At 46.2% G+C, this 547,711-nt stretch overlaps 1 protein-coding gene across 2 annotated transcripts; it reads right to left on the bottom strand.

Moving 5' to 3' along the window:
- Positions 1–148,105: 148,105 nt before the first annotated feature.
- On the bottom strand, positions 148,106–530,139 carry LOC144769233 (small COPII coat GTPase SAR1B-like). 2 transcript variants are annotated; one of them, XM_078653274.1, is made up of 9 exons: positions 529,925–530,139; positions 411,555–411,635; positions 368,565–368,723; positions 345,709–345,788; positions 333,395–333,514; positions 323,419–323,484; positions 252,189–252,292; positions 206,406–206,537; positions 148,106–148,770 (listed from the first exon to the last, which is right to left on the bottom strand). In XM_078653274.1, exons 4-9 carry the CDS (start codon positions 345,764–345,766, stop codon positions 148,654–148,656), a joined length of 597 nt encoding a protein of 198 aa, XP_078509400.1. In that variant the 5' UTR covers positions 345,767–345,788; positions 368,565–368,723; positions 411,555–411,635; positions 529,925–530,139; the 3' UTR covers positions 148,106–148,653. The 2 variants fall into 2 exon arrangements, with proteins under 2 accessions (XP_078509400.1, XP_078509401.1); XM_078653275.1 differs by lacking the exons at positions 368,565–368,723; positions 411,555–411,635; positions 529,925–530,139 and adding an exon at positions 356,595–356,613 and having other exon boundaries at positions 345,709–345,790.
- Between the last annotated feature and the right edge of the window lie 17,572 nt (positions 530,140–547,711).

Genomic DNA, 547,711 nt, shown 5'->3' with positions numbered 1-547,711 from the left:
GACTAAGGAGTAGTCACCCTGCAGCAGCAGGCACCAACCAAGCATCGCGGTCTGCTGTAAGTCTAATCACCGGATCAAGACTGCCCAGCTCGACGAGAACCGGCTTCCCTGGCACCTCTGACCTCTACCTGCATCATCAGCCCAGCTGTGATTCGTGGGTGTGACGAGACCTCGAGGGACCGGCCATCTTCCAAGACTGCACGACGCTTGACCAGCACGACTCCCGAGTGACCCTCGACCGAGTGCTTTGGGGTAAGAGAAGCCCCAACCCTGAGCAGCTCCAGCACCGAAGTTCAGCTCCCCTGCATCCACGAGATCTGCGTGGGGCCCTTCTGCTCTTTGCTGCTCACCGCGTTGTCCAGGTTGCTTGCCCGTTGGCTAGTGGCCCTCTGACGACGAACTTCGATGACAAACACCGCTGGTCTGGTTGCTCCAGACTGGCCCTTGCTCCCCTCCAACAGAGGAGCACCCTGGACCCTCCTGGTCCACTCCAGACGCCATTTTAAGTCCACCGCGTGGGCTTGCATTTGCCAAGACTTGTTGCACCAATCCTGGGTCCAGCGACGTCGACAGCAGATATCTTCGTGGGACAGCTCGCACCTCCATCCTGGTCGCCGACAACGCCTCCTGGTCCGAGAGACTGCAGAGCCCAGCAGCGCCCACTCACCTGGTTGAGGTGACTTCGTCCGGTGCCACTCTGGTGCCCACCTAAATCACTGGCTAGTGATTCAGAACTTGGTCCCCTCTGCTTACAGGTCTTCCTCTTCTCCGATCCAGGCTTGGATCCCCAAGAACTTCTTCACTGGTCGCCTGCCAGCAACTTCTTTCTTCAGGCTCCTGGTTCATCAACGAAGAAACCCGACGACATTTGAACCCTATGCAGCCGCAGCCCCTGGGCTAGGTAAACCGAGTACTCCAGTGCTCCAGCGTAGTCCAACTCTCTAAGTGTCTAGAACCACTTTCGTTTTTGACCTACCTAGTCGGGTTCGCCCGAAAACACTAACTTTGCTTTTACTAGCCTCCATAGACTTTTTCCCGCCTTACGCGTGAGAGTTCCCACTCTGCACACGACGTCCCTAGGCCTCCTGCTTGTAATCTAAAGGTTCAGTAGTCCAGTCCTAGCGATTCTAAAGCCTATGAGAATAGTTACTTACCTGCTAGTATTTCGCATTCCACTTGTATAGTATATGGTTTTTCGTGCCCCTCGGGCATTTGTGTAAATTGTGCGACTTTAAGTATTTCTTCAAGAGTTTTGTTGTGTGCTTAGCTCCCTGTCTCATAAAGAGCCAGGGTAGTCTTGTTATAAATAAATATACTTTATTTTTCATAACAACTTGTGTGGTGTCCTTTCACTTGGTGTTCAAGGGGTATATGTGATGGTAAAACAGCTGGCTTAACACGCCCTCTAGAGTTTAGCCTAAAGACTGCACGTGTCCATGCTACTAGGATAGCTGGTCTATCAGGTTGACTTACAACCAAACATCAATAAGGGTTGTTTGGACTGATACATAGTGTTCACTAGAATAGTGAGCACTGCATATCAGGCCAACTTCTCACAAAGGGGTCTTTCAAACACTGGAAAAGTTGACGTACATTAGTCATCCAACACTGTTATTTAGCTTTAACTACTATAGGTTGCAAAGAGCGGTAAAAGAGCACTATACAACGTTTCCGGAAGAGCCCCAGCCTCTGGCCCCACTGCAACTTGTATTAACAACACCCACTGCATCACATCTAGTATCAAAGTTATACACAAGCCTACAAGGGGAGATTGGAGGGAACACTGAGGAAATGAGGGGTAAATGGTGCGCAATATTGGATGATACACTGTCGGAAGAAGAGTGGGAAACAACATGCATGCTCACTAATTTATTAACGCCAAATGGATACCTGAGGATTATTCATTACAAATACATACACCAAATGTACTATACGCCTAAGAGGCTCCACAGATACGGGTTGGTGAAGACTCGAGATGTGCACGATGTAAGCAGGATGATGCAGACTTTTTACATTTAGCATGGCAATGTCCATCGGTGGCTAGGTTCTGGGGGCAGGTGATACAAGCGATCAGTGAAATGATAGAGGTGTCGCTCGATTGCACGATTAAAGTCTGTTTGCTGGGCCTAGTTCCGCAACTCAGAGCAAAGAAGCGGAAATTTTGTGTGATTGCACTGTTAATGGCAAAGAGGAGGGTTTCACTGCATTGGAATGGTAAAACGGGACCGAAGATGAGAAACTGGCTAGAGGACTTAACATATTGCCAAGATACGCTAGCAACTTACGAGGAAGAACTACCGGCCAGGTCACGCCCTAAAGACTATTGGTTATATTTATGAGATTATCTACAGGCGCAAACTTTAGACGAATAATAAGTATATGCATGATTACCATTTAGCTGAAACAGACGAACATCAATTAGCGTTACAAGGGAGGAGGAAGAATGCTGTGATACAGTGATCAAAGTTGATATGTTTTTTTCTTTTCTTTTTGTTTGTTTTTCCCTATTTTTTTTACTGGTTTAATGGTTTCATTTACTGTACAAAAAATTTAAGAAAATAGACACACAACGAGGAATGTGATGCACTGCAAAACTGTAATAGAGCTCTTCACTGCAACGCCGCCGGTCCTCTGGATGTCGGCTGATGGGCTGCGTACACCACACAACATCATATCATTGCTGTAAACAATGTAGCCGGCCTAAAATGGTTGTAGGTGAGCAGATGTAATTAACATTTGAAATGTGAAATAAACGTCTTACACAAAAAAAATATATATATTTAAACCAAAAGGCTAAAAGTGCAACTTACACTGACTCATAAAGACTTCAAATTTCTTTGGTTCCCCTCAAAACCGCTCTGGAGGAGCTAAGGCAATAGTAGGAGGTTCAAAAACCTAAATTGTGGAAAGGTCAGGCTGGGATGTTCCACCTGAGGCCGAAGAAGCCCCGGACAGAGGAGAATGATTAATGTAAATATCTGATTATAAGCCAGGTGGAGGCAGTGTCGCATGGGATAGGCATCCTTCCTTGTTTCTCCTTTTCCCTGTCTGGCTAACCCTGCCACTTACCGACTTACTGTCCCTAGTTCCATTCAGAGTTCCTGGTTTTGTCTTCTGGAAGCTTTAACCTCCCCCTGTAACGCTGTGATGGTGTCTACAATGTTCTCCAGAACCTTGCCCGTATTCCTCGTTTGGGCTGGATTAAAATATGTTGGCTTGACATTCTGTCTGACAACTCATTGCTGTGTAGGAAACCACAGCAGCACTGACCAGTATGTCGTGCCCAGCAGGGGTGATGTTCCGAAGTGCAGTCCTTCACTGCTGCACTGACCGAAAAATGCCCCAACTGGAGGAAGCACCGATGGGAAACGTGGGAAGAAAGCAAGGTAAGTCAGGAAAGAGAAACTGCTCAAGTGTCCTGGGTCTGACACCAGCCGCATTCTTGAATGCTGGCTCACGAACTGCTGTCTCATGTACCAATGGAAGGATCAATACTCATGGGACTCGTGTGGTCCTGGAAAAGAGAGAAGTGTAAGAACGTGAACCATGCTACTAATGGTGTTCTATATAATGACCTATAAGCATGTAAATTCTATACCTGGAACTGTGTAATTTGAGCAGGGTTCTGCAACTTAATGGCATGTGCTGATTTGTGACTCCATAGTATTCAAGACCAGGCCCAGCTAAACCAGGGTTGTAGAACGGTAGGTAGAACTCAGGGTTTAGTGGGAAGCTCTTGGAGTCAGAGCATAAAGAAGGGGTCTGGAACTCTTAAAGTCGGAGCCCAGCACAAGGTAGGTAGAACTCTGGGTATGCTGGGGTAACACTCACACTAATGCCCTTTCCCCACACAATGCTGCACGCATATCAAAAGAAATATAAATGCAAGGCATGCAGAGGAACTGCTTGGTATTGTATGGCTTTAAGGCAGTGGTCTTCATACTTTTAAATGCTGCGACCGCTTTATAAAAAAAAATAGTCGCCCCCTCCCCCACAATTATTCTGTTAAATTTGCAATCTTTAAATCTGTCTAAACATACATTGCACCTAAGTTTTGTTATCCCTTTTAAAAATGTCACCAAATACATGATTGCCGAAATTTACTGTCTGGTCAACTATGCCTCATTAAAGTGTAAAAGTATCCACAGTTTCATTATCAGAAATGTGGGGAGAGAGGTTTGCTGAATATTTGGAATCCCTTCCCCTGTGACACCTCCTACCAGCCAGGATATAAGTGACAAAAGATGTTATTGATGGCTCATTACAGAGTAGCTTACTGCCATTAATTTTTCTCACTTAAAACAAAGCACTGTGGGGGGGCGTGGCCAAGATGGCGTCGGAGTAGGACGCTTTTTCCTACCTCTCCGGCGCCGATCCAGCAAAGCTGCTGATAGCGCGGCACCTGGCGTCCAGCTCGGCCTCTAATCGGTGGCGGAGGTCGCCAGGACACTGCGGAGGAGCACGGTGCCGTCGGCGAGGAGAGGGGGCACCCGGAGTGGCTGCAGGACCGGCGGAGCTCTGCGGCCTGTGGATCCCCGGTCTGAATTAGCAGAGGCCGGCCCGGCGTGTCGCGGGGCCCATCGCGACGGAGGAGACTCTTTCTGCGCCCCGCCCCGCCTGAGTCATCTTGCGGCAGCCGCCGGGGCTGCGGGCTGTTGCCGGAGGCGGTGAGGGGCAGCCACGATCTCCGGTGAGCCCTGGGGGTACCGGCGAGTAGCGGCCCGGAAAGCGGAGGGGTCCCGGAGCCCTCGGTGAGGGGCGGCGCCACTGTGCCCAACCGGGGTTCGGAGGAGCACCTGTAGTGCGGCGAGGACCGGGCTCCGCGAGGCCCCCGGGAAGCCTAATCCTGGTGAGTGACCCCCCGCTCTGGACAGGAGAGGTGCGGAGGGAGCCCGGCCTGTTGACGGGGCCCGACGAGAGACGTGTTGGGGGCGCTGCCGGCCCCTGTTGCAGCGGCGACCTAGCGACTGCTGCTGTGGTGGTGCATGCCCCGGGCCCCTTCTGTGGACTGGCGCGGCGCCGCTAGTGCTGTGGGGGTGTAGCCACGCGGCGGAGGGACCTGACCTGAGAGGAGTGCGGAGGCCCCGGAGCACCGACCCGGAGGGGTGGTGGAGGCCCCGGGCGCTTCCCAGAGGCCGCATTCAACCGGACAAGAGCTGTTGGACTCGGCGCGTGGAGACGAGCGCCGGCCCGGAGGGGGTGCTAGCAGTGGACCGGCGATCCAAGCAGGGCGAGGGCGATCGAGGCGGGCGCGGCCTCCTACGCTGCTGAGGGGCCCTAAAGGCTGCGTATGGTGCCAGACTGGATGGTGTGTGGGCCGAGGGGACTGCTGCTGCCCATTGCCTGTGCCCGGATTTCCAGAGGGGCTCCGGTCCTACGCTGTGAGCTGGTGCGAACTAGAGGTGCTGTTGGGGGTGCGTGCCTGGAGGTCCGGTGGTGATCTGAATAAGGAGCGTGACGCCGCCCTTTTGCCTGGCTCGACCGACTGTTTGAGGGCGTAGCGCTCGCTCCTGGATTTCTGTTGTCTGGATTGCCTCCGCGCATCGCCTCTCCGGGGCTTGTCGTGGCTGACTGGGGGCCCCTTGCTCCCTGGGTTTTTTGTGCACCCCTTCCTCCTGGTGTCTGGGCGCCGGAGATTCGCTGGGAGCCTCTGGCCTGGAGCGGAGTGGTGGACGCAGAGTTGGGCTGCCCGCCGGGGCCAACTACTGCGCCTGCAGGCCCGGATCCGGGCACTGCTTGGTTCTGGTGGTGACTGGTGGAACGTTCGCCCTGTTGCAGGGCGCCCGGCGTTATGGCTAACCAGGCCCGCAAGGGACGCGTGGTGAAGGACGGCGCAGCTAAATCATCACAGCAGCCGGCATCCCCCGGTGCCAGTGGGTCGCCAAGAATGTCCGATGACGAGGCCCCGGCCACTAAGGCTTTTATGACCGAACTTTTTGCTTCCATCAAGGAGGACATCTCCGAGCTGCGGGCGCAGCTGGCCTCTGACCTCCGGGACGTACGGAGAGATGTTGATGGGATTGGTGAAAGAGTGGCGACTCTTGAGGACCATGATTTGAGCACGGCCAACGATGTCCACTTACTCCAACAAGACGTCATTCGCCTCACGGAGCAAAACTTGGACCTGCAGGCACACACAGAAGACCTTGAGAACCGCTCCCGGCGGAATAACATTCGCATTAAAGCGGTGCCATGGGATGGCGAGTCGGGAGACCTGCGAGGCTATGTGAAGGAATTGTTTCTGCAGATCTTGGATGAAGACGATGTGAAGGATATCCAGATGGATAGAGTCCATCGCGTTGGTTTGCCCAGGAGAGGGGGGGGCCGCCCCCAGACATCCTTGTCTGTGTTCATGACTTTCAATTGAAGGAGCGCATCCTCCGGAAGGCTAGGGCCATAAATTCGCTGCAATTTCGGGACCATCATCCTCAGCTTTTTCAGGACCTAGCAGCATCTACACTTCAAAAAAGGAGGGATTTTCGGCCGGTGACTTCCCTTCTGCGGGAACGTAACATCGCATATTCTTGGGGGCACCCCTTCAGGATCATCTTCAGGTGGCAGAATCGACTGATGTAGATACGCTCCCTGCAGGAAGCGAAGGAGCTCTTGGGTTTGGATGAGGTTGCTCCGTCCCAGGGGTCGAATGCATCCCCATCTCGGAGGCGACGTCGGACCTCTTCATGGCATAGAGTGGGGTCCTCTCCGGCGCGGGGGCGCCCGGACCGCGATGCCAGCCAGCAGGAGAGGGGGAGTGCAGTGGCTTCAGTAGTTTCAGCGACGGTGCCGGCGTCACAGGCCAGCTCCGGAGCGGCGTGACGGTGACTTGATACTGCGGATCGGCGCTGGAGGGGGCATGGACCCCCCCGGTCTGGGTGAATGGAAGTACTTTTGGAGAAGACTCCTCAGACCGTGACCTTGGGAGGAACCGAGATGGTCTCCCTGCCCTGTCCCCGGAGTGGTCGGTGCTTCGTGAACTGTGGACCACTGGGACTGATGAGTATTTTTTTCACTGTTTCTGTTCTGTTTACACTTTCTCTGTTCCCTTTTCCTTCAGGGGACAGTTGGTTTGAGGAGGGGAGGGGGTGGGAAATGTTGGTGGCGACTGGAGTGATTCATGGCATGTACGGTGGGTCTGGAGTGGTGTGGGAGTGGCGTGTGGGGTGTGGACTGTGGCGCTGGGGGATCTACGGGAGGCGGGGGGTCGGGATGGTGAGGCGCGGGAGAGATCTAGGGGTCGCATGTCACTGTTCCCCTTGAGCGGAAGATGGTTGACTGTAGGATGGGGGGGCCCGATGCTGTTTATAGAGAGTGTTGGGTTGTGGGACCATCATGCCGATTAGTATAGGGACATGGAATGTTAAAGGCCTGAACTCGCCGCAGAAGAGGCAGAAGGTGTGGAAATATGTAACTGATCATCAGTTGGATGTTGTGGGGCTCCAGGAGACCCACCTGGCGCGTAAGGACGAGCTGCGCCTTCGTCATAAGGCGTTTCCCATCATTTATAGGTCTTCGGCGTCCACGAAGCATAGAGGGGTGGCTCTCCTGTTTCGTTCTACGCTGCACTTCCAGCCCCACGATGTCTGTAGTGATAAGGATGGACGCTGGCTGATGGTGAAGGGGCTTGTCCAGGGGAGGCTTTGTACGTTTGTGGTGGTGTACATCCCTAACGCTGGCCAGAATCAGTTTTTGCAGGGACTGTTGCAGCGTGTGGGGGACTTTGCGGAAGGGCACTTGTTCCTTTTAGGGGACTTTAACCTGGTATGGGATGCGAATGTGGATAGCTCTGGGACCCGTAGGGTACATACAGGGGTGTTTTCCCCCTCCTCGCAGCAGGTGGTTGGGGATCTGGGTCTGGTCGACAGTTGGCGCTTCTTCCACCCTGCCTCCCGGGATTACACCTTTTTTTCGCATGTCCATCAATCATACTCCCGACTGGACCACATTTTTATTAGCCAGGCGCTTAGGGGGGATGTCCTTGACTCCGTCATTCTTCCACTCTCGGTATCTGACCATAGTCTCCTGGTGCTTAGCCTCCGGTGGTCCTCACCTGGTGATGGGCAAAGGAAATGGTACTTCCCGGCATCGGTTGTGCGGGATGATGTCTCTAGTAAGGCACTGCGTAAGGCCATCAAGGACTTTCTCGAGCTGAACCCAGTGTCGGACACATCGGTCTCCAACACTTGGGACGCTTTGAAGGCTTCCATCAGGGGCACTTGCTTGGGCCTCAATGCAAATCTTAATAAAGCACGGCGCAAGGATAGGGAAGCTCTGGAGGCTGAATTGGCGGTCCTTGAGCAGGCTCACAAGCTTAACCCCTCTAGAGTTACCCTCCGGCCTTTGACCGCAGTTCGTGGGAAACTGAGGGCCCACTACAATAACAGGGCCGAATTGACGCTGTTGCGGTTAGGCAGGCAGTCTTATTCTTGCGGTAACAAAGTGGGCAGACATTTGGCAAGGCAGCTGCGAGATAGGCGGGAGCGTGAGTATATCGGGGGGATTAGGGACGCTGCGGTTGAGCTGCATCACCGGGACGAGCAAAAGGCGGCCATTTTTGGCTGTTTTTATGGAGACCTTTATGCTGGAGACGAGCTGGATGCGGAGTCTCAGAAGCAGTATCTGCAGCGCTTACCCCTTCCCCAGGTGTCCAAAGAGTGGAATGAGGTCCTGGAGGCTCCAATTACCAGGGAAGAGGTACTCGGGGCTATTAAGAACCTGAAACTGCACAAGGCCCCTGGGCCGGACGGATACACTGCCGTCTTCTATAAGACGTTCGCCTCTGACCTTTGCGACTTCCTGGTGACCCTCTTTAATGACATGGCTGAGACCGGCTCTTCGAAGGGTTCCCTGGCCGAGGCGGTTATAACGGTCCTGCCGAAGCCGGGGAAAGATCCCACCCAGTGTGCCTCGTTTCGCCCCATAGCGCTCCTTAATTTGGATGCGAAGTTATATTCGACAATCTTGGCGCGTAGAATGCAGGATCTGTTACCAGCGATCATACACCCGGACCAGTCCGGGTTTATCAAGGGGCGCCAGACTCACGACAATACCCGCAGAGTTGTGCATCTCATTGAAAAGGCGGACAGGTTTCGCATTCCGGCGGTCCTGGTGGGGTTGGATGCCGAGAAGGCATTCGACCGTGTGGACTGGCGCTTCCTGTTTCATACGATGACGGCTTTTGGCTTTTCGGAAAAGTTTGTTACCATGGTGAGGGCCAATTTTTGCAGTCCTAGATCTCGGGTGGGAATCAATGGCCACTTGTCTGCATTCTTCCCGCATTCCAGAGGCACTAGGCAGGGTTGCCCCCTTTCCCCTCTCCTGTTCGCGCTGAGCATTGAGCCCCTGGCGGTGGCGGTTAGGGAACATGAGGGTATACGGGGCATTCCGTTCGCGGGAGAGCAGCACACGATCACGCTCTTCGCGGACGACGTACTTCTTTCCATTGCTGATCCTGAACGCTCGTTGCCTTGTGTTAGGGAGACCCTGCTGGAATATGAAGTGGTCGCAGGCTTCAAGGTTAATTACAGCAAGTCGCATGTCCTGAATCTCACTCTATCGCCTGCGGATGCGGAACGTTTGCGCACTTTGACGCCCTTAGCCTGGGCTGCTGACTCGCTTGTCTACTTGGGGGTCCACTTGACCCCCACTGTGGGCGGGCTATTCGCGGCTAATTTCCCCTCTTTGCTGGCAAAGACTAGAGCCGATTTGGACAAATGGAAACCTAAATTTCTATCATGGCTGGGTAGAATCCATGCTGTGAAGATGGTCCTCCTTCCCAAATATTTGTACTTATTTCAGGCCCTCCCCATCCCTCTAGACGGCGACTTTTTTCGGCGCCTTAGAACGCAGATCTTGCGATTTGTGTGGCAAGGGGGCCGAGCGCGTTTGTCCTTTGCGTTACTACGTAGGCCGAGATCCGAGGGCGGGGTGGGGCTTCCTGACCTCCAGCTTTATTACAAGGCGGCGCAACTGCGAATTTTAGTAGAATGGTCACAGCAGACGTCGGAGAAGCATTGGCTCCATATGGACCGGAGTGTGGCGGGGAGGTCGGTTTGGGACCTGGCTTGGAAGCCTAGGAGGGACCGCCCCTTAAATGCGTACATAAGTACGCCTACGGGTACTGTCCTGAAGGTGTGGGATACGCTGGTTGGGGACGACCGTTGGACTACGTTCCCCTCACCCTTCACGCCCTTGCACTTCAACCCGGCATTTCCGCCGGCTCAGCGAGAGGGGGCCTTCGATGCGTGGAGGGAGGGGGGATGTAGGGCTTTGACTCACCTGTTCCATGGTCAGGCCCCCCTCACTTTTGCAAACTGCGTGAGGGACTATGGGGTTCCCCAGAATGACCAATACCGTCATGCGCAACTGCTCCACTGGGCCACGTCGCCGGGGGTACTGGAGGCAGCCACGCGGCCACCCTCCACTTTTGAGGCCTTCCTGCTACGGACATCGGTGATGAAGGGGGTTATCTCCTTCATATATCAGCTCTTGCTTAGGTCGGCAGTCTCGCCTAGACCTAGGTATATGGACCAGTGGGAAGAGATGCTGGGGAGGACTGTCTTGGATGCTGAGTGGACAGCGTTATGGCGGGATATCTCGAAGTTTAATCATTCGCTTCACCTCAGGGAAGCCCACCTTAAGACTCTTATGCAATGGTATTTATGTCCGACCAGGCTACATCGCTTTTATCCGGCCGCCTCCGATAAATGTTGGAGGGGTTGCGGGTTTCTGGGGGACTTTCGCCACATCTGGTGGGACTGTCCGGTGATTCGGCCATATTGGGACGAGATTCTCTCGCACATTAAGGAACTGCTGCAGTATCCCATTGAGGACTCAATGGCCTCTGTTCTCCTGGGTCTCCGAGACCCCGGCCTAGAGCACCAGACCAAAGCGGACAAGAAGATTTTGTGGCTGTGCCTGGGTGCTGCCAAGCTTACACTGGCAGCTGCCTGGAAACAGAAGGAGGCACCGGCAATCTCGCTGTGGCACGCGCGCCTGTGGAAACTTCTGAGTTTGGAAAGAATGGCGGACGTCTTCCTTGGTAATTATAAGAACTTCCAATTCCAGTGGGGTCCGTTGGTGAATTTTCTGTTCAAGGGCTTACCATCCGCGGTCTGTCCCGCGTCCCTGAGGTCACTTCATTTATTTCAGGTCTAATTTTGTTGTCTGGAGGAGGTTTGGTTTGAGTGAGTCGCCACCGTGGGGGGAGGGAGTGGGTGGGGGGGGGAGTTCTGTTTATTGGTATGTAGTTCACCGAGGAGCATGGCGAGGATGTCTGGCCTAGTTCTTTGGCCCTGCCGGCCTATGGACATGTTGGCTCGGCTATATGTTGCACTTGCTGAGAGACTACCGCTATGGGCACATGCCGAGCACTGACTTTGCTTCTGTTATTACGAATTTGATGCTCTGTTGCTTTTGTTTTGCTCCCGGAAGGATCTATCTCGCGAGGTACTGATTTGCTCCCTGGTGAACTCCATGTGTGTACTGTTATTTTGAAAATGAAAATAAAAATTTTACAAAAAAAAAAAAAAACAAAGCACTGTTATCAGCATGATACTTTTCTTGGCCAGAGAGGATGTCCATCCCCTTGGGATCAATTAAGGAACCCCCTCCCCAGGAGGACCCGCTGCCCAGTTTGAAGACCTCTGCTTTAAGGACTATTGAGGTCTGGTAAACATAAAATAATAAGCTCTTGGTAATAAGGTGCTTTCTCTCACACACCCACAACCGCTGGTAGCAATCCCAAATGCCGAGCTGCGCAGTTTGCGAGTGATTTCCCATGTGCTAGCCTTGTAGCTGAAAATCTTGTTGATGTGCTTTACATGTAAGCCTACTTGCTTGCCGTTGGATAGATTCCCCGATGTGCATGCACGCTTGTTGATACATTCTACTTAGCTTTTCCTTCATTTTGCAGGATAAGGCTTAGCGCCTTGAAGCAGCCCCTGCCACGATGCAGGGACTTGAAGGAAGCTGGTGCTGCCGTAATGTGAGGACTGAGGAAGCATTAGAAAAAGGAGATGCTGCTGGTTCAAGAGCTGCAGCAGATTGTCAAGCGAGGCGCAGCTCCGTGCACTGCTCTAAGATGTCCGCTGAGACTTCCACAGCATGTTTGACCAGGGAACCACCAATTGGGTGGCTCCTCATCACAGCATGTTGGGGAGCATGGCTAGACTGTGTGTGGGTGTGGGTATGTCTGGGGGCATAGCCTCGCCTTGTGCTCACTGCATTAATACAAACGCCCCCTGACACACATATGTAATTCTTGGTAAGAGCACTATGAACTTTATGGTTGCGCACTATGTATCTGAAAGAAACATGTTAGTGATAGATTCCTTACCTTAGAATTACCCCAAGGCGTCTGGATCCGAAAAGTTTTCGTCAACAGTACCCCTGCGCGTTGGTAGGCGTTGTCGTGGCACGCCACGTATGTCGCTGGCGTCGTAGTCACCGAGATGATGTCGCTGGTGCTACTTAGACGCGCCCATGCATACTGACATCAGTTCTTTTTCCGCACCAGCAAGCGCAGATCCGGAGAGAGAGCAGTACCCCAGTCAATTTTTGACTGAGTTGTTTTTGGGACTTTGGTCTCTGTTATTTGAGTCTTTGACTCCTTGTGTATAGGGATGCCCAGTTTTAAGTCTTGCGCGGCTTGTCCCCGCACGATGTCGGTGACGGACCCGCACGGTGAGTGTCTCTACTGCCTGGGGCGTGACCATGACTCTGAGTCATGCCCCGAATGCCGGGCTATGGCTCTGAAAACTTTGCGGGAGCAGTCCCGAAAGTTGCTAGAGGCCCGGGATTCGGCTCCGTGCCGGTCAAGGTCCTGGTCCCATGGGACGTCGAGGGACCGGTCGCGGAGCCACCACCACCATCATCGTTCGACAAAGTATTTGCACTCGGAGTCAGGTAAGGCGAAGCACAAGAAGTCTTGTCGCTCTTCGCCTTCTTGTAGCCTGTCAGCGACATGGCTGAGGGTGAGGGTGATGCCACTCCCATTGCTCCGGTGGAGCCGTGGCAGTTGCCAATGGTCTACCGGCCCTCCCAGGTCCATCAGCGACTCCGGCCCAGCTGCAGGACTTTGTCAGCCATGGACCGTCTCTTTGGCCTGTCCGGCCCCGCCGGAATGCCTTCGTGGCTGCGGGTCCGGCTCGAGGTCCTCGTTCCTCTTCGTTGCCGGCTCCGGCCTGACGTCGAAGACTCTGGTCTCACGCTGCAAGACCCCCATGGGTCCATGCATGGATCCCAGCCGATCTCGGGTGGCCTCATACGACCTCCACCGACATCGATGTCTACGGCACCACCACCGGCGTCGGCCGGCTCCCTGGCAGACGCCGTCTCCGGCTTCAACTCCGACATGGAGAAGGCGCCGAACTGGTGTCGATCAACGCCAATGGGCAATTTCTATCCCTTTCTCCATCTGCCTCCCTCTTTTCCGCCTGTCCGGCAGGTTGTGGAGGACTGGGATTGGTCTGGAGACCCTCTCGCAGCCCAATGCGAGTTAGACCTGGACTGGGAAGAGGATTTGGAGGACGCAGGTGAGCTGGATTTTACTCCAGAACCTGGTGCACTGTCTCCTTCTACCATGGCTACGGAGGAGGGTGGTACATATACTGTGGTGTTGCGTAGGGCAGCCAAGGCTTCCCACCTCGAGCTCCCTACGGTGGCCGTCAGGCTAACCTCCTGACAGAAGTGCTTTGGTTGGTGTCTTCCTCTATGGAGCCGCTGCTGCTGTTCAATGATGCACTTTCGGATGTCCTGGGCTCCTGTGGATAGGAACGTGGCCCAACGTCGTCGCCCGGCCCCGGGCGACCCCATTATCCTCTCCCAACACCCTACCCCTGAGAGCTTGGTTGTCCAAGCTTCTGCGTCCCCAAGCGCATTCCCTTCCACACCACCGGACAGGGAAATCCAAGAAACTGGAACAGTTTGTAAAGACATTTTTCACTTCTGCCAGTTCAGGGCTGCGACCTGTGAACACTGCATGCCTCTTGGGCCGTTATTCCCACTCTGTGTGGGATTCGGTTGCGCAGTTGCTGCGTCAGTGTCCAGTGGAGGCCCGGACAGTACACTCCCAGGCTATTGCTGAGGGAAGAGAGGCAGCCAAGTTCACAATTCGTTGTGGCCTTGATACCGCCGACTCGCTGGGCAGAGTGATTTCCACGACAGTGGCGCTACGCTGCCATGCCTGGCTGAGAACAACTGTTTTTTTCTGGGATGTCCAGAACACTCTGATGGACATGCCCTTTGATGACACTCGCCACCGTGCTCCCCTTTGGCCTTACCAGCGCCCCTCAGGTGTTCATGAAAGTGATGGCGATGGTCGCATCTCATCTGTGCAGATTAGAGGTTTCAGTCTTCCCTATCTTGACGACTGGCTGTTGAAGGCGGGCTCGCCCCAGGCAGTCGTTTCCCACCTCCGGACTACTGCCGACCTCCTGCAGTTGCTGGGGTTCTCCATCAACGTGCCGAAGTCGCACCTGATTGCCTCTCAGACGCTCCTCTTCATCGGAGCAGTTCTGGACACGACGCAGTTTTGGTTTTATCCTCCCGAACAGCGAGTCCGGGACATTCGGGCTATGATTCCGATCGTTCGCCCCTTGTCCTGGGTTTCGGTCAGGATGACCTTGAGGCTGCTGGGCCTCATGGCCTCCTGCATCCTGCTGGCCAATCATGCCAGATAGCATATTCGGGCTAAGCAGTGGGACCTGAAGTTCCAGTGGGCGCAGCATCAAGGGGACCTGTCCGGGCCTGACCGAGTATCTCCAGATCTTGGAGGGCACTGCGCAACAGTTGCAGTGGAAGCTCACAAACCAGCATTGGGTCAGCAGCAGATCACTTTCCCTTCCCCAGCCGGAGCACACAGTGGTGACAGATGCGTCCCTCCTGGAATGGGGTGGCCACATAGGAGAGGCCGAAATCAGAGGTCTCTGATCTCCTGCTGAGTCCAGGCTCCATATGAACCTTCTAGAGCTCTGAACAATCCTACTTGCACTGAAAGCATTCCTTCCCTGTGTCAAGAGGAGAGTAGTGCAGGTGTTCACAGACAGCACCACCGCCATGTGGTATTGCAACAAGCAAGGCGGGTGGGTTTGTGGACCCTATGTCAGGAGGATCTGCGTCTCTGGACAAGGCTGGAATGTCAAGGCATTTCCTTGATGGTTCAACACTTGGCAGGTTATTTGAACGCCAGGGCGGACAAACTCAGCCGCAGGTGCATGATGGATCAGGAATGGCGTCTTCACTCGGAGGTGGTGCAAGGTCTCGTTCAACAGTGGGGAGATCCTTGGTTAGATCTATTCGCCGCAAAGAGAATGCGCAATGTCATCAGTTCTGCGCGTTGGAATTTCCAAGGCGGCACTCGCTCTGCAACGCTTTTCGTCACGTATAGAGTTGCGGTATATTGTACGCCTTTCCGCCTATACCACTTCTACCCAGAGTGCTGAAGAAGATCAGGCGCAACTGAGCCCAAGTCATTTTTGTGGCCCCGGACTGGGCTTGAAGAGTTTGGTATCCTGAGCTACTCAGTATGCGCGTGGATCCCCCGATCCGTCTGCCTCCTTGGGAGGATCTTTTGTCGCAGCAGCAGGGGACGGTCCTCCACTCGAACATGTCCAGCCTCCACCTACATGCGTGGAGATTGAGCGGCGACAGTTGATTCCATTTGACTTGCCTCCTGAAGTCTGTGATATCATCTGGCAGCCAGGCACCCCTCCATTAAATCGGTATACGCCTGGAGGTGGAACAAGTTTGTGGCATGGTGCACGGCAAAGCTATGGATCTCCTTTCTGCCCCTCTTTCAGAAGTCCTTTTGTTCCTTCTTTCTCTGGCCCAGCAGGGCTCTGCCCTGGGTACTATTAAGGGTTACCTTTCTGTGATTTCGGCCTTTATCAGGCTCTCTGATCATCCCTCTCTTTTCAAGTCCCCTGTTGTGAATAGATTTCTGAAAGGCATTACTCACCTTTTCCCTCCCTTTCAGTTTGTGATGCCATAGTGGGACTTGAATCTGGTTCTTACTTATCTGATGTGCGCTCCTTTTGCACCGCTTCACAACTGTCCTCTTCGTTTATTGACTTTGAAGACTGCTTTCCTGGTTGCCATCACCTCAGCTAGGTGCGTGAGTGAGCTCCAGGCTCTTTCCTGAAAGCCTCCTTTTCTGTCTGTTCATCCGGACAAGGTTGTGCTTCGCACCAATCCTTCCTTCTTGCCAAAGGTTGTTACTGCCTTCCACAGCGGGCAGACTATCACCGGGCCCACTTTCTTTCTGCCTCCGCACCCTTCCAGAGAAGAAGAGAGGCTCCACCGTCCCAAAACGTGCGCTCTCATTTTACCTGAATCACACACAACAGTTTTGGATGGATGACCAGCTCTTTGTTGGCCACGTAGGTGCCAAGAAAGGTCGGGCTGTACGCAAGAGGACTATCTCCCACTGGGTCATCTTGTGCATCAAAGCCGACGGCGGCTGCTACTGCATTGGGACGTAGTGTCCCCCTGCAAGACATCTGTCAGGCAGCCACGTGGGCCTCGCTGCACACTATTACTAAGCATTATTGCCTTGACAGTCAAGTCCGGAGAGACAGCGTCTTTGGCCGTTCTGTTCTCCGTGACTTTCTGGTGTGATCTTGGTTCGCAGACCCACCACCGAAGTTGGTATTGCTGGGGTTTCTATTCTAAGGTAAGGAATCTATCACTAAGGGTTCTAATTTCAATACACCAATGGTCAGTATCTTGCATGGCTCTGGGTTCCTGGCGTGGAAAGTTGTGTACAGAACTGATGTCAGCGTGCGTGGGCGAGTCTAAGTAGCTCCAGCGACGTCATCTTAGTGACTACGCCGCCAGTGACGTATGCGGAGCCGCACGATGACGCCTACCAACGCGCAGGGGCACTGCTGACGAAGACTTTCCGGATCTAGTCTGATGCCTTGGGGTAATTCTTAGGTAAGTAATCTTTCACTAACTAATGTTTCTTACAGATATATCGTTACCGAAGGTAAGTAACTTGTTCTTTATGGTTTTTATTACCTGAAATAAAAGTGCTTATGACTGAGGGTGAGAAACTAAGCACTTAGTAGCTTACAACCCTACAGAACAACAAGACTGAATTGGCTTGTCTAGTGTTACGGTTGTGTCCTCACTCCTCCATAATAGTCCAATACTTTTCTTAGATAACAGTAACTTGCTTTTTCCACTGCATAAGAGGCATCCCACTGCCCTTGTATAATTTTCTCCTAGACTATTTCAACTCATTATTAATAGGAAATTACATTTTTGAGTAAAAGGCAATGTGGTGAAGGGAGACGTTTCCTACTTTGATTGTTTTGGCTAATCAAGCTGATTGGCATAGATTTGGTAGATTTCAGTTTGTTCAGTCCTAACTCTGCTTCTCTCTTACTTGCAAGCTTTGCCAAAATAGATTTATATATGTCTTCACAAGGTAACTTTAATTTCGATCACCTGTGCTCAGTCCCTTCCCACAAAGGCTTCACACCACTTACGCTCACCTCTAGTGAGAAGCTTTTGCTTCTAACAGTAGTAGGCAAATATGCAATTTCCTGTACAGACCACTAGATATTCAGCTTGTTTGAATGCTGGCTGCAGCCAGCAAAATGTGTGGAGTGAAATTTCTGAACTCTGCAGCTCAACTCTGCCCTGGGAGGAAAGAGCCTTTGCCTGTCTTTTTCATCCAGGAACTTTGGTCTTGGATAAATAAAACAACTTCCCCAAACAACTTCAAGGCTGGTCACAATGTTGTGGTCTAGCTTGATTTCTAGACACATAATCCCATCCTCCCGCCCCTTATCATTGCAGCGATGTCACCTGCAACTTGTTTTCTTCATTTTTATGGTTGTCGGCCCTACAGAGCCCTGCCAACTAGTATATTTGCACACCAATATCTTTTACTAGAAATGTCTTTGTTGCCAATGTGTTAGTTTGTGCAGTCTGCTAGGCACTGCAGCTTGCATCGTCCCTGGGAGAGATGAGCCTTTGCCCTCCTTGTTCATCCAAGAACTCTGGCCTTGGGGCCTTAGAGGAACTTTTTAAAGGAACAATGAACCTACCCCCCTTATGTTCCAAGGCCAGTCCATAAATATGCTATATCTGAAAAAACATGTTAGTTATAGATTCCTTACCTTAGAATTACCCCGAGGCATCAGGCTGGAACTGGAAAGTTTTTTCATCAGCAGTACCTCTGCGCGTTGGAAGGTGGTGTCAGTCAGCTTCGCGTCTGTTGGCGTTGTGGTAGCTGAGATGACGTTGCAGCAGCTACTTAGACGCCGTCCTCGCCCGCTGACGTCAGTTCTTTCTTTTTCCGCGCCAGCCAGCGCAGATCCGGGACGAGCAGTACCTCAGTCATTTTTTTTACTACGTTTTTCGCGACTCTTGTCGACTTCTTGTTTTGAGTCTTTGACTCCGAGCAGGTGCACGAGTGATGCCCGGTTTCAAGGCCTGCGGTTCCTGTAACCGACTGATGTCAGTGACGGATGCGTACCGCGTGTGCCTCTTTTGCGTGGAGCGCGACCACGACCCCAAGTCGTGCTCCGACTGTCAGTTGTTTACGCCAAAGGCTTTGTAGGAGCGGTCCGAAAGCTGCTTGAACACCGACAAAATCATTACATCCAATGGAATTCCATCTCACCCCAATACGGTACACCCTGCCTCCCCCACCAGCACCTCGCATCTTCAATGCTTTCCCTCACTCACCCTGGTAGAGGTTGAATCTCTCCTTACCAAAGTTAAATCCGGATCCCCCCCTAGATGTAATCCCTGCTAAGATCTCTTCCAGACTATCTAAACAACTAGCTACACCCATCTGCACCATTCTCAATAGTTCCTTGAAGGCTGGCAGACTCCTCACCAGAATGGAAAGCAGCTCAAGTTGTACCCATTGGTAAAAACCTTAAGGTCCCCACCGTCGAGCTATCCAATTATCGTCCCATCTCTCTTCTCGCCCTTCAGAGCAAGGTTCTTGAAAAGCATATAAACAGACATCTGTCCGAATTTTTTAAAACCTCTCAATGCCTGGATGTCTCCTAGTCAGATTTCCGAGCCAAGCACAGTACCGAGTCCCCTTTGATAGAGGAAACTGATAACATCAGAATGGTCCTGGACAATGGTCAGGTGGCACTTTTGGTGCTGCTTGACCTATCAGCGGCGTTTGACACCATCTCGCACCATATCCTACTGGAGAGACTTCAGGGCATTGGCGTACAGGGGGTTGCACTAAAATGGTTGACAGACTTTCTAACAGACAGAACCCAGGCAGTCACATTGGGCAGCTTTAGATCTAAATCCACAAAAGTTACCAGGGGAGTACCGCAGGGCTCCTGTTTGGGCCCTACTCTCTTTAACATTTATGTTACTCCCTTGGCTAAACTAATGAGGAACCTAGGGTTCAGTCCCATCTTCAACGCGGGCGACACCTAGCTCCTCCTCCACCTTTGATAAATCCAGCCCTGATATACAACTCATCTTTGCAGAGGGTATGAAGATCATTGCCGCCTGGATGAGTACCAACTTCCTTCAACTGAACGCCGAGAAATCGGAGATCATGTTGTTTGGAGGAGCAGCCATAAGCTGGTCTCCCAGATGGTGTCCGGAGGAGCTGGGCGCGGCCCCCTCTCCAAAAGAAGTGGTCAGGAATTTAGGAATCCAGATTGACCAAAATCTTACGCTCAAAGCTCACGCTGCTGCTACTGCTGGTACCTGCTTTCACACACTCAGCCCACTCAGAAGAGTATTTCCTTTGTTACCTTCCTCTTCACGAAAAACACTGATGCAAAATTCTAGTGTTAAGCCATCTGGACTACTGTAAAGCACTGTTGGCCTCAGCCAACAAGGCTTCCTTAAACAAGTTACAAGTATTCCAGAATACGGCAATCCGTCTAGTAGCAAATGCCCCTCCCAGAACTGCTTCGATTCCACTTCTTAACAAACTCCACTGTCTGACTAAGAAAGCGGGTGAAATTAAGATCGGCTACATTATTTTCAAAGCCCTCAATGGTCTGGGGCCTTCCTACCTGTCTGACAAACTGACCAAGTACACTCCCTCTCAGCCCTTCCGATCTGTATCCAAGCTTCTCCTTTGCACTCCAAGAATTAAAAAGGCCCAAAAGGGTGGCAAAGTGTATTCTGCTCCTACACAGAACTGTGCATAGAGACTTGGAACCTCAGTGAATTAGGGTGTACCAAAACTCACCTTAGTACCTAATATCCCCTTACCAGACTAGCATCAGTATCTCATTGGCTCTTCCATATCACCAATGATTAGACAACCCAGAACATGGAACTTAGATTACCTCAGGCAATGTGGAACACATGAACACTCTTTTGTTATACTCTCATACCAGTCCAAAACAGGGAGTAAAAGAAGACACATGCAAGTTTGAAATATTTCTTTCTAAGGCCGTGTTCTCATGCACAGTATCTTAGCTAATACAAGCAGGCATATTATAAGCAACAAGATTATCCGCATAGTTACTATTCTATAAAATACAAAGGGAGAAAGCATGTTATAATGCTAAATGGAAACCGGTTTAAACTATACCTATATTTCACCCTCCCTTGCTAGTAGGTTATTTTATATCTACTGAAGGTCTCTTGGGATTACAAGGGCAGCCCCACACCTCTGGTACTTAGCAGAAATGGATCACATCAGATTCTGCACCAGCTCTCAGCATGCGAATGTTCTCCAAGTGTGTGTGATCATGCCTACGCAGTGCATTATTAAACGCGCCACAATCAGAGGTGGCCACAGCTGCATATATGTTATGTCTAGAACGTGAGCTGATCAGTCCGAACAACAACCACTGTGTTGAAATAACCTTGAAGGCCTCGGCACTCACTGTTCAGACAAAGCTTACCAAGCAAGGCTGCTAATATAGAAAAACATATTATTCTCGTGTGAAGCAAAACACTCTGCTAGACTCTAAATATTTATTACAGTGTGCAAAAGGCAGCAGAAAGGAAAAATGGCGTTTAAACTTCTAATAAGCTCATGTCAACTTAACACAGTGTAAATGCAAGGCTCAGCCCCACGACACCCTCCCTTGATCTGAGCACGGATAAGAAAGGGGCAAATTTGGAAAGTAGAGTTCAAGAACAACGGTCAGAACCAAGTTCAAATTGCCGCAGTGAAAAAACTGGAGCAAACTCCATGAATTGAAAGTACTCCAAATCAAGCGATTTTAGGCACGGGCATAGGGAAGTTAATAGGCCTGGGTGGAAAAAATGAAGAAAAAAAATAAAAAATCTGATGTTCAACACGTGACCACGGCCATGGAAGAGAGAAAAGCGATGACACATCTCACTCCAACAAAGTGTATGCAAAGTATGTCGCAACAGCCTCCAATAGGAAGTCATTGTTCTCATCTGAAAACATTTCAGCTATCCAATTCAGCAATGGGAAGGAACATACATGTTCCTCAATTACCGGAGCCTCTAGCACCATCAGAGGACAACTCGGTGTTTTTCAATGAAACTGCGTACCAAGAAATTTTGCGCCATTGTCCCAGGCCACCATGCATCGCTGCAAAGGCCATAATCCCTCCGCCAGAATAAAGCAATTCATGAGCATCTAAGGGGCTCATCAGTTGATCATAATCCGCATTGGGAGACACCGTATTGCAGAGACACAAATCCAGGTCCCAGTCGAAATCGCAACTCAGGCAATGAAAGACTTGCTGGATGCATGTAAAAAAGTAAAACCGTAACGATAATCCATAAGCTGCACTCAATGTAGCAAGAGGCAGCGCTCCATAATATTCAAGCATTCGGTTGTGGAGCAGCAACAGCCATGATAGATCTTCTCGCAACCCAGGACGTGCATCTATTTTGAAATAAACAAAACAACAGAAGTACGTCTGCAACCAGAGCGAGCATTAAAGGAAATCCACTAAACAGGCTGGAAAAAATCGAATGAAAAAATGAAGGGAACACACCAAATATAGGGGCTCATTATGATCGCGGACGGACTTGAGTCTGTCCGCGACCATCGAGGAGGAGGGAACCTCCGCATGGCCTGCGGAGTTCCCTCCTCTCCAATTAGGATGTGACCGCCACCGTGGCGGTCACATCCTATATTTTTAACATTGCGGCGGGTGCTGCTTCAAGCTGCACCCGCCGCAATATTAAAAATGCATACATTGCATTTGTATGCAGAAAGCGGCAGGCACCGCGCGGTGCCTGCCGATTACTGCATACAAATGCAGGGGGGTACCTTAGGTACCCCCCATGTGCACCCCCTACCCCCCCTTCACCCAGGGGGCCCGCAACGGGCCCCCGCAGTGAAGCTCCGTATGCTTTTCCACGGCGGATTTCTTTTTGGGCATCCTAATATGGCTGGCGGTGTCTGAGAGACACCGCCACCATATTAGGGCTTTTCCGCCGCGGTTGTAAGCCAACCGCGGCGGAAAAGCTGCGGACGTAAACCTGGACCCACCAGCCATCCTAATGTGGCGGTGGGTCTTTGGTGGGTCCGCTGCGGTTTTTCCGTATCCTCCGGGCCGGCGGAGGCTTCCGCCGGCCCGGAGGATACGGAAAAACCGGTATCCTAATCTGCCCCATAGTTTGAAAAGAAGTCACAAGGCCACTGCCTACAACTTTAAAAAAGTGAGCCAACCCTGTGGTGGAGGACGCATTAAAACTAGTGTGAATTAATTCACTGAAATGCAAGGGCAAATCCGTATTTAATAAAGCATGCACTTCTGTGCGGGTGTTTGCCACTTGAAGGACAAGTGTTTCACAAGCAGATGTGAGGGCGACTTCTTTCTGAGACAATAGAGCTCTTATGCGACTCATCTTGTTGAACTCTGCTTTCAAGGACGGAATCGACGGCCAAATGGAAACATCAAGCTTCCCATGCGGGGGAGGAAACATTACATTTTTACAGCAGACTACACGTTCGCTGACTGTAACCACGTAAGGAATGCCAGCTACCACCCCACAACAATCCTCGTTGTTTAAAAGTAAATAACTACCGTTTGCTAGCAATGTGAATGTGGGTATGATAGCAGGTGCCGGTGTACCTTTTAAAATACAGGCTAAATTAGGCTCATTCTGATTACAAGAGCCATGCAATTGGATATTCCTACATATTAATGAGTGATCTGGTGTTGTAGTGCAATCCTCTGCATTCAAATAAACCTCTTTTCCCTCCCGAAGGCACCTATAGGTAAATGGTAGTGACCAAGCTTCATGAAGATAAGCGGTGCCCAGAGGCTCATATCTGCCAATTGCGTAGTACTTCATGCAGGCCTCGAATTTGAAAAGGGGGAAAGGTAAAGTTATTAATCCGTGGATAAGCCACACAGCCGAATTTGTCTCGGCCACACAAAATGGTAACGGTTCTAACATTTAAATATGTAAAATAGAAAAAGTTGCATCCTTCATGGACATAAAACGTTGCTTTTCAGTCAAATTAAAAGCGGCAAACAATGATGAAGTATTCATGTAGTGCCAGGGCACTTTTTCTGATTTCAATGTCTGCAAAGTCCAGGCAAACTGCATAATAAAACGCAATTGATTTTGACCATGGTACAAAACAGACACATCCTCTTGCACAATATCAACAACAGATGAAACGATATTATCTAATGTGTAACTGCGGGAAGAAAGCGTGTTAATGCTGTTATCTACAACTGCTAGCACTTTTTCCAAATTTGCTTGATCTATTGCTCTTATGCGGGAAGCAGCCTCAATCTGGGACAGTTACCAAACCTCGTTGTAAATAGCATATATCCATCTTTTCGACCTGCCGGAAGCCGGGCCCTTGACAAAATCATTCAGATCAACATCGTCAGTCAATTTAGATAAATGGAGCTTAACTGACGCTAAAGTGGAATATTTGTGCGAACTATGACATAATTTGCCTACAGAATAGGTAGTCACAGAATGGCCACTTTCAAAAAGGAGATCCACTCTAACCTGTGTATAGCCTTGAGCTAAACCCAGAAAACGATGCTGGCAAGAATCTGCACTTTTGTGCCACAGCAACCAACCCTTAGGATCCAAACTGGATATGTTAAAGGTAGAATTCAGTAACAGCGTCTGTAACTCCCTAATTGAAAACATGGTATTATTATTCCAACCGGAGTATTCCTCTAATTCTGGAAAAGAAGGAGCATTTAATTTTTTAGTAGTAGCCAATCCAAAGCAAGTCGTTTGTGAAATTGTAGAATTCAAAAACAACATATGGTTCGGGATGAGACATGCACGATGCAAAGCCTCAGTGCCTTGCACTTGCCAACTTTTAGAACTCCAAACAGATTTAAGATCAATAGTATCCTTCCACAGTTCATAGCCCCCAACAGCCAGTTGGTCTAGAAAGGACTTCGAATACAATAATTTTGTGTGGGTAAGTCTAACCTTGGAAGTGGACTTCTGTAGTAGGGGATCTCTGTGTATAGTCATAATCTAGTGAATAGTCCCGCCCATGTGCGTGGACCCCGGAGCAATCAAAAATAATCTCTTACAGTGTCCAAAAAATGCAGAAATGCATAGACACTTAAGAGAGAATTTAAAGACAGATAATGCAGCCAAAAAAGGCTACACTGTCTAGTACGTCAACTAGAAATTCCACCACAAAATCCACAAAACAGCAAAGCCTGTACAGATTTCCCTTGCTTAACAGCAAAATCCCTCAGGAATGATAGAGAGAAGAACCTGGACAGACAAGCCCCATAGGCTGCCATTATGTGGCTTAAATAGGATACTGTGCCTTTAAGGAACCTTCCAGAACCTTCTCCCAGTATCCCAGAATGCATAGCAGGTCCAACTTAGTTTCAGTTCTTTTTTCCGGCTCCTGCAAGCAGGACCCTGGAGCATTGAGCTCTCCCTTTTCAAGGATTTTGTTGGTGTTTTTTGCACTAAATTCGATTTTTGTGCTCTCAGAGTACTTTGGTGACTTTCTTCTTGGGTTTCTGCACTCTTTTGTTGTCAATAATGCCTGCATTATTTGATAAATGCCCGGAGTGCTCCAGGAAGAAGGCCAAATCAGACCCCCATGAGGTCTGTATCCTCTGCCTTCCCTCTTCCCACAGCCCTGAGGAGTGTGTGATCTGTAGAGGCTTCTCTGGAAGGACCCTGAAGGACAGGTGAAAAATCAGACTTCAGGGACTTGAAGAAAGAAGATTGAAGGCTCGAGGTGGGTCAGGAGGGGCTCCTTATGCCCATGCTGAGGCCTCTGGGGGGCTCCCCAGGGGCAGGAAGTCCGGCTCTCGTCCAAAATCTCCGTCTGGGTCAGTTGCTATGACCACGACATCAAGAGGAAGGTCCACGGCCAGTTCCCGGTCTCCCCAGGGCTCTGGGTTGAGAAAACGTCGCCCGTCGACGTCGAGGGAAGTTTTCAGACTGCCGTCGAAGCCGGTGTCGATTTCCTCGTCGTCGACGTCGGCGTCGAGTGGACGACATCGGAGGACCCGGCGTCGGCGCTCGCCGTCTAGGCGACACCGCCGTTCGCCGTCGAAGTCATCGCCGTCGAGGGGATCCTCGTCGTCAAGGTCGCCGTCGAGACGGAAGAGGTCTCCGGCGCCGAAGAAGTCGACGTCGAGACGGTCTAAGAGATCGACGTCGAGACGGTCTAAGAGGTCGACGTCGAGACGGTCTAAGAGGTCGACGTCGAGGCGATCTAAGAGGTCGAGGTCGCCGTCGAGCCGCCATCGCTCGTCGTCGAGATTCCGCGGCTCTTCCATCTGGCCGGGGTCGACGTCGAGGCATAAACACCGGTCGACGTCGAGGAGTGTGGAACGGTCGACGCCGAAGGGCCGATCGCCGTTGAAGGGCCCGCATTCGATGTCTGGGCACCGGTCTTCGGCGTCAGGAGGTCGTATGGACAGGCCCAGGACTGTGGGGGGCTCCCCACAGTCTGGACATGGTGATGGCTCGCCGGGAACGGCGTATTCCGTGGTGTATACCCCGAAGAAGCCTACTCCGCCTCCTTTACCCAGGGGTCCGCCTCCGAGGGCTCCGACCCCTCCCCCGTTGCCTCCCCTGCCGGCTCCGAAGGTCCCGGTTCCGGTTACACCTCCTCCACCGGTTCCGCCGAGATCGGTGTCGATACCCAAGTACCCGACACCCCCGAAGAAGACTCCTAAGTCGAAGGTTCCTCCGAAGCCTAAGGCGTCTGACCCGGAGAGGCCTACGGACAGGCCCAGGCCCAAGAGATCTAGGTCTCGCTCGGGTAAACAAGACAGATCTAGGAGTGGTCGCGGGTCTTCATCGAGATCCAGGCATCGCCATAGGAGGCATAGGTCCCGGTCCCGTTCTACCTCGGGGACCCGTTCCTACTCGCCAACGTTATCTGATTCACCGGAGACTAGGGTGTCCCCAGTAGATGACATTGGTACGTTTCAGGAGGTTCTCCTGCGTGGGGCAGCGAAATTGGGGATCAAGGTTACAGCTCCTACGCCTTCAACTTCTGTGATCTTTGAGACGTTACATAAGAAACACCTGTCTCGCCCCCTACTGCCTTTGGTGCCAGGGCTCCTTGAACCTGCGGAACAGCTCTTCCTAACACCGGCGGTGGTGAAGTCTGCGCCCTCCAGGCTCATCAAGAAATACAGAGCTCCTGAGTCGGACCCAGCTTTCTTGAGAAAGGACCCGACACCGGACTCGGTGATCGTGACAGCGGCTCGGAAGCTCCATGCCACCTCCCCTGCATCCACTGTGCCTCCTGATAAGGAGAGCCGCTGGATGGACTCGGCTGGACGGAAGGAGTGTGGGACGTCCTCCACAACGATGAAGGCCGCCAGTGACTCGGCTCTGTTGGGACGATATGACCGTTCGCTGTGGGACTCGATGGAGCAGTTTGCGGACCTCGTTCCTCGCGACCGCAGAGAGGACTTCATGGAGATCGTCCAGGAGGGGATGCTGGTCTCTAACCAGGCCATTAGTGCCGCGGCAGATATCTCCCTGCTGTCCGCGCATGGATACTGCCACGGTATAAACCAGAGGCGCCATGCTTGGCTCAGGTTGACGTCCCTTAAGCCTGAAGCGCAACAACGTGTGGCGAATCTACCGTTTTTCGGAGATACCCTCTTCGGGAAACACGCGGATGATGAAATGGCCAGGTTGAAGGCCGAGGCTGAGACCCTGACGGCGGTGGGCCTGGAGAAGCCCAAGGGGAAGAAACCTTACCGCCAGTTCCAGCGACGGTTCGGGTCGCAGGGTCGAGGAAGGGGACAGTCTTCTGGGCAGCATCATCAGCAGCCGCAACAGCAGCAGTACAGAAGGCCCTTCCAAAAACGCCAGGGGGGTAGAGGTAGACAGCAGTCCTCTACCGCGACCAAGGGCCCGGCCGGGTCTCGACCCTGAGCGGTTACTTCCCCCTCGTCCGTTACCCGCTCCGGTGGGGGGAAGCGTTCAATTTTTTCTGGCAGAGTGGAGAAAAATTACTCAGGACAAGTGGGTGCTGAATATTGTTTGCAATGGATACAGTCTTCGGTTCATCAGCCCTCCTCCATCGATCCCTCCGGTCAGCTCGCAGTACCAGCTGCGCAAGCTCCAGGCGGAGGCAGACATCCTGCTGAGAAAAAGGGCGATAGAGGACGTACCTCTGTCTCAAAGAGGAAGAGGTCTTTACTCTCGGTTCTTTCTCGTCCGCAAGAAGGACAAGAACGAGTTCAGGCCCATTCTGGACTTGCGACAGGCAAACAAGTGGATTCGCAGAGAAAAGTTTCGCATGCTGTCGTTGCATCAGATCTACCCTCAGCTGCAACGAGGAGATTGGATGTGTGCCATAGATCTACAGGATGCATACTTCCATGTGCCTATTGCATGCAAACACAGAAAGTTTCTGCGCTTTCAAGTCGGCACCAATCACTATCAGTACACGGTGCTTCCCTTCGGGCTGAAGTCTGCACCCAGGACATTTTCGAAATGCATGGCAGTGGTAGCGGCACACCTGAGGAAGAACAAGGTGTTTGTCTACCCGTACCTGGACGATTGGTTGATCAAGGCCTCCTCCTTCTCGGAAGCTCAAGCACACTTCCAGAGGACGTGCGTTCTTTTGAACAAGCTGGGGTTGCACATCAACATGTCCAAGTCTGTCCCGACTCCGGTCCAGTGCATCCAGTACTTGGGAGCCTCCATCAACACGCTGTCAGCAAGCGTGTCTCCTTCGGAGGAGCGACGTTTATCACTCCTTCGGAAGGCTCAGGCTCTCATGTCTACTCCATCCACGACAGTGAGGACGGTGTCTTCTCTGCTGGGATCGATGGCCTCGTGCATCTTCCTGACGCCACGTGCGCGGCTGCACATGAGACCGCTGCAGGAGTGCTTGGAGGATCAATGGGACCAGAGGAGAGGATCTTGGGACGACAAGATACGACTGTCTCTACATGCTCTTCAGTCTCTGAAGTGGTGGTGCTCGAAGGAGAATCTTCTCAGGGGGGTTCCCTTCCACAAGGACATTCCCACACAGACTATCGTGACGGATGCTTCTCTCCAGGGCTGGGGAGCGCACTCCGGAGACCTGCAGATTCAAGGGACGTGGTCCCAGACGGAGGCCACGTACCACATCAATTTCCTGGAACTCAGGGCTGTGCACTTGGCGCTGAAGGCTTTTCACCTGTCCTTTCAGACCAATTCTCTGCTTGTTCAGACAGACAACACGACAACGATGTATTACCTCAACAAGCAGGGGGGCTCGAGATCGCGCACTCTGTCGCAGGAGGCGCAGGCGATCTGGCGCTGGCTTCTGGCTCGAGGACTGTCGATAACGGCCACCCACCTGCCAGGTGTGCAGAATGTTCAGGCAGACGAACTGAGCAGACTCATTCAGGAAAACCACGAATGGGTCATAAGCGACGAAGTTCTGGGAGAAGTCTTCGCAAGGTGGGGGACTCCAGACGTAGATCTGTTCGCCACCGCCGAAAACAGAAAATGCCGAGGCTTCGCCTCCAGGTACTACCAGCCGGGGACGCTGGGGAACGCGTTATGGATCAACTGGTCGAACAGCTTTCTGTATGCTTTTCCACCAATTCCCCTGATTCCGGCGGTTCTCATCAAGCTGTCCCAATCCAGGGCGAGAATGATTCTGATTGCCCCGGAATGGCCCAGACAGTGGTGGTTCACGGACCTGCTTCACCGGTCTCTCCTTCCTCACATGAAGCTGCCGTGCAGGCCGGACCTTCTCACGAAGTTCGGGGGGCGGATGGTGCACCCCAACCTCTCGTCTTTGAGTTTGGCGGCATGGCTCCTGAAATAGTGCAATATGGCCATCTGAATCTCCCAGAGGATTGTATGGACATACTGAAGGAGGCTAAACGCCCTTCCACTAGGACTTCTTATGCTTACAAGTGGAAGAGGTTTTGCATCTGGTGCAAGTCTAAGAACTTTAACCCTACGACATGCAAGGAAGATGTCATCCTTCCATATCTACTACATCTGGCGCAGTCGGGCCTTAATGTCCATTCCATTAAGGTTCATCTGGCTGCTTTGACTGCCTACAGGAAAGGCCCTTCACAGACTTCCTTCTTCCAGATCCCTGTGATCAAAGATTTTTTGGAAGGCTTGAAGAAAGTGTTCCCTCCTGTCAGGCTTCCTTCGCCTTCGTGGGACTTGAATGTGGTGCTGTCCAGATTGATGAAGGAGCCTTTTGAACCTATTCATAAGGCTTCGTTGCAGCACCTGTCCTGGAAGGCGGCGTTCCTCGTGGCCATTACATCGGCCCGCAGGGTGAGTGAAATTCAGGCGTTGTGTTGCCAAGAACCTTATACTGTATTTCATGCTGCTAAGGTTGTTATGCGTACTCACCCTAAGTTTCTTCCCAAGGTTGTTTCTGATTTTCATATCAATCAGACTATCACTTTGCCTACGTTCTTTCAGAATCCATCATCTCCAGCGGAAAGGTCTTTACATTCCCTGGATGTGAGGAGGGTGCTGAAGTTTTATCTTGATAAGACTAAAGATATTCGTAGGTCAGACCAATTGTTCATTAATTATGGCTCAGTCAGGACAGGTCTTGCTACCTCTAAACAGTCCATCTCGAGGTGGATTGTGTCCTGCATACAATTGTGTTACTGCAAAGCTAATAAGACCTTAGGGGGTAAGCCTAAGGCTCATTCCACCAGAGGCAAAGCTGCCACGACAGCTATGCTTCGTAATGTTCCCTTTGCAGAGATCTGCAAGGCGGCCACTTGGAAGTCGGTCCATACCTTTGCCAAGCATTACTGCCTGGACACTGATGCCAGGGCAGACGCTCAGGTTGGGCAGGCTTCGCTGCGGAATTTGTTCGCACAATAGTGGCGTAATTTCATACTCTCCACCGCCGCTTGTTGTGGGATGGGCTTGCCATTCTATTCACTAGATTATGACTATACACAGAGATCCCCTACTACAGAAGGAGTAGTTTCTGTCCTGTAACTCCAGTTCTGTAGTAGGGGTATCTCTGTTATAGTCATAAGCGCCCTCCCGCCTCCCCGGTGGAGATTTGTTCAGGTGCATAATGCTACAGGTCTGGCGTTTTTTACGCCTTCAAAAAGAACTGAAACTAAGTTGGACCTGCTATGCATTCTGGGATACTGGGAGAAGGTTCTGGAAGGTTCCTTAAAGCCACAGTATCCTATTTAAGCCACATAATGGCAGCCTATGGGGCTTGTCTGTCCAGGTTCTTCTCTCTATCATTCCTGAGGGATTTTGCTGTTAAGCAAGGGAAATCTGTACAGGCTTTGCTGTTTTGTGGATTTTGTGGTGGAATTTCTAGTTGACGTACTGGACAGTGTAGCCTTTTTTGGCTGCATTATCTGTCTTTAAATTCTCTCTTAAGTGTCTATGCATTTCTGCATTTTTTGGACACTGTAAGAGATTATTTTTGATTGCTCCGGGGTCCACGCACAGGGGCGGGACTATTCACTAGATTATGACTATAACAGAGATACCCCTACTACAGAACTGGAGTTACAGGACAGAAACTACTCCTTCGCGGTCATTTTAAAATAAAATGCATTGGAATTTGACTGATTAAAATCAGTAAAGTAAGTGAACCTCTTTAAAAGAGAAGGGGAGCTGCCTTCAACAGGAGCGGGACAATGTTCCCATTGTGTATAATTAACCATATTCCTCCTGGTGGTAGCCTTATGTAGGTAGTGATTGCCAAAGTGTTGATAACAATACAAATCACCATAATTTGCGGAATCTAAACATAAATCTTCAGCATCTAGAGCAGCATAATATTTCAAATCAGAAAACAAAGCTTCTATGGCCTGAACATCCCAATCATCAGAACGTATATTTTGTTTAATCACATCACCCATAGAAACCCTTAGGACATTAGGGACATTAATAACCTCTGTGGGTCCGTGGATTTGAAATCTAATAGCATCCCACACAATCCCATCTAAGACGGGCCAAGCAGTAATGTTAACAAAAGCCAGGTCCCTCTTCAATCTGTGTGATGAGGAATGGGGTGCCAATGTTCTATTAATATGTCGAATACATATTCTCTCTTCAACATAGTGTCCGTTGACAAGGCGGAAAAAGTACACCACAAATCCAATTGACATTAACAAGTAAATTGAGAAAAGCACCAACCAAATGTCGGTCCAAGGGGGAATCAAAATTTTTTCGTAAAACCATGTTGCAAAAACAGAAATTTTTGAAGGGGTCTTCGATGTGTGGCAGTCAGTGTCGAATGAATATCTGGACTCTGTAGCCAACAAGTTTGCAAATCAGGCATCGATAAGTCTGTGGGGTAAGTATATTCAGTCTCATCAAGATGAACATCAGGTGGAGAACTCAGTAAAGGACTGGAAACTGCAGGCCTCTCAAGGGCAACATCAGGCCTGTTAGCAGGAGCCGGGGCCAAAACTGAATGTCTTAAAAAAAGATGGACAGGAGACCGCTGGTGTCATACTAAGGATAATCGGCCACTCTGTGTAGTTTGACATTGTCAATGGAGATGTACCTTTTTTACGACCTGGAAGTGGTGGTAAAATGACTGTTCTTGTGCCCTGCACGCCAAGTACTGGAACTGGAGCTCGATATGAGGGACCAAATTCTTCCTTGTTTTCGATCTTCTCTCGAACCAGTTCTCCAACTAGGGGTAGCCAGCCATCTACCGAAATCTGCAACACAGCATCAGATGTGGAGGGCAAGTGTTCCTTTGCAAGACTGTCTCTCGTCCCTTGTAGATTCTGTAAAACATGACAATGTTCATCTACGTCAAAGGGGGCAGCAACCGCTGCCTGCTCTAGACCTTCAAGGTCCGGGACGAACATTTTGATACCAAAGAGCATTTCGTATGGGGTCCACTCACCCAGAGACCTTCCTGGGAGATTATTAAGTGCACGTTGCACGCTATTGAGATGGGTCAGCCAGTTCCTGCTAGTGCCTATAACCCTAGCTGTCAAAGACTGCTTTAAATCTTGGTTCATTCGCTCCACAACACTATTACCCTCAGGTCTGTATGGAGACAAAAACTTGACTTGGACCCCCAACGAACTCATGGCATCCTTGTACGCCTTCCCAGCAAGAACTGTAATTTTTTCAGTGTTGTAGGAGCGCGCAGCTGTGCGCATTTCTCCAAGAAGTGAGGAGCTAAACCACGACCTTCATTGCTGAACTCATAGCCCAGGAACAACACTGTGGACTCTGCAATGTGAGACTTTGCAAAGTTGAATTTGTAACTGAAGTCCGCAAAGTTACAAATAATGCGGTCAACGCGACACAGATGCGCCCAAATTTCGTCGTCTGTGAGATAAATGTCATCCACATACGAACATGCATCTGGGTCAACTCTCTCCGAAAGAGATACAATGCGGGCAGCAAACACACCCGGACTATTCTTATAGCCTATGGCCAGACGTTTAAATTGGCGTTGTTTGCCGCCACTCGTAAAACTGGTCCACTGGGAACTCAGTCCTGACAAATTGTGGGCAAAAAAAACGTTGGATATGTCAAGTGTGGTTTTATACCTTTTACGCACAAGACCATTCACTAAAGCAGAGCCGTGGGTATTATGTATTGCACAGGTACGGCAATGTGAGTTTAAATGCCGGTAATCCAATACCAAATGGTACGAACCGTCAGGCTTGGTCACAGTAAAAAGTGGGTTATTCATCGGTGACACACAAGTTTCAATTACTCCTTGATATTCTAATTGTTCAAGGATTTCTGCCACGGAAGCCTTTGCTTCACGCCGTATAGGATATTGAGGTTGAGGCTGTGGCATAGACCATCAGGGAATCTCGTGGTGTGGAGAAAATGTATCCCAACCACAGTGAGTATGGTACAGAGCCGGCGCAAGGGCTTTAGCCCACTCTTCTGCAAAATTCAGCGCATGCTCCTTTGAGACCGTGTGCGCAAAACTAGGGAGGATCATTTCCTCCCCTCTCGGAGCTGCGAGAACAAAAGGTGGGGGCCAGTCAGCCTCCGCTTACAAAATGTCATAGGTAGTTGTTAGATTGTCCCAAAATACCCCTTTTATGGTACGTTGTATGTCACCTTCAATTAAAAGGACAATTTCAAAAAGCCTATCAGGGGGAGCTACTCTAGTATCAGCTGTCTCTACAAAAACATATTGGTCTGTCGCTGTCACCTTCAGTAGTGGACGCAGGGCCTCTCGCACTATGGTAATCTCCGCCGCACTGTCCAATAACGTCAGCGCCCATGTCTGATTCCGAAGCTGCGTTCTCACTATCTGTGGCATATATCGCTGTTAAAGCGGCAACTTTCTTTTTCTGAAACTGGGGTCTTTTCTGTGAAGAATCGTCCTGCTTGCCTTTTGCGTTCTTCGGGCTGGGCTGGCGGAGACTCTGAGGGCCACCCCGACCTCTGCCGCTGCTTCCACCACCGGACGAAGAGGCCGATGTGTCCTGTAAAGAACGAGGAGAGCGTTGATCAGGAACCTGAAATCTATCAGGCGGCTTAATCGTAGTGAGGTCGCGCATATCATAAACACGCTCAGTGGTGATGGGGTCGGGTCTCCTGTTTCTGCTGCTGTTTCCCCTGTTTTTATTTCTGTTCCAATTTTTCTTTGGAGCTGTGGACTGAACGTCCGTTTCAGACTTCGCACCCTGAGTTTGTTTTTTATCTTTAGCAGAAAAGGGCTTGAAACCTAAACTATTGCGGCCAATGGTTTTATAAGCCGCCGTAATAATTCTCGGTAACTGTCGGGGTTTGTCTGCATCAGGGACCTCGCGTAAGGTATTAGCCACTTGAAAGTTCACTGCATCTCCCTTTACATTAGAAAGGACCAGATCGGAAACTACATCAAATCAGCCTACGAGTCTCAGTCCCAACTCATCCGCAGCCTCTGGTCCGTGTTCATCCTGAACACGCTTAATGACCGTCGGAAGGACAGCCATTGACGGAGTGCCGAAGCACCTTGTGTACACTGCCGCAAAAATCCTACCCCATGACTCACAGTCACCGGCTTCTGGTACCAAGTCCTTGGGTAAACTAATTGTAAGAATCCTGTGTTTTTCTACGGGAGTCGAATTAGGAAATACTGCTTCCAGCTGGTCCAACTTCTCAGCAAGCCAAAAAGGCATATCATCCTTATCTTGGGGACGCTTGCCCATTACTGCATTGACCATTACAGGACTAAGCTTCATTCCGCTTGGTCCAGCTGGAAGGGCCGCAACACCAGGGGCCCGCCCTTGAAATTGCGGGTTATATATTGAACTAGGGCCCGTATAACGCTAATAGAAGAGTTATATAGGGTCCGTAATTCAGCAACGGCAACTTGCCCCGCACGAGGATGCGGGGTGAATCCAGTCAAAACCGGCCAAGAAGCGCCCGGAATGGACAAAGGATCCAATCTAGCCGCCGTTACACTGTGGGGAAGGGCGCCATAAAACCAAACACTGTGCTGCCATGCAGAAATCGGAATCTCCTGTGTCCTATAAGGGACATATTCCCCAGGCACGGAAATGTGAGTGTAAGTGTTAAACACCTGAGTAGTCGCATCTGCTTCCGGAAACGTCACCCATGAGTAGAAAATCTCGAACGGGTAAGCAACCTCAGCACTCACCACCAATATAACTGCCATGCCCTCCAAACCAACGTTATAAGCTTGCAAATGATTGCGGACCGTAATGCGACTATGCTGCGGTATGTCAACGTTAGCCATAGTGACACAGAGAAGAAAAGGTACAATGTAAAACAAAGTAGCACAACTGGGTAGTAATTCAAAAGGAAACCGTTTTGAAAGATTCAAGCTTGAAAAGACCTATGTAACTATAGGTAGGTTTGTCCGACACCACTGTTATCCGTAAACAATAGTGAAGGGGCTATGGACTGATGGAAGTACTACTCAAGCGTCATGTAATAAGACCACCATCGTATGGGCGCCATGTAGCAGGGATTCTGCTCCTACACAGAACTGTGCATAGAGACTTGGAACCTCAGTGAATTAGGGTGTACCAAAACTCACCTTAGTACTCAATATCCCCTTACCAGACTAGCATCAGTCCTCATTGGCTCTTCCATAACACCAATGATTAGACAACCCAGAACATGGAACTTAGATTACCTCAGGCAATGTGAAACACATGAACACTCTTCCGTTATACTCTCATACCAGTCCAAAACAGGGAGTAAAAGAAGACATGTGCAAGTTTGATATATTAATTTCTAATGTTGTGTTTTCATGCGCAGTATCTTAGCCAATACAAGCAGACATATTATAAGCAACAAGATTATCAGCATAGTTACTATTCCATAAAATACAAAGGGAGAAAGCAGGTTATAATGCTAAATGGAAACAGGTTTAAAATATACCTATATTTCACCCTCCCTTGCTAGAAGGTTATTTTATATCTACTGAAGGTCTCTTCGGATTACAAGGGCGGCCCCATACCTCTGGTACTTAGCAGAAATGGATCACATCAGGTTCTGCACCAGCTCTCAGCATGTGAATGTTCCCCAGGTGTGTGTGATCATGCCTATGCAGTGCATTATTATATGCGCCAAAATCAGAGGTGGCCACAGCTGCATATATGTTATGTCTAGAACGTGCGCTGATCAGTCCGAGCAACAACCACTGTGTTGAAATAACCTTGAAGGCCTCGGGACTCACTGTTCAGACAAAGCTTACCAAGCAAGGCTGCTAATATAGAAAAACATATTCTCGTGTGAAGCAAAACACTCTGCTAGACTCTAAACATTTATTATAGTGTGCAAAAGGCAGAAGAAAGGAAAAATGGTCACTTAACACAGTGTAAATGCAAGGCTCAGCCCCACTACAAAAGCATTCACTCACTTTGCCCCGACCTTCTGGAACGAACTCTCACGCCAGCTTCGCGACTGCCAGAGCCTACCTCAATTCAGGAAGCTTTTTAAAAACCTGTCTTTTCTGAGGCCCTCTGGCTTGGCTGTAGCATACCGTCCTAAGCGTGGAGATACCCCTTACGGGGTGATTTGGGCGCTATAGAAATTAATAAATATCAAAATATCAAATATCTTGGACGTCAGGACGTCAATCGCTTCCTCCGGAAGAAGTTTAAAATGTTGACACTTGGTCAGGTCTTGTCTGCCTTCGATCCGCAAGCCTGGATGGTAGCGTTTGACTTGCAGGACGCTTATTTTCACATCCCCATCCTTCCGGACCACCAGCATTACCTGTGATTCACGGTAGGCCACAAGCACTTTCAGTTTACTGTCCTCCCCTTTGGCCTTACCAACGCCCCTCGGGTGTTCACAAAAGTGATGGCGGTGGTCGCAGCTCATCCGCGCTGATCAGGGGTTTCAGTCTTCCCCTATCTCGACGACTGACTGTTGAAGGTGGGCTCGCCCCAGGCAGTCCTCCCCCACCTCCAGACTACGGCCGACCTGCATACGCTAGGGTTCTCCATCAATGTGCCGAAGTCGCACCTGATTCCCTCTCAGAAGCTCCTCTTCATCAGAGTGGTTCTGGACACGACGCGGTTTCAGGTCTATCCTCCTGAACAGCGAGTCCGGGATATGTGGACTATGATTCCGATCTTTCAGCCTCTGTCCCGGGTTTGATCAGAATGACCCTGAGGCTGCTGGGCCTCATGGCCTCCTGCATCCTGTTGGCCGTAGCATATGCGGGCTCTGGAGTGGGACCTGAAGGTCCAGTGGGTGCAGCATCAGGGGAATCTGTCGGATTGCGTCAAGATCGGCACTGCTCGACAACTGCAGTGGTGGCTTACAAACCAGGATTGGGTCAATGGCAGATCCCTCTCCCTTCCCCACCCAGACCGCACTGTGGTGACGGATGCCTCGCTTCTGGGATTCGGCCGGCCACATGGGAGAGGCGGAGATTAGAAGCCTCTGGTCTCCGGCGGAGTCTGGGCTTCACATCAACCTTCTGGAGCTCCGGGAGATTCGTCTTGCACTGAAGGCATTCCTTCCCCCTGTCCGGGTAAGAGTAGTGCAAGTGTTCACAGACAACACCACTGCCATGTGGTATTGCAACAAACAGGGCGGGTGGGGTCGTGGCCCCTATGTCAGGAGGTCCTCGGCCTCTGGACATGGCTGGAACATCAAGGCATTTCCTTGGTAGTTCAACACCTGGCAGGTTCTCTGAACACCAGGGCAGATGAATTCAGCCGCAGGTGCATGATGGATCGTGAATGGCGTCTTCACTCGGAGGTGGTGCAAGGTATCTTTCAACAGTGGGGAAAGCCTTGGTTAGATCTATTCGCCACCAAAGAGAATGCGCAATTACAGCAATTCTGCGGGTTGGAATTTCGAGTGGGGTTGCGGTCTGTTGTACGCCTTTCAGCCTACACTACTTCTGCCCAGAGTGCTGAAGAAGATCAGGTGCGACCGGGCCACAAGTTATTCTTGTGGCTCTTGATTGGGCACGAAGAATCTGGTATCCCGAGCTGCTCAACATGGCCATCGATCCTCCGATCAGACTGCCTCTCCGGGAGGATCTCCTGTAGCAGCAGCAGGGGACGGTCCTCCACACGAACCTGTCCCGTCTCCACCTCCTTGCATTTAAGTTAAGCGGCGGCAGTTGACGTCTTTCGACCTGCCTCGTGAAGTCTGTTACGTAATCTTGGCAGCTAGGTATCCCTCCACAAAGACGATATACGCCTGCAGGTAGAACTAATTTGTGGCATGGTGCACAGCAAAGGCTGTGGATTCCCTTTCTGCCCCTCTTTCTGAAGTACTTTTGTTCCTTCTTTCTTTAGCCCAGCAAGGCTCTGCTCTGGGCACTATCGAGGGCTAAATTTCAGCCATATCTGCCTTCCTTCGGCTGCCAGATCAACCTTCTCTTTTCAAGTCCCCGGTAGTTAACCGCTTCTTAAAAGGCTTAACTTCTCCTTTTCCTCCAATCCCTTTCATATGCCTCAGTGGGACTTGAATCTTGTGCTAACTTATTTAATGTGCGCTCCCTTTGGGCCGCTTCACAACTGTCCTTTACATCTCTTGACTCTTAAAACTGCTTTACTGGTAGCCATCACTTCTGCTAGAAGGGTGAGTGAGCACCAGGCTCTTTTCTTCAAAACCTTCTTTCTTTTATGTTCATCCGGACAAGGTGGTTCTCGGGACCCATTCATCCTTTTTTCCTAAGGTGGTCACTACCTTCCACATCGGGCAGACCATTACTTTGCCCACCTTCTTTTCGCCTCCGCATCCTTCAAAGGAAAAAGAGAGACTTCACCGTCTGGACCCAAAACGTGCCCTCTTCTTCTATCAGGATTACACAAAGCCGTTCTGGGTGGATGATCAACTTTTTGTTGGTTACGTGGGTGCAAAGAAGGGTCAGGGCGTACACAAAAGCACCATTTCTCAATGATTTGTGTTGTGTATTAACGCTTGTAACTCTATAGCTAAAAAAGAGCCTCCAGTCGGGCTACGCGCTCATTCAACCAGGGCGACGCCTGACACTAATGCTTTGGAAAGGGGAGTGCCTCTGAATGACATCTGTCAAGCAGCCACGTGGGCATCGCTGCACACGTTCACCAAACACTACTGCCTGGACAGCCAAGTCCAGAGAGACAGCTTCTTTGGCTGTTCTGTTCTCCAGGATTTCTGGTGGGATCTTGGTTCACAAACCCACCACTGGGGTTGGTATTGCTGGGGTATTTAATCTAAGGTAAGGAATCTATAATTAACATGTTTGTTTTAGATGCACAAGTTACTTCCCTTCGGGAACGATATATATCTGTAAGAAGCATTAGTTAGTTATAGATTCCTTACTGCCCCACCCATCCTTCCCGTTCTGCAAACTGATTTCTAGGGTTAAGGACATCCTTTCAGGGCCCTAGTTTTGTGCACCAATTGTCAGTGTCTTGCATGGCTCTGTGTTTCTGGCGCAGAAAGTTGTGTACAGAACTGATGTCAGCGAGCGAGGGTGGTGTCTAAGTAGCTGCCGCGATGCCATCTCGGCGATCACGACGCCGACGTTGGACGCAGAGCCAACCGACGCCACCTTCCGAAGCGCAGAGGTACTGCTGACAAAAAACTTTCCGGATCCAGTCTGACGCCTGGGGGTAATTCTTAGGTAAGGAATCTATAACTAACTAATGGTTCTTACAGATATTATGTTACCAAAGATATGTAACTTGTGCGTTAAAATGAGTTTAAGCTTAATCTCACTGTGTAGGTCCATAATGAGAGGTCTTCAAGATAAAGAGGTTTAGAAATACAATATTTTTTTAAAAACATACCTTTTGCCGCCAGCCGCTTCCCGCACCGTGTCTTGTCGCACTGCACCGCCTCTCCTCTTCCTGCCTGGTCCCAGTAGCCCCTGGGACAGACTCCCTGCCCAATCCTCAGATTGGTCTGAGCAGGCAGGAAAGACACCCTGCTCAGACCAGGGAGTCTGTGCCGTTTCTCCAGCCCGGATCCTCAATGCAGCTGGGCTGGAGAAAACCTAAGTGCACATGAGGGTTTTGGTAGGCCTGAGATGGCAGGCCAATTACACATGAGCACTTAGGGAGTTTTGTGCACGTAACACTCCTCCTCCCCCTCCCATGCCTCAGCCCCGCCCCTCCCAACAGCGCTAGCTAAGAGCCGGCAAATGCAAATAAAACGCAGCAAGAACATTGTTTTATTTTACATTTGCTAGCTCTGAGCCAGGCAGTGGGGCGACGCTCCTCCACTATTGTGGAGGAGCTGCCCCTACACACTGCCTAGACGAGGGAGACTAGAAAGGGCTGAGAAGGAGTGTGACTGAAAAGATCTGAGGTAAGATAAGGCCACTTTGGCTCAGGTGAAGGCCTCACATTCCTACATCGTAGGGTGAGGCCTTGAAACCAGGGTATGCTGGCAGTGTGCTCAGAAGATAAGTTGCCTTTGATTGCTCAGTTACTCACAGAAACTGCAAGTGTACCAACCACATTGTCCTGCCAAAGAAGACACAGCGCTTGTGATTGCTTAATACTGAGAAAGTGTGACTACACTCAGAAGTATTACCTGAACAACTGAATTGTCAGGAGAGGTGTTGCACCAATATGATATCACCGCACAATCGGAAGAGGTGGTAATCTACACCACCACGTGGACGTTTTGCTTTGTTTGAGAGGTGGGTTTGTGTTTCGGTCAGAGGAAAACTAATTAATAAAGATCCACTGGACTGCGAGCAATGAGGCCTAAACGCAGTCTCTTCACGATGCTCGCACTGCCCATGTTCATCTAACAAGAGTGTGGGCATGTGCTCCAGATGTAGAATTCTGTAGTATTATATGACCAGGGTCAGAGATCGTGAAATCTCACTCGGGCTGTTGGACGTACAACATACAGTGCATGTCGCTCACTACGCTTTTTGGATTTCCCTGCTGACTTTCCTGGTGCCTGATTAAAGAGGACATCGTGGGACCATTTGAAGACTTTTTACGCCTGCCGCCTCACGAGCGCTCTGCAAGGGGGAGAAACTTAAGAACTACAAACACCGAGGGACTGCGAGGTGCAGCAGGCTCTTTCACACACAGCTGCTGCCTCTTCCCTCGGTGTTCCCGCCCCCGCCCGGACCCTTGAAATACCTATCGCGGCCCCCGCTCCCGCGGGTGCCGCTCACTGCGCTTTTTGGATTTCCCTGCTGACTTTCCTGGTGCCTGATTAAAGAGGACATCGTGGGACCATTTGGAGACTTTTTACGCCTGCCGCCTCACGAGCGCTCTGCAAGGGGGAGAAACTTAAGAACTACAAACACCGAGGGACTGCGAGGTGCAGCAGGCTCTTTCACACACAGCTGCTGCCTCTTCCCTCGGTGTTCCCGCCCCCGCCCGGACCCTTGAAATACCTATCGCGGCCCCCGCTCCCGCGGGTGCCGCTCACTGCGCTTTTTGGATTTCCCTGCTGACTTTCCTGGTGCCTGATTAAAGAGGACATCGTGGGACCATTTGGAGACTTTTTACGCCTGCCGCCTCACGAGCGCTCTGCAAGGGGGAGAAACTTAAGAACTACAAACACCGAGGGACTGCGAGGTGCAGCAGGCTCTTTCACACACAGCTGCTGCCTCTTCCCTCGGTGTTCCCGCCCCCGCCCGGACCCTTGAAATACCTATCGCGGCCCCCGCTCCCGCGGGTGCCGCTCACTGCGCTTTTTGGATTTCCCTGCTGACTTTCCTGGTGCCTGATTAAAGAGGACATCGTGGGACCATTTGGAGACTTTTTACGCCTGCCGCCTCACGAGCGCTCTGCAAGGGGGAGAAACTTAAGAACTACAAACACCGAGGGACTGCGAGGTGCAGCAGGCTCTTTCACACACAGCTGCTGCCTCTTCCCTCGGTGTTCCCGCCCCCGCCCGGACCCTTGAAAAACCTATTGCGGCCCCCGCTCCCGCGGGTGCCGCTCACTGCGCTTTTTGGATTTCCCTGCTGACTTTCCTGGTGCCTGATTAAAGAGGACATCGTGGGACCATTTGGAGACTTTTTACGCCTGCCGCCTCACGAGCGCTCTGCAAGGGGGAGAAACTTAAGAACTACAAACACCGAGGGACTGCGAGGTGCAGCAGGCTCTTTCACACACAGCTGCTGCCTCTTCCCTTGGTGTTCCCGCCCCCGCCCGGACCCTTGAAATACCTATCGCGGCCCCCGCTCCCGCGGGTGCCGCTCACTGCGCTTTTTGGATTTCCCTGCTGACTTTCCTGGTGCCTGATTAAAGAGGACATCGTGGGACCATTAGGAGACTTTTTACGTCTGCCGCCTCACGAGCGCTGTACAAGGGGGAGAAACTTAAGAACTACAAACACCGAGGGACTGCGAGGTCCAGCAGGCTCTTTCACACATAGCTGCTGCCTCTTCCCTCGGTGTTCCCGCCCCCTGCCCGTAGTGATATAATCTCCTTTTTATTACCGCGACGCGGGACGCGCGCGGGCAGCACCGGGCGAAGCCCGGGCCAAGGGCGGGCCCGTTGTAGCCCATTAGAGACGTGTAAGACCGGACCGGGCCCGCCCTCTAACCCCACCAGATTGCGAACTGTATGTATGCTCCAGCTTCTTTAAATTGTTTATGTTGAAAATAGTTTTTAAGCTTATTTATATTCATCCTTTTGAGAAAAGGTTCTCGCTGTATGTTTTTTTTTTAAATTCTGTTAACGTTAAATCAATATGTCTACACGAGGAAGTAGGAGGAAAACAGCTGCAGGAGGGACTCAGTTAATAGGCCCCTAGACAATTTTATTACCAGGGCCAACTCCTTTATAGATCAAAGCATCTCACTCATGGAACGCAGAGTGTCACAAGATTTGGCTCTAGCGAAAAGATCTTCCCTGGGCCAGCTGGCGACCGCTAGAACACCTGAGCAGGTCAGGGGCCCCGGTTTGATAGAGGTTAGTGCCGACATACACACCTTACCAAACGTGGTGGATTTATCTGCTTCACATATTCTATCTGACACGCAGCTAAGCCTGGAGCTGGAAAAGACTCCGGATATAGCCCGGATTACTACCCCAGAGGATACGAGACAGCAGAGGGGAAGGAAGGAGGGCGCGGTGCAGAAAAAAAGGGATAAACGGGAAAAAACAAAGGATACCCGTAAGACATCTAAAAATCTGGGGGATAAGTCAGTTCAATCCACAGTGAGAGGGAGGAAAAAAGGGCACACTGAGCATTCAAACATCGCGCCAAATGAGACCCTGGGACATGGAAGCCCAGAGACACTGATTAATCTGGCGGGGGGAACAATCGCAAACGAAACTGATAGCCAACCACTAATAGACATGGGCGAGGTACTTAAACGCTATCTTTCTCCGCTAGAAACCAGACTGCTACACATTGAAAAACAGCTAGCGGAAATAATAATCCTCGTAAAAAAAACACTAGTCGGTGGGGCACTAACGAAAGGGGGAAACAAACTAACTAATAGCAACTCAGCAAGCCCACAAGTAAATAAAACAGTGGCTGTAGAGGTAAATGCTAAATCGAAAACCCCTAATATAACTAAAAAGAACGCCGCAGAAAAGCCAAAGTCCCAACTGTGCAAATTAGCCAACAGGGTAACATCCCCAAGGCCCGCGTCCCAAAATTGAATAGAGATTGGAACAGGGAAGCTTCCAATGGCAGCTTTGCTGTTAACTTGCCCCCCGAGGCTAGCCCTTTTACGGTGATAATGACAGGTGTCCCTGAGCTGGCTAACCCCAGAGAGGAACCCACTTGGTCACTAATGAACAAGGTTCACTATTGGCTTAACGCGAACCGACCATTACCACCGTATGGGTCAAGTAAAATCTTAATGGCCCGTAGGGCTACCTGGGTCGGTCATGGAAGAAAAACAATTCAGGGTGATTGTATCCTGATTAGTTTTGAGGATCCTCACACGGTGGATCATATTTGTTCTTGGGGGACTCTAGACAAAAATGGAGGTATAGAAACTAAACGTCTCTCCTTTTTTTACCCGCCCAGAAAGCGTTTTGGCACAGACTATGTAGGGAATTGGAATGGAACGAACAAGATAGGGGATGTGACTGGGAGGAGTGGGGAGTTAATCTCAACAGAAAACCAACCAGGGAACCAGCTTATGAAGGGAACTGGAATGGAAGGGGCTATCGAGTTAGGGGAGGAGACTGGGAGGAGCGGGGAGGTAATTGTAACAGATACCCTATTAGGGAGGCAGCGTATGGGGATAGCTGGAGAGGAATCCCGACCACAAACAGGTGTAGCTGTCTGGAGATGGTCGATTGACCATCACCAACAAAGGACTCCTCGACTGGCCACTGTGATCAAATTGTCCCCACCTCCCCAGCGGCAAGTCCTGCAGTAACTGACCCACAACTCCTAAAAATCATCCATTGGAACATAGCGGGCCTTCGCCCCAAGGTTGAAGACGGAACTGCCCTGAACTTTCTGCAGCAGTATAATGTTAGCTGTCTGCAGGAGACATGGTCTACAACCGAGCTACACCTAATAGGATTCAAGACATACTTCACCCCAGCACTGGCAGGACTCATGGGTAGGCCTAAAGGAGGACTGACCATTTTTATAGCCAACACGATACAATGCCTTAAAATAACGGTAGTACAGCTGGGTGTAAACTATCAGCTACTCCGTCTCTCTTTTAATAACAAAGAGACTATCCTTCTTCTTAATTTTTATAACAACATTTCGGAGGGACAGGTCCTGAAGGTCCTGCTTAACCTGCAGGATAAACTCTTGCAGCTGACGCAGGACCATGGAGACGGAGTAAGCGTAAGTATAGTTTGGGGAGGGACTTTAACCTTCACCCCTGCCCACGAAGTAGCAGTAATATCTGTGGGCTGGTGGATGAATATGATAGCCCCATTTCCCATTTTAACCACTCTAGCTTGGGATCGTTCTTGAACGAAGCAATTACAACATTAGGTCTTATGATAGCTAATAAAGTTAACTCAGTTTCACATCAACTTGAACCAACGTTCCTGGGGAGGGGTCATGAAACAACAGTTGGCTACATTTTATTGTCAAATGTCCTGGCTAATAGAGTCAGGAGCTTTGAGGTATTAGTCAACACATCAAGTGATCACTCTGCCCTCAGTCTCGATTTGTACTTAGTACATTCCCAGCCCTCCTCACAATGTATATTAAGTGCGCTAACCCAGAACACTCTGCATCTGGATAAGATAAATGGATACTACCTAAAATGGGAAAAGGTGGACCCCGGGGATTTTACAGAAAAGGTGATAAGATCAGCCTACCCATCTATTCTTGGATGCCTAGATCTAGCAGCCTCAGAGGAGGAAGTCTTAAGTAATTTTGCGGTAATCCTAGCTAAAACCAAGGAATTAATGATTGTAAAGACCCAAAGAGATGAACCCAGGAAAACAGGCTGGTTCAACCACAGCTGTACGGCTGCGCACACAAAATTAAAAGTAGCCTTGAATAAAGCAAATAGAGATCCACAAACTATAGCTGACCTTAGAAAAGAATATAACAGTGCACGTAAAAAGAGGAAGAGTGAACTAAAGCAAGCTTTATGGGATCAACTCCATAAGAGCTCCATAGAGAAAAACTGAGGCTTTTTGTAAAGTGGTAAAGTCCTCCTTTTTAACAGATGAAACCAAGTTCCCAAGAATTGAAGTAGCGATCAAAGAATCAGCCTGGGTGGACCACTTCTCGAAAATATTTCAAAAGGGCCCAACACAGATAGGAACTGATGTAGCTGCAACGAGTAGCCTTCCTGCTATTTCATACCCCATTATGTTAGATTTTGACATTTCTGAGGTATTATTGGCATTAAATGCCAGTAAAAACGGGAAAGCCCCAGGACTCGACGGGGTCCCTGTAGACCTATTTAAATATAACACTGATCTTTGGGCCCCATTGCTGACCAGGGTGTTTAAGGCAGTCATGGAGAAAGGGCTGCTGGACTCCTGGACCAAATCCATCATGGTCCCTGTTAGAACTGGCTATTTCTGGTAGGCTAAGGCTGACGCCAAAGCCAGGCAAAAACCACCATTCTAGTCAGGGCGAGGGAGTCACACGCCAAGATAACCCCTGCTCACCCCCTTGGTAGCTTGGCACGAGCAGTGAGGCTAAACTCGGAGGCAATGTGTAAAGCATTTGTGCCAGCACACAACAGCAACAACATCCTAGGCACACCACAAAAGGAACTCCACACAAGGTTATGTAAAAATAACTTCTGTATTGTCAAGACACATTAGATAGAAATCACACATGTACATTGTGCCAACTGGCACGGGCAATATTCATCAGGGATTATTTACAGGACAGGGCCACATGGGCCACTGTCAGAATCAACACTTTCAGAAATAGAAATACTGTCAGAATTTAGAATAAAAGATATAAAATCACTGTAGCACAAAATAACAGTTATAAATCACATCCAGTAACTACTGGGAACAAGTAAGTACCACCTACGCAACCCTAAACACCTTAGGAGAATGTCACGCAGGGGACCAGGACCTCACTAGGACCACCTGTACTAAAAAGAACAACCACCTAAGTTTCACACAGCATTTAGGGGTATAAGCACAACACATTACACATGATGCATGAAAACACATTCAGAGGAGTAGTAAAGGAAAACACATGATGCCTAAAAACATTCAGAGGTGTACGGACAGCCACCTACGTATCACACAGCATTTAGGGGTCTAGGAAGGAACACATTACCCATGATACATAAATATACATTCAGAGGAGTAGTAAAGGGAAACACATGATGCATAAACCTACACATTCAGCGGTGTTAAGAACAAAGCACATGATGCAATAAAAATACATTCAGAGGTACCAGAACAATACAATAGCGCAAAAATCACATGATGTCTAAAAACATTCAGAGGTGCAGGAATAACACATGATGCAAGAAAACACATTCAGAGGTGCAATAACCATACAATTGCGCAAAACTTACATAAGCCACCACCTGTGGCAGTCCCTAGGCCAACTGGCCTTGTTGGGGCTAAGACGCCCTGTGTCTCAATGTCAGGGGCCTAAACGGTGCAGGTGCCCACTACTTGCTGGGCACCTGTGAACATCCCAAGACCTAAACGGTGCAGCTGCCCACTAATTGCTGGGCAGCTGGGAACTTCAAACTGAGGCAAGGGCTCTCACTGGCCCTAGACAAACTGCGCCGCAGGGGTTGGAGTCACACAGGCTCTCAGTCAGCTGAGGGGCGTTGGAGCCATCTGGCTCTGTGAATTCTCTGCCCCCAAGAGCCTCACTGGGCTCGCCAGCACATGGGGACCGCCTGGAGCCTCTCTGGCCCTAAAACAAATGCCCCCTTCAGAGCCTCTTTGGGCTCTACTCAACGTTGGGGCGACCCGCTGCCAACCGGGGCCACCCTGCTGCCCCAACTATGCCCCCCTAGAGCCTCTATGGCTCTAATGAAACATCTGTGGCGCCTTCTGAGCCTCTCTGGGCTCTGGAAACCAAACCTCTCGCTGGCAGGAGGGGGGGCGGGCACCGGCAATGTGCCCCGACGCCCCCCCCCCTAGCTAAAATGGCCCCCGGAGCCTATCTAGGCTCTTCAAACAAATATCAGGAACGTTGGAGTCCCGCTCGGGGGACTCTACATCAACAAATGCCCAAGAGCCTCTCCCGGGCTCTGCCTCCTAAGTGACACCACCGGCAACACGACATCCGCCCGGAGCTTCCCGCCTACCCCCCCAGCCCTTCAACACTCACCGGGCTGGTCGGGGGCGGCTCCGCTTCACTAGCGGCTCCCTCTCCTGATGCGGGCTTTCCGGTCAGCGTCTCCTCCTCGTGCGGCAGGGCTCCCTCAGCTCACGGGAGCCCTGTCGCCTGCTGCCATGCTTCTTCTTTCCCCCGGGCTGCGGGGCGAGACTTCCGGCCTGTCGCGCCAGGATTGGCCGGCCAGCCAACCACTTCCGGGTCGCTGCGGGCAGCGCAGCGGCCCCGCTTAGGCAGGCAGGCGGGGAATCACTTCACCGAGGGGTGGGCTCCCTCGAGGTGAATCAAAAAAAAGTCAAGACCAGCGGCATGGCCGCGGGCCAAATGCCGGGTGGGCACCGGCTTCGCGGATCAAAGGAATAAGAGCCGCACAACGCAGGGTGGGCACCTGCCATTCCCCACGCAAAATGCGGGGCGGGGATGCGCAGAAACAAAGCAAAAAGCGCTCCCCCGCATTATAAATCAAATAAAAAGCGCTTCTAGGCGCTATAAGTGAAAGGCAAAGCGCTCTCAAGCACTAGGGGGCTAAAAGCACAGCGCTCTCAGCGCTAGAAAGCAAATACAGCGCTCCCAGGTGCTATAAGCCCAATTAAGTCTCAGCAAAGTCCTTTAGCAAAGTACAGCAAAGGGGACCCAGTAAAAAGGTCTCCAGAGTCCAGGACATCAGTCCATCAGGTATCCAGGGCAAAGCAAAGTCCTTCAGGAGTCCAGGGACTGGGAAGCAGCAGCACGCCCCTGGCAGATTCAAGTCCAAAAACAAGAACATTTTGCAAGGGGATACAGCCCCTTCTTATTCAGAGAAAAGTCTTTGAAGTCTTTGTGCAGGCAGTGTGAGAACCAGCTAGAACTGGTTATAGGGACTTCCTTTCAGTATCAGGGACAGAGGTGACAGTCGCCCAGCGGGGAGGTGGAGCCAGCATTGTGGCAGGCAGGCACAGTCTCATTCACACCCAGGTGCTATCTCCTCCCACTTCCCTGGCAGCAGATGCTGCCTTTCATCCACGGGCTGACTCAGACAACCTCCTGGGGGCTCTGCAGCCCCTGTCACCCTCAAACCAGACAGTCAATCCACAAGCAGGCCCAGGCACTCTGGGCCAGGCTCACCAGCCAATCACACGCCAGGCACAAATTACACAAATATGCCAACTTCTCAAAGTGGCACTTCTAGAATAGACACAATCATGCCGCATACACCATTACACAGCATTCAATCTCACGAGTTCGCACATATCAAACTCGACCCTGCACTCCCCACACATCAGGAACTACCATGGGCATACATATTCCCCATTCATTCCTATGGGAGGGCAGGTCACTCACCACACATACACAGAGAGCTCACGCACTTTACACTGTACCACAGTGAAAAAGTGCGCAAAGGCCTAAAACCATCAACACTAGGTTCCAGAAACAGTCTAGGAAAAAGCAAAACGTTTCGGGGTGAACCTGCCAAAAGGGCCAGGTCCAACACAACCCCCTTCTAGCCAAAACACAGGGTAGACCAATCCCTCCACTGATGGGCTTCCTTGCTTTGGGCGACAAAACACGGACACGGGCCCGCATGGCAGGGACACCCTCCTGTTTTTCGCCACTCTGAACCCACATAGATTTCTCTCAACAAAAGCTCTCTGGCACAACTAAGGTACCCCACTGGTACACACTAGTCCTCCACAGCCAGGACCAGGCCCTAGGCCATCCAAATATCACAGGTCCTGTCCAAACCACAGATTGGGGGGCAGTAACCCCTGGCACACAATAGCCACTCTCCACTCTCCCTCTCAGGGTAGCTACAACTACCACTGAACCTTCAACCTAGGGACCACACCCTCAGGCTGACCAGAGGTCACGGGCAAGAATGCCCCACCCTACCTCTACTTCTGGGTTTCCGCACCCTCACAGGGAAGCACTCACCAGAACACAACTCTGACACCGAATCAGGACCTCACTCCATCACTGGTCTACCACCTGGGATCTATTCCACTTCTGAGGTACAAAGCACACAGCACAGTTCCTCTTCAAGCAGGTGGGGGGACACAGCACACAGCAAAGCCCCCTTTCCTCTACCTTAGTAGAAACAACAGACTGCAGGTGGGCCACAGATCACAGAGCAAGGGCAGCCCCCTCAGTCTCTTCAGCTAATCCACTTTGGTAGAGATTCCTCTTGACCTGGAAGCTTCCTAATCTCCCAACCTAGGATCTAAACCTTCAGGTTGCACCGGGGTCAGAAGTACACCGTCCCTCTGCACCCCCTTCCAGAGTTCTGCACCCTCCACTTAGGAGCGGTACCCCTCAACACCAGGACCACCGGAGTTCTGGTTACAGACACTCCCCGTCCTCTAGACACAGGAAGATCCTCCTCAAATGACCTGTAAGTACAGCCTAGGCCCCTGATCTGGCGCTCCCGGGGGGAACCCTCCAGGCCCAGAGACAGGGTTTCGGGCCATCGTGGGACACACCGTCCCACACTCACTCCGCCTCCACTGAGACAGGACGTGAGCCCCTACACCCCTACCATCCTAATGGGACCTAGCTGGGCTACACATGAACCTCTTCACCTACACAGGATCATAAGATACACAAGCCACTACTTTTAGAATCACTCCCCAATGCCTCTGCAAGACATCTAGCACACCGCCAGACATCTACCTTCTTGTCCAGTGCCTCTGCAGGACCTCCTGCATACCACCAGAGGTACACCTCACGTGCAAGCTCCTTAAAAAAACTCACACCAACTCCTCCAGTTCAACACAGCACTCATCCACACACTCCCCCTCCAGACTGGCGAGACAGTTCCTCACTGCCCCTGACTCTCAACCTGTACCCCTCTTACTGAGCACCAGGCACCATACTCTGGGAACTGGGAATGGGACTTCACGCACTGGACATATTTTAGCTGCCACCACTGGATCCTACCATACTGGGGAATCCAGACACACACACTACACTCAGGGGATAACCACCCTCCCAAGCAAGTCATTTCTCCTCCACACTCCCACACTCCCACTCTTCCATCTACCCACACAGGAACAGGAACAGGGATTGGACACTGGACCCAGCAAGGGATTCCTAATCTATGGGAACCTCCCCCTCTACTGGCATCCCGCCCTGTCATTTTCTCTCATCTGCCACTAAACATAAAGCGCAGGAACACCATCTGAAAATGACACTCTTGAGGAAAAACAAAATCAACAACAATATTCCCAAACATGTGACTATCTGAAAAATGCAGAGTTTTGTAATGTAGCCAGTTGTCGCTGTGGCACTGCGCAAACACAAGTCCAAATCCGCACCGCTGACCAACAATGTTAGAACTGGCTATTTCTGGTAGGCTAAGGCTGACGCCAAAGCCAGGCAGAAACCACCATTCTAGTCAGGGCGAGGGAGTCACACGCCAAGATAACCCCTGCTCACCGCCTTGGTAGCTTGGCACGAGCAGTGAGGCTAAACTCGGAGGCAATGTGTAAAGCATTTGTGCCAGCACACAACAGCAACAACATCCTAGGCACACCACAAAAGGAACTCCACACAAGGTTATGTAAAAATAACTTCTGTATTGTCAAGACACATTAGATAGAAATCACACATGTACATTGTGCCAACTGGCACGGGCAATATTCATCAGGGATTATTTACAGGACAGGGCCACATGGGCCACTGTCAGAATCAACACTTTCAGAAATAGAAATACTGTCAGAATTTAGAATAAAAGATATAAAATCACTGTAGCACAAAATAACAGTTATAAATCACATCCAGTAACTACTGGGAACAAGTAAGTACCACCTACGCAACCCTAAACACCTTAGGAGAATGTCACGCAGGGGACCAGGACCTCACTAGGACCACCTGTACTAAAAAGAACAACCACCTAAGTTTCACACAGCATTTAGGGGTATAAGCACAACACATTACACATGATGCATGAAAACACATTCAGAGGAGTAGTAAAGGAAAACACATGATGCCTAAAAACATTCAGAGGTGTACGGACAGCCACCTACGTATCACACAGCATTTAGGGGTCTAGGAAGGAACACATTACCCATGATACATAAATATACATTCAGAGGAGTAGTAAAGGGAAACACATGATGCATAAACCTACACATTCAGCGGTGTTAAGAACAAAGCACATGATGCAATAAAAATACATTCAGAGGTACCAGAACAATACAATAGCGCAAAAATCACATGATGTCTAAAAACATTCAGAGGTGCAGGAATAACACATGATGCAAGAAAACACATTCAGAGGTGCAATAACCATACAATTGCGCAAAACTTACATAAGCCACCACCTGTGGCAGTCCCTAGGCCAACTGGCCTTGTTGGGGCTAAGACGCCCTGTGTCTCAATGTCAGGGGCCTAAACGGTGCAGGTGCCCACTACTTGCTGGGCACCTGTGAACATCCCAAGACCTAAACGGTGCAGCTGCCCACTAATTGCTGGGCAGCTGGGAACTTCAAACTGAGGCAAGGGCTCTCACTGGCCCTAGACAAACTGCGCCGCAGGGGTTGGAGTCACACAGGCTCTCAGTCAGCTGAGGGGCGTTGGAGCCATCTGGCTCTGTGAATTCTCTGCCCCCAAGAGCCTCACTGGGCTCGCCAGCACATGGGGACCGCCTGGAGCCTCTCTGGCCCTAAAACAAATGCCCCCTTCAGAGCCTCTTTGGGCTCTACTCAACGTTGGGGCGACCCGCTGCCAACCGGGGCCACCCTGCTGCCCCAACTATGCCCCCCTAGAGCCTCTATGGCTCTAATGAAACATCTGTGGCGCCTTCTGAGCCTCTCTGGGCTCTGGAAACCAAACCTCTCGCTGGCAGGAGGGGGGGCGGGCACCGGCAATGTGCCCCGACGCCCCCCCCCCTAGCTAAAATGGCCCCCGGAGCCTATCTAGGCTCTTCAAACAAATATCAGGAACGTTGGAGTCCCGCTCGGGGGACTCTACATCAACAAATGCCCAAGAGCCTCTCCCGGGCTCTGCCTCCTAAGTGACACCACCGGCAACACGACATCCGCCCGGAGCTTCCCGCCTACCCCCCCAGCCCTTCAACACTCACCGGGCTGGTCGGGGGCGGCTCCGCTTCACTAGCGGCTCCCTCTCCTGATGCGGGCTTTCCGGTCAGCGTCTCCTCCTCGTGCGGCAGGGCTCCCTCAGCTCACGGGAGCCCTGTCGCCTGCTGCCATGCTTCTTCTTTCCCCCGGGCTGCGGGGCGAGACTTCCGGCCTGTCGCGCCAGGATTGGCCGGCCAGCCAACCACTTCCGGGTCGCTGCGGGCAGCGCAGCGGCCCCGCTTAGGCAGGCAGGCGGGGAATCACTTCACCGAGGGGTGGGCTCCCTCGAGGTGAATCAAAAAAAAGTCAAGACCAGCGGCATGGCCGCGGGCCAAATGCCGGGTGGGCACCGGCTTCGCGGATCAAAGGAATAAGAGCCGCACAACGCAGGGTGGGCACCTGCCATTCCCCACGCAAAATGCGGGGCGGGGATGCGCAGAAACAAAGCAAAAAGCGCTCCCCCGCATTATAAATCAAATAAAAAGCGCTTCTAGGCGCTATAAGTGAAAGGCAAAGCGCTCTCAAGCACTAGGGGGCTAAAAGCACAGCGCTCTCAGCGCTAGAAAGCAAATACAGCGCTCCCAGGTGCTATAAGCCCAATTAAGTCTCAGCAAAGTCCTTTAGCAAAGTACAGCAAAGGGGACCCAGTAAAAAGGTCTCCAGAGTCCAGGACATCAGTCCATCAGGTATCCAGGGCAAAGCAAAGTCCTTCAGGAGTCCAGGGACTGGGAAGCAGCAGCACGCCCCTGGCAGATTCAAGTCCAAAAACAAGAACATTTTGCAAGGGGATACAGCCCCTTCTTATTCAGAGAAAAGTCTTTGAAGTCTTTGTGCAGGCAGTGTGAGAACCAGCTAGAACTGGTTATAGGGACTTCCTTTCAGTATCAGGGACAGAGGTGACAGTCGCCCAGCGGGGAGGTGGAGCCAGCATTGTGGCAGGCAGGCACAGTCTCATTCACACCCAGGTGCTATCTCCTCCCACTTCCCTGGCAGCAGATGCTGCCTTTCATCCACGGGCTGACTCAGACAACCTCCTGGGGGCTCTGCAGCCCCTGTCACCCTCAAACCAGACAGTCAATCCACAAGCAGGCCCAGGCACTCTGGGCCAGGCTCACCAGCCAATCACACGCCAGGCACAAATTACACAAATATGCCAACTTCTCAAAGTGGCACTTCTAGAATAGACACAATCATGCCGCATACACCATTACACAGCATTCAATCTCACGAGTTCGCACATATCAAACTCGACCCTGCACTCCCCACACATCAGGAACTACCATGGGCATACATATTCCCCATTCATTCCTATGGGAGGGCAGGTCACTCACCACACATACACAGAGAGCTCACGCACTTTACACTGTACCACAGTGAAAAAGTGCGCAAAGGCCTAAAACCATCAACACTAGGTTCCAGAAACAGTCTAGGAAAAAGCAAAACGTTTCGGGGTGAACCTGCCAAAAGGGCCAGGTCCAACACAACCCCCTTCTAGCCAAAACACAGGGTAGACCAATCCCTCCACTGATGGGCTTCCTTGCTTTGGGCGACAAAACACGGACACGGGCCCGCATGGCAGGGACACCCTCCTGTTTTTCGCCACTCTGAACCCACATAGATTTCTCTCAACAAAAGCTCTCTGGCACAACTAAGGTACCCCACTGGTACACACTAGTCCTCCACAGCCAGGACCAGGCCCTAGGCCATCCAAATATCACAGGTCCTGTCCAAACCACAGATTGGGGGGCAGTAACCCCTGGCACACAATAGCCACTCTCCACTCTCCCTCTCAGGGTAGCTACAACTACCACTGAACCTTCAACCTAGGGACCACACCCTCAGGCTGACCAGAGGTCACGGGCAAGAATGCCCCACCCTACCTCTACTTCTGGGTTTCCGCACCCTCACAGGGAAGCACTCACCAGAACACAACTCTGACACCGAATCAGGACCTCACTCCATCACTGGTCTACCACCTGGGATCTATTCCACTTCTGAGGTACAAAGCACACAGCACAGTTCCTCTTCAAGCAGGTGGGGGGACACAGCACACAGCAAAGCCCCCTTTCCTCTACCTTAGTAGAAACAACAGACTGCAGGTGGGCCACAGATCACAGAGCAAGGGCAGCCCCCTCAGTCTCTTCAGCTAATCCACTTTGGTAGAGATTCCTCTTGACCTGGAAGCTTCCTAATCTCCCAACCTAGGATCTAAACCTTCAGGTTGCACCGGGGTCAGAAGTACACCGTCCCTCTGCACCCCCTTCCAGAGTTCTGCACCCTCCACTTAGGAGCGGTACCCCTCAACACCAGGACCACCGGAGTTCTGGTTACAGACACTCCCCGTCCTCTAGACACAGGAAGATCCTCCTCAAATGACCTGTAAGTACAGCCTAGGCCCCTGATCTGGCGCTCCCGGGGGGAACCCTCCAGGCCCAGAGACAGGGTTTCGGGCCATCGTGGGACACACCGTCCCACACTCACTCCGCCTCCACTGAGACAGGACGTGAGCCCCTACACCCCTACCATCCTAATGGGACCTAGCTGGGCTACACATGAACCTCTTCACCTACACAGGATCATAAGATACACAAGCCACTACTTTTAGAATCACTCCCCAATGCCTCTGCAAGACATCTAGCACACCGCCAGACATCTACCTTCTTGTCCAGTGCCTCTGCAGGACCTCCTGCATACCACCAGAGGTACACCTCACGTGCAAGCTCCTTAAAAAAACTCACACCAACTCCTCCAGTTCAACACAGCACTCATCCACACACTCCCCCTCCAGACTGGCGAGACAGTTCCTCACTGCCCCTGACTCTCAACCTGTACCCCTCTTACTGAGCACCAGGCACCATACTCTGGGAACTGGGAATGGGACTTCACGCACTGGACATATTTTAGCTGCCACCACTGGATCCTACCATACTGGGGAATCCAGACACACACACTACACTCAGGGGATAACCACCCTCCCAAGCAAGTCATTTCTCCTCCACACTCCCACACTCCCACTCTTCCATCTACCCACACAGGAACAGGAACAGGGATTGGACACTGGACCCAGCAAGGGATTCCTAATCTATGGGAACCTCCCCCTCTACTGGCATCCCGCCCTGTCATTTTCTCTCATCTGCCACTAAACATAAAGCGCAGGAACACCATCTGAAAATGACACTCTTGAGGAAAAACAAAATCAACAACAATATTCCCAAACATGTGACTATCTGAAAAATGCAGAGTTTTGTAATGTAGCCAGTTGTCGCTGTGGCACTGCGCAAACACAAGTCCAAATCCGCACCGCTGACCAACAATGTTAGAACTGGCTATTTCTGGTAGGCTAAGGCTGACGCCAAAGCCAGGCAGAAACCACCATTCTAGTCAGGGCGAGGGAGTCACACGCCAAGATAACCCCTGCTCACCCCCTTGGTAGCTTGGCACGAGCAGTGAGGCTAAACTCGGAGGCAATGTGTAAAGCATTTGTGCCAGCACACAACAGCAACAACATCCTAGGCACACCACAAAAGGAACTCCACACAAGGTTATGTAAAAATAACTTCTGTATTGTCAAGACACATTAGATACAAATCACACATGTACATTGTGCCAACTGGCACGGGCAATATTCATAAGGGATTATTTACAGGACAGGGCCACATGGGCCACTGTCAGAATCAACACTTTTAGAAATAGAAATACTGTCAGAATTTAGATTAAAAGATATAAAATCACTGTAGCACAAAATAACAGTTATAAATCACATCCAGTAACTACTGGGAACAGGTAAGTACCACCTACGCAACCCTAAACACCTTAGGAGAATGTCACGCAGGGGACCAGGACCTCACTAGGACCACCTGTACTAAAAAGAACAACCACCTAAGTTTCACACAGCATTTAGGGGTATAAGCACAACACATTACACATGATGCATGAAAACACATTCAGAGGAGTAGTAAAGGAAAACACATGATGCATAAACCTACACATTCAGCGGTGTTAAGAACAAAGCACATGATGCAATAAAAATACATTCAGAGGTACCAGACAATACAATAGCGCAAATATCACATGATGTCTAAAAACATTCAGAGGTGCAGGAATAACACATGATGCAAGAAAACACATTTAGAGGTGCAATAACCATACAATTGCGCAAAACGTACATAAGCCACCACCTGTGGCAGTCCCTAGGCCAACTGGCCTTGTTGGGGCTAAGACGGCCTGTGTCTCAATGTCAGGGGCCTAAACGGTGCAGGTGCCCACTACTTGCTGGGCACCTGTGAACATCCCAAGACCTAAACGGTGCAGCTGCCCACTAATTGCTGGGCAGCTGGGAACTTCAAACTGCGGCAAGGGCTCTCACTGGCCCTAGACAAACTGTGCCGCAGGGGTTGGAGTCACACAGGCTCTCAGTCAGCTGAGGGGCGTTGGAGCCATCTGGCTCTGTGAATTCTCTGCCCCCAAGAGCCTCACTGGGCTCGCCAGCACATGGGGACCGCCTGGAGCCTCTCTGGGCCCTAAAACAAATGCCCCCTTCAGAGCCTCTTTGGGCTCTACTCAACGTTGGGGCGACCCGCTGCCAACCGGGGCCGCCCTGCTGCCCCAACTATGCCCCCCTAGAGCCTCCGTGGCTCTAATGAAACATCTGTGGCGCCTTCTGAGCCTCTCTGGGCTCTGGAAACCAAACCTCTCGCTGGCAGGAGGGGGGGCGGGCACCGGCAATGTGCCCCGACGCCCCCCCCTAGCTAAAATGGCCCCCGGAGCCTATCTAGGCTCTTCAAACAAATATCAGGAACGTTGGAGTCCCGCTCGGGGGACTCTACATCAACAAATGCCCAAGAGCCTCTCCCGGGCTCTGCCTCACAAGTGCCACCACCGGCAACACGACATCCGCCCGGAGCTTCCCGCCTACCCCCCCAGCCCTTCAACACTCACCGGCTGGTCGGGGGCGGCTCCGCTTCACTCGCGGCTCCCTCTCCTGATGCGGGCTTTCCGGTCAGCGTCTCCTCCTCGTGCGGCAGGGCTCCCTCAGCTCATGGGAGCCCTGTCGCCTGCTGCCATGCTTCTTCTTTCCCCCGGGCTGCGGGGCGAGACTTCCGGCCGGTCGCGCCAGGATTGGCCGGCCGGCCAACCACTTCCGGGTCCGCGCAGCGGCCCCGTTTAGGCAGGCAGGCGGGGAATCACTTCACCGAGGGGTGGGCTCCCTCGAGGTGAATCAAAAAAAAAAGTCAAGACCAGCGGCATGGCCACGGGGCAAATGCCGGGTGGGCACCGGCTTCGCGGATCAAAGGAATAAGAGCCGCACAACGCAGGGTGGGCACCTGCCATTCCCCACGCAAAATGCGGGGCGGGGAAGCGCAGAAACAAAGCAAAAAGCGCTCCCCCGCGTTATAAATCAAATAAAAAGCGCTTCTAGGCGCTATAAGTGAAAGGCAAATCGCTCTCAAGCGCTAGGGGGCTAAAAGCACAACGCTCTCAGCGCTAGAAAGCAAATACAGCGCTCCCAGGCGCTATAAACCCAATTAAGTCTCAGCAAAGTCCTTTAGCACAGTACAGCAAAGGGGACCCAGTAAAAAGGTCTCCAGAGTCCAGGACATCAGTCCATCAGGTATCCAGGGCAAAGCAAAGTCCTTCAGGAGTCCAGGGACTGGGCAGAGCCCAGGGATTCCCCTGGGCCCAAGCAGCAGCACACCCCTGGCAGATTCAAGTCCAAAAACATGAACATTTTGGAAGGGGATACAGCCCCTTCTTATACAGAGAAAAGTCTTTAAAGTCTTTGTGCAGGCAGTGTGAGAACCAGCTAGAACTAGTTATAGGGACTACCTTTCAGTATCAGGGACAGAGGTGACAGTCGCCCAGCGGGGAGGTGGAGCCAGCATTGTGGCAGGCAGGCACAGCCTCATTCACACCCAGGTGCTATCTCCTCCCACTTCCCTGGCAGCAGATGCTGCCTTTCATCCACGGGCTGACTCAGACAACCTCCTGGGGGCTCTGCAGCCCCTGTCACCCTCAAACCAGACAGTCAATCCACAAGCAGGCCCAGGCACTCTGGGCCAGGCTCACCAGCCAATCACACGCCAGGCACAAATTACACAAATATGCCAACTTCTCAAAGCGGCACTTCTAGACTAGACACAATCATGCCGCATACACCATTACACAGCATTCAATCTCACGAGTTCGCACATATCAAACTCGACCCTGCACTCCCCACACGTCAGGAACTACCATGGGCATACATATTCCCCATTCATTCCTATGGGAGGGTAGGTCACTCACCACACATACACAGAGAGCTCACGCACTTTACACTGTACCACAGTGAAAAAGTGCGCAACGGCCTAAAACCATCAACACTAGGTTCCAGTAACAGGCTAGGAAAAAGCAAAAAGTTTCGGGGTGAACCCGCCAAAAGGGCCAGGTCCAACAGTCCCTATATTTAAAAAGGGGGATCGGCAGGAGGTATCCTGCTATTGCCCTATCTCACTGCTGGATTCGTTGGGCAAAGTCGTGGGTAGAGTGGTGCTCGAGCGACTCCAGCAGTGGGCGGACGATGGCGGGATCCTCTCCGACCTCCAATTTGGGTTCAGGGAGGGCTTTGGTACCACAGAGCAAGCCCTGAACCTTTCAATGTTGCTGGGTAAATACGTGCACGCAAAGCAGGGCAGGTTTTATCTGGTTTACGTTGATTTGTCTGCCGCTTTTGATTGCGTCTCTCATGCGAAACTTTGGTCCGTTCTGTTACACATGGGAGTTGATGTACCTATATTCGAAAGCCTCTGCGAGAGTACGATTTGGCGTAAAAGGTAAATTGTCCGCGTCCTTTGGTGTAGAGCGTGGAGTTCGCCAGGGTTGTGTCCTGGCCCCCTTTCTGTTTTCACTATATACCAATGACTTGGAGGTGGCAATGTTGAGAGGGGGTCAGGACCTACCGTAAGTAAACAAGCGTCCAATTCCAGCTCTGCTTTACGCGGACGACGCCGTGATATTGGCGCGTACTCCTTGCGAATTGCAGAAGGCCTTGGACAGGTACGCAGATTTTATGGGGAATTTAGAACTACACATTAACATAAAAAAGACCTATGTAATGATAGCAGGCACGGGGAAAAAAGGGGTTAAAGATATATTTCTTGGGAAAGAAAAATTAGAAACTACAGCCCAGTACCCCTATTTAGGTATTTTAATTGATGCCAAACTTAACTGGAAAGCCGCAGTTGAAGCAAGAAAACACCTCCTCATGAGAGCTATTGTAGCACTCATAAATTTTTCCCAAAGGCTAGGTAAAAGGCCCCCAGTTGAATTGATAAAAATCTGCAAAGCAAAATGTCAGGCAATAGCCTTGTATGGGGCGGGTGTGTGGGGGCATGCGAACATCGGCACCTTGCAAGTGGCAGAGAACATATTTTTAAGATTTTTATTAGCGGCCCCTAAAAGTGTCTCCACGTTTGCATGCCATACCGAGTTGGGGATTCCTTACCTGGTGGATCTGGCAAAAATTCAACCGCTTTTATTATGGCGACGAATTTGGCTATCAGAAAAAAATCAGTTAATGAAGCAAATCATGACAGACTGTATGTCACTAGACCATTCACTCAAAAATAAATGGCTTTTGTACGTGAGAAATGTTTTATTTGATCTAGGGCTAGGATCCTATTATAAAAGACCTGAGTCAATTGGAGAAATCTCGAAGAAAGACCTGAAAAACAGGGCATTGGGCCACTAAGAAGAACTTCGGATTACAAGCGAAGCAACGAAGGCTTCTGTTCAACATGCAATAGTGGTCCAGACTACCCTGTTAATCCAGCCATACTTAACACATGATTTTAAAGTATTTGAGCGGCTTCTTTTAACGAGATTTAGGCTAAATATTTTCCATCGACTTGTCGCTTTTCCAGGTGAAAATACCTGGGATCCTATTCTCACACTTTGCCCTTGTGATGGAATTTCAGAACAGTAAACTATACATACTGTCCTGTTTTGTAAGTTCTATCATGGCCATCGTAAGATCTGGTTGATTCCGTTGTTAAAACTGTGGGGCATAAGTCGCTGTCGCCCAGTTATGTTGAGACTGCAATTTTTAGAGTCTGAATGTGTTTCTAACCACATTGTAATTTTTTTTAAATGTATTTTTAAACACAGAAGAAACTTGTGATGACCTCTTCCAATGTAGACGAAATTTGATAGAAGCCTTCTTAATCTTGATATTGATGATTTCCCTTTTATGTAGTAAATAAGACGATTATGGATCCCCAATGATTTTATGGATAACGGTGTGCAAAACGAAATGATTTGAAATTGTATCTGCATTTTAATGTTACTTTTATGGTTTTTCTATTTTGTAAAACCGAATAAAGAAGAATTCAATTCACTCGGGCTGTGCGAGGAGATGCACCACCTAGAGCAGCGTTGCCAAGCCTGTCAACATAATGACAAGGACAGAAAAGAACTGTGAAGAGGCTGAGACACCTGTAAGGAAAATCATCACTTTTGGTACTCACCTAAGCGTAAACTCTTGAGAGAAGTACCTAAGAGAACTACACATGAAAATTAAGCACTAACTCCACCAAGATGACAAATGTCCAGACTTGCATTCAGCAACCATTTGATGCCAATACTAATGGAGCAGTCTAAGCTGGCTACCAGCCCTCGGCGATTGTTACCCTGATAATTGTGCATCATGGAAGTGTCCTCTGTTTATTATGCTTTCTGCTCTGATAGATATATTTAGTCAGTCTCTAACTAACTGTCATGTTCCGGAGGAATGGAAACATGCCATTATTTGCCCTCTACTTAAAAAGCCTACCCTGGGCACGTAGGTAGTTAATAAAAATACAGACTTAACTTGCTACTCCCCGGGATCAGCAACATTCTGGAAAAAATATTAAACGGGTATCTGGCAGAATACCTGAAAGTCAACAACATTCTCCTTCCCACTCAAGCTGGTTTTCGTTCCGGCTCCAGCAAAGAAACAGCGCTAAGGGCCACAGGAGATCTTAGTAATCATGGATGGGGGGGCGGGGGACTGGTTTCAGCAGCTCTGATCCTCCTTAATCTAAGTGCGCCCCCATTCGACACTGTCTCGCATTCAATTCTTCTCCTCCGACTGGAAGACATAGGCGTTACAGGACATGCTTTTTTTTTTTAGTTCAAAAAGCTTTATTGAGCAGATAAAACCAAGTAAAACATCAGTACAAAATCACAATCCATAAGAGAAATTGGCATTACATATGAGAAAGTGAAATATAAAAGGAGCAAAAACCCCCAAGGGGGAATATAAGCAATATACTAAGGAAAAAGCATTTTTTTTTTTTTAAAGATTTTTCGGAGAAGAGAGGAAAGAAGAAGAAAGGAAAAGAAAGGAAAGGGGAATGAAATACAGACAAGAAAGAAAGGGGGAAAGAGAGTAGGAGGATAGAAAGAGGGGGTGAAAAATAGAAAAAGGAGAAAAGGCATATTAGGATGGGCGTCTGGAAAGAAAATCAGTTAGGGGTAGCCATAACAAATCTCTTTTGATTAAAAGGGAAGTAGTTGTAGCATATGCACGATCCAGTCTGTGATGATGACATAATAAATTCCACCATGCAGTAGAAGAGATCTTTGAAGTATCTTTCCAGTTAGATGTAATAATTTGCAAAGAAATAGCTAAACAAATCTATAAAATTACGAACATTGTGTGAAACACTCCATATAGGAGAAGAACCACCTAGAAAAATATGAACAATAATAAAGGTATGATTTGAATTAATATTCTCATTCAACTTGCACCAAATATGTTGCCAAAGAGAGGCTACCAAGGGACATTGAAAAAACATATGAAACAGGGTGCCGTCAGGGTGAGAGCAAGACCAGCAGTGACTAGAATCTAGGACTTTGAACTTAAAAAGGTCATGTGGGGTAAAAAAAAGTCTATTATAAAAGAAAAAAAGGGTCTGAGTGGTGCTAGCTGAAAGGGAAACTGTATGAATTTTAGACCAGATAGAATCCCAAATGGGAAAAGAAAAATCTTGTGCTAGATCCCTTTCCCATGCAAGTTCGGGCTTGGATTTAGGGCGATCAGAAATAGGTCGGGAGAGGATCTTATAAATGGCAGCCGCTTTAAGTGGGGAAGTGAAAACTAAAGGAATGGAGTCAGTTGGGACAACATCAGATAAGGTGTTATGAAAGGAGGGGAGTGTAGTTAAAGCTATGGTAAGGTCAGAGAGTTGAGAAGAGTGAGTGTTAGAGATATGAGATGAGGTGCAAAGAGCGGGTAAATCCAGTACAGTATCATTAATACAGAGATCATCTAGATAGAGAATACCTTTGTCAATCCATTCTTTCCAGAAGAGGGCCTTATTGTTAATCTTGAGGGAGGAATTATACCATAACGGGATAAGGGAGTGTAAATGCGCCTGAGAAAAAGTAGAACGAAATAGTGAGAGAGTACCCTAGAGAGTTTGAAGATGGGGGAAAGAAAACGTTTAGGGGGTTGAGACAGATGAATAGCAGTAGAGAAGGAAAAGGGCGATACTTGAGCTTGCTCTAGAGCACTCCAAGCAGTAGAAGAAAGGGGAGAGAGTTCGGAGAGAAAAGGCCAGATTTGTTTTAAAGTGAAAGAAGAATGAAAGCGAACAATATTTGGGAAGTTTACACCACCCAAATGCTTTGGCAGTTGAAGACGTGAAAGGGATAACCTAGCCTTACGATTATTCCACAGGAAACGAGTGAGAACACGATTAATCTGTGTGACAGGACATGCTTTAAAATGGCTGAGGTCTTATCTGGGTAACTACAGTTTTCAAGTCCGCGAGGGTCCCTTTTCTTCAGTGGGACATCAGCCGAATTGTGGGGTACCGCAAGCAAGGCTCCTCCCTGAGCTCCATGGATTTGTGTATGTCCGCCCGTTGTCAGATATCAGTTCATCTGCATTCGTGATTGTATTCTATGCAGGCAACACTCACTGATTCTCCTTAACACCTAATATAGGCCTTATTTCTAATTTCTAATTTCTTTTCAATAGTTGCATAGAGAAGGTGTGTACATGGATGGCCTCTAGCTGTCTAAAACGTAATGGAGAGAAAACAGAGTTCCTGATGGTCGGCAATAAGCTGGCCTCCCGCTCTAGAAGAAGAGCGTCCATCACCTAGGCTGGAAGTTGAAAGCCTAGGGATTACATTATATAGTCATCTCTCCATGAAAACAAGCCAATAAAGGTAGCGGGCAGGTGTTTTTGTCTCCTAAGAGCTTTAATACATGAAATGGTTCCCAATGGAGCATAGAAGAATTGTTATTCAAGGACTGTTACTCTCTCGCCTTGATTACGGTAACTCACTTTACTTGGGCAGTCCAATATTAGTCATAAAAAAACTCCAAGTCATTCAGAATGCAGCTGCTCGAATACTGTAAGGTATTCCTAACGTGCAGTCAGCCAGAGCAGCTCTCAAGTCGCTTAATTGGCTGCCCATTAACTGTAGAGTACAATTCAAGGCACTCTGCATCACACATCGGGCAAAATATAAAGGGAGCTCACAGGTCCTGCAGCAGCTGATCAGCCCCCACTTGGCCAATAGAGCTCTGAGGTCCACTAATTGGAGCCTTCCTACTGTCACCAGAGTTAAAAGAGCTAGAAGTGGAGGCCACTCCATCTCATTTCTGTTTCCAAACTCTGGAATTCTTTGCCCATCAACTTGAGGTTGGACGCAAATTTCCGGAGCTTTAGAAAGAAATTAAACACCCATCTTTTCCCCTAGTCCCCTTAGGTACTCGTACTCTAGCTAGTCCAGACAGTGCAGGGAAGCCCTGGTTGGGTATCCATGTGCTTTATATATCTGGAGAATGGAATGGAATGATCTACACTACTGTGTTGTGTGTCAGAAGTAGGGTACTTTTTATTTTCTTCATAAAAAACACTGCCTCGACTCTGATTTATAGACGAATATTGGATGTTTCATTGAGATCTGAGTTTATATCCCACACCAATTCTGGTAGGAAGCCTTATAGTTCTTAACCTCGCTACGTTTAAGGTCCAGTGTTAAAGGGTGTAATTAGTGCTCAGTCTTTTGCTAATAGTAGGATAAAAGAATTACCATCAGTGGTAAAATGCTCTGATTATTCTAATACGGGCCCTGTAACCAGTTTCCCCTGGGACCCCCGACAAAGGTTCCCACCGTGTGTGTGAGTTCCTGGCAAAGGAAAAAAATAACATTGAAAATGACTACGTGCCGCCCACTTCCCACTTTCCTTCACTGGGTCTTCTGTCTATCTTGGCCTAGTTATGTGGTGACTGCTATTGGCAGGTTCCTCTGTGAGCTACTCCTGGTCCTTATTGTTCCGCAACTGAGTCAAGTAAAAAGGGGCAGAGCTTTTGGGGCCAGTATCCAAACACTTGGGGCAGTTGGGCTTTGGTGTTTGTGGTCTGCAGAGCCAGAGGGCCGGGGGAAAGGTTGCAATGCTCAGCAAGCACAAACGCATGGCGGCTTCCTTCAATCCAAGGCCGTTTTTAAGGCCAATCTACCACAATAGAGAGCAGGATATGTCTTTTACTATGTTGTTGTGTAATTAATATCCCAAGACCATGTCATCGTGGGATGTGTGCCATGATGGATGGTCATCATGTAAACTATAAATGTATAGCTGTAAAAGTGAAATAAATTCTTGTATGAATGAAAGCAGTGCTGGTGCCTTTTACAGGGAAAAATTCCTTGAAACTAATTTCCTGTATTGAGCCTACTGTACATTTCTAATATAGTGACAGACAAGGGGGGAAAGGCACAAGTAGATCATACCTTGCCCAAGATCAAACTATTTGGCCATCTAGAAGTTCTGGGACTGCAACGCAGGACTGCTTGCCGTAGAGACATGAGGAAATGCCACAAAATATTTTCGTAAAGTGGTAAAGCAGGGATTAAGTCTCCAAGTCTACTGACACACATATATTGGTAAAGGTAATGCAGTCTGTTCACCCAGTAAAGTGAGCAAATTTTGAGAGTGTTATCAATGTTTTTACTACTTGAATTGAGCCTTTGTCTAAAGACTCCCACTGTTTACTAGTAAGGGACTATGTATAGACAGCCATTGTGAGTCTGTTTTTTCTAGGACGTGTTGCGGTAGGTAGAGAGTACTTATGATTGTTATCATTGCTTACAAACGGTGTCCCAGGGCGGAAGATACTATTTCATTCCAATAGGATTACGGGGTCGTCTATCCCCTTTGTACACTTGACTATCCAAGGGTAGCAAGAGCAAGCTATCAATCAAGGTGAGGTTTACTTTTAAATTTACCAAGTCAAGAGTTGCATTCTCTTTTCTGCGATATGCGATAGATCAGAACCTGCTCCTCTGTTGCTCTTCAATTTCCTACCTGGGTCAGGCCTCGTTTCAGTTTATTTTTGCTGACTTTTCTGCGTCTCTTTTTCGTGCTTTAGTTTGGGTACCATATACCACCGTGGTCTGACTTTAAGGCCTTCACAATTTGTCCTTGATTGTTATGCATGCAGTGCCAGGGAGATTAGGATCCCTTGAGAACCAAACCCTCTGAGGCTATGCTAACTGCATTAACTGCCAGTCATGTCTCACTCCCTGTCTAGACATGTGGTCCCAAATCATTGTAGCACCTTGGGGTTGAGCCAGTCTTCCTCCTGCTGGAAACGGTGCTGCTGACTTGTTGGACAGAAAGGTTGTCCTGTGTAAGCATTAGATATGAAATCTAGTCTGTGTGTGCTTCAGTGACTCCAGAGGGTTGTATTAGAGAGTGTAGTGCAGGTACAGGAGCATCTGCCGTGCATTGCAGTCCCAGTCTGAAAAGTCTGTTAATTACTAAGCCCCTCCAATGCCACCAGGTTTAAGCTTCACTTGTTGTTGACAGTTTAAAAGGCAAAGGTCGTTAGGTTATCAATATAAGAGTCCTGCCTCACCCAGGGTTTAGTCCCAGTCTTCCCCTAAACATAAGAGGCACCAAAAGAAGGAAAGGTACAAAGATGTGCTGGCCCCTTTGAAGTTTGTCCCTCAGGTCAGCCACATGCATCAGTCTTGTTGGGGGTAGATCTAGCACCGGGGGTGCAACGGACTGGAAAGTATGCAAGTCTGCCAACTTCCCTGCTACTCCATGTCTTCCAAGGGGCAGGACCTTCCACTGAAGTCCCCCGTACAACCTCATGCTCAGGGATTCCCTTGGAAGATCATCTCAGCACCAGAGCTATTCTGTGATCCCATTTGCGGGAAAGTAGGTTCCTTAGTTGGCTAATCTAACTAGTCTGATCAGTTGGAGCAGGAGCACCTGGGGTTGTCTCCCCCATAGTGCTCTCCTCATATTCAGTTGCAAGCTTTGTCTCTTAATCTTGGACGTATTCCTAAGATTTCTAAGTGAAAAGCGGAAAGCTAGCAAGATTTCACAAGGCCTTTCTCTTCATCTTTTCATAGTTCCCCAGTGCACCTCCCAGTACCACAGGACCAACCACAGGCAACTTTAATACCACCAGCATTGCAACATTTGATGGCTTACTATCAACTTTGTGAAGTGGGTAGCCCCAGAAAGACTTATGACAATGGACAAAACATCAGTTCATGTACCTTCAACCAACACCACGTGCTTGCCATCAAAGCATTACATTGAGATACTACCACCTCAGATAAGGGCAGGATGTCTTGAATCCTACCGGGGGTGAGGGTTTGCTGAAGATATTCCAAACCGGCTTTGTCTCACTAAAATAGGCCTACATCAGTGCCATTGTGAGTGTGGTCTGCAGAAGATGAGTTCCACTTGGAAAAACAAATGCCTAGTTCACCTTTTTGCTCCCAAATTATACCTAGGGGAAACATATATGTTTACTTAATCCTGGGCAAGAAGACGGGTAAGCACAGACTGCAGATGTGCTGTAACCTAAATGACACAGCCGTTTGGCCCAGGAAGACCATGCTATATGTGCCTTGTCAGGCATGGATAAAATCAACTGACCTTGTGTTAGAGGCCCAGAAATAAGGCCTCTGATTTACCATTTAATCCGAACAACCTGTTTAATCCATTCACTGAGGAGGTCTTCCAGCAGTACAAGACTGAAAGGATGCACCTCAGCTGTCATGGAAAGATTTTACAGTTTCTCGAAGTCAAAGCCTGCTTTCCCTTCAAGTCTACATCAAATTAACACACTCGGGCTCACCCGAGTGAAGGATCCCACCCACATTGCCGGACACATCCTGGAACCCATCTTCACCAAGTTCGGCGACATTATGCTGGACAAGCACCCCCCTCACATGGACTGACCATTCTCTTTCCATTTAGACCTCATCCCGATCACCAGGAAACATCACACTCCAAAACTGCCCTACAAAACTTGAATAGGATCCCATAAAATATATGGACTTTATAGCTCCAAGCCCACCAACCAGAACACCACGACAACCTTACATGATGCATCACAACTTAGATACCTGGATCGTCTCCTGCAGCAACACCGGGCCTGCTCAGGACCACCACCAACAAGACCATGCCTCAAGCCAGTTGGTACACAGATGAACAAAGGGCGTGACTTAGAGATTAGCGAATGGGTTACTCCGTCACAAATGTGACAGATATCTTGTTCGTCACAAGTGTATTATATTCTATGATTCTTGTGATATGGTGGATGGGGTATCTTTGTCGTTCGTGACTGAGTATCCCATCTGCCAAACTCTAAATCAGGCCCTACCGAATGCCACTGCAAGAACTCAAATGCAGATGGTGACAGACTCACGACAAAACCAAACAAAGCATCAACAAATTAGCCCTCTAGTTCTACCGACAGCAAATCCGATCCAGCAAGTGATCAGCATTGACCAACGCTTCAGAAACAGCACAAAAGACACCAAATAAATCTTCGCCAGCTGCTGCCAGCTCCATGGTTGTCACCCCTTCTAAGGACCTCTGCACCCAGCTCTACCACTATTTCATCAACAAGATCAGCAATATCTGCAACAACCTAGACCCGAGCTGGATCCACTCAACCTCACAGCTCTCCTGCCCAACGAGACCCCAGAAGCCCATGATGACCTTCTGGCCCGCCATCACAATGTCAGGAACTGCAGTGACCATGTAGTCCATCCACTCTGGAGTACCATTCGACACCTGTCCACACTATATCCTCACCAGAGGACCCCATCAGCACATCTCTAACACTGATACTCAACAACTGGATCAGCACATCACTTTCCCGGATGCCTAGGAGAATGCCACCATACGCCCCCTTCTGATGAAAGAGCAGACCCAAAGGCGCTGTCAAGCTAGAGACAATATATACACAATTGGAAAGAGAGATGGGAAAAGACCTCGACTCGTCCTCCAAGCCACATTATACTCAGGTGCCTGGTGACCAGAAAAATACCTGTTATTCGCAATTACCCTACAGGAAAGCGTAAAAGATTTTGAAAAATGGTCTCACCCATGATGTTTCGTGACATGCTTCATCATTGGCAATTTTTCACATGACGGTAGGTGGCAACCACCATGGCTGATTCGACCATTACTGGGAGTTCTTAGATAAATAAGTATTGGATAATGACAGGGATTCAATTGTTAAAAATATCTTGACCTATACCCTCGATTCTTTAAAAGTGGGTGCCCCAGACATGATTAAAATCTGAGAAATGTGGGTGTAGAATAAAATTTGAAGTTTAAGCCACCCATGTCATTGTGCCAACATGTTTGGGCAGGTTGGAAAGAGCATAAGATTCTCTGGCCTTCATCAGACCTAGTCTGATCCCTGCCTAGCTGCCCATTCATTCTATGCATATATAATGAGGCCTAACGTTCTCACGTTCTGAAAGTCTCCTATACAAAACGAACCTGTAGGGTTAAAACCGACACAGGCCGGAAGCAGTACACTCGCGTGAGGGTGCGGCTGCAGGTCAGTGCGTTCTTGGTTACAAGAATCCTTAATTGGCCAAAACGTTCTTTTACTTTTTAACTGTGCCAAAAAAATGTAATTGAAATTGAATTTACTTACTCTGTGTTGTGCTTTCGGGAAATAGAGCCGTGTTCAGAGCTCTAGGGGACCGGGGCTTTGTCACTCACTTCCGATTCTGCCATCACCGGGTCAATGCTCTAGTGGCTGAACTCGGGTAGTGGCAAGTATTAAAACGTGCAGTTTAACGCGATCGCCCAGAACCGACACAGGCCGGAAGCAGTACACTCGCATGCGGGTGCGGCTGCAGGTCAGTGCAGTCTTGGTTACAAGAATCCTGAATTGCCCAAAACTTTCTTTTACTTTTTAACTGTGCCAAAAGTTTTTAATTGAAATTGATTTTACTTACTCCGTGTTATGCTTTCAGGAAATAGAGCCGTGTTGAGAGCTCTAGGGGATCAGGGCTTTGTCACTCACTTCTGATTCTGCCATCACCGGGTCAGCGCTCTAGTGGCTGAACTCGGGTAGCACCAATCAGCTAAATGTGCACGCTAACGCGACCGCGCAGCGGACGCGCGCAGCGGACGTGCCGCTGGCGCACCAAAGGCAAGCCTGTCTGCGCCCGGCCGGGCCCAGGGGCCACAACCCTTGCATCATTTGTCCCAGATCGTTATGCATATAACAGCTCCTATCTTAGGAAACTAAACCATCTCCCTAAAACTCATTTTGGACAAATCTTCCCCCCCAGATAAGTTTCCCAATAATTGCCCTACATGCAAACACAACTTTGCATCACATAAGCCATCCCTTATTCCTGTAAAGATGGAATTTAGGATTCTCCTTCTCAATTGCAGATCTCTGCCTAAACACTCGGCCGAGATCTGGATGTTAATTAGAGACCACGCCCGACGTGCTTTTCCTCACAGAAACTTGGCTCTCCCCTAGCTCTGAGCCAGACATTGCCCAAGCCCTCTCTCCGGACTATGTGCTACAAAGAATGGACGATCCAAGGGTCGAGGAGGTGGGATCGCCATTGCCTATAAGGATCAGTTCACTTGCCGCTTTCTGGGCTCCCCGCTCGAAGACTGTGAAAATGCCCACTTCTGCATAGAATTTCCCCACTGCTCACCATCACAGGTATTTTGATCTATCGTCCGCCCGGGCCAATAGGGTCGTTCAACAACTCCTTGTTGGAGGCCATGATTAATCTAGCCAGCGCATCAGGCAATTTTACCATCCTGGGAGACTTCAATCTCCATTTTAATGAGCTGTCTATTCTACCTATATCCAGAATACCTGTAAAGCGCTCTGATACCCGTAAGGGTCAAGTTCGCGCTATATAAAACTTTATAAATAAAATAAATGAGCCACACGCTCTCAATGCAATTGAGCTGACCAGAGATCTCTCCTCTCTTAATTTCTCCCAAAAAGTTAACAAACCCACGCACACCAAAGGTCATCTTCTGGATCAAGTGTTCTCTAGTTTAACCGACCTTAAGGGAACTGACCCTATATCTCTACTCTTTGTAAGCCTGGTCTTGTCACCCCAAACATTCAGGCCCACGAGGCAATCATCCTGGACACTAGGCCGGCCCTGGAACAAACTCCTAATAGAGGAATGGTCTCAGGAGCTGGAAAATACTTTACCCTGCTTAAATCAATGTCCTATACAAGCTAATGAGGACTTTCGCAACTGGATCGAAGAGTCACTTGACACGGTCCTCCCTAAAACTAAGCTAAAGAAGGCAGCGGGCCACCATAACGCTCCTTGGTTTACATCAGATCTACGCACCCTAAAGCAGCGATGCAAAGTGAAGGAAAGACACTGGAGGAGAGACTTTCTTCCCTCAAAAAAACAAGATTATAGACTCGCTATTCTGGCCTATAAAACAGAATTAAGGAAAGCGCAAGCATCGTATTATAAGAATAGAATCTTAGCCGCCTTCAACTCATCCAAAGAAACTTTCAATATTATTTAAAAACTACGAAAAGCCCCCCCTCCGATATCAGTCCCAGACCCCTCTGGCAATAGGTGTAACAAACTTGCACAGTACTTTAATAAAAGAATTCAGCTGATCCTTGAATCCCTCCCAACTAAGATCGAGGAAGACCCTCCTCCTCGCCTCCAGATGAATCCCCAAGTGGGTTCCCCTGAACACCACCTAGAGAACTTTCCTCCTATGACTCTAGAATCCATCACTTCCTTGATGACCATAGTAAAGAGTGGCTCTCCCACCAACCCTGCTCCCCTGAACACCTTGAAGCAGGTCATGCCAACTATAGCCCCTATCCTGACTAATCTGATCAATGCCTCGCTCACCACCGGACTAGTCCCCCCAAGTGGAAAGAGGCGAGGTTCAAAGCTCTATTAAAAAAGCCCAACTTGGACCCTACAGATTTGGGTAATTATGGCCCCATTTCCCTCCTCCCGGCCATAAATAAGATAACAGAGAGACACGTCAATTCTTCCCTCTCGGGATTTCTCCAAAGTCACAACTTGCTCCATCCCTCACAAACCGATTTTTGACCATGCCACGGTACTGAAACGGCTCTACTGGCAGTGGTAGAGGAGAGCAGGAAAATCCTGTACTCAGGCGGTTCGGCGGCTATCCTACTCCTTGACCGGAGTATCGCTTTTGATACGGTTAATCATTCAATTTTGATCCAGCGACTCAGAAACATAGGAGTGGACGGCACGGCGCTCCAATGGCTATCTTCTTTCTTAGAGGGAAGAACCTATCAACTTTTTGAGAGAAATACCGTCTCCAAACCTACTTACCTCCGGTGCGGGGTGCCTCAGGGCTCCTCGCTTAGCCCAACCCTTTTTAATGTTTACATGTTTACCTCATGCCCAAAGCCTGCAACAACCTCCTCCCTGTTCATCAGCGCTTCCTCAGTCCAGGAGTTTAACAAGAAGCTGAAGATATGGCGCTTCACCTAGACCACTGACTTCACCAGCACAGTTCCCTCATTCTGTCTAGCGCCTGGATACCCTCCCATGTAAGGTGTGAGCTCTACTAATAAAACATAATATAACGTCTGCCTCCCTTAAGGCTCGACAGTGCAGTCCAACAGGGTGTGCAAGAGGAAAAAGCAGCCCATGCCTCGCACCTCTACAGATGCCAGGTTCTCCAAATTAGTCCTATGGAGTTCAAGCCAATTCTATGCCCCAATGGTTGTATGGCATTCTCTCCTTTACCGTCACTGGACCAAGATTACCACAGATGCATCGATCCTCTCTGTGATATGAAGGACTTGGGGCCATATGTATCAAGCCTTTTTCCCGTTTGCAAACGGGCAGATTCTCAGAATCGGCCCGTATGCGAATTGGAAAATGCCTTTTGGGATGTATCACTCCAAAAGGCGATCGCAAAAAAGAGAATTGCAAAATTTACGATTCTCTATTTTGGGAATGCAATTAAGGAATTACAAATTACCATTCCTTAAATGCCTTTCACCAGAAATTTGCTATTTGGCCTTAAGGAATTGCAAATTACCACCAACTTGGTGGTAATTTGTGATTTTCTTTAAAAAAGCACTTTTTTGATTTTTTAAAGTGCCATATGTCGCACATACATGCCTTAGGGCATATATGTGCGCAAAATGTGTGTGTGCCTGGGAGTAGGGTACAGTACAGGGGTAGAGCAGTACTGTGCTGTATATGTGTGGTTAGTGCATGTACTCGGTGTATGTATGCCTGTTAGGAAAACATTACATGAGAGATGTAGTGCTGTGCAGTGGGTGTGCAATGAAATAATGTGCTGGATGTATGTGTACTTGTGGGAGGTACAATACATGAAGGATTAAGTGATATGCAGCGCACACATGGTGAGTGTTTGCAAATAACACACCCTCGTACAATACAGAAAAGCTACAGTACTGAACAGTGCATGCAGACTGAATGTGTGTGCTGAATGTGTGTGTTGAATTTGTGTGCCTGTAATGCATAGAGGTAACAGTACTAGACAATATGTGTGCTGGGAAAGTACACTGAGTGCAGGTGTGCCTGCAATGGAGGACTCGGAGTTTCATTTCAGGAAGGCCATGCCTGAAGGCATGAGGAGTAGAGGAATCCCCCAGAAAGATTTGTGTATTGCTGCATTCCTGTGAGCTGGGTGTGACAGACTGAAGCAAGGGATGAAAGGACTCTCCCTATACACTTCAATAGGTTGCTATTTGATTGAGTGATAGATCACAAGGAAAGGATCTGGATTCATCTCAGGTAGGGAGATGGGGCTATTAAGGTAATCATGGGGTTGGGAGCCCGGGGTTACCTTTTTTGATGTGCATATAACTGTGGCTGGCATCCAGGTCTGAACTCTGGCACTTCCATGGACTGTGTTGTGGGACAAACGTCTTCAGATTCTTGCCTGCTGTACAGACACCCTTTCAGGAGGAAAGAGGAAAAGGAGAAACTTAAACTTCAAAAGAAGCAGAACCCCAACATAAAATGTCAAAAACCCAGACCCTACATCACATTTGGTGTCGGGTAAATTACTATAAGTAGGGGAGGTTGAGACCTCAAGCGTTATCTGCCAAGTAGTCAGAGGGGCTGTGTAAAAAGGGGAAGCTCTGCAAGACTTCTGTTTGTGTCCAGGACTGGGGGCCAAGACCTGCTAGCCTCCCTGCTGGGAGAGGGGACTTCACCTGCCCTGGAGCACCACCGCCTATTTTCCAAGACCAGTGTGCCCTGTACGGAAGAAGAGAGGGTTGGAGGTAGCAAGGTCCTACGAAAAGGACTCCCTGAGCGAGGTGTACGAGAACCACTGAGCACCAATCAGTTCTTTGTACATGTGTAGGAATGGACCGGCTACTCCCGTATGCATGGAGAAGGTTGCTGTGATCTGAGCCGTGCAAAGAGCCTTGTTCAGATAACTGCCATTTACATTGTATAAAAGTTTTGAAAGTGCCCCCCATGAAGAGGTCCCGAATTGTCCTGCAACCCCACTCCGTCCAGTCTGCGAAGTAGGGCGGGTGGAAAGCGGGCAGGAAGTGAGAGTTGTGAGCAATGGGAGGATGTGGGGACGGAAAGAATGTGAGGCCTCTATGTATTGCTAATTTGTCTGAAATCTTGAGTACCGTTTTCGTGAGAACCACGATGAAGGTGCTGCGCGAGCGGGCTTCCCGTGAGAGCCATGCAAGGTCCCAGATAGGGCAACAAGTCACTGCCTTGTCCATATGAAACCAGACTTTTTCACTCTCCACTCCAAGATGAAGCGGAGATCTGATGCCCAATAATATTCCAACAAGTTGGGGTAGGCCAGCCCTCCCCTATCGCGCAGAAGCATGAGTATTTTATTAGAGAAACGCGGCCTATTCCCTCCCCATATAAACGTGATAAGCCTGGCTGAAGGCTCTGAATCTGATGCTCAGTGATGGGCATGAGTAGGGTCTGGAAAAGGTAAAGTATCTTTGGGAGGATCAACATTTTGACTGTATTCAAGCGTCCCAACCAGGATAGTGGAAGGCATCTCCACATTCTCAGGTCAGCTACAACGGTGCTTTTACACTCCTGCCAGATTGCTTGAGACCATGTGGCTAGTTTGGGGGTCAAATTGAGCTCCAGATACTGAATAGAGTGTGACGCCCATTGATAAGGAACAAGAGATTGGAGAGTGGCGATCTCCTCCGCAGGGATCGTGAGATTGAGAGCCCATGATTTCTCATGATTGATTTTAAGCCCAGGGACCTGTTTGAACGATTGAAGCAACTTACGCAGGGCAGGTAGAGAAGTTTCTCGGCATGATAAAGTGAGAAGAAGGTCATCGGCAACTAAGGCTATTTTGTGATCTAATCCCCCAAGTGTAATACCATGTATGTCGGGAGACTGGTGGACAATGATGGCCAGCCGCTCCACTACAAGAGCAGATAAGAGGGGGGACAGGAGACACCCCTGTCAGGTGCCTCTGTGGATGGAGATGGGTTGCGTGAGCTGGCCGTTTATCCGCACCCGAGACATAGGGCAGAGATAGGGAGCTATAATTCTAGCGATCATCTGTGGGCCCTACCCTATTTTCTGTAGGACAGCTCGAAGGAATACCCAATCTACTCGATCGAAACCTTTTTCAGCATCGAGCGATAGCAAGCAGGAGGGTATTTTCCAATGGTGTGCCTTTCCGATTAAATGGTCAACAAGCTGTACATTGTCTGCCTCTTGCCGTTGGTGGATAAAACCCACCTGTTCTGGCTCTATGAGCCCAGGGAGGTGTAAGGCGAGACGTTTAGCTAGTATTTTCATATAGAGTTTGAGATCCATGTTTAGGAGCCCGATGGGGCGGAAGGAGGATCAGAGTGTTAGATCTTTGCCCGATTTGGGGATTAAAGCGATTTCAGCCATGGCCATATCCGGTGAGGGCTCTACTGCGTCCGAGAAAGAATTGAAGAGGCGGAGCATATAGGATTTAAGTTGTGGGAAGAATGTCTGCTAGAACAAGACTGGCAGTCCCGCCGTCCCCGGGGTTTTGCCAAGAGGAAGGTCCTTTAGAGCACCGGCGAGCTACTCCGAAGTGATAGGTTCCTCCAGTAGTTGAGAGTGGTATCTGCTAATCGGCGACCACTCGCAAGCCTCCAAGGCTGCGAGCACCCGATCCGAATCAGACGACTCCCTGGCATAGAGGGACGAGTAGTAGTTCTGGAATACTTGCATTTTGGTGGCTTTAGTGGTGGCCCAGGTACTATCTCCCAATTTAAGTTTAGCGATATGTGCTTTGGCGGCCGGCGTTCAAAGGTGGCTTGCCAGGACCGTTCCCACCTTGTCCCCCCCATCGTAGTATCGTTGTTGCAGGGCCAAGAGAGCGTGTTCCATTCTTGTTGGTCCTGTGTGCCCAGATCTGACACCGAAGCATAGCAAGGCGCCTCTTGTGTAGAGCCAAGGGGCACTCCTGGTCCAGCCGCTCGAGTGCCTTTATGTCGCGGGAGAGTTTGTCTTCAAACAAACAGGCTTCCCTGGCCCGAGCTATAGCAATGTATGTGATGCTGCAGAGAATCGTGGCCTCAAAAGCATCCCAGACTACGGGGAGTGGAGTCTCTGGGAGGTCGTTGGTCTCGAAGTAGGACGTGATAGCTCCCCGGATCTCCGCCGCATCCACGGGATCCCTGAGGTTATGAGGGTGAAAACGCCACAGAGCGGGACAGTTGGGACAAGAGAAGTGATCCTGAATGAGAAGTTCCACATGAGCATGGTCAGAAACAGAGATGTCAGACATGGACGCCGAGAGGATGTCTTAGACAAGGGAGTGTGAAACGAAGAGGTAGTCTATGCACAAGTAGGAGCAATGAACATTTGAGTTGTCACAGGTGTCTGGGGTGAGGTAATGTCAAATATCTATGAGGCCCAGAGTAGTTAGTTGCTTCTTTAAGGCAGAGGACATATCCCCGGTCCCATGAAATGAGCCTTTGCTATGGTCAAGTACCACCTCCCATACCAGATGGAAGTCTCGCCCCAGGATGAGACCAGGATCATCGTGTGTTATGTGTTCCCGCAACAAACACCACAGAAAGGAGTCCTGAGCTTGGTTTGGTGTGTAAGTGTTGCATAAGGTGAGGGTTTGTTGCCCAATCTAGACCATCACTTTGAGGAATCTGCCATCCTTACTACGGACTACCCTGGAGTCCCCCTGGTGAATGCCTGCTTGACAGAGGATTGCCAACCCCGCTGATTTAGTGGGTGCAGATGCCCAGAGTTGAAGAGGGTATCGAGGATGAGCCATGCGAGAGACATCTTCTCTTAGAAGGTGAGTTTCTTGCAAAAATATGATGTCCAGGTTTTGCAATAAGAGGTATCGCCATATCAGGCGGAGCTTGTTGGTGAAATTAAGTCCCTTCACATTAAGGGAGAGGAGCTTCAGACAGGGTACAGAAGTCATGATATCAGTGTACCATGTGCGAGCGCCATCTCGGGCAGAAGAGTAGGGGTAGGACTCAGAGTATCTCTTCCCCCCCAATGCGTCTCTGAATAAGACACAAAAGACAAAAGCCATGGAGTTCGCTGTAGGGCCTAGTGCAGTGCTTGGAGAGAAAAGGGGAATCCACATAAAGGGAACGCCCATCACGATCAGGACCGCCACCCGCCAGAGATAGGGGTAGGAAGAGGGAAAAGAGAGAAGTGAGAAAGAAGAGACATAGTATCCAAAAAATAACAACTGCCAACTTGGCCAACAGAGTCTATTCCAGTCCGGGGATAAGCCAGGCGTGAAGACACAGGCCATCCCAGAGATGTCACTCTCCAAGGAATAGAAGTGGAGGCTGGTCATAGGAGGTCAGCATCACCCTCTAGGAGTGCGGTCCGGAAACGCCGTCGGGTTGCAGTTCAGGCACAGGGCAGTCATGTCAGCAAGATGGTGCCTAGGAGGCGGGGCGACAGTCCCACCCCCGTAAGAGGTTGGCACAGGGGGCGAAGAGAAGGTGGGCATCTGGCAGGTGCGCTTAATGACTATTTTTTCAGACGGTAGGGAGCCTGAGGGCGAATGTCCACCTTCCACGGAGCGGATGTGCTGTATAATGTCCTGTTGCCCCTGTGATGAAGTGCAGATTCCCCGGGGGGAAGGGCATCTGGAACGGTATACCGTAGTCCATTGAGATTTTGCAGGCTCGCGGGTCCGAGGAGGCAGGCGTGAGGGGCTAGCGGGTGGCATGTTGGGGATCTAGAGCAGTTGGGCCGCTTCCCAGAAGGAACTCAGCACCCGGTGCTTTGACTCCCACTGGAAGATAAGTACAAATGGGTGCCCCCACTGATAGCGGACCCCCAGCTCCCGTAGCTTATCTGTTATGGGTTGAAAGTCTCTGCTGCGGCGGAGCATTGTGGGTGCAAGGTCCTGGAACTGTTGTATAGGGGTACCCTTGTATGTGAGCTCTGTTTCATGCTGCCTTGAGGATGGCCTCTTTCTTGGTGAAAAAATGGCCCCGGGCCAAGATGTCAGGGAAGAGGCCAGGGCAGCCAGGTGGACCAGACACTCGGTGGGCGCGGTCCAGGGCCGGCGGGGATGCGTCGTCATCTCCCCTGATTTCCATAAACAGTTCCGCTACAAAAGTCATGATGTCTGAACCCTCTGCCCAACTGGGATCCCCCTTAGGTGCAGATTATTGCGGCATCCCCTGTTTTCCAAATCCTCCTGCTTGATCTGCAACTCAATGTGTTGTTCCTCCAGGGTAGCCAAGCACTGCCATAGGTGTTCCTGATCCTCCGAGCGGGCATCGACTGTCCTTTCAAGTATGTCCACTCTCCCTCGAGCTCCACCCCGTCTCTCCGGAATTCCTTGACACAGGCCTGAACCTCTGTTCGAAGAGGGCCAATTTCAGATTTGAGCTTGTGCATGAAGTTGGTCATGAAGGACTGTGTGACAGGGTCAGATGGCCCCCCCAGCTGATAGCCATGTCCGCCGCATGGGGTTGGTCCTGATTTATTCCACAGGGCCGTGACTTGGTTGTCTTTAAGGTGTGCAGAGGGTTCTCTCCCGGTCCGTGATCGAGTCATGACCCCTCAGAGTGTTAAGCAGCAAGCAGGAGGCCCAGTAGAAGGGGCGCAGCACAAGATCAGACTGCTGCCCGGTCCAGTTAAAAAGGGTAGGCCAGCCAACAGAATCAGGAGGTTGTCGAGGTGAGGGCCGGCGAGGGCGGCGTGACGTGAGAGCAGCCAAATAGCGATTCCACAGGACTCCCCGGGTGTTACACTGGCCAAATGGTGAGTGTAGGCATGGGGTGAGGCTGGGTCTGAATATAGGCAGTCTCAATGGTCCCGGAAGAAGAGTAGTTGAATAGTCAGGTCTTCAGCTTCTTGTGGAAGTCAAGAAGTGAGGAGGAGGCACTGAAGTGTTCGGAGAGGTCACTCCAGAATCTGGCGGCTTGGTAGGAGAATGATCAACCTCCCGTTCTGTAGATGAGGGCGGGAGGTGGGGTGCAAGTGAGAGTGAAGCTGAGCCAAGTTGTGTGGTAGGTTGGTGGAAGTAAAGCCGGTAATTGAGATATGTAGGTCCCATGTTGTGTAGTGACTTGGATCCGCGTGTGAGAAGTTTGAACTGGCAGTGCTTCGTGATGAGGAGCCAGTGCAGTTCTATGGGAGGTTGAGGAGGAGTATGGTAGCTGTGTTTTGGATGGTTTGAAGTCTGTGAAGGAGATGGGTTGGGATGCCGGCATAGAGGCATTGCAGTAGTACAGTCTGCTTGTGATTAGGGCCTGCAGGATGGTACGTCTGATGCCCAGTGGGAGCCAATTGAAGATTTTACAAAACATGCAAAGGATATGGAAGCATGAGGAGGTGACAGAGTTGGCTTGGGACTTCATGGTGAGGTTGGTGTCCAGGAGGAGGCCGAGGTTCCTAGCGTGGACAGTTGGAGTGGGTGCAGGTCTAAGATCCGTGGGCCACCAGGTGGAGTCCCAAGGTGAGCTTTTATTTCAGAGATAAGCACTTCAGTTTTGTTGGCAGTTTTCTTTCATCCAATTGGCCATGCTTGTCATGCATTGGTTGAAATTTGTCTTGGTGGTGACCGTGTCATCTGAGGGGGGAAAAATGAACTGGGTGTCACTGACATAGGAGAGTAATGTCTAAGCTGAAAAGTGTGGGGCTGACTGATACCCATGAGTCGACTACAGTGAGGTCTTAGTGTTGATCTATTAATTTTACATTTATTTTGATATTTTCAACCATTTTATTGATTTTGAATCCTGCCTGGCCATTGATTTCACTGATTGGGTGACATCATTTCCTGTGATTTCATCAAATATGCTAATTAGTTCTTACTCCTAAAAAATTTCAGAACTCAAAAGAGAGCTCTCCAGTTGTGGGAATTACCTGGGCAGCCACAGGTCTTCACGGAGGTGGGAGGAAGACCTATCAGCCTTGTCTCTGAATGGATTTGTCCCTGCTCACTCTCAGCTCCTAAACTTTGTATTCTAATCTCCTCTCCCTAGGTCACCAGCGCACAACCACCAGTGCCATGTTTGTTTTTGTTAAAAATGCAACTGCACCACAGGATCAAAAAGAAGCAGCATCAACTTTGGGAAGGAACCAAATTGACTTGGGAACTGGAAGTAATGCATGGTCCAACTTGTTTTCATCTTGTACTTTCACTGTGCATGTTTTACAATTGCATTATTCTTTGGATCCAGGGTTGACACTCTATTTTTTTCATTCTGAGGTGTGATTATGACTTCAACTTAGTAAAACTTAGTTTAACTAGGCAATCAGGGGTTACTGGACAACAATTTTAACAATCTTTTACAAAAACTAAAATAGGTCTACAATAAACCACCTAATCAATGCAGTATCCTCATCCCGCTTTCACACTCTCCGCGTGCTATGAAAGACATTCAGATGGATCCCCACAGAATCCAGAAAAAAGGTCGCCCCGCACTCATAACCAGCTAACTTGACTATGGCAATGCACCCTACGCCAGTGTCACAAACAGCTAAGGAAACTACAGAACATTCAAAATGCCGCAGCCAGACTGGTCCTCGACACCCCCTGCCGCAGCCACATAACACAACACCTCCGAAAACTCCACTTACTCCCAATCAACAAGTGAATAAGCTTCAGGCTCCTCAGACATGCCTACAAAGCTCTCCATGACGCAGGACCAAAATATCTGAACCACTGCCTTGCATTCCACACACCCGCCAGCCAACTCTGCTCTGCCCAAGTCGCCTCTGGCCTTCATCCCACAAGACCAGAACCGGAAGAAGATCCTTCTCCTACCTCACCCCCAAGACCTGGAACACCCTGCCCCTCCACCTCAGGGACTCAGCGCCGCTGACCCAATTCTGGAAGGACCTCAAGACCTAGCTATTCAACTGAACCCTCCACTACCAGACGGACCAACCCCCTGTGCCTTGAAACCCATACTGGTGAACAGCTGTGCTATATAAACTCCTGATTGATTGAGGTCTGGCCTTAATAAGCTGGTGCAATGCATATATCTTTTATTTTATTTGCAAGAGTATGCCCCATGTACAAAGAAGAAAGAAAACGAAACCATGTTGCTTCCTAAACGTGCAGCAATATTCATGCAATAAAAAATGTTACATTGAAAAAATAACCATTAAATATCATTTTAATAGAAAAGCACAGGTGCTTCCTAGCATCGAGTTATACTAATAATGACTAAAGCACAAAAGCATGAGGAATGAGATGCAAATAACACATTGATAAAGTTAAGCATTTGTACTGTAGTGCGCTATTTTGCAAGCAGTTTTGCACATAGCAACAGATTAACAGCCTGATTCATGAAGCAAAATTGCACTCGCAAAGGGCAAGATTCTCAGAATCTTGCCTTTTGCGAGTGCAATTTTGGCATTTGGGATTCACAATCCCAAATGCAAAAATCGCTAATGAGGAATTAGCAAATATGCGAGGATTAGCATTTAAGGAATCTCTATTAGAGATTCCTTAAATGCTATTCATGACACTTGCAAAAATTGCGATTTAGCAAAATTGGGCCGCTATTTACCGAGAGGTCAGACCTCTCGGTAAATAGCAAAAACATAGAAAAATGCTTTTAAAAGCATTTTTCTAAGTTGCATGTTGCACACACACATGTCCTTTGGACATGTGTGCGCGCAACACCTGTTCAAATGTGCATTTTAGGGGTGCTACAGGGTGTCCTTTGGACACCCCTGGCACCCTTAAAATCGCTATCTGATTTGCGAGTAGCAAATTGCTACTCGCAAATAAGGGATACTCCCCATTCATTCCTATGGGCCTTTTGGCCCATAGGAATGAATGGGGAGTTATTCCTTTTTTTGCGAGTAGCAAATTGCTACTCGCAAATAGAGAACATGTAGGAATCGCTATTGATTTAGCAATTCCTACATGAATGCCGTTTTGCGTGTCCTCAATAGCGAGTCGCTATGATTCGCTATTAGGGCCACGCAAAACGGCCCGTACATGAATCAGGCTGTAAATGTGGTCACTCACAGTGAAAGCTACCTAGTGGCGGAAGTGAGCTGACCATTGTGCCTTGCTCTATGATGTATTTACAACAAGGGGTGGTGATGGACAGAGTCTCTGAATTAAGCAGAGTACTCTCACCCAGTCAAGAGATCAGGGCTAGATCCAACACCGTTTTTTAGCTCATTGCACCATCCCAGTTTCAGAACCTGGCTGTATGCAAATTAGTCTGTCCCTGGCCCAGTGCATCATGGGAACAGGGCAGACCAGACTACAAAAGCCAATTCTTACACTGGGAAGGAAACAAGCTTCCGGGGACCGGTTTCTGGCATTTTAGCCGTCTTCGGCCCGGCTTGCTTGAATCCTGATGGTGCAATGAGCAAGGGACTCACATCTGAGTATACCCTTCCACGCTTAGGGTGGACAAAATTATTTACAACAAGGGGTGGTGATGGACAGAGTCTCTGAATTAAGCAGAGTACTCGCACCCAGTCAAGAGATCAGGGCTAGATCCAACACCGTTTTTTAGCTCATTGCACCATCCCAGTTTCAGAACCTGGCTGTATGCAAATTAGTCTGTCCCTGGCCCAGTGCATCATGGGAACAGGGCAGACCAGACTACAAAAGCCAATTCTTACACTGGGAAGGAAACAAGCTTCCGGGGACCGGTTTCTGGCATTTCAGCCGTTTTCGGCCCGGCTTGCTTGAATCCTGATGGTGCAATGAGCAAGGGACTCACATCTGAGTATACCCTTCCACGCTTAGGGTGGACAAAATTATTTACAACAAGGGGTGGTGATGGACAGAGTCTCTGAATTAAGCAGAGTACTCTCACCCAGTCAAGAGATCAGGGCTAGATCCAACACCGTTTTCCAGTGAAGAATTGGCTTGGTAGTTTGGTCTGCCCTGTTCCCATGATGCACTGGGCCAGGGACAGACTAATTTGCATATAGCCAGGTTCTGAACTGGGATGGTGCAGTGAGCTAAAAAACGGTGATGGATCAAGCCCTGATCTGTTGACTGGGTAGGAGTGTTCTGATTAACTCAGATACTCTGTCCATCACCACCCCCTTTTTGTAATTGCTCTATGATGTGGCGGGCAATGCAGCTCCCCAAGGTGCTCAGGTGGCTGAGCTAATATACCTCTTTCAGACAGACTCTCCTCTGTGGAGTGCGGTCCAGCAACCACTACTTCCAGCATGCATGGCACTTCTCCTTGCTCTAGGTAGTCCAGCTGAGCCACAAGCTGAAATCTTGACCCAGGACGAATTGACCAATATAAAGCCCCAACTGGAAGACCAAGGGAAATGCATGCTTGACCTTGTCAAAAGGATTGGAAGACTGAGTGAAATTTGAAATTGAAATTATTTATTTATTGTTCATTTAGTTAAAACCATAACAATATTACAAACACTAATTTAAAAAAAACCAAATCGCATAAAAGTTACATGTCTCTAAAAACATCTTATCTTAAAATGTATGTAATTATAAAGTATACTTCATGTTTTATCATTGCTCAGATTTAGCTTTCAGTTCTTGTTCATGAGTACCTAAAAATGTAATCAATTTACAGTTAATTTGGGGGTCAGTGGAGGCCAATCCTCTTATGATAGCTGTTCTGCGCGACGTTATGCCTCTATCCAGAAATGCTCGCCGTAATATTGTGGTTCGTGCTGGTTGTAATATCTTGCAGTGGCATACAAGATGAATCGCATCTTCCTTTTGAATAGCCACAAAGCCAGCAATTTTCATTTTCCTTATATTTCTAATGAGGGGCATCCGCAAGAGTGGGGAACTGTCCAAACCTTAATGTTATTAATTTCCTCTTTACGTAAAGGGAATAAGTGGAATCCAAATAGGCTGCTTGTTTCAGTGTTTTATAAGTGTTGATCACTGTCCATGAATGACTTCTTGTAGAAAAAAGGTCTTTATCAACCAGTAGCGAGTAGAACCTTGCAGCCATGTTTATTGTTAATTTGAATGTTTGGTAGGACATTTGTTTATTCCACAGCTTACTTGTGCAGGTAATCTTTAATGTGTGTTCCAAAAAAAGAAACCGCCAGGTCATCAGTGGAAACTAAGATTTAAGAACCGCGCAGAGCATTCAACCTACTTCATCATGAACAACAGGAGCTGGCCTCCGGAGTGACAGAGACAGAATGCAAATTTACCAATATAAAGCCCCAACTGGAAGACCAAGGGAAATGCATGCTTGACCTTGTCAAAAGGATTAGATGCCTTGAGGACTGGGTGGAAGACGTGGAGGGAAGTGCAGATCAGAACAACATAACAGTGGTGGGGCTCCTTGAGGGGTCTGAGGGACCAGAGGGCTTCCACACAATGATAACCTTTTTGGAAGACTGAGTGACATCCTTCACTCCAGCACAACAAACATCCCTGTATTTCTCATTCAAGTGAGCACACAAGGTGTCTGCCAGCTGGCCACCGCCGGGCTCTTTGCCTTGCCCATTCGTTGCAAGGATCCTACACTACAAAGACATACGCCATCCTGCAAGCATCTGATGAGTAGTCCCATTAGAAGGTGAGAATTGTAGGGTCTCAGTGTTCTCAGATTATACAGTAGCTGTGCAACAGCAGTGATCTACCTTCCTAGGCGTGAAATGTAGGCTCGGAGACTTCCACCTTCTATACTCATTATTATATCAGGCGAAATTGAAGGTCATCAAAGACTAGTATTTCTATTTCTTCACAAAGTCCTCATGGGCCTGGCACTGAATCGAACACCACACTGACTACAGCACCCATCTTCAGAGGGACAAAAGCAATAGACAACGCCATAAGCCGAGGTGCGTCCATGGTGGTTGCCCCACTAACGGACCTCCCAGAGACCCTCGGATGCCACCTCAAAAGGAACTGTGAAGGGAGCAACAGTCGGCCATAGCCATGGCACTGGTGTTTCGCCAGTCCTCACCCCTATCAGACTCCAACCGTCAGTGAAAATAACAGTGCCTCTAGCCCCTTCCCATCACTCAGGATCTCCTTTCTACCCACGAATCACTCCAGACAGCTGACAAGCTACCCTGACACCGTCCCTGCCCACTATGACCGGTCATAGACTCTGCCCCCCGATTTCAACCAACCTCTAAGAAACTCACCTTGCCAGTGAGGAGCTCCAGCGGCTACGAAAGCTCTGGAGAGGCTCCATATACTGCACAACATATTCTGCATATGCACTGATTTGACTCCGTCCTGTCACACCCTCGCAGACACTCAACAGGACAATCAACAACAAAGGTAGATATGTCTTCATAGCGGGCCCTTCTGGATAGCACACAAGTACTCCTGAGATGTATTTACAGTAATTTAAGTATAATTCATTTCAAGTGCCTGCATCAGGTCTATCACACACCGCACAAACTGTTAGAGATAACGATGCATGCAAACGTTGCAGACGACAGGGTGCTGATTTCTAGCATTTGGCCTGGGAGTCTGAAAAAGTGGCAACTTTTTGATCCGTAGTCACACGTCGGTTGCAGGGGATGACGCACACTGAGGTGCAATGTTCCCCGCACGTGTGCTTACTGGGCCTGCTGCCATCTTTAAAGGGTCTTACGGGTAGGCTGGTACGTGTCGCATTTTTGCTTGCCAAACGGCAAGTAGCAATGACTTGGGAGAGCAATTCTAGCCCCACTGCAACTGCATGGCTCAAAGACTTGGTATATTGTCAGGAAAACTTGAGACTATATGCGGAAGAGTAACCTGCTACTTCCCGTCCTAAAGTCATATTTGACCGCTTATTGCAATATCTTCAATCTACCACACATGCATCTACATCTGAACCAGCAGCAGATTAATATGGTATAGCCTTGTTTTTCGTATACACGACACGATCTTGAATTATTTTGCTGTGAGGCCTGCTAATGTCCTTTCATTGCTTTCGCTATCGCTGTACGTTTTAGCCATGGGGTGTTGATGTTCGTTTTGTGGGTTTCCACATTTCGCACATATTGGTTATGATGTCACCTGCTATTGTAATTATGATGTGCTGAATGTCTAATAAAAATGTTAATAAAAAAAAATAAAAAAAATATCCTGTAGCCGGTGTAATGTAGAACACAAATGTATATATTTAACATAAACAGTTTTCAAGCAATGCTAAGTTTACAATGTGTTGTATACTAGAACCCCTATAAATAAAAGTCTCAAAAGTACAGAAGGGTATCCGTTATTTTGCTTTTTTTTTTTAAATCACCGCACTTGCAGATATCTTAATTATAGTGTGTGCTGTGAAGTTATGGTTAGCCATTCAGAATTAGTACAGCTTTAAAAGCAACATCAATTATGCTTTTCAAAAACATTTGAGACGTATTTTTTAAGTGTTGTAGTTTGTAGTGCCCACTTTTGTACCATGCTTAAAACTTGTGGCTTAGTTAACCTCTTCCATGCTCATGACGAGCTCAGCTCGTCATGCAGTACACTGCTTGTGTGCTCATGACGAGCTGAGCTCGTCATGAACAATGGGATTCAAAGAGGGGCAGCACCAAGCGGGAATTGCCTTAGCATTCATGTGGTTAATTTAGAAATGTATGGTAGCTCCTGGTACAGCATGTATCCACATGGCAAGCCCCACAACCTTTTTCCCAGGTACATTTCAACAGGTTTCCCCTGCGAAAATGTACCTGGTAAAAACTTTGCTGGGTACAAGTGCCTTCTAAATAACAAAACATGCAGGTTTTGGTGCAGAGAACACTTAAATCAATATCATATGTCCCATTTCTAGACAAAACTCACAATTGATGCTATTTATCACACCGGATAAATTGAGACCCCCTCTTAGTATCTAAATTAACATGTGCAATAGATATCACACTCTCGTCCATGACATGTGTAATCAGGGCCTAAGTAGAATTACATACTTCACCGTACAAAGTTGTGCAGCCCTAATGACCATAATTTTCAATGTGTTTTGGGGAAAAAGATATATGTGTGCAATATTGTTAGATACACTTAAGCTTGTAATGGAGCCAAGAGGAGTGAGAGATGCAAATACCTACCACCAGTACATAGGTGACTGACTCAACTTTGTGGGGTTGTTAGGATTTGGGACTGCTTTCCAGTAGGGGTGTCACCTTTTATGGAATAGCCAGCTCTTTACTGCATCCCTGAATCTGAGGGGATTTGGATGGTTCTTATCTTTTCAGGGAGTGAGTTTTAAAATGTTGCTTTGTGGACAGAGAAGGGAAGTTCCATCTGTGTATAGCTTCCTGAAGGAAATTAATGAGTGCTGGGATGCCAGTTTTGAGGCCAGAGTTCTGGTCTGTATGTATCAGTGAAGCGTTGTTTGGATTCCCCTGTTGGTAATGAAAAGTGATTTGAAAGAGGAACATCTGACCAAATATTTTGAGAGCAGGAAATACTAGGGCTGGCCAAGAAGAACCACATGGAAGCAAGAGCTACCCACCTTCTACATAGGGCCTCAAGGCAGACCTCTCATGATCCTCACTATAGTAGTTACATTTAGCTGAGGAGACAGCAGGAGGGAATGTGGAAGGGAGAGATTACTTCTTTGAGGACAGGGGCCAGCATGGTTGTCTTGAGTTCTGAAATAGTTTATAGGGCAGAAGGCTATGTTAGCAGGAGGGGCACTGCTTAAAATGGATAATACTTTGTGAAGGTATTCCCTGTCTCTGCTGTAATTGCTTCCTGCTCAGATGAGCCAATATATTAACTCAAATGTGGTTAGGATTAGGTTTGCAGGGCCTAGCAATTGTGCCTAATTTCTTGCCTGCCACAACAAAGCAGAGACTAGTTTGTCTGCAGTCCAGTCTTTATCTCACACTATGATTACTCCAAAATGCTATGCAGTTGTTCTAATTTAGCCCCATCATTCTTATTATATAGACTCATGCATCCAAAGTTCTTTCTGGGATTACTTCGTCATACTGCTGCTAAGCTTCCACCTCAAGAAGTCTTATATCATTTGCTTCACACAAGAATTCAATAGAAATCTGCAAACATTGTTATCAGTTAATACATTCTCATTCTTCGAGTACTGTTGCAAATTATTTTCACTAATATTATTGCTATTTAATAATCTGCTCCCATTTGTGTTCAGGGGTATGTTGCAGGTTTGATTGTCAGCCCTGAGCTGACATGGCATTTATTCACTAAAATTGCAGCAATAGCTGTAGTGGCATAAAAGGTTGATCCCTTTAGCCATGCTTAGCTCCACAACAGCTACTTATTTACTGCCCAGTGGCTAGGTAGAGGGACTGGATTGTAAAAACTACATAAGACTTTTAAAGCTCTGTTTATTTTCTGATCCTTTCACGTAGAAAGGAAGTACTGAGTGTAGTGCAATGAGTGCCAAATGGAAAACTAGGTCAACTTCTCTTACCCTTGGTAATATCAGATTGACACCCATTTGTGATGTGAGGGCATCATCTATAATCAAGCTTGTGTGCTCCGTTTCTATCCTTAATGTATGTTATTAGTGCAAATCTGATCAAACATGGGTGTTTCTTGCTAAATGACTACCCAAGCATTTCAAATTAAAAAATATTTGGAGGGAGTTATCACAAAGTACCAAAATTATATGTATACAACATTCTTTGTGCTATAGAGCTCGGATATGTGGCAGCTTCCCCAAAACAGCTACAAAGCTGTTTACTATACTAACATCATATTCAGAAAACAACATAAGAGTATTGTGTGCAGGTAAATGAAGCATGTACTGAGCAGTAGCTAAATAAATGTACTTAAACGGCATTATTTTTTTCCAATTTTCAAAACCTTCCTTTGGTGGAAGAATGGTGAAATATCTTGTGAAAGATTTTTTTAAGACTAGTTAGGTTGACACAACTGGCTCAGAGTGTTTGGAGTGTACGATTGGCCCGAGATTGTGATGTAAAATAGAATCTGATGTTTCATATTGCACCAGGTTTACTGGCCTATTTTGCATTAAAATTGAACATTTGTCATTCACTATGCTAAGATTCCTTGAGAGACCCAAAATCAAGTTATACAGAGAATCATTTTACTGACCATGTGTGCTTTAAAATGCACTATTTGCACATGTAGTCTCAAAGACTGACTCGAGAAAAGGCGGGGCCAGCATCGGACACGCTGTAAGTATGACCGTCGTGACGGTCCCTGACGACCACAGAGGCAGGCCTGTCGCGCGCAGTAGTGACGCGACAGGCGCGCCTCGATCGCGATTGGTCCGGGTCCCGAGTGTGACCCGGAAGTGATTATGATCACTTCCGGGTCACACGTGTGGACAATGCCAGGCCGGTTAGAACCGGTCTGGCTGTAAAAGTGGCATAAATAGCTGGGGAGCAGAGGAGTCCTCCTCTTTGCTCCTCACTCCCCCAGCCTGCCAGATCAGCCTCGCTAGAAGGCTGTAATTTTATTTCTTTATTTTGTTTTGCAGGTCTATAGCGGATCCGGAATTTGCGGTATCGGATTTCGGGACGGCCTCGCGGCGAGGTTTCTTTAGTTTTTTTCCCTTTTGTTTTCAGGCGGGCTGGCGCAGCGAAAAGGATCGGCAGGCAAGCAGCGGACCGCTTGATCCTCCTGGGAGCGCTCACCGGACAGATTGTGCAGGCGCCGTGCTTCCTTGAAAGGATCGGCTGTATGCCCGGGCTATTGGAAGCCCAAGCAGCGCTTCTGTGAGGTACTCAGCGTAGTTGCGGTAGCATGTTAATTAGGGAGCGCTCACCGCTTTCAGAGTTTTTGGGATTGATCAGCTGTCTTTTCCCCGCATTAGAAAGCGCGAGCGGGTTTGAGTGAATCAGAAGTTGTGCCCGATAGCGGGGATCGTTTAAAGTCATAGACTCTTACGCACAAGGTTATGTGCTCCATGCATGGCGTTTCAATATATCTGTTCCCTCAATTGAAGGCTTGCGTGGTATAGACAAGTGTTATTACAGCGCATACACACTTTCGTAATCGCCAGACGGACTCAGTCAGCTGATTTTCTTCTGCTCTGTGCAAGCGCGAGCTGGGGGTCGGGTTATTGCAGCAATCAGTACCTGTTAAGTTTTATGTGGCACAGTAGGGGTAGCGCAATTGCCAGATAAGCTGCATCTGTGCTTTGTGTTTGCTTCCTTTTTCCCACGGTCTCATTGAGTGTATTGAGGGGTGCCAGCAGCATCTTATGAGCAACTGTTTTTAAGCTGCTTTGCTCGCCAGGGAGCTACTTAGCCTCATCGGAGGCCTCAGCGCCCGGCAGGGGCATCATTTGATCTGTATCTTTTCCTGTTTATTAGAGTCCAAGCACCAAAAAAGAAAGTGTCAACAACGTGGACAGGACAGCCGAGAGGCCCTTCTCGTTCGGCATATCGGTGCAGCACGCAGGAGATACCTAAGGGGACACGGATAGGCCTGAATTCCAGCGCTTCTGGGAGCCACATGGGCTAGAGAATACTCGCTTGACCCACTGGATTAGCTGTAGGTGGCTCTAGTTGCGTAGGTGCTTATGGCCGGTTGTGTACCTCCAGCTTTACAAGGTAAGGGCGTGGGCGGTCGACCAGGCCTGGAAGTGCAGTGGGGTGTGTTCATTTAGGCAACTGCCCAATTGACCGTGCTTACGTGGGTGGCATTGTGTACATTGTTTTAGTAGCGAGCACGTTTCAGAATAACCCCTGCAGTTTGGTAAAAGCAATGGCCAGTAAGGTAAAGCATGGCAAAAAGCGTTCTCGCATGGAGTACATGATGGAGACAATGATGCTCAAGATGGTTAATATGGATAGGAGATGGAAGAAGGTTGATAAATTAGGGCCAAGCCTTGAGGATCTCAGAGAGAGGGTGGAAGGACAGGGTGATGTTGTGGATAGGTCTCGGCAAACCATAGTGCCACCCAGGCCTAGGGGAGAATTAGCGCCCCTTCCCAAGCGGACTAGACCCAAGAAAGGTGTCACAAAAGAAAAGAATATACCAAAAGCACCTGTGCCAGTTCCCCAGCCAATGGGTGAGGGGGAGGTGCCCGGTCCATCTGGAGTGGTTCTTCTGGGAGGTGTTCCTTTGTGTGCCCTGATCCCGGTTGTTCCTTCGGGGGTGGTTCCTAGGGGAGTTGTTCCGTCAGGTGCCCCGGCCCCAGTTGTCCCTGCAGGGGTGGTCCCGGCAGGAAGAGGCGCACAGGATCCAGTGATTCGGGTGAGGGCCCAAAGGATGCCCCTGCTGGCACCAGCCCGGATCCACAAGATTTAGTGGCACAGTTAGCCGCAGTCCTTCCATGGTTGGGGGAGGCTGGGATGTTGTCAGCATCCGTGGGGGCGAAGGACACAGGGGGGACCCACTGGCTGAAGCAAGACAGATAGTAGCTCAATTTGATGCAGCACCTGGGGGTAAGGCAGGTGAAGGACTGGGTGCACCTTCCCCTCTCATTCCATCCCCACTCGCAATTAGCAAGGAAGTGCCAGTGAACAGCCTTGCGAAGGAGAAGCCGACGGAGCCAGCTGGGGCAGTTGCAGTAGATAAGCTTCGAACATTGCCTCTGTTGGGGGTCGGTGAGGGAACACCTGGCGAGACATGTCACACAAGAGGTGAAAGAAAAGATATGGTCAGGTAGTTATATTAGTATGTTCTCATTGCTTCTTGATTAAACTGAAAGGGAGGAAGCAAAGAAAAAGAAGGACTGGATGCTCCCTAGAGAATGGGCAAGTGAGCTGTTAAAATTCAGGGTTGAGGAGAACTTGAATAACTGGATTAGGGGTTTCTCAGTATTCATGGCAATGATGGCTGAACGTTTTCCTAAAATACAGGCAGAGATGGCATGTTACCAGAGCCGGATTACTTTGGCTCATGGCCAATATGGGGGCATTGCTTGGAAGGAGTTTGATAAGGATTTTAGGAAAGCCAAGGCATCTGACCCATCCCTCTCTTGGGACCACATTGACACAATAGCGTGGTTAGATCAGTTTCGGGTGGGAGCCAAGTCCTATAATAGGGGCCAGTCATTCAAATCCTTTCAGCCCTTTCGGCCACCTCAAACCACAGACCCGGCCACTAGTTCAGGTAGCGGGGGAGGACAGAAAGGGACATGTTGGGACTTTAATAGGCGGACATGTACTAGGCCTCCAGGCACGTGCAAGTTCAAACACGCCTGCTCTATCTGTGCCAACCCATCGCACCCAGAGTCCAAATGTCTCAAAAAATCAAGAGATAAGGGAGGGAGGAAACATGAGTGAGCGGAGGGCACAACACATGGCACATTCACCCATTAACGTAATGGCTATGACTCTTTGGCTGAACAAATACCCTTATCATTCCACTGCTAGGACATTGCTGCAAGGTTTCATTTAGGGGTTTAGGATTCCTGCACCTGACAACGTTGGGGCGCCTGAATGCAAAAATCAACTTTCTGTTAGGACCAATCCAGGCGTGGCGGCAACAGAGAATGAAAAAGAACTGCGCTTGGGCAGATAAACAATTTTGTCTGCTCCCCTCTGGTGCTGGGCCCCAAAAAAGAGGGTGGAGAGTTCAGGTTGATACATAATCTATCAGCACCTAAGGGCAACTCATTAAATGACGCTATCAGTGATGAGATTTGTAGTGTAAAATATGCTTCCTTTGACCAGGCGGTGGAGATGCTCAGGGGCCTGGGCCCAGGTGCATTGCTGGCAAAATCTGATATTGAGTTTGCCTTTCGCTTGTTGCCAGTTCACCCATCGGATTTTCACCCCCTGGGTTTTAAGTTTCAGGATAAATTCTACATCGATTTGTGTAGGCCCATGGGTTGTTCAGTTTCCTGCACTTACTTTGCGAAATTCAGTTCATTGTTAGAATGGGTTTTTAAGACAGGCGACAGGGCACCAGTTTGTCATGCACTACCTGGACGATTTTCTTATCTTGGGATCAGCGGGCTCCCGGGAGTGTGTGTGGGCACTGCAAACAATTTGCACGCTCATGGAGGTGTTTGGGGTTCCCCTGGCACCAGGAAAGACAGTAGGAGCAGCGACAACAATAGAATTCTTAGGCATTGAGTTAGATTCAGTCCAAGGGTGTTTCCGTTTACCAGCAGACAAGATTATCAAATTCAGGACAGCATTACAGCAATGCCTGGCAAAAGATAAAGTCACCTTGCATCAATTACAGCAGACGGTAGGGCAGTTGAATTTTGCTCTGAGAGTTATACCGATGGCACGACCATTTTCCCGCTCTATTTCCCAGGCTATGACCGGTCTCAAAGAAAGACACCACCAAACCAGGCTGTCGGCTGAGGTTAGGCAGGACATGCGGATTTGGATGGCATTCCTGCAGGACTTCAACGGCAGGGTAGTTTGGCCTGGTCCACCCACTACTTCTGCGGAGTTAGGTTTATTGATTGACGTTGCGGGTAGTGTGGGATTTGGTGCCATACTCGGTAATGAGTGGGTGGCTCAGCGGTGGTCAGCATGATGGGTGCAGAATGGGGTGACGGGTAACATCGGTTTCTTGGAACTGTTCCCCATCTGGGTGGCATTAACAGTTTGGCCTGAAAGATTGCGTAATCAATCGGTGGTGTTCTGGTCAGATAACATGACTGTAGACGAATGCATAAACCAACCAGTGGCACGGTGTAAAATGATTCTCCACCTGTTAAAGGAGGCAGTGTTATTATGTATGAGATTGAACATGCAGTTTAAAGCTAAATATGTGCCAGGGGTGTTGAATTATGCTGCTGACTCACTCTCTTTCTTCAAGATGCAGGTTTTTAGAGCACACCTCCCCTCTGCAGCAGTGACTCCCACATCCTTCTCAGTAGTACTTTGGCAGATTGGTGCCCCCAACTACCGAACCTCGTGGCAGTTAGCCTAGCTCCCAGGACCAGGAAAACCTGTACTTATCAATGTAATCAATGTAATTCTATATTTTCTGTGTATTTTGAAAATATTGTAAATATTAATTTTGTTTGAATTTTTATGTTAATAAATACGGCCGGGGGTTATCTACGACCCCCTCATCCAAAAAACTCTTGTTATAATATTATCTGGGACTTGACAAGGGAGGAGGGGGTATAGGTAGCACCAAGCCATATGTGTTTTATGCACTACATCGGAAAAGTGAAGGGAGCTCCCCATAAGTAATTTTGATTCTGCTCTTATAATGTCTCTGCCTCTACTAATCCATGTGTTAGCGCCCCCCTCCCCTCACCCAAGTTTGAGTCTAGTAGCGCCGTTGGGAGTACTACAGACACTAGACAGGGACCTTGCGGATGCCGAGGTGACCTTGGCAGATCATGAGCGACAAGCCCCCCTTGACGCTTTTCAGGACTTCGCTCTAGGGACAGCCAAACGTACCCACGCAACCCTAATGGAGCGCCTGTGCTATTTTAACCTCACAGCCTACACAGCTAGGATACAATAGACTGGGGACATACCAGGCCGTCTCCTTTCATGGTTGGCACGTCAGGAAACCAGAGCACCTCCCATCACTGTAATAGTCACCACTAATGCCCCATCAAGCTATACTGCAAGCATTATCGAACTACTCCTACTCCGCCCTTTATCGGCGCCCCCTGCTACAATGCGAGACACAGTCAGGGAATTCATGGCGAACCTAACTCTACCCAACATCTCACCTACTGAATGCGAATATCTCGATGGCACTATTATTAGTAACAGAGGTGAAAAAAGCTATCCATAACTTGGCTAGAAATAAAACACCAGGGGGCAGATTAAGAAGCCCCTTGCACCACTTTTGCGTCACTTTTAACATGGGAAAAGTGACGCAAAAGTGGCGCAAGGGGCTTGTAAATCTGCCCCCAGGTATGGAGGGACTTGCTCTGGAATGCTGTGACTGTTTTACCACCCACCTAGCCTGTAAGTTGACTGATGTTTACAACAAGGCTCTCAATACTGGAACACTCCCCGCATCCCATCAAGAGTCCCGCCTCATCTCTCCAATCAAAGCCGATAGGGATCCTACCCATCTCTCTCTTGTTGGCCCACAGCAAATCTGGGCGCTGACCACAAAATACCGGAGAAAATTCTTGCAAACTACTACCGCCAGATCCGACCTAACATGGTACACCCCGATCAAAACGGATTTGTCCCTGGATGTAGCATGACAAACACTCTTAGAAGACTATTCCTTGTGATGGATCAGATGTCGCTGCAGTTCCCTCACAAAACAGACTGCTCATAAATCCCAGTCTAAACAGGATTTTGGATCTTCCTGAGAAACCCCAGCCTTGCCTCCTCGCTGATACCTAGAATGTTAGATAACTCTCCTATTAAATCAATAGCATTGCCCTTGTAGGAAGACCAGGAATGGATATTTTAGGGTCTATTTCTGGAGTGGAAGTACATTTGTGCTCAAGGGAAGGTTGTAGGCATTCTGAGTGCAACTATTGTGTACCTTGAGAAATAAGCACAGTTTGCACTGATATCTTTACACCCATTGTGTAAGGGAACCCGTTCTGGAAAATTGTATTGATTAATCCATGGTGGGTCGAACAAAGGCCCACAAACAACTCTCTGCCCCTCTCTTTCCTAGACTGTGGTTTAGACTGCTCATGATCGAATCTCAAGGTACCTGATCCCTCTTTCTTCTATAGGAAGCCAAGCTAATGTATGTTATAAGATTCAGAGACCTCACTGTCTCATTGTCGTCATCCGGCTCAGTTACTTAACAATGTCAGACATTATTTCTGAAGGTTCTGCCTTTTGTCCTGACCGTTGGTCGGCTCCAATTGCCCGTTTGCTAGACATGTTATTGAGGTAGTCACCAGTCCTTTTCAGATCAACATTAGTCAACCCACTGGAAGAATTGTCCAACATAGCAAAAGTATTTTTAACTGTATCACTTATAGAATCATTTCTGGATTTCTCATGTATGTTAGACCATTATAAACCCTGCAAGAACTTGAGAGACCGGTGGCTCAAGCTCTATTGTGAACTTTTTCATAGATGAGGGCATGGCACGCATAGCTAAATATGCAGCGCAGCATTGTGTGAAGAAATTTAAACTGCATAACTTTCCTCCAGCACTTAAGCCTCTTAATATAGTTAGAAGAGGAAATGAAGTAATTTAAAAGCAATGTAATGGGTCTGTGGTAATCGACAACAATGACCGTAATACCTGAAAACGCCACTAGAGGGACTGCAGCACCACAAACCCAGTATTAAATAAATGAACTCTTAATAGAGAAGAGCAAGCGTCTGCCTGAAGACTGAAAATGAGTCACTATTGAGTAATAGATGCAAAGGCCTCGCTCGTGACCGATAAGGCTGCCACAATGTTGTCGCCCACTTCTTACGACACATGGAAGCTGAAGGAGAGGCGCCCGATTGGGAAATTAGTGACGACTCGAGGCACGAAATCGAAGCTGCGCCATCAATAAAGCATTGCAACAGAGCAAATAAATGAATGCACCGAAACGAATCTCAGGCATGCAAAATTAACGAAAATGCAAACCTAATTTACCACACACTATCGGCCGGCTTTAGAGTTGCCGGCGCGCGGTGCAACAATCTTTGTTGGTGCAGCCCCAAACTCATGACCTCCTTCTTCATGAATTCCCTCACTACTACCCTCCAATGTCGCCTCATCTCATAGCTCCTTTTTCACATCTACTTATTTTATAGCGCTACTCAACCCAATGTAGACTGTCAGAGCACTTTACATCACAAACATATAATGTGACATTGAGTCATACAAGTGTTTAATTCAATGTATAGGAAATGTTACCTGAGATAATAAGGACTACAAGGTGTAGGAGTCACATTTCAACCATACTGATAGGCATTATATGTTAAGAGTCCTTAGTCAGAAGAAACGAAGGCACAGATTAACTATGTTTTATGATGTGCAGTAACCAAAGTTGCTTCAAAGCGCTGCATGAAAAAAGAGAGCACACCAGCACCATATCTCCTAAGACAAGGTGCTGCTGCGCTCTCCTCTAGTGCTGGTGGACCTTAGTCTGCCTTGTGCCAATGCAGGCACCCTTGCACCATTGCACAAGAGTGTTTGCATAATGTGAAGCTTGGGTTTATACTGGAAGAGTAACCTTCCAACAAAACATTCTGGGGCATATTCTCAAGGACTTTATCGCAGCCAAAGTGGCGATAAATTTATCACCCCATTTACAAGCTGGTGCTAACAGCCCATATCACCAGTTTACCTGTGATTGCAGCCACAAAAAACATCGCCACAGATGAGCCCGGCAACTATCGCTAATGAGATGCAGAGTAGGCGTTCCAGTGCCAAAAGCCGTGACAACACCACTCCGCAACATTCTCAACGACCAGCCAGATTGGCGATACGATCCCAAAACAGGCAATAAGGCGCTTTAGCAGCAGGAAATTAACACCTGCTCTGACCTGAGGTAAAGTCAGTCGACAGCCTGCACCACAAAAGGGAGCCCAGCCCAGAGCCACACATGAAGGGCAACAGATGCCATGGAGCTACTGATCATGCAACTTGGAGCCCCAACAGGGCAACAACACCCACCGCCACCACCCCCAGGACCACCCCCCGGGCACCATCCCCCATTCGGGCAAAGACATGTCACATCAACTCCACGACATCATGTTCAAAAAATCCGATTGATGTCGCACAATCATATGTAACATGCATGTGTCGTCACAAAAAGGAGCATCACACATTCACCTTCGAAGTACCAGAAAAAATGTATTCAAAATAACACAAAAGAACATCAATGAAGACTCATGGCGGCACTCCTTGGGACAATCTGTAGGACACAGCCTGCAAGACAAAAATCAAGATGAGAAGGTGTGTCATGCGGCCATCAAAGGACAGGGAGAGAGTGAAGGAGAGAGTGAGATACAGGGAGAGAGACAGAGAGAGATAGAGAGCGGAAGATGAAAAGAGAGGGAGAGAGAGAGGAAGACGGAAAGAGAGGGAGAGAGAGAGGAAGACAGGAAAGAGAGTGAGGGAGAGGAAGACGGAAAGAGAGGGAGAGAGGAAGACGGAAAGAGAGGGAGGGAGAGACAGAGAAAAGAAGAGAGGGACAGGGAGAGAGAGTGCTGACACTGCGCACCCAGGCCTCACTGCTCACCTGCTGCCACTAGTGTGTCTCCAACCATGTGCCTGTATGTAGTGCCGTTCAGCAGGTCCCTCATCTGAAACAGATCCCTCATCTGAAACAGAGTCCAGATACAAGAATGGCAAAGTACATTGCACACAACATCTTCACCTGTCTGCCCCAGTGCACCCGGGCAGCTGCACCGAAGCCCCTCCCGCCACCCAGCGGTGCATGCCTGCCCCTGCGCACCAAGGCAGCTGCACCCCAGCCCCTCCCGCCGTCCAGCGGTGCATGCACACCCCTGCGCACCCAGGGCTCACTGCTCACCTTCTGCCACCGGCGTGTTGCAATGAGGGCCCACCACGTGCCGGTGCAAGTCCCAAGCCGGAGGCCCGCGGACATGGCACCCTCCACATCATGCAGCCAGCTCCACGGTCCACCAGGTCTCACATTTGATTCTGGGTCTTGATTTCACCATGGCAGAGGACATACCAGTGCCCCCGGCATCATCGCAGGCTTCACACCTGCTCAGTCCTTGAGGTGCCACTAACTCTGTGATCTGGGAGGCAATGCCACGTGGTGGTAGGCCCGCGCTGCCCACTGGCTCTGCCCTACACTGCGGTCCAGCAGGGCACACAAATCCTGAGCAGTCCAGACCGCCAGGAAGGGGCATCATCGCAGGCTGCACAACCGCTCAGCACTTAAGGTGCCTCTACCTCAGTGCACCGAAAGTCACCGTCCAGTGGCGGTGTGCCTGTGCCGGCTGCAGTGTATCCGGTGACACCAAGTCATGGACCCTGTATGAGTGAGTATCATGGTGCGGACGACAGCATGTCACTTCTGGGCAGGGGGAATGTAATGTAGCAGGGCCCTAGGCCCTCATGCCTACATGAACACCACACGGATACACCGAGATAGAGAGTGGAAATGTCGAGCACATGCGCCTGGCCCTTTTTATTGGCAGGGTCACACGTCCTGTGACGCGTGTGCTGGATGAGTGTGGTGTGGGTGTACACCAGCCATGAGGGATTGGCTGTGGCATGCTGACAACTAGAGTTGTGACCAGCAGATCACTACAGGGAAGACCTGGGATGTGTAGCGTTGTTGTCCTCCCTGTGAGCGTAAACGGAGTGGGCTGGCCTGGCATATGCCAGTCCAGCATAAGGGTCTGAACAATGACCCCGGGGCTCTGGGTTACATACTGGGCTGGACAAGGAAGTAACTAATTCATATGTCTCTTGTAGTGTCGGCGCCACCCGGACAGCAATCGGCAATGTGTCACCCTGTGACGCAAGTCCCACAACATGAGCAACATGGACGTAAGGGGGAATCACTGAACCTACATTCATCCATACTTCCACACCTGAAAGACCATTGAAACAACACATCTGTGTGATTAGAAATGTTTAATGTACATTCAGAGGAGTGTTACATACAGCACAGGGCCATGCAAACCCCACATACAATGTTGGCCCATGGAGGGCCTGCCAGAGTCCTTCAGGGAAGGATAAGTCCAAAGGAAGAGGAAGTGTTCAGTCCGCAGGCTGTGTCATTGGTGATCAAACAGAATATGGCAGTCCATGTTGAGGTCCAAGGTGAGTGTCGCAGAGTGTTTCGGGGGACAGTGGAAGGTGATGATGCAGTGGGCAGAACCAAGCAGAAACAGGCCATATGGCGGAGATGAATGCTACTGCGTCCTTACCACTAAGGCAGAATCATCCGCATCTTCGTCCACTGCTGTTTCATGTGCCTCACGTGTGGGTGATGCTGGCCTTTCTCCAGAACTGTGTGGCACTGACACGTCAGGGGGTGGAGGTGTGGATGTAGTGGTAGCAGCAGCATACATCAGCACCAGGCCTTGTGGCAGCAATGCCATGAGGATGGTCTTGAGGTCATTGAGGAACCCAGCTACCTCTCATTGCTGTGCAGCCGTGGCAGCCGCTCTTTCCGCCTGCGTCCGCTCCATGGTCTCCATTAACCTCCGCATGTTTCCCAACTCCCGTGTAACATCGCTAGAGCCACTCTGACTGGACAGTTGTTCTATTCTCTGAGTTAGGGCTCCAATGATGTCAGCCATGGTCTGTTGGAGGGCATGGAGTGGACCGTGGGTGTAAGGGAACGTGAGTGGTCCGTGATGGAACTTGGACACCCACGTGTGGCATCTATTTGGACTGCCATGCGGTCGAGGCGAACCTGCACCTGTTCAGCCAGATTCTCCTGGCACCCAACACACGGCATTGGAAGGCCATGTGTTCTGTGTGGGGGTCCTGGGAGGCAGCTGTGGTGGTGGGTGCTGCCTGCTGTGTGGTCTGTGCAGGGGGTGGGGTCTCCTGGTAGCAGCTGGTCTGCCCTGCTCCTGGAGGTGTGGTGTGGAGGCTCTTCCACAAGCTGTTGGAGGGCGTCAGAGTCGAGCTGTGGTGGTCCTCTTCATCATCAGAGAAGAGACGTTCGGCTGCTCTGAAGGAGGTGTTGATTCGCCCTCTGCAATGTGAAGGGGAGATGCAGTTTAACATTGTGTTCACATGTATATTGTCGCATTGTACATGTTTTCATACAGACTGCATGACTGTGTACATTGTGGCTGTTTGGGAGGAGCTGCCTATTTGATGGGGTTCAGTGGACATTTCGACAACATAACGGATGTATGTTTGTACTTGTACATTGTCAAGTCACATTTACCTGCAATGCCAAATGTGATTGACCAGTGTCTACAGCCAGTCGGCACCAGTTGTGTCCTGTGTTCTGTTGTGGACATGTTGTGGTTTGTACCACATTATTGTCAGTGTTGATGTGCTCTGCATGTTATGTGTGTGTGCTGCATTTCGGGGGAGTCGCCCCTGCAGCTCTGATTTTGCTGCCCCTTCTCTATTTCATGAGATGTGTTTTTGACTTCTGTGCTTATGCAGTGCTGAGATGTTGCATACTTGGGTACATTGGTCTCTTGGTGGGAGTTTTCGGGCTGGGGCATGGTTTGTCCGCAGATGTGCTCAGCTCAATTGTACATGTGTTCCATTGTGCCCATCTCCCCCGTCCCCCCAGGTCCTGGTTGTTACTCACCCTGGTGCTGTTGTGTCATGTCATGTTGAGCAGTGTCCGGTTCCCCAACTCCTGTCTCCCCACTGATGACTGTGGACACCATTTCCTCCATATCGTCCAGCTCCTCCTGTGGCGCAGGGCTCCCACCTCCAGTCTGCATTGCTGCCTTCCGGTTGTTGGCGAGTTTCAGCCTGGTTTTGCGCTTTACATCATTCCAGTGCCTCTTGACCTCTTCCTTTGTCCTCTTCAGCACACCCACTGCATTCATCTTGTCTACGATGGACTGCCATAGTCCATTTTTGGTTGCTAATGACACAGTGGAGGTGATGAACAGTTGTTGATGGTGTTCTACCACCTCCGTTATCAGTATCCTGTTTTCCAGCGGACTGCACCGCTTCTTCCTACTCTTCTTCTCCTTGGCCTTCCCTGACCCCGAGGTCCCAGGCCGGTCCTCCGGGGGGCTTGTTGGGTTCTGGTTGTCCTCTGTACTTACTCCGGCAACATCCATTGTGCTTCACTGTTGTTTAGCATTTGTTTTTTAAATTTTTTTCTACTTTTATGGTGATTTTTCCCTCCTGACGTGTGTGAATTGCAGGCCTGTCGCTGGTGTTCGCTGATTTTTGTATCGCGATTGGCCTCATTGCAACTTTTTTTGCGTTCGTGTTTCGCATTTTTGCGGCGTCGCCTTGATTTTAACACGGTCATTTGGAGACTATTGCATGGTATCTGGAGACTATCGCATGGTACCACTGTGTTGTGAATACTTAGTTAGCATGGCGTAAAGAATTAGCCCCCATAATGAAGGCAAAAGGCATAACCCTGTAATGGTAATGTTAGTTTCCTACCTTTAATCTGAAGTATTTTTGTATTCCTACATAAAGGGTATGTGAGCGAAGCATCTTCTAGGTGTCTGAACATGGTCATTGTTCTGGATGGCTGTCAGACCACAAGCAATATTTAGTATCATGAACTGCTGGGCGTGGAACTAGTTTAGAAAGTAAACATCTTGAAAAGCTTGGCATCCTCCCCCATTTTTCCATACGCGGAAATAGTGCATACAAGATTCTTATTGGAGGATGGGACAGACTCTTTTGCCTCATAAAAGGAAGAGCCTCTTCGCCTCCTACAGAAGTCTTTTGGACTTTTGTAGGGTTGGACAGGATGTCGACAGCTGAACAGTTGGGCTATTCAAGACCTCGAGAAAACCCGTGCACCAGTGGAAAACTAGGTACAGTGATGGCAGGGAAGAGATAGCTCTCTCCCCACTGGAATGGAGTGGGCCTCCAGAGTTGGTGTTGAGAAGGTTAGTGGATCTCCAGGGAAGTCATTAGGAGTTCCAATTCTCTGGGGGAGTGGTCTTCTGCTTTTCAGTGAAGCATCGCCTCAATGATGCTCGTTTCAACTAAGGCGGCTTAGATTGAAAGAATCCCCTAGCCTTGAAAGCTTTGAAGGCATTAACTGGCTGGAAGGGAGAATCTAGTCCGCCTGGCTATTCCTCCTCGATGGGAATATTTTGTACTGCTGGAGTACCTCGTCATTTGAGGGATCTTCTTCAAGCGAACTGTCGGGTCAGTGTTTTTTTCTTGGCCTTCTGGGTGAATGTGTGAACGTTAAGAAATGCTTTGCTGCTTTATAGATAGGATGAAGTTCATGTTTGTGGTTGCTGAATCATGAGGTTCTGTTCAACAGTCTATTTACCACATTAGCCACAAACATATAATTCTCCGGGCCCTGGACAATTTAGCATACCCCATAGTAATCTCATGAGCCTGTATCTATCCTCAGGAGCGTGTTCAGTGGCTGTAACTTCTCCATGATTAGACAATCTCTATCCATGTACGTTTCTGAGGGGAAATGGTTTAGGAATTGTGAGAGTGACTTGTTTTTATTCTTTGGGATTTAATAGCATATTAACAAAAAATAAGAAAACATTAAATAATTCGGTACCAACATCTTCAATAATTATTGATAAATATTGAAATAATTAATCAAATATTTTTTCAATACATGATATCTCTTTTTGGACCAAGTATTCAACATTTGATAGCTTATTGTCTTGTACCTGCAACCCCTTCACTATTCTCATCCATTCCTTCTTCCATACAAAAATTAGCATTTACGAATCTTGCCCACGCTACTCAACCATTCCAAAATTGAAGGTGGTCACCCTGTTTCCAATGATACATGATTAATGAATGTGCAAAAAATACGGTGACAAAAATACATGTGTACAGTTCCATAACCAAGCTTAGGACATGCAACAGGAAGTGAAAGAGATTGATCACATATCAGGGCTCTGTTTATTTCGATACATGAGCTGATATACGAAACTATATCATGCTAGTATGACTCTATGTGGGAAGGCCCAAGTCACATGAATATCTTCACCCCTTTTGTCATTTTAGCACCTCGGGAAATTAATTGACGTGATCATTGAATGTATGGAGTAATGCAGGCTTATGGTAAAGCATCTATCTAGTTGCTTCCTTTACAAATGTACTTCTCTGATGCCTGAAACACTAGACTTCCATACTTCAAGCCACATTTTGGACATAATATTAATGGGTTTTTTGTTGCTATTTTTAAAATATTGAATTACATAATATAGATAATTGTTTAATTAAATACTTAAGTCATTAATCAATCCCTCGGACATGAGTGAGTCAGTTGCGTTACCCTGCCGCTTTTCTGACTCTATTTTTAAGATGTTTTAACCCTTTTAGCCGCCAAATTATTTTAGCCTTGTGTTTTGTTTTTGCTATTTTGCACAGTTCTTTGCATAGTCCTGTGGATTACCTTTGGGGAAAGACTTGAGGGATCACAATTAACGAGTGCTTGATTTACATTTGCTTGCCTCTTTGAGCACTTTGTTGCGCTCTCTGTAGTTTTCATATGCTTCCGCCCCGTTCCCCCGCAGCTGTGTGCCGATCGCGTGAAGGGCGTCTCCAAACCAGTCAGGCCAGTCATTTATGGCACTTCCGGTGGGGTACACCTGTGCACCTACCAGCACCACACTATTTAAATTCATGCAGTGGCAGCCGTACTGCTGGCGCGGCAAAGACGCGCCTCAGGCAAGCCCGTTGGCACCTGTCCGCATCCAACCAGGGTCAAGGGCCAAAACTCCTGCCCTTGTTTCTTTACAACCTCGTCTCAATTACTCTTCTCAGGCCCTTTTTAGACTTAACCCCACCTCTAACACTTGCTGTCTGGTCCTTGGCCAGATACATGCATTAGGCACTGTATTAATTGCCAATTAGATAACATTTTACCCTCTTACCCTCGGACTGGGTCCCACCCTCCGTCTGGCATGGAGGCCTCCCACACTTCAAAACATGATAAGACGTTTTTTCTCTCCTCCCAAGGAATTTCGATGTTTTAGTCTAAAGTGTCGCTCTCTTCCTAAACACTAGTTGCACCTATTTTATTTCCCCATTGACAAGGGTCCGGATGTCTTCTTTTTAACAGAAACCTGGCTTCATGCTGGGTCCATGCCAGACAGGATTGCGGCGCTCCCTAAGAACTTTACGCTGCTAAGTATCAACAGACCGCAGAAAACTGGTGGGGCTGATAGCCATTGTTTTAAAAAAACTCTATAATTGCAAAATTGAGGCACTCATGATTACAAATTGAGAAGCCTTGCTTTTTTTCTATTCCTTTCTCCCCCAATTTCACCTTCTCTGGTGCTCTTATCTATCACCCCCCTGGGCCATTTAACAACTGGGGTTCCATGCTTGCCGAATCACTAACCCCCTTGTTCTCCGGGTGGCAAATTTCTCAGTGCTCGTTGATTTAAATTTCCATCTTGATGATCCTAATAACAAATCAGCCTTAACCCTCATGGATGATCTGAAGATCCTGAACCTTTCGCTTATCAATTCCCTACCCACTCATTCAGCGGGGCATCTCCTGGACCCTATTTTTTCGAATCTCCTAACCTTGTCCTCCTCACCTCCTATTTAACTTGGTTGGTTGGACCACTTTACTGTTCCTTTCTCAATTTTTTCTTCCATGGCCCCTTTATTTTGACCTTCCGTCATGCCAAAAATGAGGAACTGGTCTAAACTCGATATGAAGGCACTTAATAAGCAGCTCTCAAATACAATTCCTACTATTACATCTCAACTGGAACCAGATCAACTCTTGGTACATCACTGTTTTTCGGAGGCTATTGATTCTACTCTTCCTCTCCCAGCCAAATCCTAACCTAGAGTGCTTCCTCCTGCGCTGTGGTTTACTGACTCTCTCAAACTTGATAAAAAACACTGTAAAGTCCTGGAGAGACAGTGGAGAAAGCACTACGCACCAGAGGCTAAGGTGGCTTATTTGGAGACACTGGAAAAAATACCATGTTCTTTGCAGATCAACACGTGCTTCCTTTTACACGGATAAGATTATGACTGCCCAAAACTGCCAGAAAACTCTATCTAAATTTGTGACAGAACTTTCAGTGTCAAGCACGTTTTTGCAATCCCCTTAACTTTCACTACATCAATGTAACGAACTTGCGCTGTTCTTCAATAAAGTTGTGTCTACCCACAGTCAGCTTGACTCTGATTCTTCCCTTCAAGACAACTTCATCTTCCCTAGCACTCAACTTTCTGATCGGGTCAATACTGTCTCCCAAGCCCTCTCATCTGTGGAGTCCTGTCAAGTTACGGCCTGGCTCCCACTTGATTTGGCTGCTCTTCAATGTTTGTTGTGAACCATCAAGTCCAGCTCCCCACTTGATCCTCTCCCTCCATCTAAGCTCAGACTTTTGGGTGAATCTGCCCTTGGCATGATTCTTACTCTCCTCAATTCCTCTTTAAATCTTGGGCAGGTGCCCCGGAATTGGAAACACGCTCTTGTGCTCCCTTTGTTGAAAAAGACCGGCCTGGACCCTCTTTGTTGGTCAAATTACCGGCCCATATCTCTTCTTTCAACCTCTTCCAAAGTATTGGAAAGACACATCAATTCCCAACTTTCCACACATGTGACATTGCACAAGTTATTCCATCCATCACAGTCGGGTTTTCGTCCTGGTCATAGTACTGAATCGGCTCTGCTTGCGGTTACGGAGGATCTCAGGCAGCAGCTTTACTGTGATGGTACGGCAGCGCTCACCCTATCGGATTTGAGCGCTGCCTTCGACAGACTCACACTCCATCCTGGTGGATCGCCTTGAAGCCTCAGGCATTGTAGGTATGGCCGTGCAATGGCTGATCTCTTTTTTAGAGGATAGCTCTTTCCAAGTCTTCTCACATACAACTAAATCAAACTCAGTAGCTTTGACATCAGGAGTACCGCAGGGCTCGACCTTGAGTCCTCTGCTTTTTAATCTCTATGTTCACCCTTTGGCGGACATTGCAGAAAAATCTGGGTTGACCATCTTCTCTTATGCAGATGATACTCTGATTATTTTCTCTCTTTCATCTCAGCATCAGGACCCTTTACTGCTCCAGCTTGGACTGCGTAATATTTCCTTGTGAATGCCCAGCAATGCTTTAAAGCCGAACGGCTCTAAGACTGAGGTCCTCATCCTGGGGGACAATCCCGAACTCTGGTGAGCTAGCCATTGTCCTGCCTCCTTGGGACCTTTACCTGCTCCGGTCCCAAATGTTAAGACCTAGGGTTTTACCATTGATAGTAATCTTTCTCTCAGGGCCCAAGTAATGGAGTCACGGCAGCTTGCTTTGCGGTCCTCAAGTGGCCTCTGTTTACCCTCTGCTACATCAACTTCACTGGCTCAAGGTAAACAAACGTACTGAGTTCAAGGCCCTATGTTATATGTTCAGAGCCAAGCATGGCTTGGCACCCTCGTACATGCAAAGCCTTGTCAATCCTTACCTACCCACCCGCCAATTGAGATGAGCCAGCCTTTCTATTTTCTCAGTTCCCAGAGTGCGGCGGACCCATATGAGAGGCCACTTGTTCTCCTGCCTTGGACCTAAACTGTGGAATTCTCTTCCTTTGGAACTTAGGATCTGTCAGTCGCTTTTAGACTTTCTTAAAAAGCTGAAGACCTTTCTTTATAGTCAGGTTTGATTCCTCTCCTTCTAGTAGCCGCAACCTCGCTTGTACTGCTCAGCGCAGGGAAACCCTATTGGGTAGCTGTGCAATTTATAAATCTTTTAAATAAAATAAATTTAAACTGCTTATTTTGAGGAGACAGTTTACCTGTAATATCTGCTAATTAAATTTTGCCCAAAGATAAAAACTTGAAAGTGCTCGCTGTATTGAGAGTGTACCTTAAGTTTGCTTTGTCAATTCCCTGCCAATAACATCCCATGGGATCAACTGACCTTCAGAAACTACCTCTTTGAAATCGATTATACTACACTTAGCCTTTGCTTTCACCCAAGATTGGGACAAGCATGGGAAAACAGTTGCACACTCAGTTAGTCTCAAGTCGACATGAACTAGTGAAATTATTAGAGTAGCAATAGAAATGTTTTATTTTCTATTGTCTCTCTCGTGATCCTATATCTATCCAATTGGTGATTCCTAGGACTGGAGATGAATGCATGGTAGTCATTTTGAAAGTTTATATCTACAATTATTTCTAACAAATTAGTATCAAAATAATGGTCCGATTTAGGCAATGTAAACCAAGTTTGATGCAAGGCAAGTGCAGCACAGTAATATATCTGTAGACTGGTGAAAGCGACACGTTTTATCTTTCTAGAATGTTCCTCAGTAGCTTTGATAGTTAAATGGTTTTTATGTGGTGCTGTCAAAATTAAGTGTAATGTATGTTAAACACTGTAACAAGTACTACAGATGGCTGTGTTGCTAGTTACAATATTTATTATTATTTGAGTTTGCCGCTGGCAAAAATTGCGGATAAGTTTGGGATTAATACCCTGTCCTATGCTGATGACACCCAGCTGGTGGTCTCCTTGACTCAGGCTCGGTCCGATGCTGCCTTTAATTTCATGTCCTGCCTGCAAGAACGGACAAAGTGGATGGCAAGTACTTGTCTGAAGCTGAACGGTACCAAGACCGAGGTACTGGTAATAGGAAAGGCTCCGTCAGTTTGGTCATCGGCTTGGTGGCCTCAGTCTTTGGGCCCTACCCCTACACCGTGTGAACAAGGGAAGAATCTCGGTATGTGGGTGGACAATAAGCTGGCTTTTGATTACCACACTAGGCGGGTGACAGGCGCTTGCTTCGGTATCGTACGAGGTCTATGGAAGACCCTGGATACCCTTCCCATTGCATCCAGGAAGTTCATGGTGCATGCCTTGGTGACTTTGCGCCTGGATTACTGCAATCTCCTGTATTTGGGTGCAACCGACAAGTGCATACGGAGATTGCAGTGTATTCAGAATGCAGCTGCGAGACTTGTTCTTATGTTACCAAGGAGAGCGTCTGCAAAGAAAGTGCTTGCCTCCTTGCACTGGCTTCCCATCAGGGAGAGAGTGAAGTTCAAGCCCATGTGCGTGAGCCACCGGATTTTACAGAAGAAGGGCACTGTGTATCTGCACGACCTTCTTACTCCCTATGTACCTACCAGACTGCTTATATCAAGTGGGAGAGGAATGGTGCATATCCCCAAGATTAGGAGATCAAGTATGGGCGGCCGCTCCTTTCGGTATTTGGCGGCCCAGTTGTGGAATACTCTCCCTCAGAGTCTCCGGTTGGAGGAATCTGAATTCACTTTTCGGAAAGGTCTGAAGACCCATCTGTTTCCTGTGGTCTAATCTGTTATGTCATCAGGCTGTTTAAGATGCCGCTTTTGTTTATTTTTTGCTGTTTCTTTAGCGCGGAGACACACTGGGTCAGTGTAACCAGGCGCTCTACAAATACAAATAACATAACATAACATATAGCGCTAGCTAGACCGAAGGTCTCAGAGCGCTTTACATGTTTATTCATTTGAGAGTTTTATATAACGCTAGCTAGACCCGAAGGGATCAGAGCGCTTTACAACAGTAAATGTTCTCATCAAAGATAACAAGTCGATACAGAGCGACAAAGTCGGAGCGCTTTACAACAGTAAATGTTCACAACATAGATAACAAGTATAGTAGACATTTATTATAGCGCTAGCTAGACCCAAAGGCATCAGAGCGCTTCACATGTGACAACGTTTACAAGATTTAGACATGAGGCATAGTTCCCACCACCACAACAACACATGGTTACAATTGACCTGCTTTCAAAGAAGCCTCTCTCTCGAACCCCATGATCAATAAACGTTAATAAGATTTTTTTGTATAGTATAAAACATGCTGTTTTATATTTTAAATAATCTAGTTTGTGTATTATGGATTTACATGTAATGTTTACAAGGACTCCGGGGTCTAATAGGCTAGTTTAATAATAACATTATCATTCATTTAGGAACAGTTTAGGAGCAAGGTGTACCAGTCAAACTTGTGGCATGGATAAAGCCCATAAGTGGCCTGGACAGCATTGGCATTGGACTGTCTGGAGCAGAGGAGTCCATTGTACTCATATATTTTATTTCCATGTTTTGAGACATTTGGTTGGCCTTTCCTTGATCATCACTGTGAGAAAGTGGCTCTATATATACTGGACTAGAATGAAGTACAGCGTGTATAGAGTCCACCAACCCCAGAGGTATAACAGAGGTTAATGTCAGAACTGACCTTACTCTCCAAAGTGGTAGCTTGGTCGAGCAGTAAGGCAGTACCAGAGGACAGTGTAAAGCATTTGTTGTACACACTCAGTCAGCAAAAGATTTCACACACTCAAGGACTGAACTCCAGGCCAATTGTTTTTATATCCACAGATATAGGTGTTTTATTTTTAGAACCAACAGTTATAAAAATATACTTTTCTTGTTTATGAGTTCTCTCATGTAATTACTTTGCAAAGGAGCAATAAAGTGTGTGCGCACAATTAATACAGTATTGACAGTAAGCAACACAATCCTAAAACACACTATAGCATTGAGCTCAATGGGTTTTCCACATGTAAGTACAGTTGATTACTATATAGATTACTTTAGTAGTCCCAGGACTAGATCTTAGATTCAGTCCTGGGGTCTAAGCTGAAACCAGGTTAGCAAAAACGTTTTAGTTACTGTAGTGAATTTGTATGAATATAAAGCGGTTTTAAAAGTTCACACTTAGAAACTTTTCAAAGGAAATCTGACAATGTTATTCAATGGGAGAAAATTCAGGTTGCAGGTAAAGTACGGTCGCGTTACTTTTGTAACCCAGCACTGGTCTCCTAGGGCTAGCACTGGGGCCTTAACTCAAAACAGGTAGGTAATTGCGTTTCAGTATTTTGTGTGATTTTTAAAGAATATTTCAAGTTTTTCAAAGTAGACAGAAGAAATTTCATAGAAAAGCAGACAATGGGTTCCTATGGAGAAAATACAGATTACTAGTAACCCCGCTAGGGATTACTTTTGTGGTTCAGTACTGGGCTGAAAGGTACAGCATTGGCTTCTCCCCTGATCACAGGTGAGTACTTCGGAATTCGGACTTTGGCTGATTTTATGTGAATATTTTCAGATTTCAAAACTTCAAACTTGGAAAATTTTCGAGTCACAATGAGTTAGTGTTATCCAATGGCAGGTAAGTAAATTACCGGTTTCCAGGTGAGTACTTGGTTGGTGAAGTTAAGGTTCTAGGCATAGACTCAGGGGTCCCCCAGGGTCAGGTAAGTACAGTTAGTTCACTCCCAGCTGCACAGTGATGGCCGGGTGCAGAGGTAGGTAGGCCCAATGATATCCAATGAGGGAAGGGGGGCCTTTGGTTGGTGGCTGCTGGCTAGCAGGCCACGCGGCTGTGGGAGCTGGGCTCCTGGTCACTTGCTCAGGGCAAGGGGGGAAGTAAGATAGGACACAGGGGTCACAGCCAGCAGCACTCGGGCGGCTGGGTGCAGGGTGCTTTTGAGCCGTAGGGCGCTCAATGGTATCCAATGGGAAAGGTCAAAAAGGAACAAAGGCTGCAGGCTCGGGGACGGAGACTCTCCAGGGGCGACCAGCACTTCGAGAGGTAAGTTGGGATCTTGGAGCACAGGTAGGTACCCCAAGGGGAGGCACAGGGGGCTGTAGGGCGCCGGGGTGTCTTTGGGTGTCAGAAAAGCTTACCCTCGGCTGATCGCGGTTGGGGTGGCCGCTGGTTCTGAGTCTACAGGCTGGTTCGTCAAGGAGGGTCTTTGGGCACTGGACTTTGGGTCCCAGTCGCCAGGGGGACGCCCTTGTGGTCTTGGTTCGGTTGGGCCCAGCCCGGGCTCGGCAGGTGCAGAGTGGGCTGGTCCGGAGCTTCCTGGTTGGTACCAGGTGGGTTGTTGCAGCAGAGCCTCTGCTGATGGGAGTCCCAGTCTTCAAGAGGGTCAAGGCAGGCAGGTCCTCTGGGTGTCCCAAGGTTGCTGTCCGCAGGAGTCGCCGGGATTAAGCAGGAGCAGGTTCCAGGATCGACAGGCCGGAAGGGCTGGGGACAAGTCCGTTGTTGTCGTCCTGTTGTTAGCAGCTGCACGGCGGGTCTTCTTCTTCTTGATCATCTTTCTTCTTTTCGTATCGGGATCTGAGGAAGGAAGGTTCAGGGAGCCCCTAAATACTGAATTTAGGGGCGTTACAGGTAGGGCAAGGACAGAGACCAATGGGTCCCTGCCCTGGGGTGGGTACAGCCCCTAGCCTCCTCCTCTCCTGTGGGGGGGGGGGCAGAAGCCTAGCTGTGATAGGGCAGTGCTCCCCATCTTCAAGATAACCGGAGCCCAGGGTCGTGCTTCACCTAGTCTCCCCCATCTGAGGGATGGGGTTGGCACAGGCTGGCACCCCCCCTTCCTGACGTAGTTTTTCCCGCCAGTCTTCCTGCCAGAGTGGGGGGCAGGACTGGTGGGGGCTGGTTGCTGGGTACAGCAAATGGTCTGGAGAAGCTCACAGAGGTGGCATGCCTTTGAAGCTCCCCTCTGCCCATCCTGGGGGAGGAGACCTAGCACCTCACCCAGGATGTGCATTGTTGCAGGCCCAGGAGAGCGGGGGCTCTCCTACCCAGGGGTCCAGCACCATGTCTGTTGTGTGGCAGCCTCTGCAGCCACTCAGCCAGACGTGGATTGTAGGTTAGGGTTCCAGAGGGCATCTCTAAGATGCCCTCTGGTGCATTTTATATTCAATCCCACACTGGCATCAGTGCGGGTTTAGTGTACTGAGAAGTTTGATACCAAACTTGTCAGTCTTCAGTGTAGCCATTATGGTGCTGTGGAGTTCGTAATGCCAACCTCCCAGCACCACACACTTTTAATGGCATCACTGCACTTACAGTGCCCAGGAATGGCTCTGGGTACTGTAGGGGCACAGGGCTCATGCACCTGTGCCCACACCTCTGGCATAGGGCACCCAGCTAGAGGGGTGACTGAAGTATGCCAGGGCAGTGGGTTCTGTGGGCATGACACACAAGGATGTGTGCCATGTCGACTCTGGTTTTAGTTCTGTACTTAGGCACTCAGCCTGCAAAACCAGTGTGTGGGTGCCAAGGTACAGGGTCCCTGAGGGTGGCACAATAAGTGCTGTAGCCCTCAGGGGTCTTCTCTGGTCACCATGCCCTGGGTACCTACGGTACCAACTACTAGGGGCTGACAGGTGGCCATAGATGCCAATTGGGTTTTGTTTCAGTACAATTTTAGGGAAGGAACACAGGCCCTGGGTACCTGGTTGGCAGGGGCCCAGGGCTCACTCAGTCAAAGCACATGAGCAATTAAGAGAAAAGTGGGGGCATACTAAGGCAAGAAAGATGGCACTTTCTCACAATCACTGAAGCAGCCATCACCACCATAGTTTGAGCTGGTGGATTCTTGGTGTCAAGAGTGGGGTGTATTATCAAACAAAGAATTATATCTTACAGACTTTTAAACTATTGGCTTGCAAAAATGGCTTCTCCACAATTTATGAGCCAATCTGAGGTTCTGTGGTTTTCTGTAGGGAACCCATGGCTGCCGGCAGAGCGTAAATACTTATATTTTGTCATGGAAGCAGAAACTTCATTGAAGCTACTCCATAGTCTTAGCCTTGACCAAATGGTAGCACATGGGTGAGTGCGAGCTCTTGTGGTCTCTAGCACTAGTGGCCATCTTGATGTCCAGATCTTCAACCACGGTCTCTGGTAGAAAGATAAACAGCAGTATCACTCATCCCAAGGGTCCTAATGGAGTGGCCAGGAGTAACGCCTAAACTGGCACCTGGGTTAACACCAGCAGAAGCAAAGGAGACGAGGGCTGGCATCTGTCCCTGGACGCTTGGCTAAAACCAGGACAGGTGGAAGCGGAAGAAACTTACGAAACACAAGAGAAGGAGCAGAGAGTAAGTGCTAAACGGATGGGTTGCTGAAGCTATGGTTGTACTATGAAGACCAATTCAAAGTTCGAATTAGCCAACATCTGGATCAGCGTGGGTGGGGTAGTGGGTTTGGCAGGGCTACCTACTTTGAGGTCAGTGAGTTGCTGGTGTAGGATGACCTCAGTATGCCTACTGCGGTTGTCTGCCTTGAGATGTTGGCATGAAGGTGGGCAGTGCTTTTTGTTGTCTTCACTTTTTCTTGTGCTTCCTGTGTTTCGGGAGACAGGTGAGGTGCTGAGCAATAGGGCAGGTGGGCTTTCATGTTGTTTTCTTGTGGCAAGGTTTTCATTCACAAAATGAGTTGTCTCCTTCGTCTCAACTACCACCTGCACTGGATAGAGTCTGGGGTCTCCCACAGGGGCGGAGGAGGAGTCAAGAGATGAACGTGTCTAATAAAGCTAGGACTGCAACAGACACCACTCTCAGGAGGAGTTGAACATTACACCCCAGTACAAGTCTTTAGGCAGTGGACTGAGTTGACGTTTGGTCCCCTGACCTGTGCCTAGGGAAGATGCTAGCTCGCACACCTAGTTTACCAGACTTGCGACACCACAAATGTAAGGCATAATTGGATCAGTCTTAAAATGAGCATCAGCTGGGATTTTCACGCACATATCAGGAACTCGGCTCAACCTGGCAGTGCAAGTGAATCCTTTAAGCAGAAGAAAGCATAATTTTCCAGGACCCTTAGTTTTGCATCTCGCTGAAACAAGTTGTCTGGGACCAGGGAAAGATGGCAGTGTGGATAAACGTACACTTTTCCAGGGCACATTTACACCACTTGCATTAGGTCTGTAAGAATGCCGCCCGCACCGGACAGGGAGTGTCCTTGGTTACCTGCCTCAATACGTCACCGGCAGGAAGAGTGCTTAAACCACACCCCGTGGATGAGAACTTAAATTCACCTCCTAAGTCATGCTCTCAATCGTAAAACCCAATGTTTCCTTCAGGATCAGTGTACACTCAGGGTCTCATTTATGAGAAGTGACGCATCGCTGCGTGAAAGCAGCGATGCGTCACTTCTCAGTGGGCCCTACTTGCAACATGATTGATGCGTCATATTTACTGTATGATACAAATACGTCAGTATTGTTGACGTATCTGTATGGCACAAAAGTGACGCATTGCTGGAGTGTGTCACAAACGTGACGCAACTCCAGCAATGTGACCCTTCACATGGGGCAAGCCCCATGTGTAAGGGCTTGAGTCAGTCTTAGGCCTGCTGTGAGGCAGGCGTAAGATATTGACACATTTGCACCCTAGAAGTGGCACAGTTAAATCTGGTAGATTTCACTGCGCCACTTCTATGATGCTTTCTTACGTGGAAACGCCCACCCTGCATACATTATACCTGACGCAGGTATAATGTAGTGCAGATGTTTACAAAGTGACGCATCTGCTTAGATGCGTCACTTAGTAAATAGGGTGCAGTAGGAGGCATGTTTTACTCTGCCGATGCGTCACAAAAAGTGACGCAACGGAAGCGCAAAACTGTTGCAAGGCCTCATAAATAAGGCCCTCAGTCAGCAGGCAGGCCAGGCTGGTCTATACGGAGCCTATATCAATAGTGCCACAGAAAGCGTAGACGTACACTGGATGACTATTATCCAGAAAAGAGAGTTAGAGGCTATGCAGACCAGCTGCTGCTAACCCACCTTGATGCCCATGACTTAAAGTCGAAGCATTGCAGCAGAAAATGGAGAGGAGGGATTTGAAAAATAAGAGCACAAAATCAGAGACAAAAGGGTACTGGGGAGAGAAACACTGCCCATGAAATCAATGCAGGGAAGGGGCAGGTCACGTGTGACGCATGCAAGCACAGTCAGTACGGGCTCTGATTTTACAGCTTCCAGTAGGAAAAAATCTGATGTTTCCCAAGAAATGCATAATAAGCTGAAGAGGAAACTTCGTTGGCTTCCATGATGGTCATCTATTAAAAAATCTAAAGATTCGGTTTGGAATATTATTATAGGAAGACCACCAGAAATACGTCTATATTGATATTTGTCTGTCACTCTGCAGCGCTCATAGATGTATGAGTTAACAAAGATACGAAATGGCGAATGATGGTGATGAATCAGTTGCCAGTCCCCCTCTCTAGCTACCCCACAATGTTGAGAATGGGAGTAGGGTGGATTCATTTGGCTGTAATTGAGAACACTATGGAGTTGCAGGGGTGCAGTGGGTTGAAATAGTGTCCCTAGGATGTCATGCTGGGTTAGTGTCTGTAGGATGCAATTGCAGTGTGGCTAGGTAGTTTCCATGGTATGCAGTGCACTGGTGCCCTTGAAAGTCAATGCAGTGTAGTGGGACAGTGTTCCTATAAGTGTCCCCGGAAAACAGAGTAGTATGCTGCATGGGTATCCCTACGATACAGTGCATTGTGGTTATGTTAATGCTCCTCGGTTACAGTGTGATGGGTTTGTGACCTCCATCGAGATGAAGTCCGGTGGGTTGGTTTAGAATTCTCCAGATTCAGAACAATGTGGTGGGTCAGTAGCCAAAAGGTGCAGTGTAGTGCGCTATGCTGGGGTCCCTAGTAATGAAATAGTCCAGTTTAGTCTTCTTAGGATGCATTGTAGAGTGACAGGTGAAGGTCCCTGGAACGCACAGCAGTGTGCGGGGTTAGTGTCACTGCAAGGCTGCGTAGTGTGCTTGGATGCAGCATGACAACTTAGTGTCTCTAGGTCGTAGCACATTTTGGCTGATAGTGTTCCCAGGGTAGAGTGCAAGGCATTATTTTCCCTAGTGTGCCCATGCGTACAACTTTGATAGAGAGCGGATGATTCTAGTGTACATCAGAAAGGCTGAAAGCCATTGAGGCATGAATGGGACAAAACAACATCAAGCAAAATGCCTCCTAAGGATGGAGTCTTTCCTCCTACACTTTATAGTGAACAGGTACCCATAAAAACTTATAATAAAAACATAGATCAGTGCTACGCCATCTTCATCTTCAATGCCCACAACGGAGAAGTGCTTGGATCATCTCAAACCCCTGAAGCACATCCTGACATTCCTCCTCACCAAGAACTACCAAGGAAATGCTATTCACACCAATGACCCCAACTACCAAAAACATAAAGTTCAAAACGTAAAAAGTGTTGCAGCTCATCTGATCTTTAGCCTCAGAAACCGACGCTGGCTGTAACTCAACCAGAAACCGATGCTGGCTCTAACTCAAGTCAGAAACCCACGCTGGCTGTAACTCAAGCCAGCACCCACGCTGGTTCTACCTGAAACCAGAAATCCACACCAGCTCTAAATCAAGACAGAAACCCACGCTGGCTCTAACTCAAGCCAGAACCCCATGCTGGCTCTAACTCAAGCCAGAACCCCATGCTGGATCTAACTCAAGCCAGAAACCCAGGCTGGCTCTAACTCAAGCCAGAAACCCATGCCGGCTCTAACTCAAACCAGAAACCCACGCTTGTTCTACTTCAAGCCAGAAACCCATGCTGGCTCAAACTAGGACCAGAAACCTACGCTGGTTCTAACTCGAAACAGAAACCCATGCTGGCTCTAACTCGAACCAGAAATCCATGGTGGCTCTATATCAAGCAAACAATGCAATTAAAAGCGTTCTACCTGACCTTCAAATGCATTAAAGGCGCTGTGAGAGAAAAGGATTAGCCTGCACTCAGCTCTCCCCCTCATACATATACCCAAAATCAGATACAAAGGAAGAGGTGATAGATGCTTGTCCTCCATCACACCTGGATGTCGCATGAGCCCTAGCCGCAACATCCAAATACCACTATAATTTCAAGCACTCTCAAAACGCACTGATTCTCAACCCAGCCTAAAAGCCTTAGGGCCCCATGCATCAAACCAAATACCGGTCGAAAACGGTCAAATTCTCAAAATCCGCCCCTTTGCCACCGGTATTTTTGCATTTGGGATGCATCATCCCAAATGCAAAAATCGCAATTTAAGGAATCTCTAAATTGCGATTCCTTAAATTGCGATTGCATTTAAGGAATCCCAAATTGAGATTCCTTAAATGCAAAGCATGAAAGTTAAAAAATTAGCGATTTCATTAATAGGAGTAGCAAATTACCATGAAGTTGAACTTCATGGTAATTTGCTAAAACTTTGAAAAATGCACTTTTGTGCATTTTTCAAAGTTTCATGTTGCGCACACGTGTGTGCAACATATGTGCAGAGATCAATTTCAGGGTTGCAACAGGGTGTCATGTTGACACCCTTGCACCCTTGAAATTGCATGAGCAATTTGTGAGTACCTACTGGTACTCGCAAATTGCTCATGCAATCTCCACTTCATTCCTATGGGCCTGTAGGCCCATAGGAATGAATAGGGTAGCATTTCTTAATTGCGACTAGCAATTTGCGAGTAGCAATTAAGGAATGTTTAGGAATCGCTATTTTTATAGCGATTCCTACATGCATAGGCTTTTGCGATTCCTAAATAGCAATTCCTTAAAAATCGCTATTTAGGAATCGCAAAAGCCTACGTTGATGCATGTGCCAGTTAATCCTTTATTTGACCACTGCTCTGTCACTGACCACAGAAGCTTCTAGGTGCTTTACAACTGTAACCTCACATGTTCGCTGACTCGGAACATGTCACTTGACCAGGGTTGTTGCCTCATTACAGCCACTGTAGGCAAATTCCTACCAATGACCCCACAAGTGGATCTAAAAATGAGTGTGTTGCTAGGGGGGGCCAAATGAAAAACTGCAATTTTGCCTTGTTTCTGAAAATCCGTGCACCAAAGACGCACTTTGCATTCCTGCTACTTGTTTCCCGTATTTTTAATATAACATTTTCTCCTGCTCCTAGGCTGTTATTTAATTAAAGTGACAAGGATAGGTTTATGAACCTTTATGTGCATTTAGAGCCTTTCTTAAGTTCGGAAAAGGACACCTGGAGTTTACCTGCATGTTGCAATGGAATAAAGAGCACTCATACAGGTGGCCGGCTTCAGGTAACTTATAACAATCTAATAAAAACTAACCCTGGGCGGTGAACTCTGCTCCGCTCGTGGAGTTTTCCACACTCCGCGTTACGCAGAGCCCGCTGAGTTTTTTTCCTTGCTTGCGTTCGTCAACGTCAAGTTGGCGAGCATGGAAAATCAACCTCCCGTCAAGACTTTTCCTCGTTCGCGATCGTCAACATCAAGTTGGCGAATGCGAGCGTGGAAAATCAACCTCCCGTCTAGATTTCTCAACGTGGGGGGGTCAGGTTTCTCATTGCGAGTGGTTGCGTTGAGAAAGCTGCTGCTCAAGTAAAAATCTACTCGAGCGGCAGAAAAGGAAAGCAGGGACCGCTTGCGCTGTGCAAGGTTCCGTTCGCAATGATTGCACAGTGCAGACAAGCATCCGGCACTGTGCAATCACCGCAAACTGCATTTTTCTATTGTACTCCACCGCTTGTGGAGTTCTGCGTAGTGCGGCAGAGGTTTTTTTTGCAGTTCGAGAAGTTCCGCGTAGTGCAATTCCGCAAACTCCGTCCCGGGTTAATAAAAACTTTGGTTTTGCCACAAATTATGGTAAGCATATTAGTTCCTCCCATTTATTTCCTAAGTGTGAACTACAAAAGGGTTGAGATACCTACATCTGGAAAATCCCTTGCACCAGAAGACGCAGGGTACCAAACATTGAAAAGGCCAGGGCAGTGGTTCGGCAACACTTTTCAGAGTGGGGGGTGCTGCTCATCAATAGCACCTAACCGAAGTGCCTTGGTTATACTTTCCATGCTGGTGATATATATTTTGAAATAGTTGTGTTTTTCTTTTCACAGCTCTCAATGATAAAGGAATTTACTTCACTTTATCACACGAAGATGCCTATCATGGCAGCGTTTGGTCTTGAATGCAGAGTAAATGCTTCAAGACTAATATTAAAAGTCCTCAAATGTCAATCTCCATCAAGGATAGAAGGGGGTGCGGCAGCACCCCCCACATCTACTTTCAGCACCAGAAGGGGTAGCTAATGCTGAGATCGGAAGAGGACGGAAGAGGAGGAGCAAGGTCAAACTGCAGTGGGTGTAACAGTGAAGACGCAGAGAGCAGCAGAGCGGAGATGCCGAAATTCGGGAAGCTGAAAGCTGTACTGCAGCCGCACCCGCATCCGCACCTGCAGCAAAGCAGGAAAGCGAAGGAAAGCGGCGGCGGCTGTCGGCAGCATCATTGTCATCGGCAACAATCCTGCCAAATATCAGCAAATAACGGCACCAGGGGCACTTCTTGCACTTCAGGGCGAGTGGTCGCTGCCTCAACTCATCGCAGCAGCCTATGTTCGTTTATGCCTCCAGCCGGTGTTTGTGCTGGTGTTTGTGCCTGCGCCTGAGCCCTGAGCCCTGAGCCCTGAGCTCCCGCCTTAACCATCCACCCACAGGACCGGGAGCAGCTGGCAGAGCGCGGTAAGTGGTGCACGGTGTGTGACGAGTTCTCGGGCTCCAGAAACAAAACTTCCCTGCAAGGCGCTTTCTGGGTCATTCTTTCTTTATTTGAATTACGCGAGTCGGAGACAGCGCATAAAGGCGCTCTCCTCGCGTTTGAAAATTTTGACCATCTTTTGCCTGCAAGCCCCCTCCTGGGCCATTCTACAATTACAGGTGAGCTCAGTCAGCGAGGCTTCAGTGTGACTGGAGCGCTGGGGGCCCCGTAGCGCTGGACTGCAAGTGTGCAGCTATTGTGTTAGGGAAAATACCGAGGCCATCTGAGTGACGTCTAGCTGAGAGACCTGTGGGCTATAACGGAATCGGGGGGATGCCCCGGAGTGCCCCATAGTGCCCATAGTGCCTGGCACAGGCACTATGGTCATAGGAGACCCCTGCCTACACAAGGATTGTACCAGGAACAGTTTGGGAAAGTATTGGAGGAAAGCGGAGGCTGGCCAAGAGGCGCAGTGAGTGTTCTGATAGTAATATTTTCAGAACAACGCCAAATTAGCTACAGCTGGGTAAAGGTGTAGAGCTGCGGGGGGTAAGAAGCCTAGGAGGCAAGAATGAGCTGAGGGCTTCTACATAGTAATCACCCAGATAATATAATTACTACATTGTTCTCTCTACCCACCCTTGTTCCTGCTCGTTCCTTCCCTGACGGCAGCTGCTCATTAGTTACAGGGCAGACAGGCTTGGGAGGGTGAGCAAATCAAGGGTAAACAGGAACAAGAGTCGTGTAGTAAAGTTAAACGGTTACCATTCGGAGGCTATACCTCCCCTACATTTTCCCTACATTTTCCCTACGATTAACCCCACGATAAACTTTGACATTGGTCTTTGATATTTGATATTTGAGAGGCCAACCCAGGATAGCTATTGAAAGAAGACAAAGAAGAAGTTTCAGGGGGCTTGAGGGTCATCATTGGTGGAATGCAGGTTGTATGCAGGTGGAAGCAGGCGTGAGAGCGGTGATACGCGCTGGGAAAACAACGCCGCTGTAAATCGAAGTACACCATATCAGACGGGTGGTGGTAGATCGTAAGGGGTTGAGTGCGGGCGTGAGCGCTGTGGAATAAAGCGCTGTGATAACAACGCCGCTGCAATAAATATAAAGGAATTATGCGCTCTGGCAAAGTGAGAACGTCGGGATTAACTATTAGACCGACAAAGAAAATAGCAAGCAAAAGCTATAAAAGGGGTTAAAGCAAACTTTGAAGGAGTAAACCAAACTTTAATCTCCCCAATAGCCAGAATGTTCGCGAAATCAGGAAAAATCCCCGATAAGTTTGAGTTCCTGATAGATCCAGCTGGTGCTCTTATTACTATGCAAAGGGGTCTGGCAAATGATAAACTACAAACTCCAATAAAACCAACGAGTTCTGAGAAATACAATGGGCAAGTTATGCAAAGTACCCCTCAAAACGGAGATTTTAACACACAAAAGAAGGATCACGAATACCAAATTACAGACCAGGATATGCTAAACGTAACCTTTCCTCCAAATACAAAACAAAATGATAAATCAACAGAACTGGGGATTTGGAAGTATTGGATAAACAAGATATACAAGAAATACTAAATAAGAGTAGTATGATTGAATCAAAACTATCAGTAATTCCTATAGAAATAAATGTGGAAATTATGAATAAACCTCAATCATCTCTTGATGAAAATAGGACCATACCAAATAGTATTCAATGTTACAACACTGGGAATGCTAAAAAAGAAAACGAAATGCTTAGAATATGGCAAGGTAACAAAACAATTGAAGATTTACTCCCAATAGCAAACACCTTGCTTACAACAGATTGTGCACCTCCAACTGAACAACTTACTGGAAGGGCAACCCAATGCAAACTAGAAGGAGTACAAAACCCAGATATTGGAATAAGTTGGGATATTTTCTATAAAACATCGTCACTAACATTAGAAGCACTAAAATATCAATCCAACAAGATGGACATTCAGATTGATCTCCTTACAAGGATGGCAAATTCAGTTGCGGGGATAGATAATAAACTTGCAATGCTCAATAGTCTGATAGTTAGAGTCCAAAATGACAAACAAAAAACGGACATAGAATGTATCTGCACCCCACTTATGGATAAGTTAGTAGCTATACCAGAGGTTTTGCATACTATAATAGAAGACACTAAAAAAGCTATTAAAAAAGAAAACGGCCAGGAAGAAAATACAAGAAAATATAAATGCGAAAAGACTGAGACAGTAAAAAAGGATAAAAAAAACTCTATGGCAACTGCTGAGAACAAAGAAATAACATCAGTGAAGAAATCCCAAAAAAAGTACACGTACAGGATGATAGAGATGTGTCAATAGAAATACAAGAAATGGATCAAACACATGATGAATCAACGAGTACTGTAACAAGGGTAGAGTATGAATGCAAAGAACAGGCCGCAAATGGTTATATTATGTCAAAACGACAAAGAAAAAAACTACGTAAAGCAAGAAAAAATAAAAAAGCTAACAACTATGCGTATGAAGACTCTACAAAAATGGATGATACAACGAAAAAACATGGATTACAACGAGAAAAATCAAAAGAGGAAGAAAAAACCCCTCCAAAAACTAAGAATGAGACTAAAAAATGATTCCCTATATTCGTACAAACAACAATAATGGAACAAACACCTAATGAAGATACTAAAATAATACTAAAAAGGGTGGAAAAAAAACTGATGACAATAGCTAGGTCACCACTGGCCACAGAAAAAATAAGGGAAAATGATGAAGTCCTGGAGGACAATCCGAAAATTTATAATATAAATGGAACAAATGACAGTATGCCATTAAAAGTAACGATAAAAGCATCTGAGCAAAAAGATCAAAACCACAATGGGAATACAGAAACATGTTTTAAAAACAACGTGAATGATACAATAAGAAGGACTATATATAGAACAGTAGAGCCTAAAACCAAATTACCGTACTGGGATCATCTTGTGATTGAAAATCAGGAAGGAGAAAAACTAAGTACATATAGAACAAACTACACTGTGGAGGTACCTTGCAAAGAAAACCCATTAACAACGGAGAAAGTACAGCTAATATTTAAACCTGAATATGAATCCAGAGGTACAGCTGATATACCGAATAGAGGGAACATCCTTAGATTATTTAAATTGATTCCAGCATTGGACAACATTAAAAATGATGATATCAACTCCATTGAATTCATTACAGATAAGGATAGTACTCAAGAATTGACATTAATTACATTAAAATCTATGTTAATAATAGAGCAAATACTAAAAGAGTTTACAACATTTAAAGCCTGGGGAATACACATTACTAAGCAGGCACCGAAAGTCTATCCTACTCCGTTTATAAATGAGATAAACCATGTCCTAATTGAAAAAAATATCAAACAAAAAGGAACAGTGCTACGGAAGGCCCGGGGTAGATCTAGTAACACACCAGGAGTGGCATTATCACCTAGCATAATAGAAACCACTGCAGGAATAAATGAAAAATGGATTGCACATGCTTTTCATAGCAATGTAGATCAATGAAGGAATAACATTACAATCCCCCGAGAGAAAATAACTGAGATAACAATGTTTTCATGGAACATAAATGGAGTAGGGACAAAGCTCTCTAATGCACATATAAGCTCTATACCCCTCCCATGTCACATCCTATTCCTCCAGGAAACCTGGGAAACACACCCTTTTATAATGGAGGGTTATGTAGGATATTATGAAAATGCAAATAAATATGGTCATCCATGTGGGGGGCTGGCAACCTTTATTTCGAGTAGCATACAGGCCGATCATGAGCAACTGGTATCTAATAGTAAAAACATCCTCATAGTCAAACTGAATTATAAAACAACTGAGCAAAAGAAGAGGTCGTTAATTATGATCAATGTATATATCCACCCAACAAAAATAAGTAGAGCAACCATATGTGCAACTCTTAACAGTATTTTGTTGGAACAAATGTTGGAGAATCCATTAGTGGACTATGTGATGACTGGGGATTTTTTTTTTTTTTTCATAACAGTATTTATTAGAAGTTCAAGCAGATCAAGTGTACAGTCCTCCAAGAACAGGAGAACACATCAGCAGGCAAAATACAGTAGAATATACCTATAGCTCAAACTTCTGTCTAGCCCCTACCCGCCCCATTATCCCCCCCCACAACTGTAACATTTCCCACTACCCACCCCTTATCCCGCCCTAACCCGATGCACGTGATCACAATCAGCTGCAGTATATATAAGAAAACACGACTAAGTGTCTTGGAGCTATCCAGGCCCTGAGATCTCAATCAGTGGATAGATCATCTTCTGTTTCAGCGGGAGGTTCCAATGTCAGGTCTCTATAGTCCGCCCACCGCTTCCAGATCTTGTAATGTTTCCGAGGGCAGCCCCTGGCCTCAAACACCGGCAATTCCAGCCCCATGAGGAAGTCCAAGCCCGCCTTCCATGCGCAAAGTGGGGGGGCGCGGTCACTCTTCCAGGCCCTCGCCAGATCCCTCTTGGCTACAACAAGGCCTAATAGAAGGAGATGGCGCTTATAAATGTTACCACCCACTTGATCTAGGACATGAAGAAGACCCAACCTAGGTGTACGAGGTAGATCCCATTCCAGCACCTCCGATAGGCAGTCCCACACCCCACCCCAGAACCGGACCAGGCTCACACACGACCACACAGTATGCACCAACGTGCCTCTCTCGGCCCCGCAGCGCAGGCAGTCTGGGGAAGCAATAAGGCCCGCCCTCCACAGTCTCTCTCTGGTGTAATAAGCCCGATGCAAGTATTTATATTGTATGAATCGCACCCTCACTGCTATAGCCGTGCCTCGGGGGGATTCCAGCGCCTCCCGCCAGTCATCCTCATCCAACGGACCAACATCCACCTCCCAAGAGGCCTTCAACGACACCAGGGAAGAGGAGCAGTGAGTGATCAGTGTTTGGTAGATTTTTGAGACTTTTTTATCCCCTAGGTCTCCCATGAAAAGCTTAGCTTCCACGGGGCTAAAGTCCGGAAGCTGGTCCAGCTCCACCAGACTCGGCGCCAGAGCATGACGAAGCTGTAGATATTTAAAGAACTGGGTCTTGGGCATGTCAAACTCAGCGCCGAGCGCTTCAAAGGATTTAAGGGTAGTCCCGGTAAGTACATGACCAAGCGACGAGATCCCTATGGAGTCCCAGCCTCCAAACCCCTGCAATGAGGCCAGCGCAGGGAGCCGTCCGTTGTTCCACAGCGGAGTTTCGGCCGTCAGTCGTCCCCACCAGCCCATGCGACGCAGTGCCTGCCTCCAAATCAGGAAGACCACTTGAGTCACATGTGGCAGTGTCTTCCGCCGCCCTGCCGAATACAAGAGTGTATGGAGCGTGGCATCACCCATCAGAAAATGTTCTAGGGCATACGCTGGATCGTCACGGCCACCGTACCACCACTCATTTAAGACCAACAAGTGAGAGGCTAGGTAGTACGACAAGATATCGGACGTCGCGAGACCACCACAGTACGTGGACAAAAAGCAGGTCCGCAGTGCTACCCTAGAAGCACCCCCAGCCCATAAAAACCGGCCTAGCAAGGAATTTACACGCCGGAACCACTGCGGGTCCACTCTGTACGGATGATTTTGCAGCTGGTAGAGCAGTCTAGGGAGGGCAACCATCTTAAAAATAGCAGATCTGCCATAGATATTAAGAGGCATGCGTGACCACGTTTTGACGTCGGATTGAACCCTGTCCCATACCGGTTGTATGTTACGCTCCCACGCAATAGCGGCAGATTCCGACAGGAAGACTCCTAGATATTTCAGGCCACCAATCGCCACCTGCAGATCCGCTGCCCAAGGAGACACCTCGCGCCGGCCCCCCAGCACCCAGAGAGTCGATTTGCGCGGGTTGAGGTAGAGTCCCGAGACGTCACCGAAAATGCGCAATATCTCCAAAATACGCGGGCCCGAACGATCAAGGTCCGTCAGAAAGAAAAGGACGTCATCTGCATACAGTGCGATCCTATCTGTGAGGCTCGCACTCCATACAAAGCCCCGAAGCTGCGCGTCTATGCGCACCCAGGCAGCCAGCGGCTCCATGACTAGCGCAAAGAGATACGGGGACAGGGGGCACCCTTGCCGGGTCCCCCTAGCAACCGGGAATCTCTCCGAGATGGCTCCCGAGACACGTACCGAGGCCGTGATGTCAGTGTACAACAGTTTGACATATGAGACAAAAACTGGACCCAAGTTGAGGCGCGGTAAGAGAGCAAAGAGGTAAGTCCAGCTGACAGAATCAAACGCTCTGTCGATGTCCGCCAGTAGGAGCGCCGCCCGCTCCTCAGTCGCCCCCATCGCACCCACCGCTACCTGCGCCCGTCTGATGTTGTGCCTTGTCGCTCTGCCCGGCATAAAGCCCGCCTGATCCGGATGGACCAGATCTGCCACGTATGGGAGAAGACGATTCGCCAACGCCTTAGCCAACAATTTGGCTTCGAAATTAATGAGAGATATCGGGCGATACGACTCGTGTCTGTCAGGGGGCCTGCCCGGTTTCTGGAACACCACAATCTCAGCCTGACGCCAGTCCACCGGCAAGCAACCACACTCCCGAGCTGCCTCCAAAGCCTGCCGATAGTGCGGCCCCAGCTGCAAATGAAATTTTTTGTAAAATTCACTGGGAAAGCCACTTGGTCCGGGCGCCTTACCCGTGTTAAGTTGTCCCAGCGCGTCGCCCAGTTCCTCCGCCGACAGGGGAAGGTCTAGAGCTGCCCTGGCCTCATCTGATACCACCCGGGGGGGGAAGGTCAGCTATGAATTTGTCAATTGCCTCCGGTGGGAGACAATCCCGTGAAGCGTATTGTACCTTATAGTAGTCGGCAAAACTCGCCGCAAGCGCAGCAGGATCCGTTATGGCAATCCCCTCCCCGTCCGTCAGGCCCGGCAGAGAGATCGGCTGCAGAGTTTGCTGACACAACCGGTGGAGCATAGTGCATGATTTGTCGCCCCATTGGTACACCCTACTCCGCGTGGCCAGCCAGGCTTGGCGAGCCTCGTCCAGTAGGATCGAAGCATATGATTGCTGTGCCTGTAGGAGTAGCCTGAGCGCCACATCGCCTGTACCTCCTTTACACTGCCCCTCTCACCTTAGCCGCGGCTGCTACAGTGGCCTCCTGACGCTTCCGACGGGCGGCAGCACACCAGGCGATGTCTACCCCCCGCAGCGTGGGCTTCATGGCTTCCCAGACCGTCACACTATCCATGCCCTCTGTCGAATTCTCCCTCCAATACTGGGCAATCGCTCCGCGCATGTGTGTCGTATAATCTGCCCGTTGGAGATGCCACGAAGACATCCGCCAACGGAACGGCTGATGCGGTTTACGCAGTGCAATCCGTACTGCAACCGGGGAGTGGTCCGACAGACCTCGAGGTTGAATCACGGCCTGGTTCACCCTATCGAGGAAGGCCCCGGGTACAAACACACAGTCCAATCGGGAGAAGGAGCCATGTACTGCTGACACATACGTGTATTCACGCGACCTGGCATGCAAATGTCGCCATGCATCTACCCAGCCCATCCCATCAATCATCGCTTTCAGACGCGTAGGGGTAGGTGCCACTGCGGCCACCCGCATTCTCTGCCTGTCCAGACCCACATCCACCACGTCGTTCCAGTCACCCCCTATCACAGCCAGGCATTCCGGGACGTCGGCCCACAATTCAAACAGGCGCTCCGCCAGAGACCATTGCAGGGGAGGGGGAGCATACACACAGCCGAACACCACAGGTTCCACACCAATCATGCCCTTGACAAACACAAACCGACCCTGGGGATCAAGCCAATGGCGTTCATGAGTATAAGACAGTCGTCGGTGAATAAGGACAGCTACCCCTCTCGACCCCCTGGTAAAGCCTGCATGGAACACCTGGGTATAGCCAAATCGTTGTAAACTCAGAACTTTCGTTCCTAACATATGCGTTTCCTGCAACAACATGACATCCGCCGAGTCTCTCTTACCCCAGCGCAGTACCGCTCCTCGTTTAATTTTGTCCAGCATCCCCCTGACATTCCAACTAAGTATTTTCATGGAGCCACTAACAGGCGCCTTCACCGGGGAATCACCCATAGTCTCGGTGGGAGAGCAACTGGAAACCCTCGGACCCAGCCCAAGCACCTTGCATTACAGAAATCACAACAGCAAAGATCACGTGCATCTCTACCCAACTACCCTGCACCCCCCCCTCCCCGTTCACCAATACAACATCCCCAACTACCAAACCCCCGCCTATCCCCCCTCCCCCACCCCTATACCTCATGGAACAGTGAAGTACCTGTCGCGACATGAAGAGCCTCAGGCCCAAAACAGAGCGCCCAAAGCCCCCCGCGCCAATGGATCCCCCTACACTCCCCAACTAACAGTACCTCCCCTTAGGGCCCCCCTCGAACATGAGAGGAGTAGGCCGCCCATGGGTCAGCACCCCGAACCCCATTAAGCACAAGTGACCCACCGCTTAAGCGCAGCGGGACAGAACTACAACAGACATTACGCCCTTCCTGTGTCCAGCTATGGCCTAGACCACACCACACCATGCACCCGCCCATCAATCAGTAGTGTTACCCCAATGGCCATCAGCCAAGGCCAGAAACGAAATGTCGCTTAGGAGACAAGAGGGGGGCTCCACGGCTCTCAGGTCCCAGTCCCAGACTGAGCAGTGTCTGACTGTGCACCATCCAGCAGGCCACCCCCGGATTGGGAGCGTCGCCGTGACCTAGACTTCCTGTGTCTCCTGCTCCTGTTGGATGATTCGCCCCTCTCTTGCGACGACCCACGCGATGCTCCGGAGTTCAGGCCCGGCTGGGCATTCGGTCGGATCCTGACTGTCTCATCTGTCCAGGTAAACACCGCCTCCGGGGTGTCGAAAAAGTGGGTCTTGGAATGAAACACAACCCGCAGACGAGCAGGGTACAACAGTGAATATTGAATTTTCAATCCACGTAACTTGGCTTTCGCATCTTGGAAGGATCGGCGCTGCTGCTGCACCAGCCTGGTATAATCCGGGAAAATCATAATCCTGTGACCCTCGAACGACAAGTCCTCCTTTGCTCTTGCTTCTCGGAGAATAACGTCCCTGTCATGAAAGTTGAGGATCTTGGCGATGACTGGACGTGGTCGCTCTCCGGCCGGCGGTTTCTGCGCCAAGGCCCTATGGGCGCGCTCCACCACAAAGCAGCGTGACAAGACGTCCGGGGGAAGCCAGCTGTCCAACCAGCGTGTCAAGAATACATCCATGGACCCCTTTTCACAATCCTCTGGAAAGCCCACAAAGCGCAGATTATTCCTTCGCGCCCTCCCTTCCGCATCCTCGACACGGAGCGCTAGCCCCTTTTGGATCCTGGCCATGTCCTCCACTTTCTTTTTCAGAGCCACCACATCGTCCTCCACCCCTGTAATCCGAGTTTCGGTTTCGGTGATGCGGGCCACAGCATTGCGGAGATCTTGACGCAGCAGCATGACATCGGCGCCAACCGCCCCAATTTTGGCATCAAGCATGTCCCTGGACTGCGTAATGGCGGCCATCAGGGCCGCATTATCAGGGCCTGTGTTCTGGCCACCACCGGAGGCCCCGGATCCTCCACTGGGCCCTGTGAATTTATCAATCGTCCCTTGCTTGGTGGACCCAGTGCCGCCCCCACCTCTCGTCATGTTTAGTGGCAAGGAAGAGGGCCTCACTGCCCCAGCGGTGGGCCCCTCGTCTACAGCAATTCAACAGTATCGTCCACTCGGGGGGGCCAAGGAGACTCCGTCGGGGCTCAAATGCCGTCTCCAGTGGGCACCCCCAGATCACAGACACCGCAGCTCAGCTCCGGGCAGCAAGCCCCAGCGGGAACGTTCAACAGGATAGTCTCTTCACCAGGTTAGGGCTTCCAGGATCTCAGTCCGGACCTCACCCAGGATCTGCGAGCCAGGACGCGCAGAGGAAGGTCTCAAGAACCGGGGACGTCCGGCCCCGTCGTCCTCCTGGCCACCCCACACCCCACTCGTGTCCCAAAGCAGCGGATGATGCAGGGCAGACACTCGGGTCTTCAGACTGACTAGCCCAGAACACCTCCCGGGTCACAAGTCCCGTCACAGCGCCCCAGCGCCGGTCCACCAGAGGGGAGGAGGAGGGGGGGGGCCACTCACAGTTTGTCTCGGGCTATCCGTGGGAGACCTCCACGCACCAACCGGGCAGTAGGCTCGTCCCTCCAGGCACCACCAGCTCCAGCCATCCAAGTCCGACGTGGCGTGCAATCTCTAGCTCTCCAGCTGCTCCGAGCCCACCTCCCGATCTAGGAGCCAGGGAAAATACCATCCGGCCGAGGCCCACCAAACTCGAGGCCCCGGCGTCCCCAGGGCCAGGCAGGCTTCAAGGACACTCCAGAGCCCCAGTATCCGAGGCAGGATCCAGCGGGGACTCCCTCCGTCGTCTCACCGGCCCCAAGCAGTCCCGGGAACAGGCCCGGGGAGGCGCGCCTCAGAGCGCACGTTATGGGCAAAATGCAAGGCCACCGGGCAGTCGGGTGTGATCCGCGTCCCAGCCCCTCAGGGTCCTCCTGGACGTGGTCAGCGGTCGCTGCGCACAGTAGGTGCCACACCGACCCTAGGAGCCAACCTCTGCGACCCCCGGTCTCTCAGACTCGGACCGGCCCGGGGTCGCAAAACTCGAGGCCCCGGTCTCCCGGGGTCCGCACAGGCCGCGGTGCCCCCACGCTGTCCCAGGAACACCCCAGGTGTAGCCTCCGACGTTCCAGGCACCCCCAGTGGTCCTCGTGAGCTCCGGCGCCGATGCTGCTGGGTGGGGAATCCCCCGACCGGCCCAACCACTGGCTGTCGGCCCCGGGTCCCGAAAATCGAGGCCCCGGCTCCACTCGTGGACAGTAGGCCGCACCGCGTCACCAACAATCGCGGGTCACTGGAGCAGCTGATGAAGCGGGGCGGCACACCGGATAGGTCTCGGTGCCACCCGGAACACCCCCAGCACAGGTAGGGCAGTTTGCGGGGCTCGGGGGCCAGGATAATGATCGGATAACGTGTGGGCCGGCGGGAGCTCCTCTAAGCTGCGACCGCCATCTTCGCCCTCCAAACGATGACTGGGGATTTTAACCTTAACTTACTAGTACCATTAATAAGGGATGATGTTACACAAACACAAGACCACCAGTGGTTAATTCCTCAACAGCAGGACTTAGGAGTCATGACTAACCAGGCACGTAACAAAATTGTGGTAACATTCATTAAGGATATAGAAGCGCTGGGACTGCGAATCCTTAATGGCAGATTTAAAGAGGATATTCCCCCAGCATATACCTACATCTCACATAATGCAAGCACTAGGATTGATTATACAATGGTCTCACTTAACTTATTCCAAAATATAAACTCATATAGGTTAGTTAAAGTTGGAGATAGTGACCATTGTCAGCAGATAATAACTACCAATGTTAGAAGCAACATCAATCAACCATACCATACTGTGTCGGGGTATACTGGAACGAAAATTATAAAAAACTTACCTGTACCAATCTGAATAAAGATAAGATGAACGAACAAATCCAGAACATTATAGAGAGATGCTTCAAAGTAAATCCAACGAAAACAGCAGTTGAACAGTGGGTGGAATTTACTAAGAAAATAGTGAAACTTCAAACACAAGATATATCAAACAAAAGGAATACAAAAGAAAAACGAAAAGAAAAGGACTCATACATAAATCTCCCATACACAATAACGAAGTTAAAAAGAACTCGCAATAGGATAAGAAGACAAATAAAAAATACAACAGCTAATGAGGAAATTCTAGTCAAACTAAAAATATTAAATCAACACCTTAGGAAACTAATATGGAATTAAAAATATCAAGCGAAACAGGAAATGTGGTCAAAACTATATCATGCAAGCAAACAAACAAATGTAAGAGAATTTTGGAAAATCATAAACACATTAGTAAGGCCGAACAAACTGGTAGTTTCATCTACTTTAACTGAGAAAGAATGGGTTACATATCTAGGAAAACATTTAAATCGTAATGAAGCAACATCAAACATCACGAACATACAACTACCTATTATTCCTAGTGATGAGATCCAAGAACAATTTGAAATACAAAAAGATCAACTATTAAAAATAATTAAGAAGCAGAAAAATGGGGCACCAGGTCCCAACGGGATACCATTTGCCCTTTATAAAGAAAACCCAGACCTATGGGCGAGCTACTTGGTAAAGGTATTTAAAGAAGTCATAGAGTCTGGTAATATCCCTGAGTCTTGGCGAGGATCCTTAATCTCCCCAATATATAAAAAAGGAAACTGGGCGCTAGCAGAAAATTATAGACTTATCACCCTCCAAGATACAGATGCCAAGTTGTTTGCTGGAGCACTATTAATTAAACTAAATGAATGGGTAATAGAAAACAAGATCTTGCCAGTGAATCAAACTGGCTTTATTAAGGGGCTCGGAACAATGACGAATATTATGGCACTAACATTGATAATTGAAAGGTCGCTCAGAGTTAAACAACCCTTATATCTATGCTTTGTACATTTTAAATCTGCTTTTGACTGTGTTCAAAGAAATTTATGTGGAAAAACTCTTGAAAAAAGATATTCCAATTGAACTATTAAGATTGATTAAATTGTTATACAGTCAAACTTGGGTAAAAGTAAGGATGGGGGACGGCCAATCATTAACAAAAGAGATTCCAGCACTAGAAGGGCTAAAACAGGGATGTGTGTTGGCCCCACTCCTTTTTAATCTATTCCTGGGAGATCTATCAGGAAATTTGGATGAGCTGAATGCACACCCTCCGAAACTAGGGGGCAAACTGATATCCAATCTAATGTATGCAGATGACGCCATCCTTTTAAGTTATACAAAAATTGGCCTTCAACGTTTAATTAACCGAACAATCTTGTATGCTAATGAAAATGGAATGGAAATAAATGAAACCAAAACTAAAATCATGGTGGTCACTAGGAAAATAAAGCTGAGACAAAAAAATAAATGGTATATTGAAAACACCCATCTGGAACAAGTAGAAGTGTACAGGTATTTGGGTGTACTATTTGACCAGAAGGGAAATTACCATTTACAAAAAGTGGACGTACAAAGAAAAGCCAACTCGTTAACTGCAGCATTCAAGATAGCACAGAAATCGCTTGGAAATCTAACCTATCGGCCGCTTTTGAAAATTATAGGGGCTAAATTGCTCCCAACCATAACATACGGTACTGAGGCATTAATGGGGATCGATGCGGAAATAATAAACAAGGTACTTTCCAAAACATATAAATCTCTCTTGTATCTTCCAAATAATGCTTCACCAGCACAAATTAGGTTGGAATTCGGTCTAAATAATCAATGTTTTGCAAGAAAAGGTCAAGTTATCAAAACATGGTATAGGATAAAAAACGACCATGATAATCATATATCTCAGCTTCTTTGGCAAGAAATAAATAAGAATACAAATTAATTTGCATGGAAGTATTTAAATGAGGCAATAGAAGAGTTTGGACTTATGCCAACTTGGAATAATATGATAAGCAATGGATCGTTTAACAAAATAGTAAATCGAATAACAAATCACCTATCACTGGTAAGTGATAAAGATACGCGGGCAAAAAAAGCATTCGTGGTCAGTAATAAATGGATATCAAAAAAAGAAGATACAAGAATACTTGGAGATACCCTTGTCTGAAAAATACAAACAATGTCTCATAAGAGAAAGATTTGGAATTCTACCGGGCCTTAGTCATGTCCCCCCGTGGAAAAAAACTAATAGTAGCGAATAGTGTAGACTTTGTAAAAGTGGTGAAGAGAATATTGTTCACCTCCTATGTATCTGTCCTGAACTCCGTAATGAAAGATGCACACTACTTAAATTGCAATTTAATATACGTGGAATAAGGACATGCAGGCAGGCACTGAAAAACTGTCTTCATTCAAATGATATAATCATGAACGCTGCCTTTGTAAGGTTCTTAAAGATAGTAAATGCAAAACTGGGTGAATAAATTAGAAAAAATGATTTTAATGAAATTTTAATGAACTTTTAAGGAGATAATCGTTTTTATTGTATTGTTATTAGGCATATGTTTTTGTATTGGAAATATTGTAAGATTTTAAATAATCAAACAATAAAGAATTTACTACTTACTACTTTCAGCACCATTGTTGAAGGGGGTAAACTATGGTGTCAGCTCGCATGAAAAAAATACCCAATTTCCAATCATATGTTGCAAACACTAACATTGCCTGTGATACCGACCCAGACCAATTTCGGCAATGTTGTTTTCGTTTTTTTGTGGGGTTTTGCCACAGTTTATGGCAAAAACATAGCAAGATGGCTGCTCTGGATGTGCATGGCAGACATCTTGACATGTTTATTTTATAAGCAAAAAAAATATTCAAAAAGGGCCATCGTGCATGTGCATGCATGCGCAAGCACGGTGATCATATTGGAGGGCTTTGTGGGGGAAAGTTTTTCATGAGGCAAGGAAACACAGTGTGAAGACGCTTGCAGATGTTGTTGCGACAACTATTTAAATAAAGAGGAGCATGGGAATAGGAAAGCCAGGTGGGACAGGAAAGAGAGAGGAGATGAAAAGGGAGAGAAAAGAATGAACTGAGGGGGCGCAAACAGGCACTAGTGAGAGTGAAATAACTAAATAAAGACACTGAGAAATTATAGTCAGAGCAGGAATAGAAAGGAGAGAGGAAAAGCAAATATTCCCTTATGCACTGCATGGTCGTTGGAGCAACAGTGGAAGGTTACAACGAATCCATTCAAAACACAGAGGCTGAAACGCTCTCACTTTTTGTGGCTTGTAACAATTGCCCCTCTGAGCCAATTTGCAACAAGGTATCCCAAAACTTTTTTGGGGCCAACCTACAGGATGTTTTGTCACTATGTACCTGAATAATGGTTAGCCAATTCAAATGGATTATCCTTTGTTTCAATCTGCTCCTTTTTAAGGTCTGGCCTAGAGCACCTTTGCTGTCTTGCCTACCTTATATAATAAAAAAAAAAAATATATATATATATATATATATATATATATATATATATATATATATATTTGGCGATAGCCAGTAGGTATATATAGTTAGGATTGTTTTCCATAGGGAAATCGCAACATTCTATTGGGAATAACTTTGGCGCCGGTTGAGGAATCTTTCTGAAATTTTCCTTAACTTTGCCTCGCGGCGCTCCGGTCCTTCCCTGAAAGTTTGGGGGGGATTCGTCAAGCGGGGGCCGAGATAAAAGGGGGGTCCCAAAACGTGTTTTCCCCATGTTAATTTCCATAGGGCGGTTGGACTCACTTTTAGCCCGAACGGCTGAATGGTTTTCCACCAAACTTGGCAAAATTGTAGGGACTGGTAGCCCAATGTGCCTTTGCCATGTCTCAAGATATGTGCTCCAGTGGTTTTTACGAAAATTAACTTTGAAAAAATATATATTGGGCTACATTGGGCTATATATATGTTAGAGCCCAAATGTAGCCCAATGTAGCCCAAAGATGGGCACCAGAGACCAAAAAAAAAACAAATATAGCCCAAATATCAGCCAGATGTAGCCCAACTATAGCCCAATGACAGAATGTCCCAGAGTGTTCTAAAGAACAACTAGAGCGCTAACAGTCTTACTTATGACAAAAGTATGGCACACCTGAAGTCATCTTGATTGGAATAAAGTGTTAACACTTAAAACATTTAATTTGCAAAGGAACAAAATGAGGGGGTTCATTTTGCCATAGAAATTATGATTAGTGCTGAAGAAAGAAAAATTAGGACACATTTTGAGTGACTTCTCAAATCCTCTTATATTTCATTAAAAAAATTCTGATATGCAGTCTCCCAAGATGGCCACCAGAGACAAAATATCCTTGCTTAAAAACTCTGTTAGCAAAGCAGGCATTTGAGATTTAAAAAATGTTTTAATATATAAAAACGTTATCCGCTAATAGAATTAGCATTTAAAAAACCTTGCGAATTCAATGAAAAAACCATAGGTTTCAGGCCTTATATAGTTAGGAATTAGCATTTAAAAAACCTTGCGAATTCACTGAAAAAACCATAGGTTTCAGGCCTTATATAGTTAGGAATTAGCATTTAAAAAACCTTTGAAATTCACTGAAAAAACCATAGGATTCAGGCCTTATATAGTTAGGAATTAGCATTTAAAAAAACCTTGCAAATTCACTGAAAAAACCATAGGTTTCAGGCCTTATATAGTTAGGAATTAGCATTTAAAAAACCTTGCAAATTCACTGAAAAAACCATAAGTTTCAGGCCTTATATAGTTAGGAATTAGCATTTAAAAAACCTTTGAAATTCACTGAAAAAACCATAGGTTTCAGGAGTTATATAGTTAGGAATTAGCTTTTAAAAAACTTTGAAATTCACTCAAAAAACTATAAGTTTTAGTGGTGTTATAGTTAGCTGGACATTTTACTCATACAAAACCATTGAAATTGCTCCTATATAGTTAGTTGTACTAACTATATTTCGCGCACCCGCAATCCACTGCTGATGATGTCACATATTAGATCATTCATGACATGGTCAGTGACATCACTGATGACATCTCAAATGACATCACTGATGACATCATCCACGTGACAATCACATACACCTTTTCATACACTATTACAATTTTTCATCACTCTTTGTAAAATACAGATTATCATATTTAAATCAATTGTCACAGCAATACAAGTATCTAAAAATCCACTCAGTGATTCATGGATGTATACACACATCTAATCACTTACCTATGGATTCATTCATACATGCTGTCAATGAACAATAGAACACTATCAAAAATACTTATACATCTATATCGACATTAAACAACAGCACGCATCCTATTCACATATGAAGTCATCCTACTCACTTATGCAAACAATGGATCATACTTACATATTTACTTAGCAAAACACTTATACAAACACCACTTCTTCTATTCATTTAGATAGTAAGTCCTACTTAGTGAATTATAAAATCATTATTACAAGTATACAGTTATCCATACAGTCACTCACACAATCATTGTGTCTTATGTATACTTATTTATATACAACAACTGACACATACACTGCCTTTTATTTTTCTAGTTTGTTGGACCTGTACCATTGAGAAATATATTTGCTCATCACCACACCCATAAAGATATTCACTCACCCAAACAACTGTTAGAACATGTAGTTTTAACTTCATATATCTACTGAATCAACTATTCACACATCTTTGGACAGTCACACCCCCCCCCACCGAACCACACACACTTTCACACTCCCATACAAATACTCAGTTAACTAATCAATAACTAATATAGACTTTCACATAGCTAGTAACCAACTGTAGAATCAGTTTACACAACAACTGACAAAGTGATACAGATATTCACACAGTTTAGTCACTATCCACTATATTTAGTGAGACATTATAAATTGGTCAAGTAAACAGTCAATTACACTGCTACTAAATCCTCCATCCAAATATTTATTTATATATATCCACTTATTCTTCAATGCAAATTGCTATATATATAATGCATATTTAAATAACGAAGCAAATCACATTCACTGGATGATGTCATCAGTGATGTCATTTGAGATGTCATCAGTGATGTCACTGACCATGTCATGAATGATCTAATATGTGACATCATCAGCAGTGGATTGCGGGTGCGCGAAATATAGTTAGTACAACTAACTATATAGGAGCAATTTCAATGGTTTTGTATGAGTAAAATGTCCAGCTAACTATAACACCACTAAAACTTATAGTTTTTTGAGTAAATTTCAAAGGTTTTTTTAAAAGCTAATTCCTAACTATATAACGCCTGAAACCTATGGCTTTTTCACTGAATATATATATATATATATATATATATATATATACTACCTACTGGCGGTCGCCAGTAGGTATATATAGTTAGGATTTTTTCTCTATGGGATTTTTGAAAATTCTATGTCTAATAACTTTGGCGTTTGTGGACGGAATTGGCTGAAATTTTCAGGAAAATGGCTCATTTTGTTTCTGAGTAGCCCTTGAAAATTTGGGGGGGTTCGTCAAGGGGGGGCCGAGAAAAAAGGGGGGTCCCAAAACGTGTTTTTAACATTGAGTTTTCCATAGGGCGGTTGGCCTCACTTTTAGCCCGAACGGCTGAATGGATTTGCACGAAACTTGGCAAAATTGTAGGGACTGGTAGCCCGATGTGCCTTTGCTAGGTCTCAATATATGTGCTTCAGTGGATTTTGAGAAATTAACGTTAAAAAAAAATATATATCTGTAACAGCGGACCGGGCAGCGCTCCGGTTCGCGGACTTTTCGCGGTACGGAGCTTTGTGAAGCGAAGCTGATTGGTTCTCCGGCGTCTGTGAACATTCCAAACAGTCCGTAGCGGCCGCCATCTTGTCTCTCGGTAGGATCGAGAGACAAGAGGAGGCCAAAGCGAAGGGGCAAATGACCATAAGGGGGCATAGTAGATCCTCGCTGACCCCCTAGGTTTGATGTGGAGGTTTTAAAAGGGCCCCGCGGGGCAAAAAAAAAAAATAATAATAATAATCGAACGGCTGAATGGATCTGCACGAAACTTGGTAAAATATTAGGGACTGGTAGCCCGATGTGCCTTTGCTAGGTCTCAATATATGTGCTCCAGTGGATTTTGAGAAATTAACGTTCAAAAAAAGATATATATCTGTAACAGCGCTCCGCTTCGCGTAACGGAGGTTTGCGAAGCTGATTGGTTCTCCGGCGTCTGTAAACATTGCAAACAGTCCGTAGCGGCCGCCATCTTGTCTCTCGGTAGGATCGAGAGACAAGAGGAGGCCAAAGCGAAGGGGCAAATGACCATAAGGGGGCATAGTAGATCCTCCTTGACCTCTTAGGTTTGATGTGGAGGTTTTAAAAGGGCCCCGCGGGGCAAAAAAAAAAATAATAATAATCGAACGGCTGAATGGATTTGCACGAAACTTGGCAAAATTGTAGGGACTGGTAGCTCGATGTGCCTTTGCTAGGTCTCAATATATGTGCTTCAGTGGATTTTGAGAAATTAACGTTCAAAAAGAAGATATATATCTGTAACAGCGCTCCGCTTCGCGGAGATAAAATTATATCTGTATTACCTAGCTGTTGGTAACACCAGTTAGCGACGGCTAGTAGGAGATAGCGACCATCTTGGGCCCCACTTTGCATGTGAGTGATATTTATCACTAATGACATGCAAAGTGGGCATGCCAAGATGTTAGCGACTGGAAACAGTCGCTAACATCGCTATCTCCTATTATCAACTTTTGGAAATATTCGCGATAAGCGCGAATATCTCCAAAAGCTAGCACCTGCCCTGAGCAGTTCTTAGCCATGTTATCCAATGGGAGGTGGATAACATGGCTAAGAGCATTAGCTCGGTAATGCATGAATATCGCTGAGTTTTCAGCGATATTAATGCATTGCGGTCGTTTTTTATCGTATTTGCGATAAACCTTGATAATAGCAAGGTTTATCTGCGATAATTTCTGACGATGCTTAGCGGTAAAAAAATCGTTGCTAAGCATCGTTAGGGATAAATATCGCTTAACTTTGGTAATATGCCCCAACGTCTGTTAACGTTCGATTCGAAGGAAATCAGGAAGTGTTGAAAAACATTGTCTGCGCCATCTTGCCTTTTTTCAAATGCCACACTTTTGTCGTGCACGGCAGTCATTTTAGATGCCTTGACCAGACCCACTCTGTGCACGCTGTCGATCCTTAGCATGGCTCCCCACCCTCGCAAGCATCTCCCCCAGGCAGTGGTCACCCCGGCTCTCTGTCTTATGCATGGGTAATAAACCACCCCCCATCTGCGCTGCTCTTCCCTGAGAATCACACCCTGTGCCCGCCCGACACCTCCCTTTCGCCCTATTCACTTCCGCACCCTCTGACACTCCTTTTCCTCTGTGTCCGATTGTCCAGGCCGGTCCTAGGGTATCAGCTAGCCCTGCAGATGTAGTTTATGGCCCCAGCTGTAAAGAATCACCCCTCTTCAAAGGAGTTATAGTAGATCAAGGCCCACACTCGATGAGATCCGTCACAGCAGACGCGTTCCTATTATCTGAAAACCATCCTGTATTGTGATTGGGGAGGGGACCGAGCCTGAACCGGAAGATTCCAGGGATGACTCTTTGTACATCAAAGTTTTTACAATTATGTGTCACATTAAAAATATATAGCACTCCAACAAAGTAGTAAGATTATAAAACTTTAATAACTTATAAATATATACAAGAAAACAAAAACAGTAATAACATATAAACATTTTTAGGGAAAAACAACGAAGTAGCGGTCGGCTGTGCGAATAGTCCCAACGCAGCACAACGTCCAGATTTCTGGCGTGGGGCGTCGCGGGGGGTGGGTCATCAGTAGCAAACTGTTGTGCGAATAGTTCCAAGGCAGCAGAACGATGGCACCAAGGTGATGTCCAGTAAGTTGCCGCACTGGTTTTGGTATCCTACAATGCTGCTCCGAATAACGGCGTGGGGCGCCCCGGGGGAGGCGGCGTGAACGGGCCTCTCCAGGTGGAGTCTCGTCTGTTGTAGTGGGGCGCCCCTTTACCGTTTCAGTTGCCATTCCGTCCGCTTTTGGTCCACTGTGTCAAAAGCCGCAATTCAACTGAGTTGCGCCCACTCTTGCGGTGCAGCGATAGGCGGCTGTCACAGGACTCTCAAAATGGCGGCAGGCTGTTTCCTTTTTGGGCCTGGTCCACTGAAATGGCCCTGGGACACCTTGGAAATCGGACGCTTGTCTGCTAGGTCTTGGACCCCATTCTAGAAAGCGTCCCCTCCGCCTTGAAGATTCTACAAAAGTCTTGGGGGCCCCCGACTCCTGCAGGTTTCCGGTGGGGAGCAGCTGCCATGATTGCTCGCGGAATGACCACGACGGAGCTACGAGATGGTGGTGCTCTCATGCTGACGCCAGCTTCAGTCTGAAACATCCAGAAACAAGGTGGGGCTTTCATCGTTTGGGAAAAAAAAAAAGTTTTCATCCAATGAAAAGTGTTGTTTTTAGGTCATATGATCAAGCCTTCCATCATTAGGAAACCAAAAGTAAAATGAACCAATGAAAAGTTTTATAAACAAGTCACATGACCTGTTATGCGGCATAGGGTATAAAATGCGGAGAAAATACGTTGGCACGTGAGGCGGCGTCAGTAGCGCACGGATGTGCGAATAGGCCGAAGGCAACACAACGCGCCAAGATCCGGATGGCACCGAGGTGGTGTCCAGCAAGTTGCAGCACTGGTGTGGCCATCCTACAATGCTGAAAGTCGGCGTGGGGCGCCCCGTTGGCCTGTGAGTTTGCGTCAGTAGCGGACCGATGTGCGAATAGGCCGAAGGCAGCACAACGCGCCAAGATCCGGATGGCACCGAGGTGGTGTCTAGTAAGTTGCCGCACTGGTGTGGCCATCCTACAATGTTGAAAGTCGGCGTGGGGCGCCCCGTTGGCCTGTGAGATGGCGTCAGTAGCGGACCGATGTGCGAATGGGGCCAAAGGCAGCGCAACAATATTTTCTGACTAGAAGACACCACAAGGCGCTGAGATGCCAAGATCCGGATGGCACCGAGGTGGTGTCTAGCAAGTTGTGGCACTGGTGTGGCCATCCTACAATGGTAAAAGTCGGCGTGGGGCGCCCTGTTGGCCTGTGAGATGGTGTCAGTAGCGGACCGATGTGCGAATGGGGCCAAAGGCAGCGCAACAATATTTTCTGTATGGAAGATACCACAAGGCGCTGAGATGCCAAGATCCGGATGGCACCGAGGTGATGTCTAGCAAGTTGCTGTACTGGTGTGGCCATCCTACAATGCTGAAACTCGGCGTGGGGCGCCCCGTTGGCCTGTGAGGTGGCGTCAGTAGCGGACCGATGTGTGAATAGGCCGGAACCAGCACAAGGCGCCAAGATCCGGATGTCACCGTGGTGGTTTCATAGTTGAGAGGCACTTCATCTGCAGTGGGGCGCCGAGATCCGGATGGCACCGAGGTGATGTCTAGCAAGTTGCTGTACTGGTGTGGTCATCCTACAATGCTGAAACTCGGCGTGGGGCGCCCCATTAGCCTGTGAGATGGCGTCAGTAGTGGACCGATGTGCGAATGGGGCCAAAGGCAGCGCAACAATATTTTTGGAATAGAAGACACCACAAGGCGCTGAGATTCGGTTAGCACCGAGGTGGTGTCTAGCAAGCTATGCAGCTGAGTTGCGTGCGCACTTGCGGCGAATAGGTCGAAGGCAGCACAACAATGTTTTCTGAATAGAAGACACCACAAGGCGCTGAGATTCGGTTACCACCGAGGTGATGTCTAGCAAGTTGCCGCACTGGTGTGGCCATCCTACAATACTGCTCCGAATAACGGCGTGGGGTGCCCGAAGGGGGGGGGGAGGCGGCGTGAACGGGCCTTCCTAGGTGGAGGCTCGTCTGCTGTAGTGGGGCGCCCCTTTACCGTTTCAGTTGCCATTCAGCTGAGTTTCGGCTGCTCTTGATGCTACAGCGACAGGCGGCTGCAACAGGACTCTCAAAATGGCGGCCTGTTCTTTGGATTTGGGCCTGGTCCACTAAAATGGCCCTGGGACACCTTAGAACTCGGACGCTCGATTTTTTTTTCCTTTCCTGTACATGCAAAAAAAGGTAAATGCCCGGTACGTTACACGCTTCATCTGCCACGATGAACTCTCCAGAGGAACCGAAAAAAAATATAGTTATGGTAACTATACCATGCATCGTCATATGGAGAGGTGGCACCAATTAATTATAGTGCTGCATAAAAGAGAGATTTGGAGGAGAACCCCTGACCTGCTAGTACATTCATCAAAGAAGTGGCACTGACAGCATCAGAGGCAAGGGAAACGGTCCCAAATATTTAGAAGAACTTTGGAAAGATTAAAATGACATGTTTAGATTGTGGCAAATTAATTTCATGTGGACAGATGAGTGTTACTCTAATAAATACAGCATATGAACATCATCATAGTCGATGGTTGGTAGAGACATTTTGACTATATCCTGGACCTGCCCGTCCTCGCCCAAAATGGCGCCGGAATAAATGGGACTCGTAACTCCTTGTTGTGTACTGGTTGCAGAACCTTGAAATCACGAGATACGTATGCAGTTTTGAAGCACATGGCGGGCGGGGACGAGAATTGATTGAATATTTCGACATCCCTATTGATATTAAGTTCTGATGTGTTATTGATTACTGTACTATTGAAAGTTCGAATTAACGTCACCCATGGTACTTGCCCGCAAATGTATATCTAGATAATTTTATTGTAACTGGCCCTGTCGTATTTTAATTATAAAATGTACGTCCACCGATTCCGTAACTGTTAGACACCTTAGTTCTTGCAACCTAATGGCCCGCCCGTTACGTTCCTCTACAGTGTAAATGTCTACTCATCATATACGATTACAGTTTGCTCCGTGGCCGGCCCACGTGGTTATAGGCTCGTATTTGTATAATGAAATTTTCACAATAAAGGTTTTTAAAAGAAAACATGGTAGTAGTATATACATTGGTAAAGTTTTTAATAATAGTCACTGTTTTAGAATCATTAAAAGGCAAGTGAAATAAAGCAGACCAATTACATGAAGGGTAAAAGGTATAATACGAAGGAACGCAGTAAAGATAAATGGTCAAGGGCTGTTGTGTTTTCTACTCCTGCAACATAAAGTGATCGATAAGAATCTCATATTCAGGCGTATCGGCGACTAAGACAGCAGGTCGACCCTCTTTTGCTCAACGGCTCCGTCATGGGACGAAGAAACGCTCTTTTTCTCGAAAAAATAATATATTTTACTTGCAGGACAGTTGTAAATTTTCCGGGAAAGTACATTAGCCTGGAACATTATAACATATATTTAAGAAAAAATAATGTTCGGAAGTAATAAAAAGCGTAATTTTTAGGTCATATGACCAAGCCTTTCATCATTAGAATAAGAAAAGTAAAATGAACCAATGAAAAGTTTTAACAAGTCACATGACTTGTTATGCTTACGTTACGCGCTGCGCGCCCCGGATGACTTCCGGATACGCTAACGCGGCGCGTCATATGACGCATTACGCGACAACGCAGGTCCAGAATATAGTCAAAATGTCTCCACCAACCAGCGGTCGGAACACAACCCCTTTCAGCAGGCTAAATAGTTCTGTTAAATGACAACAGAAGGGACAGGCAACAAGAACCATCAGTCAAAGAGGGGAGGGCTAGTTCTTCTCTACCGGGTTACATTGGGGCGCTACCGGAACTGATCGAATTGGTAGTCTACAGTGTTTCTGGATGTTTCAGACTGAAGCTGGGTTTAGCATGAGAGCAGCACCATTTCGTAGCTCCGTCGTGGCCATTCCGCAACCCATCATGGCAGCCGCTCTTTATCGTTATTTTGGGCGGGGTGGGTGGCGCAGCCGAGCTGTTTTGCAGCCATCATTGTGTGGAGTTTAGTTCATCTCACTAGTTTTGTATTTGTCATGAGGGATTGTTCCTAATGTTTCTATTTTAGCGAGGTCAAAAAGAGATCCCATTAGTGGCCTACTGATTTTGCTCGATTCCTTTTCTTTTTTTTTTTACACGATTTTTCGTTATCTGCAAAGACTAAACAGAGTATTGCGACTCTGTGTTTGTTTGTAAATAGAGAATGAACCAAAGAGAACCAATTCTAAAACAGTAAATACTTGGATAACAATCAATCAAATGGAGAGAGAAGCAGGCACGACGTATTACAACGGGGGTAAAGGCCTGCGTTAACTACCTTTCACTATCTGCAAAGAGAGAGTACTCCTAATAGAAATGAGGGGGGGGGGCACCATTCAAAGCAGATCAGTGTGCATAAACACGAAAATGTTTTCACTTACCACGTACTTGACATTCGACAGCTTATGATATTTGCTATTAAAAAACCATTGAAATTCACTGAAAAAACCATAGGTTATAGACCATATATAGTTAGGAATTAGCATTTACAAAACCTTGAAAATTCACTGAAAAAACCATAGGTTATAGACCATATATAGTTAGGAATTAGCATTTAAAAAACCTTATTTTACTCACACAAAACCATTGAAATTCCATATATAGTTAGTTGCACTAACTATATATCGCGCACCCGCAATCCACTGCTGATGATGTCACATATTACATCATTCATGACATGGTCAGTGACATCACTGATGACATCACTGATGACATCTCAAATGACATCACTGATGACATTCAACTGTCATTCACATGTTGCTTCCAACGACCACAGTATTCTGCATGAGACAATGGGTCATCCTACTGGACACTGGCTCTCTTGCAGTGTGAGTGACAGCATTTTTCTCTTTCACATGTGCACATCCGCCTATGTGGATGTTTTTTAATTATGTGTTCTGGTTACAGTAATTCACAACAAATAGTATTTTTGCTCCAAAAAAAAATCAAATTTCCTGTAATTTACATAGTAACTGAAAAGAGTTTTGTAAGTACACCTGCCTGTTAGGAAGCACCCTGACATATTAAAATTATATTTGATAGTCCATTTTTTATTTGATCGTTTTTGTAGATCTACGCGCCGCCTTCGATTTGGTACCCAGAGAGAGGCTGTGGAAAGTGATGGCGGAGCTAAACGTTCCAGGTGATATATTGGCAATCCTAATGAGGCTCCACCACAATAATTATGCCCGTGTAAGATGTGGCAAAGGTGGCAAGTTAACCGAAAGATTCCCCGTTCGCAGAGGGGTAAGACAGGGTTGTGTGCTAGCTCCGACCCTGTTCTGCCTCTTTGTGAACGGGGTGATTGCCCACCTAAACAGGATTGCCAACACTGACGCACCAAAGCTGACAGGCAGCAGGGTGCCTGCAATCATGTTTGCAGATGACACCCTGCTGCTGTCTAAATCCCCTATGGGGATTCAACGTATCCTGGACGGCTTTTTAGAATTTTGCTCTGAACACGGTTTAGAAATAAACCCACAAAAAACTAAATTTATGATCTTAAACCCTAACCCCCAAAATCGAGTCCCACCAAGGATAGGCCCTGTCCAACTAGAACGCGTGCGCAACATTGAATACTTGGGGATCACCTTAAACGAACACCTAACGTGGACGAGTCACCAGACTAAAGTGTCCATCAAACTGGCACAGTTGGTGGGTGGCATAATGCGTCTGGCGAACAAATCTTTCTATCGCCCACTAACCCCAATTATGCACATCTACAAAATCCAAGCACGGGCGGGTGTCACATATGGGGCAGAACTGTGGGGTCACTCCCAATCACACAACTTACAGTCTACAGAAAATAAATTCTTGAGGCAGGTTGTCGCCCTTCCCCAGAGCACCCCCCTACTCCCCCTCAGACTAGATCTGGGAATCCGACCAATGACTGAGGAGTTGGGACTTAAACCCCTAACCTTCTGGAGGCGGTTGTGGTGTAGCCCTGATCTCACAAACTATAGAGAGGAACTACAGGAATTCTTGGAGCTACGGAACGCCAATAGGATCCCTTGGATGACCTATGTCAAGGGAATGCTAGAGGAGATAGGATACCCGGAACTATGGACGGATCCTGCAAACTCTTGTAAAAAGACTCCAAAAAAGGTATTAGCGAGAGCATATTACGAACTGATGCTCACAAGGGCTATTAATGCTACGCGTGAAGGATCCTTGACACATTTGTTCCTGAAAGTGAAAGACTCCTATTGCCTTGAAGGCACCCTAGACGCAATCTCACCTGTAATAACGAGAAAACTATTTTTACAATGGAGATATGGATGCCTCCCACTAGCTTCATTCACAGCGTCATGGCAATCTCGCTCCACTGTAGCAACCTGTCCATTATGTGCTCACCAGAAGGAGGACGACGTGCATGCTGTCTTTTTCTGCAAAGGCTACGAGAGAAGTAGGAAACACTGGTTAGTCCCGCTACTCAGGAACATGGGCTTCAGATCTTTCCAACCAGCCTACAGAGTTTTAAAATCTGACCTCTCTCCCACTCTAGTTTTCGCCTTATCGAAATTCCTGACTTCCATGTGGTACACCCGAACCCGAGCGATGAAAAGATTGGTATAAAAAAAAAAAAAACTAGTTGAATGAAATATACTGATTTATTTTACCACTCGTTTTAACCATCTTAAATATTGGATCACTTCATGTTTAATAAGCTTTTAAGTTGTATATATGCTATGTGTCTTTTATGATCTGTGATCGAAATAAAGATTTTTGAAATGAAATGAAATTTGATCGTTTTACTGTAAACTTGTAGCTGCTACATTTAGGGAAAGGCATGTATTTGTTTGTCCTTTTTAATTCTTGATTAATTTTTGTGGCATATACTTGCAATAAAAAAATAAAAGGAAAAAACCAACCATTACACCAGCTTCCCAAGGCCAGATCCATGAGCTTTGTCAATGCTCGTGAAATGCTTTCAGCAGTTTAAATGATATTGAGGATAAATTATGACCCCAACAGATACCTTTATCAGTAATTATCCACCAACTGTAAAATTGTAATCACATGCTGGTGACAACACTATATGCAGGAAAAACAAAGATATAATGTTAGAAAACCTTTTAACACCAGAATAAGAATTACAGAAAGACATTTCAGTTCTAAAGCTTAACAATTCCTGAACTTCCATTGTTGAGGTACTAAAGCACATTTAACACTCTTCCAGGTTCAATAAACTCACCCACACACTCATCCTCCACAAGTCATGGCCCTCTGAAGAGCTCCCCTGTTGAGGGATGATGGAAGTTACCCTTGGTCATGAGCTTCATCTGCATTTGCATTTAGCTCCCAAAAAATTGCCATCATGCCTACGTGTACATATGTCCACCTCAAACCACAAAAAGTGATGTTTTGATAGAAGACTAGTAAAATACCTTTGTGAACCAGATAATTTGTTCACATTGTAGGAGGACGTTTTGGCTTAAAGATTCGCGGATACATTTAGATTTCTGAAATTAAAGCAGCTTAAGAGTATTAGAAATAAACAAATTGGTACAAAATAGTCGCAAAGAAAGAACAGCTGTTTATGCTGTTATAAAGTTAAACATTATTATTCACTTAAAATATGTCAAAACAATTACTTATCTTAGATTGGCGTAGTTAAAAGTAAAACATATTGAATTGAATCTGTTCTCATTTATGAGTAAAATATGGTTGATTTATTGCACTATATTGCATGAAAAATCTTCAAAACAGAAAACTAAGAATTTGTTATCAATTAACCCATCATTTGTTGTACATGTGATATGTGTGCTTGTTTGTGCTCGCACGTGTATGCTTGCACACATCAAATAGTACACAAAAATATACATTTCAAAACTTTAACACAATCTCGAAACAGCATTTGCAAGTATGTGGTAGTTTTCTTTATCTTAAAAGTGCATTTATTCGTCTTGTAATGGAAAGGTACTCACACATTATCAGTGGCAGATTTGACAGGCAAGTTATATATCGCAAAAAATATATAAATTATGTGACTAGATAAATGAGAAAACAGACATACTATAAACATATAAACTCAAAATCAGTTTTCAACAGTCACACTTAAAATTGTATAGTTCATTATTACTGGTCTGAAACAAACATATGCATAACCATTAATAGCTTCCTGAATTCAAGTTAAGTATTCTGAACGACCAGACATCATGTCCAAAGATATGATAAGTTATGCCAAAGTTTTGGCATCAGTCGATGTATTGTGACAGCCAGCGGAAACCTTCGCCATAGCCCTGTCTCTTCAGTACACTGCACATGAAAACTTCCAAGGGTCTGGAGCTGAGGTCTTTGGATGCAACCTTCCCCTGGAGGTGGAGACAAAATTAGAACATCCGTAAAAAGGAGGCTTCCCCAAAATCATATAAAATCACACACAAAACTAGGACAACATTTTCTTTATCTGTATTCTCCAACTCTAGTATTGGAGCATCGGCGATTTTGTTAAAAGAGCATACCTTAGAGGTATCTTTATTTAGCAATTAGATATTGCATGCGAATGGACACCTTGTGGCCCCTGTGGTATCCTTGACATAGGGAGGCTGGAGGGAGGCTGCAGCCTTCATCCGCCATGGTGCAGCAACCTAGCTGCCAATTAAAAGGCTGTTGCAAGGATGCTGCCAATTAGAAGGTACCCCTGTCTTTAAAACCATCAGCAGCCCAACAAATCCTGACCACATGAGAAACCGTTAGATGCATTTGCAGCAAGATTTTCCGCTGCTTGGCAGGAGGAAGACTTGGAAAGGGTGGCAATGTGACACAGCAGTTCAAAGCACATGATATACAAGCATTCCCCTTTAGATGTTGGGAGTGTGTTCATTCAAAGAAGGTCATCCTGCAGTCACAAGGGTGCTTTGGGTTGGGGACACGTAGTGCCTGATGAATCCCCAGGATTCCCTTTGGAAGCCCCAGGCTTGTCTTGCCAGTAACGAGGTGGGGGATTCTGGGAAGCTGAGTTCTGCCAAGCTGCCCTGCAGGGACATCAGCATGGTGGCGCTTGTCACTGTTCCACCATTCTCCCACCAAAGTACACTGCCTTAAGATCAAAGCAAATACTGCCCTCAGTCGTAGTGGGAAACAAATGGGTGAAGGCGTTCCCTCCACCCCGGGTTACAAAGGGTCAGATAGGCCCAAGTCACAAATGTCTTTTCCACAAGTGCGATCATTTTACTTCTGGAAATTTATGAATACGTATGCCTATGTCAGAAATCAGAAACAACTTCTCCAAAAGATGGTGAACCGAGCTTTAAGAAATACAGAGGATGTGGAGTACTGTAGAGCATTTGAGTTGCATTCAAAGCTAAATATAAATTACATAGCTGTGGAATGGCCAGTAACCCATGCATATTTGTCAAATATCACACAGTTTAACTAGGTGGTTACAATAAATAACCTCACACAAGTTTTCTTTTCTTTTCTTCAAGGAAGTCTAGATTGGCTTCCTCAGCCGAAACAGTTTAGCTTCTTGTTGCAGCTGAAGTTTGTCTTCTGACTTTCTCATGTTCTCAGACTTAGGTACCTGTGTACTCACTTTGTTTCACAAACTCATGTCCTAATCGGAAGCCTGTTTGTAAAATGCTTTAAATGTGTGCTTTGCCTTTGCTTGCCCCATTTGCTCTGATACAGTCTGCTGCAGGACCATTGGTCGAGCGAATCTGTCATTCACAAATAATTCATTTTCTTTTATTAATAAACCCTTTCAGACTTCGACTGATTTTCTTTGACACTTTGTTCTGCTTATTCTACAGAGTGCTATTAAGGACTGTGTCCTTCCGTCACACAGGCTCATGATGCCACTGGCCATGTTGTAGCAAGTATGCATGTTTCTCCCCTTTACCCTTTAAAACTTGAGCTTTCAACAACCACTGATTACCACGGCAACCAGTGGATTTACTATAGAGTGTGTGCTCTATGTTTAATGTTCGTGTGTCTTGTATTTGTCCCCCTTTTTTTCAGGGCACTGCATCGGAATGATTAGGATGACATATATGTCTAGAGTGTACATTCACTTTTATAGGTCACTACTCCGACATGATGGATGTCGCTATTTAATATCCCATGTACCCTTTTTTTCCCTGTGTTCTTTTCCAGGTCCTCACTGCAGGAACTAACGCTTTGGAAACCAGTTACCAATAATAGGCACATTCAGTCTATTTTCCGCATTATACCATTTTGATGTGAGTAAGGTGGGGATCTGTGCACCCCATCCTGAAGAAGAAGCTATACGCTTCGAAACATGTTGATGCACACAGGAGGTTGTGTACATTGAATACAAAAGACCTCCACTACACCCCTTTTAGCAATTCCAGCACAGAGGTATATTAAAACTATTTCTAGCCGGGGGGGGCGCTAGAGGGCGCACTGCGGAATGGTTGTCTGAGCAGACAGCTCTGCCGGACGGACTAAACAACGCGCTATTCCAGTCACATAATGCTCCCGAAAAGGTGATTGCTACACTTCCCGAGGCAGCTAAACAGATGGAGAACATTCGTTCCAAATCTGGAGCCCCAAGCTGCAGGACATCTCATCGGAATTTGTGACAGATTGAAGCTCCGGAGGTCGGCAGGAGCGGCGCAAGATGGCGGTTGCTGTGCCCCGGACCTGACAGACTCTGCTACGGTCGCGTGAGTGTCCCTGGAGGCGGTATGCGATACCGGAGCGTTATTGCTGCAGACACACGCTAGCGGTAAGGCGCATGGACACTATAAGCATTCACAAAACGGGAGGGCTCTAATTCCGCACTAAGCGTGGGTGAGCTGCCCACGATACGCAAGGCTGGGACACCCGCTGCATTTTGGCGCACACCAGAGACTGGGCTTCCTATACCACACGAACGGCTTCCATACACCCGCGTAGGTGCCGCTCAAGACACACAACCCCTTCACGGCGCTAAAAGGTCTTAATGTCGGTAAAGTGAAAAGTCAGATTTTGGCGCGAGGAAGGTCCGCAAGATGGCGGCGCCCATTGAAGGAAGCAGCGTCATGGTTGATCACCGCACCACACCGGAGGGCACCGGGCTATCTCTGTTTTTTTTTTTGTTGTTTTTTTTTGTTTTTTTTAAAATCCTCATATTGCGATTTTTATGTTTTTTTGGTAGTATCAAGGTTCAGCCTCTGCAATTACCATGCCAGCCCCGCCCTAATGTAAGGGAGTGAGGGGAATTTCTCAGCCAACAGGTTTTGCATAAGGGTCTCCTCTTAAACCAACACATAAATAACTTTCTGTGTTTTTATTGTTCGTGGAGGGGAGATAGCCACCTTGACTACTCGATGAAAATTGTTTTCATCCACAGAAGTTTCTATCGCGTAATCATCGGATCACTGTTACGTCCCAGCCATTACTTAACAGATTTAAAGTGATTTTCCCATATTTCCCAAAAGTTATTTCTATTGGAATGCTTTCCCCTTCTGTCTAGTTTGTTTATTCTTATGACTGAATTCATCCATTCGCCAACCGTAGGGGATGATGGACCTACCCATTTTATGCATATCTCTCTTCTCGCAAGAAGCATCATTACAAAAACCAGGTTTTCTTGTTTCTTTGTTAGGCTCCCCGCTCCTATACTGTTATTATCAATCCCAAACAAAACAAGGAAGGTACTTACAGTTAGTTGCTGATGTAATATCGCATTCAATGTCTTACCCACTTCGGACCAAAACTCAATGAGGGAAGGGCAGTCTTTGAAGATGTGTATATCATCTGCCTTTTCCTCTCCACATTTCGGACATTTCCTTGTTTGAGCACCTTTAAATTTGGACAGTCTTTTGGGGGTCCAATAAGCCCTGTGGATTGTGAAAAGGTGATTTCTTTTTAACGCTGCAGATTTTAATGTATCCCAGCACTTTTCGATTGACTTTAGCCAAACATCTTCTAGATTTGGGATTTGTAGATCTCTTCCCCAGATTGAATCTGCTATCTTGGCATCTTCATCGTCGGAGGTTACTAGTACCCAGTACCATCTGGCTATCTCTTTTTTTATGGGTAACACTTTCTTCATTTCTCTTTCTAGTTCTTCGGTATCCTTTTCATGTTTTGTCAGGGTTTTTGCCCAGCTTGCTAGCTGGTAATATTTAAATTTGGAGATGGTGAAGTTTGTAATTACTTGGAGATCTTCCCAGGAAATCAGTATTGACCTCTTCAGTATTTGTCCCCAATGAACTATGTTTGCATTTTTTAAAGGATTTGCCAAACTGTCTTTTAAGCATTCTGGGGTACCTGGGGAGTCCCATATAGGAGCTAGCGAGCTATAATATGAAATGTTTAGGGTTCCTCTGATCTGAGCCCATAGCCTGGCCGCGTCCTTTAAAATCTTTAGTTTTATTTTTTTAAAGTACTTTGGGTGCCCAAATTTATACAGAAAATGGTCGGCTTTTCTGGTTAATGCTTGGAGATAAACAGGGTAGTAGTGATGAACGCCCAACAATGATCTCATATTTTTGAAGAAGAAAGCTCTATAGTATTCCCATAAATCAGGGCTCGCTATCCCTCCTTGTAATTTCCTTCTCCTGATTTTTTTCCACGATATTCTGGTTCCTTTGGAGGCCCAAATAAAGCTTGAAATTTCTCCCTGCAGTTTCTTTAATTATTTTTTTTTAAATTCAAGCGGTATTGTATTAAACAGATATGTATATTTCGGGAGAATAGACATTTTAATGATGTTTGATCTGCCTATTAGGCTTAAGGGGAGGGTACTCCAGGTTTTTAAGAGCTTTCTTACTTCGCCTGCCACTCTGTTTAAGTTCAACTGAGGAATTCTTTCCAGTTCATGGACTACTGTGATCCCTAAATATTTGATTTCTTTCTTGATGTTTTGATTGGTGAAGTTAGTGTTCCAAGACATAATCTCTGTTTTTGAGTGGTTTATCAAGTATCCTGAGATTTTACCAAAATTCTCGAGAGTGATTTAGATTTCGGGTATGGAGGATTCGTAATCGGTAGTGAAAATCATTAAGTCGTCCGCATATAGGGCCACTTTTTTGGACCACTCCTGATGTCTAAATGGGAGTATATTTTCATTTTCCCTGATTAAACTTGCTAAGGGTTCAATGTATAGATTGAATAATAATGGCGAAAGTGGGCACCCTTGCCTTGTGCCTCTTTCGATTCTTATGTTATTAGTTAAATCTCCGTTCACCAAAATTTTAGATCTTGGAGTCTTATAGATCTCTTTCACCATATGTCGGAAGGAATCCCCCAGATTGTTTCTTATCATTACCTCGTTTAGAAAGGCCCAGTTCACTCGGTCGAATGCCTTTGCGGCGTCAAAGGTAAGAATTGTGAGTGGAATTTTTTCGGAGGAAGCGACATCTATTGCCCCAAATAGTTCATGAGTTAAGTCATGAATCTGTCTTCCTTTGATGAATCCTTTCTGGTCAGAGTGAACTAGCTGGGTCATCACATCCCCCAGCCTTTTTGCCATGATTTTTGTGCAGATCTTGTAGTCACAATTGAGAAGTGATATCGGGCGATAAGATTCACACAGTGTCGGCTTTTTTCCGGGTTTTAAAATTATGGTGATAATGGCATCGTTCCAAGAGTCTGGAATCTTTTCATGCTGTTTGTACATCCCGTTAAGTAAGTCTGTTATTTGTGGAGATAAAGATTCTCTGAGTGCCATATATAGCTCATTTGGAATAGCATCCAGTCCCGCCGCTTTTCCTCTTTTCAGCCCTTTTATTGCGTCTTCTACCTCCTCTCTAGTGATTGCTTCGTTTAGAGATCATTTCTGTTCCTCTGTTAGAGATAGAATGGGTAGACTATTCATGTAATGAACTATTTGTTCTTCTGATGGGTTTATGTCTTCAGAGTATAATTCACTGAAAAATTTAGTAAATTCCTGCCTTATAACCGAATCTTCAGAAGATGGTGGTGATTGGTTATCTTTTTGGATACTTGCTACCTTATTCCTCGTTAAATCTGATTTTAGTTTCCAGGCCAAAAATTTTCCACATCCTTCCCCATACTCATGGTTCGCTAGTTTGCTAGCTTCCCATTTCGCCCTCACTTTTTCTTCGAGAATGTCCGCAAGGCAATCTTTTTGTCTTTGCCTTTCTGTCTCCATCTTCTCCCTTCGGATTGTGTTTTGCTCGGCCACTATTTGCCCATCTATAAGAGTTATAGAGTCTTCCAGCTCCTTTATTTTAAGTTTTATTGTTTTAGATCGATATGCACCTAGGCTTACTAATTTCCCTCTGATTACTGCCTTATAGGTGTCCCATAGGATTTGTCTTGATGTGCCTATCCTATTATTTTCAAAGAAGGATTCTGTTTCCAGTTTAAGCTCATGTAGGCAGTGTTGGTCTAACAATATAGCCCTTTCGATTGTCACTCTTCTTTGCGTTTGGGTTTCTGATCTCTGTATCGTAAGCTGGACAGCAGAGTGGTCTGACATATGAGCAGGAAGATGTTTTAATGTAGTTATGTCTTTTGTCAGGGCTCTGTCAGTAAGGAAATAATCAATTCTGGACCTATGTCCAAGTTTCTTATTATGTAGTGTAAAAGGTTGTGTTTTGTTCCCTTTTATTTTCCAGATATCTACAAGATCTAAATCTCTCTTGTAGTTTCCGAGCCACTCTCTCATATTTGGAAGATTTTTGTGTCTTCCTGGGGGCGATCTGTCAACTTTAGGATCTATAATTATGTTGAAGTCGCCGCCTAATATTATTGGAGAGGTAGCTGACAGGAGGTGGGTGTATAAGTGTTGTAGTGGCCCTGAGTCATCTATATTCGGGCCGTAATATCCTGCTATTGTGAAACAATTATTCCCAATTTTTGCTCTGACTATAGCCCATCTACCTTTATTGTCTACTTCATAGTGCTCGAGTTTAACTTTAAGAGATTTCTTGAACATAATAGCTATTCCTTTTATGTTACAATTCTGATTTGTACATACATTGTAGTCCAACCACTCTAAATTATTTGAAATCTGGGTCCACTCTTCTTTTAATAGGTGGGTTTCTTGTAAGATAATCACCTCACATATTGAAGCTTTTAAGTATTCTAAAATTCTATTTCTCCTATTTTTTACCCTTAACCCATTCACATTCCACGAAAGAATACTAAATTTTTTATCAATTGATCCCATCATTTACTCGAATTGTATATTGCATGCAGGGTATCATTGTGATTAAGTAGGCTGACCCCTTGATTTCCCTAGTCTTAAATTTTGAGGATTTTTTTGTGGTTTTTTTTTCCCTATCTTGCTCCCCACCCGTGTTCTTTTCAATGTGTTTTATTTTTATTTTTACATCATTTTTACCCACCCTGGGGAAGCCTCCCTTTTCTTTTAGTAGGGCTATTCTTTTGCCCCTTTCAGGCTCCTGACTCCTATGTTTCTGATTACGCCTAAAATTTATTTTTTAACCACCTTCTCCCTTATATGTTTCTTTGGCACTTCTAGTGGCTTGTAGGATTTTCAGATCTTATGTTGGTTCGGGCCATCTCTGTTGCCGTGGTATTTACCACACACTGCCTGGGGACACAGCATAGCACAACAGTGAAGATCCCAGCATCGGCGAAGCCTTGTGTACTGCCAACCTGTACACGTCCCGACTACTTTGCGATCCTCGCCGGTTGCGCATACCCCCCTAACACAAGCAACCACCCGGAACACGGCGGCTAACTGCGGGGACACAATCTGCGAAGTGCGGGGTATGTGTCACTAGAAGAGGGGACTACAGGCGATGAAGCGCGAACCACACCATCAACACGACGGAGGTCATGGGACACAGGCTCTCCTTAATCTGGTATCAGTAATGCTGCGGGGCTAATGATGACACACGCCTAAGGCGCCCGCGGTCGCAGCAAAGGGCTTCGCATTAGAACGGAAGCTGCGGCACAGATATTCTGAAGTGTGAGGCGAGGGTGCAGTGCTGGGGTGCGACGGCCACCACAATCTCCACTGGGCGCTACCAATTACCGAACTGTGGCATATGTTGTACAATCGGAGTACGTGGTAGATACACAACGATTGGAAGGCCAATGCAAGGGGTCGGGCTGTTGACAAACTGACGCAGCGCACCTTCCTGGGAGTGCGAAGCCACGCAAGAAACGTATTACAGCGCGAGCTGTGAAATAGAGTCCACGCAGGGATATGCAACCGTCGACTCGGGGCATGTGAGGCTTGCGGCGAGGGCTGTACGTGGCACGCCAGGCAAGGTCTGCAAATTGCGTGCACAAGAGGAAGTCCCCTGCCACACATTCGATTGCTTGGAGGCCACTGCTGGGCCGGGAGAAGTGTCTGGGTGCCAGCCCTGAAGCAACCGCGTGTTTTTCTACGGCGCTACGTGCGAAGGCCCAGGTACGACCGGTGACCCACAGAGCACCGCGCTCACCTGCCACGATACCTCCAGTTCGCAGCGATTGACGAACTCGATAAAATACAGTCAGCCCACTGCACCGAACCGCACTCTGCTACGACTTTGCAAAGCTAGACACAAGATGGGCAAACCGGACAAGCAGCAACCTAAAATTAGCTTCGAAACCCGCAGGACCACCAGGACGCCCTCATCACACTCAGATACTGAAGCGGAAACGACGGGCGCGACAGCGAGCAGCATGGAAGCTATTCTGAAATCTATTCAGTCCACACTACAAGACATGAATGGCAAATTGGATCATCTTACGTCCAGAGTAGACAACATGGCAGCGACAATGGACAAGCACGGCGAGCGGCAGGACGAGGCAGAAACACGAATCTCTGCTGTGGAGGACGAAGCACGAACAAGCACGTCCAAATGCACGGGATTCGAGAAAATATTGGACGTCATCAAATCTAAGTCAGAAGATTTGGAAGCTAGATCGAGACGCAACAATATTCGCATAGCGGGAGTGCCGGAATCCACAAACACCGGGAAGATGGAACTGTATGTGGAGGAACTATGTACGACGCTTTTTGGAAAAGACGCACTGTCCCAGGTGTTCATCGTGGAACGGGCTCACCGCACATTGGCACCACGTCCACCACCAGGCACGGCTCCCAGGCCGATTGTCGCACGAGTCCTGAACTACCGAGACAGGGATGTAATTCTGCGACTGGCCCGTGACCACAAGGACCTTACGTTTCAAAACAACAAGTTAGAATTCTACCCAGACTTTACAATCGCGGTCCAACATGCCTGTAAAGAATTTAACACGGCAAAGGCTAAGCTGCGAGATCTGAAAGTAGAATATGCTATGCTGTACCCTGCACGGCTGAAAGTGTCTTGGAAAGGACAATCAACGTTGCTTAACTCACCTAAAGCAGCCAATGACTTTATCAAGAAGATCATTTCCTCACGCAGAAATGAAAGAAGTGATGACCAGGAGGAAGATATTGAGTGAAATGTCACACCTAGCGTCTGCCACAGAAGTCCTCATATTGAAACAGAGAACCAGCTATGTCTAGTAAGTTGCACTGACTCCACCCCACAGGAACTCACGAGGCGAATGTAACTCACTGCCAACGACGACCCCGACACTGTGAACAATTGCTTATGCTGATCTACTGATGTATACAGTGGGGTGAGTCGCACTCAGGGAGTTGATGTCACGAGACTTTAATCTACAGACAGGTACGGCAAAAAACTGGCCAAAACGCACTGAAGGCGGTGTCTTACACGTGGCACGATCCACTAGTCAGATGTAGAATATGCACGCAGGTTAATGCGGGGGGTTGCACTACACGCCCAGGTTCAGCTTCCACCTGCCCACAGAACTAGACATCGTCGAACTTCATGATACATGGTGGAATCGACTAGATCTGATTGGAACTAGACTACAATGTGGGTGCAATGTTATAACAATCTAGACTAGCGAACTTAGACATTGTGCATACACTTGTGATCAATGCCGAATGTGCCACATGTTGTACATTACCTTGTTGCTCCAGCACGGAGAGGGTGGTGGGTAAGAGCGCACTTCTTTGTGTTCATGCTGCTTTGCAGATACGGGCCTACTCCTCATCACACGTGCTACAGGTATATGCGGGAGGTCGGCCCTCGTTCACTTGGTATTAACTGCCCTTCTTTGTGACACAGTTGCTTGTACTGGATCTACCCCCCCAACGTGCTTCCTGACACGTAGCTTGTAAAGGACACTTGCAGCTAGAGATGGTGACATAATGCGGATTGTATTGTACCTAACTATTAGGCAATCACCCTCTGTTCATTCACAGACGCAAGTAGAGAGTTATTACTGTAGTCCGTCCACGTCCGACAGTTCGGATGGAGACGTGTTGCTCAGGCGGACCCCCACAAGGGAGTTCCCCAACTCAGTTCTATGCAATGGGTTTGTTTATGCGGGGTATGGCCTCAGCAGGATTGGGTGGGGGTGGTTGGGGGGGTCTGGAGTTAATAGTTACGGATCAAACTGCTTGAGATGCACTGCCTACTTCCGTTTATGTTGTATATATTGCTGTTATTGTGATGCTAACGCCCAGTTGATACATTGCACTATGCAGGCATATGGCCAGGTCACACACGACTGCAACCTTGGAACACACCACGGACTCACATGGCGGTGACAGACACAGGTGCCAAACCACTTAATCTTTTAATATGGAACATTAGAGGATACACAAATCCCAAGAAAATTCGCCAAATCTTTGCTTCACTTGACAGATGGCATATAGACATAGTTATGTTTCAAGAGACACATGATGCCCCACATACGCACACCCAGGTCGGGAGGAGATGGGCTGAATCGATACACTCCTCCAAATACTCTTCCTATGCTAGAGGGGTTTCCATTCTGGTGCGAAAAGGCACACATTTCACTGTTGACGCGGTCAAGGTGGACTCGAATGGTCGCTACGTCATATTAAAAGGCAGGGTGAGGGGCAGACAGGTGACATCAGTCAACACATATGGTCCCAACACGGATGACCCGGAGTTCTTTAGTGAGATCTGGCAACAACTTTGTCCCGATGACACACATACTCTGTTGTGGGGAGGGGATTTTAACATTGCACTTAAGGACAACATGGACAGGTCGGGTACCACGATCGAACATCATACTAGGGCCCGCGACAAACTACACGACATAATAGCTGACTTAAACATCAAAGACTTATGGAGAGCGCGACACCCACTAGCGAAAGAGGCCACACACACATCGATAGCACATGGCAGTTGGTCGCGTATAGACTACTGGTTGGGGTCTGAAGATACGCTATTGTGGACCAGCGCGATAACACACTTGCCTAAAACGCTATCAGATCATAATCCGGTTAGGCTGTCCCTGAGCATCCCCAATTACACACCCCCTCCATACAGCTGGAAATTCAATGCCGCAGCGCTCACAGATTTAATCTATGCAGACACGATTGAGAAAGCAATCCGTGAATATTTTCTTCTCAATGAAGAATCAGCAGACGACGCAGGCCTCTTGTGGGAAGCGTTCAAGGCCACTATCCGTGGTGTATGTATTGGTATTGCGTGATATTAGAACACAAATATCCAGATGTGAAACCAAACTACTAGCACTGGAGAAACACTATGAGACCTCACACCAACAAACAACTCTTAGTGAAATAAGAGACACTCTAACAGAACACGGCCACTTTGCGGCGGATGAAATCAATATCTCAGTAAAAAGCGCATTGCAAGATCATACGGGGAGGGAGGACGCCCGGGGAAGGTGTTGGCGGCTAAAATCTGTGCAGGGCGTAAGTCAACCATCATCACGCAGGTGAAAGGGAAGGATGGTGTATCTTATACAGATCAGCAGGGCATTCTGCAATGCTTTGTTCAAAATTACGGTGAACTGTACAAGTCGTGCCCGGTGGCCACAAAACAGGAAACTCTGGACTACCTGGATGATATCGCTATCGCATGGCTATCGGACGCACAAAGACAGTATCTGGCCCTTCCTGTCACAGTGGAGGACGTTACTGAGGCGATCCGGTCTCTGCCGAACGGCAAGGCGCCGGGACCGGACGGATTCACTTGTGAATTCTACAAGAAATACGCAGATCTCCTGGCCCCCCGCCTGGTTGCCATGTTCGGTGATGCACATGAGGCTCAGATACTGCCGGCTTCCTTGCGGGAAGCTATGCTCATTGCATTACTCAAACCGGGAAAAGATGACACAGACTGCGCTTCATATAGGCCTTTGTCGTTACTAAATGTGGATTCAAAAATCCTTGCCAAAATTCTTGCCACCAGATTACAACCGCTTATGCCTAATCTAGTCCTCCCGGATCAATCTGGCTTTATCCCCTCGAGGAATACGGCGCATAATACTAGATCGCTGTTTGCAGTTTCTCACTACCTCACACCATCGACTAAAGCGGTGGCAGTGATGTTGGACACTGCAAAGGCCTTTGACACCATTGAGTGGTCGTATTTGTTAACAATTCTTCAGAGAATGGGATTTCCCCCCGTGTTTACACAATGGATTCAATTACTGTACACTCGGCCTATGGCTAGAGTCAAAATCAATGGTTACGTTTCAAATGCCTTTAATATCGAACGCGGGACGAGACAGGGGTGTCCACTCTCCCCCCTCCTTTTTGCCATCGCGCTAGAACCCCTAGCATGCCTGGTCCGGCAGAAGAACCATCACCTGGCGCTCCAGTTTCCCAGCAGACCACTGCATATCTCGCTATACGCCGATGATATGCTTCTATATGTACGGGACCCGGCCAGGAATCTGGATCCGCTACTTAGGTTGTATATCAAATTCGGAGGCTTCTCTGGATTGCAAATAAACTGGGACAAGTCCCTGTTATTTCCACTAACGGACACGACAACGCCACACACGAGCGAATATCCGCTTGAATGGCACACAGACCCAGTGCGCTACCTAGGAATTTGGTTCCATCGGGACCCGGAACTAGTGATTAGAACGAATTACGGCAGGGCCATAGATAACTTGGAAGACAGGGTCAAGAGGTGGATCCAGCTCCCACTGTCATTGGCCGACCGCATTGCAATTGTTAAGATGGTGGTTCTCCCTAAGCTCCTGTACTTATTCAACAATATACCGATACCGCCACCAAAAGAAGTATTTAATCGGATGTCTAAGCTGGTGCTACAACTGATCTGGGCGGGTAAACAAGCGCGCGTTAAACTGTCGGTACTGACACTACCGCATGCAAGTGGAGGATGGGGAGTCCCGGATTTACTGTTATATTACCTCTGTGCACAAGCCCATTACACCAATTATTGGTATCATCCAACGCCTTATCTAACTCATGTAGCGGTGGAGGAGGGGGATGCCAGTCCGATCCCACTCGATGCCATCATCACTCACATCAGACCCCCACTGCATAGCACAGACATTAACACTATCGATGCTACAAATGCGGCCTGGAGACAACTGGGCAGATTAGCGGACAAACTTCCTCTATACGCGCCAGCATTACCGTTGCACCATCACCCTAATCTCTCAGTTACAGCAGAATCAGTTGGCATGAATTTACTAAAAAGTGTAGGTATAGTGAACATGGGGGATCTATACAAGGACGGTGTATTCCTGTCTGAACAAGATTTAGAATTCGTACAAAATCCCACTTTACTTTTCAAATTCACAATACACAGACTAAAAGGCGCGATCAGGCAACACTATACCACGTTCCCGGCAGAACCGCCCACATTGGAGGCACTACAGCTTGTTCTGACGTCACCCAACACTAAACATCTCGTATCACGACTGTATGCACACATGCAGTCAGAAACAGGTCACAAGGCTACACGTGCGCGGGAAAGATGGGACCTGGTACTAGAAACACCACTTACTGATAAAGATTGGGAGGTCACATGCACACTGACGAGATTACTCACGCCAAATGGCAACCTACGAATTATTCACTTCAAATATATCCATCAGGTGTACTATACCCCGACCAGGCTACATAAATTCGGCCTGCGTGAAGATGCACAATGTAAAAGGTGTGGATACGATTCGGCCGACTTTATACACTTAGCTTGGCATTGTCCAAGGATACAACAATACTGGGCTGAGGTGGTATCTATGTTGTCTGAAATGGTGGGAGTCACTGTAGAATGTACAGCACGCTGCTGCTTACTGGGACTACTGGGTCCAGTGACAGCGACAAAACGCCGATTCTGTGCGGTGGCACTGTTACTGGCTAAAAGACAGGTATCTATGCACTGGGAGAGCAAAAATTCACCATCGACTAAACTATGGCTGAGGGATTTGGTTTATTGTCAAGACACTTTATGCACATACGAAGAAATGTTGCCACCTAGGTCTCGGCCTCGGGCTATTGGTCATACCTAACAACGTACTTGAATGCGCACAGTGCGGACTAAGTGTGTTCCAGGTGATTTCAGACTGCTGCTATTGTTTCTTATCACAGCATTCAAGTTAATTTAGCATCACATTTGTAATACCACGACAATACACAATGGTTGAGGAGAGCAGAAGTGGACTGATCCAGTTAAGTTGACTTACTGTTTAATGTTTGTACTGCATAACGTAAAATACAGAGACGATATAGCATAATCTACGCGGCCGGCCCATAGTGGTTGTAGGCGACTTGCTGTGTAATAAAGTAACGCTATAGTACCGGGGCGCGACAGCCCAATGCACGCATGAAACAGTACGCTGCCGGCCTTATACATTAAAGATGTGGGGTTTAAGCTGTGTTATTTTATCACGTATCTGTTTAATAAAGGTCTTGAAACAAAAAAACAAAAACAAACAAAAAAAAATTATTTCTAGCCCTCCATGCCAGGTATTTTTTAACATTCACGTACCAATTCACTTCTGAGCCTACCACTCACTTTACCATTCAAAACCCTCACGCACCACACATAGTGATTACATCAGTGCTCCCGCGTAGCCATTGGTTAGTAGCACACCGCATTCCGTAGAGGGATGCGAAGACCCCTATGTTGAAGCATGACACCAAGGGCCCTTTTGGTGTGTGAGGGGTATTTAAAGAACACAGTGTGTTCCCCGCCGCTGTAGGGAACATACTAAAAGCTCAACCTTGTATCCCACTCAGGTGGATTCCTTTTGTTTGTTAACTATAGTCGGGGAGATCGAATCCACTTGTGTGTCCCTGAGGACACGTTCTCTCTCCACTCCCCTTTTGTTATATATAGGAGAAGGCACCAACAGATAGCTTTTAATCCCACAACACATAGTTGCAGATGAATGCTGGAGTGTGTAACCTGTAGCAGCGGCCTACCAGAGGTATGATAGTGATCGAGCCCATCAATGATAAAGCAAGTGAGGTCTTAATGTCATGAGGGTAGGGAGGTGCTCTGCGCTGTGGAAGCCGGAAACCACGACTAGCAGACTGCAGCTACATTTTACACCCATATCATAACTTACTGAGGGCCTCATTTCGAGGCAGGAGGGAACTGAAAGTCTTCCAATTTCAGGAGGAAATTCGCAACATATAGACTACATTCATTAGCTGGATGTCCCCTTCCTTATGTATATGATTGTGGAGGAAACTCACTAAATGAATGTTACTCCAAATACAGTGTTCTCCAGAAGTTGGAGGGTTTTAAGTTCCCTACAAACGATAAATTAGGGCATAAGTTACCCACACAGTGCATTACTTTACAAAGTGTTATGTACTAAATGGACCAATGCACCTAGTTTGACCTTTTCTTTTTGTTCTGTTTACACAGGTCAAAAATATTGTTCTACCAAGACTAACGCTCCCTACTTAGCTACAACAATGAAACACCCAAGGTGACCATCCACCTTTCTAAGCAAAGAAAATGACACAAGGTAAGTCTGGTGGTAACTCATAAGCACAGGGGACTATTCACTGGGGATGGTGGAAGGGAACTGCAAAGCGGGAAACTCCACCTCCATCATAGCGTGTCATGCTTGGTTTATTATGGTTGAAATGCAAAGTGTCGTAGATGGAGCGGACAAGGGCAGAAAAGAATAAAGGAAAGGTACTTCACCACACAATCATTTGGTTCAGTGCTTTATTTTGGTGCTCCCAGGCGCAGAGTACCGATTATGTTATATTTATAGGACTTTTAAAGTACAAGCTGTGACAAAGAGGGCATCCTGGCGCTAGCTCGAACTGAGGTTAACAACCACACATATTAGCAAAATGAATTAAAAAATAAAAGGTTTTTAACCATTTCTTAAGAGATAAATGAGGGGCCATAGATCACGGGGAAGGCCATTCCAACATTTGACTGCAAAGAAACTGAAAGCAAATCCCCCATAAACGGGATTTTTTTTATTTTTTATAAATCAGTATCAGGTTATTATCCTTAGCTGAACAAGGAGCCGTTTAGGAAAATATTTCTGAAATTTCTCCTGCAAATACAGAGGGCCTACCTTATGAACTGAAATTTCTTCTGTAAATACAGAGGGCCTACCTTATGAACTGCATGATGCTCCAACCTATAAGATTTAAAAAGATTCCTCTTTGGAAAGCCAATGCAGAGCTGTATGACGTCCAGACGATCAAACTAATGGCCACGTTTTGTAAATTATGAAACTTAGCAAATAAAAACTTGGGAGTGCCCAAAAATAGATGCTATTACAAGTAATCAATCCTGGATTAATTAAATCTTGAGAAACAAGCTTACAACCTTTCTAGAGTAAGAAGGGAAATACTTTTTTTAACATTGTAAGCCACTGAAAAGGAGTCACTGGGCCTGATTTAGAATTTAGCTGACGGTACTCTGTCCATCGGTGTGACGGGGGCCATTACCTCGAACATTACTTCTGCCCCCCAATTTTTTTTACACTTATTTATTGATTACAAAAGAGAAAGTAAAAAGCAAAAAGAAAATCAATGCCTCAGACATTGTCCAGGACAATTCGTTGCACTAAAATGTAGAATCCAGTCAAGACAGGATATAGGCAGGCAAACGGCTAACTAAGTAGTGGCATCTTCTATCTGAGTGGGCTACATCTGGGAGAACCTCTCTCCCCAATGAAACAGCAAGTATGTACCCACTCACAACATCCGCAGTGCGACAATTTCAGCCAGAGATCCCGCTCCTTCCCAGTCGGTGGTGCAGCAGTGATGACAATATAGCGCCCTTCATCTACTGTTGATCAAGGCATCCGACCGGTTCAAGGACGCCCTGTGTACGCGGATATTCACACAGGGGGTACCATATGTCTCTAGGTCTGCTCTTAGGTGGCAGTAAAACATATTATGTGTCCAAATGTTCCTGATAGAATGATAAGTCGTGAAACCAGCAGGCAAGTGTACCCTCCGCCAATGGCAGGCCACCCGCCTCTTTGCCATCAGCAGTGTGATAGATGCATATCCCTCCTGGGGTATATTGAGTATGCATCCTATTAAGGCCAGTTAGGGCGAGGGCAACACTGTCAGGTCAATCATTGCAGAGAGAGCCCAGAATATCTGAATCCAATAGTTGGCTATGGGCAGGCACAGCCAGGCACAATGGATAAAGTTGGCCTCATTGTACCACAGCTGGCACATCTGGAATCCAACCTAGCCCCCAGGCATATAATTTAAGTGGAGTGCGGTTAAACCTGGTGCGAGAATTTAAAGTGAGCCGAAGCCGGCCATTGGGGGCCAAAGCCCCAGTCTGTGTGCAGCAGTAAGCCCACTGTTTCTCCTGCATCCTCCCCCAAGGCGTCCCTCGCGCCCGGTATTACCAGTGGGGCCGTAGCCTTCATTGTCATATATAATCTAGTGGCCATATTCTTCCTAGACTCCTCTGTCAGCAGGCTGGTCAATGCCTGGCATTCAGGGGGTGCCTGCGGGAGGGTGTGGTAGTGTTCTTTGCATAGTGAGTGAATCCATAAATACATAAATATGTCTAGGGCTGAGGACCCTTCCCATTCTACCACAGCAGAGGTGGGCAGAAATTCGCCATCTGGGAATAGGTCTCCCATGGACTTCACCCCCCCCCCCCCCCGCAAGTGGACAGTCTGGCCAGTATGTTCAAGCCATGGGTGCTTAACAATAGGGGAAAGTGTGTAAGGGGCTGATGTGGTGAATATAACATAGCGCCCCATAACGCCTAGGCAGGCCCATCCATGCCATCTGCGTGTAAGCCACTGTGTGGATTTCAGCTGGTTTACATTTTGGCATCATCCCTATGAGTGGGGAGAGCAAGACAACAAAGGCTACGTTGTGCTTAAAGGTGAGATATACCATATAGTGTGCAGGGTGCAACTGATAATAAGCATGCGCGTAGTGATAATATAGCTCAAAGTCTGACGTTGCTAGCCATCACTGCTCGTATGGTAAAGTGAGAGTCTCCAAATTGACACGAGGCTGTTTAGAGGCCCAAATAAGTTTAATGATGAGGGACTTTAGGGTGTTAAAAATTACTTATTCAAGGGGATCATTATGTTATCGAATAACTACATAAGCTTTGGCAGGATAATCATCTTCATCAGTGCAATTCTACCATACAAGGACAGGGGGAATCTGATCCACTTCTCCACCTGCTCCTCTATTTTTGCTATGGTAGTGCAGTGGTTTTCAGTGATTATGGTCTTCCTGTTGTGGCTCGCCCAAATGCCAGGGTATCTGAGAAATGTACAACACCAGAGAATAGGATAGTCGAGCTGCTGTTCCTTTGTTGCTGGTGTCAGGGGAAATATGGCGAACTTATTCTAGTGTATCACAATTCCTTAAAGTATTCGAAACAGGGTAAACTGGGGTGATGTTACGCAGGTGTTGCAGAGGTATATTATAATGTCATTATTCATATAAAGGATACGATATACATTACACAGTGAAAAAGCGATCCCTCTATGCCCATGTAACTGCTGAATGGGACAGGCCAGAGGCTCTGTTGCTGCCACCCAAATTTGGTACTACTTCCTGCCAATTTTAGAGATGACTCCCGGCACAGCGGTTATCTGTGTACCTTGAAAGGAACCACCATAACCGTGGTTCTCGTTAAGATACAAAATATTTGGTGGACGACCACTGTCAGCTTTGACAGGCTTTCACCTAAGTTTTGCATTTTTTTCTTGTTTTTGTCAAGAACAAATTCCCAAAACAGGAGCTTGTTTCTGAAAAAAATACAAAAAACTAATGACCCCCACACTCTGAAGCAGTGGGGGGATTTATGAGTCTTTTTCTGTCCCTCACCGCCAGGTATTATCCGTCGGTAACAGGCACAAAAAAAGGACATTACACCATCAACCCTAAATGTGTCTGACAGTGTAATGCCCTTTCTCCGATGGCCCCAACTCTGTTGGGTCATTGGAGAAAGCTATCCACTGACAGAACCAATGGGAGATCCATTGACGGAAAGCCTACAGTCCGTCTGTCTCTGAATGTGGTGGGTGGACCAAGAGTTTGGCCTGAGTGTACTGTGTAGCATTTGCAACGGAGTACACTGTCCACCAAATTCTAAATCTGGCCTAATATCTTAATGATCTGATAAGACAAAGATAGCTTGTCATCCACACAGAATCCAAGACTATTTGACACCTTTGAAGGTTATGGTGGAGGACACATACTCATGGAACATTCAGTATAAAAAAACTATACTATTTTGGCCAACATTCAAGGACCTCGGTCTTAATCTGAAATTAATTTCAAAACATTATTATTTACCCAAGTGGCTGTCAACCATCGTACAAATGAGGTACAATTCTGATCATGTGAGCTGTTCAACTGAATGGTGATCTCCGTATTATCAGCATACATCATTAAAAAAATATCTGAAAGAACAGATAAGTTAGGCAATTGGCGCTGACATAGATGTACTTCTTAATTTGAAAGAAAGAGTACTATAACTGGTGAGCAAGGGAGGAATACCGTTAGTGGAAGAATACCGGCTCTTCTCAGCAACAAACAAGCAATCTGAGCTAGTGAGTACCTGAGCTTCTGTAATTCCAATTAAAACACTGAACTCATTACATCGAATATTGAAGGTATGTACATGCAAAGCTGAAGCCAAAAAAACAGCAACAATCTGACAATAAATCTGAGTCTGTTCTGACATACTCTGTGACTGCTCTGCTCCCTCGGAGGACCCTGGAACCTTGCTCACACTCCTTCTAACACTTTAACCAAAGTGGAGACCAGAAGAAAAGAAATATCTCCTTTGTCCATCAAGACCTCACCTCTCCTGAGCCTCGTTTTACCCACCTGCAAACGCATCCCTGTGTTGAATTATTCATTCCAGAATCAGGACGCAGCTAGTCAGCTTCAATGTGTGCAACCAGTCAAAGAGAATGCCTGGCATAGAGTCAGAACCCATTAAGCTGATCTATCTGACAAAGACAAAATTGCTGCAATACAATAAACAATTTTAGACATGTTTTGCTCTGTTGCAAGGATTTGTTTACCTAAAACGTCTTCATATGCTACAGATCTAAGGTGAAATTCCTAGCTCCAAGGTTGGAGGTGGAGGTTTAGTCCTTTATAGATTAAAAGGGAATGTGTATTCATGGGGATTTGCTGAGGGTGAACCTAGCTAGACCGCAATAGAAAATTCAACAGGAGCAGTAACCCTGAGTCACGATTCGATGAAGCAGACTGTTTGTAGGTGTTGAAACCTATTGTGTCTACATATAGTGATCTCGACCGGAGTGGTTCTTCATCCTTTCTAAATTGCAAATGGGGTGCAGCAGTGCTGATGTTGATGAGGTTGTTGTTTCAGATGCTGAACACATGGATGGAGAAGGCTTGTTATCTACTTTTCATTTTTATGCATTGTTTGTTTATTCTGTATGCATCAGTTCCAGCCATTTATTATATGAAAGATTGCAAAAGAAAACAAGAAGCCAGTGACAAGATCTCAATTTTTCCCAAGGCAACCAAACTTTATTATGCACTGTGCCCTGACTGACAATGCTTTTTTGTAAAAATGATTCAAGGAAGCACTTGGTCCTATGTATGGTATGATGAACAAAGGTTTTTGCACGTGTAAGTGGAACATAGCACACAAAAAGCGTTTTATAGGTTGTGTCCCAACTGGAATATGAGATAAAACTACTTCTCCTAAACCAGGAGTCCCTTTCTATGATATGAAAGAGAACACAACATCCTTACATTTCCTGGAGTTTTGAGGAAAGTGGTTTCCCAAATTCCCCAATGTACTTTGAACGTGATCCTTGCATCCACAAGGAACCAAAGTAACCCCTTTAGGGGTGTTGTATACTGTTAATGTTTGCAAAGGTTCAGACCCATTCTGGATACCCCAGAGAGACAAATCCCTGGGAATTCAGTCTTAAGTTTAAGGACGCTTTGAACCCAAGCCTAAAAGCATAATCAAACTACAAGCACTTCTGAGGACTATTGATAACTGAGCCCTTTTAACTTGCCTCTTACTCAGTTTCTCAGATAAAGCACTTCTATTGAGGAACCTCTCCTCTGTGAATTTCTCACAAAAAAGGATTGCTATTGAGATCCTGTGTGATCAAACTAACACCATTCAACAGCTGGGTGTGAGCTCTAAATGCAAGACACTCAGTGCTTCAAATCAACATATCAAAGACATGCAGCAAGTTAGAAATCTTCCAAATCATTAAGTACATAAATAAGATGCCATGGTGGCAATGCACACCCCTGTCTAACATGAAGTATGTGGAATATTGCCTGTGGCAGATCCCTCAAGCAGTCTATTCTCCCAAGCGAAGCTGTTGCCAAACATTTCGCAAGTGATGAGTATCAAAGTAAGAGGTTCACCTCAATTCAACTATTTTGTTTATTAAACTCTACTGAGTGAAGTCACTCCACTTAGTGAAGTCAATGAAAGCACAATGGTTAATTATGAATATATTTTCGCAAATCCAAATGAGGCAGACAATGTTAGCAAATGAAACTTACGGACAGGACTTTACACGCACTTTAGCACGGTCAGACTAGATAGGGAGTCGAAGAAACTAACTGTAGTTGTTTTTTTGTCAATTGAGAATGCCTCTTACCAGCTGGTCAGTTATCTTACAAAACCCATTGGGCAGTGGGAGAGGAGATTCCTTTTCCGCTTACCAGCGGGCACCATGAAATATTTACTCTGATTCCCCCTCGGCTTCCATGTCAATCTCAATCTCTTGCCATGCCCGTGGGATGGCCTGAGTGGGCAGCCTATATTAAATGTTTTATTTTTCTGTAAGTTTTATCATAAATATGCTAAATGGCTTTTAATACCTTATTTTTAAAATAGCTGGCCTACTCACTTTGAAACCGCATTCAGATCCATCCTTCTTTTGGAAGAGATGAATTGGTTCTTCGAGTAGGTGCCTTTTTGAAAATTGCTGTGCGAGCCCGCAAAACTATGTGCACTTTATGAAGAGTTTCTTAACTTACTTGATTTCACATATTTTATCATGATATAATTGCTTATTTAATGGGCTGAAATGTGATTTGTGCTTTTATGGATATGTATTTATCGGAATAAAGAATGTAATTATTATTATTAAAGCCCAATGCAGCGGAAGAGCACCTCTTCTGTAGGCCTGCTTTGCCATGATGGTTCATGCAACTCCAATGTATATTGCTGAACTACCTTTTTCTGTTGTCATTTTGTGCAACCACATTATGAATTACCCAGTTTAGCAGCTTTTTGAGTGCTAATGTGGTAAGATTTCGGCCCGTAGGCTTAACAAGGTCAAAAAATGATTGTTGATCAAGACTTACCTTGAGCACTCTTCATGGCTTGGAATTAAGGTGGCATCTTTCTCTCATTGGAAGGGGTTGTGCCAGTATTTAAACTACAACCTGGCATAATTAATATGAGTGATGGCCATTATAGCAGAAGTGTAGCATGTTCATCTTACAAGACATTGATATCTATGTATTGGCACCATTAAAACGAAGCTGAACATTTACAATCTCAATTCAACTTAGAGCCTCATGACTAGTGTAATCTGCTGTAGATCTCCAAACAAAAAAGCAGCATATCTGCAATTTTATTTTATTTTATTATTGTCTGCTGCAATCTATTCCAATTAGTCAACACCAGTTGTGACTTTATAAAACGTTTGGACTTGTTGCAATGTTTTTTCGATTGATAATTGACATGTAGGTGACATGACTTTTTTCTGTATATTCTGATGGCCCTTAGAGTCACCTTCCGCATGCCTCTTGCTTCTGTATCATAACAAGGCAGCCAAAAAGCGCGTTTTCTGTGATCAGTTCTTTGCTTGGCAGTCAACATAGACATTAATCTGCCTTTCAATTCCATTAAATACTTATCTATTTCTATTAAGCTAATAGTTCCTTCCAGATGAATAAGTCACATACCTTTGGTAATGCTCTTTCTGGTAGATACTCTGTCTCCCCACATATACTTGTGAGTCCTCCCAAATGGGACAGACCAGATGCAGAAATCTTCAATAGGTCCTATGGACTGGTAAGTGTCACAATCTGCCTTTATTCCAACTTGTTTCCATCTCTGCCACGACAACACTGAGCCACATAAGGGTGTCATAGGGGTGCAAGCTTTGTTGAAGTACATTTTCTTCCTTTTTTTACAAGTTCTGAGATGCATAAACATGATTGACAAAACTGATGTGACAGACATTTGTGAGCGAATCTAAATTATTTTTCTTAATGATACTCCTATTCACAGATTCCTTACCTTTTAATCAATAACAAAGGCATCACCTGCAAAGGAGGTGGGTCTGAGGACTGGACTTACACATGGAATCCTATATGACCAAACAGGCAGTATGGTCCTCCCTGCGTATCAGCGCACCCCAACCAAGGGTTCTAATTTTAGCCAACATTGTGGTGGAAGGAGCCCTGAGGCCTGTTGGAGGATCTTTATGGCCAGGGCAACCACACAACGTAATGCAAAGGAAAATTCAGTGTGCTAATGATCTCTCCTTACCTGCTTTTCTCTTCGCACTGGTGAAGCCAGCAAAAAGCTCATCATCAATGTGATTCTCTCAGCTGGTACCACTCAATCTTGCACACATGTTTAAACTGTAGAGGTTCAGATGAAACACCCTGCCTTGTTGCTGAGACATAAGGTCCACCCCAGAAAGGAAGACAAAGTGGAGTGCAGATGCTCAGGGAAAGCACATGGAAGTACCAGACCTTCAAAGACAAATCCATGGCCATCAGCATAACCTGTTCTTGGTCACACATCACCTATTTTAGAATGTTCAGGATGGAAGAAGGTACAGAAGACATAAGTCCCACCAAAAGCAAAATATGTCTCCTAGAATCCCCGGGGAGTAAACTGAAGGCACAAAAGGTAGGAGAATAAGTGTTTTCGAACGAAGGTATAAAGGTCTGCCAACAATGGGCCCAATTGGGATAAGATCTCTTGCCTAACCTCCGGGTGAACAAAGCGATACCAAAGGGGATGATGGACAGAGTGTTTGAGCAAATCAAACACTCACCCCCAGTCAACTGATCTGGGTTTAATCCATCATCATTCTTTAGCTCACTCCACCACCCCAGTTCAGACACGGCCATATGCAAATCAGTCTGACCCTGTGCCTCATGGAAACAGTCCAGCCCGAACTGCCAAGCCAGGTCTTCCCTGGACCGGAAACAAGCATCCTGGGACCGGTTTCGGGTTCATAACCCTCATCAGCCAGGCTATCTTGAATCCAGTGGGGGGTGTAGACATCATTTGTGGTTGTCAAGATGACACCTAACTTGATGTTGAGGGGGCCTGCTGAATGGCTTACTGAACCAAAATGTTGCTTAATGCTAGCTAATTCAACAGCCTCAGGGCCTCCAGAGAGAGAGCAGGTGATCCCATGCCACCCTGCCAGTTGCAGTGTCACAGTACCTGAATCAACTTGTCTATGATCAATGCCAGAAATGCCTTCAAGACAAAGCGTATGACACACAGCTCCAACAAATGTATGTGAAAGCCTTGCTCTGATGGAGACCCCAAAAATCACAGATTTCCACTTCATTGAAGTGACCTCCCAAGCCGAGAAAGGACACATCTGTTGCTACAGTGGCCACTGGTAAGGGAAAGGCTCAATAGTCTGCCAAACATCAGATTGGTGCCTGTCATTTACCAGTGCAGGTCCAGAGAGGCCCCATAAGAAGTACAGACCGTCTGAAAAACACTCTTATGCTGGGCCTACTGCAGTTCCAAGTTCCACTGAAGTACGCACATGTGCCACTAAGTAAAACGTACTAGCAGAATGCCTAGCAGCCTCAAAACTGCTATGAGAACAGCTTTTGTCTGAAACATTGGGATGATAACCTGAACAACCCAGACTTGTTTCGGGGATGGAGGAGCTTTCAAAATGAATGTGTCCAAGATAGCTCCAATGAAGGACAATCTATGCATGGATCGGAGCTAAAACTCAGGCTTATTGATGGAGAACCCCCACTGGAGCAGTAGTGACATCTTGTTCTGTAGGTGTTCCGAGACAACCTGAGGTAAGCTTGTCTTCCAAAGCCAGTCATTGAGATGCGGGAATATGTGTATGCCTGTCCTGTAAAGACCTGATGGACTAAATTAAGGCCAAAAGGAGAAACAGCAAAATTGAAAGTGAGTGAAACTCACCACAAACTGCATGCATTTCCAGTAGAACTGTAGGACTACAAGAAAAGTGCATAGTACAATTCCAAAGATACAATACAGTCCTGGGGGTCGAAGGCTGAAAAGAATTGGACAAGGCTCAAAATTTTGAATTTCTCATTCGGAAGAAACAAGTTCAAAAGCCTGAGGACCAGTATCGGCCACAGGTTTCCGTCCTTTTAGGGGATGAGGAAGTAACAGGATTAATACCCAAGTTTCCATTCCACTTTGAGCACGAACTTGAACATGCACTTGATGATCTACAATAACACCATCATAAAGAGGAGTTGTGCATAATAATAATAATAATAATAGGGGCATTTATTAAGCGCCTGGTTATGCACACCGGCGTGTCCCCGCGCCACAGTGAATGGGAGCGACAAAATCACAGCAACCTACCCTGGCATCAGTCTACGGTCCAAAAAGGTGGGTTTTGAGTTTGCCTCTAAATCTAGACTCTGACGCCTCGAGGCACAGTTCCAACGGGAGTTTATTCCAACTTTTGGCTGCCAGGAACCTGAAGGACCTACCCCCCATGCGTACCTTTTTTACTTTGGGGCGCTTCAAAAGCCCAGAACCAGAGGATCTCAGGTCTCGAGGTGGCTCATTTCGGGTAATAAGGTCTTGTAACGGTAGTGGTGCCTTGCCGCCAATAATGCGATGGCACGTACACAGAGCCTTAAACTCGATTCTACTCCTAACTGGGAGCCAGTGAAGCGCCTGAAGCGCTGCCTTCGAGGCCGATCTCCTGGGTAGCCTCAAGACCTGGCGTGCCGCGGCGTTTTGTAACACCTGGAGGCGGTCAAGGCTCTTTCCTGTGGCGCCAAGGTAGAGGAGGTTGTCATAGTCCAGTCGGGCTGTTACGAGGGCATGCACCAGTGTCTTTCGGGCCTCCGTAGCTCAAGAACCTTCCGTAGGCTTTTCAGGACACCAAAGCAAACCCCCACCACCCGGCTAATCTGGGGCCCAAATGTTAGGTCAGCATCGAGCCATACACCCAAGTTTTTGGCTTCCTGACATGGTATGGGAGCAGACCCCAAACAGGGTGGCCACCATGCCGATGACCACACCGACGGCCCCGCCCACCACGAGCACCTCAGTCTTGCTGCCATTCAGCCTCAGGCAGTTGGTCGACATCCAGGATGCAAGCTCCTGCATGCATGCTCTGAATCTGTCCGCAGCAAGACCGGGAGCGCGCGATAGGGAAATGACCAGCTGCGTGTCATCGGCATAGGACACTATACGCAGCCCATAGCCCTCCACTATGGTAGCCAGTGGGGAGACATACAGGTTAAATAAGGTTGGGCTCAGGGACGAACTGTGACCGGACGATCTGTGGTGTACAGACAAGTTGAATGTGGGCAGGAGCATCCTGAAAGGGTAGGGCATAACCAACTTGGGTGAAATGAAGGACCAATTGGTCTGAACTTATTGAACACAAGTGAGACAAGTGTCTGATTTGGCCTCGCACTGAAGTTCATCCAAACATGTACTAAAGAGGTTTCTGTGTGAAACTGGGCAAGGAGGAAAAAGACGATTGCTGCTGCTTTCCTATTTCCTTCACCTTGCCTCTGCCCCTGAAGACCTGAAAGCTTGGGCTGTTAGATTGGCTGTGGGGGTTGACGTTGATAGAAGGGATCACTGACAGAATATCGAGGAGAATAATAACGAGCTGCCAGAATATCGATGAGAAAATACAGTGACAGAATATCGGTAAGTACAAAAAATATTGAATCCTAAATTTCGTTGTAAATAACATAGTTTGCTAAAATATCGACTTTTTTAAATGTCTTAAAAGTAATATAAAATTAATTAAATAATAAATATAATTAAGTAAAACACCTAAAAATAATTTAAAAACGTTAAAATAAATGTAATGTAAAAAAATTAAACATGCACTTTTTTTTTTATTATATATTAACTTAATATTAAAAATAATTAATATTATAACATGTAAAAAACTATTTAAAATATAATTATATATATATATATATATATATCAAACAAAACTCCTGGCCGCTTTTCGAAGCGGCAACTCAGCAGGCGCAGACCTCCTCTCAAAATGAATAACTCTGGCTCAAAAGTAAACCACCATCACACCATCAGATAAAGGCAGTGGAATTTTAATTGCAAAAGTGTAGAGCGAGTGCTCTCCTAGACGCATTTCGCTCCATGGGAGGAGCTTGGTCACATATATATATATACACCTATAATAATAATATTAAAAAATTAAATACAAGGTTAAAAGATTAACAAATATTTTTAATAAAAATTATATTTTGCACTTCATTAAAGATAATAATACTAAATACGCTGCATAGCGTAAAGGATAACACTACTAATTCCACTCCAACAAGTGGTACAGTAGGGAAAGTGTTGGATAGCGGGTAGATAAAAGTTACTATTCCCACTCCAGCGAGTGGAACAGTAGGGAAAGTGTTGGATAGCGGGTGGGTAAAAATTACTATTCCCACTCCAGCGAGTGCAACAGTAGGGAAAGTGTTGGATAGCGGGTGGGTAAAAATTACTATTCCCACTCCACCGAGTGCAACAGTAGGGAAAGTGTTGGATAGCGGGAGGGTAAAAATTACTATTCCCACTCCAGCGAGTGCAACAGTGGGGAAAGTGTTGGATAACGGGTGGATACAAATTACTATTCCCACTCCAGCGAGTGCAACAGTAGGGAAAGTGTTGGATAGCCGGAGGGTAAAAATTACTATTCCCATTCCAGCGAGTGCAACAGTAGGGAAAGTGTTGGATAGCGGGAGGGTAAAAATTACTATTCCCACTCCAGCGAGTGCAACAGTGGGGAAAGTGTTGGATAACGGGTGGATACAAATTACTATTCCCACCCCAGCGAGTGCAACAGTAGGGAAAGTGTTGGGTAGCCGGAGGGTAAAAATTACTATTCCCACTCCAGCGAGTGCAACAGTAGGGAAACTGTTGGATAGCGGGTGGGTAAAAATTACTATTCCCAATCCAGCGAATGCAACAGTAGGGAAAGTGTTGGTTAGCGTAGGGGAATAATTTAGTATACCCACTCCTGCAATATCATTAACATTAATTAACAAGTAAAAAATGTTTCAAAATGAATTTACCTCCCACCATTTTTCCCTATAAACATCACCTACAATATTGTAAAATATTAATAAATTAAAATAATTAACAATTAATTAATTAACTAAAAACAATTAACGATAACATGAATAACCATCAAATCTAAATTAATTCACACAATTAACACACTAAAATAATTTTTAATAAATATAATATAAAAAATAATAAAAATGACATTAAAACTAAATTACGTTCTACCCTACTCCCCTATCAACCAACAACCCACTCCTAAAAAAAATACACAAGTAACATATTTACACATTAATAATGAATAATTAATATCTAATTAATACAAAATAACACAATTAACATACTAACCAATTAATTATTAATTGCTATTAATCAATTTATAATTAATTAATAATACATTAATTAACTTAAAAATATAAATGAATACCAAATCATTAATTAATAAAATAATTAATTAATTAAAATTAAATTACTTCCCACCCTATTCCCCAATAAACCCACAACCCGCTACAGAATTAAATTACCAAAAAGTAATTAACATATAATTAATTAATTCTAAATAATTCTTAAAAAATATATTATATAAATTTTATTAAAAAATATACATATATATTATAAGTAAATTACTTCCCACCCTATTCCTCTATAAATCCCTATAAAATTACATAAAAAATAATTAACATAAAATGAATTACTTTAAATAAAATTCAAACATACATTACAAAAATATTACATACTTTTAACACATATACTAACACTTAAAACACTAAAATAAAATTCGATATTTTTAACAACTATATTATGACTGTCGATATTACTTACTTCAATATTATGACAAACGATATTTCTTACCAGCATTTCGATATTATGCACCGCTATATTTTTGACAGTCAATATTCTGTCTACTCGATATTTTAAACTCGATATTTTGGCATATCGATATTTAAAATTCGATAGTTTGACTGTTCACCTGACGGAAGGCAAGGCCCGAGTAAATTTGAAACTTTCAGTACTGCTGATGAGACTGCCATGTTGTGACTGCTTAACTCAAAAAGGACACCCTTACCCCACTTGTCTCAAAAGTTTCCAAAGCAGAATAAGTCTGTTCACCAAAACGCCAATCACTATCAAAAGGCATGTCCATCAAGGAGGCCTAAACATCTCTGGAAAATCGAGTAAAGCATAGCCAGGCATTTCTGCTGAAGATAACACTGGTCCCCATAGCATAGTCGACCAAGTCCACAGAGTCCAGTCCAGAACACAAGATTTATTTGGCTTTGTCATAGAGGATGAATGGAGATTATTTTGCAATGCAGGCGAGATCTAGCAAGGTATATCCCAAAAGGTTAGACAGTAGTGAGCTATCAGAGAACCAATGTTAATCTGCTTGATGAAAAAATCTTTATGCCAATGGCATCAACTTCTTTCAAACCAGTTTCAGGGTGGATAGAAGGGGATGAGTTAGGATTAACCTTGCAAGTCGACTCACAGGTAATTGGTGTTGCATCAGAAATTCCACAGAGAGTTCAAAGGATGCCCGTCTATGACATCTTGTAGAGGGACAGCTAACAACTAGGACCAATAATTGCTTCGACTAAGCTGTCATAATAGAATCTATTAGTGCCTCGTTAAAAGATAAAAGAGATTCGGAAGTCAAGAGTTCATGCTTTAGGAACACTGTAAGCAAAATGGCATTAGTTTCTTCTGATAGCAAATAATGTTCCAACATGTCTGCAAAATACCACTGCAAAGGAAACGCTCTCTTCAGTGGGAAGACCACCTGGAGAGGCCATAGGTGACTCACGCAAAATATGAAGGCCACAGGCGGTTTGAAAGTTTGAATAAAGGCCAGCATCAGTGTAATGTGGGGGGAGAAATGTATCCACCTCAATATCATCATCCTCATCTGAACTGTATCAGAGTCTGATGTGACTATAGATTACATTCTGGCAAATCTCAGACGATGTGGTTGTGGTGGTGCCAGGGGTTCATTTTCACAACAGGGCCGCACCTTTGTTGTTTTATAGTGTACCATAGGCAGACTCTCTCTGAAGACAAGTCTGACTCCAGTGGTGTCGTCAGTGGATTTAACAGCCATATTGCAAGATCCACTGGCATCTCTGGTGAGCTGACAGCAGGAGAGGCCTTCAGCAACGGAGAAGAGGCCTAGTGCTGATGGTGGATCTGGCAGATTCTGAGCGGGGTCAGTCAGTACTGGGGAAGAGTGACTGGAGCCCCTAAAGGCCCCATCAGGCTGGAAGGTGTACCAGAGGGGCACATATTAATACTGCACATTTGCAACAGGGCCTCTTTAAAGGCTACAACCTGCTGTGTAGTTTTTTTTTTTATAAACAATTGTATTGATTTTTGCATGAAATAAATAGCAGCATGACACAATTGATCAGCAGTACACAACATTACAAGGTATATTGGAATTTAAGGAGTATAGGTAATCATCTAGTTCAAGCAAGTGAAAATAGCTCCCTCTTGACCTATAAATACATTTCTCATTGGAGTTTTCTCTCAAACACCGGGCATATACCAACAATGTCTACACAAAGTGTAAATTATTTTTCATTTATTTTATTTCATTTTCAGTAAAAAATTGATTTTTTCATTTTTGTCATAATTTTCAATTGTAACACTTATAAAAATATAGACATATTACAAAAAAGCTTCCAGAGGAGATTACTTTTCAATTTATCAAACTATACATATATGTCTTTTTAAGTTCATAAGAACACAGTTAAATATCTACAAATCACAGGTAAAGGGCCACACACGCACAACACATACATTCTACCTAAACATCCATCCCATCACAAAAACACCAACAATTGTGCCCTATAGCATTGAATCTGGTGTCCGCTACATGACCAAAGTCATGAGATTTTTCTAAAAGAAAAAGAAGGTCGACGCGTTTCGGTGGAAATAGCAAGATTGCGGACCACCTTCTTCAGGACCACGACAGATACAGTGCGGTATAGGGCCTCTGAACCTGAAATATAAGTCTCTATCAAAAAATGAACAATGATGTAAATATTGTTTTTTGAGGGTAGCTACACTTCAACACGTAATCTGACGGTTAGAAGCAGTCAGATATACATAATTTTTAGTCCGACTAATACAGGTAGCCAGCAGCTGTTTAATCTGCCAAGTGTCAGAAAGAGGCGGGGGGCGGCTTTAATATTTTTCCTTTGCTCAATAGTGTGGAAGGGACGCCACCTTTTTATGTATTGTGCACCTGCAAATTGAGTTTTCTGATCGTCCTAGAAATATTACAGCGCTTTAAAAGAATCCAAAATTTCCAATCATCTAGTTCATCATCTACGACGTGTAAATTGACAATTTCATACCTCAGTAAGGTTCTCTGTAAGTCAATTTAGTTGACTGGTCCATTTGCCCATACCTTACGGTATTTAGCGGGACATCCCTGTGCCTCAAATAAGGGTTTTTCCTGCATGGCACACCATTCCACACCCTGGCGCCATTTGGATACACTCAGGGGTTTAGGCTGAGCCCATGTAGCGGCAATGTCATGTTTGGCCACTGCGATGGCTGTCTCCAGGAACAGTTTGTCAGAGCGGGACCCGTCTAGGCCGTTCAGCACTCCTAAAATGAGTCATATGGGGTCATGAGGAACCTGAACGGGTTGCACAGCCTTATTCACATAGGTATTCATTTAATTCACTTCAACCACTGTAGTCCAATGTTATCATTTTTATTCCACAAAATCTTTTCCAAGTTCATCTGTCACGCCAAAGAGATGAAACTCCTTTACATTTTTGCATTTATAATTCTAGAATTGCCCATCCAGGCCAATTCGCGAACATTAGAATTTTCAGATCCATCTGAATTACGAACATATAGCACCCAATGCATTTCGGTTCTTATTAAACCTTCCTCAGGGTATCTGCAATTTTGTAAAAAATACATGTATCAATCCTATGTTTTTTGTAATTCATCCACCCAAACTGCAACACAAATACTAAGTGCTGACACCATGCTCCCTCCCCTCCTCTAAACATAGACGTTGTGGTCCCCAGGTGGGAGCAGTCCTACAACATATGAGAAGAGAACAACATGCCCTACTTTCTGATGCTCCGTCCATCACCACCCCCTTTTGTACCGCTTTGTTCGCCATAAGTTGGCAGGGTATGCTCAGACGTGAGTCCCTTGCTCACTTTGCCACTGGATTCAAGCAAGCCTGGCTGAAGACGGCTGTAAAGCCAGGAACCGGTCCTAGGAAGCTTGAGCCCGGTCCAGGGAAGGCATGGCTTGGCAGTTCGAGCTTGACTGTTCCCATGAGGCACAGGGTCAGACTGATTTGCATATGGCCATGTCTGAACTGGGGTGGCAGAGTGGGCTAAAGAACGGTGATGGATTAAACCCAGATCTGTTGACTGGGTGTGAGTGTTTGATTGGTTCAGATGCTCCGTCCATCACCACCCCCTTTTGTACTACTTTCTGTATATGACATGCATCATATGACAGTGCTGGGTTTTATGTTAATTTGGTTTTATGTTAATTTTGTTTGTCATGCACGTATCTGGGTTTAATCTGTTTAACATGCAAACAATAAAAGGTGTTTTAAAAAACAGAATGAAAAAAATGGATCCGGATCGATTGCAGGGATTATAAAGCTTCTGTTTATTTTAGAGGAATAAACAATCTTCAATTTTTCCAGTCAGCACATTTCGACTGGCAAAATGTGCCAAGAGCTTTTCAAGGCAGCTCAAAGTCACTATACAGTCGTTATGCTGCAAAGAAGCAGCTTCCAGTACACTTGTTATTTATGAATGAATCACATACGCTTTTCTTTCTCTAGTATGCCTTTACTTCTGTCTGTGGAAGAAGTTGTTTTAAAAGGGTTAGAAGGTGAACTCGACAATGACTGCGCAGCTTCCTAATTTTATTTTTATTATTAAACTGCCTAAAAAAATAGAATTAAAAAAGAATGGATCCTTGTGTAATATTACTGGTGCTCATGTAAAGCGCTCCAATACCTTCCGGTCGAGTTTGCGCTATATCAAACTGCTAGAAATTAATTATACATACCCTGTGTTAAAAATGCCCGCCATTTTATTTTTGTTACGTTAACAGCTTTTATTTTTCAAGCTTTTATCTGGTGATAATAGAAGTAATGATGATAAGGTAATGGAGTGACAATGTTGTAACTACCAATTTTTTTCTCCTAAAATGCCCGTCTGTCTTTAGTAAGCGTCAAATGCAAGGAAGGTGTGGAGAACACAATTAGAAACCTGTTTTTTAAAACCTTTTACGGAGTTGGCAAGTGGGTCCATTTTCTTATGTGCCACCATCTTCGGCAACTAACTTTCTGGGGCTTTTTTAAACATTGTAAATAAGAGTTAAACATTCCGACATGCAAATTACTGTTGGTTGGAAGGAGGCATGCATAATATCAGAACATTTCTACACTGTGCACCTATTTTGAAGAAGTGCACTACTTCATCCACGTAATGTACTACAACAAGCTTTGGCAAAGGTATCTGTTTTGACTTTTGAATACTGTAGAAATTTTTTTTTTTTCAAGATTCACTAACCGGCAAAACAGTATCGTGGATTGCAAAAAAGGGAAGATGAGTGTTTGTGACTGTGCGAGAGAGCGTGCGAGACACTGAGTGAAAATGTATGTATGTGTGTGCCTGTCAGAGAGTGTGTGTCTCAGAGTATGTGAAAGTGCTTGTGTGGGAGTTTGTGCCTATGTTACGCTACGCTACTGAGTGTGCCTCTGGCATACTTAAAAATAAAAATATTTATGCAGTTTTGAAACAGAAAAAAACAGGCAGCGAGACAACAATTCATATACAATATAGGCATACACATCAATGGCCCTGGCATACATAAGATTACACTTGGTTTATGTCAATTTCACCCATGGTATATAGGTGGGCGTATTACTCACGTCAAACCACAGGCTCTAGGCATATGGGCGCACCCGTGACAAAATGCTGGTAGTAATTGGTCTGCGGTCACACATGATAAAATTTGGATCTTTGCACACTAAATGTAAGGTTTGCGATTTGTGGGTGCCCACAGACCATTAGGTTAATTTGTGGTCAAATTCTGGCACTGAGGTATTGTATGTATTTCTTGGCAAACTGTTGGTACCCATGTCAAATTGTTGACCCTGGCATAATTGGAGGTACTTTTTGACCAATTAGGACACCTAGGGCAAAATTCAAGCCCTAGAATACTAAAGATAATTTCTGACATATGGGGTTAAACCATGCAATTTCCAAGGAGGGTCAGGCTTCCTTGGAACATCATGAAAGTTCTGGAATATTTCATGACCGCCCTTTCAGGTCCTATGGCTTTTTAGACAATTTATGTGAAAATTGTGCTTTAAAATGGGTTATGTGCCCCATGTGCCCCATTTCTTTTCAAACTTTTCTCAGGGGAGAATCCCTTAAATGCTCATAGAAGTCACCTGGCTCACTCACTTCGCTCATTTGCAGTAATTCGGGGAATGTATTAGGTCCGTAACTCTCAAGAGAGCAAGCAGCGTCAGATTGCTAATGCGGGCAGTCGGGCATGAGCTGGTGCTAAAGTGCCAGCAGGGGGTTGCTTTTTTTGAGCCTCTGTCAATTGTCCACAGTGCACGAAGAGGCCAGATGTTGTTGTGGCCTTTGGGCCATTCTCACCTAGTTGTCAGTTCTCACCTCTGCCCCCTGGGGCCAACCTGTCCCAGAAGTGAGGCATTGTCATTCACAGTCACCTGCCCCTCCTCAGTGGGACTTCACATTTAGGTCATATTTGGAGGGGGTGGGAGAGTGCACAAAGGAGGAAAGTCCTCCTTGGAAGTTATGTGAAAAAAACCTAGGACCCCCTGTATGGCTCTAGAACTCCTAGGACAAGTCCTCCTTGGAAGGCCAGGCCAGGTCAGGTCAGGTGTTGGGGCCATTTTAACTTCGACCTGGTCAGTTCGAATTTCGTTAAGTAATCTAACCAGCACAGGCTCAGTACATTTTCTGTAATCGTAGCATGTACTTGCTGGCGAGATCCGTGTTTTGTCTAGTCAGGTTTAACTCATCAATATTTTAGCAGAGAGAGTTTATATATCTGCTGCAAACACAATCTGTAGTTTGCAGATGAAAGATTTGTATTTAATGTACAAACGTCAGTGGGTTACTGATCAGGCGTCCTTTTCTTACTGATTCAAAAAACAATTGAGGAAGTAAGAGGCAGCAGTGATAGAATCACCCTCCTGAGCTTAATATGTAAACAACGGGATTCTATCAAAAGGGATGGTAGTGATTATTTCGTGCCCCTGTCAGCTAGAATATGTGGGGATGACCAGCAGGGCAGTTAAAATAAGGATAGGGGAACACAAGAGTACTATCAAATGCCAGCGAGCCAGCACAAAGCTAACCGCTCACTTCCTAGAAAAAAAGCACAAACCAGAGGAGATCTCATGGACAATAATTGAACAAGTGGATAGAGAACAACTACTCCTAGAAAAGGAACAGAGGTGGGTGTTCCGTCTGGACACTAATAACACTGGCCTTAACGACGACATTCCGTGGGGCCAATTGTGAGAAAAACTAATATGACACCTGTTTTCATATCATGCAAAAAAAACCTCCAAGGAACATGTTTGGTGTTTCATGTCATGAACATGTATAAAAGCTTGAGAATATATCCCCTTTCCAGCGCTTCATCCAATAAGATAATGGATACGAACAGATCCACTGAGGTCGTTTTGTAAGAATCTTGATTTTGCAGGTCTGATTATGTATGTGTCAATGGATGAATGCAGTTTGCCATTTTCGAATTAGGGACGCCGATTTTTGTAAAACAATAACTGAGAATATCGGCTTGTTCCAATTTAGTTGTTAACCTATATCACCTTATACACATTTCTTTTGTATAAACTTAACATCAACACTAAAATTGTAGCTGCGTGACACTTTCACGATCAGCAACAGAAATAGAAGAGAGAAAAAGACATTCCGTTTTTCCTCAACCAAGTCCATTAAACAACGCCATCTTGGTTAGCACTCTAGCTTTCTCTAGCTTTCCCCAGCCACGCCCGCACAGCATGCCGGGAGTTCTCCGGCACTAATAGCAAGTCTCTGCCAGACTACCGGTAACCCACGGAGCTGCTGCAGGGAATGGATTAACATAAAACAGTTCTAGCGGTTACGTAAGTTAGACTCAGACCGTGGGTCTTTAAAAACAAGGTCGGACGCGACCCGGGGGCTTAAAAAGAACACTCGTTCAGATATACTTCGAGTGATTCGGTTCCTCTTTCCTTTTCAGTACTCCGCAGACCATAAACCCTAAGACGCAAGCTCATGGGGCACGCAACTAAAAAATAAAGCGTATGTATTAACGAGGACATTTATGCGATGAATACATGTGTTTTATCTCTATTCCTTTTTATGTAAAATTTTCTTCTAAACAGAGATTAAGTTCCTACTAGAATTGTCTGAGGAGATTTAACATCATTCCATTTGACTACAACGACCTAGTAACTGGTCGATCGCAAGGTGTGTGTGTGACGTGTGTTGAGGTGTTTTTTTGTCAGCGTGAAAGTTTTGAAGGGTGATTTCACCCATTGACCGGAACCGTAGACTAGACATCACCGGTCCTCTTTGATAAAATATGCAAATCTATTGTAAAGTACCAAATGATACAAGAACACAATGTGTTTCTTGCTATGAATGGGTTTTTGAGCACTCGGGTTAACTTTTTCCTCTGTTCCCTTTTTCCCATTTGTCTCCACAGGGACCACAAAAGGTCACATTGTTGCTTTTTCATACCCCACTGGGCCCACTCAAGCCCCGGGGAAAAAAACAGGCAACTGATTTTTGCTGCCAGGTTTTAGGACAATAGGCATACAATTGTTAGTAAAGAATTAAGTATTTTTTCAGTAGGGACTAACAGAGGTCCTGAGGAGTAGGCAGAAGGGGTCTGCCTACGAAACATGTCATGTCGACCAAGTAGACAATACGTTTTGTTCTGCTCTTCCACCCCTTTTTAATTTTTCCAGCCAGCGAAACCATTATATCAATTTTTTCGACTAGCCAGGGATTTTTAAACTATTTTTATATCTCTCACATATTCACGTATATAGGTCCCTACACCCCTATCACTTATCACTGTCCTTACACCACACATAGCCTATCGTAAATCACCTAAAGTGCTCCCGCATAGCTCGTAGGTTGCAGCACGCCCCGCCCCGTAGAGGGACGGGAAGACCCCAATGATGACACATGACACTATGGGATTCATAGTGTGTGAGGGGTATTTTAAAAGCACATAGTGCTCTTCTTCTGCCAACTGCAGAGAGGGCCCTCCCCCCTCTTATTCACTCCATAGACAGTTGGTCTTCACAAAATTCAAAATACCAAAAAATAATCACTACCATCACTTTTGATAGAATCCCGTTGTTTACATATGTCCTTTTCTTACTTGCAGCTGATAAATTATAACCACTGTCACTGGAATTATGCGGCAGGGAGGACCACATTAGGCAGCAGTTGACTCAATTTTGGGGCAAGAAAAGTCAAATTATGTAACTTTTCTTATGGTGTTGTTTCATTATTTTGTCACTTTACAACATTATCATCCCAGTCTGGGAAAAGTTTCACCCCATTAGTACCCATTTAATAATCAAATACAGCAATAACAACTGAAAGATGACCAGTCTACATTTGAGAAGGGCCTTCCAATGCGCAGGAACACATGTCGCCATTTTTTTTGTAACTTTTAAACTGACTGAGCTAAAAAATATTTTTTTCCTTAAAATCTGCATATTATTCTGTAGATGTAGACGAAGAATTAAGTGGCAAATGTGGCAAATCCATAACTACACAGAAAATGCCATGGCTGCTGAATCATATAATTCTAGTGCCCCTAGTTATAATCCTTCGCCTGCAGCACAGTGTGCTATGAACCAGCATCAAGGAGCTGCATGCAAAGTGCAAAGCATAGAAAGTTATTTCATTTTTTATCAATCTTTCTTTTTTTTTGATATTGTTAAGTTTTTGGGATAGTAATAAATCTCATTAGTGCAGACAACCCCAACTACTGTGTTATGCTTTAACTCTTGTCTGTGTTTCAACAGACGAAGAATTCTTAAAATATCATACCAACCAGTATCGAAGATATGCTACTTTTACACCTTATGTTACATTTCCTACGAATTGATTTACACACTTGCATGATTCATTTTCTGTGTACAAGTGAGTATGATGTAAATCGTTATGTCACCCTACACTGTGACACATAGTGCTATAATAGGAACCAAATAGGAAAATAAATTATGTTTGTCCCTTACATACAGGGGTTGAACAAAGTCAAAAAGCTGCTTTAAAAGTGGAGTGGTGTAAACCTTGCTCTGCATTACTGTCAGCAGGCAAAGCGAGCATGCCCAACTTCAAGGAAGGTTCATGGGTGTCTCCCCCTAAAAAACGTTTTTAAGAGGTTAAAAAGTGTATTTTAAAGCATAATTTTCACATAAACTTGCTAAAAAACCACTGCCTCTCAAAGGGCACTTACTAAATACTGAAGTACTTTAAAGATGTACCAAGTCAATGAAAACGTTTGACCCTAAAAATGTGCTGTGGGCACCCCTATATGTTAATAATTATCTTTATGTGTCAGGCCTAGAATTATTTTATTAAGGATGGGTCCCATATGCCATGGGCACTCTGTTAATGCCAAGAATTACATACAGTATGCCAGTGGCACAATGTTGCCATTGACTGTATCCATATATATGTGATAGATGACCCAAGGTCAAAAATACCATTCCACTATGTCAGGCCAGAATTTTGTTGTGGTTGCATGTGTCCCCTGCCCAATATGTCATTGGTATCCGCCATAATGCCTAGAATTACCTTGAGTATGGTATCACCAGCATTTTGCTATAGGTGTCCTAAATGCCAAGAATGACCTCCAATATGTCAGTGCCAGCATTTTACCACTGGCGTCCCATAGACAACAAACGACCTCTAGCATGCCAGCACCAGCATTTTGCCATGGGTGGGGCACCACATATGCCAAGAATTTCCTCCAATTGCCAGTGCATGCATTTTGCCACAGGTTTCCCTTGTACCAAGAATTATGCCGAGTATGTCAGCACCAGCATTTTGACACAGCTGTTCCATATGCCAGGAATTACAACTTGTGTGCCTGCATTTTACCTAGGCACATCATATAGCCAGAATCACCGCCTTCACTCTTCTTCATTTTCACTCATTCAGTCACTTTAACTCACTCTAACTAAGGGGCATATGTATCAAGCCTTTTTCCTGTTCGCAAACAGGCCGATTCTCAGAATCAGCTCGTTTGCGAACAGGAAAAGGCCTTTTGGGATGTATCATCCCAAAAGGACATCGCAAATTAGAGAATGGCAAAATTTGGAATTCTCTATTTTGCGATTGCATTTAAGGAATATCAAATTGCGATTCCTTAAATGCAATGTAGGAAGCATAGAAAAATTGAGATCTGGCCTTAAGTTGGTCGTAATTTGTGATTTCTTTGAAAAATGCACTTTTGTGCCATGTGGCGCACATACATGCTCTTAGGGCATCCAAGTGCGCCACATGTGCACACATACATATTTCAGGGGTGCAACAGGGTGTCCTTTTGGCACCCTTGCAACCTTGAAATTGCATTCTCAATTTGCGATTCTCTAATTGGTAATCGCAAATTGAGAATGTCTTCCCATTCATTCCTATGGGCCTCCTAACCCATAGGAATGAATGGGAAGGTATTCCTTATTTGCGAATCACAATTTGCGATTCACAAATAAGGAATATGTAGGATTCACAAAATATTTAGCGAATCCTACATACATTGCATTTTGCGATTCTCTAATTGCGATTCTCTAAAAATCGCAATTTGAGAATCGCAAAAGTCTTTTTTGATATATATGCCCCTAAGTTTCACTTATTTCCATTCCCTCTGACTCACTCGATCTCACTTACTTACACTATCACTCATATACACAGCACACATACACTCTCCCATAACATTTAACAGGTTTATTTTACTTACTTACCTTCAGCTACCTGACGTGTTGGGCTTTAGATAATAGTATTGGATAGTCTCTCAGGGCAGGTACACTGCTTCTTCCAGCCTCGAGAACTGAAGCACAAAGTTGGAGTCTGCACAGTGATTCATGGGCTCCAGCTGTCAGTTTCTTGCTTTTTTTTACCTCATCTTTTATAAAGGTAGGGTGCAGTGAATGAGGTTCTTGCCAACCCCTCTCTCCCGTGATGAGATGGGAGAGGACGAGCTGACAGCATGGCTGATGGGTAGGGGGGCAAAACAAGGGGGAGAGCTACTGAAAATACCAGGTTTTATTCTATGAAACCCGTATGCAGTGATTCAAGAGGAGGAATTTCAGAGCTGCTTTTTCTCTTCCACGTCATTGTAGGTTCTTTTCCCAGGGATCCTCACCTAACCCTTTTTGCCCCTTGAATTTCTACTAGATTTCAGATTGATGTTATAATCAGAGTCGAGGAGTTAGTTGATTGAGAGCAGGATTCTTGCAACTTTGTACAAGGTGTTGAGACTGAAATAAGTATTCCAGTTTTTACAGCTGCAGCGTTTCCAGTCTTCACCCATGCTACTGACCCTTCAAGCTTAAAAATGCTCAATATACCACATTTATCTCCAACAAGCATTTGCAATGCAATTGGTCTCGCATTAGGAAAGTTTGAGCTATTGGTATTGTAAATGACAAATATTTTATTTATGTGTTGGTTTTCAAAATAGCGAAATTAATAGCTTTGTCATTTACAATCCCAATAGTTATAACTTTCGCAAACGTGACACCTATAGCATTTGTAATGCAATATGTGTTGTATTTACATGACTTAATGTATTAATATTACAAATAACAATGGCTTAAAAAAAAAAATAATACTTAAATAAAAGTTATTTTAATTTATAATCCAGTAAGTCCTGCAGACCCTTAACTTATGGCATTATAACCTCGGGTCAATAGTGCACTCTGAATTCTGAATATGCTCACCTATTGTCACTTGTCCTATCGGGGCACAGCGCGTGCAGTGCAGTCCCTGGGTGGTAGGGAGCGGAGCAGCGCGAGGCGCGTACTGTGCATGTACAACAGCCACAGAAACACCATAAATAGATCTCAAAATTCAAACATCTGCCAGGGGTGATGTCATGAGAGCAGGGGGCGAGGATCGATTGCATCCCAGCAGACGGGGCTCGGTTACCTCCCAGGGTAGTGCGCGAGGGTCACATCCGTTTCTTGCCCTGTCCCCCACTCGGCCATCCTGGAATCCCCGCCCCGCCCCCCTTTTGCCACAGTTTGTTTGGAAAGAGAGTGTTTGCTTAGCGAGGTGATGTTGTGTGTGTGTATGTGTGTAACACGAGGGTGGTGCGCGGTATGTGATGCAGAAGAGGGGCGTGGACAGATGGGAGAGGGTGGAGGCGGAGAACAACAAAGATATGAACGAAGGAGGCAGTGGGGGCAGAGACGACGCAAGAAGGAACGAAAAAGCGAAGGGGGTCACAGAGAAGGGACACAGAGGGAAGAGGGCCGGAGGAAGGAATTCATAGACTCGTTGTGAAAAACGAGGGAAGGGGAAGACAGAACAAAGACAACAGAGAGAAGGAGTGAAAGGAAACACTGGCAAATTAAGATGAGGGGACGGAAAGAACAATGAGCGACAAAAGAGAACTAAAGAAAGAGAGGGCATACTGGTAATGGAAAGTGAGGGTAAGAAAGAAACAGGGAGAGGGAATGAAGAAGATGGGGACAAAAGGTAGTATAACCTGATCGATGGAGGAAGAAGATGCGATAGAGGTTGGAGAAGAAAATGAGGAGGGAGGAGATGGGCTCGGGGGGTATAACTGGAGAAGAGAAAATATATGAAAAAGGAAATAAACAAAAACAGTGCGAGAAAAATAAAGGTATAATTAAGGGGACATGGAAGGGCTGTCTGCCGCTGAGACACAACACCAGGGCGTGGTGTTCTCCCGCATTCAAAGCAGCAAAGGATCCGCCATTGACCTGCCGCACAGACACCCAAACAACTGATGTGTCAAATAACCACAGACACCTGTACCCCCGTGTTCACGCAACCTTAAGATGTCACACTTATGTCACTGATCAACAGGGCCAGCTTTAATGCTGGTGGCCAGTGCTTAATTTGAGCTGAGCTATCCACATGACATATGGCGGTGCCAGCTAGTGTGTGGCGACACCTGCAACAGCCTCATTTGCATTGTTGGCAACAAGTGCCTCAAAAAAATGATGTCACCTGCTGGCAGAGAGGGACATTGCCAGAATAGCGCCCTGGGTGCAAAGACGCTTGGCGCCCTCTGCCGCTTGTGAATAAAATGGGGCGGAGGCGAGCCCCTTTTGTGTTCAGAAGCCAGTCCCTGGCTGATTACATCAAATTGTGACCAGCCTCCTCCGCACACTTATCTCTGCACCTCCCCCAACTCACCTGAATCACACACCGATTAATTAGCTCCTCACCCTGGCACGAAGCTGTTTGTAGGAGGCGAGTGGGGTTAATAGTGTGTAGCAGCAGGGGGAGAGAGGACGAGAAAGCAAGCTGATGGGGTGTTAAAAAATATAAACAAGGAAGACAAGCTGAGGATCGCCGTGAGCGTGCACATAGGCTGTCCCGGCGCAAGCTCCGAGTCTGAATTGGAGCCTGCTGCCGAGACTGACCCGCTGCGGAGGGAGAGGGACATGCGGAAAGAGCCCGGTGAGTAATAAGGTGGGGGAGAGGGAGGGGATGTGTGTGTGTGTGTGTGTGTGTGCGTGCGCACGCGCACATGTGTCTGTGTGTGTGTGCCTGATTCGGCCATGCTGTCCACGGTAGAAACTCACACGCGCGACCAAATCCCGTTCTACAATGCGGCGCGTGCCCATCTCTTGTCTCCACTTCATTGGAAGCTGAGCCGACGACTATAGTTCTCGCAGCGAGAACGCGCTTTGCGCGCTTTCGCAGGGCGAGACCTAAAAATGAGCCTCCTGATGCTAACCAAGCAATGTTTTGTGAACGGTCGCGCTCCACAAATGTGGGTCACTTTTCTTGGGGCTGCCCGAGCCTATTTTTGGTCCCAATCCGACCTTGATTAGAAGTCAAGAACTACTGGTGATTATGAGAAGATGGGGCAGTGTGTATGCAGAGGGAGTAAGGGCAGATAATTGTCAATGAACCTACTAGCATTGCTTACTCCTAAAACATATAAAATTGCTTACATTTCTGAAGTGGATAAGCCTATCACACCACCATCCTACCTGCCATTCTTGCCAATTTACATTCAAAATTAAGTCATGTAACTTGAGCTTACTAATAATTTCATGATTCTGGCTTCATGCAAGACATAACTAACTAAAGGACATTCCTGCGTGAGAGACACATACATCAGATAATAGGACTTGAGGTAACGATGCACAAAAACAATTGGTAGCAGAGCAAGAAACAAGACTGTCCACCCACCATTACAGGGTTAGGCCCAGGAAGGATCGGGAAAAACAGAGTTGGATACCTGGCTTTGTTACTTAGTACTTTCAGTGTCCTACAAGTTGGTAGCAGGCCAGAGCCATTCAGCTCAATGAAGAATTTAATTCAGCAATGCTTCCTGGAAAAGTCATAACTGTCTAAATTAAAACTTTGAATCACTCTTTTTAGGTATGGCTATACACAGCTTTAATTGTCTGGAAAACTTCATGTCAACATTTCTTCACAAATCCTTCATACAAGGGTATGTCCCAGTCAGACGCTGGCTTTTCCCAGATGGTTACATTGTCCCATGTGTTTTCACATTAGGTTTTGGTGATGGAGCATAAAGTAGTCCTGTTTTTCAGACTGCTGATTCGATATAAAGTGTAGCTAGTAATTGATAGCCAATGTGTGTTCGTTCATGGATTTACTTGACTGACACAGCAACATTTTATTTGCTAATTTATGGGTTTTCGTTTGGGAAGTGAATTGTTCTATATGCCTTTACCTCTCATAAGACATAGTGCTATTTACTAATCACACAAGTTAATTTGTTTTACTTTGCTGTTATGATAACGTGTTGTTGGATTGACAGCTTTTTGTTCACATATTAAAAATGTCCATGTACACATAGTTCATTAAAGATACAATGCAAATGCTGTCCCTTTGTCAAAAGTGTCTGCTATGTAATATTTGGTGTGTATGCCTTTTAAGTTCATCACATACAATGGAAATTCCATCCTCTGACTTATTTCCGTAACATACTTCTGTGAAAGTATGGCTTATCTATGCTAATGCAGTCTGTTCAATAGATGGGACCTACACTCAGCCTTCACATTGGTGTAGCCCAGGATGTTGCTTCACTATAAGACTGGCTTGCAAGAGAGCCGGGCACAACACAGACAAAGTCATCCAGCTATTACTAAGCACTTCCCTTGACACAAAGCTAGATCTATTGAGTTTGGGTTCTGCCAAAGTTATTTTTATAAAGAGTCCAATTGTTTTTAATTATCTCCTTCTAAGATCACTTGTATTGATATTATTTGGAAAGTGTACTTTGGGTGCTTCAGGCAAATATACATACACTTCATTCACCATCCCCGCCTCTTCCTCCTTGAATGATCTTGTATCGTAAAACAATATCTCAATCTATCGGGAAGAGGTGTGGCATAGCGGCCAGGTCGACTGACGCCGGAACACAGGGGCTCGCGGTTTGATCGCCGGTGGCAGGTCAGCCAAGCACCATGTGACTCTGGGCAATAGCTCGCTTAATCTGCCCGACGGCCCCCAGCCTCTTGACGCCTTCAGGTAATTGTTCATGCTTTACAAATACTGGATTTACATTTTTACATCGTAAGAATAGTGGGTGTAGATATATTGAAGGCATTTTTGGAAAGTCCAGTACAAAAGGGGGTGGTGATGGACGGAGCATCCAAACCAATCAAACACTCACACCCAGTCAAAAGATCTGGGTTTAATCCATCACCGTTCTTTAGCCCACTCTGCCTCCCCAGTTCAGACATGGCTATATGCAAATCAGTCTGACCCTGTGCCTGATGGGAACAGTCCAGCCCGAACTGCCAAGCCATGCCTTCCCTGGACCGGAAACAAGCTTCCGAGGACCGGTTTCTGGCATTACAGCCGTCTTCAGCCCGGCTTGCGTGAATCCAGTGGCAAAGTGAGCAAGGGACTCACGTCTGAGCATACCCTGCCACACTTATGGCGGCCAAAAGCGGTACAAAAGGGGGTGGTGATGGACGGAGCATCCGAACCAATCAAACACTCACACCCAGTCAAAAGATCTGGGTTTAATCCATCACCGTTCTTTAGCCCACTCTGCCACCCCAGTTCAGACATGGCTATATGCAAATCAGTCTGACCCTGTGCCTCATGGGAACAGTCCAGCCCGAACTGCCAAGCCATGCCTTCTCTGGACGGAAACAAGCTTCCGAGGACCGGTTTCTGGCATTACAGCCGTCTTCAGCCCGGCTTGCTTGAATCCAGTGGCAAAGTGAGCAAGGGACTCAAGTCTGAGCTTACCCTGCCACACTTATGGCGGCCAAAAGCGGTACAAAAGGGGGTGGTGATGGACGGAGCCTCCGAACCAATCAAACACTCACACCCAGTCAAAAGATCTGGGTTTAATCCATCACCGTTCTTTAGCTCACTCTACCACCCCAGTTCAGACATGGCTGTATGCAAATCAGTCTGACCCTGTGCCTCATGGGAACAGTCCAGCCCGAACTACCAAGCCATGCCTTCCCTGGACCGTAAACAAGCTTCCGAGCACCGGTTTCTGGCGTTACAGCCGTCTTCAGCCCGGCTTGCTTGAATCCAGTGGCAAAGTGAGCAAGGGACTCACGTCTGAGCATACCCTGAGTGCTTGATTGGTTCAGATGCTCCGTCCATCACCACCCCCTTTTGTACCGCTTAGGCCGCCATAAGTGTGGCAGGGTATGCTCAGACGTGAGTCCCTTGCTCACTTTGCCACTGGATTCAAGCAAGCCGGGCTGAAGACGGCTGGAATGCCAGAAACCGGTCCTCGGAAGCTTGTTTCTGGTCCAGGGAAGGCATGGCTTGGCAGTTCGGGCTGGACTGTTCCCATGAGGCACAGGGTCAGACTGATTTGCATATAGCCATGTCTGAACTGGGGTGGCAGAGTGGGCTAAAGAACGGTGATGGATCAAACCCAGATCTTTTGACTGGGTGTGAGTGTTTGATTGGTTCAGATGCTCCGTCCATCACCACCCCCTTTTTTACTGCTTTGGCCGCCATAAGTGTGGCAGGGTATGCTCAGACGTGAGTAGGGCAAGATAAAAAAGGACTGAATTCAAAGGACGTCCTCACTTTTTTGTGCAAGAACACAGTTTTGAGGCTCTTTCTCCACCTAGAGCTTACTCTAGAGCTGTCATGTTTTGCCTTATGAACTACTAGGACTTCATGCTGCAGCAAACAGCCACAGAGGGTCACTTAGCTTTGAGAACATAAGCTAAGTTTTCCATGAATTCACCCAACTGTTGCAAATAAAAAGACATGGTTTGATGATCTGAAAAAAAGGAGATTAAAAACTGAAAATATGTAGCTATTTCCAGCTCAATGAAGATTATACGAGGTTCTTTCAAACACATTAACTAGCATGGAACTAGAAGGACAGGCACCATAAAGGTGGCATCGTGTACGCAGATCGAATTCTGGAAGAGTATGTGGCCTAATGGGGAGGTCGACTTCAAAGCTGAGCAACCGGGTTTGAGTCTCGGCTGGGAGGCTCAACATCCTGTGATTCTGGGCAAATCACTTAATCTCCCTGCGAATAACAAAAAATAAAATGAATTTGTTGGTCTGTCACGCAACTGGTACTTATGTAAGGTGCTCTGATACCTCGGGTCTAATTCGCGCTATATAACATTCCAAGTAAAATTCTATTGCAGCTTCTCATCAAATAGAGTAGTGGACTAAAATGGGCCACTGCCGTCAACATCACAGGCAGGGTTGCTGGGGCCCTCAGACAGCATCAGGAAAAGGGGTGTTCTACAAAAATATTGAAGGTTAAATATAGACCTGCACTTATAGTGACTCCACAATATTTACTAGCAACATGTGGAGTTTAGAGTAGTAAATCTATACTTTCCTGTGTATGCTTTTCTTGATGCTAAGTTTTTTGTCAAAACTATGGAGTCGATATATGTGCTGGTCGATATCCCTGATCTTGATACTGCTGCCATACAAACATGCTAGAAGACGGCAGTCTAACAAAAGTTCCTGCATTGGTTTCCCACAACCTTGGCTAGAGGCAGAAAGCAGTTCCCTAGGGCCCTATTTGGTCACTGAAAATCCAGCAGGGAGCAGATTGCTGACTGCTGTCCAAAGAGGTGCCTGCATCAGGATCATGAGCTTGGAGTGAGATATGAAAAGGCAAGGATATACCATACCATTTAATTGGTTCAGCTGTCATGGGGCAGTGCATAGGTGCTTTATTTATACTAAGCTTGCATCTTTGTACAGATGTACTGTGTGAGTGCAAACCAACTACTGAATTCCTCCCAATCAGTCTAGGCACAACAGGGGCACTATTTAGCCTCTCTATAAGCAGAACCAGACGGGTGGATAGTACTGTACTCACTTTGACAATGAACATGAAAATTGTAGTGTTTAGTTTTAGAATATGCCTAACCTGCCTATCTGGTTGGCGTGCAGCTTATGGGGAGCTACGATCCAGATCTGCGGTACCATGCCCCACAAGATCAGATGGGCATAAAGTTTGACACCGGATTCACGTAGTATCAGGTGCATGTTGTGGGGCAGATGGAAAGGCCTGACTCACAGTGCATGGGGTTTGATTTACTGAATTCTCAGATTGATGATAATAATGGGTTACAGAATATATATACCAGGAACATCAGGGGGCTGAACACTTACATAAGAATTAGCTCAGTTGGGTCATACCTGAGGCAACATTCTGTTCAAAATGGGTGTCTACAGGAAACTTTTAATATAGGGAAAACTAGGAAAATCCCTAAAACATGGAAGCGCCATTTAGACTCACTGAGTGAGCACCCAAATCCAGTGGAGTGAGAATTCAGGTGCCACAGGAAACCCCACTAGCGGTGCTGCATGTTGAAATAAACCAGGAGAGCGTTGTTGCATTGTTGATTCATTCCCTGAATGGAGTAGCACTTGCCTGTTAACACACATAGCACAGATGATATGTCCTGATTTCAAGTCTCAAATCTGAGTGAATTGGGTACATCACATGCACACATATTTATGCTGCTGCCTGGAGACTGCACTTCTGTACTGGGCATGGTATTATGCAAGTACCCCATCCCAACATCGCAAACAGCACATGGCCAACACCATGCAGCAGATCACGTTCAATATGCCAATGAATGTGGCAGAAGATTCACAAGAGTGTCAACATTTAAACTATATCTAGAGATACTGAATTAATTGGTATAGGAGGAGGGTCAATTTGGACAAGCTGAAACTTACACAGGATGAAAGCGCTACGCAATTAACAGCCTTCTAATGCTATATTCTGGCAGCACGGCTGCAGTTTACAGATGAATAGAGCATAAACAGGGAATTGTAAGGAGATGTGGCACAAGAATGCAACCAAACTGAATGCTTATTCACCTTAATTTCGTTTCCAACTCCCTCCCCTTTCTTAGTCATGAAGGCTGAGCCCTAGCGGAGGCTACAACACATCAGGGACATATATGCCCCCAAAAGCTCCTGCTTTGGGGTTACTAAACTTCATGAAGGACACTAGAAGGGGCGTGGCTTGGGCGCCGATGGGGACGGCGGCATGAGCCTGTAGCTCCGCGCCCGATCCCGTTTTTATTCCTGATAAATATCCTGAAACTCACCTACAGTGCAGCATACTGGATCGGAATACAAGGAGCAGCTTCTGCGCCCACTTTTGTCCTGCTCGGGGGCCCAGAGGCGACGTGAGAGCAGAGTGAGCTGCTGAGGGAGCCGAGCGCCGATTGTAAGATGGCGGCGACCTCGGACCGGGAAGACTGATCGGGGCGAGCAGTGCACTGAAAGGCTGTCTGGGGGTCTGGCCGACTGTCGGAAGGGTGCGGGATGCAGACCAGCCTGCCGATCTGAAGAAAGAAGAATCGCATTGGGGCTGGCAATCGCTCCGGAATATCACGGTACGGCAGGAGCCGCAGGGGAAGCGACTCCTCAAGATGGCGGATGCTCGGGGGATAGCCCTGATACAGCGACACAGCGGAACTGGCGATAGCGCTTGTGCCGGCATTTAAGAGCGCCCGTGGTGCGGGTGACAAGCGGGGCAGTGCCTTGACATACGCCGGATTGTGGGGACTTTTGATCGCCTGCGGAAGCACAATCGGCATTGGGACCAGACGAGGAGGCAAACTGATGGCTGAGCCCTTTGCCGGGCCCCGAGATCCTTGCAGAGGGCGGAGTGGCACGGACACCTAGATGCTCAAGGAGTGCTGCTAGAGGATGTGTGTGCCCCCCCCCACCGATCCGGGTGAGTGCTGCGCTGCGGGCTTGCGCCCGATGCTAAGGTGAGAGCAGGGGCGGGTCTGCGGCGAGGAGCACACTGCAAGAGCGCAGCAGTTGGGGACCTAGAGCCAACACGGGACGGAAGCGCCACAGTGGCTGTGCTGTGGAGGATGAGTGCGGCCGCCCCATTGCTGCAGATACTGAAGATCTGGGATCTGCAGTCTACTGGCACAGGCGGTGTCCCTTGAAGTGTGACCATTGGGCGATCTTGTGGACTCTTGCATTGGGCCTGGGAACACCTGCACATTCCCCCTGGCAGGAGCTGGTGATGGTGATAGGTGTAGGCTTGGCTGGGAGAAGATAACTGGGCAGACGCCCCCGGTGTGGGCATAACAGTCGACTGCCAAAGAAATCTGTTTGCCGGCCGGGGCACTAGCCGTGGGAAGGTGGAGTGCCCACCCAGACGGACGCACCGGTGGACGGGTTGGCCCTGTCGAGGGGGGGATACGCCGCGGTGTCCAACTGAGGAGCAGGACGGCAGGAGTGCACGGCTGAGGAGCGAGGGCCTGTGTCGCTCTAGGGGGGAGTGTGAAACCGGTGAAGTGAGGTGCAGCCTGCGTTCTGCATTGAAGTACTGGTTGGGGGGGCGCGGCCCTGGTGGGGATAGAGCGACAGCCAGAATTGCGTTTCAGGTAGGAACCGAAGACCTGGAGTGGTGCAGAGTGACAGGGACGAGGTTCCGGGCGCTGAGTTGAGCTGGTTGTGGAGGTGGTGGACAAACACTGGGGCGCCGGGAGGCGTACTGGGAATACCGGTGACAGAAGTAGTGGATCTGGTGGACCATCTGGCTACGAAAGGCCGTGAGATGAAGCCGAAGTCGGGACAGGCGGAGGAGGTGGAGCAGGAGGAGCGTAATGACAGCACTGTGGACCCTGAGGGAACGCCGCTGGAGCAAAGGCTGAATAAACGCCTGGACAGTATCCTTGAAGCCATAACGGCAACTAAGGAATCCTTACATCAGGATATAGCACAGGTCGCTACGGGGCTGGGGTTGCTACGGGCAGACCACTCCAAATTGGCGGACAGAGTGAAAGAAAATGAACTCCTGCTTCAAGACTTGAAACCGGCTGTGGTGACCGCGGAACACAAGCTGAATGATGTGCTGGCCCGCCTGGAGACCTTAGAAAAGAGGGCGGAGGATTCAGAAAGCCGGAATCGGCGCAACAATGTCCGGGTGGTAGGTCTGCCGGAAAAAACGGAGGGGGCCGACATGATCGCCTACATGGAGAACTGGTTCAAAGCGGTTGTTGCCCCGGAGGGCCTCTCCTACTTCTTCTCCATTGAAAGGGCGCACAGGGTTCCAGCCAGGCCGCCCCAGCTGGGCCGCCCTCCTCGACCGGTTATGGTCAAGGTCCTGCACTTTAAAGACAGGGATCTGCTAATACAGTGGGCTCGCTCGACTGGGCCCTTCCAGGTGGAGAATAGTGCGGTCACGCTTTTCCCGGACTACACCTAGGAAGTTCAGAAACGCAGGGCCTTTTATTTAACTGTGAAGAAGGAACTGAGGGACGAGGGGATACAGTATTCTCTGCTCTTTCCAGCTAAGCTTCGAATTATCCTTGATGGGACCACGCACTTTTGCCAGACTCCTGAGGAGGCATGGACTTGGCTTGAATCCTATCGAGCTGGTACGGATCGGAGGGGTAGGGGCGAGCGGGGAAAGTCGAAACCTGTCCAGGTGCGCAAATCACAACGCCTCCACAAACGCAACAAGACCCAGAAAGCGCAGCAGGGCGTGCAAATGGCCGCGGATAGGCGGGGTGCGCTGGCGGCGACAGCCGTGATTATGGGCTCGCAAAGAGAGGGATCAACGATGGGGTCGGACTCTGAAGACGACAGAGGGAAATCAGGGGCTGAACTCTCGGATGCAGACAGTACCAAGGGCCCTATGGTAACACCCCAAACGGCGGATGGAATCTTCGGCGACTGACGCCTCCAGCAGGCTGTTGCAGAGGTATGGGCCAGGTAGAGCTGCTGGGCCTGGTAAAAACTTTGGTGCTGCAAGTAATGAGGTGATCTAGTACGTGGGATCCTGGGCTAAGTGCGGGGGTGAACCCTGCCACCCGTTGGACCTGAAACACCCTCCTAAAGCCCTTAAGGCTAATTGTAGTGGTTACTGCAGTGTAGAAGTTTGTGTGTTGTTGTGGAAGTTTGGATGGGGGCTGATAATGTATTATTGGGTCCTGTTCTGGAGGGGAGGGGTAGGGGGATTGTATTCTGGGGTCATTATTTCTGGGGTGTTGAGTTTTTGGGGTCGAGCATTGGTGTGGGCGTTGCTACCGTGAGGAAGGCGGAGAGGCGAGACTGCTGGGATGGGATCGTTACGTGATCTGAAATATATCACTTGGAATGTGAGAGGTTTGCACACTATGGTTCGGCGCCATAAAGTACATGCTTATTTATTGAGAAGAGGAGTGCACATAGCAATGCTGCAGGAGACACATCTTACTAAGGCGGAGGGTCAGGAGCTGCAGCGTAGATGGAGGGGTCAGGTCTTTGGTACAGCATATTCGGCATTTGCAAGGGGAGTGCTCATCTGGGTGCGGGCGGGGATCCCATTTCAGGTCGCCAGGCAGATCGTGGACCATGAGGGCAAATATGTAGCAGTGGAGGGTAGACTCTATGGCAGGGACATAGTACTATGCAGTCTTTATGCACCAAACACTGACCAAGCCCGTTTTCTGGATAGCTTGTCAGGCACTCTAGCACCCTTTCTGGTGGGTCCGATACTAGTGGGGGGGGATTTGAATGCTATTACAGATATTGACATGGATAGATCGCACCCACCGTTAGCGGCCACCCAGGTTAGGAAATTGGCTAAAGCTCGATCGGAATGGCAGGAGAGTTGGGGACTGCTGGATGTGTGGCGTGCCCAACACCCTCAGGTTAGAGATTACTCGTATTTTTCAGCTGTGCATGAACTGGATGTTCGCATCGACGCTTTCCTGTGTTCCCCTCTGATAGCTCGAATGGCTGCCTACACTGAATACCTTGCTAGAACGGTCTCTGACCACAACCCGCTGTTGCTCTCCCTTAATTGGCAGAGGGCGACTACGGCGATCCCGACTTGGCGTCTGCGCCCCGAAACCCTGGACGACCAGGTATTTCGGACCATGGTGGGCGACGGGATAGATCATTATTTCCGGGGAAATCGAGGTACGGCATCGTCGCGGGTGCTCGAATGGGATGCTTTTAAGGTGGTCATTCGAGGGGTCTGCATCACTAAGTATTCGGGGGCTAGGAGGGCAGTCTTGGAAGATTTAGCTAAAGCGGAGGGAGCCTTGAGGGACTTAGAGCGACAAAGGCCTGAGCAACCGTCCCTGCAGGAGAGGGTGCTGGGAGCAAAAGAGAAGGTGGCGGCTGAGACTGAAAGGCTGCGGTGTTTTGATCAGCGGGGCTACCTAGCAAAGGTGCATGCGGAGGGAGATAAAGTTGGTACTCTGCTGGCCAAACTGGCCGACCCGACGCCGGGGAGTGGCCACATTATGCAGATAATGTTGGAGAATGGCGACCTGACGTATTCACAGGAACTGATTGTGTCACGCTTCGCCTCTTATTATGAGGCCTTGTATAGTAGCCGCAGGAGGAAAACGGAGGCAGACATAGAGGAGTACTTGCGGGGGATTCAGTTGCCACAACTGTCTGAGGAACAGACACAACTCTTGGGTCAGGATATTACGTTGATGGAAGTGTGAAGTGCCATTAAACGTATGGCCCGCAATAAGACACGGGGACCGGATGGGCTACCGGTCGAATTCTACGCTAAATATATTGAGGTGCTGGCGCCTGCCTTGGTGGAGATCTACCGGGAAGCGTGTGAGGAGGGCTCTCTGCCGTGCTCGATGCGGGAGGCTCTGATCATTCCACTACTGAAACCGGGACGCCCGGAATCGGATGTGGCGTCGTACCGACCTCTCTCCATGCTGTCGGTAGATTATAAGATTCTGAGTAGTATTCTGGCGACCCGTTTATTGCCGCACATGACGACGTTGGTTCATGATGACCAGGCGGGATTTATTCCCACACGATATACGGCTCTGAGTATCCGGCGATTCCTCCGGGTAATGGCGGAGAACCAGGAAGACCAGAGCTCCGCGGCGGTCCTTTCAGTAGACATAGAGAAGGCATTTGACAGTCTGGAGTGGACTTTCCTGCACAGGGTGTTGAGTGGTTTTGGTCTGGGCGACCACTTTGTGCGGTGGACGACGGTATTGTATTCCATGGCCAGCGCCAGGGTAAGGATAGGTGAAGTGATATCTGCTCAATGTCCAATTATGAGGGGGACGCGACAGGGGTGTTCGCTGTTGCCGTTGTTGTTCGCGCTGGCGATTGAACCCCTCGCAACACAGGCTAGATCGGGACAGCTATATAGAGGGCTGCTGTGCCGGGGTGAGCAGCACTTCATCTCCCTATACGCGGATGATTTACTCCTATTTCTTTGGGAGGCCGATGCTGACTTGCCGGGGGCTACGACCATGTTGTTGCGTTTCGGGATGGTCTCCGGACTTCGGGTTAACTGGACTAAGACGTGTCTCTTCCCGACCCGCCGGGGACTACCTCCTCCTGAATCATTGGGGGAACTGACGTGGGAACCGGCGTGCCTTACGTATTTTGGGGTGCGGATCTACCATACTGAGAAGGACTTATAAGAGGGTAATATAGATTGATGTGTTAAGGCCTTGAACAGTTGCATGGATTTTTGGGCGACGCTTCCCTTATCGGTGCTGGGCAGGGTGGCTCTGCTTAAGATGGTGGCCCTGCCCAGATTGCTGTATTATTTTCGCACTTTACCGATCTTGGTCCCGCCGGGAATTTTTAAGGCGCTGAGGTCGTTGGTGGTGGGCTTCTTGTGGGGTACGGGAAGGAGGCGTGTGGCGCTGTCGACGTTGTTGAGACCAAGATTGGAGGGCGGCCTAGCAGTGCCGGATTTTGAGCTCTATTATTTGGCGGCTCAATTGCAGGTGCTGACACAACATATAGCGTGGGAATATCGGGGTCCAGAAAGTGGCTGGGGTCGGGGAATACCGCGTCATGTGTTGGCGTATATAGTGATGCAGCAGAGGCTTGATGTGCGGGGCCTGACTGGTGAGGAGCGGACCCTGCGGATGTGTTGGAATAGGACGCAGCGCAAGGCGGGGACGCATCGCCTGTACGCTCCGGAGACCTGATACTGCGTGGGGTCACATCCTGAAGAGGGCGTGGAAGGGCACAAGAAATGCGCGTCTCCAGCAGATCCAATATTTTATAGTGCATAGGGCCTATTTGACACCAGGAAAAATCCGGAAGTACTTTCAGGTCCAGGACGCGGCATGCCCGAGATGCAGGGAAGAAGGGGCTGAGATTGAACACATGTTATGGCACTGCCCGAAGTTGGAAGGTTACTGGGAGGAGGTGGGGGAGCTGCTTGGCGCGGTGACGGACAGACGGATAGATTATGACATGGCCACTTGTTTGCTGCACTGGTTCCCTCACACTGCTAAGACCAAGGTTACAAGTAAATCTATAGATTTGTGTCTTCTGTTAGCTAAGCACGAGATTACATGGCATTGGAAGGCGAGGGAAGGCCCTTCGAGTGGACGCTGGAAGAGGGAACTCTGCAAGTGGGCAAGCTGTGAAAGCGTGGTGAGGCTCAGGCAGGCTACCCGTTCGGGTAATGAAAAGGCACTGGAGGTGGCCAGGGCTTGGGAAGCCATGGTTCAGTCCCTGAAAGATCAGATGGAACAGGAGGAGGAAGAGTGAGCACTCCACGTCCAGGTGATGGCTGGTTCCACATGTTAGCTTCGCTTGCCGATACATGTTTTAGTAGAAATGGTAGCTAGGACTTGTAATCGCCCGCACCACAGTTTTAGGAGGGAGGGAGGGTTATTAAGGGGGTAGGGGCTCTGAGCACTGTTAGGAAGAGCGTGTTGCCGTAAATACTAGGGTTGAAACTGCCACTACTTTCAAGGAGATACTTGCACTATACTTGGCGCTCTAATTCCTATGGTTTAGATGAGGGTGGAGGCAGAGCAGGAACAGTGTAATTAGAGGAGATTAGTGTGGTTAACTAAATGTTGGCTTAAGTGTTTGGGCAAGTTGGTGGGTGGGGAGTTGGAGAGAAAAAGAAAAGCAGGAGTATTCTGAAAGTAGTTGGTTGAATTTGCTGCAAAGGTATGCGTTGAAAGAGTATGCCACATTCAAATTGATGCCGCCCGTCCTCCGGGTTGTGGGCTGAATGGCTGTGTAACTATATTTACGGAAGCGAATTTATGGCAGCAATGTTGACTACTTTGAGGGTGTATTATTCCAACCTGCAATAAAAAGATATTTAAAAAAAATAAAAAATGAAGGACACTAGAAATAAGGAAATGACACATTCAGGATTGAGTGGTTGCAAGAATGGTAGCCGTGTTAAGAAAAATGACTCAGGTTACACTGGCTTGTGTTCAACATTGCATAGTGCCATTCACCACCCTAGAACGCCATAGAATGAAAATCGTCCTGGCGCTATAAGAACTGAATCCCAAGTTGTGTAAACTGTTTTGCCTGTCGCCAACAGGAAACGGCTATGTTAAGTGTCGGAACCCAATGATGAAGCCAGTCACCGACTGTGTTGGTGCTTGAGGGTTCATTTTCACAGTGTCGCTGACTAATTTCACCTGTTTTTCATTTGGTTTGTGGACTTTTTAGGCAACAAAAAAAAACGTTTCTATCTAGGCTAATAGTCCACTTAGTTACTCTTCTGTTGTTTGATATAAATTACCTAAGGGGTGTAAGAATGACTTTCTGACCCTTTTCTCTCCTGTTGTTTCAATATGTTAAGTGTCAACCATATTTGGCTACATGTGTTTTACTTTCGGTGCGATAATTAATCAAGACAACTCTAAAAACTACCGCAGAGGATTGTGATTAACCCTTTTTACACAGTAAAACGTTTGAGCTTATCATAAAGCATCGCCAATCTACTGTTATCAACTCTGAACAATCAATATCTTTAGGGAAAAGCAAGGGCAAAAATGGCTGTTGTAGATCGTCATATAACAACCATAATAATGTACAGTTCGATTTCAAGTCATATTTCAAGTATCGGGTGCAGAAATTGCAAATGGTCCAGAATGCAGCAGCTAGGCTGGTACTCCATCCTCCCAGACGTGCGTTGATGAGGACACATCTTATCAAGTTACACTGGTTACCTGTTAGGAAAAGGATCCTGTTTAAAACCTTGACACTGATGCTCTCCATTAGTCTGTGCCAGAATACTTCTCCAATAGGGTTCAATTTTATTCTCCCCTTAGAACACCATGGTCATTTTCAGGTCATCTTGCTAGGTAGGTCCCCAGGGTTAGGCAAGCAAAACCAGTAGGCAGATCCTAGCCCTCTTGGGCACGAAAGATTGGAATAGCTTGCCGGGCCAAGGTACGGTTAGTAGTGAGTGAATAGTCTTTTAAAAAACAGCTGAAGACTTGGCTTTTTACTCTTTGATTGTTCCCTTTTTCCTCTGCTTTTGTCTTTTCCCTAGCGCCGGGACACGCCTGGGAGTAACTGTGCGCTATACAAGTGGATGTATGACGTTACAACGCAGGCTATTACAACGCCTGCCTTTACAACGCGGTTTTTACATCGCATACCATTACAACGCATAGCGCTTTTGGGTGCTGGATACTGAATAGTTTAATTTACTATTCCAACTCCAGTCCCCGTGGACACTAGGGAAGGTGTTGGATAGTAATTTAAACTTATTCCCTATCCTAGAGCGCCCCCCAGCGCAATACGTTGTAATAGTTTGCGTTGTAATGACCGCGTTGTAATGGTAGTGCGTTGTAAAAGTTTCGTTGTAAGTGATGTTTACCATACAAGTACCACAATACAATTCAGTTTAATGATAAATGAATGCAGGATAAAATACCAATGTTGTAAAAAAAATAAACATGTAATTCATTCAATGGTTATGCAGGAACTGTACAAGAAAAGAGAACACCAAACATGAAATACCTTTCCAGTTGTGTGACCATAGAGGCCAAATAGCTCTCGTAGCCGCTCTTCACTGATGGCTTCTGGTTTGTCTATCTTGTTGCCAAGTATTAGAATGGGTACATTGGAAATTGTTTCATCAGTCAGCAGTGCCTGCACAAAGGAAATAGCTTAGTTCCAATCTTACAACAATTCATAGGAATAGACTCACTTTAAATATGTAGGGCGATTTACCATTTAACATTCTGCTATCTTAGGCTGTAATCATTTCACCTGGATTTCTGTTTTCAACATTTAATAACATGATATTTCGCAGTAAACATCACCTGTTCTGAGAATCTTCAAGTCCTTACAGGACCATCAAAGCGCTCATCGCTGAAAAACACTGTCACACTCAACATCCAATTGTTTTTTATCCTACACTGGAGCCACTATCAAGACTATGCTCACAAGCAAGTAACGCAATTGAAAAGGACCACAGAGATTGTATTGTATTGTATATGCTCTTATATAGCGCATGGCTGCCCGGGGGCATCCCAGCGCTGCGGACGTGCGGAGGAACAAGTGAAGTTTTATGGGAAGAACCAAGTTTTCAGTTGTCTTTGGAATGTGAGCTGGTTGACTTCCTGGCGGATGGAAATAGGCAGGAAGTTCCAAAGTTTGGAGGCGTTGTAGGAGAAAAGATGTCCTCTGGTACGGGACCTCCTGTTTCTGGGGACCTCAACCAGATGTAGATCATTGGCGCGGAGGCTCCTGGATGCTTTATGAGGTTTGATGAGGTTATTGAGGGCAGGGGGACCTTTTCCCTGAAGGTTTTTGTGGGCGATGCATAGAGCTTTAAAATTAATTCGCTCTTGCATCGGGAGCCAGTGGAGAGTTCTCAGGGCTGGTTTGGCTAAGGAGAGGTTGTTAGTACCTGTGAGTAGTCTCGCTGCAGCGTTTTGTACCACCTGAAGTTTACGGATCGCTGAGGTGGGGGCTCCTAAATTGAGGGCAGTTCCATAGTCCAATCTCGATAAAATGGGAGCTTGGTTTAGGATTTTCTTGGAGCTCTAGGGTAAGAGGGGCAGTATCTTGCGTGTTGACCTCAGCAGGCCGAAGCAGCTGGCAGCTATTTTTCTGGCTTGGACTCTAAAGGTAAGCTCCTTATCAATGTTTACAAAGAAGGGAGACAGTGAGGGGGCGAGTTTGCCACTCTCAGAGGGAGTGGAGGTCCAGCTAGGTGTTCGCCCAAATAGATACAAGACACAAAAGGTACCAGGCTGTTCCTATTCCAAGTGGGAGTTTGGTGTTGGTGACACCCGTGCGTAGTGATAGAACGCTTGGGTATCCAATTTGTTGGATGTAATGGCCTCACACACCGTTGCAGGTGTCATGCTTCATCATCGGCAATGCTCCTCGTTGGGTCGGCGGTGCAATACCCAACGGGCAACACCTCAAAGAGGGGCTCTTGGGCGGAGATCCTTTTCCAACTGCCGTATGGGTGAAGTGTGGGTGAGGGGCCAGTGCTATGTAGACATTGTGTGGGGGTTAAAATTGGGGTAGAGGGTCCAGGATTAGGTTTATTCTAGCGGTCCCTTACTCCAAGTTAAAAGAGAATGTAGAATAGACTCGGAGGGAAATAATGCTCCCTGATGCGGGTCTAGACTAGTGGCTACATAAATAGGTCGACATGTTTCTCGCTATGTGTCTACTGACACGCGATTCTTCAGGACCATGTATAGAACCAATAGTATGTGCTATTAAAACTGTCTACAGAGAGCCTTCACATTGCTACAGAAAATTATTCTAATGTGTGTAAAGGTTCAAAAATACCTGTGTTGTGCTGTAATTGCCTGTGGTGGGAGACAAAAAAAGCAAATCACAACAGGTAGCGTTTATCACTAACATGAAAAATGTGACACCAAACAAAAGTGTATCATGCCTCAGTAAGTGTATACTAAACATGCACTCAGATGTAGATGGTCTCATCCAAGGTGAGTAAAGTGGTTAGCATGCTCAATGAACAGAGTCCATCAATTAAAATCAAACATTCTTATAAAAACGGTGTACAGCAGTAAATTCTCTAGTATAAGTTCAAGGATCAGGCACTCACCTATCAGAGTAGATGTAAGCTACAACATCAGTACCCGGCAGGTCAAGTTCCGGGAGCAACCGCTTAATTTTCAGGCTAGTGGTGGTAAACATAGGTTATTTGTTTTTAGGACACTGGACACACTGAAAGTGACATATGTAATCACAGAGTACTGGCAGTTAATTGGTTGCCCCTCCCGCTGTATGGAAGAATGTTATCACGGGAGGTGGCAGGGTCAGTCAACAGAGATCGCCTCTTAATAGAAGAGGGTCTAAAACTCATAAGTGCACTGATGCTTACGAATCTATATTTCAGCGCAGCCATACGGGCATGTTATCTCTGAGACCAACTGGTCTCCACTAAAATGTCCCCAGAAGTGAGTAGGATAATCAGACAGATACACGTTGCTCAGAAGGCGAGTGTGTAAAGGGAGTGTCCTCGGCTTGTGTGGAGAGGACACCTTGTGCAAGCAGACGTACCCGGGGTGCCTGCGTGCAAGCGCTCGTAACAGCCAGTTCGGCACACCAACAACCACTCATTCCAGACTAAAGTCGGTATACGAGAGACTACTTGAAAGCGGCGGGTCCGCAAACAACCCGTCGTTCGTATTACAATTAGTGCACTTACTTGGCGAGTCCCGTGTCTCCACTGGTAGACCTACCCCACTCTGCCGGGTCCGGGAGGTAACCGGGCGGGAGCAGTAGCGGGGTAATATCCGCGCGCGAGGTCACGTGGGCTTCGTGTCGACTCGGGAGGGCGGAAGTAGAATGCCTCGCAAAAGCGGCGGCCATTTCCCAGTGTCTACTAGTGTGTATTCTAGCGGTATAAACTATAACAAAATCTGCCTCTATGACTAGGTGCTGTTCATGGAGGGGGGTTGTGGGGGTTGGAGTATCTGTTGAAAAGACCATATCGAAGATTAAGGATATCACTACAACAGTACAAAAACAAACTCAAAGTAGGTAGTGGTAGAGTGTACCAGTTAGAGATAAATCATTGTAAATGAGGAGGCCATATTGGAAAAGGGTGGAAGAAAGTGATGGATACAGACGTCAGTGGGTAGGACCCTTAATCACACCTAATAAATGGACAGTGATCTTATGGTTATGTGTGCTCAGGAGCGGTGATCTACAATGCGCTCCAGGGAATGTCCTCATTGAGGCCCTCACTATCAGAGCATAAGCAATGTATCCACCGCTGCTCTTTATAAAAAAGGCTCTGTTTGGTTGAGCTCGGATTCGCTTCCAGTATAAGCCATTTCATTGAGTCTGCACTGTGATTAGATTCCGCAAAGTGTTTGGTCATTTTGGTATGTGTCTTTTTGCAACAGAAGTTGCTGCGGTGCTCTGCCATGCGGACCTTAACTGGGCGAGTGGTCATGCCAACGTAGTAGAGTCCGCAAGGACACAAGATCAGGTAGATACATTTAGCTGTGTTGCAGTTAGTGTGGCTGCGTAGTTCCCATGAGAAAGAGGGGGTTAGTTGAATGCTTTTGTACGTGCTGGTCAACAGACATACACTACAGGACCCACAGGGATAGTGTCCCTGGACTGGTGGAAGTTGCCACAGGGTGGATTGTGTCCTAGTCTTTTGTGTTTTGGGTCTCGTGTGGATCAAAATATCCCTCATGTTCTGTGACCTTTTGAAGGCGAATCTGGGTGGTTTAAACACGATGTTGCCGGTATTGAAAATAGGCCAGTGGCGCTTCAGTGCCTTTTTCACCGTGTTGGACACAGGTGTATACGTGGTGACACAGGTAAGGGGTTCTTGTTTCTCGGGATCTGGTATTCTCCTTTCCAAAAGGGCATCCCTGTTGTTATTCTGGGCTCGCTTTCTGGCTTTAGCAACATTTCTAGTAGGATAACCTCTGTCCAACAAATTCCTAGAGAGAATGTTAGACTCAGTCTTGTAATCAGCTAGTTCGCTGCAATTACGCCTGATCCTCAGAAACTGACCAACAGGAAAGTTTTCCCAAAGTGCTTTCGGGTGGTGGCTTCCGAAGTGCAGGAGACTGTTTCGGTCTGTGGCTTTCCTGTACATGGTGGTTGTGAGATGCCCCTCTTCCATTTTAATGGTCAGGTCCAAGAATGCGATATGAGTGGTGGATGCTGACATCGTGAAGCGTAGATATGGATTGAGGGTGTTGATCCAGTTGAAAAATTCATTGTGGGACTCCTGGTCGCCTTCCCAGAAGACCAGGATGTCGTCTAAAAACCTTTTCCATAATTGAATGTTCTTATGGTATGGGTTAGTCTGTGTGTCAATGTGCTGTCTCTCAAAGTTGGCCATGTAGAGGCACGCTACACTCGGGGCAAATGTGCTCCCCATGGAAGTGCCCTGGGTCTGGTGGTAATATTGCCCCTTAAACTCAAAAAAGTTTTCAGTTAACGCCACAGTGGCGCATTCCATGATGAAGGCCGGTGGGGTGGGTGATGTCCACTAACATCCCACAGAGGGCTACACTACAGGTGATTGAGGAAGTACTTAATGCTGAACTATGGACATCACCCCCCCCCCCGGCCTTCATCATGGAATGCGCCACTGTGGCGTTAACTGAAAACTTTTTTGAGTTTAAGGGGCAATATTACCACCAGACCCAGGGCACTTCCATGGGGAGCACATTTGCCCCGAGTGTAGCCTGCCTCTACATGGCCAACTTTGAGAGACAGCACATTGACACACAGACTAACCCATACCATAAGAACATTAAATTATGGAAAAGATTTATAGACGACATCCTGGTCTTCTGGGAAGGCGACCAGGAGTCGCACAATGAATTTTTCAACTGGATCAACACCCTCAATCCATATCTACGCTTCACGATGTCAGCATCCACCACTCATATCGCATTCTTGGACCTGACCATTAAAATGGAAGAGGGGCACCTCACAACCACCATGTACAGGAAAGCCACAGACCGAAACAGTCTCCTGCACTACGGAAGCCACCACCCGAAAGCACTTCGGGAAAACTTGCCTGTTGGTCAGTTTCTGAGAATCTGGCGTAATTGCAGCGAACTAGCTGATTACAAGACTGAGTCTAACATTCTCTCTAGGAATTTGTTGGACAGAGGTTATCCTACTAGAAATGTTGCTAAAGCCAGAAAGCGAGCCCAGAATAACAACAGGGAAGCCCTTGTGGAAAGGAGAATACCAGATCCCGAGAAACAAGAACCCCTTACCTGTGTCACCACGTATACACCTGTGTCCAACACGGTGAAAAAGGCACTGAAGCGCCACTGGCCTATTCTCAATACCGGCAACATCGTGTTTGAACCACCCAGATTCGCCTTCAAAAGGTCGCAGAACATGAGGGATATTTTGATCCACACGAGACATAAAACACAAAAGACTAGGACACAATCCACCCTGTGGCAACTTCCACCAGTCCAGGGACACTATCCCTGTGGGTCCTGTAGTGTATGTCTGTTGACCAGCACGTACAAAAGCATTCAACTAATCCCCTCTTTCTCATGGGAACTACGCAGCCACACTAACTGCAACACAGCTAAATGTATCTACCTGATCTTGCGTCCTTGCGGACTCTACTACGTTGGCATGACCACTCGCCCAGTTAAGGTCCGCATGGCAGAGCACCGCAGCAACTTCTGTTGCAAAAAGACACATACCAAAATTACCAAACACTTTGCGGAGTCTAATCACAGTGCAGACTCAATGAAATGGCTTATACTGGAAGCGAATCCGAGCTCAACCAAACAGAGCCTTTTTTATAAAGAGCAGCGGTGGATACATCGCTTATGCACTGATAGTGAGGGCCTCAATGAGGACATTACCTGGAGCGCATTGTAGATCACCGCTCCTGAGCACACATAACCATAAGATCACTGTCCATTTATTAGGTGTGATTAAGGGTCCTACCCACTGACGTCTGTATCCATCACTTTCTCCTACCCTTTTCCAATATGGCCTCCTCATTTACAATGATTTATCTCTAACTGGTACACTCTACCACTACCTACTTTGAATTTGTTTTTGTACTGTTGTAGTGATATCCTTAATCTTCAATATGGTCTTTTCAACAGATACTCCAAACACCACAACCCCCCTCCATGAACAGCACCTAGTCATAGAGGCAGATTTTGTTATAGTTTATACCGCTAGAATACACACTAGTAGACACGGGGAAATGGCCGCCGCTTTTGCGAGGCATTCTACTTCCGCCCTCCCGAGTCAACACGAAGCCCACGTGACATCGCGCGCGGATATTACTCCGCTACTGCTCCCGCCCGGTTACCTCCCGGACCCGGCAGAGAGGGGTAGGTCTACCAGTGGAGACACGGGACTCGCCAAGTAAGTGCACTAATTGTAATACGAACGACGGGTTGTTTGCGGACCCGCCGCTTTCAAGTAGTCTATCGTATACCGACTTTAGTCTGGAATGAGTGGTTGTTGGTGTGCCGAACTGGCTGTTACGAGCGCTTGCACGCAGGCACACCGGGTACGTCTGCTTGCACAAGGTGTCCTCTCCACACAAGCCGAGGACACTCCCTTTACACACTCGTCTCCTGAGCAACGTGTATCTGTCTGATTATCCTACTCACTTCTGGGGACATTTTAGTGGAGACCAGTTGGTCTCAGAGATAACATGCCCGTCTGGCTGCGCTGAAATATAGACTCGTAAGCATCAGTGCACTTATGAGTTTTAGACCCTCTTCTATTAAGAGGCAATCTCTGTTGACTGACCCTGCCACCTCCCGTGATAACATTCTTCCATACAGCGGGAGGGGCAACCAATTAACTGCCAGTACTCTGTGATTACATATGTCACTTTCAGTGTGTCCAGTGTCCTAAAAACAAATAACCTATGTTTACCACCACTAGCCTGAAAATTAAGCGGTTGCTCCCGGAACTTGACCTGCCGGGTACTGATGTTGTAGCTTACATCTACTCTGATAGTTGAGTGCCTGATCCTTGAACTTATACTAGAGAATTTACTGCTGTACACCGTTTTTATAAGAATGTTTGATTTTAATTGATGGACTCTGTCCATTGAGCATGCTAACCACTTTGCTCACCTTGGATGAGACCATCTACATCTGAGTGCATGTTTAGTATACACTTACTGAGGCATGATACACTTTTGTTTGGTGTCACATTTTTCATGTTAGTGATAAACGCTACCTGTTGTGATTTGCTTTTTTTGTCTCCCACCACAGGCAATTACAGCACAACACAGGTATTTTTGAACCTTTACACACATTAGAATAATTTTCTGTAGCAATGTGAAGGCTCTCTGTAGACAGTTTTAATAGCACATACTATTGGTTCTATACATGGTCCTGAAGAATCGCGTGTCAGTAGACACATAGCGAGAAACATGTCGACCTATTTATGTATCCACTAGTCTAGACCCGCATCAGGGAGCATTATTTCCCTCCGAGTCTATTCTACATTCTCTTTTAACTTGGAGTAAGGGACCGCTAGAATAAACCTGATCCTGGTACCCTCTACCCCAATTTTAACTCCCACACAACGTCTACATAGCACTGGCCCCTCACCCACACTTCACCCATACGGCAGTTGGAAAAAGATCTCCGCCAAAGAGCCCCTCTTTGAGGTGTTGCCCGTTGGGTATTGCACCGCCGACCCAACAAGGAGCATTGCCGATGATGAAGCATGACACCTGCAAGGGTGTGTGAGGCCATTACATCCAACAAATTGGATACCCAAGCGTTCTATCACTACGCACGGGTGTCATCAACACCAAACTCCCACTTGGAATAGGAACAGCCTGGTACCTTTTGTGTCTTCTAAGCTCCTTATCAAGCCAGATGCCCAAGCTCTTTATTTCGTTTTTTGGGGTTGAGGCGGGCCCCATGCATGGCGGCCACAACGTGTGTGGGTTGAAGGTTTTTTGGTTACCCAGCAGCATGAGCTCCGTCTTATCACCATTGAGTTTTAGATGTGACACACTCATCCAACTGGCGACTTCTTTAAGACAGGGGCTCAGGTTTGTGGGGTCCTGCTCTACCTGGTTCAGTGCCACCACTAGCTGCCTGTTGTCAGCATAGCTAATAAGCTGGATGCCAAAGGGTGAGACTATTTCAGCTAGTGGGGACATGTACACGTTGAAAGGGGTAGGGCTCAGGGAAGAGCCTTGGGGAACCCCACATTGCAGAGGTAGTGGGCAAGAGTGGGTGTTTCCTTCAAACACTTGTAAGTATCTTCCTTCAAGGAATAACTCCAACCAGGAGAGGGCCCTTCCTGTTACTCCCAGTCTTTCGAGTCGGTGTATCTGGGAACGGTGGTTCACCGTGTGGAAGGCTGCACTGAGGTCTAGGAGGAGGATGGCTGCAGACCCTCCGGTGTCCAAGATCTTTCTGGACTCCTCCACCACCGCCATCAGTGCAGTCTCCGTGCCCTGGCCTGGACGAAAGCCTGTCTGGGAGTAATGAAGGAGTTTATGGGTTTCAAGGTGAGTGGAGAGTTGGCAGTTCACATGTCTTTCCGCAACCTTGCTGATGCCAGGGAGATGGGAGATGGGCCGGTAGTTGTTAACCTCCAACGGGTCAAGGTGGGGTTTCTTCAGTAGGGCTCTAACTATTGCGATTTTCCAAACCTGAGGGACTAAGACCGACTCAAGAGAGGTGTTAATTAGGTTCACAATGGGAAGGGTTAGAATAGGCCTGGCGGTCTTTAGAATGTGAAACGGGTCCGGGTCTAGCAAGGAACCGCTCTTAATTAAGTTAAATATGGGGGGGAGGAGTTCCTCCTTACGTGGACTGAAGGATTCAATCTTGGGGGCATTGTTCTGGGGTTCTGATTCAATCTGCACGGTGGGGTGTTGGTTATCGGCTGGTGGGAGGGCGTTCAGTATAAGCTGAATTTTTGTGGAGAAAAAATCTGCTAGCTTCTCAACGTGATGGCCTGAGGGGTCGGGAGCCAGGGGAGGCTCTGGGACTTTCATGAGTTTTTTTACAATCCTAAAGATTTCTTTGGGTGCATTGGAGGCGGATGATATTTTTTCTCTGTTGTAGGATGCCTGTGCCGTTTTAAGTGCAGCTTTGTAGGTGATGATGGATGCTCTATAGTTGGATTTCTTATCCGTTAAGAAGCCCTTCCTCCATATTCTGTCTAATCTTTTGCATTGTTGTTTTAGTTTATGAAGTTCAGGTGTGAACCAGGGGGAGTTATTTAAACTTTCTTTTTGTGTCATAGGTCTTCTAGGAAATACTTTGTCTAATGAGTTCTTGATCCATGTGTTGAACTCTCGATTGGCTGTTGTGGGGTCAGGGTGATGTAGAGGTATGGTGTTTTGCAGCTCTTGTGTCCAATCCTCCGTACTTAATTTGGGCCATTGGCGGGCTTGGGTGCGGGAAATTAGCACAGTCGGGCAGGGAGATACTTATTGCCATTCGAAGGGGATTAAGAAGTGGTCCGACCAGGGAAGGGGGGCGGGTTTCTTTCCTTTCAGTCCTGTAATATTTGAGAAAATTGGATCCAGGAGGTGCCCTTTAGTGTGAGTAGCTGGGTGAACTTTTAGCTGCAACTCATATGCTGCGAGGTCGCGGACAAGGCCGTTAGCTATTGTGTCCTGGGGGCTGTCGAAATGGAGATTGAAGTCTCCTAGAAGGTTGCAATTAGAGTAGGTGCTAGCTAAATTTACCACTGATTCCAGTAACGAGCTGCAGAATTGTCCCAGGGCTCCCGGTGGGCGATAGAGGAGAATGCCGACAAATGTAACTGAGGGAGTGAGCGTGATGGAAAAATTGTCATTTTCGCAGTCTGAGAGGGGGCTACCCAGAATGAGACATGCTAGGTGGTCTTTATATATAATGGCGATCCCTCAACCTTTGCTACCTATTCTATTGATGCGCTGGATAAAATAGCCCAGGTGAAGTGCTTCAACTACATCTGGGTCTGAGCTGGATTCTAACCAAGTTTCCGTAAGGAATAGCACATCAGGGGCGTTATCTTGTAGTAGCATGGTGATTTCTGTTGCGTGCTTTGGCAAGGATCTGCAGTTAAGCAGTGCCATGTTCAGTGGATTCTCACCCTTCAATTAATTTCCTGTCTCGTCTTTATAGAGAGTTCATAAGGGCAGTGGGAGCATTTCTGCTGCCTGTTCTCTAAAGTGATGGAATGTTTTCATAATGTGTTTGGGATTTTTCTGATTTGAATGAGACTGTCACGAGAGTATTGGTGGGGAGCGGGGAAAAAAGAGGCAGGGTTTCTTGGCCCGGGCCCCAGTCTGGTGCGGACGGGCGCAGACAGGCTTGCCTTTGGTGCGTCCGCTGAGCGCTCCACTCTGCATGCCTTTTTATGTGTGCCTTCAATGATCAGCTAGACTGCCAACCGGCGCTTGCTTCCATCCACACAATCAGGATTAGGACCCGCGGTGGACCGGGGAAGTGAGCTCTCACCGGAAGTAAGGATCAGAATGGAAGACCTCGTCATTCAGGTATTCTTTGCAATTTTAAAAATAGTGGCGCAGTGAGTGCACAAAGAGTTTAAGTGGTGACAATAATAAAAAAAATGGTGTCAGCAGCAGCGTCAAACAACTAGCGCTGGGCAGGGTAAATCACAACACATAGCTACCTCAGACACGTCCGCTGCTCGCTCGGCTCTGCATGCCAGAGATGAGAACATTTCACCCTTCATTAGCACATGTCAAACTGAACAGAACAAACAAGAAACATCACATTCTAGTGCATTCAACGTAGTGCAATGGACCAAACACATGGCAATGTCTCAACTAGCATAAACACTGGCGAGCACCTGCTTCTTGTGCACAGAAGCCTTCATACCAGAATGTCAGACACCACAAGTCACTAAAAATACAAAAGCAGTATCGGTTGCCTCTGCACAAACTGAAACACATGTAATACATGCTTTCACTCCTCCCACGTGTCTCCATGCTTCTTCATACCAGGGGCAACACTAAGGGCAAACCCCCTTGCAATGTCCCCTTTGAAAAGAACACTCAGTAGCCTTTCCCCGTCTCCAAACATGTTTGCCCTTGACTGTTCCCAGCCTTTTCATCAAACACTCAAAACACACACCACAGAGTCACAGGCAACTCATTGGTAACAGGCTGCTCTCAATGTCAAACTTGAACTTTCCCATATCGCCCCAAGACTCACAACTCAACCTCTACTTATGAGAGCATGGCCTACATATCTTTCTGCTGCCAAGCATGAGTGACAGTATGTCCTGCAAGGCCACGTACACAAACTGAGCTACACCAGCTCTGTGGGACAGGCTCGTACCTCAGAGCTGTGCAACTAAAACAACTGATACTCCCCACAGACCCCAGAACAAGCACAGAAAGCCAAACCTGCCAAGCCCATTGCAGGCGTAGACTATTAGAGGCCATGGACTTCATTTAAGGGTCGCCAGCAATGCCCAGGTTACCAAGGGGCAAGCCAGGGATTTCAGCTGTGACTCCTGCCTTCCTCCATGCTACACTTTGGCTTCTGGAGCCACAAACCAAGCACAAGTAAAACATAAGCCTTTTCCTACTTTCCACCTAATTCTTTAGTAACAACAGCAGGAGTCTGGGCTCACTGGAGACCAGAAAGACTTTCACTTTCAAACTGTTACACTTTGTCCTGTCACCTAGCAACCATTACCCGTCTTCTGGCCTCAGGAAACTTCCGTTCAGTTGCAGGCAGATTGGTATTCGGTGCAACATCCTATATAGAGTGTCAAGTTCAATATCATTAATTTGACAATACAGAGCACTATAGCCCTGGCGATGTTTAAAGATGTATTTTGTAACATTGGGCGATAGTCTTATATGGGGAAGACACTAAAAATGTGTCATTCCTGGCTGCCTTGTGCTTTTTTTTATAATTAACTGTATAAATCCTGACAATTGCAGTCATGCATGTTCACAATTCCATTCTGTGAACTCAAACTAATCTCAGGGTCATTGGGGTCAAATTAAATTTCACAGGTTGTGTGAAACACACCAAGGCCTCTCAGTTTAAGGGTACCTGAGATCACAGCAGCTAAAAGATACATTCCTAGAAATAAGGGATCAGCCATGATTACTTAAAATTTTTCTGAGAACAGTTGCATATGATTCCCCAATAGGGGCTAATATGTGTCATACAAAAAGAATGAGACTCCAGGCTGCCTACCTGCAAAGAGCTCATAGAAGTCATAGGCACGCGAAGGAGGTGAGCTTTGGTGACTGTGATCAATGACTGCACTGGTCACGTATGTTTGAGGTGAGTCCAGCAAGGCAATATGAAGCTTTCAGATCTAGGGCAACCCAGGGATGGCTGCAGATTGCACACAGCTTTTTCTGAACATGCTATGGACCCCGTAAATTAGGGGTTGATATGGGTGTCAGCTGCTACCCCTGGTTGCTCTTTGCGAAACCTGGCACTGTCATTGCAACCTAAGTCAGAGATCATAGGTGCAGTGGTAGGGACGGTAAGAAAGAAATAGTTTCTTACCTGTAACTCCTGCTCTCTGGTAAGGGAATTTCCATTATAATCATAAGCACTGAATAGTCCCGCCCATGTGTGGGGACCCCGGAGCACTTTTTCACAATGAACCTTCTTAAGTGTAGATGTTTGCCTTTCTTCAGGAAGACCTGCAGAGTTAGTTAAGAAAGAAACACATTATGCAGCCTATAGGAATAGGCTACAATGGCCCAATTCTTCATCTTGTACTTAAAAAAGGGGCAAGGAGAAGTGTATACGAGTATAATTTCATGATGTTTTTTATAAAACAGCATAAATCTCTTTCACACCTCCCTTTTTTTGTTGATAGAGTATAGAGATGGAGAGCAAAACCATGTACTTTACTGATCCCAGCAGCCAAATTTGCCCGCAATCTCCGACCACCCAGCAGCCCCCACGCACGGAGAGGAACGAGGAGGAAGGAGAACCCCTCAGCGAAAACGATGAACTAACTGAATGAACTAAGCTGGCATTTTGATTCATACGTTTTTCTGATTGGGGTGGTGGGTAATCCCATTTGTTCTCTCCTCATGATGGTTTCACCCTCTCAGGAAGCTCCTGTATAGCTTTGTTCTGTCTGTATGTCTGCAGCTGGGATTACCCCCTATGCTCATTACGTCCAGCCACCCAGCTTTCACCAGCTGGGACATGCTGGCCTCTAGTGTTTTCCCCCTGGGATAAGTCCTTGTCTGTTCTTGCTAGTTGGCCACTTAGGGTCGCATTGGGGTAGGGGTATTGCATTTCAGCCAAGTTGGGTGGCTGTAGTGGGAAGGGGGTGGTGTTACTGGGAGTTAAGCAGTCCACGATTGCTGTGTTGTCTTTCTTTTCCCCCTTTTTCCCCTTTCTCTTTCCCTTCTATGGCCTCCTTCTGCCACATTTCAGCAGTTGTTGAACTATAGGCATGCACTGTATTTTGCAACCGACTGTAGGTGCGCACATGCTAAACATTTGACTACTTTGAAAGCAGTGAAGTGGAATGTCCATGGCTTGAGTGACTGCAGGAAAGTAAGACTGGTCGCAGCATATTTTAATCGGCATGATGTGGATATTTGCTTTTTAAAAGAATTGCACTTGACGGGAGCCAACTGCGTGCGCATGCGAGGGGATGGATGGGAGAGAAATTAGTTGCCAGCTACTCCAATTATGCGAGGGGGACCACGATTATTCTCATGAAAGGGCTACCTTAGCGCACGCACACTGCGACCCACAAGGCAGATGCATAGTTGTAGCAGACGTGCTGGGGGGCCACCCGATCAGGTTGGTCTCGGCATATGGGCCCAACGTGAATGACCTGGATTTCTTTAGTGAGGTGTGGAGACTGGGTGATACGCTTGGACCCGGTCCTGTTATGTGGGGAGGGGACTTAATGTAGTATTGGATCCGGACAAGAACAGGTCGGGGATTCGCACCAACCCCACCCGTGGCGCATCGGCATAGCTGCAGACTATTATGGTGGACTATGGATTGGCAGATATTTGGCGCCGCCGTGACCAGCACAAAGCGAAAGGGACGTGTGTGTCCTCGGCTGGCCCCGCCTGGTCCAGAATAGACTTCTGGCTGACCTCGAAGGATGTAGTAACATGGGGTTCCCGGGTCACCAAAATTGCTCGAACCCTTTCTGATCATGCTCCAGCATTGCTCGAGTTTTCATTACCGGGTGCCTCTACCAGCTTTCAGCTGGAGACTACCATCGGGAGCCACACTTGACCAAGTCTTTAGAGACGCGATTCGCTTCGCCATAGTGGAATATTTTGCATTAAATGCAAGCATGGTGGAATCCCCCTACACATTGTGGGAGACATTTAAATCTGTGATCAGGAGTGAATGTATCACTAAACAAACAGGTGTGCTGCGTTCACTGCGAGGGGACCTCAAGCGCCTTGAGAAAGAAATATGGGAGCTCGAAACGGAATACTTCACTACCAGTCAGACGGTGATCCTCGAGAACATCAGGGGGAAAATCGTCGAATTTGATGAGGCAGCCTAAAAGGAAACACATCATTTAGGGAAAAAGGCACGCGCTTGAAGATATGGCAAGGGGGACCGCGCTGGGAAAACATTGGCCGGGCTTCTTAAAAAGCCATCGGCCAGTGACTACATTAGCGAGTTACATATTCCCGAAACCGAGATAGAGGTCGGGCAGGATGCTGTCCAAGCAGAAATGCTATGCTTCTACTCTTCACTATATGTCGCAAGACAATCTGGTACCCACCCTGATTTGACCCCCTTTCTCGACTCTATCAAGCTACTGTGACTAGGAAATGGCCAGCCTAGATACCTGGATGAGCCGTTCTCAGAGGACGAGGTGACTGGAGTAATCCGGGCTTTCCCAGGAGATAAGGCCCCGGGACTAGACGGACTGACGAATGCTTCTTATGTATGAGGAGTTGCTGGAGTGGGGTACACTTCCTCCTTCACTTTGAGAGGCACTCATCATCACAATTCTCAAACCAGAAAAGGACCCACAGGTGTGTGATTCCTATAGACCGCTATCGATGATCAACCTGGACAATAAAATCTTCACGACGAGGCTGCTCCCTCTACTGCCCACGGTGCTGCGCCCTGACTAGTGTAGTTTCGTCCACGGTAGGGGCACATCTCACAACCTTCGTACCTTCTTCGCGACCATGCAAGAAATAGATCCCTCCCTCCCAGCCGCCGCAATCTTCTTGGATGTTACCAAGACCTCTGACACCTTGGAGTGGCAATATCTTTTTGCACGTCTCTCTCATTTGGGAGTTAGGCCTACCTTTTTAAAACAAAGTCGCTCTGCTTTACTCTGCACTAACGGCGAGGCTTCAGATAAATTACATAATCTCCTGCCCTATTTCGGTGACCCGTGGCACGAGACATGGGTGTCTGCTGTCCCCCCTTCTCTTTACCCTGGCCATGGAGCATTTAGCTGCCCGATCAAGACAGCACCACTCACACCATGGCCTAGAATTTGTCCCAAGAGTGATCCTGGTATCCAAGTATGCAGATGATGTGACTCTGTATGTCAAGCACCCGGTTGTGAATCTTGATCCCCTGATCAGGGAAATCATAAGGTTTGGCGGCCTATCGGGCGTTAGCATCAACTGCGGAAAGTCGGCCATCTTCTCGCTGGCCAAGATCACCGACCGGGTCCAGTCGGAATTTCCACTCAGCTGGGCAGAGACCCCGGGGATATATCTGGGACTATGGCTCAGCCGTGACATGGAGAAGGTCTGGGGATATAACTATGGGAAACTCATGGACTGGTTTGAGAGTTGCTTAGGCCGCTGGACGTCATTACCGCTATCCCTTGTGAGGAGACTAGCCATAGCAAAGATGGTGGTGCTCCCTAAGTTCTTGTATGTATTTGTTAACCTCCTGCTACTTCTCAACGCTGACTTTAGGCGCAGACTGTGCTTGAACTTGGTCACTCTCGCCTGGGCAGGCAAACAACCCAGGGCTTCCTGGGAGAACCTGGTGCTGCTATTTGAACAGGGGGCCCTGGGTGCCCAGACATGGAACTGTATTACAGTCACGCCAGTTTGGGTTCTACTGGCTCTACCCGACTCAGTTTATGGCGCACACTTCGCCTGAACATGACCAAGCAGCCCAACACTGTTTCATATGGCCCTCTACAGACGACAGTCCAGGCCGCACTCGGAGGTGCACAGTTTGGGCATGGTAAGAGCTGAGAGGCAGGGCACAACTTGAGGCAATGTATGCCCCCTCGATGCCACTGCTTACGCATCCGGCGTTACATTTTCCAGCAGAAATGGGAGTATACCAGAGTTTAAGAAAGCTCTGGCTACATACTCTGGGACATGCATTTCCAGATGAGACATTCATACAGCTGGACATAGCGCTTGAGGGGGAGAATATGGGCCTACTTGACAGAATGACATATTACCATCTTCGAGCGGCATTGCGCAGTCTCTTTGCCTCTTTCCCGATAGCGCACCACATGTTCCAGGTATTAGAAGAATTTCTAGGTAGCCCGTCACCGCGTAAATTCATTACTTGGCTATACTCAGGCATGCAGCGCACGGCACCAGTTAGTGTCTCCCCGGCGCAACACGAGTGGGAGGAGATAATGGGGATCCCCATTAAGGATGATGAATGGACATGCTGCTGCATGCAGGCCAGGGAGCTGTCCCCTAACTACAGATTGAGCCTAATCCACTTTAAGTTCATTCACAGACTATATAGGACCCCTGAATGGCTGCACAGAACTGGCCTGAGTGATGATGCGCGCTGTGTGTGGTGTCGGGCTCCAGATGCGACATTCTTGCACCCAGCCTAGTCCTGTCCGGAAATTGCATGATATTGGGGAACCATATTTGAGGTGCTGGAGGCGATGTTAGAGCATAACTTTGAGCGTTACCCCCTGCTAGCGTTGCTTGAATATGTACGCACTGTGCCAACATCAATCAGGGAACTAGCAGCTATGCTTTTATTGTTGGCCAAGAGGCGCCTAGCAATGTGTTGGGGCTGTTGCAGGAGCCCGCGCGTCACTGACTGGCTCAAGGATGCAGTGTTTTGCCATGACCAGCTGTCCGAATACTGGGAGCTGATGCCTGAACTGGCTCGCCCTCTGGAGATCTGTGAACCATTGCAGAGTTATCTTCGATCTCACCCCCTGGATCAAAAAGGTACTCTCAAGGTAGACAAGTAGAGAGGCGTGGGGTGAATGGGACCCACTAGCGCACGGATAGTGCATATCTATGTAGCCTGCATACATGCCACCTCTGGAGGCCAGAGAGTATCGTCCCCTCCTTCCACCGCTCTCTCTCCCCCCTTTCTTCTCTGTTTTTCTGTTCCTCTCCCCCGGAATTCTGAGTAGGGAGCACAAATGCACATTGGAGAAGGGACGCTAGCATAAGAACTGTAGACAATGATTGAGAACCTGAATTAAGAACCACTGTACATCTTAATTGGCTGAATGTACTTTAATAATTGTCCCAATGTCCCAATGTAAACGTAATAGCTATGACTGTACTTTGTCGATGTTGGTATTCAATAAAAAGGGGGAAAAATGGCATGGTGTATTTTTTTGCCACTAATTCAATCACTGAGCCTGGAGTTGGGTCAGTACGGAGAAAAGCATGATCTTGTTCGGAGGGCGATATTTCTTTTGAAGAATAGATGGAGTTGGTTTAACCGTGGGTGGAGTTAGGAAAAGCTCCATAGCAGGTCCTAGAAGGCCTTACACTAGTGGCAGCAATGGTCTTGATGCAGACTGTGTTGAAGCGTTTTAAATATTACTGAGGTTGTAGGAGTTGGAGCCGACATAGCAATGGTGGGGAGGTGGGGAATCTGAAAGTGTTGGGAGAGTATCGTCTATAGAAGTGGAAGATGTATCCATGGTATGATGTTTAGACCGAGACTGTCGAATAGTGATGATGGTGGGAGCGCATGGAAGATGGTGTGGGAGTGATTGGTGTCAGTGTAGGAGACCCTGGAGGTATTGGAGGAGGTGGAGGAGGAGGAGGAAATGGAACTGGTGGAGGAAAACATGGTTCGACACTTGAAGAAGGGGAGTATGATCTGGAATACTCAGAATCTGGAGATTAATAAATGCATCTCCTCTTTTCTATTGCCTCCTGCAGCCCGGTCGACGTTGAAAGGGTTCTCAACAACTCTGGACACCTCAATGTTGACCTGCTTGTCTACAATGATCTTCGACAGTGCCACGACTTCGGTGTGGACCTTGAAGGAGACCTTTGACAGCCTGTCGAACTGGATCTCGACTGCGAGCGTCATGGGGGCCTCTTAATCGATGGACTCTTCGATGTCGAACGAGGCATGTGTGTCGACAGTGTTGTCATCAACATCGATACACCTTGCTACGATGATGATCTAAGTAGATTCTTTGAAAATCGAACCTTGTATTGCTGGCAAACTGGTAGGTGTAGTACCTCTTTTCGACGTAGATCCTCTCAACGTCAACCGGGAACGATGGTGTTTTTCTGCAGTCTTCTTCTTTGCACCCTCTTCAGAGACAGATGACAGAGCCCTGGTAGAGGACTGACCCTCGCCTCGCTAAGGGTCTCACCTCAGAATGCATCTGTTGTCTTCTTCGTTCCTCGGTACCACAGAGGCAAATTTTCTCCCTGTACTTCAGGGTGTGTCTTGTCTTGGGACGTTCCTGCAGTGGTGACAAGACCCATGAACATGACTCTCTGGGAGACAGATAATACAAACCTCATGAAGATCTATTTTAGCATTTTTTTTCACCCACAGGATGGGTATTTGTCCAACAAAGAAGGCCTTTTTCTGCCAAAATACCTCAATTTTCTGTCAGGAAAAACTGAAAAAGCCAGGAAGAGACCAAATAAATTGAGTGAAATAGTTGTCAACAAAAATGACTTGAAAGGTTTGTAGAGAAAAAGCCAAATTTGGCCAAGCTCAATGCTCCAGGGTCCTGTCAGCAAGAGAGGGAAAAAAAACTGAAGCAACTTCCACCAGCTGAACATGATAGGATACTGGTGGTCCATGGGTTCTTAAAGGCACAGCCTACATTTTTAACTAATATAATGACAGACTATGGGCCTACACTGCCCTGCTCTCCTTCATCTCTATACTCGATTAAAAAAAGGGATTGTGAAAGAAATGTATTCTGTTTCATAAAAACATCATGGCATTATATTCATAGACAATTCTCCTGACCCCTTTTTTAAGTACAAGATGAAGAAATGGGCCAGGGTAGCCTATTCCTATAGGGTGAATATTGTTTTCTTTTTTAAGTGACTCTGCAGGCCTTTCTGAAGAAAGGCAAACATCTACATTTAAGAAGACATACTGTGAAAAAGTGCTCAGGGGTCCCCGTACGTGAGAAGGACTATTCAGTGCTTATGACTATCAATGGAAATCCCCTACGAGAGAAATGGACATTTTGTTTTCCCCAAGTGATACTTTATTGTTTTCAACTTTCATATTGATACAATACAATAGACAATTTTGGCACAGTTCTCATTCTTATGGTAATTACAATTTCACATATATTCCCTCTAAGTTAATAGAGTCCTTGGTGTAAGGTGTCCGGCAATCACTTGTCTGTTTATGTGCAGAGTCTGTGCTATCCTAGTCTTGTCAGCTGCACCAACAGTCTTGGTTTGAGAGTTTCAAACATGATAACCTTTAAAACTTTGTGAAGTCTAACTGGTGTTGTGGTGGGTCAAATGTATTCACCGCGGTCTAGTGTGTTATGCTAATGCTAGTTCCTCTCCCCCAGTCTACACCGAGTTTGGACCAAGTGTCTTCCGCAAAATTATGTGTCTGTCATAAAGGGTGAGGGGTCCAGACGGACTCCCGGGCATGGGAGGGGGTGAAGTGATAGGGGAGAGGGCATGGCGCTTCTCAGCTGGCTCTACTTTTACCTTATGCAAAAAGAACAATTGATGGACAGAATGCAGAACAATTTCATACATTCACCCCAGTACAGAGATCTGGGCCTAAAACCATCATTTTTTGCTCACCATGCCATTCCAGTTTGGACCCAGACATATGAAAATCAGTCATGACCCTGCGCCCAATGGGAACAGTCCAGCCCGAACTGCCAGGACAGGTCATCCCTGGACTGGAAACAAGCATCCTAGGACCGGGTTTCGGGCTTTCAGCCCTCTTCAGCCCGGATAGCTTGACTCCAGTGGCATGGAGAGCACGGGACCTACATCTGGGCATACCCGTCCCACTCGTCCACGATGGATTTAGGACCAGATCTCTGTACTGGGGTGAATGTATGACATTGTTACGCATTCTGTCCACCAATTGTTCTTTTTGCATTTGTCAGGCCGAGTGGAACGGATATGCCCAAACGTGGGTCTTGTGCTCTCCGTATAGTTTGTCTAGTTTGGATTCTAGCACAATAGCAGTGGTTTATTAGTTCAACATACATTACAAATGATTAAAACCTGCTGCCGAAGCCATTCTTATGGATTTGGGGGCCTGGAATAGTCAGAATTGTCACACTAGTAGGAGAGTGATGGTTAGTAGATGTTTTGAAACTGTAATGTTATTGGCGGGACTGACAGGGGCAATGGGTGGTGCAAGTGGAAGTGGAATCCTGACAAGGGCCATGGCATTTTTTTTTACAGATTAAGAACTGACAGGGGTTGCTGTGACATTGTGCGGCATGCTGAGACCCCCCCTGCACCCTACCATTGTGTTTTGCGCCGCAGAGGAGTGTGGAAGGGCACAACCATAGCTAAGGTCCGCACTGGGTCTCGGGAGCTCAGCTGCCTTGTGGCTGGGCTCCAACTCAGGGCGCGACCAGTGAGGCTGCCTGGGTGTTGCTGTGCCGGGAAGCTTTCTCCACAGCTGGCTGGATTGTCCTTGGGAATCGGAGGCTTATGAACTCTGTCACTGGCATCGGCTGACATGTTGGAGGCAACGTGATAGGCTGGTGCGCCGTACCTATGGGGAAGTATAAGCATGGAGGCCGCGAACGGCGGGGACGACGGGTGCTGGCGCGTCCTGTGAAGTGTGGAGCTGTGCTGGGGTGATTATGGCCCCGTTAAAGGAGTGGAGGTGTGTGTGCGTGGCGTCGGGCCTCCTGGTCAGCCCCCTACATTGTAGTGAGGAATGCTCCTAGTTAATCTCCCCGGGCAGCATCAGAAGTCCCTAGTTGCTTTTGCACACAAGCCCTTGGACCTCGGGGATTGCACGAGGGAGGGTTCTGAACATCTCCTCCTCCCCTTTCTCTGGCGCAGGTTAGTGGACATCACTGGCGCTCACTGTATGGCAATAGCTGGCACCCCTCGCCAGGCAAGTGATACTCTGAGCATTCCTGCACTGATGATGGCCCCTGCACAAGTTTGGGGAATCTTGGGCAGACTGAATTGGTTATAGTGGGCCCAAAAACTTGAATCCTTCAGGGGTGTATCATCGAAACTGGAGGGTGTCACTTAACTTGAGAGAGGGACTATATCGTGTTTTTGACCCCTTGCGAACCTATGCTGCACTGGTAACTGTGGGATGGGTCAGTGTGCACTTCACCCATTTTAGACTCCAGTGATGGGCAGAAACAAGACAGCTGGGCAGAATACCATGGAACAATATACAACCCAGGCGACCCCCTCACACCGCTCTACATAAAAAACATGTGGCAGGGGTGATCAGGAGACTGGATTTGCCTACTGAATAATCTACTCATGCAGAATTGGTTGTGGCCATTCAAGGTTCAAGGGAAGCTTTGGAGGGCAAAATTGAAACAGTGGCCATTGAGGTAACCCTCCTTAGCATGGATTTACGTAAATTTTCTGACAAGGTGCATGTAGCTGATGAATCCATTGTGGAGCTTCATGCAAAGGTGGGCACTTTAAAGAAACAGGTGGCTACGATCACATCCAAAACTGGGGTCCTGGAAGCCTGAGTGAAGGATGTGGAGGGGAGATCCTCCCGCAACAATGTGAGAATCTTGGGGTTCACGGAGCATGCTGAGGGGACTTCAACTGAGCACTTTGCTGAGCGCTGGATCCGCAAGACCCTGAAACTGCAGATTTACTTCACTGTTTGCCATTGAGAGGGTGCATTGGGCTCTGGTGGCGCCCCCAAAGCAGGGCGCACTGCCGCAGGCTATAATAGCACGCATATTGAACTATAAATGCAGTGTCTGCATTTTTCGTGCAGCCAGAGAAATAGATCATGCCTGATTTGAGTACCACAGAATCCCTATCTATCCTGACCTAACAAGGTTCAAGGATCTCAAAAATCCTTCCCGGAGGTCAAGGCCAAGCTACGATCAATGGGTCTCCCTATATGCTTCTGTACCCAGCGGGCTGCAGGTGCTGGCTGGGGGCAGGTCTCACTTCTTTAACTCTCTGGATGATATATGGAGGTGGTTATAGATAAGGAACAACATGCCCAAGGATAAGACTTCTCCTTTGAAGTCCGGAGCCCAGGACTCAGGTAGGGCTTGTACTCCCAACTGGAGGCTGCTCGAGGAAATTGCGGGGTGAGTCAATTCCACCCTGATGATGGCCCGATAAAAGTTCTGCCTTTTATTTCATTATTTTTTTTTAATTAATATCTTTGATAACAAAAAGAACACATAGTCAACTAAACGAAATACCACATTAGTACTTCCACAGTGAAAATGAACAACATGAAAATGTGTTTTGACATACAATTACAACTAAACTCATAATAATCAAACATCAATACAAACGAATGAAATGTCACAAAGAACCATCAATATATACACAATACGAAATACAAAGTTGTCATACAAAATGATAAATTAGACAACTAACACCCTTATATTTAGGATAAATCAATTCCTCTGAAATATCAGGGACATAAGGGGGTGTATTTGCAATATTTAACCAAGGAGTTGAGTTCCTTTGTCTGCCAACGCGTTTCGAGTGCCGGTTAAATCAATTGCCGCACTCTCATCAGGGCTGGGTTAGTCTTTCTCATGAACAGACTGTTTGTGACAAAAAAGGGGGAGAAGGGTTTGAATTTTTATTAAAAAAGGCGCTTCCCAAAACCCTAATTCTTTCTCTATCTGAACAAGTTAGTGGTCACATACCTGCATTATGCCGGTTTGATGTGACCATCAGCAATATGTGACAAGCAGTGGTTGCCAATCTGCAATAAAGTACATTATAAATGATTTAGCTCATGGGGCGTAATTCTTTTGTCTGATAGCTATGTAAAGGGGGAAGGAGGGAAAAAGGTTACCTGGTTTTCAATATTGTGTGGCCAAGACGATTTTTAAGCAATAGACAGCAATTGCAGGTCTTTACTTCTGCAAGAGAAATAATACATGCGATTTCGCGGTGTCTGTTTATATAAATTTGAAACGTGACAACTGAGTGCAAGTTATTTACTTACTCGGGGAGGGGGGGCCCAAAGGCGTGGACCCGCAGAGGAACTGTTGTGACAATTGACAGTCCTTCACTCTCTTTAAATATAATTCGTGGCTGCAGGGGCAAAAATTTAAAGGATTTGTAAAAATCGTTTTTAGCTGGAAGCACTTAGATGCAAGTGCACAATCTGTGTTGCTCACCCAATACAGCTTCAGGCTCAAGTTTTCAAGTGGGGATCTGCCTCCATTGTTGCTAGCAGCTCGCCGAGCAGATTCACACGTCATGTGATGGTGCATCAGTGTCACGTGATGCGTTTCTGACCAATCACGGGAGGGGATGGTTAAATTGCATTCACAATGACTTCTGGGAGATGTAGTTCATTGAAGTCATGTATTTCAATTCGTTTGCCTAAAGTAACCATTTCAATTTCACAAGTCGGTTGTGTTTTCCAACATATCGATATTGATCCCATTCATACTTTGTTAGAGAGACACAAGACCTGAAGCTGACAGCAGCGCCATATATTTGATTACAGCTCATGAGACTTCTAAACTCTATTGAGCTCGCTCATGCAGTTGAGGCCCTGGTTGATGCTCTTTCCGCAGTAGAGCAGTCTCAATACATGGGTCAATCCATGCAAGAACTGTCCAACGCAGTTCATTTTCGCTGTGCTCAACAGCTAAAAAGTGTTCTACCATAGGCGCTGTCAGGACTTTTCTCCTAATTCGAGATTTATGCTGTGTGATTCTCACATTAATCTGTTGGCTTGTCTTTCCGATATATATTTTATTGAAAGGGCATACCACTGCATAAATGACGTTCTTAGTCTTACAATTTGTGAAACTTTCATGTCTCCATTTCACTCCATTATGTTCAAATGAACTTCCTTCTATAGTAGCGGGGCCTCAAATGCTGCGACACATACGAGTTTATCCATTTCTGTCTTTTCCTTTTTCTGTAACAAATTTTCCCTAGGGGTAAACCTTGCTCTTTTTTTGGAATGTTTAAGGAGTTTCTTGGGGTAACCTCTCTTTTCCATTTCCTTACAGAATGACATTGCGTGGTCCTCAAAACTTAAATTGCACAAATAACTAAAAATGGTTTAGATGAAGGATTCGTGGGTGCAAAAGAATTCCAATTTTTGAATAAAAAACAACCAAGAACCCCGGTACTGTATTTTCTACCGAAAATACATAAAAATAGCCAAACGCCTCCAGGTAGACCGATAGTTTCGGGCTGTGACTCTGTTCTGGAGCCAGTCTCGAAATATATAGATTTGTTTCTTAAACCATTCTTGCCCAGTGTCAAATCTTACCTCAGAGACACAACAGACTTTATCACAAAAGTGGAGGGAACAACATTTGATGATGGCATACAGATGATGGTGACATTAGATGTCACATCCCTGTATACCCAAATCCCCCAAGATGAGGCACTCCAAGTGATGGAACTTTACTTGGATTTGAGGGAGAGACCACACAGGGTACCAACATCATTTTTCATGACATTGGCTGAAATATCCCTTCGAAACAATTATTTTAAGTTTGAGGGTGACTTTTTTATACAGATTAAGGGCACAGCAATGGGTTGTCCTTATGCGCCGGAGATGGTGGTTCTGTATATGGCCCAGTACGAAGAGAGATTTATACATAACAATAATCCATTTAAAAACAACATGCACCAATGGCTGAGGTATATTGACGACGTCTGGCTTCGGTGGCAGGGGAGCCAGACGGAGTTGAATCATTTTCATGACTGGTTGAATTCAAGGCACAACGATATCAAATTTTCCATCGAGTCTAGCAAAACAAGGATGACTTTCCTTGATGTTGCAGTATGTCCCTATAACCAAAAATTGACAACTAGTCTTTATAAAAAAGAGACATACAGGAACACTACACTTCACTACACAAGTTCGCATCCACAGCGTCTAAAGGAGAACCTCCCTTATGGGCAGCTGTTGCGGATTAGGAGAAATTGTACAGATCTGGCAGAGTTTGAGGACCACGCAATGTCATTCTGTAAGGACATGGAAAAGAGAGGTTACCCCAAGAAACTCCTTAAACATTCCAAAAAAGAGAGCAAGGTTTACCCCTAGGGAAAATTTGTTACAGAAAAAGGAAAATACAGAAATGGATAAACTCGTATGTGTCACAACATATGGGGCCCATACCAACAAATTTAGACAAATTATCTTAAGGAATTGGCATCTGCTTGAAAATTTGGAACATCCCTTAGCTAAACCCATTTTCGCCATGCGCAAGAATCCCAGCATTGACCAGCAAATAATAAGAGCAGACAGCTACATCCCTAAACCAAAGAGCGACTTGATCACCAAGTGGAATTTAAAAACCATTTGTGTACACCACAAGTGTGGGAACTGCGTGGCCTGCCCCGCTACTATAGAAGGAAGTTCATTTGAACATAATGGAGTGAAATGGAGACATGAAAGTTTCACAAATTGTAAGACTAAGAACGTCATTTATGCAGTGGTATGCCCTTGCAATAAAATATATATCGGAAAGACAAGCCAACAGATTAATGTGAAAATCACACAGCATAAATCTCAAATTAGGAGAAAAGTCCTGACAGCGCCTATGGTAGAACACTTTTTAGCTGTTGAGCACAGCGAAAATGAACAGCGTTGGACAGTTCTTGCATGGATTGACCCAAAATCTACATGTATTGAGACCGCTCTACTGCGGAAAGAGGCATATTTAATTATGAAATTCGATAGCATCAACCAGGGCCTCAACTGCATGAGCGAGCTCAATAGAGTTTAGAAGTCTCATGAACTGTAATCAAATATATGGCGCTGCTGTCAGCTTCAGGTCTTGTGTCTCTCTAACAAAGTATGAATGGGATCAATATTGATATGTTGGAAAACACAACCGACTTGTAAAATTTAAATGGTTACTTTGGGCAAACGAATTGAAATACATGACTTCAATGAACTACATCTCCCAGAAGTCATTGTGAATGCAATTTAACCATCCCCTCCCATGATTGGTCAGAAACGCATCATGTGACACTGATGCACCATCACATGACGTGTGAATCTGCTCGGCGAGCTGCTAGCAACAATGGAGGCAGATCCCCACTTGAAAACTTGAGCCTGAAGCTGTATTAGGTGAGCAACACACATTGTGCACTTGCATTTAAGTGCTTCCAGCTAAAAACGATTTTTACAAATCCTTTACATTTTTGCCCCTGCAGCCACAAATTATATTTAAAGAGAGTGAAGGACTGTCAATTGTCACAACACTTCCTCTGCGGGTCCACGCCTTTAGGCCCCCCTCCCCGAGTAAGTAAATAACTTGCGCTCAGTTGTCCCGTTTCAAATTTATATAAACAGACACCGCAAAATCGCATGTATTATTTCTCTTGCAGAAGTAAAGACCTGCAATTGCTGTCTATTGCTTAAAAATTGTCTTGGCCACACAATATTGAAAACCAGGTAACCTTTTTCCTTCCTTCCCCCTATACATAGCTATCAGACAAAAGAATTACGCTCCATGAGCTAAATCATTTATAATGTACTTTATTGCAGATTGGCAACTACTGCTTGTCACATATTGCTGATGGTCACATCAAACCGGCATAATGCAGGTATGTGACCACTAACTTGTTCAGATAGAGAAAGAATTAGGGTTTTGGGAAGCGCCTTTTTTAATAAAAATTCAAACCCTTCTCATTCTTTTTTGTCACAAACAGTCTGTTCGTGAGAAAGACTAACCCAGCCCTGATGAGAGTGCGGCAATTGATTTAACCGGCACTCAAAACGCGTCGGCAGACAAAGGAACTCAACTCCTTGGTTAAATATTGCAATACACCCCCTTATGTCCCTGATATTTCAGAGGAATTGATTTATCCTAAATATAAGGGTGTTAGTTGTCTAATTTATCATTTTGTATGACAACTTTGTATTTCGTATTGTGTATATATTGATTGTTCTTTGTGACATTTCATTCGTTTGTATTGATGTTTGATTATTATGAGTTTAGTTGTAATTGTATGTCAAAACACATTTTCATGTTGTTCATTTTCACTGTGGAAGTACTAATGTGGTATTTCGTTTAGTTGATTATGTGTTCTTTTTGTGATCAAAGATATTAATTTTAAAAAAAACAATGAAATAAAAGGCAGAAATTCCTGCTACGGTAAACGTATTAGTTTGCGTTCATCTTACTTCATATGAATAGGTGTTGTGAAGTCACTAGAGGCATAGGTAATTTTTTTATTATGTAGTATAACTGCCTCTATCTACCCTCTAATCCTTTGGGCCAAACACCTCCTTTTTTGACAATATTAAGAGCGGGTCTTTACCCGTGTGGGTGTGGATTGACATAATCTTGTGTCCATTTCTATACCTAATAACGATTAAGTCGTATGTAGTGGACTCATCCACTACTAAATCATTTCCGAAAAGGATACACTGTCCTTCACGGAAAGCCATATCCAAAATCTAATAGCTTCTTCCCCGTTCTCTGCCCTTTCATTAAGTACCTCAGCAAAACAGCAAAATGAGGTTGACAAACTGACTCGTCTACAAAAAAAACACATTAGAACCGAACTCCACGGTTACTTCCTTCTTCAGCATCTGCGGGCGGGCACCATCCCCTGGGGGCTCCAAGTAAAAAACATTCCGGTGATTTTCACCAAAGACCCCGAATACAAAAACGGTTTTAGTTGTATAAACACTAAGTGCAGTCGAGATCTCATGGTGCATACCATTGAGACTGCGCAGAGACTGTGTAGCCAAGAAGAGAAAGAGATTGAGGAACTGGTTAAGTCTATCTCAGATAAACAAACAGTGGATGAAGCTAAGATCTTACTTGAAAAGATAGAGAAGGAAATTCAAACCTTCAAAGACAACACAATTAATGTGAAGACTGCCCAATATGAGAGGGACTCAAAAGCATTCACACTAGAACAGGTTTACCCCTTTCTAAAAGAAGATTTCTATACTTTGGAAGATTCAAGAAGAGCTCTAACCACATTCCAAGGTAGATCAAAAATCCGATTCATAGGTTTCTCAGACACCTCATCATCTGACTCTTCACCTGATTCAAGGCCTGGTAATCCAACTAAACAAGGGCCTCCGAACAAGCCTTTTTTAGCCAGAGGCGGAGGATCAAGGGTCCGATTCAAACAACCCTGGGAGATGCGAACACGCAGCACGTACTACAAAAATTAGACAACTCAACTATTGTAAACCTGTCAAACAAACAACTCACAAAAGACGAAGAAATGATTCTGTCTCTAGGGTTAAAGTTTGTCCCCAAGAGACAGACCGACTTCACAAAGTTAAAACTAAAGGCTTTGATTTTTGCCGCAAGATCCGGTTAAAATCCTACTTTGCCGGGACTTAACCGACATTGAGCCAAGAGACGACTGGCCCAAGAGTGAAATCTAACTTCACTCCCACTCAGAATATACCAAAACAAATCTTTGCCTTTGAGCAAGTAGTGTTATCCTCTATCTCTAAATTGGAAAAAACTAAGGGCTTTGTACAGAACAATATTAGCAAAGGCCAATTAACAGCTATTCGTGACCTAAAAGCAGACCCCTCGATTGTGATCAAGCAGGCGGATAAGGGCGGGGCAGTGGTGATCTGGCCCCGCACCATGTATCTAAATGAGGGCAAACTTCATGTTGAGAATCACGAGTGGTACAGACGGGTGAGAGAAGACCCCACGTGTGAAATACAGGGCAAAATTGCACAAATAACTAAAAATGGTTTAGATGAAGGATTCCTGGGTCCAAAAGAATTCCAATTTTTGAATAAAAAACAACCAAGAACCCCGGTACTGTATTTTCTACCGAAAATACATAAATATAGCCAACGCCTCCAGGTAGACTGATAGTTTCGGGCTGTGACTCTGTTCTGGAGCCAGTCTCGAAATATATCGAGTTGTTTCTTAAACCATTCTTGCCCAGTGTCAAATCTTACCTCAGAGACACAACAGACTTTATCACAAAAAGTGGAGGGAACAACATTTGATGATGGCATACAGATGATGGTGACATTAGATGTCACATCCCTGTATACCCAAATCCCCCAAGATGAGGCACTCCAAGTGATGGAACTTTACTTGGATTTGAGGGAGAGACCACACAGGGTACCAACATCATTTATCATGACATTGGCTGAAATATCCCTTCGAAACAATTATTTTAAGTTTGAGGGCGACTTTTTTATACAGATTAAGGGCACAGCAATGGGTTGTCCTTATGCGCCGGAGATGGTGGTTCTGTATATGGCCCAGTACGAAGAGAGATTTATACATAACAACAATCCATTTAAAAACAACATGCACCAATGGCTGAGGTATATTGATGACGTCTGGCTTCTGTGGCAGGGGAGCCAGACGGAGTTGAATCATTTTCATGACTGGTTGAATTCAAGGCACAACAATATCAAATTTTCCATCGAGTCTAGCAAAACAAGGATGGCTTTCCTTGATGTTGCAGTATGTCCCTATAACCCAAAATTGACAACTAGTCTTTATAAAAAAGAGACAGACAGGAACACTACACTTCACTACACAAGTTCGCATCCACAGTGTCTAAAGGAGAACCTCCCTTATGGGCAGCTGTTGCGGATTAGGAGAAATTGTACAGATCTGGCAGAGTTTGAGGACCACGCAATGTCATTCTGTAAGGAAATGGAAAAGAGAGGTTACCCCAAGAAACTCCTTAAACATTCCAAAAAAGAGAGCAAGGTTTACCCCTAGGGAAAATTTGTTACAGAAAAAGGAAAAGACAGAAATAGATAAACTCGTATGTGTCACAACATATGGGGCCCATACCAATAAATTTAGACAAATTATCTTAAGGAATTGGCATCTGCTTGAAAATTTGGAACATCCCTTAGCTAAACCCATTTTCGCCATGCGCAAGAATCCCAGCATTGACCAGCAAATAATAAGAGCAGACAGCTACATCCCTAAACTAAAGAGCGACTTGATCACCAAGTGGAATTTAAAAACCATTTGTGGACACCACAAGTGTGGGAATAGCGTGGCCTGCCCCGCTACTATAGAAGGAAGTTCATTTGAACATAATGGAGTGAAATGGAGACATGAAAGTTTCACAAATTGTAAGACTAAGAACGTCATTTATGCAGTGGTATGCCCTTGCAATAAAATATATATCGGAAAGACAAGCCAACAGATTAATGTGAGAATCACACAGCATAAATCTCGAATTAGGAGAAAAGTCCTGACAGCGCCTATGGTAGAACACTTTTTAGCTGTTGAGCACAGCGAAAATGAACTGCGTTGGACAGTTCTTGAATGGATTGACCCAAAATCTACATGTATTGAGACCGCTCTACTGCGGAAAGAGGCATATTTAATTATGAAATTCGATAGCATCAACCAGGGCCTCAACTGCATGAGCGAGCTCAATAGAGTTTAGAAGTCTCATGAGCTGTAATCAAATATATGGCGCTGCTGTCAGCTTCAGGTCTTGTGTCTCTCTAACAAAGTATGAATGGGATCAATATCGATATGTTGGAAAACACAACCGACTTGTGAAATTGAAATGGTTACTTTGGGCAAACGAATTGAAATACATGACTTCAATGAACTACATCTCCCAGAAGTCGTTGTGAATGCAATTTAACCATCCCCTCCCGTGATTGGTCAGAAACGCATCACGTGACAGTGATGCACCATCACATGACATGTGAATCTGTTCGTCGAGCTGCTAGCAACAATGGAGGCAGATCCCCACTTGAAAACTTGAGCCTGAAGCTGTATTAGGTGAGCAACACACATTGTGCACTTGCATCTAAGTGCTTCCAGCTAAAAAACGATTTTTACAAATCCTTTACATTTTTGTCCCTGCAGCCACTAATTATATTTAAAGAGAGTGAAGGACTGTCAATTGTCACAACACTTCCTCTGCGGGTACACGCCTTTGGGCCCCCCTCCCCGAGTAAGTCAATAACTTGCGCTCAGTTGTCACGTTTCAGATTTATATAAACAGACACCGCGAAATCGCATGTATTATTTCTCTTGCAGAAGTAAAGACCTGCAATTGCTGTCTTTTGCTTAAAAATCGTCTTGGCCACACAATATTGAAAACCAGGTAACCTTTTTCCCTCCTTCCCCCTATACATAGCTATCAGACAAAAGAATTACGCCCCATGAGCTAAATCATTTATAATGTACTTTATTGCAGATTGGCAACCACTGCTTGTCACATATTGCTGATGGTCACATCCAACCGGCATAATGCAGGTATGTGACCACTAACTTGTTCAGATAGAGAAAGAATTAGGGTATTGGGGGAGCGTCTTTTTTAATAAAAATTCAAACCCTTCTCCCCCTTTTTTGTCACAAACAGTCTGCTCATGAGAAAGACTAACCCAGCCCTGATGAGAGTGCGGCAATTGATTTAACCGGCACTCGAAACGCGTCGGCAGACAAAGGAACTCAACTCCTTGGTTAAATATTGCAAATACACCCCCTTATGTCCCTGATATTTCAGAGGAATTGATTTATCCTAAATATAAGGGTGTTAGTTGTCTAATTTATCATTTTGTATGATAACTTTGTATTTCGTATTGTGTATATATTGATTGTTCTTTATGACATTTCATTTGTTTGTATTGATGTTTGATTATTATGAGTTTAGTTGTAATTGTATGTCAAAACACATTTTCATGTTGTTCATTTTCACTGTGGAAGTACTAATGTGGTATTTCGTTTAGTTGACTATGTGTTCTTTTTGTGATCAAAGATATTAATTAAAAAAAAAAATGAAATAAAAGGCAGAAATTACTGCTAAGGTAAACGTATTAGTTTGCGTTCATCTTACTTCATATGAATAAGTGTTGTGAAGTCACTAGAGGCATAGGTAATTTTTTTATTATGTAGTATAACTGGCCCTACCTACCCTCTAATCCTTTGGGCCAAACCCCTCCTTTTTTGACAAAGCCAATAAAAGTTGGCATCCAGGGGGATGGCACCATAGCACTGGCTCCAGGAACTGGAACTGGAAGGTGAAGTGCATACAAACAAGAGTGCCTTGGTGATGAGTGATATGGCTGCATGACAAAATAATGTGTTTTCTGTATCTCTGAATGAGGCTTTGTGAGGTTCCGCATGCGGGAAGGATGATTATTATGCAAGACATGGCTGTCAATTTGGTTTCAAGGAACTATGATACTATTAATACTATTAAATGGTGTTATCTGGTTGCAGTTCCGAAGGGTATACGGTTCAGACCCAAATTCTGTGAGTGAGTGAGTGCGGCTCTTGTATACGGACATTTCTATTCGCGATTGGGTGGGCGGTGAGCTTTCTGAGCCCTGGGTGGTTGGTAGGGGGACTAGACAGGGGTGCCTGCTATTAGTTGCAGAGCTCCCACCAAACTCTCTCATTACCCCTCCCCCTCAACATGTATGGTAGGTCCAGGCCACAGAGGACTGCCTCTCTACCACCCAGGGGTCTGGGAGGGAGAAGGCACAGACCATCTTCAGATGAAACGCTCCCTAAATGAGGAAACAGATTATCTGAACCCTGGAGGAGCGCAAAGTAAAAGAGAGCAAGTATGTGTACCAAGCTACTGTGCTTATGAGTGGAAAATCCATCAAGCGAGGATCCTTCCTAACTGTAGACATGCTGTCTCTCAGACTGAGACTAGTGAGGAAAAAGCAGAGAAAGCTGGACACAAGTGCATCAAACCAAACTGTGCCTTTTAGTAAAATTGCACTAGCATCATCACAAAAGGCACCCGGTACCGGAGGAACGCAATTTCACTGTGAGAGACGCTGCCCAGGATGTTACTGCTTAACATGGTGGGACCGTGGTATATTTTTGCACAGCAGCAGTAATAATTTGTTGTTTCGCATCGGTAACTGCATTGGAATAGGAGTAGCCAGCGATTTATACTGGTATACTCTACAGATTAGATTTGAAGGAGAGGATTGATTAATATCCCCTGTAGAATGGTCGGCGACTGTGCATCACAATAGGTGTGCTCAGCCACTTATATTGGCAAATTTTCATCTATTGGATTTGAAGGAAAGGAGCGGTAATACCGTTTTTGGATATTCAACACTGCCAACTTTATTGTAACTCATTCGACACCCATGGCAGTGGTATTCTTTTGACTCTAAACTGGATACCAATATTGGGCCACCACTACTTATTGGGAGATCTGTGAACTTACATTCTGACTGTGGTGCGATCATATACGGTCCTCACTTGGTTCCGGATTTCGGTAGTACGCCATTTGGTCCTGTTTTTTGTGATACACGCTAGTCTTATGCCTTGAAAAAGTCTTTTGTGAGACGAAATACGTGTCGGCAAGTCGTGTGCTGGACGTTTTATTATGGCGAACTGATTTTGGAATAAAGGCTAATGAACAGCAAGATCATTACTTATTCTGGATTTTGTACTCTGGAATAGTGTTGGGGAGAATGTCCCTACAGTTGAATCAATGAGATTGTACTAACACATAGATGTAAATAAAATATATATGACTTTATAATTGATACTAGGTGTGCTGGTAAAGCCCCCCCCCAATTTTCTTAGATGCATGGCTGTGTTAGAGTCCCAAGCACCATAAGCAAATACCATAGGCCAACACTTTGGGGTCAGATCCAGCCCTGCCAGAAAAGCAGGATGTAGAGAGAGACTAAAGTGTCTGAATGGATAAAAAGAAGAGGGTGGATTCCCTGGTGGAAGCAAGAGAGGGAAAAACACACAAATCACAAAGAAGGGAGAGAAAGATCAAAGAGAGATAAAGGAGCAAGGAGTCTCTGGTAGTGGGTTAAAGAGACCTGAGGTGGATTTATTAGTACCAGCCTTGGTATTTGCCATGCCAATGTTTAATTGCACCAGCCGTGGGATTTTGATCTTAACGTCGGTCACCATCACTCTTTCTTTTACAAACTAAGCAATGGGTAGCAGAACTTTGGGAGCACACATCTAACCTGACTTATCTTGTCAGTGGCCATCTTTCATCACATCAGCCTGAATCTGAAAGATCTTTATCACTAACTGCAGAATTTCTTTTAAACAAGTGCCTCTTTTTTCCAATTAAGAGAACTGGCTTCCTTATTGTCTGGCTGCATGTAGTCACACCAGGTTTTGCTGGAAATTCACTTGAAGAGGTATTTTGGGAATGTTGAATATAAAAACAATGAAAGCAACACTAATGTTCTTCCTTCCACATTCTTTTCCCTCCTGGGGACAATAAGTCCAGAGATGTAGTCTATCCAATGTGGAATTTGAATCTCTACACCCTACAACTTAACAGTAACAACACAACATAAAACTTGCAGATAAAGATGCCACGTGAATAATTTGTGATACATTTAGTATCAATCAGAAGGTCCTTGATGTGCTAGAACATTACCAGAAAATCAGTCAGGATCCTATACCTGGGAACTCTTTGACTTTAAGGAAACGAAAAAGCTCAGCATTTTTTTCACTGTCAATGTATATTTGTCTGGCAAGATTAAATCTATTTGATCATATTTCCTTAATATATATATTTATAACCTATTACCACCCTTGGATGTTTTTCATATGTTCAAGGCCTAGGAAACTCTAAGGCTAATTGGAATCTTTGCATGTGTAGATTTAAACTGTACTGCAACATATATATCAAACTGTTAATTGGAAGCTCATATTTCATTACACTTTTTATGTTTTTTCCTTGTGCAACCTATTTTAGTCAGGCCATAAGTACTTTTAGCAGGTAGACCACGTGGGATTAAAATTGAAATCCTATATAATTCTGTATTCAGCTATCTGTTCTTAAATTTCAATGGTTTTTGAGATATTCACTACAAAGTGAGCCACTAAAGCTTGGGTGCCCCCATAGAAACCAAAAACCTTCACATGGTTCAATAGGGGATTTCTGCATCTCATGTGAGATTTACTTTTACCACATCTTTAAGGTTAAATGAACAACTAATGAATGTTTCTCTAGTTATGATAAAAAAGACTGCTGGTGCTCTTAGGTGATCAACAGGGTCAGACTGGCCATTAGAGAATCAGGTAGCTAACAAGGTTGCCCACATTTACAAATCAGGGCAGTTTTAAACTTGTAAAGACAAACCATATAGGTGTTTTGAAATTATGGTAGAGTGCATGCATAAGTACTTGCTGCAAGCAATGTTTGTGGTAGTATCAGGGAAATCAACAGTAACAAGCAATGGCAATGCCAATTGGTCGGCCTTTAAATTAATGTCTGGCATGTGAAGCATTACAGGTAGATAGCATAAGAATGGATATGTATTTGTGTGGAAATAAAGAACTGTAGAAGAATATTGGTGTAGGTTAAAAGGCCAAGTGACAGTTGCACTGTCAAGCCAAACCTAAAAATCAATGTCGGTTAATGGCTGTCCTCCTCATATCTGTGCAGCTGCCAGAGTAAAACACAATAAACGATCTAGTTATCCAAGACATGTTTACAGCATTGCAGTGTCGTGTGTGTGCTCCTGAAAGTTCAAGCTTAGCTGCATCCATAAACAAAATGATCACAGCTGTTTGGAGGGCAAACTTTTCGTGGAAGCACACAGCTTCTGCCCAATCAAAGCATGGACTCCTGTCTCCCAACATGTGTGCAGAGACAAAGCCTGTCTCTAGTGATTCTCACATAACTGTCTGGCAACTTCTGTGCTGTAATTAAGCAGGGCCATAAAAACCGGCTCTCAAAACAGCCAAAAGAACAGCTATACACTGATCTGTCACACCAGCCCTTAGGGCACTGACTGATTGCCCTAAAGGCAGTCTGACCCCAGTGAACGAATGTCAGAGAGATATCATATCAAGGAGGTGGTACGACGGGGGCGTGGTTTCGCTGGGATGCGAAATGGCCACACATTAGTGTGGCTCCGCCGGCCGAGCCCGATTATCCGTTCAGGAATCCGTCTACCACGCTGCTGTCCAGCTGAAACTGACGGCAAAATAACTTATACTACTCCGCGTCCTCAGAGTGGACGGCCGGGGACACGCTGCCTGCAGAGACCGGGTGCGGGAGGGATCTCGCCGTGAGGCTGCAGAGGCCTGCTCCAGAACCGGAAGCCGGGGCCTCGAGTAGGGGTGGCTTGTGGACGGAGGGCACAGTGAGCCGGAGGCGGGACCTACTGTGGCGCTCTATCTCCGAAAATGGGAGCTCCGACGGAGGACACTGGCGCAGAAATTGGGATTGGCGCTGCTGCGGCGGACGCTAGCATTGCGGTGCGCCCGCACTTGTGGATTCCCTGCCCGTGGTTGCTACCCACGGGGCATTAGTCTGCGGGCTGGCCGGGCGCGGGCTGTGACCTGCGGCGGCCGCCAAAGGGGAGCATATGCCATTTTGTTGATTGCGGCGAGAGCGGCGCCTGAAGCTGGAGAGCTCGCGCCGGGGAACTGACTTTGGACGCAGCGAGGAGCCAGGACGAGCCACTGGTACTGCGGCCCTCCACAATATTGAGGTCTGTGGTGGATGGGTGCAGGCGGTGTGGCAGAGGTGGAGCTGTATCGCCGGTGGCACCGTGTGGGGTGCCGCCCGTGGGTGTCAGGCACAGGAGAGCAGTGCATGCGGAGTTCTAGCACGCTCCCTTCTGCTTGGGCTGCCGGTGGCTGTCTGCTGCCGCGTACTGACACGGCTGCCCAATTGGGACACACAGAGGAGGCTGGTCTGGTGGAATTGTGTGGCAACGGGGAGAGCCTAGATGTGAAGCCTTGCCTTATTTTACTCTCTCAGTGCGAATACCTAGTGGTGCCCCCTGCGTAGACGACATGAGGGGGGATACGGGACATTGCCTGGTCAGTCTGTGCAAAGTGGTAGGGGGACTGACGGACTGAGAGGCACCTGGAGTTGCGTGCCCAGATCGATATCCCACCGAAGCTGGCGAAGAAGGTGCATCTACTTACCTGGACTTAGTGGGTTGCTGGATTGTAGTGTTGAAGGTCGCTCCTGTGCTTCCGGCGTAATTGCAATCGCTGGTGGTGGCTGAGACTGCAGGGTGGTTCTTGCCGCGCTGCTGTTTGGTCAGAACTGTGACCATGGGCAAACCGGACACAAGGCAGCCTCGGATCAATTTTGACAAAAAGTCATCTAAACAGGCGGACACTGATGCTGAACATCGAGATCATACGGAAGAAGATGTGAGATCCATGTTTAAAGAGTTGAAAGCGAGCTTACAAGGTATAGATTCCAAGATGGATACTCTAGCGGAACGCATGGATATAACTACACAACGGATGGATAAGCAAGAGGGGCGAGTCAGTGTCCTCGAAACGAGAGTGACCGAAACTGAAGAGGGCCAGACTGAAGTTGAAAAAAAACTGCGTGGTATGGATAAGGTGCTAGAGGTGATTCAGCAGAAGAACGAGGATTTGGAAGCGAGGTCGTGAAGGAACAACGTGCGAATCACGGGAGTTGTGAAGACAAAGGATATCCAGAATATGGAGAAGTACATTGAGGTCATGATGAAAGACCTATTTGGACCAGACCTATCCACGATGTTCCTAATTGAAAGAGCGCATAGATTGCTGGGACCGAGGCCGAGACCGGGAGCACCAGCACGACCCATCATAGCGAGAGTGCTAAATTACAGAGACCGGGACACAATACTTCAACTGGCCAGGGAAAAGGGCGCGATTCAATATCAGGGAAATAATATCGCCCTCTATCCTGATTTCACATTGCAGGTGCAAGCAGCCCGCAGGGAATTCATTCCCGCCCAAAAAATCTTCCAACAAATAGGATCGAAATATGCACTGATATATCCGGCCAAATTGCGGGTGCAGGGCCATGGAAAGCCCACGTTTTTCACGGAAGCTAAGGCACCACTAGCATATGCAAAACAACTGGTGAAGGAACAGCGTAAAGGAAATCTGTCGGGTGAGGAACAGGTGGAGGCCAGAATGAGCGACAATGACTAAGGCGCACTGCTGGTTCCGCTGGTCGCGGGGCTACATGAAGCGCTTGAGGTTGTGCTGCTTGAATAACTGCTGAAGGCTGGTAAGATAAGCACGTATGATTGACTGAAAGAGGACACTCATAGTCTCAAGTATTGTTGTTTCCTCTTGATGCTATAGTAAGTTGAACTTTGACTATGTGAACTTTCTGGACACTGGGTGGGTGATTGTATGCTCGGCCACCCTGCCATGAGTGCAGGGCAGTATGCCGGAAACCCAGCGCACCCCTTGGGATGATTCCCTCACTCCGGCTGTACGTTGTGGTTGGATTACTGTTGTGGGTAGTGGAAGGGGGGTTTGCACAACCTGATTGGGGGGTTGGTGTGGGTGGGGGTGGGAGGGATGTTTGGTTTGTTAAGTTTACACTGCCATACACTGCGCTATGTATTGGACATAATGAAGGATTGACGTACAATAAGACATGCGTCACTATGCAGAGATATGGGGCATGCCTACCGCACATATATGTCACCAGGGTGGGGCAGCGAGCTGTGGGTGACAGCAGACTTTCTGGGCTAAAAATGTACATATTTACTGATGCTGCCACACACTAGCCTGACCTTCTTAACGTGACTCACGTGGAATGTGCGGGCCTGAATGATCACAGGAAAGCACGGCTAATTCACTCTTATCTCACACAACACGGGGCGATACTGCTGCGTAGGGGACTACATTGGCAGACACACCACAAAATAGCAGACACAGAGGGTAGATACATCATTCTGCAGGGGACACTGTGCCACACCCCTGTGGCATTAGTAAATACTTATGGACCAAATACTGACAACCCTGACTTCTTTTAGAGCATCTGGCAGAAAATAAGAACGCTGGGCCACACTGCTGTCATGTGGGGAGGGGACTTTAACGTAGTGCTCTCGCCATCTGCCGATAGGAAAGGGTCGTCCCGCATTCATCACCAGAGAGCGGCGGCAATGATACATACTATAATGGAAGATCTCCATTTAGTTGACCCCTGGAGAACATTGCACCCGTTAGCAAGGGAGGGGACGTGCATTACACACCATCGGAACACGTGGTCTCGCATAGACTTCTGGCTGTCATCTAAAGACATACACGCCTGGCTTCTAAAAGCTACGCACCTACCCCGCACCTTCTCGGATCACTCACCTGTTCAGCTGCAAATAGACTGCCCACCTGCGTATGCCCAGCCCTTTGCATGGAGATTCCCATCTACGGCATTATTAGACCTGGCCTTTCGAGAGGGATTAAGGGAGAAAATCACTGAATATTTTGAGCTAAATGAGGGCACAGTGGACTCGCCGGGTACACTATGGGAGGCATTTAAGGCGGTCGTCAGAGGCGACTGTATAGCGCTGAAGTCAGGAGTGCTGCGGGACATACGTAACACTCTGCACAGACTGGAACGGGAGAAAGGCGATCTAGAGAGTGTGCATTTGGTGAACCCGGACCCGGGGCTATTGGCACAGATACGGAATAAACTGAAGGACTATCAAGAAGAAGCGGACAGGGAAACTAAATTTATAAATAAATATACGCAAGCGAGGCGATACGGGGAGAGTGATAGACCTGGGAGAACATTAGCAGGACTGCTGCGTGGACCACGGGGATCAGCCTATATTACAGAGCTACGCTCTACTAACGGGTAGATAGTTAGAACACCGCCGGATATATTGCGTGAGCTGTCTACCTTTTATAAGCAACTATACACATCACGTACAGACCCACCCCAATCGGAGATAAGTGATTATTTAGACGATGTAGCATTGGCGTGGTTCAATAACGGTGCTAGGGAGAATATGGAGTAGCCAATCACAACTGAAGACGTACGACAGGTGATCAGCAGTTTGCCAGCTGACAAGGCCCCAGGGGCTGATGGTTTAACTGCGGCATTCTACAAAGAATATGCTGATGTACTGGCCACCCGACTATTACAGGTATATCAGGAGGCAATGGACACTGGAATATTGCCTCCAACACTTCGCAAAGCCACTATCATAACCATATTAAAGCCAGAGAAGGACCCAACAAACCGGGACTCATATCGCCCACTGTCCCTTATAAATTTAGACGCCAAAATATACGCGAAATTATTGGCAAATCGATTACAGCCTATGCTACCTCAGATAGCGTTACCAGATCAATCGGGGTATATACCTGGGCGCTCCACGACACACAACTTGAGAACACTGTTTGGCACGCTGCATTATTTAGCTCCTCATGTTCAGGCAATCGCGGCGCTGTTGGTCGCCACAAAAGCGTTTGACTCGCTTGAATGGAAGTTCCTATTCTTGTTGTTGACTCCAATGGGTCTTAGTCTCATCTTCATCAAACAGATACAAATTCTTTACACGAGCCCAGCGGCGCGGGTCAGGGTTAATGGGCAAACATCAGAACCGTTTGATATTACAAGAGGTACAAGGCGGGGCTGCCCACTGTCTCCATTATTATTTGCCATAGCCACTGAGCCACTGGCTGCCAGATTGCGACAACATCACGCACAGAGGAGCATTGGGTTCACGACACGGGGTCTGTTAATATCAATGTATGCAGACGATATGACGATCTATCTGACTAATCCCAAAGAGAATTTCGACACAGTGATGAGAGAGCTGATTAGATATGGTGGGCTCACCGGGATTCAGATAAACTGGTCAAAGTCAGTCATGATGCCACTGACAGATGGCACGCTCCCGGTTGACTCGGAATTCCCGATACGGTGGGCGGTAGAGGAAACATGATACCTGGGAATCTGTATAACTAGATCAATGCAAGAAATATGGCTAGCCAATTATGGTAAAGTAGTGGACTGGTTGGAAAGCAAAGTCCAAACGTGGAAAAACTGCCATTGTCCTTAGCGGGGAGAATGGCCATTTCAAAAATGATAATATTGCCGAAATTACTCTACCTTTTTGTGAATAGTCCTATGCCGCTAAACGTACATTTTTTCAAAAGATTGCGAACAAGCTTTCTGGAGCTACTCTGGGCAGGCAGACAACCTCGTATTTCCTAGAAGGTACTGATGCTACCATTTGCGCAGGGAGGACTGGGTTCTCCAGATTTCGAACTCTATGCATATAGTGCACAGGCACAGTTCTTGCACTTCTGGCACCACCCCACACCGTTCCAACCACATGTTGCAATAGAAACAGAGTGGCGCCCTTACCATTGAATACGGCTATATATGCGCCCTACAAATGTCCGCGCCAGTAAATAGATACGTTGGAGATGATGAGATGGGCGTGGAACGGTATTGCGAAAAGAGCACACTATGAAGTATTATATGCTCCCTCTATGCCTCTAGGAGACAATCCCCTACTAGGCCCCTTCCTAGACAAGGCTATCAAACAAAGAGCGAAGGTGCACAAGTTGGAGATTGGCAACGATCTCTTCCCTAATGGAGAATTCTTGACCATGGCGCAAATGTGCGATCCGGGGTCACCCACCGCATCTGACATGCTATTGTATTATCAGATACAGGCAGCGGGCAGATACGGGCAGCGTAGGTATGTTGAATTCCCCAGGGAACCACCCACCCTTCTAGCTCTGGAGAATGTACTCAATGATCCGTCCCCCCGCAAACTGATCACACGCATATATACTATAACACAGAGATACTATCCGATTGTCTGTACCACATCTAGGGAAGCTTGGGAGGGTGAAGCTGGTATATCAATCACGGACGATCAATGGCAGTTCTGCTGCTCTCAGTTGGAGCAATTATCGCCTAATTATAGACTGAGACTGATTCACTTCAATTTCTTACATAGGCTATATTGCACGCCGATGCAGCTACACCGCATGGGGCTACACCCAGACACTAAATGCTGGAGATGTGGGGCACAGAAGGCCACATTTGCTCACCTAACATGGTATTGTGGGCCAATAGCAACATATTGGACAGACATATTTAAACACATAGGGCATATAATAAATGTTGTGCTGCCAGAGTCACCGCTGCTGGCACTTCTGGGATATGTAAAGGATGTCCTGAAGGAACATCGTAAGCTCGCAGCTATGGTATTGCTGCAGGCGAAACGACAGATAGCTATACACTGGAAGAGACAAGACCCCCCTGTGATCGCAGCATGGATACGAGCTGTTACATATTGTAGAGACCAGCTGACCATCTATTGGAAACTTATGCCCACCAGATCGAGATCAGCCGATATCTGGGAGCCATTCGTAGATTGGTTGAGATCAGGAGGAGAGGATCTACAGAAAGAAGTTTCCATTTAGGAGACACTGCGGGGGAACTTTAGGGAAAGACCTGGAGTCGGAGAAGATAGGACATTGGGCTAGCAAGCTACATGTCCAGCAAGGTACCATGTAATTTTATGAATGTAAGGGTAGCTTAGGCGTAGAGGTTGAGCTGCCCTGGCTGCGAATGTCAAGCAAAATACAGTTAGGAGTGGGCAGGATGGCGGTGGATAGGGGGGAGGGGGGGTGTTCCTTTCTTTTCTGTTAAGGGTATGTTGGTGTTTATCATTGCATAATGTCACTAGGGTGGAGCTATATAGAGTGCAGAAGGACTAATATATACAGATGGATAATCGCTGCCTGCCCCATGGGTTGTTGGCAAATACAGCTGTGTAAGATGTCGTTACGTTTATGCTGCTGGCCTCAGGGTTGTAGGCGAAGAAAAGCTGTGTAATTTGATGATAATTGCAATAAACACTGTTTAAAAAAAAAACTGAGGTGGTACAACTTATTACCAGGAGGGTGTGGAGACTTCTCCGGTACAGACAACACCGGGGCACAACATTGGATATGACTGTTTTGCTTATACTTTCCTCACTGTGTCTCACCTAATTGGATACAGGTTTAAAAAAGACTATCACCAAAGCCAGACCTGCTGAAAATAGGTTGCATTTGGAAGCAGAATAAATAAAAAGTAAAAGAGCGAGAAAGATATCTTGGTAAGATTATGGGCAGGATGTTCTTGGAAATATATTTCAGGTGTTGCCACTTCTTTCATGCCACACTTATGTCATTTGAAGTACGCTCTGGGGCACCAAGTTCAAATGATTTAAGGCTAGTTCATTGAAAATATCCCAAAGAGCTCAGCCCCTACCCCATCACCCTCTGCTCCAGTCCCGATTCTGTTTTCTACATTTTTCCACAATATTTTGTATTTCATTGCAAAACTCAGGCCTCTGGCAGCCCTCACATTCCTACTCCACCTCTTAGATTTTCACTGTTTGCACTGCTCCTGCTTATTAGACCACATGGGATTTGGCTCTCTCGCCTTGGACATGTAGAGTTTAGCCACATATGGCAAAAACCCATGTGAAAATGGTATGGCGTATTTTCTCAAAACAAAATTGATTCGATTTGGGTTTTATAAAGCGTGACCAATTACTCTGAGGCGTCTCAGCACTAAGGAGCAAGGAACGAAATTAACACAGAGTTTAGTAAAGGGCATGTTTTTAAAAGTTTGCGGAGACTAAAAAGAGAGAGAGAAGATTTTATCTCCAAGGGAAGGCAATTCCAGTTTTGAGTCGTGCAGAGCATAAAGCTACTGTCTCCCCAGGAGGAGAGCTTGTAGGGTGGCATGACCAGATTTCTAGCTGGTAAATTAGCATATAGTCCATTGCAAAAGTCCAACTTGGACATTACAAGGCTAAGGACTGCTGTTTTCAACGGGTTTGATGAAATAAACAGTGCTATTTTCTTGATTGTCCGAGGCATAACGAAGGCTGTAGAAGTTACCTTATTGAATTGTTCTTTAGAAGTCAATTTATCATCTATCAGGATACCCAGGTTTTTCACCTTTTTCCCTGGAACGGGGAGCGAACCCAATTCATCCGGCCACAAAGAGGGATTCCAAAAGGAGGTGTTTTTTCCCTAATAAGATGACTTCTGCTTTTGCAGAGTTCATTCTAAGACAATTTGCATGCATCCACGCACTGACCTCCCGAATGCAGTTCTAGAATGTCTCATTAACGGCGGGACCATTCTTACAAAAGGGAGACAACAATTTGAGTGCCATCCGCATATGAGACAATAGATATACCGAACAATTTAACCAGGGCAGGCAGCAGGGTAACATACATTTTGAAAAGAGTTGGACTCACTGAGGAGCCCTGGGGAACTCCGCATGGTAAGGAAAATGATTTAGATACCCAGATCCTCCAGCCGGTTCAACAAACGGTCATGATTGACTGTGTCAAAGGGCGTGGTAAGGTCGAGAAGAATGAGGGCAGCATTGCCCCCACCATCCACAGTGGCCCTAACCATCTCTATAGCTGCAATAAGAGAAAATTCTGTGGAATGCCCCTTGCGAAACCCATACTGGGAGTCGCCCATTAGCTGATTGCTATCCATGAAGACTGATAGTTGAAAGTTAATTTCTTTCTCTAGTATTTTAGCTGCAAAAGGCAGCCTGGAGATCAGTCTGTAGCTATTGGAGTTGAATGCAGTCATATTGGTTTTCTTAAGCAACAGGAGAATTGAGGCACCTTTCCAGTCTTTTAGAAAGACACTGGTCCTGAGTGCGGCATTAAAAATGGACGTCAATTGGGCACTCTACAGGTCAGGAATGAGAGGTACAATTTCAGGAGGTCAGGGATTGTGAATTTGGTAGAGAAAACCAACTAACGTGATCTACTGAGATAAGATTAAAGCCAACAAATGTCCTTCCTAATAGGAGATATTGCTGTAATCAAAGTGAATTTAATATTGATAACCTCAAAAAATGAAGCTAGAGAATCACAGAATTCCGGATTAGTATTATCCATATTCTTAATCGCCAGAGACGAAAGTTTGGAAAAGGTTTGAAAAAGGGCTTTGGAGGTAGAACAGGATTTGTCAATTAAACTAATAAAGTACTGCAATTTTTCCTTCATTATAAGCTTTTTATAAACTGCTAGCAAAGATTTATATATTTCTTTGTCATTATTATCGTAGTTCTCTTTTCACCTACGTTCTTGTTTGCAACAGGCTTTCTTAGCAGCCCGAAACATTTCCCAGAAACACAGAGATGTAGGTTTATTTCTCCTTGATACAATCTGTTTGTCTGGAGCCAGCCTGTTGACAGCTCCAGTCAGTCATGAAGAATAATTAGATACCGTCTTGTCTGCCTCTTCCGCCACAGCTGGTTGAGAAGTAAGCAGGAATGAATTAAGTTCCTGCCCATTAATCTGGTCCCATGCCCAGAAATGAATTAGCTTCTTGGGAGCCTTCTTCTAGACTGTACTATGATACAGAAGGATTTCCCAAGTGACAGCGCTGTGATCAGAGCAAGTTACTGGCAATATTGCTAAATTCAGAAGATGGCTATAGTTGGAAAAGATCCCATCTATTTCATTCCCAAGAGGACTGACCATGTGGATGTAAACTGCAAGTGTTCTTTTAAGCACAGTGCCTGTTAAATGAGAAGAGTGTGGTCCTCTCTTTGAATGCTGCTTGGCTACATTATCCTTTGAGAGTGTTTTTCATTTTACCTGACTCTAGGTATAAGTACAGTTGTTCTTGGTTTAATTTACATAGATGGGTTTCTGGTCTTTATGAATAAACTTTTATATACAACGTGTGATGGAATATAATTCATATATATAAAATTAAATAAAATCTTTTCACTCAAATAAATGTACTCACATCCATTTCTTGTTTGGATTCCATGAGCCTCTCGTGATCGATACAGTCCACCAGATATACAATACCATTGATGGCGGGAAGGTAGTTTTTCCACACTCTGCGGGCTTAAAAAACACAATATTGTTTCAAACAGGGCAACTATAATTTAGCATTTAGCTTCAGTGAGTCTAGCCTATAAAAGCATTAAAGTCATCACACAAATTTAGGATCACAGTCTGCCATGAGGAATAACCAGCAAGATGACTCAGAAGTGGGAAACTGTACTCCACTCACCTCCTACAACACATATTGACATCACAGCTCTCCACACAATCTCAACACCAAATAACATCACACAATAGGTTGTATGTTAAAATAATGAGGTCAGTTATATTGATTTTGAGACTACATTACGCGATGTGTAGTGGTTCCTGATTTATATAAATTTGAAGTAAGTAATAATAGAGGTTACTATTTACTGTTGTCTGTATAGGCTGATTGCTCATCTTTGAACCAGTCTTACAATTTGGAATTTTTTTCCATCCCTTATAGATTACTTTATTATCAAACTGAACTGGATAAAATCCTATATCATTTGAGTGGTTTGGATACTTGTTAGTGTCTAACAAGTAAGTATTCTTGGTCATACCGAGCACTGAAGTACTCTATCTCTATAGACTGAAAATGTATAAAAGTCTTGCTTGTCCACGAAATAGGAGAAAATAAATGATCCGAAATGTTATACTAATAGTCTTGTTGTTGTCATGTGATTAGAATCTCATTTCAGGTTATATTTGCTTTGTGTAATAATGTGAATTATGCCTATAAGTATGTCAGATAGAATGCATATTAGTAATAAATGGATTTCTTTTACATCTTTTAATTCAGGTCAGTAGTGGCTACTCCTGAAGAAGGCGCTGGTCGCCGAAACACGCGACGAATTTACCTTTTCTGCCACTGTTTTATTTTGTTTTACTGTTATTGTGTCCACGATACTATGTTTTGATCTGTTTGATATTGTATGTTGATACAATTTTTTAAAAGTATGTTTGTATAAAAATATGTATTTTGTGATGAGCTATACATTGTGACAATAAATATTTTGGTCTAAACTTTTTGGATTTTTTAATTCTCCTAGCTAGTATTATCTAGACAAGCCTTGAAATAATTGCCTAGGTTGTTATTTTTCAGTTATAGTTATATTGACCTACACATATGTCTACGCCACTGTATTGACTACATTCATATCATTAACCCAAGTGTATATCGGGGAGTACAGATTTACTTTTCTTAACTCCTTGTTCTTCGTTCCTTGACAATATGTTGGTAGAGGGTTTTGTGGGGACGATATATGTGCAGGTCAATATAAAAACTCAACAAAGATTTTACTGCTGAGTGACATGAGATGCTGATGCTGTGAGCTAGCACTGAGCGGTCGGAGGAGGTCGGAATGGGTTGAAGGAGACCAGTGGAGGCTTTCAGAGGCCCCTGGCAGTGGGTCAGCCTAGTTCGCCACAGCCGCATGCAGTCTGAAACATTGTGTTGCCCCCCATCCACTCCAACACTAATGCTGCACACCTGCAGTGAACGAGAGGAGGTCAGAGGAGGTCAGAGCAGGCTGGAGCGGGCTGGAGGAGGCTGCCAGAAAGCCCCAAGCACAGGTTCACCTGGTTCACTACAGCCCATAGTCAGCAATATTGTGCGGCCACCACTCCGACCTGGGTCTGACTTGTGGCTCAGAATAATGAGCTGTGGACTGGCAGTTATTGGCTGTTCTATGCTGCATGGGACTGACAGCAGCAGATTTCCAGAATGTCTCCCACTGAACTGGTGGTCTTTATACTGGTGGAGAAGCTGGGTGAAGGAGAGGACTTCCTGTACCATCACAGTTTTGGACAAACCTGACATTCCGTCACCCAAGAGGATGTGCTGAAGAGAGCTTTAGCAGGAAGGCGGAGCATTTACTGCCAAACAGAGTAGGATTGGTACTGGGGTTCAGCACTCCCTCCGAATCAGCTTTGCGTCTTCCACTGTTTGCAGTGGCAACGGTGTTGAGGCCACTTTTATGACGGGAGATTGCAGGACACGGGTCCACTGGTGCGCTGGTACACTACAGAGTTTGACTCACACGGCACTGGGCAGTTGACGTACTTGTGCCAGTTCACGTTCTTTCCACACTTGACTGTTGACTTGGCGCTGCAGTGATTCCAGGCACTGCAACAAACCTGGCTTCAGTTTGCTTCCTGATCAGCTGGCAGAGGAGTTGAGGTGTAGACTGGGTGACTGTTGTTGGGGACGGGGGAGACTTGCAGGTCTTTGGTGGCACTCACGGTCTAAAGTCATTGCAGGCTAGTGTGGTTCCAGGCGGTGGCCCCTGGCCTTAAAACTCTCTTAGGACATATGGATAACTGGATGGTGCACTTTCGTGGATGCACAGTTTGAATCCGGTTTTGACTCTTGATTTATAACATCAAGTTATGAATCACTGGAATCGGTGTCATTACGTGATGGGGGTAACTGATAAGGTTTTCAGGTCTTTTTGTATTTCATTTTCACATTCAAATATTATTTCTATCGCCCCTTGTATATCTCCAACTTTAATTTCAACCTCATCTTTGTGAGAAGAAGAGAAGGGGACTTAAAAGATTAGGTCTAGTCATTTGAAAAGGATTGAGGTGGAAACCCATCTTGCCCACCAGTAGAGTTCAGCAAGGTTGGTAAGGCCCTTGAGGATGGCCCTTCATACTAAAGAGCTTCAAAATCATACAATCACTTATCAATGCCTTTCTCTGGAGGCGCTAGAACTTAATGTAGCTCCTCATGTGGTACCTGCTCCTAGAAAAATTTCTACCCCCAAAAGGAGAACTATTCCAGATTTATTTTCCTCACTTGAAAGCAGGAAATTTTAAGAAAACAGGGGTTGCATCTACTGATTCTGATTCAGCAGGAAAAACTGTAACAGTTCACGACTTAAAATCCTCATGCCCATCTAGGAAAGGTTTGGGGGGAAGATTAATTGATTGTTGGTTCCTTAATAAATTGTTTTTCCCCAAAAAATCAGGTTTGTGACCCATTTCATACTTGATACTTCATTGGAACTGAATATATTTAATCAAGTAGTCAGTGAATCAAATACTTCTTTAATTGATGAGGCTTGGTGATTTCGGAGTTTAATCCGATATTTTTCCAAGTTTTTAGAGCTCTTTCCCAAATCTAATATGAACTGATTTTTTAATCATCAGGCCATCCTGAATATATTTTACATTGTATATGATGTTAGACTTATTTCTCCCCAAGATGTTGTTTAAAGAGGGGCAGGATTTTCAGGTGACCCGTGTGCATTTGTATTTGGAGTCAATTTCTTCTCTAGTCCTGAAAGACAGTATGTTTTTTAAAATAAAATGTGTATAGATGTTCTCCCCATTTTTGGAAATGAAGTATTTAGATTGACTTCAACTATCCACATACCTTCCAGACCCTCCAGAATTTGATCTCAGTACACAATGCCTAGGAATTTAAAGTATTTAGCTAAAAACCTCACAAACCTCAATTATTAAGTTATTAATGAGAATGGTCAATAATAATAATAATAATAAAGCCATTTTTAAAGCGCCTGGCTGCACTAAAAAGGTAAACAACCTTTACCACGAAGTTTTTACCACGCGGTACCTTTACCACGCGGCCGTTACAACGCAAGTCGTTACCACGACTTGCGCTGGAGGGCGCTGTGGGATAATGAATTTTATAAATTTATATTCCAACACCTTCCCTACTGTTACGGGGACTGGTGTTGGAATATAAAATTATAAAAATCCTAAATCCGCGCCCTCCAACGCAAGTCGTGGTAACGACTTGCGTTGTAGCGGCCGCATGGTAAAGGTATGCGTTGTTACAACCTGCGTTGTAACAACGTACATCCCACTAAAAATAGTGTGTCCCCGCGCTAGAATGCTACTACATCTCAAGAACAGAAAACAAGGGAGAGGGAAGCGAGGTTACAAGGAAGGGGGGTGCCAGGGTATAGATAAGTCTTGAGTTTGGCCCGGAATCTCGTTTCTGAAGGTTTCATACGAAGATTCAGGGGTAATTCATTCCAGTACTTGGGGGCCAGAAGTCTGAAAGAGCGGCCACCCATCTTGACTCTGCGAGTGCGCGGGAGTTTGAACAGCATAGCTCCGGCCGATCTCAGGTTTTTGGTGGGACGGTGAATTGTAAGGAGCTTTTGCAATTAACCTGGGCCTTTGCCCTGGGCAATGCGGTGCGTAAAGCATAAGGCTTTGCGATCTTTGACCGGGAGCCAGTGAAGCTTTGCTAGGGCGTTTTTCCCAGATGCTCTGCGAGGCAAGTTGAGTACCAGGCGGGCAGCAGCGTTTTGCACGCCCTGCAGTTGGTGTAAGCATTTTTTACTTAGACCTAGGAGCAGGACATTGCCGTAGTCGAGATGGGGTGTGACTAGGGCATGGACTAGTGTTTTTCTGGCATTAATGGGGAGGAGGTCGAGGACTTTGCGAAGGATTTTGAATGTACTGAAGCACCTTCCCGTGACTTTATTGACCTGAGATCTGAAAGAGAGATCGGAGTCAAGCATTACTCCAAGATCTCTGACAGAGTCCACAGGGGAGGGAAGATTACCCAGTTCCGCCGCCCACCACAAGTGTGACCAGGCGGAGGGGGATTTGCCGACGATTAATAGTTCAGTTTTTTTCACTGTTAATGCGTAGACAGTTGTTGTTCATCCACAATGCTACTGATGACAGACAAGTGAGTGAGAAAATGAAGAATGTAGATGATAGAGATAATCAAGGCTAGACGGCCAGACTTCGTCCTGACTCCCCAATGCACTTGTTAGCATTCGTTCCTCCGAGGATTATCTGGAAGTTATGCAGCTGAAATGTGGCTGGGCTGCAAGGTCTCCTCTCATCTGACAATTTTAGCTTTTATTTTGATGATGCATTCATTATCTGTTTACAAGACTTGGCTAGTTAAGGATTTTGATAATTATTTTGTTTTCTGTTGCCCTGTCACACCATCAGGCAGAGGGCGGCCAATGGGTGGGTAGAGGTTCCATTCTGTTAAGATCCTCCTTTAATTGGAAAGCCACAGAACGGTAGCCACTTTGCTTTAGTTGAGTACTGCTAATTTATGGGATCGGATGACTGCTTGCATGAGTTATTACTATGTAATGTTTATTTTGGACCCACTATTAATTTTGGGCGTCTTTTGCAGAACTTTTCAATGGCTTCTACTCAAATTGTTAGATCAATTTCCTACCTCTGTTTGGAGGCTAAAAACTTTAATATGAGAATTACAACACCAGCTTATAGGAAAGCTTGTTTTCTGAATATAGATGCCATTTTGGATCTTGCGTTACCCTTTTTTCAAAATACTAAGCGTAATGTTTAATCAATGCACTTATTAAAATGGACCATGGAGTTAAATATAGTCATAATGAATGGATAATTTGGCAATCTGGAAACAGGTAATTTCATTTGGTAAAGAGGCTTGCAGCAATACAGGATTATGTCTTCACTCAATAGTTTGGACCAAATTAATCACAAATTTTGAAATCAGTTTGATTTCTACCTTCAACTCGTAGGAATTACCTGAAATTGACATAAAGTTAACACAACTCAAAAGTCGTTCTCAGATTTCAGAAATCATTCTTAAATCAGCAGGCTGGACCAGAACGTGACAGCAAGATTCATCCTCAACTTATCGCGCAGGACTCACATCCCATCTTACCTCAAGGAGCTACGCTTGCTCACAATAAACCAGCGCACTCAGGTCAAATTCCTCATACAAATGCTCAAAGCACTATACAACAAAGACCCAGACTAGTAGACCAAACGCATCTCCTTTCATTAAGCAGCCACAGACCACTGTTAAGCTTGACCAGACCAGAGCCAGAGGACAAGCCTTCTCATACATCGCTAATGAAGCTTGGGATGACCTCCCACTAACATCAGAGTTTTCTCCCCTCTACTTTAGTTCCACAAGAAGTTTAACGCTTGGCTCGAGTAAAACACCCCCCACCGACCCCATCTCCGCCCGCCATTGAGACAAGGCCCAAACACCTGATCAATGCAAGGATATCCTTGCGGGTGATAGCACGCTCTACATATATACGTAATGGTGGCTGAACCAAATATTGAGGTGTAAATATCGGGAGACATAAATTTGTAAAAAAAATAATGTGATACAAAAATATTGTGATGCAGAAATATCGTTGTCAGAATATAATTTTTTTCGGTAAGTAATATCATTATGAATTTTGTTGTACATATCGTTTTCAATAATATAGTTGTAAAGAATATCTTTTTAAAATTAATTTAATGTATTTTAATTTATATTATAATTTTGTGTTAGTACTGTTTATAGAATTATATTCTTTTTAAATATCGTTTGTAATATTAAGTGGTTTCAAATTCTTTATTTAATTGTTAATAATAATTTATAGTGTTGTAGCTGGTTTTTGGGTTTTGAAGGGGGATAGAGTTGGAAGCTAATTACGTAATTAATAATTAACTATTAATTAATAAATAATTTTTAAGTAACCATGTAATTGATAGTTATTATGTATATTATGTGATATTGATTCATTATACTTATATTTTAGGTGCGGGTTGCTACTTTTGTAGGTGTATAGAGTAAGAAGTTAATTAGGTAACAATTCATTAACAATTATTTTGTATTTATTATAAATTTTTTAATTGATTATTATTTATGTAAATTGTGTAATAATCATATATTTTAGTTATATTTTAGGTGCAGGCTGCTGAGTTTGTAGGGTTGGAAGTTAGATATTTAATAATGAACTATTGTTAATTATGTAATTGATTATAAATTAGGTAAATTGTGTTATACTTATTTATTTTCATTATATTTTAGGTGTGGGTTGCTAGGTTTATAGGGGTATAGGGCGGAAAGTAATCAAGTAATGATTAAATAACCATTCTAAATAACTGGATAATTTTTTATTTTAATATTTTTATATACATTATATGTTAAGTAATAATGTTTATATTTAGAGTTTCATATTTTTTGTAAATTAATAGGGTTATTCCAATATGTAACATGTTTAAAGTAAAGTAATTTACCTACTGTTGCTTAGACTGGAGTGGTAATAGTAAATTTAACCTATCCAAAGTCCAATGTTTCCCTACTGTTGCACAGACTGGAGTGAGAATCGTAAATGTTACCCCTCTGAAGTCGAATGCTTTCCCCTACTGTTGCACAGACTGGAGTGGGCTTAGTAAATTTAACCCCTCGAAAATCCATAGTTTCCCCTACTGTTGCAATAACTGGAGTGGGAATAGTAAAAATGTAACCCCTGCAAGTCCACCGCTTTCCCTACTATTGCACGGACTGGAGTGGAAATAGTAAATTTTACCCCTCTGAAGTCCAAAGCTTTCCCTACTGTTACACAGACTGGAGTGGGAGTATTAAATCTTACCCCTCCAAAGTCCAACTTTTTCCCTACTGTTGCACACACTGACCTGAGAATAGTAAATTTAACCAGTCTGAAGCCCAGTTCTTTCCCTACTGTTGCGCAGACTGGAGTGGGAACAGTAAACCTTACCCCTCCGAAGTCCAACGCTTTCCCTACTGTTGTACAGACTGGAGTGGGAATAGTAAATTTAACCCGTCTGAAGTGCAAGGCTTCCCCTACTTTTGCACAGGCTGGAGTAGGAATAGTAAATGTAATCCCTGTGAAGTCCAAAGCTTTCCCTACTGTTGTGCTGTTTGGAGTTATAATGATATATTTCATCCCACCAAAGTCCTCCGATTTCTCTACTGTTGCATATACTGGAGGGAGAATAGTATATCTGTTATTCCCAGACTCCAATACATTTCCTAATATTGGTTAAATATATTTTTATTAATATAAGTTTATCATTGTAATTTTATAGTATTTATTTATATTTTAATTTGTTTTAAAAATGGAATAATATTTTTGTAATTTTTTTCTTGTTTGGTAATTTATTTAAAGTTTTGGAATTGATTTTGCAATATTTTTTCTTTTTTATGTAAAAAAAATATATATATGTATATTGCTTTTTGTTGTATTACATTTATAGAATTAAACAAAAAAATATTATATAAAATATATATTTTTCATAATTGTGTTACATTATATATGTGTGTGTATATTTATATAAACATACACACACACATATATATATATGTATGTGTGTTTATATAAGTATATATTTATATATAGTAAAAGTATCTCTGTTTCCCCTGAAACGATTACTGAATGTACCAACGTTGAATGGACTGTGTACAATGATTCTCTTACTAACGTAATATCTGACATATTCTTTTTCTTGTTTGTTGAAAATGAAAATAATAATACAAATATATTTTTTAAATATATATATTAGTAAGATTTATTTCATTAACATGATATTATTGGTATATATTAAAATATTTTAGATTTACTACTTTAAACTATATTATATATATCTATCTAGCTATCTATCTATATATATAAATATATATAAAGATAAATATATCTATATTAAGAAACAATAATGTATGTTTTTAACAATATTAGTTGTATGTTTAAATTTCTTTATTAGTTTTATCAACATCAGGAGCCATGTATTATCACATAAGCATCTTGAGGCTAGTAGATAGTCCTTTGTCTGCCCCTAAGAGAAGTTGTCTCTCATTTGGTCTCTAAATGCTGGTTCTATGAGTCTCAGTTAATCAGAGGAGTTGTAAGTATTTAGGGCAGGTGAGTACACAAAATTCAGTTGTGAGCAGTGTCAAGAATGGGCTCCATAACTTAGGAAACGATGTGCCTTGGTTAGAGAGAGTAAGGGATATACGTTCCATCCCCATTATGTTCCACAAAAGGTGTAGCCACCGCCAATGTGTGAGAACCAGTTCAGTGCCCCAATGCGATATAATATTTTGTAGGGCCACCCCTAATGGTATACCTATCTGTCTGCCCCTCCCCAAGTAAGAGGGTTGGGAAGACCTAAAACAATAATTCGGTAATCTGGGCAGATCTGTATCAAAATGGGTGTTGGTTTCCTCAAGCACTTGTGACCAATAGGCTGTGAGTTAGGGCAATCCCACAGAAAGTACAAGAGGGTGCCTGGGGAGCCACATTGACGCCAGCATTTTGGGGGCCAAGACGGGTTATATTTGTGTATTTAAGAGGATGTATCGTACCGATAGGTGACAATTTATGTGGCAGTCTAGGTGCACGCCATGCTATGTGTGGTGTGACGTGCCCGGTAGTAGATGACCCCCATTCCTTCTGAGGGAGGGCACTGCCTATCTCCAGCTCCCATCTCAGCTGACTCCTTGATTTAGGGGTCTCCTGGGGTGGGCCTATTAAACAATATAGTTCAGAGACCAATCCCTTATCAGACGTCTTGGAGAGTACCCAGCGTTCAAAGGGCGTGAGTTGTCTCTCCGCTCCAGTGTGGACACTGGGGTGCATAACCTCTTGACCAACCCGGGCATAGTGCCATCATACAGTTTCTGGAAGCGTAAATGGAGTACACAGTGAGTCAAAGGGAACCAGGCCCTCTAGGTCAAACAGGTGACTAACAAACCAACAGCCCCTCTGATTCCAGACAAGGAAAATGGGGTCAAGCATGCACGGGCTAAAGCTGGATTCTGGACTATGGGTGTCAACGGAAAAGGGAAAGACGTTAGGCCTCTTTTTGTCGCTACTCTATTGCAAACGGCCAATGATGCATTGGTAACAGGAGAGCGGTGCATGGTTTTAGGGTGAGTTCGCTGAGGGAGAAAGGGTATGCTCCACAGGGCTCGCCCTGCTAATGGCCTGCCCATAACCCGTCAGCATTTTTCTGATTTCACGCGGGACCATTCCACGAAGAGTCTGAGCTGGGAGGCCTGGTAATACCGGAGGAGAGCGGGAATGCCCAGACCCCCGTCTAGGGGCGGTCTGTAGCTAAGGTCTCTGCAGAGGTGTGGCCATTTGTCTACCCACACATATCTGTTGAGTTCTTGCTGTAGGGCTCTTAACGTTTCCGGGGAGGTGCGGCAGGAAGGGTCTGGAAGAGGAACAGGCTCTTCAGTATAATTGTAATTTTGATGGCTGCAATTCGCCCTAGCCAAGACAACAGGTGTGCTCGCCACTGGCTTAGGTCAGATTTGATCTGTTGTGGCGATGTCAGATAATTGAGAGTTACCGTAATCGCTATTGTGGGCGCGATTTGAAGGCACAAGTAGGGAATAGATGACCGGGTCCATTGGAGTGGTAAGGTATGCTAAAGGGCGTCTAGAGTATGCCGCCTGAGGGTCAAGTTAAGAGCCTGTGATTTGTGAATGTTTATTTTAAATCCGGCTGCTAGGCTGAAGGTCTTCAGCTCCCTCAATGGGGCAGGGAGAGAGGTGGAAGGTTTTTCCTGGACCAACATGACGTCATCAGCATATAAACCTACGGTATGTTGTTCGCCTCCAAATGGCATCCCTGTTATTTGGGGATTAGTGAGAACTATATGCGCCATCGGTTCCATGTAATGGGCGAACAGCAGGGGCGAGAGTGGGCACCCCTGTCTGGTTCCCCTGCTGATGGGAAATGGGGTGGATGAGGTCCCGTTGACTCGGACTACAACTGTAGGTTAATTGTAGCTGCTGAGTATCCATTTAATGAATCTGTCTAGTATTTTGAAGTGAGCTAGGGTAACCGCCAGGTAGGGCCAATATACTCTCTTGAATGATTTTTCTGCATCAGCTGCTAGGAGTAGTCTCTCCTGTTCAAATCTACTGTTCAAATCTCACTTACTTATTTATAAGGTGAAGGATCCTTCTGCATTGTCGCAGGGGCATGAAGCCTTCCTGATCTGGGTCAATGAGGCACTGTAGTAGTGAATTGAGGCAAGCAGCTAAGATGCTCGTGAAAAGCTCAAGGTCCGTATTCAGGAGAGAAATTGGCCTGTATGAAGAGCATTGTGTTTTGTCCTTTACTTGTTTAGGAATGACTACAATTGCTGCCCTAAGCATAGTGGGAGGGAGCGTCATGGAATCTCCAATAGCGTTGAACAGCCTGGTGAGAAGGGACACCAGGGTTTGACAGAATACTTTGTAAAAGGCAGCTGGGAAGCCGTAGGGGCCCAGAGGTAGAGGCGGCTTTTGGCGGGATATGCTAGAGATCACTTCTTCAAGTTGTATTGGTCAATCTAGTCCGGATGCCAGTTTCTTCGTCAGGGTGGTTGTGGTCACACCTTTGAGGTACACTGTCACCACCTCAGGGCATAAATCATGCGTTGTGTAAAGCGTCTGGTAGTAATCGTCAAAGGTTTTTACTATATGTGCATCGTCAACAATATTCATTTTAAACAATATTTTTGGGAGATATTTTTCAACTTACCATTAGATAAGATAAGAAATCGATATTTTTGTAAACAATATTTTTAACACAATATTTCTGTTACATGATATTGTTGATTCCGATATAATGTCAGTGATCCACTCATAACATAACAAAAATGTACGGAACCCAGTTACAGCACTGTTGCTTGAGGCTACAAAAACTCTGTTCTCCGAACTGGTAAACCCCTAACTGTTAATCTTTGACACACATGAGCATAAACTGACTGGCCAATAACTTGTTCCCTATAGTAGCCAAAGTTGTTTATCACCTGCTGGGTTTTCCAAGACATTAGTAAAACATGTAATATCTGCAGCAACCATTTAGCAGCGATTTCCAACTAAATATCCTTTTCGTCAGTGACTACAAAATTCATGAGAAAATTAAGAAAATCAGATGGCTTGGTGACAAAACTGCCTGCAAATCTCACTAAAGGGACATTAAGAGCAAAAGCAATGCTTAATACTACCCACATATTCGAAACAGCAGGCAACATACTACTCTCTTTTGCTGAATGTAAACATATTGGGCATCTATCAAAGATTTAAGCCTGCATCGGCGGGCTGTTGGGGGCAACCTATGGATAGCGCGAACACATCACTGGGACTACACTTGCTAGCCTGGCTCAATATATTCTTTTTATTTGATTACTGACATTCTGGCTCTTATATGGCCTACACTTTTGTATTATTGTGCCAATGTAACAATGGCAGGGAGCACTCATGTTTGTAAAATAGAAATGTAATAAAACGGTAGATAAAGTTTAAAAAAAAAAAGATTTAAGCTTGCATAGCTACAGAATGGATTTGTGGATTTCACATGACTGGACGCCAAGCGACAGATTGCCACATCTTAGAAATTGGCGCTGGCCCGATCTCCTGAGGCTTGAAGACAGTTGAAATGGGCAGTGGTGGAGGGCGATACCCTCGATACCTTAAAAAGACAATTGAGGGAAAGAATGGGGATTATAGTATAGGATGCAATGATTGTTACTCTGAATGCCACAAAAGATGAGACCTCCGTAAGGTTTTCAGTATTAAGATTATAAGAAGTTGTTGTATGCCATTTGATATTGTATGCAATGTTTTCCTCCTCCTCACTTATATCGATTAAAAGTGGGATGTTCTAGGCCTTGTTCGTATGTTGGGCTCAGACATGATACTAGCTACTCTAGGCCATGGTTGTTATCAATATGTACCACTAAAATATGGCAGTCTACTATAAGACGTTATGTAAAATTACTTTTTCTTGTATTTACTGCTGATTCACCCCTCAGAGATGTTGCTTTGATTCCTTGTTCAATGTAAGTTTTGTTGTATGTTCTTTAATTTTTTTGTTTTTCTTTGTATTTTACGTGACTCTTTTGCTTTCTTCATTGACATTGGCACTATCTTACAGAAATGGGCAACTGAATAATGTTTTAATTTACAAGATCCATGCTTGCTAGGAGCACAACTGCTGTGCTGTATTACGAATACAAAACAACAAAGAATAATATTTAGAAAGAAAAAAAACAGGCTGCGGCAACATCTGATTAATATAGAAAATATTCAGGATGTAAGCACCTCTCAAAATGCCTAGGTTCGCGTTCGAGTCCTTTTGCAATGCCCATAGATTAGTGCGACTTCCCTCCTTCCATTGTCAAGTGTCAGAATGGTGTGCAATGTGTGGTTCTTCTCAGATTCTATCAGTATCATTTGGTGGTTACTGCACCTATGACGTTATCATATTTTAAAAATAGACCTGGCGGTACATTAATCTTGCAATTCTTGGGAAGGGGTGATCTAAAGATGGGGAAAAAGGAAAGTGGATGCTTTGAAAATACAAACACAAGCAAGGATAAAACACTAAGCACAGTGCAATAACCACGTCAGAAGACACCTGTACCAACAATATTAAGTTCAGTCACATTATCAACCTTACAAAACCAAATTGGACTACTCCTAAGCACCATGTCCACACCCCTGAGGTTTCACTTCAACGCCTTATCAGGCTTACATAGAGTGAACATACTAACGTGCCCAAACGTATCTTTTTCGACTATTGACCCATGCCCTGTAAAACTATTCAAAACAACTATAGGTATGCTGGTCTCCCCACCAACTGAAAAGCATAACTGCATTCTTCTTGCATGCATCATTTCGTTCCTCCTACTAATACGTAATTATTACTTTTTTCCTGAAACGTCTAGCATCTCCCTTCTGTTCTAGGCATCTGCAGACCCCTCTTCAATAGATGCTCTGCAACCACACTCCTCAAATAAATGGCTTAGTTAGCATTCAAAGGCATGCATGATCTAAGATCATAATCTACTGAGTGAGTGCCTCTCTGGCTTTTGTGCTCACCCTGGAAGTGACCCAGTCTTGCTCAACAATAACGACAAACTCATCATTGCCCTGGGCAATGCGGTGCGTAAAGCATAAGGCTTTGCGATCTTTGACCGGGAGCCAGTGAAGCTTTGCTAGGGCGTTTTTCCCAGATGCTCTGCGAGGCAAGTTGAGTACCAGGCGGGCAGCAGCGTTTTGCACGCCCTGCAGTTGGTGTAAGCATTTTTTACTTAGACCTAGGAGCAGGACATTGCCGTAGTCGAGATGGGGTGTGACTAGGGCATGGACTAGTGTTTTTCTGGCATTAATGGGGAGGAGGTCGAGGACTTTGCGAAGGATTTTGAATGTACTGAAGCACCTTCCCGTGACTTTATTGACCTGAGATCTGAAAGAGAGATCGGAGTCAAGCATTACTCCAAGATCTCTGACAGAGTCCACAGGGGAGGGAAGATTACCCAGTTCCGCCGCCCACCACAAGTGTGACCAGGCGGAGGGGGATTTGCCGACGATTAATAGTTCAGTTTTTTTCACTGTTAATGCGTAGACAGTTGTTGTTCATCCACAATGCTACTGATGACAGACAAGTGAGTGAGAAAATGAAGAATGTAGATGATAGAGATAATCAAGGCTAGACGGCCAGACTTCGTCCTGACTCCCCAATGCACTTGTTAGCATTCGTTCCTCCGAGGATTATCTGGAAGTTATGCAGCTGAAATGTGGCTGGGCTGCAAGGTCTCCTCTCATCTGACAATTTTAGCTTTTATTTTGATGATGCATTCATTATCTGTTTACAAGACTTGGCTAGTTAAGGATTTTGATAATTATTTTGTTTTCTGTTGCCCTGTCACACCATCAGGCAGAGGGCGGCCAATGGGTGGGTAGAGGTTCCATTCTGTTAAGATCCTCCTTTAATTGGAAAGCCACAGAACGGTAGCCACTTTGCTTTAGTTGAGTACTGCTAATTTATGGGATCGGATGACTGCTTGCATGAGTTATTACTATGTAATGTTTATTTTGGACCCACTATTAATTTTGGGCGTCTTTTGCAGAACTTTTCAATGGCTTCTACTCAAATTGTTAGATCAATTTCCTACCTCTGTTTGGAGGCTAAAAACTTTAATATGAGAATTACAACACCAGCTTATAGGAAAGCTTGTTTTCTGAATATAGATGCCATTTTGGATCTTGCGTTACCCTTTTTTCAAAATACTAAGCGTAATGTTTAATCAATGCACTTATTAAAATGGACCATGGAGTTAAATATAGTCATAATGAATGGATAATTTGGCAATCTGGAAACAGGTAATTTCATTTGGTAAAGAGGCTTGCAGCAATACAGGATTATGTCTTCACTCAATAGTTTGGACCAAATTAATCACAAATTTTGAAATCAGTTTGATTTCTACCTTCAACTCGTAGGAATTACCTGAAATTGACATAAAGTTAACACAACTCAAAAGTCGTTCTCAGATTTCAGAAATCATTCTTAAATCAGCAGGCTGGACCAGAACGTGACAGCAAGATTCATCCTCAACTTATCGCGCAGGACTCACATCCCATCTTACCTCAAGGAGCTACGCTTGCTCACAATAAACCAGCGCACTCAGGTCAAATTCCTCATACAAATGCTCAAAGCACTATACAACAAAGACCCAGACTAGTAGACCAAACGCATCTCCTTTCATTAAGCAGCCACAGACCACTGTTAAGCTTGACCAGACCAGAGCCAGAGGACAAGCCTTCTCATACATCGCTAATGAAGCTTGGGATGACCTCCCACTAACATCAGAGTTTTCTCCCCTCTACTTTAGTTCCACAAGAAGTTTAACGCTTGGCTCGAGTAAAACACCCCCCACCGACCCCATCTCCGCCCGCCATTGAGACAAGGCCCAAACACCTGATCAATGCAAGGATATCCTTGCGGGTGATAGCACGCTCTACATATATACGTAATGGTGGCTGAACCAAATATTGAGGTGTAAATATCGGGAGACATAAATTTGTAAAAAAAATAATGTGATACAAAAATATTGTGATGCAGAAATATCGTTGTCAGAATATAATTTTTTTCGGTAAGTAATATCATTATGAATTTTGTTGTACATATCGTTTTCAATAATATAGTTGTAAAGAATATCTTTTTAAAATTAATTTAATGTATTTTAATTTATATTATAATTTTGTGTTAGTACTGTTTATAGAATTATATTCTTTTTAAATATCGTTTGTAATATTAAGTGGTTTCAAATTCTTTATTTAATTGTTAATAATAATTTATAGTGTTGTAGCTGGTTTTTGGGTTTTGAAGGGGGATAGAGTTGGAAGCTAATTACGTAATTAATAATTAACTATTAATTAATAAATAATTTTTAAGTAACCATGTAATTGATAGTTATTATGTATATTATGTGATATTGATTCATTATACTTATATTTTAGGTGCGGGTTGCTACTTTTGTAGGTGTATAGAGTAAGAAGTTAATTAGGTAACAATTCATTAACAATTATTTTGTATTTATTATAAATTTTTTAATTGATTATTATTTATGTAAATTGTGTAATAATCATATATTTTAGTTATATTTTAGGTGCAGGCTGCTGAGTTTGTAGGGTTGGAAGTTAGATATTTAATAATGAACTATTGTTAATTATGTAATTGATTATAAATTAGGTAAATTGTGTTATACTTATTTATTTTCATTATATTTTAGGTGTGGGTTGCTAGGTTTATAGGGGTATAGGGCGGAAAGTAATCAAGTAATGATTAAATAACCATTCTAAATAACTGGATAATTTTTTATTTTAATATTTTTATATACATTATATGTTAAGTAATAATGTTTATATTTAGAGTTTCATATTTTTTGTAAATTAATAGGGTTATTCCAATATGTAACATGTTTAAAGTAAAGTAATTTACCTACTGTTGCTTAGACTGGAGTGGTAATAGTAAATTTAACCTATCCAAAGTCCAATGTTTCCCTACTGTTGCACAGACTGGAGTGAGAATCGTAAATGTTACCCCTCTGAAGTCGAATGCTTTCCCCTACTGTTGCACAGACTGGAGTGGGCTTAGTAAATTTAACCCCTCGAAAATCCATAGTTTCCCCTACTGTTGCAATAACTGGAGTGGGAATAGTAAAAATGTAACCCCTGCAAGTCCACCGCTTTCCCTACTATTGCACGGACTGGAGTGGAAATAGTAAATTTTACCCCTCTGAAGTCCAAAGCTTTCCCTACTGTTACACAGACTGGAGTGGGAGTATTAAATCTTACCCCTCCAAAGTCCAACTTTTTCCCTACTGTTGCACACACTGACCTGAGAATAGTAAATTTAACCAGTCTGAAGCCCAGTTCTTTCCCTACTGTTGCGCAGACTGGAGTGGGAACAGTAAACCTTACCCCTCCGAAGTCCAACGCTTTCCCTACTGTTGTACAGACTGGAGTGGGAATAGTAAATTTAACCCGTCTGAAGTGCAAGGCTTCCCCTACTTTTGCACAGGCTGGAGTAGGAATAGTAAATGTAATCCCTGTGAAGTCCAAAGCTTTCCCTACTGTTGTGCTGTTTGGAGTTATAATGATATATTTCATCCCACCAAAGTCCTCCGATTTCTCTACTGTTGCATATACTGGAGGGAGAATAGTATATCTGTTATTCCCAGACTCCAATACATTTCCTAATATTGGTTAAATATATTTTTATTAATATAAGTTTATCATTGTAATTTTATAGTATTTATTTATATTTTAATTTGTTTTAAAAATGGAATAATATTTTTGTAATTTTTTTCTTGTTTGGTAATTTATTTAAAGTTTTGGAATTGATTTTGCAATATTTTTTCTTTTTTATGTAAAAAAAATATATATATGTATATTGCTTTTTGTTGTATTACATTTATAGAATTAAACAAAAAAATATTATATAAAATATATATTTTTCATAATTGTGTTACATTATATATGTGTGTGTATATTTATATAAACATACACACACACATATATATATATGTATGTGTGTTTATATAAGTATATATTTATATATAGTAAAAGTATCTCTGTTTCCCCTGAAACAATTACTGAATGTACCAACGTTGAATGGACTGTGTACAATGATTCTCTTACTAACGTAATATCTGACATATTCTTTTTCTTGTTTGTTGAAAATGAAAATAATAATACAAATATATTTTTTAAATATATATATTAGTAAGATTTATTTCATTAACATGATATTATTGGTATATATTAAAATATTTTAGATTTACTACTTTAAACTATATTATATATATCTATCTAGCTATCTATCTATATATATATAAATATATATAAAGATAAATATATCTATATTAAGAAACAATAATGTATGTTTTTAACAATATTAGTTGTATGTTTAAATTTCTTTATTAGTTTTATCAACATCAGGAGCCATGTATTATCACATAAGCATCTTGAGGCTAGTAGATAGTCCTTTGTCTGCCCCTAAGAGAAGTTGTCTCTCATTTGGTCTCTAAATGCTGGTTCTATGAGTCTCAGTTAATCAGAGGAGTTGTAAGTATTTAGGGCAGGTGAGTACACAAAATTCAGTTGTGAGCAGTGTCAAGAATGGGCTCCATAACTTAGGAAACGATGTGCCTTGGTTAGAGAGAGTAAGGGATATACGTTCCATCCCCATTATGTTCCACAAAAGGTGTAGCCACCGCCAATGTGTGAGAACCAGTTCAGTGCCCCAATGCGATATAATATTTTGTAGGGCCACCCCTAATGGTATACCTATCTGTCTGCCCCTCCCCAAGTAAGAGGGTTGGGAAGACCTAAAACAATAATTCGGTAATCTGGGCAGATCTGTATCAAAATGGGTGTTGGTTTCCTCAAGCACTTGTGACCAATAGGCTGTGAGTTAGGGCAATCCCACAGAAAGTACAAGAGGGTGCCTGGGGAGCCACATTGACGCCAGCATTTTGGGGGCCAAGACGGGTTATATTTGTGTATTTAAGAGGATGTATCGTACCGATAGGTGACAATTTATGTGGCAGTCTAGGTGCACGCCATGCTATGTGTGGTGTGACGTGCCCGGTAGTAGATGACCCCCATTCCTTCTGAGGGAGGGCACTGCCTATCTCCAGCTCCCATCTCAGCTGACTCCTTGATTTAGGGGTCTCCTGGGGTGGGCCTATTAAACAATATAGTTCAGAGACCAATCCCTTATCAGACGTCTTGGAGAGTACCCAGCGTTCAAAGGGCGTGAGTTGTCTCTCCGCTCCAGTGTGGACACTGGGGTGCATAACCTCTTGACCAACCCGGGCATAGTGCCATCATACAGTTTCTGGAAGCGTAAATGGAGTACACAGTGAGTCAAAGGGAACCAGGCCCTCTAGGTCAAACAGGTGACTAACAAACCAACAGCCCCTCTGATTCCAGACAAGGAAAATGGGGTCAAGCATGCACGGGCTAAAGCTGGATTCTGGACTATGGGTGTCAACGGAAAAGGGAAAGACGTTAGGCCTCTTTTTGTCGCTACTCTATTGCAAACGGCCAATGATGCATTGGTAACAGGAGAGCGGTGCATGGTTTTAGGGTGAGTTCGCTGAGGGAGAAAGGGTATGCTCCACAGGGCTCGCCCTGCTAATGGCCTGCCCATAACCCGTCAGCATTTTTCTGATTTCACGCGGGACCATTCCACGAAGAGTCTGAGCTGGGAGGCCTGGTAATACCGGAGGAGAGCGGGAATGCCCAGACCCCCGTCTAGGGGCGGTCTGTAGCTAAGGTCTCTGCAGAGGTGTGGCCATTTGTCTACCCACACATATCTGTTGAGTTCTTGCTGTAGGGCTCTTAACGTTTCCGGGGAGGTGCGGCAGGAAGGGTCTGGAAGAGGAACAGGCTCTTCAGTATAATTGTAATTTTGATGGCTGCAATTCGCCCTAGCCAAGACAACAGGTGTGCTCGCCACTGGCTTAGGTCAGATTTGATCTGTTGTGGCGATGTCAGATAATTGAGAGTTACCGTAATCGCTATTGTGGGCGCGATTTGAAGGCACAAGTAGGGAATAGATGACCGGGTCCATTGGAGTGGTAAGGTATGCTAAAGGGCGTCTAGAGTATGCCGCCTGAGGGTCAAGTTAAGAGCCTGTGATTTGTGAATGTTTATTTTAAATCCGGCTGCTAGGCTGAAGGTCTTCAGCTCCCTCAATGGGGCAGGGAGAGAGGTGGAAGGTTTTTCCTGGACCAACATGACGTCATCAGCATATAAACCTACGGTATGTTGTTCGCCTCCAAATGGCATCCCTGTTATTTGGGGATTAGTGAGAACTATATGCGCCATCGGTTCCATGTAATGGGCGAACAGCAGGGGCGAGAGTGGGCACCCCTGTCTGGTTCCCCTGCTGATGGGAAATGGGGTGGATGAGGTCCCGTTGACTCGGACTACAACTGTAGGTTAATTGTAGCTGCTGAGTATCCATTTAATGAATCTGTCTAGTATTTTGAAGTGAGCTAGGGTAACCGCCAGGTAGGGCCAATATACTCTCTTGAATGATTTTTCTGCATCAGCTGCTAGGAGTAGTCTCTCCTGTTCAAATCTACTGTTCAAATCTCACTTACTTATTTATAAGGTGAAGGATCCTTCTGCATTGTCGCAGGGGCATGAAGCCTTCCTGATCTGGGTCAATGAGGCACTGTAGTAGTGAATTGAGGCAAGCAGCTAAGATGCTCGTGAAAAGCTCAAGGTCCGTATTCAGGAGAGAAATTGGCCTGTATGAAGAGCATTGTGTTTTGTCCTTTACTTGTTTAGGAATGACTACAATTGCTGCCCTAAGCATAGTGGGAGGGAGCGTCATGGAATCTCCAATAGCGTTGAACAGCCTGGTGAGAAGGGACACCAGGGTTTGACAGAATACTTTGTAAAAGGCAGCTGGGAAGCCGTAGGGGCCCAGAGGTAGAGGCGGCTTTTGGCGGGATATGCTAGAGATCACTTCTTCAAGTTGTATTGGTCAATCTAGTCCGGATGCCAGTTTCTTCGTCAGGGTGGTTGTGGTCACACCTTTGAGGTACACTGTCACCACCTCAGGGCATAAATCATGCGTTGTGTAAAGCGTCTGGTAGTAATCGTCAAAGGTTTTTACTATATGTGCATCGTCAACAATATTCATTTTAAACAATATTTTTGGGAGATATTTTTCAACTTACCATTAGATAAGATAAGAAATCGATATTTTTGTAAACAATATTTTTAACACAATATTTCTGTTACATGATATTGTTGATTCCGATATAATGTCAGTGATCCACTCATAACATAACAAAAATGTACGGAACCCAGTTACAGCACTGTTGCTTGAGGCTACAAAAACTCTGTTCTCCGAACTGGTAAACCCCTAACTGTTAATCTTTGACACACATGAGCATAAACTGACTGGCCAATAACTTGTTCCCTATAGTAGCCAAAGTTGTTTATCACCTGCTGGGTTTTCCAAGACATTAGTAAAACATGTAATATCTGCAGCAACCATTTAGCAGCGATTTCCAACTAAATATCCTTTTCGTCAGTGACTACAAAATTCATGAGAAAATTAAGAAAATCAGATGGCTTGGTGACAAAACTGCCTGCAAATCTCACTAAAGGGACATTAAGAGCAAAAGCAATGCTTAATACTACCCACATATTCGAAACAGCAGGCAACATACTACTCTCTTTTGCTGAATGTAAACATATTGGGCATCTATCAAAGATTTAAGCCTGCATCGGCGGGCTGTTGGGGGCAACCTATGGATAGCGCGAACACATCACTGGGACTACACTTGCTAGCCTGGCTCAATATATTCTTTTTATTTGATTACTGACATTCTGGCTCTTATATGGCCTACACTTTTGTATTATTGTGCCAATGTAACAATGGCAGGGAGCACTCATGTTTGTAAAATAGAAATGTAATAAAACGGTAGATAAAGTTTAAAAAAAAAAAGATTTAAGCTTGCATAGCTACAGAATGGATTTGTGGATTTCACATGACTGGACGCCAAGCGACAGATTGCCACATCTTAGAAATTGGCGCTGGCCCGATCTCCTGAGGCTTGAAGACAGTTGAAATGGGCAGTGGTGGAGGGCGATACCCTCGATACCTTAAAAAGACAATTGAGGGAAAGAATGGGGATTATAGTATAGGATGCAATGATTGTTACTCTGAATGCCACAAAAGATGAGACCTCCGTAAGGTTTTCAGTATTAAGATTATAAGAAGTTGTTGTATGCCATTTGATATTGTATGCAATGTTTTCCTCCTCCTCACTTATATCGATTAAAAGTGGGATGTTCTAGGCCTTGTTCGTATGTTGGGCTCAGACATGATACTAGCTACTCTAGGCCATGGTTGTTATCAATATGTACCACTAAAATATGGCAGTCTACTATAAGACGTTATGTAAAATTACTTTTTCTTGTATTTACTGCTGATTCACCCCTCAGAGATGTTGCTTTGATTCCTTGTTCAATGTAAGTTTTGTTGTATGTTCTTTAATTTTTTTGTTTTTCTTTGTATTTTACGTGACTCTTTTGCTTTCTTCATTGACATTGGCACTATCTTACAGAAATGGGCAACTGAATAATGTTTTAATTTACAAGATCCATGCTTGCTAGGAGCACAACTGTTGTGCTGTATTACGAATACAAAACAACAAAGAATAATATTTAGAAAGAAAAAAAACAGGCTGCGGCAACATCTGATTAATATAGAAAATATTCAGGATGTAAGCACCTCTCAAAATGCCTAGGTTCGCGTTCGAGTCCTTTTGCAATGCCCATAGATTAGTGCGACTTCCCTCCTTCCATTGTCAAGTGTCAGAATGGTGTGCAATGTGTGGTTCTTCTCAGATTCTATCAGTATCATTTGGTGGTTACTGCACCTATGACGTTATCATATTTTAAAAATAGACCTGGCGGTACATTAATCTTGCAATTCTTGGGAAGGGGTGATCTAAAGATGGGGAAAAAGGAAAGTGGATGCTTTGAAAATACAAACACAAGCAAGGATAAAACACTAAGCACAGTGCAATAACCACGTCAGAAGACACCTGTACCAACAATATTAAGTTCAGTCACATTATCAACCTTACAAAACCAAATTGGACTACTCCTAAGCACCATGTCCACACCCCTGAGGTTTCACTTCAACGCCTTATCAGGCTTACATAGAGTGAACATACTAACGTGCCCAAACGTATCTTTTTCGACTATTGACCCATGCCCTGTAAAACTATTCAAAACAACTATAGGTATGCTGGTCTCCCCACCAACTGAAAAGCATAACTGCATTCTTCTTGCATGCATCATTTCGTTCCTCCTACTAATACGTAATTATTACTTTTTTCCTGAAACGTCTAGCATCTCCCTTCTGTTCTAGGCATCTGCAGACCCCTCTTCAATAGATGCTCTGCAACCACACTCCTCAAATAAATGGCTTAGTTAGCATTCAAAGGCATGCATGATCTAAGATCATAATCTACTGAGTGAGTGCCTCTCTGGCTTTTGTGCTCACCCTGGAAGTGACCCAGTCTTGCTCAACAATAACGACAAACTCATCATAGACTGGAATAGAGAACAAAGAGAGCATGGAGTTCAAATCCTAGTCTGGTGAGCGACATTCATTGCCATACACCATACTACCTTCATCAAAATCTGGAACCTTTCACTTCCTGAAATACAAATGATCGATGACATGCTACATTAAGTTAAAATTTCTGAGGCTTCCAGTACATGGACCAGTAACCTCGTGCTTACTGAAACACTCTCTATCTTCTCTATAGTCAGACTCAAATTTAGCAAGCTTTTAAGGGTATCTGTTTCCTAAATGTCATGACTGGATATCCTCCAGTCATTAACAGGTCTGCTTAAAACTTGATTTACTATATGTCTTGGGAGTGCAGAATTATTTGGTGGGACCCTAAACAGATGAAAAACGTCAGGCACAAATAAGCACAGATGCTTCCAAAATACAAAGTTCACTTTCTTTAACCCCTTCCATGCTCATGACGGAACGGTTCCGTCATGAGCTACGGTTGAGCTGTGCTCATGACGGAACCGTTCCGTCATGACCACGCCCGTTTCTATTACGGCCCAGCACCGGAGGGGGAAACGCGGTCGCACGGAAAAGGTTAAGGTCCTCTAACTCTCAAACAAACACTCTGTTTGAGGAATAGTAGGAAAAAAGGATACCTCACATTTTCTCTCCACATTTTGAGTTGCCCTGAGAAACAATATTCTTATGAAATATATATGCGCTATTTGCCCCAGATTAGAGTGGCCACCACAACACCTAGTTGTTGGTCCTAAGCTTTCCTCTTAAAACTCTAAGGTATCTGTACAAGCTGACCACCTTTTTTACATCTCACAACGTCACTCAGCTGGGTTGATAATAAAAACGCCCATCCTAAAGAACTCTCCCCTTCTCTCTCTAAAAACCAGCTCAGGGCCAAACTTATACAAAACATATCAGATTGGACAACCCAATGCAGCAACCACCTAGGCAGACTATATCATATGAAATATCAAAAAAGGCCCTGCAGAGGTGTTCAAAACTACAAGCATACTGAAAAGCATAAAACTGTGCATCTGTCTCTCACACTTTACAATCCAACGCACTAATATGGGCTGCGTCCCATAATACTATAACAGCTCCTCAGTGGTCATCACGTATGACATGGAAACACTTCCCACATAGGATCAACATAACATCCTTCCAACCACACAACCTACACAGTGTAGCATGCTACTCATGTTGGCAAGTGTTTCAGCGCCCCACGTAGAGGGAGTAGACGCTATGTAAATGCTGCAATACAACACAACAGGAAAGGGAGAGGTTACACTTAAATCAGCCATCCACAAATCCACCTGCTATTTTTTGGGTCAAGTTTAATTTTGTTTTAAAGAATAGTAAGTGAGTCATAACCCAGCTCCTAGCTCACGCTCACTTAGAAGCTCTAGACATTACTTGTTGACTCCTGATCCGAATGCCCCACAACAAACATAGGTTTTAGTAGTGAACCTCTAACATCCATCTTACTCAGTGGCTTTCAGTAAATGGTATGGCAGCGGTCTGCTGTAGATTCACTCCAGTTCTTTGTATAGCACCTAAAACATATGCAGTCAAGCTGAGCCCATAAGTTGCTTGGCAGGAGTAGAATTGGACTGTATACTTATTTTGTTTTATGTTGAGTATGCTTCCAGAGCAGATTCTTGATTGTTTTGTTATGTGTATTTGTAAAGTGCACTATCACCTGTGAGGGTATCCTGGTGCTTGGTGTGTGCCTTGCTCTGCCTGTGGTAGGTTGGTTAATTGAAAAGCCAGGTCTTCAGTTTGTTGCGGAATTCAGGAAATTTCAGTTGATAACATTTTGACTGGGGTATGTCTGTTTAAACACTGTGTGTATTTTCACTCGGGCCCAACTTGCTGCCCAAGAGCGTGAAAAAAAGGCAGCAATAAAAGATGAACTAGGTCATATTGTCTCCCCGCGGTTGGCCCTGGACTCTCCCTCATTTTGTCAATAGATACCTTCTTTCCTATTCCCCCAGCAAATGCACTTTATCTGAGACTATGGGTGACAATTATATCCAATTAGGTATAAGCCCCTAAGTATATTGTATCGCCTGTCACAACACTCATTTGATGGTCCCCATGTCTTAATGAAACAGTTATCTTCTTACAAAGTGTCAAACTTGGTTTTTTTTCTTTTTATTATATTGGTGCAAAGTCGCTAACGACATGTCATTTTATCATTCATTTTATCATGTCATTTTATGCTGTTTTTACGCTGATTCAAAGATGTTGATGTTTATCACATGGTGGTAAGATCCACCCTTTTATGATTTTAACAAATCAAATAAAGTATCATTTCATTCATTCATTTACTCGGGGGACATTCATTCATGGGCCAACAACGAGCTGCAGTCTTTCTGTGTTGCCATCAGAGTGGGTTGGGGCTGGACCTGAGTAAATGCTGTGTTTGACATACAGAGAGAGACTGCACTTGACTCTCAGGAGAAGAGCACTGGGTCTGCTAAGAAGCCTTCATACAAAATAATCTTAGGGTAAAACTTTTGTTTTTAAAAACGTATTCAAGAATTTTCTCATTTTAGACCATGAGAGGTGTAGCAGCTTTCCAAATTGTGAACGGAAATCAGATGAACCGAACCTGTACATTAAAATAGTGCTGTAGATGTGAAAAATACATCCAGTGATCAATGGGATCAACAGTGAATCCCCAGCATCCCACTTTGATCTCTTCAAATAGAAGGTATGATCCCAGGTGGGACTTAATAAATGTGGGCACGAAAGAGAGTAATCACTACGTTGATTGCAGAAGCCCGAAGTACTGAGTACCCAGATGGTGAGCTCCAGAGAATTTTTTAGGACATATTTCTATATTGGTTTTTCAAGTCAGAGCATACAAGGACGGATGAACGGACGGACGGACGGACGGACGCACGCCTGCACGCATGCGCTCACACACACACACGCACACACACACACATGCAACAGATAAAGGCCGAATCGTGGCCTACAAGGCTCAGAAAGGAAAAAGAGGACAGAAAACAAGGCGTAGTAAGCATAGCAAGGGCGTATCAATTGTCACAGTTCTAATAAATATCCCTGGTGGATCATAGCGTATCGAGGTCGTATCCCACCCTACAGACAATAGTGGGACAACAAATTACCTCAAGACACACTATCCCTAATCTATACGCACATCAAAAGGCTGCTTTTTATTATAAAAGATGAGCATCCCGATAGATTAGCAGAGGAGGCACTCCAGCTGACACCAGAGGTCCTTGCATGCAGAGAATTCACCAAGCAGTGGTCTGACATCTTGTGAGGGGTTTCCAGTTTATGACCAAGACAGAGGTCCTTCATTCTCTCCCATGATCCGTCCCTTGGAGGGATTCTTGGCTCTACACCTATACATAATCAAGGTACACTTAGAGTAGGGTTTGCAGAGTAGGAGTATGCTCGATTACTGCCTTCATTTTATATGCCTGCATATATACCTTGTTTAAGCACCATGGTAGAACTATAACTGCTATTCACGCTTTTGGAGCTTGTAATCACTTTTATCTGCTTCTGTCCATTAATCATTGCAGCACATGTATTCTATACGAGAATAACGTTGGTTCAATAAAATCTATTGAAACCGTCCCACTGAGTATTCTCTGTATACTTCTATGAGAATAAGAGAGCACGAGTGACTGAGCGAAAGGTTTTGTACTGTTTCCACGATCCCTGAGGGGTCAGAGTTGTCATGTTCGGTGGTTGCCAGAAATCATTCACTCCCTGGTAAGGATAAGGGGACTTATGGTGGCACTGTGAGCTAGCTGGTCTATAGGCCAACATATTCTGCGGGGGTGTCCGAAATATGTCTTGCTACCGAGCCCCTAGTTCATGTTGTCCACACAATGCACAGATCCTACGGATTAGTAGGAACTACACAACAGTGTCTTTAGTTCCACAAAGACATATGGCCTCATTTACAAGGCCCCTGTGCTGCCACTGTGTCAGGTTTTTGTACACGGCAGTGGGCAATCAGTGTGCCACACTGCACCATAACTATAAACGGATGCATTGGATCAAACACATCAGCTTGTAGAGCACTGCGTCACATTATACCTGCATCAGGTATAATCTATACAGGGTAGGCCTTCCTAATGCAAAAAAGCTAGGCAGACCCGGCGCAGTGAAATGCACAACATTCACTGCGTCAAAATCCTTACACCTGCTCAGACCAGGGATAAGAAATGATGCAGGGCTTTTACAATGGTAGTTGCCTATGTGTTTTGACACATTGCTGGAGTTGCATCAGTTTTACGACCAACTTCAACAATGTGTCTCTTTTGCGCCAACAGATGTGTCAGAATTTCTGATGCATCTGTTAATCCTTGCATCATGGAGACCTGGATTGCAAATAAAGCGCATCTATGGTGTAGCAAAGACATTTGGCGCAAGGAAACTGACGCATGTATGTATGTATGTATGTATTGCGACTTATATAGCGCACGTATCACCTGAAGGTATCAAGGCGCTTGCTTAGGGAACCCATCCTGGTATTCCCCTGTGAGATACCCCGGCAGGGTATCCACAAGGTGAAAGCCAGGCATCCCGCCGCGAGGGGCTGTAGTGGAGATTAAGCAAGCTATTGCCCAGAGTTGCAGAGTGTGACCCCGTGAGTCGAGTAGGCACCGGAGCGAGAATTGTTGAGTCTGTGGAATTTTGAGCCCGAGACCCGCCGAGGCGGGGAATTGAACCCTGGTCCACAGCCGATCTCAGCTTCCAGGTCTGCCGCCTCTAACCACTGAGCCACGCTTCTCCACTGTTGATGCATCAGTTTCTTGTAAATGAGGCCCATAGAGACCAAGCGGGTCCTTGCAGATTTCTTGTATTGTGCATGGGAATGATTTGTGAATAAGAATGGCTACTTGGCACTTCTTTGAGGATGAAGAAGACCCAGGCAAGTCATGGGCAAGTGTCTTTGGTGATGCTTCTGGTAACAACCCTATCCACCCAACCTCTCTTGAGCATGTCTGGCTCTAAAGCTGATTAATGGGTTTCCTGCAGTAGGGATAGGCAATTGACATTGAACAATAGAATACATAGGAATTTGGGTTGGGGAGAGTCATGTAATGTAGCCTAACTACAAAAGGAATTTGCAGGAAACAAGAGGTCTCTTACTGCGATAGGAGGGGTGCACCACATGAAAGACAAGGAGGGGGGGGTGTCAAGGGTGCAATCTACGGATCACAGATAATGCAGTGAGGTTGTCTGGGTGGCAACTGCAGGTGTGATAGGGTGGTCCACGACTATGTATGATAGAAAGATGGGTCGTGTCAGAGTGACAGCAGTCTAGAGCCCTGCATAAGTAACCCAACCAAAAACCATATACTATAGTAACGCTGTAATAACTCAGTACATAAGGCGAGTGCCTAACTTCTCATTGTTCAACAAACAATATCAAACACAAAACAACTACTTTGCATGACTGAGTATACGTGCCAACCCTCACCCTGCCCAGCACCTCCAAGAGTCGACAAGCAGTTCAAGCTTACCCCGGGAAAGGGAAACCCTATACTGAATGGCACGGCACAACAATCTTTATAAGAACAGGAAGGTGATTGGTGATCATAGAGGAAAGTGTTCTCTGAGTCAAATCCCAAGAATACAGCCTGTTCAAATAAGACTATACACAGTATTTGATCACCAACAGTATCAAAGGGCAAATAACATCAGACGGATTTCACCACAGAGAGTGGCAAGCAAGACTTTGCTATCCCTTGCGAACAACTCCGGGAGGCCTTAGCCTTCAGGCTTTAATGGAGGAGTGAGACTTATCACAACCTCTGGTGGAAGAGGCAGAGGTAAACTGTCCTCCCACTTTTTCAGCGCAGTATCCAACTTTTAACATTCAGATGGAGTATTGCTACAGGTGTTTGCCCGATCATGAGAGGAGGTCAGTGCTCGACTCTCTGTGTTGATCTCTCCAGCCACCGAGTCAAGGAGTCTATGTTTGCCACATACAGCAAGGCCAAGAATTGTTTGAGATGTTCAGGGTCCTCAAATTCCCTATTTTTGCCATCAATTGTAAGCAGCATAGTTGCAGGTTCTAGAAGGCCATAACGAATGGTGAGTTTCCAGAGTATCGGCCTCAGCACAAGTAACTTCTTTCTTTTCAGATGGAATCATGAGTGAAATCAGCCAGTATATCGTATCCTGATGTCTTTGTACAAAAAGGGTCATTATGATATTAGGGCATTTTGCTGTAGGAACACGTTGTTGGGCCTGTTGGTGATGCAGAAATCATGCAATATTCGGGCTGGGTGCCTTTTTGTTGCGTTTCTCCCATGGTACGTATTCTATGTGCCCTCTGGAATTCTAGCTGAAGTGTAAATGTCAGCTCCGTAGAATTTTGTTTTAATTTCCTACAATTCTGATGTTAAATAGATGCTAAAGTAAGTGGTATGAAAGATTCCTGATTTACAGCTACTTCCATTCTACTTGGTTGCTGGGGAGTTTGACATGGAAAAAGTCATATTTTTAGCCAAAGAACAGTTGAGGACAATAGGGTCCTTGGACCTGTTGAATAATGAGGCTTGCTGGGTTTCATTTGATGATAACACTGACAGTATTAGCATATCTGCACTGAAAGTATACACTAGCACAGCCACGTGTTAGGAACTGCAGGTGTTAGATCTATCTTCCTTAGGGTAGACTTCCCCCAAACTTTTTGCCTGCTTACCTCCTCTTTTTGTTGTATCTTTCTGCTTGCCATAAGACTCTGAGCACTTTACCACTGCTGACCAGTACTAAAGTGCATGTGCTTCACCCCTAAACATAGTGGCATTGATATACACATGATTGGCATAGTTAGTTTACTTGCAAGTCCCTTGTACAGTGGTATATAATATACCCAAGGGCCTGTACATTAAATGCTACCTGAGGGCTTGTACCACTGATTGTGCCTCCCACACTACTAGACTTTCAAACCTGTCTCAGGTCTGCCATTGCAGTGCCTGTGTGTGCAGTTTACTGCCACTTCGACTTGGCATTTAAAACTACTCGCCCAGCCTTAAACTTCCCTTTTATTACAAACTAGTCACCCCTAAGGTAGGCCCTAGGTAGCTTTAAGGGCAGGATGCTCTCTAAGTAAAAAGTAGGACACATAATTATAAGTCTTACATGGCCTCGTGGTTTCAAACACCTAAACTCGTTATCACTACTGTGAGGCCTACTCCTTTCATAGGCTATCAGGGAGAACTCCTTAATAAACTTTTACACTGTATTTCACAATTAGAAAGGAGTAGCTGCATCATGTTTCATATCTTTGGAATGATATGATAAATCCTCTTTAATGCTAATGCTGGATTTACCATTACTATTTTAGAAATGCCTCTTTTAGTGGGCATTTCTCTGCTCTTACTGCTCTGTGTGCCTTGCATCCTGTTTCCATTACACGTCTGGGGTGGGTGGCAGTTACACTTTGCGCACTCCCCCTAGACAGTCACAAACACAGGTGGGTGGGTGTGACTAGGAACTCATCTGCATTCTAACAGCTCTTCTTAGGCAGGAAGAGAGGGGGAAGCTGACACTTACATCTGAATAGGCAGTGTCCTGTTTCCCACACTAAGGGCTGACTACCCACTAATGATAGTCTGGAGCAAGGGCTGGGCAAGGGCTTGCTTTGGAATCACCCCCACTTCAAAGGCACAACTGGGTATACGTACTGGGCCTCTGACTCTTCCGGGACAGTACACTACTGGAACCGGGAAGAACTCTGCCAGGAGTAAAGGCTGCTGTGCTACAAGGATTGCCACTCTGCTTGACTGCTGCTCTGGAAGAACTGTGTTTCTGCTTTGCTGTGCTGCCCTGCTGCTTGCTGATCTCTGCCCAGCTGAGGACAAGGACTAGACCCATCTCACTTGACCTCAGGTGACTCCAAGGGCTTGCTGGCTTGCCTCTTGTTATGAAGTCTCAGGGCCATCAAAGACTTCCTTCAACTCTGCAACAGCACCTGGACTCTGCCATCTGTGAGTCCTGCCCTGCCAAGTGGTGCCCATCCAGTCCTGGACCTTGAAAGGTAACTTCTGCTTTACAGAACCATAAAGATCGATGCAGTGGCAACTTTGCGCTAACTGGAAGCAACACATCGCCCTGTGACACCGACACAGGATCTGATTGACAAAGTCACTTTGACGGACTGAGTAGCTCGACGATGACGGACAGTACGGCTCGACGATGACGCAAAGCCTACTTTGTAAAGGTGTTTGTCGATAGTCTTTATCGCCTGCACAGATCAAAACTAACACATTGAGTCTTCAACACTGACGCTTGCTCTATCCAAGGTACTTTTTCAGCAGGACCATGGTGAGTCTTGTAGCAAGCCTGCCCTTCATTGCGGTCGTCCTGAACTTTGGATTTACCCCAGTCCAGCACAACCCCAAGTAACCTCTAAGCGCTATTTGCTTTTTTTTTTTTTTTTAATTAAAGTTTTTATTGATAACAATACAGGACAGTCAGCAATCAAGCGATATAGATCATAGATGTGGAAATTGATTACTATACCAAATTGACATTAGAACTCAGTGCAAAACCAGCAGTCGGATGTATAATACAGACAATACATTATTCAGAGCCCTGCCTCCCATCCCTTGATCCTCTAAATCACTACCCGCTTCTATTGTAGGTGGCTCACACAAATTACCCCTAAATTTGTTCCAGGCCCCCCATACTTTCTCCCATTTCCAGGGGCACCCCCTGTGCAAATATACCATCCTCTCCGCCATCATTGCTGCGTCTAGGTCTGAACACCAATCCCTCAACATCGGCACCCCCTCCGCCCCCAGCATCTTGCTATATTACGTTTGGCGTACATCATACCCAGCGTCGCCCAGTCCTGGGCGGGGTGTGAGAGGTTATTTGGTTCCCATAGGTTCAGAAGACAACATCTGGGCTTTGGGGGGAGTGTCTCCTCAACTACCTGTGAGATAGTTCTCATGATTCTAATCCAGTACCCTGCAATCTTGGGGCATTGCCATATGTTGTGATAAAATGTTCCCACCTCACCGCATCCCCGTAGACAAAAGTGGTGTACCGCCCGCCCTATTAGATGCAGCAACCTCAGTTGTTCTAGTCTTAGTCTAGAGGGTATGGCGGCTTCTCGTGGGGAGGACAGTGCAGTCTGGCAGTCCGCCTCGTCAAAGTCTCCTACATCAGCCGTCCATTTGAGTTTCAATTTTAATGTGGGGTCTGGAGTATTGTTAACCAATTTACGGTAGGTAAACGACATTCGCTTCTTGAGCATGCGCTCTGTGAGCAGTCTGTCCTCCAGGGGGGTGGCTTCAGGTATCTCCGTGCCCTGGGGGAGTACCGATTCCAGGGCATGCTTGATCTGCATGTACCGGAATGGTGCCATGTCGTATTGGGTCTATAACTGCGCAAAGGATATGACCTCACCTTTCTTCCAGAGGTCCCCTACTAAGGATATACCAATTAGATCCCATGCCCTAAATCCTCTGTTGTTGCGGAGTTTGCCCAGGTGACGCGCCGCTAATAAGGGGGTCATTTGGGTAATAAGATCAGAACATTTCAGCCGGGTCTGCGCCGCATACCATATACTGGCTGTATGTGCCGTTGGTCCTATAAGCGAATGGGAGCGCTTTTTATCGTAGTGCAGCCAGGACCCCCGACTCACCTAGCTCGTACCTATCCGCCTGAAAGGCCGGTTCGGTGTGGGGAGTATGTAGCCACTGATTGATGATTTTCAAATGAGCTGCCCAGTAGTAAAGCTGCACATCCGGGAGGGCTATCCCGCAGTCGTACATCTGAAAAGTGAATCATTACTGAATGACCACCAGACATTAATTCATAGAGATTGTGCTTTATACCTCAGCAAGTGCCCCCATTGTCAAATAACTAGGCACTCAACAACCAACCAACAGGGTTATCTCCTGAACCCTTTATGTGATTAAGAACTAAGAGTCATCGCAATAAACACAGTTCACATCATTGATCTTGAGTGTAAACCATTCTGTTTACTATCAAACTATGTACCCATAGATAACATCTGCATAGACATTCTGCTGATTAGTCAATGGCAGCAAATCCCTCATAATATATCATATCCTTGCACAGTGTCTACATGTGGATTCATGTTCATCTACTCCTATTTGAAATTACTTTGATTTCAGAAGTTTTAACTGCAATTTGGTCTGTCTGTATCGCTAGTAGTATAAAGGCTACATCCGATGATTTAACAGCCTAAAAAGTCATTGATACGATTATTTCTGATTATTCAAGGGTTCATCTATTGAAAAGGAAAAAAGTGCCCTTTTAATCTATTTTATTTGGTTGAGTAGTCGCTAGATGGCCCTTTTGAAGCTTTAAAATAATCTTACAAAAAAAGGCAAAGTTCACATGCAAAAAGCGATGATCATCAATTTTTACAAAAATAATAGCTGCTACATCTTTCCCTATAGAAGAGTGCTAAAGAGGCTTTAAAAGATGTTTACGCTGGCCCGCATGAACAGTAGGTTGTGTGTCACCATAACCATCGGTTCCTGGTGTCCATTTCACAAAATAGTTTTCCAGCCTTAACACTAGGTGAGCTGAGCACCAGATGTCCCTTTTGGTGTATTACTTAAATCCCTCTTTGTTGATCCAGGGAATCATTCAGAATGATGTAACTACTTGGCACAAACAGCCTCCTCTCAGGGCCGGATTGGTAAATCAGGTTATTCGGGAAGCGGGTGATGTGCAGGTGTCAAAGACCCAGCTGTGGCCTGATTTTTTGGGGTTCAGTGGTGACAGTTATTACCAGTTTCAATGCCGATCTGTGTTGTTGGGCGTCTCCAGTGGCTCTCTGGGGTCAGTAAGCACCCTCTCTGGTAGCTTACTTACAGTAGGGGCAAACTGACTCTCGACTACTCGACACCCTCAAAAGGAGGCTACAGAGTCCTTACCTTACCTGCCCCTTGCTAGGCCGGGCCATTAGTGAATGGGGCTTGTTTGGACCGGCTACAGACACACAAAAATGTGTGCAGATTGAGCCAGGGGAGGGGAGTGAAGTAGGTCCAGCGTTGCCAGAGCCCAGATGTGAAGAGCTATCTTACCCCTCACTGTATGAGCCCGGCAGTGTCCTCATCTGACCCCCAGTGGCGTAGCAAGCTCAGGTGATACCCGGTGTGGAAAATTTCTTGTCAGCCCCGGCTTGAAAAAATGGCAAAAATATGTGTTTAAAACACATATGTTTGCCATTTTGTCACCCTCATCGGTGATGACACCCAGGGAGTCCCGTACCACCGCACCCCTTCCTACGCCACTGCTGACCCCTCCACTACCCGATCTGCACAAGTTGGGCTTGAGGAGCAATCCTGAGTAGCCTCGCTGGAGCCCAGGTGAGGTGGATTGGCCATTTCACACCCTCACCTCCTACGAGACTGAAAGTGTATGCCTTGGTCCCTGCCCTGCCAGGCTCTCTGCACTTGCATGGGGCCCTGCGATCCCAAGGACCATGGGACTTTCTGCAGAGGTGACATGGAGGAAGAATGAGGAGAGAGAAGTTAACGAGTAAGGAGGTGGAGAAAGAGTAGAGAGGCGGACGGGGAAGAAACAGAGGGGGCGAGCTGTGGGCTAGATAGGGATAGGAAGGGGGAAGAAACACTGATAGGGCTATATGGATAGAATTAAGAGAGGTACAGAAAGACACGAACAGAGATGAAAAAATGCTAGATTGAGAGAATACAATTAAGTAGAAAGATAAAGAGAGTATGAGAAGTACAGAATTGTGTGTGCACGTGCGTAATAGAACGAAAGTGAGAGATAAAAGAAAGAGAAGAGAGGCCATGTGCTTCACTAGCTGTGCGTCCTGGTGGTATGCAAGCTGCGTTCATTTATTTTCTGTGAAGCAAGCTTTGCAGCCGGATGTAGACGTGTTATGTTTACCTGTTAAGTGTGTATTTGTAGAAGATGTCTGAGTGCTTCTTTCCTATAGCGTTTCACTTTGCATTTTCCTAAGTACTGTCTATACAAGTGACACATTTACCCAATTTAAAAGTACTCATTCATGCGTCAGAGGATGATTTTGTTTTGCTGTTCACAAGCTCTCTACCCTCACTCCTGCCTGGAGCCCAGCAGTGAATCAAGCTAAGCAAACCCTTTGCCCAGCATTTGGAACGCACTCAATACATGCAATGAGTACTGCCACTTTTAAGCAGGTGCCACTGGATGCCACCTTAAAGGGGCTTTCAATAGGACAGTAATGACACTTCTAGACACATTGGTGATACTTTAATGAAATAATAGCTGCATTTCGAATAAGGTTCTTAATAATTATGGGTGATGTTTGTGGTTCTCATCCCCTCCCCACAATAAGGGATATTCAAGTTTCCTGTCTCATCTTCCCATGGCTGGGCCACCTTCCTCGCTCCCAAGCCTGCCAGACCAGGAAAACAGCCAGAGACGTTTTAAGTAATGGGTAATGTGGACAGTTACAAAGACCCCCACCTTCCTAAGCCCATTCTTGATAAAATGACCTCTATTCCTTTTTTGTTCCTCTGACTCGTTACAACAAACTCTCTCTCCCTCTCTTTGTTATGTCTTATGAATCTCTCTTCCTATCCATATCTCACCGATTTCTACCTTTCTGTTTTCTCTCTTTCTCTCCTCACCCATCACTTGCTCTAGCATCTATTACGATCTGGCATCACCTTTCTTTTCCGATGTCTCCACGTTTTTGGTCTACCTCCCTCTAACTTACAGTTCAAGTCATCTTCCTCTGTTTATATCTTGCCTCCCTCGCCCTCCTCTTTGTACTTCACCACTTACTACTTACGCTCTTTTCTACCTTTTAGAACCTCATTTCTCGATAACTCACCAGTCACAAAATTCCTGTCCATATCAATCTACCCCTCTCTCTGACTACCTTTAGGTCACCTTTTTTTATTCTCTAACGCAATTTCTCTGCCCTACCTATTTATCTGTCTCAGACATGTTTATTTGACCCAAGCTCTTCTACCTCACCCCTTTCATTTCCTTCTCTTTACACTAATCTCTACACCTCTGTATACCTAACCCATAATCTCTATTTTAGCCTTTTGTACCACATTTCTGGCCACCTCGCCTCCTTCTTTCAAATACATCTCACTCCTGTCTCAACCTCCCTTTCTCCTACTCCCTGTGTATACCTCCACGACTCTTCCGCCCTACCTCACCCATTTCGTAGCACCTCAGTCCTTTCATCTCAACGCCCTGTCTATCTCCTCCAACTTCTTTAACTATCTCTCAACGTCTATTTCTTTGCCTCAGGACTCTATCTCTATGCCACACCTCTCTCTAACACAGAAATCTCATCCTCATCTCTCTCTATATTTCACACCTTATACACTCCCTCATCAATCTTCCCCTACATTTCACTCTCTCTCACTGTGATCAGTCTCACCTCTCCTCTCCTCTTCATTCTACCTCTATTCCCTCTACCTCACTTCTCTCACAAACCTACTCCTCTATCACCAACTCTTTCTCTACCTCTTACCGTCTTTTCAGACTATAATTCCCATCTCTCTTTGTCTTTTATCTCTCCCTGGGCCACCTTTCAGCACAAATGTGCTGGCTCTTTCTTTTTACATGGTTTTTCCTCACACTGCACTCTTCCTCGTTATCAATCTCCCCTCTCCTTCTCCACCTCACCTCGGTCTCTCTACGTCACTTCTTTTCTAATCAAATAATCTATTTTTCTAACGTTTAGCCATCTTAATCGACCTTTCTTTCTCTATCTTACTTCTCATTCTGCCCCACTTCCTACCTCACCGCTGTCTCTAGCATTCACTTCTCTGTACGTGTACCTCTACAGCTCTCCATCTCTAGTTCTCTATAACCAAATCCTCTTCCTATGTTACCTTTCTGTCCACCTCACCTCTCTCTGTACCCCACCATTGCCTTTACGCGTCATTACTCCTGTTTCTAGCACTATCTACATATCTACCTTTCTACCTCATTCCAAAATCTTATCTATCAAGCTTCCTCCCTTTTTCTGTGAACCTTTTCCTCTTCCTTCCTCTGAATATCTTTCTGGCCACCTCACCATTCGCTTTCTACCTTATGTGTCTCCTTATCTCACATAGCTCTCTACATCATCTTTTTCTCTACTTTCCTTCACCCTCTCCTTTACATTTAGCTGGAAGCAGTCTCATTGCCTCGTCGTCCTTCTATTTTGCTTAATCAGCAGAGCTTAATATTATTATCTAACCAGTGAAAGAAAGGAGTAACAAGGCATGGAATGTGAATTAAGCACACATTATTTTATTTAACCCAGTATTACAGTTAAAATCCACAGAGAAGTGCTTTCATTTTCACTACTACAGCAAGAGAACCAGTGGTGAAGACGGCGAGGGATGTATCTGTGATTACAAATTGTCATGTCGTGACATTCAAATAAAGACAGACGCTTAGTCTATGTTTTATATTGCTGAGCTTTATTCATACATCTGCTCCAGTCCCTGTCCCTACTCTATCTGCTCCTTTCCTGTCCTCGCTCCTCCTCTTCCCCTCACCCCCTAGCTCCACCCATGCCCAACCACTAGAATGCTTCACGATCTCACATCTCCCCCTTTGTTAACAAAAACAAACAAAATGAGCGTCCCACATTTGTATAGTTCCTCCGTCAGCAACATGGGTCTGTAGGTTGCTCGTTGAAGCTATGGAGATGCCAGTCCATTTCCTTGGTGTGGCCTTCTAGTGCTTTGATAAGAGTCTCATTGATTACCGGAGTACATCTTTGAACTTGCAAAATGTCTCTTGTGATCTTCTTGTTCCCAGGCTCATGACGGTTTCTGATAGGATCATGTACCGACCACTCATCTTCAGTTTCCGAGTCAATCATGATCGCCTCTTGTGAGAGGGCTGTGAAGGGTTCATCGTGAGGGTGACAGTTTTGCTTCCTTGATGGCTCTTGTTTGATTGATACACGATTTCCTTCATGAGTGGAGGTTGCTCCGGTCCTCTTCCGACTATCCATATGTCGTTGTACTTCCCTCGATCTTATCTGGTCGAAGGCAGCATTGTCTTGCGGTTCGACGTCAGGCATCCCAGACAGTGATGCACTGTTTGGAGAGAGAAGTTTGGTTTGGTTCGGAGACTCGGTCGCTGCTTCTGATTGGTTCGCCCACTCCCACTCGCAACTGGGATTGTAGAATCCTTTAACTATCTGAGCAGGTGCATGGTCTCCTCCCATCTGAGGATGATCTGTCTCCGTTACCGCTTCAAGTTTCTTCTGTGGGGTGACTGGGCAGACTTGTCTTGCCCCGTGCGTAGTTCTCCTTTCTATCCATTTTTATTCGAGAGATCCTTTGAGTCAGCCTCGCTGACCCCATTCGTGGTGATGGTGTATTCTTTATGTCAGGAGCTGTCTGCGACTGACATGACAGGTTGTCTTGTGCGGTGTTAGAGGATTCAAAAACATTAGTTTGAGATAGGTTGACCTTGATGGGGAGAAGGTCCTTTGGTTCTATGGCGTGTTCGAGTGATTGACGCCATGGCCGTTGTCGGGCCCATGACTCGGTCGACTCGAAAGATCGGACAGACATGCTTTCTGACTCAGAGGATCCTTGTGTCAAATCCCAGGAGCGGACAGACATACTTTCTAACTCAGAGACTTCCTTTGTCGATTTTCTCCGAGGACGTTCCAGTGGGCGGGTCTGGACCGATAGATCTTTGACATGAATAGGCCAGGACGAACTGCTCTTCACATCGGAGTTATCTTTAGGATGTTTCTCCGAGTACTTCTCTTTAAGTGTCTGTGGTGTCCTTTCACTGGAAAGGTTGCCCGCCACCCACGTGTTTGTTTCTCGTGTTTGATCCCAGGGTGTTTCACGTCTGCATCGCTCGCCCGCTGGTAATAACCTCCTCTCAGTTTCCCCATTGTCTCGGCTGCCATGGAGGCGTTTATCATCCCTATTTCGGTGTCTGAGTGAATCAGTCCATCTTATGCTATTGGCTTCTTCTTCCCACTTGTTTTGTGTAGTGGCGTCTGTGCTGCAGGTGTGATGTGTTCTGCTGCTTGATGCTTCCTCATACTCATATCCCGAGTTTGTTAGGCAGTGCGGTACTTGGGAGTGATTGTGTATCAACTTCCACTGTTGACTTGACTGGTCCATTCTTTCATAGTTTCTCTTTCTTGCCCGTTTGTTGGGCAGACGATCTGTCCCACTTGACACGTTATCGTCTTCAGAATAGTTTGTGCCATGCTTTGAATGACTCCTTGATGTTGAATAACCCCTTGAGGTTGTTGACTCGGAGTATTCTATGTCCCTTTGTCTCTCCCATTGTCGTATCTCTGATCTACCTTCATCCTCCCTCTGTTTGGTTCTATTTGCTTCCTGGAGTTTATTCCCATGCATGAGTGATGTCTCTTTCCTGGTGTACTTGGTTCTTGCATTAAGGTGCAATTTGTTTGATCTGTCTCTTGCTTGGATCCGTACTCCAACATCAGCCTTCCTGATAATTTCTTTTAGTGACCAATGCCCTCGAAGGATCTTGTGCTTCGTGCTAGAACTTGAACATCCTTCAATTATCCGGAGACGAACTGCTTCCTCATTTGTAAGTGAGTTGAAATGGCAATACTGTACCAGACTTTGCAGCCGGATGATGAAGCTTGGCAATGTTTCTCCTGGTTCCTGTCGTGCTTTGTTGAAGGCGATGCGATCATAATCCACATCTGCTTGTGCATGGAAATGTGAGCGTAACTTCTCTTGGAGTCTTTCATAGGTCTCTGTGTCCTTTTCAGAAAATGTGTTGATCAAGCGTCGGCCTTCATGACCCACCAGCTGGAGAAGTAACATTAGACATTTTCCGTCTCTTCGTTCACCGATTGCGTCAAGAAACTCCTCCAGTGATTCTAACCACCGGTTCCATTTGGGACTCAAACTCTGGGTATCAGTCTGTGTCACTGGGGGTGGTATTCCAATGCAGGGATTGGACCTCTGTGTTGCTTTTCCCACCGCCATGAGAGCTGAAGATTCTGTTCTGTTACGGTCACAGGACTGTTCACTTTGCTCCCCGTCTTCTTTGCAGACTCTCTGCAGCCGAGATCCTCAGTCTGGTCGTCTGCTTGGAGGTCAGTAAACTTTGCAGCTAGCTCAGTATGCTCCAGTGGGTGAACATGGATTTCTGGAGTTCAGGCGGGTCACCACTCAGCTACCTGTGCGTGACTCGTGGCTCCCTTTCTTCTTTAGAGTCGTATGCTAGCTGCAGGTGGTTGATGGCTCTTTCACGATGATGCCTGACACATTTGACACCTCATTCATTCATGTGTCTCTTCTGGACTAGCACAGGTCCTCCACTCCCTTTGCTGATAAGAGAAGGCTTCCTCACTGCTTGCGTTTGTCGCATTCACGGTTTGTGCAGACTTGAGCTTGTTTTCAGCGCGTCCCTTGTACTTGCCAGTGTCCGCTATGTTTATTGACCCTTGACTCCTTTCGCGTCACGTTGCTCATTTGCATTCATTGGTTACATTCGATGCGGTCTTCGCTTATTTGGAACTGTCTTCTGCAGTTCGGTCCCCTTCTGGTCGTGATCGGTGTTATCTTTGTTTATCTCGGGCACTCGCTTAGGCTTATGCATCTGCTTCTTACGTCTACTTGCATTTGCATGTGCTTGTCTGTGTTGACCCTTGTGTTCGCTTGTGCTTGTTTACTTGTTCTATTCACTTCTAATTGGCTAAGGCTTGTTTGTTAGTTCACGTTTGCGTTGACTCGTGCTGGTTTATTATTTCTGACTTGCATTTACTTGTGCTTGTTGATGGCTTCACATTTGCTTTGCTCGTGCTTGTTTATTGTAGCAGATTTACATTTGCTTATACTTGTTTCCTTTGTCCACTTGCATTGATCAATGCTTGTTGTATTTTCTTATTGTCTTTGCCAGTGCTTGTTTTCTTATTTTTTTCTTTTGCATTTACTTGGGCTTGTTATTTTACTTATTGTCTTTGCCAGTGCTTGTTTTCTTATTTTTTTCTTTTGCATTTACTTGGGCTTGTTTGTCGACTCTCGCACTCGCCAGTGCTTGCTTTCTTCTAGGTGCCTGACTTCAAAATGGCCGTTCATGAATCACACAGGGGTGTCCCTCTGGGTTGCCTGACTTCAAGATGGCCGCCCGGAAATCTCACTCTTCACGAGATTTGGGATACATTCAGTCTCCAGCTCACCAGACACTCACCGGGAGCTTCTTCCACGGCCAGCAGGTCTTTTACGGCACAGCCCACGATCTTTGGCTACTTTCCACCCTTCAGGTAGGCCAGGGATAAACTCCCGACTTCTTCCTTTTGCCCACGTGCCGTCTCTCACGCATCGGGGGTGAGCCCTGATGTCGGCAAAACGGGGTTTCTCTTCCGGCGCCTCCACAGGGGTCCCTCGCTTCTCTGGACACCCTTTACTCCTCAGGGCGCTTCAGGAGGGCTGGGGTGGGCTCCCAGTTTCCTCTTTGACATCAAACCCTCCAGGGGTACTCACGGTGCACTCGCGCTGTTTTGGCGCGAACCAGCGCTCTCGGGGCTGCAACTGCAGCGCTCTGCCACGCTGGTCAAGCGGGGGCTCTACACGATCACCTGATCGTGGGGCTGCTCATTTAGCGCTGGCCTCAGTCTATGGGCGGGGGCTTCGTGGGGCACATGGGTCGCGACGGCGACCACGTCCTTGCTGGTGCCCGGGACAGGGCTTCTTTCTTGTTCTGCAGGGGATGGCAGGTCACCTCATCCCACCCTCGTCGCCAGTTGTCATGTCGTGACATTCAAATAAAGACAGACGCTTAGTCTATGTTTTATATTGCTGAGCTTTATTCATACATCTGCTCCAGTCCCTGTCCCTACTCTATCTGCTCCTTTCCTGTCCTCGCTCCTCCTCTTCCCCTCACCCCCTAGCTCCACCCATGCCCAACCACTAGAATGCTTCACGATCTCACACAAATGTTTAGCTATTAAAGCTAAAATCACAAGCACTATGTGCATATATTTTAATATTATGCACTGGTCCACTGAGCAGCATTCATCGTGTCACCTTTACTGTGTCTTTCCTACAATGATAGGAATCTGCTTATTAGACATTGTTTTGTACATAACATATTGTTTTTGCATTACAAAATATTTATCTCCTAACACAAAAAGAAATGGCTTTATCAATGCTTGTTCCTAATTTATTTTGGTCCCATTTGGCTGAGAAGATGCTGAACAACTTCAGCTTTCGGCTGTTTTTGTGTGCTCCCATTTCTTGAAGGTTAACCAGTGGTGGCTGCTACAGGAAAGCAGCAGTAAGGCGGGAAGGAGGGGAGTTAAAAAAATGTTTTTACCTACCTGCCGGCCGACGCCGCTCCTCTAGCCTCTTTCTGGCTCCTTCTGTGCAAACAGGAAGCACCAGGGCTCCCAGGCTTCCATAGCCAAATACAATGCTGCAATGCAGCTTTGTGATTGGTCTGAGCGACGTAGTTAGGTACTCAGCTAGGGAATCGGAGCATGGGCATGTTCTCCACCTAGGCTGAAAGGCAGCCTAGGTGGAGAACATGCAAAGTATGCATGACTGTCAATCAGTCATTGTGCACTCAGAGGGCCCACCACTCCTCCCCCTGCTCTGAGAGCAGAGCAGATCCGACCTGCCCCTACACTTCCCCCGACCTTGCTCACTTTGCCACTGGTTTCAAGTTAGTCTGGCTGATGACTGCTGCATAGCCAGAAACCGGTCCCAGGATGCTTGTTTCCGGTCCAGGGAAGACATGGTTTGGCAGTTCGGGCTGGACTGTTCCCATGAGGAACAGGGTCAGACTGATTTGCATATAGGCCATGTCTGAACTGGGGTGGTGGAGTGAGCTAAAGAATGATGATGGATTAAACCCAGATCTGTTGCCTGGGGGTGAGTGCTTGATTTGCTCAAGCGCTCCGTCCATCATCCCCTTTGGTATCGCTTTGTTCGCCCTAAGTTGGCAGAGTATGCCCAGACATGGGTCTCTTGCTCATTTTGCCACTGGATTCAAGCTAGCCTGCCTGATGACGGCTGAATAGCCAGAAACTGGTCCCAGGATGCTTGTTTCCGGTCCAGGTAAGACATGGCTTGGCAGTTCGGGCTGGACTGTTCCCATGAGGCACAGGGTCAAACTAATTTGCATATGGCCATGTCTGAAATGGGGTGGTGGAGTGAGCTAAAGAATGATGATGGATTAAACCCAGATCGGTTGACTGGGGGTGAGTGTTTGATTTGCTCAAGCGCTCAGTCCATCTTCCCCTTTGGTATCGCTTTGTTCGCCCTAAGTTGGCAAGGTATGCCCAGACATGGGTCTGTTGCTCATTTTGCCACTGGATTCAAGTAAGCCTGGCTGATGACGGCTGAATAGCCAGAAACCAGTCCCAGAATTCTTGTTTCTGGTCCAGGGAAGCCATGGCTTGGCAGTTTGGGCTGGACTGTTCCCATGAGGCACAGGGTCAGACTGATTTGCATATGGCCATGTCTGAACTGGGGTGGTGGAGTGAGCTAAAGAATGATGATGGATTAAACACAGATCAGTTGACTGGGGGTGAGTGTTTGATTTGCTCAAGCGCTCCTTCCATCATCCCCCTTGGTATCCCTACAAGACATTGCAGTAGGAACTAATAAAATGAAAATAACGTCATGTTATTATAATTTTGTTTTTCCTTTTTTACACAGTGAAAAGGAGTGGGACAACGCTCCTCCGTCTTAGCGGAGAAGCAGCCACTGAGGTTAACATATAAGCATCAGGTCCATGTAAGAGATTAATGTCCATTCTTGTACTCAAGGTCACCCAGTCCTTTATTTTCTGTAGCTCTGCCAAGCCAGGAGGATCATAGGGCAGAGAACCAACTTCACAGGACCATCTTATAAACCTATCAAATGCACTCCCCTCCCCCGAGGACTGACCAACGCAGGCTGACCTAAACCCTTCCATCTTGTCTTTGGCCTACTTTTCTGTGATCAATAACAGTTGAGGATATAGCTAATTGGGATAGGGTATCTCACTTTGTTGTGCAAGGCATTGACAGAGCACGTAAGTATTTAGTTTTCAAAGCTGCAGTGTTCCTAGTCTTGGCCACAATTACTGGCTCTTATAAACTTTACAATGCATATACTAGCCCCTATTTTCATCAAATGGCTAATAAAGAAGACATTAATCATATCCCATCTAAATCTTCTCCCTCTGTCACCACTGAGGCTTTGCATGGCAATACCATCACAGGTGGTGCCTTACTGCACCCAATAGCAACGAGCCCAAAATCATAAAGGAAATGCAATGTATGTCTGACATAGACTAAACAGGATGACACAGCAAACAAAGGTGGTCTTCTACATTTCCTACATGACGCCATTAAGGTGCGGGGTATCTGACCTTAGCACTCATCAGTAATAGGGACATTATGGTGCCCATTGTATGAATGGGCCGTATGGAAGTATTTACAATGATAAATACCACTGTACAGGGCATTCTGGCTAAAGGACAGTCTTGGAAGGTCACCTGCCTTGGGGTGATCACATAGATGGAGTAAGAGGGACAAATATAGAGTCCGTGTTGTGAGTGGTTCACAAAGCTATGGCACAACACAATGTTGAATGTGAGTGACAGAGATGGCACTTGGAAGCGTACTCTAGAAATGCTGATGGTGGTAGGGCGTGACCAAGCGCGGATCGAAGATGGCCGCGTAGTGCATTAGCTCCGGAGTTCGTCCTTGCCCCACGACTATCCTGCAATACCATCCGACTCGCCCAACGACAACTTCAGGGGTCGGAACAGGGGTGGTTTCCAACCCGCCGTCCCGGAATCGCCGAGCACCACGGATGGGGGAGATACCTTCCCTTAACATCGAGGCCTACTAATACCGCGGAAGCCGGGGCCCACAGTGCTTGGAACGCCGGAGGAGGGGCTCAACCGGTCCGGACCCTTTGTGTGGTGGTGCTGCGGTCTAGAGGGGCCGCCGCAGATCTATAGCGGAGCTGTGGGGAAGTGTTTTAAGCCCGTAGCAGCGGCAGTGACTGGAAGCCTGACGGCGGACACCTCGACATTGCACTGCATGAGAGTGCCGGAGGGGAGACCCGGCCGATCGGATTGCATTGCGTGGCGGCGCCGCAGGATGAAAGGTGCCGCCGCAACTCCCCATCACAATCCCGCGACTATGTGCATAATACCCGCGGCAGTGAGTTCTGGGACGCGCATTAACCCTGACAAGGCAGTGGAACGTATTCCTCACGACCAACACATTGCGCATCTACCGCAATTTGGCTAATGGCGGCGGTGCGAGTTTAACTACTGTGGCCTCCCCCTGCCTCCTCCATTGGAGCCACACCCACCGCGCAATCTGCCTCACCAGTGACCCTGCGCATTGAACAGCTGGTCCCTTGAGGTGCTGGAGAGACCCCCCTCTGACAGCTTAGGGGGGACTTAGAGGGAGCAGTGCCCCCCCTGTACTTCCATTGACATCCAGTCACCTCCAGGCAGGAGGAGCCGAGGTGAGTGTCCTGGGGGTCAGCACAAGACTACTGCTGGACGTGCAAACGGCAGCTGTACCTGAAACCTATGGCTCCTTTGGCGGTTTTGACCCCCTGGGCGACTGCAGCTGCCAGAGGCTGATTTCTGGGGCCCATCCCTCCCCCTGGGGGGAACAGACAGTGTGATTGAGGTCTTACCCGGCTGGCGTTGCTATCAAGAACTGTGGGTAGTGGCACATCGGCCCACTCTGAGTGACCTAAACTGGTTGGCAGCTTACCTTGGACATTACTATGGACACGTCAAGGGCGCTGGATCCTGCGAAACGAAACCGGTCCAGACTAACAAACTGGACAGCTACACAGACTCTAAAGACGCCCGGGTGGGAAGACTGTTCGAAGATGCCGTCAAGGGGAGCCCCGGAAAAGATGAACAGAAACCGTCACTTAAGGATGTCAAGGAGGCCATTACTGCAGTCAAAACTTCCCTGGATACTGTGGTGATTGACGTTAATCTTATTAGGGCCGATCTTGGAAAACTTAACGAAAAAGTCAAGCAGGTAGAAATTACAACCTCTAGTTTCGTCGAAGACGTCTCGCAGCTGCAAGGGGAGGTCCGCGAGCTCCAGGAATCTCGCACCCTTGCGGACCTTAAGTTGGATGACTATGAAGGTCGACTTTGGCGCAATAATCTTTGCATCCTGGGAATTCCGGAGAAAGCTGAGGGGCAATCTCCAGACCTGTTTATCGAGGACCTTATCCTTGAACACCTCCAACCCAAGGGCCTTAGTAAGTTCTTCGTGAATTTCCTTCTTTCCGGACTTCACGCAAAGAGTGCAGAAACAGAGGCGTTCGTTCATTCCTCTCTGTGAAACGCGACCTTAGGGAAAGGGGACTAAAGTACTTGATGTTGTTCCCAGCACACCTCCGAGTTGAGGCGGAGGGAAGAGCGTGGTTCTTCGACCAACCGGAAGCAGTGGCAGAGTGGATTGAATATCGAGGTGCAAAGGGTCCTACAGATCGCAACGCTGGGGAACATGCTGATGCTCGACCTCCATGAGATAAAGACTTGGAGCAAGGCAGACTGACAATGCGTAACTGGGGACATGGGGGCGGGGTGGGCCGAGGGGGTGGGGCGCGATTATTTGATTGCAGGTGTTGAGGATTGCATATGGTCTTCTGCTGTCCGTCTATTAGGTGCGTTACGAGTACTATGGTTAGGGGCAGGGACACGGAGCACACTATTTTTCCCCTCTTTCTTTCTTTGAATTTTTCTGGGGCGACAAGCACTCTGCAAGTTTTCTATAGGCAGCTTAAAGCCCAGAGTGCAGGGCAGCGGGGTGGGGGCTGTTGGATTGGGGTGTTTTGTTTGTTGGTTTGGTGTTTTTTTCGTCACATCGGCACAGTATATGACTATGTACTCAGGAAAATAACAGGTGGGATAAATGCGGAGGGTATTTGGCTTAATGACTTGCAGGACAGACGTGATGGGTGATAAAAACGTTAATCTTGAGCTGGAATATTAATGGGTTAGAGGACAAAATCAAACAACGTGTTGTTCTCCAGTACATCAAGAGGCATGCTCCAGATGTAGTTCTGCTCCAGGAAACACACCTGTTTGGGAACATATGTAAGGTGATGCACAGGGGGAGATAGAAAATGGTTGCACATTCTGGGTTCACCTTGGGTTCCAGGGGGGGGAAGTATTATGACAAGAAATGCATTTTCACTAGCAGTAAATTCCACATGGGCGGATATTCGAGGCAGATGCTTTGGTGTCTCCGGGATGTGGGAGAGCTGGGTTCTTACCCTCATGTCCATCTATGTCCCCCCAGGCTTGCAGGGCACAATATTCGCTAACTTCGGTGCGGTCTTGCTCACCATTCCGGAGGGGCTCTTAATAATAGGGGGCGACTTCAATGCAGTGGTCTCAAGTACATTGGATAGGTACCCCCCCCGGAGGTGAGGCCATCGGCTCGGTGGTTGCCTGACTTTCTTGAGGCAATGGGGCTGGTTGATGGATGGAAAGTATACCATCCAGACCAGATACAAAACACCTTTCACTCTGGGGCACACCTTAGTCTCTCCCGTTTAGACTATTGTCTAGTTCCTGCTGCGCAAGCCACCTATATAAACGAAATCAAACATTTAGCTAGGGGTATTTCCGATCACTCGCCCCTCTGGGTTCATCTGCTCACAAGTCCGGGCATGGTGGGAAGGTCAGCTCCCATTAACCCTTGGTACCTGTGCAACCCTAGGATCCGTAAAGACCTTATTAAGACTATTGACGACTATTTCTCTGAAAATGTGGGGTCTGCGTCTTCTTCCCAGATCTTGTGGGAAGCGTTTAAGACGGTGATTCTGGGACAAGCCTTGTCTCTAATATCTGGCTCCAAAAGAGATAAGCAGAAGGATGTTCTTGAGCTTGAGACTGATAGTTACAGGCTAGAAAGCGACCTGGAATCTGGGGTGACGCCGGAGAAGCTCCATCTGCTGAACCTAAAGCAGCATGACTACAAAACTTTAGTCTCCGATAGGGCCAATGCCCTCAGCAGGGAATAGCAGGGCAGACTTTACGATCTGGGAGATAAAGCCGGGAAGCTCATGGGCGAGCCGGCTGGTCCCGGAGCTTGTAGTAGAGGGTGGCATCTAGATTACGGAACCTCAGGAAATAGTCGATAGGTTTGCTGGCCATTTTCAAACGGTTTACACGTCAGTGAACCCCCACACAGAAGCAGACTCTCATGACTTATTACGGGATATTAAGCTCCCCTGTCTCTCCCCGAAAGATCAAAACTTTATCGACAGCCCTCTTACGACCGACGAGATTGCACAACCGATCCGCTCTTTAAACTCCGGGAAAGCTCTGGGCCCTAACGGACTCCCCATTGAACTTTACAAACTTAAGCCGGACAAACTTGCCTCCTATCTGAAAGCCATTTTGAAGAATCTAGGGAAGCGGGAATGCTTTCCCGGGAGCATAGAATAGCTACCATTGTCACTATCCATAAGGAAGGGAAGGCTAAAACAGACTGTGCCTCATATAGGCCCATCTCTCTTCTAAATGCAGAACCTATGATATTAGCCAAACTATTAACTAACCGCCTGGTGAAAGTGATCATCAGTGGCCTAGTGCATCCGGATCAACCTGGTTTTATGCCCCATAGAAATACCGCCCTCAACCTGCACAGAGTCCACGGGGTGGTGGATAGAGCCCACACTCTTCGAGAACCAGCTGTGATCGTGTCACTAGAGGCGACCATGGCCTTTGATACGATTGAGTGGCCCTCGTTATGGGCAGTCTTAGCGAAGTTAGGATTCGGTCTGAAATATATTCACTGGGTGCGTCTTTTATATCCCGAACCACTGGCTCAAGTGGTGGTAAACAACAAAGTCTCAGCCACTTTTTCGCTTAGACGGGGAACTCGACAGGGTTGCCCACTATCCCCCCTCCTTTTCTCCTTGGCCTTGGAACGCTTTGCTGCTTGGATCCATTGGGATCCGATGATAAGGGGGCTGCGGTGGTCCCCCGGATGGGAGGACCGCATATCTTTATACGCAGATGACATACTACTTTATTTGGCATCTCCCAAGAAATCTCTTACTGTAGTACTAGACATCCTCACAATCTTCTGCAGATTCTCTGGACTCTCCATCAACTGGGGAACATCCCTACTATTTGTACTGAGCAGGGATCCCCCTGTTCCACCCTGGGACTGTCAAATACAAATCAACACGGCCGGATTTAAATATCTGGGAATTTTTATCTCACTTGACCCCTCAGTCTGTTATGCCCAAAATCTTTTTCCCCCTCTCCGAAGACTCAAAAGCGACATTGCTAGTTAAGACACTCCCTATTTCACTCCTGGGCAGGGCCATCCTATTAAAAAAGATGGCCCTACCATGATTCCTCTATGCCCTACAAAACACATTAGATCTAGTTCCAGCTCATTACTTTAGGGAGATTGAAGGCCTGCAGAGGGACTTATTGTGGGATGGTAGACCCCAGATTGCCCTCAACAAACTAACGTTAAACTGGTACGATGGAGGCATCAGCCTCCCAGATATCAAGAAATACTATTGGGCATCTCAACTAGCGGCCATCAATCATTGTGCATATGGTCGTGCGGACGACCCGGCCTACGCTATGGACAGGTGGCTTCTTCCGGGAGGCACCTACAGCAGAGCCTTGTATTCCCACCCTAAAAGATTTGTGTTAAGGGGACCCACGAAACATTCAGTTCAAATTTGGCATAACACCACCAACTCATTTGGTTGGGGACATAAATTTACTTTGGCCACCCCTCTTTGGTTCTCGGAGCAGTTAGGCGATTTATGGAAAACAAAGGGTTTCGATAGGTGGGGTCTGATCGGTATCTCAGCTATCAAGGATATCTGGGGAAAAGAAGGGGTCAAGTCCTTCAGTACGCTCCAGAGCGAATATGAGTTTCCAGACACCAAGTACTTTCGTTATGCTCAGGTCTCACACTCACTCAAATCATTGCTGCATAAGGGTTCCGATCCACCGGAGGCCTCTCCCCTGGAAGAAAGAATTCTAGATGGTCACCTACTCGATAAAACAATCTCTTAATACACAAAAAGTTAATCAATCACATGGCAGACCCTCTACGGACACTGCGAGATAAGTGGACCCAGGATGGGATAGAACTAGATGATGAGGATTGTCAAGTTGCAATATCCTCCCCCAAAGAGGTGGCTATTCCGGCACCTTGCGACTGGGTCAGCTTAAAATCCTTCATCGGATATATATCACTGGGCCCCGGTTAGTGCATATGGAGTGGTCAGACACAGGCGAATGCAAAAGGGGTTGCGGCCACACCGTAACATTCATGCACACCATCTGGGAATGCACACAGATTAGCTCCTACTGGCTCCAAATCCATGACACAATCAATGAGGTGTTACGTATCTCTCTCCGCCCGGAGGCAAGACAATGTAATCTAAATATTTGGGAGCCTACAGACCTGAACACTTCTCAGACGCAATGGGTCACACTGGGGTTCATGTTGGCCAAACGAAACATCGCTCAACTGTGGGGGGCAGCACAACTGCCTACTCTGGAAGCCTGGGAGAAAACCCTTGATTGGTGTATGTTTAGAGAAAAAACTGTATATCTGGCAAGGGGGTGTCCTAGGAAGTGGTCCCGTATCTGGAATCAGTGAAATGTATATAGAGGGGAGATCTGTATACTGCCTCGAAGTATTGAACACGATTACCCTATATCCCCATGATATTCCTCTCTATGATGAAGTCAATGTATCCATTCACCCATACGTACTGTAATTGTGTAATCTGTATGAACCATCTGCACTGTACTGTTTTGCCGATGTGTGTCTCAATAAAAAGATTTATAAAAAAAAAAAAAAGATATGCTGATGGTTGAATTTAAACTTCCTCCATGAAGGAGGATACGGAACTGATGCTTCTGAGAATGATGATCACACTGCATCTCAAGTTAAAGTGGTTCATTGTAAAGTTTACAGCATCATGATGAAGTATGAAGTAGAGTCCTCTGGCTCTCTATTTTCCAATATCTACAATGCACACGGAATGCCACAAATAAAATTTGAAATATGTATATAAGTTAACAGCAGTTAATAACCATACTATTTCTGATCCTAATGAGCGCAGTTCTCATTACCTCCTCGTCCGTCTTCCCTTATCCACATGCAAGATGTTAACCTAGTTCTGCAGAACCTCTTCCCTAGTTCCTCCAAGATGGTTGCCACTACTTAGTCATCTCTGTAGCATGGAGGAACTGCTACGTCATATCCTGTTTTTCTATTTCTGCACCCTGAAACCCTAGCTGACACATGTAAGTGGGAAAGGTGATTGCAATATAATACTGCGTTCCTTTTTACAGTGGAAGATTTGCTATAGAAATCTTTTTTTGCTGGAATTGGTGGGATATTCAGTTCTGTATGTGGTGTTTCCTCATTTAACCTGCATTTTCATTGGGTGGCATACATTTGGCGCACAGCACAAAACTTTTGAAAATGGTTTATCAAGAATTGGTGCCTGATCTAAGATTGTGCGTCGCGGAAGGCGTGGCCTAACACGTCAAGATGGCGGTCGCACTCTGAGAGTGCTCTGGACCCCTCAGTCATCTGCGCTACAATCCACTGCCATCAGCATATTACTCACCCTCCAGTCTGCTGTTGCGGGCCCTGCTGAGTCCGGCGCTGCCCGGGGAGCCACTGCTGACATCTTGCTGGCTCCAGGGACCGTTCTTCTCTCCGAGGCAGCGGGCACTCCTCCTTCAGAAAATGGTGGCATCCCAGGGCCTTCTCTGCGCCCTCGGGGCTTGAGTGGCCGCCTACCACCCTCGGCCTCTGAGCCCTGTGGAACGACGTGGTAAGACGAGTGCCGAATCCTGCGAGGCTTCTGCGGTATCGCTTGCTCACCCGGTGGGCCTCTGGTGTGGAGGCCCACCTCTTCAACCCGGCAAGGCCTGCTGCTTACCGTGCTCCGGCCCTGCGCGTGGGGCGCAACGGCCATCGGTTCGGGTGGCCGTCACCCCAGGCACCCGGGGCTTCTTTGCTGAAGGCCGCTGTGGGAGATCCGCGGTCCCAGACCCCCGTGGGGTGGAGGGGTCTCTGCTGACGCCGGTGCTGCCCAGGAGACCGCTGCTGCTGCCTAATCGGCTCCGCAGGCAGCCTCTTCTTCTCCTCGGGACTGCGGACACCCCTTTCGCCCGGATGGAGTCTGCCGGGGCCTCTATCTCCTCCGCTGCCTCTCTGGACGTTCTGGGCATTGCGGCCCCTCCTCTCCAGCTTGGCCGGGCCTGGTGCTGTTGGCACTCGGCTCGACACCTGGGGGGGGCTTTTGACCGCCCGGTCGGGTGGCGGTTCCTGGCTGTCTCCGCCCCCTCTGCCTGTGGTCCCCACCTGTGGGGGCTTTCTACGGTCAAGGACATTCCTGCTGGCCCGGTAGGGCTGGGACAGCTTCCAGTGCCCCGGGGGGACCGGGCCCTCACTGGCACTCCCTCGTACATGGCTCTGGCCGCGGGCACAGTAAACTGTGGAGGTGCCCACCCCGTGGACGGCGCCCCCCCCCCATTTCCGGCTGCTGTGCTCCTCAGTGGGGCTGGTCTAGACGGGGCTGAGAGCGCCTTTTGCGCTTCTGGGGCCCAACCCACAGCAAGACTCTGTGTCGTGCTGGACAGGTGGGTGCATAGCTGGGGGCGCAAGGGGGGACTGATCCCTTGAGGGCAGTGTCCCGGGGGGGAGCTGCTTCAATCCTTCGGTGCCGGTGTGCAGAGAGTGGGACTTGGGATCGGCCACGTACCGGGTGGCGGGAGGCGTGGCGGCAACATCGGGCCTGCCCCTCCCCTCTACTGCCCTTATGGCTCTTCCCCTTTGGAAACACTAGGGTGGCTTCATTGCGCGGCGGGCCCGGGCCCGGTGCTGTCTGATGCCTCAGGAGGTGTTTCTCCTTGGCGCAATTGTTTGGGCTGCGCCGGATCGGACTACCCTAGTGACTCCACCCCCCCCTCTCCTTTCATCCTTCGGCCGGGAGCGGGGCTGACGGACTGCTGTGGCCTTGGGCGTCTGGGGTGGCCTGACTGTCCCCCGGGGGTCCACTCTGCCAGGCAACGGGGCGGGCCCGGTTGCCCTCCCCCACCTGTCTCAGTCCGGGTTTGGAGGGGTGGTCCTGATTGTCCAGGTCTGAGCATTGACGGTCTGGGTGACTGGGAGACCCCTCTCCCCTTCCCTCCACTCCTTCGGGGGGTCGATGCCCAGGCCTGCTGGATCGGGTCGGCCCTCTGGCCCGGGAGAATGGGTAGAACCCGCACCATACAAACTCCTGTTCCTCCAACCCAAACTAGAATGGACCAATTCAGCACATCAGATTGGGACCCGAGCGGAGGGGCGCCGCTCGCACCTGGAGCCGCCGGGGGAGATCTCTCCACCATCCTTCAGGCGATAAGCGCATCACAGGCTTCTGTAGGGAGCAAATTTGGCGAAGTGCGGGTGGATGTGGCCCTTATTCGCCAGGACCTACGCAACGCCACGGCGCGCATCACTGAGGCGGAATCCCACATCTCCTCGGCAGAAGATGATATAGGTCAACTCAAAACCCAGGTGGCTCGCTTTCAGACACGGAGCTCCATTGTAGGGCTGAAGATGCCGAAAATAGGGCGCGGAGGAACAACCTGCGCCTCCTGGGATTTCCTGAAGGAGTGGAGCAGGGTCATACTGACACTTTTATAGAAACCTGTGTTCGCTCCTGGATGCCCAACGAGAAACTTTTACCCTGGTTTGCCGTGGAGCGAGCCCACCGCTCTCTGGCTCCCAAGCCTCCGCCTGGAGCTCCTGCTCGCCCCATTATCCTCAGAATCTTCAACTTCCAGGACAGAGACGCTATCTGGGGGGCGGCCAGCACGCATGGGCCGCTGCAGATCCAGAACTCCAGAATTATGGTCTTCCCGGACTTTTCCAGGGAGGTGCAGACTCAGCGCCGATCCTACAATGATATTAAACAAAAACTCAGGGCTATGGGCCTTCGTTATGGTCTCCCCTTCCCGGCTCGGCTCAAGGTTATCTTCCAGGAAAAGACATTCTTCTTCGACAACCCCCAGGCGGCTTGGACCTGCCGGACCGGGTCCCGGAAGAGGGGCAACCGTCGGGGAGGGGCGTCCCGCTCACCGGCTGCGCAGGCCCGGCGCTCTCTGCTCCGGACCCCAACTCGGGGATACGCCTCCCCCAACCTGGCTACTTCTCTGATTGATATGGGCAGTGTCCCGGGGCCCACGGAAACTCTGCGGAGGGCCGTGCGGACTCGGACCTGTCTGGGAGCCCTGTGATCAGTGGATCTGGTGGGGAAGAGGGCATCTGACCAGCGCCACACAATGCGTAATTCACATTTCACCTTTTGGGAGTCTCTGCAACGTGATTTCTCCTGATTTCCCGGGCTGGGGCAGATCCGGCTCTAATGATCAGTCCGGTTTGAAGCCTGGATCTTCATCGCAGTCCCGAGACTGATACACTCTACCGGTTGCAAGATTATCATCTCATGTTTTCAGCTGTTGGCAATTTATCCGATTTAGATTACCTGTTCACCTCATTAGGGGGTTGTTGGTTGATGGGGTTTGTTTCAGAGTGACAGATGCTTCCGCGTCAGAAGTGTAGGGTGGGGGGAAGACCGTTGTCTCCCAACAGTTTGTTGTTTTTAGCCGCCTATTGCCTGCTGTGTCCTGTTCTCATTGGTAGCTGCGCGCACATAGATGTCCTCGCCGACGACAAGCAGAACAATGCTCCCCGCACCTTCATTTCAAGGCCCGGGCCCCGGGTGGGTGTATCCCTTGGGTTCCGGACATCAAACGCTTACATCCGTTCCTCCACGTACCACTCATCTAGATGTCCCACACCTTCAATAGGACTCTCCATATCCTCTCCTGGAATGTTAATGGCCTCCTCGACCGAATTAAACACACAGCCGTCCCCATCAGTGCTTTCCGTCACATGCCTGACATCCTGTTTCTACAAGAAACGCACCTCTTGGGTTCACAATGCAACTTCCTAGCCCGCTATGGATGTGACAGGGTCTGGCACTCTGGTTTTACGTGTGGTTCCCGGGGGCTGGCCATTTTACATAGGAAAGGGCTTCCCTTTACCCTGGCCAGAGCCGAGACTGATACGCAGGGCCTCTATGTGGCCATGACAGGAACGATTGAGGGGCACCCTCTAAACCTCCTGTGTACATATATTCCCCCCGCAATCATGGCCTCCACCCTTCGTCACCTCACACTGGTGATTTCCTCCTTTCCGCAGGGCCTGACCATGGTTGGGGGCGTCTTTAACTCCATCCTGCAGCCTTCGCGTGATGCGACGGGCACTCCATCGTTACACCATCTTGCCTCTGCGTGGGGCCTGTCTGGTTGGTCACCGGCCTTGGGCCTCTCTGACGTCTGGAGGGTGTGGAACCCCCGTAAAGAACAATACACCCACACCTCAGCGGCTCATCACAACCACTCCTGTATAGACCTGCTCCTGATGCCCGCGACGGACTGTCAATTGATGTCTGGGGCTGCTATACTGCCCAGGGGGATCTCGGATCACTCCCCAGTCTCCGTCTGTATCGGGACCTCCCCTGTTGGCCCATGGGCGACTTGGCGACTGAACGCCTGGTTCTTGCAGGACTCTGCACTGGTAGAGTCCCTCGGGCAGGAGCTGCAACACTACTTCTCGACTAATATGGGCTCGGTTCCCTCACCGGAGACGTTGTGGGAGGCCGGTAAGGCCGTGGTTCGGGGTGTGGCCAGAGGGCTGGTCCACATGAAACGTGTGGAGCAGGCCGCCCAGCTCGTGCAGCTGGAGGTCCAGGCAGCGCTGTTGGAAAGAATCCAATTGACCGCTGGCAGCTATGACTCCTCTCGGCAGCTTGCACTGGTCCGCGAAGAGATTCGCCGGATCTCGCTGGAGTCTGATAAAATGCTCTGGCGCTCTTCGGTGGCACGCATCTACGGCTGGGGTGATAAAAATGGTAAGCTACCTCACAACCTAGTGTCCTATTCCAAAGTTAACCGCATCATCCCCGAGATCCGGACGGACACCGGGATCCACCATGTGGCGTCCACTGCGCAAACTTTTGCAGGCTACTACGTGACCCTCTATGCTGCTCACCCTCCTTGTACTCCCCTGGCGGACTTACTGGCGGTACTCAGCTGCCATGTCTCTCTCAGGCGGTCTCCAAAACTCTGGACCACCCCTTTTGCCCTAGAGGAGATACACGGGGCAATCTCACTGTTACACCCAGGCAAGACGCCCGGGCCTGATGGCTACCGCCAGGAGTACTATGCGACCTTCCGCGATGAATTGGTTCCCCATTTGGTGGAGCTATTTAAACATGTAGTGGAAGAAGGGTCCTTCCTGCCTGAAACCGATGTGGCAACTATCGTGGTCCTCCCAAAGACGCAGCCGCCCTCCCTGGATTGTGTGGAATACCGCCAGATCTCTCTGATTAATACAGAGGTTAAGATTTTTGCCCCCGCGATAGCCCAGCAGCTTCGTCCACTCCTGCAAGACTTGGTCCATCCCGATCAGTGCGGGTTCATGCCTGCCAGGGGTACTTCCAGCTGGCTCTGGCCCATTGTCATCACCTGACCCCATACCTAGCGCTGCTTTTCATTGATTTCGAAAAAGCCTTCAATACTGTGGATTGGAGCTACCTCAAGGACGTGCTGGAATGGATGGGTTTTGGCCTTCCTTTCCGTCGCCTGATCGGGGTCCTTTATAGTAACCCTAGGGCCTGTGTCCTCATTAACGGCGAGCTATCCGAGACGTTCCCAATCCGGAGGGGCACCCGCCAGGGGTGCCCGCTCTCGCCGCTCCTATTCACATTGATGATGGAGCCCCTCTCATCCGTGGTTGGGCCTGGGACCAGAATCAGACTGACAAGATAGCCTTATATGCGGACGATGTCCTGCTTTTTCTGGCGGACCCAGAACACTCCGGCCCCAGATGCCTGGAGGCTCTTTCTGCTTTTGAACGGGTCTCTGGCCTTCGACTTAACCCGCCAAAATCCACCCTAGTCCCTTTGCATTCCTCTCGGGCGTGCTTTGATTGGCAAGCGAACATCCCCCTCCGTAGACAATCATTCAAGCACATAGGTGTGTGGGGCACCCTCCTGCCGGAGCTCGAATGGGCCCTGAATGTTGCACCCTTGGTCAGTAGGATGAAGGCGGACCTTAAGAAATGGAAAACCCTCCCCCTCAAACCCCAGGGCAGGAGTTCCCTCTTTAAAATGATGGTCCTCCCCCGCTTCCTCTACATTTTACAAAATATCACCATTCACCTCCCAGGTAGCTGGTTCCGGGGATTGGACGGCATTCTCACCCGGTTTCTATGGGGAGAAGGGAGGCCGCGAATGTCCCTGGCACACTGTCGTATTCCCCCCTTCGACGGGGGCATAGGGGTGACTAATCTCCACCTTTACTACCTGGCCAGGAAGGTCATTGTGATTCACGATTGGTTCGCGGGCGGCTGGTCCGACCCAGCGTACCGGGTGGAACTCAGGGTGATGGACTTTACGCAGATCCAGGCATTCCTGTATGGCAGCCCGGTGCCACAGGCTTTACCCCCTGTCACCAGGACGGTGCTCGTGGCCTGGCGTACGGCCCTTCGTCTTGTGCAATGGGACCGGAGGCTCACCAGGCAGATGCCGCTGTGGAGTGGAGCATGGCTGCGAGAGGTCTAGTCCCTACAAAGGTTCCGTCGCTGGGATCTCATCGGGATCTCGCTACTCGGAGACGTGTGGGTGGGAGACCACATTAGATCTTTTGCAGACTTACAACAACGCCACGCCCTCCTCCCCTCCCAATTCTATAAGTATCTACAACTCAGACATGCCCTCCACACCCACATTCCCCACCTCTCTCCCAGAATTCAGTCCCTTAGAGGCCCAGGTGATGATGGGGAACCTGGGGAGGGGGAGGGGGGGGGGGGGTGTCTCGAATATATCAATCACTGGTGAACAAGGCCCGCGTCCCTAGACCAGATCCGGGCCTGCTCGGAGTGGTGGCTGGGTCCCCTGGAGGAGGCGGATTGGAGGGACGCCCTTATGGCCTTGACAACATCCTCCAAGCTACGCCTGGTCCAACTTTATTAACTCCATGCAGTATATCTCACTCCGGCTGGCCTTTTCCGTGCCCGCATGCGATTCTCCCCGGCCTGCGCGCCATGTGAATATGCTCCAGCAGATTTCTATCATATGGTATGGCTGTGCCCGGCTCTGGCGCCGTTCTGGAGAGGGGTGGAGCCCGAACTTACGCAGGCCCTTGTGTGGGAGGTTCCCCATGACCCGAGGCGATTGCTGTTGGGGGTGTTTGATGGCCTTGATGGATCCAGGGCGGATAAGCGTTTCCTAGGGACGGCAGTGGCAGTGGTGAAGAGAGATATAGCTGCGCTCTGGTCTCAGGCCAAGGTGCCGACTGTGCGGAAATGAAAAAGAGGGGTGGATTGGTGCGGAGCACAGAAGGAGCCCCTATTCGAGGCCCGGGGATGTCCCGAACTCTTCGGTAAAGCGTGGGGTAAATGGTTCAATTTGTTACCTGCGTGAGGGTCCGACTAAAGCTTGTACATGCTTAGTAATATGTGAATGTCTCACTCACTCCATTTGGGCCTCCAATGTTTTGTGTCGGCTATCCGTGATTGTATTTCATCTTCTTAAGGTGCTTGATCTGCTACCAATGAATTTATCTGTTACCAATAAAACCAATAAAGTTGATTATAAAAAAAAAAAGATTGTGCGTCGCAAGCCATCTTCACGCACAAGCAACCGCGAGACTTGGGTTGCTTAGAAGCTGGCTGATGCAGGAAACATTGGCCAGTTTTTGTTTGTGATACATGGTTCTATGAATGTTTTCTAGTTAAGCTGCTGTATTCCACACGTTTTGCTGAGATGGAAGATGCAGCTGGGAATTTGTCTGCTCACTCCAATGAGCCTCCTTCACTTAATGCAATTAAGCTTTTGATTCAGCTGTCAGCGAAAGTTGCTTTCCCAGCCAACGAATGACCATTTCTAGCCAAAGTTAATGGGATGGAAGGTTTACAGATCCTGATACAGATATGGAGGAGGGTAGAAAGGAGTATATTGTACAGGGTCCTGAACTTTTAGAGGTGCTTCAGCACTGGTGGGAAAACCGAAATTTGCTTCCTCTAGATTCCACTCCTGAATATTACTTTTTGTCACAATATCAGCAAATAGCGCCAGATTCACTTTCTTTACATGGGGCTTTCAGACCGTTTCTGTAGCCTGAATGGAAGGAAGTTGATAAGACTGCTTTTCCAAGAATCCATGCAAAGAACTATCCAGTGGACAAGTTATTGGAGCAATTTCCAGTGGTTGTCAAAGTAGATAACCTGATGGCAAGTTTTACTTCACAGGGGAATGTAATTCCAAAAGATGCATCACCTCAGGATCCCATTAACAAGAAAGTGGATGGTGCAGTTAAGCATCATTAGCAGCGTCTAATTTTTAATTTAGAGCAAATACGTATACACCAATACATGGTGCTATTGCTCTTATCCGATTTTCAGGCATTTGTGGATTGCATGTCTGAGGGTCATGACTGTTCTTCTCTCCTAATTATCATGGAATGGCAAGTACATTTTCTTTCTGATTTGTCCGGCAACTTGTGTGCCTCTACAGTGGCTTCAGGAGTGGCGATTTAGACATGCCATCACCTCTGAGTGAGGTATCAGAAAACTGACGCAGGGCAAAAGTCTATGTTACTGAATTTACCCTTCGATAGATACAAGCTGTTTGCTCACCAGTTGGAGGACATGAGAAAGAAAACAGAAGGAAACAAAAACCTCTTGACCCTAGTGTATGGCTTCTCCCTCCCAAATAATAGAAAATACTGCCCTCCCACACGGAGGCACAAACACAACGAAGTAATAAAAACACCACCAGGAAAGGGATTTCACTCTCATAAAATGAAGCACATCAAAAGACTGTTCTCGGAATAAGGCATGGGGTTTTATTCGTGTAACACTCTCTAACAAAAAGGCATTCCCAGATGTCAAAGGAACAACATTCAAATGTATATAGAAATCAGAAAGATATATACACTAAATACATCAGATGATCATAACCACTGAAGACTTGAATGTGCACACAGCCACACTCACATATCACAATGAAAACACCTCAGATGGTTATAACCACTGGAGACGTGAATGTCCACACAGATACACTCATACATCACAATGTCAATAATCAAAAATAAAACATCTTAGGCTGCAAACACTGCATCTTGGCACACTCCAGACTGGGGGATTCACAGCCAGGGTCAAGAGACTCAGCAAACCAGGATCTGCTGCTGCACTGAAGTAGACAGGTCTCTCCCCTTTCAGATTCCAAACAAAATCCTGGTTTCCATGTCAACAACCCCCAGCTTATTAATCTCCAAGCACACTAGAAGTTTCTGAGAGGCCCTCCTCTGCGCCAAGGAAAATTACTGGAGTTGGCCACTCCCCATGCAAGCATTCCAAAGGCAACAGAGTTCTCACGGTCCTTCTGTGCTTTCACATGTTTCAGTCCCTTATCTAAACGAAGCTTACAAAAGTATCCAACCTTGAACGTGAATAGCCTAAACAACTTGAGTAATCTGGGGGCCTGCCTGTACACAAAGCTCAAGCTAGACCGAGTCAGAATTCAAGATGGCATGAGGGCATGTCAAAGCCAATAGTAAGAACTTCATAATACTTCCCAATGTACAACACAATGCACATTTATGCACCACTGCTTTAGCATCACACACTTCATCTCCCAATGTACAACATAATGCACATTTGAGCCCCACTGCATATAACACTGCACTCTAAGACCAAGAAGTACATTCCACTCGTCACTCTCTCTCATGCTTTTAAATGCACATCAAATACGTTCTGTTCCTGGAAAGGCTGTTCTACTCTGGGAAAGCGCTTCCACTCTAAAACTAAAAAGAGGCACGAACAAATCTTCATTGAAAAAGGCACATGCAGGAAACATGTCGTACATTTTGGCTAGGATAAAGTAAACCACCAAGTGTCAATTAAAATAGTGGTAGTTAAAGGTCATCTCATGGTCCAGTACATGGGAGTGCCTCTAGCACTACACCCCAGTTAAAACTTTTTCCAGAGGTAGAGGTTTTGGTTAAGGAAGAGCTTTTCTGATGGGGAAACAAAGGCGTCCTCACAACCATTTCAATGAAGATGTTGTGGCCAAAGGACCCCGGTTTAAAAAGAAAATCCACTCCCAATCTGCCTCCACCAACCCTACCACTCCAAGCATAAATACTGACAGGAGATGCTGTTTGTGGGTCGCCTGTTTTGCTTTCAGAAGATCTGGAAGAGATTGGTCCCAGATTAATGAGCAGTCAGAGTGGTGACGGAAGCTTACCGCCGAGTATTTTCACAAATCCAGCTGTTTGCTTCCAACTCCTCTACCAGGCAATTCCCAATGGTGTCAAGCACTTTTGGACTGTATTTAAAAGCTCCTCCTCAAAGCAGCAATTGCTTCAGTTCCTTCTCAGGAGCAGGGTCATGGATATTATTAAACAATATTTCTGTCTATAAATTTCAGGAGACTTTCAACCATTACTAGATCTCAAAAGTCTCAACCATTATTTAGTACATCAGACTTTCAAGATGCTGACTCTGCAGAGCATATTCCCAATGCTGCAGCAAGGAGACTATCTGGAATCACTGCATATGCAGGATGCATATCTTCATTTTCCAAATACTTCCACCACATCAGCAGTTTCTACAATTCTCAGTGGGAGGCCAGCACTTCCAGTTTTGAGTCCTTCCTTTTGGTCTGACTTCAGCCTCACAAGTTTCCTCTAAGATCTTGACTCCTCTAGTGGGTATTTTACATAGTCCAGGTATTCAGTTGTATCCTTATCTAAGTGACTGGTTAATTGCCTCCTCTTCTTTTCTTAAGGCAAAGGAAGATGTCAAAGAGGTGTGAGGGCTCCTTCATTTAAGACATACGCTAGAGCTCATTGGAGCTATCTTCTGCATGAGTGTAAGAGAAGTTTCCCACTTCCCCAAGAGACAGGACAGATTAGTACTTCATCTGTCACAGCTTTTGGAGAAGAGTCAGTGAAGATGTGGCTCAGGAGCCAAGGGGAGGTGATTTCAGCTCTGGCTACTTAGAGCAAACTGCACTTGTACCCTTTGGTTTATCATCTTTTGATTTACTGGGATCCTATCTCGGGAAATTACGAATCATTGGTTCCGGTAACCTAGCAAATAAAGATGGATCTACAATGGTGGTGCTCTCCGTCTAGCCTGAGGAGGGGGTACCAAATGAATCAGCCCCCGCAAGTCATCATTTGTACAGATGCGGGCAAGAGAGGATGGGGAGCAGTCCTGGGATTAGTCAAAGCTCAGGACAGGTGGAGCTCACAGGAATCCTATTTTTAAAGGAAATTAGCGGCAGTGAGGGCAAACCTGTTATTCTTGCTCCACCTGACCAGGAATCAGACGGTTATCATTTATAAAGACAACCAGGTGGTGAGAGTCTACTTAAATCAGCAGAGTGGGATGGTTCCCTCTCTCTTTCTCCTTGCCCAAGAAATCTGCTCATGGTCAGAAAACTTGGACTCAGGGTCTTCTTTTTTGCCATGCCCATTTTTCATCTACTTCCCTGAATACTGCAGAAGACTCGGAAAGATCACACCAGGGTTCTGTTTGTGATGCTGGGGTGATCAAGCAAGCCATGGTTTCCTCACCTCATTCAGTTGGCAATATCCCCACCCACGATATTTCTTTTTCATTCCTCTTCTTTAATTAAGCCAAGTCTATCGCAGGACTCTCTCAGCCACCTGAATATGGGGTGTGGCTGCTGAACGGGTAATTCCCATGGTGCAGGACAATTCTAAAGAGGAGGCCGATTCTATTCAACTCTCTAGACATCCATCTGAAAGGTGTGTAGTCGCCATAAGTGCCACTTTGTGCATTGGTGTATTTCTAAAACTCAGCAGCCTAGACTTTGGTAGCCAGTGAATATTTAGGATTTTCTGTGAGATGGCTTTGTCCTGGGTTTAGCTGTCTCTACCAGTCAAGCCCAATGGGCAGCAGTTCAGGTTTTTCTGGAAGAGAGAGTTTTTATCATTACTCCTTTGGCTCAGGTTTATTGTGTAGCATATTTTTATAGAGCCTAGTGATTCGTTGGCTTGCTGGGCATTTGCTTTTGGTGCTCAAGGCATTGACTGATTCTCCTTTTGAACCTACTGGTTCTGTAGAGTTGAAGTTCCTCACAGAGAAAATGTCTTTGGGTGGCAATTTGTTCAGAGAGAAGGGTCAGTGAATTTGGGGCTCTACTTTCTGTGGCACCTTCTATATGCTTTGTTCCTGATAAAAACTGTCTTTTGTCCAAGTCCTCCTTTTTTGTCCAAGGTTCTGACTGCCTTTAACTGTACAGAGAACATTGTTCTCCCGACCTTTTTTCCCACTCCTTCCTCGGCTGAGGAGGAACAGTTGCACATTATGGATCTACATAGGGCTCTGTCAATTTATGTAGAAATTACTTTTCCTTTGTGGCAGGTGGACTCTCTATTTGTTACATTTGGGATCCCCAGTACACGGTCTAGTCCTTCTATGGTAACTATCTCTAGATGGATTAAATCTGCCATTATCAAGGGCTATGATTTATATAATGCTTTTATTCCTCTACAGGTGCAAGGTAGATCCACAAGAGGCATTTCGGCTTTATGGGCATTCTTCAAAGGGGCTTCCCTTAAAGATATTTGCTGTGCTTCTCTACTTCGAGTCCAGGCCTTCCTTGATACAGTCCCCACCTTCCCTCACAGATTGATTATATATATTTTTTCTTATTCTGATGGTTGTCTAGCGCTTGGAAAATTAACCGGATATGACGTAGTAGTTCCACCTTCTTATAGAGATGGCTGGGTAACAGCAGCAATCTTGGACAAACTAATTTGTGTTGGCAAGAGAGGTTCTTCAGGGTGAAAGTTACATCTTGCAAGTGAAGATTGTGTCGGAGAAGACATGGACCTAGAGAAATCTAGATTACTGGTAAGTAACTGAACATTTACTGTAATATGTGTATTGTTATGAAGAGGTCGCGCCCTTAGCATCTTACAACTGCTGACATGGTCAAACACTCGCGTGCAATCCCATATTATAGATTATGAACTCTGCCATTAGGAGCTTTTTCCTGTTAAGTGGGCAGCAGAAAGTTTCAAATGTATGTCTGCATGATTACCTTTACAAAGGCCATATGTAAATACTGGAAATTTTGTGAGCAATCAATATTAAACCTAGGTGTGTGCTAGTGCGATCTGTTTAATACAACAGTACATTTCACTAAATCAATTGTATTCTATGAATTGAGCTACATTTTTATATTATGAAATGTGTTGTAAAAGAGTACGTCAAACACAACAATGATGGACAGAATGTGGATCAATGTCACACATTCACCCCAGTCCAAAGATCTGGGCCCAAATCCATCGTTTTTCCACTCCACACCACCCTGGGTTAGACAATGGCGATATGCAAATCAGCGCTGACCCTGTGCCCCATGGGAACAGTCCAGTCCGAACTACAAAAGCCATGTCCTTCCCAAAACGGAAACAAGCATCCGAGGACCGGCCCGGTTTCGAGGTAACACCTCTCTTCAGCCCGGCTAGCTTGATTCCAGTGGTGTGGAGTGCCTGGGACTCACGTCTGAGCATCCCCAGTACACTTAGAGCGGTAACTGCAAACACAACAATGATGGACAGAATGTGGATCAATGTCACACATTCACCCCAGTCCAAAGATCTGGGCCCAAATCCATCGTTTTTCCACTCCACACCACCCTGGGTTAGACAATGGCGATATGCAAATCAGCGCTGACCCTGTGCCCCATGGGAACAGTCCAGTCCGAACTACAAAAGCCATGTCCTTCCCAGTCAGCGCTGATTTGCATATCGCCATTGTCTGACCCAGGGTGGTGTGGAGTGGAAAAACGATGGATTTGGGCCCAGATCTTTGGACTGGGGTGAATGTGTGACATTGATCCACATTCTGTCCATCATTGTTGTGTTTGCAGTTACCGCTCTAAGTGTACTGGGGATGCTCAGACGTGAGTCCCAGGCACTCCACACCACTGGATTCAAGCTAGCCGGGCTGAAGAGAGGTGTTACCTCGAAACCGGGCCGGTCCTCGGATGCTTGTTTCCGTTCTGGGAAAGACATGGCTTTTGTAGTTTGGACTGGACTGTTCCCATGGGGCACAGGGTCAGCGCTGATTTGCATATCGCCATTGTCTGACCCAGGGTGGTGTGGAGTGGAAAAACGATGGATTTGGGCCCAGATCTTTGGACTGGGGTGAATGTGTGACATTGATCCACATTCTGTCCATCATTGTTGTGTTTGCAGTTACCGCTCTAAGTGTACTGGGGATGCTCAGACGTGAGTCCCAGGCACTCCACACCACTGGATTCAAGCTAGCCGGGCTGAAGAGAGGTGTTACCTCGAAACCGGGCCGGTCCTCGGATGCTTGTTTCCGTTCTGGGAAAGACATGGCTTTTGTAGTTTGGACTGGACTGTTCCCATGGGGCACAGGGTCAGCGCTGATTTGCATATCGCCATTGTCTGACCCAGGGTGGTGTGGAGTGGAAAAACGATGGATTTGGGCCCAGATCTTTGGACTGGGGTGAATGTGTGACATTGGTCCACATTCTGTCCATCATTGTTGTGTTTGCAGTTACCGCTCTAAGTGTACTGGGGATGCTCAGACGTGAGTCCCAGGCACTCCACACCACTGGATTCAAGCTAGCCGGGCTGAAGAGAGGTGTTACCTCGAAACCGGGCCGGTCCTCGGATGCTTGTTTCCGTTCTGGGAAAGACATGGCTTTTGTAGTTTGGACTGGACTGTTCCCATGGGGCACAGGGTCAGCGCTGATTTGCATATCGCCATTGTCTGACCCAGGGTGGTGTGGAGTGGAAAAACGATGGATTTGGGCCCAGATCTTTGGACTGGGGTGAATGTGTGACATTGATCCACATTCTGTCCATCATTGTTGTGTTTGCAGTTACCGCTCTAAGTGTACTGGGGATGCTCAGACGTGAGTCCCAGGCACTCCACACCACTGGATTCAAGCTAGCCGGGCTGAAGAGAGGTGTTACCTCGAAACCGGGCCGGTCCTCGGATGCTTGTTTCCGTTCTGGGAAAGACATGGCTTTTGTAGTTTGGACTGGACTGTTCCCATGGGGCACAGGGTCAGCGCTGATTTGCATATCGCCATTGTCTGACCCAGGGTGGTGTGGAGTGGAAAAACGATGGATTTGGGCCCAGATCTTTGGACTGGGGTGAATGTGTGACATTGATCCACATTCTGTCCATCATTGTTGTGTTTGCAGTTACCGCTCTAAGTGTACAGGTGATGCTCAGACGTGAGTCCCAGGCACTCCACACCACTGGATTCAAGCTAGCCAGGCTGAAGAGAGGTGTTACCTCGAAACCGGGCCGGTCCTCGGATGCTTGTTTCCGTTCTGGGAAAGACATGGCTTTTGTAGTTTGGACTGGACTGTTCCCATGGGGCACAGGGTCAGCGCTGATTTGCATATCGCCATTGTCTGACCCAGGGTGGTGTGGAGTGGAAAAACGATGGATTTGGGCCCAGATCTTTGGACTGGGGTGAATGTGTGACATTGATCCACATTCTGTCCATCATTGTTGTGTTTGCAGTTACCGCTCTAAGTGTACTGGGGATGCTCAGACGTGAGTCCCAGGCACTCCACACCACTGGATTCAAGCTAGCCGGGCTGAAGAGAGGTGTTACCTCGAAACCGGGCCGGTCCTCGGATGCTTGTTTCCGTTCTGGGAAAGACATGGCTTTTGTAGTTTGGACTGGACTGTTCCCATGGGGCACAGGGTCAGCGCTGATTTGCATATCGCCATTGTCTGACCCAGGGTGGTGTGGAGTGGAAAAACGATGGATTTGGGCCCAGATCTTTGGACTGGGGTGAATGTGTGACATTGATCCACATTCTGTCCATCATTGTTGTGTTTGCAGTTACCGCTCTAAGTGTACTGGGGATGCTCAGACGTGAGTCCCAGGCACTCCACACCACTGGATTCAAGCTAGCCGGGCTGAAGAGAGGTGTTACCTCGAAACCGGGCCGGTCCTCGGATGCTTGTTTCCGTTCTGGGAAAGACATGGCTTTTGTAGTTTGGACTGGACTGTTCCCATGGGGCACAGGGTCAGCGCTGATTTGCATATCGCCATTGTCTGACCCAGGGTGGTGTGGAGTGGAAAAACGATGGATTTGGGCCCAGATCTTTGGACTGGGGTGAATGTGTGACATTGATCCACATTCTGTCCATCATTGTTGTGTTTGCAGTTACCGCTCTAAGTGTACTGGGGATGCTCAGACGTGAGTCCCAGGCACTCCACACCACTGGATTCAAGCTAGCCGGGCTGAAGAGAGGTGTTACCTCGAAACCGGGCCGGTCCTCGGATGCTTGTTTCCGTTCTGGGAAAGACATGGCTTTTGTAGTTTGGACTGGACTGTTCCCATGGGGCACAGGGTCAGCGCTGATTTGCATATCGCCATTGTCTGACCCAGGGTGGTGTGGAGTGGAAAAACGATGGATTTGGGCCCAGATCTTTGGACTGGGGTGAATGTGTGACATTGATCCACATTCTGTCCATCATTGTTGTGTTTGCAGTTACCGCTCTAAGTGTACTGGGGATGCTCAGACGTGAGTCCCAGGCACTCCACACCACTGGATTCAAGCTAGCCGGGCTGAAGAGAGGTGTTACCTCGAAACCGGGCCGGTCCTCGGATGCTTGTTTCCGTTCTGGGAAAGACATGGCTTTTGTAGTTTGGACTGGACTGTTCCCATGGGGCACAGGGTCAGCGCTGATTTGCATATCGCCATTGTCTGACCCAGGGTGGTGTGGAGTGGAAAAACGATGGATTTGGGCCCAGATCTTTGGACTGGGGTGAATGTGTGACATTGATCCACATTCTGTCCATCATTGTTGTGTTTGCAGTTACCGCTCTAAGTGTACTGGGGATGCTCAGACGTGAGTCCCAGGCACTCCACACCACTGGATTCAAGCTAGCCGGGCTGAAGAGAGGTGTTACCTCGAAACCGGGCCGGTCCTCGGATGCTTGTTTCCGTTCTGGGAAAGACATGGCTTTTGTAGTTTGGACTGGACTGTTCCCATGGGGCACAGGGTCAGCGCTGATTTGCATATCGCCATTGTCTGACCCAGGGTGGTGTGGAGTGGAAAAACGATGGATTTGGGCCCAGATCTTTGGACTGGGGTGAATGTGTGACATTGATCCACATTCTGTCCATCATTGTTGTGTTTGCAGTTACCGCTCTAAGTGTACTGGGGATGCTCAGACGTGAGTCCCAGGCACTCCACACCACTGGATTCAAGCTAGCCGGGCTGAAGAGAGGTGTTACCTCGAAACCGGGCCGGTCCTCGGATGCTTGTTTCCGTTCTGGGAAAGACATGGCTTTTGTAGTTTGGACTGGACTGTTCCCATGGGGCACAGGGTGGTGTGGAGTGGAAAAACGATGGATTTGGGCCCAGATCTTTGGACTGGGGTGAATGTGTGACATTGATCCACATTCTGTCCATCATTGTTGTGTTTGCAGTTACCGCTCTAAGTGTACTGGGGATGCTCAGACGTGAGTCCCAGGCACTCCACACCACTGGATTCAAGCTAGCCGGGCTGAAGAGAGGTGTTACCTCGAAACCGGGCCGGTCCTCGGATGCTTGTTTCCGTTCTGGGAAAGACATGGCTTTTGTAGTTTGGACTGGACTGTTCCCATGGGGCACAGGGTCAGCGCTGATTTGCATATCGCCATTGTCTGACCCAGGGTGGTGTGGAGTGGAAAAACGATGGATTTGGGCCCAGATCTTTGGACTGGGGTGAATGTGTGACATTGATCCACATTCTGTCCATCATTGTTGTGTTTGCAGTTACCGCTCTAAGTGTACTGGGGATGCTCAGACGTGAGTCCCAGGCACTCCACACCACTGGATTCAAGCTAGCCGGGCTGAAGAGAGGTGTTACCTCGAAACCGGGCCGGTCCTCGGATGCTTGTTTCCGTTCTGGGAAAGACATGGCTTTTGTAGTTTGGACTGGACTGTTCCCATGGGGCACAGGGTCAGCGCTGATTTGCATATCGCCATTGTCTGACCCAGGGTGGTGTGGAGTGGAAAAACGATGGATTTGGGCCCAGATCTTTGGACTGGGGTGAATGTGTGACATTGATCCACATTCTGTCCATCATTGTTGTGTTTGCAGTTACCGCTCTAAGTGTACTGGGGATGCTCAGACGTGAGTCCCAGGCACTCCACACCACTGGATTCAAGCTAGCCGGGCTGAAGAGAGGTGTTACCTCGAAACCGGGCCGGTCCTCGGATGCTTGTTTCCGTTCTGGGAAAGACATGGCTTTTGTAGTTTGGACTGGACTGTTCCCATGGGGCACAGGGTCAGCGCTGATTTGCATATCGCCATTGTCTGACCCAGGGTGGTGTGGAGTGGAAAAACGATGGATTTGGGCCCAGATCTTTGGACTGGGGTGAATGTGTGACATTGATCCACATTCTGTCCATCATTGTTGTGTTTGCAGTTACCGCTCTAAGTGTACTGGGGATGCTCAGACGTGAGTCCCAGGCACTCCACACCACTGGATTCAAGCTAGCCGGGCTGAAGAGAGGTGTTACCTCGAAACCGGGCCGGTCCTCGGATGCTTGTTTCCGTTCTGGGAAAGACATGGCTTTTGTAGTTTGGACTGGACTGTTCCCATGGGGCACAGGGTCAGCGCTGATTTGCATATTGCCATTGTCTGACCCAGGGTGGTGTGGAGTGGAAAAACGATGGATTTGGGCCCAGATCTTTGGACTGGGGTGAATGTGTGACATTGATCCACATTCTGTCCATCATTGTTGTGTTTGCAGTTACCGCTCTAAGTGTACTGGGGATGCTCAGACGTGAGTCCCAGGCACTCCACACCACTGGATTCAAGCTAGCCGGGCTGAAGAGAGGTGTTACCTCGAAACCGGGCCGGTCCTCGGATGCTTGTTTCCGTTCTGGGAAAGACATGGCTTTTGTAGTTTGGACTGGACTGTTCCCATGGGGCACAGGGTCAGCGCTGATTTGCATATCGCCATTGTCTGACCCAGGGTGGTGTGGAGTGGAAAAACGATGGATTTGGGCCCAGATCTTTGGACTGGGGTGAATGTGTGACATTGATCCACATTCTGTCCATCATTGTTGTGTTTGCAGTTACCGCTCTAAGTGTACTGGGGATGCTCAGACGTGAGTCCCAGGCACTCCACACCACTGGATTCAAGCTAGCCGGGCTGAAGAGAGGTGTTACCTCGAAACCGGGCCGGTCCTCGGATGCTTGTTTCCGTTCTGGGAAAGACATGGCTTTTGTAGTTTGGACTGGACTGTTCCCATGGGGCACAGGGTCAGCGCTGATTTGCATATCGCCATTGTCTGACCCAGGGTGGTGTGGAGTGGAAAAACGATGGATTTGGGCCCAGATCTTTGGACTGGGGTGAATGTGTGACATTGATCCACATTCTGTCCATCATTGTTGTGTTTGCAGTAAAAGAGTACGTCGGCACTACTCCTGTATAAAGAATTTTGTACATAGTATGATTTATGTACTTTTTAACGGCTTCATAATCTCAACCATGTTGTTGAATGGAATTGATTTTTTAAATAAACATTATCAGAACCGAACTCATCAAAGCCAAGGCGTACCAAGATTAAAAGGTAAAAATCTGCTTTTACAATATAAGTGCCATAGGACCCGTGAGCATAGTTCCCCAGATAGCAGGGCTAAACACAGATGCAGTTGGAAAAGTGCCACCATGGGAAGTCAGGATGGGTACGGGGTCCGTACACTCCACCAGACCATTCTCCATCAAAAGGTTTTGGCACACTGGTTTCATGAAACGTTTCGGTCCCCACAAATATGGATGATTAAGTCTTAATAACATAAAAAGGGGACATCAAAGCGTTTATTGTAAAATAGGCACATCTTACTTATATAGTACATATGATCTTTCTTACCTTGAGCGTGCCCACCCAGATCAAAAGTGGTAAACGTCATGCCGGCAATTGTTAGCTCTTCAGAGGCTAAAACACAAAGACACACAATGGTTTATGCAAAAGCTAAACATCAGACATACTTTATTTAACATGTATGTATACAGGTCCTAGTGCATTGGTAATTCAGACATTGTGCTTGGGTTGGAAATAATAAGAAAGCAATATACCATGTGATATAATTGTATTAAAAGAATTAAATAGTGATTATCTTGCAGCAGTTTGTAAAACATCCACCACATTTTATACTGCTTGATTCCTTAGATATTTTTGCCGAAATAGCCTCAAAGCATTAATTGGAAAAAATATTCATGCAATGCAGTGTTTTATACAAGATAGGACATGCCATAAAATGGGTCATATATATTTATAGGGAACAGAAGCAAAGGAGAAAAAAAGTCAAAGAGGTACCCAAAAAAGTGAGAACATAAAAAGAAAAAGTTCAGGTCACTCACTGGAGTGACTCTTGCACTACCAATCCTTGGGAATGTATGACGTTACAACGCATACATTTTCAATGCGTGCCTTTACAACGCAGTTTTTAAATCGCAACATCTTTTACAACACATTGTTTTACATAGCATGCCAGTACATCGCCTTTTCAGAAACTACCTTTACAACGCATTCCATTACATCTCATTATACCTTTATAACGCATACCATTACAATGCATACCATAACATTGCATTTAAGGTAAGTGTTGAATAGTATAGGGGTAATAATTACTATTGTAACTCCATTGAGTGCAACAGTAGGGTAAGTGTTGGAAAGTGTAGGGGTAAACATTACTTTTCTAACTCCAGTGAGGGCAACAGTAGGGTAAGTGTTGGATAGTGTAGGGGTAAAAATTACTATTCTAACTCCAGTGAGTGCAACAGTAGGGTAAGTGTCAGATAGTGTAAGGGTACTATGCGTTGTAATGGTATGCATTGTAATGACTTGCGATATAATGCCTGCGTTGTAGTGACATGCATTGTAATGACGCGCTGTAGTGACATGCAATGTAATGGTTGCGTTGTAATGACATGCGAGGTAAAGGATGTTGCGATGTAATGACAGCTATGTAAAAGTAGTGCAATGTAATGACTGCGTTGTAAAGGTCGTTTCCCGCCCTGGGTACTCCTGGGTACTCCTGTCTCAAGAATAGTAGAAAGTGCCCGAAGTACCAATACAAAATGCAATTTGACAACTAAATTTCTGAAGCAAAAAGGTCCCTAGGAATTTCTATAAACACTAATCTCTGGAGGGACAAAAAGCATCCATCAGTATACCACATAAAAAACACAATACAATAACAGAGGTATCCTGGCAAAGGATATTAGATCAGCCAGGCTGGAGTACTGCTGTTCCCAGTGGGTGCATCCATAAATTCATGAGCAGACCTCAGAGGATTCATAATGCAGCGGCTAGGGCCGTTTCATTCTGAGGTTAAATAATGAGAGCACATTAGCCTGACACTCACAGGCTGCACTGTGACTGAGAGCAAATATAACAGTTGGATGGAGAGTGAATGATGAATCAGTGCGCCACAATGGGAACGTTAGAGGAGGGGGTGCATGCACACGGGGGGACGCATGTTGTGCCCCCCTGTGTGCATCCACATGGAGTGAGGCACATAGGGCCCCCTTTCTGTCCTCACCACCACTGTTTTCATGGAGGACAGACCGCCTTGAAATTAGTGGAGGTGAGGAAAGTTGTGATATGCTTGGCGGGACCGCTGTGGACCTGCCAAGCATGTTACTGCTGCAACACCGCTGCACAACCACCAGGCACTTATTATCTAACTCTGGAGACAAAAATAGTCTCTTCTCAATGTGTCAGGAATTGTGATGGACAATTTCGCTTCTTTTGCTCATTGGATGTTGTGAACATGCAGAAACCCACTAGAGGAATTTACTCTATAACCAGTAATTCTGTACATGTATTATCTCACTCACTTTAATTTTTTATATTTCCTCCTAAGGCTGCTGACCGAACTATCCTACTAAGGCCACCACTACAAGTGGCCGCTTAATTCCAATGGAGCTGTTAGCAGCACTTATCGGTCCCATCTGAATTATGCAATCCACTGTGTTTCTGCAGATGTTTTTACTTTCAAATGCATATCGTTGTCTGAAAACCTTGGGAAAATAAGGAATTATTGATTGAAATGGTCCAGGAATTAGTAATTCTCCTTATAATTCCTCATTTCTATGGGGACCCGTAGGGTCCCACTTGTAATGGCCCATATTTTCCTCAACATGGGGTCACCAATACCCATAGTGTCAATAGCTATGAGGGTAGGAAAAATCTGGGTAACTCGTAATGAGGACTTTAGTACAACAAATGATGAACCTATAAAACCTTTATGAGATCTTTGCCCTATCTACCCGGCGAAGAGTAACCGCCCCTTGGGATGCTTATGGGTGGCTTGGGATCCATCACAGACTGTATCATTCGGAGGGATACTAAGGCTTAACACTAAGATTTGGCAACAAACAGGGAGCGTCCTGTGAGTTCTTTTATAGACTGAGCTTTACACCTTCCTTGCCAACCTTACGGATGGAGCAGGTGGCTACTGCTCACAGATTTAAGCCTCTCATTCTACTGATTTTTCAAGGCAGGATCCTGCCCATGTGCTTGGTACTGACAACACTGCAAGCAGCCTTTCAGTGGTCAGAGCAAATGGATGGCAGTGAAGACGGGGCAGGCTCCAGAGCCCTTCCACCGGGGGTGTAGGCTCCACTGTCCCCTTACTCCTGGACACAGAGGGGAAGAAATAGGAGCACACAGGGACGAGGGTAGGGGATGGAGGAGGGAGAGAGCAACAAGAACCGCACAGAGATAAAGAGGCAAGAGAACAAAGCACATGCGAGGGCAAGCCTGGAAACAGGACATGGAGGCAGGGCAAAAGCTGGAAAGACCAAACTGTGGACTGACTGCTGGAGGAAATGAAAAGAAAGGCGAACAGCACATCTAATAAAGGGAGGGAAAGTCGGCAGCTTCAAAATGTCCAAATATTAAAGATTATACCTTCTGCCAGTCCTGATTATAGTCTTAAATGTGTTGTATTCTAGACGTAATCTAAACATGCAAAGTGTCTACAAACACTGAACTAGATCAATATGTCACATGCATAGATTTCCCAACAGACCATGATTCTGAAACGCCAGTAGCAGCGCCTGAAGTAAGACCAACAAATGCTATGAAGGCGCCTACGCTAAAACTTGTTCTGCAGGAAATTTCACTCAGGCCGGATATACATCACAAATGTTCAGGTACAGAGACTCCTCTTCCTATTTTCCTGTACGACAATAAAACATAAGTACTACGAAAAGCAAAATCCTATTTGGCGTCATCATTTTTCTAATTAGTATTTTTCAAACCTTAAAAATTCTATCTCTCTTTGGTCACAGACCGCTGGCAAGTAGTCTGTTATACTTCAGGATGTTTTACTGACTTATAATGAAGCAGCTGTGGGGCAAGACTAACAGTATATCATTATTGGGGATTATGAGTAAATATGCCTTTACCTTACTTACAACCACATATTGGGTTACCGCACCTTGAGCAAATGAACCTTGTATCAGATTTATCAGAGGAGCCCGAGGGTATGACTGACAATAAACTCACTGCTCTTGCCAAACTAAACTGCTGAAAACGGCTCTTTGTTCATGCCGGAGAACAGAATTGATATTCAGTGTTATATTTCCGATTTAGGCCCATGCAGCAAAGCAACTTGTTTCTTACATTGTCCTATTTTTTAAGAGTGACCTTTTGCGAGTATTTGCGTGCGCGACAATGATGGATTTGTTTCCCTGAAACTAAACGTGTTTACATATCTAGCTTCGCACAACATTATCACAATGCCCTGAACATCATGTACAAGCAGTGGCGCCGGCATGGCTTGCTGGTGGTAAGGCAGGGGGTGGGGGTGTCAGGCAGGGGGGGGGGGGGTGATTAGGGATCCGCATATCATTAAAAAAAATCACTTACCTTGAGGCCAGGTCCCACGTCTTCTCTGCTCTTGCTCTCCTGCCTCTGTCTCGGACAGGAACAGGAAGCAGATAGCCAGGCTCCCTCCCCTAAGACAATCACAACGCTGCAATGCAGTGTTGTGATTGGTCTGACCACCGTGACACGGCGCTCAGCCAGGGGCTGTACGGGTGGGCATGTTCTCCATGCAGGCTCTAATGCAGGTAGCATGGAGAACGGGGAAAGTGCACATGACTGCTTTGGGAAGCCCAAGAGGGCCGAGCAAACAGTCATTGCAAACTTAGGGGTGGACAAAACCACTCTTCCCCTGCAGAGCAGCCCCGTCCAGTCACTCAGCCGCAAAGCAGCAGAAAGCAGACTAAAATAAAAATAATGCAAAGTTATTATCATTTTATGTTTCTGCTTCCCACTGCTTAAAAGCAGTGGGGTGACGCTCCTCCGCCATAGTGGGGGATCTGCCCCTGTGTGCAAAGTCTCTTCACGCACTATGTACAAATGTCGTCACTATGTTCATCCGTGGGGGTAACATGGTTAGCTACATATCCATAATCTCACTAATCTATACACACATCGCAAGGCAGCTTTCTATAATAAAAGATGAGCATCCCGATAGATTAGTAGAGGAAGAACTTCAGTTGACATGGAAGGTCCTTGCATGCTGAGACTTCATCACGCAGCGGCCTGACATCTTATGAGGGGTGTCCATTTTGTGACCAAGACGGGGTCCTTCTTTTTCTCCCACCAGATAATGGGGTTGGATCATTCCTTGGGGGGATTCTTGGCTCTACACCTGCACACACTCTAGGTACACTTAGAGTAGGGTTTGCATAGTAGGAGTACGTTCGATTTCTGCCTTGTTTTATATGCTTGCATGTATACATTGTCTTAGCCCAGTGGTAGAAATATATCTACTATTCACACTTTTGGTGCTTGTGATCACTTTTATCTGTTTCTGTTTATTAATCATTTCAGCACATGTATTTTATACAAGAATAATGTTGGTGCAATAAATATATTGAAAACGTCCAACTGTGTATTCTCTGAATACTTCTCTGAGAATAAGTGAGCATGGGCGACGGAGCGAAACGTTCTGTACCGTTTCCACGATCCCTAAGGGGTCAGGGATGTCATGTTCAGTGGTTGCCAGAAACCTTTTGCTCCGTGGTAAGGTTAGGGGGCATACATTGGCACTGCGAGCTAGCTGGTTTATAGCTGCGTGGGTGTCTGGGATCAGCCTAGGCACCAGGCCCCTAGTTTATGTTGTCCAACAAACATGCAGATCATATGGATTAGTAGGAACTACATGACAACAGATCAGTGCCAAATTCTGAAATGGATGCCCTTACTTGAGCATGCACCCAAGTGGTAAGCATCTCGTGGTCCTTTGCATACTGTCATCAGTTAGGAATAGTAATCATTTACATTCAGAACTCACATAGGTCTTGTATTCGTACCGCACTCATGTGGCTAGTTTGTGAACTTTCAGTAAATTAAATGTACTATTTTTTCTTCAAATTATTTCAGTTTAATTCTTCATCATAATCAGCTTTTTAAGATGGATTTAACTTTATCACCAATGCACTTCGGAACAGAGCACATTCAGCAGAATTGCTTTCCTTAACCAACAGTTTATGTTACAGTCAGTGTATAAAAGAAAGCAGATAAGCTATTATCGTACTCACTGCAAAAAATATTAAACCAATGAAAAACATGTCCATTATTAGTATCTTTGGATAAAAAAATATCAAGTTTGTTTAGTCTCCAAGAACTTCTAAGTTATCTGTCAGAACAACCATCATAAATTAAGCTTTTTGTTTCAGGAAATTAAAAGCAAAGGAAACAGGTAAGTTATTCAGAAAATAACAGGCAGATTACATAAGCGGAGTCCGCAATGAACAAGTCTTACGTTGAGCCCCAACACTGAGAAGTGCTACCAACTTTCTTCCAAGCCAAGAAGAAAAACAAATGAAAACATCTGCACTAACCATCAGTAATCCACTTTCCACACCATTGCGCTTCCCAGGCAGTCATGCTTTCTATCCACCTTTGAACCTATGTCTCTGTCGCAAATCTTTGGGATTAACGAGAAAAACAAATCTTCTAGCTTAAATAATGCCATGCTGTCATCCTTGCAGAACTTTTGCCCCAAACATCATGGAAGTGGTAAAACATCTCTCAAACAGGGTTAGGTCCTGCAGCCTTAAAAATGATAGATTCACCCATTTTCCAAATAAGGAACACTAGACAATAAAGATAAAGGCTACTATTGACCTATCTCTGTCCATCCTCTCTCTAGCAAGATTATGTAAGTAGATATCTCATAGCAATTCCAAAAGTTTGTGGAAACTTACTCTACACTTTGCAACTGTCAATCACAATGCGTTTTAGGCAAAGAAACAGAAACCACCACGATGGAGAAGAAGGAAGATCATTTTATAACCTTGACATGGATCATTCTGTAGTCTGGATTAAACTTGACCTTTCAGCTGCAGACCATGAAATACTTCTAGATTTCCTAGAGAAATGGGCTTGGGTGATTGGGGAAGCCTTCCATAGGAATGTTGTTTCATCTCCAAATGGGTTGACCACCTTCAAAGTGAAAATGGGGCACGTGCCTTATTTGATATCCACATAAAAGTCATGGACCAGGTCCCATGCAGCATGAAACTACTGTTGTAAATGTAGGCTGATGATCCACAGGTCCACAACAGACTAGAGAAGGACCCTAAGCACCAGAACAAGATCTCAGAGCATCTGCAAGAGGCAGTTCTAACTGAAACACTATATATCCAAGATAATATTACGATAACTAGAAACCTGCCAACTAGTCAAAGGATGTGAGATGACTCAAAATCTGTGAGGAAAGTGAGGCATCCAGGCACATTGGTTGATACAGATTTTAACCTCTCCTGTCATCTCTCAGCAGTCAATGCAAAGCTTAAACTGTTACCTCCAGAACTGTTTCCACCATAATCTGCCCTAAGTAGCTACTTACAGAGGCAGAGTCTAGTTCTTTACCCTCTGTATTTGGATTTTCTGTTCTGGTCGCCAACTGCACTTTGATTTCTGCTGGCATGTCTTGGGGTGGTACTGTCGCAGAGATTACTACTCACTGGTAGTTCCTTCATGAGGTGTCTTAAGTAATGTGTATATATTATTTTGGTAACTGGTTGAATACTGTTGATTCGGAGATATTGATATTAATCACATGAATTATTGTCAGTTTCACTTGGAATGATAGAGCTTACATTTTGTGTACTAACTTTCGAGGGACAATAGCCGATCCATGGCTAGATAACCTGGTCTTTTCCATTTTGTATTATTTTATACCCACTGCATCTTAATGAACCGATCCATGGTCTAACAATTGTGCTTTTATGTGCCTTTACAACACACTCTAAGATGGCGTCCTATTTGACAGAGAGGGATTAGTCCCTTGTTTGTTGCCACGAAATTGTAAATATCTGTATTAGTAGCGCATGAGCTAAGTGTCATTGACACTCACGAAGGCTAAACGCCGAAACGCGTTTGTTGTTATTCGAATAAAGACCCATCGAAATCTGCCATCCTCCAGAGTGCTGTTTTTCCTGTGGGAGTTATAGGAAATCTGAGTGTTATATATTATATATTTATATATATATATATATATATATATATATATATATATATATATATATATATATATATATATATACACACACACACATATTTCAAATATTCCATATCTGATTTTACATTACATTTACAGAAAATTATTTTCAGTTAGCTGGAACTTCTCCCTGTTTCCTGTTTACTTCTACTTACAAGTCACGTGAGAAATCAGCTTAAAGAGGGGTCAGCTGAAATGTTGGGTGCTTTGTAACATCGTTCCTTTGGCGTGATTCTCATTTCTACAGTTATCCTTTATCATAGTTCTGTATTTTAGCCAGTTGTCTGCTCTGCTTGAATTCCTGAAGGCTTTTTTCTCCATTTCAGTTTTTAACTTTTGGGTACTTAAATATTCATCAGTATACGCCTACACCTTTGAATCGCTGTTCGATATGGACTCCATAGAGGCATTTGGAAAGAGGTAGGCCTTTTCTTTGAGGCAAGAAATTATCACCTGCGTCGCCAATGAATTCCAGTCCTTGACACTGGTCTCCAACTAGTGTTTATTAGGAAGTTCCTACTGTTGAGGAACATGAAGTATTAAGACTTGGACACTGTTCTGAATAAAGTACTGCAATATGGTATGTGTCAGAGACAAAAAATGATAACTACAGAGCACTCTGAATGAGTCTGTGAAACAATGCTGCAACATGATGAAGCCAAATGACACTATTCAGCTCTGAAAGAATGCTCATAGCTCACTGTGTAGTAAATTATTATTTTCAAAGTTCCGTGCACGAGCTACAAGACAATCACAGAGAATGGCACAGAGTATCTGCAAAAGCTGTCCATTCATTTTCCCAAGCAAAGCCTCAGGTGGGGTGTCTCCAGATAGATCCTGCTGAATGCAAGGAGAAACATGAAGGAAAAACAATCGGAGTGCAGGGTGCTCTCCTCGGAATGGAATGGACCCTGGTCTCTGGGCCCTGTCTAGTCTCCCATATTTGCAAAAAATCATTGAGATGATTTTATCAAAGAAACCTTTCCAAAACAACCAGCAAGTTCTGGGACCACTAGCATCCAATGAAAAACCAAGACCCTTTGATGGCATACTGAAAACTTCACCCTCTCCAGACCTCATGCCACCTGCCACCACAGACATAAACCTGACAGCAGCGAAACTCTACATCTCCTCAGACCTTATGCTGAACCTAGTGCCATTAAGTGGAATGTCAGAAAACATAATCCAATAAATAAATTAACTTGGTTCACATCACATAAAATTTGTTAGGATTTTCCCAATGGGACTCAATTTACCAACCATGGACAGGAAGGAAGGTGAATTTGGCCTTGATGAGAATTTAGCACATGATCCGCAGATGACAGCAGTAAGTGTTAATTCACGGAGCCATATGGCAAATAGAGACTTGGTCACACGCAGAGAGTGGTGCGGGTGTACCTGATCACTAGCATTTTAGTAAAGAAATAGGTGTTGGTGATGTCTACTGTAAGTGCTGACTATAAGTGCCTGCTGGCAGTGCTGATGAAAGGGGTGTGGGAAGATATTGAAAAATAGGATTGAAGAGAGTAGTATAGAATTCTAACAGGTATAATGTTTAAATGCGATGGAAAGGGAACCCCTCAAGGATTCTAGTAGTTGTGGGATATGGTTTTCCTCAATTAATGAAGACCACCATGAATGTTGCAGCGATTATATGATCTAAGGTTAAGGTGGGCCTCTGAGGTGGAGAAGATGCACATTAGTCAAAAGTCCTTATGGAAACAGTAGTGGGAACTCTTGTCTACCAGAGAAAAATAAAGCAGGATCCAGAAAGTTTTAATGCAGGTAAATGTGGTTACACACTTTGCAAAGATGTCCTATTCCCAAAATCAGAATAAAGAAAGGCATAAGGAGTGAGGTGTTAACTTAAACCTATACTGTGAAAAGATGCTTTTGTCTTCCTCTTAGTTTAGAAGAAGGTGGGCTGAATGTAAGAGTATGTGACCTGTAAGAAACAAACTGAAAGGTTCAGTAACTGGTAATAGGGTTATCCTTTAAATAGAAAATCACATTAGCAGAGGACGATCGTATTGAAAATTCAATTGTAAAATGGCTTTGCCTGTCATGTGTTCACCATGCTAGGAAAGCTAAAGGTCCATGGAGGTTTTAAATGTCTATCTTTCTACAGTGTGACTCTCAGACTACTAAACTAGGAGAAATTCTACAATAGTCCTAGGTAACATAGCAACAAAATTAAAAAACACTTCACAATTATGAGGGACTTCATGAACTCTATCAAACATACATAATAAGTCAGACATAAGATTAAATACACAGACATAAGATTAAAGACAAACACCTTATAAATGCACTTACTAGGATGTGTTGTAGGAACATGTTGCCCCATTCTGTCATCTCTCAACATCTGCAATAATGTTGTTTTTCCTGCATTATCCAATCCAAGAAATACTAGCTTACCCGATTTCTTATACAGTCCTAGAGAAGAGAAAAATGTTTTGTTCAGGTACTCATAAAATCATTACTGCAAAGAGGAAATAGTTACATTCACTCTGGTTGTAGGTAGTTTGGCTGCTCTGAGGCTGATATCTGCACTTTGGGGTGGGAGAATCACTGCGACCAGCAGCACATCACAAACATCACCCCAACACGAGTTCCATGCCATGAAGTATTCACAAATCTTACTTTGTTCCCTTCCCTACACTTCTCACATTTTCTATTTCTCCCCTTCTAGCCTAGTGTCTATTTCCTTATTTCTCGTCAAAAAAAATTGTATCAGTCTGTTCTGCCTCAGTGTACTTTTCCTCTTACCGAAGCTAGACCGCTTCTACACATGCACATCCTCGGCTTCAGTCAACATCCTAACTTCCTGCCAATTTCACATCCTGCTCATGTCTCATCTTATCCCGAGGCTTGTGTCAGTGTCATTTGCATCCTAAACCCTCCCACTCACTAGTAAATATTTCTTTCCTTTCTTTTTTGTGTTATATGTTACATTTAGTTGGGATGCTGCCCATGCCATGCCCGGCTGATCACAATGAAATTGCATCGCTATGTGGTTATTTCCTACTTAGATAATTGGACCGGTATCTATGGGGTAGCAGCACCTGTGTAAATGCAACAATATAGCAAATATATTGTTGTATCCAAGCCTTCTTTCATGATCCTGTTAGGTATTCCAGTCTAGTTTAGTGTGACTTTCACAACAGGAAGGATATGTACGTTACCCAAAGCCAGGCAGAAACTGACAGCCACCCTTGGGGTTTAAAAAGGGCTGTAGCTTGGTCTCTGATTAATACAGCACTTCTCCTTTGGTCTCTAGATCCCTAAAGAGCTGCCCTCATTTAATTAGTGCTTCTGTTCTGGTATGTGCAGGGCCGAGAGGAAGAAACGTGTGCTACCAGGTAGAGGGAATCATTTAGACTCTAATCTCTGGGGCTCGTTTCCCTATGAAAGCACAATATCAAAAGGAAGAGCAAAAATAAAGTCCATCCCATAAACTAAACATTCTATGGTAACAGGTACATGCATGAAGAGGCATCTCCCTGCTTCTCGAGGAACCTGTCCATTCTCATTGGTCTGTTATATCCACCGCAGTCCCTTGCCTCTCAAGTACATCAAAGGGCCCCAGGGATCTAAGTCTTGGTTGAAATCAGTCAGTACTTAATAGAGTGTGACCATAAGAAACAAAGGCCACCAATACATATGGAGGGCATATACAGGAAGACAGAATGGTGTGGAGGAGTGGATGTGTTGCCAGCACTGAGGAAGTCACTTGTCTGGATCTCCTGGGAGTGAGAGTAAAATCTTAACATGTGGTAACCAATCTCTCACCACACCAAGATATCGTTTGTTTGACATAAATGAACCGAGATTCCCTAAGACTGCCCTCGCCGAGCATGTAATACCTTTAATACCTCCCTCAGCACAATGCTTTGAACCTGCAAGAAGTGATGGGGAATACACACCATGGACTAACGCATTTCATATCAGCTCAAGAGGGTAAGAATGTCAGGGCAAACAGAAGTTTAAAAATAATGAGAATTTAATACCAGATACTATGAATGAAAAACAAATCAATAATATGACAACCGGTATCATATAAGTATGAACAGCAATGTAATGAAGGCATAGAGTGATCCCTTCAAATAATATTATTGGCAATTATTGTAGTAGTGGAAAATGACAGAAAAATAACAAAGAGTTTACTGAAATCTTTAGTTGGTCAAGGCTCTAGGACCAATCTCACTCCGGAATAGGTTACCACTGTCCGCAATAGACAGACTTGCGCTGTCTAAGATGGCGGGGTTGCTGCATTTTTTATTTGCAAACACATCAGCAGTTGTCCCTGGACAGATATGCACAGCCTTCAATGCATTATTAATCAAAATCAGTTAGGGGAGAGGAGGAGCTACAGCGGCCCTTCGAAAGCTCAAAATACCAACCCTATACAGAGTTTTAGGAGCTCTGGGTTATACTTGCCTCTTTTTAACCCAATTACAATGGCTTACCTACCCCAACCTAGACTTGTGAGCGCTGCAGCGGATGAGACGTCACCATTGGACTTGATATTTGCAGAAAGAAATAGCTTTGAACATCAATTTAGATTGAAAAACCCTGCTAGGAAATTCTGGAAGCAGTGCCTGGCACGAATGAAAACTAATAAAGCTCACTCACCAAATCTACCATTGAGTTCCTAACTCACATTTGAGGAACTGGACAGGTCCATCAATGTTACAAAATAGTGCAAAGCAGAAATCACAAGACTGGGTGCCACACCTTTGTCAGCCTTAGACAAACATGCCTGACACCTCTGGGTTAGTTTGTAACTTAGTTCATTTACCAAGACATTCCAACAAGCATAGAGCTATGAGATGGCAGAAACCATAAGATATGTAATGCTGAAAGTAAACGCTGGCTGGAAGGAAACAAAGGCTGGTCTCCAAGTCCCATCCGACATCACACAAAATTACAATGGTCACACTTGGGCCATGCATGGTAAACACGCTCTCACTTTACAGTGCCACAGCTCTCCTCCCTCGTCCACATACTAGTCTGGATTCCTATAGAACAGGGAAACGCGTGGAGGGTAGGCGCCCTGACCAACCACGCTACTTGCTTATGATTCACATGATAGATATGGGCCTAGGGCAACCAACGTACTGGTTGCCATTGATCTCACACATCACCCTGAACCCACCAGCCTGACCCCTCACCCAACTGTGGGATGTGATGTGATGAGTATGCTTTCCGTTACCACTGGTGGCTACTCTTGTTCACTGTTACTGTTATTTCCATCTCAGACGCGTGATTCCCTAGGATATACCCCCTTAGTTTGTTCCACACCACAGCTTCCAAAGGCATTGCTGGATATTACATACAGTACAAGGGAATTTATCTACCCTCCGAGGCAGGGGGTGATGCACCGGTTTCCTTCTACCCAATGGGCCTGCTTAAAATTTCTACTGTGCAAAATATTTAAGCCGTTGGTCGGGAAAATATGCGCTCATGATTATGTTTGTGTGGAACGCCTGATTGTATCAGAGGGATGCTATAACACCATGTGTAGAGTTGGTAAAGGCGTTGAGAAATAGTGTTTATATTAGAGTATCATCAGTTGGTAACCAATTTTGTATGTAAGCAATGTGGATAAGTAGGTTTGTTTACAATTTTTTGTTTTCACGTCCTGATGCATTTCAAGGCCTTTGGCTTTTGAGATGAAGAGCTCTGCTAAAGAGTCACAAAGGACTTGAGAGGAATTCACTTCTGTATCAGAGCATTCAGGCTTCTGCAACTCAAGGGACCAAGCAGGCAGAGATCAGAAATGTTTAAAGGTCATGTCGGAAACAAAATCAGGAATTCAGGTTGTATGGGAGAGGGTGGTACATCAGAAACAATGTGTATTTGATGGCTGGAGATAGAGAGCATTGGGCTTGAAAAGATTCATATTTTGACAGAAGCAGAATTTTGTAGAAATTGGCTTAGCTGCCTACAATACTCTTTGTAGGATAGGGGCCAAACTGTCACTTAGCCAGGTTTATGTGATTAATAGGTCCATGTTAGAATAATATAGTATGTTGTAGATATTACAGCCATTTTTGTTCATTGATCTTCCATCCAAGAATATGCTATTTTGGAGATGGTTAGATGTAAGAAGTCTGTGTGAATATCAGGATAATAAAGTATGGTTCAAGGTGAGGAAAGATCAGGTTATTGTCTAATTCAAACGCACTCAGTAGAGGTTTTAGAAGGTTCCGAAGATGTGGGTAAAGAGAGACTCAAGGAAGTAATTGGAGGAGTTTGTAACACGTTTACGTTTGGTGGAATAAAACAAGTAGGCGACGAGAAGAGAAATGAGAAACAGAGGATAGGGAAGGAGAACACTGGCTTAATTGGTAGTTTAGGGATTGATTGGTGGAGTGTGGCAGGAAGAGGAGGTTTTGGCATTCGTTTCCAAAGATATACGAGTAAGAGAATGGGTGTGAGGATTAGGGAGGTTGTTTTTAGATAAGGGAAACACGAATTAGAAGGAAGGATAGAGTCAGTGTATGAGGCTCATATAGAAAGTGGTGGAGTGAAGAAAAGAAGGGAAGACATAGTGGGGGTATGTAGCTGAAGGGAAAGGGATAACTTTGGAGGGTGGCCAGTTTCCCATTAGGGGGACGTCTGACAGGTGAAATAGATACCCTTATGCAGGTTTTGCACATTGAATGTAGAAACCTTTTTCTATATTTTATGCATTTGTTGGGGCCTTACACACTTTAAGCAAATCCAGTGTTTCTACACCTAAATATCAGGAGATGTAGAGTAGCAGAGTTACCCTGCATAAGTGGGTGTAATGCAGAATTAACAAACCGTTTGTGTAAGGTTTATGACATCATATTAAACAAGATAAACTCTCTTAGTCTTTAAACGGCAAATCTGAATGACTTGCTTTATTTTCCGGGATTTTAAAACTTTACTCTCAATGGTTTATTTACCAAAATGCTATTGCAATTATTTTAAATAATTGTGCAAAAAACACAAATAAAAAAGATAAAGGTGTAGTACGTTGGTGACAGAGTGTGAGAGAAGAAGTGGAGTGCTAAGTCAATGTGGAAGTATCGAAGGGTGTGGAAGGAGAAAGGATAATAGCAGGAGAGATGTGGCAGGTATGACTGAATAGTAGAAGTGAGGAACTCAGGGGGGACAAGAAGTGATGGAAATGGGAATATTGCAGGTGTTATAAGAGATTTAAAGTAGGTATGAGATAGTTTTCCATTACAGTGTCTTAGTTGGCATGACCGCTGGGATTCCTGTGATATTCTTGTGTACGCAATTATAAAGCTAGGGGCATATGAGACCTATGAAAATGTTGTGAATGACTTTCTAGATACCATGAGAGCTGTAAGATGTATTCACTTGAGTAATGTAAATCCATCATTATGACAGTACACTCAAACGAGTGTGTACCTATGGTGTAAGGCAGGAAATCAAAATGAATCAATTCCTCTGCTGCAAATGGGTTTCGCCTATTTAAAACGGCAAAATTTGTTTGCTTTTTGATCACCCGATTTTGGAGTTTTTACTGGGGTGAGTCTCATTAAATGGACTGCACGTGTTTACAGCCAGTGTCCGCCCCTTTTAAGATAAGGCTGCTGTGACTCAGCTAGGGTAGCAGCACTTAGCTGGTTACATGTGAACAGGTGTGCACACATGTGAGGGCTTCGTACGAGAGACTACTGTAGTGAGCCAGTGTCTGCCTTATAAGATAAGGCTGCTGCAACTTTGCTCTTGGTTGGTTACATGTGAGCATATATGTACACACGGGTGCACAAGCGTGCAGGCTGCATGTGCAAGACAACGATTGTCCACAGCCCGTTAGCCTGGTGCAGAGAGGACTTTGCAAGGTTAGATGTTGGCCAGCGAAAGCCCTTATAGTATTAGTGGGCACTCAAAGGTAAGGTTGGTAGGGTTTACCGGTTTATCTGAAGTATCACTGTATTATACAGATAGTGGGAAATGTGCCTTAACCCCTTCCGTGCTGCGCGAGTTTCTGTGCTGTGCAGGCGTTTTAATGAGTGGGCGGGGTTCGGACAGCCCCCGCCCGTCCTCCGCACACGCCCACCGTGACGTCAGATGACCTGCGACTGTCCTAAGCACGCAAGGGGTTAAAGTGCAGTTTCAACTTTCTTAGGCTTACAAAATCCAGTAAAGTATCAAGCTAGAGTGAAATATGTGCACCACGTTTGAATACGGAGGTATCAAGAACCTACACATACATTTTAAGGGTCATCCAGAATTGTCCTATTTTTCTCTCTCTGCTCAGGATCAGATTCCAGGCATTTTTTTTCTCCATGCTGGGCCACGTTAATTACTCTTCTCCCCAGCAGAGGGAAACAAATTCCTCACCACACAAAAGAAGTAATTAACAGTGCTTCACTCAGCTCCTGAGGAGGAAGGGGTGGGGAAGAAAATCTGCATCTGGTAAATGGTGGTCACACGGTACCAGGGTTGGGATAGTCAAGGCCACTGAATAAAGGAGGGAACCCAGACATCTGGAGCCAACACAGGAAGGGTCACCTGTGAGGATTGGGGTGTATTATATGGTATTGTTGTGCAACCTCACCGTGTAATTCATTCGCAAAGCTGTCTTGGGTCCAATTAGGCTTATTTGTAAAACCCTTAAGCTCAACCCTGGGTAGTTGTGGCTTCGAGCAGCAAGGCTTAAACAAAGGAACTAGTGTAAAGCATTTAACAGCACCAAACAAAGGAACTAGTGTAAAGCATTTAACAGCACCATACAACGAAATAAGAAAGTCATCTAACCCAAAACAAATCCAACACTAATTCATAAAACTAGATTATATTTTGATGAATTTTTAGACACCAAGATGAGCAAAATCCACTAGAGGGTTCCAGAGGTATAGACTTTCAGGTAAAACATAAATCTCAGCTTTTTAGTCCAAAGCGCAAACAAGCATTGGTAATAGTAAACTGTAGAAACGTTTGTCAAGTTTGAAAGAGTTGTGTTTGGCTACTCCTGTCCGAGTGGCGCAACCAAATCTGACAGGGAGAAGGCCGAAGGGCTACTAAGGAGTATTTGGACAGTTACCTGGTCACCAGAGCAGTCTTAAGTCCACTTCCATGCTTTATCTCAAGACCACCACAAACTACAATGGAGTGGCCCTGATGCTTGGGATGCAGGATGCTGAGGATGCCGAAAGATGCTCTGAGTGCTGCGCAATCAACGGGGCTGTTCTTGTAGTTATTCCTCAGTCCACTTCCACTGGTAAGGTGGGGCAACTTTGTCGCAGTTGTCGGTGTCCCTCAAAGTCCTCTTTGAGCCACCAGAAGGCCAGCTTTTGCTATGCTACCGAGCTATGTACACAGCGGGCCCAGCGGTATCCTTTGGTGAAGGTTGGTGTTTCTATGTGGCAACCAATCCTGACTCAGGTGACACTACTGGATTAAGCAGACTTAGGTGCAACTTGTGGCTGTCAAGGATCGGAATGGGCTACTTCAGCCCTGGTGCCGGCTTCTGGAGGTCAGTTGATTGACTCTAGGAACCACTGCTTTGGTTTGGGGCTTGGGAGTGACCTTTCTACAAGACAGGAGCCACAGGCACATTCTTCTCTTTGCTAGCCCAAGGTGGGGCAGGTGCAGTCCAGCATTCGGTGCAGCTTCTCTTGCCATAAACCATGAATCGCCTCCACCAGCTTCCACTGCCTACGCATCCTTCGCAAGATTTTCAAATGGATCCCCCCGACTGCATAAGAACCATCACCCACGCACTCATAACCAGCAGACTAGACTACGGCAACGCCCTATACGCCGGTATCAACAGAATCCTTCTACACAAACTCCAAACCATCCAGAACGCCGCTGCCAGACTCATCCTCGGGACTGCACGTCACAAACACATGACCCAACACCTACGAGACCTCCACTGGCTCCCCGTCGAAAAGAGGGTCACCTTCAAACTTGTGTCCGACGCATACAAATCACACAACAACATCGGACCCAAATACCTCAACGAGATATTATCCTTCCAAGTACCCAAGAGGAACCTCCGTTCCGCAGACCTTGCCCTGGCAGAGGTCCCCCGCATCTGCAGAAACAGAACAGGCGGTGGAGCCTTCTCCCACATTGCAGCCAAGACCTGGAACAAGCTCCCTGTGAACATCAGACGCTCCCCGACCCTGCACACGTTCAGTAAGGACCTCAAGACCTGGCTCTTTGACTGATCCAGAGCTGACACCCCCCCCCTTTGAGACCCTCACAGGGGAGTAGTGCGCTCTATAAACCCCTGATTGATTGATTGATTGATCCTTCCCACCCTGAGACAGCTTCTGGCTATGGGCGGCATCTAGCAATCCAAGAGTGCACTATTCTGCCAACTCCCGAGATGTCTGAACCCTTCCTTTGATGTTAGGAACTTGATAGCCCACACTAGAGGTGTGGCTATCTGTGGCCTACATGCATACTAAAAAACTGGTTTGGACACTGGTCTCCCCTCTCTGTTTCCGTCACCAGCTTGTCTATCTGAACAAAGGGGCAACTCTTCAAGAATGTGGTCGCCATTTGCCCACCAAAGATCGGTTCACCTTTGAAGCTTGCCTTCTAGGCTGACATCCCGAGTGGCTTCCTGCAAGGGGTGGTAACACCTTTCCTTAGAGCTGGCTTCTATTGTTCATGAACCTGAAAGACATTCACACTACTCCCCAAGAGGGCAGAAGGCTGCCTGGTGGTCAACAGCTGTGTGATGCCACTGGAAAAACTGGGCAACAGAGTGCCAACTTTCCAAAAGTTGCCTTTCCTTAAAAGCGACATTACTTAGGACACTGACTTGGGCATCAAATACCCATTTTAGTAGCCCCATTCAGAAGTTAGCCGGAGTGAGGGGTCAGCCAGTAACACTGTGTTAGTCAATGGGGCTACTAACTTTTCCACAGCAACAACAACAGTTTGTAAGTTTCACTGTCAGGACATGTTAAAAATATATGTCCTACTCAATAATATACAGCACCCTGCCTCAGGGCTTGATAGGCCTTCTTTAGGGCAGACTTACATATATTGTTGAGGGAAGTGGGGGCTTTACCATTGGTTTAAATGACTAAGTCGAAATAGCCACTGCAGGATGCAGTGGCAGTACTTTGTCATCCACAGGATAGCACAACCTGTGCTGAAACCCTTGTGGGACACTTCATCTTACATGCCCTGGGTACCATTGGTACCATATACTAGAGACATATAAGTAAGCCAGCCTGTGCCAATTGGGGGTAGCCAATTCAACATACATTTTTGTACGGGGTTAGAACACTGGCACTGAGGTCTGATTAGAATGCCTCAGTGCACTCTGCATCGAAAACCAGAAGCATCAGCCCAAAACATAGGGGTGATCACACAAAAAGAGGCATTTCTTTACAGCTCCCCTTTGAAGTTTGGCGGGGAAGTCCCTGGCAGTGATGTCAGCTAGGGGTGGAGGTGAGGCTCTCCTGTGGAGATGTGCACAGAGACCTTTTGACAGCACCATCTTGGTTTAACCCAGCATGCTGTGCAGGAAGGTTGGGACAAGGTGAAGGGTTAATGTGGCAGCCTAGCATTGGTCGGGGGCACCTGCTATCAAGAACTTTCCCCCCCATTCAAAAGCTATTGTACAAGGGAGAACAAGATTTTGAACCTGGAATGCGACACTGGCAACACCATCAAAAGCTGGGAAGGCAAGCCCCCTGATGCCCTAATGGACGGAGTCTGTACAAAAGGGGGTGGTAATGGACGGAGCATCTGAACCAATCAAACACTCACACCCAGTCAAAAGATCTGGGTTTAATCCATCACCATTCTTTAGCCCACTCTGCCACCCCAGTTCAGACATGGCTATATGCAAATCAGTCTGACCCTATGCCTCATGGGAACAGTCCAGCCCGAACTGCCAAGCCATGCCTTCCCTGGACCGGAAACAAGCTTCCGAGGACCGGTTTCTGGCATTACAGCCGTCTTCAGCCCGGCTTGCTTGAATCCAGTGGCAAAGTGAGCTAGGGACTCACGTCTGAGCATACCCTGCCACACTTATGGTGGCCAAAAGCGGTACAAAAGGGGGTGGTAATGGACGGAGCATCTGAACCAATCAAACACTCACACCCAGTCAAAAGATCTGGGTTTAATCCATCACCGTTCTTTAGCCCACTCTGCCACCCCAGTTCAGACATGGCTATATGCAGATCTACAAAACTAATAACCCAATTTCTTTAACCCTCCCATCCTAGACACGTCTTGAAGTGAAACATTATGCAGTATATTGCCACCATTCCCTCTCTGGTGAAGCAGAGCACTTCCAGCTAATGAATTTCAGCCCAAGAGACAAAACCAAGACTGATTGATTTAATTGTTCAAGATGTATAAGGTACAAAAATAACCCAAGCATTCAGGCTCCGGGAGAATGAGCTGATAGATCAGAGTTGGTCAGTTGGTTTTTCCAAGAACCAGATTTTCATGTTCAAACTAAAAGACATTAGGTAAAATATGTTTTTAATATTCTGGGGCGGCTATTTCTCAATGGCAGATTCACAAATTTAGAAACTTTGGGTAAATAGGGGTAAATTTGTGGAAGGCAAATGTTCAAATACAGAGATGTTTGGTAATTTGAAAATGTGGACTGAAATGATAATAAAAGACTTTAGACCGAGGTATTTACGTATCAGGGACAGCACTTTAAATTGACATTGCTTCTTGACCGCTAGCCGGTGCAGCTCCTCAAGCTCTGTTTTTCATAAGGTCCTGATCTCCAAAGGTGAGTCCAGCCTTGAAGGAGAATGATGACGTTTTTTCAGTAGTTTTGCATAGAGCGTTTTTGCAGTAACCAAGTTTTAAGTTACTATGGCTTGCTTATGGAGATCAATTAACGGTTTTAGCCTCCAGTTAGAAGTGATCTTGCATTCAACCACTAGTCCTGGAAACAAAACTATAGTTGGTCCGGGTGAAACAAGACCTTATGAACATTAAATGGTGAGGAAGTGGAGGTGGTAGCAGGGTTCATGGTATACAGTGGTGTCCTTCACGCAGCCCACACATGATGATTAACATACTGTGCTCAAGAAGATGCTCCAAGAATTACTCCAGTGTGAAGCACCCATGCTTGCAATGATTTGCTAGTGCTGGATGGCACTGATCCCAGGAACTGAGCACTCTGTGCGTCCTGCATTATTTTCAACACAAATCGGACATAGATGATGGAGTGTAAACCGGTACATAGGTCAAATAAACCTATACATATTTGTCAGGATCCCAAAAGAGCACCCTTCCAAAGCACAAATCCAGGATTCACAGCTTTTAAAGCAGGCGAACAGTTGCTGCAATTATTCCACAGAACAGTACTGAGGCACATGTAAGATCAAAAGTGGAGTAACCCCTGCAGCTGTACCATACCTGAAAAATCCCAGAGGCATGTATGCGGAGAGAACACCAACATACTGAGAAACAAGAATGAGATACAGATTCTTCCATTTTGCATTAAGAATTTGGCGCCGAATGTACAAATTCTTTTTTTGAAAAAAGGCAATTTTCAATGTACAAAGGCCTAATTTTGCGATTCTTTAACCTATTACCTAATCGTAAAGTGAGTTCGCAATTCAGTATTTGGAAGGGGCGTGTTTAGGGTGTACCTTCCTAATATCGACTCGCAGTGGCATGTGTGAATTGTTTTGCGACCGAAATGCGGTCACAAAACATTTGCATTTTACCACCTACTTTAAGTAGGTGGTAACCTATTCTCAAAAGGCCCCCTTCCCCTTTGGGAATGTTTGTAAAAACGTTTTTAAGAGCAGGCAGTGGTCCCAAGGACCATTGTCTACTCTTAAAAAATGAATAGAAAAAACTTTTCATTTTGAAACGCATCCTGTTTTCCTTTAAGGAAAATAGCCTCTGTTTCAAAAAACAAATTGTTTTATTGAAAAGCAATCACAGAAAGCGTGGTCTGCTGACCCCAGCAGTCCATCATCCCTTTGATTTTCGCAATTCCCAATAGGTCGCTATTACTGAGGTAGGTATATCTGTGACCACTGGCAATCGCAAACTGAGTTAAACACACATGTGTGCATTGCTGTTTGCAATGACCAAATAGTGAATCGCAAACATTTGCTATTTGGTAATTGCAAACACTTACCTTCGTACATCTGTCCCTTGGTCTGTAGGACATTCCTGTGGTGCAATGCAGGAGAAGGTGGGCGCCACTGCTTTTTGGTTTTACCTTTTCTAATGAATTCTGGGGCACCCACGAGAGAGCAGAACATACAATATTGTGTATCCATCGAGCAAACATAGTGGGAAAGAAAAGCTCTTACTAAACTGCTTCGTGTGCTGTCCACATCAATATCAGATTTCCCAGGTGGTTGGTTTTAAGAGGAGGACATGAAAATGGAGGGGGTGAGGGTTGGTTTCAATAGACAGTAAGGGGCAAGCGTTTTCCCCACGGTGTTGAAAAAGTACACATTATCGGTGTAATCAACCCCTCCTTTCCCGTGCAACCACATGAAAGGGCCAAACAGAACCCGCCCATTAGATCATACTAGTTCTGCATACAGGTGCAAATTCGTAGACTGTTTATGATGGCAATTTCACAGCAACAAACCAAGTGATACATTTAAAAACAGTCACTTCAGAGAAAAATAAAGGCAACACTGATTCAAACTTACCTAAAAACTGTAGCATACTACTAAAACCACTGTAAATCCAATTAAATATGAAGGACATTTTTCCAGATATGGCTAGGGATCTGAAAGAAATTAAGATTTTTCAGAATTAGATTTTTACAGATAAAAAGATGTCCTAAGCAACTGTGTTTAAAGAGATGTGCTATTCGGATCGATAGTTTTGAAATCGAGATCCCAGTAGAATATGTTTAAATAAAATGCAACAAAGTATTTTCCTGGAGGCGCTGATTACCAAAACAGAAGAAACCTTATGAAAACTAAGCACCTCAATTTTTGTTTTGAAATGGTACCCTTAAAGCAGTGGTTCCCAAACTTTTTTGACCTGTGGCTCCCTTGACGTAATTGGCAGTTGGCCGTGGCTCCCCACCATTTTTTTACCGCGCACACTTTGGGAACCACCGCAGTAGACCTTTGTACTCTCTACCATTCCTTTGTGACTCTTGGAGTTTTTCCATTTGTATCTCTTCCTTGAGTGACTTTACAACCTGTACATTTGCAATTTTTTCTATTTGTCTCTACCCTGTGTGACTTTACTACTTGTACATTTGCAATTTATTTCTGTTTATATCTCTCCCCTGTGTGACTTTATAACTTGTTCATTTGCAATTTTTTTCTGCTTGTATCTTTTATGTAACGCATGTAATCCTAAATCCTTATGTATCGCAACTGGTTCTTATGTAAAGCGCTCTGACACCTTCGGGTAATGTTCGCGCTATATAAAATCGCATTAAATAAAAATAAAAATAAAACCAAAGGGTGTACGTTCTGATATGTATCTTATTGTAGTGATTTTCCTGCTTGGTTTTAATTGCAATTACGTTTCACTGTCTCTCATGAAGCACCCTTAAACCCTAGGAACCACGTGATATATGCAAAGCGATACTCTTTTGCATCTAGTCCCGTTTTGTAAAATTGCACACACAAAAACACAATGGTCATGTCTTACGAATTCATGTAACTTTTCATTTCAGAGACAAACATGTGTGCCCAAGGAAAACCTATCTGTTCGCGCCGAGTCAGATGTGCAATCTTGTGAACGCACACGTTCAATTAATCGTGCTTCTGAAGTCGAGGAGACAAAGTCTGCACATTTTATGGGATACAGCATTTTATCTATCTCTTCCTTTAGGCAGCTGCAGTTTTAGCCATTTCGCCCGCTGCTACAGTATTACTCGGGTGCACTGTCAAGATGTCCACAGCACTCTCCGTAACCTCACCGAGCTCTTAATTGAGCCATTTAAATGCAGAGGGCGAGGGCTGGGATCATGTTCAGCACAAAGGAGGGGGAGGAATTGCGCCTGCAATTTCCATGACCTACATCCTGGGCGGCGCCCCTGGCGTCTCATCACGGCGCTCCGGGGTGCCGCGACGCACACTTTGCGAACCACCGCCTTAAAGGGAACATACACAAATCAGTGCAACATGTTGATCGTCTTCCAAATGCCATATCGCTGGTCCACTCGAATTAAAATTAAGAAATATTGATTGATAAATACAATGAAACAAACTTGCAAAAACACATATTGATCAAATAATTTTAAATGTAAAATTAAATTGGATCAAAAGGGAGAACCACGGGTACAAATAACCTTATCAGGAATATGACCTTGAGAAATCAGAACATTACGACTCAGCGAAATACATACCAGCACATTGAGCTGATCATTCAATCTCACTAAAGACATAGGGCCCGATTCACAAAAGTAATCTGAGACAAAATCCTAACTTTACGACTTTCGGTATTCAGAAAAGGGATTTAGAAGTAGTAAAGTTAGGATTCCTAACTTTACTACTCCTAAACTATGACTTTCGGTATTCACAAAAGGCATTTAGTGTAGTAAAGTTAGGAATCTTAATTTTTACTAAAGTTTGGAAATAATCTTTACCTAAAGAAACAAATTGTGTAAAGGGAAGTCACAGTTTTACAACTAAGGAGCTATTGTCTCCTACGTAAAAAACAGCTTTACATGCTTCTAATTGGGTTTCAATAGTCTTTTTTTGGGTCTTAAAATAACTCACAAATTGATTGCATCTGTCTAAAGAACTGGCAGACTGCATGAAAACCGGGAGATCTGTTAACTTCTTGATGGCCGTAAAGACTCCAGTTGTAATTTTGGTGCAGAGAAAATTTGTGGGAGCAAAATAGTAGATTTCAAGGTTTGAATGACTTGCTTACAGTTAAAATTCTGTTTTTGCCAACTTCACTTAGCCGTGGGAAATAGTCAAAACACTACTGGCGAAGTGTGAGCGAGTCAAGCATAGTTTTGCAACACTGACAAAGTCATCAAATTTCTGTCAAGAAATATTTTGCTATACATTGCTGATTGGTATACACTTGGTAAAGAGCAGCTACTTTAAACAGAATACCTCAAAAGAATGTGAACAATGTGAAAAACCAGGGCTGGTGGAGACAGGTGAATCCAGTTTGTGACGTAAATGTATTCTGAAGGTTACTGGGCTATCCACAATAAACATAATATAGTATTTTAACTGTAATGGAAAAGTTAAGATGTGTGAAAAAAGGAGAGAGTACCTACTATAGGTAACAACTACTTAGACGTTTTGGTAGAGCAGCAATACTAAACAAGAAGTTGTACAGCATTTAAATACAGCTTACAAAATCAACGAATAGTATAGGGAAAACATCAGAATACAAATGTATAATTGGTTTTACTGTCAGATATCTTTTTCAAACAAGTGGTGCATTCCTGCATGCAGGAACTGAAGTAAAGAGCAGCTGCGAAAGGTTCCTTCATAGACTCTTCGACATAGGTAATTCAATGTTAATTTGTTGATCTATTAATGGTGCATAGGCACTGAACAAGATACTGGACAAAAAGAAAGCACTTTTTGGCATGTACACAGAATACAGTAAACTATGGATTTAATGAAGGCATATAATGTAATTTGTTCACCTCAGTGTCATCTTAAGGATTTTGGTGCCCCGGGAAGACATATTTTGGGGTCCCCTGCTCGTAACAACTTTTAATTGTATTACCTATTATCTCCGGACTGAAGTTTAAATGATGTCAAATAAACTTTCAGAAACTGGGTTTACACAAAAATATCTGAAATATGTCTTTCTGGGGGCTACAAAAATCATTAACTTTTCACTGACTGAGTTAAACACAGAGGTAGCCAAAGTGAGGGGGAGAGGCTGAGTTACAGAAATAGACAGAGGTGAGCAAGGGCGAAAATAAGTTTACTTCCACAGGGGGGGGGGGCTTAAAAAACGGGGCCCTGGGCAATTGACCACTTTGCCCATGCCTCAAAAGGTGTCTTGTTCACCTGAAATAAATTCCACTCCAAACATACATTTTAAGCAAAACTAAGAGAACTGGCGGCCTGATTGAGTGTATACAAATAAGAGAAAACTTGTCCTAACAAGGAGCCATGTAAGAGACAATAATGTAGAAACATACCAAGGTTCAGTAGTACCAGCAACAAGAGACGAGATGGTGAGAGACACGACTTTGCTTCTCAGCACTTGTTGCAGGCGACTAATTTAGTGCCTGGTCTGTCCCTAGAATACAGCACCGGACGGGAATGTCGAGTGCACCCCAGCTGAGGTTGGGGAGCGCTCAAAGCTCATCTTTGCTATGTTGGTGAGCAGAGTTGCATCTTCTGAGAAATGGACCTCTGGACTGGAGCACAAGATGGCATTATTCAGAGTGTGGGAAACCAAGAGCTGGGAGCCTGCCTTATAGATGCAATCAAGAGAGTATCTTTGGAGCTGGCTTTACACTAAGTGGTATGAGTGAAGCCAGTGTGAGCTGTTGCAATGGAAGACCCACAGCAGCACCTGCTTACATTTCAAATTAATGGAGCTGCTCTGGACCGCGTCAATTGATTACATTATTTAAGAATACAATTTGACATAAAATTGTCATGGACAACACAAGCTGCAACAAGTGTCAGCAATGAGCCAGAATTCACTTGCCGTCTTATGATTTTCAAATAAATGCAGCAGAATATAGAGGCAACCTGCTCTTTAAGCCTACAGGATGAAACCGCAGGCTGCCTGCACATATGGGCCGCCCTATGCAGTTTCAAAAAAGTACAGAGACCACAAAAGATCCTGAATGACTTCCTCCGGCCTTTATTATCGCTTTGTCTGGGTACACCGATGGAAGCAGTAATGGCTGAGTTGGGCCTGCACAGTATAGACTCTGTGATCTACTTAAAAGCCGTACTGTTCCAGGCTTGGTTATGGAAAAATTCTGGCTCACAAAGTCTACCTAAAACATTTCTCAAGGTTTGGAGTAGCAAAGACCACATGTCTCAAACCGTAAAAAAGAAACAGGGAGTGACTACTTCTGGGAAAATCCAAAATCAATGACTAGATCAAGTTCTGCAATAATTAAAAGATTTTACTGGGAGCAGATCCTGATAAAAGGCAACAAACGTGCAGGTACCAGGTAGTCAGCTAACGCAGTACTTAAGCACCAAGGCCCGAGCTTTTGGGAAACATACCTGGACTGTATACACCCGGAGACAAAGCGGAGACTCTGCATACAATTCAGACTAGGAGTGCTTCCAGTCTTGGCCTACAAAAAAATGCTCCAGCATCAAGAACTGCCCAGGTCTTTGTAACTGTATGATAGCGGGCCACGATACTTAGTTGCATTTGGTGCTCTAAAGCACCAAAACCCTGCTGGCAAGGAGACAGCACATCGCTCCACTTTATAAAAAGCATCAAATAAGACTCTGCAGCGAGGCCATGGTTCTATGGGCTCATGTACTCATTTTCCAAATAAGAAATCATAAATTGCTAATAATAATGATTTGCAATATGTGATTTATATTTGAAATGTACTAAAATGTATTTAGTAGAAGTTGTCGCAATTTGCACACCTACTTCTACCAAATGTGTTTGCACATTGTGAACCAGCATATGTATTAATAGGTTGGGTCACAAAACACTGAATCATAGTGGGTTGCAATTCAACCTACCTCATTAAGATGAATGAGGGAGGTCGCAAATTATAACTCACTATTGTCGGCTTGAGTCACAGGCATGATTGCCAGCAGATCGCCATGTCTGTGGCTACTTTTAAATGAAGCAATCTTTTTCTTAAATGCAGTCCTTTTTCCTAAAGAAAAACCAGACGCAATATGAAGAAAAAAAGATACAATAATTTTTTAGGAGTAAGCAATGGTCCAGTGAACTATTGTCTGCTCCCAACAAATGTTTTTGTCCACCCAAACGGGAATGAGTCCCTTGAGGAACCTTTCTCATTTGTAAATATTATCACTTTGTTTGGCTTGGTGGTAAAATATTAATGTTTTGTGACCGGATTTTGGTTGCAAACATTAATATAATTTGAGGAATTGGCATTTGGAAAGTAAACCCTTTACAAATCTTTTCCAAATAATGATTCAGTATTTACTTTCAAACCCAAATTGTGATTTACAGCCAGATTAATTAACCAAAATTGCAATCGCAATAGCTGCGAATTAGCTATTGCGATCGCAATTCAATGAACCGCAATTCATAAAAAGAAAACCGACCAATTTGCGAAATCACAAAAATATTTTGCGTATTCGCAATTAAAATCGCAGAATCTAGGTGGAACCCCCTTAGCGAATCGGAATTAGCGAGACTCCAATGATTCTGCGATTACTATTGCGAAATCGCAAAATAATCGCAAATCAAATTCATGAAAAATCGTATTTAGCGAAAAACGTCAAAATCGCTATTTGAGAGGCGCAATTTAAGGAGAACCTAAACCAGGTGGTAACCATGAAGTAAAGAAAAAAGAAAAAAAAGGGCCAAACTAGCCACAGGTGTGAGCCTGACCAAACACACTTAAGGAGACACAGTAGGATCATGAGGACATTCACAATGCCAGGACTCTACATGGTGGTCAGGCGGTGAAGGCTCCAGGCTGCAGCAAGGAACAGACGCAGGATCCAGGAGCGAATTTTCCGCCAGCGGATCACACTGCTGGGCCAAACTGAGGAGGAAATCTACTCCAAGTACCGGCTGAATGGGGCAATGATTACAAATCTAATCCGGGACCTTCACCCACTGATGCAGCACCCAACAAGGAGGACCAATGCCGTGCCCACCCATGTCCAGGTCTTGGGCAGCCTGCATCTCCTGGCTTCCAGAAGCTTCCAGGGGATAGTTTCCGTTGCAGGGGGGATCTCCCAGAGCACCATGTCCCGCTGCCTGAGGAGTTTCCTGGATGCCATGTTGAGCCGCCTATACCATTACATTAAATTCCCAAGCACCCAACAGGACTTGAATCAAACCAAGCTAGAATTTTACAACGTAGCATAATTCCCACATGTAATTGGATGCATAGACTGTACCCACATCCACATGTGCCCACCCGCAGAGACAGAATACATGTACCGGAACCGCAAGTCCTACCACTCCCTGAACATCCAGATGGTGTGCAACGCAAAGACAATCATCACTGACATAGTGGCACATAGAGCACGCATGAATCCTTCATATTCCGGCACTGCGGCTTGCACACACGACTGGCCAGGGGAGACTATGGCGAAGGACACCTTCTAGGTAAGTACATGTGCCAACAAACAGTACATCGAGACCATGTAGCTGCGCATGACAGGCACTCACACTCTGCTCCTTTCATTCAGGTGACAGCGCCTATGGCCTCCGTGAGTACCTCCTCACCCCATACCTCAACCCTGCCACACCACAGCAACGGCGTTACAATGCTGCTCACATTCACACTCGGAATTGCATTGAGGGGACATTTGGACTTTTTCCGCATCGTACACAAGACTGGTGGGGCCCTCAAATACCAGCCTGAGGTCCGCTGCCGCATCGTGGCCGTGTGTGCAATACTCCACAACATCTCTGGTAGTGAGTCGGAAGGGGACAACCGCCAACCTGCAAACGTACATCATGCACGTGGGGAGAATCCTGCTGAAGGACACAGGCGCCGCAACCAAATCACAATGAACTGTTTCTAGTGCACCCATTCCCCTCACACAACACTGCACTCATGCATGACAAATGTAATAATGACATGAGTCGGATTTACGTGAGACCATAAATTCTTATTGGTTATTCACAATAATGTGGCCTTTGTTGTCCATGATTTCACATGAGAACTGTATTGTGTCATACGTCCCCATGAAGGGGTAGAGGGCTTGTTTCTTGAATCAGCATGGCCCTGCAGGCAGAGTGAAATGTGTCACTGGCGCCTCCGTCCGGACGCACCCAGTCGCCTCGTCGTGTCCTCCACAACACTGTTGGCCCGTGATGCTGCAGTGGGCCTGCTGCTGCGGCGGCGTTCAGTTACCAGCGGCAAGGACATGCTGCTGTGGCTTGAAATGCCCTCGCTGGCATCATCACCCCCCCCTGCTTCACCATGGGCAGTCGGCTGCAGACTATGCACTGCTGCTGTCACCTGTTCAAGTGCCCTGGCGACGTCCTGGCAACACTGGATCATCTGCACCTGCATTGCAAGGGACCGGCAGGAAAGTTGTGAGGTGGCATTGCCAATGATGTGATTGGACCTGGTGTAGGCTGACAGGCGGGTCAGCAGCTGGCGGTGGCGGCAGCGGGTGATATCCTGCTGGGATACCAGGATCTGGCTGTTCTCACAAACAGCTGCGGTCATGCCCTGCATGCATTCCGTGAGCTGTCCAACATTTTGCGCGGTCTTATGCAGCTGCAGGTGAATGGCTGCCAAGTGACGCGCCTGCTTCTGAAGTACCGCCAGCATGCGGCGTTCAATGGCCAGGCCAGGATCCTGTACATATACAGCCCTGCCCGCGCGTGTTGAGGCGTCACGCTGCTGGCGCGTCAGTCCGCTGGACTGCGATCTTACTGCGGCTGTGCGCCTTGTCCGCCTCCTGGCTGCTGGTGGTGTGGCCTGTACCACTGCCGTGGGTGTCAGTTGGGGTGGTTGCTGGGCACCTGTGGCTGCAGGGGTGGCCCTGTCCACATGGGGAGGTGGTGGTACTGCTGCAGGTGGCTCAGATGGTCCTGGTCGTGGTGCAGGTTGGCCCTCACCCTCGGTGTCCTCCGGGTTCTCATCTATATGTAGGGCCTCACTGTCGGTGCTGGGTTGTTCAGATGCACCTGTGATGTAAATGGGTGCATGATTAATGATATGTATCTTGCACATGAGATGTTGCTACATGCATGCAGGCTTGCTTTCCCTGACTGGCTTTTGGAATTACTTTGAATTGACAGGTCTGGTTGTGTTGGGCTATCTGGGAATTTTGGTTACACTACAACTACCACAATGCAATAAGGCATTTCAGGTGTGCATGGCCTGCATTACTGGGGTTGTCAAATAGCTAGCTCAGGAGTCATGGCATTGTTAGGGGACGGGGTCGCAGTCGCATGGCACTTACCTTGGGATTTTTGGGTGGGTCGGGACGAGTCCAGCTGGGTAACCCCCACGCAGGCTTCAGGATTCAGGGTGTCCTCCACAAGGTCTTCCAGTGGAGTGTTGGGTGTGACAGTGGGCTCTCCTCCACCGGTGGCAAGTCGCTCCCCCAGCCTCTCAACGATTCGCTCTTTTGCACACCCTCTGAGGTCGTACCACCTCTTTTTTAATTCGTCTATTGACCGCTGGGTCACCCCGACAGAATTGACCTTTGCGCGGATGCGCAGCCAGATGCGGCGCTTGTCAGCCTCAGGCACCCTCCGGGAGTCCTTGCCAAAAAGGCGAGCATGGTCCTTACAGACTCTCTCAATGAGGAACTCAAGTTCTTGCTCAGAAAATGTTATCTTCCTCTTCCTTCCTGGGGCACTGCTCCCTGCTGCTTCCTGGGAAATTTTGAAGGTTGTTAATGTCCTGCTGTGGTGCTGCAAGTTGTCTGTAGTGGAGCTCTGGCCAGTACTGCTTCCACTTTCAGGCTCAGTGATCTGAATGAGGGAGGGAACAGCCTACTTCCTGGTTGTGATGTCATCAATGGGCTCGAAATGCGACTTCCCATTTTTGCGATCTCGCAGTTAGCGAGATCGCAAAATGCGATTTCGGTAATTGAGAGATCGCAATTTCAACATGGAAAACGGTCGATTCTGCGAATTTTATGCGATTGTGGCAAAATCGCAATCGGCAATTGTGGCCCATTGCGATTCCCTTTTTTTAATCGCATTTCTTCATGAATGCCATTCTGCGAATTCTAAATTGCGATTCGGTAATTATCGCAATTTGGAATTCGCAGAATGTAGCCTTGATGAATCTGGGGGTTAGTAACAAGTTACCGGATCGCAATTTGAGTTTTGTACATTTAAAAATGGCATTTTGCGGACACAAAGGCTCCGATGTGACCACTGAAAAGTTAAGATTGCCTGGAACATGAGTCCATATGTTACCAAGTAGATTTGGGAGCTATTTCCAATGCAGTTACCTCTCGGCTTGGAATGCAACCATACTTGGCTCTTCTTAATGTAACTTTTTAAAGTAACTTAACACTTCTTAACCTTTATTACATGTGAGCGATGATTTGCATTGTAGCCCATTTAATCAATTGTTCTATGTGGACTGTTTTATTTGTATGGCTTTCTAGCTGTAAGGATGCACTTTAAACAGAGTTACACAAGATCGTGACACTTCAGGATTGAGAGGTGGAGAGCAAGTCCCTGTCGGCGGTGATTGCAGAGCGAGTATGCGGCATCTCATCACAAAAGGGGAGTTCAATGCCATTGAGGTCTGCCTAGTAGTCTGTCCAGTGGATATGCACAATGCAGGTGGGGATTGGGTGGGTGGCGTTGGTAAACTGATAAAGATGCCAGAACTTTGGGATAACCAGGCCCTCTGAAAGATCAGTTGTAAACGTGAAGGCACTGATGAAAAGACAGAGACAGTTGTCTGATGAACCCCCAGTTGTGATTGCTCTATGTGGGTCTTAAAAGGGGCAACAAAAGATACCCAAGAAGGGAAATATGTCCTTAATTTCTTTGGAGTGCAGGCTTGGCCCTAGCTTACAACGGCACAACCATTGCAGACTACTTCATCACATCATGGTGGGCAACTGTCTGGGGCCACAGGGAGTCCTGAGAGAATTAACCTGAAAACATACAAAAAGAGCACTCCCTCAAAGAAGCATAGAGATAGAAAAATTAACCAGGAAGTTGATGCTGCGCTACACCTTTTTCTTTTGTGCGACTGATGGACTGGGAGCGGTGTTAATCCCTTAGCGGATTTTGTTACTCCTTACTGGACCTGTTTTTCTTAAAAGTACTCTAAATGGCAATTTCAGTATGGACTTGTAGAACCCACTTGGCCCTACAATGACGTCAGACATGAAAGGCTTAAACCTTGAAGGTTTCTTTTCAACAATAAGACATAGGGAAATTGAGTAGTGTAGTCAAAATTAATCAATAAATCAGAGTGCATGGCTCAATTAAAGAACAGAAACAATCAACCTTGACCTTGGCTCTAAAGTTCATTCCATCCAAGAAACAAAGGATTAATGTACTATGGATCAAGAGGATTCAGAGTACATTTCCAAGAAAAACAGGAGAATTTGGAACAAAGGGCACATTGGAACAGTATCTGGATAAGTTGGGTCCCCAAATGTTCAGAAGGTGGAAATATCAAGACTTCTGCACAAGAAATGTTTTATGCCATCTTGAAGACCGGAAATGGTACCCCATTTCAAACAAATAGGGCACATTGAGTGGCAGATTTTTTCATCAAGAACACACTACCCCCGGAGGATTTAGCTCATATAAAAACACTTTGAGGAAAAATAATGAGTTACTGCCTAGTGGAGAGGCAATATCTTATAATGGAACCTTACTACAAAATTTCCCGGACTTGTCAATGATCACCTTACAGAAAAGAAACGTCTTTCAACCCCTAACATATTTTTTATAACTGAAAGTGTGATGTACAGGTGTGGCCACGCATTTAGACTCCCCTTCCTATGGAACTAGAGCCAATGGTCAACAGAATCCCCCAGGATGGGTCTAGGAAAATACCAAACAACTAAAGAAAGAGAGGATATAACTTTTTCAGAATGAAGCCGTGAATGGACGAGAGTGGAATAAAAAGGAAGTGGACAGACACCAAACAAATAAAGAAATTCTGGTGGAGGGAAGAGAACAAACCAAGCAATTTCAATTAAATCTGACTGTTCCATGGCCCAGCACCGACAACATTAAAAAGACAGAGAGATTTCCAACACGTACACAGATTTTTCCCAAAAATAAGACATGCAGCATCAGTGGGGTGATCCATTTTGCCTATTCTGTTTTTTGGGAAAACTCGAAGCACAATGTCAATACCCCTAAGGAAGTAAGGCATATCCTAGCTATCACAACTGAGTAGCCAAGGTAGGGGTATCCGCTGCTTTAATCCACCATGGAGCATCATCAGAAGGCAGTGAGAAAGCCAAGTCCAAGGCACTAAAGAGGTGGAGATGCTTTGGGGGCTGAACCAGGCAGGGTGACGAAGTGTACTCCAGGGAGGGCAACTGGACTGGACGAAGATACTTGCACCAAGGAAGGTAACATAAGAACAAATGCAAAGGGTTTTTCAGGAGGTACATAGGATTCGAGGGAGAGACTCAACTAACTACTCTGGTAACCTAAAGATGAGCCCACGATGATTGTGATAACGTTTCTCAACTTTGCTTGTTGGTTCTGGACATGGGAATAGAAAGGTTACCAAGGTGGGTGGGCTAAGGGACACGCATAAAACGGAGGTATGCAACACTCAAGAATCTCAATAGTTTGGGAGAATTCTGAGGTGGAGAATGCTCAAGTACCCTAAACACAAGACAGCCTATTGAATCTCTCAAAGTTGTCAAGAGGAGACTGTCACAGGGGAGGGCGGAGCACAACGGGGAGAGATAAACAGAGAGGGGAGTCAGGCACGGAGGTCACCACATAATTCAGGGCCCCAGCACAACCACAGTGAAGCTAATTAGCTGGAACATAAAAAGTCAAAATCTCTCAGCAAAGAGGCGAGCCACCATTAATTTACAAAAGGAGAACCGGAGAGAGAGGTGTCTTCTAGAGGAGACGCACCTCCCAAGGGAGGAGTGGTACTGAATGAAGTCCAGGTTCTTTCAGACACAAAACTTCTCCAAACACACAATAAAGTTAGTGGAGGTAGTCGTCTTCTGAAGTAGACGTTTTAAGAGTCAGATAATAAAATCAGCATCTGATAAAGCTGGGTGATGGCTGGCGATAGCAACACAACTGGACAACAACATGTACACCATAGCCATGATCTATGTTGCTAACTTAAGGCAGGAATCCTTCCTCAAAATGGCTTTATCGTAGATACCTGAACTTGCCATAGGTGAGCTAGTGTTAGTAGGGAGAGAAATTAACCTGGTCATTGGCAGCCACACAGATAGATCTCATCAAAGATATAACAGCGGGGGAGAGGCCAGGGTCAACCTCTGAGACTGACTAGGGGATACGGGTCTATCAGATGTGTGGAGGCATATATGTAATGGGGAACACACGTACTATTCTCGCTCCCATTTAACATATGCCATTTCCCCCTTTTTAGTGGATACAAATCGAATCCCCCATACCACACATGTGTTCGTAGGGTACATATCCCTTTCCAACCATGCACCTCTCTCCCTCTCACACCGAACCCCATATACAACCAGTAGGGTTTGCACCTGGAGACTCAATTACCTCTTGTCACATGATCCAGCTGTACAAGATGAGGTGCAGACAGCCATGGATGACTATCTATACTACAGCGATAACCCAGACACATCAAGAGCTACTGTTCAGGACACACTTAAGGCAGTTATGTGGGGCATATTCATCTTGGAAGCCTCAAAAGTAGAAAGGAAGTGGGGTATCATTCGAATCTCAGTTAGCAAACTCAGCATGGGAGCACACACGCACATCCTCAAGCAAAGTGTAGCCTGGTATCCTGGTGATGCGTGCCCAATTTAAAACCCTGGAACTAGACAAGGCAGAATATAATCTTCTGAAAATTAAACAAAAGTATTACTCATCCAGCAATAAGGCTGCCAAGTGTCCAGCTTTTCAATTACAGGCCAAAGTCTACCAGGAGAGAGTTAAAGTGATAACCACCATTGAGGGCCTTATTTATGAGGCCTAGTGACACTTTTACGCTGTTGTTGCGACAATTTTTGTGACGCACTGGAGGATAAAAAATGTGCCACATTGCACCCTATTTACAAAGTGACGCATCTAAGCAGATGCGTCACTCTGTAAAGTTCTGCCCTACATTATACCTGCGTCAGGTATAATGTATGTAGGGTGGGCGTTCCCCTGCAAAAAGCCCCGTAGAAGTGGCGCAGTGAAATCTATCAGATTTCATTGCGTCACTTCTAGGACGCTACTGCATTAATATCTTACACCTGCCTCACAGCAGGCATAAGACTAATGCAGGCCCTTTCACGTGGGGCTTACCCCATGTGAAATGTCACATTGCTGGAGTTGCCTCTGTTTTCAGACACACCCCAGAAATACGTCACTTTTGCACTGACAGATACGTCAGTAATACTGATGTACCTTTCTTTCCTTGCGACACCATGTATCATACAGTAAATATAACGCATCTATCATGTCGCAAGGAGGGCGCAGTGAAAACAGTTGCATCGGTTTTCAGTTAGCGATGCAACAGTTTTCTTAAATGAAGCCCTGAGTGTCAAAAGGCCAGAAAAGATAGAGGGTTGGTAATACATGACTTTCAGCACTTTATCGATCACTATATTCTAAGGACAAGTTGTCTTCCTTGTATGTGGGCTCATACGATTGCTCACACTTTAGACAGCTATTAAACAGGGAACAAGAGGATAGCCTCCATAACATTAGAATAGGTGATCATACTGATTAAAAACTTACGATGAGGAGGGCACTAGGCCCGGATGGGTACCCGGCCATCTTATACAAAATGTATTGTCCTAAACTGGCTCCATGTTAACAAGGGTCTTTGATGACTTTGGCTTGAGAGGGAGGTGACACCCTCAATGTGAGAAGCTATATTATCGTATTGCCCAAGCCCGGAAGGGACCCATTCTTATGCTTTTCAGATAGGCCAATTTCTTTATTGAACTTAGACTTCGACTATTAATATGCATTCAAGTTATGCTATTGGATCCTTTCTACCAGATATCACACCCACTGACCAATCAGGCTTTATCCCAGACCGTCAATGCGGTGAAAACACTAAAAAAAAAATCCACTTATAGGTGTGGGTCCAGGGAAGCTCAACTCACACAATGTACAGGGTAACAGGATGAAAGGATGTGGGATAAAGTGAGGGACTACTTGTTTGCACAAGAATCCTCACTCACCGTAGGGTGACATGCTTCATCATAGGGTCCCCTCCACACACTGGGACCGCAAGGTACCCAGTGTGGGCTACGACTTTCCTGTAGGAAAGGAGCAGGGTTGTTCTATAGCACAAAAGAAATAATACTTTCGGGGCAGAGTGCTAAAAAAATAGCGTTCTAAAATGATCTCATTAGGAGCAAGCAACTTTATTTCTATGCCCTGAGGAATAGAGCATAAAAACACAGTGAAACAGGGATATGGATGTTTACCCTGTATTAGGCCAACATGTTTCTGCCGTATATGACTGAAATGTTCAGGGCATTCTTCGGGACCAAGGTATTAAGTCGCTCTGCTATTTATAAAAAATGTGCAAAGAAATATATAATATCTCTACAATATCGTTATCCAGAGAAGCTGACATAATGCCTTTCTTCGATCATTTAACACCAAAAAGGCAATTGACAAAGTAGATTTGTCATTCACGTCCCAAGCAGCGGGGTTTGTTCAATGCTTTTGTACTTGGGCTATGGCAAGCTATGTCTCACACTGAGCTAGCATAAGGGTGAATAGCATCAAATCCTCATCAATAACAATTTAGAGAGGGACAAGGCAGAGATGCCCACTCTCTCCACTCCTATTGGCAACCCACAGGACTGGCTAAAGCCATCTAGATCAGAGCAGAAATCAGGGGGATCGAGTAGAGGAAGTAGAATTTTAAACTCACTATTTTCGCTGACCCGGTGTCGTCCCTGCCATCTTTGCTGGAGGAGCTGGACATATATCAGAAAGTGTTGGGCTTTAAAATAAACAAAACAAATCCATAGGCTTTCCTCCTTAATAAAAAGCCACAACATAAAGACAAACTGAGCAGGCTAATCCCTTTAAAATGGGACACTATGCCGGTGATGTACCCTGGTATACAGTTATGCCACACCACTGCACAAATAATGAATGCAACTACTCCCGGATCTTAGGGGATACTAAGCAATAACTGTAGGGGTGTGGATCAACATATTTCCTCTCACTCGATAGGGTGGCCTTACCATAAATTAACATAATGCCTAAGATTCCTTATCTATTTCAAATTATACCTCTGGCAGTGCCGAGCAGGATATAAAAACAGCTCAAAGCTACTATTAACAATTTCATGTGGCAAGCTGAGAAACAGAAAGTGGCCAATAAATTACTGTAAAGGCTGACAGTTCAAGGAGGGGTAGTTAGCCCACATGTCTAGACATACTATTGCACCACCCAACTCCAATTCCTGGCGAAGTGGAGGAGGGTGGAAACCTCTAAGCAGTGGTACTACACTGGCCACTCCCCTTTTGCATATCCCAAAGATAAGCGGTAATCAGCTAAACTGGCCGGGGGTGCAATTGGCACCAGTGACAATGTCCATGTTAGCAATTTGGGACATCATGCTGGGATTGACCACTTTTAATTGGCCATTCACCTCAAGCTGCTGTCATACAGATTTTTTCACCAGCAATGGAAAAACACAGCTGTCAGAGCTGGAGGGACAAAATATACATCATGGTGATAATCTATTTGCTATTGGGCAAATCAAATACTTAGAGGACTTCACAAGGCAGTATAATCTACCCAAGGCGGAAAGGTTCACATACTTACAAGCTCATCACTGGGTGTTTCATCCTGCAGTCAAATCAGGAGCTATAAGATCACTTACTCCGTTAAAAAATGGGTAAGGATAGTTCACATGGCTGCCGTATAATCTCAATTCTAAAACTTCTTGAGGTAAAAGGGCGGGCAAGTTTCTACGGTTGGGATGTTTTTAAGGTTTACATTAACCCATGTGACTGGCCTTCACTGCTCCTTGCATGCCGGAAGGATAAAGGCAATTACATACGTATTCCATAATCAATAAAAAAATATATAAACCATAAAATATTTCTGCTCATTCAAAGGTGCAAGAGATGGCTAAAACTTATTATTTGTTATCCCATTTAAATGCAAGGTGTCATTGCATAGGCTCTAAAGCAGGCAGGTTACTGAATAGGCTTGAATAGAGACTGGAGATTCTAATAACTGGCCATAGTTGTGTAGGCCATAAAGAGCCCTAAATTGTAAAGGCCAGGGGCCGGGAGGCGTTCTCTGCAGGAGTTTATGGAATTTTTGGCCTATTATTTTTAGGAACCCTCGCAGAACTAATGAATACATTTCTCTCTCGGAGGCTCCTGCACTGCCCATGGATGAAGCTTATATAACTCTCATATACAAGTAAGGAAAAGAACCCACACTTTGTCAAACATGTCAATCTATATCCTTGCTCACCTAAGATGATATGTTCATCTCTGAAAACAGTAGCCTGAGGTTGGAAGATTTGAGGACATTTCACCACGGGGTAAATGCCAACACACTCTTGACGCTGTTTTTTGTCCCGCAGTGATCAACATTTTTATTTTATTTTTTGCGGGGATGCCCCCACTCCAGTTCCCATCCTGTTCATGGGCATTATGCCACCTCCAATTGCAATGCTGTTTAATTGGGTGCTACAATGCAGGTGGCGAAATGTCCAATGCAAAAAAAAAGTGGCAGAGAGTCCGCATACCAGGTTATATGATCTTTTTCTGGATTTGATACACCTAAATCAGTTGGGGTTTACCTAAGGTAGAGAAACAAGGTATAGTACTAAAACTATTTTACAGGCTGTTGACATAAGCCAGAGAAGCACTAAGGTAACCATTTCTTTAGATGCCAACATTTGACAGGGTGGAATGGGTACTTCTCGTGAACTCAGTAGGAAAGGCAGGATTTGTAAATATATTATTACGGGGGTGTTTGTAAATTATCAGATATCAGAGACAAAAGTGTCTGTCATTGGCAGACTTACAGAGACGATCTGCATTGAAAGGGGTAGCCCGCTGCCCCTCATATTGTTTGCTTATGTCCAAAATCCACTTTACAAAGATTAAGAAATATCTCAAACGTACAAGGGGTGAAATCGTTGGGCTGAAAGTGACTTAGGTTATTTGGGAACGGTAGTGACCAAAAAATATACTGGTAACCTCAATCAGACATGTGAGAAGAGTAATGCATCAAGTTAAAATTGACCTCCTCAATATGCATAGCTATAATATTCCCTGGGTTGGAAAAATATCAGAGGTGAGAATGACAGTAATACCTAGAATTCTCTACCTGTTCCCTATATTACCGCTTGCCATCCCAAGGGTCGATATCCAGAAGTTGCAAGACCTGTGCTCGAACTATAAGTGGCAGTTAAAGAGAACACATATTGGTTAGAAACAAAGGACATGTAAACCCCAGGAGGAAGGCCTAGGCCTACCCCATCTACTCAGATATTACCGACCATCACAATTTCGGTTCTTGTTGGAATTGTTCCCTACAGAAAAAAGGCAAAAAGAACAGTACCAAATAGATCAAACATACTCTCAGTTAGAGCCCTGTGCAAGGATGCTTAGCAGTCCAGGTTTCAGACGGAAATGTGTTGTAGCTCTACTGAGCCGAGGACCGCTCTAGAAGTGTGGAATGGAATACCACACCCTTCAAGTCATTTTTAGGAAACACTGACTTTTTCCAGGGATTGAATTACCAAGTCTTCCAAGCTTGGAGACGGATGGATGTGTGGTAGTGGGGAATCTCTTTAGAAAAGGTGCTATTAAATTGTTCACACAAATCAAGGAAGAATTCAGTCTCTGGAACGACAAGAGATATCGTTACCTAAAATTGTGCCCCTGTGGATGCATCCTGGAGTCAGAAGGGGAGAGCTCAGTCTCTGACACCCTTTGGAAAATTGATAAAAACTCACAAAAGCGCAGCCACAGCCAGTATCTGTAGAATTTTAACGTAGCCAGGCAGCGAGGAGTGATTACCTTTCCAAAATCAATGGATAGAAGAAATGGAAGTCATCATGAAAAGAAACAATGCGAACAATGACAGCAGAAACCAACAAGTATGTCTTAGCTTGACTGTGTGCTGAAGAAATTGTGAGGAGAGGCATGGACAGGGAGAAAAGACACAGGTGAATCCATTTTGGATAAAATGGCTGACAGGCACTGCTTGAAGTCTAGTTAACAAAGGTTAGGAAAACAAAACCTTTGATTTTTATAGAAAACTAATTTCAAAGTAATATGCACGATATTAACGTATACATGTATAGATGAGTGTAAAAATAGGATGTAGCCTTGCGTCTAGAGCGGTCGACCTAGAAGCTGGGGAACCGGGTACAAGCCTCGGCAAGGACGCTCAACATCCTGTGATTCTGGGCAAATCACTTAATCGCCTCGTGCCTCGCAAAAAAATGAATGAGTCCTCCTACGAAACTGGTGCTCATGTAAAGCGCTGTGATACCCAATTTCTCGGGTCTAGTTCGCATTATATAAAAACTCCACAAAAAAACATGTGATATAAAGGTAAAATATTTTTTCTCAGCATGCACAAGGGAAAGAAATAATGTATTAAAATACATTATAAGTGGCATTATAAACTTGTTTGCCTGCACAGGTTTGAATAATACAAGGTTGAAAGTGCTGGGGAGGTTTTGGAAAACAAGAAGCATTGACCCCGATACTGATGGCATGCCCGAACTAAGGGGCTCATTACGATGGCGTGACAATCGCTACCACCGAGCCGACGGTGGCGACCATTACGCGATCGTAACAGGAAATACCCCCGCCATGATACGCAAAGTCCGTCTGCCGCTTTTCCGCCGGTCGGCAATCGTTCCGATTGCCGGCCGGGCAGTGTTGGGTCAGTAACATGGTGGCGGTGCCTAGCAGGCACCACCAGCCATATTATGATGTGAGGACAGGACAATCCCCACCGCCATGGAAAGGCTGACGGGGATTGGCTTTGGGGGCCTGTTGCGGGCCCCCGGGAGTGTGGGGGGGGTGCATTTGGGGGGTACACTTGGGGGGTACCCATGGTACCACCCTGCAGTTCCCTGCACCAAGTGGAAGGCACCGTGCAGTACCTGCCACGTGGTGCACGGAAATGCTGTGCATACACTTTTACCATTGCGGATGGTGCTGCAGCCAGCAGCACCGTCCAGAATGGTAAAAGGACAGGATGCACCTGCCAGTATGGCGGGCGCATCCTAATCGGGCCTGTGGGACCGCCGCACGTCATAATGAGCCCCCTAGCTCTAAATTGGCAGGAGATATTAATGGTAATATGTTCTATTGCAGAAATGGACTTTACTAGGTGTCCCTCAGTGATTTTTGTAGGGGCACCCTCCGGGATTATATATCATTTTCCATTACCCACTTTCACGCAAGTCTTATCACGTTATGGAGCAAAACAGAAGCACCTCCGTATAAAATGTGGTTAGTAAACTTTGGACATTTTTAAGCATGGATAAACTAGCATATTTAATGGTGAAGAATGATAAACAATTTTGGAGAATACAGTGACTGGTTTTCTGCCTCCTGGCCCGTGCCTATAACAGTATGACTTGCTAAAGAAGAGTCAGGGTGCCCAACTACTAGACGAGGAGACAACGGATGAAGACACTCACTAGTTACCTGTACCCATTTAAAGGCAGGTGGATGAAGCATGTCGTAAACCGATATGTAGTAAACTGATAAAAGGATAATATGGGGGAGATTTGACAGGGTTAAGGGGGGGCTGAAATTGTCAATCCACTAGAAACGAAAGCTATTGGATTTCCTATAAATTAACATTTTTCTCAAGAAACATTACTGAAACTTATAATAAGGAACTCCTTTATATGACAAACGTAGGGGAATTCCTTCCAAGACGATACATGCTCTACTATGGCTCCGTTTAAACAAGCTCAAGCTGTGTGAGGTCCACAGCAGAGGACATACTGGGGTGCTCATGCTAAAGCTTACATGTTTAGCCGGCTTCTCAAGGAAATAAGTTGCATAATTAATACGATTAACATTGGAATGATACCGTGAGAACTATTGTTTCTCATATGCTAACGGAGAAAGGGTGCAATAGAGTAGTACAGCACACTATGCAAAACTACAAAAGGCAAGTGTGGGATGGAAATGAAAAGGATGAAGTAGCAAGCTTTTTGGCTACCTAGATACCATCTCGCAATAGCACAGCTTATTTCAGAAGGTTTGAAAAAGATGCCACACAAAAACAGTAAACATTCATGTTTTGTCATGCCTTGGCAAGCCATAAAACAAGCACATTTCTGGATGGAAGAGGACAGAAAGATACTACACAACAGAGACGAACTGTAAAAGTGAAAGGGAAATGCAATAAATGCTACATCTCATTGAAGCCTCTCGGAAAGTTATAAAACACATGCCAAGCACAGTGTTCTTGCCTCTGACATTGGCGTTTCTTAAGCAAGTGCTGGCTGGTGTGACTCTTTCTTCGGGCCTTTCTTAGGTGTTCTCACTATGATGTATCGGTCATCAGAGCTAGAAGTTACTGAATGGTTGGAACATTTTCCCTACTCTCCAAGATGTCAGTTCACTTGTGGTCAGTCTGTGATTTAACCAGTAGCTGGCAGTGTGTTTATACAGTGTCAGGACACGGGAGGGAGCGCGGACGGACAAGACAAATAAAAAAAACACTTACCTGCATCGCAGCATCGTGCCCCTCTCCTCTGCAGGCACAGGCTCCCAGAGTGCACTGCGGCCCATCCTGACACTGCTTTCATGCTGCTGAAAGCAGCATCAGGATTGGCCTTAGCACCGGGGATTTGTGCTCCCACTAAGACTGGAACCCTGAGCCTGCTCTCTCCAACCCTGCAACACAGCTCGGATTTGGGGGTGCTTCAGTGCGCATGACAGTTTGGCCAGCCTCAGACAGCCGGCCAGACCATCATGTGCACTGAATAGCAGTGCCCACCACTCATCCATCAACCAGTCTGTTATCACCCTGGCCCTGCCCCCAAGATTCAGCTCTGAGAAGAAAAAAAAAACAATAATAGACAAGAGTTTATAATCGTTTTATTTTTCATTTTTTGACCTGTTGTGATAGGTATATTTATTTATAGAGCACAACTCATTCAGGAGGGTACCCTGGCGCTGAAGCAGGTGCTGTATGGGCAGAGCCAGGGTCAGGCCTATGTGAAGAGCCAGGTTTTCAGTATCTTGCGGAAGTCAAGAACTGAGGAGGAGGCCTTGACAGGGTCGGATTGGTAAGGTGGGCACTCAGGCAATGGCCGAGGGGGCCGGTATCTGAGTTCCAGCTGTGGGCTGCTTTTTTGGGCAGCCTGGGGGGGGGGGGGGGAGATGTTGGCGGTGTCTGTGTTGTTGGTGTTCGGATGCTGCCAGCAGCCCAGTGGGTGCCCGTGTTGCCTTTCTGCAGGCAGATGAGCGTCCATTATCTCCCTTTTACCAGCGGGGCAGAGGTGTCAGTCACTCCCTTTCTCTCACTGGGCAGGTTCATTTATGTATGCAGAATGAGCGGGGGCAGTGGGCCTCAGTAGAAGTGACCTCACTTGTTTTCAGGTGTGTTTCACCAGTGTGAACTAATGCTTGCATTTTTTTTTATCTAAGTAAAGCTAAGCAAACATGTCTGTCAGAGACCCCCCCACTGTCTTTTTTTTTTATAATATTTTGCGGAAGCAGTGTTTTGCGGAAAGGCAATAGGCAAATGTTGGCCACTTTTTTTTAGCGTGCCCGGGAAGATTTTTAAACCCAATCCAACCCTGGGTGATGTTCAGGTGCAGGGCTGTGTGGGTGGGACCAGGCTGTCTATAGGAACTCCACTGACTACATCACTCAAAAGTTAATAATAGTTAGCCACAAGGGTGCAGTGTGTTTGCGTGCTGGGGGAGCTTAGAAATAGTCCAACAAAACATTACAATTCTATACCAATTATCCAGAGTGCGCTAAGGCAAGAGGCAGAGGCAAGACTAGCTACGGTCGGACAAAAGGATCTGCCATTATTTGAGACTTTCGTTTCATGCAATTTCTACCTTAACAGCTAAACCAGCTGAGTGACGGGCAATCATAAAACAAGGAATAGTGCTAGTTTCTAATTGCAGTCCAGTGCATTAGCATTAGCCAACAGTAAAGCGGGGACCAAATGTCATTCACATCAGAACGAAAAAGAAGAAAGCTGGCACGGTGACGTGTAACTGCACGTGGCTGATCGGAAGTCAACTCACAGTATCGGACTTCTCCGATCCACACATTTTGTACGATTGATCCTCGCTTTCCTCCGAGATCAATGCCTCTCTGACTAAATAATGTTAAACATGATGCGTCATTTCCGGGGCACAGCTATCACCAGAATAGCATATGCAACAGCACCGAGCCGCGTGTGTGTGTGTGTGTGTGTGTAAGGGGCCCACCACAACACAATCATGGCTGCCTTTTACCACTAAACCCGGGACAAGGTCCGTACCCTTGCCTCCATTAGGGCCCACAGCGCTCCTATCATGCCACTGTCTTATTTGTTGGAAAATGACAAGCTTGCAGGGACTCCTGGTATAAACCTAGTTAGTCTGTGTTCTTATAACTCCCCCTCCCTACACGAACCGCTGAAAAATAAAGGTAAACTAAAAGGCATCGATTGCAACGCACCCCAGCAGTTCACGGTCAGTTCTGTACAAACGTCAGCCAAGAGTTCTAAAAGCAAAGTTCAAAGAAGCCAGAAAAGCCCGCGTCAGCAGTTTTATTTATTGCGCAAACAAAATACCAACCTCTAGTAGACGAGGAAGGAAAAGTGATCCACGGAAGGAACGCACAATCGGTACGAATACTGTGATGCAATGCAGCCGCTCCGGTTACACAGGCGAAAATAACTCCCCGGCGGATAATCCTACAGAGGAGAGTCTCTGCTTACAGACGCAGGGGGCAATCTGCAAAATAAATACAAAAAAGAGAAACAAATGAAAATATTAACTTTATGATTCCGTTTACACAAAATGCATATCGTCTCAGCCAGCCACTTCAGCCATCCTTGCCAGGGAGAGGACAGAGCAGAGTATCCAACGCTCAGTTAGTGAGGAGGCAAAAACATGGGGTCTTCTGAGCAGGCATATATATACCCAGCGCCCTTCCCACCCCCTGGAGATCCTCCCGGCGTGTTTCCTAATGAGGTGAGGTGTAAACAACACATCAAGCCAACCATGTCTGGCACAAGCACTCGATGACTCCCACAAAAGCTGATTGATTCCACCTGAAAGCAGTGTCAGACTGCATGGAAGGAGTCTGGGCCTGATATTCAAGAGGGCAGCAATAGCAATTCGGAAAAAGACAGCAGATTTGGCCTTCTGGCCTCCTTGGGGTCATATGGCCATGTGTGACCTGGGGTGGTGTGGAGTGCAAAAAAACGATGGGTTTAGGCCCAGATCTCTGTACTGGGGTGAATGTATGACATTGTTCTGCATTCTGTCCATCAATTGTTGTTTTTGCATTTGTCACCCCGAGTGGGATGGGTATGCTCAGACGTGAGTCCCATGCTCTCCACACCACTGGAGTCAGGCTATCCAGGCTGATGAAGGCTGATAGCCAGAAACCGGTCCTAGGATGCTTGATTCCGGTCCAGGAAAGACATGACTTGGCAGTTCGGGCTGGACTGTTCCCATGAGGCACAGGGTCAAGGCTGATTTGCATATAGCCATGTCTGAACTGGGGTGGTGTGGGTGCAAAAAAACGATGGATTTAGGCCCAGATCTCTGTACTGGGGTGAATGTATGACATTGCTCTGCATTCTGACAATCAACTGTTGTTTTTGCACTGCTTGGGTGCAGAGCATGCCTACCCTTAATTTGTGTTTTCTATTAGGGCTCTACAGTCTGCCCTCGACGGCTCGGTACACATACACAAACACAACCACTGTTTTCCTGCTCTCTGAAGCCTGCATCAATACCTTGCCAGTTTCTTTCCCAGCAGTGCAGTTAAAACAACAGGTAGAGTGCAGGGGCGTAGAAGACACTAAAATTCTGGGGGGGACAGGGACATCCTTGTGGACTTCCCAGTGACCCTATACAAATCACCACCTGTTAAACAAATACAATTGCATACTTTCGAAGTGAAATATTGAGAAAAGCAGGCATGTTGTCACAGTTTACATGTATGCTTTAATGTTATTTACAGTCATAGAGTAATCAGACCAAATGTTAAAAAAACATGTATATGAATCTTGCATCTTCATTCACCAAGCAAACAAAGGTCGCTGACTTAGGGTGGGGGCGTCGTGTTTGCAAATGCATTATGGTTTGAAAAATACCTGCTTCTGCATTCCTGGTATCCAGCACTTTTCAGGCAACAATAAATATGTGAAGATAACTCCGGGGATTAATGTTCTTTATTGAGAGAGGTCAGAGGTTTGTCTAGTGGAAGATTTGACTCTTGGTAAGGTAGCCACAGTGGGGTAATGTGCCTGCTGCAAAGAACGTGTACCACGCAGCTCACAAAATGCATATCATGTACATAGGTCAGTGAATTATTGCTTTTGTCTGAGCAATTATTTTGCTATTTGCAGTTTATAAGTTACATTTCTAACATTGAACAGTGAGCTATTAACCGTCATCAAAGAACTGCATGAAAACTTCAAGGTATAGATTAGAACGTTATGATTTTTCCCCAGTCTTTCCTTATCCTAATGTTGGAAAATGGGTTCATTAGGATAGAAATCAATTCTGGTTATTAAAGAGAACCCCCCAACCATGATGTTATGTTTTAAATTCTGAGTTTGTGCTTCTTTAGGTTTGCAAAGCCATCCTGTTACCTGGGCACTCCCCAACGTTTTGCTGACTGGTACTGGTGGTACCTGACTCTGACTGACCCTGGACTCTGCCTGAACAGGCACAGGGCCAGTCCTATTCTGAAAGAGACACTTAAAGATACTGTGAAAACACCTACATACACTCGGGTGCACTATGGGTTAGGGTACCCCTATGATTGGCATGACCTCTCCTATAAGGCCCTAGTACATAATAGGGCAGGCGGAATAGAACTACCTTTAAGTCCCTCGAATATAATAGGGCATGGCAGTTTAGAGGCCAGCAGCCCTTTCTGCGTTTGAATGTATACACTGCTGAAGCCTGAGGTCAGTTTAAAAGTAGCCTTGTGTTGTAGGACTGCTTATAAAATGCAAGTTGTGCCCAAACTCGACTTTTGGGTTTGGGGAACTTACAAATTGATCAACTGCAATGCTGGGGCAAAATTAAGTGGAAAAAAAAATCCACTTAACTATGGCTGTATCATATTTGCCACATAATACATCATCTGCTGCATAATCTAACTTTTTGCCCCAAAATTATTTTGTAGCTCAGACGGATCAAAAATTACTAAACGAAATGTGACTTATGTTGCTGTGAAGTGTAGGGCCCTTGGCAAAGGTTGACTGGTCACCTTTCTCACTACTGCATTTGTATTTTACACAGGTACTAATGAGGCAAAAACTTTGCAGAGGCTGTTAGTATGTATAAATATGTCAAAATAATAAAGTATCAAAAATGCACCGCATTACGCTGCAGCCTTTTATTGTTGCATAATTTAGTCAACACTGCGACATAATTTTGGCCTCCAATGCTGCATAACTCCAGTGGCCTGAAAGCAGGCTGCACATGTTAAAAGTGTGTGTGCATGAAGCAGAGACCTTGAAGTTTACAAACTTAGGGGCTGATTACGATGGCAGGTGGACTTTAGTCCATCCACCATCAAATTGGGGAATGGGACCGCTGGCCTTCAAGGTGGCGGCCCCACGAAAGGCATTACAATGCGATCGCCACTATGGCGTTCGCAGTGCCTATCTTTTACATTGCAGCAGATACTGCTGACTGCATCATCCACTGCAATGTAAAAACTGACATGTTACATATATCACAGCACTACGTGGCAGGCACAATGCGGTGCCTGCCACATGGTGCAGTGATATGCAGGGGGGCATCTTAGATGCCCCCGGGTCCCATGTCTGGGGGCTGAGGGGAAGGGGCCTGCTACGGGCCCCCAATGTGCCTTTCCGCCAACTTTTCCATGAGGGGGTGAACCGCCATGTATAGGCTGGAAGGTAAAGGGTATTGTAATCCCAAGTGCGGTGCCTGGTAGGCACCACCAGCATTGCAGGAACCACGAGCCCCTCTGCCACAATGGTGGCTCAAGGAGCCAGTCGGGTGCGTTGCGGTTGGTCTTTCCAACCGCTAGGGAACTACCCGCCATTGTAATATGGCTGGCGGTGATGCAGTCACCGATGGTGGTGGGACCGCCACTGACGGGGTGACGTGGCGGTCCCACCTCCATTATAATCACCCCCTAAGTTTGGTGTGCATGCAAATCCTACATTGCCGATCCCTGGTAAGTTGCACCACTACTGCTGAAAAAGGCCAATGGAGGTACCAATGGGTGCAGTGGACTGGCCTCAAGGATCATGTGACCTCAGTGTCACTGTCAATCTAGGGTGTGCTTCTTCGTATGCCTGCTTGCAAGACTGGAGGTGAACTGCAGAATGGATTGTGGTGGACAGACCTTCAAGGATAAACCATACTTGCCACCGCAAGGGTCCACCTGCGGGTGCTAAGAAGCCAGGGTTTCTAAGGTTTATTGGGGCCTTCTAAGGTGTAGCATCGGAATGAGCTCTGTCAGGAGTGTGGTCTCAGTGGACTGGACATGTAGGCTGAAAATGGTACTCCAGTTCCAAATTCAGCAGCTCTGGCCAGAGTGCCACATCCTCTCCCACACTGAACACCATACTGCCCCACTGAGAGAAACTTGCACTGCCTTCAGCTCCAACTCAATTGTGCTGCAACTCAATTCAAATTATGCACTAGACAACAGTAAAATGCTGCTTGAAAAAAACGAATAACACCCTGGAAAAAACAAACACTCGTGAGGAATGCAAAAATAAGCAAAGCATGTGAAATGTATTCAGGAACAACATGGTTACCTTAACAGTTTTAAACTCATTATTCAGAAATAAGTAAGTGATTTTGCCTGAAAAATTCAGGACATGGCTAGAGGACCAGGATGGAACCCGTTTCAATGTCCATTGCTTACATCCTTTCAAAATGTAAGCAGTTTGGTTTAAAAAAGACCACATCCCCGAACATAGAGCCGCAGTACACATTTTATAAGCTAAAATAATTAAAACAGTTGAAAACTATCATATTAAACGTTTCCACTCCACCCATCAACCAGGTATTGCAGTCCCTTTAGGAATGGTGCACTTCCCCACCCTGGTAAAACAATGTTGTTCAAAGAAAGAAGATAAAAAGAAAGTAGCGCTTTCACTGGCAAACTCTGTAAAGTGGCGCTAATGTGTGTGGGTGTAAATAACAATCTGGCCTGTTAGGTATTTAATTATTTGTTTCTCTCCGTCCTGAAGTTTTGTTTTGGAATTATAAAAGTTCAGTAAATGAGGACATTTCCAGCCAAAGTGTTCCGCCTTTTTTGGATCCATTTCACAGGGAAACAAATAAAGAAAAGGAGAGGGAAGAGAGAGTACAAGAGCTGTCTCTTAAAATCAGAACTTAAGGAGGAGTGAGACAGAGACAGAAAGAGATGGAGGAATAACAAGAGAGGGGAGGAGGGCAGCTGCCAGAGGCAGATCAGGAGAAGTGGGCACTGTGCTTGCCTTCTCTGAGTATGAAGGAAAAGAGACAGCATTTTTTTCCTTCTCTGCCCTTCCCAGACCGCTGCAGAGCCTTACTGAAGCATAACAAAGGGCAGAGGGCGGGTGGCCTCTATGACTCCAGGCATGTCAAGTGCAGGGCCATTAGGTAGCGCTATCGGCGCTAATGGCCGTGTGAATAACAGAAGGGAGAGAGGAAATTCTTTTGTCCCCTTGTCCCCACACCCTTGTCCCCCCCATGTCCCCCCACTCTAAAATCTGGGGGGATATATCACCCGTGTCCCCCACACTTCCTACGCCCATGGTAGAGTGAAATGCGACAGCAGCCCCGGCCAGTCTAGGTGAAACCAAATCTCTTGTCAAAACGCAGCCAGTCCTGGTATACTGCTTCCCTGGAGGGTGAAAATATATGCGTAAGGAAGTCCGGGCATATGTTTTTCCTACAGTATTAGAGAATTTGGGGATTTCAAGGCCCTGCACAGTCACTCGCCTAAGGGAGTGAAAGTTTGATCAAGATCAGGCATCACCGTTGACCAGATTTCCAATGCATGATGAAGATGACGCCTAGCTGCTCCTAGGTGTTAGACCTGACATCCTTGGTGTGGTTCTTCCCTATTTTGCGTTCAGTCCTCCTGTTTTTTGCTGACTTCATTTTTGCTGGCCTTAGGGCTCTGCACACTTTACCACAGCTAACCAATGCTAATGTGTTTGTGCTCTTTCTTTAAAACCTGGTAATATCGGCTTGTACCGAACTGGCATATTTAATTTACTTGGAAGTCCCTAGTAAAGTGGCACATGTACCCAAGGCCCATACATTGAATGAGGCTAGAGGGCCTGTAGCACTGGTTGTGCAATCCACATAAGTGGCACTTTAAACATGTCTCAGGCCGGCCATTGCAAATCCTGTGTATGCAGTTTTAAACTACCATTCCGACCTCCCAAAGTAAAGTAAACCTTTTGCCAGGCCCAAAACTTCCTTTTTAATACACATAAGTCACCCCTAGGGTAGACTCCAGACAGCCCAGAGTGCAGGGCGCAATGAATTTAAAAGGTTGGACATGTACTTAAGAGTTTTACATGTCCTGGTAGTGAAAAACTCCTAAATTCGTTTTTCATTACTGCACGGTCTACCTCTCCCAATGGATAATATTGAAGTTACCTTATCACATTTTATAAGAGTAATTTCCAAAATGCGAATAGGTACCCAGATCATGTTCGGTGTCTCAAGAATTGAAATCCTATCTTATGGCGAAGTAGGATTTTAAATAGCAATTCTGAAAATGCTACATTTAGAAAGTTAGTGTTTTCTTGCCTTAGCCATAGGGTGCAATTAGGCTGTCTCTGGATCACATGACTAGTTGTATCTGACAGCTGGGCTTTGTGTATTCCTTCTAGAGAGCCACACGCAATGCTTAGATGTGACTGGATGGGCCACCACTGGCATGATGGGTGGGAGGAGCTGGCCCCAGCCCCACTTACACCTGAATATGCTATGTCCTGTCTCCACACAAAGGGATGCATACCCCCTGTAGTTAGTCTGGAGCCAGGGCCAGGAAGGCAGGGTACCTGTGCACTTCGAAGGCATGCCTCTAGAACAGGTGTCTCCAACGAGTAGCTCGTGAGCTACCAGTAGCTCTCCACCTACTTGTGAGTAGCTTTCCTGTGTGCAGCCCAATCCAATAATATAGAAGTTTTTGCTTGGTTAAATTATTTAATGGGATCACTGACATAATATTGAGGAACATAATATCGACTACCAAAAATTTCGGCGACAAAATATCGACAGACATAATATCGACTTTGTATCTACAAACAGGTAAGTACAAAAATATCGAGTAAAAAATATTGTTTACAAAAATGTAGTTTATAAAAATATCGACTTTATTAAAAACAATGTTAAATTAAATTAATATTAAAAATTAATTACTAAAATATACTTAAAAATACTTACATTACCTTATATTAATTAAATAATTATTTAAAGTTAAAAAAAATTTTTTACAATCATATTTGTTACAAAAATATATATAGTAACATAATATAATTAAAAAATATCCAATATTATTACCAGTGGATAGCGTAGGGGTAAAAATTACTATTCCCACTCCAGAGAGTGCAACAGTAGGGAAAGGGTTAGATAGCGTAGGGGTAAAAATTACTATTCCCACTCCAAAGAGTGCAACAGTAGAGAAAGCGTTGGATAGCGTAGGGGTAAAAATTACTATTCCCACTCCAGAGAGTGCAACAGTAGGGAAAGCGTTGGATAGCGTAGGGGTACAAATTACTATTCCCACTCCAGTGAGTGCAACAGTAGAGAAACCATTGGATAGCGGGAGGGTAAAAATTACTATTCCCACTCCAGAGAGTGCAACAGTAGGGAAAGCGTTGGATAGCGTAGGGGTAAAAATTACTATTCCCACTCCAGAGAGTGCAACAGTAGGGAAAGCGTTGGATAGCGTAGGGGTAAAAAATACTATTCACACTCCAGAGAGTGCAACAGTAGGGAAAGCGTTGGATAGCGTAGGGGTAAAAATTACTATTCCCACTCCAAAGATTGCAACAGTAGGGAAAGCATTGGATAGCGTAGGGGTACAAATTACTATTCCCACTCCAGAGAGTGCAACAGTAGGGAAAGTGTTGGATAGCGTAGGGGTACTATTTACTATTCCCACTCCAGTGAGTGCAACAGTAGGGAAACCATTGGATAGCGGGAGGGTAAAAATTACTATTCCCACTCCAGAGAGTGCAACAGTAGGGAAAGCGTTGGATAGCATAGGGGTAAAAATTACTATTACCACTACAGAGAGTGCAACAGTAGGGAAAGCGTTGGATAGCGCTGGGGTACTATTTACTATTCCCACTCCAGTGAGTGCAACAGTAGGGAAACAATTGGATAGCGGGAGGGTAAAAATTACTATTCCCACTCCAGAGAGTGCAACAGTAGGGAAAGCGTTGGATAGCATAGGGGTAAAAATTACTATTCCCACTCCAGAGAGTGCAACAGTAGGGAAAGCTTTGGATAGCATAGGGGTAAAAATTACTATTCCCACTCCAAAGAGTGCAACAGTAGGGAAAGCGTTGGATAGCGTAGGGGTACAAATTACTATTCCCACTCCAGTGAGTGCAACAGTAGGGAAACCATTGGATAGCGGGAGGGTAAAAATTACTATTCCCACTCCAGAGAGTGCAACAGTAGGGAAAGCGTTGGATAGCATAGGGGTAAAAATTACTATTCCCACTCCAGAGAGTGCAACAGTAGGGGAAGCGTTGGATAGCATAGGGGTAAACATTACTATTCCCACTCCAGAGAGTGCAACAGTAGGGAAAGCGTTGGATAGCGTAGGGGTACTATTTACTATTCCCACTCCAGTGAGTGCAACAGTAGGGAAACCATTGGATAGCGGGAGGGTAAAAATTACTATTCCCACTCCAGAGAGTGCAACAGTAGGGAAAGCGTTGGATAGCATAGGGGTAAAAATTACTATTCCCACTCCAGAGAGTGCAACAGTAGGGGAAGCGTTGGATAGCATAGGGGTAAACATTACTATTCCCACTCCAGAGAGTGCAACAGTAGGGAAAGCGTTGGATAGCGTAGGGGTACTATTTACTATTCCCAATCCAGAGAGTGCAACAGTAGGGAAAGCGTTGGATAGCATAGGGGTCAAAATTACTATTCCCACTCCAAAGAGTGCAACAGTAGGGAAAGCGTTGGATAGAGTAGGGGTACAAATTACTATTCTCACTCCAGAAAGTGCAACAGTAGGGAAAGCGTTGGATAGCGAAGGGGTAATAATTACTATTCCCACTCCAAAGAGTGCAACAGTAGGGAAAGCGTTGGATAGCGTAGGGGTACAAATTACTATTCCCACTCCAAAGAGTGCAACAGTAGGGAAAGGGTTGGATAGCGTAGGGGTAAAAATAACTATTCCCACTCTAGAGAGTGCAACAGTAGAGAAAGTAGATACTTCATATATTATTTTTAAAAATATATTTATTAATATCTATAAAAAAATAAATAAAAGTAATTACCAATTTAATATAATATAATAATTAATTAATTACAAATACTAATTTAAATTAATCATTACAATTAGTTATCTATTAATACTAATTCATTACAAATTAACTATTAATTAATTAATAATTAAAAAGTTACTTAACAATTAAAATCTAATCAATCCAAAAAAATGAACATATGTAATTAGTTATAATTAAATTACTTCCCACCCTATTCCCCTATAAACCCACAACCCGCTACAAAAATTAAATTATTTAAATTAACATAATTATCAATTAATCAATTAAATAAAATTAATTGGCAATTAAAATTTATTTACCAAATAACAATTAATTATAAATAAATAACAGTACATAAATTAACATATTTAATTAATTATAATTAAATTACTTCCCCCCCATTCCCCTATAAACCCACAACCCGCTACAGAAATTAAATTAGTTAAATTAACATAATTATCAATTATTCAATTAAATAAAATTAATTGGCAATTAAAATCGAATTATTACAAAATAAAAATTAACAATTAATTATAAACAAATACCAATAAATAAATTTACATTTTTAATTAATTATAATTAAATTACTTCCCACCCTATTCCCCTATAAACCCACAACCCGCTACAGAATTAAATTACGCAAAATATAAATAACATTAAATTCATTACTTAAATTACATTATAACATAAATAAACACTTTTAACACATTAAATACACTATAAAAAATTAGATATTACTAAATGTTCAATATTTTTGTTAACCTATATTATATACTTCAATATTTTGACTATCTATATTTTAAAATTCGATATTACATTACTTACCTTCAAAACGATATTTTTGATGTCTATATTCTGTCCATTCGATATTTTGTCCAACCTATATTTTGTACTCGATATTATGTCCATTCGATATTTTGTAGTCGATATTTTGTCTGTTTATCATTTAATATAATCTAAAATTTCAAAATGTTTTTAAAGTTATTAGTGAGTTGGGGAGATTTGTTACTCATATTATTACATTATTGCAAGGGGGATTGCGATAAGGCATTTATTTATTACCTATGTACAGTCATTTCAAATTGTCAAAGGATTTTTAGGTTGAGCCTAGGCAGCGCATGCACTGCTCTGCGAGGCATGCTGTATTCAGGTATGGACTTGATGCTCAGTTCATTTTCCACCCATTTTTTCAATTGGCTCCTGTTATTGTCCTTTCTAAATGGTTCTTTTGGTTCATAGATAGGCTTAGTGGTCCCTCCTTAAAACAGCCTTGTCTACATTTGTAAACTCCCATGAGGACTGGCCTTTTTAGGTCTCGCCTAGCGTTGCAGCACGAATGCGCTGTCGCTCTGCAAGAACTATTGTGATTGAGGAGATTTCAGAAGGGGACTTGAAGCCCCGCCCATCATTTTCTTTGGTTGGCGTCATGGTTTATATTAAACTGTGGCCTGCCATTGGAAACAAGGCTTCTTTGTTTCCGCCCTGTCTCCTTTTGGGACGGCCCATCCGGACAGGATCGGTTGCTTCACGGCTGTCGTGAAGCTATTTCTTATCTTTAGGAGGCGTGTAATTACGGATCATGTTTCCGAAGTTAGGCACGCTTTCACTTACCTAGTTTTACTTCCATTTGGGGCACTTTTAATTTTCAGCGTGGTCCGCTTCGGTCGCGCATGTTTCTTTACTTAATTACTGTTCCTTTTCGGGGCGGTACGCTTCAGCCATGCTTGTTAAACCATGCGCTTACTTGCAGGAAGAGGGTATGCCAACCGAGCGCTCCCTTAAGGTAGCTGAAAGAATACGCCTAACTTTCACTCATTGCGGTAAACACTGATTTGGCAGCGCGATCCGAGACCACAGAACTGCCTGGTAAAACTGATCATACATCGCTATAAATCCTGGTTCCACACAGTCGACATGGCAGAAACAAGATCGCCTCTCACCCCGACCATGGATTTCTCCATTTCAAAAACTATCTCCTTTCGCCCACAGATGTTTATTTGGTATGTTATTCTCCCCAAGATATTCCTATTTTCATGCTAAAACTCTGAGAGGCGGTGATGCAGGAGTATGAGGGGTGAGAGGGGGCTGAATAGGTAGGTCGTGTGTTTCCCATGTCCAGGGTGGGAGATCTTGCTGGTTTGTGTGGTGGGATGTTTTAGTAAAGTTGGGGGCGGAGAAGTCTGGGTGAGTGGGAGGTATGAGTCGCTAGTGCTACCCAGGCAGGGTTGAGGGGTGGAGAGAATACGTCACTTCCATGACAATGTTCGGGGGTTGTGTGATCTTCGTCTTTTTTTATTATTTAAAATCGCCTGTTAAATTTATTTATGGTGAAATTAAGTGATCTGCACACAATCACAGGATGTTGAGCCTCCTGTGGAGACTCGCACTGTCCCCAGCTTCAAAGTCGGCCGCTGTCTCTGTTATGGCACATCCTCTTTCCTTGCATGCATCAATTGCACCAGCCCCTCCAGCCTCGGAGAAGCACTACAGGCTGCCTTTGGGCTAGTTTTGGTAGCGTCCGGGCTACCATGCAGCAGCGGTCCCTGGTTGTAACAGAAGAGTTCTACTGAGTGAGGCCGAGTGAAGAGATTAACGTGCTGCTGCACCGGAGTGTGTGCACACGGATAGGGCTGAGGGGAAAAAAGAAAAATGCTCCGGGTCTTTTGTATTTTTTTCATGAGGCTGAGGGTGCTGGTGAGACGTGGAAGTGAGGTGGGTATGATTTCCTTTCTCTCCTCCATTTTGGAGTACTCTGCAGCGTTTTTGTTCAAAAGGCGGGAACCGGCCTTTCTTTAAGATGCTGCACTGTCATGTAGTGCTTTATTTGAGAGAGCTGGCGGTAGGATTCTGCCTCTCAGGGAACTTTATTGAGTGTGGGCACTTTTCGGAGAGATGGAGATAGGATCCCATCATTATGGGCTTTTGAGATGGTGCAGGCATTGAATGTACGACTTACAATTGAGGCAGCATCTGAGCTCGCCTCGCAACACTGGCGCTTCAGGCTCAGATCAATTACATGCTCAATTAATAAAAAGCAAGTGTGGCAGTGATTGAAGGTGGTATTTTTTTATCACCATACCTAGTCATTGCTATGCCTTGCGGTCACACCTGCAGACTTTGAAACTGGGGGTCCAGTTTTGAGTCCTACCATTGGATCCCCATCCTGTGATTCTGGGCAAATCACTTAATAGCTGGATATCTGTACTTAAGCAGGAAAGTTGCGATGATAGGATGAGCTGTTTTAGCCACCAAGTAAAAACCTAGCTATTCATGGCTACATCTTTTTCATTTCACTACATTTTTTCATTTGCTCCCTGACCCATGCATGCAGAGTCATCGAGTAGGTCACTAAGGAAGTGCGCTTTCATGACACGAAGCAGATGGCTTCAGAGGACTCTTTTCAAAGGGGGCCGTCCAGGCTTTTAGCAGACAATGGCTCCCAACATAGAAACTTTGCAATACATGTCAAGAGCATTAATCTACCAGTAACTTCCCCATTCTACAGCCATTCAACTGTTATTTGATGTATTTTACCTTATTAGTTAATTGGTTCAGGAGGAAAAATATGAAAACGTCACCAGAAAAAGAAAAATAGGCAGAGAGAATTATATTAATAAATATAATTCTCTCTGCCTATTTTTCCTTCCTGGGTGACGTTTTCATATGTTTTCCCTGAGCCAATTAATTGATAAAGTAAAACATATTCATGGCCGAAAACCCTGTCACATTGAATGAATCACATCTCCCTCATCTCCCCTCTCTATGGTCCTCATGTCTCCCTCGACCCCTCCCTTTCTACCGTTCTTGCTCTTCTCCTGTTTCTCTATCAACATTTCTTTAATCTCTTAACCTTCCTGCCCCTCATCTTACCTCCCTCCCAAATGTGTATCCCCTTCCCATATCTCTAACTGTTGCACCCACGTCTCACTCAGCCCTTCTCTTTGTCCTCCTCATCCTTCCAGTCTCGCACACCCTGCATTTTGTTATCCCACTCTCTCCTTTATCCCACCTATCATTGCCCATTTCCACCTGGTGCACCTCTCCCCCTTTCTGTCTCCCTCTCCTTCTATTCCTCCATTATATCTCCCTCACTGTCACTCCATGTTACTTTCCTTTGCACTGTTTCTCTGCCATTACTACCCTTTGTGACATACTCATCAGCAGTAGGGTACAGCACGTTCTCTCTCTCCCTGACACAGGCGTAAGAGGGCCTATGCAACTAGCTGTGCAGGGTTAACATAAGGGCCAAAAGTAAAGAGTACCAAGTCACGGCATCAGTTTACAAATATAGCAAAACAAATGAGAAAATTCCAAAACAAGCATTTGCAATGCAAAAGGCCTCGCATTTGCGAGAGTTTGAGCTATTGTCATTGTAAATAACAATGCCTTTTAGTTATGTGTTTTGTTTTGTTACGCCCTTTGGACTTTTCAGGTTTTCTGAACACATAAAGGCATTGTCATTTACAATGTCAATAGCTCAAATTGTCGTAAATGCGAGAACTATTGCATTGTAAATACCTTGTTACTTATGTTGTTACTCGGTATGTTTTATTTAGTCTGTGAGCACTATTTTCTTGAATGATTTCTCCTGTTCCACCCACGAAATGCTTTCCTCTAACGCAGCACGGTGCCTGTTTTTATATTCTTTTTTAGTAATGGCGGACACGTCATATTTACAAATCCAGCCTGTTTAGTAATTGTGGCCGCATCATATTTACAAAACCAGCTTGCACCTTTTAATCGATATTTAAATTTTTGGGCAGTGCGGTCCGCTTTAATTAGAGTGGAAGCCAATTTTTTTTTAAATCAGAGTTCTATCCCATGGCGGCCGCACACCTGGAGTGGGGAGGCGTGCATTTTGCACATAAAGGCATGCAGCTGGCAATTGGCTATTAGTCTGTACTCCTGGAACTCCCGTGCCCAACACCCCTCACACCCCTCCAAGGTTGAAAGTTTAAGCTATTGGCATTGTAAATGACAATGCCTTTTATTTATGTGTTCGTTTTTTAAACAGATGAATGAAAGGCATTGTCCTTTACAATGACACTAGCTTAAACTCTTGCATATGCGAGACCTATTGCATTGAAAATGCTTGTTTTACATTAGTGCTGGAAACCCTGCCTCATGCACTGATGTGAGCACTGCTAACAATCTTTGATGAGGTGGGCACTGTTACATCACTAATATTAGTAGCTCTGGATGATTTCCCTTCAGCATAAATAGCTCTTATTGCAGAAAAGGTTAGCGACCCCTGCTCTAGAAGGTTTTCCCCCACTTCAAAGGCAAAATTGAGTATAAATACAGGCCCTCAGAAACTGCCACTTCAGTGCACTTCTGGACCTGTGGATACTCTGCCAGGAAGAATGACTGTTGTGCTGCTACAAGGACTGCCACTCTGCTGGACTGTTACTCTAAAGGAACTGCTGCCCTGCTGTGCTAACCTGCTGCCCTCTTGCCTGTGGAAGAAGAACTGGACCTCGGAACTTCATCATGAACCCAGGACCCCAGAGTGACTCAAAGTGCCTGCCTGCTGGCCTCCTGAGCTGAGCCTCAAAGATATAAGAAGCTCCCAGCCAGCTCCTGGACCCAGCTGCAGTGAGTTCTAACCCCCAAGTGGTGCCCCTCAGGGCCTGGACCATTGGTGTGGCTCAGCAAGCTTAAATCAAGCTTTTGACCTCTTCGCAACTGCGAAAGGGCATGCCTTGCCACTCACACCAAGGATAAGCGTGAGTCGCCATCAGTCTATTTCTTCACACTGGTGCATTGACCACTTGTAGAAGACATCCCAAGCGTAGGTCCAGCCCATCTGTCCGCAACACCAGGCCTGTTTTTATCACCACGCCGACAGCCTCCCACAACACACCCAATGCTCCTCCGACCCTCTCTAACGCGAATAGGGCTCTTGGCACAAAACTTGAGAAGGTAACTCTTCAACATTACTAATCTTGGACTGTATCCAACCTGCACTCCATCATGGTCAGGCCGAACTTTTGACTTTGACCTGGTCCAGCACGACCAAAAAGTAGCAGTGCTTGTTTTGTGCTTTTAGGAGCCATTTTACACTTTATTCTGTATTATTCTTTAAAATTTCATAACTTAGGTTCTGCTAATTAGATAGTTGTAATTTTGGTCTTGTTTTATTTATTAAATTCAGCTCTATGTTTCTAACCTGGTGTGGGATCCCTTTTGTGTGGTGTTTTCACGGTCTTACTATTTGAATTGTTGCACAAATACTTTACACATTGTCTCTAATTTAAGCCTGACTGCTCTGTGCAAAGTTACCAAGGGGCTCAGAACAGGTTAATTTGGGGTTTGCTTGTGCTTTACCCTGACAAGGATTGTGGTTGCTGCTTGACCAAGACTCACACCCCAGTCAACCAACAACCCAATTTCTCACACTAGGGAGCATATTTACAAGCCCCTATTGCCACAAGAACGTCACTTTCAGTGACATTGTGATGGCGATAGGGGCCTTGCCTTATTTACAAGGCAGCGTTAAGCCACTTAATGTGGCTTACCGCTGCTTTGTAAATAAGGCACCCTTTCACGCTGTGTTTAGTGTGAAAGGGGAGGGCAGTGGGTGTTGCGGTGGGCGTTCCACCACAACACTCATTGATTTTGACAATGCCCCCTATTTACAAGGGCAGCGTGAATAAGAGGCAGCACCAAAAGTGTGCTGCCATGCGCAGCACACATAGAAACAGTAAATAGTCTATGATTATTTGTTGACCTTGCTGCATATAAACAATCATTAAATCTATGTGTGCTGTGTTAACCAGCACACATGGAAGTTACAGAACAGAATGTAAAGATTGTTTATGTGCAGGAAGGGGGACCTGCCTGCACGTAAACAATCTTCCCCTCAACACAAGCATCCTTCCACTATGGTGCAAGGGTGCCTGCGTTGGCACTAGGCAGCTAAAGTTAGCGTCAGCGCAGGTGGAAACACAGGGCTGCATCATCTTTTAGTAAAGATGGTGTAGCCCTTCGTTTCTAAAGTGACGAAGTTTGTCATTAGCCTTCTTGGCTTAACAACACACTTTGCCACTTTATTGTAAATATGCCCCTAGGTTTCTGTGGAAAGTGTAGCTATAGGTGGCATTTGAATCTCGTTTGCCAGCTGTACTAAACAGACCAGAAGATAGAACTCCAGAAATGCTGTCACTAGGCAGGTGCTAGCCACCTTGAAGCCCCCACATCCTGTAATGCATGTCTCTTCGAAGGTTACAGCATATGCAGCTTATTGCTACAAGATTTTCAGGTTCTATTTGTAGGCATAAAAGATAGGTCTCTTGCTGGATCCTTCACAAATACAAGTCCAGCAGTCGTCAGACAATACGTTTAGTAATCTGGGAGTAACAGCTACAACTAGGGCATTTGGAGTACTGGCCACAATAAAGTCCTGACGGTGAATCTGGAAGGTGGAATCTTTCCAGAAGGCAATGGTGCCGATTCTGTTGGTTCTTAGCCAGACCGTTTGTGCATACCTGAGCAATAATGGTCAAAAGGCGTTTGAGAACAGGAGGCATTTGTTCTTCTCAGTTTCTTGGCATTGTACTGCAGCACAGATCTCAGGTTCTGTTCAACACTTCTGCAGATACTCAAGCCATTACACAAAAGCAAAGCTCACTTTTATTGACATAGACTCTCAGTGAAGCTCATCTAGCAATTGCAGCACCAGCCAACATTATGGGAGCGGTGGCAGTGGTCTTTGTTGATAGTTCCTTGGTTGAAGTCGGTGCAATGCTATTTTAGCACCTGCAAAAAAACTGCTTCAGACACCTGGGCACACAACACTGCAGTTATGTGTACTATACTGAGGTGTCTCAGTTACCACTAGCTTATAGAAATTTAGAGATTTAAAATAAATCATTGCACAGTGATAAGCTCTTCAATGCAGCACTCAACATCTGTGACAGAGGGAGGTTGTCACCATGGTAGTTCAAGAAGGACTTCTACTGATCTTATAGCCCAAGGATTTGATTTATTTTCACCCACTTTTAGATCTAAAATAGGTAAACAATTTGAATAAGACTACACTGGCGTCTCTATAAGTAGGAAAAAACAACAGGTGATGGACAGATTGCAGAACATTGTCATACATTCACCCCAGTACAAAGATCTGGGCCTAAATCCATCGTTTTTTTGCACTCCACACCATCCCAGGTCAGACATGGCCATATGCAAATCAGCCTTGACCCTGTGCCTCATGGGAACAGTCCAGCCCGAACTGCCAAGTCATGTCTTTCCTGGACCGGAATCAAGCATCCAAGGACCAGTTTCTGGCTATCAGCCTTCATCAGCCTGGATAACTTGACTCCAGTGGTGTGGAGAGCATGGGACTCACGTCCGAGCATACCCATCCCACTCGGGGCGACAAAGGCAAAAACAACAGGTGATGGACAGAATGCAGAACATTGTCATACATTCACCCCAGTACAGAGATCTGGGCCTAAATCCATCGTTTTTTTGCACTCCACACCACCCCAGGTCAGACATGGCCATATGCAAATCAGCCTTGACCCTGTGCCTCATGGGAACAGTCCAGCCCGAACTGCCAAGCCATGTTTTTTCCTGGACCGGAATCAAGCATCCAAGGACCGGTTTCTGGCTATCAGCCTTCATCAGCCAGGATAGCTTGACTCCAGTGGTGTGGAGAGCATGGGACTCACGTCTGAGCATACCCATCCCACTCGGGGCGACAAACATCGTTTTTTTGCACTCCACGCCACCCCAGGTCAGACATGGCCATATGCAAATCAGCCTTGACCCTGTGCTTGATTCCGGTCTGGGAAAGACATGGCTTGGTAGTTCGGACTGGACTGTTCCCATGAGGCCCAGGGTCAGAGCTGATTTGCATATAGCCAGTGTCTAACCCAGGGTGGTGTGGAGTGCAAAAAAACGATGGATTTAGGCCCAGATCCTTGTACTGGGGTGAATGTATGACAGTGTTCTACATTCTGTCCATCAACTGTGTTTTTTGCAATTTTCACCCCGAGTGGGCTGGGTATGCTCAGACGTGAGTCCCAGGCTCTCCACACCACTGGAGTCAAGCTATCCAGGCTGATGAAGGCTGATAGCCAGAAACCGGTCCTTGGATGCTTGATTCCGGTCTGGGAAAGACATGGCTTGGTAGTTCGGACTGGACTGTTCCCATGAGGCACAGGGTCGGAGCTGATTTGCATATAGCCAGTGTCTAACCCAGGGTGGCGTGGAGTGCAAAACAACGATGGATTTAGGCCCAGGTCCTTATACTGGGGTGAATGTATGACATTGTTCTACATTCTGTTCATCAACTGTGTTTTTTGCAATTTTCACACCGAGTGGGCTGGGTATGCTCAGACGTGAGTCCCAGGCTCTCCACACCACTGGAGTCGAGCTATCCAGGCTGATGAAGGCTGATAGCCAGAAACCGGTCCTTGGATGCTTGATTCCGGTCTGGGAAAGATATGGCTTGGTAGTTCGGACTGGACTGTTCCCATGAGGCACAGGGTCAGAGCTGATTTGCATATAGCCAGTGTCTAACCCAGGGTGGTGTGGAGTGCAAAAAAACGATGGATTTAGGCCCAGATCCTTGTACTGGGGTGAATGTATGACATTGTTCTACATTCTGTCCATCAACTGTGTTTTTTGCAATTTTCACCCCAAGTGGGCTGGGTATGCTCAGACGTGAGTCCCAGGCTCTCCACACCACTGGAGTCAAGCTATCCAGGCTGATGAAGGCTGATAGCCAGAAAACGGTCCTTGGATGCTTGATTCCGGTCTGGGAAAGACATGGCTTGGTAGTTCGGACTGGACTGTTCCCATGAGGCACAGGGTCAGAGCTGATTTGCATATAGCCAGTGTCTAACCCAGGGTGGTGTGGAGTGCAAAAAAACGATGGATTTAGGCCCAGATCCTTGTACTGGGGTGAATGTATTACATTGTTCTACATTCTGTCCATCAACTGTGTTTTTTGCAATTTTCACCCCGAGTGGGCTGGAAATGCTCAGACGTGAGTCCCAGGCTCTCCACACCACTGGAGTCAAGCTATCCAGGCTGATGAAGGCTGATAGCCAGAAACCGGTCCTTGGATGCTTGATTCCGGTCTGGGAAAGACATGGATTGGTAGTTCGGACTGGACTGTTCCCATGAGGCACAGGGTCAGAGCTGATTTGCATATAGCCAGTGTCTAACCCAGGGTGGTGTGGAGTGCAAACAAACGATGGATTTAGGCCCAGATCCTTGTACTGGGGTGAATGTATGACATTGTTCTACATTCTGTCCATCAACTGTGTTTTTTGCAATTTTAACCCCGAGTGGGCTGGGTATGCTCAGACGTGAGTCCCAGGCTCTCCACACCACTGGAGTCAAGCTATCCAGGCTGATGAAGGCTGATAGCCAGAAACCGGTCCTTGGATGCTTGATTCCGGTCTGGGAAAGACATGGCTTGGTAGTTCGGACTGGACTGTTCCCATGAGGCACAGGGTCAGAGCTGATTTGCATATAGCCAGTGTCTAACCCAGGGTGGTGTGGAGTGCAAAAAAACGATGGATTTAGGCCCAGATCCTTGTACTGGGGTGAATGTATGACATTGTTCTACATTCTGTCCATCAACTGTGTTTTTTGCAAGTCTCTATAAGTAGGCCAGACGAGTCCCACTCCCCAGTTCTATTTTCTGCCCACAGCCCAACCCCCACCAACACAGCTGTTGAATGTGCCAGGAGGCAGCACAGAAAAAGAAACTGACACTGCACTTTGCCACATACATTAATTAGTATAAATACCTTTCACCGCAAGGCAGTGTTATTTGCCTGAAATGTTAAAATCTGACTTTGTATGCATCCATATATTTAAAGGTATAGATGTATACACAGAAAGTCGAATTTAAACATTTTAAGAAAACATAACTAAATATATATATATATACACACACACACACACACACACACACACACACACACACACACACACACACACACACACACACACACATATATATATATATATATATATATATATATATATATATATATATATATATATATATATATATATATATATATATGTTTTAGGCAACCCTGCTACTTTTATCTGTGTCCTAATATTCCCCCCCTTAAAAAGTCATTTCTGTATGCGACACTGCTGCGTGACTCGTCCATTCAAGATGTACACAGTATAAATTATTATTCTAATGATATCCCGAGGGGCAGTAATGCATGCTGCAAGACTTTAAGGTTACTGCCTCTTTACCTGTATCAGGCAAGGGCATTAACAACTTCATTCTTGAAGGCCATTATCAATCAAGGGTGCTTTCAAACGTGTGCACAAAATTATTTGTTTGATCTTCTGCATGGGATGGGAATTCTGCTGCACATGAGTAAAGGCTAGTTCATGGATCACCGCATTCTAGAAGCAGTAAAGGACAGCATACGATCTTGTGTTGGTTGGTGGTTGGAGTCCGCCTCCCAACATTTCCCACATTGGAAATCCAAACCTTTCACACAAGCCAACATGATTGGGAGAGGTCTTTCTTCCTTAGCTCTGTTGGTAAATTGAGTCATCATCTCTGGTGGCTCCAGTTTTGTAGGGGCACAATGGCAAGTGTCTTCGCAGTTGCCTGGGTCAGGCTAGACTTGAAAATTCGTTTTAAGCATGACTTTGCTCACTGTGATCCATATAAGCACACATTCTACTTCTTAAATATAGTCACTTAATCCATGCTCTGCTCTCTGCCATGGATAATTGCTATAAGAGTCAAACTGGATCCTCCACCACACTGATTTTTAATCATAGTGAGCAAGAAGTGGGAGTGAGCATGTCACATGGTTGACAGATACAGATTCTTCTGAGCCGCCGAACTCCAATCTGAGGCACATGGAGGAAATAGATCAGAATCTTCACTACATTCAAGAAGTCAGCTCCAGTGTTAGGGGATCGGGCAGAGATGTTCTAGTAACATTCCAGTACCATGAATGGAGATGTACGCTGCTGTCCTATATCCTGCAGCTCCTTGGTGGATATGACTCTCCAACTAGCTGTATAGGCAGAGATCAGACTACTTCCTACATGTACAGCTACATCCGAGAGTTGATTTGATTTAGTTATTTGTAAAGTGCGGCTATCACTCCGAAGGAAGCATGCGGTGGCGAGTAAAGGGGAGACAGAAAGACATGTGCTGCATACTGGGTATATTAGAGAAGAACACAGTGCATCCGTGGATCCAAAGATCCAAGTTTTAAGGGCTGAAGAAACTTTCGCTTCAAACTCCTGACTCGCGTAGGGAACCCGTGCCTCGCTGGAGACTACCCCCTCAGGCCCTCCATGATCCTGTTGATGTGGCAGACATCCGGAAAGAGATTGAGGCCTACATTTTAACTAACACCCTTTCTGATACCCCTGAGGACGACCGATGGGACGCATTCAAAGCTACTATTAGAGGGGTCATTACTTCTATTGTGATTGCTAGGACCCGAGAGGCGCAATTGGTGGAGTCCACCCTCTCTCAGGATATTAACATAAAGACCACATTCTTCACTCGCTCCGAAAAAAGCGGCTCCTGGCTGAACTCCATGGTCAACTGCGTTTGCACCGCATTAACAAAGCCGAGCGACTTATACTCACTCTAAAACAGAAATTCTATACGGGGGGACAAGGTCCGGGCATGCCTGGCGAGACGTCTTCGGGCCCAGACTACGTGAGCCCATATTGCTAAGCTTAAGTGCCAGGATGGCACTTGGGCCATCTCAGAAGCGGACAAGAACCTTGAACTAGAAGCCTTTTACAGAGATATTTATGCAGATGAACCGTGTTCCCCCATCGCCATCTCAGACTTTCTTGACTCTTGCCCTTGGAAACCGAATGACCCTTATTTCACGACATTACTTGATGACCCCATTATTCACGATGAGATAGCTACAGTTCTGAAACAACGGCAGATTGGTAAGACCCCAGAACCGTAGGCTTTTATTGTGTTTTCTACCCGCAATTGCGGGACCATATGCTCTATCTCTTCAATAGTTTTACGTATAGCTTAGGTCGCTCACCTACAATAAATGAGGCAGAGGTCATGCTTATTCCCAAGCCGGGGAAGGACTATACCCTTCCCGCTTTGTTCCTTCCTATTGCCTTATTGAACACTGATGCCAAGATATATACAAAGATTTTAGTGACCCGCCTGGAACCACACTTGCCGGATCTTATTGACCTTGATCAGGTAGGGTTCATTCGTCACCTTCAGGGGGCTGACAATATCCGCCGACTTGCCCACTTGGTGGAGAAGGTGCACCTTAGAAACATTCCTGCTTGTCTCGTGTCCCTGGACTCAGAGAAAGCATTTGATCGCGTGGATTGGAGCTTTCTCAGGGCAGTTCTTCGAAAAGTAGGTCTGGGCCACGATTGATCTCTACATTGATGGCCCCGTATGCAAAACACACTAGCCGCATCCGGTTTAAAGGCCATTGCACGGCCCTTATCCCCATTCATCGCGGCACTAGGCAGGGATGCCCACTTTCTCCGCTTTTATTTGCTCTTGTAGTGTAACCCTTCGTTATTGCTTCACGTCAGGATCAGAATATACTGGTATTCCTATGGGTGGTTATGAGCACAAAGCCTCCCTTTTTGCTGATGATTTTCTCCTGTCCCTGACTTTGCTGTCCACTTCCTTCCTGGCTATAGCGACCCTCCTACGATCCTTTGAAGACGCCTCAGGATATCGGATCAACCTCTCTAAGTCTCACGCCCTTAATCTAACACTGTCAGCCTCAGACGTTCAGGTCCTACGGGAGCTGCTCCCTGTTCAATGGACTGATAAATCAATCAGATACCTGGGTCTCGATCTGACTCCTACCCTCTCCACTTGGACCTCGGCTAATTGGCCTAGATGTAGACAAACTGTACGCGAAGATATGCGCCGCTGGAAAGGCCTCTCCCTTGCATGGTTAGGACGTATTAACGCCATCAAGATGTCATTGCTCCTCAAAGTCCTCTATCTTTTCCAAACACTCCCTACTCCAATACTCCGGACGGATATTCTGGCCCTCCAGAGAGACTTTACCAAATTTATCTGGGGGAAATCCTGTCCTCGCTTTCCTAATAAGATACATATGCTTCCCCGGAATCGGGGAGTTTAGCCTGTCCTAACCTTCGGGAATATTATTGGGCCTCCCACCTCTGCTTCATCTCAGAATGGGTAATTCGTGAAAGCGAAAACATTGGTTTCACTTAGACAGGGTGGTTTCCTGTAGACCCCTTTGGGATCTAGCTTGGCTCCCACGAGGGGCTCGTCCCCGCAGTACATACACTGCCACACCCTAGAGAAAGGTGCTGGAGATCTGGGACAAACTGGCGATACCCAGGGGCCTCACAACCTTTCCCTCCCCTAATACATCAATCATGCGCAACTCTATATTCCCCCCTGCCCTGTAGCCTCAGGCATTTGGAGCCTGAACCAAGGGTGAGTGTCGAGCAATACAAGATCTCTTTCAAGGCAATGATTTCCATACCTTTGAACAGTGCAAGCAACTTTTTTGTATTCCGGACGGGGCACGCATGCAATATTATCAACTGCAGCATTGGCTCAGCTCCCAGATGTATATGCAGGAGGCCACCAGACAACTTACCCCTTTCGATTCTCTAGTTCGCAACTTTGAGGGTTCAAGGGGTCTTATCTCCAAAACCTACTCCATTTTACAACACTCCCAACATCCAACACTAGACGGCTATCAGACTCGTTGGGCCACAGACCTAGACGAGGACATATCACCGGAGGCATGGGCTCGGATGTGGAGGGACATCCCTAGGATCTTCTGAAGCACCCCGCAGCATCAATCCACCTACAGCTGATGACGCGGTGGTATTACACCCTGACCAGTCTGCACCAGAAGTTCCCTAACTCTCCCCCGACTTGTTGGAGATGCCTGGGCGATAGAGGAGATGTTGTGCATATTTGGTGGTCCTGTCCTGGTCTCAGCTTATTTTGGAAGGAGGTCCTTAGTCATATTAAAGATGTGGTGGGTTTTCCGATCCCTTCCTCACCATTGGTTGTGCTTTTAGGTATCAAACCCACTATGCCGAAAGCGATGCCAAATGCAGAATGGTACCTGATCTTTCACCTGCTGGGGGCGGCTCGACAGTCCATTGCCTTATATTGGAAGAAACTGCACCCCCGCCATTGTCGTTTGGTTCCTTCGGTTGTGGAAGGTTTTTGCGTTAGAATTACTTACGGCCCGCATTAATCACGTGTACGCACACTTTGAGCACACCTGGCAGCCGCTGGTACAACATTTGTCCAAGACTGGGCACTCACGACTGGTTCCCCCTGACTGCGAGCCCTACAATTGTTTGAGGATTCACGGGAAACCTTCGCTAGGGGTCGTAAACCAGACTCCCCAGACTGACTCGCCTGAACTTACAGCCATGTCCTTTCCCTGGTGAGCCCACTTTGGCCCCCGCCTAGCCCCTGGATTCCTGCAGCGCGTCCCTTCTCCATGTTTCCCTCACTTAGGGAAGCTCCATTTGCTCGTCTGTTCTGTCCTGTTTCTTCTCTTCTTTTCATCTTTCATCTGTCATGTTTTTCTGTCTTTCTCATAATTAGTCTTCTCTTTTTATTTTATTTTTTATAGCATATGAAGTTTTCTTTTATTTCTGGAATGGTCCTTTCTATGCCCAAGATACAACTGCTATACCTCTATGTGACTCTATGGGAACATTTGGCTGTGCTCTTGGAGCGCCTCCTCGCTGGATACTGGGACAATGGAACAGCGGTTTGAATTTCTAGCTTTTTTTAATATCTTCCCTTGATTTTGGGATTGATATATAGCTTTGGTGGGGTATGGGAGAGTGAGTTGTATTACCTATTCTTTCAACCTCTATTTCCGCGCGGGAGGGATTGCTATTTTCTTGCATAGACTGGTATATCTTTCCTGTGGATCGACTCATTTCTGCTGTTTGGAGATATAGCTTTGACTGTGCTGTTATGTTATCGCTATTCTTGCTAGGGACACATGTCCCCAAAATGCTTGCCCTCCTGCATTTTGTTATCTTTTCAATTAAACAGACTTTTCGAATAAGGACTGACGAATGCTCAAACTAAGTAGCATTTTACTGTCATAGCAAGATTTTTCCAACCTATTGGATATGGTTTCTTCATTTAGAGAAATTCGCCCTCTAGGGCTGCACTACTTCTCAGACAGAATGGATGCACTTCTTTCATTGTTCTGTTTCCATTCAAGGTATCCTCTACCTCAAGAGTTGAAGACGATCTGCCACCTATGGCCCTGAGGTCTTTTGTTTCCTCCATTTTCTTTTGCAGAAGGAAAGAGATTCAGGTGACAATTGATCAACTCATTTTGGACAATATCTTGATTCAACGCTAGCTGTGGCAGCCGAGAGAAGCTCCTACATTGATCCTACTCCTTCTTTCCCCGACAGATAATTGTTGACCCTGAGTTATACAATGAGACTCCCCTTTTCTTGAGGGGTCAAGCTGCATAGAAAGGGTCACTACAGGGAGAAGGAGAAAACCATTAAGCAATCCGGGTGCCCACCAGCACTTACAAACTGTGTCACCCTTGATCCTCATGTACAAAGGTGCAACTCTTCTCTCGCAGTTCCTTCAAAGTTATGGATTCCCTATGAGGTAGAATGTTGGTGGAGAGGTGTAGCTGTTACTAGTGCAGAAGGTGCAGTGCCAAAGTGTCCCAATGTTGCGTAACCTAGTGATGGGTGCCTTTTACTACTCAGTTAGGGGATTTAGATGCCTGTCTTCCTTGCTTGCATTGGGGCCCATGGCACCATCGCTGCAAAAGTACTAGGGCTGACCATCTCTTTCTTTAGAACTCAGTTCGTGTGCATGTGTTTTATTTAAAGCCCCTCAGATTAATAGTGGGCTGGTGGAATCCTGTGCTTCTTGTCTTTTAAAGAGATTTCTCTGCAACAGTAAAAGCGCCCACATAACACTAAGAACCACTAATGGAGCGAATGCCACAAGGAATTTGCTTATAGCAGTGTGTGAAACATGGGAATGCATCATTAAATAGCAAATGAGGTGAATGAGAGCAAATTGTCAATGTATTGTCACTTACATTCCATGTCAAAAGACATGTAATTATGACAACAGGAGATTTTTTGAAGAAACAAAACCTATGCAGATAAGAACGTGGTACCATACTTTATATGTAATAGGGGATACAGCATTAAGAGAAGACTACTATTATTAAAAAATGTAAGAATCATTCCCTAAGATTTTCTGTTAAAATGTGCATGATGTTTTTTGAAAAATACTTTAGGATGCTAAAACACACAGAGAATGCAACACCTTATGTCCGTTCACAGTCACAATAAATATCTATGGTTTACCCAGAGAGGCAACACCTACGGCGATTTATCAACAAGAACTAAAAACACAACAAATGCACAAGTTTTCTCAGTAAGGTCCTGGAAAAACGAGCTGAACAAAACCTGATAAAGACAGAAACTGGAAAAGGTGAGTTTGTATATTTATATAGTGCGGCTTATCACTCGTGAGGGTATCCAGGCGCTGTCCAGGGGCACAGGGATAATAAGTGATTTGCCCAGAATACAGGATGTTGTGCCGACACTGAGACTCAACTAGGAACCCTAGCTCCGAGTTGGCAGCTCCTCCCTGAAGTCCAACCGCCACCCTCACAAAGCAAGGTGGAATGTAAATACAAAGCCTAACCGAAACCAGTAACTGCAAGCTACATACCATCCCATGCAGGTAGTATGAATTCAGGAGTTTGTGCAAAGAACCATAGAATTGACTGACCCTCTAACTCTCAAAGCCCAATTCCTGGAATTGGTTGTTCGCCAAATAACTCCCAGCCATTTCAGGTCAGCAAACGTGAATGTTCCTCCTCGATAAAAGTACACTCAGCCTAGCTAGATTGCTAAACCAAAGCCTTCCTTCAAGCCTTCATAAATCCAGCTTGCAACACCCCAACTACTGTCTCCTCTGCTGGATATATCTTCTGTGATCTGGAATGATCTGCACTGAAATTACACCTTTTCCTTTAAAACAGCTGCCCTGAAATCCAATGAGTATTCTTATGCAATTCTGAGTTCTCCAAGGAGTAATCCTTCCACTTCTGGCCAGTTAGAGAGCCTTGTTACTGTGACAACTCTTAATGTATCTGCCCGGACTTCAACCAGAATCCTAAAAAGTAGGAATCTCTGTGCTACTACTCCAGGATCCCAGCCTTCGGAGTATGTTGTCATCACCAGAATTCTCAAGTATGAAGCCTCCAAAAGTTCCTCCAACCTCTCAACCTTAGACGCAAGCCTTACCAGGGTATTAACTGTACAGTCCTTGAATACATGGAAATACGTGATCTTTGCACATTAAAAGACAGTTTAGACTAAACCTCTCCCATTTGTTAAGCCATCTAAAGCACATTTTTTATTGTTCATCACTTGCTGAACCAGAAGGGCTTCTAGTTTGTTCTCCAAGGAGTGAAGTTCACATCAATTTTGTGGGCAACGGTTTGCAGTTCTATGATGGCTGCCATCAGGAAAGACTCTCCATATGAGTGCGCTGGTCTGGCTGCCACTCTTGAACTATGCCACTCTCTTCTACCCTCCTGGCACGGGCATAAAGCCAAATAACTTCACCTTTTCCTTTCTAGACCTAACTTTGTCATCTCTGCTCATGGTTGCAGCTACCAATCCACCCAGCGAAAAGGCAAGATTACATTAAACCAAACTTCAATACACCACCAGCATAATACCAGCAACTGTGGGAAGCAGAAAGTCAAGGAAGGACCACCTCCCACAATTCACTGCAGAGATCCAATACATCTGCCTTTCCTCGTCCACCGTGCTAAGGGTGATATTGCAGTCCCTTCCTTGGATCCTGCCTCTGCGAACAGTAGCTCACTCTACAATCTTTAAACGGCCACTCTAGACTGGGAAAGATGCTCCTCAGGAATCCAGTATACTGGGCGCTCCGAGGGGAAAAGCAAGGTTCTCATCCCCTCTGCCCCAAACAGGCACTGATGTAGGGAAGGACTACTGATCCCTAGAAAGGTAGCTTCGAGAGCTGAGGACTCAAGTAATGATATCAGGTATATTATGGATTTCAATGCCTCAAGTCATGAGGTAAGTGAACTAAACCCACTTACTAAAAGACCGCCTCACTGGGAGATTGGTTAACAAAGAGCTTTATGGCAAGCAGAAAAATGGTTAATTCCAACTAGCTTACAACCAGGCCAAAAGGTTTCTGGTGCTGCACAAGTGCAAAGATTTCTCTTTTGCCCAAAACAAGACGACCTTTGACTTTCATAGTGGAAAACCAATGATGATAAAGGAATAGGTAAACTGTGAGACATCATATGTGGTATATATCCTGGTGTGCAAATGTGTTAAGAAATATGTAGGAAGAACTGTCAACAAATTGAAACTATGAATTTCGCAACATCTCCAAGCTATCTCCATCAGGGATTTTACATATATCATGGCCAAAGATATCTGGGAAAATCACAATAGCAATAAGTCTGAGATGAGTTACTAAGGCATACAACTTATCAGCAAGGCACCAAGAGGGCCTAATCAAGACTTGACTCTGAGAAGGTCAGAGTGGAAATGCATCATTTTGATGGGCACGGAGAACTGAATGGAGACGTGGAATTACATGTACATCTAATATGGTTGCCTGCATCTGGTATCCAGTGGCTTTGCATTATCCATCTATGTAGTATTCAACCCCCGATTCACTGGAACCATGGATTCACCTACATTGTTGGTTTGCCTGTCCCGCGCCAAGAGCATGGTTATGTAATCGTTAATGTCCTTATCATGAACATTGTGAAGTCTGTATTTTTTTAACTCTGATCTTTTTACAGTTTTTGATATCATGTAATAGAAGTTATTTTGTTGAAATCTGAATTTTAGACTTCTATGTATGAATTAATAGAGGACGCACATGATACTTTAACTGTAAACTGAATTTCAGTGCATTAGGCAGTTTTTTACCAAGACCATGGTTATGGAGTTTGTGGTGCCTCTACACGAAAGTTATGAAGTCTGTGTGCTTAGCCCTGTTTCATTTACAGATTTACATATCATGAATTCGAATTTTGCTTTTCTGGAAATGTAACTTTAATCGTCTATGAATGACTGAATGGAGGATAAACATGGCACTTTAACTGAAGGCTGGATTTCTTTACATTGGGCACTTTTTCTCAACACTTTATGGGGTGAGACAGCTTCAAGATATTGCTCAAATTCCGACTCACAGTCTCCCATAAATATGACTTGAAGGCACATGACATTTTAACTGCTACCGGATTTCTTCGCATTAGACACTATAGCCTTAGCACTCTGACCATTTACTCAGGATAGATAGGTCACAGAAGAATGCATGCCCTGACCGCAATATGTCTTGCACATTATGTCTCCATTATAATTGGCCTAATTGTTTCATGCTTTTTTTGTACATTGGTTATGCATTTTTTTGAATGCAATAAGATTGACTCATGAGAGTTGTAGTAGAAAAACATGCGTAGATAAAGTTTTTCTAATGAAGTGGCAATTACCATGCAAGTATGATGGGTCCATGGAATGAGTACTCGGGAACACACACAGTAAGGATACAGGATTACGTCAATGACATAATATTGATGGACAAAATATGCGCAGTATGTGTTGGCTAAATTGTACATATATACAACAAGCAATTGATCTGTAGACTTGTGTTTCAAGTGATGTTTTAATTTACAATCTCAATAATATGGGGATTTATATATACAGTACACTATGAGGGAATCCTGTATTTGGTAACAACAATGTGGATTTGATTAATTGTGTGTCATTTCCCTTCATTATCTAATCCGAACAGTACTTTACTGGAGAGAATGCTTCCAAAGCCGAAGATAATGTAGGACGGCTTTCCCCTATTAGCTGTTGTCAACATTTGACTTAACCAATTGATGACATGTTGTGATGAGTTTTGCACTGGCATTTACTATAGATTTTAAATTTCAAAGAACTTTTGTATAAATGAAAAATCACGTTACCATAAAATTAGCAAAATTGTTGAAAGAAGGGGCCCATCCATAGATTGGTACATCACAGTTAATAATGTTAGTATAAATGTGAACCAAATTAAATGTATCATAAATGTATTGCAGTCAGGGGTTCTGCGGTGCAAACAAGATGGTGATTAACTGTAGAACTTTGAAAACAGCCATTTGCAGTCTGGTACTTGTATTTTTGTGGTGGGGTAAGGGCTATGTCCCTTCCCTAAACAGTTAGTACTTTGTGAACTCTTTGACCAGTTGAAGGCACTGGCCGAAACGTGTCGCCATACTTTTATTGTTGCACTATGGCGAAGAACAAAATAGAATAAATACGGTTTGGGCTAACCAATCTGGTTGCGCTGCCTGTTTTGTTGGACCACTCGACGACATTCTGATATCTTTTGTGGGAAATCGACGTGGAGAGGAGCATATCTGCGTACACATATATACACAAAGACACTTACTCCAGTATTGGAACTTTCATAGATTCCCATAGCTTGTATCATTCCCCGTCGTCGGAATGGGAGTCTTGGTAAATAAAAAATAACATAGCAGTGGGTACAAAAGAGAAAGAAAAGGCCTAGGCCTCATCTCATTTTGTAGCATATCCACCTCTTTTTGTAAAAGAGACCAAACTAATACAACAACCAATCAGATTAGCCTCAGTTTATGAATATGTCTGTGAGTGGGCGTGCAAGTCTCTAAGTGTGGCTGTGAGTGAGTGCATGAGTGCTGCTATGGATTGAGGGCATTTGCTTACTTTGGGACTCATCACAGTCATTACAAATTAGATTGCTCTCAATAGAATAATGAAGCATTCACCTTATAAGCCTGGTTAGAGGTCTGAGAATTTACCAATATGATTTCAGTTGTCTGCACATTCATTTTATATCCTGTTAAAATACCAAAATAGTGTGCAGTTTCTTGCAGCATTATTAAAGTCTGTACTGAGTTTAATTCACAGTTGTGTAGTGTGGACCAGTTCAACTACAGGATTGCCCTGAAGTAGACAAATGAATGGCTCCATATATAAGGAATATAAGCAGGGGGGTAGGGGACAATAGATCAGAATGTGTGGTTCTGCGCAGTCAATTAATATGACAGCCAAGTTAGTTTGAACCGTGGTATCTCGTCCATAAATTAAGCCATGTTGCCAGGACGAGATACATTTTTCAGCTTTTGGAGTTAAGTCTGGCAGCATTAATTCTAGTATAGATCTTATAATACGAGTAGTTTCTACATTAAGCGTTACGAACCTAACTCCTAGGGCCTGGCCATATTTATATGGGGGCCCCCCTCCCCAGGCTGATTTTGCCAGGGGGACCACATCCCACGGGGCCCAGCCATGTTTCCCTGGGTGCCCTGGAGCCTACCTAGGGCACCCAGTGTGCTCTGGGACCACAGGGGAGCCTCAAGGCCCCAGCGGTCCCAGCCAGGTCGCCACATCGTGCCGGAGCTAGCACTGCTGCTGCACGCAGGGAGATGCTAGAAATACAGCTCACTGCGTGCAGGAACAATAGTTTAAGCTTTTTCCATTCTCGCATGTCTGCGGGTATGGGAAGAGATGAAACCCCCGCTTCCAGCAAGCGGGAGCACATTTGTCAGCTCTCGCTTGCTGGGAGCGGAGTGCTTGCTTCAGGCAAAAGCAAACAGCTATGTACCGGGGTTGGGCACCCCAGGACATAGCAGTAGCCGGGCCTGGGGAATGGCGGTTCCCATGGCCATATATGGCTCCAGGAGGGGGGGGTCGGTTGGCCCATCCGTTGCTATGCACGAGCCAGACTCGGGGAGGTGGTGGTACCTGGGACCGTATGTATTGTACTGTATTGTAATTTGTTAGATTGGGCGGTTTCTGGTGGGCAGAGGTGAGTACTTCTGTCCCAGCCGGGACCTGGCTCCTCTAGTTAGGATAGGGGGCTATCCTCTTAGTAGTATCACCAAGCAGTCAGACTGAAACTCGAGGGCCAGTGTAAAGCATTTATGATCATGTACAGTAATATTTTGCCACACTACAAACAGACACCACACCGGTTTTCTATGAAAATATAGTATCCTATATATATATTGATTTATCACAAGCAATAACAGTGCAAATCCACAATAAGGTAGGAAGGTTGGGGCGACTGTTTGGGGGTTGAAGAGGGGGATGGGGTCAGTTCAGGTTGTGTTCGAGTAGCTCCGGCGACTCGGATACTCACAGTCCAAGATTAGGGGTGTGATTCTCCAGGTACGAGCCACGACAAAGTCAGCAGGGCTCGTGATGGTGAAATGCTTTGCGTACAGGAGGTACGATTCTCAAGGTACGAGCCGCCACGAAGTCAGCAGGACTCGTGATGGTGAAATGCTTTGCGTACAGGAGGTACGATTCTCAAGGTACGAGCCGAGACGAAGTCAGCAGGGCTCGTGATGGTGAAATGCTTTGCATACAGGAGGTACGATTCTCAAGGTACGAGCCGCGACAAAGTCAGCAGGGCTCGTGATGGTGAAATGCTTTGCGTACAGGAGGTACGATTCTCAAGGTACGAGCCGCAACAAAGTCAGCAGGGCTCGTGATGGTGAAATGCTTTGCGTACAGGAGGTACGATCCTCAAGGTATGAGCCGCGACAAAGTCAGCAGGGCTCGTGATGGTGAAATGCTTTGCGTACAGGAGGTACGATTCTCAAGGTGCGAGCTGCGACGAAGTCAGCAGGGCTCATGATGCTGAAATGCTTTGCGCACAGGCGGTACGATTCTCAAGGTACGAGCCGCGACAAAGTCAGCAGGGCTCGTGATGGTGAAATGCTTTGCGTACAGGAGGTACGATTCTCAAGGTACGAGCCGCCACGAAGTCAGCAGGACTCGTGATGGTGAAATGCTTTGCGTACAGGAGGTACGATTCTCAAGGTACGAGCCGCGACAAAGTCAGCAGGGCTCGTGATGGTGAAATGCTTTGCGTACAGGCTGTACGATCCTCAAGGTACGAGCCGCGACAAAGTCAGCAGGGATCGTGATGGTGAAATGCTTTGCGTACAGGAGGTACGATTCTCAAGGTGCGAGCTGCGACGAAGTTAGCAGGGCTTATGATGGTGAAATGCTTTGCGCACAGGCGGTACGATTCTCAAGGTACGAGCTGAAACAAAGTCAGCAGGGCTCGTGATGGTGAAATGCTTTGCGTACAGAAGGTACGATTCTCAAGGTATGAGCCACGACAAAGTCAGCAGGGCTCGTGATGGTGAAATGCTTTGCGTACAGGGGGTACGATCCTCAAGGTACTAGCTGTGACAAAGTCAGCAGGGCTTGTGATGGTGAAATGCTTTGCGTACCGGAGGTACGATCCGTGAGCCGCGACGAAGTCAGCAGGGACGAGGCGTCGAATCGCTTTTTCGGCGAGTAGCACGCTACTAAGGGACCCATAGAGGATTAGTGTTGAATTAGTATAGTGAAACATGCAAGTACATTTTAAGTGGTGGAAAAGTTAGTCAGTTATTTGGATTTGGAATGATAGCAGAAGGATAGAGGAGGAAAAAGGTTTGTATTTATATAGCGCTTGGTACCTCTGATGGGTTGTTGACGCACGCTATTCAGAAAGCCCATAAAGGATTAGTGGTAAATTAGTATGGTGAAATATGAAGTCATTTCAGTGGTGGATATTAGTTAGTTATTTGAAGTGAGAAGGATAGCGGAGGGATAAAAGGGGAAGAAAGGTTTACATTCATATAGCACTTGTTACCCCTGATGGGTGTTGAAGCACTTTTCTGGCGAGTACCACGCCACTCCGGAACCCATAAAGGATTAGTGGTGAATTAGTATAGTTGAATATTGGAGGGATAAGAGTGAAAGTTTTTTTGTTTTTTTAGCAGTAGGAGGAGGCTTTTGGATGAGTAAAAAGGAGTTTTGGAGGGGAGGAGTAAGAGGGAAGAGTTTAGAAAGGTTTGTTTTAGAGGATCGGTATAGTAAAAAAGGTGTCAGATGATGCAAAGAGAGGTAGAGTAGGAGAGAGTCTAGAAAGGGTTATTTTGGGGATCATAGTAGTAGCATGGGGTTTGGGATAAATGAGAGTGGATGGAGAGGATATATTGATAGATGTATAGGATGAGAGATAGGGTAGTGCATTGGAAAGAGTAGTAGAAAGATGTTTGAGATGAGTCAGAAGGTTGGGCTAGAAGATATATTCAGCGAACTATAGGCTGAGAATTAGGGTAGTGTATTGGAAATGTTAAATTAGATGAAAGTGAGAAATATATAGATCCATAAGTACCATAAGTTTGAGGATGTGGATGGTATTGACTGGGTATTGCTAAATGGGTTAATGGGCAGCATTTCTGGCCCTGGTCCCGACCCGTCTGGGACTGGTGCACGGCCCCCCACTTCAAAATATGTTTTTGGTCCTGGAATGTGGGGGTCCCCAGGGCACGGGTAGTCTGGGCAACCCCCCTATATTATTGAATAATTTTAGCCCAGGAGGGGGGTCCATGCTGCCCCCCCTGCATTCATTAATTAAAGCCCCAGGGGCGTGGTGTTCACTGGGGTTCTTTAGAGCCCATGGAGGAGGACCATTTGGCCCTCTTCATTCATTATTTAAAATAAAGCCCCGGGAAGGTGGTGGTCCCTGTGGCTCAAAGAACCTCAGGAGAGGGGGTGCCGTGCCCTCCCCACTTCTTTTTATGTTTTTTCCTGTAAATTTCACAATTTCATGACAGACTAAAAAAAATGCAGTTTGGGCCTGGCGGGGTCCCTCTGGGATTCCAGGACCAAGTTTACGGGGTCAGGAGTTTCATACTTTCCCACTTTCTTTTTTTGGGGGGATACTCGGCTAAAGCAATGTCAAAGGATGGCTGCCAACTCTCCCTGGTTAAAGTTTTAGCAGCCAATTAGTGCTCTGCAGATCTCAGGACGAGCGCATCATTATTCGCGAATTATTCAAGGTCGTTAGTATACAAATTTGGGTTTCCTTTATAATCTTGCAAACTACAGAACGGATTTACACCAAATAATAAAAAGCACAACCTGTGCACCAAAAGCTAGCTTTCTGCCAAATTTGGTGTAATTCCGTCCAGTGGTTCGGGCTGCAGGCGTGTATTAAGATTCTATGGGAATTAACATAGGAAACACACTTTTTTGATCCCCCCTTTTTCTCGCCCACCGCTTGATGGATCACCCCAAAACTTTCTTTGCACAACAACAATCACATGTACACTTGTTTGGGAAAATTTCCTGAAAATTCTTCAAATGGCACTAAAGACATAGGCAAGTCAAAAAACGCTTTTCCTATGGAAACATGGCCCTAACTATAACTGCCTAAAGGTGACCACCAGTAGGTAATGTTTATATATAATAACCTTAAATAAACTTACACTGCATGGTAAATGGTATGTGGTCAAGGTACCGTGAGGTAAAGAAACTAGTAAAGGTTGTTTCCCCTTCTTAAACAGCTAAAACAAACAAAAAGGACTGTATCCTCGTTATAGTTTTAGCAATTGAGAGCTGGACATTTCTGGGCTGATTCACAAAGGCGAGTAAGAGTATGTAAAAGAACATTCCTGTTCAGCTGTTTTATGTACTCAAAATGCTTTTATAAATGAGCCGCATAGTGCTTATTCTACCTAGAACTATGCCCCTTCCCGGTTGTGATACTAACATAAATTGTATCCATTCTGTTTCGAGATTAAAAAGGCTTCTACCTCTTTCACTTGTGCAAATTGGATGCATTGGCTTCACTGAAGCTCTCAAAGTTTCTGGGTGCCTCAGAGATAGGCACGTTTACATTGTAATGAGTTCTTTCTCCGTCTATTGCAGTTGCTTGGTCTTTCTTTGGGTGGGAAGTTGGCCTGGTATATGCTGTCCACTACTTCAAGTGGGCACCCTGCACCAGTCCAAACAACTCTTATAGTGATTTAAGAGGTCAAAGATAACCTTGGAAAGCTATCCAAGTGGTAGCTGTGGAGAGCAGTCTTCAGGCTTAGTCTTGAAGGAATGTAAAGCAGCTCATGTTACCAGAATTCAAACTTTTAGTATTGATTAAATGAAAAGGAAACCACACAGTAGTTATAAAAATATGTATTTATTAATATACACTCCCTAGTACGACACAGTATCTTCTACGCGAAGGTAATCACAAAGCACACAATACTGTAGCACAGAAACAATAGTAAATAACACTAATACACAGTGGGTTCCTGGGGGAGACCAGACTTATACTAAAATAGTGGTATAAGAACCATGACTCGAGTCAAGACAGTGTCTAGAGGACATAGAATCGTTAGGACCCCAAGGAACCACCCCAGGTGAGTAAATAGGGACCCCACGGAGGACGGGTGCAGTGTGGGAACACGACCGCGTACTCTGTACAATTCTGTGGGGACGTCGCAGTTGAAGTTTAATGATTAAGGACCCTTCCCAGTGGACTTCAAAGAAACCCCTGTAAGTTAGGAGGTTGGAGTATCACCCCACCCGTGGATACCGTTGTACCAGTTACCTATCCCAGAGGAGTCGGGTGCATAGGTCTGAAGTGGCGTCGGAAACTGCTGTCGATCTCAATGGAGGATTTCGAAGAAGAGCCACTGCTGGACAGAGGAAAAGTGTCTGTTGGAATCCAAAGGTGGATTCTTGTCGAAGAGTACCTGAAAACAGAGGGACATAGTTTGGATCACTCAGGAGTGACCAGGGGCTTGGTAGATGAATGCCCACCGAAGTCAGGTGCTTCAGGTGCGTTGATGAAGTTCGAGTTGGTCATCACGCAGTCGCATAATGTCACTCTATATGTCGTAAATGGCGGCTGAACTAACAACCCAGGAGAATGGACTCCGTAGGCTGCAGGGGTGTCCTACTCATGCAGTGGCACCCTCTCACTTAGAACCAAGCACCCTGCCTTCAGGATTGTCAAAGCCTGCTAGAGGGGTGACATAGTTTTTAAGTGTAGTGACCCTTAGATATAGGAAACCTATATCTAAAGTAAGTTGTGCTTGCACCAGTTTACACAGTCTGCAATGGCAGACCTGTAGTTCCATTTTGCATAGCCTCTCATGGGTGGCATAATACATGCTTCAGCCCATGGGAGGCCTCTGGGGTACCTATGCCCTGGGTACATGGGTACCATATACTGGGGACTGACAAGGGTACCCCAGTATCCAATCTGTAGTGTACCAAAGTACATGACATAACAGTATAGGGAAAAAGATAGACTGGGGTCCTGATTATCAGGATCCCAATTAGACTAGTCAAAAACAGTATCACATTTAGCAAAAAGTGGGGGTAACGATAAGAACCAGATCCTACTTTCCAACACTTTGTAATCAGTGAGAATCATTTTCACACTGTCGATGGTTATATCACTATGCTCCTTTTTCACAGAGCAGCCCAGTTCCACAGTTATTGTTCTCATGATGCGTTGACCATCAAGTAGTATGTACTTTTTACGCACCACAATCTGGGAGGGAGGGTCCACTGGGATAACCCCCACCCCCTCCAGGAACCTCTGAATTACTTCACGGATGGATCCTTTCCTCGAGGGGCACTCTGGAAATTCTAAAAACCAGACATTGGCAGCCCTTATTATGTCTTCCATTTTGTCAGCCAGGACTTCTAGGCACAGATTCAACGTGACAGCAGCCTCTCTTAATTAGCTTTGAGTCTTCTCTTCCACATCTATAGCAGGGTTGTATTAGGATGGAAAAATAGGCCCAGGCACCCTAAAAGAAGTGGCCCACATTTGTGGATTTTGCCTTTTCGCAAAACACTGCTTCAGTGTTTTAAGTATTATGAAAAGATGGGGGAGTTGTCTAAAAGAGGCATATTTTCTTAACTTCACTGAGGTAAAAAAAAGCAAATGTTGCCAGTACTCTTTGTGCAAGTATTAGTTTACACTGGTGAACCACACCTGAATATAATAAGTGAGGCCACTTTGGTTCAGGCCGCCTGCTCAATCTGCATACATTAATGGGCCGGCCCAGCGAGAGACTGGAAATGGCACCTCCGCCCCCTTGGGAAAAGGGATGTAATAGAGAACCATCTTCCTCCTGTAAAGCTGCTCAGGCCCCCACTGGGCCACTGACGGCATCTGAACAATGCAGACACAGTCAAATCAGCCCCCACGCTGCCCAGAAAAGCGGCACACAGCTGCAACTCAGATACCGGCCTATTGCTCGAGTGCCCCCTTTACCAATCCAACCCTTCTTTAGACCTACTTCTGAGGGTTTTCTCCAGACTCCTTGGTTGTCAGCCCTACTATTCTCAACCCTGTCTTCTTTAAGTTCTTTAAACTTTGGGTCACTTCTGACCAAAGCCGCTTGTGTCAGTTCTACGATCAGGTATACGTGATCCTTACAGTGTTTTCCAGGCCTGACTGAGCATTAGCAGGCACCCCTGCTTCTTGACCACTTCATCGCTCACCGTACATGCCCCAGCAAATTTAGCCCAGCAAATGTCCCCTTACTGGCTCATTAGCTGCCATACAGATTACCCTAGCGCAGTCCTATCGGTTGCTCCACCTCGATGGGTGGAGGGGGGCATTACGAAGGCTATAGGCATAGGCATCCCCTTGAGATGCTTTCCCGTCTGTGCTCTAACTCTTGTGGAACAAGCAGCCGTAGGTGAAATCTATGGAAGCCTTGCAAGGTAGGTCAACCATCTTGGACGCAGCCAGTATCCAAACCCGACCTATTTCTTATTTATTTATTTATAAAGCACAACAATCATCCCCCTAGGAGATATCACTGCTCTGAGTGTCTCCTAGCGTTTCGGCTGAAAGAACCCCACAAAAAAGATCAGTACAGGAGGGAATAATATTGAAAGCAGCCAGGTTTTCAACCTCTTTCTAAACTGAAAATGATCAATTGTGAGGTGGAGGTCCAAGGGGAGGCATTCCAGTGGACTGCAGTCAGATGTGAAAATGAACGTCTGCCTGTTCTGGCTTTCCTTGTTCTAACAGTTTTGGCTAAGGCCACATTTCGGGATCTTAAGTCATGAGAAGGTTTATAAAATTCAACTCTGGTCAGTAAAATTTCCAAGCCAGAGTTGTACAAGGCCTTGTGAGCATGGCATAAAAGTTTGAAGCCTGTTTAAAAAAAAATTGTTTGCATTGGTAGCCAGTGCAAAGATGCTAGGCTCGGCGAGGCAGAGCTAAACCTGTCCATATTACTGATTAATTTAGCTGCAGTATTTTAGATTACCTGCAATCTTAAAAAACGGTAGTCTACCATGCCCACAAGGTGGTTGCTACCATAGTCCAAACAACTGGTAATCAAAGCCTGGACCAAGGTCCTTCGCCAGGCTATTGGGATCCATTTAAACAGCCTTCTTAAAACATCTGCAGCAAGTAGAATTAATATGTTATTCAAGAATCATTGATGATGAACCCCAGATTTTTCACAGATTTCTTAGGGAGAGGCAAGTCACTAAGAGAATCTGGCCACCAAGAGGCATCCCACATCTGATGGGCCCCAACGAATAGCAGGATCCCAGCTTTGTCTGCATATAACTTTAGACAAGGATTGGTCATTCAGTCTGCCACTTCTGTTAGGCGCATATGTAATTTGCCACATTTTTCCTCTTGGTTCTCTCCTACTGAATCAAATGGGTATTTTCCACTTATGAACATACTTTGAAACCCCATTTCTTTACAATTGTGGCCAAAGATGCCCCGTAGACATTAAAAAGAGTAGGGTTTAGTGAGGAGCCCTGTGGGACTCCGCATTTTGATTTATGGGAATTGGATCTGAAAGAGCCCAGCTGAACTGTATACAACATCTTTTTTGAAAATGAGCCTAGCCATTGGAAATCTTTGGAATGTATGCCGATGTCAAAAGTTTGTTAATCAGTAGTCTATGAGACACAGTGTCGAAAGACACAGAAAGGTCTAGTAGGATCATGGTAGCGGACTTGCCCTGACCAACTACTAGCCTAATGTCATCTAACACAGCTAACAACGTAGACTGAGTGCTATTATTGTTCCGAAAGCCGTTCTGTGAAGGATCCAGTAGATTATTGTTTTCTAAAAAATGGTTGGTTGACTGTTCACTAGGTTTTCTAGAAATTTTTACATAAAAGGGAGGAGAGATATGGGCCAATAATTAGAAAGAGTGGAGGTGTCAATTCCAGGTTTTTGGCAAGAGGTAGAAGTATCGCTTCCTTCTAGACATCTGGGTAGATAGCGTCTGCAAAGGACTGATTAAACATTTGTGTAAAATAGGGGCATAGTGTGGTAGCTAGTCGAGAATAGATAAAAGGTGGACAGGGGTCAGAAAGGGAGCCAGATTTAACCTCCAACACCAATTTGAGGACCTGTTTTTCCGTAGAATATTCAAAAGCCCCCAAATGGGAGAGAGCTTTGGGATGGGGGCTCATAGTGAACCAAGGGGATTTCTCTAAAGATGTTTGGGCCTAGCAGGACTGATATGTATTTTTCCAATGTTATCTGTGAAATAATTTCCAATTACCTCACAAAGCAGCTAAGTGGGGGGAAAAGATTAAGATAGGCAGGTTGGCTGCGCAAGCTCTTTCACTATTTTAAACATTGTTTTTGAGGAGCTGCTATTTTCCTCAATTCTTCTGATAAAATAGTCTTTCTTGCCTCTCCTCAGAGCTTTATGATATTGTTTCATTTCTTCTTTATATTTTCAGTGATCTGTTCTGTTTCTAAAAAGCCTCCACTTTTGTTCAAGGCCCTTGCATTTCCTTTTTCGCTAGTTTCAGTTTGTCAGGATACCATTTTTCGGGAGGTTGGCTTTTATCAAATGTATTAGCTTTTAAAGGTGCCCATTTATCCAATGAGTTTGCCAGCGCCGCATTTAGATTTTCAATCTGTTTAGCTAAAGGTATTTCCATCTCAGTTGAGAGGAGGGAGAAATACTTGGAAAATATATCCTCATTTACACACCTCCAAGGTCTCTTTGTACTAGTGTGGGGGTCAGCTGGCTGGAATGTATCATTAGGGATCGTGACTACAAAATGGAATAAAAAAATGATCGGTCCAACATAATGACACCATGTCCTGGATTTTAATAGTTTTGATGTTGAAAACAAGAAGATCTACAGTATGGCCTGCTTCATGATTGGGCCACTAATCCATTGTTTCATTTGGAGAATACTCACATCGTTCTCCAATTGCCTGCATGTCACATCTTCCATTTCACAATGAAGATTAAATGGAGATTAAAATATCCAATGATTAGATCATTTTCATACTTTGGGGCCGATTATGAAGGCGGACGGACCTGAGTCCGTCCGCCACCATAGAGCAGGAGGGAACCTCCGCATTGCCTGCGGAGTTCCCTCCTGTGCAATTAGGATGTGACCGCCACCCTGGCGGTCACATCCTCTATTTTTACCATTGCGGCGGGTGCGGCTTCAAGCTGCATCCGCCGCAATGGTAAAAATGCACACATTGCATTTGTATGCAGAAAGCGGCAGGCACCGTGCGGTGCCTGCCGATTTCTGCATACAAATGCAGGGGGGTACCATAGGTACCCCCCATGTGCACCCCCCACCCCCCCTTCAACTAGGGGGCCCGCAACGGCCCCCCGCAGTGAAGTTACACATGCTTTTCCACGGCGGAAAACCCGCCGTGGAAAAGCATTTTTTAAAGCCCTTCCTAATATGGCGGACGGTGTCTGAGAGACACCGCCACCATATTAGAGCTTTTCCGCCGCGGTTGTAAGCCAACCGCGGCGGAAAAGCTGCGGACGGAAACCAGGACCCACCAGCCATCCTAATGTGGCGGTGGGTCTTTGGTGAGTCAGCTGCGGTTTTTCCGCATCTTCCGGGCCGGCGGTGGCTTCCGCCGGCCCGGAGGATGCGGAAAAACCGCAATCATAATAGGCCCCTAAATGTTTAGAGAATTTCACCGTGCAAGTGAGGGATTCTTTCAAAATAACAGCAATACCCCCTTCCTTCACAATTCACAATTCAATAACGTATAACCTATAGGTACAGCTGTTGGGATAGCTGATAATGTGGAAGCTTTAAGTCAAGTTTCAGTAACAAATGCCAGATCCGGCTTAGAGTCCAAGATCAAGTCCCAAATCTCAATGCAATGTTTCAGCAATTACCTAGCACTGAAGTTCACATATTTTAGAGTGGCCACTCTAAAAAGCTCAGGAGTGTTTTTAAATGGCTCCTCAACTGGCCCATCGGCCCATTTGTAATGATGACACAGAAAGGTCCCTTTCAGTGGCGGCTCCTCCGCTATTGCGGAGGAGCGTCGCCCCACTGCTTTTAAGCAGTGCAAATAAAGGAATATAAAATGATAATAACATTGAGTTATTATCATTTTATGTTTCCGTGCTGCTTTGCGGGTGGGTGGGCGGTGCTGCTCTGCTCTCGGAGCAGGGAAGGGGATGAGTGGTTTTCCCACTCCTAAGTGCACATGACTGTTGGTCGGCCCTCTGGGACCGGCCAAACAGTCATGGCGCTTTCCCTGTTTCCAAGCAGGCTGCATTACAGCCTGCATGGAGAACATGCCCGGGCCACCTTTCCCTGGCTGAGCGTCAAACCACAATGCTAATCACAACGCTGCATTGCATGGAGCTGCGGCAGACCAAAGGGAGATGGCGCATTTAAAATCTAAAAACTAGAGACCCCGCCCAACATAGGCCACAAAGTAAAATTAAGAACAGGCGATTAAAATTGCTTCAGGCGATTAAAAATTACTTCAAGTGGTGTAGCAGAGCTGCATGCGGGGGGCCGGGATCACCAGCGCGTCCGTGTCACCACGGACTTAAGTAGGTGCACGGCTGAAGGAGGTCTGATTACCTGAAAGGCTAGACTGCTAACTGTCAAAAATGGTGGTGCAGGAAGTGCAAGAAAACAGCATCCTGGAACTGCCAGCTACCTCTTTGCATCAAAGAGCACAAAGAGCTGCGGTGGACCAGAGGACGGTGGCAAATGTAAAATGTAAAAACTAGAGACCCCCGCCCTACATAGACCCCCAATGTAAAATTAAGAACAGACGATTAAAATTGCTTCAGGCAAATAAAAATTACTTCAAGGTGGTGTAGCAGAGCTGCGTGCAGGGAGCCGGGATAACCTAAGTGCCCGCACCTTGGATACTTCAAGAAGTCAATCTATGAAGACCTGTTAGCTTGTAATCTTACTTTAAGCTGCAACGTACCTGTGCCGGAGATCCAGTATCTCATTTGAGGTAGCCTTTGATCTACTGTCTTAGATTTCGGGGGCCTGCCCAGCGTGAAACCTGAAAGAGTATGACAAAGAACAATAGGAAGAAGCAGTTAGTGATACAATTCTTTAACTACCTGTAAAAAAGTAATGAACTCAAAGATGCACAATGCAAAAAAAAGTCTTTATCATCCACCTGCACAAGAAGTGACGTTACTGCACTCCTTCCCCCTCCCAGGACCTACTTAATGGCAAATGCAAAGTAGATGCGCAGCGGACATGCTGGTGTGTTCAGGTGGCACACTTAAGATGCCCCAATTGCAAGCCTGTTTGTGCCTGGACCGCACCCAGAGCCAGAAACGCTGGTCCGCTCACACTCCAGTGATACTCTGTTGCACTCCTCCGGTCGCTAGAACCAGGATGCGGCTCCCTTGTGCTGCTGCTCAGCATCACACATCCTGGTAGGAGCCTTCACCTGCACCCACTGCCAGTTCTCCTGCAGTCACTAACCCACACACCGCACAAAAGCACCCGCTGTTAGAAGTTGGCCTGGTATATAATGTTCACTATTCTAGTGAGCACCTTGTACCAGTCCAAACAACCCTTATGGTGATGGTTGTAAAGTCAACCTTATAGACCACATATCCTAGTGGTAGCATGGACAAAGCAGTCTTAGGCTAAACTCAAGAGGGCATGTGAAGCCAGCTGTTTTACCATATGCAAGCCCTTTAATACCAAATGAAAGGACACCACACAGGATATATATAAAATATATATGTATTTATTTCTAAACAACCCCTCTGAACTGTTTATGGGGTCAGAGGACAAAGCACATAACAAGAGACTTAAATATCATACAATAAGTTGCACAAAATACAGTAATGCCCTAGGGGCACTTCGAACCATATACTAAAATAGTGGTATAAGAACCACGTCACGAACAAAGAATAGGCCTAGGGCCTGGAGAATCGCTGGGGCTAGGCTGTCTTACCAAAGGATAGGGAGCAGGAGGCCCACGGGATGCGTGTGCAGTGTCTTTACACACACGCAAGTTACCATAGAGTTAGAATGGGAACGAAAGAATAGGAAACTAGTTCTTTTAGGACACTTGCAGCTGGACTAGGGAAAAGCTACTTGAAACTAGGACACTAGGATAGTCAATACCCACAGGAGTACCGAAATACTCACGTTACCTCACCCACAGGAAGCGGGTGCATAGGTGTCAAAGTGTGTCGGGTTTCGTCGCTGATTCCTATGGAGTCTTGGAGAAAGATGCTGCAGGCGACCAGGAGAGAAGTGTCCGGGTGGATCCAAGGGCGGATCGAGGATGAAGAGTACCTGAAAGCAGAGGGGACAGAGTCTGGGTCACTAGCCAGTGACCAGGAGTGGAACCAGGAAGGAACCAGGCGATGTCGGATGCGATCAGGTGATGTCGTGAAGCTTGTCTCTGCAGCCACGTGGACCAGGAGGTGTAGATGATGACCAGGAGCTGGGCACATATTGTCCCACAAAGGATCTCGCTGTTGGCGGTGTCGGCTTCCGGATTGGAGTCAACAAGCCTTGGCAAAGGCAACCCACGCAGAAAAGGAAGATGGCTTCTTAATCAGACCAGCAAGGTCTAAAGGGCTGCTCCTTTTCAGGGGAGCAGGGGCCAGTCTGGAGCAACCAGACCAGTAGTTTAGATTCAAGGTTTCATCGTCACAGAGGCCACTAGCCAATGGGCAAGTGACCGGACAGACGCGTTGAGCAGGAAAATGCAGAAGGGCCCCACACAGAACTCGTGGAGTGTGGAGGGCTGATCTTCGGTGCAGTTGGTTCTCGGGGCTGGGGCTTCTCAATCCCCAATGTACAACTTCGAGGGTGCCTCAGAAGTTGCACGGAAAGCAATTCGCTGGCTTTCCAAGATGGCCGGTCTCACGTCTCTCGTCGCCTCCACGGGTCTCAGCTCTGATGTGACTGTGGATCGGGCTGTTGGAAGTCTTTAAGTCCAGGTCTTGTCAGGCTCTGCGCTCGGGCTCCGGCGGGAGCGTCGACAAAGCAAACCGTTGATCGCTTGATGGTGCCTGCTTGTGCAGGGTGGTCACTCCTTGACCACAAGGGAGATTCTTCAGTCTTCTATCTTCAAGTAGAATGTCAAAGGTCCAGAGTTTCATTTCAAGTTTCAGTCAGGATAAATCTAAAGTCTTGGGACTCAGCTCCTACCTATATACCAAATTTAGGGGCTGGATTACCTGCTAGGTCCCTCCTATGGGTGGGACTCAGGAAGGGGGTGGTTACACCCCTTTCCCTTTGTCCAGTTTCGCGCCAGAGCTGGGGCTGGAGTGCCCCAGCACCGGTTTGAACTGGACTATGCACGGGACACCTTGTGTGCCCCAGGCAGTGTCTCATTTCATTCAGCCCTCCCTGACCCAATACACTATGGCCTGTCTGGGGTGGTGCTAGCACCTCCCAATACAGGAAACCTATTGTCCAAGCCTCCCTCACTGGAAGGACTCCCAGCAGCAGGAGGTCAGACTTGTGTCTGTGGCAGCAGCATCCATTTTGTGATGCTGAGGGTCTGGTTAACTTTAACCGAGATTAGAAGGAACAACATGTCTTCTCCCTCTAGAAGGGTGGAATGCTACCCCCTGTCGCCAGAACTGGCGAGGGGGTAGTATTCCAAAGCGTATGACACCTTACACGACATGTTTTGATAAAGCCAAACCAAAGTTAGCATTTAACCGCGAGGTTCATAATGCACTTAAGAGTATATGGTATAGCAATATCCTAGAACAGCTATAAGGACATGGTTCCGAAAGCTGCAGACAGGCTCTGCTCATGCTAGAGCCTCATCTCACATAAAACCAAGCACTCTGCCTCCAGGATTGTTAAGGCCTGCCATAGGAGTGACTTATAGGTGTATATGTGTCTAGATATAAGGTTAGATATAGGAATACTATACCTAAGCAAGGGGTGATTACACGACCTTGCCCCAGCTGAGTGATCAGCCAGTTGTGTCTTTTTGGATGGTTAGACTGGGGTGGCAAAATATATGCTGCAGCCCCTGTTAGGCCTTGGATGCACCTATGCCCTGGGTACCAATAGTACACTGTACAGGGGCTCATAAGATGACCCAATTCCCAATTGGTAATGTACCTAAAGTACATGGTGTGAATTTAGAGAGAGAACAGCAGGGCTGTGGGTCTGATTAGCAGGCCCACAGCCACATCTAAGTCAAAAACCAGTGAAGCAAAAAGCAAAAAAATGGTGTGACCATAGGAAAGCAGACCCTACTCTCCTACACCCGCAATGCCAGAAACACCCCCATCCTACACCACACGCCACAGCAAACCAGCACACCAACAGTCACTCAGATGCTACTGAACACACAATCTCTCAGCAAATACACAAGCAAAATTTGGGACCTGCTGAGCAGCAACACATCAAACCTCCTCTTCCTCTTGGAAACTTGGTTCAACCCACATCGGAACCCAACATCGCTGTGGCAATCTCAGTGAGTTACAAGATTGTATGACAGGACTGCCCTCACAAGACAGGAAAAGGACTCGCAATCATCTCCAAGGACTATATCAATTGCTCAACATCCATGTAGAATGCCACTCCATTCTTGGCACAACTGCACTTCAAGCTGCAACTCTCAGAGAATTTCACCCAAAATAGAACCCTTGCCTACCACTCATCCAGACTGCAAGACACATTCACCAGACTCATCACCTACTTCATTGTCCCCCTCACCGTGAACTCTAGAGGCTACGTACTCCCTGCTGACCTCAACTTCCACCTGGAAAACATAACCGACCCTGCTCCACAGCACTCCTCGAAAGCCTGAACAACATTAGACTTACCAAGCTTATCACAGGACCAACACACATTGCTGGCACACACTGGCCCCACCTTCACCACCAGCAACAGCATCAAATATAAAGTCACTTCGCCACTCACATGGACTGACCCCGCCATCATTAACTTCCAAATCAACACACTGTAAGTCAATGCATCCACCAGCATCAGCCTGCCAAGCTGTAGCTGGGCAAAATCTCAGAAACAGTCTGGTTCAACACCCTCAGCACTGATCAACCCAACCCCATGGATGACCTCAAAGAGGACATCACCAACTTCAAATACTGCGTCAAGAATTGTGCAGACTTTCTCAAACCCAACAAGCAAAGAAAATTCAACAAGCAGGTCAACTGGTACAGACAGGTTCTTTGACATGCCAAAAGACACTGTAAACAGCTAGAGATAAAACAGAGAGCCAGCCACAAAACCACTAATAGAACCACCTACAAATGTGCATTCAGATGCTACCACCAGCAACTGAGAGACACTAAGAAAAGAGTGCTAGCTGAGCACATCGAAGGGAGCTCCAAAAGCTGCAAAGAGATCTTCTCATTCGTCAGAGAGAAAACAGAGGGCCAGTCACAAAACCACCTACAAAGGTGCACTAAGATGCTACCACCAGCAACGAAGAGACACTAAGAAAAGGGTGCTAGCTGAGCACATTGAAGGGAGCTCCAACCGATGCAAAGAGATCTTCTCATTCATCAAAGACTTCACCACACCCTCGGCCTCGGTCAACATCACCCTCTGAAACAACCTGTCAAACATCTTACACTGAAATATTAAGAACATCTACAGCATGTTCGCACACCAACGCAACCCCAGCATCAACTTGCCCATCACAAACCAATACGGCCACCTGACCGGATGGAAAACCCTCACCAAAGACAACACATTGTTGATCATGCGGACCATCCACTCAGGGGCCCCATTCGATCCATGTCCCCAACACGTTTACAACGTGGGAACATCACCAATCAGCACTACTCTCACTGGCATCTTCAACACCTCCATCACATCTGCAACATTCCTGGAAGACTGGAAGCATGCGACGTCAACACCGTCCTCAAGAAGCCATTGGCCGACCTGAACCAACTGAGCAACTTCTGATTGATCTCCCTGCTCCCCCATCCAGTCAAAGTAATAGAGAAGGCCATCAACAAGCAACTTGCGACCCACTTCAAACTACACCACCGACTGAACAACAGTCGATCAGAATTCTGAAAAAACCACAGCACTTGTCGCAGCCACCTATAACATCCGAACCATCCTGGACTCAGACGAAACAACGGCAATCATCCTGTTTCATCTCTCCGTGGCATTCGACACAATATACCACAAAACACTTATCAGAAGACTTCCTGAGATTGGCAACCAATGACCTGCACTCACATGTATCTGTTCCTTCCTCACAGGAAGAACTCAAAGAGTCAGAATGCCACCTTTCACATCAGAGGCCAAGAACCTAATCTGTGGAGTCCCCCTGTGATCTCCCTGTTCAATTACTATATGACAACACTCACCAAAATAATACAATCCTGGTGCATCAAGATCATCTCTGAAGACACACAACTCATCCTATCTCTGATAAACAACCACCGCCAGAACCAATTTCACCAACTGCATGACCATTGTAGGAAAATGGATGGGTATCAACTACCTGAAGCTCAACTCCAACAAGTTAGAAGTAATGGTCTTCAGAAACCAGACATTCCCTTGGGACACCATCTGGTGGACAACGGAGCTAGGACCAACAACAACACCCACCAACCAGGCCAGGAATCTGGGGATCATTCTGGACGATAAGCTCAATATAACAGCGCAAGTAAACACAGTGAGTGCTGCCTGCTTTCACATCCTATGTATGCTCCGAAAAATCTCCAAGTAGCTGTCACAGAGCACCTGACGTGCCGTCACACAAGCAATCGTCACTAGCAGCCATGACTGCAGCAAGGCACTCTATGTCGGAATCTTTGAGAAGCTCTTAGACAGACTCCAAATCATGCAGAATGCTGCCGCAAGACTCATACTCGACCTCTCACACCAAACACACATCTCACCCCACCTCAGAGAGCGACATCGGCCTCCATTCACAAATGCAGCCAATTCAATCTCCTCACGCTCACATACAAAGCCTTTCATGACACTGGCCCAGCATACCCCAACAACTGCCCAACAGACACCTACACTCAGCCTCACTCGCACACACCCCCTGCATTCACAAGAGCAGATCAGGAGGTTGTTTATTCTCATATATCAAACCAAAAACATGGAACAGCCCCCCACAACACATCGAGCCTCCTCATCACTGCTTGAGTTCTGCAGAAGCTGAAGACCTGGCTCTTTAAATTACTCTGAGCAGACCCTCATCTACACACCTGTTCAAGTGCCTGCATACCCTCATGGGTGATTAGTGCGCTATACAAATAGACATAACAAAAAGAGTACAAGCACAAAAAACTAAGGGAAAAAACTGCAGTTTTAGCAAACCATTACAACGCACTAAGTAAAGAATATAAAGCACAAAGAACAGTGTTGTTTTATGCAAGGTTGTAAACAGTGTGATAGGAACAAATTTCTTAGCTGCACTGTTTAGCCCGGAGAAACATTATGTCTAGGAACCCCATGTTTGACATCGATAGTCTGAAACACAGTGCTGCAGTCAAGAACTGTGGTATGAACAGACAAATAGAACATATATTGCCCCTCAAGAACACAACTCACTTCGGTATCAAAGCACAGTTATGAGATTAGTTAACAGACATAATTTCTATGCCATCATTCATTAAAGTGTAACTGTGTGCAAAGTCAAAATGTTATTATGATTTGGAACTCAAAGAGATCCACATAACATGTACACAAAGTTCTATGAAAAACAATTCACACATTATAAAACATACGGACTTACATGAAAATGTCAATCAGCATGCAAACATACTTTACTTTGATAAAATGCCCCACGGACAGATAAAGTGCAAGTCTGCAGCTGACTCAATCAAACATCACAAGGCAATTCTATGTCAGGACCGGAGGCTTCAGATTATTCATTATTCTCTCTTCGCTTTATTTAACATTCCAAATACAGCAGCCTGAACGATTTCTCAGTAACAAAGAAAACTACAACTCCCTACAACCAGGGAGGCAAGTTAGTCCATAGTCCTTCCACCATTTCCAGCACTCCTAGTATTTAGTCCCATGTTTGTCTTTCCTCTTCTTCTTTCTTCGCTGCTTCGACAGCCAGATAAGTGCTCTATTGCTCTTTTTTCTATCTGGGGCTCTGTTGTACTATTGGAGGTGTTTTTTGTGTGGTCATTGTGTATTTTAGCTTTTCAGATTCCCTGCCGCGGGAGCGTTTATTCCGCTCCTCACGCGGCTGGCCCCCTGCTGGTGCGGTGCTTGATCCGACCGCTAGAGGGACTCAGTCCTCTCGTTGCTCTTGCGGCGTCACTCCTTACAGTGGAGTCTCGCGGTGTGAGTAAGGAGTGTGAGCCTGTCCCTGCCTGCCTCACCGTGACGCCCGATTCCATCTGGTTGTATTTCCCTGCTATTTGTACTCCCCGGCGGGGGTCCGTATTTCAAAGCGATTCACCCGCTTGATTGACGCACTCAGCTTAGTGTCGTAGCTTGCACAAGTCCCGCTGATTTTGTTCGCGCGCGAACGCGCCTGCCATATCTCACACATCTCGTGGAACGCCCACTGGGAGGCAGATTCAGTTCTGTTGAGGGCCGTGCGCGTTGGGGGTACATGCTGCCCTTATTGTAATCCTTTGGGTTACCAGACACTTTGTGCAGCCAAGCAGCCTGCCTAATCTTGGTGGGGTTTTTTAGCCCTCTCTCTCTCTAATTTCTGTGCTCAGCACTTTCTAGTGTGACTCATGGCTTGTGGGTGATTTTAGTGTGACACAGAGTTTGTGGTTAGTCTACAATTTCTTGTGAAGCCATTTGGGCATTACCTTCAGTGGTGTTATTTTGTCAAATTATGCAGGGTCACTCTGAATATTATGAGGAGGAGGTGCAGGGTTATTTGCCCTGGGACGATGAGTTCTTTGAGGCGGTGGACACCTCAATTTATAGGGTTGTCAATGAGGTCGTTGGTCCAATGGAGCAGCGACTCTCAGAAAAAAATTGTCCAGGAATGTGCAAAACTTGCAGTGGGGCGGACGGATCCCTCTGCGGATTCTGGCCAACAGCCTGGGGAGAACCCTCTACAAAAACACAGTGCCATGAAGGGGTGGGCGTGGAGGCTTTTGTGCGCCTTAAGTCCACTTTTATTGCGCCGAGGGCACCCTCCGTTCCCCCAGCTCCCCCGGCGGACGTCCCGCAAGAACCCCTGGAACCTCCTTCCCCCGTGACGGACGATGATGGCACACAGGGTGATACCGACTTCCGTCAGCGACTCCGTCAACCTCCGCCGCTACAGCGCAGGAGGATTCTGACATGCTCAACCCCGATGAGATCATGCACCCTCATTCGGCGGCTTGGGTTCCTAGCGATAAGGTGGCCAGGTTTCTGGCTAGTAGGCTCCGGAAGCCCTTGAAGAAGGAGGCTCGAGGCTGTCTGCCCGCAGAAAGCCCCAGACCCTCTTTGGAGAATAAGAATGCGTTTACACCGGAGCTAGACCCTAAAATGGCCACATTCATGGCAAAGTTCATGAAGGATCCCAGGAAGGGTATTGACAGGTCCTGGCGATCCTGTCAAGATAAGTTACTCGATGCCATTGGGCCAATGACTAAAATACTTGACATGGCCGAGGAGGCGAAAGTCTCATGGTCTCCCATTTCCCCCGAAGTCCTCTCTAATTGGACCCAACGGGCTATTATTTTTATGGGCAACGCGAATTGCGCTCTGTCCACCGAGCGTCGGATGTCTCTTTTGATTAAATTAGATCCCAAACTAGGGGATCTGGCCTCCTCGGAGGCAGGAGCTGTGGCGTAGGGAGGCCTTTTCGGCTACCCCTTTATTAAAGAGCTGGGAAAATTAGTCGCAACTTTCACTTCACTGGACAAAGCCCAGTCCAGTATCAAAAAGGTCTTTATTCAGTGGGTTTTCCGTGGGGCTGGGCAAGGCAGGGGCCGCTCTCCCGGCCGTGGATTCCAACAACCCTCAAGCAGGGGACAAGGCTCTGGACGCAGACATTATAATACTTCCGCAACCTACAATAATTTCTACCCAACGCAAGGACGAAGATTCCGGGGACGCAGAGGCTTCAGACCAACTCTGGCGGAAATTCAAACGGTAAGTGTTCTATCAGCGACTCATGTGCGCATTGGGGGGGCGACTAGCGGAATTTTGGGGCGCTTGGCCAGACATAACTTCAGATGCATGGGTTTTACAGACCATTCAGGGCTTTCATATAGAGTTCCACGGGGACCCTCGACAAGAGACTCTTCCTCGCCTGATTTCTTTCAGCGCCCGCGATTCTCAGTTGATCGACGAAGAGGTTTCCGAGCTGCTCCGCAAAGGGGCCATTTGCCGATCAATGTTTCATACCCATGGTTTCCTAAGCAATATTTTTTTGGTAGACAAGGCCGACGTTGGCCGACGTCCTGTTGTCAACCTCAGGGACTTCAACAGCTGGTTGGTGTATCGTCATTTCAAAATGGAGGGGATCCACCTCCTCAGCAACATTCTCCTACCAGCCGACTGGATGGTCCGCCTCGACTTGAAAGATGCCTATCTGGTATTGCCTATCCATCCGCTGCATCGTCGGTTTTTGCAGTTCTGTTGGAAGGACTTGGTGTTCGCATTCACAGCCCTTCGGTTCGGTCTGTCTTCAGCACCATGGTGTTTCACCAAGGTGCTTCACCCAGCAGTGGAGTTCCTCCACACTCTGGGCACCCGGATGATCGTTTATTTGGACGATCTACTGCTCATGGCGCAGTGTCCTCGAATTCTTTCCTCCCAACTCCAGCAGAGGTCTGGGGTTTGTGATCAACGAGGCCAAATCGGTCCTGCAGCCTTCTCAGACGATAACCTTTCTTTGCTTTGTGATAGACTCTGTCCAAGCGAATCTAAGTCTTCCGTCTCGGAAAATGGTAAAGATTCATCACGAGTTGCCCCAAACGATTTCAAAATCCCACATTTCTCTACGTCACCTGGCCCGAGTGGTGGGCCTTCTTTCCTCTTCAATTCAAGCGATCTTCCCGGGACCTCTACATTACCGGGCGCTCCAACGCCTTAAGGCGTTTCATCTGAGAAGAAGGAGATCTTACGACCATATGGTTCCCCTCTCGGAGGAAGCCAGAGAGGAGATAACGTGGTGGTTGTCCCACATGGAGGCCTGGAACGGGCGGGCGATTTTTGGCTCGATTCCAGACCTGGTCATAGAGTCCGACGCTAGTCGCTCTGGCTGGGGCGCTCGATGCAGGGATTTTTCCACCGGAGGAGTGTGGTTTGCAGACGAGCAGAGTCTCCACATCCATTGTCTAGAACTCTTAGCGGGGTCCTTTGCGGTCCGATATTGGACCAGAGACAGAGTACAATCCTGTGTCCTTCTGAAGATGGACAACGTTTCTGCGGTCCGGTATGTCAATCATTTGGGAGGCTCCCGTAGCGGGCTCTGGCGAACTTGGCAAAGGATTTCTGTACTTTCTGTCTGGATCACCACATTTCAGTCATAGCGGAAAACCTTCCGGGGCAGACCAATCAGATCGCGGACTGGCATTCACGCAACTTGTACGATTCCAGTCAATGGAAATTGGACCCCCAGATTTTTCTGTGGATTCAGTCTCTGTGGGGCCCATTCTCAGTGGACCTCTTTGCCTCCCGCTTGGACAATCAGGTTCCCCGGTTCTTCAGTTGGAGACCGGATCCGATGGCAGTGGCCACGGATGCCTTCCTCCAGGATTGGACCAAGGAAGTAGGGTATGCGTTCCCCCCCTTTTCAATGATCACAAGAGCGGCAGCTCAAATTCGTCGGCAAAGGGTGAAAGTGATCATGGTAACACCTTATTGGAGGTCTCAAGTTTGGTTTCCGATTCTTCTGGAGCTTTCTTGGGATTTTCCAATCCTACTACCCCGGTATCCTCGCCTGCTTCTGAACCCGGACGGGATGTCTCACCATCTGATCACGCAGGGACAGCTCCGTCTCATGGAGTGGCGGCTTTCCGGCAGCGTTGGTCGCTGCCAGGCCTTTTGGAACCGGCTGCGACCCCCTTATCAAAGGCTTGGGTAGACAGCACCACGAAACGTTATAGATCCGCTTCGACACGGTGGCTTCGTTGGTGTGTGCAAAGGGACTTGGATCCCGTGGTCGCGGACGTTGTTCACGTCTTGAATTTTCTGGCGGAGTTGGCGTCTGATGGACTGGCGTACCGCTCAATTAATGCAGTTCGTTCGGCGATTTCTACGGGCCATTCCCCGCTCAATGGGAAGCCAATTGGGGAGCATCCTTTGGTCTGTAGACTCTTACGTGGTATCCGGTTGTCTTTACCTCCGGAGCCTCGGTATTCGACCCTTTGGGATGTTAATTTAGTTTTGAACCTCTTTTTATCTTGGCAGCCTAATAAATACTTTTCTTTGAAGGAATTATCCGCGAAATTGGCTATGCTGCTATGTTTGATCTCCTGTAGGAGAGTTTCGGATACCCAGCTTTTTGGGATACTCCGAAGTTGTTTGTGGTGGATTGTCTCAAAACTTATGAAGACTTGACCCTAGAATTTCGTCCTCCGAAAACAACTTTTCATAGCACTCAGGAAACCGCAAAAGGCTGTGTCTTCTCCTTCAATTGCAAGATGGGTGCCTGGGTCATGCATGAAGCGGGCATTGATACAAGACAGTTTGGTGCTCATTCCACTAGAGGATCCATGGCCTCTAAAGGCGTTTGCGTTGGGAGCGTGCCTAGAGGATTTGATGCGAGCAGCAGATTGGTCTTTGGACTCTACGTTTAAAAGGTTTTACTTTAAACCAGTGGTGGATGTGGCTCAGTTGGTGGTAAGTAAGCTTTAAACTAGCATAATCTGAAGCCTCCAGTCCTGACATAGAATCGTAATTTGCCAAGCAGTATGACGGTAAGTTCCAATTCTATTAAGGACACGGAGGCGAGGATTATCCCACCTGGAGCACGATAGTGCGAACCCACCCGTACTGTGGTAAGTAATCACTTTTAGTGGTTTTCTCTTAATAGTTAGTGAAGATTGTACATTTAAGCTTAGTGCTATACGATCATTCTGGTGACATTTTACAGGTTCTTTGAGTTCTTCATTTCCTGATCAGGAAATGATGGGTCGAAACAGGACTAGTGATGATTGAGCGTGACTCGCGCGAAGAAAGAGAAAGAGGAAAGACAAACATGGGTCTAAATACTAGGAGTGCTGGAAATGGTGGAAGGACTATGGACTAACTTGTCTCCCTGGTTGTAGGGAGTAGGAGTGTTCTTTGTTATTGAAAAATTGTTTATCTTTCTGGCTGCTGTGTTTGGAATGTTAAATGAAGCGAAGAGAGAATAATGCATAATCCTCGCCTCCGTGTCCTTAATAGAATTGGAACTTACTGTCACACTACTTGGCAAATTCCGATTCTTAGCTAATACAGGAAATTGTCCAAGCGTAATAATTAAACAAAGAAATAGTGAAAAAATGTTTAACAATACAACACTAACACAGTACTTCTATTTATACAGTACGTTCAACTTTACGGATCAATACCAATACAGTAATCTATTTATACTGTGCAAAATCTTATGACCTAAAATGCCCTATTTCACAAAAGCAGAGTCAAGTACAATTAATATAGAGGTACAACATACAAGCAAATCTAGAAAATAATAAAAAATTGTTTTAAAACATTTTTAAAACATTTTTGAACAGACTATTTCCGAAGGTGGAGCAAAATTAATTTTTTTACGTCGCAATAGCTGTAGGAGAGGACGAACAATTAACATGATTTAGATTCTGCATATAATTCCCACAAAGATCACAAAGTCTCTCGTAACTAGGTAATCCTTCCCAGGTTCCAGTGATAATTGTTAGCGGAAGCAAATTCAGCCTTAATAACAAAATGGTTCTAAGCACACGAGGAGGAAGGTTCCATACTACATACGGTTGTGTTTGTTTACAAAAGCTACTCTCCGCTACTATTTCATGACAGGCATGCTGAGTATACAGTACAATATCGCTTTTCAGACTAACTTCATAAATTGTTTTTTTAATCAGAAACATTTTCAAAATATGTTCTGGTAAGGGTGCCAACTCACTCTGATCAATTTCGAACATATCCTTCCGATTTCAGATTTTAATGTAGCTGTTTGGAACCCAAGTCACTATTCATTTTGTTAGTCCCCACCTTAAAACACCTGCCATGGTAAAGACATTCATAGATAGGAGCCCAAATTCAAGCCAGAAAGTCAAAGGTACAGCTGAAAAATTCAAATGACAAATTTTGGGCCAAATGCACCCTTCAACATTCTCGCAAAAGGACCAATGCCGCTCTTCCATTACTTCACAGGCTAACTCAATGAAGGTGGGATTTATACCACAAAAACATGGACAAAACTCCTTTGCCCACAACACATATATAGGCTGCAATAGCTTAAGATAATGCCTTACTTCTACACTGACTGATATGATCACTATTTAAGCAATTACTAGAAAACAAACTAGCTATGGGTACAGCTTCACCACTTCCAGATTATCTTTCCCCAGAGATCAGTGCAATTCCTTCCTAACTTTTCACCTCCAATACCAAAAAAACATAACTTTGCTCTTAAGAGATGTTTATTTAAAAAACAATTAATTAACTTAGTTTCCCAGCTCAGAAAGATGCCTCTGTAGTCCTAATTGGGTTAAAACAACATCATCAGCATAGAGAAGACAACCAACATTCATTGTTCCTTATTTAGGTGGGTCCCCCTTATGCTGTTCAACTCTGCTACGTAAGTCATCGATGTAAAGGGAGAAAAGATGGGGCGCAGGTAAGCACCCCTGCTTCAAACCCTTGTATGTCTCTACTTTGCTGCACAAACCCTGGTTCCCTCTTATATGGACCTGAGTGCAAGTTGAAGAGTGCAGAGCAACAATTAACCTAAGCAAATGCGCTGGGGTCCCATGTACAACCAATTTCCTCCACAGGAGGTCCTACGGTCAACTCTGTCGAATTCTGTCGAGAAATCGATAAAGGCAGAGTATAAAGTCATACCCTTGCCCACAGGATACGTTTCGATCAGTGTTTGGAGGGCCATATCTAGGGAACTACAATGCTTATGAAAACCAACTTGCTCCACAGAAACAAGGTTATTCCCAAATGCCCAGTCCTGAAGGCAAAGCAGAATACTCTTGGCAACCAGTTTCCCTATTGCATCCAATAATGCAATCTACCTGAAGCTAGCAGGAGAGGTTTTAGGACCCTTTTAGGTCGGGCCTGGGCAGCGCATGCGCTGCTCTGCTATTCATGCTATATTTAGGTATGGACTTGAGGTTCCACCCATTTTCAGACCATGTTTTCAATTAGCTCCTTTCACAGTCTTTTGGAAATGCTTTTTTCCCATTGGTTAATTTGTTTGGTAGTCCCTCTTTGGTCCCACCTTTGCTCTAGTGGTAACCTCCCATAAGGACTGCCCCTGTTTCTGTGATGTTTATCAGTGAGTTTCTCTTATATTTTTTTATTTATAAAGTTTTATATAGCGCGAACAAGATCCCGAAGGATATCAGAGCGCTTTACAAAAGGATGGAAGGAAGGACATAAATGCAATATCTACATCAAGTAAGAATATAAAACAGGAATAAACTCATAATTAGAAGACAAATGAGTCAAGGAGAGTAATGCAATAAACAGGTATATAGCGGGTTACAAGAGGGAACACTATGTGGTAAAGAAGAGCAGCGTCAAAATGGTGGTACAATGGTTGTGGGATAAAGGACTTCGAGCAAGTGAGCCTAGTCCAATAAAGGTAATTTGCAAGCACTATTTTAGTAGCTGCTGTTGCAGGCACGATATCTAGGGACTTTCACAACGTTCTTTTCTGATAGCTGATGTGTTGGCGCGACATCTACGTCGTTACCCAACTGCATTGTTGCAGGCACAACAGCTATAACCTGCACCAACTGCATATCCCTGACCATAATGTCATTAATATATATATATATTTTTTTACTGTGTGCGCAGCAACGAACTTTCAGACTGTTTGCGCTGAATTGTAATTACTGCTGGGTTGTAAATGCATTGTGATAAGCGCACGATATCTAACATTGTTAAATAACTTACCGTGTGTATCGGCTCTTTATTGTTGTCACTGTTGATCCACATGTAACTTTCTTTTTTAAAGAAAGAGTGGTCTAATTTCTATTTAGTGTTGCAGGCACAACAGATATAGACTTTACCAAATGTATAACCCCCACCATATGGAATAATTATTTTGTTTATCAACTACGGACATCCCAGACGGTCTGCGGTGAATATTCATTAGTGCGGAAATGTAATTGCGCCGGTATACACGTAGGCGATTAACTGCATTTCCACACGCGCTTACGCTTTATTGCTCACAATATATATAATTTTTTGCAGTTAATTTGCATCACCAACCACTTTTCCCAACAGTAATATCTTTATCTTATTTTTTACAATAATTGCGGTGTCTTCAAACCCGCCAAGGGTCGAACCTCACCATCATAACACACGGTATCTATTGTTTATATTACAAGTGCTTCAGTTTGTAAACTCGGTAAGGAAGTAGCGCATCCTTGCTTCCTCAGCTGGCATATATTTTATTAAATGCCATACACTAGAGCAACATCTCAAAGAAGATGGCCCGCTCCGCTCTGCTCCTTCCCTGAAAATTTGGGGGGGATTCGTGAAGTGGGGGCCGATATAAAAGGGGGGTCCCAAAACGTGTTTTCCCCATGTTAATTTCCATAGGGCGGTTGGACTCACGTTTAGCCCGAACGGCTGAACGGATTTCCACCAAACTTGGCAGAATTGTAGGGACTGGTAGCCCGATGTGCCTTTGCTATGTCTCAAGATATGTGCTCCAGTGGATTTTGAGTAATTTAGGTTCAAGAAAATATATATATATCTGGGCGGAGCCTAACCACACATCTGATCTGATTGGCTGTCAGCACTTCATCCAAGAAGTGTTGGCAGCCATCTTGGGACCAATATACATGATAGCACCTCATTAAAAAGCATTGTAGTTAATAGAGGGTTTTAGGACTTTAGTTACATTATAAATCATTTGTTGATGGTACCATACTCATTTTAGGAATTGTGGTGTGTTCTAAGGTGATTTTACCATGTGAAAAAGCCTTCTGCTGTGATATCATGAATCATGTTTGAAAGAAAACTAATATCTCATGATTTTCCCACAGTGGTTTGGAAGGGGATCTATAAGCTAAACTGAAAGCATATTTTCTGTAAATTCACATTATCTTTATCAGTCATGTGAGAATGAAGTCTGACATTCTCAGTAAAACATGTACATCCAACAAGGACAGAGACTGTCAGTTGATTCCTTTGTGTTCTACTGTAGCCTCCTAGAACAACTAGAGCGCTAACAGTCCTACTTATTACAAAGGTATAGCACACCTGAAGCCATCGTGATGGGAATAAAGTGGTAACTCTTAAAAAATTAAATCTAAAAAGGAACAAAATGAGGGGGTATATAATGCCATAGAAAGTATTATTAGTGCTGCAGAAAGAAAAACTAGGGCACATTTTGAGTGACTTCTCAAATCCTCTTCAATTTCATAAAAAAATTCTGACATGCAGTCTCCCAAAATGGCCACCAGAGACAAAAGAGCCCAAATGTAGCCCAAATATCACCCAGATGTAGCCCAAGTATAGCCCAATGACAGAATGTCCCAGAGTGTTCTAAAGAACAACTAGAGCGCTAACTGTCCTACTTATTACAAAGGTATGGCACACCTGAAGCCATCTTGATTGGAATTAAGTGGTAACTCTTAAAACATTTAATTTAAAAAGGAACAAAATGAGGGGGTATATTTTGCCATAGAAAGTATGATTAGTGCTGCAGAAAGAAAAATTAGGGATCATTTTGAGTGACTTCTCAAATCCTCTTCTATTTCATTAAAGAAATTCTGACATGCAGACTGAAACATCATCCCCTCAAGCAATCTGTTTGGCAGTCTGGCCTTTAATCACTCTCTGCATCGCCGCCCCAACCTAAACACTGCTTGCTTTTAGTCACACTTAACACTTCCCTGACAAATCCCAGGAACATTCTTCGTGTGCATACTCAACCGCATTTTAAATATATTTACTTTATTCTTCATGGTGACTTCTGATGTAACTTGGTGGTCTTACTTCAACTTCACATACTTTTATGCTTCCCCGAATATTATGCAGTTGTGTCCAGCTACGAACTTCCCCGACTGTCTAAGGTAATTTTTCATCAGCCCCAGGGTTTACTGGCACGGGGATACGCTGCACGCTACAGAACATTGTTTCAATAAGTTGCAGTGCGTTCTAGTTTTTTTTTTTTTGTAAACTCTTTTTATTGGGTTTTGCCAATTCACATATCGTATTCTACAGTGGAAACTTTACAGCAATGTAACATTCATTTTACAATGTATATTCAGTGCTCATATATTATAAATTAAGGTCAAAAGCTTGCCCCAACTAGCTTGCCTTATTTCCTCGTCTGGCGTCTCTCCTGCGGAACATTCTATTTGCTGGTGATGCTGGGTTGCACACCGGACCCCGTGTGCATTCCATCGACTCCGGATTTGCTCCCATTTTTGGGGGCAGCCTCTATTTTCATAGATGGTCTTTTCTGCTAACATCGACCACTCCATGTATTTTTCCCATTCCGATAATATGGGGTATTTGTCTGCCCCCCATTTTCCGGGCTATATTCCGTTTGGTGATGATGAAACCCAGCGTTACCCAGATTTGTTCTTTACTGGTTCCTTCTTTTTTGCAATGTCTGTGACACATGTTGTCTTCTTTTCTTTTCATTTTTTTCCAAAGTCTTGCCGAAAAAGTAATTTCTGTGGAGGATCTTAAATTGGATTAATCTTAATCTGGAAGATATGGCCACTTCCTTGGGGGACGCCAGTGCTTCTTGCCAATCTTCTTCTGGCTCTCCTATATTATATTGCCTTTTCTCACACAATTTCTGTAAGGGATCTGGCATGTTATTTAGTAATTTCCTATATGTCAAGGAGATCACTCTGCTATCTATATGCTCATTTAGTAGTCTGTCCTCCAGGGATGTTGACTCTAGAAGGTCTGTACCCTGAGGTACGGCCGCTCTTAGGGCATGTCTGAATTGTTATTATCTATATTTCTTGGAATCTGCCATCTCATACTTATTTTGTAAGTCGATGAATGGTATCACCTTGCCCCTTAACCAAAGGCCTCCTACCCTTGGGATGCCAATCATGTCCCATTTATCAAAATCAGGACATTTGATCAGAGTACCGACCCGTTCAGCATCCCATAATGACATAGATTAGGTCACTTTATTCCGCCACCCTAACCTTTTGGTCACTGTGTGCCATAAAGCAACTGTTTGTTGCGTTGGGCCTGTTAGTAGCTGCTTTGTAGGATTTGTGTACAATGTCTGCCTGTAACCTCTTGGGCCCATGAGTATTTTATCCATCTGGATGGCGGGGTCAGTTTGCCAGCCATATATCCACTGGTTGATGGCTGCCAATTGGCCGGCCTAGAAGTACATATGAATGTTTGGGAGGGCAATTCTTCCATCATGCTACCCCTTTACCAGTTTATGTGTGGCTATTCGTGGTGGTCCCTTCCCCCCACAGTAATACATATATCTCACTTTCAATGTCAGTAAAGTATGTGTCTGCGATGGGGTAAGGTGTATAGGAATTTTGGTAATGCCATCACTTTAAAGAGAGCTGCACATCCTAATAGTTCCTCCAGTGTTGAGTGTCCTTCTGCAGTCATTTCAGGGGGCGAGAAAATTATGTGAGTGGAAAAGGGCGGGATAACTTGTAACGTAAATACCCAGGTAACGGAAGCCATCTGTGGTTGTCGTTACTGTGCAGCCGGGTGGTAGTTTGGGTACATGAGTTGAAGTATAAACAGTACTGACTCGGGCCAATCGATGGTTTATCTGGAGTATTTCCGAAATGTTTTACATATTTGCATGATTCAATTAATGGATGAATTTGGTAACGCCACATAAAGCAGGATGTCATCCGTGTACAGCGAGATTCTGTCTTCCCACGCCCTAGCCCAGCGCAATCCCAGGATCAGGGCATCGCCTCTTATCCAGGTGGCCAGTGGTTCTAGCATTAGCGCGAAAATCAATGGTGACAGGGGGCATCCCTGCGTGTCCCTCTTTTTATGGGAAAGCTATATGAGGTGTGTCCATTACTACTTCTTGTGCTAAGAGGTCTGCGTATACAGTTTTACACACTAGATGTATTTTAGACCAAAAGCTAATCGTTCCAGTACTGCATATAGATATGGCCACTCTATGGTATCGAATGCCATGCATGCGTCCGGCGCTAGTATCTCAGTATCTCTGACTCTTCCTTGATGGTCTCCCTTTTACCCTGTATGTTGTGTAGGCATCGTAGACTGAAGGCCGTATTCCTCCCTGGCATAAAGCCGGATTGATCTGGGTGCACCAATTTCGTGATGACCGGTAAATTTGCTAGTAGTTTAGACAGTATCTTAACCTCTGTATTGAGCAGCGATATGGGGGTTTCCCATGTTTATGGATAACCACGATGGTGGCCAATCTCTGGTCTATAGGGAGTCTACCCTGCCACCTGCTGCCTTCAAACAATTGCCTTAGGTAGGTTTGCAATTTTCGAGGCTGTAAGTATGTATAATTCTATTGGGAGACTGCTTGGTCCCATTGCTTTCCATGATTGTATGCTGTGTATTGCACTAATGATATCGTCGTCTAAGATGTAGCTATCAAGTGTGGTTGCTTCCTCTGTGGTCAATGACGGGAGTTGTATGTCTGTCAGTATTTCTTTAGAGTCGTCGGATGTCATAGTGACCAGGGGAGAATATAGACGAGTGAAGTAAGGAGCGAATAACTCTGCTATATTTTGTGGGTCCCTTACTGTGTCGTTTTCAGTCTTGAGAAATTCCAACCACTTATTTGCTTTTTTGCGTCTGTCAAACCATGCTAGAAGTTTCCCAGCTTTGTCCCCTGTCTCGTAGATTCTGCGGTGGATGGCTAGGTGGCTACTTTTGGCTGCCTCAGTGACAAGATTTTTTTATTCCTGGCGCTTGATTTCTAGTGCGTGGTGGACCCGTCCCTCTCCGCCCCAGTTAGCCGTTCTTCTCCGGGATTTCATTTTCTAATTTCGTGAGTGTGGCCTGTCTTTCCTCTGTGTATCCGGCCATTAATGATAGTGCTTGTCCTTTGATGACTGTCTTATATGCTTCCCATAAGGTTAGTGGGGATTGTACAGAACCTGCGTTCTCGTTAAAGTAATGTTCTGTGGTATGGATTAGATCATCACGTATGTAGGGAACTTTGAAGTATCTGGGATGTAGGGTTATCTTCTTCCGGATCGGAGTTGTATTACATGTGTAGATAGCAGATAGAGGTGAGTGGTCGGATATGCCATGTGCGAGATAACGGACATCTTTTAAGGCGGGCACTTGGTCAGTTACTGTTAGGATATGATCTATACGTGATTGACTGTTGAGCGCACCAGAATGAAAGGTGAATTTTAAAGTTTCTGAATTGTGTGCTCTCCAGACGTCCGTTAGGCTCATGGCTCCTAAGTAGTCTGCTAGGGTGGAGCCGCTGCCAGTTACGTGTCTTGGAGGTTTACGGTCTTTTTGCCTGCGTAGCACCATATTTAGATCCCCTCCCAGTATCAAGTCCCATTTGGGCAGTTCTAGGATTAATTTGCTTAATTCAGGAAGAGTAGTCTTTTGCAGACCACCTGCTGGGATATAGTCTAAGAGAATATTGAGTGGTTTACCTTCCCATATACCTGTGATGGCAGCGATTCTTCCAAACTGGTCTGTTTATGATCGCCCCTTTATAAAGGGAAAATTGTTATGTAAAAGTATACTTGTCCCTCTGGATCCCGTTGTAAAGCCTGCATATGTGGCTAAGATGTATCCCCATCTGTTATTATTACCAATAAGTTGGGTCTCCTGTAGTAAGACTACATCAGGTGCGTGTCATTTAATAAATTGGAGGACAATTCCCCTTTTAAGCTTATCCCCTAAATCATTGACATTCCATGAAAGGAGCAAGAGAGTTGGTGGCAAAGTATCAGGTATAAATGGGGATTGCATTGTGGGCATTACTATCCCTTTCTGTGGGAGATGTGACGACTGTACAGTATTTGTGATGGGTACGGACTGTGGGCTGCTTTATGACCTTGATCGGTTTCCAGAGTTTGTAGTTTAGTAGTGACTGTGTGAAGTGCTCCCATGTGGTGAAATAAAGAATAACGCAAAACGTCTCCCAAGGTGTATCGACATTGCAGGATGTGATTCCTGGTTGGAGCCGAACATTTGACACCCCCCTCCCTGCCTCCCTGCATGACGGTTTACTAACTACCCGCCTCCCCAACTTTTCAGAGTGCCTGCCGACTCCCCAAATAAGAAACAGAGGGTATCTATGTCTCCCGAGGACCTACCCCACACCCCCTCCCTTGGTTCGTTACCCTCATTTGTTACCATATCAGCCAGGTGCGTGTTCTGTAGTTTGTCATCTTCTAGTGTCCATTAACTACTGAGTCTCATGCTTTGTCCATGGTTGTTGGTTGTACATCTGGGGAAAGTTACGGGCCCTTGAGCCTGTCTTGAGTTGTGGTAGGATATCTTCGGCTGAGTTGATAATAGTTATTAAGGACCTCCTTTATATGTGGAATGTGTTCAGGTGTGTATCTGTGCGATTAAAGTTTCTGAAGGCATCTTGTTCATTTACCAGAGGGGCTCGCATGTTGCACTGTACGCCATCCATCTAGCTACTCCCAGGTGTCCCCAGGATTAGAGTGGAACCAGGTCTTCCCTTCAGCCTCCACCCTCAACTTGGCAGGAAACAGCATTGCTTATTCAAGTCCTTTGTCTCTGAGTGCTCTTTTTACTTCTAGAAAGCTGCATCGTTGTCTCTGTACATTTAAAGTCAGGAAAGAATGTAATTTTACTGTTCTCGTATTGAACTTGTGGAGCGGTGCATGCCATTTGTAATATAACATCTAGGTCCCAGAAATTGAAGACTCGAGCCAGTATCGGTCTGGGGGGGGGGGAGAATGGGGGTCGTGGTCTAGGCCTTCCCCCAGAACATGATGGGCTCTCTCAATGGAAAAATAATTTGATACACCCGGGGTTGTGGATGCTTTAATATGAGGTCCTCAAAAAAAAGAGAGTATCCCAGGGACCAGAAAGGACTGGGTATCAAGAACTTTGTCAAAAAAGATTCCTTTCTGTGTATTGATCTTTCAATTAGTGACCATGAGGCCTACACATTTAAATCAATTATTATTGCTTTATGATTATAGTTTTAGTTACCATTAGTACGCCACACTAGAATATCATTCTTTGTCACTCTCAAAGTTTTATTTTTTTAAAGGAAACATATTACATTTATAAACCTTATTGAGAAATACACTTAAAATTATAAAAGGGTGCTCTGTTACACTCTTAACCACTTTCTAACAATTCCGAGTTACGGTATCTAATACAGAGTCACACCGGATTTAAACATTTTTTTGTATAATCAGATTAAGTACATAATACAAACAATTCATATACAGTAAAAAGTCCCATTGTCGACGCGTTTCGGTGCGTAGGTTACATTTGTGGCACCTTCCTCAGGACAGACGAAATATTAAAACCAATGATTTTTACTTCTTTCTAAAAAAAGAGAAATAAATGTAATCAGTGCATTGTTCCTGTGCAGGAACAATGCACTGAGGACTTTCCTTTCCTTTAAAAAAATAAAACTTTGAGAGTGACAAAGAATGATATTCTAGTGTGGCGTACTAATGGTAACTAAAACTATAATCATAAAGCAATAATAATTGATTTAATATGAGGTCCTCCACAAAGAGATCAGTGACTGGTCCTTCCGCTCGTTCTGGTACACCAATTAAGCAAACGTTTCTTCTGGATCTACCTTTGTAGTCATCCAATTTTGCTTTGAGTGTTTTTGTCGTGTTTGTTAACTCCTTCACTTGTTGTTTGAGGGTCGCGGTGTCTGTTTTCAGGTTTTTGGTCAGGTCCTCCACTTCTTGGACTCAATCACCCAACTTGCGCAGATCCACCCTTATAAGAGAGACTTCCATGGAGACCGAGTCTATTCGGATTTCCAGGAAATTGTGTACTTTGTTAATGGCGGACATAATATTGTTCAGGGTAAGTTCGACTTTTCCAGGTGGTGCCTAAGTCGAGTTGCCACCGGCCTCCTGTCCTTTTTGCAGGGAATATTTGTCGAGTTTGGTTTGGTGTGTTCCCCTTTCCCCCTTGATCCCCGACATGTTGCACTTGCTGGTGTGAATTGGCTGGGGAGCATGAGGCGTGGTGTCACCTCACAGCCTGTCGGTTTTCTCTAGGCAAGGTTTTGCCGTCACTTTTTTGAGACTTGGGGTGTCCAGTGATGCAGGTTTGGCACAGGAAATCTTGGGAACAGACTGCGGGGCAGAACCGGTGTGCTTCTTTCTGTGTTGTGGTGAATCTCTTATTGTTGGTGTCGTCCGCAGAACGTGGCCCCACTCCTCATGGTTGCTCTTGTGTGGAAAGCTGTCCTTGCTGGTGGCGAGTGGTGCCCCCGCATGGTATTGTTTCCCTGTTGTTTGTTGTTTGCCTCAGATGCTGGGGGCACCAATTTTCCACCACCACTTGGGCCGAGGATTTGATTGAAGCCCACCATTGTGATCCCAAGCAACGCTGTTGCTGCTTCTTCAATTAATTTCTTCTCCCCCAGCAGGCACTGTCAGATGTTCCCTGTGTGGCCTCGGGTCTCGGTCGAGTCTTTGGTGTGTAGTATTGCGACCGTGTGACCTCGGTGTTCCCTGCGTCACTGCGGCCAGCCTCAATACCGTGGATCCGACTGCCTTCTTGGGTATAAGCACTGATTGCAGCTCTCTTCATGCACTCGGGGCGCTGTAGGAGTCTTCCCCAGGACGTACGTGTATTTTTCAGATCTCGATGAAGAGATGTAGTTTGGAGCATCCTTCATGCCCACAGTAAGCCCCACCTACGTCCTGTACTCAACATGTCACCACTGTGGATCCCAGCTCTGGAGGTTCTACAGGAAACACAATACTCCTCTCGGTTGTCGGAGATTCAGAGTCAGGTTCGGTCCAGGTAGAAAATTAGCTATCGGAGATCAGTGGCTGTGTGTCCTCACCGTTTTGATGGAATTTGGGGCCAGATATCAGGGGATAGAGGGCCTGGTCCCCGGGAGCTCGGCCATTTCCTTTCACTGCTGGCTAGCCCCTCGCGTTCTAGCTTTTTAATGTTTTCACTATTAGAACTCCATCTTAACACACGTTCATGCTTCCCTTAATATAATGCATTTTATTAGTAACTACCCGCCAGGTTTATATACTATTAAATCTAATATTGTTTTGTGTATTTTAAAGGCACATTACCATACCAAAAGAGGGCCCTTCAAGAAAACTAAATAGGTTTGCTCAAGCTTCGTTTTGTATTTACCTGAGACACGGGCTCTGAAAGCTACATTGGCCTTGCCCACAAATCGGCACCGAGGTTGCCAGTTACAAGCATAGGTTGGCATTCTGTGAAAGGCTCGCTGATCCCTCTGCCCTATGGTCATTCTCAACAAGCAAGAAACGTATTACCGTCCCGCTATCTATGGATCACACTTAGGGGCCTGTTCCATTTTAGTGTGTACAACATACCCCTCCGGACAGCCTTCAAAATGTATTGCATCAGATATCTCACTGCCAAAACAGATCAGCGAGTTTTGCGCTTGGTACTGACATCAGGTGTGATGGTATGGTTACGGCACTTAAATCTGAGACCAACTCACCCTGCTATCCTTATGCGGTTGGTACATGGCGCGCCCTTCAATGGGAATTGATAAGGCCAGAGTTTACAACAGTAAAACAGCCTGAAACCCAGTGTCGCAAAAGGCCATGCGGCAATTATTTCTCAGACAGAGGTGCATACAACTGCCTGCAGCACGTAGATGTCGGGCAAGTTGCTCACTTTGAGCTTGAAAAAAGAACTGGCCACTTAAAACATTAAACAGTGTGTCATGATAGTGGAATCTGTCAGAGTTCCTCGCGAAAATCAACAGCTGTGCAGACCAGTAGTGGACTCCTGTATGATGAGTCTTGATTCTGGTGATGGTCCAAAATCTGTTCCATAGAATAACTCATTACCCTAAAAGATCAGCCGGTTTCTCGCTCAAGGCTGACATCAGGTGTGATGGTACGGTTACGTCTTTTAATTCTGAGACCAACCAGCCCTGCTATCCTTCTGAGGTCGTTCATGGTGTGCCCTTCGTTTGGGTATTGGTAATACCAGTGGCTACAACAGAAAAACAGCCTGAACCCTATGATCACTACACAGCCACCAACACCATCCTTACCACACCCACTCTTGTCCAATTAACCTAGGAACAGGCCATGTAGCAATTACTCCTCAGACAGAGGGCACATACAGCTGCCAGCAGCACCTAGATGCTGCGCAAGTTGCTCACTTTACGCTTGAAAAAAGGAGCTGACCTCTTAAAACATTAGCCAGTGTGCAGTGGAAGTTCTGATGGAGCAAGGATTCGCACGTTATGCGACTTGCTTGAATTCATGAACCTCGAATAACATATAATAGATTAACCCAACATGTTTGTCTTACTAATTTCCCCGTTATTCTGACATTTTGGGTGTCCCAGTGAAGCTTGCCTATGTGTTTACTAACATTAATACGCTTGCCACTGAAAATGGCCGCTGCTTGGCGGGGTTTCTTCTGCGCATGCGTTAGTCACACTCACGTGACGTGACGTACTCGCAGTTCTGGTGGGAAATGTTTGCTCATGCGCAATACAGCTAAAAATGGCCGCTTTGTCTCCTCATAAGCTCTGTGCTTGCAAAGCTGCTTTTGCAAAGTTGTTTGTTCCGCATTTACCCTAAACGCTATAGATATTATAAAGTAAGGGGTATAGAGTAGCTATTCATGGTATACAGTGTATTCATTTATTTCTGTGTTTTAATTTGTTTTCGCTTACTTTTCATGTACCGCGTTCTTGAGGGTCTGAAAGACACTCGTGAATCCATATTGAGGGACCTTACTGCGCATGACAGTCTTCTGCCGGTGACATTGAAGCGGTGCCAACCAGAGGTCCCAGCCAAGATGTGCCTGGGAAGATGCACCCTCACCTAGCAAAGAAGCTGAACTGTTCTGCAAAGGTATACAACGTTTACAACGCAATTTTTACAACGCACTACCTTTACAACGAAACTTTTACAACGCAAAATCTATTACAACGCAAGTATTTACAACGCAGTCATTACAACGCATGACACTACAACGCACACTACTACAACGCATACCATTACAACGCAGTCATTACAACGCATACTATTACAACGCAAAACTTACCATCCAACACTTACCCTACTGTTGCACCCCCTGGAGTTAGAATAGTAATTTTAACCCCTACACTATCCAACACTTTCCCTACTGTTGCACCCCCTGGAGTTAGAATAGTAATTTTAACCCCTACACTATCCAACACTTACCTTATATGCAATGTAATGTAATGCGTTGTAATGGTATGCGTTGTAAATGTAGTATGCGTTGTAGTGGAATGCGTTGTAAAGGTAGTTTCTAAGAATTCGTTGTAATGGTATGCGTTGTAATGGTATGCGTTGTAATGGATGTTGCGGTGTAAAAAATGCGTTGTAAAGGTATGCGTTGTAAAAGTGTGCGTTGTAACGTCATACATCCTTCTGCAAATGATACATTTGTAATTTATCCATTGTATTCTGTAGAGCATGTCATGGGAACCCCAAAATCAATAGACGGTCCCAGAATATGTAAATAGGAGCTTGTAGAATTGAAATGTGATAAGTGTGTTGACCTATCCTACTTGGGGACCAATCGAAATTGGGGATTCTGACACTTGCAACATTTTGGGGGTGGTACACTGACCCGAAAACAGTATAACTAGCCTAGGTTTAGCTAGAGAAATTGTCCGACTTGTCCGAATAGCTGACCTGTCACTGACCCAATGCACTCAATAGGTGACTGATACAGAGGGCTGCGGAGCACTCTGTCCGAACTTTCCATAGACTCAAAAGGTTTTGCTGAAAACCTTAAAGTGCTGGCAAAGCACTTTGCTGGGGAAATCGATAACTCAATCGGGGTTCTGGCTGATAGCTGCAGAGAGGGTGGAGCGCAGGCGTTTCTTCCAAACTGCGGGTGCTGGTCGTGCCTTGGTGGTCCTGTCCTAATTCTAATCTGGGTTTCCTGTCCTGTCCTGGGGTGTCCATTCTGCACTTGCTGTCCTGCTGATGACAGTCTTTCCTTGGGGTCCCTCCTGTTCTTAACTGTGGCCAGGGTTGGTCTTCACACCATTCTAGGTAAATATAGTGCTGAAACTCTATATTGCACCTTTTCTAATTTTCTGTCTTTTGCTTTAATAAAGACATATATGCACATGTTGATTTTCCATGCTTTTTGCACTACTAAAAGGATTTTACATTCTGTTTAGTTCGTGATATATAGATGTTCCTTTTCTTTACCCATTTCCCTGTGAAATTCTAGTATGTTCCTTCTTTTTCCCCTCCTTCAGACAGCATACTGAGTCTAAACTCTGAAACCTATTTTGCGTATTACTTTCCTTTAGATTCGTAAATGATTAGTTTGATTTATTTCCTTTATGGATACGTGCTCTTTATTATCTTAGTTATTGATTGTTTGCTTGTAATAAATCTTATGCTTTCCGAAACTGAAATCTAGATAAAACCTTTAAAACTTCCCCGTAGTCTGTGGTCTTTATGAAAATACAGAAGAATATAAAGTTGGTATTTGTGTTGCTGCCTTTCTTTTACAGCTAGCTCCCTGATCCATTGTGATCATAGGTACCCGTAACAGTGGATTGGTATGTCGGGTACAGTAGAAATAAATAGGAAGGAATCAGGGTTACTGGTAGAAGAGTGTAAGGTTACCCGATTAATAAATATGGTAAATTGAAATTATATGGGCCCGATACGTGCATGGTAAATTTGTTGGCCGGGTGACCTGCGCGCTCAATCAGTAGTTTTCTGGTAGCAGAGGTAATCGTTAGGGACTAGTTAAAGTTAGGTAGGACTAGTTAAGATAGGTAAGTAGGTCGGATGCTGCTATAAAGATTTTTTTTTGCTGCTAAAACTGTGAACATTTTATTGCTACTGAATTGATCGATCACGTGAAATGTTTTTGCTTTGAAAATTATGAAATGTTTTAAATTGTTTTTCCTATTGTTGTATTGATAAATGTACTAATATTACTCGTTAGTGATTGTTGTATGTTGTCTGGAATCCCCGGGGAATTGAATAGCGGGTGGTGAGGAGAATCCACGCCGTGGTGAGGTCACTGGCTCTAGGAAAATTGGTGCAGGTTAGGCAGAACTGGAAGCACTAATTAGGGTTTTCTGAATGTAGGTTTGAATAAATGATAGCAACGAGTTCGCTGGCAAAACTTCTATTGTGGTATAACCTAGTCAGGATCACACGGAAGAAGTAGCAGGTTCGTCGGAGCTTGGGTGATAGCAAAGGGGTTCGCTGGTGAAACTTTAGACTTAGTATATATCCCGAAAAGAAGTGGATAAGTCAAAAGAAGTAGCAGGTTCTCTAATGCTTGAGTGAAGGGTAGGCAGAAGAGATCTATCCGTAGCGCATGAAAAGTAGACAGAAGAAGTTTACTTGCAGTAAACGTAATCTTTTCTTTCTAGACACTCGAGTACAGTGGCGAATGTGTTTACGTTGTTAATTTACTAAAGCACTTGCACTTTAAAAGGAGAAATTAAGTTTCCAATCAATCAATCAATCACAACACTTGTATAGCGCGCTACTCACCCGGAAGGGTCTCAAGGCGCTTGGGGGAGGGGGGCCGCTACTGCTCGAACAGCCAGGTCTTGAGTTGTCTCCTGAAGGCGAGGTGGTCCTGGGTCAGCCGAAGGTGGATGGGGAGGGAGTTCCAAGTCTTGGCCGCCAGGTAGGAGAAGGATCTGCCTCCGGCGGTGGCTCTTCGGATGCGTGGTACGGCGGCGAGGGCGAGGCTAGCGGAACGTAGCTGGCGGGTGGGCGTGTGGAAGGTCAGGCGGTCGTTGAGGTACTTGGGGCCCAGGTTGTGTAGAGACTTGTGTGCGTGGGTGAGGAGTCTGAATGTGATCCTCTTGTTGACGGGGAGCCAGTGCAGGTTCCTCAGGTGGCTGGAGATGTGGCTGCGTCGAGGGATGTCCAGGATGAGTCGGGCGGATGCGTTCTGGATTCGTTGTAGTCTTTTCTGTAGCTTGGCTGTGGTTCCGGCGTAGAGGGTGTTTCCGTAGTCCAGCCGGCTGGTGACGAGGGCCTGGGTGACCGTCTTCCTGGTTTTGATCGGGATCCATCGGAACATCATGCGGAGGGTGTGAAAGCATGAAGAGGAGACGGCGTTGACTTCTCTGGTCATCGAGAGGGAGGAGTCCAGGATGAAGCTCAGGTTGCGTGCGTGGTCTGTCGGCTTGGGAGCGGTGCCCAGGGCTGGGGGCCACCAGGAGTCGTCCCAGGCGGAGGGTGATGGTCCAAGGATGAGGACTTCCGTCTTGTCTGAGTTCAGTTTCAGGCGGCTGTTCTTCATCCACTCGGCGACGTCTTTCATCCCTTCGTGGAGGCTGGTTCTGGAGGTGTCGGGGTCTCTGGTGAGGGAGAGGATCAGCTGGGTGTCGTCGGCGTAGGAGATGATGTTGAGGTTGTGTTGGCGTGCGATGGCTGCGAGAGGTCTCATGTAGACGTTGAAGAGGGTGGGGCTGAGTGATGATCCTTGCGGGACGCCGCAGATGACTTTGGTGGCTTCGGAACGGAACGGGGGGAGGCGGACTCTCTGTGTTCTTCCGGCGAGGAACGAGATGATCCACTTCAAGGCCTTCTCTTGGATGCCGGTGTTGCTGAGGCGTTGGACTAGGGTGCGGTGGCAGACAGTGTCGAACGCGGCGGAGAGGTCCAGGAGGATGAGTGCCGCTGTTTCCCCGTTGTCGAGAAGGGCTCGGATGTCGTCGGTGGCTGCGATGAGGGCGGTCTCGGTGCTGTGGTTGGCTCTGAAACTGGACTGCGAGGGGTCGAGGGATCCATTCTTCTCGATGACTTTGGCAGGAAAAGGGAGGAGCGAGATGGGGCGGAAGTTTTTGAGGTCGTGGGGTCCGCTGTTGGTTTCTTCAGTAGGGCGCTGAGCTCGGCATGCTTCCAGCTCTCCGGGAAGGTGGCGTTGTCAAAGGAGGTGTTGATGACGTCTCGGAGTTGGGGTGCGATGGTGGAGTCGGCCTTGTTGAAGACGTGGTGGGGGCAGGGGTCAGTCGGAGAACCGGAGTGGATGGTGTTCATCGTGCGGGCTGTGTCTTCGGTGGTCACTGCGGTCCAGGTGCGGAGGGTCGTGGTGGGGTGCGTTGGTTCGATGGTAGGGTGCGAGGTTGGTGTGCCGAAGCTGTTGTGGATATCGGCAATCTTGCGGTGGAAGAACGAGGCGAGGGAGTCGCAGAGATCTTGTGAGGGGGTGATGTCGTTGTTGCCGGTGCTGGGGTTGGAGAACTCCTTGATGATTCTGAAAAGTTCCTTGCTGTCGTGGGCGTTGTTGTCCAGTCGCTCTTTCAGTGATTTCTTCTTAGTGGTGCGGATGAGCTGGTGGTGCTCGCGGGTCGCGTGTTTGAGTTTCCGTTACCTTGTGAAGGAGGGAGTCAGTTGCGGAGCTGCTCTGACGTCACTCTGTGCCGCGCTGGTATTGGTCGAAACAGCGGGTGTGTAGCGGAGCTGGAATTGTAAAGGAGGGGTGAGCGCCGAAAGCGTGAGAACCTGTCTCGCGAAAAGGCCGCGCACCCATTGGTCGAGATTATTTGAAACCATGCACTTGATTGGTTGCACGAAAATAAAAGACGCATTTGGATTGGGAGTGATTTGTAAACAAAGTCGCTCGCAGAAATCGTATGTGGCACACGTATAGACCAGTGACTAGACCTGATCCACGACATTTAGGGTTTGAAAACGATCAGTGGAAGGGTCATAACACCAGTATTATGCACGGAAATAAGAGAAAATTGTCCCTTGTAAACAAAGTAAAGAATTATTTCAAAAAGGACAAACCTATTAAAACTAGAGAAGGGGTTGTCATACCGCCACCTAATACTCCTGCATCTTTCGTGATGTTCGATAAAGGGTACCATTCGTGTGTATGGTTGGAAAATTGGACGGAATACACAAAGGATGACAGAATTTTGGCTTTTCCGTTAGAAGATACATTTAATGGCAGGATTTTATTTAATTTGAGAACGCGAATGAATGATTTACATCCCAGACCTAGATTGACGCAGTACGAAGCATTAGAGGAATGGGAGATAGAGGCTTTTGAGAGAGATAAGCCCCGCATGGATAAAGGTTTAACCAAATGGTATCCGAAACTGAAACAAGAAACCCGAGATAAAAAAATGAAACAGTGGAGACAGAATATGATAGTAGAAGGACTGTATCCAATGATGGCGATGGGTGGTCCTGTGGGAGAGAAAAAGGCAGAAAAGACCAAACACTGGGTAACTAGTGGGGAATCGGATGACGATTATCTGGAGGACTTGTTCATGAAGAATCCACCTCCTTATAACGAAGGACCCAGACCCTCTAGTGTAGGGGATGCTTCCCGAAGACCCCCTTATCAGGAAGGGACTGGATCTGTAAATATAGGAGACGGCTGTCAAATACCTTCCTATAACGAGGGCCTAGGACCCATAGGTGCTCGAGATACCTGTCCAAGACCACCGTTTAGTGAAGAGTCAAGGTACTCAGGTGAGAGAAACTTCTGTCCAAGACCTCTTTACGAGGGTGAGGCAAGACCCTCAAGCACAGGAAATCCGTTCTCAAGACCTAATTATGGCGAAGGACCAAGTATGACGCATCCTACTGCCCCGAGTTATACTCCAACTTTGACTCCACAGGTATTGCATGAGAAATCCCTAGAAAGGTTATTGGAGGAAAATGAGCGAGAGGCTCTACCAAAACAAAGAACTGAAATAATTCAGAAAATACAAGCCCTGAAGCCTTGACAATACCAGTAACTATTGGACCAGTTGTTCCTTTGTATGGGGATAGACAAGGGAGTCCAAAGGCTCCGATCATTACCCCAGCTATAGTGCAGCCGAGAAGAGAGCCCTTGATTGTAGATGATCAGACGAGTGAATGTGAATCTGAGGTCTCTTTAATGGATTTACCGATCAGAGAACTCGGAAGGAGTTCACACAAAAGGCATAATCCTTTCAATACAGGAGAAATTCAAATGGAATCGACTTCAGGTACTAAAAGTGTCACAGTAGTGAGTCCTGAAGAAATTGAGAGATGGAGTCGAGAATTAGAGAGACAAACTCCTCAGACAAAACCTTTAGATATCTACAAACTGAGAATAGAAATGGAAGAACTGATGGCAGGAAACGTGGGGTTAGACAGATTAAATACCTATTCCGAGGAAGAGCTCCTATTTATCTGTAAAAGTCTTACCCGTAATACCAGAGTGTTCCATGAGAAATTAACAGACACTGCCGCCAGTATGGGAATAGATATTGGGAAATCAAAGCCATTACAGAAACCCTACAGAGCAGAATTTTCAGACAAAGATCTAGAAAATATGAATGTGTAAGGAAAGAAGGTTCAGATCAAGGAATTGTTGAACGTGTTGCAAAAATGGGGAGACTTGGAAAAGTGGAAAGCCAGGTGGGCAAAGAAAAAGGATGAGGTTAGATCCAAGCAGACGTCTTCCGAGTTCGTTTTAAAGGAAGCTGACAAGCCAGAACAGTTATATCCTATGCGAGAAGTGCCAGGTGGAAAGTATGTGCACGTTCCATGGTCCAGACAAGATATTGTGTCCTTTACTAATGACTTTCCAAAACTATGAGAGAAACCAGTGGATTGGTACAGGCAGGTAGAAAGGTTTGTGAAAGTACAAAAATGCCTGTGGAAAGATCTGGATGGGTTTTTCGACATAGTTGTTCCCGTTGATTTGTGGACAGAATGTAAAATTGCCATTGGTTGGCCTAGTGAGGAATACCCGAGGGACTCTAAAACGGGAGCTCCTTCCGATGAGGTAATGAAAAAATACGAACAGGTAATGTTACACCTGAAGGGAAAGGTGCCTGCAAAGGAAACTGATTGGACCAGAATAGATAGAACTACACAGGAAAGGGATGAGACTGTGCATTCCTTTTATGAAAGATTGCTACAGGTGTTTAAAACTTACAGCGGTATAGATAACATCGAGATGAAGGATATGACCCACTTCAATTACAGGTTTGTAAACGGTTTAAGACCTGAATTTTGCCAGTGGATCAAAGACAATAAAATCTGTTGGCAGTCAAAGAAGATTGATGAGGTCTTACGGTACGCAAAGTACTGTGAAGATGAGATGGCTGATAAGCGAAAGGCTCTGAAGGAAAAGGTCAACTGGGCACAAGTAAAACTAGCGGAACAGCAGGAAAAGCAATTGGGTAAAATGAATAAGAATTTCCAAAATCAAGGTTCTGGGGGTGGAGGGAAGCCCAGAGTGAAAATGAGTCGAGAAGAAGCCAAAAAGAAGTTCCCCTGTCACCAGTGCGAAGAAATAGGGCACTGGAGAGACGAGTGTCCATACGCACAGAATAATAACCCTCAAAACCCTGATTTAAATCCACAGACGCCGAATGAAAAACCAAGAAAGACCCAGCAACAGGTAAAGGCGAGTCAGTTGCCTCGTGCACCTAAACCGAATTATAAGGGAAAGACACCGCAAGGTGAAGACATAGAGATCTGGGGAGGAAAGGAGGATAGAAATGCAGCAACTTCGCAATTTTTATTGAATGATACTTTCCTCTGTGACGACCAATACTGACGGGGCCTGAGGGGCGAGGACGAGGAGTGCGTACTTGGCGCCTCCTTGCCGGTAGACCAGTCAGGTCCATACATTGAAGGAAAGGTTGAAGGCAATGATGTCACCTTTCTGTTGGACACTGGAGCTACCCGGTCTACTGTAAGAACAGCAGACGTTCCAAACCTACCCCTCTCGGAAGAAGCAATCCAAGTAGTGGGTGTGTCTAATCAATTGATTAGTACCCCAGTTACTGAACCCATGGAGATTACAATAGGGAACTTCAAAGAAATGCATAGATTTGTGGTCTGTGATACCAGTCCAGTAAACTTATTGGGACGTGATTTGTTGTGTAAAATGAACTGTACCATCTTTTGCACACCAAAGGGCGTCGAAATTCAGACCCCAGACGAAGATGGCATATACAAATTAATGTTAATCAGACCTGACTCAGAAATGAAACCACTAACTATACAAGACTTACCTGAAGAACTCCAACAGACAGTGAAACCAGAAGTATGGGACTTTACTGGAAAGGATGTAGGCTTGATGGCAAACGTTGACCCAATCAAAATAGCCATGAAAGAAAATGCAGTTTACCCCTATACCAAGCCATACAAAATGAGTGCAGAAGTGAGAGCAGGAGTTGCCATTGAAATAAAAAGATTGCTAGAAGCGAACATCATACAAGAAGTGTTGAGCAGTCCATGTAACTCACCCATAATTGGAATCAAGAAACCTAGTGGCAAGTACAGGGTAGTACAGGACCTGAGAAAGGTAAACAAAATTGTTGTTCCCTGCTTCCCTATTGTTCCGAACCCAGCAGTAATCCTGTATCAGATCCCCTGGGATGCTGAGTGGTTCACTGTGATTGACCTATGTCATGCATTCTTTTCGATCCCATTGCATCCAGACAGCAAATTTCTTTTCTCATTTGCATTCAACAGTCACGTGTTCGTTTGGAATCGTGTCCCCCAGGGGTACACAGAAAGCCCCTCAATCTTTAATCAAATTCTGAAAAAGTGCCTAGAGTCTTTAGTTCTACCGGGAAACTCAGTTTTGGTGCAATATATAGACGACCTCTTGGTGGCGTCTAAAAGTCAGAAAGACTGTGTGACTGACACCATTTCCTTACTGAACCATCTAGGTGAAGGAGGACATAAAGTATCACCTGACAAACTACAGTTCTGTACCAACTCAGTAAAATATCTGGGGCACCAGATAGAAAAGGGAGTCAGGAAAGTTACCTCAGAAAGAATCAGAATAATTCGAAACATGCAATTACCCAATACTCAAAAAGAAGTCACAATGTTCCTTGGAGTCGTAGGTTATTGCAGGCAATGGATTGTGGGATTTGCAGTCCTAGCAAAACCTTTGATAAAAATGACAAAGAAAGGAGCAAAGGACCCAGTGGAATGGGATGAGGAAAGCTTGATAGCATTTACAAAATTACGAGAATGTCTGTGTACAGCTCCATCTTTAGGAATTCCTGATTATTCTAAAGAATTTGCACTGTTTTGTGACACCCGAGACAATTGTGCTCTGTCAGTCCTAACCCAAGAGCATGGTTTGACTAGACGTCCAGTAGCATATTTTTCTGCTACATTGGATCCAGTGGCTGCTGGATTACCTGGATGTCTGAAAGCAGTAGCTGCAACTTGCATGAGTCTAGAACAGAGTGAATCCATTGTTATGGGACATACTGTAACTGTGTATGTTCCACATGCAGTTGTAATCTTACTGACCAGAACTAAGACCCAGTATCTCACACCTAGTCGGCTGACTAAGTATGAGAGGATTCTCGTAGGTGCTGCAAATGTAGTCATTACTAGGTGTAACATATTGAATCCAGCTACCCTATTACCAGACTCACTGATTGCAGAAGTGAAGGGAGAGGTCGAGCATGACTGCATTGACCTAACTGAGTTCAGTACTAAACCACGTCCAGATATCATGGAAATGCCCCTGCCTGTAGAAGATTACGAGCTGTTTGTAGACGGCTCATGTCTGAGACACGAACTTGTAGGCCTAAGTGCTGCTTATGCTGTAGTCACGGTATCACGCACTATAGAAGCATCCTGTCTATTTGGAGTAAAGTCTGCACAAGTAGCCGAATTGGTTGCATTGACAAGAGCCTGTAAAATTGGGAAAAATAAAAGAGTAACCGTATATACTGATAGTCAGTACAGTTATGGGGTTGTGCATGACTTCGGCCAATTATGGCTGCAAAGGGAGTTTCTGACTTCTTCAGGTACTCCTATCAGAAATGGGAAAGTTGTACAAGAATTACTGGACGCAATCTAGTTACCAAAGGAATTGGCAGTGGTCAAATGTGCTGCTCACAAATCCGGTAACGACCATGTGACAGTAGGTAATCAATATGCTGACAAAGTAGCCCAACATTGTGCCAGACATCGTATGTCTGTTAACATCAAATTGGGGGGATATGGAAACAGCTGCCAACTTATGGTGTTTGAGGATGTGCCTACATGGGAAGAATTGAGAGATTGGCAGCATGCTGCGACACCAAAAAGGGACAATGGAGAAAGCTCGGTTGTCAACAGAGAGGCGAGGATGGTGTCATTGTGGGCCCTGATGGTATGCCTGTATTGCCTAACCGCCTGCTTGCTTCTATGGCCAGACTTATACATGGAGATACACACATTGGTAGGGATGCCATGATTCGTGTTTTCCAACAGACATGGTACAGCTCGAAGTTCAGGAAAGTAGCAGAGTCACTCTGCCAGAGGTGCTTGACATGTCAGCAGTTCAACGCTGGAAAGAGAACAGTAGTTGAAATGGGTAAAATTGGGAAGTCAGGAGGTCCTTTTGTAAGATTGCAGATTGATTTCATTCAGTTGCCCCTTTGTAAAGGAATGAGATACGTCCTTGTCATTGTCTGCCTATTTTCAAAATGGGTGGAAGCTTACCCCGCCAAGAAAAATTTGTATTTGTATTTTCAACTTGTAGAGCGCCTTATCACCCCGGGGTCTCTAAGCGCTTGACAGGCGAGTGAGTACTGGCAGGGGGAAGCAGACTAGATATTACCCCATGCCTCTTGGAAAAGCACGGTTTTTAGCTTTTTCCTGAAAGGCAGGAGTCTGGTTTCCTTGCGCAGATTTTCAGGCTGTTCGTTCCAGGCTTTGGGCATTGTGTGGGAGAATGTCCGACCACCAATAGTGGATCGTTTGATCCTAGGGCAGATCAATAGGGCGGCGTTAGCTGAGCGTAGGTTCCTGTTAGGGGCATATGGGACAAGTCGTTTTTTAATATATTCCGGGGCTTGCCCATATAAGGCTTTCTGCGTGATGCATAGGCCCTTGAACTTAGCTCGTTGATTCACTGGCAACCAGTGTAGCTCCCGGAGGAGGGGGGTGGCCGGTGTCCTTCTCGGTTTATTAAAAATAAGTCTGGCCGCGTCATTCATGACGATCTGCAGTCTCCTGGAGAGTTTTTTCGTGATGCCGAAGTACATGGCATTACCATAATCCAGTCGGGCTAGAATTAAGGCTGACACTGCTCTTCTGAGAGTATCTGCCTTTAGAATAGAAGCTAGCTTGCGCAGTTGTCTCAGGAGACCTACACAGGTGCCCACCACCGTCGAAACCTGGGCTGAAATAGTAAGATTTGTGTCTATGATTATGCCCAGGCTTTTCACTGCTGTTGCCGGTATTGGGGGGGTACCCAGCTCCAAAGGCCAAAGGAGGTCGCACCAGGGGCTGGATGAAGTGGTGATAGGAAGGACCTCCGTCTTATCCGGGTTAATCTTTAAAAAGTTTGCCGTCATCCAGTTGACGGTAAATTTTAAAATATTCTTCAAGTTTTGATCAGTTAAAGGGGAGTCGCCTATCTGGATGATGATCTGGGTGTCGTCAGCATAATTATATATATTACAGTCCATCTGATTCAGAGATGCAATGAGGGGCTGCAGATAGGCGTTAAACATCAAGGGGGACAGTGCGGAGCCCTGCGGGACACCGCATGTGATTTCAGCAGCCTCTGACACCATATCATCCAGTTGTACTTTCTGGACCCGTCCACCTAGGAACGAGGTCAGCCAGGCGTGGGCCGTGCCCTTGATGCCAAACTCCCCCAGCCGCGACAGAAGAAGGTCATGATTGACCGTATTGAATGCCGCGGAGAGGTCGAGAAGCACCAGGGCACAGGGATCTTTATTATCTGATTTAAGACGTAGGTCATCTAGCACTGATAACATGACTAGTTCTGTGCTGTTGTGAGCTCATGCCATCACTGTAGCCAAGTTGTTACTGCGAGAACTAATACCTAGGTTCGGGGTTCCAATCACAATTGAATCAGATAGAGGGGGGAATTTCCAGAATGAAGTGATTGATCAGCTCTGTAAAGCCTTCAAAATTAAACAAAAGCTGCACTGTGCATATCGCCCAGAGGCTTCTGGAGTGGTGGAACAAGTAAATGGCACTATCAAGTCGAGATTAGGGAAGATGTGCGAATCTACTGGCATGAACTGGATAGAGGCTTTACCTCTTGTTCTGATGGGAATCCGAAGTATTCCAGACCAAAATACAGGCCTGAGTCCCCATGAGATACTAATGGGAAGAGTGATGAGACAAGCATGGGTACCAGGACACAGACTGATAAGCATTTCTGATGATTTGGTACTTGAGTACTGCAAGCAACTGGGTGACCAAGTGCGTTCTATCTCTCGCCAGATTGGGGAAGACGCCGTCGCCAGTCCAGCAACTCCAGTCCATAAATTGGTTCCAGGTGATTGGGTTGTACTCAAGAAACACACTCGTTCAAGCTGCCTTGCACCGAAGTGGGGAAAACCAAGACAAGTGATTCTGGTGACCACAACAGCGGTGAAGTGTGCCGGCGTCCCGAAGTGGATCCATGCCAGCCACACCAAGAAGGTGACCGAAGACGAGAGAACTGACGCTGAAGGTTGTCCAGCTGAGGGGTCTCCAGACGTTGGTCCTGAAGTAGCTGATGACGAACAACCGAGCACCAGTCGAGATGAGTGGATACCCATAATCGACCTGACCAGTGATCCCATAAGAACAAGAAGTCAAACCTACGCAGACAGAGAGTGGAATAGTGAGGACGAGACAGGAATAAAAGGAGACAATCAGATTATCGAAATCCATGTCAAATCTGATGAAGATCATATAGGGACAGAACAGGTGATCGACACACCTCCAAGAACTCCTGAGATTGAAAAGGGACAGATAGAAACTAGGGCGAAAGTTCAAGCGGAAGAAAATCAAAGGTTCGAAGTGCTTGAACAGGATCAGATAGAAATAGACGAATGTGTTCAGGACTCAGAAATTGAAAAATCCATAAGTCAAAACCAGTCTACACCTGAACAAGGTCAGCTTAGCGACCAGGCAGAAGAAACTGAAGTAAGACCTGGGACTAGTCAGACAGGAAGGGAAGAAACAGAAGCAGAAGTGCCACAACAAAACGAGAATAAAAGAGCATTAGAAGAAAGCCAAACCACTGTGCCAGCTAAAAGATTCAAGAAAAAGAAAACAGAACCAAGATACATTAAAAGACTGAGACTAAGATTGAAAACAGTTGAAGAAAAACTTGAGCAAAGAAAGCAAAGTTTAAATAAAACAGAGCAAACTGGAGAAAACTCCAAGCGAAGAAGTGATCGAATAAAAAGACAGAACGAGAAATATCAGGATCCTGAATGGACTTACCTGGTGTTGGAGGAATTTGAGGAACTTGAGATAACTGACGAAAGTGACGAAGACCTGACTGCTGATCAGTCTGCCGAAGAAGAACCAACCTGAAATTGACCAGTGTAAGTTACCTGTGCAAAGTTACAAAGAGGGGTTGAAAACTTCTTTTGAGCGAAAATGTCTGATTCAAGTGTGAATGGAAGACCTAGACATAATTGCTGTAAAACATGCTGTAAAGTATGTATATGTAGTGTAGCCTTAGTGTTAATATTATGGATAGGACTAACCATTACTATTCCTTATATGATGAGCAAAGGTACTAATACTGACACCACAGAGACTGTGACAGAAAATACAGAAGAAATGACATCACAAAACGTAGAAGGACATGAGAAAGCACTTAGCATTAAACAAACTAAATCAGACTTAGAAGCACCAGATGAGGAAGGACTGCATTATCACGGAATCAAGAACCAGACTCATTTGAACGTATTCTCTAGCCTTTTAGTGCATTATGTAGAAACCATGGAAATAGAGGACTGTTATGTTTGTATGAAGCTACCTACTTCTGTAGCTGAGGGAGTGACATACCATCACTTGCCACTAACATATGGAATTTCCTGTAGCATTTTAGCTAGTTTATTTTACAAAAGAGGACCGTTACAGTACTATTACTCTAATTCAGACGTGATAATTTCTGAACTTCCTATACGTGGAAATCTGAACCCTGTACATACCAAAAGTGACGTAACACGTTATATGGGAGAATACTTTCTGACTATAGGTACGATAGATTTAGGTGAAGCACACAGAGATAACTTGACCTGTTCATTGCATGAACAAGAGAAAGTGTTCTTAAACATGGCAGAGAGAAGAAGAGAAAGTTCCCAAAGGAAAGCGAATGATAAAAAGCAGAGAACTCCCAAGTGGGCTGAAAACATGGGAAGCACCTCAGATGGTGGGGTTAGTCCTGCTTTGTTGCTGGATTTCGAGAGAAAATGGACACTTTGTCTTCACCGAGAAAAGACTAGTTATTATAATAACATTTTCATTGGTTCCAGTCAATGTGAACACAATTACAAGGTAATTGGAGGTTGGGGTTTCAAAAATGTGTCAGAACCTGTGTTTCCCGGGATTTATTACATATGTGGAAACAAGGCTTATTTCAAATTGCCGGATCACTGGTATGGAAGCTGCTATTTTGGAATTGTCTTCCCGAAAATATACCATGTGAATGAAATTGCTGGAAGCAATGAAAACACTAACAGTTTAGTACGTAGTAAAAGAGAAAGTGTAGGTGAAATAATGGGTAGTATATTTAGCGCATTGATACCTGCAGTGGGAGTGGTTCTGAATACACACAGAATTTGCAAATTGTCAACAATAGTGGATCGGTTGTCTACTGACACCGCTAGTGGACTTCTGATGGTCAATACCGAAATGGTTGCGATCAGATCTATGGTTTTGCAGAACAGACTTGCTCTTGACACCTTATTAGCAAAAGAAGGCGGAGTCTGCCGAATGTTGAAAGCGCAACATTGTTGCACTTACATACCAGATAAAAGTGTGCAACTCAAAAGGTATGCGAGGAACATTACAAATTTGGAAAAGGAACTCAAACCGCTGGAGGTTGATAATGCCTGGAAGAGACTTACTGATGGTCTCTCCGCTCTAGGTCATTGGTTTTCTAATTTAGGTAAAGGTTTTTTGTTAAAGGTACTGATGCCAATTGCAGTAGTAGGTTTTATCGTATTCCTTATATTTGTCTGTTGCAAATGTCGCAAACACCAAAAGAAATATACTGTGAACAAAAGAGGCGTGAAACGGAGTGTGGATGAACTTGAATTAGAGGAACTGAATAATCAGATTTACAAAAGGGTGAAGAATTCTCACCCTAACAAAGAAGTTAAAGAAAAGTTGAATCGAATGTTGGAAGAAATTGAAATGAACAAAGTGTGAAAAAGTTGGCATCTGATTCCATTGGTTTTGTGATGATAGTAAATATCATCAAAGAGGGGATTGATGGAGCAAGGATTCGCACGTTACGCGACTTGCTTGAATTCATGAACCTCGAATAACATATAATAGATTAACCCAACATGTTTGTCTTACTAATTTCCCCGTTATTCTGACATTTTGGGTGTCCCAGTGAAGCTTGCCTATGTGTTTACTAACATTAATACGCTTGCCACTGAAAATGGCCGCTGCTTGGCGGGGTTTCTTCTGCGCATGCGTTAGTCACACTCACGTGACGTGACGTACTCGCAGTTCTGGTGGGAAATGTTTGCTCATGCGCAATACAGCTAAAAATGGCCGCTTTGTCTCCTCATATGCTCTGTGCTTGCAAAGCTGCTTTTGCAAAGTTGTTTGTTCCGCATTTACCCTAAACGCTATAGATATTATAAAGTAAGGGGTATAGAGTAGCTATTCATGGTATACAGTGTATTCATTTATTTCTGTGTTTTAATTTGTTTTCGCTTACTTTTCATGTACCGCAATCTTGAGGGTCTGAAAGACACTCGTGAATCCATATTGAGTGACCTTATTGCGCATGACAGTCTTCTGCCGGTGACATTGAAGCGGTGCCAACCAGAGGTCCCAGCCAAGATGTGCCTGGGAAGATGCACCCTCACCTAGCAAAGAAGCTGAACTGTTCTGCAAATGATACATTTGTAATTTATCCATTGTATTCTGTAGAGCATGTCATGGGAACCCCAAAATCAATAGGCAGTCCCAGAATATGTAAATAGGAGCTTGTAGAATTGAAATGTGATTGGTGTGTTGACCTATCCTACTTGGGGACCAATCGAAATTGGGGATTCTGACACTTGCAACATTTTGGGGGTGGTACACTGACCCGAAAACAGTATAACTAGCCTAGGTTTAGCTAGAGAAGTTGTCCGACTTGTCCAAATAGCTGACCTGTCACTGACCCAACGCACTCAATAGGTGACTGATACAGAGGGCTGCGGAGCACTCTGTCCGAACTTTCCATGGACTCAAAAGGTTTTGCTGAAAACCTTAAAGTGCTGGCAAAGCACTTTGCTGGGGAAATCGATAACCCAACCGGGGTTCTGGCTGGTAGCTGCAGAGAGGGTGGAGCGCAGGCGTTTCTTCCAAACTGCGGGTGCTGGTCGTGCCTTGGTGGTCCTGTCCTAATTCTAATCTGGGTTTCCTGTCCTGTCCTGGGGTGTCCATTCTGCACTTGCTGTCCTGCTGATGACGGTCTTTCCTTGGGGTCCCTCCTGTTCTTAACTGACCTGTGGCCAGGGTTGGTCTTCACACCATTCTAGGTAAATATAGTGCTGAAACTCTATATTGCACCTTTTCTAATTTTCTGTCTTTTGCTTTAATAAAGACATATTTGCACATGTTGATTTTCCATGCTTTTCGCACTACTAAAAGGATTTTACATTCTGTTTAGTTCGTGATATATAGATGTTCCTTTTCTTTACCCATCCTTTAGTAAATTCAAGTAATGTCACTGTTTCATTAGTATGGTTTATGCTTACCTTACATAGGGTTTCTCTTCATGGGGAAATATTTTCCTGTGAAATTCTAGTATGTTCCTTCTTTTTTCCCTCCTTCAGACAGCATACTGAGTCTAAACTCTGAAACCTATTTTTCGTATTACTTTCCTTTAGATTCGTAAATGATTAGTTTGATTTATTTCCTTTATGGATACGTGCTCTTTATTATCTTGGTTATTGATTGTTTGCTTGTAATACATCTCATGCTTTCCGAAACTGAAATCTAGATAAAACCTTTAAAACTTCCCCATAGTCTGTGGTCTTTATGAAAATACAGAAGAATATAAAGTTGGTATTTGTGTTGCTGCCTTTCTTTTACAGCTAGCTCCCTGATCCATTGTGATCATAGGTACCCGTAACAGTGGATTGGTAAGTCGGGTACAGTAGAAATAAATGGGAAGGAATCAGGGTTACTGGTAGTAGAGTGTAAGGTTACCCGATTAATAAATATGGTAAATTGAAATTATATGGGCCCGATACATGCATGGTAAATTTGTTGGCCGGGTGACCTGCGCGCTCTATCAGTTCCTCGCGAAAATGAATGGTGTGCAGACCAGTAGAGTACTCCTGTATGATGAGTCTTGGTTCTGGTCCAAAATCTGTTCCCTTGTATATCTCACCACCAAGAAAGATCAGCGAGTTTCGATATCGCTGCTTACATGGCATGGTTGCTGTCAGAGTTCCTCGCAAAGATTAATAGTGTGCAGACCAGTATTATGTGTCTGGGTTCTGGTGCTGTGTGACCAAGGATGCAGTGCTTCGTTTGGTAGCATGTACAAGCGTGTAAGAACAGGGCTGACTGGACCTCCTCCACTGGAGTCTGTGGGGCAGAATGGACTATGCATGTTTGGTACTTGCGGCCAGCTCTCCTCCTGCTGCACCAAGTTACCTACAACTGTTGCATGTTTAGTACATTAAAGCTACTTGTGTGTTCATAATCTTGATTTAGGAACAGGTTATGCCCTTAGTCCAAGTCCTCTCCGCGCAGTGCCCTTATACACCAGTGGGAGGGGTTCTTGTCCCTCCTTTGTTGGAGACATTCACACTTAATAATTCTAATGCAGGCCATTAACGTTCAGTTATTCAAATGGTATGTTTCATCGAAGATTTTCAGTTATCGTCTCATCTGGTCGTAAATTTTTGCTGCCAGCATTCTGCAATACAACGCAGTCAAGGGTAGCAGTCCATGAACTCATAGTTCATGCACTGCTTAAGCAATTGAGTTTTTGTAAAATACGTGCATAGTTTTCAGCGGGAGGTGTGTCATTGTATTGTGTTAAATATAACTTGCCCCTGATTCTTCAAGTTGTTAAATACTCTAGTGCAGACACACACAAAATGTTAGATTGTTTTTCTAAATGATCATTCTACTGCAAACAAAACAAGCATTTGCAATGCAGTAAGTCTTGCATTACGAGAGTTTGAGCTATTAGTATTGTAAATTACAATGCCTTATATTTATGTGTTGATTTTTAAAACATAAATAAAAGGCATTGTCATTTACAATGTCAATAGCTTAAACTCTTGCCAATGCGAGACCCATTGCATTGCAAATGCTTGTTATATTTTAAGGCACCTCTACACTACATTTCAAAAAGACGGTATGACCCCAAGCGAGTAACAATATTGAAACAACAGTGGCAGAAAAAAAGCCCATGCGGAAACCTCTAAGAGATATCGAAGTCGATCCGGGCCCATCGCCCCGGTATACCTTGCACCCCTAATAGAACTCTCTATCTCCTCAGAAGAAGGAGGGGCATATACATTCAATTAGGGGGACTCATCATTCGCTTCCAACAGAATCTCACAACTAGAATTAGATGCATATAGCTGTGAGATATATTGGGTCCACTCTGTGTCAGATATTGAAATGGCCGCTGTGAGAAGTTGGCCTGATATGCAGTGCTCACTATTCTAGTGATCACTATGTATCAGTCCAAACAACCCTTATTGATGATTGGTTGTAAGTCAACCTTATAGACCAGCTATCCTAGTAGCATGGATACGAGCAGTCTCAGGCTACGACTCTAGAGGGCGTGTTAAGCCAGCTGTTTTACCATCACATTACCCCTTGAACACCCAGTGAAAGGACACCACACAAGTTGTTATGAAAATAAACAGTGTATTTATTTAAAACAAGACTACCCTGGCTCTTTATGAGACAGGGAGCTAAGCACACAACAAAACTCTTATAAAAATACTTCAAGTCGCACAATTTACACAAATGCCCGAGGGGCACGAAAAACCATATACTACAAAAGTGGAATGCGAATTACTAGCAGGTAAGTAACGATTCTCAGAGGCTTTAGAAACGCTAGGCCTACAATACTGAACACTCAGGTTAGGAGCAGGAGGCCTAGGGACACCACGTGCAGAGTGGGAACTCTCACGCGTAAGGCGGGAAAAAGCCTATGGAAGCTGGAATTCACAAAGTTACTGTTCTCGGGCGAACCCGACTAGCTGGGACGAAAACAGCAGTGGATCCGAACACTTGGAGTGTTGGACTATGCTGAGGCACCGGAGTGCTGGATTTACCTAGCCCAGGGGCTGCGGCTGCATAGGGTTCAAGTTGCGTCGGAAACCCACGTTGACGGACCAGGAGCCTGAAGGAGAAGTTGCTGGCAGGCGGCCAGTGAAGAAAAGTTCGAAGAGATCCAAGCCTGGATCAGGGAAGAGGAGAACCTGAAAGCAGAGGGGACCAAGTTCTTGAATCACTAGCCAGTGATTAAGTGGGCACCAAGATGGCACCGGGCGAAGTCACCGCAGTCAGGTGAGTGGGCGCTGCTGGGCTCTGCAGTCTCTCGGACCAGGAGGCGTTGTCGGCGACCAGGATGGAGGTGCGAGCTATCCCACGAAGGTTCTTGCTGTCGACGTCGCTGGACCCAGGATTGGGGCAACAAGTCTTGGCAAATGCAAGGCCCACGCGGTGGACCTAAAATGGCGTCTTGAGGGGACCAGGAGGGTCCAGGGTACTTCTCCGATGGAGGAAAGCAAGGGCCAGTCTGGAGCAACCAGACCAGCAGCAGTGATGTCGTCGGGCGTCGTTAAGAAGGCCACAAGCCAGCGGGCTAGTAGCCAAACAACGCGGTGAGCAGCAAAAAGCAGAAGGGCCCCACGCAGATCGTGGAGATGCTGGGAGGCTGAACTTCGGTGCTGGGGCTGCTCAGGGTCAGGGCTTCTCGGACCCCAAAGCACTCACCAGAGGATTCCTCGGCGGTCGTGCTGGAAAGAAGTCGTGCAGTCTTGAAGATGGCCGGTCCCTCGAGGTCTCGTCGCACCCACGGTTCTCAGCTTAGCTGTAGAGGTGGGTAGAGGTCAGAGGTGCCAGGGAAGCCGGTTCTCGTCGAGCTGGGCAGTCGGATTCCGGAGGAAGGACTTGCAGCAGACCGCAGTGTTCTTAAGATGGTGCCTGCGGATGCAGGGTGACTGCTCCTTAGTCACAAGGGAGAATCTTGAAGAAGAAATCTTGAAGTCCTTTCATAGAAAGTCGTGTCTTGATTCCAAAGATGATCTAATTTGGAAGGGGGCCTGCTCCTACCTTTATCCTGCAAAAGGGGGCTGGCACGCGACTAAGTCCTGCCCTATGGGTGGGACTAGGAGGGGGGTGGTTACACCCCTCTCCTTTGGCGGGCTTTCCCCAGCTCAGGGTCTGGTGTGCCCCTGGAACTGGTTCAAGCCGGCCTATGCACAGTGCGCACCGGGGTGCCACTTGCAGTCACCTTCCTCTAAAGCCCTGCCTACCTAGAATACACAAAACCCTGTCTGGGACGGTGCTGGCACCGCCCCTGACAGGAAACCCTTTGTCCTTGCCTCCTGCTCTGGGAGGACTCCCAGCAGCAGGAGGGCAGATTTGTGTCTCGGTGGCAGCATCCATTTTGTGGAGCTAAGGCTCTGTCTGACTTTAACCGGGGTTACAGGTTACATACATGTCGTGTCCCTCTAGAAGGGTGGAATGCTAACCCCGTCGCCAGAATTGGCGAGGGGTTAGTATTCCAATTCGTATGACACCTTACTCGACATGTTTTGATAAAGCGATACCAGAGTTGGCATATAACCGCGAGGATTATAATGCACTTAAGAGTATATGGTATGCGATATCATGGAAACGGCTAAGGGATAGATCCCGAAAGCCGCAGATAGGCTCAGCTCATGCCAGAGCACCATCTCACACGATTCCAAGCACTCTGCCTTCAGGATTGTCAAGGCCTGCCATAGGAGTGACTGATAGGAGATCGGTGTGCCCATTTTAGGGTTAGATATAGGTATACTATATCTAAAGCAAAGGGTGATTACACCACCTTGCCCCAGCTGTCGTGCAGCCAGTTGTGTCAGATTTGGATGGCCAGCCAGGGGTGGCATAACACATGCTGCAGCCCCTGGTAGGCCCTGGGTACACCTATGCCCTGGGTACCTAAGGTACACTGTACAGGGACTGATAAGGTGACTCAGTATCCAATTAGATATGTACCTAAGGTACATGGAATCCATTTTACAGAGAGAGCAGTGGACCTGGGGTCCTGATTAGCAGGGCCCCAGGTCAACTAAGTCAGAAAACCAGCAAAACACCAGGCAAAAAGTTGGGGGCAACCATAGTCAGGGATCTACCTTCCTACATAACCCCCCCCCCCAAACGAAAGGAGATAAGGCTATCCTTGCCAGGTAAGCCTATATTGCCTGAGTGGCCATATAAGGAAGTACCAGCACTGGCATGGTTACCCCCTATCTCATGGTCCACTAAGCAATCCCTCACCCTAAGGGTATCTGAGGGTCTCCACCATAGGGAATCTCTACCTGTGGTGTGTTTTGGCAAAGGAAAAGGCTGGTGCTGAAATGGAGTACTGAAGTGAGGCTCCACTAATTTTGGGCTCAGCTTCCTCCAATCATTTTCCACCATATAGGCCTTTCTTTCCAAGACTGAGTTGTTTTGGGCTCTCAGGGTCAACCTCTGGCTACCTACAGCTGGAGGTTGGGTCCCTCTGTTTGGCTTACTGGAGGGACAGGTCAGGTCTGGGGCCCTTAGGTCCCAAGTTTGGCTGTGCCCAACAGTGTCCATCTGTGGGAGGTCCCTAACTAAATTTAAGGGGGATCCCTCAGGAGTTGGTTTTATTTTCACTTGGCTAGGACTACTAGCTTCAGTGCCCTTAATCTGCTGATTGGGGAATTATTTTGGACCGGGGGCCCTTTGGGGTCCAACACTGGCCCCCCTGACCTCTACAGCCCTGGGCTGACTGAGGCAGGGTAGAGAGGGGCAGGTTACCTGCTTCAGACTGGGTCCCACCTTGGAAGGGTCCACTGACATCAGGGGTTCTGCCAGGCTAGGCCTGACTACCTCTGTGGCAGTTTCTTCACAAGGGGTCAGATCAGTTCCCTGAGGAGGCTGACCCTTTCCTAAAGTCTGGTGGGAGGGAGATTTCTCTTCCTCCTCAATGCTCTCTGTCTGAGTGGAGTGATCCATAGTTTCAGGCTTCACAACACTATCATCTGTCTGAGTTTGAGCTGTGGCCATCACAACTCTCCCAACCTTTTCAGGAGGGGGCTCAGTTTGGGTGTGGGCTGTGACCAGCACAGCCTTGACAACCTGTTCTGGGAAGGAAGTTGTCTGAGATTGGGCTGTGACTGGCACAGCCCTCCTGACCTGTTCAGGGAGGACATCTTGGACTGGGGCTGTGGCTATCACTGCCCCACTAACCTTACCATGGATGTTTACCATTTGAGAATGGGTTTCTTGCTCTACTTCAGCCCAGGCTGAGAGCTCTAAATCATTCCCCAGTAGGCAATCTACAGGCAAGTTTGGTGACACTGCCACTCTCTTGTGGCCAGTGACACCTCCCCAGCTGAGATTGACCACTGCCATGGGATGATCTCTCTGTACTCCATCAATATTGGTCACCTGGTATGTGGCACCAGGTAAAAGTTGCCTTGAGGGGACTAGACTCTCAGTCAACATAGTGATGCTAGCCCCTGTATCGCTATAGGCCTCAACTTTTATACCATTGATGAGGGGCTCCTGTCTGTACTTGCCCAAAGTGTTGGGACAAGTTGTGAAGTTGGCAAACCCCATGCCAGTCTCACAGACAAGAGTATCTAAGTCAGGGGACCTGGTTAGGCCAGAGTCCCCAGGAACTCCCAAAGTAAATGCACCCAAATTCTTGGGGCACTCCCACCACCTGGGGGATTACTACTAGTAGTAACAGGAGGTTTGGGAATGTTACTTGGGGGTATGTTCTCCTTATTGTTATTCTTTGGGCAACTGCTGTCAGTTTTCAAATGACCCACCTGTTTACAGGGATAACAATAAGGTTTCTTCTGGTTATTAGAAGGATTCTGGGACCCACCCCCCTCAGAGGATTTTTGGGGCCCTGATGTGGTTTGATCTGGAGATTTATTCCCACCCTTCTCTTGAGGCTTGGTTGATTCCTTTTTCTGGTCACACCTTGGTTCTTGGGCCTAATCCTGGTTCTGACCCATTTGTCTGCCCTCTTACCCAATTCTTGTGGAGAGGTCAGATCAGAGTCTACCAGGTGCTGGTGTAACAACTGGTTCTGACAATTATTTAAGACTTGCTCTCTCATAATAAGATTATACAATCCTGTGAAGTCAGTAACCTTGCTACCCAGTAGCCAGCCTTCCAAAGCCTTAGTGGCACAATCAACAAAGTCTGACCAGTCCTGAGACTGAGTTTTCTGGGTGTCTCTGAACAGCAACCTGTACTGCTCAGTGGTTAAGCCAAACCCATCAACCAGTGCATTTTTCAGGACCTGGTAATTGTTAGCATCCTCTACTCTTGTAGTGAGGAGCTTATCTCTACCTTTACCATCAAAGGAGAGCCACAGTATAGCTGCCCACTGACTCTGGGGAATGCACTGCACAGTGCAGGCCCTCTCCAGAGCAGCCATCCATTTCTGGATGTCATCCCCTTGCTTAAAGGGGGGCACTATTTTTGTCAGGTGTTTAGTATCTAAACCCTTCTCTCTATCTCTTGGGAGATTGCTGCCACCAGTGGGAACTATCCCACTCATCTGCTGCTCTCTAGCAAAGGCAAGCTTTTCTTTGGCCAGGGCAAGTTCTTCCCTTTCAATCCTCAGAGCAGCCTGTCTCATCCTAGCTTCATGCTCTATTCTCTGAGGGGAAGTAAATCTCCTCTGTGGAGAATTCCTTCTCCTCTGGGAAGAGGCATTAGAGTGCAGAGATCCATTGGAGTCCCTAGAAAGAGATCTATCTCTCCTAACTCCAAGGTTAGGCCCACTTCGGGTTAGTACTGGGGGTCCCCCAGATCCTAGCCCAAGTAAGTCTAAGTTGGCCCTAGTTAGCCTTCTGACTACCTCAAGACCTTTGCCTACCTCATCCCCAGAGAGTTCCTCTTGATCCTCCTCCTCAACTGCATTGGCAGTGTTGGGGAGGTCTGGATCCCTAGAGGTACCCTCTAAGGCTGGCATATTCTCATGTAACTGAGAAATCTTTCTGGCATCATATGTTTCTAAGAGACCTATCAGAAAGGGAATGGTGGGGTTAGACCCCTGCTTCAGTTTCCTGGAGGTACAGACTTGTCTCATCTCCTGGAAACTGAGAGCTGCATATCTTGAAGTGACCTGTGGAGGGTCAACGCTCACCAGGGGAGTCTCAGTGGACTCTCCATGGTTAGACATGCTTTTCTAGTGAGGTGTAAGTGGTGCACTTACCTACACTATATGTTTGCCTACTGATCCCTTGCTAGAGTTGTAGTTTAGGGTGTGCTAGGCCCTAGGAGCTACAACAGCTGGTTCAGTAGAACTCAGAGTATTCTAAGCTAAGTTATATGTACCTTTAGTACTTATGTGATCTTTCACAAGATATTCTTAGGATATGTGTGGTAAAACAACAGCAAGCTCAAATCCCACCGCTGCCACCAATGTGAGAAGTTGGCCTGATATGCAGTGCTCACTATTCTAGTGATCACTATGTATCAGTCCAAACAACCCTTATTGATGATTGGTTGTAAGTCAACCTTATAGACCAGCTATCCTAGTAGCATGGATACGAGCAGTCTCAGGCTACGACTCTAGAGGGCGTGTTAAGCCAGCTGTTTTACCATCACATTACCCCTTGAACACCCAGTGAAAGGACACCACACAAGTTGTTATGAAAATAAACAGTGTATTTATTTATAACAAGACTACCCTGGCTCTTTATGAGACAGGGAGCTAAGCACACAACAAAACTCTTATAAAAATACTTCAAGTCGCACAATTTACACAAATGCCCGAGGGGCACGAAAAACCATATACTACAAAAGTGGAATGCGAATTACTAGCAGGTAAGTAACGATTCTCAGAGGCTTTAGAAACGCTAGGCCTACAATACTGAACACTCAGGTTAGGAGCAGGAGGCCTAGGGACACCACGTGCAGAGTGGGAACTCTCACGCGTAAGGCGGGAAAAAGCCTATGGAAGCTGGAATTCACAAAGTTACTGTTCTCGGGCGAACCCGACTAGCTGGGACGAAAACAGGAGTGGATCCGAACACTTGGAGTGTTGGACTATGCTGAGGCACCGGAGTGCTGGATTTACCTAGCCCAGGGGCTGCGGCTGCATAGGGTTCAAGTTGCGTCGGAAACCCACGTTGACGGACCAGGAGCCTGAAGGAGAAGTTGCTGGCAGGCGGCCAGTGAAGAAAAGTTCGAAGAGATCCAAGCCTGGATCAGAGAAGAGGAGAACCTGAAAGCAGAGGGGACCAAGTTCTTGAATCACTAGCCAGTGATTAAGTGGGCACCAAGATGGCACCGGGCGAAGTCACCGCAGTCAGGTGAGTGGGCGCTGCTGGGCTCTGCAGTCTCTCGGACCAGGAGGCGTTGTCGGCGACCAGGATGGAGGTGCGAGCTGTCCCACGAAGGTTCTTGCTGTCGACGTCGCTGGACCCAGGATTGGGGCAACAAGTCTTGGCAAATGCAAGGCCCACGCGGTGGACCTAAAATGGCGTCTTGAGGGGACCAGGAGGGTCCAGGGTACTTCTCCGATGGAGGGAAGCAAGGGCCAGTCTGGAGCAACCAGACCAGCAGCAGTGATGTCGTCGGGCGTCGTTAAGAAGGCCACAAGCCAGCGGGCTAGTAGCCAAACAACGCGGTGAGCAGCAAAAAGCAGAAGGGCCCCACGCAGATCGTGGAGATGCTGGGAGGCTGAACTTCGGTGCTGGGGCTGCTCAGGGTCGGGGCTTCTCGGACCCCAAAGCACTCACCAGAGGATTCCTCGGCGGTCGTGCTGGAAAGAAGTCGTGCAGTCTTGAAGATGGCCGGTCCCTCGAGGTCTCGTCGCACCCACAGTTCTCAACTTAGCTGTAGAGGTGGGTAGAGGTCAGAGGTGCCAGGGAAGCCGGTTCTCGTCGAGCTGGGCAGTCGGATTCCGGAGGAAGGACTTGCAGCAGACCGCAGTGTTCTTAAGATGGTGCCTGCGGATGCAGGGTGACTACTCCTTAGTCACAAGGGAGAATCTTGAAGAAGAAATCTTGAAGTCCTTTCGTAGAAAGTCGTGTCTTGATTCCAAAGATGATCTAATTTGGAAGGGGGCCTGCTCCTACCTTTATCCTGCAAAAGGGGGCTGGCACGCGACTAAGTCCTGCCCTATGGGTGGGACTAGAAGGGGGGTGGTTACACCCCTCTCCTTTGGCGGGCTTTCCCCAGCTCAGGGTCTGGTGTGCCCCTGGAACTGGTTCAAGCCGGCCTATGCACAGTGAGCACCGGGGTGCCACTTGCAGTCACCTTCCTCTAAAGCCTTGCCTACCTAGAATACACAAAACCCTGTCTGGGACGGTGCTGGCACCGCCCCTGACAGGAAACCCTTTGTCCTTGCCTCCTGCTCTGGGAGGACTCCCAGCAGCAGGAGGGCAGACTTGTGTCTCGGTGGCAGCATCCATTTTGTGGAGCTAAGGCTCTGTCTGACTTTAACCGGGGTTACAGGTTACATACATGTCGTGTCCCTCTAGAAGGGTGGAATGCTAACCCCGTCGCCAGAATTGGCGAGGGGTTAGTATTCCAATTCGTATGACACCTTACTCGACATGTTTTGATAAAGCGATACCAGAGTTGGCATATAACCGCGAGGATTATAATGCACTTAAAAGTATATGGTATGCGATATCATGGAAACGGCTAAGGGATAGATCCCGAAAGCCGCAGATAGGCTCAGCTCATGCCAGAGCACCATCTCACACGATTCCAAGCACTCTGCCTTCAGGATTGTCAAGGCCTGCCATAGGAGTGACTGATAGGAGATCGGTGTGCCCATTTTAGGGTTAGATATAGGTATACTATATCTAAAGCAAAGGGTGATTACACCACCTTGCCCCAGCTGTCGTGCAGCCAGTTGTGTCAGATTTGGATGGCCAGCCAGGGGTGGCATAACACATGCTGCAGCCCCTGGTAGGCCCTGGGTACACCTATGCCCTGGGTACCTAAGGTACACTGTACAGGGACTGATAAGGTGACTCAGTATCCAATTAGATATGTACCTAAGGTACATGGAATCCATTTTACAGAGAGAGCAGTGGACCTGGGGTCCTGATTAGCAGGGCCCCAGGTCAACTAAGTCAGAAAACCAGCAAAACACCAGGCAAAAAGTTGGGGGCAACCATAGTCAGGGATCTACCTTCCTACAGCCGCGGCCTTAATTCTAGATCACAGTATTTGGCTATTAAGGACCAACATTTATGCGAGACACCAGAAAGCGGAACTTATCTCAGCTTAATCCATTTCTGGTCCTCCTCTCTTCTTTGTTTAGACACCTTCAGTCTTGTTCTCACCCACTTCAACCGGTTGATTTCCATTTGCCTCAACAGTGATGGCTGCTTAAATTGTACCCTTAATAGACCCATAATAGCTAGGCAGTATAACACAGGCCCTAAGAATGTATAAAGAGCCTGGACCACTCCTGATGGGAGCGAGAAGGAGAGATGTGGAAGGAGCTACCACATGAATGTACCCTTGGTTGTATTGGTGTCAATACTTAATGTACATGATGTTGAACCTGCCCTGTACCAAATGTTCCTGCTGATGTTTTGGTTGTTTGTTAAATACCCATATAATGAAAATAAAAACAGTTTACAAAAATACAAAAAATTAATTGTACCCTTACTAGGGAATTTAAATCTTGATTTACCTTTTTTACCTTTTTTACCTCCCAGGGAGTAACAACCAAGGGTTTAACACTGGCAATTCTTTTCTTACTCCCACATGATCGAAACAGGGACAGGTGTTTTTCAAACCAGACAATAGGGTTCTCTCGTGAAGGGCCTAAACTCGTTGTTTTAACATGTACAGCCAAGTTCATCATATTGTTATTTGACCAAAAAGTATGTCCATTTGTTTTATTATAAACAATAGTGTCATTTCTGGAATTCCAGGATTCAAGCGCCTTAAGCTCAAAATGAATAGTCACTATACTGTGATCACTTAAGTCTGTCCTCAATATCTCAAAATGAGAACAAGCACCAAACATTAGGTAGAATACCACCATAGAGTCAATTAATAAGTGTCCCCAAAAGGAATGAAAAGTGAAGGAGGCTGGAGAATCCTCTGCGAACCTTCAAATTTAAAGCAATGAGGTCATTGGATCTCAGGCAATCCAAAAAGCATAGATCACGCCTATCTGATCTAAAATTACTAGGTAAAGTTGCCTCTGGGATACTCCACACCTAATCCAACTCTAAAATTCCAAAAGTCAGAGAGGAACAATTCGAGATGTGAGCATTAAATATTTACCACCATGATTATCAATGTGCATTCTTCTGAGACACTCGTGTTATATACAAAAGAGAACATTGACTCAACTAAAAAGTCTGACGACCTCCTAGTGCAAATATAGACATTTACCAAATGAAAATACGTATACAATCCTCTGCGTGGGCCAGAGCTAACTTTACACAGATATAAAGATTTGAGGGATAGACACGCGCCAAAGAGTTCCACTTTATGCTGCTACTGAGTAAATAGCTAAACCTCCACTGGCGTGAACTTTTATGGTAGGCTTTGCTACACAAAAAAATACAAAACAATTCTCATATTTATTATCAATGGACAGAACACCATAAAAAGTTTAACTTGGAATTAGACTGTCCCAAGCCCACCATATTCCAGGAAATAATTTTACCTAGGGGGCTACCTCCGCAACATTGAAAGTTTCATGATTTGTTTAAGCTTTCAATGCACTTTCTACCCAACTCCAGGGAGCTAGCTCATCTCCCTTTCCAGATTCCTTGATCATCATGTCCCACAATCTTATCTCTCATCTTTTCATGTCTCTACTAATTCAGACTGCGATATCCTTCAGATTTGCAAGCCCCCTACTCCTGCATGAATCTTGAGTAGACTTCTGGGTCCCCAATCTGTGACTATCTATCCTAGGGTCTATGGTCACTTCAGACGGAAAACCATAATTACTTTTTATCTAGAAATGGTCCACGTTGCCCAGGATTAGCATTACAACAATCCTAGAGCTAAATGTTACCCTAGAACTCGGAAGTGGGGTTAGGGGATCCAAATACACCAGATCAATATCTCTACTTGACACCAGGCATCGGGCCTCAATTTCTAATAAGATCTGCAGGATGAAGCTTCTATTTAGTCGGCCCAAATCACTATCAAATAGGGAAACAAAATTCAAAGTATTAGAAAAATGGCCAAAACCAAGTCCTTCGACTGGGATATTATTAAGTATTGGCTCAGCCCCTGAATTAAGTGACGGTGCTGGTGGAAACGGAGGAACCTCCTCAATTAGAGTCCTCGCAAATTTGGGATGAAAAATCCCCAAAAGAGGAGACTGGGGGAAATCTTTTAAAGATTCACTAATCTGTTATAAATCCACTTCTGAATCAGCTGATTAGTACCTCGCTTACACTTGCTTCCGTTCCCACCGACTGGAAAGAGGCATTGCTTCTCCCTCTTATTTGGATCCCCGTCTCCCTTCCAGCTACCGTCCCATCTCTCTGCTTCCTGCCATTGCCAAATAATTTTTTTTTTTTTTTTTTTTGAAGACGTTTATTATTGTTCAAAAAGTGCAGTACATATAGCAGAGCCTACAACCCTGCGGGCCGGCTGCAAAAAGAAAAATCTGTGCAGTGTTGAGGCAGATGGTTTCAGGGGAAGGTATTATGCATACTTCAGGTCATTATCAGGCGTAACGTGTCACACGAAGATTATACATAACATGTGCTTGTAGCACTCGGCTATCACTGTAAATGACGTCTCATTTTACATTTTAATCATAATTCAACCAGTAACTTTTCAACAAGAAACAGGACCGTTCACAACTGCACGTCCCAGTGTGCCTACGGTGTCCGTGTAACTCCATGCACCTGTGTAGCGTGTGGTGTGAATGTCTCTCCAACTTGTTTACGCATGTGCTAGGAACGCACCGGTGAAGTGAGAGAGCCATGGCTGTCCTAGGTGGTCGGTGGTATAGCGGGTGGTGAACAGGGTCGATAAGCGGTGGCGTTCTACCAATTGTCCGCTCGTCGCACGACATGTGTGGCAAACATATGTGTGGTCCCATGACACTTTCGGTGGGTGCCACCCGCTCCCGTGTTCTCTGCCTAGGGTTCAGCCAGGGGTGCCCGTCTGTCGCAGTTTGATAGTGGGTATACCCGCAGCTGGGAAAAACAGGAATGCGTGACCATCAATATAGGAATGTGCAGAGGGAGACAGAAGTGGGGGGGGGGGGAGTGTACTCGTGCGGGTTGTGTCAAGGCTGTGGTGTTGAGAAGTGCGTTCGGGTCATTACGTGGTGGAGAGCCCTCAGTAGCGCAGCTGACAGTGTTCGCGGCCTACATGCCGGGGGGTCGGTGGCACCCTCGGGGAGGTGGGGGGTGAGCGCGGTGTGCAGCCCTGTCTAGGATGTCGTCGCTCGTGGGGGGCCTGCCCGTCTCGGCTGTCGCTGCGCGATTCCCCTGGCCATGCCCTCTGCCTGCAGGGACCCCAGGATTTCATCCCAGATGTGTGCAATCGGGAACTGCCTCAGACCCGCTATCTCCTCCCCGCGCAGTGCCGTGCCCTCTGCTTTAGCCCAGTTAACGAAGGATGCGTACCAGTGCGCGGGAGCTGGCGGTTCCCTACTTTTCCAATGCCTGGTGAGGAGGCGTTTGGCCGTGATAAGGCCCAGGTCCCAGAACCGGGTTTGTGGTTTATTTTGTTTGGTCCTCTTGTACAGCCCAAGAACGCATGCCTCCCATGTGGTGGGTAGTCCCGGGCCCATGCTGTGTACCAGGAGTGATGTCACCTCCCCCCAGTAAGTGGACAGAGTCGGGCAGCCCCAAAGCATATGCAGGATGTCAGCATCCAGCAGATCGCATCTGGGACATGCTGCAGTGGCTATTGCGAAATATTTATTGATTCTGTCTGGCGATAGATATGCCTGGTGTAATATGTACAGCTGAATGGTGCGGAAGCGGGAGTTACGCGGGACGTTCACAGGGCTGGCCAAGATCAGTTTCCATTCTTTATCCGTCCAGTCCCTCCCTCGGTGGATTGCCCACTTGTCCCTGATCGGCTGTGTGGGCTTCTGGGTGTGTATGAGGAGCGCCTGTGCCAACCAGTGCGTGATATGTGAGCCTCTGCCCATGACGTATAGGTATTGGATCAAGTGGTGGAGCGGTGGCTCCTCCTGGATATCTCCCCAGGATACCGTATACGTCCTCACCACTGACGCGTGTAGGAGGAATTGTCCTGCCGGCAGGCCTGTGCCCTCCGATAGTTCCGCAAATGGGAGCAAGGTCCCGTCCGCGTATAAGTCGCCCATCGTCTCCACCCCGGCAGCAATCCAGGGTTCCATGCTGCGGGACGATACCATCCCATTCCTCCGGGGGGTACCCAGCAGGGGAAGGGCGGGAGCGTACGGTCTGACATTCTTTGTCAGCTTCAAGCAGCGGAGGAAACATTTGCGGGCTACGGCCATATGGAAGGGCAGAGGGCGAGGTCCCCTGGTCAGTGGATGAAACAGCGCGCACACCTGTGGGTACGTCCATTGGTAGTCCGCGTTGGCAGTGTCTTCTAGGTGTGAGTCGCTGAGCCAGTACGTAACCCATTGCAGCTGTGCTGCCAGGTAGTACAGCTCCATATTTGGGACCGCCATCCCTCCCTCCGCCGTCGGGGAATACAATTTCGCCAGGGCCACTCGTGGGCGCCCCTTGTTCCAGATTAAGCCGCGGAGCATCGATTCTAGGTCCCGAAAGATCCTCGTGGGGACGTACATCGGGATGTTTGCAAAGTGGTAGAGTAGCCTCGGTAGCACTATCATTTTAGACAGAGCGATCCGGCTGGGCACATTCAAGGGTAGCGTCTTCCAGAAGTTCATCTGGGCCCTCAGTGAGGACACGGCGCGCCCCAGGTTGCCCTCCAGTATATCCTGCGGGTCTCTGTAAATGTGCAGCCCGAGGTACTTAAACGTGGTTGGGTACCAGGTAAGTCGGGCGCCACCGAGATGTACCTCGCATTCCTCCAGGTCTGGGCTGAAGGCGTATACACCGGATTTGGCCCAGTTGACCCTGAGGCCCGATACCTCTGCGAAGGTCCGGAATATGTCCGATAGAATCGCAGGCACCGCGGTGAGGTCCCTCACATAGAGTAACAGGTCGTCTGCATAGAGCGAGACCGTGTGCACCCCGTCTGCTAGCGGGATCCCCCAGTCCCCTCCTTTGTCCCGTAACAAGGCTGCCAGGGGTTCGATGGCTAGGGAGAAGAGAAGGGGCGACAGGGGGCAGCCTTGTCTGGTGCCCCTGCGTACCCGCACCGCCTCTGACAGCAACCTGCCCGTCCGCACGCGGACGCTAGGTCTCTGGTAAAGCAGCCCGACCATGTCCATGAAGGCATCTCCCACGTCGAGTTTTTCCAACACCGCTCCCAGGTACGGCCATTCCACTGAGTCGAAGGCCTTCTCCAGGTCCAAGACGAGGCATCCCGACCTCGGCCAGTGTGTTGTGGCCGCCTCCTGGACTCTGAATAAGCGACGCAGGTTACGGGAAGTGCTCCTAGCCGGCATGAACCCGTTCTGGTCCGCATGTACCAGGGTCGGGACCTCCAGGGTCAGGCGGCGGGCCAGTAGGGAGGTGAATATTTTGTAATCCGTGTTTAACATGGCTAAAGGCCTGTATGATCCCATACACGTGCCATCCCTGCCTGGCTTCAGCAGCGAAACCAGGTTCGCCTCGTTTAATGAATTTGGGAGTGCCGAGTCCTCAATCGCATGTGTATATAGCTTGAGCATCTCCGGGATCAATACGTCCGAGCAAGCCTTGAAGAACTCAGCAGGCAGGCCATCTGGGCCCGGGGACTTGCCGTTGGACAATGCGAAGATGGCCTCTCGCATTTCCTCTTGGGTGAATGGTCCCCCAAGGTCCTCCTGTTGCGCGTTCGTCAGGGAGGGCAGTTGGACATCTGCAAGGAAATCCGCGACGGTGTCTGCGGAAACCCTCGTCTGTGACCTGTATAGGGCCTGATAGTGTCCCACAAACGCCTGGTGTATCTTGCTCTGTGTGTACACTATCTCCCCTCCAGTTGTCCTAATAGCGGACACCGGCTCCGTGCGGGAGTCCTGTTTGACCAGCCACGCCAGCAGTCTCCCTGGCTTGTCGCCGTGTTGGTGCACACGCGCGGAGTGGGCCGCAAAATTAATGTGCCTCAGCCTTTCTAGCAGCGTCGTATGTTCCTCGCGAGCCTCCCGTAGCCTGTCGTCCGCGCCAGCCACTGCTTCTTGCTCCCAGCGGAGCAAGTCCGCCTCCACCCTGCTCAGATCTGCCTCTAGTGCCTTCTGTATGCCCCCTTGTGTGCCCAGGCAGTGACCTCGCATCACCACTTTGAAGGCGTCCCATTCCACACTTGGAGAGGACGCCGTGCCTGAGTTGTCGGTGAAGTACTGTGCCACTCGGGCCTGCAGGGCGTCCCTGAAGGGGGCGTCCAGTAGCAGAGCGGGCTGTAATCGCCACGTGGGTATGGGCGGGTGTGGGCGTTCCCAAGCTATCGCCAACGTGTGTGGGTTATGGTCTGAGTGTGTCCGGCCGAGATATTGCGTCTCAGTGATGTGTGGGAGCGTTTCCGTTGTCACCATGAATCTGTCCAGGCGGACGTGTAGCGCATGCGCCCCCGAGAAATATGAATATACCCTGGTGCCTGGGTGGCGCGTGCGCCACGCATCTCTGAGGTCCCATTGCGTTGCCCACCCAGCGAATGCCCTCGCGACCCCCAGTGATGTGGCATCTGGCCTGGGTGGGGTCGAGCGGTCCAGTATAGGGTCTAGCACTGTGTTGTAGTCACCTCCCAGTATCCAGGGGACTCCATGCCAAGGCGCTAATTTCTCCGAGAGGTGTGTTAGGAAACTTCCCTGGTCTGTGTTTGGAGAGTACACGGACGCCAGGACCACCGGCTGCCCGTCTAACCGACCCCTCACCAGCACATACCTCCCCCCCAGGTCTGTTATCACTTCAGCCATTGTGAAAGGGGTGCCTGGCCTAACCCATAGTAGTGTCCCACGGGCAAACGAGGAGTATTCTGTGGCGTATAATTGACCCCTCCATCTGCGCCGTAGTGTAACCACCTCCGCCCCACTTAGGTGTGTCTCTTGCAAGAGTGCGATCTGTACCTGCTGCCGTTTCAAGTATGAATATATTTGGTATCTGCGCGCAGGTGTGTGCATGCCCCTGATATTCCAAGTGCATATTTTAATCGTAGTCATGTTGGTGGTGCGTACCCCTCCCCATTTTCCGCACTAACAGCAGCTCCCCTAGGGGCTCTCCCATCGTCAATCTCAACACGCCCATCTCCGCCCCCCGAAGTACACTTCGCATTGTCCTGGTAGTCATTGGGTAGGGGAAAAACATTAGATAACAACAACCAACTGTGGGTGAGACCCACCAAAATACCAAAGGGGCAGTGGCGAAACGGGCCACCGTCCATAATCTCAAGTGAGAGGGACAACAGTTCCAGTCTAAGGGGCAGTGCGCATAAGCACGATTGAGGCCAAGAGGAAGTTAAGTTTGTTAAAGGGATTCTAGTTCCATCCCCAAGCCTCAAGTTGCAAGCCTTTCACCGGCCTCCAGCCGTATCCGCAGACGGCCAAGGACTGGTACGGGTCAGGGGGCAACCTCGCCAACCCCAACCCCGTCAATCGCCAGCGCCACTAATGCAGTACTCACTGTGCCCGTGGTCCACTGTTCATTCGGTAGGCATGAGGGAGAGGGGCGCGGCCCTGGGTGCACCCGGCGTCTCAATGGCCTTTGCCGCTTCCCTCTCGCCTGTGCGGCCATGGAGCATACCTCTCCGGTGGGGTCAGTGGACCAGATCAGAGGTTTGTGGCGTGACCACCGGCAAGTCTACAGAGATCTGCGAGTTCGGGATCCCGTAGATGGCCTCATCATCATCGCTGGGCGCCGTCTGTTGTCCGTCCTCGGGGTTCGTGTCCTGGGAGGGTGGGTTGCTGAGCTGGGAAACTTTCCGTAGTGCGTCACGCTGTTCCTGGAGTATCTGATCCAGCGGGGGAGAGTGCCGTGATCCTTCGTCTGCCCGCTGGGACTGTTGGGTTCCACGCCTCCGGCGGGTTCGTGGGCCTCGCCGCCTGGGCCTCGCCTCGCCCCCACGGGTGTGCTTGGGCGCTGAGTCCGTGCCCCCGTCTAGCCACTCGCTGACCTCCCCGGGTGTCCCGAAGAAGTAGGTGCTGTCTCCTGTCACCACTCTCAGCTTCGCAGGGAAGAGTAGGGAGTATTTGAGGCCTGCGGTGCGCAGTCTCTTTTTGACTTCCAGGAAATCATGTCTCTGGCGTTGCACCTGGACGGTGTAGTCGGGGAAGAACATGATTGACGCATTGTCTATGCGTATTTCACCTATGCGCCTCGTTTCCCGCAGGACCGCATCCCGGTCCCTGTAGTTCAGTATCCTGAAGAGCAGTGGTCGCGGGTTGGTGCCAGTCGCGTAGGGCCTTGTCGGCACTCGGTGCGCGCGTTCCACGACAAAGTGAGGCGATAGCGTGCCCTCCGGCAACAGGGTCCGTAGCCAGTCCTCCACATGTTGCGTGGGGTGGTTCCCCTCCCATTTTTCCGGGACGCCTACTAGTCTAATGTTATTGCGTCTCGCCCTCCCTTCCGCATCCTCGGCCCTGTCTTCCAGGAACTCCACTCTACTCAGGAGGTCCTGTACCTGCTTATCTGTTTGGGTGACTTTGGGTTCGATCTCTTTCACCGCGCCCTCCAGGACCTTGGTTCGGTCGGACAACTTCCTGTGGTCGTCTCGCAGGAGGGTCAGGTCCACAGCCACGCCATCTATCTTGGACTCCAGGGATGTTCTGGTTTGCTGAAGCGATTTCTCCATTCGCTCTACGGCCGCCAGCACGCTGTCAAGTCTCGTGGCCAATTGTTCGGCTGCCATTTTGTCGAGCTGCTTGCTCGTTTTCCCTTTCGGCAGTGCCCCACCAGTCCCGGAGCGGGACCGCACCCCTCCTGACATGTGCGGGGGTGTGCGTCCAGCAGAGTCGTTTTCTCCGCCACCCAGGTGGCACCTCCGAGAGCACCCCCTGTCAGTGCCAAGGGTCCGTTGGTCCGGGGTTCCCCCCCCAACCTTGGTCGGCGTCTACGTAGGGAGGGTTGTGGGGGCCCAGTGTGTCACCTCCTCACCGCAGTCCAGTTGCGCCACTCAGCCCGTAGTGTAGCGAGCGTCCCATGAATTCGGGTGCCTCGTGTGTGGTCGGCTGTTTCCTCACGGCTTGTTCCCCTCTCACAGGTGCCTTTGCGTGTGGGGGTGAGGGGGGGTCCGCAGGCGCCCCTCCAGGCGCTCTCCCCGCCGGCAGTTGCGAAGTGTGGGCCCGACCGGGGGCACCGGCAAGGTGTGGGCGGTTCCGCCTCCTCGGTCTCACCGTGCCCGGTCTCAGGTCTGTGACTCTCCGGGTATCTCCTGATGCCGTGCTGCGCCCCAGGGGCCGCCCGGGTCTCCCCCCTTTCGTCTGGCCAGTTCGCGCACCCCAGGCGCCACCTCCGAGCTGTGTTGCAGGTGCTGGATCTCAGTTAGTCACCGGGTAGGACAGGGGCGTTAGGGCCGGGCCTCCGCTGGACCCCCAGGGCTCGCCCCCAGTGCGGCAGTGATCCGGTGGCAGCCTCCGGGGAGCGCGAATTAAGCGTGGCGACGAGTCGTGGGTGGCCTCGCTATCCCGGTCCCCTCGTGCCGGCCCCCGTGTCCGCGACTCTCCAGGTATCGCCCGGTGGCCTGCGATGTCCCAGGGGCCCCCCGTCTCGCCCCCTCCTCACCGGGTCTGGTCGCGCTCCCGGACTGCCCCAGGCGCACCGGCAGCAGTCCCGCTGGGGCTACGACGCGGGCGGTGTGTCTCCGCAGTCCGTTGTCCACTGGGCAGGTCAGCAGTAGCAGGGCCGGTTCATCGCAGGACCCTCTGCGTCGTCCCTCAGTGCAGCGGCAGTGCCATGACGGCCTCCTGGATGTGTGGGCCGGGGCCTGTGTGCTAGGCCCAAGCCCCGGTCTCTCGTGGTTGCTCTGCCGGCCGGGAGGTCCCCGGGTCCGCAGGGGAGTCGTAAGACGGGCCGGGGTCCGGCCCGACGGAGCCTCGGAGCAAAAGTCGGCCAGATCGCCGAGACGACCTCCACGAACGTCCGCCTGCAGTTTCCGGCGGCCTCGGTGTATTGTGGCGGATAATTGGCTCGGGGAAAGGGGAGCTTTTCACGGAGCAACAAGCAGCTCACCTTCTTCATTGAGCGGCAGGGCCTTCTCCATCCTGCCCAATCAGGGTTTAGGGCCTCATATAGTACTGAGTCCGCCCTAGTGGAACTAGCGGAGGCCATTCGTGAGACTCTGGATGCTGGGGGCAGGGCTGTCTTGGTACTATTCGACCTCTCGGCTGCTTTCAAAACTGTCCCCTTTCACTTCTCCTTGCCAGTCTGGAGAAGATGGGCATCATTGGTGTCGCCTGGGAGTGGTTAAATTCCTTTTTGGAAGATAGAACCCAACAAGTTTGGATTTCCCCTTTTATGTCAACATCACAAGCTTTGCTGACAGGGGTACATCAGAGGTCTATATTGAGCCCCTAGTTGTTCAATCTTTATATGACCCTGCTTATTCAGCTGGCCGAGGACCTGGGTGCTAAAGTGGTTGCCTACGCCGATGACACTCAACTCTTGTTTACCTGGAAGAAGCAAGAGGCTGCCCCCGCCCATGTCAAGGCTTGCCTGTCTGATGTCTTTAACTTCGTCTCGTCTGCTCCGTTAAAATGTAATGCAGACAAAACTGAGATCCTTTTATTTGGGGATTTCCCCCCATTGGTTTGGTATAACTTTTGGCCCAAGGATTCCCCTAGCCCTTCTCCATCTGGCCACCCTGTAAAACATCTTGGTATCTGGTTTGATGAAAAGCTTAGCTTTGGTAACTAGATGAGCAGACTAACTGGTATTTGCTTTGGCATTTTAAAACTCCTCTGTAGAGTTTTGCCGCTGCTGCCTCTTCCTGCAAAAGAAACTGTCATTCGTGCTTTGGTCACCTCTCACATTGATTATGCTAATGCACTGTATGTCGGTCTCCCTTGCTACCTTTTGGACAAATTGCAGGTTGTCCAGAATGCTGCAGCTCGGCTGTTGTTGGACCTTCCTAAGCGCTCCAGTGTTAGGCAGCTTACGCGTAACTTACACTGGTTGCCAGTTAAAGCTAGGATTATGTTCAAGGCTTTGGTCATTGCTGTTGCTGTGCTTTATGGGTATGGCCCTGCCTATCTCAGGAAACGTTTTCAGTTTTACACTCCGGGCAGGCTTCTTCGAACATGCTCCTGGCCACTGTCCCCAGGTTTTGCCTGAAACGTAAGGGGGCAGCTCATTGGCCTATCTGGCCGCAACATATTGGGATTCCCTTCCCCTGGATCTGCGTAGCCTTGAGAAGCCTACTCAGATTAGGAAAAAAATCAAAACTTTCCCGTTTAACTAGTTTGTCCTGGCCTTCTTCTACTATCTATTTCTCTGTTACTCTTGGGCTCGCGCCTGGACACTCTTCTGAGTAGCTGTGCGCGCTACAAATTATGATAACATAACATTATTAATAGTTTCCCTCATGTCCGTGAGCCCATTCTCCAGCCAATGGCAGCCTAGAGTTGTTAATTCTAATATATTAGGAAAAGGCGGGCAAACTAGATCTTCTGGGGACTCAAACTCCCGAACTAAATGAAGGACAGCATTCATCGGCTCTTCTACTTTTTGAGGCTCAATAATGGAAGTGGAAACCTATGTTTTTTAGACTTACATTTCAGGATGCACAGAATTATTTTCTTTTTTTTCCTTCTGGGGTTTCGTCCTATTACAGCCCGGGTGGGAAGGGGTGGGTGAGCCTTCACAGGAGAAACTCCAACTTGGGGAGACCTTGATAGTCCAGCACTAAAAGGGTCACCTTGCAAAACTACAACCCCAGGGATAAGGGGGCCCCTTTTTTAAATATCGGAAAAATGGGAAGGGGATTTTCAATTACAGTTACACTTGCCCTTTGGGCTGCATGACATGACCTATCCCGGTTCCCAAAGTAAAAAACCTGGGTGTGATTATAGACCAGAGACTGGACTTTGAAGCACAAGTCAACTCAGTTTCGGCATCAAGTTTCTTCATGCTAAAAGCTATTAAGAAAATCCTACCTCTGATTCCCACAGAAAACGGTAGTCACATCACTAGTCCTTTCCAGACTAGATTACTGTACGGGGTTATATCTTGGCATGCTGATGAAGCAACTTCAAAGGCTCCAGATGATCCAAATAGCGGCTGCAAGACTTCTTCTGGGGATTCCCAAATTCGAGTCAGTGAGAATCCATCTCCAAAGTCTGCATTGGCTGCCAATAAAAAATCGGATCAAGTTTAAAACCCTGTGTATTACATACAAGGCACTTCACAGGCCGGCCCTCAGTTCCTAAGACGTTCATTGCACTGGTACTCCCCAAACAGACGTCTGAGATCACAAGGAGCAAAAGTGATACTTTCTCAGAGAGTTTTTAAATCATACTGGATTGGTAGAAGATTTGTGGTGGGAGCCACAAGGCTCTGGAACTCTCCCTTTTAACACTCCCATTTAACATCAGGAATTTTCCCTCTCTGACTTTGTTCAGGAAAGCCATCAAGACTTGGCTGTTCATTGACTAATTCTTCTGCTTGCTTCTTGGTTTGCTAGCGCCAAGACACCATTGGTAATCATGCACTGAATAAATTTATAACATGACATAACATCTCAAATTCCTTATTTCATGGCCCTCTCCTCTTCTTTGAGAACAGGGACAACACGGAGGGGTGAGACTTCAGGAGAGACAGATGAGACTGAGGCTTCTTTCACCAAATAGTGTTTTTGGATTTTAAAAGTTTGGGAGAGATGATGTGGCTAGCAGTTAGACCAGAAGTGGCTATTAAAACCTAGATGGCATCTTCTAAAATACTTTGCCACAGATGCCTCAGGCCTAGATGTCATCTTCTAAAATACTTTGCCACAGATGCCTCAGGCACTCGGGCAGGGTGTTCATGGAGCTCTCCCGCAGCTCTAACCCCGACCCGCCTCTTCCTGCCGCTGATGTGCGCAGATGGGCATGCTCTTGGCCCGGTCTTCGCGCGGGCACACGCCAAGGTGCGACCTGCATGCGTCCCATGCTCCGGTAGCCCTGCCAGAATTAAAAAGAGAGCCTTCTGGCACGCTTCCTGTCGCAAACTGCACTGGAGCTTGCAGTCCGTCCCCATCTCCTGTTCAACCGCCTCCTGGGCTGCGGGAGCCCTGGCGTAATTAAAAAGTGGGCCTCCTGGTGCGCACACGTCACCTGCAGCTTCCTGCTACAAACTGCACTGTCAGTCAGTCAGTCAAATTAACTTTATTCGATTTGTTAAAATCATACAAAGTACATAAAAACAGTATTATTTACAATTTAAAAAGGAATTAAACAATATCATTTATGAGCAAGTTAATTAGACGAAAATCAGTACATTAAAATATTTAAAAAACACATTATGTACATCAGATTTCCAAATTCATGCCCCTTCTGGCTCTGGTTGCTGCCACAAGAAAATTGGCCATGGCGAAAGTGATACAGATGTTACCCAGTGATTTTAAATATAACATGGCTGGTCTCACCTGGGAGAAGCCCGCTTCTCTTAAGACTGGTAGCAGGTATTTTTTCCTTTGGTCGGAGAAGAAATCGCAAAACATAACAAAATGTAAACTGTCCTGAACAGAAAAATTGTCACAAGTGCAGGGGGGAGCTAACTCAGGTTTCAACCAGGTATTAAAATGGCCCAAATAAAAATGAATAGTGTTAAATCTGAATTTTGTTAACAAAAATCTATGGAACGGATTAGTGACGAAACATAAATAGGGTTCAATTGCAGGTGACTGGAGTGACAAATAATGCATTCGAACAGATGGTTTTGATAATTCGACTTCTTCTCGCAACATATATGCCCTAGACATAAACTGTTTTTTTATAAGACTCACATCCTGCTTTGTGATACACGAAGGGGAGGTGAATAAATCTGGACGACCTAGTTCATTAAAAGATTTGTGCAAATACGCCATCCATGGTATCTTGTGACTATACTCTAAACTCATCACATCCCTCATGATCGTGTGATTTAACAGTAGTTCAGGATTTAACCAGGTCTTAAGCCAGTATATTAATGGGGCCAGTCTCAGTTTGTCCTGGATGTAATCCAAACCAAGTTCTGTATGGATGGAGAAAACCGGGGAGGATTGGGGGAGGGACAGGACTGAACGTAAAAAACTATTTTCGGCTACCTGGATTTCTTCTAGTCGTGCATAACCCCATAAGGAGGCACCATACAAGGCCACGGGAAGGGATTTGCTGTTATAAACCTGGATGATGGCCTTCATGGGTCTATGTCCCAGCCTTTTAGCAAAACTTAAGATGGCCCTAGATGTTCTTATAACCGCTAGGCTTTTTGCACGTATCTGTGGGCCCCAGGTACCCCTGCAATCAAAAAGCACTCCCAGGTATGGAAACACGGGAACTCCCGACACAATCTCCCCTTTGCAAAAGAAGGTTTTAGTTCCTCTCTTGCCACTTTTCCCTTGTGTCCCCACAACCATGGTGTGCGATTTGGTGGCATTAACCTTCAGGTCCAACCGGTCCATAAAAGTCCCAAAAGCATCCAACAATTTTTGGAGACATACCCCTGTGCGTGCAATGAGTACAGCATCGTCCGCGTATAGGAGAGCAGGGATCTTAGCTTCTCCTACACGCGGTACGTCACATGCTGCCTCGAGTAAATGCTTGCCTAGATCATTTATATAGATAGTAAACAACAGGGGGGCCAATATGCATCCCTGCCTAACGCCCCGTAGAGATCTAAAACTTGACGTGCATCTTCCCTCTTTGGTTACTCTTACAGCAGCGAATAAATCCTGATGCATAGAAGCTATAAAAGCCACCAAGTCGGCGTCAATTCCCATATTAGTTAGGATTTCCCAAAATTTCGATCTGTTGACCAAGTCGAAGGCCGAGGAGAGGTCCATAAATGCTAAATACAAGGTCCCCTCCTTGGCCACCGTATACTTAGAAATCAGAAGGTGCAGGTTTGAGCACTGTTCTAGCGTGCCCCTTTTTTCCCTAAAGCCATACTGTATATCAGCCAGGCCACCGCAATCCTCCAGGCTATCTCTTAATCTCACTAAAAGGACTCTGCCCAGGATCTTAATAGCAGAGTCCAGGAGAGAAATGGGCCGGTAGCACCCTGGGTCATCCCTTCTGCCCTTTTTAAATATTGGCACGATGGTGGACGTAGCCCATGTATTTGGGGGGGGCGAGGTGTTTGCGGCTGTGAACACATTAGCCAGGATACCAGCCCAGAATTTGGGGGAATGTAAATAAAAGTCAGCTGGTACCCCGTCTGGGCCGGGGGCTTTATTCTTTGTTGTGGCACAGATTGCTTTTTCCACTTCCCCACTGTTAAATTATATAGGTGTGGCCACAAAACCTGCACAGTTTTGTGGCAGCGAACAGGCACCAGACTCACCATAAACAGAGCTGAAGTGGGCCAGCCACTTCTCGTCGGGTATTACACAATCGGTATCTAGATTTGGAGCATCTGAAAAATAAGGGTGATTTACTACAGCCCAGAATTGCCTGCTGTCTCTCAAGATGTTAATGTCGTTTAGTTGGTCCCATGCCTCCTGCTTGATGCTATCCCTTCTGGACTTTGTGGCGGCCCTATACTCTTTTCTCAATACTGAAACCAAAACCCTGTCCCTAGGTTGTGCTTTAAGGGCCATTTTTAAGGCTCTAAGGGCCCTGGTGCAAGCAGAATCAAACCATTTATGCGGCTTTTGTTCACCCCTACCCCTTGATACCGTAAGATTCTCAGCCACTACATGACATATTGATTGAAAGGCGGACATGGTGTCATTACCTGGCACGGTCAGGTCTTGGCAGATTTTGATGTGCTCTTCAATCTGTTGACCGATATTAGTGTAAAACTCATCTGCCACCACATTCCCCCATTTCAAACGCCTGCCTTGGTCTGTTGTGCGAAGGGTGAAGCCCTGTTTAGAATGCCCTGGCATGGGTCCCAAAGCACCCCCCCAGCGGATGGACAGGGAAACAGGATTATGGTCGCTAAAAGGCGAAAACACAGTACAATAGGTAATAATACATTTAAAAATGGCAGAGGTCACGAAAATATAGTCAATAACAGAACCCATGGGGGAGCCCTTGAACGTTGATGCTCTAGGAACCCCCTCTCCTGCTGTGAATTCAAGGAGGTTAAATTTGGCCAGAAAATCCTCCAGATCCTCTCCACGCCTGGTATGTTCGAAGTGTGGACCCTCCTGTTCCCAAGCCTCCGTAACTCCTAGGGCGGAGCAACCCAGATTACAGGGGTGAATATTAAAATCACCCATTAACACCAGTTCATGGCTAGAGGGGGAATTTTGGATAAAAGCGGTTAAAAATGCATCCAGTTGGGTGATGTTATTGCCCCCAAATTCCTTATTGACAGAGTTGTAGAAGTTGATGAACAGAATGCTTTTTAATGGGCAGATTTGCCTTTCCACAATTAGACAATTTGGGGAATCATAATCAATTTTTTTCAGCGTGCCAGAGAGGTCTAAAGAAAAAAAGGTCGAGAGACCTCCCCTCGCTCTACCTGCAGCACTGGGGCGGGCCGCGACTGAAAAGCCTGCAAAGCCGTCCAACCATTGATTGGAAGACAGGTCCCAAGTTTCTTGTAGGGCGATGACGTCGTGACTTGCGACGAAGGTGACCCACTCGTTGTCACTCCTTTTTGTACTAATTCCGGCGATGTTCCAGCTAATAATTTTACAGCCTGTTTCTTCCTTCGGGATAGGTGTCATAGGAGAACAGGGGTGTGTAGTGGGCTTATGTGACGCCCTGCCCCCATTGGCCTGGTTAGTGGTAATTGCATTTGATGGACCCGGAGGATCATTGAGCGGATACCCCTGGGTACAGCCTGTTGTTAAATTACTGATTGCGTCAGGAGTTCTTTTGTCAGCGCAGGGCAAGGGGATGGGGTTACCGATAGGTGGTTGTCAGTCGCAGTCATCTAAATTAGAGAATGCAGAAAAACGATTTTCCAGCCCCAAGCCCCAATCCACAGACGCAACATCCTTCCTCCCTCTTTTAGTCACAATGTTCCATTTGGTTCTCAGGATGCTTGAGTTAGGACCACTACCCTTTCTGGGATAGAAGAAATCCAGAGTCAATGGAACTATAGAGGTTGATCTCCTTTGTGGTGGTAGGATGTTAGGTAGGATGTTAGGCAGAACCCCAGGGTCAGAGAAGTGTAGAACGACGCACTCCCCCTGAAACTTTTTCACCCTGTCCCCAATCCACTGGACCCTTCTGGCTTTGACGAGCTCTTGGGAGAGTTGCTGTTTTCCCCATGGAGTAATTACCATGTTGTTGGTTAGCCATGATAAAGATTTGTTAATTAGAGAAGATGTTGTTTCCCGCTCTCCTTGAGCCAAAGGAGGAACATTGGCAAGGACAAGTACCAGTGGGGAGGCTTCAACCACAAGCTCGAAAGTCCCTTTTTCTGTAGATGGGTCATCAGCAACAGCAGCAGAGATCGGTGCAAACAGGGGGGCGCCAGGAGGAGTGCTATTAGTAATGTAATTTGTTGGTGGTGGGTTTGAAGCGGGGGTAGGAATAAGTCCGCTGATAGCTGTGGATACCGATTTATTTAAAGATTCCTCTATCTTAGCAGAGACGTTATCAGGGAGTTTTCCTATCTCAGCCATAGTTTGTTGTAATAGACCTTCCAGTCGGTTGACCTCCGATGTTAACTTGTCTATTTTACTGACCAGAGGCTTAACCACACCTTTGATTTTAGAGTCCATCATGGCCAGTAATTTGTTAAATTGGGCGTTTGTAAGTGTGAAATAAGCTTCACTGGTCAAGTCTAGCTCGTCTTCCTCAGAGTGCTTCCTCGGGAGGTTAGCCACTTTATTTTTAGCTGATCTTAGACATTCCCGTTTTCCCGGAACAGGTACTAGTGGGGAAATATGACGCTCAAGACTAGTAGTTGACTCTAGCGCTGCCTCCTGCGCGCTACGCTCTTCTAGACCAGCGACAGTGCCACTAGGCTGGATAATACTGGTGTCCGGAAATGGATTAGGTGAATCATTGTTTGTACTAAAAGTGCTTAAAAGACCAAAGGGATCCTCTGACTCAATGTCTATAAAAGGGGATTGAGTGGGTGAGTCTATGCCCAGCGAAGCTCTCCTGTCGCAGTTGATTTTTTCAACGACTTGTACCAGGTAGTTCTCTATAGAGTTGCTGGGTGTGGGTAACTTTTTAGGAGGCATTATGCTGTTGACACACGACCAAAGTTAAGCAAACACTTACATGAAAGCGCACAGAGACCTCGATCTCGGGGCAGGAAACCAAGGGACCAGGCCCAGCCCAACCGTGGCCAACCTCGGACGGCCTCAGACGGCCCGCCCTTTGCCCGGGCTTAGCCCGGCGCCTGCCCGCGCGCGTCCCGCGACGCGGGAAGGGATGCCCCTTTTTGTGCGCCTCCTGGCGCGCTCAGCCTCGACGCGACTTCCGTCCAGGTCGCGGAGGCTTCTGGGGCTTGTGGTCTCAACTCCCCCGCTCGGCGGCAGCACTGGTGGTCAGAGGCTGCAGCGGGGGGAGGAGACCGGCGATGTCAGGGCAGCGCACTGGGCGCTACAAGCAGGCTCCGCGGTGGTGAGGGAAAGCCCAGCAATCAGCAACAGCGGACAACTTGGGAGCTCCAAACAGCAGCAGGTAACCGGCAAAGACGCACCCACTCCCCAGCAAGGGATGCCCCTTTTTGTGCGCCTCCTGGCGCGCTCAGCCTCGACGCGACTTCCGTCCAGGTCGCGGAGGCTTCTGGGGCTTGTGGTCTCAACTCCCCCGCTCGGCGGCAGCACTGGTGGTCAGAGGCTGCAGCGGGGGGAGGAGACCGGCGATGTCAGGGCAGCGCACTGGGCGCTACAAGCAGGCTCCGCGGTGGTGAGGGAAAGCCCAGCAATCAGCAACAGCGGACAACTTGGGAGCTCCAAACAGCAGCAGGTAACCGGCAAAGACGCACCCACTCCCCAGCAAGGGATGCCCCTTTTTGTGCGCCTCCTGGCGCGCTCAGCCTCGACGCGACTTCCGTCCAGGTCGCGGAGGCTTCTGGGGCTTGTGGTCTCAACTCCCCCGCTCGGCGGCAGCACTGGTGGTCAGAGGCTGCAGCGGGGGGAGGAGACCGGCGATGTCAGGGCAGCGCACTGGGCGCTACAAGCAGGCTCCGCGGTGGTGAGGGAAAGCCCAGCAATCAGCAACAGCGGACAACTTGGGAGCTCCAAACAGCAGCAGGTAACCGGCAAAGACGCACCCACTCCCCAGCAAGGGATGCCCCTTTTTGTGCGCCTCCTGGCGCGCTCAGCCTCGACGCGACTTCCGTCCAGGTCGCGGAGGCTTCTGGGGCTTGTGGTCTCAACTCCCCCGCTCGGCGGCAGCACTGGTGGTCAGAGGCTGCAGCGGGGGGAGGAGACCGGCGATGTCAGGGCAGCGCACTGGGCGCTACAAGCAGGCTCCGCGGTGGTGAGGGAAAGCCCAGCAATCAGCAACAGCGGACAACTTGGGAGCTCCAAACAGCAGCAGGTAACCGGCAAAGACGCACTGTATCTTGCAGTCTGCCCCCTCCTCCTGTTAAACCGGCTGCCGCGCTGGGGGAGCCCTGCCGGAATTAAAAAGAGCACCTCCTGGCACGCACACGTCACCGGCAGCTTCCTTACGCAAATTGCACTGGGGCTTGCAGTCTGCCCCTCCTCCCGTTCAGCAGGCTCCACACATTCATTCCTCCGCTCAGACACCGAGAGATAGCTGGCAGAAGATGAGTAAAAAGGGGATCCTGAAGGAATTCACATGGTGAAATACATTTCAGTAGAGCTTCTACAACCCACTTAAGGGACAATGCCGGGTTAACCATAAAATAAACACCAATTGGGAAGGTTCAGTGGAATTTCCAACAGCGGGAACAAGTAGGTCTACCACAGCAACTATGTGTAATGGATATTTTAGTAAGGGAATTGAAGAACCCCCCCAAAATATCTCCTGTCCACACTATAGAGCAGGGGTCTCCAACTTTCTTTAATAAGAGCTACTTATGTTCAATAAAAATCATCCCGAGCTACTCACCAATATTATCAGTGTTGTAACAGTGACCACATCAAACCAGATAACATTAGTGGTCACTGTGTGCATGTTTAGTAGTAGTGAGGACCTTGATGCATCAGCAGGAATCTGAAAACAAAACGCTTTATCAATTTGGAATTTCTCCATATGGATAACACAACAGCCATTGTGGCAATGTCCAAGGCATCAAGGTAGTAATATTATTAATAAGCTTCCCTAGTGTAGCATGATTTATCATTCTAATATCAGCTTTTAAAATATTTTGGAAATTCAGACATTTTTCTTCAAACATCAGTTTAGGAGTTCTGAAAATGCACACATATTTCAATATTTATATGTATATATTGTAATTAAACTAAGCAAAAGCTTCTATTTTAGTAAGATGGACTGCACGGAGGGGAGCTACTCGCTGATAGCTAAAGAGCTACCGGCAGCTCACAAGTTACTATTTGAGAAGCCTGCTCTAGATCCTTTTGGACATCTGAAATAAACTTACAGCAACAGTTCAATTGGTTCCCTGCTTTCTGTACAGTAGGGAGATCCTCCATGCCTTAGTGGCAAAATACCTGGAATATTTCCAGTACTAAGAGATGGGCATGGCCAAGTGTGCCTGAAAGCCTCTTGACTTAAGTAATTCAGGTCTGGTATAGTGGAATTCCTAAGGATTTCCAGAGACTGAAATGTTCCCAATAATTAGATTTGATAGGGATCTCCCACGAGGCAGGAGAACTTGAATCGAGAATAATCTCAAAGATTTAAGAAGGTCAGGAGAGGGGCCATATATATATATATGGCCTTTATGGACCTCTCCTGTGCCTTTGACTTAGTGGAGAGAAACAAATTGTGGGACATTATGGGACACGCCGGAGTGGATTCATCTTTATATTGAGTGTGCTAAAAAGTCTCCATCAATATATGAATATGAGAGTTTGTTATTCTCAGTCAGGTAAACAGACTCCTCCTATCCAAGTTACATGCGGGGTGAGACAAGGTTGCATCCTGGCACATTTTTTATTTCTTTTTAACATTAATGCGCGAATCCTTTTTAACCAACTGCACTCCTGATGTCCCAAAAATTGGTTTGCGCCTAGACCCTGTTTTATTACACACGGACGATGCTGTCCTCTTGGCCCGCACAATGGGCTGCAAGCACTTTTAGATAGGTTTTACATTTTTATGCAGGAGCTGAACTTTAAGGTAAATAATGACAATTGCTATATTTTTACATGTGGGTCAAAGACCACCCATTCAAAGAAGTTTTTTAGAGGACGTACGCCGATAAAAAAAACAATGAATTTTAGCTACTTAGGCATTCTATTTGGTGCCAATCTGGGATGGGACCGTTTAATTACTCAAAAGTCCCAGTTGATACGGGCTGTATGTGAATCTCTGTCTAGATTTGTGAAAAATGTAGGACATAAACCCCCCAAAGAACTGACAATGCTATACAGTAGTTAATGCCTATTGGTGGGCACATATGGTGCGTGAGTATTGGGACATACATCTGTAAAGACCCTTCAGGCAGCAGAAAACAAGTTTTTAACCAGGCTTTTTGGAATCCTCCGATCCACATCAAGTTATATCACTCACAATGAAATGGGCCTAGATTTTATAGAAGATATGGTGGGCTTGGCACCCATCTTGCTGTGGGTTAAAATGTGGTACACCCCCGAGCTAAGCTTCACTCGGGAAATAGTGGAGGATTGCCTGAAACAGACTAACAGTCAAGCTATCCCATGGATTAAGTACATAAATAGTGTCTTTGAGAATACTAGTGAGATGAGGTCATGCACAAAGGCCTTGGTAAAGGACTCATATCATGCCCATAGAGACAAGATGAGACTTGAGAGCGTTCTAGACATGGTAACTATCTATTCATATACCTCATTGTCAATGTGCAAAGGCGTGCAGCCGTACCTATTATGGGTAAAGGCACCAGAACACAGATTTTATTTAACTCGCCTTCGAGTAAACATGATTCATTTCTTGGTGGCTTTCCCCTTACTGGAACATGGTTTGCATTATTACCCTCCTGTCCATGGGACAGAATGTCCATACAGTCCACTAAGCACTTTATGTTATTTTCCACTTTATATTCTGCTTTTAGAACAGAGTTTTTATGTCCAGTTTTAGCTGGGAAACGTTTTAAAACACATCAAGAAGGTTTATTGTCTACAATGCTGCAAGTCCTCAACTATCTGCTATGCATTGTTGAATTTTATTATACGGGCAAGGAGCTTAAGAAAAAATATGCCTCATTATCTAGCTATGATGTTATGGAAGGGCAATGATGACTAACATCTTAGTAATTGATTTTGTGATACGGATTTGTGTGATCGGTTTGTACTTGTTTTAAACATGTGCTTGTATGGCTTTGTTGTTGACCAAATAAAGATTACTTTAAATCTCTGAAAAAGGTTTTGGATCCTTGAAAACCTTGTTATGACCTGAAGTAATGCTAAAAATATGTTCATGGGATTTGTAATGAAACTATACATAAAAACTAAGAAACTGCTTAGTCTAAAGCGTATAATTAAACTTGAGAGCTACTATACAATTTAATGGGAGAGGGGTTGGCCTAACGGCTAAGGCGCTCGACCTCGGACCTGGGGAACTTAGTTCGAGTCTCGGTAACGACGCCAAAAACCCCCTGTGATTCTGGGCAAATCACTTAATCTCCCCGTGCCTAAAAAAAAAAATGAAAGTGTGTCCTCATGTAACGTAACTGGTGCTATGTAAAGCGCTCTGATAACTGATTCGGTTCGGTTCAAGTTTGCGCTATATAAAACTCTCTAATAAAAAAATAAATGGATGAAAGCCACTAAACAATTACATCTAAATATAAAATTGCACAGCTCGACTCGCACTACAGTGATAAGTACTATGTTTGTGTCTTGCTGCAGAAAATGTCATTTTGTTTTGGGGCCAGACATATGATTTCCCTTCCAAATCCAGGGATGGGCATTTTGCACATGGGAATGTAATTTAAGATGGAACATATGTACATATATGTCACATGAATATTAAGAATAATTAGTAAGGTCGCAGCTTGTGACTTCCTGTGATTGACTGCAAATGCATGGTTGGGGGCTTGCAAGGAACAGAAAAAGTCTGTCCCTTAATCTGCTTTCCCTAACGGGAAATATTTTTTAGGTCGAGCCTAGGCAGCACGCATGCGCGGTCTCTCAACATCCTGTAATCAGTGTATGGACTTCTAGCCCACCTCCTCTCTTTCTATTGGTAACTTGCATTGTCATTTAGAAAGGATTGCTTTATAGTGGGTTAGCTTTCTTCTTTGTTCCTCCTCTTAGTTGGTTGTTAACACCCAGGGAGCAGCCCCATACTACTTCTTCTATTAAGTTCACACTGGGACATCCGAGGGGTGAGCGAGGTGCTTTATCTCGGCACTGCACCGCTCTGCCAAAGTGAGCCTCAGTGCACCACAAAACCACTGTATCATAAACACGCCCAGTATACTCCTAGGCAAGCACAAAGAAAACTATAAGTCACCGGCATAACATAACACAGCCAGGTTGGATTGCCTTATATTTGCCGAATTTCGTCACACTATTCCATGAGATGACAACTGCTAGTGCCAACTAGTTACGCAGTTCATCCGTGATTTTAGCCAAATTCCCATTTTCCATGCTGTGATCTTTTGAAGGATGTCATTAGTCCGGAATGTCAATACATCCAAGTCACATAAAAACAGTGGATAGTCCGATCACCAAATAATGGGCTGTGTCTTTTTTGCCATGAGCCCACATTTTGTAGGCTGCCCTGTTTTCATTCTTTTGCTTCAGATAGTTGGGCATCTTTCCTTATTGGACCTTATGCTAGCTCCACCTTGGAAGTGAGTGTAGTGTAACTGCTAGAATTTGGGGGTCAATGGGAGCTGGCCAGCACTGCGGCACTATGGTACCTTTCTGTGACTCTGCGACCAAAAGGACACCTAAGATAGGAAGGGAGCCAGCAGGTTTGGGTGGATCTCTCATGTGAACACTAGGAGATCCTTAAGCATGCAATATTGTTGGTGCAGCTTTGAAGCGCGTGCATAATCGAAGCTGCAGACTTTGGAACCGGGTTCGAGTCTCCTTGATGAATCACCATCCTGTGATTGTGGGCCAATCACTTAATCTCCGCATGGCTAAAAAATCATTCTGACCTTGTTTAATACAACTAGTGCTCGGGTTAACCGCACTGATTCCTTCAGGTCAAGCGTGCTGTGTATAAAATTGCAAAAAGGGGGAGAAAGAACCAATCTTTCACACCGTGAGTAAACTTCCTGTACCTTTGCATATACATATAATAAATGGCCTGTGCCGTTTGTTGAACTAATACTCGCTAACCAGACATCTAGGGCAGACAGTACAAATGCAGCCATTTATTTCCATTTAATAAATATATGGCCTTTGCATAACATTTACTTATGATAAGCGAATGCAATCTCTACTTCTACTCCCTGCTTTGAGATTATGATGATATAATTAACAAGTGTTCCTGTTTTTCACACATGGGTAGACAAATATGCATCAAAATTAGTTTCTTACATCTGAAGCTTTGCAATTCAGTAAAAAATACATGTGCTGTTCCCCTGTGAGCCTTCAAGGCGCCTACTGGAATGCATACAGTTATTCGCAAGCACATTCCATGTAAGCATGTTTTACGTTATCTTGCGTAAAGCAGAAGATAGGAATGAATCTGAAGATGTTCCCAATTAATTGCTGCACAGCCATGCGTGCTTATTAGCTTCAGTTAAAGAAAATACAAACACACAAACCAGAAACAAGCTAGTATAGTATTAACAAATCTCTTTCCTGAGCCGGGCAAAAGTTCAGAAATGATGGTCCTCGTCAAGATACAGTCACTTGTTTAGTCTGATCTCAAGAGCTACATCCTCTTGGAGAGAGGATGTAGCCTTACGGCTAGAGCGGTCAACCTCTAAGCTAGGGATCCGGGTTCGGGTCTCGGCAACGACGCTCAACATCCTGTGTTTCTAGGCAAATCACTTAATCTCCCTGTGCCTAACACAAAATGAATGTGTCCTTGTGTAACAAAACTGGTGCTCACCTAAAACAATCTGATACTGATATCTTCGGGTCTAGTTCGTGCTAAATAAGGGCATTAGCATGCAATGACCTGACCGAACCTTCGTGTCTATACAATCTCAAGCAACTAGTATGGAACGGAAAGAACGCTGAAGAAATCATAGCACATGCGAAAAGAGTGCATGCAGAGGTTACCGGAAGCAGTCAAACGTCTCTTCAGGACAACTGGGTAAAGATCATCATCACCCTAACGGAAAGATTTGGCCACTAAATACACACAAATAAAAGGAAACCGTGCAAGGCATTCCAGGCGCCCTCGGGCTCAATACTGAGCAAAAAAAGGATTCTAAATCAAGAAATAAGAAAGTTATCAAGAAAAGGCACAAGGGTGACGACACCAAACGTCAAATCTACAACCTACGGCAAAAATATAAAAAAGACGTTTGGTTTGAAAAGTCAAAACAACAAACAGAAATTTGGCAACGACTATTAGAATCTAGTAAATCACATAACCACAGGTAATTTTGGGCAGACATCAACAAAGTAGCAAATGAAGCCGCCCAGTCCATCAATTCAAACATTCTTCAGGAAGATTGGATCCAGCACTTGGAGCAAACACAACAGACCAAACCTCAAACATGGGATTCAAAGCATCTCTCGCTCCAACAATACGAAAATCATGAAGCGGCCCGAAACTGTGAAGACCATCGGATCATGCCATCTCAAGTTCATATGGTCATCAAAAAACTAAGGTCAAAAGGTGCGCCAGGCCCAAACGGCCTGCCAAACGGCCTCTTCAAATCTGACCAATCCTTCTGGGCGGAATACCTTACTCCCTTGTTCAACAATGCTTTCCAAACAGGAAATATTCCTACATCATGGAGAGGGAGCATTTTGCACCCAATATTTAAAGCAGGTGCAAGAACAGCCCCAGCCAACTATAGGCTGATCGCCCTAATCGACGTCGAGGCAAAATTTACGCATCTAATCTCCTGAGAGATCTGGAAGAGTGGGTTAGTTCCAAACATATCCTTCCTATTACCCAGACGGGGTTTAGGCCCGGAACCAACACCACGTGTAATCTTCTAGCACTAAATCTCCTTGTCGAAAGAGCAAAGGAAAGGTCTACGAAATTGTACACCTGTTTCGTAGACCTGAAGGCGGCGTTCGACACTGTCCCAAGGGAGATCCTATGGCAAAAGATGGTCAATTGGGGCACTCCTCCTAACCTGTTACGAGTAATAATAGAATTATACACATCCACCTGGGTCAAGATCAAATTAGGCAATGGAGATAGAACCACAAAAAAAAATCCCCACCCTAATCGGCCTGAAGCAGGGATGTGTATTAGCCCGAACCCTTTTCAACATCTTTACCGCCGACTTTGACAAGTGCATCGCGGAGACACAAAGTGACCCACCAAAGTTAGCTCAATACAAAATAAGGAGCTTACAGTATGCCGACGACATTGTTCTCTGCAGCCAGACCCCCATGGGTCTCCAGCGCTCCATCACAAGACTGCACGATTACATCTCTGCGAATGGCTTGCAAATCAACTACAATAAAACAAAGATCGTCTGCTTCTCATCTCGGCAAGGGCGACAACCCTTCAAATGGCACATCGCGGGCAATACCATAGAGTCAAGTAACTCGTACAAGTATCTGGGGGTAGTGGTCGATTCAAGCTGGTCACTTAAAACTCACCAACTGCATAGAAAAGCGCAGTCAAACAAACTACGGTTTGCTCTAAAGTTACTGAAAACAAAATTGAAATGCCCATCCAACCTGTACCTCTTGAAAGTGATTGAGGCTCAGTTTCTACCTTCCCTTACGTACGGTTCGGAGTTATACAGATGCAAACTTCTTGAACGTACAACAGTCAAATCTGTTCAAATTCATCTTTCAAATACCAAGGTTCGTATCACAAGCGCAAATACGCCTGGAATTCAGGCTTTCAAACCAGCACCAAGTTAGGCAAGCCAGGATACTAAAAATGTGCTGGAAATTAAGGGCAGCAAGTGAGGACACACTGATGGGCCATTGCTGGTGCGAAATTAATAACCGAACAAACGAAAAAAACGTATGGAAAACATCTTTGGAAGACGCACTGACACAACTTAACATGCGAGAGGCATGGAATACAAACCTCCCCTTCATGGCCTTCAAAAAAATAGCCAACAGTATAGCAAAACAAAAATCCAGGATTGTCGACAAAGCTGCCCTCACAAAGAAAAAACATGGCTGGACGGTGCTATCCACGTATGAGAGAAGTGCCCCACAACCATACCTAGTCAATTATATAACACCGTCCTCACAACAAATGCTCCTACGCATACACCTGGGCACCTACATCACAAAGGATCAGACCCCAGCATGGAAGCAAACATGGCCAACATCGCTATGCAGACTATGTGGCCGTTCTGAAGAAACACTGATACACATTCTGTGCATTTGTCCATCATTGGCTAGTCTGAGACGTTACTACCTATTACAAATATTCCGTTTTTATCAAATCAGAACATGCAGGCCTGCCGTCATGTTAGCGCTGAATAGTTGCCAGTTGCAAACGGCCTGTAGGGCCTCCAAATTTTTACAGAAGGCGAGCCTCCTAATCCAGAAAACTGAAAAAATGGTGCGGACTTATTCCGAAGGACTGACATGTTAGGAGAGGCTCAGGCCGCAGACAACGTAACACTGTTTTTTAAAAAGAACTTGTTTTTTAAAGAGTGCAAACGCATTTTAACCAAGGCTAGTTCGTATACTATTCTGTACTCAATTTTGTAAAGGTTTTAATTAACCATATGCAATAAAATATTACTTACTAGTTTGTGCTATATAAAACTCTAATAAACTTTTTTTTTAAAAGAGTTCTGTTAGGGCCTTGAAGCACGCTTCACTAGCCTGGAACAATAAAGAATGACCTGTCACTGGTGTTTAATGTAAAACAAAAAAAGTAAGTGCCAGGGCCAAAGGTGTGCTTCCGATGCAACTGCAAAATAACAATGGATTAAATCCAGATCTGTGACTGGGGGTGAATGTTTTGCCAATATGCAACATTCCTTCCATCACCTTGTTTGTTTTGCTGTTCGCCCTATGTGGGAAGGGTATGCCCAGACGTGGATCCCGTGCTCACTACGCCACTGGAGTCAAGCTATCCTGGCTCATGACGGCTGATAGCTAGAAACCGGTCCTAGAATGCTTGATTCCGGTCCAGGGAAGACATGGCTTGGCAGTTCGGGCTGGACTGTTCCCATGAGGCACACGGTCAAGACTGATTTGCATATGGCCATGTCTGAACTGGGGTGGCGTGGTGAGCAAAATAACGATGGATTAAACCCAGATCTGTGACTGGGGGTGAATGTTTTGCCAATGTGCAACATTCCGTCTATCACCTTCTGTGTTTTGCTGTTCCCCCTATGTGGGAAGGGTATGCCCAGACGTGGGACCCGTGCTCATTAAGCCACTGGAGTCAAGCTATCCTGGCTGATGACGGTTGATAGCCAGAAACCGGTCCTAGGATGCTTGATTCCAGTCCAGGGAACACATGGCTTGGTAGTTCGGGCTGGACTGTTCCGATGAGGCACAGGGTCAAGACTCATTTGCATATGGCCATGTCTGAACTGGGGTGGCGTGGTGAGCAAAATACCGATGGGTTAAACCCAGATCTGTGACTGGGGGTGAATGTTTTGCCAATGTGCAACATTCCGTCTATCGCCTTGTGTGTTTTGCTGTTCGCCCTATGTAGGAAGGGTATGCCCAGACGTGGGTCCCGTGCTCACTACGCCACTGGAGTCAAGCTATCCTGGCTGATGACGGTTGATAGCCAGAAACCGGTCCTAGGATGCTTGATTCCAGTCCAGGGAACACATGGCTTGGTAGTTCGGGCTGGACTGTTCCGATGAGGCACAGGGTCAAGACTCATTTGCATATGGCCATGTCTGAACTGGGGTGGCGTGGTGAGCAAAATACCGATGGGTTAAACCCAGATCTGTGACTGGGGGTGAATGTTTTGCCAATGTGCAACACTCCGTCTATCGCCTTGTGTGTTTTGCTGTTCGCCCTATGTAGGAAGGGTATGCCCAGACGTGGGTCCCGTGCTCACTACGCCACTGGAGTCAAGCTATCCTGGCTGATGACGGAGGATAGCCAGAAACCGGTCCTAGGATGCTTGATTCCGGTCCAGGGAAGACATGGTTTGGCAGTTCGGGTTGGACTGTTCCATTAGGCACACGGTCAAGACTGATTTGCATATGGCCATGTCTGAACTGGGGTGGCGTGGTGAGCAAAATAACGATGGATTAAACCCAGATCTGTGACTGGAGGTGAATGTTTTGCACATGTGCAACATTCCGTCCATCACCTTGTGTGTTTTGTCGGATGCAACTGCAGCCTGCACCACTCACTGCCCCTGGCAATACTGCAAAATGCCAGCAGTACCAATGGCCTGGATGTGCTGCTATTATCATTTTTTTACCTTGTATTCATTTGTTATACTAATGTGACCAATGTGCTCTACTGAAAATAGGCAAACAGGGTCACCATTAGTATCAAGTAACACACCACACACATCCAATCCGCACCACAGAATTCCACATCATGACACAAAATTCAACAGTACAACACGTTATTAAACTACACTACATACCACTCCACAAGACAAAATGCCATTCTACATATTTACGCTCCATAACACACAATCCCACTCCATGTAATTCTAATACACTCATTACCACATAATTACTATCCACATAATTCCACTGCATACCAGGCCACATAATTATCACACCTATACGCTACACACCAAACATTTCCACAACTAACAATTCCAATTGAACCCACATAATTCCACCCCAAACTACATACATCCACTCCACCCCAAGCCAAACCACATAGATAAAAGTCATTGTCATTTACAATGCCAATAGCTTCTAACTCTTGTAAATGCGAGACCTAGTGCATTGCAAATAATTATTTAAAGAAGCCAAGTCAATTAAAAGCACGGGTGCTGCTTTTAAAGAAGATGCTTACTCTTTAGGATGACATCAGGCGACTAGGCCGTTCTGTTGACACTCCAACCCAATTAACAATAAGGAGGGTCAATTTGCGGGAAAGGGAGAATCCTCAAACTCAATTTACTCAGCGAAGACCATTTAAGAAAAACTTAAATGAGTGGTCTTTTCAAATTCTGTATTTAATGGCTTTGTTCAAGTTTCAAAATTATCATTACAGACAGCAAATGTTAATCATAATCAGGGAATTAGCATAAGTCAAATCACAATATTAAGTACAAAACAACCACTAGCCCTGTCTACATAAAATAAACAGTTCTCTCAGTTATGAACATAACAGGCATAATAGAATAATAATGTGAGCAATGCCACTCTAAAATTAAAAAAGCAGCACTTCTAAAATGTGCAATGCTGCAACGAAAAATGTAAAAATACTAAAGTCTAAAATGTCTGGATATCTAAGGACAAATGTCTAATGACATCCTTTGTGCGCCATGCACGGCCGGTCCATAGGGGCTGAGGAGCCATGCCCCCCCCCCCCTCACCTTTGGCCTCTCTTGAACAGTGTCTGTCAGGATGAACAACGGTCAGCCTGACAGACGCTGTTCATTTTCAGGTCAGCCAGCCAAGAGCCAGACATGCGCTAAATATGCAGGCTCCTGGCTGCCTGAGCTGAACTTTGCTGGGCTGAGGAAGTCACAGATTCTGTGGGTGTGACCTCCTCAGCACAGCAAAGTTCCCTGAGGCCCTCCCCTTAGTGACAAAGGGTAGCGTCACTGATTGCCTCGCACCTGGGCACTTTACTTTTAAGCCCTGAAGCGCCATGGGTCCAGTGTCACTCAGTGACACTTCCTCACAGAGGGGGGTGGGGTCTCAGTCTCACTGACCCCATCCCACTCTGTGATGACGTTGGTGCTGCTGCCTTCCCTAGGTCAGCTAACGCGGGAAGGCAGCAGTCCCAAGCCTCCTGGGACCTCCAAGGCAGAGCTGCAGGTAAGTGTGTGTGGTTTTTTTTTATGTGCATGTATGTATGAATGTTTGGTAATGACTGTGGTGAATAGATGTGTTTGTGTGCGTGCTGGTGAATGCATGGCTGTGAATGTGGGAAACAACCTTTACAACGCAACTTTTACAACGCAGTACCATTACAACGAAACTTTTACAACGCAAAAACTATTACAACGCATGTATTTACAACGCATGTTTTTACAACGCAGGTACCTTTACAACGCATACCATTACAACGTAAGTATTGGTAAGTATATAATTATATTTAAAATGTTATATGTTTGGGTTTTGTTAAGGGGTATTTTTAGGGTTCAGGGTCAGTTTTCAGTTTTTGGGTAAAGGGGTATTTTTAGGGTTAAGGGTCAGTTTTCAGTTTTTGGGTAAAGGGGTATTTTTAGGGTTCAGGGTCAGTTTTCAGTTTTTGAGTAAAGGGGTATTTTTAGGGTTCAGGGTCAGTTTTCAGTTTTTGAGTAAAGGGGTATTTTTAGGGTTCAGGGTCAGTTTTCAGTTTTTGAGTAAAGGGGTATTTTTAGGGTTCAGGGTCAGTTTTCAGTTTTTGAGTAAAGGGGTATTTTTAGGGTTCAGGGTCAGTTTTCAGTTTTTGGGTAAAGGGGTATTTTTAGGGTTCATGGTCAGTTTTCAGTTTTTGGGTAAAGGTGTATTTTTAGGGTTCAGGGTTAGTTTTAGGTTTTTGGGTAAAGGGGTATTTTTAGGGTTTAGGGTCAATTGTGGGTTTTTGGGTAAAGGGGTATTTTTAGGGTTCAGGGTCATTTTTGGGTTTTTGGGTAAAGGGGTATTTTTAGGGTTCAGGGTCAGTTTGGGGTTTTTGGGGTAAAGGTGTACAGCAGTGGTTCCCAAAGTTTTGGCTCCTGAGGACCCCCATTGAGTCAGCACTGGAAGCCGGGGACCCCCTAGCAATCTGTATAATTTAAATTTTAAACAGTAATCCGAAAAAAATAAACACAGGTGTGAACACAAAACAAATAGTCGAATTACTAAGGATTTTAGTATTTTATATTAAAAGAATCTGCAAAAAACAAAAAACTTTATTGGGAAGGTTGGTGCTGCATCTCCATGACTAACTTTTAAATGGTTGGTTTTATTTCACACTACGAGGCTCCTGCAAGGGCCAGTCTGGAAACTCAAAGCAGCCCTGGCAAATGTTTTCAGACCAGTCCCCACAGGGTGCACACCAAGTGCAGTGAGTGAGTCGAACCACTACAAAGGGGACTTTGGGAGTTTTTCCCCTCAAGACAATTTAGGAAACAATAGTGCATTCTACAACACATTTATCATTATATATTGAATTGTATTAGCTTCAAAAGAATAGTAAATGATGACTTTACTATGCACCAGGATATGATAATCTTTGTTCGGGTTCTTCAGTGATTCCCTTTTTATCACACTCCAACAGTGCCTCTCGTCTCTCCATAGTCCCTCTGTCACATGTATTTCATTTGTTTTATAGCATCTCTCATACCATTGTAGGATGTCAGAACACTTTACAACACACACACATATAGGGCAGATTTACAAGACTCTTGCGCAACCGGTGCGTCACAAAAAGTGACGCTCCGGCTGCGCATTTTAGTGCCCCATAATTTTAAGAACAGGAAAAGCCACCCTGCGTGACTTTTCATGTCCTTATAAATATGGCCCCTTTGCACACAGGACTTTGCGTGAAAGGTGCGTTTCATGGGTTTTGCTGTGAGTGTTCCCAAGCAACACCCATGAAACCAGACACATTTCCAGATTTACGAGAAATCATGAATCTGGAAATGCGTCAGAATGCTACACCTCCCCAAGGGAGGCATTGGGAGGTGCAACAAGAAGAAATGTAATCATTTCTCCTCGTTATTTAGGAAGATGAAATCCCCTCTAGTGATTGTTTATGTGCAGAAAGGGAATCCTACCTGAACATAAACAATCTCCCCACAACGCAGGCATCCTTGCACCATGGTACAAGGGTGCCTGTGCTGGCGCATGGCAGCAGTTTGTGCACCAGCGCAGGGAGAGCACTGAGATGCAACATACTATGGGAAATATGTTACATCCCTGTGCTTTGAAAGTGACTAAGTGCAGCACTGCCAAATTGCTTGCAGCACTCACTGAGTCACTTTCCTTGTAAATCTGCCCCATAGAGACAATGAATCATACATGTAATAACATAAGGCAAAGGTGACTACTAGTTGTAGGATTCACATCATTCATACTGGCAGGTTTTAACAATGAAACTTTATTTCCATTCAAATAAACCTTTTTAGCAGCATCAGGATAATGAAAGACTGGGAAGAAACTTAAGTTACTATCTTGTACCATGCAGTTTGCAAACATCTTTTTGATGCCAGTTTATAGTCTCTGTGCTAGATCACAATTGTCACTTATAAACTGCACAGTAACTAAAGAATCTCTGTGACAAAAGCAGTAACCCATTGACCTATGCAGATCAAACACAGTTAAAAAAATAAATATAGGCACACTTTCTTTGCAAGAGGCACATTAACCCTCTGTGCTACATTAAATAAGTCAAGCTGCCACCGGACAAAATGTAAATGTAAATGTATTTCGATTTATATAGCGCACGAATCACCCAGGGGTCTCAAGGCGCTTGCTTAGGGAACCCGTCCTGGTATTCCCCTGTGAGATACCCCGGCAGGGTATCCACAAGGTGAAAGCCAGGCATCCCGCCGCGAGGGGCCGTAGTGGAGATTAAGCAAGCTATTGCCCAGAGTCACAGAGTGTGACCCCGTGAGTCGAGTAGGCACTGGAGCGAGAATTGTCGAGTCCGTGGAATTTTGAGCCCGAGACCTGCCGAGGCGGGGAATCGAACCCTGGTCCACGGCCGATCTCAGCTTCCGGGTCTGCCGCCTCTAACCACTGAGCCACGCTTCTCCACAAAACTCATCTCTCTCCAGCAGGAACATTAATCACTGGTGTTATCTTGGTCTGGACACTTTTATTGTTGCTCGAAAACTTCTAATTATATTTGGAACATTTGCAGTGCTTTTAAAACTGCTCCCTGCGGACCCCCTGGGAATGTGTCACGGACCCCTAGGGGTCCGCGGACCACAGTTTGGGAAACACTGGTGTACAGGATAAATTAAATTAAATTAAATAATTAAATTAAATGAAATAAAAAAATTTTTTTTTAATTAAATTAAATAATCAAATTAAATTAAAATTAATTAAATTAAATTAAATTAAATAATTAAATTAAATTAGAAATAATTAAATTCATTAAATTTAATTAATTAAAATAAATTAAATTAAATTAATTAATTTAATTACATTACATAAAATTACATAAAATTAATTAAATTAAATTAAAATAAATTAATTATATTAAATTACATTAAATTAAATTAATTAAATTAAATTATTTAAATTAATTAATTTAATTAAATTACATTAAATTAAATTAAATTAATTTAATTAAATTAATTAAATTAAATAAATTACATTAAATTACATTAAATTACATAACATTAATTAAATTAAATTAAAATAAATTAATTATATTAAATTACATTAAATTAAATTAATTAAATTAAATTATTTAAATTAAATAAATTAATTAAATTACATTAAATTAAATTAATTATAATTAATTTATATTTCAAAAAATATTATATACTTACTAATACTTACGTTGTAATGGTATGCGTTGTAAAGGTATCTGCGTTGTAAATACATGCGTTGTAATGGTACTTCGTTGTAATGGATCCTGCGTTGTAAAAAATGCGTTGTAAAGGTAGTCGTTGTAAAAGTATGCGTTGTAACGTCATACATCCGTGAATGTGTATGTGTGGGGGGGGGTGTCCCATCTGACCCTCCCTCCTAAACTTACCGGCAGTGACTGGTGTGCACATCCTTTATAGTGTTTTAGACAGAGAAATCACACCATTTAATGGAATGACATTAGGTAGAGAGTTGGCAATAAATGTCGCAGTACATCAATCAAAGTGTTAATTTCTAAACCACACCAAATAACTTTTATTACCTTTTAACCCACAAAATTTGTTGCATGGTTGAAATTCAATACAATGAATTATTCCGCACTGTCAACATAGCCAGTAACCTTCCATTGTTTAAAATAGATCCTTTCAGCTAAGGAGCTAGAGAAAAATATACTTTTGAAAATACAGAGGCAGACCTGGCTGCAATTGCATTTCGATGATTTCCTTACAACCAAATGAAAAGAAAGGCTCATGCACACCATTTAAACAAGTACCCTCATGAGGGCGGCCAGGTTATGCTAACTGAACCAAACCTATATTAAACATTTTTTTTTCTAATGGAAAAATCATATTGTCATAAATAATGTGGCTGTCGCAATTGTCATAAGGACAGCTGTCCAAGGGGACAACTTCCCCTTTGCTAATCAGTTACCATCCGAACTCGACAGTCAGTAACTAATCAATAGTTTGTAACTGCAAGTGCAGTCACAAACCATTCATGGATGCCCTGTTGAATCATAGATAGGGAGGAAAAGTCACTTCCAATCTACCTACAATTCGCAATTCAAAAAGGATCACTAAAGCACTTTTACAAGTGAGAAATAATTTTCGGAATAGTTAAAAGGTGTTTGTATATTAAGAAAAGTACTTTTGCTGGTACCAAACAGGTTATTTTGAAAAACATAGTCTGTGGCCATAGAAAGTTTTGTACATCTCTCCATAATTGCATTAAAAGTAAAAAACAAATAAAATTAGTTAAAAGCAAAATACAATATTAGATTAGGCAGGAAGCTCTAGCTTAGCCTGAAGCTCATTATCTTCATCTGCTAGGCATGATGCCTAAAAAAGTTAATCAAACCTTATTCAAGCATCTTAGAAGCTAATACTGATACTACATATGTCAAGACCGCTACTCTTAGGTCACCATGCCTTTTACCCCCATAGAAGTCATCTCATCAAGTTTCCTTGTAGATGTAAAAATCGAGGGTCTCCAATTGAAAAATAAGTGCATGTGTTCTGGGCAAAACGCTTCCTTCATAGGCCACCTCATAAGCCCACACTTTACCAACCATGAACTATAAGTGGAGTAGCCTCCTACTAGAAAAGGATAATCTAACAAAAAGATTTTAAGTATACAAAAATGTGACAAGCTCTATTATCTTGCTCCACTTCAGTTCACACTTCGGCACAGCAAAATTTCACTGTAAGACATATGGATCACGCCCAAAATTCATGCTTCACTCTCAAACTATTCTTATGCATGCTACATTATTAACCCACATTCTACCAACCATATGAAAACAGAGAAGCCTCTTCCTTGGCCACCTAGAAATCTTTTGGGGCCAAGTCAGTTGTGGTGGGTAAATGAAGGTATTTACCCTTATTGCTTTCTTCAGTTATAGCTAGTAGGCTTCTGTGTCTCTAATTGTTTCCTCTCTTTCCCCATTTTTGCTGTGCACATGTACTTTAATACAATTATCCTTCCAGCTGCTTGTCTAGATGGGGAGTGGTAGCTGTGATGGGCAAGAATCCAAGTGAGGCAAGTGATTGATCGTGTCTAAACTCTAAGACCATTCCGGTATCAAGTATTCATGAGGACAACCGTCTGGACAACGGTCCAGTAATTGTTACTGGGTCTTCTTCTGAAGTCACAACAAGTTCTAGCTTGATGGCGAATCATTGATTTATGCCACATGGCAGCGTGCATCGTTTTGGGGCTGCATGTCTGGCTGCACCTACATCACTTTTGGATGTGCAATCATTTTCATGAAGCTTAGAATATTTACCAGTTGTAATTCAGCAATCCTGAAAGCTATTTGCCATGCAGTCTTGCGGGATAGGATTTATTGCTCTTTTTCCACAAGTTGTATGAAGGCAGGGAGCTGTTTTGTTGATCATGGAGGTTTCAGGTGACCCTGAACATCATGAAGGATGGGGTTGTGTGTGACCTTTCAGTAGCTGTGCTGCTTCAGCAGGGGTCAGCAGACAAAACCTTCCATGAATGTTGGGTGTCTTGGTGGAGGGGGATATACTGCCCGCTATATTACACCAGATTTGTTCACATACTAGTCCAACAAGTCATTTCTTCCTCCTTGAACCACCCTTTGTTCCTGCCAGCCCTGTAGGATCACACTTTTGAGTGGTTGGAGCCAAATGATATCAAATCCTTAACTATGAAATCATTTTATGTAAGGCGCAACCTGCGGCAGACGGATGTATGACGTTACAACGCAGGCTATTACAACGCCTGCCTTTACAACGCGGTTTTTACATCGCAAACCTTTACAACGCATAGCGCTTAGAGGAGCTGGATAGTGGTAAGTATAATTTTCTATTCCAACTCCAGTCCCCGTGGACACTAGGGAAGGTGTTGGATAGAAAATTAAACATATTCCCTATCCTAGAGCGCCCCCCAGCGCAATGCGTTGTAATGGTTTGCGGTGTAATGACCGCGTTGTAATAATAGTTTCGTTGTAAAGGTTGTTCACCGCGGCAGACCTGTGTTTAATACACAGACAGTGGGCTGCCTTTGCGTCAGTGCCCTTCAAATTACTTGCTGGTACACTCCTCTCTAGTTGGTGGAGTACGTAAGTCTTATTCTATTGCTATTGGTTCTTTGGGTGTTACATTCTGCATCATAGAAAGTCCTTCTATTGGAATGCATGTGGAACTATTTTACATCTGAAGAGAACACTCAGAACACCACACTTTCAGTTCCTCTTCAATAGTTTGTCATACATTCGATCTATACAGAGAGCAGTGCATTTTATGATATTTTTTGCACTGGAGCAGGCATTTATCGCTTTTGTCAGCACTGAAGTGTGAGCCTCAGCCTGACAAAGCCGATTTATTACCTTTTTTTCTTTTAGATTGGGTTAGTCGGACCAAAAGATTGTTGCCTCGAAGTCTCTCAACCACATTGGCAATGTAAAAGAACTATGGGTGGCCATCTTATGGTTAGGCAATCCAGATCTCAAAAAGAGAAAAGCTCTATATTTGGAAACGCTCTGTATTACCTTCTGCATACCTTCCCTCTGCCTCCATATATCTGGAGGCTGAATTGCCTTTCCTTTCGATATTTTTCCAAGGTGGCATACCTTATTTCAGATTTTTTTTTTACTAAATTAAGGTTGAAAGGCATAAGAGGAAAAGACCAACAACCTTTCTCAGTCTTCAATCTACGAAGAGGGTACCTTAACTTTAAAAATTGTTTTGTAAGGACTCGTATTGCTCAGTACTCTATGAGACAGTTAGCCAAAATAATAATTACAAAGCCAGCTCTTATTATTAAAGCAGCTATCACAATTAGCTTGCATAAAATTAGACTTGATTGAAGAACAAATATATACAACATCATTAAGAGGCTTCTGGTTGTCACAAAATATAAAACTTTAAATCACAGTCATATCAAAGAAGTGACAGCCCTGCTCTCATATAGCAATTTTGCTTACAATATGACACATGTTGGTCACATTGTCACAAAACGTACTAACAAGAAAGTGTTTCTGGATGTACCATCAACAGTGATTGTCTAGTGCAGCAATTATGGGACAATGCATAGTTTTGGAATAGTATGTGTTTAAAAACAAAGACATGCATTTTGTACGTGCCTGTCTTGTATGCCAGACACTTCTGCCTTTACTGATCTTTATCACCTATCACTACTCGCCAAGCCCTTTGTCTCTTAAGTCTTGTTAATCTTATCACTTTCAACACATTGCTTTCCTGTTGGAGAGTTGATGCCAGGGCAACCTTTTTAACTTTCTCCTTCATCTGTGCAGCCACTCCCACAGCATGTTTTCTGCTGCAAGCAGTGTTCTCAACTGAGCCGTCTGCCCCCTCCTCGTCCACATTCTGTAGCACTCATGCTAGTCTACACTACTAGTTCCAACCACGTCACCTGTTCCTACTGTACTCCTCGGGGGGGGGGGGGGGGCACCTCTTGTCATGATGAAAAGCGCATGCCTACTTGAATTGGCAAACCAAGCACTTTAGGTAGGCAAACATTTCTACATCGACACGCAGGCTTATCCAGCAACTCCAAATTCTCCCCCATCTCCTGTAATGCTTGCTCCCTGTAAGGCCTGGCTGTGTACAGCAGACTCAGTAGTTTAAAAAAAACAGGTTTGGCAAAGTAAATAAGTCTGGCTAGAATGGGGTAATGCATGCCAACACAGTACTCCACAAAGGCTGTTTACATAAGCCAGGCCTGTAGAATTTGCCAGTGCTTGTACATAGTTGTGATCCTATCAGCCATGACGTTGTGGCACTTTTAAGAAGAGCCGTTTTTGGGGATCTGCCTAGACATATTAAATGATTTGCTCATCCACGTTTCCAGCTCAAGGTTCATTTAATTTTTTCATAGGAACCAGAAGTAGTGCTCTTGGCATTTTTCACAACCCTTAGAGTTAGAGGAGGAGAAAATATTCTATCACTATATACTCAGAGGGACGCTGTGAATTTTATGAAAGAATTGCATCAACCTGGAAAGTGGATGGTATGTTATTCATGTATGGTGTTTCTGACCAAAGGCAGAAGTTTACTGTTACCTTAGCTTTGGGATCAGACCCTCAAATGCTTAGATATTCGCTTTTATGGATTCAGGAAGGCTGCATTCTGAGCAGAGTTACAGGCAGTCCCCATGACACATTTCTTTAAGGCCGTCACTGGAGTATCAACACATAGATTTGAGCACAAACCCTGCCTTCAGGTGGAGAATACGAAGGAGAGAAAATCTGGGATTGGTGTTGTGGCTTATGCAATGAGAATCAGGGGTGGCTTTGCTGGAACCAGTGGACGGATGTAAAATAAAATGATAATAAAGCTGTTAATAAAACTGCTTTATTATCATTTTATTTAACTCCAGAGCCACAGTTGAGTCTTGAGGGCGGCCCACCAGGAGGAGTGGTGGTGGGATCAGGGCACTGCCAGTGCGCATGTAGGTTTAGACGGCGGTCTTAGAACGGTCAAACCGACATGCGCACTTGAAAATCTCCAGGCTATTGCTTGGGGATATTGGAAGGGCTTATGAGCAGAGGCTTACAGTCCCTGCTGGAGCGTGGCACCAGCCCACTCCACCCAATCCCAGGGGCGGCCGGCCGGGCTCGCAGGTGTGGTGGATTAGGGCAGTTGAGGGGGGAGGGAGATGTCATGGGGGGGAGCAGGCTTTAGAAATAAATTAAAAAATGTTAACCTACCTCGAGGCCAGTTCCTGAGTCAGCTTCTAGGAACAGGAACCAGGAAGCCAGGCTCCCTCTTCTAAGCCGATCACAACGCTGCAGTGCAGCGTTGTGATTGGTCTGAGTGCTGTGACACGGCGCTCAGCTAGAGGCTGTAGGGGTGGGTATGTTCTTCATGCAGGCGGTAATGCAGCCTGCATGGAGAACAGGGAAGTGCGCATGAATGCTTTGGGCTGTTCGACGGCCAACCAAACGATCATTGCGCACTTGAGTGGCCAAACTACTCGGCCCATACCCTGCTCCGTGAGCAGAGCAGCCCTGCCCACCCTCCCACCTGCAAAGGAAACATAACAGGATAATAACTGAAAATTATTATCATGTTATGTTTCCTCTCCTTGCACTGCTTGAAAGCAGCGGGGACATGCTCCTCCGCCATAGCGGAGGAGCTGCCACTGCCCAATCCCTACTCTTCTCTCAAGCTGGGTAATACCAGCATGATAGTAGTGTCTGGATTTGCGCTGGGGATTTTGTGAGCCTGTGTGAGCAACGTTTGAAGAGGCGGCGAGGTGACGGACGTCAGGCTGCAGGTACGTTTTTCTTTTTATTCTCCCCCTTCCCCCCTGCACTGCCCTACCGATTTCCCCAGCTAGCGACCACCACTGGTAAGAATATGGATTTTTTTTGTACTGACAGGAGGATTTGATTGATTAATGCAGCAAATATGTCAGTGAGGGTAGTCTGAATGAAGAAGAACAGGCACTGGGCTTGTCCTACTTTTTCATGTCAGTCCTTAGGCTTTGCATGCCTATCTACAACTGGTAGGGAAATTTCAGGCAATAAAACATGCAATTTTCATTAAGATTCTTGGAATGGGAGATTATATTTTATAGCACTCATGCTAAGTGTGTGTGACTAGGATTTGAGGGTGAATTATTCCAGAGTTTCTGTTTCTGAGGTTTGAGTCCACCACAAATTAAGACTGTGATAAGGAAAATTAGAAATGGTCATAATGGGTTGTGCGGGAACGTAATCCAACTATTACCAACAAATTTAGTTTCTCATGAGAATAAATATGTTCAAAGCAAAAGATGAGAAAGGCTTGGTTTCAATAATCTCCACCTATGTTTACAAAGGACCATTTCCCAAAGAATTACAAATGCGAAGCATGTCCAAGTGGTTCCATGTCATGTGACACCATCAGGTAGTCCTGACATTTCGTAGTAAAGTTTGCATTATGGGTCCTATTATTGAACCTTTCCCATCATATATATAACCTACAAAAGTCCATATGATGTTACATCAAACTGCAGGACTAACTGAAGCGGTCCTCCATGACATGCGGCCACTTAGCAAAAATGTCTGAATATTTGCTGGGCTCAGAAAGGACAATCCGAAGATATGATGCATGCACACAATGTGCAATAAGGAGTTCAGATGTATTTCTCTAAGGTAATAGAAAAAGAACAAATAATGAAAACCACCAAACTCCTATACCAACACATAGATAGTACAGTGGTCAGATTTACAATATTTCCAAAATGTAATTAATTGTGCTGCATTTCCGCCCCTCACTCTTACATGCCAATTGGCTTTAACACTTTTTGGCATTCTTTTCCGAACACTATACCTTAATATGGTCGGCAAATATTCAAGAAGTTCTCTCTGTTATGCAAACGAAATAGGTGACACCTCCTGGAAGTTCAGCTCTGGTGTACACGCAAATAGACACTGCCACACATCAGTGTCTAAATGAATGAACATACCTGTGTAGTTTTTTGACTTTTTGAACTTACTAACTTCAAAGTGCTTCCTAGTTGGAAGGAGTGAGGCTGCTGCTAGAAGTTGGCAATGTTGTTAACTTTTCTCAGCATGGTTCAGTGCTGCCAAGTGCAAGTTGAAACGTGTATTTGGGCTGAATGGAACATTACGTGTAATAAAAGACCACACAGCAGCTTTAGCTTACAAAACGGAAGAAATTGCAATTTTATGAACTATATTACATGAAAGTGTGCAAAGTAAACTTGTTGGGTCCTATATATAATTTTGGCACTTTTCAAAGCATTCAACCTTTGAATTCTGACTGCACAATTTGAAAATATGGAGTGATGGCCATGAAATATAAACTAATAAATTAGAAATCTTTAAAAACTGGGTGGAGGGGCTACTGGATTTTGCAATCCTGAATCATACCTCAGCGACCGCTGTGCCTTACCCAGGCCTGGTCGCCCCCACGCTCCTCCTGCTGCCTGCTTGCTCCTGTGCCCGCTTGCTCCTGTGCCCGCCGCCTCCTGTGCCTGCCTGCTGATTGCTCACTAGGGCGACCCAGCCGCCGCTGAGCCGCCCGCCCGCACCAGACTTTCCCGCTGCTCCCGCCACCCAGCTGACCCTCCCTCCCGGCTACCTTCTTATGTCGTCCCCATGCACGCGCAGCGTTGATGCGCAGCGGGCGCGCCGATTGTGCGCCGAAGGCGCGCCAAAGGCAAACCCGTCTGTGCCCGTTAGCGCCTGGACCGCGACCAGTGCCAGGACCCCTGGACCCCGCCGATGCGAGACCACCCGACAGACCTACAACGCCGCCACCCTCAACGCACTCAATGCCTGCTGCCGGGCCACCCCGAGACGCATCCAAGGACCCTTCACCTGCAAGGCCTGCAGGTTCACCTGCCTCCGAACCTGCACCGCACCCACCAAGCCAAGCACCAACAAGACCCACCTCAAGTGCATCCTGCTCAACACCCGCTCCAGACACGCCATCGAACTCTGGAACCTCCTCGACACAACTTCACCAGACGTCGCCTTCCTCACGGAAACCTGGATGAACGCCTCCTCTGCACCCGACATCGCCATCGCCATCCCAGACGGATACAAGATCACCCGGAGGGACCGCATCAACTAGACCGAAGGAGGCATCGCCATCGTACACAAGAACACCATCCGCATCACGACCGACCACGCACACAATTCAGCGACGACATCACGGACTTCATCAGCCCGCACGCCCTCACCTCCTCTGACTACATCCTCCTAGGGGACCTCAACTTCCACCTGGAGAACAACAAGGACCGCAACGCCGCCGCCCTGCTGGACAAACTCGCCAACCTCGGACTCAAGCAACTGGTCAACACCCCCACCCACTACGCCGGCCACACGCTTGATCCCGTCTTCTCTTCCAGCAAGCACATCACCTTCAGCCACCGGACTCCACTGGACTGACCACAGCTGCGTCCACTTCAGCTTCAGAAGAACCACGACCCACCACCACCCGCAACAGGTTCCTCACAGGAGCTGGAGCAAGATCACCGCCGAGCAGCTCACCACCTCCCTCAGCCAGAACCCACCCGCCAGCACAACGGACCCCAACGAAGCAGTCCGCAACTTCACGCAGTGGCTGACCGCCTGCGCCGACGACCTCGCGCCACTAAAGAAACCTCCCAGCAGACCCAGAAGCAAGAAGGCCTCCTGGTTCACCGACGAACTCAAGGACTCCAAGAAGAACTGCCGCACCCTCGAGAAAGCCTGGCTCCGTGAACAGACCACAGACAACATGACCGCCCTCAAACACGCCACCCGCAAGCACCACCAGCTTATCCGCACCACCAAGAAGAAATCTCTGAAGGAACGACTGGACAACAACTCCCACGACAGCAAGGAACTCTTCAACATCGTCAAGGAGTTCTCCAACCCCAGCACCGGCAACAACGACATCACTCCTTCACAAGATCTCTGCGACTCTCTCGCCTCGTTCTTCCACCGCAAGATCGCCGACATCCACAACAGCTTCGACGCACCACCCACGCACCCTACCGTCGAACCAACGCCCCCCACCGCCACCCTCCGCACCTTGACCACGGTGACCACCGAAGACACAGCCCGCATGATGAGCACCATCCACTCCGGATCTCCAACTGACCCCTGCCCCCACCACGTCTTCAACAAGGCCGAATCCACCATCGCACCCCAACTCCGGAACATCATCAACACCTCCTTCAACACCGCCACCTTCCCGGAGAGCTGGAAGCATGCCGAGCTCAGCGCCCTACTGAAGAAACCAACAGCGGACCCCACCGACCTCAAGAACTTCCGCCCCATCTCGCTCCTCCCTTTTCCTGCCAAAGTCATCGAGAAGACCGTCAACAGACAGCTGGCCGCCTTCCTCGAGACGAACGGATCCCTGACCCCTCGCAGTCCGGTTTCAGAGCCAACCACAGCACCGAGACCGCCCTCATCGCAGCCACCGACGACATCCGAGCCCTGCTCGACAACGGGGAAACAGCGGCACTCATCCTCCTGGACCTCTCTGCAGCGTTCAACACTGTCTGCCACCGCACCCTAGTTCAACGCCTAAGCAACATCGGTATCCAAGAGAAGGCGCTGGAGTGGATCACCTTGTTCCTCGCCGGAAGAACACAGAGAGTCCGCCTCCCCCGTTTCGATCCGAGGCTACCGAAGTCATCTGCGGCGTCCCGCAAGGATCATCACTCAGCCCCACCCTCTTCAACGTCTACATGAGACCTCTTGCAGCCATCGCACGCCAGCACAACCTCAACATCATCTCCTACGCCGACGACACCCAACTGAGCCTCTCCCTCACCAGAGACCCCGCCACCGCCAGAACCAGCCTACACGAAGGAATGAAAGACGTCGCCAAGTAGATGAAGAACAGCCGCCTAAAACTGACCTCAGACAAGACGGAGGTCCTCATCCTGGGACCATCGCCCTCCGCCTGGGACGACTCCTGGTGGCCTCCCGCCCTGGGCACCGCTCCCAAGCCAACAGACCACGCACGCAACCTGGGCTTCATCCTGGACTCTTCCCTCTCGATGACCAGACAAGTCAACGCCGTCTCCTCATCGTGCTTCAACACCCTACGCATGCTCCGCAAGATCTTCCGATGGATCCCGACCGAAACCAGGAAGACGGTCACCCAAGCACTCGTCACCAGCCGACTGGACTACGGAAACACCCTCTACGCCGGAACCACAGCCAAGCTACAGAAAAGACTCCAACGCATCCAGAACGCCTTCGCCCGACTCATCCTGGACATCCTCCGACGCAGCCACATCTCCGGCCACCTGAGGGACCTGCACTGGCTCCCCGTCAGCAAGAGGATCAAGTTCAGGCTCCTCACCCACGCACACAAGTCTCTCCACGACCTGGGCCCCAAGTACCTCAACGACCGCCTGGCCTTCTACACGCCCACCCGCCAGCTACGCTCTACTAGCCTCGCCCTCGCCGCCGTACCACGCATCCGAAGAGCCAACGCCGGAGGCAGATCCTTCTCCTACCTGGCGGCCAAAACATGGAACTCCCTCCCCATCCACCTTCGGCTGACCCAGGACCATCTCGCCTTCAGAAGACAACTCAAGACCTGGCTGTTCGAGCAATATCAGACCCCTTCCCCCAAGCGCCTTGAGACCCTTTCGGTTGAGTAGTGCGCTATACAAATGGTATGATTGATTGATTGATTGATACCTTGAAGGTTGTGGTTATCGAAGAAATCATTCGGAATAGTGTGGTTCTTTTACCTGCCCCAGGTAAAGTGAATCTGCCATGTCAGCTGATTCACATCATAACTTTGCCCGCCACAGTCACTTTAAAGTTTATTATGTATTGTTACTTATCACGGGAAAAAAACTGGGCGTTTGACAAGGAGAATGTCCATGTCAACCTCTTCGGCTTGTGCGTTGGTCCTATGTATAAATTAATCGATAAAAGACTACTGTGAAGGTATGTTATGTGTACATTTTCTCAAGGAATATACTTTGCAATGCATCTACTGTGTATATAATTAAGCATTTCAAACTGTAGGGAGGCTTTTGAAAACGCAAATGATGTTATGTTATTTCTTAGAACCAAGTTAATACAGTTAGAAGCTGAAATTAAGGAAAACACACACACGCACATGCGCCCCATTGTATTGGTATAATGTCAAAGTTTTCATAGGAATAGCGTTTTTGTTTTGCTAATAATTTTAGTAGCATTTAAACAATCTTCACGAAACTTTCCACCTCCACTCCTTCCTCGAACGTTTCAAGGTGCTCTGTCAAGAGATAAATAGGCGGTTCAAAACACATTTTCCCTATGCAATTTCTCATAGGAATTTTAAGAAGCGTTTTTGAAAAATGTCTGAAAAGAATTACATCAAATCTGGCAGATATCTAGATCGTTAGTCAGAAAGCATGCTTTCTCGTTGTCTGCCTTGATAGAGCAGCTGTCGCCAGACAATTATGTTAGCATCACTAGCAATGAACTTTGGCTATGACCACATGTTGGAAGTCAGGAGCACATGTTTTGATTGGACAGAAGTTGTGCGCTTCCACAAAAAAATGCTTGCCCTCCACAGCAGCTGTGATAATTTTGTTTATTTATCCATTTGCCTAAGCTTGAAATTTAATGGGCACACATAAGAAGTTGGAATGCTGTTAAAGTATCTTAGATAACGTGTTGTTTTTCTTTAGCAGCAACACTGGTGTAACAAAACTTGAGGCCCTCCTACAAGGTACGTGGAGGGGCCCCCTCCAGACTCAATCAGGAGCACTCCAGCCAGAGTATTGTGCTGAGGGGGCCCCCTGGAGTTTGGGGGCCTGTGTTACGCCACTGAGCAGCAACACAGATGGGAGGAGGGTAGCCATTAACCTACATGGATTTTTAGATCTGGCTTGACAGTGCATCTGTCACCTGACCTCTAAACCTACACTAATATTATTCTACAGTTCTTTGCTTCTGCACAAATGCATACCGATTCCTATGCTATTTACTTCCTGTGATTTGGTGTAGATTTCTTCAGCTGTTTTTGAGAAGGTTTAAACGCTGATGATATCTGGACGGTTGGTCCCGCCAAAGTACTGTGGTACTCCTGCAGAACCATACATTTAAAAAAAAGGAGCGATCGCATTTGCCAGGAGGCCTTTTATGCCCCGTTGACTGTTTTGGTAACCCAAGACTGACCGGTTCCAGTACAGAGGAATCTAATTGGCTGGCAGCAACATTAACAGGAATGTTGCGGCTACCATTACAGAACACTGGAACTCTGTCCTAATATTTTGTAAATAGCACTGCATTGCAATTTTTAAAATGGGCACATGACCATATACCCACTGGTGCATTATCTGTTTTAAACAGAAGGTTTGGCCTTTCGCAAAGATTTTTTGGAACAAGGTTTGGCTTTCAGCATCAAACTACTTTCAGACATAGCCCTGCAAACCACATTAGAAGTGCTAAGCATTTATCTTGTTTAACAGGCAGCAATACTTGCACCCCAAACTTAAGAGATTTGCAAACGGTGCAGCACATAACTTTCAACATGCACAATCATGTCTAGGGCTATCACCATTTCCAAGCTATGGATCCAAACATGTACCCTCGGTAACTCTATGTTTCAAATGGCATTGAAATTATCAGTGATGTCATCAATAATGTTTTTTAACATGTCATGAGTGATGTAATATGTGAGGTTATAAGCAGCGCAAGGTGGGGCCACAAATTATAGTTAGGAGGGTTGGACTGGGATTAAAAATCCACCCGGGCACGCAAAAAAAAGTGGTCCACATTTGCATATTTCCTTTCCGCAAAACACTGCTTCGGCAAAATTTTATAAAAATGGTGGGGATGAGGGGTGTTAAAAAAAATGCACAGATTTTTTCACACTTGAGAAACACACCTGAAAACAAGTAAGGTCACTTCTGCCCAGGCCCCCGGCCTCCAGAAAGGCCACTCAGGCACCCACTGGGCCGCTGGCGCCATTGAATAATGCAGAACCTGCCCAAATCGGCCCCCCAGGCAGCTCAAAAAAGCAGCCCACAGCTGGAACTGGACACCGGCCCCTCGGGCATTGCCCGAGTGCCCGCGTTACCAATCCGACGCTGATAGTTAGCTCTTTAAACTTTGACTGAGGAATTTCAATGTCTTTTTTGTTTGATAACAATAGTTTTACATCATTACAAGCCCTAACTATAATGTCACTTTACCCTTTATGTTTTTTCAGTGAAAATATAAATATATACTGAGTGTACAAAACAGTTTCTCCTTAAAGGCTATCCACAAGGTTCCAATTTTTCAAATCAGTTTCTGCACTGCTTCAAAAACAATTTTCACCAAGAAACAGAGTGATAGGAAAACGCACCTCAGGAATGATATAATTCCCTATAATATTTTGCTATGTTCTTGACATTTTTAAACTAGCTGATGCAGGGCATATCACAAAATGTTTCACTATATAGGAAAGTCATCTGTGTCTGGTAAACTCCATTGGAAGAGAGTTAAAGGCCAATGACTGTTTGGGAGTCAGAGTGCATCCATGTAACCATAACAGTATATTAGAGCATGTAAATGTTGAGAGCTTCATTGAAGACAATGGAGTGGCTCGGTCTATAATGGCTGGTATAGGCTTCAGCTTCAATGTTCTAATGCTAGCCTTTCTGTTTCTCCCTTTCTAATTTAGAACATTTTATCCTCAGTATGTGGAATATTCTAATAACCTTAAAGTCCTTCTGCCTCAGGTTATATTGAATGTTAAAGGCTCTCTCCCTCATTATAGGCCTGCCCTTCCTCATTATAGGTTCTCGTCTGCCACGTGGGCCTATAACTCAGGTTCAGGGCCTTCAACAACAGGTATAGCCCTCCTGCCACTTCCACCATGAACAATGAGCTGACACAGACCTCTCTTTGCCAGTGCTTAAGTTGCACCTGTGGTTGCAGGTGGGACCCATCTGCACTTATTTTTGGGAACTGACACTTAGTTTTCTAGATCAGACTTTGACCCAGAGCAAGAGAGGGGAGAAAAACACAAAGGGAGAAAAGGAGGAGGAAGAAAAAAGCAGAAAAACATTGACAAAAGGAGAAAGCAGGGATGAAAAGAACCTGCCAACATAATCTCAACACTTCATGGTCATTTCAGACACGCCACTAATGCCAACAAGTACGTTTACGAGCGAGAGAATGAATTCAGCAGATACACCTGTTACTCAGTTTATAGAACGTGTGAATTAGAGTTTTTTTTTATAACTTACTGTAACAGTGATAGCAAAACATTACGTTGTTTAATCAACAGTTAGACAATATGGTTAGTAGATAATGAGTGAATCACAGAAAAATAAACTGGTGTGCATAAAATTCAGTTTCATTTTTAAACCGCTCTTTGCTTTGTGTGACTCACTATGCAGCGCAAGGTCCGCTAGGTGATATGAGATTATGTTGCTTATCTTAGAACAGATGTAGCCCTCTGCTCACGTCTCTTCATCCAGAGTTATCAGGACACTTACAATATCACAGTAACATAGGGCAGGGTGTTTCGCTGTTGTGCTTGTTGTTGTGTAGCAATTTATGTCTGTCACAAACTAGTAAAATACTGTAATAATAATGTATTAGCCCGAAAAAGTTCCAGAAAATATGGACTCCGTGGATACAATACTATGGCTTTGAGCTGGAAGTTTCGCAAATGGTCACCCAAACCACAGAATAGAAAGGTGCTGGGGTGGGAGGGAAGACACTGGGGCACAGGTAATTTGAGACGTATACAATACTGACTTATGTATCAATGCTGCCCTTGTCACTGCCTCTGCATGAATATGATATCAAGAACTTGCTTCAATTGCTTGAAATTATAAAATGTATTAATGTTGAATTGAAGAAAATGGCATTAAAGAAATAAAAACAAAAATTATATTGTATTAATAGCATCTTCTTATTAAAAACTAAAATCCACACTATCTCCCCTTTCAAAAACTCTTTGGCGCTCAATCAAACACACAGTAACTACTGCTCATACTTGTCCTTGATTCACAGCTTGGCATTACAGGTGATTCTCGTTTCCAGTCCCTAACTTGGATTTTTGACTTGGTGGTGAACTATTTAACTAACATGCACGAGAACAATGATTCAATTGCTTGGGCTTTTAACATGGAGTCACCCGGTGACCCCAATCTAGGGTATGGATAAATTGGGCGGATTTGGAAGCACCAGTGGGGGCTAATAATGCAGACCAAGATGACAACTAAGACCCTTATTTAGAGTTTGGCCGAAGGGTTTGATCCTCACAAACGCAACGGATATCTCATTCGCCATAATGAATACGTTCTTTACCTTCAGTAACGCCCTATGAGACTCTATCTAGCCACACATTCCTTACCTTAGAATTATCCCCAGGAAATTTTCTTTATTTTAGAATTATCCCCCAGACATTTTTCAAGAGCAGTACCCCTGCGCACCAGAAAGTTGTGTCGTTCGGCTGTGTGTGGCGTCGTCCTCGCTGGAAGTGATGTGTGCGGTTCCTATAAAGGCGCCACTCCAGCATGCTGACGTCAGTTTCTTTTTGCGACTTTCCACGCAGAGCCACAGACAGTGCGGTGTACTGGTGTGTGAAACTAGAGCCCTGAGCGGGGAAACAGCTCTAAATCTATAAATCCGTTTACAGAGTGGGGAGGATCGCTAAGCAATCTGCCGCTAAATAGGGTCTATACCAGATAAGGTGTTACCATGGGTAAGTAACTTGTTCATCTGATAGCAGTGGCATAGCTGGGGGGGCAGCAGCAGTGAGCAAGTCATGGTCTGGCGACTAACACCATCCCCCCCCAAGAACAAGTCGTCCGTCAGCCGCCAGACCCATCCTACTGAACAAGTCGTCCATAGGTAGGTCTAGCTACACCGCTGTCTGATAGAGACTTCTAGTCACAGGTTCCTTACCTTAGAATACATACACAAGCAGTGGGCCTGCAAAAGGATTTCACACTAAAAAGACCTGCAGGACGGAACAAGCAAAGTTGCCATCCCTACAGACCTGACTGTCCAGGCAGTGGAGCTTGGTAAACATGTGCAGAGATGCCCAAGTTACTGCTGCCTTGCAGATGTTCAGGACTGAGACTCAGCATGCTAATGCAGTGGTTGCAGCCTTGGCTCTGAAGAATGAGCACGCAAACCCTCGGGGGCTGCTTCTTGGCCAATGTGTAGCAGATTATGATACAGAGAATGATCCATTGGGAGATCGTCGGTTTCTTTGCCTCCTTTCCATTCTGGGCTCTGACATACCCCACAAAGAGTTGGTCGTCCACCTGGAACTCTTTTGTGTGGTCAAGATAGAATGACAATGCCCTTTTTGGGTCCAGCCTGTGAAGTGGTTTTATTTTTGGTTTTATTCAATTTCATGAGACATATGCAGTTAGAAGAAGACAGTATGCCCTAATTTGTTTGGATATGTTGCCACTCACTAGTAAAGTGGGTAGAAAAGCAGGCAGTGAAATGATGATAAGGAAAGCAGCTTGGTTTTGTAATAAAAAGAGTTCTGATCAGGGTGGACTGGGAACCAAAAGCAGCTGTGTCAAAAATGTTCAAACCAACCCTGCTCCCTTCCTCCTATTGCATCTCTCTCGCCTCTATCTCATTCTCTTGCCCCTCTCTCTCTCCTGAAAGCCCAAGTGCCTACTGTAATTATCTGGTGAAGCTAAAGACAGTGGCAAAGGCACCAGCAGTGGTTGCTTGTTTTATAATCCGGTTTCAGCACTCCAGGGAAATTTTTCGTAGACAAAGCATGCAGTCCAAACCTGGTTCCGGTGTTGCAAGCAGGATTTGGTAGGGAGCTTTGAAGCCAATGTTTACCACTTTATAGGAGGAAAGAGGGTCAATAGATAGGCACCTGGTGCACCTGGTCAGAATGGTCTAGATAAGGCCAGAGCAGTGGGATAGTTGAAGGACATGAAGGATTTAAGAGAGGTGAGGGCTCTGACCAGTGAAGACGGGGTGTGCTCAGGACGGCATACAGGGGGTGTTAAAGACATCTGGCAGTTGCTTTCTTGCATAATTATGGGTTTCCTAAATTTGTCACATAATCCATGATCCGTTGTATAATCTGCAGATTTTAACAAAAAAGAATTTGTTTCCACCTCATACGGATCAAAAGTTTCTAAACCTGGGGGCATGGCCAGCAAAATGGCAGAGTAGCCGTCCCTGTACAGAGCTCCACCAGGGCCTAACTAAATCCTGCACTGATCTGGCATCCTCGAGTCCCATCGACACCCTAAGACCACCCTGATTGATTCTGCAAGGGAGCCGCGCAATCAGAGTGGTCTTGCAAAGCTCTATGATGATCCCTGGTTGAGCGGTGACTGCCTCGACAAAATGGTGGTGGCTTGCGCTCCGCAGCTAGAAGAGGTCAGAGAGCGGTGATCCTGGCCAGGTAGATACAAGACTGGGGTGGTCCGTGCCTGGCTGAGACAGGAACCTGCCGCAAAAAGAGAGACCCTGGCACTGCCTACTGACAGAAGAGTGTGTCTGGGCATAAGCAGTGCAGCCGCCCTGTTTCGCCATGGAGAAAGGTATGGAAAAAAATTGGGCGAACTTCCCCAGGGCTATAGGTTGGTGTAGTGAGAAGCATTGGCCGAACCTGACCGAAACCGCGGTTGGCCTGATACCCCTCCCCACCCACTGAGATGCAGATCGCCGTCTGAGGAGCGACGGGGGGACAACCAGCAGTAAAAGGGTGAAGCACCCTTTGCCCAGAGGCCTGGTAACATGGTTGTGACCGGAACTTGAACCTTCTGGAGTGCGGGCACTTTCAGAAAAGGAGCTGTTGCATGAGGTGGGTCCCAGCGGAAGGCCTAGCAGATGGAAGTGAGGGGGAGAGCTGATCGGACCCTGCCTCAGACTCAGGGAACTCGAAACATTTTGAGGCCAGTGGTGCCAGAGGAGAAATCTAGAGGCTGGATGCTGCTGGCAGCTGACACTCCCTCACCCCTACAACCTGGGTTTTGGTCAGGGGTTACCACAGGAGTAGTCTTCCCCCTGAAGAGTGGTGAGCCCCCAAACAAAAGGAAAAAGACACTGACCATTACGGAATCTCCGCTGACCCCCTGAGACAACCCAGACATACCCACCCTGACAGAAATGTCTGATGGTCAAGTAGAACTCCAGATGCAATGGTGCTGGAGAGTGGTCTGAGGCGCAGAGTGTGGGAAGCGGATTGCGATTATACCTCCCAGGAGGGCTCTGCATGTCTGCCTCTGTTAGAGGACCTCCAGAGGCAGACAGTGAAGGAGGCACAAGGAAGAAATCCTGAGACTCGAGGTAGATCAAAGAAGAGGTAAAATTACAGTTAAAGCATAGAGACCCCTGTTGCTTTGTCGCTATTGAACTGTGTGGGTCTTGAGAAGCAAGGATGAACGCTCCTGGATAGGCCCAGACAGAGCTACACTTCTCTCTGCACTCCTCCAAAATATGGGACCGGTTTGAGCAGTGGTGGTGTTCGACTGCATCCTCGAGCTAATACACCTGAAGCTACTCACACCCATCAGTCGGGGGTGAGATGGAGTCAGTGCCGATACCCTACAATGGTGAAGGACAAAGATCTGAAACCGTCCCGTCATAGAAAAATCGATAAATACATCAGGGTGGTGGCGGACACGCCAGACCTAGAGGTACTGCCCACACTGCCAGATAATGTATTTTTTTTTTTTTTTTAAATGTATTTTTATTGCAGAATCAGGAATAAACACAGCCAACAAACCAACCCAAGTACCAGCGGGTCCCATCAGACAGCAGTCCAGCAATGCAATACACAGCCGATTAGCCCACATCCCGGAGGCTGGGCGGCGCGTCAATAAAGCAGTTCGCTGGAGGCACCCTGGTACATGCCCAATGCCGGACACGGGTCAAGTACAGCACTTCGTTCCTGCTTTTATCCCAAAACAACCAACCATCTTCTCCCCACCCAATCCCCGGTCACTTCAATGTCACATCACAAAATCAACCCGACTATGTTCCTGGGTCAACCGGTTCCGGGAAGTCGCTGGCAACCCACCCCATCCCACAACTCCTACTCTAATCCCTCCCCCAACTGCTGCTAACGCGGGTATCTCCAGGCCCCTCCTGCTCTAGGGTGACAGCCATCAGGAAGTTGTAACGAACAAGTGGTCACATGGAATCCTGACTCACAACTGATCGGTCTCATCACTGTCAGTTAAGTGGTCCCTCAATGCCTGCACCACCATCTCCCACGACCGTGCCAAATCCAAGCTCCTCTCATTACCCGTTCTAGTCGCCTGGCGCATCCGTGACACACTCTCACAGCCCGACCACTTCACCAACTCATTCCTCCACCTCCGTACAGACGGCCCCTCTTTAGACTTCCAATGCCAAGTGAGTTCTCGCTGCGCCAATATCAGTCCTAACCCAATGAATTTACTCGTCACCTTTGTCTTTTTGGTATGCGGGAACCACAGAAGCAGACACGTGGCCATGTCAAAGTCCACCTCCCGATCCGTGACAGCATTCAAGAGGTCCCCTACCTCGGCCCAGTAGTCACCCAACCTCGGGCAGCCCCACAGCATGTGGTCAAAATCCGCTCCGGGCTCCAAGCATCTCGGGCACATGGCGTCATGCACCTGGAAGTGGCGACGTAATCTCTCCGGGGTCAAATACGCCCTATGGAGCACAAAATAATGCACCTGTTGGAATCTCGCATTCCTCGTCTCTTTCCAGGCCCTGTGTAGCACCTGACCCCAAACAGCGTCCGGAAGGGGCTTACCGATGCTGGCTTCCCAACGCAACTTCAACTCAATCAACGGAGCTAGACCCTCGTTCAGCATCCTATTGTGAAGGCAAGTCACCGCCTTGACGGTGCCCGCAAGCATCACCACATATTGGCACACCTCCGACACCTCTGGTTCAGCCAATCCGCCCCCCCAGTGCCGCCGCAGAGCCGCGACCACCGCCGCATGCAGCAAGAAGGAGCCATTCGGCAGGCCGAACTGCTCCTGCAACGTCTGGAACGGGGCCAACGTCCCATCCACATACAGGTCACCTACCATCAGCAAGCCCAGGTCCTCCCACTCCAACAATCTGGACCAATCACCCCCGTGCGGCAAAATAGTGAGCATACCTAGCGGGATCTCCGGGGCATACACTGCCAGATAATGTAGCCCTTCTTAACACGATCCAGTCGTCCAGAATGGCCTTGGAGGCCAGGATTGGAGTGTCACTGCTGCAACAGGATCTCAGGAATGTGCTAGAGCGGGTGACAGCAGTCGAGAGTAGAGTGTCTGAGCTGGAAGATATCACACAGACCATGGGAAAAGACATTAAAGAAGTAGAGGTGATTACTAAAGACCAGCTCTGGAGTGTTGATGATGAATCGAGCGAGGCGAAACAACCTGAGACTAAGACTGGTAGACTACCCTAAGGGAGCACAGGGGTCCAATATGGTGGGCTTCCTGTGACAGTGGCTCTGATCTTCTTTCACGGCTGAGAACCTCTCCACCTGTTTTGTTATAGAGCAGCACATGGAGCTCTTGTAGCCCGGCTGCTGGTGGGAACTCCCCTGCGAGCTATTACTGTCCACTTACTGAACTTTTAGGACGGAGACATGATCCTTAGGGAAGCGAAGCAACTAAGAGAACCTCAAACATTAATCACCCACCATAATGAAACTCCCAGACTAATCCTGTGAGGTACAGAAGCTGAGACGGACATTCTATACAGTGAAAACCAAGCTCCGATCATTGCAAATACAATACATGCTGTTCTTCCCAGCCAAACTGAAAGTGATCTACAAAGACAAGACCCAATTCTTTGCCACGCCAGAGGAGGCCTGGAACTGCCTGAAGGAGAGACCATCGATCAGGTCTGTACAGGAGGAGGAAGAGGCAGATCACTGGGAAGGACAGATGGAAGCAGAGCGGCTGGTGGGAGATCCTCAGAATCTAATGACGACCTATGGAGACAGGGAAACCAACGATCCTGGACAGATGGAGAGGAAGGGACACATTGAAGAGAGACAGAGGATGACTTAAGCCGAGACTCGCAAAAAAGTAACATTACATGCTAACCAGAGGAACACTGACCATGATGAACCTGAGATTCATGGACCAAGATATTCTAATTATGTGGTGCTCTGGAAATCTTATCATGTTATGAATATTTGAAAGCTTCCTTCTTATATATGTCAAACACTAGATAGGTGATGTAGTGTTTGTTTGTCTATTTGAGCATATGTTACTTTATGTTTGTGTTTTTACGCCTACCCAGAATCTGTGATGTGCTAGCTGAGCTGTTTGACCACTGTCACCTTCTTTTGTTTATGGACTGGGCAATAAAGTCAAACAAGAGATAGTGGCCACTTATGTCAGGTGATTAAATCCAGATGTGGTCTTGTTGCAAGAGACCCACTTGATGGGGTCCCAATGCCATTTTCTGAGCAGGGGGTCCTACACCTCATTGGCTCATGCCGGCTTTACCTCTGGCTCTCAGGGAGTTGCAGTTGTGGTTAGGAAGACTCTCCCCTTTCAGGTCCAGAGGTCTTGGACAGATCCCAGCGGGACATACACTGTGGTGTGGGGCATGTGGGGGATGAGAGACATTAAACTAATTTGTGTATATGCCCGCCACGACTGCTCCATCCCACCCTAGACAAAGTTAGGGTGATACTGTTGGAGACGGACTCCTTTCTTCACATCATGGGGCAGACTGTAATGATGTTATGATCCCTAAGATGGATCAATCAGGCTCTACCTCTCATGTCCCAAGAGAGAAGCCATTGGTACGTTTCACGAACATGCTGCAAGTATCAAACCTTTGGCGTTGCTGCTACCCTGAAGACCAAAGATACTCTTACTTCTCTGGAACCCACAGGGTGTATTCCAGACTAGATTATATTTTTGCCACGGCAGGAGAGTTAGATAGGATAGATAGGGCTGAATATCTGGCCACACGCCACTCTGGCTCACCCTGGGGAGACGACCTTGTTGCTCAAGTCTGGGATGGAGGCTGATTGCATGGGAATAAAGACTTGAGATATTCTTATGGGAACAGGGGTAGACACATAACAAAGTATGTGTAGACTTGGCGGTCATACTCTAGGAGGTCTATAAAACAGTACTTAAGGATCGAGCACAGAATGTATTAGCACATAAAAAGAAGAGGGGGAAAAAAGTAACTAGAGGACATAGAACATAGCTTGGTGAAGTTAGAAGGAGCTCCTGGGTTGGTCTTGAATCCCTTCCCAGGATCGAGCCCTGCACAAGAAATATCGAGCACTAATACAAAATGTGGCAAGAAATCAGATAGTGTCTATGCAACACCATGTCTATAACACAAGAGACTAAGCTGGCAAGTGCCTGGCTTGGCTAGGTTGAAGAGAGGCAGAGGTGCACTGGGTCCAAAGCATAGTAGGCAACAATAAAGAAGTCTATGATACAGATAAGAGGATATATGAAAAATGTGCACAATAGTACGAGTACTTCCACAGGGTGAGCCTACTAACGGAAGCCCACCAAATAGAAGCCTACCTAGCCATGGTGAATATGCAGACCCTTCCGTCGGAGGATCGTTTGGTCCGGGAGGAAGAAATCACTCTTCCTGAAATATTAGCAGCTATAACAAAACTAAATTCGGGAAAGGCCACTGGCCCAAATGGACTACCGGTCGAGTTCTTTGAAATAAAAAAAACATAGGGACCCTTGGTCCCCACCTACTTAAAATGTTTATTGAGGCAAGAAATGAGGGAACAAAGCCACCAGACCTCTGGTGGGCCACAACAGCGGAAATTCACAAGCCAGGGAAACCAGCAACAAAATTGTAGTTCTTATCACTCTCTATCCCCTATGATTTGGTCGTATTTTCTCCTGAAGGTATACTACATACTAGTGTGATCTACCCAGGGTACGTATTAATAACATGTACTTGTTTATGACCCTTACACAATTAGATTAGGACGCTGGTCCTAATGAAATCCCATGATCTTTATGACAGTAATAGGGCATGAAACATGTTGACCTTCTTTTAAAATATCACTTTGTGCTGGTTTGGATCATTATATCAATCTATAGCCAGATCATATGTTTTTAACTGTAACAAAAGAACCCAGTTATTGAATAGTATTTTGGGTTATTTTAGTTATTTTTTGCTTCAGATGCTTTGAGCAATCTACTCACTTTTCACACTCACCATCACACCTCACTCTTCACATTGGCAAAAACAAAAGAATTCCTGCAAAAAGCCCCCTGCGGTGCCCCCGATGATGAAGCATGACACCCCTTGGGGTGTGTGAGGGCCCTTGCTCCTAAGGAAGCAGATTCCCTGTTCTACCTCACTGGCAGCCTTCGACCTTCCCTTTTGATAAGCAGTGCATTCCCTTGTTTTCTTTTCTTAATAAGGTGTTCACCATGTATTTTAATAAAACAGGACCCATATACTCTTCTGCGAAACAAACTACAGCTAGGCCTGTTACAACACCACCAGCAGCATAAAAGGTCTCAGAAGTGCAGTCAGAGGCTGTCTGTTGAAGAGCCTTAAGGTTTAGCTCCAGTAATTGGGTCAACTAGACTGAGATGATGAACTTCTCTTGTGTTAAAAATATTCAGTAACCCTCTTACCACACGTTTCTGCCTTGAGTAGCACATTACAGCACATCTAATATGTGTCCAATTATGACCAGTTAAGCACATGCCTTTGCCTACAAATGTGGAAAGCTTGCGGAAATTTCATTTTCTGCAAATTATTTCATGTTTCATGTTTTCTGGTGGAAACAAATTGAAATCCAGGAGAAAACCTCCACTTACCAATTGGGTGAATGTTTTTTCGAGATCAACTGGGTTATACTAGAGCCACTGGAATTGTACAATGGTAGGGCAGCACAGTTTTATTAGAAATTATACATTTTCAATTGTTACATTTTTCAATGTATTTATCTCATGCCTTAGTTAATTAAAACCTTACATGAAAAATTAAGAACATAATATAATTCAACAATAGTAAAATTCTAGTTACTACATCTGATTATCCGATTAAATAAAAATAAAAAACTAACAATCAGACAGTTATTTGCCCCCACTTGCCAACATTTGTTGTTTTCGTTGCAGAGTCCAACAAGTAATATTTCCAGGTCAAGAAGGTCAAAACTTACAACAATTAGTGTCAACGATAATAGTTCACGCTTTAATGAGCGTACGCATGCTAATACAGGCTTCAGCAAATGCCATTTACATGCATAACCATATAACAGCCAACTTATCGGCTTTGCCAAGACTTGTTCTGACCTATGTAGATGCCTATATTAACAACACACAAAAGGTTATTTTTTTAAAGCACACACGAGGGTCACCAAGCTTCAGTCTTCGATAAAATGCAACTGTCTGTACTGCTGCTAAATTGTGAATGTAAGTGAACTGTTGACAAATGCTCAAATGACTAAACTAGTGGTGTTACTTCCTTTTCGTGGCTTACATTTTTTACCAGAATGTAAGTATTTTACTTGAACGTGGTGTGATTTACTATTGGAAATGTTTATGCGTGCCTCACTGTGACATAGGGAGTTTACCAACTGAGGTTTGCAGTCTACTAAATGAGGCAAAGTGTTGGGATCACTGGTGTGTAGAAACCTGCTGGTAAAGTCCGCCTTGGAGGAACATCTTGTGTATAAAGCTAGAGGCGACTCTCATCACCCACCGATCACACTGCACTAGCTTAATTTAGGATTCAACACTGTAAAAATGGCATGAATGTATTTATCTCATTCCCAGAAGATTTTTAATTTACTATATGGAGTAGTAAACTGAGAAGCATTCATTTGTCACGTAATATGCTAGAGGCACTCTGCAATGCAGACCACAAGTGTGAATACAGGAGAAGGAAAAACAGTATGTGTGTCATTAAAAAAACCTATATTCTAGGTGGTAGGAGCATCAAAAGTTGTGCACATTTTATTAGTGCTATTGCAAAAAAAGTAATTCCGTTATTAGAATGTACCAGGAATTGACAGCCGAGACCCCAAAAGGGGAAGAGGAAAGAAGAGGAGAATTGAAACTAAGCTGCTTGCGCCAAAAGGTGCCGGATGGTTGTATGACAGAGGCAAACATGGTTGAACCACGAATGCCTCTATAACGCTGCCAAACAACGAATGTGTCTGAATAACGCATTCCTTTGCCACGCATGCCTTTGCCAAGCAATTTCGTGGTAAAGGCATTGGCAAAAGGATATGTGGGAAAATATCACACTCAAGCCCTCCTGCCTTGAACCCTAAAAACCACCCCTGACCCCCCAGCCCTAAAAACAACCCCAACACCCCCGAGCTCCCAAAACAACTCCGACACCCCGAGCCAGGAAAACAAACCCAACCCCTGAAAACAACCCAGACCCACAGAGTCCTAAAAACTACCCCAACCCTAAGTCCTAAAAACTACAACCCTTACAAACGAACTCTCCCAACCCCTCAAAACCTTGCCCAAGCCCCACTTACCACACCACGTCCACGTCTGATCCTTCCTCTTCTTGTGCCCGCCCATACCCGCATCTAGACTGCACACTGCCTTAAATACGCATATGCGTGGTTGAGGCCTATGTGTGGTTAATGCAAGTGTGGTTCCGCTAGTGGGGAAATGGCACGCGTGGCTCTACACAAGTTGTAAAGGCCGTTTCCAATGCCAGATTGCAGGAGTAAAAATATCCACACATCTTCTCCAGGCAAAGCTGCTGCACACCAAGTGTGAGAAAAGTGACACACAAAATACTGGCAACAATTATTAAGTGGAATGGTACCTGGCAGATGTAGTCCTTTAGGGTATGTGACAGCAATCACAGAAAAGGATAAGCAACTACATCTCCCACATTACGGTGTGCATGACATCACCTCTTCTGGATGAAGAGGTGGTCACCACTTACACTATATGCTGTGATTATGATCATAGCAGTAGGGATATGGTCTATTGAGGTGAATGTATCCTTTGCACAAATATTGGCTGCACAACATTCAACAGCACGCAACCCGTCAGCCACTATACTCTTTCCTTGGCACAAGTCAGTGCATTTGGATCAATCAGACCAACAGAAATAGAATTAAAAAAACAAATGTTTAAATTCAAAGTAAAATGAGTAAGGTAAAAAAAAAGCCTGATTTAAATAAGATAGAGAAAGGTAAGCAAATGCAGTTCAAGTCTTATTTTTAAAGAAAACCATGTCTTTTTTATGCAAAAGTTTTGCCCACAAAAAGATGATCTGCCTTCAAAATAAAACTTAGCAAGTATACTGCAATTATGTATATCATATGTAAAGTAAGCATTAAGTTTCAATTATAATGTGTTGTTTTTAGTGGAAAAAGTCTATATTCTAAGATGGCATCGCAATTTACAAAAGAGTTCCTGTCAGCTGCTGAAAACAATGCATCTCACTCACTGCAAGGAAGCACTCCAAAGGAGTCAGAATGGTACACCATACAGCCAACTGCGTGGGGCAAGAGATGGTCACTCCTCCAACCCCAATACATACATATTGATTATTAACAAAAAAGGTGTACTTGTGGTGTAATGCAGCAGCAAGCACTCAACAAACGTTAACTGGTTACCTTTCAGTTATTGATTGCCATATTCCTGTTTTAAGCTCCTGCCAATGGGGTGAAATCTTTACCCAGGCATTATTAATGTGCTCAAATGTTGCTTTTTGTCTGCAAAATAATTTTTTTAAATCCTTAGCCATTTCAACGTAATTTAAAAAGCGTGGAAATAATGATTCCTTCTTTTGTCATAAAAATGGTACGTTCCATTATTTGCGCCAACAGAATTTGTGGTGTGTTACACATCTGGCACTATTCTTTCAAAAGGGCACTGACAGAAAGAAATATCCTGTTTTATTTATCTTTCTAAGGTTTGACATCATAAATCATACGTGTTCCATAGTGAAATAATGATATTATGCACATCTAATTGTGACTGCTGCTCTGCAGGGCTGTTTCTGCAGTGCTTCTACAGGCTAAAAGCTTCGGCGCAGGACAAACCTAAAACTGAAGACTGGCTCTAAAACCCACATGAGATACTTTTTAATAGAAAAAGAGTGCACATGGAGACTTGCTTTCTGCCGAGAGCAACATTGTGTTTTACTCCAGAAGGGACGGTGTTAAGGAAAAGACTAAATTATCCGTTGGTGAATTATGTTTTCGATAGGATAGTGTGATTAGGTGTATTTGTCTGTCTTAAGAAGCCTTTGTATTTTGCATAGAGTCGAGGCCCATCTTGTATGTCAAAATGACATCAAAGCGGGTCTGGTGGCTTAGTGGAATAATGGATCCTCGTGGTCACAGGTACAAATCCCAGGGGTCCACTCAGCCTTTCATCCTTCTGAGGTCGATAAAATGAGTACCTTTGAGTTGGGTATCAATAAACAGTATTTGATTCAGCGCCAGGAGGTCCTTCAGGTTGAACGTGCGCTTTGCAAATACACGTTACATTATGTTAATATTGGCAGAGAATGGTACAGAGTTCATAAGGGGCTGGTTATTTAAAAAGTGCGTCATGAGTTGGAACTAGTGTGCCAAAAGGCACGTCGGTTGTGTAACCGCATCCACTTCGTTCACAAAGACGGATTAAACCTCGGCCCGCCAGGGCTCCGAGGAGGAGGGTGAAGGCGTGAACAGCACATACCAGAGAAGTAAAAGCAGGCTATCGGAGGGAGACTGAGGTGCGGTTTCACCGAGGTCAATAATGGCATGGCGCCGGGGTCGGGCTGGCCTATATGTCAATCAGGCAGTGTCCGAAGGGCTGGTCAGAAAGGTCAGTACATGGGCCGTTTGTTTCCTGTTTTTGGACCTGTTTTATGGTCTGCTTGGCCGTCTTTTTTTACAGTTGTTTACCCTGACGTGAAAACAAACATTGCCTGTCGGCAGCTCAAATCGATGCGGTCTGCCATACCTTTCAAAACACTTATACAGCATGTCCTAACAAGTTCCAAACTGCCCCAATTTGCAAAAATGGGACTCTTTTTTATTTAGCTTTCTAATACACTAATGATGGCCCCTTTTATTTTAGTGATCGAATGAGGCGATGTTCGCCTAATGAAAAACAGATAATCCTAAAAAGAACCGCAGAGGTGTAAAGCATGCTTTATAACTAGATACAGAAACGAACGGGCTAACGGCCTGCCTGGCAAATCATAATCACCCTGGGCCTGGCACACGCATCTGCAGTGCCAAATGGCACCATGTCACCTGTGACACCTTCAGTTAGTTGTGACAATTTAGCAGACAGCACTTTGCAATTCGTGCACCTGCAGTTTCGTTTTTCCGTCGTTATAATGGGCTTAAGAAATGGGAGTTTGAAATGTGATGTGTGGAAAACTGCCCCAATTCAGCATTTGTATGCATGCACTGATTAAAAATCCAGCGCTACAAGTGCCAAAGCAAAAAGAAAAAAAACTGAACCTAGGAGCTACCCTTTGGACTCTTGATAGATACTCTGCACCCAGGGAGAGGTGCCAGCAGAACCCGGGAGATATAGACGTGGGCCATGAGGGGACGCCCTGCAGACAGCAGAACAAAGTCAAATACAGGATCAATGAGGCAGAAGCAGAAACCCGTGGACCAAAGATACAACAACACAGGGATTGTGAAATACAGGACCGTGTCCCATCGAAATCAGCCCCCCCCCCCCCCCTCCCCTCAACCGGCTCCCGCCTTCGCTAATGTTAGTACCTTGTGAAAGCAGAACGGTGGAGTGTACTACAAAGGCAATGCCAGGGGAATCCAAGAGCACCCTGGTACATTTTAGGGTTGCCACATAGAAGTCTGTGCCACAATGAAAGGATGACATTGACATTTCAGGATTATCCAATCTTAGTAAATTTGTAGAAAGAGACACTTTCACCTAGAAGTTATAGCGTAAAATACCCGTAGGAAATGTGTGTACATTTACAGTGTCACAACCTTCCTCCCTAAGAGACAGAAAATGGAATGTCGATGTTAAACCCGCATAATTCGGTCCCCGGGATAAAATGCCCCTCTTCGTGGAACTTTGGGCAGTACTGTGCTCTTTTCCTCCATCTCCCCTAATTTGGAGGTTCTTTATCACAAGCAGACTTGTGAAACTTGCTATGGTGATGTTTCTATACGCATTCAATAGATCCAAATAAATCGCCTCTAGGCGCTTAGAAGAATGGAGAACGAGAATGCGGTACTTGTCAAACTTGTTTAACCAAAGGCACCTGCTGTAAAAAGAGCTGCACGCACAAACCTCCCGGGCTGGGAGCAGCATAGAAACTAAAACACAGACCTGCGGGAGCGGAGATTCGGAGAATTGCCCAGTTACCTGCCAAGTAACCCATCCTACAAAGGGAGGTGCGCACTGCCCTCTGTGTAGCCCGGCAATAAGAATCACCAACTAGTAGGCTGCTGAATCACCAGTGGTGATGTAATCTAAGAAAGAGAAAGACCTTTCTAGATCCCTGGTCAGAACTATGAAGTGAGCTCCGAGTTTTGTACAGCGCAACACTACAAAGCAATGCCTTGAGGCGCTTCGAGGTTAAGTGGAACTGCAGTTTTTTTTATAGACTACGTTTAGTATATTGCTAGATGTCCTAGACATTACCAAATTAGGACAATAGGAGGAAAAAGTGATTTCCCTAGGACCACACGATGTAGTCACGTGTGCCAGCTGAGAATAGAACTCAGGGTCAAACTTAGCGACAGAGCCACAGCTTCCTTTGAGCCAGTGTTAGAGACACGGGAATGAATACCTGGTATCATACGAGCCCAAAGACACCTACGTGCTTGAAGCGGCGAGCACGCCGCATGCCCTCTCTTTGCACCGGCGGCGCTGCAGTCTCTTACCAGCTTGCCCTTGCGGCTCCAGTGACAGCCCGCCAATGAGAGGAGTCGTGAGCGCGCGCTCCGCAGCTGCCGCCGGCCCCTCTGCCGCCTCGCGCTCGCCCGGAGTCCACGGCTGCTGTGATGAGCCTTCAGAGCGAGGAGCAGCAGGTGCGCGTGAGCTCCCAGCCAGCTAGTACCCAGATCAGATGTTTCCGGCTCGGTGTCGCAGGGAAACCATTCCCCGCCCCCTTGTGCCGAGTCATGACAGAGCGGCGTGCTTACACTGTAGAAGTGAACGGAGGGAACAGCTGATCACAACGTGGCAGGAGGCATTTGTACACACATGGGCCTGCGCGCGCGGTCTGGGACAGAGGCCGTCAGCCTTGTGGCGGGTCTCTCTGGAGGGGGGAGTATGGGTGTTTAATCAGTCTCAGGGTGGGCGCTAGGCTGTGGTCAAGACTGGTCCTTTCAGTACTGCTTGGGTACAGTGACAAACAGTGCTGTGTTTTAGTGGAAGAAAATAAAGCGCAAGTAAGTCGCCGGTAATGCCTTTTGTTTTGTTTTGTTTTGGTGCATGTCTTGGCTGGGAGTAGGGGGGCGGGGGCGGGGGGCATGATCATGAACCCTCTCCTTCATGATCATCATTTTGATATTGTGAGTGTATTAAAGGTACAGGAAGAAACAGATACACCGTAACCATGACCATCATTCACAAGTAACCCAGGGTCGTTGCAACGACTTTATTTCCTACTTTTTTATTAGCCCTAATAAATCACCCAGATTCTGAGCGAGGGCCATTCCACATAATAGTACTGCAAACAACTTCATATGTTATTAGCTACAAACCTAGGTTTGATGCTATAAATCGCGTTCTCTGCTTAAAATGAAATGCTCAGTTCGCTGTAACATTCTCATTCCTTCCCTTTAAGAATAGCATGGGTAAAGTGAAAACTCATTACTGAGCAGCAATATGCACTACCCTCATCTCTCGTTCTTGAATTAAAATATCGGGGGATCGTGTGTGGGGGGGGTGTCATCCGACTAGAAAGATATCTACTACAGAGTCCGGCATACAGCTCATGAGACGGCATACACGATCGTGTCCTATTGGAGCCTGACTCCAGCACAGCTCCGGACCGAAACCCTGAATGTTCAAAAGAGTGCTGGAGGGGCTGTGGGGGGACAGGAACGTTGCTCCACCTTCTATGGTATTAGAAGGTGGAGCAACGTTCCTGTCCCCCCACTTAATGACACAGGCCAAGCCGTAGAGACCTCTATTCCAAGATTCCCAGTATACACCATTTTGGGACTTCCCTCTGACATACCCGCTTCGCTCACCCCGCGGGAAGATATGGCACTGGCATTAGGGGAGGCTCATCAGGTGATTGGGAGGGAGGGCGAGGGGTGGGAGAAAAGTAGACCAAAAGTTGTTTGTGTGTGTAAAAGGCCGCTTTATTAAGACACAGGTGCACATTACAAATACCAACCTTGGCAACGCCTTACAAAACTAAACCTCACTAAATAAATAAATAACTACAAACACAGCCCCCCCGAACCCTCCCCCACCCCTAAAACATTTGAGCCCTCCCCCTCCCAACAATACATCAATAAACAATATAACAGCATTATAACATTACGTCATCAATAAAACATTACTTCATCAATAAAACATTTCGTCATTGATCAAACATACGTCATCGTTAAAACTTTATTCGTCAAACCACAATTGCAATAACAACGGTCAGGTCCTCCATACCCATAAACCCTGCCTGACCCTGCACTCCTGCAGATACCCCCCTCACAAAACTGAACGGTCAAACCATGACCAACATACCCCAGCACTTGTCAAAGAAATACTCGAACTAATACTCAACCAGCAATCTGCCTAAAACCGTAATGATACACAAAAACACCGCACAGCACCTGTGTCTAGCGACGAATACAAATACAAGCAAAAAACCCCCTGCACACCGGTGACCCACAAAACAGCCTTCTCTTGAAAAAGAAAATTGGAACAAAAGACACCAAAAATGTGAAAAAACTGAGAAGCGAGGGGAAAAAAGAACATTAATGCAAAAAAAAGGGGGAGGGAGGGAGGGACAAAAAAGCTACAAGCCCTCCTAGCCACCAGGTCACCAAACCTAAAATGGTGGCTGGTAGGCAGTGATTGGGGGATTTATAATTGGGCTATGCTGGTCCTACTAGACCAGCCCAAATCTGGAACCTTCTGGCAACTTCTTAATGCAAACCCCTCGCAGCCCTCCCAAACCGCCCGGGGGAGGAGACCTCCCGGCGGTCGGCTCCCTCCCCCAAGCCCCCCTTGGGAGGGAGGGCGAGGGGTGGGAGAAAAGTAGACCAAAAGTTGTTTGTGTGTGTAAAAGGCCGCTTTATTAAGACACAGGTGCACATTACAAATACCAACCTTGGCAACGCCTTACAAAACTAAACCTCACTAAATAAATAAATAACTACAAACACAGCCCCCCTGAACCCTCCCCCACCCCTAAAACATTTGAGCCCTCCCCCTCCCAACAATACATCAATAAACAATATAACAGCATTATAACATTACGTCATCAATAAAACATTACTTCATCAATAAAACATTTCGTCATTGATCAAACATACGTCATCGTTAAAACTTTATTCGTCAAACCACAATTGCAATAACAACGGTCAGGTCCTCCATACCCATAAACCCTGCCTGACCCTGCACTCCTGCAGATACCCCCCTCACAAAACTGAACGGTCAAACCATGACCAACATACCCCAGCACTTGTCAAAGAAATACTCGAACTAATACTCAACCAGCAATCTGCCTAAAACCGTAATGATACACAAAAACACCGCCACCCAGAAAGGTAGGCGGGGAAGACACGCCTCCCTTTCTGCCCCCCCAACCGCGAAGCGAAAGAGAAACGAGAAAATCAACGCTGCATAGCCAATGCCCAGGCTAATACCTCACGGAGCTCCAATAAGTAAAGATCCATGCCCACACGGGACAAATGAACTCCATCATCCCTAAAAAACTCAACAGACTCAAACTTAATGTCCCTGTGTGAAATCCTGCTGAAACCAAGGCTCCTACAGCAACGAGACACCTCTGAATTAACTTTCCTCCTAGCCCGGTCGACAGCCCTGGGGTTCACAGCTCCTCTCCATATCCTACGAGGTATCAACTCTGTCCAAAAAACATGGCACCCAGCCCACAGGTCCTTAATGAGGCCTAAATCCCGTTTCATAGCTCGTAGCAAAACTACACCTTTCGTAGCACATAGGTCATTTTCTCCCAAATGAATAACTAAAATATCTGGGCATAAACCGCCCACCATGTTGTTGTTCAAACAAGGGATTAACTCTCTCCAGAGCATCCCGCCTTTACCCTTCCAGATCACGTTAAACATTCGATCATTGAAACCAAGTAGATCTCCAAAATAACTCTTCGCTGCCTGGACTCTGGCCCACTTGACAAAGGAATGCCCCACTATCCAGACCGTTACCACCGAGGAGCGAGGCCCAGCAACGGATCCTGAAAAAGAAAAAAGAGTTAGAATCATGTGAAGGAGGACGACGCATGCGCCTCTTCAGCAGAGCTCCTCACATAGCGCTGGAAACAGTTGGAAGACCAGCGCCCCAATCGCATAATATCCCTCTCGGACCAACCTCTGTTAAAAGCCTCAGTGGCTGCACCTATTCGGAAAGAGTGAGTACCATAGAGATTGCCATCAAGACCTATGTGCTGTAGAGCTTTGCGCAAAACCATTCGCAATTGATAAGTTGTTACAGGGGTGCCATTGATATGTCGGAAAACAAGGACCTCATCACCACCCCCACATAATGAACGCCAGCGCCGCGCCAGCATTAGAGGGCAAGTAAGCTTCGGAGCACGTGCCTGTAACCACACACCTTTCCCCTTACCCGTCTGATCAGTTTTAGAACTGGCCAACCAGACGTGAACTCCCTCATCATAACAAAAAACATCCTTCCAAAACAATCCACACTTATATTTCGACCCCAGCAACTCCGATACTCTGAAGGCTCCAAAAAACATGAACGCCATCAGCATTGAAAAAACACATGCCTCAAAATCATTGGAACAAACTAAAGGCAGAACTGTGATTAGTCTGGCAAGAACTTGCCAAGATAGGGGGGCTCTGGATCTACCAACGTGCCCTTGCTCCCTGGCCCAACCCTCCAGCATCCTCCTACCAATTTCCCCCGCTGATGGAGGATAGCCCCACAACAACTTCCCCATGAAAGCGTTTCCCAGCAATGGTTACTTTGGTTAAACCCTTATCCATGAGGTCCAGTATGAAATTAACAACATCCTCTGACCGACGCGACAGATCCTCCCTTCTGACAGCACCAGATTCCAGGAATTCCTTCCACGCCAGGGAATACGCAGAACGCGTAGACACAGACAAAGAACCTACCACCAATTGTATGACCCGACCTCGCCGACGTGCCACAGATGACTCGGCATCGGAGTCGGGGATCTGTCTGCGTCCCTTGCCAGTCCACGGAATCTCCCCCACTGTGAACGAGACAGAGCTTCCGCAATGTCATTGTCCACGCCAGGAATGTGTAAGGCACGAAAATGAATATCGTGTTTCAAACAACCCAGAACGAAAACTCTCATAAGTTTCAACACTTGTTCGTCCCTGGCCGATTGGCGATTCACTATCTCCACAACAGCCATGTTATCCACACGAAACAGCACTTTCTTGTGTGCCAATTCCTCCCCCCACAGGGTCAAGGCGACCAATAAAGGGAACAGTTCCAGGAAAGTGATGCTACGACCACCATTCAACCATTCATCAGGCCAACGTTCTGCACACCATTTGCCATTCCAAAAGAGCCCAAAACCATCACTGCCAGCAGCATCCGAAAACATTTGTACATCCCACTGAAAGTCAACATCTCTGACCAAGGGAACACCATTGAAGGAATTCAGGAAAAACTTCCACATTCTCAAATCCTCCTTAACCCCAGCAGACAGACGAACACGATGGTGAGGCAATTGATGACCTGCCAAAGCCCTGCCCAGTCTTCTACAAAAGGTCCTGCCCGCTCTCACTACTCTGCAGGCAAAATTCAAATGGCCCAAAAGCACTTGAATCTCTTTCACCAACACATTTCCTCTTTGCCAACATCACATCCAGTAATTCAACCATGTTGACCCTTTTGTCCTCGGGCAGGCGAGCTGACATAACCACCGAATCTATTTCAATACCCAAAAAGGAGAGGACAGTGGCAGGGCCCATTGTTTTCTCGGGAGCCAAAGGGACTCCCAGATCCTCCATGAGCCCATGGAATGTGTCCAGAGCTTTCTGGCACTCCGCGGAGCCCGGGGATCCGACAAAGAAAAAATCATCGAGATAGTGTGTTACAAGTGAATGACCGGACTGATGGGAAAAGTACCATTGCAAAAAAGTACTAAAACACTCAAACAAAGCACATGATATGGAGCAGCCCATCGGCAGAGCCTTGTCCACGTACCATTTACCAGCGAATTGTATACCTAAAAGGCTCCAATCGTCCGGGTGGACAGGCAACAGCCGGAAAGCAGACTTGATGTCACACCTAGCCATCTCAGCGGCTGCGCCCGCGGTCACAACCAGTGACATGGCCACGTCAACCGAAGAGTAAGAGACAGATACTGCCTCTGGGTCAATAAAATCATTAACAGACGACCCTTCAGGCCATGACAAGTGTTGAATCAATCTAAACTGTCCCGGCTCCTTCTTCGGGACAACTCCAATTGGTGAAACAATCAAGTTAAGGATCGGCCAATCATGAAACGGGCCAGCCATCCTCCCTTCATGTACCTCTTTATTAAGTTTGTCTTGTACCACTGTGGCATGTTCAGAAGCTGATTTTAAATTGGCAGACCACCTCCGTTCCCGAGAGCCTAGGTAACCTAGCCGGAAACCAAACTGAAAACCTTCCAATAGTGTAAGTTTTGCTGACTCGTCTTCGTAACCATGTAAAGCAATGTGTAGCCTCTCTAACTTAACTGGTGTACGAGCCCTTGGACCCAGCACCCTTAGCACTTCTGTATCCCCTTCCCCCTGAAAACTGCGAGGTCGTACTTGAAGGTCCTGAACCCGTTTGCTTCCCTTTGGGGCTCTCAGAGGGTTGGTTGTCCCAACATTTGGACAACGGATGTTTCCTACCACAACCTGAGCATTCATGTTTAAATTTACAATACTCTCTGGTGCAGGAGCCCCTGTTAAATTCCCAACAGAAACCAGACCCCGAGTGCATGGTTGCATTGACCCCCACCCCTCCCCGGGTGGGCTTCCCCTGAAAGGGCCGGTAAACTAATGGCAAACCACTGGCCGTGAAAATGGTTTTCCCCCCTGACGCTGACCCCATTGTATGTTGCCACAAGTCATTATCCAGCTCCCCCCACTTAGCCTCAGGATCCCAAGCCATCCTGGCCCTAAATTCCTCATCATATTGCGACCAAGCAAAACCACCCCCGGTGATCTGTGCCTTACGAATGACGTCCATGTATTTAAAAAGGGACACGCTGCGCTCAGGGAACTTTTCGCAATATACACTGGCATAAATCAAGAATGCCGCTGTCCAGTTTTCGATATTCAAGGGCACTCTAGGGCGTTTAGCCAGTTCAAATTCCTCCTCTTTAGATCCCTCTTTAGACCGGACTTCCCGGTGCAGTAGCTTAAGGAGCTCCACATACTCACCATTCCAAATGCGTTCCTTGGTGCTTAACATTAAATGAGCACCTAAAGGTTTCGTAACTCCCATATAAGGTAATTTTTTGATCTTTAACTCCTTACTGGCCACTGGCTCTTTAACTTTGCTGGAAGCACCAGCCATAACACCACTTTCAACTTTATTCGTAACTTCTACCACATCATCTGTACCAACTGCAGTGTCTTGTACGTATCGACCTTTGACCAAACGGCTAGCACCAATATCTATTTCTGTGTCACCACCAGTACCCACAGACACCATCATAGGTTTGGCCTGTGTGGCTGATTGCTCACCTGGCAACAGAGAGACCACTCTCGATGGCTCCGCCCGTGGCGCCGAGATCAATGCATCCGGTCTGCGAGGCGCCCTATCCGATGGGCCGTGCTCTCTTCTCCCTTGCACTGTACTCTGAACCACTGGAGCCTGTAAAACACTATGAGAAGCATGAGAGGGCACCCCCCCTTCCGTATCCCGCAATTCACCTTCTTCAGGACTCTCTTCATCGTAGTCCAACACCACTGAATCCACACTGGTATGCAACAAATCACCACGGGTCTTACCCAACCCGGTATCAATAACTTTACATTTCAAAGATTTTGTAACTCCATGAGGGGGAGCAGGCTGTACGCGCCTGTACCTCCCCGCATGTTGACTCTGCAGCTCCATAGCCGCCGGCAAGGCCTGCCACCTATACCTGCTACTCGTTGGGGCCAGCGGGGTCACGCCAGACCCTCGTGTGCTGGCCGCGGCGGGATCCCTCGGTGGAACAGAGAGGGCCGCGCTAGGCATTCTCGTCGCTTCCCCTTGGCGAAAGTGGACTGGACCGCGCCCTGCCAAGTCTGGATCGCCGCCCCTATTCCTATCCTGAAAAGAAAAAGTTTGGACTGGTGTGCTAGGGTCCCTAAATGCAACACTCGAAACAGACCTTGACCTCCGTAAATTAGCGTCAACAAACGACCCCTGACACCTCTCCAAAGAACGTCCCCTAATGCAACCCTTCAATGGCACTCCCCTAACCGGAGAGTCGCCTATCATCTCCTCCTCATCACTCTCATCCAAGTTAGCGCCCGCTGCCGCTGAAGAAGAGGCCTGCAGAGGGACCCCCACACCCCTCGCGTGGCCCTCAATATCCTTGTGAAAACCACGCTGCGCCAAACCTGCCGTCCCGAAATGCTCCCATCCAGGAGAACCGAACATGAGATAAGGACCTCTAGCATCCCCATGGACAGGCCCTCCACTCACCTGCCTGGAAATCCCCTCACGCTCCAACAACGTATTTGAGAAACCCACAGCCCCTGCAAACCTCACACCAGGGTGAACCAACCCCACAAAATCATCCACTACAGCCCTACCCAATCCCCCCAACCCTGGGCCATGCGCAGGTGCAGACCCCCGACTCTCACCATGAAAGGCTCCATGATCCCCCTGTAACAATCTCCTGTCATCCCTCCGCAAACGGACACTCCCCTCCTGAAAACCAGGAAACACAACAGCCCCTGACCTCACAGAGTCCTGGCCCAAAACCTCACCAGCCATAGAACTACTTTCACCCATCTGGGCCCACTCACCCTCTCCTCTGGAACCCCCTCCAACAGACAAAGCAGCACCCACATAAGAACCAGGGGTAGAGAATAATAACGGGCTGCCCACATTACTGTCCACATCCCCATAAACAGTACCAACATCCTGTGCAAAAACAACCTGGCCAGGATGAGGCTCCATACCAACCTGTCTTCCCAACCCACCTGTAACAAGCTGGCTAGGAGCCCTAACATCAGCCACATCTATCCCTGATACAGCAAGGTTTGAAGGTGTTAGCAACATTCTAGCGCCTGGAACAACATTAATATGTGTCTCTGCCACAAAACTCTGTTCAACATTCAAGTCCGGCATATTGTGCTGCTGAGAGGCCCCATGACACACTTCCAACTGTATAGAACCCCTGCGCTTCCCTCGCGCAGATACCACAAGCTCAGGCTCTACTCGGCGCTCCCCTACTGGGTCAGAAGCGGAGCGCTTCTTACTCCCTCTCCGCCCCCCCCTCCCCCGCTTGGCCTTTACCATGGCAGCCGACGCGGGCGCTTCAGCGTCCAAGCCTCGACCCACCCGCCCCGCTGAAGAAAACGAACGCGCGTCAGGCGCTTGACCCGGATGCCTGGGAGAGCTATGCACCTCCGCCGGAGAACCACCCGCCCCCACCTGACACTGCGGGATAACAAACGGAGCCGAACGCGCTTCCATATAAACAATCCCAGGCGCGCTGAAATCCACCGGCGCTCCCCCCTCCCCCGCCGCCACAAGCGCCTGCAAGGAAGGGGCCGGTTTCCTCGAACGGGACCGGCCCCTTTCACTTACCTGGCCAGAACGCCTCTTTTTAGGCGAAGAACAAGCCATTACTGCAGCGGACACTCCGGCGGAGGCCTGGCGCTGGGGGCGCGCCGGCCCCCCTCCCACCAACAAGTCCATGCGACCTGCTTCCGACAGCAGTCGCATGGCCTCCAAAACGCGGTAGTCTTCCATCTCGGAATTAAAGCGCCAAAGTAAACGATACAAGGATAGCTAAAATTACCGAAATACCTGACAATATTCTCTATAAAAAGCTAACAGACAAAAAAGCTACAAGCCCTCCTAGCCACCAGGTCACCAAACCTAAAATGGTGGCTGGTAGGCAGTGATTGGGGGATTTATAATTGGGCTATGCTGGTCCTACTAGACCAGCCCAAATCTGGAACCTTCTGGCAACTTCTTAATGCAAACCCCTCGCAGCCCTCCCAAACCGCCCGGGGGAGGAGACCTCCCGGCGGTCGGCTCCCTCCCCCAAGCCCCCCTTCTAGCCCTCAGGGGCACCGAGAGGATTCCTGATTACACCGCTTGGCTACACAAAGTATGGTTCGTGCTGGGTATAGAAAAACTGTCTCTAACTGTTGACCAAAAGTGCGACTCCTATGCCGATTTGTGGACACTATTCCTTCGCATACTCTCATTCAAATTTAATGAATTTCTCTGGTTCCTCCCCATAACATCGCCTACGAAGAATTATGCCTCAATCTAAGTCTATCATTCAACAGTGGCCCAACACGTTTCTACCTTAGACCACTTAACTGTATCTTCTGATGGAAAATGGGGGGGGGGGCCCGGGGGGGAAGGTTTGTTGGAGTTTCATTGTGTTTATTACGGTAAATTTTGCCTCAGTAGCGCTGCTGGACTCAGGGTTGTAGAAGGACAGCTCAGTAAGCTGCGACTCGTATATTTACTGGACACTGCTGGCCCCCTGTGTTGTAGGCAACTAGCTGTGGATTTGCACGGCTTGCTGAGGCTTGCATAATTAGTACTGATCCAAAAAAAGAAGTTATCAAGGGATAAGATGATGGTGGCATGGACTGAGTTTTTCCAACAAGGAGGTCAAGTGTTATTATGCCAGAGGAATACGTTGACATCCCTTGCTATGTTATCTTAAGGTGTTCAAGTTCCTGGTCTCCAAGAGATGGAGGAAGAGGTCAAGGTTTAAGTAGAGGTAGATGCTTCAATAATAATGATAACAATGGGACAATGTAGCCTAGAGTGTGTCACATATGTGGTAAAGGTAGATATTGGAAAAGATATTCTAGCGTGAGAATGCAGGTGCAGCAACCTGACAATGAAATGCATGTCTGATGTCACAAAATGGCAAGGCAACTCTATTGAGCTTTGCCTTCAGCACCACCCTTACTGCAGCAGTTATATAATAATGCAATACAATTTCTTCAGAATGTACAGGTGCAAAGAGATTCATTGATTCGTTTTTCCTTTACAAAGCTTGAAGCTACCCAGGCACGACCACAAGGACCTAGGTCCTAGTCAGACACAATGATGGTGCCTGAGAGTGGAGGAGTACTGCATGCATAGTGCAATTCTCGAGGTGGACCAGACTGGGCCATGTGTGGAAGGTGTCCTTCCTATTTGATACTGGTGCTATCCGTACTACAGTTGAAGTTCCCAACCTAGAAATACAATCTGTAGGCATTGCAAAAAATACAAATGGTTCATAAAATATCCGTTTCTGTTCCAGTGAAGTTAGGAGTTAGGCTCAGTTACAGATAATCATGACTTTATTATTAGTGAAAAAGTCATGTGAACCTACTGGGGGAAATGTACTTTGTAAATTTAATACTGTAATTTACTTTACACCTGATGGTGTCTACATTCACACAAATGACATATTGAATTTTAATTTAAATAAGTCAGGGAATTTCAATGATTTTCCAGTTCTCACACAAGGGGACATACCTCTAGATTTAGTACAGACTGTGAAAAGGGTAGATTTGCAGTTGCCAGGTAAAGACACTGGGCTTAATAAAAGTGCTAAGCCTGTACAGGACACATTAAAACAGAAAGCAGTCAATCTATGTATATCACAGTATATACTTTCTCATTAACTTGAGGAATGGATTACCCAAGTGATTGAGAAGAGGGTGCAGCAAGGTGTCCTAAGGTTAGTTATGGGGGGCCAGTGTAACAACCCTATCATAAGTATAAACAAAAGCAATGGGAATTGGAAGAAAGTACAGGATTTAAGGTCAATCAATGATATATGCCTAGCGCCGGCCCTGCTACAAAGGCAATGCCAAGAGAATCCAAGTGCACCCTGGTACATTTTAGGGTTGCCACATAGAAGTCTGTGCCACAATGAAAGGATGACATTTCAGGATTATCCAATCTTAGTAAATTTGTAGAAAGAGACACTTTCACCTGGAAGTTATAGCGTATAATAACCGTAGGAAATGTGTGTACATTTAAAGTCTCACAACCTTCCTCCCTAAGAAACAGAAAATGGAATGTCGATGTTAAACCCGCATAATTCGGTCCCCGAGGGTTCTATGTTTTCCAGTTGTCCCAAATCCTTCTGTGATATTGTTTCAAATTCCAGTAGATGCAGAATGGTTCACAGTAACTGATTCCGTATACGTTTATATTCCACTTTGTCAGAATAGTAGGTATCTTTTTTGCTTTCAATATAAAAAAAGTACTGGGGTAGGAAAGATTGCCAAAAGGGTACACCAAATCCCCATCAATCTTTACACAAGTTCTCAAGAAAGATTTAGGGCACCGAGATCACCCTGTGAGTCAGTCCTGGTACAATTTATTGATGATCTTATGATGGCTACAAAAACAAATTAGGCTTGTAAATTGGACACAATTGCATTGCACAGGCTGAATAAAGTCTCAACAACAAAATTAAAGTACTATCAGACAAAAGTTACTTATTTGGGATATCAGGTTCAGAAAGGAATATGGAGTCCAAAGAGTGCATCTCTGCAATTCTTAGAAGGAGTTCACGCCATACACAGTGAGATTAAGAGTGTTCTTGGGAATGATGGGGTACTGTCATCAATGGATTCCCAATTATTCCTAAGCTAAGCCATTGCAGAGACTGACATAGCACCATAACTGGTTCAGTGCCCTGGGATAATGAATGCATGAAAGCTTTCCTGAAGCTGAGACACTGATTGTGTACACCACAGCTTTAGGAATGCCATATAATTAAGCATGAGCTGAAAATCCGTTCCGCTCGCGGAGTTTGTGAATTTTTGGCAATTTCGCGGTCCGCGAATCGCGCGAAATTGTCAAAGAATTCGCAATTTGCGAGTTGGCGGATTTTTTTTTGCTTGGTCGTGCTTCAAAAATACAATCTCACGCGCGCGGCATTGACTTACCGTGATTCTGAGTTCGCCGAGTTGTTTTCCTTCCGGTTTGCGTGCGCTGCGCCATTTTTGATCTTGCTGCGTGATCACGCAAGACTTTTCAACCGCGAGTATGTCATTGCGTGATCGCGCAAGACTTTTCGGACGCGAGTATGTCATAACGCCCCGCCATCTTGCACTGCGAGACGCTCAGAACGCGAATACGTCATAAGGGCCCGCGATCACGCATCGCGAGAGTAAACAATTGCGAACACGTAGATGCGCTGCACAGCTGACTTCCGGCGGGAGATTTGAACTTCTCGCTTTCCCAAAATAGCAAAAATTGCAATTCTGCACAAGAAATCTATCGCTGGAAGCATAAACCTTCTGAAATTGATGATTTTGATCAGAATAACTCCTCAGATTGACATTTGGCTGTACTTTTTTGTGCAAGGAGTGCAATTTTGGCGGGTTGGGAGGAAAGAAGTGCCCTAGAGTCTCCAACTTCCTGTTCCTGTTCAGCAGGCTCCTCCCAGTGCTTTGTCCATGTCCTGGTCACTTTTCATTTGGATCTGGAGCTGGAAGGATTACTCTTTGTGGCTGCTGCTGGATATTTGTATTTGAGGACTTTTTGTTTGGATCACTTTTTGAGTTGAGATTTTACAAGTAAGTTGGTGTTGTTTGTTTGGGGCATTGCAGTTGCTGCAACTACAATATATAAACTTTTTCACAACTTTTAAAAAAATAATTAAAATATATTGTGGGTAGCCACAGTATCTAGTAGGCCCAGAGTTAGTCATGGGTGCATAATACAACTGTTTCTGTGAGTTTTGTTGAACTTAAGTATCATTTACGGCATGGATGGCATGGAATTGAATAGCTCACTGTTATTATATCTATGTGGATGTTTTTGTCATTTTGGGGTGCGTGTTAAAGCAACACTAGCCAGTAGGCCCAGGAGTAGTCAGTGGTGCATGGGCCATGTCTTTCTGTGTGATCTCTTGAATTTAAACATCATTTAGGGCATGGATGCCATTGGATTGGGGTGATTTTTTTGTGTGGATTTCGATTTTTTTGGGTGTTGTTGGGGCCTGATCCAGGGCCTGGCCATGTGGGTGGGGGCCATTTTGAGGCCTGGTCCAGGGCCTGGCCATGTGGGTGGGGGTCTAGGGGCCATTTTGAAGCCAGGCAGTGTGCTTTCTGCCATAGGCCTGCACCCAGTCTACCTTGCTTTTATCCATTATGCCCAGGGGTAGTCAGTGGTGCATGGGCCAAGTCTTTCTGTGTGTTCTCTTGAATTTAAACATCATTTAGGCCATGGATGCCATTGGATTGGGGTGATTTTTTGTCCCATTGGATTGGGGTGATTTTTTGTGTGTATTTCGATTTTTGGGGTGTTGTTGGGGCCTGGTCCAGGGCCTGGCCATGTGGGTGGGGGTCTAGGGGCCCTTTTGAAGCCAGGCAGTGTGCTTTGTGCCATAGGCCTGCACCCAGCCTGCCTTGCTTTCATCCATTATGCCCAGGGGTAGTCAGTGGTGCATGGGTCAAGTCTTTCTGTGTTTTCTCTTGATTTTAAACATAATTTAGGGCATGGATGCCATTGGATTAGGGTGATTTGTGTGTGTATTACGATTTTTTGGGTGTTGTTGGGGCCTGGTCCAGGGCCTGGCCATGTGGGTGGGGGTCATTTTGAGGCTTGGTCCAGGGCCTGGCCATGTGGGTGGGGGTCTAGGGGCCATTTTGAAGCCAGGCAGTGTGCTTTCTGCCATAGGCCTGCACCCAGCCTGCCTTGCTTTCATCCATTATGCCCAGGGGTAGTCAGTGGTGCATGGGCCAAGTCTTTCTGTGTGTTCTCTTGAATTTAAACATCATTTAGGGCATGGATGCCATTGGATTGGGGTGATTTTTTGTCCCATTGGACTGGGGTGATTTTTTTGTGTGTATTTCGATTTTTTGGGTGTTGTTGGGGCCTGGTCCAGGGCCTGGCCATGTGGTTGGGGGGCATTTTGAGGCCTGTTCCAGGGCCTGGCCATTTGGGGGTGGGGGTCTAGGGGCCATTTTGAAGCCAGGCAGTGTGCTTTGTGCCATAGGCCTGCACCCAGTCTGCCTTGCTTTCATCCATTATGCCCAGGGGTAGTCAGTGGTGCATGGGCCAAGTCTTTCTGTGTGTTCTCTTGATTTTAAACATCATTTAGGGCATGGATGCCATTAGATTGGGGCGATTCTTGTGTGTATTTCGATTTTTTGGGTGTTGTTGGGGCCTGGCCCAGGGCCTGGCCATGTGGGTTGGGGCCATTTTGAGGCCTGGTCCAGGGCCTGGCCATGTGGGTGGGGGTCTAGGGGCCATTTTGAAGCCAGGCAGTGTGCTTTGCGCCATAGTCCTGCAACCAGTCTGCCGTGCTTTCATCCATTATGCCCAGGAGTAGTCAGTGGTGGATGGGCCAAGTCTTTCTGTGTGTTCTCTTGATTTTAAACATCATTTAGGGCATGGATGCCATTGGATTGGGGTGATTTTTTGTGTGTATTTTGATTTTTTGGGTGTTGTTGGGGCCTGGTCCAGGGCCTGGCCATGTGGGTGGGGGTCTAGGGGCCATTTTGAAGCCAGGCAGTGTGCTTTCTGCCATAGCCCTGCACCCAGTCTGCCTTGCTTTCATCCATTATGCCCAGGGGTAGTCAGTGGTGGATGGGCCAATTCTTTCTGTGTGTTCCCTTGATTTTAAACATCATTTATGGCATGGATGCCATTAGATTGGGGTGATTCTTGTGTGTATTTCGATTTTTTGGGTGTTGTTGGGGCCTGGTCCAGGGCCTGGCCATGTGGGTTGGGGCCATTTTGAGGCCTGGTCCAGGGCCTGGCCATGTGGGTGGGGGTCTAGGGGCCATTTTGAAGCCAGGCAGTGTGCTTTGCGCCATAGGCCTGCAACCAGTCTGCCTTGCTTTCATCCATTATGCCCAGGAGTAGTCAGTGGTGGATGGGCCAAGTCTTTCTGTGTGTTCCCTTGATTTTAAACATCATTTAGGGCATGGATGCCATTGGATTGGGGTGATTTTTTGTGTGTATTTTGATTTTTTGGGTGTTGTTGGGGCCTGGTCCAGGGCCTGGCCATGTGGGTGGGGGCCATTTTGAGGCCTTGTCCAGGGCCTGGCCATGTGGGTGGGGGTCTAGGGGCCATTTTGAAGCCAGGCAGTGTGCTTTCTGCCATAGGTCTGCACCCAGTCTGCCTTGCTTTCATCCATTATGCCCAGGGGTAGTCAGTGGTGCATGGGCCAAGTCTTTCTGTGTGTTCTCTTGAATTTAAACATCATTCAGGGCATGGATGCCATTGCATTGGGGTGATTTTTTGTCCCATTGGATTGAGGTGATTTTTTTGTCTGTATTTCGATTTTTTGGGTGTTGGTGGGGCCTGATCCAGGGCCTGGCCATGTGGGTGGGGGGCATTTTGAGGCCTGGTCCAAGGCCTGGCCATGTGGGGGGGGGGGGGGGTCTAGGGGCCATTTTGAAGCCAGGCAGTGTGCTTTGTGCCATAGGCCTGCACCCAGTCTGCCTTGCTTTCATCCATTATGCCCAGGGGTAGTCAGTGGTGCATGGGCCAAGTCTTTCTGTGTGTTCTCTTGACTTTAAACATCATTTAGGGCATGGATGCCATTGGATTGGGGTGATTTTTGTGTGTATTTCGATTTTTTGGGTGTTGTTGGGCCTGGTCCAGGGCCTGGCCATGTGGGTAGGGGCCATTTTGAGGCCTGGCCATGTGGGTGGAGGCCATTTTGAGGCCTGGTCCAGGGCCTGGCCATGTGGGTGGGGGTCTAGGGGCCATTTTGAAGCCAGGCAATGTGTTTGTGCCATAGGCCTGCAACCAGTCTGCCTTGCTTTCATCCATTATGCCCAGGGGTAGTCAGTGGTGCATGGGCCAAGTCTTTCTGTGTGTTCTCTTGATTTTAAACATCATTTAGGGCATGGATGCCATTAGATTGGGGCGATTCTTGTGTGTATTTCGATTTTTTGGGTGTTGTTGGGGCCTGGCCAAGGGCCTGGCCATGTGGGTTGGGGCCATTTTGAGGCCTGGTCCAGGGCCTGGCCATGTGGGTGGGGGGCATTTTGAGGCCTGTTCCAGGGCCTGGCCATTTGGGGGGGGGGTCTAGGGGCCATTTTGAAGCCAGGCAGTGTGCTTTGTGCCATAGGCCTGCACCCAGTCTGCCTTGCTTTCATCCATTATGCCCAGGGGTAGTCAGTGGTGCATGGGCCAAGTCTTTCTGTGTGTTCTCTTGACTTTAAACATCATTTAGGGCATGGATGCCATTGGATTGGGGTGATTTTTGTGTGTATTTCGATTTTTTGGGTGTTGTTGGGCCTGGTCCAGGGCCTGGCCATGTGGGTAGGGGCCATTTTGAGGCCTGGCCATGTGGGTGGAGGCCATTTTGAGGCCTGGTCCAGGGCCTGGCCATGTGGGTGGGGGTCTAGGGGCCATTTTGAAGCCAGGCAATGTGTTTGTGCCATAGGCCTGCAACCAGTCTGCCTTGCTTTCATCCATTATGCCCAGGGGTAGTCAGTGGTGCATGGGCCAAATCTTTCTGTGTGTTCTCTTGATTTTAAACATAATTTAGGGCATGGATGCCATTGGATTGGGGTGCTTTTTGTGTGTATTTTGATTTTTTGGGTGTTGTTGGGGCCTGGTCCATGGCCTGGCCATGTGGGTGAGGGCCATTTTTGAGGCCTGGTCCAGGACCTGGCCATGTGGGTGGGGGTCTAGGGGCCATTTTGAAGCCAGGCAGTGTGCTTTGTGCCATAGGCCTGCTCCCAGTCTATCTTACTTTCATCCATTATGCCCAGGAATACTCAGTGGTGCATGAGACAACTCTCTCTGTGTGGTCTCTCTCTCTTCTATTAATTTAAACATCCATTTTGGATTAGAATTGCAATTTTTATTTCGGGTCTTTCCATTTTTGGGTGTGTTGTGTTAATAATAATAAATGCCTAGTTGCAAATATTAATTGAAGCACGACATGTGCAACATTTATTTAACTGATATTCCTCTGGCTTCCTTTGCTTTAGGTGCACAAAGACTGACAACCAGGAATCATCCTCCTCATCATCACTTGTTGTAGTGCCAGGAAGAAGTACTGCTGCGGTGTGGGCACAACGTCACATGACGTCATGTGTGGTGGCCACAGACATCTCTGCAAATCGTGCAACTGCGTCCTGCTGTTCTGACATCTGAAGAAGATGGGCCCAAAGACAGGTGGCCGTAGCTCCTCTACCAAATGCAAAGGTCACAGATGGTACGCAAAGTAGAGCACCCCTGGATGACCTTGAGTGGATGGTGCAGGCCTATCTGGATGACCCATCAGAGGTCTTCATTGATCAGAACCCATTGCAGTATTGGTATGGGAAAAGGGGTCAATGGCCACTGATCACCAAGCTGGCTC

Source organism: Lissotriton helveticus, chromosome 7 (genome assembly GCF_964261635.1).
Source record: "Lissotriton helveticus chromosome 7, aLisHel1.1, whole genome shotgun sequence".
NCBI classification, from domain to species: domain Eukaryota; kingdom Metazoa; phylum Chordata; class Amphibia; order Caudata; family Salamandridae; genus Lissotriton; species Lissotriton helveticus.
This window is presented reverse-complemented; position numbering and strand designations above follow the sequence as displayed.

Bases quoted from the DNA above. Each gene is read 5' to 3' on its own strand.
- LOC144769233 (XM_078653274.1), bottom strand. From the start codon at position 345,766: ATGTCCTTCATATTTAATTGGATTTACAGTGGTTTTAGTAGTATGCTA. The intron at 333,515-345,708 runs GTAAGTTTGAAT...TCTCTTCTCTAG, and splicing joins TAGTATGCTACAGTTTTTAG to GACTGTATAAGAAATCGGGT. The intron at 206,538-252,188 runs GTGAGTACATTT...TCCTTTGTGCAG, and splicing joins AATCCAAACAAGAAATGGAT to GCACTGCTGACTGATGAAAC.